This window comes from Erithacus rubecula (genome assembly GCF_903797595.1).
Source record: "Erithacus rubecula genome assembly, chromosome: 22".
NCBI lineage: Eukaryota > Metazoa > Chordata > Aves > Passeriformes > Muscicapidae > Erithacus > Erithacus rubecula.
The window spans coordinates 2,509,729-3,070,093 of record NC_136674.1 but is presented as its reverse complement, the minus strand read 5'-3'; the positions used below and the strand labels follow the sequence as shown (position 1 = coordinate 3,070,093).

General features: G+C 45.7%; 23 protein-coding genes and 2 long non-coding RNA genes across 48 annotated transcripts; 18 read left to right on the top strand and 7 right to left on the bottom strand.

Moving 5' to 3' along the window:
• The first annotated feature begins 1,219 nt into the window (after positions 1–1,219).
• Positions 1,220–46,955, top strand: NXN (nucleoredoxin). Its single transcript, XM_079325338.1, has 8 exons — positions 1,220–1,604; positions 33,224–33,341; positions 34,676–34,809; positions 35,135–35,235; positions 35,632–35,738; positions 40,689–40,868; positions 43,341–43,465; positions 45,777–46,955. The coding sequence occupies exons 1-8, from the start codon at positions 1,287–1,289 to the stop codon at positions 45,957–45,959; spliced, it is 1,266 nt and encodes a 421-aa protein (XP_079181464.1). The 5' UTR covers positions 1,220–1,286; the 3' UTR covers positions 45,960–46,955.
• Positions 46,956–47,731: 776 nt separating this feature from the next.
• MRM3 (mitochondrial rRNA methyltransferase 3) lies at positions 47,732–49,904 on the bottom strand (the record flags this gene model as incomplete). Its single annotated transcript, XM_079325339.1, has 4 exons — positions 47,732–48,345; positions 48,469–48,636; positions 48,909–49,153; positions 49,666–49,904. 4 exons carry the CDS (start codon positions 49,902–49,904, stop codon positions 47,828–47,830), a joined length of 1,170 nt encoding a protein of 389 aa, XP_079181465.1. The 3' UTR covers positions 47,732–47,827.
• Positions 49,905–49,973: 69 nt separating this feature from the next.
• Positions 49,974–54,909, top strand: GLOD4 (glyoxalase domain containing 4). The gene is made up of 9 exons (XM_079325341.1): positions 49,974–50,066; positions 50,636–50,685; positions 51,770–51,890; positions 52,318–52,462; positions 52,652–52,788; positions 53,059–53,145; positions 53,248–53,361; positions 53,434–53,520; positions 53,817–54,909. Exons 1-9 carry the CDS (start codon positions 49,977–49,979, stop codon positions 53,880–53,882), a joined length of 897 nt encoding a protein of 298 aa, XP_079181467.1. The 5' UTR covers positions 49,974–49,976; the 3' UTR covers positions 53,883–54,909.
• Positions 54,910–54,950: 41 nt separating this feature from the next.
• GEMIN4 (gem nuclear organelle associated protein 4) lies at positions 54,951–58,299 on the top strand. Its single transcript, XM_079325337.1, has one exon. The coding sequence runs from the start codon at positions 55,059–55,061 to the stop codon at positions 58,251–58,253; it is 3,195 nt and encodes a 1,064-aa protein (XP_079181463.1). The 5' UTR covers positions 54,951–55,058; the 3' UTR covers positions 58,254–58,299.
• A 429-nt stretch (positions 58,300–58,728) lies between these two features.
• Positions 58,729–64,190, bottom strand: TLCD3A (TLC domain containing 3A). The gene is made up of 5 exons (XM_079325340.1): positions 63,878–64,190; positions 63,127–63,210; positions 60,894–61,107; positions 60,696–60,791; positions 58,729–60,343 (listed from the first exon to the last, which is right to left on the bottom strand). The coding sequence occupies exons 1-5, from the start codon at positions 63,997–63,999 to the stop codon at positions 60,074–60,076; spliced, it is 786 nt and encodes a 261-aa protein (XP_079181466.1). The 5' UTR covers positions 64,000–64,190; the 3' UTR covers positions 58,729–60,073.
• Positions 64,191–64,268: 78 nt separating this feature from the next.
• Positions 64,269–125,055, top strand: VPS53 (VPS53 subunit of GARP complex). 3 transcript variants are annotated; one of them, XM_079325117.1, is made up of 22 exons: positions 64,269–64,389; positions 66,721–66,801; positions 67,641–67,690; positions 68,465–68,531; positions 82,197–82,283; positions 82,531–82,646; positions 83,741–83,860; positions 89,014–89,092; positions 89,935–90,078; positions 91,562–91,704; positions 92,611–92,752; positions 94,134–94,235; positions 97,442–97,536; positions 101,949–102,191; positions 103,642–103,789; positions 104,648–104,730; positions 108,069–108,147; positions 112,957–113,105; positions 117,831–117,900; positions 119,527–119,664; positions 122,188–122,292; positions 122,582–125,055. In XM_079325117.1, exons 1-22 carry the CDS (start codon positions 64,306–64,308, stop codon positions 122,747–122,749), a joined length of 2,493 nt encoding a protein of 830 aa, XP_079181243.1. In that variant the 5' UTR covers positions 64,269–64,305; the 3' UTR covers positions 122,750–125,055. The 3 variants fall into 3 exon arrangements, with proteins under 3 accessions (XP_079181243.1, XP_079181244.1, XP_079181245.1); XM_079325118.1 differs by having other exon boundaries at positions 64,271–64,389; positions 92,611–92,749; XM_079325119.1 differs by lacking the exons at positions 64,269–64,389; positions 66,721–66,801; positions 67,641–67,690; positions 68,465–68,531 and adding an exon at positions 81,843–81,884.
• A 2,569-nt stretch (positions 125,056–127,624) lies between these two features.
• RFLNB (refilin B) lies at positions 127,625–133,407 on the top strand (the record flags this gene model as incomplete). The annotated part of the gene is made up of 3 exons (XM_079325074.1): positions 127,625–127,913; positions 129,169–129,278; positions 133,092–133,407. The coding sequence occupies exons 1-3, from the start codon at positions 127,713–127,715 to the stop codon at positions 133,405–133,407; spliced, it is 627 nt and encodes a 208-aa protein (XP_079181200.1). The 5' UTR covers positions 127,625–127,712.
• Positions 133,408–142,324: 8,917 nt separating this feature from the next.
• On the top strand, positions 142,325–172,702 carry RPH3AL (rabphilin 3A like (without C2 domains)). Of its 3 annotated transcripts, XM_079324874.1 has the most exons (9): positions 142,325–142,335; positions 148,705–148,825; positions 149,851–149,994; positions 151,393–151,522; positions 154,358–154,444; positions 160,905–161,070; positions 166,646–166,750; positions 167,037–167,198; positions 172,567–172,702. In XM_079324874.1, the coding sequence occupies exons 2-9, from the start codon at positions 148,749–148,751 to the stop codon at positions 172,599–172,601; spliced, it is 906 nt and encodes a 301-aa protein (XP_079181000.1). In that variant the 5' UTR covers positions 142,325–142,335; positions 148,705–148,748; the 3' UTR covers positions 172,602–172,702. The 3 variants fall into 3 exon arrangements, with proteins under 3 accessions (XP_079181000.1, XP_079181001.1, XP_079181002.1); XM_079324875.1 differs by lacking the exons at positions 142,325–142,335; positions 154,358–154,444; XM_079324876.1 differs by lacking the exons at positions 142,325–142,335; positions 149,851–149,994 and having other exon boundaries at positions 148,716–148,825.
• Positions 172,703–186,532: 13,830 nt separating this feature from the next.
• On the top strand, positions 186,533–215,084 carry DOC2B (double C2 domain beta). The gene is made up of 9 exons (XM_079324871.1): positions 186,533–187,082; positions 195,983–196,062; positions 200,842–200,916; positions 203,869–203,978; positions 211,428–211,558; positions 211,721–211,874; positions 212,694–212,775; positions 212,952–213,048; positions 213,645–215,084. The coding sequence occupies exons 1-9, from the start codon at positions 186,746–186,748 to the stop codon at positions 213,779–213,781; spliced, it is 1,203 nt and encodes a 400-aa protein (XP_079180997.1). The 5' UTR covers positions 186,533–186,745; the 3' UTR covers positions 213,782–215,084.
• Positions 215,085–216,564: 1,480 nt separating this feature from the next.
• Positions 216,565–221,627, top strand: LOC306811200 (pinopsin-like; the record flags this gene model as incomplete). Its single annotated transcript, XM_079324673.1, has 5 exons — positions 216,565–217,105; positions 218,605–218,787; positions 219,383–219,528; positions 220,320–220,559; positions 221,449–221,627. The coding sequence occupies 5 exons, from the start codon at positions 216,565–216,567 to the stop codon at positions 221,584–221,586; spliced, it is 1,248 nt and encodes a 415-aa protein (XP_079180799.1). The 3' UTR covers positions 221,587–221,627.
• A 424-nt stretch (positions 221,628–222,051) lies between these two features.
• On the bottom strand, positions 222,052–223,508 carry LOC306811309. Its single transcript, XR_013776650.1, has 2 exons — positions 223,343–223,508; positions 222,052–222,314 (listed from the first exon to the last, which is right to left on the bottom strand). It is a non-coding gene; the product is annotated as an uncharacterized lncRNA (long non-coding RNA).
• Positions 223,509–223,620: 112 nt separating this feature from the next.
• On the top strand, positions 223,621–225,047 carry LOC306811308. The gene is made up of 2 exons (XR_013776649.1): positions 223,621–223,723; positions 223,882–225,047. It is a non-coding gene; the product is annotated as an uncharacterized lncRNA (long non-coding RNA).
• Positions 224,033–276,238, bottom strand: TEX14 (testis expressed 14, intercellular bridge forming factor). 9 transcript variants are annotated; one of them, XM_079324852.1, is made up of 34 exons: positions 276,158–276,238; positions 268,581–268,674; positions 264,298–264,427; positions 250,795–250,948; positions 246,635–246,749; positions 246,229–246,394; positions 245,789–245,925; positions 245,119–245,200; positions 244,611–244,741; positions 243,080–243,187; positions 242,050–242,173; positions 241,494–241,672; positions 240,928–241,079; positions 240,179–240,369; positions 239,815–239,953; positions 238,553–239,481; positions 237,786–237,889; positions 236,754–236,833; positions 235,956–236,219; positions 235,276–235,376; positions 234,881–234,994; positions 234,447–234,537; positions 233,640–233,730; positions 232,493–232,555; positions 231,184–231,308; positions 230,307–230,497; positions 229,592–229,643; positions 229,012–229,083; positions 228,230–228,307; positions 226,602–226,719; positions 226,340–226,435; positions 225,608–225,705; positions 225,192–225,255; positions 224,033–225,006 (listed from the first exon to the last, which is right to left on the bottom strand). In XM_079324852.1, exons 4-34 carry the CDS (start codon positions 250,928–250,930, stop codon positions 224,970–224,972), a joined length of 4,428 nt encoding a protein of 1,475 aa, XP_079180978.1. In that variant the 5' UTR covers positions 250,931–250,948; positions 264,298–264,427; positions 268,581–268,674; positions 276,158–276,238; the 3' UTR covers positions 224,033–224,969. The 9 variants fall into 9 exon arrangements, 6 of the variants coding, with proteins under 6 accessions (XP_079180978.1, XP_079180979.1, XP_079180976.1 ...); XM_079324853.1 differs by lacking the exons at positions 268,581–268,674; positions 276,158–276,238 and having other exon boundaries at positions 264,298–267,803; XM_079324850.1 differs by lacking the exons at positions 264,298–264,427; positions 268,581–268,674; positions 276,158–276,238 and adding an exon at positions 258,730–258,782.
• Positions 251,425–268,110, top strand: RAD51C (RAD51 paralog C). The gene is given in 10 exon segments (XM_079324880.1): positions 251,425–251,665; positions 252,275–252,533; positions 253,265–253,431; positions 254,411–254,544; positions 256,896–257,027; positions 259,116–259,182; positions 261,817–261,851; positions 261,853–261,890; positions 264,317–264,377; positions 267,797–268,110. Coding segments are annotated over 10 exon segments (1,119 nt in total). The 5' UTR covers positions 251,425–251,547; the 3' UTR covers positions 267,905–268,110.
• Positions 276,239–276,348: 110 nt separating the features above from the next.
• On the top strand, positions 276,349–331,733 carry PPM1E (protein phosphatase, Mg2+/Mn2+ dependent 1E). Its single transcript, XM_079324856.1, has 7 exons — positions 276,349–277,155; positions 323,340–323,458; positions 327,740–327,939; positions 329,275–329,463; positions 329,891–330,034; positions 330,253–330,346; positions 330,616–331,733. The coding sequence occupies exons 1-7, from the start codon at positions 276,374–276,376 to the stop codon at positions 331,623–331,625; spliced, it is 2,538 nt and encodes an 845-aa protein (XP_079180982.1). The 5' UTR covers positions 276,349–276,373; the 3' UTR covers positions 331,626–331,733.
• Positions 331,734–332,293: 560 nt separating this feature from the next.
• Positions 332,294–357,748, bottom strand: TRIM37 (tripartite motif containing 37). The gene is made up of 25 exons (XM_079324857.1): positions 357,521–357,748; positions 356,275–356,376; positions 354,936–354,976; positions 354,235–354,351; positions 353,885–353,972; positions 352,949–353,071; positions 351,557–351,680; positions 350,381–350,448; positions 349,793–349,917; positions 349,097–349,147; positions 348,811–348,892; positions 347,458–347,534; positions 346,887–347,066; positions 345,484–345,598; positions 345,159–345,371; positions 344,651–344,787; positions 343,871–343,968; positions 342,687–342,887; positions 340,885–341,178; positions 340,235–340,357; positions 339,625–339,793; positions 338,845–338,963; positions 337,393–337,545; positions 336,779–336,857; positions 332,294–336,539 (listed from the first exon to the last, which is right to left on the bottom strand). Exons 1-25 carry the CDS (start codon positions 357,539–357,541, stop codon positions 336,536–336,538), a joined length of 2,904 nt encoding a protein of 967 aa, XP_079180983.1. The 5' UTR covers positions 357,542–357,748; the 3' UTR covers positions 332,294–336,535.
• A 795-nt stretch (positions 357,749–358,543) lies between these two features.
• SKA2 (spindle and kinetochore associated complex subunit 2) lies at positions 358,544–366,892 on the bottom strand. The gene is made up of 7 exons (XM_079324877.1): positions 366,749–366,892; positions 362,508–362,597; positions 361,798–361,974; positions 360,523–360,609; positions 360,117–360,156; positions 359,391–359,523; positions 358,544–358,980 (listed from the first exon to the last, which is right to left on the bottom strand). Exons 1-7 carry the CDS (start codon positions 366,779–366,781, stop codon positions 358,863–358,865), a joined length of 678 nt encoding a protein of 225 aa, XP_079181003.1. The 5' UTR covers positions 366,782–366,892; the 3' UTR covers positions 358,544–358,862.
• Positions 366,842–371,640, top strand: PRR11 (proline rich 11). Of its 2 annotated transcripts, none has more exons than XM_079324873.1 (10): positions 366,842–366,958; positions 368,067–368,178; positions 368,586–368,733; positions 368,920–369,042; positions 369,273–369,494; positions 369,634–369,732; positions 370,212–370,321; positions 370,435–370,494; positions 370,582–370,678; positions 371,017–371,640. In XM_079324873.1, exons 2-10 carry the CDS (start codon positions 368,069–368,071, stop codon positions 371,080–371,082), a joined length of 1,035 nt encoding a protein of 344 aa, XP_079180999.1. In that variant the 5' UTR covers positions 366,842–366,958; positions 368,067–368,068; the 3' UTR covers positions 371,083–371,640. The 2 variants fall into 2 exon arrangements, with proteins under 2 accessions (XP_079180999.1, XP_079180998.1); XM_079324872.1 differs by lacking the exon at positions 366,842–366,958 and adding an exon at positions 366,975–367,449.
• Positions 371,641–373,078: 1,438 nt separating this feature from the next.
• SMG8 (SMG8 nonsense mediated mRNA decay factor) lies at positions 373,079–377,927 on the top strand. The gene is made up of 4 exons (XM_079324707.1): positions 373,079–374,820; positions 375,570–375,715; positions 376,101–376,976; positions 377,482–377,927. The coding sequence occupies exons 1-4, from the start codon at positions 373,137–373,139 to the stop codon at positions 377,677–377,679; spliced, it is 2,904 nt and encodes a 967-aa protein (XP_079180833.1). The 5' UTR covers positions 373,079–373,136; the 3' UTR covers positions 377,680–377,927.
• A 1,121-nt stretch (positions 377,928–379,048) lies between these two features.
• On the top strand, positions 379,049–392,219 carry GDPD1 (glycerophosphodiester phosphodiesterase domain containing 1). Of its 2 annotated transcripts, none has more exons than XM_079324688.1 (10): positions 379,049–379,462; positions 383,628–383,670; positions 386,843–386,978; positions 387,535–387,580; positions 388,110–388,228; positions 388,803–388,892; positions 389,614–389,747; positions 390,229–390,288; positions 391,046–391,097; positions 391,640–392,219. In XM_079324688.1, the coding sequence occupies exons 1-10, from the start codon at positions 379,327–379,329 to the stop codon at positions 391,760–391,762; spliced, it is 939 nt and encodes a 312-aa protein (XP_079180814.1). In that variant the 5' UTR covers positions 379,049–379,326; the 3' UTR covers positions 391,763–392,219. The 2 variants fall into 2 exon arrangements, with proteins under 2 accessions (XP_079180814.1, XP_079180813.1); XM_079324687.1 differs by having other exon boundaries at positions 379,176–379,462; positions 388,113–388,228; positions 391,640–391,945.
• A 6,229-nt stretch (positions 392,220–398,448) lies between these two features.
• Positions 398,449–430,664, top strand: YPEL2 (yippee like 2). The gene is made up of 5 exons (XM_079324879.1): positions 398,449–398,553; positions 409,302–409,614; positions 423,278–423,321; positions 424,044–424,152; positions 425,928–430,664. The coding sequence occupies exons 2-5, from the start codon at positions 409,498–409,500 to the stop codon at positions 426,015–426,017; spliced, it is 360 nt and encodes a 119-aa protein (XP_079181005.1). The 5' UTR covers positions 398,449–398,553; positions 409,302–409,497; the 3' UTR covers positions 426,018–430,664.
• Positions 430,665–445,919: 15,255 nt separating this feature from the next.
• DHX40 (DEAH-box helicase 40) lies at positions 445,920–462,054 on the top strand. Of its 5 annotated transcripts, XM_079324803.1 has the most exons (18): positions 445,956–445,976; positions 446,025–446,238; positions 447,267–447,412; positions 448,153–448,272; positions 449,338–449,568; positions 449,760–449,826; positions 450,300–450,431; positions 450,702–450,801; positions 451,094–451,180; positions 452,255–452,437; positions 454,489–454,569; positions 455,692–455,849; positions 456,750–456,864; positions 457,127–457,235; positions 457,472–457,566; positions 458,087–458,156; positions 458,640–458,868; positions 460,525–462,054. In XM_079324803.1, exons 2-18 carry the CDS (start codon positions 446,100–446,102, stop codon positions 460,662–460,664), a joined length of 2,202 nt encoding a protein of 733 aa, XP_079180929.1. In that variant the 5' UTR covers positions 445,956–445,976; positions 446,025–446,099; the 3' UTR covers positions 460,665–462,054. The 5 variants fall into 5 exon arrangements, with proteins under 5 accessions (XP_079180931.1, XP_079180929.1, XP_079180928.1 ...); XM_079324805.1 differs by lacking the exon at positions 447,267–447,412 and having other exon boundaries at positions 445,920–445,976; positions 460,525–460,801; XM_079324802.1 differs by lacking the exon at positions 445,956–445,976 and having other exon boundaries at positions 446,000–446,238.
• A 965-nt stretch (positions 462,055–463,019) lies between these two features.
• CLTC (clathrin heavy chain) lies at positions 463,020–492,502 on the top strand. Of its 2 annotated transcripts, XM_079324728.1 has the most exons (33): positions 463,020–463,186; positions 470,471–470,678; positions 472,764–473,032; positions 473,304–473,465; positions 474,208–474,321; positions 474,681–474,854; positions 475,501–475,698; positions 476,338–476,538; positions 477,115–477,267; positions 477,578–477,700; positions 477,879–478,016; positions 478,101–478,265; positions 478,355–478,535; positions 478,882–479,045; positions 480,707–480,832; positions 481,406–481,548; positions 481,908–482,142; positions 482,486–482,608; positions 482,702–482,847; positions 482,981–483,164; positions 483,424–483,616; positions 484,036–484,193; positions 484,374–484,538; positions 484,628–484,735; positions 484,840–485,007; positions 485,156–485,305; positions 485,399–485,530; positions 485,684–485,794; positions 486,382–486,552; positions 486,653–486,874; positions 487,942–487,962; positions 490,773–490,848; positions 491,467–492,502. In XM_079324728.1, the coding sequence occupies exons 1-33, from the start codon at positions 463,145–463,147 to the stop codon at positions 491,589–491,591; spliced, it is 5,049 nt and encodes a 1,682-aa protein (XP_079180854.1). In that variant the 5' UTR covers positions 463,020–463,144; the 3' UTR covers positions 491,592–492,502. The 2 variants fall into 2 exon arrangements, with proteins under 2 accessions (XP_079180854.1, XP_079180855.1); XM_079324729.1 differs by lacking the exon at positions 487,942–487,962 and having other exon boundaries at positions 463,021–463,186.
• Positions 492,503–493,942: 1,440 nt separating this feature from the next.
• PTRH2 (peptidyl-tRNA hydrolase 2) lies at positions 493,943–495,294 on the bottom strand. Its single transcript, XM_079324878.1, has 2 exons — positions 495,157–495,294; positions 493,943–494,621 (listed from the first exon to the last, which is right to left on the bottom strand). The coding sequence occupies exon 2, from the start codon at positions 494,598–494,600 to the stop codon at positions 494,079–494,081; it is 522 nt and encodes a 173-aa protein (XP_079181004.1). The 5' UTR covers positions 494,601–494,621; positions 495,157–495,294; the 3' UTR covers positions 493,943–494,078.
• A 54-nt stretch (positions 495,295–495,348) lies between these two features.
• Positions 495,349–553,960, top strand: VMP1 (vacuole membrane protein 1). Of its 5 annotated transcripts, none has more exons than XM_079324861.1 (13): positions 495,558–495,621; positions 498,335–498,465; positions 502,451–502,552; positions 504,632–504,767; positions 506,968–507,058; positions 508,510–508,620; positions 519,698–519,865; positions 523,827–523,958; positions 536,956–537,036; positions 539,835–539,951; positions 542,146–542,207; positions 551,753–551,855; positions 553,152–553,960. In XM_079324861.1, exons 3-13 carry the CDS (start codon positions 502,477–502,479, stop codon positions 553,293–553,295), a joined length of 1,221 nt encoding a protein of 406 aa, XP_079180987.1. In that variant the 5' UTR covers positions 495,558–495,621; positions 498,335–498,465; positions 502,451–502,476; the 3' UTR covers positions 553,296–553,960. The 5 variants fall into 5 exon arrangements, with proteins under 5 accessions (XP_079180984.1, XP_079180987.1, XP_079180986.1 ...); XM_079324860.1 differs by having other exon boundaries at positions 498,335–498,474; positions 502,461–502,552; XM_079324858.1 differs by lacking the exon at positions 498,335–498,465 and having other exon boundaries at positions 495,349–495,621.
• Positions 553,961–560,365: the final 6,405 nt, after the last annotated feature.

Below are 560,365 nucleotides of genomic sequence, written 5' to 3'. Positions count from 1 at the left end.
AGATTGTAAAGTTGTAATAATAATAATAATGATAATTAATTGTATTTATAAAGCATCCCCTAATGGCTCTGGATGCTGCACAACAATTTTAAATAAAATTGAAAGCAACAACAGTAATGAGGAGCCAAATAAGGAAGGGTTGTAAAAAATAAAGGTGTTTGTTGTGGTAGATAGTAAGATTTCAGTGTGCTGTTTTGGGGCTCTTCTGCAGCACGGACACACGGACATCAGTGGGGAGCAGCTGAGGATCCTGCAGTGAATTCTGCAGGCTTGCAGATTGCAGGCTTTGATTACAAAGAGCAAATACATTTTAGAGCCTGGTTTGCATGTCACTGTCTCTGCTTTATTTCCTTTCTGTATCCCAGCCAGCCAGACGGTGTAACTCAATGCAGCCCCATTTATGCTTATGCTTCTGGATCGGCTTTGAGGTTTTTCTGCCTGCATTTGATAGAGGTAAATACGTATTTATGTTCGATTTTGGAAACAAAGAAGGGACAAATCTGTGGGCTTTGGGGAGGCTGGATCTGCTCTCGTAGGGTAGTGGGGAGTCACAGAATGGTTTGGAAAGAACCTTTTGAAAAGAGTCCTGGGAGGAATGGCTGAGGGAGTTTGGGATGTTTAGCCTGCAGAAAAGGAGGATCAGGGTGACCTTATAATTTTCTACAACTCCCTAAAATATTGTAGGCAGGTGAGGGTCAGCATCTTCTCCCAGGGAGCAGCACAGGACAAGAGGACATCCTTAAATTGCACCGAGGGAAGCTTAGGCTGGACATTAGGAAGAAATTCTTCACAGAAAAAGTGATTGGAAGGGGTTACCCAGGGAGGTGGTGGAGTGTTTAAGGAAAGGAAGTGTTTAAGGAAAGGCTGGATGTGGCTCTGAGCGCCACGGTCTGGGTGACAAGGCGATGTTCTGTCACAGCTCGGACTCTCGCCCTCAAAGGCCTTTTCTCCTCCTAGCTGGCTCTGTGTGACCCTGTGTGTGATCGCAGGCCTTCCACCGCTCAGAGCCACATCCAGCCCGGCCTCGGGCACTCCAGGACCGGGACATTCACATCTTCTCCGAGAAATTGCGCCAGCGTTTCACCCTCTCGGGGAAGAATCGCTGCCGTGCCCGCTCCGTGCGCTGCCCCGAGCGCGGCTCCGCTCTGAGGGCGTGGGGGGGGCGGCGCTGCCCGGGGCGGGGGCGGGCGCGGCGCGGCAGCGCCCCCTGGCGGGGCGGGGCGGGGCGTGCGCGGCCGGCGGGCGCCGAGCGGAGCGGAGCGGGCGCGCAGCGGGAGCGGAGCGGGATGGCGGGCGCGCTCACCGACGTGCTGGGAGAGGTGCTGGTGGCCGCCGACGGCGAGGAGGTGGCCGTGTCGGCGCTGGCCGCCCGCGGGGTCTCGCTGGTGGGGCTCTACTTCGGCTGCAGCCTCGGCGGCCCCTGCGCGCAGCTCGGCGCCAGCCTGGCCGCCTTCTACGGGCGCTTCAGGGGGGAGGCGGCGGCGGGCGGCGGGCAGCGCCTCGAGATCGTCTTCGTGTCGGCGGAGCAGGAGCAGCAGCAGTGGCAGGAGGCGGTGCGGGCCATGCCCTGGCTGGCGCTGCCCTTCGCCGACAAGCACCGCAAGGTGAGACCCGCGGCCGGGCGGGGGGCGGCGGGCGCGCCCCGGGCTTTGTCTGGGGGCCGCGGGGCTCGGCCGGGGCCCGGCGCCTTCCAGAAAGTTCCCGGGGGAGCCGGGGAAGCGGCGCTGCCGTCCCGCGGGGCGAAGCCGTCTCGCCCGGTTGCTGCGGGGCCGGGGAGCCCGGGGCTGGGCAGCGTGGTCGGGGGATGGCCCCGCACGGCAGCGGGGCTGCAGGTGAGGCGTGAGGGCACAGACACGGGCACGGCGTCACTCGGGGAGCCCGAGGAAACCGGAGCGTGGCGTGGGCAGCGGACACGGTGCCCGTGGGTTTGGGCACAGAAAGGAGCCGTGGCGGTGGAGGAGCGAGTGAGCCCGGCTCGCCTGGGAGCCGCTGGCGAAGCTGCCCGGCCAGTTTGTGGGATGGGGTTTGTTCCTCTCGTTTGGTGTGTGCGATACTCTGCAAGTTACAGCTTCTCCTCCGTGGAGTTTAATCTGAGAGATAATGGACAGAAAGCACGCTAAGACCAGACGCGGCAGGCTGTGAGGAGAAGGAAGGCACAGGCTGAGCCTCCACTTCCCAAAGAGCTTGCGACGCTTAAAAGAAAAAGGAAAAAAATCCTCCTTACAAACCTAATCTCTGGAAGCAATTGAGTAAGAATTGAAAAGATGGTGCCCCACAGTGCCTTTTCTAAGCATCTTTCTGGCTCGTGGTTGAGGCAGCGGGTGTGGAAGCAGCGGGCAGGCTCTGGCTCAGCTTTGGCTGGGATAACGCTGAGCCCCCTCAGCATCCCTGGCATGACACCGCCAGGGATGGGATGAGAGGGATGAACCTTCCAGGATGGTCTCCGAGCCCTGCTCTGTTCCTTAGGTAAAGGGATTGTTTAAGGAAAAGTTAGCTGTTGTCTGCCAGCTCCGTGTGATGTCCCTGCTGCTGAGAAGAAATGTAGCTTTGAAACACGGATTTGCCTTTTTTTTTTCCTCATTTGCTGCCGTTTTTTGTCACTAAGCCCCCAGTTCTGCAGAAGCTGTCACGTATTTAATGCTGTGCACCTGGATGATAATGCTGCCCAAGTCCCCAGTTTGTCCCTTTGAAGTCCAAACATTTCTAACTGGGAGCTCACTCAAGTGGTCGGGATCTGAGCAGTTTTCATTTATCAGAGGAGCTGCAACAGAACTTCATCCTTCAGAGAAAGTACAGTTTCACTCAGGTTTCTTTTAAACCAAACCCTCTTCCTACAGGGATGTGAAAACACTGTGGTTCCAATTACTAGCTGACCATTTTCCTACAGAACATTTCAGATTATTTAGATGGTAGGACTTCTGCTTGCCGTATTTGCTTTAAAAATTCCACTGTGATGTAGTTAAATGGTTGGGAAATAGTAGAAGTGGAAGGTGGCATTAATTTTACATGCTGGCCAATGCTTCCATCTATTAGATTGCAAGAAAACATGAAATAAAAAGATTATGGGGTCTTAAACTCTTATTCCAAGAAGCCCTGAGTTAAATTCAGGATTGTTTTTGTGTGGAGTGTAAAGTAATTGAAGCTCATGCTGTATATTTTCAAAACTAAGCAGATGTGATGTGGCTTTGGAGGAAGCTTAATCTACGGATAACAGAGAACCTATTTGTAAGTTGTAAGGGCAATTATGTCAGGATATCAGATTTCTAAACAGGAGATTTATAACCTGTAGCTCAGGCAGTTAGAAGTTTCCTTGTATAATAGGCTGATTTTTTAAATAGTCAGGTTAATGACCTGGCTCCCCAGAAAAGCACAAACTTTCTATTTTTCAAAAACATGCCAGTGAGAGCTGGGGATGTCGAGCATATGTTCAGTACCTCACGGGCTTAATTTGTTTTAAAACAAAAGCATTGGAGGAATGTAGGCAGTGCTTTTGAGTTATGGTTCCTTTGCACTAAGGGATACTCCTAAACCCCAGCGAATTATAGAGATTTATGGGAAGAAAGGGGATATTGTAGATGCAGGGTAGAGACAGCAGGAGAGGTGGGAACACTGAGAGCTCTGTCCTTCTCAGCTTGCAGGTTACAGGGCTTGTCTGGGAGAAGCTCTGTCCAGCAGGGTCCAGTAGGGGTGATTTCAAAGACCTCCAGAAGTCCTTTCCAGCCAACTCTTCCCACTGTGGGTTGGTTACTTTATCTACTGAAGCCATGAAAGCTTTGTGGAGAGATGATGGCTTCCTATCCTGTATAAAAGCATCACTTTTGTTGCTCAGTGTTATTGACAAATATGACTTTTAAGGTCCATTTGTCATTGCCCTTCTCTGATGTACTCTGCATTTTCCTACATCCCTCCTTCTTCCAAACCCTGGGCACCAAGTGTTGATAGATCTCAAAACCCAGGCTCCTGTCTGGGTTTGCAGTACAATTCCCACAGTTCTAAAAGTGAATTAGCATCTTACTCTGATGGTTATTGGGGAAAGTAGATGGAATTGTTTAAGCAAACAGCCACTCTTCATTGAATGCCTCAGTAACTCAATAATGCCAGGGTGCAGTTACCAGGGACAACCAGTTCAATTGGAGCAACTTCAGCACACAGCAATTTTTGCCTCCAAACCAGTAATAAAAGAAAGCAGTACAAGTCAGCAAACATCTGGCCGTGGGGAAAGCCTTTGATTAATGAGGAGGATGGCATTATGCCTCTGTCTGAGCCACAGCCAGACCTATTATTGGGTGGGTTTTTTTCAAGGACAAAACCAGAACGTGCCAAATGCGATTGCAGGCCTTTAACTCGTGGTGCACGTCCCTCAGTTAAGTTGTTCAGCCCCAGATTTGGGCAGGCACAGGTAACTTTTGGTAGTTGATTTGTGTCCTGATCATGGCTGGCCTGGCTGAGCAGAGCAATGGGGAGATGATGTTGCTCCGTGTCTTCGTTTCGGTCGCGGTTTTGGTTTAATGTCACCCCGTTGTTTGTTTGCACAGACATCTGCTCGAGTTCTGGAGGGTTGATTTAATAACAGCTTCAATATCCTGATTACTGTTGAGAGCCTCAGTAGTGTAAACAGCCCCCATCTGCCTGCATGTCCTGATGTCCCTCAGCACCCACAATGAGGCATCTCCCTTCCTGCTGTGATAAGGATTCCAGACTTCTCCTGTGAGCTCCACACCATCCCTGCCACAGTCCACCTACACTCAGGGTGAATTTGGGTGCTTTTCAAGACCTTAGGGCACACAGGCTGTTAGAGGAGTGCTGTGGGACATCTTGGTCATCTGCTAGGAAATGATAAATCATCCACATTCTGCATTGAGTAGGTCCTCTCACATGGCTCTGCGTAGGAGTGGGAGAAAGGAGAGTTGGGGTGCTGGAGGAGAAAAAGCTCTACACAGAGAGAGCAGCAGTTTATCTTTCACTTTGTTTATTTGCCTTTGCTTTTGTTTTTACTTGTTACTTTCTTGGCCCAGTCACCTTCCTCATTCCTCATTCTTTTTAAAGTTGAATTTTTTCCTGTCGCTTCCTTGGTGCATCCACACAGTGCCATAGTGGCAGTGGGCCTGTGCTTTGCCTCTCTTGTGTTTTTCTGCTGTGTTTATGCATCTGGTTGAGTGTTGTACAGATTCTTCTTGGGAAGGCTGAGATGCTTCTGTTCTGGATTTAAATAAATGCAAAACATGTTGATTGTTTTTCTGTGATTATTCAGTCAAGTATCTGAAAACAATTTGAGGATCTCCCTTTGCTCACACTGGTAAATTCCCTCTGGTTGGGACAGAGTGTTTTCCCTTTGTCTGAAAATATCATCTGCCATGGGAGCCTCTCCTAATAAGACACCAGGTACTAATTTTGTGGGTAGACTGTACAAGAAATGGTGGGCAGAAGATAGAAATGTCATTAAATTACGCTGTCCGCAATTTTTTTTTTGTGGAGGAAAAAAAAATCTTCAAACCCTTGATTACAGTTTAAGGTACACCCTGATTTTCAGGGACTCAGAACTTTTCTGTTTGAAATTGCCATCTGCTGAGATCTGGGAGGCAAGTGGTCAGCACAGATGTGGGATTTGTCTTACAGAAGATTTTGTAAATCACTTGAAGCAGCTTTTGAATTTCATCATATAAAAATATCTAAGTAATCACTTTCAGCTGTATTCCTGACTTTATATTTCTGGGGTGGGAATGTATATGAAATCTTTGGCTTGCAGTGCTGTAGATTTGAAAAATATGGTCTTTTCATGACATCAGGCTATTGAGTAAGAAGCAAGGCATTAGCAGCACCAACTGATTCTTTGTCTGCTTTGAAACTTTGCTGGTTCTGAAATGTAAGAATAGGGGATGTATGAGGGGAGCAGAGGGAAGCCTGTGTGCTGTTTTTCATTGTGGCATCTTAATCCAGATGTTGAAATGAAAACGTTCCTTTCAAAATGCACGGTTGACAATTTCATTCGTTACTCTCAGGTTGCAGGACCGAGCAAAGGGAACTTTACTTTGTAAAGTAATCAGTGCAGAGTTCTTCTCCAAAAATGCATTCTTTAGAGGCTGAACACGTAACAGCTTTACAAAAGAAACTGCAGAACAATGGAGTGTTTTTCCCCTGCGATTTTGGAGACATTCAAGACTGAACTCCAATTATGAGTGAGGAATAAGCTATTCAGTATTTCCACATTGTGCAGATGACATGGAAGCCAAAACATTTTGACTTCTTGTTGTTGTTGTTGATGCCTTTTTTCCAAATTATTTCTGTGTGTGTTTTACACAGCTTTGCAGTCACCCTCCATACAATTAGCAGTCCTCTCTCATGCCAAGACCCTAATCCTTCTGTGAAATCCCCATAAGCATCAGTAGACTGCAAGGCTGGGGACTGTGTCCTGGTCCTGCAAGAGTTGCAAAAACACCACTGACGTCTGTGGAGGTTGGATTTCCCCCCATATCCAAACTGCTGCCTGCCTGAGTGCTTTCCCTAGGGGAGAATTAGTATTTTAAAAGTCTTGCTGACGTGTTGTCTGCTGTGGTGTTTATTACATCCTTCAGTGGGTAATTGCCCAGGTTTTAGGACCTGCTCTGGAAGTCTTTGGGCATCTTTCCATTATCAAATCCTCCTGGCTCCAGGGTGGGGACAAGCAGTTTGTTGATCACATGATTGGTTCTTGGGTTCTGTATACATCCCATCCCAAAAACTGATGTCAGGTTTGCATTTCCTTTGGATGGTGGCTTCTTCAATAACATTTTAGTTTGAAATGCAGTAGCTGTGTCCTTGTTCAGTACTCAGTCCTTTTGTATTGTTGCCCACAGGTATGGCTTAGTACTAGAAAATTTGGGTGAAATTCAAGGTGAGTTCATTGCTGTCAGGTTCTGGTTTTGGAAGAGTCCAGGATGATTTGGAGTTTTTGGATCCTTTCTCATGGACAAACTTTCAGTGTTTCAAAGCAGCATTTGGTGGGGTGAGTGTGTGGGACTGGGGTAAGGTTTCACTTCTGAATTACATCTGGGTAGAACTCTGTTTTGCATTCCTGTTTTTTTCAGCCATGCTCCCAGCATGGAAGTTGGGGCATGGTTTTAATCTAAGTCAAATCAGAAAATATTGGTGACCACACCATGGGGATTCTTCTCCCAACCCTCCTCCCCAACAATCCAGAGTCAACATAGTGATTGACTCCTCTTTATTGCTAGAGTTTGATGTGAAATGTAGGGATCTAGGGAAACTAAAAGGGCATGGGAGGCTGTTACAGCAGGCTGAACTCTGAGTTCAGCAAAACAAAATTGAGCAGCGTTTGCCTGATCATTTGTTTGATGAGAAGCTCATTGGTGTGTGTGGATTGCTTCCTCCTCCTTCCCCTCCCCATTTTTTTTATCAGGGAAACAAGTTCCAGCAAAATATTCCAAAGTGATGTTTAATTACTCTTTAAAATGCAACTATTTGTCTTATCAGCCATGTGGATTTCTATTTGCTGCTTTGATTTGACAGTTAGTAGTTTGTAATTTTTGAAAAGCTTACACGCTCCAGGAATCTGTGATTTTTATGCTTTTGAAAGTAGAGATGTTGAATTAACTGCAGCTTTGAACTATTCACGGATAATTTCAGGCCCCCTGCTTTCAGCAAATCACAAGCTGACTCCTGAGCTTTCAGGCTGGGTTGAATACTGAATAATCAGGACTTTATAGCTGCGTGTGCTCTCTAAACTGGTTCCATGGCACATCACAGTGTAATGCACGCTAGGTTTGAAATGTTTTTGTAGACAGATCTCTTTGTGCCATCTCCAGATAGCAATGGATGGGAAAGGAGGGAGTACTGCCAGCCTGGGAAGTGCTTGGGTTCATTACAGCTTGGACTTAATTCCTCTCTGTTCTTGAGATGGGATCCCAGATGGGGGGCTTGGGGGGGTGTTCTGGTGAGGGGGTTTTCTCCAGCATTGCATTGATGTCCCTCTGCAGAGCAGCTTCCTTTGTGCTGGCTGGAGCTGCTGCTTCTCAGCTGTCTGTGCTTCTCAGCTCTGTAGGCAAAAAGCCACAATCAGAGTTAAATCTGGAGGTTGTAAATTAAAGACAGGGTCAATGGAGAAGCTGGGAGTGGGATGAGTTGACAAGTAAGCAGACAGACCTGTTAAATTCTCTCATGGGAAAGTGAATTATATGAGTATTTCAGATTACAACATGAGTGCCTTGTCTCATAGCTGATCACATTTTCATCATCTCAGTTTTCTAAGGAGAATTCAGTGTCTTATTGATTTGGCAGAGAGTGCATACAACTAATGGAAGGGTGGAACTAAAAAGATGCAGGAATGCTTTCTGCATATTCTCATGTCTTTCAGCACTGTGAACAATTGCAACCAACAATTAATATGTAAAGAATTTGCAGTCTTTATTTAGTGTGAGTGACTGCTCAGTTGCATCAGGGCAGTAGCTGAGCATCTGCAATCTGATCAAACCCATGCTGGGGCTCAGCAAATCCCTCTGGCCTCAAAACAAAGGGATGGGAGCCCTCAACAAGGCACAGGGCAGAGTAGGGGTGCAGGGTCCTTGCCTGTGTGGGGATTTTTTCTGTCTTTGCAACTGTGGCTAAATCCAGCCTGATTTGAGAATATTTTAATGGAGAAAAGGTGCAAAAGTCCCTATTTAAAATGAATTTGAGAGTAACCAGATTTTAGTTCCATGTTTGAGGTATAAAAAATAGCTGGTGGCATCCTCAGCTGTGGGCTGAGACCCCAGGGAGTGGGGTGGCAGCTGGCACAAGGGTTCAGATCCCACCAGGAGGAATCTCAGCAAGGCTGGGCCTTGACAGCTGAGAAGGAAACATTATTTTACATTTCAGAGCAAGGATTTAAAAATCTTCGTGAGAAGTAACATTTGCAGAAGTGAGTCTAAGGCAACTGAAACAAATTGCAACTGCATGAGCGAGCGGGAGAGAGAAATTCTAGTTCTGCCCCGTTCCCAAGAGATTCCCATTGGAGAGATGAAGTCATAGCTATGACTTCATCAGTGTTAGCTCAGGATGCTGACAAATGATCCATTTGGTTTGTGTCAAGCTGATGGGGACACTGCTCTGGCTCTCTCCCTGTGCTCTGGCAGTCACTGCTCTTGCCATGACAGTGGCACTGCTCCCCCAGCCAAGCTGAGCCAGCTCAGCATTTACTTTTGAACTGCCACTGCTTCATCCTTAGCTAGCTTTGGTAAATCCTGCTGGGCAGAAGGCAGCAGCCCAGGGATGGGTGAGCAGGAGCCTTGTCTTAGTTAAAATGTCTCCATCAACCTCAAGCCTGTGCCTGGTGTGAGGAGCATTAATGGCACCAGCAGTTCCTTCCTGCCTTCCAGAGCAAATATAGGGGTGTAGGATCTCAGCCTCATGACTCTCAGCACTGCTGTAGGAATCCCTTTTGGAAAAAGTGTGAAATTTATTGTAATACACGCTGAGGATCTTATGGCAGATCTGAGCTGCTAAATCCTCTAAACCTGAGCCTGCAGCTTCATTGACAGGGCCTCTCACTTCACTCAGCTCCAAGCTTATGGTTTCACTGCTCCAATATTTTTCCATACATGGAAGCATTCCTGCCCCAGCCTGGGCTAATCCTGACATGCCACTGCATCTGGATGTTAGCTCATTTCTCGCAGCTGACACTGTGCAAAGGCAGATGTCTGAACTTACTTTTGTTTAAATAGATGTAATTCAGCCAGCAAAAGTCTCACTCCATAGGTGTGCATGGGGGAAAAAAGAGGAAAGGAAAAAAGGTGTTTTTCCATTTTACAAGGCTCCCAGGGCTGTTGGGTGGATGAATTGGTCACCGGGAATGCCATACTTTGGGAATGTATAGTTTAATTTGCAGAGGGGTAACAAAACAGGGATTTGTAGTCTCTAAACCCATCTCCTTGCTGTGTCTGTCAGTGGAGAGGGGCCCCCACCCATCCCATCAGAGGATGCTCTGGTGACTCTGCTCTGCTGGCTCTTCAGTCTCTGGGCTGTTTGATGTGTATTTAGCAGCTCAGTGGAGCTGGGGCTGCTGCACTCCTGCAACTGAGCCGAGTGCCTTGGCTGCAGCAGAGAAAGAGATGCTTGTGCTGCTGAGCTGGGGGGCTGTTTATAATCCCTTCCTCACGGGGGAGGGCTCTAGGATTTAATTAAATGTCTGTGAGGTGCTCTGGGAGCCTCTGCTGAAAGGCCCTGCGTGAGGGCAGTGCCTTTGAATAAAAGCTAGAGACCTTCCACAGCCACCATAAAGAGTTGGGGCTGAAGCAGTGAGAACCAAGCTGTTGAATCTGAACAGATGTTGGTTCTCCCCCACTTGGGTATTCAAAAGGATTATTCTGCCTCTCCCAAAATAAAGGAGAAACACAGAGATTTTAGTAGTGTTGCCAGGGATCTCAGCTCCATCCCCTCATGCTTGCTGTGGTTGAAAGGTTGCACGCTGGGCTGGAGATGTGTGTGCAGTGCTTTGGTTGTGGGCTGTGCCCTTGTGTTTGCAGCTCAGCATCCACTTGCCTGGCCCTCACTGGGGGTCCCAGTTTGTCCTCTCTTTGCTTGGCTGCTGCTGTTGTGTGCAGGAATAAGACAAGCTGAACTGAGCCAGGATAAAACAGGTTTCAAATGAACCAAGCTGTGTGATGGCGTGGGAAGGAGATGACAATTTCCAGATCTGCTGTCAGATCTGTGAAGCAGATGAAACTTCCTTTGTGTGACTGTTTCAACCCCTGAGAACCAAATGAGGAGCTGTGGGGTCTGTGGTGTCCCCAGCCCCACTGAGGGTCTCCTGTTCTTCTATCTACCCTTCCAAGTGCAGCTCAGGGTCTGAGCAACAGCAGGACCCTGGTCCTTGTGCACAGTCTTGGGTCTGGTGGGATTTTCAGCATCAGACAGGTCACCAGAACATTAGAAATGTTCTTTCCCTTTGTGTTTTTTCTCACTACTGTTCTGTCACTCTCAGAGCAAATCAAAGGGCACCAGGCTACAAATCCTGCCTTGCAAGTACTGCCTGGGTGTTTGGCTTGCAGGATTGCTCCTCTTTTATCAGCTGATACCTGGTAGTTTAAGAGGGCAGGGAGCCATGCTTATTTGCTTCCCAGAGGTTGATGACTCTAAGAGCTGATTTTTTAGGGTGCTCCCTTTTTGTTTCAGGTTTGTGGCCATAGGACAGAAGTCCCTGTGCTGTTACATTACATTTACAGCTCTTCCCTGTAATCTCTGCTGGGAAATTTGCAAATAGCTTCGTGCTTAGGGAAATCCTGCTGGCTTCACCCCATGGGCAGGGAAGCAGAGGTGAGAGGGGGCTGGGGGCTGGATGAGTGACCAGAGTGGGGCTGTGCTGCTGCCACAGCCATGATTTCCAGGTCCCAGCTCTCCTAGGACAAGCCCCATCTCACACAGCACATGAACATGACCCTGAGATTGTGCTCTGCTTCCCCCAGCCATTGCCCCCCGCTGCTGCTGTGCCGTGCACTTCCAAAATCGCTTCGTTCCAGGGTTAGAAAAGACCCATTTTTGTGTCCTAAAGCACTGGATTTCACAGATAGGGAAGGGGAAAGGTCTTAATGCCTGCAGCTTGATCTGCTAATCTGAAAGCATGGGAAGTTGTTCCTAGGGAGATTTGCTGCCTGGCTTTCTTAATGCAGCTTTGCACAAATAGGCTTCGTTCCTACAATGAGCTGGAGCAGCTGGATGCCTCCCACCAAGATTGCTGATATTCAGGTCTTTGATTTTGGCTGAGACACACAGCAATAAATTAAATGGGTTGGGGAGTTTCAGAGAGTAGTACAGATGGTGGGAAACTGAGGGTAGGGACTATTTAAGTGCTAACGTATGGCACAGCTTCCACTCCTTTCTTTTCTTAAAAAAAAGGAAAATGCTATGGGCTGCTGTTGCAGGGATTTTGCCTCCTCCTTCTCTTCAGAGACCTGCAGAGCATCTCTGTTACAGTGTTTTCTTGATTTAGAAAGGGGTGTCCTGTCTGTGGCACAGCAATGCCCTTGGTGCTTGTCTTCATCCCAGCCTGATCCTGGTTTGCTGCATCCTTGGGTTCCTACTTTGCTCCCTGGGAAAAGCAGCTGTTAAATGAGATTTCTTCCATCTTCTCCTTTTTTCCTCAATAGGTCTGACCTGGTTTTGCTTTTGTTAAGCTGTGAGGATTCAAGTCAAACTATTTCATTCCTTTGTCCCCCCTCTGTCTGCATTAATTCCCTGCATCCCAACTGATGGTTTAATTATTGTGTGTGACAGGAGCATCCAGGGCCTCAATTGGTGTTTGTCTCTTAGGTGGTGCAGAACATAGATATTTGTCACCCTGGTGGCTCCCAGGATGAGTTTTTGCCTGGAGAGGCAGTTTTCAAACCAGTTAATTGTCACATTGTGAAGCAGAAGAGTAGGTGGCAGCGTGGGACCAGGCTCTTCAGGTGGCAGGATGAGGATGTGGTGGGCAGGGAGGAGCCTCCTAGGTTGGGAAGAGATGTTTTGGAGAGGGATGGTGAGTGTGGGAGAAGCAGGTGGATGGAGGGATGGATGGAGGGGGAGAGGCATGAGGACCAGGCCTGGAGCAAGGAGTAGTGCCTCACCTGAAAAGTCAATTTCCTCCAGACAGCACAGATTTGAATTGCAGGATTTACTCAGTTTTAAAAACTGAACTGCCTCTGAGCCCTGCATGTTTTGTGTTGTTCCTTGGCTCAGGCTGACCAAGCAGTGGCCTTGTGTTGAGCCACATCCAGATCCTGGTTTGATGTTTGTCCCCACGAGGATTTGCTGCAGGCTTTGCTGCTGAATAAGTGGAGTCATCTGCATAAACTCCAGTAAGTCTCTAGGTTAAGAGGCCACCAAATGCCACCTCTGTCTGTGGCCATCCCTCTAATTATGAAAATAATGACCTCAGGCAGAGCTTATGGCCCTGCTGGCACCTCAGGGTCTGTTGTGCTGGGCTCTGTCCAGAGAGCTGCATTTGAAGGAGATGCTCCTTACCCTACAGTTGGTTAAGTAGGGCTGTGTGTTACCTCCTCCCCATGCTGCCTTCTCCAGGCTTGAAACTAGAAATGGGATTTACACCTGGCAGGTGGCTGGGGCTTAATAAGTTCCCTAAAAGTGGTGGCTGCCATCTCTGGCTGAGTGCATCTTCATCTGTTTCCTCCCCTGCTGAGAGCTGGAGCAGGGATTATGCAGAACAAATCCTGTTACCCAGCTGCCTCCTCAGTGAAGGAGTCACAGGATGGGAGTGCCCCATGGAACATAAATCTGTCAGCAGTGACATCACAGGTGAAGCCTTTTAGGGTTTCTCTGCCAGAAAGTGGCAGTGTTGATTGCCAGGCTTAGTAGAAGTTGTGATTCATCCCTCAGTCTATGTTTTAAGTATGTAGTGGTAAAGCTTAGGAAAATCTGGGTATGTATAAAGTGCTTCCTCTTAGGGAGCTGAGAACCCCTTAGGTGCAGCAATTACTGTTTTACTTAATTGGGATTGAAATACTGAATGTTCAGAACATGCCAGCTCGTGTCTGTTGTGGGGAAAACTCAATTGCTCAAGAGAAAGGGCTTTTCTTCCTGTCTGGATGAAAATCTGTTGAAAAGAAAAATACCTGACATTTTTTTGTCATCTGCTCAAACATGTGTCTGGGCCCATGGAGGTGGTTCTTGGTGGGGAAAGTCATTTGTGAGAGGCAGCTCCCAGAAAGGAAAAAGGTTCTTTGCTCATTCTCAGACTTGTGGTATTTAGTTTGGTATTTTACTTTGTAATTACTCCAGCAATTAGCACAACTACAGATTTTGTCTTCCCTCTGCTGCTCTGTGTGTGCTTCTCAAACAGCATTTGCTGGCCCTGAGGATAAACCTGCCTTGTGCAAAAGCACAGGCTGGCCCTGCAGAGGTTTTGGAGAATTTAAGGGAATCAGAATCCATGTGAATGTTGGCTCTGACCCTCTGCAGTCAGTGAGACTGTGCCTGGCCCTGAGCTGATCCTGCACAAGTCAGTGTTTTGCCTGTGTCCACCTAAAGCTGCTTAGTGACATAAAAATGAGGGGAAACAAGCTGTACCTGTGTTTTCCTTCTGCTCTTAAATAATTCCAGTCATCCTTGCAGTAGTGATGCTGAGAACATGAACCTTGTAAAAAGAAATTAAACTTTCTTCTGTATCTGAGCAGGTTGGACATTGTGTCACAAAGATAGAAAAGTCCTCCCTGACATGAGCTTGGGCAAACACTTTTCATGCCATTTTGTAGGTTTTTTTTAATTTCTTTTTTTTTCTCCCCACTATTACACACAGAATTTGCTTTGTTCAGACCTTCAAGCTATGTGAACTGGTTTGTAATTGCCCTGAAGGATACATCACACTGCCACAGAGCTGCCAGACACCTTCTGATTTCAAAGTGCCATTTACTGACACATTTTCAGTGTTTCTTGTTTGTGCTGGTGAAAGCAGCTCCTGACAGAGAAATGGATATTGGTGTGAGCAGCTCCTGCTGCCATGCTGAGCCTGTTCAGCTCCTGGGGTGAATGAGCAGCCTCATTCCAGCTTCCCTGGTAAGAACCACTGAAGGGCACCACAGGGTTCTTCCCCGCTTGCTTAGCTAAATGTTACTAAAGAAAATAAGTTGATAATCAAGTCCAGAACCTTTTTGCAGGCATTGCTGTGCTCTTCTGCCACCCTGTTCTCCTTCCCCTCACAGTGGGCAGAGGCCCCTGTTGTGTTGGAAGAGCCTTGTTGGCTTAATAAAGTTCAAAGATCCTGCAGTGACCATCCAAAGAAAAAATGCAAAATCCCAGTGGTCTGGTTGCTGTCCCTTCACTCTCCTGTCTGTAGCATCTGAGCCCATTTTCTGCACAGTTATGAGCTCTTCTTCTGTTTATGCTCTACTTAACAAAAGATGTTGGAGCCAGATGATTTTTCTGCAGAGGATTTAATTTCATTTGAGAGAAGTGGCAGTTTGTAAAACAGTCCATGGGATTAGTGTCACCTCAGCTCCTACACAATATTCCCACCCCCTTCTTGAGTATTATTTCTTTGAAATCTGAAATTTCCATTGCTGTTGATGCCCTGCCAGGCACTCCAGCAGGGCATGCTCTCCCTTGGATGCAGTTCAAGAAACCATAATTTCTTTTCTCTTACTGTTTTTCATCAAAGCAGAGGAGCACCTTCCTTTCACTGCTCTGCTCCCTGCAGCACTGGCCAAAGTAGCCATGGATGTTCATCAATCCAACTATACTGGAAATGTGAAATGGAAATAATTTCAGTGGCCTGGAAGCTGAAGCATTCATGTCCTCAAGAAAATAAACTTCAGCATTTAAAAATGTGTTTGAGTAGTGGTAGAAGTCTTGATTAAAGCCTGTGCATGTCATTGGAGTATCTTTAATTTTGGGGGTGTATCATTTAAGTGGACTGTATTGGGTGAACTGGTCTGCCTCCTATGTATCCACCTCATTTATCTGGTATCTCCTTAGCACCACCTTGACTCACCATAATGAAACTACAACAGCTGGGTTGTTGGGGGAAAACCTCATTTCCTAGAGAGAATACAGAGGTTCAGTGAATTTTCAGAGAAAATGTATGAGCTTCACTGGCAGGAGAACCAGCTGAGCAAGTCAGCAGTGGATTTGAGATGTTGGCTTTGTGGCTTTTGTCTAGCAGAGCCTGAGCAGCATTTGATGTGTAGACATGTTTTCAGACATTTTGCATGGAGAAGGTGTTGGCAGGTCTGTTGTTAACACCCTCGCCTTTAGGCCAAACTATTGAAAATTCAAGTTCAGCTTGAATCTCATTTCAATGGTTTGGAAGGCTGCAATCTGATGGGCTGAAAAAATCTCATCCAACTCCAGCCCTTATTAGGAGCTTAATCTGAAGCTCAGCCAAAGCCCAATAAGGGGAATAAAAAAGGGCAGTAAAATGGAACAAGAAATGTGCATCCAATTTACAGTATTCCTCTGCAACCTTAATTCATCCTCTGTATACATTACAATGCTGTGTCTAATTACAGGATCACATATGGGTTTTTTCCATGACACCCCTACCCTTGCTGCTCCTGGAGGGCAGCTGAGGCAGCCCAGTGAAGGATGGGGCTGCATCTGTAGAACCTCAGCCCTTCACAGGCTTGGGAGGCAGGGGAATGGGGCAAGTGATGGAAAAAGAGATGGTAAAATTAAAGTTCTGGGGAAGGAGATGGGAATTCCTGCTCTGCTGCTGCAGGGCTCAGGGATGGTGCTGGGTAAATTGCTTTTCATGCACAACGAGGGATTTGATTTCCCAGGTCCCCAGGGTGAGGGTTGAGCTGCAGAATGCCGAGTGCTCCTGCTGCAGATGATCTCATGGGAAGTTGTACGTCAAACATTCAAAATGCTGCTCCGTGCTATTTATTTTTTTAAAAGGGAGCTGGAGGCTGACTCTGGAACTGGATGCCCAGAGCTTCTCTGTAACTCTTTTCTTCATCTGTAAACCTGAGGTGTTGTGAATGTAGTTCTCTAGGATTTTATGAAAATAAATTCAGAATCCTTTGAGAAGAATCCCAGTCTGCAGTGGTGAGACGCCTTCATTTTTGCCTTGGAGCAGCACATGAAAAGTGTGAAGTGAGGAGAGCTGAATGCTGTGCATGCACAACCAGCTGAAACCCAGAACTGAGTAATTCCTCTCTTGTTGAGCATCTATTCTTGGTTCTAACTGCGTCAGGACTGTGCACACATGGTATGTGGCCATGTTGTAAAGACCCCTGCAAGTGGACTGGATTAAAGTACAGAGACAGCACATTTCCAGCATATCCTCACTTTTCAGGGCTTGGCAACTGTACTGTTTTCTTAATGCAGCCCTTTGGGTGCAGTATGGAATAAATTACAACACTGGGCAAACCAGGAGAGTACAGACATCACCCTCCAGCAAACAGGAACAAGGAGGAGGAGGCTGACCAGCTCAGTCCTGAAGATGGTAATTCCTTTGCATTTCTGACCTGTAGCATAAAGTGGGAGGATTTTGGATCCTCCAGGAAGTGTGTCATTTAGGCTGCTAATGCCAGATGTCTGCTTTTGGCTTATCTGAACATGAGTTGTGTTTGATCTTTAGCCTGGACCAGCCTTTTATGTTGGAGCCTCGCTTGCAGAATAACTCCTTGTGTCCATTGAAGAGGAAGATGGAGAGGGTTATTTTCTCCTGTGGTTTTATGGAACTCTATACTGTTGTCTGTCTCCAAGGAAGATGTGATGCACGGTGGCTTTGCAGCTATGCAGCTGATGGAGAGACACATAACTGTGGGTGCTGCCTCAGGGATGCTCCAGCAAGAGGGTTGCAGAGCCAAGAGGCAGCCAGCCTTCCTCCCCCTGCTTCAGTACCCTTTGGACTTTGTTCCAGCTTATTTGCTCGCTCCCAAAACGTGGATTAGGAGCTGCAAAACTCTCTGCAGGAGGAGCAGCCCCATGAGAGGTGCTGTTGGGAGGAAGGGCAGTGCTCAGCCCTGCTCCTCCAGGGCTGTGCAGGGTTTGAGCAGAGCTCGCTTCCATCAGCAGATGTTGTCAGGCATGCACAGGCAAAACCTTGCTCTAATTCAGTAATTATAAAAATTCCTGGCAGAAGCTGCGTGTGACTCAGCTGCAGAAGAATTACTTAAGGGAAAAAGAGAAGTTTACAGAATTAGGCTGACTTTAGCACACAAGAAGGGAAGCTGGGGCTTTCTGAAAATCCACTTGCTCGTCCAGCTTTAGCCCACCATGTCTTTTCCTGGAGAGAGATGAGATGGGAGAAGCAGAGCAGTGAAAATCCATCCTCCCCTGGCCCCAGCTCCCTGAGGCTGGTGGAGCAGGAGGGAAGGATGGAGAATTCCCTTTTCCCTGTCCCTCAGAGCCAGTGCTCAGCCTGCAGCTGGCGTGGCTCTGCCTTGAAGGAGAGCAGGGCAGCCCTGCTCAGCATGTGCCTTTGCTTTTCCCCTCACTGCACACACTGGCACAGGAACCCCAGCAAACCTCACTGGCAGAAGAATCCAAGGAAGCCTCAGACAGGTCTTGGCTTATCTGCAAAGGGTGTTTGCAGCACTGTCTCCTAGGGAAGCTGCCTTTTTTTCCCTCTGTAAACATTGGATTTCATTTTATTTTTGTTAAAACCCACATAACTAATTTCCCTTGGAATCTTTTGCAGGCGTCTGCTCTCAGTGTGTTTTGGCCTCACTGCCCAGTGCTGGTTTTGAATCCCAGTCCCAGTGGTGGGAAGTTTTTAGAATGAATGCCAGTTGTATTTTTTTCTTCAATAGAATCACAGTGTCCGCCTATGGGTTTTGAACAAATATCCTTGGTTTTATGTTTTACTTGCAAGTAGCCAGGATCCAAAGGGTGTGTAGGCAACCACAGGGATTCAGCAGGGATGCAGCACTTCTCCTTTGTAAAAAATGACTGCATTTTTCTCTTTTTTTGTAGCCTAGCATGCACCTCCCTGACCCTGCTGCTGTGCCTGGCTGTTCATCTGTGCCTTTGTAAAGGGCTGTGGTGCTGGCACCCAAGGGAGGTGTGTGACAGCCCCAGCAGTCAGTAATTTAAATCACACCTGGGGAGTGTGGAGTAGGAAACAATCCTGGGAGTGGATGTGTCCTCACTGGCTTGACTTTTCAAAATATATTTACTTGCACTTGATGCTGAATTTTCTGCCTCCACCAGTTCTGCTGTGTGTGTTACACTGGCTCTGTTTTTCAGCTGTTTTTGAGCATTTCTATTACAAAATCTAGTTGCAGTAGCACTGAGTTGTCTGCAAAGTTGCTGTTATTTGTTTTTTTTTTTTTGTTTTATCTTTTTTTAATACACCATTCACTGAGGAACTTGTAAGAACACACAGCTCCCTGGTGTCTCCAGTGAAGCAGTAAAGCTGTAGCACTTGTCAGCTGTACTTTTTATAGTTCCTGTAGTCTGCAGTTTTCTTGGTTCTTTTCTCTTTGATGTTGGTCACTGTCAGAAAAGAGGTTTGAAGCTGGTTGGATAGGTAATAGCTGAGAGATGTTATAAAGTATTAGTAATTTAAGTATTAGAAATGGGAAATGACTGTGTGGTGGTGGTATCAGCAAGAACACCCAGTGAGAACAGTTGATTTTGGTGTTGGGGAAAATCAATATAAACTTGTCTTTTGTCTGGTATGGAAGAGGGAAGCAGAAATCCTGCAAACAGGTTTTCATCTGCATTGAAGCTTCCATACTGAAGAACCCTCTATATCCTAGGAGAGGCTTTATTTATTCCTTGGAATCCTGAGTTTTCAGAGCATGTGTTGGCCATTCAAACTCTCAGCTTTGCCATAAATCTATGTTCTGGCAGTGGTTGTCCAAATGCCATATTATCCAGAAAGGAGTAGGTAGGGGATTAGAGCAGAATCCTTTGCTATTTATGGACTCCCTTGGGGAATACATTGTAATATTCTTTTGAATGGGCTAAAAGGTAACCACAACAACCCAAAGCTGCAGGTGCTAAATCTTCCCTGTAGATCTGCAGAGGGTGTGGAGGGGGATATTTCAGCTTGCAGATCTGAAATAACCTTGTTCTGGCTTTAACCATCAGCCACCTGCTGATTCCCTGGGATTGGGACAGAATCTGGGACTCATGCTTAATTAATTAATTAATTAATTTTCCAAACAGGCTGGCTTTGGAGCTTTAAATCTCTGCTTTCCTAAGCAAGCACAGAGTTGAAAAGCATTAATTTGGCACAATCTGTGGAAGCATCTTTCTTGTAGAAGTTGCTCATCCTTTCCTCTGGGCTTCGGAGCTGCCGGAACCAGCGCGGGTCCCGCGTATTCCTGTCCCTGTTGGCGTGGAAAAGGAGGAGCAGGCTGGGTGCCAGGCTGCCAGATGGAGTCTGGGAATGTTCAACAAAGCTGCTGGCTCAGCTGAAGGCTGCCCTGATGCCCTTCAGCAAACTGAGCAGCAAGAACTTACCCAAGAAGGGCTTTTCTTGCCCTTTTGAAGTTGTCAGTAATCCAAAGCGCCGCCTGTTCTGTGCCCAGAATTTTATGTGTCAGGCTCCAGCTCTGCCCAGTGGAGGGAGGAGCTGCTCAGGTTTCCTGGAGAAAGAGCAGAAGACCCAATGCAGCTGTGTTAGAGCTGCTGTAGAAGGTTCTGTGCAGGTGAACCTCTTCCTTTGCCTGCTTCCTGCACCCTCAGACACCCCTTCCTTTGCCCACCACCTTAAAAACCACCTATGTAGTTTACAATGTGCTGAGCAAACCATAAACTTCATAACTTGAAGATAAAACTTTTCTGTGGGATTGCAAGCCTGGCTCTGGTTCGGTTTCTGAGTTTGGGAATTCCTTGTGTTTGGGTGTTTATCCCAGCCCCTGGGGTGTTGTGTCTGCAAGGGGACAAGGTGTGCTCCTTTCTCACTCAGTGGTGGGGGACAGCAGTGCAAAGACTGTGAACTGCAGGTTTCTTTTGCAAAACTCTTGGTTTTTATTAGGAGCAGCAGGTTTGTTGTTGGAGAAGGGAGCATCTGCTTCATGCAGGGCTTAATGTGACTCATTTTTGTGTGTGCTCACTAAGAAACAACAAATATCAGGAGTAAATCATGGCCAGGGCTGCCTTCTCCTTTATGTGCCTGTTTAACTGAATAATATGCCTGGCCTTGCCTTTGTGTTTAACTTAGGGTTTGTTATGACATTGAAGATGGATTTTTCCTGGCTCTTGCACACACAGCATGTAAAACCAACACAGCCCAGCACATGGTCAGTGTGTGAAGCCTGATGTAACCTGGAATTCAGGCTGTGCTTGGATGCACCCCATTGACAGCAGCTTTGATGATCCTAGTGGGTCCCTTCCAGCTCAGGATATTCCATGATTCTGTTCTATGATTCATTGCTCAGTTGCACCTCTCAGACTGGGAAGCTCATCTCTTGTGCTTGTAGCCACTTGCACTGCTTGTCAAACACAGGGGCTTGTTTCAGGTTGGTTTTTCTGGAATTGGGAGAAGAGAGATCTTTGAGGTTTTTCTGTCTTCAGCTGTGGACCTGGTGAGTTCTTGGTAGCCATGGGGAAGGAGTGTGTCTGCATCTACAGCTGGTTTTGCTGTGTCCTTTTAGTACAAAAAAGTTGCCTCCTAATCTTGGGATGATTTTTGTACAGACTTTTCCTTCAGTTCTCAGTTTCTGAGCCCTTAGTTCTTACCTAGGGAATTGGAGTTTTTTTCCTCCTGTGCATCATAATTCCTGGGAGATTATGTAATTTATCCATGCTGGCTTGTCAGGAGAGGCTTGGAATAAAAGCCTTTGTAGTGTGCTGCTTAGCTGGCTGTATAAACATGAAAGTACCAGGTTTTTAACTGGTTTGCTCACATGGCTTTCCTCTGCAAAGCTTTAGCCAAAACACTCCTCTAGATAAAAGGATGCTGAGAAAGTCCAGGTCAGGCAGAGTTTGTCTGGGAAGGGGTATAACACTGATCTTTGGTTTAGTTTTATTTCTTGTAACCTCTCAGTAAGAGCAGGGAATGAGGATAAATTGTTTTCATCTCTCAGTGGTGAAGGATTAAGATGGATGAGGCAGTGGGGCTGTGTAAGAGCCTGGCTGTGACTCCTCTCCCTTGGATCCTGGATGAAGCTGACTTTGTGCTTCCTGCTTCCCAGGCACACTTCCCCACGCTCCTCCTTAAATATCTGAGCTGGTGAGTGATTGCCTTGAGTTTTCTGAGGTCTTTGAACTAAAATAAATGAGAAGGGCTCTGGGAATGAGGCTCCCCATCCCTCACTTGCCTTTCACCTCTGAGTGTAGGAGTTTGAATCAGGTGTGGCATTAAATGCACAGGGTTTGGTGCCCCTAAGGTCACATCCTGCTAAGCCTCTCATGGCACCTTCTGCAGTGCTCTCTTAATGTTCTCATTTTATTAATAAGCATCTGAAGAAGATGCTGGTTGGATCTGGATGGGGGTTACAGGTCTGGCACTGGGCTGATGGTCTCCCCTGTTCTGCTCTGAAAGCACAAGCACCAGTGGGGAAGGAATGTTGGAGAAATACCCAAGTTTTGGGGCTCCCCCAGGTAGCCGGAGTTTTTGAAGCCCCAAGAGAATTCCCTACAAAACACATGGCTGCTGTTTGCTGCTGTTGGAAGCATTTTTACCCTCTGTCCTCTGTACCCCAAGCCAAGAGTTCTGGGGAGGGGAGGTGGTGGGTGCTGGTCAGGCAGGACCCTGGGCACTGGTGCATGGCAGGGTGGCTGCCTTCCTTCTTTTCCTGCCCTTTGATGTGCTGTGGGATATGTAATGAGCATCTGCCCTCTAAGAGAAAACAGATTTGAGTTCTGAAGTTGAAAAAAGAGGGAGCAATTTTGTTTAATCATTTTCACACGGATCTACAGGCGTTTCTGTAAGAGTGAGCTGCATCTGGTTCAAGGGCAGCCTTGGCTGCTTTGAGCTCTCCTGCAGCTTCTGCAGGCTCAGGCAGAGATTGATGTTCCAGATGCTGTTCTCAGCAATCAGATAAATGATGTGCTTATTTAGACTTTTCATTTTTAAAGGCAGCAAAAAAAAAAAGTAGATTATACTTTTTAAGATCATTTGAAGTATCAAAGCTGTGAGGGGTTTTTGTTTTGTTTCTCAGGTTAGGGCCCTGCAAATTCTTTCCCTGGTTGTGAACACCACTCAGAAAGCAGGAGGTGAGCTGCCTGTCTTGGTACCTGGGTGTTCACCCATTCCCTCCTTTCAGCTTCTAACCACTGCAAGAAAGAGATATTTTTTTTTTTATTCCAAACACAGAGTATTTGTTTTAAGGAGAAAATACTTAAATGCTGTAATGCCCCTGTGCCCTGCAAGCTGCACTGGCTGTCCTGGTGTGTGCTTTGGGTTGTCTCCAAACTTGTTTGTGTATGTGGGAAAATTACTGAGTGACAGGGAAAGTGCTGGAAAGCTTTGGGGATTTGATTTAAATCTGATGAAAATCAAGGCTGCTGCCTGTTCTCCTCTGCCAGCACCCATTGGGGTGGCTGTAAAAACGGCTGCTGTGAGTTTGTTGCTGTGGTTTTTCAAACCCAGGCTTGTGATTTACCCATTTCCATCCATCCAGCTTCAGTGCTGCCCTCGCAGAGCCCTTGGTGGTCGGTGTGTTGCTTTGGAGGATTTCATTTGCCAAATTCCCTGGATTTGGCAGGAGCTCTCCAGGAGTCCCATGGCAATGACAGTCCACTGTCCCAACCTTCATCTGCTGCCTGGGCAGATGAGCTTTAATCATGGAGATGACAAAAGCTGCAGTTCCTGGGGAGGCTGAGGCAGTGTTTGGCTCCTGGCATGCCCTGGGGCTGTCCTGGGATGAAAGTCTCTGATGGTGATCACTGAAAGCTGCTCACCAACAGCAGCAGCAGCATCTTGTCCATCTCAGGACCAGTTTGGCTGCTGGGATGGAGCCTGAGCTTGGCTTTTGCTGACAGGAGCATGTGGTGTCTGAGCAGATCTGAGGTCTAGGCCAGGGGAGATGTCACATGTTAATTTTCACCCGTTCAGGTTCTGCTCACAGCGTGAGATACAGAAAAAAAATCCCACAAAGTAAGCCGGAATTAAGCTGCAGGTTTTGTTCTCATTAGTGTAAAATCAGAAAATCTGGTGTTTCTGATGCCTCTAAGGAGAGAAGGAGAATTAACTCCCGGTGAATGCAAGCAGAGGATACTTAAAAGGCAAATTGTTCACATACTTTCTTTAAAATTTGCATGAGTGTAGCAAAAGGTCATCTCAACTGCAGTCTCCTCCTCAGATCCTGCCTGCCGGTGGCTGATTGCAAGAGCCTGTTGCTAAGTGTTCCTGGAAACAGAATAAAGATGAAGCAAGATAATTGAACAAGAGGAGGAGGGAGAGGGAGAGGAGGGGAAGAGCTTGGAGCTCGCAGCAGAACCTCAGGGCTGCCAAACCAGATGAGTCTGCTGGAGTTTGACTCGGTGGCTGCATTCAATCACTTCTGACCCAGGGGTGGGGAAGGGGTGACTGAGCTTAAAACTACATGGCAGATCCTTGGAAAAAGCCACTTGGACACAAGTGGATGGTTTGCTTGCATTTCCTGTGGCTCATCCAATTCCAAGCATGTTGCTTCCCAGCACTGAGGCTGGAGTGGGGATGGGAAGTTGGACTGTGCTCCCACGGTGCTTTTCCTGGATAAAATCTCTTCTCTTGCAGTATGGATTTAGTTAACCTGGGATCATCTTCTGGACAATTCAGTAATCATGGAAAGCAACAGGATAAAACAGGAATGCAAGTAGACAAATCCAGAGCTTGACTAAGGCAGAAAACCTTCAGCTCCAGGTGATTTGAGGGCTGTTATCATTTCAAGCCAGGCTGCTCTCTGAGGAAACAACTGATGGTGGTTTTGTATGTTGCAGAATCAAATAAACCCCAGTGCAGCTCCTTTTTATTACTGAAAAGACAAGGAAGCAAAACTTCCTGCTAAACTTTGGTCTTTCTCTAGTTGAAGCTCTTGTAAAAACACCAGGCTTTCTCCAACTCTGTGAATGTATTTCCTGGAAACAGTTTTAGTAACTGTTTCTGGAGTGATTTTTATCATCCCAGAGCATTTTACAGACTGAATATAGTAACAGCTGAGATACAGCCCCATCTGAGGAGGGTTGCTGCCAGCACACAGAAGTTTTTGGTGTGTTATAAAAGAACACACAATTTGTTTTTTCTTTGCACAGAATCTCCCTTATTCTCACCAAAAACATAAGGTAGCACTCCTGCCACCCAGCCCTCTGTGTCACCTCCTGCTTTGCACTCAGACACTCAGTGACAGAGCTGGTGAATCCTGTGGTCTCTGAGCCTCCCCCTCCAGCTGGGGCTGGCTGTCAGCAGAGGGAATTAATACTCTGCATCTTCTCTGACATTTTGAACACCCCCGTGGGATTCACGTTTCATCAGTTCCTGGCAGCAGCTCCTTGTTTCTCCGTGACTGTGCCACGCTTGTGGCAGGAGGGACACAGTGGCCAAGGCTCTCACCAGTGTCCTGCCTTCCTCCATATGCTGACTGCAGACTCTTGGCTCTTTGAGAAACTGTATTTTCTGACTTTCATCAGTGGAGCTTTTGATCTTGCTACTGATTTTTCATTGTCTGTGTTCATCTTTTTAACTGGTTTGGCTGTTGCACGATGCCTTGAAATGAAGAGGAGGGAGTAGCAGGCTGTGTCCCATTCCTCCCCGTGGAGCTGGGGCCTCTCGTGGCTCAGTGCTGGGTTTCTGGACAGATCAGGTTCCCTTGCTTGCCCTGCACCTGGCCCACCATGTGTGTGTGTCATAAACCCCTCAGCCCTCTCTGCTGGCCCCATGCTGGTTGTCCCTCCCCTTCCTCTGTGCCCAGCCCATACCAGACTCTGCTCCTTTTCCTGTCCCTCCCTTCCCTGTTCCCCAGCTTTGCTGGAGCACAGTGGGATGGAAAAGCTGCTCTGCAAAAGGAGTGGGTGAAGAAATGGCTTCTCCAATTTCCCACCTGCTGGTTTGTGCTTCAATTGAGGTGTTGGTGCATCTGAGCTCTGGGTACTGCTGTTCTGCCCTGGTTTTTAATGTGTGCAGGTGATAGTTGCAAACATGGGACTCTCAGTGGCATTTTCCTGTTCAGACATCACTGGCTGGGGCAGGTTTTAATTTCCAGCCTTTCTGCCAAGGGGCTGAGTGTCAGTTTGGGGAGCAGGAGGGACAAAAGTGCTCAGCAGGAGAGCATTTTCCAGCAGCCTGTGTTACATCTGTCCTGCCTGTGTCATCCCTCACTCAGATGCTCTTCCCGGAGGGCACCCAGTGCAGGCTCAGGCCAGCCTGGCTCTGGGGCTCAGCTGTGCTGGTGAAGTGTGATGGGAGGGCACAGAGGCCCTGAAAACACATCTTCATCATCAGTGGTTTGGCCCAGAGCAGTTTTGGTGGTGTGATGTTTACTCAGGATGCACTTGGGGCTCCAAAGGAGAAGCAAGCACTGTAGCTGCTCTGGGTCATCACAGTCTGTGGGATCCCTTCCACCCCAAAAGCTGAGGAGGAGCAGGATAACTCAGAGCTGTCACTGGCAGGGATTGCTCTTTGCAGCTGGGGCTTAGAGCACCTGGCTCTGGTTAGTTGCTGGCATATTTTGTTCTGTGGTTCCAGAGTGAATCCCTTGAGCAGAGCCTGTTGCATGCAAATCCTGGAGCTGCCCCCGCAGCCAGGGCTGTGGTTGTGGCCTCTGTAGCTCTGCAGCTGTGTAACCTTTGCATGAAAATCCTCCTTGGGTTGCAAGCCAGGAGTGCTGCCAGATGAGAGTCAGTGTTGTGGGCTCTGAGACAGAGATGGATGCAGCTGTAGGGAGGACCAGACCAACCAGTGCACCCTCTCCTGGGATCAGCTGGAGAAAAGTGGCTGCTTTTGAACAGTCTGAGTGTTGGCAGAGGTGCAAGAGCTGTGTTGAGTGGAGGTTTTTGTAAGGAAGCATCACAGTGATGCAGTGGATGAGCTATTGCATTTCAAAAGGTGCTGTGGAAAAGCAAATTTCCCTTCCACCCAGTGGGTACTTCAGCAGCAGTGGGCACAAGAGGCAATCTGAGATAATTTTACAGGAATCTTTTGTTTAGCTGGTCTGGGGGATGTCCTGGTGCTGCCTTGGCACTGCTCAGGAGGCTCCTGGCTGTGGCATCCTGGAGCTCTCCCTCCCCAGGGTGTGTTACAGTGCTAACAAATACTCCATTGTTTTCCAGGATTTTGTTGGTCTGATTGTGTAAGGTTTTCTCTCAGATTAACCACTGAAAACAAAACAGAAACCCTACTAATACCTCATTGTGTGCATTAAACTAAACAAAAAAACAAATCTCAATTTCCCTGCTGATTTAAAAGGCTTTTGTGTTTGGTGGGAATTCTGTCTAAGCTCAAGGCTTTTCAGAAGTGTTTGTTTCTTAGTGATCTGGGATTGCAAGGTGTTTGACCTTGAGATTACTGCCAGCACTCAAGTGAACAGTAGCAGCAAAGGCAGTGGGTAGGAAACCCATGTTCTGGCAGCTGTCCCACTTCCAGTGACAGATGAGACATGGGACCAAGGGAGGCCCTGAACTCCAATTCAACATCCCAGACTCCCACCCCACCCCTTGCCTTTCCTATAAACAGATGAAAAAATAGCCTTTTCCATAGAGAGACAGAAATTATTATTTTTTTCTTATTGCCTTTGTGTTTACATAGCTATTTCTTACTCAGTGTTAGTCATTTGGGGGTGTAATTTATAGGGGCCATGGATGATGCACTTCTACATGTTTCTTAAATTTTTCCCACGTACACTTTTAACTCCCACTGCCCTTGCTGCTTTTTGTGTGTTTGCAGAAAGAAAAAAATGTTTATTAAATACCTTGCTCATGTGCAAGCCCCCTTTTAAGAGGTAAAGCAAGGTGTGCACATGGAGGAAAAACAATTATTGGAATTACATGGAGGTGTTTTTCCTAGTCCTGGGTGCAATGCTGCATCCTTAAATTCTGCATCATCTTTGGGCTATTGAATACAATTTGAGAAACACTTGGAAAAAAGATGTTTATGAAAAATATCCTCATAGTGTTGCTAGACCAGCCTGTCTGGTGGCATCCTCCCTGGTTGATTTCCTGCCAGTGTTGTTATCTCTATGTTTAGTCAAATGCTTGTTCCTCCTGATGCTGGGATCAAATCAAGCTGCCATCCCAGCCCCTCTTTGAAACCTGCACATGTAAAACAACTGGGCCAGCTCCTGTGGCTGCTGCAGGCCCTGGGGCTCTGCTCTCCATACATCATGTTAACTGCTCTTCAGCTCTGCTCAAATTAAATGTTTTCCTATCAGATGTGGGCTGTGGAGGATCCAGCCTGTCAGCCTGCCTGTGTGTCAGGGGCAGCCACAAGCTGGGCTGTGCTGTGCCAGTCTCCCACAGGGGAGCTGCAGCAAGGAGATGGAAGTGGCAAGTAGAACTTTAGAGTTGATGTTTTTAGGTTTTTGCTTGCTGGAATGTCCACAGCAGGTGCTGGGTGCCAGGGGAAGCTGGTGCTGAGGTTGGTTGTAACTGGGCTGTCAGCCATTGCAGGCACTGTGCACACAGGGGGTCCTGTGGTCCTGTGCACCAGCAGCCCCAGTGCCCTGCGCTGTCCCTCTCAGCTGCTCACATCAATCTTGTTTATTACAATTCCAAACCCTCCCTCCTCAGCTCATTAACGTTCCCGCAGCAGACATCTCTCTCACCATTGTGTTTTGTAATTAGATTTTGATTTGCTTTCAGAGAGAAGCAGCAGCACAATGGACATTAATTTATCCCAAGCCTCGCTCGATCTCCTCCGTGTCACAGGGTCAGACCTTGGCGTGCACCATCTGCTCTCCCCCCACTGCTGGCTCTGTGTTGTTCCCTCACCGTGTTCCCCTTCTGCTCAGGGGCTTCCCTGATGCACCAAGGACAAGGAGCAGTGAGGGAGGGCTGGAAGAGGAGCTGTTACCCAAGCTGAGCTTGAATCGTAGGGACAGGCGTGAACTAGATTGAAATGGACAGGGAGAGGGAGCAGCCTGTTGTCTGCAGAGCCTGGGTGGCCCCTGGTGCTTGTAAACCCTTTAAGGCACGATGTAAAAGCTGCAGTTTAACACTGTCACTGAGTGAGGACAGAGGGGTTCCCGCAGGGCTGGAGCTCTGGGAATGGCCATGGATATCTCAGCCTGGAGCTGCTCTGTGTGCAGAGCTGGTCCCTGCAGCCCTGGATGAGGGCACTTCTCCTGGGTGCTGCTCGTTTTTTCCTCAGACAGACTTCATGTTTCAGCCTGTAGCTCTTGAATGAGAGACCAGCAAGAGCTGAGCTCATGCTGTAATGGAAACCCCCCTGTGCTCTCACATGGTCACTCACTGGGCTCTTGGAAGGTGGGATCTTTCCAAAGCCTCACCAGAATTCTCCAGAGCCTTGGGGGTATTGCCTGTAAGAGTGTATTTTTAGAAAAATGGCTTTACATTTGTTTTAGTACAAAACAGCAGCCATCCACAGCAGGAATATGTTCATTTTATTGCTGCCTTTGAGTTTTTAAACTGGCTTTGTCTTGTGTCGCTGGTCAGGGTGGAATTGTGGGTTACAAGATGAGTAGAGACCATGTGTGCCCTCTGCAGAGTCAGCTCCATATGCTGTGGAAGAGGGGAGTGTGAGAGCTTTTATGGTCCAGTTTCACACAAGAGCAGAGAAATGCAGCCCCCAAGGAGGTGGGAGGACCATTCCCCAGCAGGCAGGGCTCACAGCACTGTGGGCAGTTGTGCTTTATCTCTGCCAGCAATTCACTGCTGCAGCTCAGGGTTTGTGTGAGTGACTGAATGCAACCAGTGCTGATAAATCAATCAGCACAAGCAAAAATAGCACTTGGCAGCTGTTGGAAGTGGGGGATCCCTTCCCCAGCAGAATGAGCAGAGCAGGAGGGGATTTCAGGATTTCATCTGCCCCGGCTGAGTGCCAGCCCTGCACTGAAACCACCCTGGGATGCTGGGGACACCTCTAGTCTGACACCTTTATCTGGAAAAATTACTGTAGCTGTCTGCAAATGTCTCCCCAGCCTCTCAGCCAGGAATCCCCAGTCATCAGGATGAGGGGAATAATGGAGCCAGTGCTGGTGGGGAGAGCAGCCTTGTGCTGCTGCATGGTTGATGTCTGGGGATCCCCTCAGATCACCAGTGATCTCTGGAAGCCTCTCACAGCTGGCTGTGGATGGAGTCATGGAGGGAGCCCAGGGTTTGTGGTTTCCAGGACATCGTGGTGATGCTTTTGTGCAGGGATAAAGTTACCAGTGGAATCTGGTGACTCTGGTTTTTCCACTGGACGGCTGCACAAAACCACCTGCACAGGAGCCAGGGAAGTTTCTGTAAGGCTGCTCAGCCTGCACAGAGCCTTGTGAGGGGCTGTATTTCCTCACTCCTTCTCCAGTGGGTGTCCTGGGGTGAGCAGTGAGTGTAGCAGGCCTGAACCAGGAGTGAAGGGGGCTGTGAGAGGATCAGCTGCTTTCAGGCTGAGTAGGCTGTAGATTATTTCCACATCTGTGTTAGCTTTGGCTTGATCCCACAGATTTGCAACAGCTGTTGGGAAGCAGAGCAGAGATCCCCTCTTTAAATGGATGATCAAATCCTTAGAGTGTGTGGAGTATGTTATTTCTATGTCATCCTCTTCACGGCAGGAAAAACAGCTTTTCAGAGTTGCTGAGGCAGCACTCTGCTCTGCTGCCTGAGCTATCATCCCATCAGCCTGCAGTCTCACAGCAAGTTGTAATTTGCTTTCTGCATCCCACACCCTGCCTGACACAGAATCCTTTGTGAGGTGTGTGGTTGTGCAGGTACCCATACCAGGGATGCCTTTTTTGTCCTGGATTTCCCTTTCTGCATGGACCACAACCAGTGGGTGTAAGCTGAGCTTGTCCCTTTTGCAGAACCTTCACATGTGCAAATCTTTGGCATTTTACCCTGAGAAAAACTAACTAGCACAATGGTTTGCCACAAGACAGGTTGGGTCATCCCAGTGGTTTTAGGTGGAGGTCAGATGTCCTTGCTGAAAGCTGTAGTTAAGGTGCAGAATAGTGGCACAGTGTGGGAATCCCATGGGGAGCTGTCTTTAGCTTGGCTAAAATGAACCAGCCCATTTCCTATCAAGGTTCTGCTCTCTCAGGTCAGACCTGCAGTAAAAGGAGCCTTCAGGCTTCTTTCCCAAATGTCTGACAGGCTCTGGAAAGGCTGGAATTTGGCTGATGAGGGCCAGGGTGGTGGGAATTGTGGTGGATCCTGGCACTCCTCCTGCAGCGCGTGCGTTTCTCATTCCCCATCAGCTTTCCTGGTGCACAGGGGAGTCATCAAACCAAACTGCTCCCACTTGAAGCAGCACATTCCTGGATGGAATTAATATGGTTAGTGCATCGAGACCACTAACTTCTAATTCAAGGCTTTTATAGTAGGCTTCAAGTGGCAGCCCAGTTCCAGCTGCTTTATATGCAATTGTTGTGTTTGTTCATTGGTGTTGTGTGCTGTGTTTCAGTGATAACCCAGGCAGCAAATCTGTTAAAAATAGAAAGTGCTGCTCATCCTGAATGAAGCTCTGAAACTTGGTTTGGTGTTGCCTGGGCTCTGTTGGATTGTGTCTGGGAGCTTTTGCACAGGTGCAGGGTAAAACCTTTCTGTTTGAATTGCTTTTTCTCGTTCACTCAAGGTGTGACTGAGTGTGACATGATGTTCTTTAGGTTCAGGTCTCAGAGCTCAGTGATGGACACGCTCCCCCAGCAGCAACAGATGTCACATTGACCTCTTTTGATGCTTTTTGACCCTTTTGACACACACCTGGCTTCATGCTTGCTTGAGACATTCTCCTGTGAACCCTCACTGATGAGTGAGAAGTGGCAGCTCCTGATTCCATGAGGACAGAGTGTCTGGATTGCAGATTCCCTGTGCTGTGGATATCTGGAAGCCAAGAGCAGTGCCTGCATTTTGGGTCCAGTGGGGCCTGATGATTTACACATCCTGAGAAGACCCAGACCAGCTGTTGGCAAGAGTTGCCACATGTGCTGGACCTCAGACTGCTTGGAGCCAGCCATGCCACGCTTGCCCCAGTGCTTTGAGCAGGTTTGGTTTGCTGTTATCCCCTTGTCTGGGGTGTTCCAGCCCCATACCTCTGAGCACAGTGAGTCCTTGCAGCCTCTTGGCTCTGAAGTGCAGACCCTGCTGCTTCCCCAGCCAAGCAAAACTGCCAGGACCCACCGTGATGCCCTGGGGGAGCTGCTTCTGTATACAAAGGGCTTGGCAAAATGAAGTGTAATGTAAGCAACTATTTAAAGAGAACGATCCGATTGCTAGTTGTAATTTCCTTATTGTTTGCAGCACCCTGTTAAATGCCTGTGATCCTTATAAAGAGCTTTCCCCCACCCTTTAAACTTCACAGCAGTGAATTTTACCTTCTGTGGTTTGAACACGGTCATTGTGAGGGGGCTGGTTTGCACTGAATACAGTTTCTTTATTTTTTTCATGCCCAAGGCCATTTGGTTTGTTATCCATTAATATGCCTATTAAAAAAGGAAGGCTGGTGGGTAGGACATAAAACCTTTCCTCTCTCTACATCCCCAGATCATTCCCATCTCAGGAAATGGGATTGGCTCTCTGCAATCAGGGACAGCAGCCTGCAGAGTTCTTCCCCTGGGGACAATGGGTGCAGTTTCTCTGTGAGATGCTGGTGGAAGCAGCAGCACACTGTGTCATGGTTTCTCTGGTTCTTGTACTGGCTCTGGTGGGCTCCTTCTCCAGTGCCTGGGTTTTATTCTCCAAACTGGAGCACGTTGTAAACACAGAGCCCAAGGGGCTTTGCAGAGCAGAGCTTGATGTTAAGGGAAGGTGGAGATTAGTTTCCTTCCTCATTTGGCTCTTGGTTATGGTTTGGCTTTTGTTTGAGAGATTGATAATTCACCACTGGGCTGTTTGGGTTGCAATGCTTGGAGAATTGTAAGGAAAATGAGGTGATGGCTGCAGCTCCTCTGTGCATGGTGGGAAGAGCAGCTCTCCCAGCCAGCTTCTGTGCATAAATTAAGCTCTGAATTGTCCTGTGCCAGAAGCATATCCTGGGCAGTGTGAGCCCAGGAGGGTGTGACACCCAGAGGGCTTTGTCACCAATATTGTGCAGAGCTGAGCTTGCTGCAAAGCACAGTGACCAGCAGACAGACCCATCCAGACTGGGTTGCCCAAAATGTGGCCATCAGCCTGCAAAGCTGGCAGTGCAGGACGGATGAGCTGGGCCCCCAGGCTGATGTCAAAGCCCTTAATCAGCTCCTGGGAACAAACCCGGGAAGCCCCAGTTGCAGAAGAATAATTTTTTTGTGTGTTGGCCTTGTGCTCAGCCTGGCTGTGTCTTGGCAGGGGTTGCTGATTTGTTTAATGAACATGGAAGTGGGAGGGGAGGAAACAGCCAGGGAAGCATTACAAATTGCTTCAGAGCAGTGGCATTAAAAGTATTTGTGCTTACCATGTCTTCTAAACAAAGAGCCCAAAGCATAGCAGGTATTATCCCCATTTTACTTGCAAAGAGGTAAAAGCAGGAGGAGGAGAAGCTTTGCCTGTGCTCACAGGCAGGCCCACAGCAGGTGTGAGACACTGGGGTGTCACCTGAGGTCCTGAGGGGATGGGGTGGTGATGGTGAGGGTCTCTCTGGGCACTGGCCCAGCAGCTCTTCCTCACATTCACACTCATTCCTGAAGCACCAGCTCTGTTTCTTTTCTTGCCTCTGACCTCTGCTCTGATTGATGCTAATGCTCCAAAATCTTCCTGTTCACAAAGCCAAGTTTACCTTCCTTATCTCCCCTTCCAATCTCTTTTACAGCTGAAGCTGTGGAACAAGTACAGAGTCTCCAACATTCCTTCCCTAATATTTATCGATGCCTCCACTGGGAAGGTGGTTTGCAGGAACGGCCTCCTGGTCATCCGAGATGACCCTGAAGGTGAGACCTGGAGTTCTGTGCCACAGAAACATTGTCACACAGCTGCCTTTTCATCTCAGTTCATTCTGCATGGCCTGGGGGGAGGGAACAAAGGACTATTGTCATACTTTACTATTCAAAGCACTGTGCTATTTTTGGTGTAAAAATTTCTGCATCATTCCTGCCAGATCTTGTGTTTTGGTTTTGCTTACTGAAAAGAACAAAGAATTTCCCTCCAGGATTTTTGTCTGGAGTGTTAATGAGGAAAAGGTTAGGCTAACTGAAACATGGAGTTTGGATTTTTCCTTAGTGAAGGCAGAATGATGGCCCAGATCTTCCATACCTTGGGAGCAGAATCCTTCCAGAATACTGAGTGGGACTTTTATCCCTGACATCACACTCAGGTTAATGCATTTCCCATTGTTTAGAAATTAAACAGAAAATGTGTAATTTCTAAATAACGTTACTATTCTCCCTTGCTGAGATTTAATGTGTTGGGAGTTGGTGTTAAATCTATCTTCCTCCAATTTGGAAAAAAAACAAATGAGCCAAATTAGAAAAAAAAACCCAAAGCCCAAATGTGCCCTTACTCACAGACCCTGCAGACCTATCAGTCATCTGCTGTAGCTGTCCATCCATTTCTTTTATCACTGGCTCATTGTTTCTTGGTGCAGTAAATACTGACAGAGTCTTTAATTCAGTGGCAGGAGCTGTACAGCAGGAGCATGTTGTGGCCTGAGCCATCTGTGATGTTTCCTCCTCTCTGGCTGAGCACATGGATTGATTGCTCTGGGAGCTGGCAGCAGATGATTCAGAGCGTGTTTGTGTGTACACACACAGCTTGCTTTGGGGTGCAGAGGGTTAGTGTAAGATATATAGAGATATATAGATATAAAAACACCATCTTTTACATATATATAGCTAAAGTTTATAAATAAAGACATGTATGGATGTGTGTAAAAATATATGGGTAGTATCAGCATAAGGGACAGATTCTGACTGCATTCCTGAGCACGTGGCACCTTGCCCTCTCTTGCTAAAGTAAACACTGATTCCTCATCAGGCACAAAATCAGAGCAGGCTTTGCCAAGCTGAAGGTGCTGTGAGTTGGGTGCAGCCTGCCTGAGAGAAAGAGGTGACCCTGGCTGCAGTGCAGAGCTTGGCCTCCTCTGACAGCTGAGGAGTTCTGCATCCCCCTTGGATGGGAATAAACCCCAGCAGGGTTCCTCAGACAGGATCCCCTGTGTTCTGAAGATGGGATGTTTTATCTAGTGGAACTTTCTGAACCTGTAAAAGCTGCATGCACATTTACTGTCTTGTGTCTTCTTCCCACCCCTGTCCTGACCCCTCCCCAGGTCTGGAGTTCCCTTGGGGGCCAAAACCCTTCAGTGAAGTTGTTGCTGGGCCTCTGCTAAGGAACAATGGGCAGACACTGGACAGCAGTGCCTTGGAGGGCTCCCACGTTGGGGTCTATTTCTCTGCACACTGGGTGAGTAGGAGCTGCTGTGCAGAGCAGCTGGAGTGGGCTCAGGAAGAGTAAAGACCTCAGGCTGGTTGGTGCTGAAGAATTTAAGATACTTAGATCATCAGCATTGCCATCCTCAGCTGACCCTGTAAGGGGTAAAACTGGTCAGATTGTAAAAATGGAAGAGATTTTTTTTTTTTAAATTACAGACCATAAACCCCAGCCACATTCAGGCACTGCAGCAAGGATGAGGTCACAGCAGTTCATGGTCACTGGGTCACCTGGCCCTGCTGGCTGTGAGTCTGTCCTGAGCAGGAGACAATGTCCTCCCTGTGCTTGTGTTTTGCAGTGCCCGCCGTGCCGAAGCCTCACGAGGGTGCTGGTGGAGTCCTACAGGAAAATCAAGGAGGCAGGCCAGAAGTTTGAGATCCTCTTTGTTAGTGCAGACAGGTGAGGCAGCACTGACAGCCTGTGCAGGCAGAGCAGCTTGGCTCTGGCACCAGAAAAGCTGCTTGAGTCCTTCCCTGCCCTGAGTGGGGTCAGCAAGAGCAGCTCTGTGCTTCCCTCACTTCGTGTCTTGTGGCTCTGGAGTCTGAAGGATGCTGGAGCTGCTGCTGTCACCATGGGTTGGCATTCAGATGCTCTGGAGAATTTGAAATATTTTACTGGGGAAAAATCCACCATGGACTTCTTCATGAAGGACTGGGGGCTTCAAATTCGATCTGACCCTCTCCCAGCTGATTGGTTTTGGTGGGAGGGATAAAGGGCTTTGCAGGCCAGGTTTTTAATGAGGAAGGAGCCTGGCAAGTGGAGGGCTGTGCATGCCATGTGCTGTTCCTGGCACAGGTCAGAGGACTCCTTCAAGCAGTACTTCAGTGAGATGCCCTGGGTGGCCGTGCCCTACGCCGACGAGCCCCGACGGTCGCGCCTGAACCGGCTCTACGGCATCCAAGGTAGGAGAGGCCACCCTGGGGCACACAGCTCCTGCCCCCTCCTCTTCTCTTGAGTATTTTTAATGTCTCCTCTTGTTTAACTAAACCAAGAAAACAGCAAAGCAAATCACAGTGCCCCAGGCAGAGCCGCTTCATGTTTCTGCTCTCCACAAACTCACATTCCTACCACCTGCCAGGCAGGCTGTTAGTTGAAACAGGACTTCCATAAACAACCTAATTCTTCCTGGAAACTTGGAAGCTGGTTTTGGCTTGGATGTTTTTTGTCTAATTACTGATTTATTTATTTTTTTTTTGCTATTTCTTGAAGGTTTAAATTTCATTTTCTTGCTGGTTTATGTAATGTAAAGGCAGGCCATTGTTCTGTGTAGGGGCTGAGGAAGATGGCATCTGGTTTATGTTAGTGACATGAATTACAAAGGAGAGAGTGTTTGATGTAAACCATGGCTTTGCTTTTACTGTACATGCCAGTGCCAGAATTCCAGCAGCCCTGGCTGCTAATAGGGGCAAGGAGAGACTCTGTGTGGCTTCAAAGAGTCACAAAGATGATAAAAGCTCACAGCAGCATTCCTGGGGGCTGGCACCTTGTTCCTGCAGGGGACAAACTGCAGCACAGAGGTGTGCAAGGTGACTGGCTGGTGAGCAGATCTTGTGTATATACAGATAGTTTCTCCCTGTGGTTAAAGGATCTTGTTGCAAAGTGGCTGTTCCTCATCTGTTTCTGTGTGATGTCATAGAATCAGAGAATATGCTGAGTTAGGAGGGACCCATCAGGATCATAGATCCCACTCCTGGCCCTATGTAGGGCACCCAACAGTCCAACCCTGTGCCTGAGAGCTTTGTCCCAATGCTTCTTGAGCTCAGACAGGTTTGGTGCTGTGAACACGTCCCTGGGGAACCTCTTTCAGTGCTCAGCTGCCCTCTGGGTGAAAAAACTTTCCCTTTTATCCAACCTAAACCTCCCCTGACTCAGCTTCATGTTGTCCAGGTGGGTGCAGGCTGGCAGAATGTTAATGTGATCTGCAGGGAAGGAGGAGTGTGGCCAAGGGCTTGGGAAGAGTGACAGGAGAAATAATCCCTGCTTGGAGTCCTCTCCCACCCCCCTCAGGTGCTGCCACTCAGCTCTGTTCCCTGACCTTAGCCCAAGAATAACCATTTGCTTGCTTTAAATAGCCATCAGTTTGCTGCTTAATGACCTTCCCATGAGGCCAGAGCTTTCCAAATTCATCTGTCTTTTCCCCAGCCCGCTCACAACCCTCTCCAGTGCTGGTTCCAGCCCAGCTCTGCAGGACTGCTGCCAGTTTCACTGGGACTTTCTGTAAATAAGGTGTCCAGACATGGATACTTGAGCACCAGGCATGCTGTAGCCAGGGAAACACAACAGCTTTCCCTCCAGCTCCAGCCCCTGCCTTCTTAAAGGTGTCTCTCTTTGTTGTGTGCTGATCTGAAAATGTAAATATTGGCTGTTCCCCTGTACCCCAGCCCCCTCCTCTGCCCAGGTAGCTCCCATGTTATCCCTGAATCTCAGCTCCATGTAGACAGGAGGCTGCCTGCCTGTTTGCAGTCAGGCTTTTCACACCAGCTGGGACAAAAGCTTCCTGCAAACAGAGCTGGATGTTGTGGGTTCTGCTCATCACCACACGTGGTTATTCCACCTAAATGAAAAATCTGATCTGTGTGACCACATCTGCATTTCCCCACATTCATGGTTCTGATGCTGCCTCTCTGAAAACTCTCTCTGGAGCTTCACTGTGATCAGTGAGAGTGTCCAGGTTTCCATCCTGGTGCTTGGATTGTGAGCACATGAGGAGATTCCCTCTGTTTTTTGAAGGCTGGGTTCTGTAACACCAGGAGAGTGTGTGTCTTGCCTGTCTGCTTTAAGTTCCTGAGTGGTGGAAAGCAGCAAAAGTCAAATCTCTTGTTGTTTCAGTCCTGTGTTGGCCCCTACAACTTTTAAAAACTCAGTATAAAATGCAAGTTGAGTTACAAGCCTTTATTTGGGTTTACTTTGAATGCCTCTATTCATAACTCATGTGCAGGCAGAGGCTGTGCCATACCACCTCTAGTAAATTGCTTCTGGGTGCAGTGCTCTTCTGAGAAAGAGTCATGTCTTGTGTTGTGGCTGCTTAGAAAGAATTCCCCTTTGTGCAGGCAGCTCCCAGTCCTGCCCTGGCTGAAATCCCCTGCCTTTAGCTCTCCTTCCAATGGGATGGGGAGCAGTGATAAACTTGATGCTTAGATAGGAATCACCCCTTGCTGTTGTATTTCACAAGATCTCTGAGTTCCTCAGTATTCCCCCTGGACTCTGTGGTGTCTCTTTGGGATTTACAATGCCTTCCAAAAACTGTTGTTTCTCCCTTTCTCCCTGCTTTAACCCACACATCCCAGGTCACCCTCACAGCCTGGAAGTCACTGCTACAAGAGATTTCTGGAGCTTTCTTCTGAAAAAGTGTAAAAACAGCAGTAAAATGCACCACCTGTGCTGTGGTTGGTGTGGGGTTTGCTTCACATGGATTGTGATTACTCACCCAACAGACTTCATGCAGATGAGATTTCAGTGTTGGGTCTGGGGTTTAATATATAAATATGTAAATGCCTTGCCAGGTTTGGTAACAAACCATTTGGCCTCTGTGTTTTCATAAAATGCTGACCCCATGGGAGCCAAATCCATTTTCTAGTGCATAAAATCCAACCAAGGCTGTCTATGCTAATTCTCATCCAAGCTTATACAATATTCATTGCAGTGTCTGATCGCTGATTCTTCTTGATAAGTAAATTCTGGTGTTATGACTTAAGGCAATTACCAAATCCCCCAAAAGGCACTAAAATAACAAATAGTGGCTGGGACGATCAGGGAGGAGAAATTACTTGGGTTAGCAGGTGTGAATAACATAAAAGATGGTTTCCTTGGTCCTGCAGGTCTGTGTCCCCAGAGAACAGGGTGTGTCTTTTAGGGAAGTAGTCACAAAGGGCAGCTGAGAAGACAGAGGTGTGAATTATCTTTAAAAATATTCTATTTTCTGATTCAGTTTTGTATTTGCAGTCGGAGGTTTAATGGCTGGGTATTGGGGGGTGGAGAGGGGAATCATCAGCATATGCAAATTAGGTGAAGTCTAAAGGAATGCTTTGAATAGTGGATGAAATCCTTGACAGCTGTAGAATCACAGCAATGTGTCTAAATTGGGCCCTTAATTTTCCCAGATCAGCAAAGCTTATTTGAAACCTCTGCCTGGGAGTGCTGCTCAGGCTGAGGGCTGACCAGAGAAGCCTGTCCCTGGTGTGCAATGGATGGAAAAGGCGTTTGGGGTGGGGTTGGCAATCCTAAAAGGATCAGGATCCGAATCCTGCTCAGCCCGTTGCTTCTCCCGGTGTCAGTAGCACTTTGTGCCTGCAAGGGCAGGGCCAGCGTGAGATTTCCCAATTCCTTCCAGTCTGTTTAACCCATCCCTACCCTGGGGCTGCCTTGAATTACCAGCAGGTAATGAATAAGCCTTTTTGTGATACAAAATGGTTTTCTTGGCGTACCCTAAGGATCTGCAAGCTCAGCCATTGGGCGGGTTCCTGCAGTGCTGCTTAGCACCAGCCCCAGCGCAGGCAGGAATGCGCCGCCGGGCTGGAATGCCGGGAATGCGGCCGCCGGCCCGGGCTGCAGGCGGGCTGGGACACACAGATGGCCGTGTATTTCCTGGAGAAATGCCCCCACTTCAGAGGGCTCCTGAGTAACCCACTGTTGGGTAAACACGGGAGCACAGTGCCAGCAGCCTGGCAGGGGCAAACACGCTGCCGGCCCCCTGCTCAGGGAAGGGCTCTGCGGGGTGTTTGTGAGGAATGAGCTTTAAAATGAACCTCGGGATGAAAGGCAGGAGTGTTGGAATTACCTCAGCTTGCCAGGGATGTTGCTGGGTGAGGGAGATGCTGGATAGGAGCAGGTCAAAGCCCAGGTGATGAGCAGTGACAGCAGCACTTGGCACTAACACTGGTCACTTCATTTGGCACTAACACTGGTCATTTCATTTGGCATTAGCACTGGTCACTTCATTTGTCCCGCTGTCCCCTCTTCCTTCCTCGTGGGATGTTTCTTTGTCTCCCTGATGACAGAGGAATGCTGTGCTTTCCAGATGAAGTCACCAGCACGCTGCTGACCCACCCCTGGTGTTTTGTGGCAGGAAAGCTGGTGCTTTATCAGATGGGATGGTCACCAACTGGTGTCAACCTGCCCTGCTGCCAGTGACATTTCAGTTGGTGACTTGTGCTGTGTCTCTGCTGCACCTCTGTTCACCTCCTGTACAAAGCTTCTCCTTTATGAAAAAATTTTTCAGCCCCATAGCTCAGGGCAAAATGCTGCTTTTTCCCAAGGGCCAGATCATCACTGGATATCCCCCAGCCACATCCTGCCAGGTTCCTGCAGACCTGGACATTCCTGCACAGCTTTGTTAGTCTCCAGAGGGATGTGCTATGGAAATGGCTGGGCCATTAGTGCAGAGTGCTGCTGGAGGGCTTTGGGGGCAAGAATACGTGGTGTTCTTCTGGGAAGGAACACACCCTGCTTCCTGGCCACTGTTGTGTGCAGGCCTTGTGAGTTCCTGGGAATTGGGCTCTTCCAGAGGCAGCCACATCTCAGCACTGGGATGGTGGTACAAGAGGAAGGGTCCCTGCGTGGTACAGTGGGATTTGCACCTCTGGGCACCAGAGAGCAGCAGTCCCTGCGTGCAGCTGGGCAGGGAGAGGCAGGCAATGCCAGAGCTGGCTGTCAGCTTCCTGCTCTGGGTTCTGCATTGCAGTGCTCTGCTAGGACAGAGTAGGATCCAGGAGCCTGATCCCCATCCATGAGCTGTGGAGAGGCAGGAGAATCGCTGGGCTCCTGCCAGAGCCAGAGGCCATAGGAAGAGGCCTTTCTCCCCACACCCAGTTCATGCTTTGGCTGATCCCCCTGCCTGTTTTTTTCCACTGCAGGCATCCCCACTCTGATCGTGCTGGACTCCAAGGGGGACGTGATCACACGGCAGGGCCGGGTGGAGGTGCTGAACGACATCGAGTGCCACGAGTTCCCCTGGCACCCCAAGCCCGTGCTGGAGCTGACAGACTCCAACGCCGTGCAGCTCAATGAGGGGCCCTGCCTCGTTCTCTTTGTAGGTATGGATGGAGCATCCCTGCTGGGACAGCAGAGCCTGTGCTGGGGAAGGGGGCTGGGCAACCTGCCAGCTTGGCTAGAGCTGCTGCAGGGCTGGGAATCTGGCTCTGGTGATGACAGTGTCTCTGGGAAGGGATAGCACTTCCATTGCTATTTTCCATCACTGTGTGCTCACAGAAGGGCCAGTGGGAGGAGAGAGTTCCCTGTGGAAGCCCCTCAGGACAGACTTGGAGCCTTTCCTGTACTCACAGGGGTTTGCCAGAGCCTGCTGTGCCCACAGGGTCCTGCAGCTCCCACACACCCCCTTGGGATGTGGTGGAGCAGTGACTGGCAGCACAGAGGAGCTGTCACAACAAAGGTGTGGTGGTGGCTGTGGATAGGAATGCTGATGAGGAGTTGGGAGTGTGAGAAATACACTGTCACAACTGGTGGTGGTGAAATGGGAAAAGCTTTTCTGGAGCAGGGGCTTCAGGCACACGTGATGTTACAGAGGAGTCAGAGGAAGTGTCTCTGTGAGGGATTATTCTGTGCTTGAAACCACAGCTCAGGGCTTGAGTTCCTGGGCTGAACAGGGCTGTGACAGTCAGAGCAGCCTTTCATGCTCTGCTGGTCCTTGATTCCCCTGGCTGCAGGACAAGGGCAAGTTTTTCCCCACAGTTCCTGTCCTTTCACTGCTAACCCACACATGAAGCTTCCCTGCAGTTAGAAACAGGCCTAGAGCTCACCCAAAGCACAGATGGCTCATTCTTCATTGCTTCCCTTCCAGCAATGGACACAATAACTCAGGAAAGGGCATGGCTGGGATGAGCTGTGCTGCAGGCTGAGCCTGGGGTGGGCAGCACAGCATCCCAGGAAGGGAATTGAGGGGTTGTGAGCTCCTGTGGGGGTTCACATGTCCCCTGTGTGCTGTGTGAAGAAGTGAAGGAGCCCCCCTTGCCTTGCTGGTGTTGTGCCTGGCCCAGGGCAGGGCTTGTGTCTCCCTTCCTCACGTGCCCTTTGTGAGCAGCACACGCTCCTCTGCAGCGCTGATGCACGGCCCTCGCTTCTTTCCTTCTTCCCTTTCAGATTTCCTTTTGACCCTGGTTATTTATTCAGTGGAGCCCAGCAGGGGATGTGAGCACAGAGCCAAAAATCCTCTCCTCACACGGGAAGGACGGGCTGGCCACGCCAAGCCTGATGGATTTGGGCTGGCACTGCAGGCCTCTGGAAAGAGTTATTTTTATCTTGCTCTGACCAAAGTTTTTCTATCACCTTGCTGCAAACAGCTCATCAGGAGAACAGCTGGGGCTCTTGCTCAGTGCTTTTGAGGGTGGATGGTCTTGGTGAAATCCACCAGTGATGTGCTGGGGCAGAGATGCAGCTGGTGCTGCAGCAGGGCAGGCACTGGGATGGGGGGTCTTGGCCAGCTTTGTCCTGCTGGGAGACCCCCCAGCAGACAGTGCCTGCACTGCACAGGCATCAACACCCCCAGGAGGAGGCAGGCTTAGCAAGTGCTGGTGCTGAATAAATCCTGACTGATCCACCTCCTTCCCCAGAGGGGTTAGGGCTGGGTTAGCCAGAGTGTGCAGGGCTGCTGGAGCGCTGCCAGCAGCCGATGTTTGCAGGAAAATCAATCCCTGCAGACACCCTGCAACTCAGCGTGTTTATCACTGCCATGCACGCAGGACAGACCCTGGAATGCAGCGTGCATCTCTGGAATCTCCTGCTCTGCTTGCAGAAGCCAGAGGGGAGGGCAGGGATGTGTGAAGCAAGGGTAGAGAGTATTCCTGGCATGGGCATGACTTGTCCCAGCTGGGGGTTGGACCTGTTGTGGTGATTACATCAGGCATCACAAAGGGATGCAAGGGGCTCTCTTCTGCCATCTTCCTTTAATGCCTGAAAGTTGTCCCCAGATTGGAATCTTTTAATCTCCACGCTTCCCCAGGACACAGACTCTCCTCTCTCCAGCTCACTGTTTGAACTTCAGTGGTGGCTGGCATTTGATTGATGCTGCCATCTCTTTCTGCCCTACCTCTGTCAAATCAAAGCTGCCTGCACAGTGTTGAGACTGGAGCAGCAAAGCTGTGGCTCAGCCATCCTGAGGCAGAGGGATGGTGGGTGGCAGGCAGGGATGGCAGCAGCCTCAGATCAGTGACTTTATTTGGTCTTCAAAACATGCCCAAACCACAAAGCAGCTTTTTTTTTGTGCCTGTTTGTCCCTGCACATCACCAACAGCACCAGGGAGTGAGCAGTGCAGTATTTGGGAGCAGGAGCTGCTGTTGTTTGGTGTTTCCCTGTCGTGCATCTCAGCTGCTCCCTGATTGCTCCAGAGCTGCCTTTGAAGTCTGTGTGGTGCATCCGGGCTCCGGCTTCCTGCACGGTGCTGCCGTGGGACAGAGCTGCCAGTGCCTGGCCCATTTGCATCCTTTGATCCTAACCTCCTTTTTTTGCCTTACCTCTTTTTGTTTTGTCTCCAAAACCCCGTGCCCTGCAGATTCAGAGGATGATGGGGAGTCAGAGGCAGCAAAACAACTGATCCAGCCCATAGCTGAAAAAATCATTGCCAAGTACAAAGCCAAAGAGGAGGAGGCACCACTGCTGTTCTTCGTGGCGGGTGAGGTAAGTGAGAGGAGAGCACAGGGCTGTGTCCTGCTGGGGATGGGGACTGAGCTGGGTTGGTACCACTGTTGTTATTCAGGAGGTAAACTGAGGCCTGGAGCTACTGCAGCATGGAGAAAACCAGACTTGAGGCCTGGATGACTCAGTTTGTGCTCTCCTTGCTGGATATTACTTCTAGCAAAGGGTTTGCTCAGAGATGGAAAAACCTGAAGATGGGAGAGGGGCAGTGAGAGGTGGGAGGGAGTGGAGCTTCCGTGCTAGGGCTGCTGCCTGCTCAGCCCTGAGCTGTGCAGGCAGGAAAGTGGCTGGGCAGGGGAAGAGGAGCAGGGTTTGAGTTTCAGCCTGGCCCAGCCAGTGAAATTTCGGCTTTTTCCCTGAGCTGACCGTGTTTTTCTTGGCTGGGATGGCACTTGAGGCATGTGCAGGCTGCAGTGCTCGGAGTCAAAGATCTGCTGGAGAGAATGGGAAACGGGAAACGGGAAAACTGGAGGACTTCTGGCCTCCCTTTCCCTTGCACAGACACTTGGTCCTGCTGCAATCTGTCAAACGAAGGTTTTGTGTACGGGTCAAAAAAGCTGCCAGCACCTCCAGGCCTGCAGTTCCCCTCCCACATCTCTGCTGAGGGCCTGGGCAGGTGCAGCCGCTGCGCCTGCTCCGTCCCTGCTCCATCCCTGCTCCATCCCTGCTCCGTCCCTGCGCCGTCCCTGCTCCGTCCCTGCTCCATCACTGCTCCATCACTGCTCCATCCCTGCTCCGTCCCTGCTCCGTCCCTGCTCCGTCCCTGCTCCATCACTGCTCCATCCCTGCTCCATCCCTGCTCCGTCCCTGCTCCGTCCCTGCTCCGTCCCTGCTCCATCACTGCTCCATCCCTGCTCCATCCCTGCTCCATCCCTGCTCCGTCCCTGCTCCGTCCCTGCTCCATCCCTGCTCCATCCCTGCTCCGTCCCTGCGCCGTCCCTGCTCCATCCCTGCTCCATCCCTGCTCCGTCCCTGCTCTGTCCCTGCTCCCCCCGTCACAGCCGCAGTTCCATGCGTGGAGCCCTCGGAGCCGCCCTGTGACAAAAGGGTCCCCACTGCCACACCCAGGCCCCCACTGCCACGTCCCACTGAGGCTGGCCCCCTCCACGCAGCCACTCCCGCTGCCAGCACCGCAACGGCTCTCTGAGCATCCCAGCTCAGCCCCGCACCCTTCAATAAGTCCCTTGTTGGAAAGGGCTATTTTGGGAGGGTCCAGGACCTTCCCCCCTCCCCCAGAGCCTGTTTTCTCGCCGGCTGTAGCTGAAACATTGCTGCTATTCATGCAGCTCCCGACGGCCCTACAGCGGCTGGCCCAAAGAATGGGGAGCGTCCGGCACATCCCATTCATCCGTCACCTCAATAGCCGGCAGCGCTGGCCCCGGGGCTCCGCTGGCCCCCACGCACAAAGCAGCCCGGCCATGGCCGGAGCAGGCGCCTCCCATCGCTCTGCCAGCACCGTCTGCACCGATTTTGCATTGATTAAAAATATTCCTTGGTGCCTTTGTCCATAAAGGAGGCGCCCCGACACCTGGGTGGGTGGGGGGCGGCCGAGGCACGAGCCCAGCCCTGCTGGCCCTGGCAGCCACGTGGTCCAGCTGCGCCACAAACCCCTGCAAAGGAAGGGGAGGCGTGAGCGGAGCTCCCAGCGCTGCCGCCACGCGCTGCAGAGCCCCGGCCGCCAACCAGGTGCATGGATTCCATCCCATCCCATCCCGTTCCATTCCTGCCCCAGGAACGCCCCGCCCGGGCTGCGGCGCGCTGTAGGCTCGGTGATGGATTGCAGCAACACCGGCTTTTTGCATCCCACAGCCTTGGGAGGGATAAATCATTGCCTTTGCCTGAGCTGAGCCCTGCCTGGGTGAGGGAGGGCAGCCCTCTCTCCCTGTAAGCAGCAGGACAAAGCACAAGTCTTCATCCCATTCCTGTTGTCGGCTTTGTTCTGGTTGTGTGCTTGGGTCCCTTTGGTATCCACCCTTGGTGAGCAGTGAGGCCGTGGCTGTGCTGGCAGTGCCCACATTCAGCACTTGTCCCCAGTTCCTTGAGCTATGGATGTCCCAGGCTGTGGGGTGGCTGGGGCAGCAGGTCAGTCTGGAAGCAGTGCCTCTGGGTTGGAGGAGTCCATGTCCCATTCCAACTGGGATAAACCAACCTCAAACCACGAGCAGAGCAGGCACCAAGATGGACGTTGCCTGCTGTGCTCGTGGTTCTGCAGTGCTGGTGCAAGGCAGCAGCAAACTGCTCCTGATCACCTGGCTCTGCTGATGACTCCTGTCCTCCTCCTTTTGGCCTCCAGGACGACATGACCGACTCCCTGCGGGATTACACCAACCTGCCCGAGGCTGCACCCCTGCTCACCATCCTGGACATGTCAGCCCGGGCCAAGTACGTGATGGATGTGGAGGAGATCACGCCCGAAATCGTGGAAGCCTTTGTCAGCGACTTTCTAGCAGACAAGCTAAAACCCGAGCCCATCTAAGGGCTCTGCCAACAGACATTATTTAAAACTAGGTCTCTCTTCCGCCGCTTGTGGATTCTCCAGCGTGTCCTCACGCCCGACCCAGTATCCAACCTCCTTGTGGTGCCTTGTTTTACGCAGTGAATCCTTCTCCTCAGCAGACTCCTTGAGATGCACTTTCAGCAGGGAGTTGTTGGCGTTTGGAGACTTCGCTTGTGCTTCATGGTGATATATCTCTAATAACCAGGCCAGAACTGTTACTGTATTGTTATTTTATACATGGCACTAGCTAGCAGGCAAATCTTTTTTGCATGGTGTTCTTCCCAAGGTATGCATCAGGCAGTGGGTGGGGTTTTTGGGGCTCTTTTCTTTCTCCTCCTTCCACTTCTTTCCTTTCTCACCACCCCTGCTGACTAAATGACGTCCAGGAAGCAATAAGGAAACTGTCCCCATCGCCCTGGCCAGTCCTTTCTCTCCCACCCAAGTGCTCTGACCAGGCCAAGACAAAGTCTTAACTGCTGACAACCTCTGAAAGAACACGGCACAGCCAAGCTCTTCCTCCTGGGGGTGAGACCTTCCCTTGTGGGTTTCCCACCCCCCTCTCCAAGCACCGACAGCCTTAGGCAGCACTGGCTGTTGTGTCAGGGTCCATCCCCCTGCCATGGGTGGGTATTCCCTCCGTCCCTCCCACTCTGAGCCAGGAGGAGGATCACCACCGGGCTGCCCTCACCTCTCGTCTCTTCCTTGTGCTCTCCCTGTCCCCTCTCTCTGGTAAGAATTGTCCTCTCCCCTCTGTGTTAGTTGATTGAGCTGTTTTTCGTAGGTGTGTCCCAAACTCAACGTTAATGGTGCTGTTCTTTAAAAAAAATAACCAAAAAAAAACCCAACCCCCAAACCCTAAGAAAAAAAACCCTCCCTCCCTAACCCAAGCAGCACAGCCGAGCCCTTGAAAAGTGACATTGTAAAAACTGTACATGGTGATTGGAACTTTGTAATAAAACTGTTACAATGACCTCGGCCCAGGGTGCTGATTGCTGAGTCCTGGTGTCAGAGAGGGAAGGGGAACCCACAGCCTGACCCTGGGATTGTGTGTTCCCCCCGGGCTCACACAGCCCCTGCCTGTGCCTGCTTTGCTGGGGTGGGTCAGAGCTCTCCAGGAGCAAGGGAACCCTTTGGCAGCCACTGAGGCGTTCCCAGCCTGAATAGCACGTGTTGTGCCAGCCACTGCTTTTCCCTTTCAGCTCATTAGTCAGCCATGGCAGGATTATGGCCTCCCCTTTTATCCTGCTGCAGCTTCCCACCCTGCCAGCAGCTGGGAAGGGCTGCCAGCTCGGCCTCTCTAAACCCAGCCTGTGTTTTACACGTTTCCCGTGTTCAGCAGTGATGAACTGACTGGGGAGCAGTTCCAGGAGCAGCCCAGCACCTCCCAGCAGTGCTGTGGTCAGGAGTGATTGCTGGAACACAGGTTTTGGGTGAGCACAGGCAGGAACCATTCAGCAGCAATCTGGTCTTTCTGACCCAAACCACAGCCAGCAGCCAGTCTGGGAAGGACACATGCTGTCAGCAGCAGCCTGGCAGGGACAGCACAGAGGGACCTGAGGTCTCCATGGATCTCCTGGATGAAAGGGCTGGAGCAGGGGGGAACCAGCTGAAGTGAGGCCAGGGCTGCTACCAGGCCTTTCTTTCCCTTCTCACTGTGATTACTCTTCCCTTCTCTCTAGCATCACCGTGTGGCCACCACATTCACTGGGAGCCACACACACATCCCAGCACTCTCCAGCCTTAAACACTCATTTACTACAAACCAAACAGCCTGAGCTGCTCTTTTATTAACTCTCAAGGGAACCAAAGGCAAGAGGTTTCTCCTTCAGCACCCAAACCACAGCAGTTCAGCCTGGCACAGGCAACTTCTGCCTGTCATCCTCCTGCTTGTGCCTCCAGAGCAGCTGCCTCTTGCCCTCAAACAGCACGATGCCAGCAGCAATAGCAGAGTTCAGGCTGTCCACACCTGGCACCACAGGAATGAGCAGTCTCTTCCCCCCTGTGCTGGCTGCCAGCTGCAGGGCAGCTGGGCTCAGGCCATGGGTCTCCCCTCCGATCACCACGGCCACTGGAGCCCTGGCCCAGTCCTCATAGTAATGCTGTGCAGGCAGCTCTGGGATTGCTGCTGCTCCCTCCTCATCCTGGTGCTCAGGAGCAGCCTGAGGGTTGGGTTTCACAGGAGCTTGGGGGCTGGCAGCAGCAGAGCCAGCCGTGCTGGGGTCGTTGTTGTCAGCCACGCAGACCTGGGTGCCAGCAGGGAGGCTGGTGGGAACAGACTCCCAGTGCAGGCTGGAGATGATGGGCACACGGAAATGAGCCCCCATGCCTGCACGGAGCACCTTGGGCTCCCAGGGATCCACACAGCCTGGCAAGGAACAGGGACAAACAGTGACAGCGCAGGGATTCCCAGAGGTGGCATTCAGCAGAACCCTGCCTGCCCCTCCTTACAAACACCCTCTGTACCCCCAGGCTACTCAAACTTTTTTACCTTTGGTGAGCAGCACTTTCTGACAGCCTGCTCCTGCTGCAGATCTCAGAATAGTCCCCAGGTTTCCTGGATCTCGGATGTTGTCACAGATGAGGAGCAGTGGCAGGGAGTTGGCGAGCTGAGCTGCAGGGTAGCACATCTTGGCAGGGTCAGGCTTGGAAAAGATGCCTGAGGAAATGAAGTGTGACAGGTTTATGACTGACCCAGCCCAAGGAGAGGCCTGCTCTGAGAGAGTTGGCCCAAATCTCACTAAAGATGTGCTGGAGGAAGTGTTAGGAAAAGCACCACCTAAAGGAAGTTTGAGCTGAGTTTGTCACTTGGAAGAAAAACTTATTTTCCAGCAGTGCTATGTCTAAGGAAAGGTTTTTAAAAGAGTCATTATCCTAAATCTGAAAAGCTTCCCTTTGGGCAGTGTTACAACTGTTTCAGAGGCAACTTACCTAGAAGCCCCTGAGGAGTTACGAGGTCAGACCAGATCTTAATGTCTTCAAATTTCACCTTAACCAAGCTGGCTCGTTTTATCTCTGCCTCAGGCAGCAGCTTCAGATGCCCCACGGTGCTGAAGAAGAGTGTCTGTGGCACAGCTCCTGCCTCCAGTGCATCCTTGATCAGCCTGTGCCCCTCCAGCAGAACCTTCCCGTGATTATCCCGAAATTTCTTCGACTTGGCAATAGTCACCACTTTTCTGTGGAGAAGTTATTCAGAGAACATGGCTGTGATGCTCGTAGCACCTTCAGTCTGACCTTCCCCAGCCCCTGATCGTCTCTGGGAGGTCACAAAGATGATCTGAGCCCCTCTCCTAGGAGGAAAGGCTGGGCGAGCTGGCTCTGGGGTGACCTTTAGAGCAACTTTCAACCTGAAAGAGAGCTGGTGAAAGACTTCAACGAGGGCCTGGGGTGCCAGGACAACGGGGAATGGCTTTAAGCTACCAGAGGGCAGGATTAGATGGGATATTGGGAATTCTGCCCTGTGAGGGTGGGAGGCCCTGGCACAGGCTGCCCCATCCCTGCAAGTGTCCCAGGCCAGGCTGATGATGGAGGATCAGCCTGACCCGGGGCAAGGTGTCCGTGCCACGGTAAGGGGTGTGACGGGACGGGCTTTAACCTCCCTTCCAACCCGACCCAACCATTTCCCAGCCTGGCAGTGCACGTCTCCCCCTCCCGTCCGGTTCTGAGGGGCAGCACGGCCCGGGCTCACCCCAGCCTGCGGTCCCCGGGCGCCGCCTTCTCGTACCACAGCCCCGGCGCGGCCGCGCCGCGCTCCACGGCGCCCGGCGGGGGCGGCTGCGGGCTCTGCGGGCTGTCCCGGGGGCTCTGCGGCTGCAGCACCCGCACGGGGCTCCGCCGCAGCGCCCGCACCCCGCGCCGCCCGCCCGGTGCCGCCCGCGCCCCGCGGGGCCTCAGCAGCGCCCGCCACGCGCGGCCCAGCGCCGCCATCGCGGCGGCACCGCCCCCCGGCGTCACACCGACGTCACCGCGCCGCCGCGTGACGTCACGGCCGCCGCCGCCATGGCCGCCCGCAGGGCGCTGCACTTCGTGTTCAAGGTGGGGGACAGGGCGCGCACGGCGCGGTTCTACCGGGAGCTGCTCGGCATGAGGGTGAGCGCCGGGCTGAGGGGCTGCCTCGGGGCACGGGGACGGGGATGGGGAACGGGAAATGGTAAGTGGGGGTGGGAATAGGGATTGGAGTGGGGATGGGGGTGGATGGGGATGGAGAATGGGAAAAGGGAGATGGGGATGGGAAATAGGGATTTCAGTGGGGATGGAGTTTGGGGATGGAATGGAGATTAGGGATGGATGAGGAATGAGGATGGGCTGGGGATGAAATAGGAATGGGGAGAGGGTGGAATGGGGATTAGGGATGGATGGGGAGTGGGAATGGTGATGGGATGGGGATGAAGTGGGAATGGGGATGGGGAATGGGAAATGAGCATGGGAATAGGGATTGGAGTGAGGATGGAGTTTGGGGATGGATGGGGATGGGGATGAGGATGAGGAAATAGGGATGGGGAATGGGGATGAGGATGGAATGGGGATGAGAAATGCAGCCACATCCTGCCCACGCTGCCCCATCCCTGCCTGCTTCACGAGGCCTTGGGAAGGGTTCTGGGTTGAACAGGGTGATTTTGGGGTCACCTCCCACCCCAGAGCTCTGTGTGTTTCCCAAGGTGCTGCGGCACGAGGAGTTTGAGGAGGGCTGCAAGGCCACCTGCAACGGGTGAGTGCCTGGCCCAGTGCCACTGCTACCCACCCTAAAGTGCCCCAGTGCCACTGCTACCCACCCTAAAGTGCCCCAGTGCCACTGCCAGCTCACCCTAAAGTGCCCCAGTGCCACTGCTACTCACCCTAAAGTGCCCCAGTGCCACTGCCAGCTCACCCTAAAGTGCCCCAGTGCCACTGCTACCCACCCTAAAGTGCCCCAGTGCCACTGCTACCCACCCCAAAGTGCCCCAGTGCCACTGCTACCCACCCTAAAGTGCCCCAGTGCCACTGCCAGCTCACCCTAAAGTGCCCCAGTGCCACTGCTACTCACCCTAAAGTGCCCCAGTGCCACTGCTACCCACCCTAAAGTGCCCCAGTGCCACTGCTACTCACCCTAAAGTGCCCCAGTGCCACTGCTACCCACCCTAAAGTGCCCCAGTGCCACTGCTACTCACCCTAAAGTGCCCCAGTGCCACTGCTACCCACCCTAAAGTGCCCCAGTGCCACTGCTATTCACCCTAAAGTGCCCCAGTGCCACTGCCAGCTCACCCTAAAGTAAGGACTGTGTTGTTTTTAATTAAATTGCTTCCCTTGGAACCTACACTCTGTGTAGGCGTGGTGCTTGTATTGAACATAAACACCAAACCTACAGAATGAAAATTAACTGTATTGAATTATTTTTAACCAGGAACTATGTTCAGTTCCATTGATTATTTATATAGGCGTGGCACCATCAAGATCCTTGAGTTAAAAATCCCTCCTGGTAGCCCCAAAAAGCTTTTGTAAAGATAAAGGGATGAAAGAAAGAAGAATAGAAACACATTTCTTTCTTAAAATCAGGAATCCTACAGTTTGGTGCCCTTTCCTATTTAGCAATAAGGAAGTGATTATATAATTGCAGCTAATGAGCAGCCTGTGCTCTTAAAGCTCAGCCTGTTAATGAGGTAGAATTGCTTTTATCATATGGCCATGAATGACAGCCTGAGGTCAAATTTCACTCTAGAAATGCAATTCCTCCTTGAAACACAAATACTTGGCAGCTCTCAGTGGTTACTTTTAATACTAATGACATTAAAATATGGATAATATGGATATTCCAGCCCTTATGATGGAAAATGGAGCAAGACCATGGTGGGCTATGGACCAGAGGACAATCACTTTGTGGCAGAGCTGACTTACAATTATGGGATTGGAGAATATCGTCTGGGCAACGACTTCCTGGTGAGTTCCACTCCCAGCAGCCAAACCTTCTTGGGATAAGCTGATTTACTTTAATAATTAAAAGCTGGTTTGTCACATGAGTTGTACCAGCTGCTCTTTTTTAATGCTGTTTGGTCACTTAAATGCTTCAGTGTTGCTTTTGTGGCTATGTCTGATTTGGAAGAGCAGATTTGTGCTCACTTAAGGTCTAGAACACATTTATGGAGCTCTGTTTCTCCTCTGTGTGTAGGACAGCTGGTATTTCCTGCCAGATCCAACGTGGAATGCTGAGCTAGGAAGGACTTGCTGCAGGAAAACACTCTTTTATTTATCATCAATCATTTTTGGTGATTAAGTGGCTGGCAGCAGATGGAGAGCTCGTGTTTCCTGTGTGAAAACAGGTGATGTGTCTGCATCCTCCCCATGGGTTTTGTTGTCTCCTCTCTAGGGCATCACTCTGGTGTCCAGCCAGGCTGTGAGCAATGCCAAGAAGATGGGGTGGCCCCTCAAAGAAATCACCTCTGGTGTCTTTGAAACTGAAGCCCCAGGAGGATACAAGTTCTACCTGGAAGACAAGGAAAAGCTCAAGCATGGTGAAATATTTACCTTTACTGGTGTTCAGCAGAGATTTACCAGTGGGGGATCAGAGTGTGTTTATTTTGATGGCATTTTATAAAACAGAACACTTTTATGTTGTTTCTCTGTTACTTCTCAAGAATGCAAAACAGTGTTTAAACCTATAATACATCTGTAGCTAATTTGGAATTATTGCAATCCTCAAGATCCTGTGTGGAAGGTCACCCTGGGTGTCTCAGACCTGCAGAAGTCTGTGAGCTACTGGTCTGGTTTGCTTGGGATGAAAATATATGAGAAGGATGAGGAGAAACAAAGAGCTTTGCTGGGCTATGCTGATAACCAGGTCAGTCCTTGGAAAACTCACCATAAAAACTTCTTGTTTCTTGAGAACAGAATCATAAAAGGCAAAAAGTTCTTAATTAAACCAACTGTGCCTTTAATTATGAGCTGCATACACTCAGCTGTGTTTTTAGAAAAACCAAAGCCGTGGTTTGCTCTGGTGAATCTGGCTGGTTGGGAAAGGTGTGGATGGGGGATTTTGGAATCACCCACATGCTGGAGAACTAGAGAACAGTGTGCCTGCAATCCAGGCTGGGTTTTTCCCCTGTTGCAGTGCAAGCTGGAGCTGCAGGCTGTTGGAGGGGCAGTGGATCACGGGACAGCGTTCGGGCGCATCGCCTTCTCCTGTGCCAAGGATGAGGTAACAGCCCCTCTTCCCTCAGCCCTCTCCTCACCCCACAGCTGGGAAAGGCAATCTTTAGTGTTCACAACATCATCCTGATAGTTTGGTTTCTGTTTTCAGCTGCCAAACATTGAAGCCCTGATGAAAAAGGAAAATCAGAAAATTTTGACGCCTCTGGTCAGTTTGGACACTCCTGGCAAAGCCACGGTGCAAGTGGTTATTCTGGCTGATCCTGTGAGTAAAACTGGTTAAATTGGGTTGAAATTTCTCATTACCACTGGTTATAACTGAGCTGCTTCCTTTCAGGATGGCCATGAAATCTGTTTTGTGGGAGATGAAGCGTTCAGAGAGCTGTCCAAGGTGGACCCTAATGGTGACAAGCTGTTGGATGATGTAAGTGACTGCACGTTCATTTTCTTCCTGAAAAATCCAGTTTTCATTCCATTTTGAGTTTTTGCTAGAAGAAAATTACCCAGGCTTGGTAAGGAAAGTAAATCAGTGTTTAAAGCTCATTTAGTGCTCTGGGTGGAGTTTTCCAGCCCTGATTTTGGGGTGTGATCACATTATTTGCAGTGGCAGACAACACTGATTTTCAGTGTCAGTTCTCCTTCCTAGTGGCTAAAAAATAATTTATTTCTTCAGAGAGCTTTCCTCCTGGCCTGACCATATCCACACTTGTCTTTTTGCAGGCCATGGCTGCAGACAACAGTGACAAGTGGTTTGCTGAGCACAACAGGAAGAAGGTTTCAGCTTAGCTGGAGGAATGGACTGGGCTGCTCCTCTGTGCCTTGGAGTTCTCCCAAGAAAATGCCAATCCTGGTTAAGGTGCTGCCTTTCCCAATCAGAGGGTGCTGGGATGTCATGTGGTGGATTTTTTGGGTTGTCTCTTGCCTGCTGCTCTCTCCCTTCCAGCAAATCTCCTCCTTCCAAAAAATGGGGCTGGGCAGCAAAGGAGCAGCTGAGAGCCCTTGGCTTCAAAAAGAGATCATCAGTCAGAAAAACCTCACATTTCTGTGTTGTTATACTTGAAAGAAAGATGAATAGATATGTTATTTTCTGATTAATTAATTTTCTGATTAAATTTCTCTAGCTGTCCTTTATTTGCAGGCTAGAGAGGAGATTGTGAGTGGCTGCTCCCCCTCTTCAGTGGGGTGTGGGAAGCTGGAGCAGGGAATGCATCCCTTTATTGGGAACAAAGAAATGATCTTGCCAAATCATGTGAATACTGCAGTCCATGTTTTCATTCCAAGGTGTTTCCCCAAATTTCAAGGTGAAATGTTGACTCAGGAAGCCCCTGGTGTGTTTCTCACTGGATCCTGGTGGTGATACCATGGTTTCCAGCCCTTCACAAGGAGATTTCCACATTCCAGGAGGGAGCTGAGGCTGTGCTTTGGGGTTTGGAGCTGCACTGTGTGCTGAGGTGCCAGGGGGCAGCTTGAAATAAATTCTTAAATTAGCTTTTGGTGAGATACTGCCTTTGGAAATAACAATTCAGGGTTTATTCTGGTGGAATGAAGTCACTCTGCTGGTGGAATAAAAGCTGGGAATACAGGGAATCATTCCTGGCATAGTTTGTGCCAGGTACGCTGCCTGACTTGTCATTTTCTTGATGAAAACCTCAAATAAAATACCTTAAATCAGATTTTCATCATGAAACTGAGATGAGCTTCACAGAGAAGATCAGGCAGTGTAGGAAAAAATCTGCTTTTTGTCCGAGCTTTTCAAATCCGCTTTACTGACGGTTTGGAATCCTATTTGTCAAATTAAACGTGTTGATATTGAATGATTAATTAATTAATTAATTGATTAATTAATTGAGCTCCGCGCCGCCAGGGGGCGCTGCAGATTGGAGGCGCTGCGGTTCGGGGGCGTGGCTGGCGGCGTGACGTCATCGCGTTGCCGGCGTGACGTCATCAGACGTCGCCGCCGCCATGGAGCCGGCGGAGCGCGGGCCCGCGATGGCGCCGGGCTGTCCGGCGGGACCCTGGGCCGTGGGCGAGGAGACGGCGATCCTGCACGGCGGGTTCCTGCTGGCAGCCCGGCTGCTGCAGCCGCGGCCGCTGCGGGAGCTGCGCAAGGCGGACTGGCCCCGCGCGGGCGTGCCCATCACCGACGCGCTGCGCGAGATCGGCGAGCGCTGCCCCGAGCCGCTGGGGCTGTGGAAGAAGGAGGCCGTGGCCATCGTCTGGGCGAAGATCCTGCTGCCGGCTCCTCCCGCCGCGTCGCTGGAGTGGGGCTGGAGGGATGACGGGTTTTTCTCGGTGGGCGCGATGATCCCCGATGTGAACCACACGGCTCTGTTCGAGCTGGTCAAGGCGCTGGCCGTGCCCCGGCTCTGGGTGCAGCTGCTGCTGGCGCTGCCTCCAGCCGTGTGCCGGGAGCAGCTGGAGAAGCTGGTGGAGTACATCTCCAGCGAGACAACCCCGTCGGACATCGGCTTCTTCCTGGACGTGTGGTGGGAGGTGATGAAACACCGGGAGGGACAGGAGGATGCGGCGGTGTCCGCGTTCAGCGCTCTCATCCATCAGCACGGGGCTGAGCCCTCCCTGGAGGATGGGCTGCAGCCCCCCAAGAGGTTCAAGGGTGACCCCGGGAACCCCCCCGGGCTGCCCGTGGTGCTGCTGGAGGGGTTGAAGCAGATCCGAGGCAGCGTCGCCCAGCCCCGCCTGAGGTGCTACGCCCTGGCCAACCTGGCCGAGCTGCTGTGCCTGTGTGCCGGGCTGGGCCCGGGGCACAGCCCCCTGCCCATCACCGAGCACCTGGCCAAGCTCAGTGCCCTGGTCAGCCTGTGGAGCAGTGACACTCACAGCCAGTTCCACCCCTGCGGGCTGGGGGAGAAGGTGATGGAGGCAGAGAGAAGCATCAGCCTCCTGTCCCTGCCCAAACCCTCTCCTGAGGAGCTCTTTGGCGGCTTGGAGTTGCTCTGCAGCTTGTTGCAGGCCTGGGGAGAGGAGCTGCAGGGCACTCTGAGGGGATCTGAGGAGCTCTGCTTCCAGAGCTACCGGCTGCTGGACACTCTGGCCAGCCTTGGGAAGAGCCTGGATTCCCTCCTGGAGACTGGAGACCTGGGGGAGAGCGAGACTCAGGTGCTGTTAGAGCTGACCCAACTCACCAAGGACTTTCTCAGGGACACCAGTGCTGTCCTGAAGGATTTGGACACCAGCCTTGTGTCTTCAGTTGCCATGGCAATCATTGCACACAGGCTGGACCGACACATGGACACATGCTCTGTTTTTGCATCTGAAAAGACCTGGGCTTTTTCAAAGGACTGGGTGGAGTGCCTGGTGGAAAACAAAGCTCTGTTCCAGAACCCTGAGCTAGTTTTGAAACTGCTGGAGACGCTGGTGGACTTTGCCATGTCCCACCATGATGAGGCCCAAGAGCTGCAGATGCAAGTGATCAAAGCCATTGTGGAGTGTTACACTGAGCTTTCATTAAGTGACAAAAACAAAGTGATCTCAGGTGTCCTGGCATCCTGGGGTGGCCAAGGTCTGTCCCAGAACGTGCAGGTTGTCAGGGAGGGGTTCCAGGAGGATCTGAATGTGACTTTCAACCAGATCACAAAGAGTGTGTCTGATGAAGGCCTGAGCAGGGCTGTGGCTTCCATGGCCAGGCTGACACTGCTGTCCCCTGAGGCCACGGTGAAGCAGGTCTGTCATCTTGCTGTGGTCAACCTCGGAGCACACCAGTTCCTTGCCCAAATCCTGTGCTCCTTCCCAGCACTGAGCTTCCTGGAGAGCCACGAGGATCCAGGCAGGCCACACAGCCTGGTGCTGAGGTGTCTGGAGGAGGCAGTGTGGGGGAAGCTTTCCACGGTGAGGGAAGAGGAGCAATTCCTTCAGTTCCTTTCCTTTCTCATGCAGCCAGGCTCAGGCACCCCACTCGTGTCACCTGCAGAAGTGACCAAAGCCTTTGTCCTTCCCTATTTGAAGTCAGACTCTCCTCAGATTGAGCTGAGCCTGCAGATCCTCAGTAACGTTTTGGGAATGCCATCCTCTTCAGAAGAACACTGGATCAAATCCTGCCACCCATTCCCACTTCTCCTCAGCCTTTGCAAACTTCTGGATGGTTACACCAAGTACTGGCATCAGCCTAGAGAGCAGCACTTCCCTTCCCTGGAGAGCAAAGACCTGATTCTGAGCATCCTGTGCCAGCTGTGCGAGCTGCTGGGACCAGAGGCCGTCCCCTCCTCGGAGCTGTGGGTGCAGTCACTGGCCTGGCTCCACAGGAAGGTGGCACCACTGGACTGGACCGTGGGGCTCCGTCTGAAGCAGCTTTATGGGGATCACTTCAAGAAGGAGGTGCCAGCCACGCTGTTTGAGATCTGCAGGCTGCCCGAGGCCGAGTGGACGTGGCGACGCTGGCCGGCCTACGGGCCAGGCAGCGGGCTGCTGGCGTGGATGGAGTGCTGCTGCCTGTCCCCAGAGCTCAGGGACACCGTGCTGGCCCTGCTCACTGTCAACGTGGATGACCCCCAGGAGGTGAATCTCTTCAGCAAAGGCTTCCTGGTGGCCCTGGTCCAGGTGATGCCGTGGTGCAGCCAGGCTGAGTGGAAGAGGCTGGTGCCCGTGGTGGAGCAGCTGCTGCACAGGCAGGTGCTGCACGTGCCCTACACGCTGGAGTACGTGCAGCACATGCCCCTGCTCAACCTCCGCCCCTTTGCCTGCCACCTCCAGCTCTCTGTGCTCTTCCTCAGGGGCTTCCAGCTCCTCTGCAGCTCCAGCTGTTCCAGCTGGCTGCCCCCCGAGGCCTGGCTGCACGTGGTGCAGCTGTACTGCTGCAGCCTGACCGACCTGCTGGCCTCCATCAAAGCCACGGCCGGAGCCTCATCCCAGCCCTGTGTGCAGGAGGTGTCCTTCACCTGCATCCAGGTGTTCTGCCACCTGCTGCACGTGGCTGCCATGCTGCCAGCTGGGGGCTGTGAGGAGCCACTGCTGGTGGTGGCCCTGGAGGTGCTGTCACAGTATGAGGTGTCCAGCAGGGCTGACACGTCCCCGTGTGCCGCTCTGCGCAGAGCCAACGAGGGACATTTCCTGGAGTCCATCACAGACAATGTGGGGCACGAGGAGCTGCGCTGCACCCTCCTGCAGAAGCTCAGCAAGCTGGGAGCACGCTCAGAGCACTGAGCTGGGCGTTGTAAGAGCTGTAATAAATCCTTATTTTTGTTTAGAATTTATTCCCTCCCTGCTGTTTTATCAGTAGAAGTAGCCCTATAAAGATGGGTAGGAGGAGCCACTTTGGTTTTCCATTGGAATAACTGGGCACAGCTGTTCCTGAGCCAAGCTGCCAGTTCTGTGGCTGCAGCCTTGCCTGCTGGCTCTCTGGGTTTACACAGCAGCCTCCAGCATCGAGGAAATCACTTCCCTCTGGCTGCTTTGCCACCAGCCCTCCTAGTCCCAGGAGAATTGCTGGTTTTGCCACGTGCTGCCGGAGGCTGGAAACCAAGTTGGAGGCTGGGAAGCGAGTTGGGTGAGTTCAGGACAGAGCAGGAGCCTTTGGAAATCCGTGTGTGCTGCTCCTGCCCGGAGGTGGGGGTGCAGCAGTAACCCCACATGTAACACCCCCACCCAGCAATGAACGGCACGTGGAAGAGCCAGCCAGTGGTGTGACTCAGAGAGGAAATCTTTATTGGTCTCCTGATAGTAAATAGGGCAGTGTTAGTGCAAACTGAGGTGCCTCATTGGCTGGAGTTTTTTTTGTCCTTACATAAGGCACATTTTTCGCAATGAAAACAGTGAGATACAACATCTGTAAGGAGTTGCAAGCGGTTTGTAACTCGGCTGGTCTCGGTGGTTACTGTAACTTCGGTTACTGTGACTGCAGCTCTCTGCAACAACAACCACGGGTCAGAAGATGCCCAGAAGAGCAGCCGTGGTTGGGATGAGATCCAACACCCAAAAGATCCATGTTTCCCAGAGCCTGGCTGCTGGTTTCAGACTGAATGGAAGGCACAGAGTGGTCACAGGTCTCTGGGCACGGGGCTGTGCCAGTGCAGTTCCCTGCCCTGGAGCAGGCACAGCAGGCTGCAGGGGATGATTGCTCACACCCTGTGGTGCAGGGTGAGCTGGGGAGCCTGTACCCATTTTGCTGTGGTTAAAAGTGGAAATGGGCTGAACTGGTGAGGGACAGCTCAGCATCCTGCTCTGGGGTTGCTGGTTCCTTCTGTGCAGCCCCAGCTGTGTCCCTGGCAGCCCCATGGGGGGTGGGATGGGGCAGGAGGGTTCCATTGTACAGGTTTCCAGGGCGTGGTGGTGCCAGCTGGAGGGCAGAGCAGAACAGGGTGTGCCAGATGGTTTTGAATACCTGCTGAGGGGATGCAGGTCAGATAAAAGCAGCTGTGGTTAGGGGAGGGAAAATGGCACCCCCTGCCAAGGAAGGGCTCTGCACAGTGCCCTGTGTGTTGGTGAGACAAGGATTGGCAGGTTCCTGTCCCCATCCTGCCCTGAGACAGCAGAAACATTTCCCTGTCGTGGCGTGAGCTTGTGCCCTGCAGCCCTGCTGGGATCACAGGAGTTCCCCCAGGGCTGGCAGGCAGCTGGAGTGAAAAGCACCCTCGGGTTAAGTGGAGCTTGAGCCCAGCAGCAGCAGGTGAGGTGCACGTGGGAGGTCAGAGGCCGGACAGGGCTGTAGTGTAGAGCTGAAGTCAGTGAGGTCAGCAAGGGCTCCGCAGAGCTGCAGCTCGGGCACAGCTCCCCGTCCTCCTGCCCGCCGGTGTCCGGTGTCAGCGCCGGGGGGGCTGGAACAAGGAGCAAACCCCTCTCGTGTAACCCTCGGCTCGGCAGAGCTGCATCCCAGAAGGAACGTCGTGCTTCCAGCCCGGCACACGAGTAAAGCCTTCCTAGCCCAGGCTGGCGCTGCCTGCACGGCGCTGGAGACCGGAGCTGCTTCGGAGCCGCTGCTCGGCGGGGGAAGAGCCGGGGCCGCCCCTGTGCCGTTCTCAGCCCCGTTATCGGCTCCGGTGGGCGGGAGAGCCGCCGTAGAGGCGGGCGGCCTTGCGGCAGATGAGGCGGAACCAGTAGAGCTGCGGGGCGATGAGCGAGGCGTTGGCGATGTTGCAGTGCAGGGGGATGCGGAACGGCACCAGGTAGAGCGGGATCCCCGCCTGGCGGGCGTAGGCAGCGTACATGAACGGGAACAGCAGGATGCGGCACAGGAAGAAGGTCACCAGGACCACGATCCCGTTCACCTTGTGCAGGAGGGTGTCCTGCATTTTGAGCTGGGGGAGGAAGGGGGTGAATGTGGGGGGAGCAGCACCCCGGTGCTCTGGGAGATGAGCATCCAGGAGGGCTGGAGGTGGGGTGGGAAGGGATGGAGGAGGGCACAGGTGGGAATGAATGAGGAGAAGGCAATTGTCACCAGCCCACAGCACAGCTCCCAGTTCCAGGATGCCACTGGGCATGGAAGGAAAGGGATGGGACACAGGAAGGCAGCACTGCAGGGGAGATTTGGGCTGCCCCTCTCTGAGACACCCAGCTCAGCACTGCCTGGAGAGGGGCTGATGGAGCCAGGGCAGGGAAAGGGGATGATGAACTGCTTCCCAGCCCTGAGCCCCATCCCTCCTCACCTACCTGCATGAGGATTTTGCCCAGGGATACAAAAGGTGTGCTCAGCTCTGCTGTGAAGATGCAGCCCACGAAGAAGTCCCCCAGCTCTCCCCTGAAATGCTGTAAAAAAAACCACACTGAGCACGGGGCCCTGCAGAGAAGTGGCCAGGAACCAACACCCAGCACGTGCAGGGGGCCCTGGGGTCCTGCAGCAGCCCTTACCTGGGTGATGGGGGTGAGCACGATGAGGATGAAGAGGTGGTGGGTCACCATCAGCCGCTCCTGCAGCAGGAAGCTCCACACGCTGGCCAGAGAGTGCTTCTTCTCCAGGATCCCCTTCTCCTGGCTCTTGTGCCAGTGGCACAGGTACATGACATAGATGTCATAGGTCATGTAGGGAACCAGCACCCAGACGTACTCCACAGCCAGCCAGTGCCTGGGGAGGAGCAGCACACACAGAGGCATCACAATGGCTCCAAGCACCTCGTGATGCTCTAGGAGGTGGGAGAGTCTTTAGGACTGAAATGGCAGCAATTTCAATGGATTTTGAAGCTGAGAGGGGGTGAGTTTTAACTCTGGCTCAGCAGGTACAGGCTGACCCGGAGAAAAGGTGCCTGGTACGTGTGGAGGACAGATCTCTGTGCTGAGCCTGCTGCTGCTGGGCTGTGCCAGGCACTGAGCTCAGCCTGGCCAAGCACAAACACGGTGCTAACCAAGGATCCTGATTAGCCCCACACCCAGCTGTGTGCTGCACGGGCCAGGGGTGCAGCATTTTTTGGGATCCAGCACCAAGATGATGCCTCTGCCCAGGTGATCTCCTCCCCTAAGCCCTGGAACCCCTAGAGCTGGTGCTTGGTGGTGGAAACCCCTAATCTGAGTCTGCCCTGCCTGTCAGCTGGCTGCCTAACCCAGGGAATGTTTGGGAATCACATGGAGAACTCAGAGTTAACCAGGGATGGCTGGCCTGGAGTTTGGAGAGGGAAGCACAAAATATCCGATATAAGCAATAAACCCCCATGAGGCGTTTGTCAGTTGGGAAATAATTGCAGGCAGCTGCCTGTTCCCAAAGCATGTTGGAATCCTGGTTGCACAATCTGGGCAGCAGCAAGCCCTGCTTTACAGGGACACCAGCCTCCTTAAAAAGTCCTGTGTGAAACCACACTGATTAAAAAAAAAAAAAAAAAAAAAAAAAGCAAAACCACCCTATGTTGTTGCTTGAAGAAATGTAGCTTGGGGCTCAAATCTCTTTTTGCTCTAATGCCATCCCAAGAAAAAAATTAGTTGTAGGAGTTCCTGCTCCAGATGGAAAGATGTAAGTGGTGTGAGGCACGGGTGGCAAGTGATTGTGTTTGTAAAACTTGCCCAGGGCTTTGGAGGGCAATTACAGCCCCAGCAATATAACGATTGTCTGCCTCTGTAAATAAATTGGCAGATTTTGCTGCAACCTTTGTGATGCTTCCTGGCTTGCTGTCTTGCTGTCATTCTCCGAGGCCTTCCCTGCTGAGCACTGGGCTTAATTTCCTCCAGATTCAAAGAAAATCTAGGTCTCTGCCCACAAAGTGTTTGCACAGAGCCCTTGGCCTTGAGTACACCCAGGCAAGCAGACAGCTCCAGGGGAAGGAGGGCTGCTGGCAGCACCTTCTGTCTGTGTGGCTTTGGGATCCTTCATCTGCCTTATCTATACAGCAGAAATTTTATTTCAGAGCAAAAAGGTAGCTCATAGACTGCCTGGGTTAAGCAGGTCTGAGGAATCTGGATAGATATCACTACCTAGAGCAAGGCAAGATAATTCATATCTGTGTATTAAGGACAGGTCTGCTATGACCAAGGTCATAAAATCACCCTAAAATCAGTGTGTGACAGTCAAATTCCAGCTCAGCATAATTATATTCTTCCCTCCTGCAATCTTCTCTGCTAGTCTGTATAATAGGTCTGTTCTTAAGTCTTCTGACCCAGATTATGCTATCACTCCTCCTGAGAGCCACTTTTGGGCAGTTTATCTCAGAGCACTGATGGCAAGGCAGCAGGATTTTCCTTCAGAGCAAACTCCATTCTGACTTTACCATTTCTGGACTCTTTCAGAATCCTTTTGGCATGCCTTGATGCACCTCTGAAATCAGTTCTGACTCTGTAGGAATTTCAACTTCCAGCAAGGAGACTCCCTACCCCTTCAGGGCTGCTGATGTCTGTGTTTTTCTCTCATATACAGCCCATGTTACAGCCCATCCTTTGGAGGAGACTGTGCTGGCAGAGCACTCCTGAGCAAGCTGCTGCTGTTCAGGGGGTGTACAGCCAGCACATTGCCCAACCCTTCCAGCCCAAGTGGGGGAAAGAGGAACATGAAACTGGTTTTCCTCTCCCCTTTGCAAGCCTTTGGCAGAAAACCCTCCAGCCCCGAGCTGGCTGGGCACACCCTTGGCAGGGGGACAGGGGGACAGGGTGGGCTCTGGGTTACCTGTCATGCACCACGTTCTTGCAGCTGAGGACAACTGTGATCCCTGACACCGTTGCCATCGTGGCTTGAACCGTTGACACCAGCCTGAAACGGAGAGAAAGAGGAAAGGGGTCACCCCAAATGTGACCCCACAAAGATCCCACGGCACAGGGAGAGCTGGTGGCACAGACACCCACTGGGTGCACACCCCAGGATGTGTTGGGGTGGCTGTGCCGGGCGCTGCCTCCCGGGGGAATCTTGCCAGGTCCCTCCCGTCCTTTCCACCCCCGTGGGTCGGTGGGAACGCCGCCGGTTCCCCGTGGGCAGAGGAGAGCTGCACCGGAGCTTCCCCGCCCCGACAAGGGCACCGCGGTGCGGGGCTGAGATACCCGCACTCGGGGGGATGCTCTGATTCGGGGGATGCTCTGATTCGGGGGATGCTCTGATTCGGGGGGATGCTCTGATTCGGGGGATGCTCTGATTCGGGGGGATGCCCGCACTCGGGGGGATGCTCTGATTCGGGGGGATGCCCGCACTCGGGGGGATGCTCCTGCCGCCGGTTCTTGCTCCCCTCGCAGGATCTGGGCTCGGGACAGCCAAGGATCGTCCCCCTGAGCGTCGCCGCCCCCCGAGTCCAGGCTCACGGCCGGCGGGACTGGGTGCTCCAGGCCCACCCGGATCGCTCCCGGTCCCGGTCCCGGTCCCGCTCCCCATCCCGGTCCCGGCGGGTCCCGCCGCGGTGCGCGTCACCTCCCGCCGCTCCCGCCCGTACCTGCCGCTGAGGAGGATGCGATCCTTGAGGCTCCATCCCGGGGCGGCCCAGCGCAGCAACCGGATGCAGAGGATGAAGAGCCCCGGGAAGAAGGCGGAGGCGAGGGCCAGCGTCCGCCACATGGGGACGAGCGCTCTGTCTCCCGCCGCCGCTTGTCACCAGCCGGCCGGGCGGCGGCAGAGCCCGGCTCGGCTCGGCTCGGCTCTGCTGGGCTCGGCTCGGTTCGGCTCGGCTCGGTCCGGACCAGCCCCGCCGCTCCCGCCGCCGCCGGGACGCGCCCGCTCCGCCGGGCGGAGGCCCCGCCCCCGTCCGGCTAAACCACGCCCCCTCCACAGAACCACGCCCATACAGACCCCGCCCCGGCGCCTCGAGCCCCGCCCCGCCCGGCCCCGCCCGCGCCGCGCGCTGCCGGCGGAAGCGGCGCCGCCATGGAGGAGGACGAGCCGGAGCTGGAGGCCGGGCTGGAGGCGGCGCTGGAGCTGGCGCCCGCCGTGCAGGCCGCCATCGAGCAGGTGCGCCGGGCGGTCCCCCCGCTCAGGGGACAGGTGCGGGCGCGGCCCGGGGCCGCTCGCTGAGGGCTCCCCGCCGGCTCGGGGCCTTCACTGCCGGGCCCGGGGAGCCCCGGCCTGGCCGTGCCCGGTGTGTCAGCCCCGGGCGGGCTCGGGCGGGCCGGGCCGCGCTGGGGGCTGAGCGGGGCTCGCCGTGTCCCCTCAGTGCGGGGCCGGCCCTGCTGCGGCTTCTCTCGCTCATTGCAGCCTTAAAGCACACAGGGCCTGTGGCTCGGCCGAAATAAGGATAATCGGAATGCCTTGGTTTGGCCCGTGGTTTTTACACCCAGAGGGTGCTGGGCACGGCCCCGAGGCTGCCGGAGCGCCAGGGATGCCCAGGCTGGGATTGTTGGGGGTCTGTGCAGGGCCTGGAGCTGGATTTGATAATCCTTGTGGAGCCCCCACAGCTCAGGGTGTTCTGTGATTCTGTTCCAGCCTTCCCTGAAACCCTTCGTGGCACCTGGAGCCCGTGAGAATCCCGAGAGCCCAGGGCAGGACCGTGGCTCTTGGTGTGTGTGACACTGCCTGCAGCCCACCCTCCCATCTCCAGCAGAAATCTGGGCAGCAGCAGTGTCTGCCTCACAAAATAACACTCAAATCAGATTTTGCACTTTGTTCAGTGTTCAGGCTTGGGGGTTACTTTTGGTGGCCCTCCTCAAAGAGCAAGGGAGGCCTTGGGAACTGGTAAATTAAATGACAGCTTCTTAAAGAGATCTGGAGCCTGGCTAGAGGAAGAATCCTTTGCACTTGTAGATGTGAATTTTTGAGCAGTGGAGAATCCATCACATGCCTGGCTGAAATATTTTAACAAACAGTAAAGCTATAGGAAAATATTCAGATCCTGAGCACAGGGAGATGTTGAGGATGACACCACCTGCTGCTTCCCAACTTCTTCCCTAGCACTTCTCAAGGCACTAATCCTGTTGTTCCTGTCAGTGTTCTTTAACCAGTTTTGGGCAAAACCTGCCCATTTCTGGTTAAATGAGCAGAGCTGGCTCAGCTGCCCTGCAGGAAGTGGGGTGGGGAGCACAGGCAGAACTGCTGCCCCACCAAACCCAGAGCATTTCTGATTAATGGCTTGTGACAAACTCCTGGGAGTGACAGCTCCTGCAGCTGCTCCAGCTGCCTGCAGCACTGATCCCTATCTGCAGTTTGAGTGGAGTTCCTGAGCAGCCTTTATCTCCCATCTCACCTCTTGTTTCGTCTGCTTTTAATCCTTGTGGAGATCTGGGGTTTGTGGCATGGAGTTTGTGGATTTGGGGTTTGTGAGCTGTGAGCAGGAGGGGCTGGGTTTGATGCTGCAGTTGTGATGTCAGGGCTGATGTCAGAACATTTTCCTCACTGTGTTTGAATGCTGCCAGCTTCAGGAGTGACAGGGAAAGCTTCCCAGGAGGGCTGGTTCAGGCAGAATTTGCTTTTATCTCAGAAAATCACTGATTTTCAAATGCTCCAGGTGCCCAGGTGTGAGGGATTTCAGTGGGCAGGGGGATGCTGTGGGGTCAGCTTTGCTTTTGGATGTTGGCTGTGGAGTGCAGAGCTCTGCAAATATGGGACAAATATCACAGAATCATGGAATACTTTGGGTTGGAAGGGCCACCTCATTCCTTGCATGCCTTCCACCATCCCAGGTTGCTCCAAACCTCATCCAGATGACTTTGAACCTTTCCAGGGATGGGACATCCACAACTTCAGTGTGGTAGCAGAGAAGGGAGAGCAAAAAGCAAAGCCTGGAATTGTGTTTGTGTTGTTTGAACTTCTGAGGACAGATGAGATCTGTTTGCACCACAGCTGCTCTTTCCCCCTTCCCAAATCATTCAGCAGATCGTGTTTCTGTGAAAAGTGGCAAACCCAAGTCTCCAGAGGACTTGTACAACCACTCCTTAATTCATCAGGTTTCCTATTACAGGGCTGTGGAAAGCAAACCCTCTGTCTGTCACCACCCTAGAGCAGGGCAGAGCCTCAGCTTGTTCCCAGACAACAACAAAAGCATCAGGATGCTTTGGGATGCATTAGTGGCTCCTGTTCCTTGGGAATTCCTGGATGGATTGTGCCAGGGCTCTGTGTGGAATCATGTGTGTGAATTATCTGTTTATCCAGGCTGATATCCACAGGAATTTTGGGAAGTCAGAGCCCTGCAGAGGATGTGGCTGCTCTGCTCCTGGTCACTTGTTAGAGAAATGATGTGAGACACAACTGGAAGTGGGTGCTGAAGGGATTAAAAGTAGTAGAAACTGTGTAAAGTTACAGAAATTACTGATGGGGGTTGATTGTGTTTGTTTTCCTCCCTCTCTCCAGGTGTTTCCCAGCCAAGATCCCCTGGACAGAGCAGATTTCAATGCTGTGGAATATATTAATGCTCTTTTTCCCACTGAGCAAGTAAGTAATGCTCTAAATACTCTCAGACTTTAACACTCTTTATTGTCAGATTTTACTTCCACTCTTTAATATCAGGGTAATCTGATAGCAAATGACCAAAACAGTGTTTAAACCTGTACCCAAACCTTTTATTTTAAACACTAGCATGGGAAATAAAGCTTTAACAATAACCACTTCTTAAATTTGCATCTCACAGGGTTTGCTGCCATTATGTGATCTCTTTCCACCTAGAGTGCTTGCTGCAGTTAAAATCCTGCTTTGATCTGTAGAAATAAATTAATTTTCTATGTAGATGGAGTAAATTCCATATATCAATCATAGTGAATTGGGGATTTCAGCCAAATCAGGCAGGTGTTGCCTGTACAATGTCACAGCAGAGTTTGACCTCCTATGAGCTTTTTCTCATGTTGTGGCCTGGCTTTTTTCCCTTTGCCAGCAGAGAGGAGTTTCCCCAGCAGTGCCCTCACTGCATCTCCTCCCAGCCCATTTTCTGTGTGTCTGGGCTCTGCAGGGGGGTCTCAGCCCAGAGGCAAAGGCTCTGTCCCCATCCCCACTGCCCACTGGAGGTCACTGTCACACAGTTTTGCTGACAAAGGACAAGGCAGAGCTCAGGGATGGGGGAAGCCCTGAGCCCTGACCTGTCTTTTTCTGCTCTTTATGATGGGACAGAGGAGCAGCTGAGTTTTCTCAATTCCTCCAGCTAAAACAAAGCCATTGCTCTCCTCTTCCTCAAGATCCCTGTCTGATGAAGTGTTTGTGATCACACCTGATATATTCCTCTGTAAAACATTCATCATTTCACTTCTTTCTGATTTTTTTAAAATTTTTTTATGTTCCAGTCTTTGGCAAACATTGATGAAGTTGTGAACAAGATCAGATTGAAAATCAGGTAAATATTTCTCCATTTCATTGCATCTCAGGTGGCCTGGACTGGTTCATAAATGCAGCTTTTGTGATACAGCTGACAGGATTTAGTTTGTTTAAAAGACATGGATAGAACCAGCCTCAAGTCTAGTAGTGACATAGAAACAATTATAATTTTTTATATTTCACTTCTATTAGGTGCCCTTCAGGCCATTTAAGCTGATGGGTTGCAAAGTTCAGCTTTGAAAATTAATCAAAAATTATTTAATTTTATTACAGTTTGAAGGCTGAGTGAGCAAACTACCCAAAAGACTCAGCTGCCAAGAATTCAGTGTTTTTGGGGTCAGATCATAAATTGCAAAAATTCTCACTCTATTTCTGATTTGTCATTATTGGTTCTAAAAGTATAAAATAAACACAAGTGTTCATGATGTACTTAAATTTTCTGTGCTGGCTGATATTGCCAACATGAAATGATTGAGACAGCACTTTGATATGTGGGAAGTTGAAATGCAAACAGGCAAGGGAGAGCTGACAATATTGCTTAAGGGAACAGGAATGCAAGAAACCCTGGTTAAATTAGGAAATTTTTTTTTTTTTTTTTTTTTTTTTGCAACAGGATTTTTAAATTGTGCAAGATAGTGCCATTGAGCAGAGAGGGAGGGGGGAAATAATGAATTTAGCATTGGTAACAACAGCTTTTTTAATTGAAATGGGTTCTGTAGCTGTCAGGATTGCCCCAATTGTTTGGGTCAGGCTCACTGAGGCTGGGTTTGACTCTCTGGGGTTCTTCCTGCAGGAGGTTGGATGAAAACATCAGAACTGTGGTGAGGGGCCAGACCAACGTGGGACAGGATGGGAGGCAGGTATGTGCAGCCAGGAGAGCCAGGGCTGCTCAGCTGGGGTGTCCCACTGAGGAGTGGCTCTGGCAGGCAGAGCTCCCCTGCTGCTGTTACTGGGATCTTTCTGTGCTCTCACAATCATCAGCTGCTCACTCAGCAGCTCTTCTCACCTGCCTTGCCCTCTGAAGGGAATGAATGAGGAATTGAGTTAAAGATCAAAAGCAGGAGGCCTGTGTGGCACTTGGTGACAAAATGAGCAGCATGGACAGGTACAGGTACATTTGATCCTGGGTGGGGATCACACAAGGCTGTTTGTTCTTTCCACTGAGTTGTTTGCTGAGGTGTCCCGAGTTGTTGATCACTGGCTGCCATTTCCTCTTGCAGCTCCTGTTCAGCCCTCAGGTTTTCACTTGTTTTTTGCCTGAGGTGTTTGCTGGGAGTTCAGCATTGGTGAGCCCAGCCATGGCTGCAGGGGTTGTGAGTGCTCAGCTCCTGTGTCAGCTGATTTTGAGGTGTCACCTTTGGCTCTATTTCCTGTCCTGTTTTAGACCAGGGACCTTGAACCATCAATCAAGGTTCCTCAGTGACTTCTTGATACCAGCCTTAAGCCTGGCATGGACTAGTTACCCTCTCTGTTTTCCACTCCTTGCTGTCATAGCAATTGTGATTCTAATCCAATTTCTAATCCTATTTCTGCCACAGAACCCTCCAAGGAATTATAACCTGCCTATGCTTTTGTATTGCTTTAGAAAAACATGGGCCATGCTCACCTCTCCTAGCAGAAGTAGTTTAATCATGGATGTCTGAGTACTACTGTGAAACTGGGGATGTGCTTGGGATGTGGCTTACCTGGGAGTGGTGCAGCCTGTAATTACTGTGCAGGAGTGAGCAAGGACTCAGGTGAGGAGGCAATTACAGAAATGGAGGAGGGAGTGGAAGCTGGTGCAGTATTTGGAGAGTTTGGCTGTGATTGGAAAGCTGGTGTTGCTGTAGCCTTTGGGGCCCATTTGAGAGGATGAATTCTCAGAGAAGACCTCAAAAGAGTGGGATTGAGAGGGGCTGTGGGTGAGAATAGCCTGGAGTGCATCAGGGCTTGGAGAAAATGATGAGCACAAGCAGGGCCATGAGCAGCTGTGCCCATGGGATAACAGGAGTGTTTCAGAGCTCTGTCCTGTGCCTGGGCTTCCTCACTCTTCATCCCTTTGCATGGACAGATGGACCTGCACAGTGTCCTGCTCTGAAGCACCAGGAAGGCAGAGCTGTCTGTGCTGCTCTTCCTTCAGTTTGCTTGTGAAGGAACCAGTTAAAATCCTGATTAAATAAAAACCTTCAAGTGTTCATTTGTGTGTCCATGCAGGATTTATTTCAAGTGGCCTGGAGCTGCAATTAATCACAAATATTCCTGTATTTAGCTGTAAATTTTTCCTGTTTTCCCTCATTTTGCTGCTTTGCAAAGTAGAAGCAAACTTAAGAAACAGATGCCAGGGCTTGCAGTTGCATGGACTGAGGCCAGACACTCTCCCAGGAGCACAACTGTTGTTTCTTACTGTGAGATCCTAACAAATACTGAAACCCTTCAATTATTTAAAGTGTTACTTCTCTGGGAAGAAAAACAGATTGATTCTGAAATGCTGTGAGCTTTTTCTTTCTGTATTTCTAATCCAAGCCCATCATTTCACACCTGGATGTGCATTTTTTTCTGTGAATTGCTGCAATCAGACTGTTGGAGTGGTAGAACTTTGCTGGGTGCTGAAGTTTAAAGCAGTGAAGGAACATCAGCAAGCTCAGGTTTTGGAGGTCACCTTACAGAGCTGGGGAACCCCTGAGTGGCATTTCAGTTTGAGATGGAATTTTAGATTTGTTAACATTTGCTGTTGCTGTCACCCCTGCACTGTGTCCCCTGAGCATCCAGGCTGCTGTGTGGGGGAGTGAGCAGCCCTTTTCACATGACCACCCTGTTGGTAGGAGATTGTGGGGGTGAAAACCTTGTTTTCCAGCTTCAGCTGCCTGTTCCTGTGCTGAAAAGTGCCTTTGTTTTACCAGCATATTCTCAGGGGAATCAAGGACACTTGGAAATGTTTTTATCAAGCAAGAGGCCTGACTTCTCCCACTTGGAGAGGAAGGGTTTTATTTTCCAGTGCATGGTAAGAAATTGTTTTCAAACAACTGAAAACAAGGTGCTGTTAAGGCAGCTCAGTTCTGTGCTTGGAAGGGAGTTGGTGTTGCTGTTTTCCTAATTTAGTTTCCTGGTAATTTGGTCCCACAGCAAAATTAATTTCTTGTTTCTACTGATCTGATATTCTTACTAAATGTGTAGGAAACTTGTGTCCTCCAGAGCAGTATTTCCCTGCAAAATTGGACTGACACATCCCCATGGATAGATAGTGTCATCCTGTGAGCCTCAGCCCTAGGCAGCCCAGGATGAGGATCATTATTGGATTTTATCATCATAACCACAACTGCAAACCACCCTTGGTTAGTAAGGAAACAGTTGGCAGGCAGCTTTTGCAAGAGGTTTGAAACAAAGCTTAAAAGCAGCCACATCAGTTAGTTTAATCTCTAATCTTCCATTTGTAACTCTTACCAGGAGACATGTCTGCAGTGCACAGGACTTGCAGCAGGCTGGCTTTTAGAAAAGTCAGATTTTTTTTTTTGATTTTGGAAAATTCCTGTCATTTGATTTCCATCCCCTTGGCACACTGAGATCCAAGAGGAACACTGCAGTCCATTGTCTCTTTGAAAACATGTGCCATAAATAAAAGTGCATCTGAACTCTGATTTTGTAGCTGCTTCTGTTTCAGTGGGAGCTCAGGATCCTGTGTATTTAACTGCAGGTTTGGGTCTGAAAGGTGTTTTTCAAAAACCTCTTCCCTGCAGTCACATTCTCTCCTAACAACCCCTGATACTGTGGCCAGTGTTTGCCAGCATTGCCTGACTGTGTTGTGTTGGAGATGTCCTTGTTGAGGGGTAAATAATAACTTGAATAAACATCCTTTCAGTCTTTGACTTCCTTCCAGAGGAAATACAAACTTTGGATGCAGTGGCAGAAAAAAAAAAAAAAAAAGTTGTTTAATTCAAAGCAAGCTGGGAGGGGGTTCTTTGCCCTCAGCTGTTTGTGCTGGTCCACCCCTGCTGCCCTTGCAGGTGAGGGAGCTCAGCCTTGGCTTTCCCATCTCCTGTCAGCCAGAGCTACCCAAAAAATGGTTGGAAATCTTGTGCAGGCACTTAATTCAAGTGCTGCTGACATTACTGGGGTTTATCAACCTACCCAATCCCATTTTTAGACTCCAGTGATTCAGGCAGGTTCCTAGAAGACAAGCTGAGGTTATCACTTTGGCAGACTGGATGTGTTTGGTTGTTTTTTTTTTAGGAGAAGGGGTTATTTACAGCAAAGATCTTTCCCAAGCTGTGTTGTGGAGGAGCCTTGTCAAGAGCTGCACCTTCCCAGCTGTCCAGGAGAGGGGAGCCCAGCCTTGGTTTTGAGAGCAGGATAAGGTTTTGCTGATAATTGATGGTGGGGGAGCACTGCCAGCAGAGACAAATCTGGGTAGTGCTGCTGGTCACTGTCCAGCCAGAGGAACCTGAATCCCAGTCTGACCCCATGGGGAATATGGAGTGTGCAGCTATGGAAATGTGCTCTCCATGCTCCCTAAGGAAAAGGAGAGCTTAGGGATAGGAAATCCAAAATCCTGATTGCAGATGCAGCTGCTGTGCTCCCTGTGATGGAGTCTCTGTCCAGTGTGGCTGGGATGATGTTTGGGACAACACTTCTGTGCCCCTCTGCCTTTGAGGTGAGTTGTAGCTATGAGAAGGCATTTCAATAAGAAATTTTCAGGTAAAAGTAGCTTTTTTTTTTTGGTCTATCAGCTTTTAAACTGTTCCCCAAACAGTCTTGCTCACATACACGTGTGTGGATAAATTAGCAGCGAGGTGTCTGAAAAAACAGATTCTGAGTCTAAAAATAAAGACCATCAAACAGATGTAGCCTCAAAAGAGTTATTTAAGCAGCTCTAAAGACTGGAATGCTCCCTTCCCCACAAAGCATAACATTTCCCAGTTCAAAGCATCTGCCTTTTTGAAATTTTGCCCTAGAATTTCCTCCAAATGCAAAAGCCTTAAAATAGTCTGGCTCATTTGGCTTCCCCTTCCTGGTGCGATATTTCAGTAAAATCTGCAGACAATGCCCTGAACCTCAGAAATTATCTCCCTAATGATCCTTTTATGGGAGGAAACAACAGCCGTGGGTGGAACATTCCTGTGCAGGGCGTAACCAGATTTTCCTTGGGAGTCCCAGACTTGGATAATTTCAGATGCCTTGGGAGAGGCTGGGAATGCAGGAGCTGCTGTGCTTCGCTTGTAACAGTTCCTAGGGAGCCAGTGCTACGCGATTTTTCCTCTGGATGTTTTTTTTTTTTTTTTTTTTCCTGCTCTTGCTGCTGAACTGGAGTGTGGGCTGACCTTGCTGAGAGCTGCAGTCCAGTTGTGGCATGATCTCCTCTCTGCCCTAGGGTGCAGTATAAAAAGTTCCCATAGATTTTTCCACGGAGCGTTTAACGCGCTCCGTATGGTTTGATGTGTCACCCCTCAGTTGTGTTTATGGCTGAAGCTTCTGCTTGGACTGGCTGTAATTTTTTTGACAGTTGCTGACATGCCTTTACTGGTTGTTTGGCTGATGCTGCTTCACCTATCAGGCTTTTGTCCTTGTGATAAGTGGCATCTGCATTTGCTGCTGGTTTAACCCTTGGTGGTGTCTGTGCAGCCTGGGTGAGTAAAGGTGAGGTGGAATCAACTGAAATCCATTTTGGGAAGAATCAAGAGCCCCAGAGGAGTCCCAAGATCCCAAATGGATTTGTGGCTTGATAGTTTGAATCTAAAAACCCAACAAACTTTTTTTCTGTTATCTCTGGTCCATTTTTCCCTTCCTGCTCTGTGCATGTGTTAATGACTGGAGTTGCATCAAATAAGGACTGTGTTTCAAAGAAAAATGTGGTTTATTGCTTAATGTATCTGAAACCATTAGGGGCTGGCTCAGTTAGTGCTAGAATAAAGTTAAGTGTTAACTAGAAGAGCCTGGGCTGCGAAAAGCTTTGGATGTTTCTCATGGCTGAAGATACTGGCTGATAACTTGGATTGCTTTGGTTGGCTCCTTCTTTGTTTTGCTCCATGAAAACAGTGATATATATTTTCTTTCTCATAACTCCAGCAGTACAAGAAAAGGGATGGCAGCTGCTGTGGTCAAATAATGAGAATATATCCTTGCTGCCCAGCCTGAGGCCAGACAGTTCAGTTGGCCATCCCATCTTTTGGTCAGCCAGGGCTGTCCTTTCTCCTGGCATGTGAAAATGAACATCTGGGCTCTGCAGCTGTGGGGAGACTCCAGCTGCCTGCCCTGCCCTGGGTGTGCTGCAGTGTCTGGCAGTGTTTGAGCCTGTGGAAGGAGGAGGCTGTGTTCTGGCAGAGAAAAATGCCCACAGGTTGTGGGTTTGACAAGGTCATAGCTGGAAGTATGTGAAATACTCCCTTGGTTTTTCTTTAAATAGAGATCAGGAAACACTTTGCAGAATCAATAGAGGGAGGAAGGAGGAGATGAAGATGGAGAGTGAGCAGAAGAAGAGAGGGATGCAGGTGCTGCAGATGGCAGGGGGCAGTGGGAGTGGGGTCCTCTGCTGCTTCTCTGAGCAGTGTCCTGATCCCAGGGCAGCTGGTGGGTGGTGTCACCACAGTCACAGGCTTGTCCCCTCCAGCTCTGTGAGGGTTGGGTTCAGACAGTGTCAGCCTGGCAGGCAGGGAGGTGCTTTTGTGCTCTGTGTGCATAAACCTGCTCAAGAAGCAGCCCTGTTGCTTCAGCCTCCCTCCTTTCCCTGCACCCCCTTGTGTGGAGGTGGATTTTCTGACTGCAGGTTGTGTTTCATGCTGAGCTGAGGCACCCAGTGCCTGCACATCTCCTACCCTAGGCACTCTCCTGCTGTTTATTCATTTGTTTAAACACATGCTCACTTCCAGCCATCAAATTCCAGTGCTGCATTCTTGGCCACAGTTCCCAGGTTTGGCTCACCTGGAAGGTGTTAATGTGCTGGGACAGCACTGACAGTCATAAGCTCTTAATGACTAATTAAAACTTAAGTCTCTGAAATATTTGAGGGCTATTTTGTGTCACAACCCCTGATGTTGTAAGCACCATCTCTCAGTTATAAAAAATCTCTTTTCCCTGGCTGAGGTTTATCTCCTGGATTTTTATGAATGGGTCATTATTCTGAAATGTGAGCATATGAAATATGACTGGTGTTAGATTTCAATACCTTTTTAAGATAGTGAATGGATTGGGGTTAAATACAGCATTTTAAGCTGTGTGACTTTATATATTTCATGAAAAATCATGCCACAGATTCTGTAAGGCTCCAGCTGAGTGATTAAAGTCCCATAATATTCTTTTGTAACCCATGAATAATAAGCAGGAGCCAAGCTGCCAAAATAAATCAAAAGTGAGCTTCATTCAGAGTCATTTCCCTAGTGAATTGTGACAGCTGGACAATGTCCTTCCCTTGTAGACACACTGAGCTTTTTTCTAGCCCAGAACCCATTCAGTGCCCAGGGTTTCAGGTGAGTGCCAGGTGCTGTTCACTCTCATGCTGGCCTAACTTTTGCCATCTGCTGCAAGGCAGGAGCAGGTCTGAGCTTGACCTTGCCTTGTGCTTCAGTGGGATGTTCCTGTCCTGAGGCTGGCAGTGGGGTTGTGTTTGTGCTGGTGCTGTTGGAGGCTCTGCAAGCTGCAGACTGTGACCAGTCCTGTGTGGCTTTGATGCCAACAAAGCAAGAAACCCAGCTTGAAAATAGAATTCCAAACAGGCAGGAGGTTGTGTCTTACTGTGGGTATTTGAAGTTCTTTTATTTCCCTTTTTTGTCTTTTTTCTTAGTTGTTGCCTCACATTTTTGGTGTGTGGTTGTGTTTATTCCAGCTGTGTTGCTTCTGTGCTTATAGAAGGTAAAATGACAGGAATTCCACTTGGAAATCCTGATGTGGTTGCCCTTTCTCCTCATTTATATTTGCCTTTAAAACCTTAACCTGTGCTGATTTTGACAGGGGCAGAGAAAGAGCCCCATACTTGTGATGAAAATTAACTCTAACCCAACCCAAACCAGCATATGAACGTGGATATGAATTCATCTTGCAAAATCTGCTGTAACTCAAGTGGTTGCTAAACTTACCCCCCATAGAAGTCAAGCTCTGCTGTTGCAGATGTGGCTCTGATGTTGCAAATACCACCGATGGCAGTGTGCAAACACATCAGCACACAAATCAGCTGGAGTCCCTCAGTCATTTACTGTCTTCCCAAATAAACTCAGTGTGCTTTCCCTGTGATCAAGCAGACACAGGCAGCTCCAGGATGGAGGGAGGGAGGGTGAGCAGCACTGCCAGGTGCACTCAGGTTATCCAAGGTGTGTCCTGAGCACAGGGAGGTGCAGCAAACACCTGCAATCAGGGTGTCAACACAAACACCAGGGCAGAGACTCACAGCTTGGCTATTCTGGAATAGATAGGAGAATAATGAGTGTCTGCACGGGGAGGTTTTGCCCCATGATAATGATGTTTAATGTTGGGTGTGGGGCAAGGCTGTGGCTGCTCACCTGCTTCACCTGATGAAGCTGGAGAAACCTGATGATGAAGCTGTACTAACCCACCATGAGCCTCAAGCATGATGAAGCTCCAGATGCTTTACTTTTTGAATTATGCAATGCCCACAATTAGCATTTTAATGACCACGCTTGCCCTGCTGCTGATTAGGTGACTGTAAAATTCATGTAAAATTACTCACTGGAGCAAGGCCACTCCAACTTCTGTCACAGCACATCAGCACCATTCTCCTGGTGCAGACACCCCTGTGCAGGGCTGGGTGCTGCAGTAAAATCTGAGGTGATGCAGACACCCCTGTGCAGGGCTGGGTGATGCAGTAAAATCTGAGGTGATGCAGACACCCCTGTGCAGGGCTGGGTGCTGCAATAAAATCTGAGGTGATGCAGACACCCCTGTGCAGGGCTGGGTGCTGCAGTAAAATCTGAGGTGATGCAGACACCCCTGTGCAGGGCTGGGTGATGCAGTAAAATCTGAGGTGATGCAGACACCCCTGTGCAGAGCTGGGTGATGCAGTAAAACCTGACAGCTCAAGGAGATGCTGCACCAGCCCAGGGTGCAGTTCAGGAGTTAAGCTGCAAGGTTTTGGCCACAACTACCTGGAAATCACCTCTCCCTTCACCCAGTGTGTCTGTCAGTGTTTGTGCAGCTGTTGAGAACGTGGGGTTTGATTTCCAAGCACCATTTGGGGTTAAGTGAAGGGCAATTTTAAGCTTCGTGCAGTGTTGGATGTAATCTGCTGATAAAAAGTGTCCTGTGCAGCCTGAGTGGTTGGGATTGGAGCTGATGACACAAAACTCTCTTCTTCAGTGACAATTGTAGTAGTTATGTACTATTTGCTGAACTCCCAGGGTGGAAATGTGCTAAAATCAAACCCCAGGGTGATGAGCCCTTCAGGTTTGTGTGCTCAGGGAAATCAGCTGACACTGTCCTGTGCTGAGACAAGGCTTAGCTGCAGTGGTTTAGCCCTGGCTGTTAAACTTAAGGGTTTTCTCTAAAATGAAATCAGTCTGAGAATCAAAGTAAATTTCTACCCTTTCCCAATCTGGAGGGACTCATTTGTATGAGGTTTCAGCAGCAGAAAATGTGAGGATGGTTCCAGTGTGAGATGGTTTCTTTGAAATCTCCACAGCTGAGGCTCCTCAGAGAATTGAGATGGGAACTTATTTTTAGTCGTGGTCTAGATTTTCATTGATCTGGGCTGTAAGTGTGGCAGCCAATGAAAGAAACATTAACACTGTATTCAAGAGCAGGGGCCCAGCCAGGAGCATTAAATTCTCACCATCACGACCACAGCCCTATTTGTAACATTAAAAATACATTTGGATGCTGTGAAATTGGCAGATGTCATGTGTCTGTAAAACACTTGGTAAAGGGCAGCTTTCTGATGTGAATAACAACATTCAATTGAACTGTATATTGGTTAGAATCAATAAAAATAACATGTTTCTTGCACAGCACCAGCAAGCAAATAGAAACCATGGAGGTATTTTAACCATTACTGGGAGAAAAAAACCCCAGTGTTTGTTCAGTTAATCCCCAAGCAAGGAAATGTCATCTGAAAATTTGCTTTTTCTCCCACTTCAATGGCATTTTCTAGTAACACACAGACCTCTTTAACTCCTATTTACATATTTCCTGGTACTGAAGTATTTTCTTGCACAAGATTCCTGATGGGATGCATAAGGAGATATTTAGAAATTAACACACCCACTAATGAGCTGCTGGTTGATGGGGTGATGTGACAGTTCCATAGCTGGGCTGGCAGGGGAGGAGGAGGCTGTGTCCATCTGCAGCACTGCAGGGATTTGGAGACACTGACTGTAATTCACTGAACTGGTTTTTCTTTTTTTTTCCTCTTTATTTTGGCTGGAATAATTGTTGCTAACACTGTTTTTGTGTGTATGAATGTCAGCCTGGTACTGTAAGTCACTGGAACATAACCTTTTAAAGAATGCATCAGTTCCAAATTTAACAAACAAGTCATACTCTTGTCCCACCTTTCACTTGGGTTATTTTCTTCTGCTGCTTGGAAGATCTTGTGTGAAAAGGTGACACAGGGAATATGTGTGGTCTGACCTTAGGAGTTGCTTGGGACAATGCCAAGAAAAGCTAATTTTTAGGCAGTCTCAGTGATTCATGATTTAGCTCTGCTCCCTATTGTTTTACACTGGTGCCTTTGGAGTTTTTTTCCTGTTGCATCTCAAGGTGAAGGAGGTTGCAGAGCTCTGCCTGACTCATGGGCTGTGTTTTTCCCTCCAGCTTTGCAGAATTTGGCAAACAGCAGAGCTGCTCACTGCCTGCCCAGCTTACCTGAGCTGAAGTTGAGTTTTGCACCTTCTGTGTGCAGAGTCTGGGATTTCTGCATTCCCTCTCTGCTGTGGAGAACACAAGAGCTCCCTCTTATCACAAAATAAGATGGCTTGGTACAGATTTTTGGATTTTAGGATAAATGTTTTACATTCACAAGTTATCCAAACTATGGGTAAATACTTCAGGAGCTGGTCAAATACCCTACCTTGAAATTCTATTCCCTTAATTTTTTGACATGGCTGGGATGTTTATTCCAACTTCTACATCAGACAAAGTTTTTATTGAGGTGTTTAGAGTTTCAAGGCAGCCCTGGAACCAGGACATCCCCTGCTGCATCCAGGACATGTTGGACACACTACACCACAGAAGGAGCAATGTGATCTGTGCCTGAAGCCTGGTACCAGCACTCTGGATCTGGATTTCTCCTCCCTTGGCTGCTCCTGCCCTCTCTGCTAAATTTACACTTGTCAGAGCAGTTGGGAAGCCCAGGGTCAAACACTACAGAAAAAGCTGGCTCTGCCTCCCAGCCCTCTCCACACCAAATTTCTCAGCTGGTGCTGGTATCAGAGGTTGCATAAAGTTGAATAAATAATGCTGATGGGTTAATTGTAGCTTGCAGGCTCAGCTGTTGATTGGAGTCATATGGTGTTTTTCCAGCACTTTGTTTCAACATCCTTGTTCCCTATAACCACAACAGATTATGGCTCCAGCCTCTTTATTTATTCCTGCTCCTCTGCCCCCAGAATGAACTGCTGCTGGAGGGAAGGAAATGCAATAACCTCCCTCCTGTTGCTGTTTGGGGTGTGTGCATTGACATGTTTCCCAGTTGCACTGATGAGGAAACCAATAAATTAGTAATGCAAGGTGAACCCAGTGCTGGGCACAGCTGGGAGATCACTGCCTGTCATCCATCATGGGAACCAGACAGACTGGAATAAAAGCAGCTTTTATCCTCCTGAGACTGTTTTTCCTTAGAATTTCTACCCAAAAGAAACCTGTTAATAAAATAGTAACAAAAGCAGTAAGGAAATGCTTTTTAAATTAATAATTTGCTGTTGTAGCAGGAGCAGAATGTGGAGGGAAGTGCATTTTTTCCCAGTACATTGTAGCTGTGTTTTCCTCTCTCTTTTTACAGCTAAAAGAACAGTCATTAGTTACATTAATAAACTTCTGTAATACACCTTGAGCAATTAGACCTACTTTCATACCCTAGATGTTGGCTTCTTATCCCTTAATAACTGTTTATTCAATATGAGGTGTTTTCTTATATTTGAAATTTGTTTTTCTATTTGCTTTACTTTGTCTTTATAGTGACAGGGAAGGTGATGGATTTCTTTCATTATTGGTTAATTTTCTTTATTTGTTTTCTCTACACACTGTATTTTACCCTCAGATGCCACAAAAAGTTTCATTGATTTCCTTAAACTGTCTTCTGGTTCTTTTTAATTGTACATGTGCATGAATTAACATTTTTTATTCAGTTCTGAACTTCTCACCAGATCTGACAGGGCCCTCCTGACTTTAAAAAAAAATAGATTTTCACATAGTGCTACTTTCAGCAAATGTTTGAAGAAATGTTTTCATCTCTAAATGTAAATGATACAAATGATATAGTCATTATATAAATATATATATTACATAATGAATTAGTGTATTCTCACTCATAATAAAGAATGTGCAGCTCTTTTTTTAGAAGAATAGATAAAGATTTATATCTTAATGACTAAACAAATACTTGGAAGAAGGTTTTAAGGAATGAAACAAGTGTTCATGAGCAATCCTGATTTATTCAAATTTGCTCTTGAGTTCCCTGTGTAGTTTTTTTAATTTTTTAAATTTTTTTTAACAGTTATGTGAATATTTCCCCTTCTGTGAGGGATGTGAGGCAGGACTGGGACAGAACAGCAGCTGCTGTTTGGTCTCTGCCCCTGTCCCAGGCACATTTCTCACAGCAGCAGGAGACCAGAGTTCTTTAATTCATCAGATGGGGCAGAGCCCACATTGTCTCATTTTTGTGTTTTTGCAGAGTTTTGAAGGAGGTGAAAGTGTCAGGACCAGGTGATGACACCAGTTTGCCTCATTTTTGGCAGTGCTCAGGGACAGAATCCCATTTTTTTTCTGCTCAGTGTTCCAGGGACAGTTTTAGGTGGGGATTTTGCCCATCCTGAATGTGCTGCTTTCCACTGAGCAACAGGAACAAATACTTCACCCACCTTTCCTGTAAAGGCTCTTTGTTATTTTTTATCACAATTACTGAATATCACCATTTTCTTTTGAAGAACCTCTGAATTCCTGGGACTGTGCAGAAAAATCAGCATTTGCTGTTAGTGCAGAAGTAAAGGGAAACAGCAGTTGGCATCTGTAAAGAATTTCAGGCTGATTCTTTAATTTTATACAGACCCATCCAAAGCTCAGACCAGACAGTGGCTGCTTGCTTAATAACCCACTTGAGTAATGTGGGTACAGAGACAGAGCTAAACATGTTTAAAAGAGCATTCTTTTCTTCTTTGCACTTAATCCAGCAGCCTTTTAATGGAGGAGAAAATTTAATTCTCAAAGCAGGGAGAGTCTGCTGAGGATGTTCAGCCCTGGTACAACCACCCTGCAGCACATTTTTGTGTTTTTATGTCCCTCAGTAAACATCTGGCAGCTCTGTGACACCAATCCATAAAGTGTTAACTTTCACATGATTCAGAAGATTTTTCAGAGGAGACTTTTCTTCCCCCCCCCTCACCATCACTCTGGAAAATGAATTATAAACCATCTCCAGCTTTTATACTTTTATTATAACCCAGCTATATTCCAGCAAAAGAAGCTCCTGGCAGATAATTTCCTCATCCATTTCCAAATGAAGATGTGTTAAATTTATTTGCTGAAGGAGCTTGTAGCTTGTGCTGTAACCTTGGTCATGGGACTGGATATAAAAACAGAGGGATAGAAAGCTGCTTAACAGCAGGGAACAAAGTGGGGCTGGAGCTGGAAATGTTATCAGGCTGGGAAGGCAAAACGTGTTGAATTACTTGAGGAGGCAGATTTGGGACATGTGATTTTGGACATGTGGCTTCACTCACTGAATCCACGTGTGGTTCACACTGCTTGTGTGAGGTCAGGCTGTGCCATGGTTGTATAAAAAAAAACCAAAACAAACAGGTACCTGAAGAAGAGAGCACTGAAATCCAGGTGAGAGCCTTTCCTGGGCTTTACCTGTGCTTAGAGAGAGCCATTGCTCCTGCAGGGGGGTGGGAGGCTGAGCTGCCCATTCCAAAGCAATCAGCATCATGTTTTCCACCAGGATAATGTCCTGCTAATTCAGCAAGGGGTTTGGGCAAGCACTCAGTGTTCTATATGTGTGTGTTTTTTATTTATAATTAATGATGAGCGTAGAGGTCTTGTGGAGGTTTCATTTTTCTGCTCCAAATATGTGTTGACCAGGAGTAAATTCTACCTATTTTTCCACACTTAGTATGTCAAAATGTATTCCAGTAACCTTAAAGAGCTGCTTTCATAAAATATCTTGATGAAATTTTGCCAAAGAACTATTGTAAAATGGATACTGAAACCCCTTAGGTTCAATATTCCAACATGGTACATTGAATTTTGTTGTGCTGCTGGTATTTTCTTTGTAAGAAAGCTGCTCCCCTCCACTGCCCCAGCCCCAGGGACTGTTAAGAGCAACTGTGTATTTCTTAGAAAGGTGAAAACTGAATGCAGATTTTCTTTCCACTCTGACCTTGTTTCTTTTCCAGGCCCTGGAAGAAGCCCAAAAAGCCATTCAACAGCTCTTTGGTAAAATTAAGGATATTAAAGACAAGGCTGAAAAATCTGAACAAATGGTGAGCAGCCCTTTATTTCTGGCCTTTGAAAGGGAGGGGACACTGACTTTTCCTGTCAGTAACATTTTTGTCCTTGGTCCTGACTGGTTGGTAATTTCCTACTGAGCCTGTGTTGAAGCTGTTAGTGCTCACAGAGCTGCTGAGCTGACACCTCTGCAGTCCCAAAGAGGAGAGAGTGGCTTCTTATCTCCTGCAAAATTCATTGCTGGGGCTTGATATTTAACCAGAATGCTTTTTCACTCACTAGGTGAAGGAAATCACCCGGGATATCAAGCAGCTGGATCATGCCAAGCGCCACCTGACCACCTCCATCACCACCCTCAACCACCTCCACATGCTGGCAGGGGGGGTGGATTCTCTGGAGTAAGTGTGGCAATTCTTGGTGGTGCTTTGACACCATTCTTTGTGGTCTGTCACAGCCTGCCTAGTTTTTTTGGAGGAATTTTGCTTCAGAGTCTGGATTTCTGCTAGCAGATCCTCTGAGCAACCTCAGCCTGTGTTGTTGTGTTTAATCGTTTGCAGCATCGATTGCTTGGATTGCTCTGTTGATCTTTGGTGATAAGGAATGAGTCTGGCTTCATTAAGGAGTAGGACAATCCTCATTAGGGATGTGCTCTTGGGAATCTGGGAGGGATTTTTGTCAGTCTTGCATCTAAAACTGCAGTGAGTTTTGGTAAAGCTCTACTCTAGTTTTCGTTCCAGCAAGAGTTTAGAGAAACCTTGCAGCTTGTATTGTGTGTGAATCGGGGGTTAAATATTTCTAATAGTCCTGTGTGGGTTTTTTAATATGCTTGAGGAACACACAGTCTAGGAAAACACAGATTTTTTTGCATGTTGCATCTGTGAAGTTGCACAGCCTGTTCTTGGTTTGTAGCAAATCCTGCACGAACGCCGGGTCGTGAAGTGCTGAGAATAAAATTTTCCTTAGCCTGCTGTCTCCACTGGAACGATCCTAAAGGATGATATAAAAATAAATTAACTTGATTTTCTTTTTTTCCTCTGTCAGTCCCCTGTGAAAGTTATTAACAGAGAAGTCAAGGCTAATGGCTTTTCAGCATCATTCTCCTCCAGAGAAGCTTTAACTCACACTTTGTGTGTGATGATGAATGGCTTCACTCAGGTCATTACAGTGAAATAACATTTACTGCCTCCGGACCCATACTGGGAAACGGATGCATTCAGTAGTTTACATGTTCCTTGCCAAGTGTTGCTTTTGACATTTATGTTTTTTTGGTTTTTTTTTGAGGCATTGTTAGATGTGTGCCAGATTGGTTTATTTTAGCATGGCTTAAGTGAAATTTTAATGTGGCATCGGAATGTTAATGAAGAGCTGAGTGTTTGAGAAAAATAAATGTCAACAGGGACCAGCGTGACCCAGTGGGGATGAAGTCACCTGTGAATTACCACCCAGGATTTTCATTGAATCTGCCTTTGTAAAGCTTTAATTTCCTCTGCAGGGCCATGACCAGGAGGAGACAATATGGGGAAGTTGCCAACCTTCTCCAAGGTGTCGTGAATGTGTTGGAGCACTTCAACAAATACATGGGGATCCCTCAGATTCGACAGCTCTCTGAAAGGTAAAAGGTTCAAACCCTGAGCACTTCCTTTCCTGCTGGGGAGGAAGGGTAGGAAATGTCTTAGGCAAGTTCAGAGTCTCAAGGATGTGAAGCCTGGACATGGTCCTCGGAGCTTCTTTACAGCCAGAACAAACAGGTTAAAATTGGACAGAGTTTGCTCCAATCTGGAGCAGCCCATTCTGTTCAACAGCAGCAATTAGTGTGGATGCAACGTGCTCTGTGCATTTTACTGACTGCCTTTTCATTTTCTCACCTGGAGGAGCCTGTGGAAGTGCAGATTGTTGTGTGTGCAGGTGTTGGTGAGCCCTGAGGTGATGCTTTCTCTACTCTGTTCAGCTCAGTGATGGAGCTCAGCAGCCTGGCAAGAAGCACAAATCTCTTCTTGCACATGGTGATGTCTGGGCCCCTCTGTGCCTCACCATGAGCTGCTGTCAGCCTGCAGTGCCCCAGGGCTTAGGCAGGCAGGATTTCTCCTTGTGCCTTTGCCAAGCTTGGTTATTCTGAGCACCTTAAGTTTCTTCTGCCAAAACCTGCTCCTGTTGCCCAATTCTGTTGAGATTTGAGGCTTATAGCCAATCTTCTTCTGCTGGGCTTGTACAGTTTGGATTTTCTGAAGTGTGGTTACAATTTATTTGGGTGAGCTTTGCTGCAAGTCCCCACCACCCTCAGCCAGTAGCAGGTGAAGGCACAGTGGTCACTGAGCCACCATTTCTCCTTGATCTTGGCTTCATTTGGGATGTGACAGCTGGGAGTTGAGGCAACAAGGTCCTCCCTGTTCTAGGGGACATTGCTGTCCCTGCCTGAGATGACTTTGCTCATTACTGAGGTACTCCAAGGAGTCTTCCAGGCACAGTCATTAATTTTTTTGGTGGCTGCCTTTGCTAAGACAGCAGCTGGCTCCCTGTGTTGTTTAGTGATGGAAACAGAGTTTGAATGATTTGTTTGTAATGTTTTCATGTAAATCTGTTGGACTTTCTTTATGGTATAGATACCTCTTCCAGAAAACACAGATGGAATCCATGAAACAGAGCAGAAGAAAAATCTACTCTAAATCTAGAGAAGGGATGGGGCCTTGTTTAACAAAGCATTTGACCATAAGCATTTGCTTAAATGAACATGAACATCAAGGAAATGTAAACATATGTCAGTGCTTTTCTGAGTTGAGGCTGTTGTCTATTTCAACCTTGTGCTCAGAAAGATTTGCTTGCTTCATTTTCTTCCAGAGTGGTAATGCCCTTTGGGCAGAAACCTGCTGTCATTGGCCATTTTAAGGCCAAATATAATTTAATCCTTGGTCTAGAATTCTGGCTGATTTTCCCTTTCTGGTGGATGATTATTTAATACTTTTGTAGTTGCTGATTGTTGTAAAAACCAATTCAGGCTCCTGCTAAAAAGGCACAGTGGTTTCGAGTCACACCAGTGAGACTGGCAAGGACGTGGAGGAAAACTTCTTTTGTTTTATTCTGCCTTCAAGATAAGGATCTGAAAAGCTCAAGAAAGTCTGTTCCTCCTATTTTTAGAATTGCCTCGGCAGGGTTTTCCTCCCAGTGTTTATACAGAGAGAGCTGCACCATCTGGTAGTGATAGAGGAGGCTGCTTGTGGGGTGAAAGGAGCTGCTCTGGGGTGCTGCTGGGAGCTCTTTACTGCTCCACATCCAGGCAGAAAATTCCTACAGGGAGGTCCATGGCACCAGAATTCTGCTTTTGGAGTTTGACTCCATGGCTGTGTGTTAGAACCTGGTTTGGAGTTGACTTTTCTCTCTCTTTTGCTTGGAAATCCTTTCGTGATTCATGAAACATCAGAGGAAGTTTGCCTGGCTGCTTGCAGGGATATTTTTAGACTGTGAAATTGCTGGGGTTTGGTATCTCATGGATTTGTTTTAATGGTACAAGTGAAGCCTCTAAGATGTTTGGGAAGGCAAGAAATGCTTTAGTAGATGTTGGCACAGACCTGTGACAGTAACCAATGCCTGTTATATACAATAAGCCCATTATATACACTGCTAAACGAGCAGATTCTGTTGCTTTCTGAAATAAAAAGCCTCTTTTTTCATGGTGTGAATGGAGTGAAGCCAAGTATGAATGGGAAACCATGGGAAGGAGAAGTGCCTGCTCAGTGGTGTTGGATATGCTCTTTGTCATGGGGTATTCAATTTAGGTTGCTGCTCCTGGATGCTGTGAGAAGTAATGATGTGTTTTTAATGTTGTTTTCCACCTGTTCTGTCCCTTTGAAAAATCCCACTGTAAGAATTCATTGGAAACCTGGACTGAACTCTCAATTAGTTGGCTTCTTGTGCTGATGCTGTTGAGTATTGATGTAAAAATGTCACAGTTCCTTGCCAAATGTAAATATTTTCCTAAGAGTGTTCCTAAACCAATTTCTGATGCAGTGATTTGGTAGTTGTTGTAGTACACAGGAATATTTTCTTATCTCTCAATCCTCTGCTGTTTTCTGTCTGTGGAGAGAGGTACAATTAGTGATCCCAAACCCACCCAGAAAAGTGGGATTGCAGGTCTGGCAGATAGTGGAAAAAAGCCTGGAAAGTATTTAGGAGAAAGAGAATTATAAGTTTGCCACAGGAAAACAGGCTGGCTCAGCCTCTTTTTATCTCAGCAAGCTGCCAGGCATGGTTTAAGATTTCTGGTAGCTTTGGCTAAAGGAATTATGGTTTCTAGTAATTGGATGTCATTTGAAACATAGCAGTGGGTTTTCATGTTTTTGTTTTTTTTAAGGCAAGGGAAACGGAGAACAAAAGCCACTAATAATAAAACAGAAGTCAGAAAAACAGAAATCATTAATGGTTGGATAACCAGAGGGTTTGGCAACCCCAGGAAAAGGCAATTCCCTGCTGTGTGGGATGGCTGCTGGGATATCCCAGCACATTTCTGGGGGAACCTACCCAGGGAAAGGGAAAGAGACCCTTATCAAACCCTCCTGAGGCTCTGAGAGATCCTGAATCTCTCACCTGGGCCTGCTGAGCCAATTCACCTGGTGAAGTGGTTCCACACACACCCTCAGGCACGTGCAGGGAGCTCCTTCAGTTTCCCCTGCATGGAGAATATTCTGAATTATTGAGAAGCTGACATCTTTCCAGGGGACAATAATCTCCAGTGGCTAAAGCAAATACCCCCCATTTTCTCAGAAAAATTTTCTTGCTTCTGGATGTGTGTTCATAATTGTGAAAGTAATTGATTGTGTGTGTGGTTATATAAAAAGTGACATTTACTGGGAGGGCACTGGGGCTCCCTGTCCTTGCTCACACACATCTAAACTTTTGGCTGCTTGGATGGCTCTGCCCTGTCCCTCTCTTACAAAACATGAAGGAAAAAAATATTTCAAACTTGTTCTCCCTGCCTGCTCTTGAGATATTTTTATGCAGGACCTATTTTTAAAAAATACATATTTTTAACATCCCACTTGAGCAAGGCATTCCTGCAAGTTTCTTAATTTAAGGATATGAGAATCCCCATTAAGATTATCCTTAAGTACTTTCCTGAATCAGAGCCTAAAACAACAAAAGCTTGTGGACAGGGCTTTTAACTGCTTGACAGAGGCTCTTTTAAATTTGTTGAGTTTTAGGAATCTGGCTCTTTTCAGTGCCTCCACTGTGCTGCACTGCAGCTGTTGTCAAATAGAAAAGTCCCCACAGCCACTCAGAAGTGAAGAAGTATAATAATAACTTCCAGTTGTTCATACAAACTCACTAATTTCTGTGACTCCTAATTCTACACACTTCTTATTTCTTGATGATTTAAAAGATAAAAAATTTCAATCTGTGTTCAGTGTATTTTTTTTATCTTTTTTTTTTTTTTTTACACTTCTTTTCCTGGAGAATCAAAGGGTTTGGTTCTGTGGTGCTTTCTCACATGAGTTACAAGTGCTTGCTTGTAGAATTTAAGCAGGAGTAAACCTGTAGCTGTGGCTTCCTCCTTACTGATTAAATTTTCTGTTTCAACACATTAATGAATTCTTTTTTCTTCCCATTTATGAAGTTGTTAACTGGGATCTTTACCTGGAAGAGCAGAGAAGTTTCTGAACATTCCTGTGAAGCAGAGAGCTTAAGTAAGAATTATTTTTGACATTGCAGGCAGGAAGCTTTTCCAACAAAATCCCCATAAATAATTCCTGAGGAAGGCAGGTTGTACATCCAGTTAAATCACAGATATAAAGTTATATTTCAGCCATCACTTTTAAAGGACTGGAATTTTCTGCATTTGGCACCATGAAAGAATCCAGCATTGTCAGACCATCTCATAGGTTTTTTTGCTACTAATGGAACTCAAATGGGAAGATTAAAGAAGCAGATCATTCCTTGATAAGGTTGAGGAGTTTTAAACAAGCACAAAAAAAATTTCCCAAGTCTTCTCCCCATAGTCTGAACAAACATTTTCACAACAGTAAATGTCACCAGTCTTGCTAAAGTATCAATCTCAGTGGAAAAATCCACAGTTTGAGTGATCAGTTTAGAGCTGAAAACATTTCCAGTATAATAAAAACTGATGGAAGAATTCAAGGGCTGCAGAGGGATATAAGTGTTTGCTTTGGCACTTTCTAGTGTGTGCAGGCATTTCCATTTCCCTGCAAGTATCAATTAAACTGTATTGACTTTTATTTCTGGAGATTGGAAGCTTTATTCTCTCAGCCAAATAAAGAGCAAGGTTGTGGTTTATTCTGCTCCCATTTCATACCTTTGCTGTTTTGTGCTTCTGTAAAACATTGAGAATTTATAGGATAAAATTGGTGCCAGGATTATTAATTTAAAAATACACCTGGAACTGTGAAAGGTTCCTGGTGGAGATTGAGACATTGTGAAGCTTTTTACTTGTTAGTAAAAATCTTTTGAAATGTGATCAACATAAATGAATTTAAAAGTTGATCATGCTGGCATTAAAGGATTTTCAAACAGCTGATTTAAGTGGATTTATTGAAATATGAAATGAAGGGCAGGAGAGTCCAGGACCTGTTTTACTGCAGCTGAGGGGTCAGTGCTTGGAGAGTTGTCATTCAGGGAGCAAAACTCCCCCAGTTTTGCCACACACACCTTTTTAATGTGGATGTTTGCTCTCCAGCATCCTTTTGATCCCTTGCAAAGCTTCAGGGACCTTGCAGGGAGGTTGTTGAGCCATCCAAGCCCTTCCTGTGTCCCCCTCAGGGTGAAGGCAGCTCAGAACGAGCTGGGGCAGCAGATCCTGGCTGACTTTGAGGAAGCCTTTCCTTCTCAAGGCACAAAGGTAAAGTTCTCACTTTCCCCCTTCCTCCCACTGCAAAGTGTTACTGAAATCACTTCAGTGTGATTGTCATTGGATTTAGTCTCATTTTTCCTCTAGGTTTGGTCTCTGCCTTTTTCAGGAGTTTCTTTAGAAAGCAAAAGGTGATTTCTCACTGTTGCTGTCAGTGGGGGGGAATTGTCACCCCTTCCTCTGTCACTGCACACAGCTACTGCAGACCAGGCAGGGAATGCCCCAAAATTCAACTCTGGGACTCCACTGGGTCTCACCCAGTCCCTGGTTATTTGTTTGTCACAAAAATTTGTGTTTTGTTCATACATAGGCTGGCTGTTGCCACAGTGCCACTCAGTTTGTGTCTGTTTACTCAGCACAGATACAAATCTGGGCTGGGGTTAAGGCACCAACTGTGCTTCCCCAGCACTGTGCATCCAAATATTTGCAAACAGTAAGGGGAGTAGGTGTGAATTTGAATTTATTCCCAAGAAAACACTTTGAAAGTACCAGCTCTGCTGATTTCTTCATACAACTGACAAGTACAGAAATGAGACTTTTTGGAACAGTTGGTGAAGGGCAGATCTGTGTCTGTGTGAAGCAGCACCCAAACAGCCTTTAAAAAAAAAAAAAAAAAGTTTCTAAATTTTCTGTCTTTATCATGGAACAACTTTATGATCAGTGAAATAGAAGCAGCTCAGTTTTCATGCAGCAGAAGAAAAATGCAACAACAAATAAAGAGTAGCTGCAGAAAAGAGAATAATAGGATAAACCCAAGATAACCTGGATGCATTTACAATCACCCATTCAATTTATTTAATCTGAAATCATTTTCTTCCTGTTTATTTTGCCAGAGGACTGGTGGGCCCAGCAATGTCCTACGTGATGCCTGCCTGGTAGCCAACGTCCTGGATCCCAGGATCAAACAGGAAATCATCAAGAAATTTATTAAACAACACCTCTCAGAGTACCTGGTCCTCTTCCAGGAAAATCAAGATGTAAGGGAAGCTTAGCAAGCTCCATTTGGATTTCACATTTTGCTCTGCAGGAGTTCCCAAAATTCTCACTTCCACAGGTTCCTGTGGTGAAAAGTTTTTATCCCAAGGGCTTGGAAAGTGATTTGTGGGTGTGATTGGAGTGGATGATGAGCTGAGGGTTGGTGTTATCTCTGCCAGGATCCTCAGGTTCTCACATCACTAGAAATGTTTTCTCCCCTCACGTAGGAAATAAAGAAATTCATGTTTAATTTATTTCCTGCCTTGCAAAGGTTGAGAAATGAAACTCTGAAAATTGCAAACTCAACCCACCACCCCCCAAACAATCAAGAAACACCCCAAAATGCTTAGAAAGCTGAGGGGGAGTGGTTTCTAGGAAGTTCATTATCTTTGTAGCTAATTTTTAAACTTCCTGTCCTGATATTAACAGCTTTTTAAAAATTTACTGTAACTTTGAATTTGGACAAAAGCCCCACACAACCCAAAATCTCCTTTATATCAAAATACGTTTTATCAATTTCAAATATTTGACACACAATAGAAAAAGGATAAACTGCCTAAGTTGAAATAACATTTTTCCATCAAAATTTTCTGGATTAATCTTTATATTTTTTGACCAGAAAGCACAATTATTGAGGGGGGAAAAAATATCCCATCCTGCTCAGCTTGTAAGAATTTTAGTTGGAATTTAAATGTGAGCTGAATGTAAGAGTCCAGGAATTCCTGCACTCTCATCCTACTGTTGACTTTAACCTCTTTGTCTGTGAAACAAAGAGGGTGGGATCAAATGAAATATTATTGGATTGAATTTTCAATAATCTCTGCATGATTTAGGAGTACTGTTATCCTCATTTTCAACAGAGCTTGCTCTCTTAATTCACACAAGATAGGATTTTCAGTCTGGCATGTGTTTAAGCACTTGGAATCCCAGAATCATTTAGGTTGGAAAAGTCCTTTAAGATCCTTGATTCCAGTCACTAAACCCTGTCCCTAAGTGCCACATCCACACATCTTTTAAATCCCTCGTGGGTTGGTGACTCTGGGCAGCCTTGATAACCCTTTCAGTGAAGAAATTATTCCTAATCTCCAATGTGAACCTGCCCTTGGAGCATTCAGAGGATGTTAATGGATGTCATTGTGTCTGTTATCCAGTTTTATGGGTTAATAAGGTGAGGAATTCATGGATTTTTAACTTCCTTTGGAATGCAGGATTCAGGGCTATCAAACACTATGTTTTTGGGGTTAATTTAATAATGGCACCTACTGTGAAGGAATGACAGCAGGGAAAATTTTCTCTTTTGAATCTACCCCACCAATTTTTGAAAGGTCCAAATCTCCGAATATTGATACCATACAGCATCTGGCGTTACCGACAGACTTAGCTGTATATCCTTAGCATTCAGAGATAAGAGCATCACACCTCTGAGCATTTCCTGCTGAAATAAACTGCTTTTTGTGCTGCAAACTCCTTGTCGGTGGGGTTCAGGTGGCGTGGCTGGACAAGATCGACCGGCGCTACGCGTGGATCAAGCGGCAGCTGGTGGATTACGAGGAGAAGTTCGGGCGCATGTTCCCCGCCGAGTGGAGCATGACGGAGCGCATCGCCGTGGAGTTCTGCCACCTCACCCGGTGAGAGAATGGGTAAAAAAAACAACGGGATAAACTGGGTAGCTTTGCTCGGGATGGCTGTTACAGTTGCAGTTTGTTGTGGGTGTAGAAAGTCCTGCTAAGGGTTGTGGGTTTTGTGCCAGTCGGAGATAGGTGTAAGGGAAATTAATGCAGAAATGCCAGAGGTTTGTGTTCAGAAAGGAGACAGAGGAGTCGTTTTTGCTTTATTCCATTAAAGGGAGAGGTCATGGGGCATTCCCCTGGCATCTGTCAGAGTCTCCTTTTTATCCCAATTTCGCTGCTGCATTTCCCTCTCTCTCTTTTCCCATTGCATGAGGTACTCGAGAGGCACAGACTTCCCAAACACCTGACACCTGACATTCCCCTCTAATCTACAACCCTCCCTCTAATTTTTAATTCTTGTAGAATTCATAGATTCCCCCCCCCCCTTTGCTTCTTTCATCATCTGTTACCCAATTTCATTTACGAGCAAACCTACACTTTGTTTGTAAAGGCAAATCTTTTTCCATTCATCAATCAGTGTAATCCCATTGTTTCTTTTATCTCTAGGTGCTAACTTTATCTACCAACAGATCTACAACTTATTTGTAAAGACAAATATAACATTCCTCTTATAGGGAAGCAGAAGAAGGTGTTGGGTGGAGTCCTGGGATCACTGTGCTTCCCAAGGCTGGATCCTGAGGGTTTTCCCCACTTGGAGATGGGATTCTGTTACCCACAGAGTCAGAACTGTGCTCGTGTTTGAAATGGGATCTGCAAAGCAGCTTTATGTTAGAGAGCCTCTTAGGAATCAGCCTGAATTTTGTGATGGAAGTCTCTCTGGGGAGCAGACTGAGTTCCAGTGTTAGGTTTCAGATTTTTATAGAAAAGCACATTTGTTTTTTCTATATCTCCTCTCTCTTGCAGGGCAGAGCTCTCCAAGATCATGCGCACGCGGGCGAAGGAGATTGAGGTGAAATTGCTTCTCTTTGCAATTCAGAGAACAACCAACTTTGAGGGGCTCCTGGCCAAACGCTTCTCTGGCTGCACTCTGACTGATGGCACAGTGGTAAGGGGATTTCTGAAGAGTTTCCTTCCCTCTGCAGCTTTCTTAGGAGAAAAATCCCCCTCACACACAGCTCAGGTAGTGGAGACTGCCAAAGGTGTCACCTGCAGCCTCTCCTTGCTCAGGGTGTTTAATGTGGCCTGGAGTTGGAAAAGTGATTTTTGGTTGTGTAGACAGTGGAGAAGATGGCACAGGGCTCACAAGAATAAAAATAAACTGCCTGTGTGCTTTTTTGGTTCTCCTGTGCTGTTTGAAGCCACACAGCTGTGGAGAGCCACAGAGTGATTGTGGTGTGGTAACTGCCCTGTAATGTTTGTTCTCTACATGTCAGTGACACCTCAGAACTGAAAGTCCCCTCTTCTCCTCCTTTCTGGGTACCACACATTCACCACATGGTAGCAGCTTTCAACATCACATTGTCTGTTAGAAGCAGAATAGCTTCTGCTTTGTGTCTTTTGGTAGATTGTAAAGGCAGAACCAAAAGAAAAAAAACTCTGAGAATATTTCTAGAGCCATCTCTGAGTTTTTCCTGCCTGGAATCTCAGCCCAGAGCTCTGCCAGCCAAATGCCCTGGCAGCACAGAGCATGAGTGGCTCAGAAGCCACTGGTTTGGGGTTGGCTTCTCTGTCCAGCTGGTGTCTTGAAGCCTGCTTGGATGTGATAATTCATCCTCCAAGGAAAGCCTGCTGGACCCACTGGTCTTTTGCTGTGGGTGCTGTTAATTAAAAGAGGAGGTCCTGTAAGGTTCTCTTCCTGGCTTAATTTAGATCTCTCAAGTATATGGTTTTATTTATTCTGACAGATTTCATAGAAAATTTGCAGCTTTAATTAAATTGTCTTCACTGGGTTGTTATAAGTGAGAAAAGCAGAAGGGAAGGGTGTGGTTTCAAATGACAGAAAATCCTGTGTTTCCTCCCTTTCTGCCATGCCTGGGGCTGTGACACTCTGGCTGTCATTTGCCCTGTTCCATACCCAAAATGAAGACCACAATTTCATATTCACCATTATAAACAGCTGGCTGGTGAATGCAGAGTGGGGGACAAACAGTGGGAGCAGCAATTTGGGGTTTTTTGCAGGGCAGGGTTTGCTGTTGTGGGTTATCCCAGTGGAGACCACACACTTTGGAGTGGGGTTTGGGAGAGTGGAAATGTCAGACTGGACAAAATGTCCCTTTCAAGGAGGATTCAGGCAGTGTGGGTGCAAACAGAGCAGGGGCTGAGGATGGAGGGATGAAGAGGGAGCCAGGATCTGATCACCTCTGCTAGGAGAAGGCAAATTGCTGGGCAGTGCTTTGAAGGGCTCAGGAGAGCAGAATGTGGATGCAGCTGAGTGACAGAGGGCACAAAACTGCCTGTTCTCTGAAGAGCTTCCTCTTTCCCCACAGAAAAAGCCAGAAGTGCCACCTCCCTCCACCAACCCCTTTCTGGAGGATGAAACTGGGGCAGAGGCAGATGAGATTGTGATGGAGAAGAGTGATACAGATAAAGTAAGTCTTTGAAGTTCTCAGTTGTCAGCCTCTGTCAGAATCTCCAGTGGGGGCTCAGCTTTTCCCATCCCATTGATTTGAAAAGTTTGTTTGCACAGCAATTAATTTAGTGCAGTTTGGATCCTTTGTGCAGCATTCAGGCTCCCAGTACAACCACACTTTGCTCTGGCTTACTGAAACCAAAGCAATCTTTATTCCAGTTAATAGTGCAGAGACAATCCTGCCACGTGAGAGTGAGCTGGGTTCTGTTCCAGCCTGTACAGCAGCAGCCCAAATGTAACTACAGGATTTCTGTCAAAGCAAGATGAAATAGCTCTTTGGGTTTTCAGATCCCCAAAGAAGCTCCTCTGCAAACAGTTGCAATTCATATTTTGCCCTGTCAGCCAAGCAAACTGTCTGGAGTCACCAGGCAACTTGTTGAACTTTCAAGTGTCAGCTTTAGATTTTCACTCCAGATAAATCACTTCTGAGATTTTTTTATCTTTACAGTGCTTTTCATCCATTACCTCTGCAAAGCAGGCAACACCTAACTGCTTGTACAAGCCCAGGGCTTCCAAAACCCTCTGCAAACATTAAAGGATGAATGGTAAATGCAATTGTTTTAATTGGCACCAATATCAAAGCCTGTATTTTTTATACCACCCGATGGATGTTTTCTAAATGTTGTGAGTTACTTGAGGCTGGTACTCTCCTCTTATTTAGGGGATTTACAGCCCTGTAAATGGGTCAGGTACAGGTGTATCCTGATGGGTGACAGAGCCTCATGGGGAGATCAGGAGGTGGGAGCTCTCCACCAGCACAGTCTGGTGCTCTGCATCCCCTCCAGATTTTCACATGAGCAGGGCAGCCCCTGTGCCTTCATCCACAGCCAAAGTCCTGAAACAGAATGATTTAAGCAAGGTTTTGCTGTTTCCATTAAAACACAGCCTGGACAGTTGGTATTGTGTGGACTTTTCTCAGTGAGACAGAGATTGGGAACTTGGGGAGACACCCCTGATGCATTTTTTGGGAAGAGCTTGCTTTCCAACACCTAATGACTGGAAGGTTGGCTTGGATGTGCAGTGTTGAGATGGGAGGACATCCTTGGAGAAGTCAGTGGTGTTAGGAGGCAGGTGAAGAGATAATTGCAACAATTAGTGTTGGGTTTATTGACCAGCAGGATGCAGCAGTTCAGGAGCTCCTGGGAGAGGAGCTGCTGTGCTCCCTGTACCTTGTGAAGCCATCCATGGGGAAATCCCTGGAAATGCAGTTTGTGGTGAGGCTGCCCTGTGTCAGTGTCACTCCTGTGTGCCAGGTGGGCTCCAGCATTCCAGTGTCACAGTGCCAGCAGCTGCTGGTTTGTGCTCAGAGTCTGGAGGTGCTGCAGGTCTCGTCTCCTGCTGTCACTGCATGAGGAACAGAAGGAACACAAAGAGCTAAAGATGAAGGGTTTTCAGTAAAAGAGCCCTTCAAAGACACCAGTCCTGAAAATTCAAGACACTTGGGAATCTAAGAGAGAGCACAAGTAATTTTTTTTGGGGGTGGGGGAATCCATGCTAAAAAAGCACCTCTTTTGGTAATCCTAGCAGTTCAATTTAATCTGTTTACTTTGGATAGTAATGAAAGGAAACTGGGCCAGCTGCAGACCTCCTTACTGTGACAACAGTAACCTTTTATTATTTCCATCAAACTCAAGGAGGAAATAGCTTAAACATCTGCAGCTTTTGGACAGGCTTGCACACTCAGAAATACAGTTTCACTGCTACTGTTAAAAGATTTAGTATTCCTTCCACCAGACACACTGGGAGCAGAGACACACAGAGAGCCAGGCCTGCTGCAGGAGCAGCCTGGTGAGTGCTAAATAAAAATGGGGAATCTGCAGCTTTGTGCTGCCACTGCCATGCCAGGGCTTTGGCAGCTGGGAGGTTTCTGTGATTTTTTTCCTCCCAGCTCCAGTGAGTGTGTGCATCCAGCACAAACAGGCACTGGCAGAGGGATTTTGGTGGAGGATGCCTGGTAATGGTTCTGTCCCAAGGCTCTTACAAGTTAAATTCTTCATTCAGAGCTCATAGAGGTGGTCTGACCTCCATAAAACTATTCCCTCACTTGAGGTTTGCAGCCATAAGTTGGGATTCATCATTTAATTATTGCCAAGAAATGTTTGCCTTGTCACACCCTGATAGTTCTGCCAAATTCTTTGTGCCACCTCCTCTGTCATTTAGGAGAGAAAGTCCTTTAGGCTCTCTCATTTTGCTTCTTTTGTTTGGCTTTTCTTGCACTTTAAAAAAAAAAAAAAAAAAGAGCTGGAAAAATTCATATCTTCATTGGCTGGGAGCTGATCTTGGCTTTTTGTGGAGAGAGAAGCAAGAATTCCATTCCAGAGTCACTGCAGCCCTCTTTGCAGCCAATGAAAAGTTGCTGGTTTGCTGAGAAGCAACAAGAGAAATTATCTGTTAGTAAAAAAAACCCAAAAAACTAATAACAATCTAGCTGTAAGGCAAAAAAGAGCTTAAAGGCCCTGGCCAGCCTGGTGCTTAAACATGCAGAGATGGAAGTGTGTGAGTAGTCCCAGTGGCTTTGGTGAGCTGGTGGTGGTTAGAGTGCAGCACTAAACTCAAATGAGGGTAAACAGGATGGCTCCCAAATGGCACATGTGCTTAATGCTCTAAATGTGATTTAAAAATAGAAATCTTTGCATCCCCAGAAATGTGTTTCAGAGTCAAGGCAGGCCTGCATAATTCTGGCTCCTCCAGTAATTACATGCTGTTTATCTAAATAAAATTCATTCAGATGAAGCCTGTAACTTTGAGTTATTGCCCTTGATATTCTAAAGTGCAAGGGTTCTTCAATCTTGCTTCCAAATAACTGCTACATTTGATTTCAGAGGGGACTAGTGGAGCCTTGTTACTGCTTGAAGGATTTAGTGAGATTTTATTTGCAAACTGCATTAAAATTCTTCAGCTGAAATCTGTTAGCATGGAGCAGCCTCCTCTTTAATGCTAAGAATATTTTGCAAGTGCAAAGATAATTCCTTGGATTGCTAACAGCCCTCTAAGAAGGAGGGAGAACTTGGATATAATGACATTTATATGCTTTGATTATTTGACAGCAAATTTCTGTGTTATAATATCTCTAAAGATTTATATCCTTCTGTGCTGTTGCACTGCTGTTCCTTCAAGGTCTTGCAGGGGCAGTTTTGAACCAACATTGTAAATGTTTCCTTGCAGCCAAAGAAGCCAAAGGTCCCTGACAATCCTTTCCATGGCATTGTTTCCAAGTGCTTTGAGCCTCACCTTTATGTGTATATTGAGTCCCAGGACAAGTGAGTAACCAGCTGAGTTTTATTTGGGTTTGTTTGCTGGGTTTGGGCTGTGCTGGATTCTGTGCTCGAGCTGCAGAAAATTAATTTATTGAAACTCTGCTGCCTGGTTTCAACAGGAGCAGTGCTTGTGGTCCAAAAAACTTTGAGTGAGGCCTTTGCTTGGATAAAATGAGTGTTCAGAGGGCTGTGGAGGTTGGTTTTGTGTGTGATTGCAAAGGGCTGCAGGAGTGGTGCCCACTGCCTTTCTCTGGAAGAGGCTTAGAGACATTACTGAAATTACTTCTGTTGCCTCTGCAATTCCCACTGCAGACATGTGTCTTTCTTTCATCTCTTGTCTTCCCCAAATCATAGGGTTGGGTTTTCTGTAAAATGCACATGTGGCTTTGTGGCAGAGGAGTTGCAAGATTTGCTGTGTAGAAAGAAGTTATTTGAGATCCTTAGATGAAAGCTGCTGTGGATGAGCTGGCTGTAAGATAACAATGTCATTGCTCCCAGACTGGGACTTGGTCAGGGGCTTTAATCCCTGGCACCCTTCTTCATCTTCCTCTTTGACTTGCAGCCAAACAACTGGAATGAAAGGAGCTTTCAGAGAAGCTCTGGGAAGTTTTCAGGGCTCTCACCACACCCCTTGTGCACCTCAGTTCACACCAGGGTTTAAATAACATCTCAGTAACAACTGCAGTGCCACCTGGGAGAGGAGAGAGTTGAAAAAGGTTCAATTTAATCTTTTATCATTGATGAGTGGCTGGAAAGGAGGAGGTGCCTACTTTGTGTATCTCATCTGTGTGAGCTCTTCTGTCTTCCAGGGCTTTACACATGACAGAATCTGTAACTCGAGGCTTGTAGTGTCCTGATTCTATCCAAACTCCATGATAAGCATCTTGAAAAAGCTTTTCCATGTCCCATCAACTTTTTATGCTTGAAAAAAAAAACCCCAAGGTCCTTGAATAGCTGAAACCTTGCACAGTGCTGTGTCCTGCTGGGTTTAGGTTCTGCTCTGCAGTGTAACAAAGGGAAACTGATATTTCCCCCCTGCCCTCAGCCAACTGAGCACTGACTTATTTGAGTATTTCTTCCCTTCTCACTGGGGGCCATATTAATCCCTATTTTGGTAATTCTACCCCATTGTGCTCCTAGCCCCTTCAGTTGCCCTTTTTTTTTTTCCCTTCTCCTTTTCCTTTACAATCATGAGATGTTTTATATTAGCTTTATAGCCACAGGCTGCAGGGAATTCAAAGAAAGACTGACACAGTGTTCCCCATGCTGCCCCTGACTGCCAAAAATCTCTTTCCTTCACAATTTTCTCTCTTCTTTTTCCTTTGATTGAACTTTTGAGGAATCTGTTGCCAATGTCTGAAAATGAGATGTTGCTCAGATCATTAATTGTATGTTTGAGCTCTGCATAGTGAGAGCAGTGTGATAGTTTTGTTCATCATTGCTTTAAATCTGTGGCAGAAAAAAACCCCAATTTTTGTTAAAAAATTGTTTCCATACCCCTTTAAAGAAACTTAGTGCCAAAATCTGCAGCACTTTAAGAGGAGACACCTGAAAGAAGGAGTTTAAAGATGCTGCTCTCCACCCTCAGCTGCAGGGTAAATATCAGATTTCTGATCAGCAAAGCAGATTTCACTGCTGCCCCTTTGGGATGTGCATCTTTAGGTGTCCTTTGTGGGCAGCAGGAGCCCCCAGGTGTGAGCTGGAGAGGAGGAAGAGCTCTGTCAGGCCTGCAGGGCTGAGAGTGTGCAGAGCCCTCCTTCCATCTGCTCAAAGGCACATCTGGGTGGAGAGTGCTTGGAAAACTGGCTCTTGGTGCTGGGTGTTTGCAGCCTCAGCAGCAGAGGGGCTCCCAAAATCCCCAGTCCATGGAAAGTGCTCTGCTGTGCTCCAGGTGTCTCAGTGCCACTGCTCTGCTCACATCCCACTTTCTTGGGCACCCTGTTCTTCTCTCATGCTGCTCACAATTTCCTGGTTCCTCTCGTGCAGAACAACCCTGAATAAATTGAATGCAAGGGGAAAAAAAAAAAAAAAAGAAAATAAAACAAAAACAAGAGGAGGAGTTCAGGAATGAAAAGAAGCAGAATAGAATTCCCTTTATGTGATTTCATTTCATTCTTTCTCTTGGTTAGATTTGGCGAGTTCTCTCTCCCAATAAATATGCTACTGTTAGGAAATACCACATCTGCACTACCAGAGAATTCTCTTGGAGCTTTTCCTCAGAGTCTGTGGAGAAAATATTCATTTTCTGTAGCTCTCCTGCCTTCTTCATGTTTCATCTCCCAGCAGTTTCTCTGCCAGACTCTCTGTGCTCCCATTGTGCCACACAAACATTTGTAGCCTTCATATCATATTTGGGCCAGATGAGATTCATGTGAAAGTTTGCCATCAACCAAAGTGTGCATTAATGATGTATTAGTTCTTTTAGTGCACAATATCCTGATGTTTTGCTTGCTCCAGTGCCATTCTGAAATAGGAGCCTGTCCCACAGCCTGGTTTGATGGGCAGTTTTATCCAGGTTGGAATCAGAACAAGTGTGAAGCCCCAGCACTGCTCTCCCAGCTCTTCTGAACAGCTGCATTTTCTCCTGCATCCCACTTGACAAGACCTTGGGGGACCAGGAAAATGCAGATCCATTTCACTTTGCCTCAGAGAAGAGGAGAACATGTGGGCTAAACATAAAGAAACAAAAGCCATTGACATTCCTGACCGTGCCTTGAGACTGAGAGAAGGCAAAAAAAAAAAAAATCAAGTGACTGGTGACTGCTAAGAAAGCTCCACTTTGTTGCCCAGCTGGAGCCCAGCACAGATGCAGAGGTGGAGATGCAGCTGTTGGATTTGGGAAGGAGTGAGCCACATCCTCTTTGCTGCAGGAATCTGCAGCCTGCAGCACCTGGAGCCCTGCTTGGCTCTGCTAAGCTACACAGGGAGGTAAATTCTGCTGCTCTGTGGCCCAACACAATCAGTGCATCCCTTCAGCCTTCAATTGCTGCTGCCACTGTGGAGATTTCTCACATCAGAGCAGCAACCTGATGTTTTTACAGTGCTTGTAACAGAGCTGAGGAGCTGTGAGTGTGGGGTCAGTGCTGTGTGCAGTGCTCAAGCAATGGAAAAAGGGGATACTTGTCTTGGCAACAGCCTGCCCAAAGCCAACCAGCATTGTTCCATGGTTGAGAGTCTGATATTCCACATTTCTGGAGGTAAGTTTGGCCCAGCAGATCAGCTGTGGTAGGAGCTCATCCATTCTGAGGCAGCAACCTCTGAGTTTATCAGGGAAGAGATTTGTGGATTCTCTGCTGAGCTAGAATCAGAGGGGTTTTCTCTCTCACAAGAGGGAAAGCAAAAAGGGGTAGAAACTGGTGGAAAGCTGTGGTTGTTGGCAGGTTTTTCCCCTTTTCACTGGCATTCTCCTGAGGGTTTGGCTTTCTCCTTAGGAGCCCTGGATCATCACAGCTCAGCCATTCCACCCCCAAAGGTTGTGCCATGGGAAGGGCAGAGCTGCAGGAAGGTTGTATTCAAAACAGAATTATAAAATACAGAAACTCCTGGTCAGCAGAGCACCTCTATGTCTGAAAGTATTCCCCAGCTATTTCCCAAAAGCCAAGCTGCCTTGAGGAAGGCTCTGTGTGTGTGTCTGGGGAGGAGGTTTATTGCAGAATTCAGTTCAAAGGTTATTCCATGGAGCTGAGCTGGGCTTGGTCTCTGACATGGATGTGCTGTCTCTGGAGGAGCAGGAGCAGAGGAACTCCCCAAGATCAGAAGATTCTCTGGTCCTGTGCTGATGCCTCTGGCCCTTTGCCATGCTCAAAAGCCTTTTTGTCCTGGTGAAAGGATGGAGTGAAGTTTATTGTTGCCTAAAGACTGAAATATTTGAGTAGGGACCAGGCTGTAATGAATCACTGGAGACAATAAGAGGGCTTTTTGTGCTTTTGAAAAGAATCTTAAGTAGGAAGTGCACTTTGTGCTCATGCAAAATAAAACTTCTTTAAAGGATGTGTGAAGTTGTGCAAAACCAGGTGGTATCCAAATGGGACCAAGAAATGGCAAATGGCACACACCATTTTGAGCACATCCCTTCCAAATCCATATTCCCTGAGGTTTTCTCTGCAGGCCTCTGGGATGGGAGGCCTGACTGTTCCTTTTCCTGGTGCCAGGAGTGAAACTTGAGCACAGGCTTAATGCACTTGCATCAAATGTGCTGAACTGAGTCCTGGCAGATCTGGGAGCTTTTATGTGTGGCTGGAGAACAGATTTGAAGCTGCCACTAAAACTCCTGAGCAGGAGCTGTGGAATTGTGTAAAATTTGTGCTGGGAGGGTGGAGATGAGGAAGGGCTGCTAAAATCTCATTGTAAGCATTATTCCCTCTTTTCACTCCAATTCCTCCCTCAATAGACTCAAATTTTTTTTTTTTTTCCAGGAATCTGGGTGAGCTGATTGACAGGTTTGTGGCTGATTTCAAGGCTCAGGGTCCCCCCAAGCCCAACGTGGATGAAGGAGGAGCTGTCCTGCCCAGCTGTGCTGACCTCTTTGTGTACTACAAGAAGTGCATGGTGCAATGCTCCCAGCTCAGCACTGGTGAGCCCATGATAGCCCTGACCACCATCTTCCAGAAATACCTGAGGGAATATGCCTGGAAAATCCTCTCTGGAAACCTGCCCAAGTGAGTGTGGCTTCCCCAGGGCTGCAGACACCCCACTGCACTGAGCAGCAGATGATTTGTAAAGATAATCCATAAATACATCCTTGTGAACACTCATTTCCCTGTCAAAACACCCCAGGTAGCAGCAGGAGCACTCCATTTACTTCATGGTTTTCTCCAAAGTTCAGTTTCTTGCAGAGAGAGAAAAGCAGGAGAGCAAATGGGCAGTCACACATTGTTTTTCTTTTAAGGGCCCCTGGAGAACAGCTTCATATTTGGCTTTGATTAGCAGCCAGATTTGCAGTTTCTTGAGGTTCCTTTTGAAATGCCAGCCCAAGTCTCTTCAGAGGGGCAGGGCTTTCAGAGTTGCTGCTTGGGTAACCAGCTCATACTGGGATTCTCAGCTGCCTTAACCCAACATCATCTATATGGTAATTTATAATGAAAGTGGTTTATTTGTGAGATGCTGAAGTGCTTCCCTGTGCCTCCCTGTGCTCTGGAACATTTTATCTCTGTACAAATAAGATCTGTAGATGTAAATCCAGTGAAAGGAGAGGAAATCCTAATGAGTTTACATCAATATGTATCAGTAAACAGGCTAAAGGTGCTCCTGAGATGTTGCCAAAACTCCACTGCAGATAATTTTATTTGATATTTAACATCCTCAGCTTGTTTCCTTTGTAAACCTGGGAGCAGCAGAATGACTTTCTGAAACCAGTAAAATCTTTCACAGATGCAAGGAGAGAGGGTTCCATCCAGACAAGTGGAAAGATAAATTTAATGTGTGTTCTCCATCAGACCTCAGTTGCATTCTTTATCCAGGTTTTTTTTTTTTTTTTTTTTTTTAGTGCTCCATTTTTGTTATCCAAGATAAATATCACTGTCCTATTTTTTTTTTAATGGATTTGGATTATAAAGAGTTGAGAGGTAGGGAATTTCCTGCCTCTAAACTGCTCTGAGTCTTTCTTTGTTGATACATGAACGTTGCTCACTGGAAGACAGTGGAGGGGAAGGCACATTTTTTATAATTTACTTTCTTGATACCATCAGCTTTTAAAACAGGTTGCCAAAGTCTCAAATGCATGTGGACAGCTGTTTAGTGCTGCAGAGATAAATATGACAAGTTTCCTGATAGTTCTGAGATTCTTCTGTAATCTTTAATTAAATTTTGGATAACTGGCAGTGAAGGTGAATCTACCTGGGGAAGGCTGTGTTCCACTTGCATTTTAATCTATTTTCTTGTCAATGAGTGAGTTGTCCTTTGCTTGAAGACCTGGGACAAAACACTTTGTAAAAGAAATTCCTTCACCAAAATAGCAGCTGTGGGTTTGATGTCCTGTGCTGCACAGAGTTGTGATCATAAAACCTTTTTATGGCATTAAAAACCCAGCAGTAATTTTGCACCTTGAGTGTCTGCACACTCATAAACCTCCCAGGTTTTATCTGTTGGTTTTTGGTTTTTTTTTTCCAGGACAACCAGCAGCAGTGGTGGGCTCACCATCACAAGTTTGCTGAAAGAAAAGGAAGGCTCTGAGGTGGCAAAGTTTACTTTAGAAGAGCTCTGCCTGATTTGCAGCATCCTAAGTACTGCAGAGTATTGCCTGGCCACCACCCAGCAGGTGAGTTTTCCTCTGAGGGGGCACCAGCCCCTCTTCTGTGCTGCTCTGCAGGCTGGGACAACCCAAAGTACTAAAAAATCTATTTATTATTGACCTCTACATTATCCAATCTGTATTTCAGAGAAAGAAAAGTATTGATTTTGTTTTTTCTACCTGAGAAAAGTAATTTGCTTGCAATCCTGCTTTGCAGCAGCAGTTTTGGGTTCAGTCCTTTTCTGCTTGTTATGTAATTTGTTTTGGATGGGGGACCAATTTTTTTTTTTTTTAAAGATCCTCTGTTCATTATCTCCCCTTCATAAAAACAAGCACAACAATAATTCAAAATACTTTTGGGAAAATACTTGCATGAAATATTAGGGCAATGTGGAGTGGAGAGAGGAGGAATTTATGCTGATGTGATTTGCAGCTCGTTACATTCAGGTGCTTCCAAAATGCCATGGGTCAGCAATGAACTGTGATGTTTGGCTGTGTCCAGGCTTCTCCACCACTGGCTCTGGCAATCCTCCTCCTCCTCCTCTGCAGTTTGGGCACAGGAAGAGTGTTGAGAAACATCTTTATTAGCAGGACAGATGCCACAGTGTTAAGCTAGTACGGTAGCATGTCATACTAGAGTTACATATTTGACCTTGGGGCTTTAATTCTTTGAGGACATGGAGCCACCATGGCCCATCCTGGCAGATCAACAGGTCTGGCATGCCAAGAAGGAAAGATTTCCAGTGCCACTGGCTGAGTTTTGGATATAGTTTGGTCACAGATGAAGTTTGAAGAAGCTGACCTTTCCAGGGCAGAAAGTTTTCAAGAGCGATTATTTCGAGTTAGAAACCTGATCTCCCTGTTGCTTGTTTTGTTTCCCAACAGTTGGAAGAGAAGCTCAAAGAAAAAGTGGATGCAAGCCTAATGGAGAGAATCAACCTGACAGGAGAGATGGACACTTTCAGCATGTATGTCCAGCACTTCCCTCCTCCCACAATGTGTCAAACATCCCCTTTTGTCAGCCAGATGGTGCTGGAGCAGCAACAGCCCTGAGATCCTGGATCCACCCAGATCCACAGCCTGGGCACTTCCCTGCTCAGGGAATGGCATCCTCTGGCTGCTCCAAGAGCAGCACTAGCACAGGCTTTTGCTACTCCCCATGGTCCAAGCCAAGGGAACAAGAGCACTGGAAAAGGGAAAGGAAATAGTGAGTTTCCATTTGAAACATCATTTGCATCTTGGCAGCTCTGTGAGGTGGCTGTTACATTTCAAGAAAGGAAGCTATTTCAGTGCATTCCTTCCTGCTTTAACTTCCCCCTGGTAATCAGCAGCCTTGTCAGTATGATCAAACCCCATTTCAGATGACATAAAAGACTGATCCAATCTTATATTTGGGGATTATAATTGAGAGAAGATTATCATTCATTAAAATTACTTTTCATGTAACGGTGCTAAAAATATTCTGCTCTAACATCCTTTCCTCTCCACCCCTGACAGACAGATTGAATGTATTTTTTGAGACAAGAAAATTGAGGCAAAAGTTGTTTTGCCTCATATCAGACAAAAGAATATCTTGGCAAGACTGGGAAAATAATCCCTGTCACCAGCTCCTCCTCTCCCTGAAACTAAGATTCAGCCCAGATAGCAGTAAGATATTTTTTTCAGAAGACTTCCTTCCTGTGGTTCCTCCTCTCCTGCTGCACTGAATCTCCATCCAGCTCTTTCACATGGTCTCAGGCTCCATTCCAGGCTGCAGAAACTCCCTTCCCTTCAGGCTCTTCTTTTTAAGAGTGAATCCCTGCCTGAAATTCAGGGGTTGCTGTATCCACTCAGCCAAAGCAAGCAGGGTAGCAGGGAAGGAGAAATTAAATGTGCCAGAAGATTGGGATTTCTTAACAGGGACAAGTGGAGGGTGAGTTTTGCCAGCAATCTGGAGTGGCTGCTTGATTCCCACAGTGGCTGCCTCCCCAGGTGGGCCCAGACAGGCAATGTGAAGTGTTTTGGGAGTTATTTAATGTATAGCTCAGGTTTGCTGCTCTGGACAGGTTTAAAGTCCAACTGACAGGGCTGATATATCTTGTAACAAAGGCTTTTAATTGACTTTCATTCTGTTCCAGCTGAGAGCTTTGTCCAGCCTTCTGTCAGTGTAAGTCAGAGCTATAAACCTCACTGGTGTTGGCTCATTCAACATCAAACAAGTTGTTTCTTCTGGGATTTGATGTCTTGTTAGGCACAGTCATAAAATAAGTGATAAAGTGCTGTTTATGCACCCTGGAAAGTGTTTTTTCTTTCAGAGAAGGGCAAATGCAGAACGACCCCAAAGGTGTAGAAAAGAAGGGTTTTATCCTTGGGGTGACAAAGCAGTTTCTTTAGGGAAAGTGGGAGAAATTATGAGCTCTTCTTGAAGCTCAAGAACAGAAAAATTACTGCAATGTAAATGCAGAAATCCATTTTTTGTGAGATTATGGGCAGCATTCAGAGAACCCCTCAAGTGCTGAGCTCACTGAGTTGCTGTTCTGCTCCTTTATGGCCTCAGTTTCCTGATCCATCCCTTCTGTGCTCATCAGGGATGCTTTGAGGAGCCACCCACTGCTCTGTGCTGCCTGGGCTGAGGATTTTAAATGTCTTCCTGCAGAACCAGGCTCCAAACCCTCTCAGATTTGTGTTCCCAACACATTTCCAGCTGCACCACCATCCTTCCACAGCAGGAGTTTATTTTGAAGTGCAGACAAATGAGTTTCTCTCCTTGTTTGCAAACTTGTGGCTTTTCAGGTTGAGAGCACTTGGTGAGCCAGCTCCTGGGCATGGACACACAGTGGTGGGGTCACCTCCCATCCCCTCAGAGCTTTGTGTTCCTCTTTGGTGCTGCAGCACAGCTCTTCCCTGCCAGTCAGGTGCCCTGCAGGAGTCAGCTGTGCCCACATTTGTGGGTGGTTATTTCAGTCTGGCTGAAATCCTGGTGGAATCCCCCAGGGAGTGCATTCTGTGGTGCCCAGCAGAAGCAGGAACAGTCACAGGCTTTTTTTATCCCAATGCAAGTTTTAGATGGTGTAACTTGAAGCCTGTGTTCACTTCATCTCACATATTAATTTTTCCAACTGATTTTGGATGAGTTTGCCTTTACAAACAAATTAATTGCTTTGAAGGAAGTCTTTTACTTTGCATCCTATTCCAGACTTTATGTGCTGGAACTGTAGGAAAAGGAACAAATCCCAGGTCAGAATTAAGTGTGGGTGACACCATATTCAGTGAGAAGGTGGAAACTTAAAAATATTTCGAATAGTGAACCCCAGAGTAGTGTCCAAAACTTCACAAAGACAATGGTGGGGAGGAAAGATGGTTTGAGGAAGCATTGCCCAGATTTCTCACAGTAATTCTCATCTGTGCTGCTACCACCATGAGAAAGAGCAAAAGTAAAATCCACTTCTTACAAATATAATCCTGAGGCTGTAAACACACATCTGTGGCAGATTTAAAGTTGACACTGTTTTTAAAAACTGTGCTTAGTGAAAGAGAATCAGTTATTGCTTCTAGCAGAAGCTGTCTGCAGTGGGAGTGCTGGTTCTGTGCCCCTGAGGGGGGTCTGAGCTGCTGCAGGCAGATTTCTTGGCTGTTGTTTTAGGATCAGCTGCACCTTTATGCATACCATAATATGGTGGCCTTAAATGTGTCTCTAAGCAATATCATGCTGTTAAAAAAAAAAATAAAGAGGGAGGGAAATGTGTTTGACTAATGTGTCCTTTAGTCTGGTATATGTCTGAGGAACTCAAACAATGGATGGCAGCAGTCCCAGACATAGTGTAAATAAGACATCTGCCTTCATCTTCACACATGGGAGACACAGAACTCATGCAGATGTCATTTTTAAAATCCTCTCTGCAAGTTCCTATGAGCAGTAGAATATTGGCTGTGAATAAATGGAGAGATGATAAAATGTTGGTGTTACACAGACTGGATTAAATTTGAAGCTGAATCCCAGTCTGGGCTTGATACTTGGGGATTTCTCTTCTCCATCTGCCACCTTTGATCCCAAACCCCTTATTTGTGTTAAAAGAGAGAAAGGTTAATTGTGAAAACATCCTCTCTCCACTGGAGCCCATTGAGCAGCTCCCTGCAGAATTTCCCAGCTCCTCCCCAGTGCAAGTTGTAGCTGTGTGCACTCACATCAGAGTGCTGCTGTCAGCCAGTGGAGGATTTTCCTCCTCTCACAGTCAAACACTCCAGTTCTGGCACTCTGTTACTCACTGTGATTCTGAAACTCATGCTTGATTCTCTTTTTTTTCCCTTTTTTTTTTTTTTTTTGCAGTGTGATCTCCAACAGCATCCAGCTGTTAGTGCAGGACCTGGATGCAGCCTGTGACCCTGCCCTGACTGCTATGAGCAAGGTAGGGGTGGATTTTCAGGAAGATCCATGTGGAGTTCCTGTGTGCTTTGATTGCTTGATTTCACTACTGGTACATTCTTTTATTCTGATTTTTTTTTTTTTTTTTTTTTTTTTTACCTTTTAGAGCAGCAATTGCTGTGTTTATAAATACATCCCTCACTCAAAACCCTCTTATTATTCAGATTAGAGCTTTCAGGCTTTTTGCACCACATTAAAACCTACAGACAATGAAATAACATTCACTAAGTACTCAGGGCTCTCTCTTTCCACTTCCAGTGCCAGTGAGAACATTTAAAATTGGAAAAACTTTTGTCAGTGTGAAATTTCAAATCCACCTTCACATTTGCTCTCCCCTTTGTCTTCTTTGGCTGGGAGTTTTACCAGGCTGCTTGTTTGGGGCTCTTAAATGGAGGTACTCAGATGGAGAGGTGATGTGGAATTGAGATTGAGCCTTATTGCTTCTGTGATCCTCTCAAGGACATATGGAGCCATTCCTGGAGAGGCCCCTATGACTGGAGCTTAAGGATTTTGTTGCAGTTACACTGCTGGCTTTTATATGTTTGAAATGCAGAGCTGTGTTTCCTTGCCAAAGTATTGTGAAAACCCAGACTTGCTTTAGACAGAGGTGAAGACAACAAAAGTGGATTGAATTTTTTTTTTTTTCCTTTTTAATTAGAAATATTAAACATAGAGCTCCATTTTTTTGTAGGATCAACACAGTGTCTGACTGCCATGAATTTTAATAGCTTTCTGCTTTATGATGTATTCCAGCTGTAACCAGCCCCACCACCCCCAGCTAATATTTGAAGTGGAATGCAGCTGGTAATAGAGCCTTGTACAGGTTCCAAATGGAAAGAGGATTTTTTTGCCCAGTCAAATAACACCACTAGGAAGGGCTCAGCACTTCAGGTGTTGCCTGTGTGCTGTGGCAGCCCCCCAGATCTCCTGAACCTACAGAGTACAGTAATATTTGAATCACTTAGCTCTGGCTGTTTATACCCAAGTAAACCACAACCTTGAGAAAGCAGCAGCTGGTAGGCCATTTATTTTTGTCTTTGGAACACTGGTAAAATGCAGCACATGTGATGGGACTGATGATATATAAACAAGTTTAAGTGTTATGAAATTAGCTAAATAAATACTTGTCACTTGTGCACACACTCCACTATTTGCATCAGACAGAGTTGCTTTTATGTGATTTTTATTAGACCTGGATTTGGTGCAAGAGGATTTTTTTTCAATCACCCTCCTCCTTCCTTTCCTTCAGGGCTGGGTTATTACTCTGACACTTGAATAAGAAATGCATGTAATTATTTAAACACAGAGTTAGTGTTTGGAAATGTAAAATTTCAGCCTATATTAAAGAAATAAAGGTTGTGTGGCTGATCTATTCCAATTTTGCTCTCTCAAGATCCATACTCCATTAGGGCTCTTCCTTTGTTTAGCTTCCTTTCATTTCTCTGGTGTCCTCCAGGATTGAACATTCCCAGTCCTTTGTTGGAGTTTTTTTTTTTCCTTTGCAAAAATGTTCAGGAACTAGAGAGGTAAATTATGAAATGCTTAAACCTCTCAATCCACTTTGGCTGCAGGCCACGTTGAGAGATTTAACACAGAAAACAGCATCAGGAATATTGCTTTCAGCTGGGAATGCTGCTCAGCTTCCATGATTCTTTACTTTGTGTCTTCTGAAAAAAATGGTAAATGCTGAGAAGGCCCCATATTACAAAATTTGTAGGTGATAATCCTTACTCAGACTTTACAGCAGGTGCAGGATGATTAAACCTGACTCTAGGACAGGGAGCTGGGATGTGGGTGGGAGGAGAATTTGCCCTAAACCCCCTGTTGTGATATTCTGGATAAGTAAGAACTGTTAATGTGTTTGTAGTGATCTGTAGCAGTCACTCACATTGCCTGGTGTGCTTCCTTTTTAATCTCTGGGATGAGGGAGCTGCTAATCTGCACAGGATTTTTTCACCCCAATTAAGTTTATGGTTTGCACTGGGTAAGGCTTGATTTACACACTGAATTAAACATCAATTTCTATGTAAAACTGTTCCTGTAAGTGGGGCTGGGGGACATTTTAGTGCCTCACATTGATCTCTTGCTGGCTTTTTACATTTTCCTAAAACCTTTTGGCACAGCTGCAGCTCCTGGTGTCCTCACAGCTGAGTGGACAGAGCTGGGCTTTAATCATCTCTCCAATCCAGACACAGAAAACCCTGAGAGCAGAGCAATCAGAGCTGCCAGTTGCTAATTAAAAGCCCTCAGGAGAGTGTTTGAGCCCTGGAAGAGTGTGGCAGTGCAGAGTGTGACAGTGCAGAGTGTCCCTGTCACTCCTGCTGCTCCCCAGTCCCATCCCAGCCCTTCCTGCAGGAGCAGCCCCAGCTCAAACCAGTCTGGAGCTGCAGGAGATGGAACTGGGATGCTGCTGGGAACAGGGGGAATTGGAGCTCTGTTCATCCTCTGCTCAGTCCAAGCAGCCCCTTTGCTGCAGGGCTGGACACAGGGAGGGGCTGGTGGCACTTTGGGGACACATGCCACTCCTGAGCTGTCCCAGGAGGCAGCACAGCTCTTGTGAGGTGCCAAACCACACCAGGTGTGCTCAGGGCTTCTCTCCCCCCTGCCTGCTTTAACCCAAACCCTGTTTTGTTGAGAAGCAGCAGCTCCTGCAAACCTTGCAGACATCCTGTGTCCTCCCAGCCTGCAGGTGCCTCTGGGCTTCTCCTTTCCACTGACATCTCTCTGTTCCTGTTCCTTGGATTCATTTCCAGCTTGTGTATGTAAACTCTGTGGACATCCCAAAAAAAACACAGGACAAGGGAAAAAGAGGAATAAATTTAAACCAACAGGAACAAAGCTCTACCAGCAGAGTTGGGCTCATATTTCTTTTGATGACTTTTCAGTATGTGTGCTATTCCTTTCTCTGCAGCTACTGGGTGGGTTTTTTTTTTTGGGGTGAAACACACCCACATGCACACACACACACACAAAAGGGCTATTTTTACTGTTCATGCTTTAAAGGTTTGGTTGTAAAGTATTGCTTTTGGAATGATGACCAACAAAATGAAAAAGCTACTGTTTCATTGTTGGTGCAATAATTCAGCTCAGCAGTCCCTTCCCACTTTCTGGCCATTCCCACTCTGTGGGGATGGTGTGTTGGGTGAGGATTGCTCTGTCAAGAAGGGAATGTGTGAATCCAGCAGGGAGAAAGGCACAGAGTATTTTGTTTGGATGTGATCAGTACCATGAGGAGTAGAAAAGCAGGTGGTCAGTGACAGGACTTGAGGGAATGGCTGGAGCTGTGCTGGGGAAGTTTAGGTTGGATTTTAGGAAAAGGTTTTTCCCCTGAGAGTGCTGGGGCACTGCCCAGGCTCCCCAGGGAATGTCACAACCCCAAGGCTGCCAGAGCTCCAGGAATGTTTGGACACTCCAGACACAGGGTGGGATTGTTGGGGTGTCTGTGCAGGACCAGGAGCTGAAGTTGATGCTCCTTGTGTGTCCCTTCCAACTCAGGATGTTCTGTGACTCTATGAAAACCTGCACAGCAGGTGATGAGAGATCCATCCCTTGCAGCCACCCAGCTGATGTGAGATCAGCAGCCTGGGGCTGGTTTGTTTGGTTTAAATAAAGACAGCTTTAGTGGGACATGTGTAGACTCAGACACTGTGGTTTTGCAAATAATTTGGCTTTTCTTTCCCACTAAGTCAGGCTGCATGTTGTTTGGATGGAGTTGAGTCAGCTGAGTTGCAGGGGGCAAAGTAGCCAAATTAAATTAAATTAAATTAAAACCAGAAATAAAAAAGTTTATATGCAAAATCCAGAACTTGGGAAAACAAGCTTGAGGACAAGCAGCCCCTCAAAGGAAAAAGCTCATCTTCCATATGTGCCCAGTTTCCTCTCCTGACTTCCTATGAGTTTTCCTCCTGTGTCATCTCCAGCATGAAGAACTCCAAAGAGTTATTGGGAGAACATTGCAGAGTTCTGAGCAGCAGCAAAACTGAGTGTGCTTTTCTGGATGCTTGTGTTCCCCTGTGAAACTCTGATAGAAACACAGGGCCAGACCAAATCACCTCTTTTTTTGGTTTTTCCACTTGACTTAAATTGGGAGTACCCTGTGTACTGCAAACCAGGCTCAGAGAAAGTCAGGGGAGCCACATATCTGGCTGTGCTCTTGCAGTTCTGCAGAGAATAAATGACAACAAACTGGGAGGTTGAGTAACTTTTCTTGTTTTGTACTTTTTACATGCATTTGGAGGAGCTGGATTTGGGCATCCTGGCTTGTACACCAGCAGTGTTTTCAGTGAGCTACACTGGTGTAGAGTGCTTTGGACTTTAAGACTTTTTACCTCTTCCATCTATCTGTCATCAGTCTCACCAGTATTAAAGTCTTGGCTGCCATACAGGAATCCAGACTTTGCAAGCTTGCAGATATTTTCTCAAATGCCTGTAATCAGGATTTATATGGGCACTTCATCCCAGCAAACTGGAAACTGTTAAATATTGGAGCAGCCTGGTGTGCTCCAAAGGCTTTTTTAATCCTAGTGGTCCCTATTTGTGTGGGTTACTGGTCACAGTCTCTGGTGCAAAAGGGGCTGCTCTGGCTTTTCTTTGTGTCTTCTTTTGGAAGGGTTTTTCCCAATCACTTTAATGATGAAGAACTTGACCTTGGTGGTGAATTGCAGAAGCAGTTTCTAAATAATTCCTTAGAGATCCCCTGGCAGGAAGTTTGTACAGTTTCCCTTACCAGTTGCTTGAATGTTAATGAATTAAACAGTCATTTTTTGTTGTTTTTTTCTTCCTCTTTGTGCAGATGCAGTGGCAGAACGTGGAGCACGTTGGTGACCAGAGTCCTTATGTCACCTCAGTGATCCTGCACATTAAACAGAATGTCCCCATCATCCGTGACAACCTGGCCTCCACAAGGAAGTATTTCACTCAGTTCTGCATCAAATTTGCAAAGTGAGTTACCAACATCCACAGTTTATTCAGGTCATCCCATGAAACACTGTGATGGTCACTGTGTGTTGTTTGCTAAGTGCACAAAGTTTTGGGTTGGGCATCTTTAATAGACTTTGAATATCTGACTTTTGGATATGACTCTTGCTGTGGGAAAACCTACTTTTCTTCCATGGGGCTTCCAGGTACTGAGAAATTTGCCTCAAAATAACATTTACAGCAAGCCCTGTAAGGAGGGCACGTGTGAGAAGTATATTCTACCTTCACAAACTAAAAGCTGATTTTCTGTGCAAGAATAGCTGAGTCAGGAGAGGAAATTCACATTTAAATGTTGGGGGGTAATAAATATCTTCCGAGCAAGTCAGTTGAATTTGAGCAGCATGAAAGAAATGAGACAGAATTGCCCCTTGCTGCTCAATTCAGGGCGGGCATCCAAACTTTTTACCTCTATGTCTGAAACAAAAATTCAGTTTTTGGGGAAGATACTTTGAGCTCTTCCCTGCTTGCCTGTGGCCAGCTGAGCTCCACATGGCAATGGGCCAAGAAGAACCCTCAGGAGGGCTCTGCCAGCTGTAGCTGCTGCTTTTGGTGTCACATGTGACCGTGGACTGGAGCAGTGGCGTGCGTGTCATGTGTCACTCTGAAATACCTGAATGTTTCATTCATCTCTGATAAGGTAATCACCCTGAAATAGGCTCTGTGGCCTGGCAGGGACTGTGTGGGTTGGAGATTTGAGCTGCAGCTCCTGCCTCAGCAGGGTGGGATGCAGCAGCTATCCTGGGAACTGGGAGTTTTCACAGCAGGGAGGCTCTCCTGAGTTTCATCCCCCTCTCTGTCTTGGGGTACTCATGAGTTTGCATTAAGGAGCAGTTGCTGATAAATCATGTTATGATGTTGCCCATAATCACTGTTTGAAACGCTGTCTCAGTGAGAATTTATTGTATGAAAACCTTCTGTGTGGTTACACTTGAATTTTATGTGATAAATAAAACCCCCCATTTATTCAGCTGTTCACAGCACACTCTTAATACCTCAGCTTAGTTGCCTCCCTTTTAACTTTATTGCTAGGCACATACCAAGTAAACTCCAGATGAAACAGCTCTCAGATTTGAGTGAAGTTCTCATCTAAGCTTGTCCTCATCCTTGAGCACAGAAGCCACTACTCCTCTCCAAAATGTTTATTTTTTTTTTTTTTTTAAGACAACTGCAGCTCTGATCTGCAGCCCATGAAAATTGAGACACAGTCCTGAACTCACTGTGCCATGGATCAGATGTAGAAGGGTAAAATGGGTTCTTGAAGGTTGATTTTGCTGCATTGACAACTTGGTGCTAAGGAGAACCAGCCCAATGATAAGGGAGCACCAGTCTCCTTAAAATGCCTTTTAATGCCTACAAATATTTGTATTTTTGAAAATCTGAATTCTTAAGGAATATGCTGGCTGGGCCAATATAAATACCTGGCCTTTTGTGTGCCCCACAATGCTGAAAATCCTTTTAACAGGCCTTGTGCTTCTCCACATGTTAATGCCTGTGTCTTTGTGAGCTGCCACTTCTCAGCCCTAATGGATTGTATAAAGCCTGAGTGTTGAGTTACAGGACCACAGGGGAGAAGGCAGCTAAAGTCACTAAATTTAAAACAGCAGGATCTGAGCCAAGTCTGGAGAGAAGAAAAATGGCCATCAGAAATTGCATCAATCCTCTAACCCAATTTGTCATTTTTGCTCTGTTTTGACCGATGTGCTCTGCAGGGACAGTGAGCAGCTTTGGGGGAGGCACTGCAGGCAGGGTGGGGGCTCAGCTCTGCCTGCACCTCATCCTTTGAAATCAAACCCCCCAGCAGCACAGCCTGTGGCTGCTGGGCTGGGATGTGTTTGGGAAGTCTGTGACCTGACCTCAATGAGGAAGAGATTAGAACTGAGAGACAGGAAAAACAAACAGTTCTCCCCCTCTGCTTGCAGCAGCCAAGCCTGGTGGGTGCTGTGTCCTTCCAGCTGCTCCAGCTGAGAAGTGACAAGAGTTTGGTGGAAGAAGGTTGTGGTGTGGAGGCTCCTGGAGGTTTCAGGGCTGAGCTCAGCCTGGCACCAGCTCAGAGGGTGGCAAAAAGCAAAACCCTCCTCAGCTGCAGTGACTCAGTGACAGCAGGACTTTGGAGGGCTGTCCTGCATAGCTCAGGCTGGCACACAGACAGACAGACAGACAGACTGTGGTTGCATGTCTGTCTGTGCCTCACTCAGCAAGGCATTGTGCTTGATGCATCATCAGTGCAGGGGATTAGGAAAACCCAGGCTTTGGCAGAGCCACTCCCTTTGGGTGGGAGCCTCTCAGATGCTGTGGTTTCTGTGCCTTGGGTTCCTTATCTGTCTTGCACTGTTTTATTATTACACTGGGGACTTATCTGCTTCTAGGGAGGCTTTGCTGGGTTCAGTTTTATAGCTGAAGCTGTAAATGAATTCTGGCATCCAATCTAGCTGTGATTGTGCAGGGAATAGAGGCATTCAGAGCACAGAGCCTCGTGCAGATCATTCCCCCTGAACATGCACGTATTATTCACATCAGGATTCCTGCTGTACACCAGCATCGAGTCCAGCCTAGGCAAGAGGCTCCAGTGCATTTTTCTGTTAAGTGCAACTGCTCTTGATGGTCTCTGCTAGTTAAAAAAAAAAAAAAGAAGGGGGGAAAAAAAATTCCAGAGCAGCCCTTGGCTCTTACAGTTTGTCTTGTCTGTCCTGCTGGAGTTGGGAAGCTGTTTCCAATAAGGCAGCGTGAAATAAGAGGCATGTGGGGATGGAAGGTCACTTTACCCCTCTGCACTGATGGTGGGTGGCCATCCAGAGGGGCCTGGGAATTGTTTCATGCAAGATAGAATGCTGTCCATGGGAGATTGTGTGGTTATATAGAAAAGAAGATTAAAACCAACAGGGGAGGGGCTGCCAAGCTGCCACCCTGCAGAAGGAAAGGCTCACCCTGTTTCTCATACAGAACATGAGCTTTAGCTCCATGCCTGACCTTACAGGGGGAGGGACAATTGGATCTACCTACACTATCAAAGGCACAATTAATTTCTTGCACTGTTCTGCCAGCAGTGAGCTGCTGCATCCAGGATTGCTGCCAATTTATCATTTTCTAGGATCACCTCAGCTCCAGCTGTGCTCATCACTCTCTAATTGCCCTCTGGGAATTAGTTATAAACCTGAAAAATGGACTTTTAAAACAGATAGGTTAAATCTCCACTGTAATGCTTTTGAGCAAGAGGAGACAAGGCTTCTTTTCCTCCTCCTCTTTCTGTTTTGTTGCCAAGATTGTTTCTCTGGTGGCCAAATTCAAAGCTGCTTGGGGCAGCTCAGTAGCTGGTTCTCAGCAGTAGTTTGAAATTGTTCTCCTTGACACCTCTCCAGGATAAAATGATTCACTGAGAGAGGTAGTGGCTGTGTCTGAGGGAAGGGAAGGAACCTGAGGGCTCTTCCTTGAGCCATTCCTTTGGGTTTGCTCAGCAGCTTGGCACTCTCTGTGCCTGAGCTACACTTTTGTCACTCTTCCATGAGAAAGGTTGAGAAATAAATAAATATCCTGGCTTGGAAAACAGGTGGCAGGACAAACAAGATGCTGTCCATGCTCCTTGCTTTGTTTGGGTGGAGAAAAAAAGCTTAACAGATGCAAGGAGGAAAGCACACTGAATTTAGATGATCATCATGAACAGCCTCAGCCCAAGGCACAGCTGATACTCTCTTAGGACAGAGCCACTAAAATCCAAGAGCTGCCACCAGGTCATGGGCAAGTCCTGGAAATGTGAGCCCTGCAGGCATTCAGCCAAGGAGGGCATGTGAAAGAGGCAGAGTGCATGAAAAACAAGGCAGCAGGAGGAAGACTTGTTGGAGTGGTGTGGTCCTGACAGAGTTTGTGGTTCATGCAGCTCCTGAGCTTTCCTGTGCTGCTCCTTGGTGGAGTGGCTGGGCAGGAGCTTGTCCTGCAGGTGCCCAACCTGCTTTTGTTGGGAGGGAGCATCTGCTTCTCCACCAAACTGCTTCAAAGCCTCAAATCAAGAGGCAGCAAGCAAAAACCAAAGCTGATGCTCTGGAGTGGTGAATATTGGGGTTCCATCCTCACCAGGCTCTCTCTGGTTGGGCAGTCATTTTTCTGAGCCTGAAATCCATGACAGTAAAATAGTAATGGTGTTTTCCTTTTCACAAAACTTTTTCTTGTCTTGATTGTGTTGGCCAGCAGCTTTTTGGAAGGGTGCCTCTGTGTGAGTGTCCAGGGCCCAGCAGACCTCCAGCCTTGGCTGCACCTCAAGTTCAGTGTGTAATATGCATGTTATGGAATTACTTGTGTGCAGGAAAATGTAGGTTCTGGACACAGTCAAGATACTTCCACTCATGAGCAGTGAGGCTAATCCTGGTGTGTTGCTGTTTTTATGATGCACAATAGTTTGTTTGTTGACCTTTTATTGTAATGCTTTATATTTAGTTTATAGCAATTTATTTACCTAGAGAGTGTGTGCAGCTTCTCAATAAATTTTGAAGTCAGGAGGGATTAAAGCAAAAAAAACCCTGTGCCTAGGGGTTGGGATTTTTTTAATTTAGTGTATTTAACATGTCTGGAATTAGGTTGGGAAGCTGGCACTCAGAGTGTCTTTGTGGAAGCCATCCTGGTTTGGTTCTGCATGCTTTGTCACCACAGCAGGCTGCAAATATTCTTATGTAATTGTATCATTTTGTGTCTCTCCTGCAGCTCCTTCATTCCCAAGTTCATTAACCATCTCTTCAAGTGCAAACCTATCAGCATGGTGGGTGCAGAGCAGGTAAGAAGAAATAACTGCATTGGCTGTCATATCAAAAATTGAGGCATCTCCCACCCTGCCTGTGGGCTGGACCCTGCTGCTCTGTGAGGATGAGATTTGGAAGAGCAAGATTTCATCTGTCCCCTGCACACAGAGCTTATTAGTCCTGTGGGCTCATAAAATAAAATTTTTAAAAAAGCAGAATCATCCCTAATGGGTCTGCTATGAACTTCAAATGGTGCCTTCAAAGCTGCTTGGGTTTTAGGCATCAAAGATGGTTCTGAGAATGTCTGCAAAATGAAACAGGAGCTTTACATCAAAAACTTCCTCATCCTTAATGGAAAGCAAATGGGTGAAGCCCAGTGCCTGCTTGTCTTGTGTGATGAGCAATAACCTGGGAGTGATTAAAGGGACTTGTCTTTAAATAAAGCTTCTCAAGTGATTAAGCAGCAGTGGGCTTGTGTCTAATGTTAAAAGCTTTCAATATTCCTATATGGGAATAACAGGCCAAATTTGCTGGTTTAAAGCAGGTTGGGAAGGGTTTTATTAGCCTGATTGCCAGTGAATACATGGCATTAGAAGTGGGACATCCCTCCCTGGGCTATGAGGTCTCAGCAGCTGATCTGTCTCTGCAGCATGTAGAACCCCAGTTCCCTTAAAATCTGTTGAAACCCCCCTGGTTCAAAAACCCCACCAGGATCTTTCCATGCCACCATCTCCTCTCTGGTGCAAATGGGAGTGATACATTTTCCTGCTTTTCTGGTTCTACACACAGCTTTTCCTGCTGTTTGCTAATACTTATGGTTGGAATATGAAGATTGGGTGTGCAAGGAGTGTAGGGAGCAAGACCTATGGGGTTTTGCTTTCTGTGTTACCCTCCCAGGCTTAACAATTTTTGAGGAAATGCTCTGGGTGTGCTGACAGCCCAGTGGGCTTTCACACTCACTGCAGCCTAAATAAGTTAGGCTGCTTTTCCTCTAGTTTGATTTCAGATTTCTGTCCTTCACTAGTCTTGTCTCTTCAGACATACTTTGTGCAATCAGGGGAGTGTGATATTTAGGATAATTTTGCTCTAAGAACCCCTAATCCACAGCATTTTGTCATGAGACAGTGCTGCTCTGTCTGGGCTCAGTTTCATGGCTGCTGCTTGTTTATTTGCTGGGATAGTAACAAACAACATCCAGGCTGTGAGCAGTTCTCAGTGTAGCTGATTGTGGACAGTTTTTAGGGAGAGAAACCCCAATCAAGGGGTTGAGTAATTGCAGAAGCCTGGCACTGTGGGTGGCTGGGTGCAGGAGGAAGTGTGGTTCATTTGACCTCAGTATCTACATCAGGGTACAGGTAATCAAGATTGTTTCACTTCATACTGTTGGGGGAAGGACTGGAACTGTGTGCCTGATGTGCCAGATGTGCTGCCATAAGTAATTTCCAGTCAGCAGAGCAATGCTCTGTTAAAATCAGCCACAATGCTGATATGTAGCCATGGGTGATGGTGTCTCCTAGAAGTGTCATCACATGGGTCAGTCCCTCCTGTTCCTGAACTCCAATCACCACAACTCTTCCAGTGTGGGAAGTGTTAAAGTTTTAAGGATGTTAATGGATCTTGGTAGAAGGAGGCTGATAACAGAGTGTGGTTAACTCTTGCAGCTGCTGCTGGACACTCACTCTCTGAAGATGGTTCTGCTGGATCTGCCCTCCATTGGGTCCCAAGTGGTGAGGAAGGCTCCTGCCAGCTACACAAAGATAGTGGTGAAAGGCATGACTCGGGCTGAAATGATCCTGAAGGTAACTCAAGACTTTTGATAACCTGCCAGCCAGACTGCTGGACTGGGAATCAGAGTGAGCAAATTCCAGGGGGCCCTTCCTTTGAATGCAGCAATCTGCAATTGCACATGAACGTTTGTGAGCCTGGCTGGGGGCTCTGCCAGCTGCTCTGCAGAACTGGCTCACTCCCCTTGGGTTTGGGTTTGCCCCCACTCTCTTCTAATACCACTTTTGAGTTTTCCACCCTCACTTTTCAAGGCAACCAAAGGCTCAAGTTCTACTTGCTAGGAGAGTTGGGGCACCAGGTTCCCTCAGGAGCTTGTGAAAATCAGAGTTTGCACTGGTGAGTGTCTGCTGTGGGGCAAACCCCAGGGCTCAGGTTACTGCAGGCCTTTGTGCAGACTCCATCACGCAGGGGAGCCAAGCTGTGCTTGAGTCACCTGTTTACTGTCTAGTGTAACAGCCAGTGCAAACATGTCTGGGTTACTGTATTCACCAGAGCCCTTTTTCATTTTCCAGACCTGGTGCCTGGAAAATGACCCAAAAGCAGTGTGTTGTCTTCTAAAAAGCAGCAAGCAAAGCCATCTGCCCTTCCCAGTTGGTGCTGGAGTGAGAAGTCAGGATTGATCCCAGGAGAAGCTGTGGGAGCTGTACAGCTGTGACCTCCTGGGTGCTGGGATTGTCCCCTGCTCGCCAGCAATGCTGGGGAGGCATTCCTGTGAGGGAATTAGTGGGACCTGGGGTCAGGCAGGACAGGCAGCTGCCAGCCAGAGGCTCCTGTAAAGCACAGCCAAGGCAAGGGGGGGTGAGGAGCCTGAGCTGCCCCTCCTCACCTGCTGCTCAGCATGGCTTTGCTCCCATGCCCAGAGGAATGTCACAGCTGAGCCTGTGCTCTGGGTTCAGACATTAGCTCTTGGAGTAAGGTGGCTGAGCTGTTAGTGAATTGTAGTCTAAATTTTCTTAGAAATGACCTGAATAAAAACATCCTGGTTTGTGCTAACAGGAGCAGGGGAGATTGGTGCCTTTTGTGTACAGAGCAGGTCAGAAGAGTGATGGAGGTAATTTGTGTACCCTCAGCATGACACTGGAGAGGAAAGCAGCACGTGGAGTGCTGCAGGTCCCCAGGCTGTCACACAGCCCCTGCTGGCCCTGTTGCTGCACTTCTGGCCCCAGAGTACCTGCAAATCCAACAACCACAGGCTAACAGCACTGGGAGCTGCAGGGTGTGTTCCCAGGCTTGTTCTGGGCCAGGTAATTCAGGAACACAGACTTTGGGCCCATGGGCATCACAGATAAATAAATCCATTCAGCTGAGCCCCACGGAGCACAGATGGGAGTGGAGAGGAGGGCACTGGGCCATGCACATCCTGCAGAGCTCTTCCCCTTCTCCTCTGGCTATGCTGTCTGAAGCTCCAGCTTTTCATCTTGGCAGAAGATTTTTACAAGGGCTGTAAATTAAGGATTTATAGGTGTATACATGGCTGTGATGTTTCAGTGGTCTGAAGTGCAGGGAAGGAAAGAAATGTCTTGGGGACAGAATACAGTGTGGGGTGAGCTGGGTCAGTGCAAACATATGGAAATGTTTTTGGAGACAGGGAAGAGTCTGGTCTGGTGCTGTTTCTGCTCATTTACACACACACACATACACAGAAAGATGGTTTGTTCCCCAGAAAGATGGTTTGGCTGCACAGCATTATCAAATGATGTGTTCTCTGTGGAGCTTGCTGTTTAAGCACATCAGTGAGGGATCATCTTACCAGCTTTGAGGCTGTTTTGATTTTTTTTTCCCTGTTTTTTATGATTGCTCCTGAGCAGATGTTGGTGGGGGGTTCCCATCCTTCATCCCAGGCTCTCCAGAGCAGTGTCCAAGAGGAGCACCCCAAGCACAGGGTGGCTGCATGTGGCACTGCTCACCCACTGGTGACACACCAGAAGAGCTGCAGAGCAGAGAGCTGTGGCCCAGGCTGTCCTGGGGAGCCAGGGAGTGACCACAGAGTGTGTCACATTCCCCTGGGACACACTGTGTGTCCTGCAGGCAGGAGGGACAGGCAGCCAGAGGGAGGCTCTGGACTGTGTCCAGGCTGCCTGATCTCTGGGGACTTTGTGAGTGTCACCAGCACTGCCAGAGCTGTCCCCTGAGCGACTCCCCAGCTTGTCTTCCCCCTGCAACATGATCAAATCTCGAGCTTTAACAATGCCCCAGTGCCTGCCAGCCCTCAGGCCACAGACAAATCCTGCTGCTCTTTGAAACATGATGCAGAGCCCATGAGCAGCACTGCTGTGCTGGAAGAGACCCAGCTTCCTCCCTGCTCCTTCCCCTGCTTCTCTTCACTCACCTTGACCTCCCTCAAAAGCTGCCTCTTTCTTGTTCCTGAAACATTTTATTTTACCTTTACCTCCCTCAAAAGCAGCCTCTTTCTTGTTCCTTAAACATTTTATTTTAGGAGCCAGTCCTGCTGTCACTCCTGTGCCAGAGTTGACTGAGTTCACTGCCTTTAACTCCTTGCTGTTCTTTGTCTGATCTCTTGTTCCTTGTCTTGGCAGGTGGTGATGGCTCCACATGAGCCCCCAGTCGTGTTTGTGGACAATTACATCAAGCTTCTGGCTGACTGCAGCACTGACACATTCCAGAAGATCCTCGACATGAAGGTCAGAACCTGTGCAGGGCTCATCCTCTAGTGCTGCTTGGGGATTGCTGAATGCTGAATTCTGAGGGGCTTGGGGATGCCTCTAAGACAAGTGTATCTTTACCCTGAAAGTAACGTTGCTACCGAAGAAAAAGCTTCCAGTTCATTTCACATTTTCCTACCTGCTCTGAGCTCGGGGTCACGCAGAGGTCTTGGCTCAGCTCCCGCCGGGTGAGCAGGAGGTGGAGGTCGGGAACGGGCAGTGCTGCAGCTGCTGGCAGATGGATGAACGGTGTCCTTTGCTCCCCCAGGGCCTGAAGAGGAGCGAGCAGAGCAGCATGCTGGACCTGTTCCGCCTGCGGCTCCCCGCGCCTCCCCCGGGCGGCGAGGGCGGTGCGCTCTCGCTGAGCGCGGCCACGCCCGAGCAGGAATCCTCCCGCATCCGCAAGCTGGAGAAACTCATCAAGAAGAGACTCTGAGCGGCGCCGGGAGACTCACAGCTCGGGGCTGGCGGCGGGGAGGGGAGCACAGCTCGGCAGGGTTGGGATTTCCAGCCTGGGATGTCTCAGCCATCACGGACTGCCACGCTTTGAGAGCGAGGGAGAATCTGACCGAGGTGTTTGTCCTCAGATCAGCAGGAGTGAAAGCCAGGACATTGCCAGTGGTGGGGAAAATTAGAGGCATCTAGAAGCTGCCAGCAGCTACAGAAACGATTCAGGTGGATTCAGAGGCTGTCTGGCTGTGATGTACTTGGTGTTGCTTTCACCCTGGCTGAGCTCCTGCTGCAGCACTGAGGGTTTTGCCTCAGTTCTGTGTTGCTGCTCACTCCCTGCAGAAATGTTCCTCTGAGTCCTTATTTATTGTGGGGTGGGGGAAACCAGCCCCAAACCATCACCACCACCAAAACCCCAACCCTTTAACAGCTGGCATCTGGCATCTGCAGCTCCACTGAATCATTGAGATGCCCAGGAGGGAATCCCAAGGCAGATTTCTCCCCTGCTCCCAGGACAGGCATGCATGAAGCACCGTGAAAACAGCAAGGCAAATCCTTTTCAGAACAGGAGGAAAGGGCTGAATTAATGCCTTCTGCACCTTGGCAGAGCTCCTGCCAACCAGCTGGCAGCCTTGGCTGCTGTTGGAGCTTCAAAGCCAAGCAGGACATGAGTGGAGCCCTCTCCAGCTGCTTGGTATTTCCCTGGCGTGTGCTGGGCTCACCCGCTGCCCCCAGTGGGATCCCTTCCTTCCTGGCCAGCATCTCTCCCTCTCTCCACAAAGAATCCTTCATGGAGCAAGTGTCAGACTGCTCCAGCCCCTCATTCTCACTCCAGCTGGTGTGTCCCAAGCAGGGATGTGCCACCCTGCACCTCTGCTGCCCTGCAAGGAGAGCTGCTGGGAATGTTGGCTCAGTCAGGGAGCCAGGGCCACTTGCTGGGACAGGAGGTTTTCAGCAGCCTCAGGCTTCAAGGCTCTGCTTCTCTGAGCTTCACTTGCAGCAGTGCAAAGGGGAGGAGAGCCAGCAGTGAAATATTTTGGATAACTCAGGCCCCTCTTGCCATGGCTCCCAGCCCCAGAGCCAGCGTGGAGCAGGGTTGGGATCAGTGGATGCTTCCCCAAGGAGTCTCCACCTCACCTTGTCATTAGCCCTGCTGGGTTTCTTCCCAAACTCCTCTGTACCCTTTCTGGGAGACTTTGAAGGCACATGCCCAACCATGAGTGAGTCCCACATGGGTGTAGAACAGATCAACCAGTCGTGCCTGCATTATTTAACTCAAGCTTCACTTGCACATGCAGGAAAGAGAAGTCCTGTACCAGTGTGGCAGGTGAGTAACAATCCTGCTGTCAAATGCCTTCCTGGGAGGGTTGTGCTCTCCACCAGGGCAAGTTTGGGCCTTAGGAATGTATTTATTTAGGGGCTGTACTCACAGGGATTGCTAAAGTCACTGCTGCACCTCAGGGAGGGGTGGGGATCAGGCTCCAGGAACATGAGCTGCATCCACCCAAACCCAGAGCTGCACTGGGATGGGGAGTGAAGAGCAGCAATATCAACACCTGTGGGGAGGGACAGCAGTTTCTCATCACTCCAGTTGTACAAATCTGCTGTTGCCTCGTTTAATTCCTCTCCTGATTCCCTGTTAGGTGACAAAAGAAGGAACAATTGGAAGCACATTGGGATTCTGAGCAGCCATTCCCTGAGGACAGATTATCTCAAGGTGCATGTGCAGGATGGCTCACGAGGTACCACACTGCAGAGCTGGAGAGGAGGGAACAGGGGCTTGCAGAGATTCATTATTCCCATGAGGGGATGAATAATTTATTTTAGATGAATTTCTCTTTGTTTTGTCTAAGGCTAAGTCTCTCACTAAATTATGAATAGCTGAAGACGATGTTGAAGTTATCATTGTGTGTCTTACCCAAAGGCTTCCCCCATTTCATTCTCTGCATTTCATTCTGTAGATAAGGGGAAATAAAAGCAGAAATGAATTTTTAGTTTCAGCCTTTGAAGAACGCTACAGGGCTGTGTGTTTGGAGTTCCACTTTCAGAGAGCAAATCCACAGTTTTCTACTTCTGGTGTAGGAGTTTTGTGCCCCTGGCTCTTGGGTGTTTATTAAATTTGGCAGGTCTCTATTTGTGCATTAGCTCTTTGGAGTTTACAGCTTTGGGGAATAAAGGATGATTATGTGTTTTCTGTACAAAATACCACTTTTTATGGTTTCAGGCCGGGGTGTAATTCTGGCTGTACGTGGGGTGTGACACTAAAATGAATTAAATGGTTACTGATGCTCATTGCTGGGTGTTTTCTGTACTGCAAATCCCAGTGGCTGGGATGGACCTCACCCAAAACGTGCTGGACCCAGCAGTCCCTGCTGTCCATCTGCTCCTCTCTGCCTTTTCCACCTTCTCTGGCAGCATCTCCATCCACAGCAGCTCCTGCCCCCCCCGTGGGTGGCTCTGGGCTCCTGACCTCATTCCCCTAAATAATCCCATCACTTCTGCTGCCTGCCACTGCAGGAGCCATTGCAGAGAGATCCTAATTTTTCCTTGGAAATTAATTAAAGGGTAGTGCCTTTTCCACGCTGTGCATGAGGCTGGAGCAGCTCCTTTCTCTGGGAGAATTAATGACTCATTTGCTTTTCTCCTGCCCCCTCCACCCTTGGGCAGGAGCAGCCTGCGCCCAGCGCTGGGTGTTCCTTTCTTTCCCCAGATTTACAGCCAGGACTCTGAGCATCCAAGTGATGATGTCCAAGCCTCCAGGAGCCTTTGCTTGGCTCCACGAGGGCGGTGGCAGCAGGGCTGTAAAAGCTGATGAAACCTCAGCAGCTTCAGCCACGTGCTCATCCCTGCCCTCAACCCCAGTGCTGGGTGAGCACAGCTCCTCTGTGACACATTTCCCATCCTTTGGAAATAACTTTTCCATCGTTTTCCAATAACACAGCATCCTTTGGGTTGGCTTTTCCCAGCCACAGCCCCCGTGTGGCATCGCCTGGGCTTCGGTTGCTGATTAAACTGGGCACACCCAGCTTGGTGGAAAGGAGGATCTTGATAAGAGACTTGTGTCTGCCCTGTGTGTGGGCAGTTAAAGAGTAAATAACGTGGACAAACAGGCAGGGGAAAAGATTTCCAATGCCATCACTGGAAATGGCACAGGTTGGTACAGTTTGAGAGATTTAAAACCAGTCAGAGTTTCCGAGAGGGCAGAGTACATGTCTGAAAAAGCAGAGCCCCTGTACACAGTGACTCAACAGTACTGGAGTTACTGAGCAGTTAAAATTCTGTTTAATCACTTCCTTTTCATCCTAGCAGGCAGATTGGCAGGTGTGGATGTTGGTGCTGCAGGGGACCCCAGGGTGGGCTGCAAAGCCCAGAAATGAGAGCCTGAAACTGCACAAAAAAATCACCCTTTGTGTCAAGCCACGCCAGAACAGGAGAGTTTTTTTGGTAGTAAATAAGGAGCAGAAAGATTTCCAGGAGCTCTGCTTATCCCAGGTACTGAGATCCCTCTCACTTGGACCCTGATCCCCATGGGAGTGGTTGTGACAGCACCCACAGTTCTCAGAGGTGACTGCTGGGATGTGCCCCGAGTTCCCCTCTCCTAAATTGCATTTCAGTGCAATTTAGTGGGTTATTGGCAGCATGGATTTTCACCCAGGAGCTGCACAGCAGCTATGAAATGATGATTGTGTTCATCTGGAAACTGCTCCAGTGCCTTCCAAGGCATCTGATTTCATAAAGGGCTTTTATGGGAGATTTTGGATTGAGGAATAACCAGTTTTCCTATTGCTTGCAGAGACCAGCATCTCTTTTTTTTGGGGGGCATGCACTTAAATTAAAAGGAAGAAAACACCTGTCGAGCACATTTGCTCAGACCCCAAAAGATTTCAGTCAAAATTCTTAATGTTCTTTTTCCATCTGCATTTTTCAGCAAAGACAAACAGCCTCATAGTATTTCTTCAAAGGAATGTAAATTCCTTGAGGAAGTCTCCGGAGTTCCCAGCACTGCATAGCTGCAAACCACAGACGCCTACGGCTGAAAGTTCTGCTCTGCTTTTAATTTTGGGGCAGGGAAGGAATTTTTTCCAGAGGTTTGGGTTCACTTGTGCTGGGCCCGTCAGCCCAGACTGCTGCTTTCTGCGCAGGGGAGTGTTGACTTTGGCCGGCTACAGAGTTGCTTTCCCTCCACAAGAGTATTCCCCCACCAAATCTGATGACATGGCGCAATTATTTCATTAGGATTTTCCAAAAAAGGTTCCCTCGGTCTCCTGTAGTGCTAGAAAGAACCGTTTCCTTCTGTTCTCTTGTTTCAGCTTCGGCAGCTTTGCCTGAAAAATGCAATTAAGGGCGGCAGCGCTGCTGCTTGAGCTTGAATGCTTGGGAATGGGGAGGGAGAAAGAGCGGCTTGGAGGGAGAATTTTGGGGGCTTAAAATCCCTGAGATTGGGGGAAGCACCACAGGATCTGGCAGCTCTTTCAGTGCTCCCCAAAATCCGTGCTGGCAGCACTTTGGGATGCTGCGCCGTGGGTTGGACCAGGATGCGCGGAGCGCAGCTCGCCGGGCATGGTTTCACAAAATCCCAGAATCACTTAGGTTGGGAAATACCTCCGAGATCATCGAGTCCAACCCATCCCCACCTTGTCAACCACACCAGAGCGCTGTGTCACTTTACCCGGTGTGTCTTTACCCGGGCACGGTGCCTCCGCCACCTCCCGGTGCCCGATCCCGAGCGGTGCGGGCGAGGGATGCGGGACGGGGCTGCGGGGACGGGGTCACCCGGAGAACAGGGACAGCGGGGTACGGACACACCGGGGGGCACAGGGACACGGTGGGACACGCTCCGGGCCTCGCTCCTCCCCTGGCCTGGCCCCTCCCCGGCCCCGCCGCCCCGCCCGGTGCCGGAGCGCAGCGCGGGCAGCGGCCGGGCCGGGGCGAGCAGCGGCGGCTCGGCCATGGTGGGGCGGCTCAGCCTTCGGGAGGTGCCCGACCTCCCGGACATGAGGAAACGGGGCGATTCTGGCCTCGACAGCCCCGATTCCGGCTTGCCCCCCAGCCCCGGCCCGGCCCCGCCGCCTTGGCTGCTCTCCTCGGGCAGCCCCGACCGCGCCGCCAACGGGATCGCGGAGCCCGAGCCGCCCGCGCCCTCCGCCGCCGTGAGTACCGGCCCTTCCCTGCCCTCCCTGCCCTCCCCGCCTCTGCCGGCCCTTCCCCGCCCGCTCGGAGCCCTCCGGACCCTCCAGCCCCGCGGCAGGTGCGGCTCCCCCGCAGCCGCTGCCCTCGGTGTCCCGCGCATCCCGCGGGGAATCCCGGTGGGAGCGCCGCTGCTTTCCCTGCGCTGGAACCAACCCAGCCCTCCGCCCGGAATGGGAAGGATCCCACCGGGACCGGGGATTTTCTCAGAAGCTCTGGCTGCAAGGGAAGCTCCTCTCTCTCCCTCCTGGCCCAGGTCGGGCAGCACGTCTTTGGAAATCCCTGTGGAAAGTTATTCCGGAGTGAAGCAGTAACTTTATTGTGGTTTCAGTTAATTTGGTTTTTCACCGAATAGCTTCTGGTGCAAATAGTTTAGAGGCTGCAGGTTTGGAGGAAAAATCCTTTTTTTTCTACAGGGGTGCTGCTGTGAAACTGGAAAAGGCCATAGGAGGGAAAGATGCTCACAGCCCCTCGGTAGTAAACACACGTGCAGAGATGGTTTAGAAAACACACGCGGGTTGGGTTCCATCCCTTCGGGGCTGCTTGGGTTTCCTTGGCTGTGGGATTTGGTGTCGGGAGAGGAGCACAGGGACCGGCAGTGAATCACCACTTAGAGGAAGGAGTTAATCCTTCCCAGCACTCGGTGTGTGAATTCGGTTGGATTTAATGCCTTCAAACAGGAGCTGTGGGGCAAGGAGGTGGCTCACGGTGAGGTGCCTGTGATAATTTCCTGCTGTGGTTGTTTGGGGTGAGTTCAGCAAGGAGAGAGCTCTCAGACACCCATCAAATGTGGGTTTTATAACTTGGAGAGAGCTCTCAGACACCCATCAAATGTGGGTTTTATAACTTGAGCTGGGTTAATACAGGAACAGACCACACTGCACCGAGGGTTGCATTCCTCTCTCATTTCCCAGGGTGGCTCCACTGAATGAAGCTCCTGAAGTTAAGACCTTGTCTTCCAAAAATGCTCTTGGCCACCTCTAGGGTGCTTTAGACCAGTGTGGAGTCAGGCCTAAAGGATGCACCTGTAGCACATCTTGGTCTAGCAGATCTCCCTGCCCATAAATGTGAACCTCAACAGCTCCATACCAAGGGACACATAAATCTGTTTTCCTGAGAATGTACTGTGCTGTAACATAAAAGTTATGATAACAATATGATAACATAACACAATATAACAATATGATAACAGAAAACATTTTGCATTTATCTTTGCAGAGTTCTGTGTTCTCTCCCAGCCCCATTCTCTCCAGCTGCCCTCCAAGATTGTGTCCTTTATCCTTTGGTGAAGGAGTTGAGTTTGACCCTTTACCAGCCAAGCAAATAAGGTAAATTTTGTGTTACAGTTGTCTCCTTTGGAAGGGGTTAGAGGAGTTAGCCTGTGAAGGAGCAGTTAGGCCTTATCAGTGCCTGTGAGTCAAGTTAATTTATTTGCAGAGCCATTGTTCACTGCAGCTGTACATTCCTGGACCTGGACATTTGTACATTTGCTCAGCCTTTATTAATCCCACCCATGTGGTTGTTTTGTTGGTTATTTTTCCAGGAAATTTTTCTTATATTTTATTCTCCTGCTTTTCCTTCCTTGCACTGCTCCAAAACGTTGCCCTTCAACTGATTAACCAGGAGGGAATTGTGAGGAAAGAGCTTCAAAGATCTTTCTAGGACTGTTTCATTAAAGGAAAGAAATGTTGCTCTTGCAACCTCATGCTTTTATAATAAGCACTTTCTATCTTTACAGCTGTGGCTGATGGTGTGAACTAAAAGAAATGGTCACATTCAGAGGAGTGCATAATTCTTTTTTTTTTTTAATGCACTGCATCACTTCACAGCCTGTGAATTATTCCTTTGATTTGCAGTAAGGAGAAGGCTCCTGGCTGATGACTGTGCAATTAGAGGGAGGCTGATAGAATCAAATAGAAGCCTAATGCAGGGGAGGGCAGGGAGAATTATGTCCTGGTGTGGGGAAGGAGCTGTGCTGTGGCTGCAATTACCAGTTAACTCCTTGGAAAAGCCATCACTTCCTTTTTGCACAGAGGGTTTGTGTGTTCAGATTGGAGTTTTGCTGCCAGGGGTGATAGCAGAGCAGAGCTGTGAGTGCTGGCAGGCAGCTAACTCTGCTTCCATGGGGGAGTTGGGCTGGTTGTGTGCCCAGGAGGATCAAGGTCTGTGCTCTGGCAGTTTGTGTGTGTTCTCAGAGCTCAGAGGGGTGTTGGTGGTGCTGGGAGAGCAGTGATAATCCTGGGAATGCTGTGAGCACCAGGCTCTGCTCATCCTGGGAACCCTCAGCCACCTCAGATGTCCCATGTTTGCAGGACATCATCAAAAACCATCATAAAACCTTGTCCTTTTATTGACTCAAATTATTTACTAAAATAAAGAATTATTGGCCTGTCACTACACAGAGCTATTTCCATGGCTGAGGTCAACAATGTTTTAAGATTGTGTTTCTGTGAGTGCAGTTTGTCTCCACAGAAATGCTCTCCCAGCTGTAATTGCACTGCTCTAATTAAACCTCTGTGGTTATATTAGAATTACTTATTCTATTGCGTGTCAGTAAAAAACCTTATTTAAAAAAAAAGCCTTGTAAAATCATAACTTAAGCTTATTACTTCAGCTAAATACAGTTAACAGCTAGCCTAATAAATTCCCATAAGAAAAAAAAAATTAAAGGAATAAGAATTACTCAGCACAACAATCTGTTCTAGTAAGAAAACCAATATATACCATCAATATACAGGTGTATATATATTATACACTAATATAAACTAGGAATGCATCCCATGAAAATCAATAAAGAAAAAGTTTAATGAACACATACAATAAACTAGGTTTCACTAGATCACTAACCAATTAATTTTAACACTGTACCTCCTAATATTTCCTACAAATACGAGCTAAACAAATAAATATATATTATGTAATCTGTATATATCTTTATATTATAACCTATATAATGTCTAATCTATATTATATATGTTATCTAATCTATATATCTAATAATAATATATAATAATATAATTTTATAATTATTACAGTTATAAAAATATATTTTATATTTATAAAATAATTATATAAGTACATGATAATTATATAATGATAATGGTAATATTTATATTATTCATTATTATATAAATAATTATATGAGGAAATTAGAGTGTGCTTGTATTGCAACACTGTTTTACCCAGCCTTACCCCAGGGAGGTTTTGTGTCCCAGGCAACATACAGTTTATATAATAGTTATAATTATATAAATACTATATAAATATATTTAAAATTAGTAATATATTTTATAATTAACAATATATTTTATAATTATAAAAATAGCCTTATCTCCAGGATGGTTTTGTGTCCCAGGTAATATATATAATGGTTATATAATTTATATAATGGTTATATAATTTATATAATGGTTATAATTATTTAAATACCATATAATATATTATATAAATAAATTTTATAATAAATAATATATTTAATAATCAATATATTTTATCATTATGAAAATAGCCTTACCCCAGGATGGTTTTGTGTGTCAGGGCAATATATAATTTATATAACAGTTACAATTATATACAAATATTATACAAATATTATATGAATATTGTACAAATACTATACAAATACTATATAATGTATTATATAAATACATTTTAAAATTAATTATATTTTTTATAATTAACAATATATTTCATAACTGTAACAATAGCCTCAGTTATGGACGGTTTTGTGTCTCAGGGCAACATAAATTTATATAACAGTTATAATTATATACATATTATACAAATACTATACAAATACTATATAATGTATTATACAAATACATTTCAAAATTAATAATATTTTTTATAATTAACAACATATTTCATAACTATAAAGACAGCCTCAGTCCAGGATGGTTTTGTGTCTCAGGGCAATACATAATTTATATAACGGTTATAATTATATACATATTATATAATTATTATACAAATATTGTACAAATATTCTAGAAATACTATATAATATATTATATAAAGGCATTTAAAAATTAATAATATCTTTTGTCACTAAGAAAATATTTCATAAGTATAAAGACAGCCTCAGTCCAGGATGGTTTTGTGTCTCAGGGCAATACATAATTTATATAACGGTTATAATTATATACATATTATATAATTATTATACAAATATTGTACAAATATTCTAGAAATACTATATAATATATTATATAAAGGCATTTAAAAATTAATAATATCTTTTGTCACTAAGAAAATATTTCATAACTATAAAGACAGCCTCAGTCCAGGATGGTTTTGTGTCTCAGGGCAGTATGTAATTTATATAACAGTTGTAATTATATACATATTATATAATTATTATACAAATACTATATAATGTATTACATAAATACATTTTTAAATTAATTATATTTTTTATCATTAACAATATATTTCATAACTGTAAAGACAGCCTCACCCCGGGACGGTTTTGCGTCTCAGGGCAATGCATAATTTATATAACGGTTATAATTATATACATACTATATAATTATTATACAAACATTGTACAAATATTCTAGAAATACTATATAATTTATTATATAAATTTCATTTAAAAATTAATTATATTTTTTATCATTAACAATATATTTCATAACTATAAAGACAGCCTCACCCCAGGATGGTTTTGTGTCTCAGTGCAGTATATAATTTATATAACAGTTGTAATTATATACATACTATATAATTATTATACAAATACTATATAATTTATTATATAAATTCATTTAAAAATCAATTATATTTTTTATCATTAACAATATATTTCATAACTGTAAAGACAGCCTCACCCCGGGACGGTTTTGCGTCTCAGGGCAATGCATAATTTATATAACGGTTATAATTATATACATATTATATAATTATTATACAAATACTATATAATGTATTACATAAATTCATTTAAAAATCAATTATATTTTTTATCATTAACAATATATTTCATAACTATAAAGACAGCCTCACCCCGGGACGGTTTTGCGTCTCAGTGCAATACATAATTGACACAATAGTTACAATACCACCCAATGTATCGCACAAACACGCTCTCATTACCATTTCCCGCACCTCCCGCTGCCTCTAACGCGCCGGCTCCGCCGCAGGTACACGTCGCAGGTGCGCTACGGCTCTCAGCAGCGCTTCATCGCCGCCGTGTTCCTGCCGCTGGGGCTGCGTGTGGCCGCCTGCAGCCAGAGCATCGTCTGCGTGCCCGACTGCTCGTGGCGCCGCTACCGCAGCGAGCTGCGCCTGGAGCCGCGCCCGCGCCCGCGCCGCTTCAGCTGCACCACCATCGTCTACCCCAAGCACGCCCAGACTCTCTACACCACCCGCCTGGACTACGACTGCCGCAAAGCCGCCAGAAGGTTCCTGGCCAGCGTGGAGCTGGAGAGCTCCGAGTGTCCCGGGGATGGCTGCTGACTGTCACACTCACACACTCACACACACACACACAAAACACAGCGCGGCAGCTGCTCCCCAGCTCGGCATCAACCGTGTGGGAACCTGCCTTGGCTTTGTTGTTGTGTTCCCCTCTCTCTCCTTCCCCGCAGTAATCAGGTGAAAGTAGCAGGAGGTGGTTTCCTGCAGGAGTTGGCAGGTAAGGAGGAGTGTGGGGTAGTGGTTGGCAGGTGGAGCAATGCCTGTGATGTGCATAAAGTGCTTTTTTTACTTCTTCGGTTTGCTGTCCTGCAGAGAATCCTCCAGGTGTGGTTACACACAGAGCTGTCAACCGTTTCAGCTGGAAATTGCTGGGGAAGGCTAACAGAGAAAAACCCAGAATTGTGCATTTAACACGTACCAAAATGTTAACATACAGCATTCAGTCTTGTGTGAAGGTGTAAATTGGGAGGAAGAGGAGTTCTGAGCAGAGCAGGAGACAAGCTGCTTCTGCAGCTCCAGGCACAGAGACAGGATGGTGTGATCCCAGTTCTCTGGGTGGTGAGGAACCTGAACCTGTGTTCTGTGTGACACACAAGTGTTTCTGTGCCTGCAGCAGCGCCTGGAACTGAGAACACCAGGCCAGAAATTATCCCTGTGTTGTTGGATCTGGGTGATGTGGAGGTGGAAAACCACAAGTGCCTTGTTCTTACCCACGCTGGCTGTGTGCACTGAAGGAGCTGCAAGCAGAGCAAGGTTCAGATGAAGTGCTGGACAGAGGGACCCAGAATGGCAGAGGAGGTGCTGGGTTGGGTGTGAGACCCTGTTGTGGGTTTGGGAGGAGGGAAACAGGAGCAAGGTTTGTAGTGCACAGCAAAAGCCACAGCTGGAGCTCTGCTTCCCTGCTGAGCTTGTCACTATTCCCTGTCCTTGGGATGTCACTGGGATGGGGCAGCCTCTGCCTGTCTGCAGGCTGCTGAAAAACCTCTCCTGAGGGCATGGTGAGTTTGGGGACCAAAGGGAATCACTCCAGACACTTATCAAAGTTCTGTCTGGGTGTTACGTGTGTTCGTTTATCGTGTGCCTTGATGAAAACAAGACAGAGAGGTTTCCTTCTTTTCCCAGATTTATTCTCCTGTGTTGACAGAGAGAGCATCTGCTTTGGGGAGCGTGGGTTGTGCTGGTTTTTTGTGTGGTGTAGTTTCTCAGAAACACCTGCTAGACCTGTCTGAGCTGGGCTTTTCCATGTATTCCAAAACTCCTCCGAGGTGTGGGTGTGCAACACCGGTCCTGGTGTTTTAAAAGTCCTGTTTCTCAGGAGGACTTGGCAGTGCACAGCCCCAGGGGTGAATTTTGTCAGGGGCAGCCTCAGAGCCTGTTTTGAGCTGTGCTTTGTGTGTTTGTGTAAGTGTGGTGGGTGGTGTGGATGTGGATCCCAGGGAGAGCTGGAAGGAGCTGGGGGATGAAGAATGCAGCAGGAAGGAAACCTTGAGTTTTTATGGTTGGGGGGGTTTTTTATTGTTGCTGTTAGGATTTTTTTTTTTTTTTTTACTTATTTATTAGCTCAGAAAAGAACATCCTTCTCCTTTGGTAGTTGCCTGAAACAATCCCAGGATGAGAGAGGACAGGGGTGGCTCTGGAGCCAAGCATCACCCTGGAGCATTTTGGTCTGGCAGGCTGCAAGACTGGGCAGATGTGTCTCAAACAGATGATGCAATCCTGCCCTAAATGCTGCCCCAGGATGTCCCTGTGGTCTAACAGAAGGCCCAGCTCACCCCACAGCCCGTGGGGTTTCACACTTCCCTTTGTAGGACAGCCTTGCTCCATCCCTCCCTCCCAGAGCTGCTGGTGCTGGACACAGAATTCCAGGAGAACCTGGGCCCTGGCTGCTCCCACAAATGCTCTCCCAATGGATCCACGTGGAACAGATCTAAGAGCAGCTTGTTTTAACAGTCCTTCCTAGTTAGAAGTAAAATAACCCACACAATACCCCTCACACTCTGGTTTTAGCATAAAGCACCTGATTTTTATAAAGCAAGCAAACTTAATATGTACCTCTTAAGAATATTTTAATTGGTAGAGATACCTTTTAAATTATTTATGTTCCAACATTTGCAAAGCTCTGATTAGCTCTGTGCAAGTGTTCTGGTGTCTGTGATGTTTCCCACCCCCTCCTTCTGATTTTCAATTTGTCTTTTACTTTATTGGTAATAAATGATCTGAAAACCATCCTGCAGGGAAGTCTCTTTATTTCTTGTTCAAAGCTTTTCAGTGTTTATTGTGGTAGTTACTTAGAAATACATTATATTTCCTGCCAATCCCAGCTCCCCTCCTTTCTCTTCTATTTGTTGTTTACATATTCTAGGAGGGTGTTTCCTGTATAAAACTGTCTCTTTTAAAAACCAAACCAACACCAAATGTTGTGGATTTGTCAATTTAATAAGAGATTGAAAAAGTGCTTTAAAGACAGCTGAAAATCCTCTCCTTGGTGTGTTTGAGTTGTTCATCTGGTACAGTTTTATTTTTAAAGAGAGTTTCTGGTATGAATTTCAGCATATCCTACAAGTGAAGAACTAATCCCTTTCAAATATAACATATATTTAACCAGGCAGGAATTTTTTTTTAAAATGTAGATGTTCAAATGTTGCATTAGTAAACACAGCATAAACATATGACCAGAGTGTGTTATGCATTAAACTTTATAAACCCAAAAGAGGTGATTATAAGCTATTGTGTTGAGAGAAATGTTGTGGTGTTTTTCTGGATGCTTAATCTGTTCTTTGAACCTTTCCACATTTTGCAGGCATGCTGATTTTGTTAGTGACTCTGGCAGAGCAGGAATGGATGTAATTGAACATCAGTTAATTAATTCCTAATGGGATTTTTTTTTTTTTTTTTTTGCTTACTTTTTTATTGTTCATCTGGTTATGTGCTTGTGGAAGCTCTAGAGTTGCATGTAATGACATTATTGGGGTCTGGGGAGCTGCTGCTTCCAGCAAAAGGCTCTGAGGTATCCTGGAGTTTTAAAGTATTAAATATATAAACATATAAACATCAATTCTGTATAAAAGGGTCTATTTAAAAAGCCATTAAGAAAAAAACTTTTAAAAGTCAGCACAGTGTCTTTCAAATGTCACCAAACTTTAAATTGCTTCCTCTAGAGAGGGCTGGGCTGTTCTCCTTAAATATTATCATGACATTCTGTATGAAAAACATTATTTTACTGTAAAAATTTGAAATAGGGGAGTACAACAGGGCTGTTATATGTGATTTTTAATTCATATTGGCTCAATGGGCTTCTAATTAGCACCTACCATTCCAAGGAACCCCTGTTGTTCTGGATTGCTGTTTCCCTTTGGTGTGAGATAATGAATTTTTATGACAGAATAAAACACTCAGCCTAACAATTGCCTCAAAATCCAGGAGGTGAGAGTTGGATTCCCATGCTGATTTTGCAGCTGAGTTTCAAGGAAGGTAAGTTCATGTTCCTGGAAATAATTTCAGCCTCTAAACAGGTGTCTGGTCCTTCATCTGCTCACAGATCTGCAGTGTACAATGTGAATACCTGGAAAGTTTAGGGGCATTATTTGGAAATAAACCAGCAGCAAGAATTAAAGATACTCCAGGACAAACACAGTGTGGAAATGAGAACTTCAGCCTGAGTTGCATCCATATTTTAACAGGTTTGATTTCTAAAATATTAATGTCCTTTCCTCCACTGGTAAGGTACAGGAATTGTTGGGATTTTTGGGTGACACTTTTTTGGTTCAGCTCAGAGGCTCCTTCAGCATTCAGTCCACGCTTGGCTCTTCCAAAAAATGACTGCAGGAATCTCCTTTTTTTGTTTTCGCATCTTCCCCACTCCCCTCTGCTGAGTCAGGATTCCTCCCAGGAGTTGGGATTTGAAGCACTGGAGAGGAGTGAGCCCTCTGCTTTCTGCTTTTGTGGTGCTGTTTTTCTGTTAAAATGAGAAATTTAAATTAATTACATTTAATAAACCTGTTAGTGTTGCCTCTGAGGCTTTCCTGCTCGTTTCATCAAACAAAAATAAAATGAAGCAGCTGCTTGCTGTGCCTTAATAAAACCCCAAAATAGGAATGGCCAAAAAAATCTTATTTTTAAGTAGGAAATATATATTTTTCCGATTGGCCAACATAGGGATTGTCACACCTGTAAAATGTATTTATTGAAGTTGTTAATGCATTAATAGCACTTCTGCACTGGCATCAAGTTCACTGTGTTTCCCTGACTCGATTTAAGCAGGAAATTGATTCTGAGTTGTTGGGGATTTTTTTTTAAGCTGTCATCCATTAATACAGCGAGCCATGTGATTTTATTTTTTTTTTAATAGCACAATTTCTGGAAACTTTCAGGCACTTTTTTGTACTAAGTGGAAATGAATGGAATTATTGCTTCATAGAGAAAACTTTTGGAAATTACCTTTCCTCCTCTGCAGTTTTACCAACCACTGGTAGATCAGTGCTGTGACCCACACCAGTGGGAGGGTGAATATTTAAATATCCACTAAATATTAAGCAGCATCCCAAATCCCGGGCAGTTTTTGGAATTCTTTGCTCCTGGCAGGCTCCTTGTGCCTCCTACTGCTGATCCAGTGTAGTTACACCTGCTCCACCCCGGGATTAATTAGCTGTAGGGAAAATCTGTGTGTGCAGGGGTCGGGGAGGTTTTAAAGCTTTTTTCCTGGTTTTTCTCACCTGCCCCATCCCCGCCCCAGCTCGGGTCTCCAGGGTGACACGGGGACACGCCTGGACTAACCTCTTTGTCACCGGGAGCAGCTGCCCTGTCCCTGTCCCTGTCCCCTGGGTGTGCAGGGACTGGGCTTGTCCCTTATCCCCTGTCCCTTGTCTGTTGTTTCCTGTTCCTTATCCCTTGTCCCTTATCCCCTGTCTCTTGTCCCCTGTCCCCTATCCCTTGTCCTCTATCCCTTTTCCTCTGTCCCCTGTCCTTTGTCCCTTGTCCCCTATCCCTTATCCTTTGTCCCCTGTTCTTGTCCCCTGTCCCTTGTCCCTTATTCCTTATCCCCTGTCCTTTGTCCCTTTTGCCTTGTCCTCTGTCCTTATCCCTTGTCCCCTGTCTCTTATCTCTTGTCCCTTGTCCCCAATACCTTGTCCCCTATGCCTTTCACCTGTCCCTGTTCCTTATTCTTTGTCCATTTTCCCCTTTTCCCTTATCCCCAGTCCTTTGCCCCTTATCCCTTTTCCCCTGTCCCTTATCCCTTGTCCCTTATTCCCATCCCTTTTCCCTTTTCCCCTATCCCTTGTCCCATATCCTTCATCCCCTATTTCTTGTCCCTTATCCCTTTTCCCCTGTCTCCTGTCCCTTGTCCCTTATTCCCATCCTTTATCCCCTATCCCTTTTCCCTCATCCCCTATCCCTTGTCCCTTATCCCCTTATCCCTTTTCCCCTGTCCCTTGTCCCTTATCCCCTTGTCCCTTATCCCTCTTCCCCTGTCCCCCAGCCCCAAGGTGCTGCAGGATTTGCAGGAAAAGCTCCAAACCCCAAATGCTGACAGGAAATTTGTCTCTCCCTTCCTTCCCATTTCCCATCCCCTTGCCCAGCTGGCAGTGATGGTGATTGCTGATAGAAAGTCCTCAAAATCTTTCTGTGGATAAAAGGGATGGTGACACAGGACAGCAAACAAGGGGAAAGGCAGCAGCAGTGATGGGGTGTAAATAATTCATCCAGGCTGAGGGAAGGGGATTACTTGTTGCTAATGACAAGTGGTGGCTGTTGTTCATTTTATTGTGATGAAACCTGAGCAAAATTAGAGCCCAGTGGGAGCTGCTGGCCTGAGCTGCCTGTAAAGAAAATCATCTTGTGATGAAAATCATCTTCTGACAGCTTTTCCCTGGAACGCCAGCACAGGTAGGACCAGTGATCTCCTGGTGGATCTGCCCTTCTGCAGGGGGCTGGGATTTGGGGTGCCCTGGCAGCAGATCCTGAAAGGAAATCATCCCCAGGCAAATCTGCTTTGACACTGAATACAGAAATTTCTCTGAATTTTCCAGTTCATTCCCAAAATATGCATCATTTTCCCATGTCACAGAGAAATTGTGTATGGATCTGTGCATGGGCTATCAAGGAAACTTTGGGAAATGATGTTGTGGGTGCTGCAGGCTCAGCATGAAAAGGAAAGGAGAATTAGACGTGAGCCTTGCCCATGCTAGCAAAATGTGGATCAGAATTGGGATTTTTTCTTTAAAACGGGTGAAAAAAGCATCAGATTCTGCTATGAAGCATCAATATTCCTCCAGTGTTTGCTTTGTCTTGCACACCCTTGAGCAGGTGTGCTCTGTAAACAAGACCTTTTCTGCTCCAGATTAGGGGCTGAATCATTGACATTTTATTAAGGAGAGTTAATTAGAGGGACGAACACAAATGGAATCAGAGCACTGCAATCAGAGCAGCAGTTGGAGAAAAGCCCTGGGCTTCTTGCAGGGAATTGTGAAGCAGCTGAGGTGAGCTGGGACAGCCAGGTGAGGAAGCTGTGCCAGACTCAGCCTGTTTTCCTGGGAAATGACCATTCCAAACCCAGGATCCAACCAGTTTGACCTCCTGGTGTCCACCATCCCAGTGTCCAAACTGGGAATCACTCCAGGATTGCTCCAGTTTGGATTATTCTGCTTTTAAGCACCTGTGGCTCCCCTGCAGGACAGCACACCCATGAGTTTCACCTCTCCAAAAAGCTGCTTTTTGTTTTCCACCCCATCCTGAGGTGCCAGGGGAGAGTTCCCTGTGAGGAGAAGGGATCAGCTCAGTGCCCCTGTCAGCAGCACTGGTACCCTGCAGGAGCAGGTTGTTATCCCTCATTGTCCTTGTCACGGGGATATTTAAAATCTCTGGCAGCTGCAGTCTGGTGAATAATTCAGCAAAACCCATCATTGATAAAAGAGAGACTTTGAAGGGTTCTTTGGGTGGAACTGCAAGTGCCTGGCTTCTGAGAAATGAGTCTATTAAAAATTGACTCCGTGCTATCAAAGATAAAACCTGTGTTTAGCCTTTAAAAATGTTTAATGTGATGTCATATTTATTCTGTGTGGCACCCAGCTGCCAAAGGCCCAGCCTTGCAGATTCTGAAACATCCATGACAAGGAAATTCAACAGCAGGATGGATGCAGGCTCTGAGATGTGTGTCATTTCCCTGCTAGCACAGCTGGTTAAAAAAGGTAATTTATCTTTTCCCTGAGCCATGTGTTTAATTTATTTATATTATTGACTGTGTGGAAGAAGTACCCCGGTGCAAAATGTCATCATCAAGTGTTTTCTTCCACACAACTGCAGCTCTGTGCTCATGCAAAATTCTTCCTCTGATGTATTTTTCAACAGTTGCCTGTACCAAAAAGAAAAATATGTGCTTAGGCTTGAAACTTGATTCAGGTGAAATGTGGCTGAGGGTCCCTCAGCTGATCCTGGGGGCTGGTGGATGTGAGGCTCCAGATTTCTCAAGAGCCAGCTCTCAGCAGGCAGTAGAAAAAACAATTTATTTTCTCTTCCTTTCTCTTTTCCCTCTCTCATTTCCCCTCCATCTCTTCCTGTCACATGGCAAATTTACTCACAGCATCAAATGGACATTTAGAAAATAATGAGCCCCAATTCCTGTGTTCTAGTGCAAAGCAATAATTCTGTTCCTGTGCTTTGCTGTTGACTCACCATAGGATCCCAGGCTGTCCCTTCACAAACCCAAATTTTGCTGCAATTACCAAATGTCTGTTATTGGGATTGTTCAGGAGCTTTGGGTCCTTCAGATTTAAAAGCTCTGAGCCCCCCATGGTTATCCCAGGCCTGGCCTTGTTCTGTTCTTGGTGTGAACATTTTTTTAAAATCCCTGCAAAGTTTGTTTTTTGTTGGAGATTTTGTTTGTTTTGTGTGGAGTTTTGTTTTGTTTTGCTTGGGGTGGTTTTTGTTTCTGGTTGTTGAAGGGTTTGTTTGTGTGGGTTTGTGGTTTGGTTGGTTGGGTTGTTTTGTTTCTGTTTTGGGTGGGGTTTTTTGTTGTTACTGTTTTGGGAACTTTTTGTTTGGTCTTTTGGGGGTTTGTTTTGGTACCACCTTTCCTCATTCATTGCTGGGTGTGTTTTTCCTGTGGGTTCTCACTCTGGTTTGGGACGCACATCTGGCAGTGCCCACAGCCCTGTTCTGCTCCTGGTGAACATCTGGCAGTGCCTGGGGCCTCACACAGGTCCTGGGGCACATCTGGCTGTATCACTCCATCCTCTCCCTGTCCACATCTGGCTGTGCCCACACCCCTCCATCCCTCCCAGAGCACATCTGGCTGTACCTCCATCCCCTCCAACCCCTTTCCAGTGCACATCTGGCTGTACCTCCATCCCTCCATCCCTCCCAGCGCACATCTGGCTGTGCCCACATCCCCTCCATCCCTCCCAGAGCACATCTGACTGTACCTCCATCCCCTCCCAACGCACATCTGGCTGTACCTCCATCCCCTCCATCCCTTTCCAGCGCACATCTGGCTGTACCTCCATCCCCTCCATCCCCTCCCAACGCACATCTGGCTGTACCTCCATCCCCTCCATCCCTTTCCAGCGCACATCTGGCTGTACCTCCATCCCTCCATCCCTTTCCAGCGCACATCTGGCTGTACCTCCATCCCCTCCATCCCTTTCCAGCGCACATCTGGCTGTACCTCCATCCCTTTCCAGCGCACATCTGGCTGTACCTCCATCCCTCCATCCCTTTCCAGCGCACATCTGGCTGTACCTCCATCCCTCCATCCCTTTCCAGCGCACATCTGGCGCTGCCCGGCGCCGCTCCGTGCTGGCTGCGGCTCCAGCAGGGGACGCGCGGGGCTGGAGGGCGGGCGGGGGCGGGCGCAGGTGCGGCTCCGTTCCCGGCTCCGTTCCCGGCTCCGTTCCCGGCTCCGTTCCCGGCTCGGTTTGCTCTCGGCTCCGTTTTGGGCTCCGTTCCCGCCCCGTCACCGAGGCCGGAGCTCAGGTGGGTGCGGAGGGCAGCGGGGCTTTGCTGGGCTCGGCTTTGCCGGGCTCAGCTCAGCCTAACTCGGCTGGGTTCGGGGCGGAGTTTGAGCCGAGTTTCAGTTTCGGGCACCTGTAGGAAAAGCGGCGTGCCCGGGATTTGTGGGTTTGGGAGTGGGGAACAGCTCGGGGCTCCCCCAGCCGGGTCCCCACGGGTGGGAGAAATTCCTAAAAAGCTCAGAAACAGCTGGGTGATGTCCTGGGAACCCCACAGCTCCCTTCAACCCCTCTGTGAATTTGGGTGGGATTCAGGCTCCTGGAATTCACTGAAAGTGGCAAAGATGTGGAGGGAAACGAGCCAAAAGTGGGAGGTGAAAGGCAGGGGCTGCTTCCAGGAGTTTCCAGCCACGTCCTGCTTTTGGGAGCTGCCCTGGGGCTGTGCAGGCTGTGAGAAGCCCGTGGCAGGAGGGTTGGTGTGGATTTTGGGAGGTCTGACACTCTGGGGTGCTGGGTGTTGGATGTGCAGGTGTCAGCCACCTGCTGTGCCCACCCTCGGGGTTTTTGGGGGGCCCCAGGCTGGCTCAGGTGCTCTGCAGCACCTGGTCAAAGTCCAGGCTTTCCTTCTGCTCATAGCAACCACGTCCAGGGTGACAAAAGCCTCGGTGGGGGTGTTCAAAGGATGCCTAAAACCAACTTTACACCTAAAGGATGCTGAGAAACCCATCCCACCCTCCAGATGTGCAGGCAGGCCTGTGCTCAGAGCAAGAGGGAGATTTTTTTTGGCAAGTTTTGGCTGCTCAGCAGAGTTTCTGCACTGGCCACGAGCTGTTCTTTTCCTGGTTCCCTGCAGGTTACCTGGCATCAGGCTCTTCTGCACAGCATTCCTTGACAAACCCTGCTCAGCACTTCCCAGCTCTTTCTAAGAAACCTGATGCTCCTCTGGAGGCTGGGAGGTGCCACGCTCCAGCCTCGGGTCTCCAGAGCTTTTTTAGCATATCAGAATAGTGAAAATGAGTTTCTCTAATTGGCCATTTAGATGCTAATTTGCTTCTGCCAGGCCTATGCCGGATCAACCTGCCCTGGAACACGAGTCAGAAAGAGCCTGCTGTCTTCATGAATTATTCACTTTGCATAACTGCACCTGCCTGGCTGGGGATCAGGAGGAAATGGGTCCAAAGTCTGATAAATAAAGATACACCTTGGCAGGTGGAACAGTGCTGGCTTTCCTCCCTCTTCCTTCCCACATCAAGGGGTGCTGGGGCACCCAGAGGCTGCTTTGATTTGGCAAAACCAGTTTGTTTTTTTGTTTTTTTTTTTTTTAACAGCTCACCATATCTCAAGTAGCCACACTAACAGTGCCTCTTGTTAATAAAGGGTTGTTGGTGCTGGATGTGACTTTCCTGTAGAGCTGATTTTTATCTTGCCACTCACAGGGCTGGCACAGACCTCCAGGGCACTGCATTTTAAAAACTCTTTATAAACTCCATCTTAAAAGGAGTTTGGCTTCCTGTTGCTGCTGCTGGGGTTGGGAAGCAGCTCTGGTGGAGAGGAAAACTTCTTGGTTTTCCTCTCTAAACCTCATCCTCACCCAGTTCTTTACCAGCCTGGCCTTTCTCAATAAGGACACCTCCCAGCTGGTGTTTAATTTGGGCTGGGCCAGCCAGAATGAGGATGTCAATGAGGTTTTCCCCATTTTACTGGCACTGATGCTGCTTAGATTGAGTTTCACAGGGAGACAGACTGGGCCAATCTGCCTGATTGGGTCCTTCAGTAGTCCCCAAAGCTTTCTGGTGTTTATTTGGACACTGTGTTTTGGCCTGGACTGCAGAGCAGGTCAGGTCTGATCATACTGGGTTCCCTGTGTCTCTTGGCTCTCCATCTGCTGCTGAGAGATGGTAAGGAATGACAAAATTGCAAAAAAAATTGGGGAAAAAAATGTTCTTCAGGTGTCTCTCTGCCTGAGACAGGTGCTGGGGATCTTCTGGCTCTGCTGTGCTTGTGTTTCCTGCCTGCTTCACCCTTATAAAATCATTTTTACAGCATTTTATTAGCTCCTGCTGAAGAAGCTGGATTTGGGTGTGAATGAGCACAAAGTGGTTTGTGAGTGAGAAAAACTTCTCCAAAACCCCAGTTCAGCCTTGTTCTGACTCTGAGACTTGTCCAGACCTTCAAAGCCAACCCCAGGATGGTTCTGCCACTTCAAACCAGCCTGGAAATGCAGCAGTGGGGTTTTCAAACACGAGGGGAGGAGAGGTGTGTGCACAAATAACCTTTGTGGCTAAAGGGAAAGGGAGGAAAGGGACAGGCTGCTGGGCTGGGTTAACCTTATCAATCCCCAGCACTCATTTACCCTGTCATGGCAACAGGAGCAAACACTCACTCAGTTGCCAAGGTTTCCCAGGGATAATGGGGTCTGGAGCAGGCAGTGATTGCACTTTTTCTTAGGGAAAACAGGCCAGCAGGTACCTGGGAATGGGAATCCTGAGGGAGGTGAAGCCCTGGGAGCAGGTGAGGTGATTACACTGGTTTGGGAATTGGGAGCTTGGCTCCAGCCAGCTGTTTAATTTTGGGGTTTTTTTTAGTAAAATTAAGTATTTAAAAAGAAAATAAATTATTGAATTAATTTCCTATGAAAAGAAATTAATCTGGACACGAGCTGCTCTGCTGAAATCAGCAGGGAAATGGGAGCTGACTGGAGGCTCCTTGTGGGCCTGGGTAGGATTTTTTTGTGTTTGCAGGGTTCTGAGGAATTGATGCTTTGTGGGCACCTGCAGGAGGGCTGGTGCAGGCTGAGTGTGACTGCAGGAGGAAGTTTTGCTGCTGCCATGAGTGCTGTGGTGTCAGTAAAACCCTTCAGTTCTGATTTTGCTGTAGCCAAGGTAAAATCAAAATGTGTGAGGTGGAGGAGAAGGGAGAAAAAGCAAGCTGGTAAATCCAGGGCAGGAAAGTGCTGAGGGTGTTAAATACAGAGCTGCAGGCTGGGTCAGTGCAGGATCTAGGAGCCTCTGGGGGCTGGGAGGGTGCTCTGGATTAAGTGTTGCTTTGCTCTTCCATTCCTCTTTGAGTGACCTGCTGTGTCTGTGCTCAGTTATTGAGATAAAATACATGATGTTGATGTTCTGCTGAGAAAACCTGGCTTCCTCCTCAGCAATTCTTCAGAGCATCCTTTCCAAGGGCTGTCTGCTGCCATTGTTCCCTTCACTCAGGTTTGTCCCTCCCAGACTGAAGTCATATTCTCAGTTCTGGTTGCCAGAGCAGAGCAGAGCTGCAGGCAGGGGTGAGCTGGGTTCTGCATCCCCCAGGAAGGGCCAGCCCTGCAGGGCACTGCTCCTGGGCCAGGGCAGCCAGCTGGACTCAGATTTAATGAGGTTCTGTCTCACATGGCTTCCTCCATCACAGGGGAGGGGTGAGCAGGTGGAGTGGTTTTAGAGCAGCTCACAGAGAGCTCCCCTTTTAATTCTGGATTTGGGCAAGCAGCAGAAGCTTGCAGTGGGAGGTTTCCTGCACCATGAAGTGCAACTAATTCATTGAGCTGTGCTGTGTGCAGGGCACTTGCAGGGGGGACAGGAGCTGTGGTTTCTCTTGCTCTCTCACCTGTAGTCTCTGGCTGCTTCTACCCTTGATGAGTTTGTTGGGAGGAGGGCAGGGAGGGGATGGCTTGGTGCTAACTGGAGTATTTTTGAGAGAAAATGAAAGGCTGCACAAGGGGTGGGGTGTTTCACCACAGCCCATGGAGAGGACTCCCCAGGCTGGTGTGGTTTTGCTATCTGGGTGTTTCTGATTTCCCTGCACTTCTTGTCCTGTACTGAGATAGGAGGGGAGATGCTGCACACCTTCCTCTCCTCTGGCACCATTCCCATGCCCATGGGAACCAGCCCTTCCCCTCCACTCTGCTTTTCCCCCAGCAGACCATGCCCTGCAGTCCCACTCCTGCCTCCTCCTTCAAGCTGTGTCCCCCCCCAGGCTTTTTCCAAAGGTGAAAAGCCAGCAGCTCCCTCTGAGGAGATGGCACATGCCAGCCAAGAGAAAACACTGCTGTAAATATTTCAGGCAATAATCTCTCTGAAGACTCTTTTGGGATCTGGTGGCTCTTCAGGCTGTGTTCTGTTTGCCTTCTCTCTTTGCAGATGCTGCTCAGGGAATGGTGGAGGACAGAAAGCTTATGCTGAGTAACAGGAGGCAGAAGACCATGACATTGCTTGTTTTTGTTCAGTCACTCTGAGCAAAGCTCACTGTGCTGTGAGGCTGGAGAATGCCTCTAAGCCTCTCCTGAGGAAAATGCTCAGCTCATGTGCTCTGTTCTGACTTGCCTTCAGCTCTGCTAGAGCAGATAAAGCTCAGCTGAGGAGGGGCAGGTGCTTCCAGCACAGCTTTTCACCCTGAGAACTGCTGGCAAAGCCAGCCTGTGCCCTGGCTGTGCTGTGGGGTTCATCTCCAGCTCCAGGTTTATTCCAAAAACCCTCCCCAGCCTCCACAGGCTGCTTGCCTGGAGCCCTGCATGGACACACAGTGTGGGCTGTGCTGTTCTTCAGGTGCTCATGAGTGGGAGGGAAGGATTCATGGTGCAGATGAAGAGTAATTTAATATATGCATTTGTGGGGGGGGTTGCTACATGTGCATATAATCCTGTAACCACACATCATAGGCTTGGGAAATCTCTGGAAAATCCCAGATCAGCCATTCTGTGTGCAATTGTGGCTTTTCTCTGTTTCTAGCTCAGGCCTGAGGGTGGGAGCCTCTGTTCTGTTCTGTTCATGCCTGATTGCTCCCCTGTGTGAGCTGCAGGATGTGTGTGGGGAAGGTGTTCTCACTGTTCTCTCCTTGCTGGAGATGGTGAGGAAGATTAAAAAGAGCAGGAGGAGTTCTGGGCTCAGTGGAAATGCAAACCCAGTGTGTGCACTGAGAGAGTGGGGACAGCAGTCAGTGCCAGGGTTTGGGGTTTTCTTCTAGGGATGGTTTCTTTCAAAAACCATCATTTTTAATGCTGTGAAGGTTTAAAAAAATCCAATGTTGCACTTCTGTCTCTCCTTCCTGCCCCATCCCTGTTTCCTGCAGCTTCCCCATCTCCTCCACACCTCACTTTGCTGCAGTCAGACTGTGCTGAGCCTTCACCTTTTTTACACACATTTCCCCTTCCACTGAGAGAAATCCTTGTGGAATTTCCCCTCTCCCCTCCTGCCTGCTGTAAGCACTGCAATTTCAGGCCCTTCTCAGAAACTGGGATGGGCAGAGAGGAGGGTGCTGGCTCACTGCTGGTGGCTGGTTTGTCCCTGAGGGCTGAGCTGGGGCTTGGCAGGGGGAGCTGCCAGGTTGGGGATGTGTGAGCTCAGCACAGGAGGCAGTTTGATGTGAGAGGGGGCCAAGGCAGGCAGCACAGAGCCCAGTGTGGCAGCAGCAGATAGCAGGGCAGGCACAGCCCTGCTGGGCACTGGAGCTGCACAGAGTGTTGGCTTGGGAAGCCCAGCACAGCTGGCAGGTGATGCCTCTGCCATTGGCTCTCACTCCTGCTTGCCAGCCAGCCCTGAACACGTTATCTCTGCCCAGCAGGAGTGATTTCAAAGCTGGCAAGTGTCTGTGCTGGGGACAGGCATCAACACCTGGGAGTTTGTGAGACTCACTCTGCTGGAGAGCAAATCCAGCTCAGTGCACCAAACGTGGCTCAGCACCCACTGAAATCTTTTTGGCTGTGCCTGTGCCTTGGTGCTTTCCCTTCACCTGAGCTGCTCAGCTGCAGAGTTTTTTGGGGGATGTTTCTCCCATGAGTTGGTTCTTGCTGCCTTTCCTGATCTGTTCCATGGAATTTTCACTGAACACTGATGTGGCCATGCCAGGGACAGGAGCCACAGCAGCAGATCTGATGCAAGAGGTGCTGTCTTAAGCATCAGAGAGTGCAAACAAGCTGCAATTGTAGGCTGGAGTTATAAATATCAGGCTATTGTGGAGGCAGTTTTAATGAAGGAAATGACTTGCCACTATTCATGCTGATTGTGGCGTGGGTTTTTGTTTGTTACCCCATTAAGAGGTTAAAAAAAAAGGCAACTGTAGATTCTTTGTGTCCTTTAGAGTGGTTTTCCCTGTCAGAACTGCAGCACTGGGGCTCTGGAGATGGGGGGGGCAGAGATAATTCTTACAGACAACACTTTTCTCTAGTTTGAAATGAAAAATCAGGGCTGACAAAGAGTGTCTGGCTTTTTTTTTTTTTTTTTTTTTTTTTTAAGTGTATACCATAAAAATCTAAACTTCCAGCCTTGCCTTGAAGGTATCTGAAGGTATTTATTGGCTTATATTTTATGGTATTTTTTTATCACTGTCTGTGGGTGAGAGCCTGGCTGCTGCCACCCTGTGTGATGCTGGCTGATCACCTCTGCTTGCTGCTGTTTGCTTCTTCCAGGTGTGATTCCTGCCACTGCACCCCACCCTCCCCAGCCTGGGGCCATGGCTGACATGATTTTTGGCAGTGGGACGGGCCCCTGGGTTTGCCCCAATGACCGGCAGCTGGCCCTGCGAGCCAAGTGAGTCCTGCCCGCCCTCCTCCTCCTCCTCCTCCTCTTCTTCCTCCCCTCCCACCCTCAGCTCTGCCCTGGCAGCTTTCCTGGGGTGTCTGTGGTCTCTTGTCTTCATCCCCCAACCCTCCCCTGGATGAAAGGCAGGCTTGCAGGCAGCCTCAGATCTCTGCAGCACCCTAAATATAATTGATAGCATCCCCTTTTGTTTTAGGAACTTGTCATTAGTTCTCATTTCCCCCCTGAAGTTAAAATTACTGCATAACCTAAATGCTGAAAGGATGGGGATGAGTCAAGCACTAGAAGTGCATTTTTCTTGGATGCTTTCATTACCTGGCAGCTGGGACCATCCCACCTCTGCTTTTGCCTGAACCCCTGAGCTCAGCTGCTGCTGCAGAGTGTCAGAAAATAGGGGAGCACCCCTATTTTAAGGGGGCTGCTGCACTTGCCCAGCCTGCAGAAAGCCTCAGCAGGACAGAGAGTGCATTCTCCTTGCAGCCATGAGTTTATCCAGTGACCTCCAAACCTCTCCTGAATGGTAATTAATTAATTGAGCTGTGAAAGCTCCTGCCTGTCGCCAAGTGAGCCAAGGAGAAACATCAGCTGCTGCATGGGAGGCACAGAGGGTTTGCTCAAATCCTCGTGTGAACCTGGGCTAGACCAGGGAGGATGTTGCCAAATCCATATTTCTAGGCTTGCCCAGGAATTTGGGTGTTTGAACAGAGGGCATGGGGGATCTTGGAGGGAGGAGGGTGCAGGTGGTGCCTGTGCTTGGGAGTTTGCTCTTGGCATTTGTGGTGCCAGGGATGCAAACAGGAATGGGGGCTTGGAGCATAAGATACAACCAGGAGCAGAAAGGGAGGTGAGAGGGCAGGGAGAGGCAGCACAGCAGTGGTGGTGTGGGGATATGAAATGTCAGTGAGAGGAGACTCTGCCTGGGGCTTTAGCCGTGGAGCAGAGCTCCTGGCTGGGTCTGTGGGGTGGGCCAGGGGGTTTGTGCTTCCCTTCCCCAGCTCGGTGCTGCCCTCCCCCAGGCTGCAGACGGGCTGGTCAGTGCACACCTTCCAGAGTGAGAAGCAGAGGAAGATGCAGGCCCTGAGCCCCAGGGAGCTGGAGGTCATCCTGGCAGTGATCCGCAGGGCGGAGCGGCTGGACGTGCTGGAGCAGCAGCGCATCGGGTACGGGCACATCCCTGTCCCCCCCAGCTCAGGGCACCCTCACAGGGTGCCTCACCTCCCCAGCTGCCTGAGCTCAGCCTCCAGCACCCACAGCACCCCTTAGCTCAGTGATTTTCCCCTCCCATGCTTGTGGTGATGGCCCTTGGGGAGGGTGTTGTGTTTTCCTTCTCTCTGAAGCCTTTTCATCCTTTCTTTGAGCCTTGGGGGCTGCTGGGGCTGCAGCCCTGACAGGCCCTGGGGAATGAGGCTGGGCTGTGCCCAGGGCTGGTGCATGGATGGCTCAGCATCACTGCTGCCAGTGCAGTCACACTTTCCCTTGTCCCGCTCCAGCCCCCTGGGATTTTGCCTGGAGCAGAGAATGAGTTTATGTTCTAGTTGGCTGAGCCCTCTGGATGGGGTTTGCTAGCTTGAATTATTTAATTTGCAGGCATCCTTTTGCTGCTGCAGGTTCCCATTTGCTCTCAGTGCTGCTGGAGGTCTGGCCTGAGCTCTGCCTGCTATCACCCTGCACTGAGTGCCTTCAAAGCTGCTGGGCAGCCCTGCAGCACTTCCCAGCAGTGCTTGTGTCCATGAACCAGGAAACCCCAGGGACTCCCAGCCAAGCTCCCTGCTTCCCTGCTTCCCTGCAGAGCTCGTTAGCGAGGGCTAACGAGAGGTGACAGGGATGCTCTGGTGATAAATGGAGCCCCAGCAGCAGCCTGTGCTCATTGCTCTGTGTGGCTGCTGCTGGAGCTGCAGCAAGTGCTGCCCCTGCAGCTCCTGTGGTGAAGCATTCTCTGGAATGCCTTTTGTTAACTCCCAGGAGTTCTTTTGTGCTGCAGTCCAAGTCGAGGATGATAAATCCACTAATGATGGCTCGCCCTGGCTGTGCAGCCTGACCTGCCACCTGCACAGCCTCCCTGGAGCAGCCCTGGCCTTGCTCTGGGAGCAGGATGGGACATCAGCACTGAGGAGAGTGGGGCTCAGGAGGTGCTGGTGCTGATGGGTGGCCTGGCTGCTGCTGTCCCCTGCAGAGGGAGGCCTGGAGGCTGCCAAGCAGTGATCTCCTGGCAGAGCATCCTTCCTCTGTGTGCTCTCCTAACTGCTTATCCCTCCTTCCTGCCCTCTCCCAGCCCTGCTGTTGCAGACTTTGTGTGTGCATTTTGTGCTTCCTGTCTTCCAGAAGGGCTGTGGGGTGGAGCAGGGAGCAGTCCTGGCACTCCTGTGCCATAGCCAGGCTCATTTTGCTCTGATTCCTGCTCCTAATGAGCTGGGCAGTGCTGCTGGGGTGGGAGATGGGGAGATGGAGAAAGCTTGGCAGGTGGAGCTGCTTTGCCCTTTCCCAGCGTTTTTTGGCTTGCCCTGGTGTGAGCACTGGGAGGTTTTCCTGTGTGACCTGTGCTCTGCCCCTCACTGCAGGCGCCTGGTGGAGAGGCTGGAGAACATGAGGAGGAACACCATGGGGAATGGCCTCTGGCAGTGCCTGCTCTGTGGGGAGAGCCTGGGGCTGCTGGGCAGCTCCTCTGTCTTCTGCCAGGACTGCAAGAAGGTGGGTTTGCTCACAGGTGCTGCTCCTGGCAGCTGAACTCTCTGGGAAACACCACTAAGCCCCTTGGAAGCTCTGCAGGGTTAATTTGGTTTATTCTCCTTGGTGCTGCCTGAGTTTTCTGTTGCAGCCTGGTGATAATAAAAGGTTCCTCAGGATGCTGAAGTGCCTGAGCTGCTCTCAGTGCTGGGATGGGCTGTGCCAGCCTCCTCTGCATCTCCCAGCGTGGGACAAGGGGCAGGAATGTGGGGCCATCAGAGACAGCTCAACAGAGTCTGAGAGCTCTGCTGGCACTCACTGAAGGTCTGCCCTGAGACCTTCCAGGAGGACTCGGGTCCCTCCTCAGGCTCCACAGCAGTGTGAGTTTTCCAGCCCAGAGCCTCAGGGGTGTGCTGTGTGTGCTGCCCTGCCCTGCAGCACCCCAGGCACCATTCCTGCTGCTCCTGGCTCCACAGGGGTTAATCTGTATGATTATCTGATGGGAGATGATGATCTCCAAGGCAACCACCTCATCCTGCCTCTGCTGGGAGCCTGGTTTTCCTGCATTTGGAGCCCATCTTCCCCTGGGGATCACCTCTGGGAGTCCCTTCATCCTGGGTGCTGGAGTGTTTCTGGCTGGTTAAACCTGCTGCTCTGCCATGGGACCTTGGGGACAGCCTTGTGTGGCACTGCTGGCTCTGGTGGGACACACATCTGTGCAGGGCAGGCTGCTGTAAGCTCTGCTGCTCAGGTTCCCCACTGGAGCCCATCTGCAGAATTCATTTGAGTGATGGAGGGGTTGTGCAGAAGATTCCTCCTAAGGCAGCAGGGAAAGGAAACAGAAATCTTGGAGCCCCTGGGTGCTAAACCATGGGGAAAGCAGCTTTTGGGGAAGGGCTGTGGGAGGATCAGTGGCAGCAGCATGGTCTCTGCACTGTGGGTAGTAAAGGGCTGGGTGACAGGCAGGAGATCTTGGCTGTTTCCTGCATTCCAGGCATGTGGAAAAACAGGATATGCTCCGTTCCTGCCTTCTTCCCGTGCTAGTTCTGCTCTCACCTTGCCAGGAGCCAGCTAAGTCACATTGCCACTGCTCCAGACACTTCCCAGCCCTGTCCACTAACAGGAGTGACCCTCAGCTGGGGGGACAGTGTGAGCCTGAGGCTCTGGGAGTGACCAGAAAAACCCAGAGAGAAGCTGGGGATTTTATTTATTTAATTTTTATTTATTTATTTATTTTTATGTTTATCCCCTTTTTTTTGTCTGGAGTCTATTGAGCAGTTCAGCAGCATTCCTATCCAGGTTGATTTAAGTGAAATCCTGCTTTTCCAAGGTGCATTTTGCAGCTGCTCTCAGTCTGGCTGCACTTTTCAGCTTTGTGCCAGCCCAAGGCAATTCTGCCTGGGTGCCCTGGGCTTCTCCCCTTCTGCTTTTTAATATTGTGAACTCAGGGAACAGCCAACCCTTCAGCAGAACTGCTTGTTCCCTCTTGTCCAGGGATATCCATCACTCATGGAGTGCTGTGTGCAACAAGCAATTTGTCAGGGAATTATGGATTTTTAAAGTTCATATTTTTCTGACAGGCACTGCTCTGTTACCGTGTCATTGCAGCCCATTTAATTCAATAACAGGAATTGTAATGATGCACCTGAAAGGCTGCAAAGAATTCAGCAAGACCCTCCTGCTGAACAGAAGTTCTGCATTTCTGATGGATCTTCCAAGTGCCACTTCTTGCTTTGTAAAGGATGCTTTCAGTGTTAGTTTTTATTCTCTGGGAAATAAAGGTGTGTGCAAAGCCAGGTGTGTTGACAATAGCAGGAGGAGACAAAGCCCAAGGTGCCATTTCCCATGCAGAGGGGATTGAAGGATGAGTGGGAGAGGAAAGTGCTTTGTCTTGTGTTTAATGAGAAATGGGGCTACATTTCTCACCCTTGATTTTTCCTGTGTTCTTCCCAGGGATTGTGAGTGATGCCCAATTTTCCAGCTACTCTGCAGAGAAGGGGGAGGAGGAAAACACAGTTTTGGTGTTGGGAATTTGGGGAATTCGTGGCTGGGAGTGAAATGGGTTGGGAATTTCCACTAGAGGGAGTGTTTGAATGTGCTATCCGTGTGGGGACTGGGATCTTGTGGGGGTTTTGGGCTGGGGGAGGATTTGGGGTCATTCAGGTGGTTTCTGGAATTGAATCTGAGAATCCCCCTTGGCTTGGGGAGCACTGTGGTGGGGCAAGCTCAACAGATTGTTCATTATTCCTCTGTGAGGATGAGGATGAGGGCAGGAATAGTGGGATGGAGATGAGAGCTCCATCCCTGGGCACAGGAGCACACCAGGGCTGATAGGGATCAGCTCCATTGTGAGGTTGTAAAAGGCTTGGAACGCTATCAGAGACTTGGAAATTCCCTCGTGCAGCAAAAATGGCTGTGCAGAACCATCAGGAAATGTGTGGAACCATGGCCATGCCACAGAGCAAGGAAAATGTGGGATTGAGCACGTGTGAGAGGGGGAAGGAGAACATTTCCAGTGCCTGGTTACAGCTGCTTTCCACACCACAGAGTCTGGGGTTAGGATTTAGAGGAATAAAAAAGCCTCTCTGGAAATACACCTGTGGGTTTGGTTTGCCCTGTCCAAGGAGTCAAGGGCTGTGCTCTGGATTTGCCTTTGTCTCGTGTCCTTATGGACATGAAGAATCTTCCTGCAGCCACAGGAAAAACAGAAAAATTGTGCCATGCTTCAGGTTTTTAAGGAAAGCAAACCAGAGCTGTTCCTTCTCAACCTTCTCTCCCCAAGGGCTGTGGGGAGCTGCTAACACCACCTCTTTCTATTTATTTATTTTTTAATTATTTTTCTCTCTCTCCTTGTTTCAGAAAGTTTGCACCAAGTGTGGGATAGAAACTGTTGGAGCCCAGAAACGTCCCCTGTGGCTGTGCAAGATCTGCAGTGAGCAGAGAGAGGTAAAACACAGCTGTGGGGAGATGGGCTGAGCAGCATCACCTGGGCAGAGACCTGTGGGTTCTTCCCTGGAAGGCAGAAAATGGGATTTGGGAGGTTTGGCTGGAGGCCAGGCAGCTCAAACACACACAGAGGTGACAATTTTGTTTTATGAAGGGGAAAAGCCACACCTGGGCCTGGCTTTGTAGGATTTTTCTAGCTCTGGCCATAAAGAGATTTTTCCTTTACACCCTTTCCCTCCTCACTCTGTGGCAAATAAACTTGGATAACTGTTGTTTTTTTAAAAAAATACAGCTTGAGGGATATAGAGCATAACTGCAATATTTGTCCCACTAAAAATAACCAGGATTGCAGCCTTTAAATCTGTTTTCCTCCCTGCTTGCAAAATCCCATAACTTGCCAGTGTGTGAGACTTCTAATGCAGGTCTCTAAATTTTTATATCCTTCATCCTTGACTTTACACTGCAAAAAAAAAAAAAAAAAAAAGGAATAATGGGCTGCCTCAATTCCTGTCTGGCAGCCAGCCTCCACCAACATCAGGGCTCACTGCCTTGTGCTGGAGTGAAGTCTGTGAATTTGTTCTGTGATTACAGATGGATTTTCACTTGTTCCCATCAATTTATTTTGAGCTTTCGCTTGTGGTCCTTGAGCATCAATCCAGCCCAGCTATTTCTGACCAGTGCACCCAACTGTGTAACTTGGGTGCTCTGCTAAATCAATTTTTGAAGTGAAGTGAGAGTGTTTGTGCAGGTGTTGGAGGTGCTGAATTTTTTTTTTTCTTTCTTCTCTTTTTTTTTTTTTTATTAGTTGTGGAAACTTTGCATTGCTTATTTTTTACCTTGGAGGGATTTTTTTTTGGTGTTGGGAGCACCTGCAAAGTCCCTGCTCAGGTAAAATGAGGGATACATGGATGCTGCTGGTCTTTAAATGATCAGCAGCAGTGTGGGTAGGGCAGGAAGAGCATTCCAGCTGCCTGGATTTTGATAACAATTTGATACACTGAATCATCTAGATGTTTTGAATTCCAGATAGAGATCCCAAAATAGAGAGTGAGGCAGGTGCAGGTATTCTCTGTGCTCTGTGAGGAAATGCAGGCACTCAAATTTGCTTTATTTCTTTAATTCTCTTGGATTTTTTTTTAATCTCTCTGTACCACTGTGGGTTTTTTTCTTTTTCCTAAATAACCTGGTGACTGGGCAGAGAATATTAATGTGTCCAGCACGTGTGAGGGTATGATAACCTTCAGCACTCACTCTGTGAGTCCTGAGGTACAGCCAAAGTGCATCCCTGATGAAAATAGATGGATCTTTCCTTCTTACACTAAATTATAGCCTCAACTTGCCTCTCAACCCTTAGCTTCTGCTTTATTTTCCAATTTCCTTTAAGGTGGGTTCAGGTCTGTCTCCTTTCTTATTTTTGTGCCCTGAGCAGGAGAAGGTTGGAAGGGTCACAGTGTGGGCACACAGACATCAAATCATACATCCCCTCTGTCTCCTGCCTTTATTTTGGGGGGATTTGGGAACTGAGGATCAGCAGAAGGGTTGGGGATGGAAGTTGAGGCAAATCAGAATAAATTTGGCTCACCAGGATCTGAGGGTGGTGGGGTTGGACATTGCCATGCCCCAGCTGATTGTCCTGCTTCCATCCCTTCATTTCCCACGTTATTTTTATCCCTTCAGGCTGGATTTAAGACAGCAGAAGTTGAGTGACAGGGGGTACCCACCTCCCCCTTTAGCTGGGTTGTGATTAAATACAAAACAAACCCCAAAGCAGCCAGCTGTGCCTTCCATCCCTTCTCCAGACACAGCTGGGTGCTCATAGATCCCCCTGGGAACCCCAGCTCAGCCACTCTGCTGCTTTCCTGATTCCTTGAAGTGCTGCCATGAGGAGCAGGTTGCTCTGGCACTCTGGTGTTTTTTGGGAGGGGAGGCAATGGGGGGCTCTGCCTGCTGTGCCCTGGCTGCACCCCCTGTGCTCTCAAAGAAAACACCCCCAAGGACCCAGCACTGCACCCCAAATAAATCACCTGCATCACTCCAGAGCCACTTTGTCCCAGCTGTTTCCAGAGGGAGCTGTGGAAAACCCTCCTTTTGTTCTTCCAGGCTCCCGTGGGTGTTTTCCTTTGCAATGTCTTTGGATGGCAGTGGGATTGAGGATGATGTGGATTGTGCTCTAATGTTCCTGCAAGCAAATCCAGCCATGCCCAAATTCACTTGTTGAGGGCAAGAATCTCCCTCCCTCCTTCCCTCCTGTGCCTTTCTTGGCTTTGATCTCGCTTCACCTTTCTGCAGACAGGGTGTGGATCAGTCCTGCTCCTGCCTGGGTGCCTTGGGCAGCTCAGGGATGCTGATCCCAGCCCTGGCTCTGGCTTTGCAGTGAAACTCCCCTGGGAATGAGGTTCTGGGGCAGAAAGGGAGCAGCTCCTGCAGTGCAAAGAGCAGCAGAGCTTGCCTGGCAGCAGTGCTGGTGGGTAAATACACAGCTGGAAGGATTCTGCCCGTGCTGAATTAGCTGTGCCTGGCCAAAATCTGCCTGTCACCCCCTGGCCTGAAGGGGAAAAGGGACCTGCTGGGTTTTGTCAAATCCCTTTTACTCTCTGCACAGCCTTATTTTGACTGATAGTGCCAGATTCTGCAGAGCACCTTCCTGAATTACCCCTTTATATCTATTTTATATATATATCTCCATAATTAGCGATGCTATCATTGTAATTAAAATCCTCTTGGAAGCATTCGTGCACATTTACATTTGAATTGACACATCCAGAATTGTGGGGATAATGAAAGCAGTTTGGGTGGGGTGGGGGGAGAGAGAAAGCTCTTTTTTTTTTTAAACTCCCTCGAATATGAAAGAGAATCAGCTACCAAGGACCTGTTAAAAGTTTTAATTTTCCTTTTCATTCCTTCTCTTTCACCACACAGCATTTTCAAGGCTGGCTGCTTTTCTGTTTATGACAACCACGCAAAGATTTTTTTGTGCTGGAGGAACGGAGTCATCTCCTCCCCTTTTGCCCCTGGGGGCTTCCCTTTCCACATATCCACTCCTACCACTTAAAGCAGCATATCTTGGGGTTATTCCTGCCTGGCATGACGATTTTTTTGGCAAAACACCCCAAGGATGGAGAGGGGGGTGTTTATTTTGGGTGACTCTGTATTGAACCAGAGCCATGTGCACCTGTTTGCAATTGAAAGAATTCATCAATAGCCTCTGCCATATTATTTTGGGGGTGGCAGCGAGTAGCTAGACCCAAAATAGTGTCCTCTAGAATAGAGCCACGGGTTGGGGGGAAAAAAAAAAGAGCCTGATTGAAAGGGGGATGATAAATGTTTGAAGGCTGGCAGCCACTGCAGTCAGGGTCAGGGGGGTGATGGATTTTGCTATTCCAGAAACAAAGCTGGGAATGGTAATTTCACTGCCTTTTAATTCCCTTCATCCTCAAGTGCTGAATGTGGGAGTCGACAGCAGATTGCTGTAAATAATGTAATTGGAAATCTCTGTGTTATGGAAAAGCAGATGAATGCAAATAACGAGGCTGGGGAGGGCTGGCTCCTTCCCTGGTGCCAGGGAGAGCTGGGGGGGACAAAGGGGCTGTGTGGGAATGTGGGCACAGCAGGGAATGCCAGCAAGGTCCTCCCAGGGTTGGCTGCACCTGCAGGTGATTTTTCCTTGCCTGTAGCCCACAGGAAGCTGCTTCCCCACCTTTTGGTGTTGCTGGGAAGGTGGAAGGGGTGGTTTTCCTCTCACCAAGCCCAGATTGCTGGGAAGGGAAGGGAAGGGCTGAAGGATGGGAACAGCTCCTCCATGGCACAGCAAAACCTGGCTTGTGCATCGTTTTTGCATCTCTGTTTATGGGATGTGGTTTGGTGGGGAGGGCTCTGGGGAGGCTGCAAGTGTTTATTTTGTTATGATTCCCTCAGCTGTGATCTGCCTCTTTATCAGCAAGTCCTAATGTTTTCCCTGTTCAGGAGCTTGTTTTAGCACTTATGTGCTCAGGGAAGTTTGGGCAGCAACATGAGTCTCACCAGGGTCCAGTGATTCCCTGTTAGGTCCCATTTCCAGGCTGCACCTGAAAGTGCAGGATAAAATCCCCATCTGCTTCTGCATGTGTCACTCCATAGCTGCAATGATGGCTTGATGCAACTTTAATGGGAGCATTATCAGGGTTATAAAAGGCATTTATCTGCCATGGCCATGGCTGTCCCTCTCCCTGGTGACATTCCAGCTCCACCCAGACTCAGGCTGCTGTGGGGAACAAAATTCTCCTTAATGTGAGCTGGTGGGAGCAACACCCTCCCTTTCCTTGGCAAGAGTAAACTCCTCCTAATAAACAGGAATTGTATTCTCAAGGCTCAGTTACAGATGTATTAATTTAAAACCAAGCAAGGACTTTGCTGTCAGGCCCCTCTGGCCATCAATAGCAGCATCCAAGGGTGCCAAAGTGCCCCATGTGCAGAGCAGGATGGGATCCTTTGGGATGGGCTGTGCTGCCAACCTGGGGGGGCAGAGGGGCTGAATCCATCCCAGGGTCAGCATCTTGCTGCAGCTGTTTCAGAGCTGATTTCAAAACAATTTCACTACTGCCATAACAGGACCAAACTCTATTAGAAGCACCAATTTAAAGGGAATATATATATGCAGAGAATCAATTTTATAGTAGCATTACCACATCAGGGCTGGGTGTGTTATGTCATTAACTCTTTCTCAAACGACTTGCTTTGGGGCAGTGAGGATCCTGGGGGTGGCCAGCCTTTGTTCCAGCCATCCATGCTGTGTCTGATTGGTTTTATGGTGTGTCTAAATTGGAGCTCGCCTGAAGATAATAGGTCTCTGCAGTGCTTCAAATTAAATTACAGATGTTGCCAGGTCTGTTCAGAGAGTGCTGTACCAGAGGGCTGTTTCCTCCCCAGCACTTTATCCAGGGAAGGTGTGTGTGCACCAGATTCCCAGTGTGTGTCAGGGATGGATGATTTCCAGCCCTGTTCCTGTTCTCCTGCTGTGGGTGCAGCTGCTCCCAAAACCTTCCTCAGGGAGATCTGGGCTTGTCCATCCTGCAGCTCCAGCATGAACCTGAGCTGCAGACAGCTCTGTGCAGGGTTGTCTGTCCCACTCTTCAGAAATGTCCCCATTCTCAGGAGCCAGGGGCTGTCCCTGTGCTGCACCATGTGCTGTTTGACACACTCCCCCAACTGCTGTGCAGTCCCCATTGCCAGCAGGAGGGACAGAAGGAGCTGTGCCAGCCTCTGCCTTGGCTGGCTGGGTCACTTTGGCTCCTGGCACAGGGGAAGGAGCTGCTGGGGTGTCCTGCCTTGCCAAACCCCCTCTGCTGAACAACAGCTTGCATTCTTGGGAAGCTGCCTCCCCAGATTTTTGCCTGGATGGCAGGCTCAGCCTCCTGCTGGGTGGTAAGGTAGCAGGAAAATGCTGGTGTAGCTGTGGGATGCAGATCCTGTTCTATGCATGAGCCTCCCCTTGCACTCTGCTGGGTCACAGCAATGCTCTGCTTCCTTCTGCTGGCTGCTCTTTTTTAAAAACCACATTACCAGCTCCCTCTCTGAATTCTGATCACCTGTACTTGGCTTTCAAGACCCCAAATTCAGAGATTTGAGCTCTATGTTGGTGCCACTGGACTGGGAACAAGGAAACCATCAAAGCTGATTTTTGGGAGCAGCTCCTGAATGTCAGGTGTTGTCACTGCCCTCTGCTTTGATTAAGCTCTAAAGGCAAATTGCAATTGTGCTGCTGCAATTAGGGGTATCTGCTTTTGCACCCACTGCCATCATGATGGAACTGTGTGCAGAATGCTTTGGGAACTTGGAGTGGAAACACTGATGATCTCCTCCACCCTGAGCAGAGGTGCAAGAAATAAAAAATGATATTTTTACTATGTTAACTTATTTTTGCCCTGGCTGTGTCATTAGCTCATTATCAGGCTGCTGGAAGGCACACAAGAATTAGGTTTGTAAGAGGCCATTTCTCCTTGTCTGAGCTGCCACCCTTCTCCCTTCCCTTGGCTTACAGCAGGCTTTATATTAAATATTCTTAATAGAGTGCCTTCATCATGAGCTGCATTAAAGCTAAATTAGAGAGGAGAGGCTGTTCTTAGAGCAGATATTACAGTTTAGTGCTCGGGGTCCCTTTCCTGCTGCAGGTTCAGGTTATTTGAGTCTTGTTCTGGGGTTTTCAAGCTCCTTACATGATCTGCCTTGGCCTGAATTGCTCTGTGAGATGAACACTGAGGTTTTGTGCTGTAGGTACAGCCCTGCTGCCATCCCCTTCTGCTCCTCCCTCCATCTGTACCTGCTGCTCTCTCTCATCTGGGAGTTCTTAGTGCTGGAAGGAGGACAGAGATGAATCTGGGCTGGCAAGGACAGGGCAGGAATTTGGGATCAGAGGGAGCTGAGCTTGGTGGGGATCTCATTTTGCTGTAAAAACCCAGCTGAAGGTGTTTTGTGTCTCTGGCAGGTGTGGAAGAGGTCTGGGGCGTGGTTCTACAGAGGGCTGCCCAAGTACATCACTCCTTTGAAGAGCAGCAGCAAAGCCCAGGAGCTGCAGCCCCAGCCCTGGCAGGGTGAGGTGCCAGAACCTGAGAGCAGCAGCAGCCACTCCTTCACCTGGGCCAGGGGAAAAGGTTGGTCATCCCAGCCAGGAAAATGGTGGGGAAAAGGAACCTGGCTTCTTCCTTCCAGCTGCCAGGATCCCAGCAGCCAGGGGTTGCTCTTGGAGCTGTTATTCCATGAGGAATGGTTGGGTGTTGGAGTTTTATGGTGTTATAGATGGGAAACAGTCTCATATTCAGCAAAATTTAGATTGGTTTGTTTTATATAGAGCAGTGCAGCACTGGGGATACCTGGGGGTCACTGCCCACTCCATGCTCCACCAAACTTTGGTTTGCAGCTCCTTTTTATAGCATGGTTTCCTTGTAGGCATCAATACTTGAGATTTTTTTGTTGTCACAATTCTGCCAGGTAAGCAGTGGTGGTCAGAAAAACATCCATGGGATCTCTGGGTGATGTGAAGTCTCTGAGTGATCTGCCAAGTCTCAGAGATAACCATCTGGTCTTGGCAGATAAGGAATGGCAGAAGTTGGGAAGTCTGGGCTTAGCAGATATGCAGCATTGATCACACAAAGGCAGGAACTCTGATTTTGCAAAATCTATCAGACTGTGGGAGAGTCTTGTTTTGCAAACTGGTATTAGATGCAACTTACTCAAAAAACATTATATTCATAACAGGAGAATTTAAAACAGAATTATTTTAATCATATATTTCCCTTTATCCAGGTCCATGCCTCACCTAAGTATTCTGGTTTATACAAACTCCAAAACTTCTATGATTAACATGAATCCTTTATAAATTATCACAATGGTGTGCTGGTTTTTTTGAGGATTTGCTGATACTCAAGTGCCTGTTGGTGGCCCAGATTAGTCCCAGCCCTGCTGGGCAGATTCCTCCCATCCCTGTGAGCTGGTTGGAGCTGCTGTGCCAGCATGGGAGTGCTGCAGGATCACAGCTGCTGCCAGCCTGCTTTGATTTCCTTTCTCTCTGTGTGCTTAGCAGAGCTGCCTGCCCTCTCCCCTTTTTCTTGTTGGATCCCCTCAGCTGGAGAAGTGAACCAGCTGCACTCTTCCACTTCTTCCCAGAAGTGCAGGGGGAAATAACCTTTTAATAAAGAAACCTCAGGAGACTTGGGTTTACAAAGCTTCTCTTCAGGGCCCAGCTAAGAAAGCACTCCCAGCCCTACTGTAACTTTTGCAATTAAAGACAAATTAGATCAACAGTAGATGGTTGTGTTTCCCTCCAGGAGATGCTTGGAAGGAGTTGTCTTAGCAAGAGGGACTGATTGATGAGGTTGTTTTTTGTTCACATGACAGAGAAAACATTGAGAGTGGAATCTGTTGAGCCCAGAGCTGGCCCTGCTGCTCAGCTCAGCTTTTCAGCTGAGTTTTGTTTTTCTGGAGAAGGTTTCCCCATAAATACAGGCAGGAGCAGGGGGAGGACAGCAAAGTGACCTTTGGTGAGCTTTGATGTGGGTGGTGAGCTGCCTTTGTCCCTGCCCTCTGGTGTTAGTCTGGCTGCTGCTTTATGGGTTGGGTAATATTAATTTATGGCTTTATTTTCCAGTGCTTTTTTTCCCCTGTTGCCCTTCTCTGTGAGGCTGCCTGTCCTCTGGACAGCTTTCAGTGGGCACTGCAGGCTGTAATTCATCTCTGGAGCTGGGAGCTTGTGCATCTGCCCCCTCCTTTTACCTCTTTTGGAGCTGCCAGTGCTGGGACTCCTGCAGTTTGTCATCCCACAGCTCTGCAGCCTCTTCTCTGGTATTGAATCTGCAGCTGGAGCTGGGCTGAGCTGTGCCAGGCAGGTTCCCTGCATTTGTCAGCTCTCACCTTGCACAGCCTCACCCAGACACATCCTTGCAGCTCCCAGTGGTTTTTTTGCAGGATGTTCTCTGCAATGAGCTCTGGCATTTCCCATGCCTGGCTCTGATGCTCTCCATGGGGTTCCCATGATCTTGGCCAGCCCTGTCCAGCCCCTCTGCTCATCTCTGATGTGCTGGAGGAGCCATCCCTGAGCTCTTCAGGGCTTCAAGTTCTGCCACAAGCCCTGAGCATCCTCCCTGCCAGGAGCTGCCATTCAGCAGGGATGGGACAAACTTCAGGTGTCTCTTTTTTCCCCTTCAAAAGCAAGGGACCAGAGTCAGAACCTGATATTTGCTCCCACTGCAGGAGGGTGGAAGGCAACAGCACCCAGGGAGGGCAGGAATGTTCCTCTAGGAAGAAAATCCAACCCCACCAGGCAGAAGTTTTATTTCTGCACACCCAGTATTCCCCCCGTGCTCGCTGATACTGGGATTTGCTGGTGCCTTTAGTTTTTCTGTTATAAACAAGCAGTTGCCATGGGAACCCTGCTATTAATTAAGGCACAAATGTATTGTCAGGAGGAGAATAGCAGCAATATTTCTTTCTGCTGGGCAGCAGCTCTGCTCCATGTGCTGGAATGTGGGTGGGATTCTGCGCTGGGTCAGGGGGTGGGAGCAAGAGCAGCAGGTTTTGCTTTTTCCTGAGTTCTGCAGGAAAAGCAGCTGGGTGGAAAAGCAACACTGGGTGTGATCTGGCCCAGGAGCTGCCCTCAGTGAGATCCTGGGCTGCAATAAATCCTCATCTCATCTCCTTTCACTTTCCCACCTGCAGCAACCAGGAGCTGTCGCCTTCCCTGCTCCCCCCAAAATCTGGGTGCTGCTGCAGGCTGAGCCCTGCTCAGGGGTTCTGCTCATCCTGGCTCTGCTGGGTTTGCCTGGGGCTGTGATTCCCACGTGCTTCCCCCTGGTTTTGGCAGCTGCAGGACGTGCCAAGCTCTGTGTGTGCCAGGCTGAGCCCTGCCCTGCGCTGGCAGCACCAGGGAGCTGGGGCAGCTCTTCCCCTGCCAAAATCACACATGGAACAACAATCCCAGCCCCAGCCAAGTGCTCCTTCCCCTTGGCCTCAGCACAGCCTCCCCACGTCCTGATTTGCCTGTGGGATCAGTGTCCCTCAGCATTCCCTGTGCAGGTGTGGAGGGACCCTGGGCTCTGCCAGCAGCTGCAGGGCTCCAGGCTCTCCCTGAGTGACCCATCCCTGGGGAAATGCTGCTTTTCAGCAAGTTTTATCTCAGCAGATTTTATTTTATGAGCTTTTTTTTTTTTTTTTTTCCCCCAGTCAGCTGGAGATAGGGATGAATCTGTTCTGTTCTCTGAAAGAACAGCTGTCCAACGACTCTTATTGATATATCAGCAACTGCTGGAACACCAGATTTAAATCTTCTGGGCTCTGGAATGTGCCAGCAGAAGGTCTGGGAGTTTTGGATGAAGGATTACCTGAAAGAGAGACTTTGGTGCAGTGAGTAAAACACACTGTTACTGGCAGCAGAGGAAATGAGAGCAGACAGGGCTGGTCCTGTGGTGCCTTGGAGTCATTAATATTTTCTTCCCCTTGTGCTGGTTCTCTCTGAGCTGCTGAGTGGCAGGAGGACAGGCAGCTAAAGTCACCTCCACTGATTCACTGGGGCCTTCTCCAAATAAATCCTGGCTCCCAGCATTTTCAGAGGATTCATGGAGGAAGAACTTGTTCTAAAGCAATGCATTTTATGAATCCAGGAGGGCAGAAAAAAAAAAAAAAAATAAAGATGATGACCAAATGGAACAGGACTTCATCTTGTGAGAGAATTGAGCAATAAGATGGTCAGAATGAGCCTTAGAGCTGAGGTTTGGATTGCATAGGGAAAAAAAAAACCCACTGTGGTATGTATGGATTGTTTTTAAGTGTTTATATGGAACTCCCCACCTCTCCCAGGGAGTTCTGGGGTAGTCATGAAGATGTTTTTCAGACAAACCTTTGATTTGAGGACTCTCAGCCAGCATTGCAGCCCCTCATCTCGTGAAGGGAAAGGCTGTGTGTGAGGAGCTGCCTGCCAGGGCAGCTTCAATAATACTTTGCAATAACACTGGAAGAAAAATTTAATATCCTCAGAGATGTTAGCTTTACTTTAGATATTCACTTCCCTTTTTTTAAAATGAAGTATTTTGTATAGTACAGATTGCTGCCTTGCATACAGAAGGTGCTTGGCAGGAATATTTGACAGCTCCTGCTTTGTGCCAGGGGAAGGATCCCCATGTCCCTCTCTGTGGGGTTTGTTCAGTCACAGAGAAAATCACCTCTCACAGGAATGTGGGATTCCAGGGATGTCCTGATGGGTCTAAAAAAACTCACTGGGGCTTCCTATTCTGACAGGAGAGGCTGTAGGTTGAGTGTTACCTACTTTACATCCCTCCTGGGCTGATTTTCTGTTTTTTTCCCTCAGTTGTGACCTGGCTGGCGAGTTGCTATCTCCCTGCTCACATGGAGAAGAGCTGGAGCTGCAATCCCTCAAACAAAAGACTGATTTTTTAATTTATTTTTTTTCCCATTACCTTCCTCCTCATCCCCACCATTTCTGTTCTGAGCTCAAACCATCACAAAAACCCAGGAATTGGGAAAAACACCATTCTCATTTTCCCCAGAGCAGCTGACAGTTGAGTTATCTCTTACACCAGGGTAAGCAGGAGAGGTGTTTGCATAATTGCATGGAAAAGTGGGAAGAACCTGCCAGTTTGGGAAGCTCTGTCTGGCAGAATGAGGCTCCTTCAGCTCTTCTGGAAAATGTGGGGAGTGGAAAGCAGCAGGAAGAGAGCCAGGATTCAGGGGAAGAAAAATTCAGAGGAAAAAAAAAAAAAAAAAAAAAAAAGCAGCTTTGAAATAGGAGTCTCCTTAAGGAAAAGGAGTGATCCTTCCCTTTGGAGCTTTGGGGATGGGAATAATGTAATTTGCTGATGATTTCCTGTGCTCAGGATTTACCTGGTGTTTCCCTCTTAGATCTTACAATTGAAATGCAGCTTGGAGGGGAAAAAAAACCTCTGTCTACATTACCCAGGGGTGGAGCAGGTACAGGCAGGAGCCTGAACCTGCCCTTAGAGGGTCACTGTGAGTGGGAGGCAGCAAATACCAGCAGGAGGGGGCTTGGGATGGGGCAGTGGGAGCAGAAACAAGAGCCTGGAGCAGCAAAAGTGGCACAGGAGCCCTGTGGTGCCTTGTGGAGTCTGCACACTGGAGTGTGTGCAGCAGGATTATAAATCATCTGCAGAAAGTAAAACCACATAGTGTTGGGTGTGAGCAGCTGGGGAGGAACTGCAGGGAGGGTCTGCTCTGGAGAGGAGGAGGTGAGCAGTGAGCCAGGGCTTGTTCCTGTTTTATTTGGGAGGAATTGTGAATAAGTGTGTGGATTGTGAATAACTGTGAATTGTAAATAACTGTGAATTGTGGATAACTGGATTGTGAATAAGTGTGTGAACTGTGAATAACTTTGTCATTTGTCAGTTACTGTGTGGATTATGAATGTGTGTGAATTGTGGAAAACTCTGTGGATTGTGGATAACTCTGTGGATTGTGGATAACTCTGTGGATTGTGGATAACTGTGAATTGTGAATATGTGTGAATTGTGGATAACTGTGAACTGTGGATAACTCTGTGAATTGTGGATAACTCTGTGGATTGTGGATAACTGTGAATTGTGGATAACTGTGAACTGTGGATAACTGTGAACTGTGGATAACTCTGTGGATTGTGGATAACTCTGTGAATTGTGGATAACTCTGTGGATTGTGGATAACTCTCTCCCCTGATCTCTCCTGCAGTGGTTTCCAGTGACAGTGAGAGTGACTCTGAGCTCAGCTCCTCCAGCCTGGATGACAAACCCATCCCTGTGGGATCACAGGGGAGGAAGCTCCAAGCAGGAATGGGTGAGGAGCTGCAGTTCCTTTGGCTGGAGGGGGGGAGAGTGAACTGCTTGAATGTTTGGCTCTTGGCTCATCTGTGGCTGAGGGTCTGGGATTCCTCCCTGGGTCATTCCATGGCCTGCAGCACATCCCTGGCCAGCTCCCCACTCCTGGTCTCACAGCACTGGAGTCACTGGTGTTTGCTGGGAGCACAGCACAAGGTCTGGGGGTCACCCAGCTCCTGGCTGGGTCCAGCTGGGCTGTTCCTGCTCCTTTAGGATCCAGCTCAGCAGCATCTCTGTCCTTGCAGCAGCCACCAGGGGACCCATCCAGGCCATGGGCAGAGCCCTGGGGACCCCCCAGTCCCCCCCAGTGTCACTGGGCAGTGAGCAGGGGGCTGAGCTGAGCCCCACGGAGAGTGGCCACAGTGACCAGCCCTGGGACAGGCACCACAGTGACACCAGCACCCCTGGTAAGCTGCACCCCTCTCTGAGCTCATCCCTGCTTTTTTTGGGGGGGCTGAATTCCCTGGAAGCACAGCTCCCCCAAAGCTGCATCACTCTTCCCTGCTCCTTTTTTTTTGTATTGGCAGGTGCTGTCATGGTGTCACACCTTCTCCCCTGAATGCAAAACCTTTTCTGCAGCATGAGTAATAGTGTGGGGTGGGAGCTGCCTGCACCCAGAGGCTGGGGCTGTGTCCCTGCAGAGCCTGCAGCTCCTCTCTGTCCTGCAGGGCTGACTGAGCATCCCCTCAAAGCAGCTTTATGACCAACATTTTTCCTGAAGTGAGGTGGCTCTTGAAGCCAAGCATGGCTCTTCCCAGAACTCTGCAGTGCAGAAGGAAAAAGGCACTTTTTTCCCCCTCTCAAAAACCTCAGAACAATTAAGTGCCTGGGAAAGCAGAGGCTGCTATCACACCTGAAGCAGCTGAAAGAGATGCAAATGTGTTCTCTCTGCAGTTCCCACTAATTTAGTCACTAACCCCTCAAGTTATCATCCAGCACTGTTCCCTTCTGAGCATCCCTGCCCTCTGAACTGCCTCTCCTGTTCCTCCTGAGCCTGCTGGTGCTGGGCATGTTGAGGTATAAATGGGATTAGAGAGAGCAGGTTCATCCTTTGTGGTCCCCTCCCCACACTTCTGCTAGAAACAGGCAGCTCAAAATTGGTTCTCTGCTCCTCCCTCCCTCCCCAGCTTTCAGGGACTTGCAGTTTTATTTTGGTTTTTCACAAGGCAAACCAAAGCAGTGGTGGTTCTGCTGTGTCCTGGATGAGGCTGGGTGGTTTATTTTAAGCTCCTGTTGGGTGTGGAATGGGAGAGGGAGGGTTCCTGCTGTGGGGTGGCTCTGCTGCCCGTGGAGAGGAGCTGCAGGTTGTCCTGTGGGGTTGGGATGGGGCTGCTGGATGCCAGGTGACCCTTTGGGTGCCTCTGATGGACCTGGGCAATGTGTTTGTGCTCAGCATTTTGTAGCTTCTCTGCTTCTCTTTGAGCCAGCTGCTGCCTGGCCATGACAGTGCAAACACCATTTCAAAGGAAAAAAAAAAAATTAAAAAAAAAAAGCCTTTTTGCTGTTAAAACTTTGTATGCAAAGCTTGGCACAAGGGGTCAAATCTCCTTATGTAGATGGGGGAGAGCTAAAATAACAGCATGGGCAGGTGTTTTAAAAAGCAAAACTGCAGCAATCTCCTGAGCCCAGTTAAAGCTGGCCCTGAGATGTAGAGAGGACCCTGCTAAGGAAAAGGTTAAGCCAGGTTGGTTGCCCAGGGAGTTCCTGCAAAGATCTTTATTATGCCTGGGGTCATTTATTTCTCAGTGTTCCTGCAGGAGGGGCTGGATTGTTCAGACAAGAGCCCTGGTGCAGGGGCTCTGTGGCCTCCCAAACCCAGGGAGGGAGGCAGGAAACCAGCAGTGAGTATTTCAGCACCCTGGGTGCCTCTCTGCCAGCAAACTGGGGCTGCTCTTGCTATGGGTTATTTAAAGAGTGATGGAGGGGATGGGTGCTGGATGGAAAAACTCTCCCCAGCATCTCCCTGCCTGTGGAACAGCTCCCAAAACCAGAGCAAGGGCCAAAGATCCTCATTTAAATTGCTGATCCTCAGCTGCAAGATGGGGCTGTTAAAAGATGATTTCCTCTGCACCTTTACAACACCATGTCAGGAGCAATTTTTGCTTCATATTATCACCTCAGGTGTTGTTCCACCACTGACTTTCTTTGCACTTCTTTTTCTCACCTCTAGCTCTGCTCTCAAGTGCAAATTTGCAGAGCACTTGAGCATCCTGAAATCCCAGGGCACCTCCAGAGCAGGGATTTTGGGAGTGATGCTGCCAAAGCAGCTGCTCTCACAGTCCTGAGCCCTCTCAGCCTGAAGGGTGGTGGCCAAGGGAAAACAAGGAACTCTTAAGGAAAAGTTGGATGTTTCCAGTGCTGCTCCAGCTCCTGTTTGTTGGGGCAGATAATGAAGGAGTTTGTCATAAAATGAGTCATTGTCAGAGCTGCCTTGGGATTTAGGCAACCTCAGCCCATGAGCCAAAGTTTCAGGAGAGTGGTGAGTTGAGAGGCTGCCAATTTTATATTATTTTTTAATTTTTTTTTTAACCACCTGCTCTCAAAGCTTTTCAAAAGCACCTTTTTCTGAGGGCCTGGTGCTTGTTGTGCTTCTGAAGCTCCAGCTCCTGGAGGTGCCTGCTCTGATGTGATAGCTTTCAAGAGGAAGGTCACTCCTTTTCCTTAAGAATGTTTTATCCTAGGGAAAATTAAATTTGCACATATGGAAGAAGCACAATCTTCCTTTTCCCTCTTTTCCCTAGCTCCCAGCTAGGGCAGGTGACTCACCTTGTTCTGGCTGCACAGCTGATGCTGAGAGATTGAAAAAACAGAGCAAAATCCTCACTTGTGTTGATTATGACATTTTTATTAAGGAATATTAAACAGAATGAAACAAAGAAATAATCAATATCTTACAGTGGTTTTTATTAGCCCAGGGAGAGCTTTTAATGGAGATAACAAATCCCATCTTGGGACTGCTGCAGGGGGTAAATTAAGGAAAAGTGATCTCTCCTCAGAGCAGCAGCAAGTGCTGCATTGCTGGGGTTCTCAGCATCCTCTGAGGGTTTTGTCCCAGAATTGGGACAGAAATGGGAGAATCCCCTGGGCTGTGGGGCTGGAGAAGGCTCTGATCCCTGCTGGAGGTTTGAGAGGAGCTGATGGAGTGCCAGTCACAGCCTGCCCAGCCCTGCCTGCCAGGGTGTGTGTAAATCATTAATGCCTGAAGGGTGGTGCAGCACTGGCACCTCAACAGAGCACATCAAACAGGGAGCTGGGGTCAGGCTGGCACTGCCTGGGGAGGGACAGAGATCTCCTGGTCTGCAATCAGAGATCTCCTGGTCTGCAATCAGAGATCTCCTGGTTTGCAATCTCAGGCTGGGACCTGCTGGGAAGGTGCCCAGATGTCATCAGGTGCAGCCTGAGCCCATCTCCTGCATCTCATCTCCTGATCTCCTGCATCTCCTGATCTCCTGCATCTCCTGATCTCCTGCATCTCTCTCCTGCCTTTCCTTGTAGCTGCTCTGTGCTGGGAGAGGCTGGGCAGGGAATGCTGCTTCCAGCTCTCTTAATTTGGGGGGATTTATGCCTTGTCTTTCAGGAATTGTCTGGATTGAGAAGTGAGGTGCTGTCTCTCTCTGTGGTTTCAGGCATCCACTTTTGCTGATGAATATTCAAGCTGTTAATACACGAGCCAGGCTCAGCCACTCAGAATTATTTTTGTGGCAGGAAATTCTCTGGGCATCTTTGAAGTTAAAGCATTAACACTTCTATTTTCCCTTCCATTCTGCTTCTCAGATGTCTGCTTTGCTCCCTCAGGGATGATGAGGAGGTAAATTTTTGCTTCAGTGGGTCTGACTACTCCATACCACGTAGGAAGACAAAAAAAAAAAAAAAAAAAAAAGAAATTGTCCTAACAATAATTAGGCTGCAAATGGGTTAGTAATTTCTTTAATTACTTGCTTCATGGCAGTCTTTGGGGAGTTGACTTTTGTTTTTCCTGTGCTTGCTGAGAAAGTTGTTTAAATGTTTTCAGGCTTGTTCCTTGTTTGTGTGAGCCAGTGTGGATTTCCAGGGCTGGTTTACAGCAGGCTGGAGGAGCTGGGAAATCCCTGCTCTCCCTCCCTCTGCATTTAGGGCACTGTTTGGGAAGGAAAGACCCTCACCCACCCCTAGCCTCTCCTTCCTTCACCAACAGCCTCATCAAATTTTGGGCACTGCTCTTTATTCCCTTTATTTGCTCAGAGCTTGCTGGGGTTGAGTTTTCCTGCTGCCAAGGAGGATAAGTTGTCTGTCTTCCCCAAAGTGAAAAAAAAAAAAATTGAATTGTGCCTTCATGGCTGAGGAGCTTTGAGCTGTCTGTGCCTCCTCATCTCCACAGAGCACAGAGTGGTCCTGCTGTACTTATAAATAAAACATAGATTTGGGTAGTGGCAGCGTTAGGAAATGATTCAAGGTTTGCATTCCAGATACAATGCATTTGTAAATATGAACCTCAGGAGAAGCCTGTGCCCCCTTCCACGTTTGAGGGAATTAAAATATTTTCATCCTCGAGTGGTAGAAGCAAAACATTTTCAGCTCTTTCAAGCTTGCCTTGAAGTTAAGTGAATAAAGGCTCGAGTAACTAAAAAATAAATTACTTTCACTATTCCTGTAATTCTTTATGGAGTTTTAAATTGAAGGCTTCTTCCTTCAAAATAGAGGGATGACAAAGATTCATTCTCTCGGCTCTTTCACTCCACAGATCAGGAAACAAGTCTGTGCTGGGGATGAAACTCCTATTTTTGTGCCTTCTTTGCCACTGCCCAGGTCTGTGCTTTGGCTTTGATCAAACAGCCTGTCTGGCCCCAGCTCCTCACACTTGTTCTCTGCCCTCTGCAATTCATTCACTCCTCACACCCCCAGCCTTCCATTCAGCGTTTGCACAAAGCATCAAGGGCAAGGTTTGATGTCACCTTTGCAAACAGAGCAGGAAGGGAAGAGCAGGGGAAGCCAGGGAGATGGAAGTGAAAAGCCTGGGATGGGGAGCCTTTGTGAGCACACAGAGAGGTTTGATGGCTCAGGAGGTTATCTGCCAGCAGGGGTGTCAGGCAGCAGCTGCTGGGAGGAATTTTCCTCCTGGAAGAATTCCCATTGCAGTGTGATGCCCCTGTCCTTTCTCTAGAGGAGGGGCAGGTGTGTCCCAGCAGAGCCAGGGGGGCTGAAGGGATCAGCTCAGCTTTGTTCAGGGCACAGGAGAGCAGCTGTGGAGCAGGGCAGGGCTGGGCTGTGCCATCCCCAGGCACTCAAGGACCACTTCTGTGCTGTGCCCATCCCCAGCTGTGCTGTGCCCATCCCCAGCTGTGCTGTGGGCTGTGCTGTGCCATCTCCAGCTGTGCTGTGCCCATCCCCAGCTGTGCTGTGCCATCTCCAGCTGTGCTGTGCCATCCCCAGCTGTGCTGCTGTCCTGCCCATGGCCCAGGCTCATGCAGAGCAGGGAGCTCTCATGGCAGACCTGCTCTGTCACACCCCAGAGCTGAGGTTTGGCTTTTTGGGGGAGCATGCACTCAAGGACCACTTCCAGCAGCACAGCTCCTCATTCCTCCTCCTTTCCACATTTCCTCCCCCTGTCTTTTCTTCCTTTAATCAAGTCTAATGGGCCCTGACTGCTGGACTAATGATGCATAGATGTTCTCTTTATTATTTTTAGGAAGCTCTTCAAATGGCACTGAGCACGCAGAACCAACACAGAATGACTTGGTGGAGCCTCTCCCTTCACTGCTCTCCAAACAAAACTTTTGTCCTTTCTTTGTTTTGAAGGCAAACGAGGAGTGCACAGCAGAACACGACTCTGATGGAGCTGAAGGTGGAGCTGAAGGTGGAGCTGCTTTTCCCTGGATCCAGCACTGCCATTCCTCAGATCCCACTGCAGCCAGGAGCTGCTGCCAGGGGTGATTTTGGGATGCTGACAGCTGGGGCAGCAGCTGCCTGTCCTCTGTGAGCCCAGGCTGTGGGTTTTTTTGGGGGAAGGGGTTGCTGGTGGTTCTGGTTGGGGTGGGTTTGGTGCAGCTGTGCTGCTGTTCCCTCTCTCTCTGCTCAGGTACAGAAACACTCCCACAGTTTGCTGTGATTCTTTCCCTCCCTTTGGCTGTGCCCTGGCTGGTGTGAGGCTGTGGGATCAGGGCAGATTGTGTTTGCTGCAGCTCCAGCCCAGCTGAGTACCCAAATTGGATAAAAAAAGCTTTCAGATGACTTTTTATCTTGTAAAGCTCTGCAGATTCCCCTCCCACACTTACATGAGCAAGGGCCTTTCTTTTGCCTTTTTCCTGGAAGTCTTGAGCATCTGGCTGACTCTGGTGGTGTCATCATGAGTCAGGCTGTTGAAAATTGTGTGCCCTGCTCCTGCTTATCCTCCAGGACAGAAAATTTCCCTCTAAAGCCTGACAGATGAGAAAAATCAAATTACCTCACATCTCTAGAGCAATTAGATCTTTGAAGACCTGGACAAAATCCACACTGGGCTGGTAGAAATCTGTGGATTTTTATTAAATGCTTTGGAGCTGACCTGCCTATTATGAAGAAACAAAGGATTCCAAAAAGTTCCCTCTGAAATCACAGAGTTAAAGGCAATTTGAGCCCATTAATGTCAGCCTTTCCCCTCAGTTATTACTCTCTTGTTCTGTTTTTCTTTGCACTGGGCACTTTGTGTGCATGTAGTGTGTGTTCTTACAAATGGCTGCAGTATGAAGATAAATGGGATTGGGTGCTGGAACACTCCAGCAGGATTGGAAATCAATCCCTGACTTGCTCTGTAAATGGACATGGCCCAACAGAGTCCCATTCCCTTGCAGCTTTCCCAGCTAATGTGCTGTGGCAGGTTGCTGGTGAAATGCTTCCAGCCCTTCCTCTGTGGTCTGCCCCTGCCCTTTGACAAATGAGAACAAAACCTTTGGGCCCTGAGATGGCAATCACTGAATGTGGGCTCCACACCATCAGTGTTGGAGAGAGCAGGGAATGGGGTTTTTCTCCACTGAGGGGTTTTTATGGCATGGGCTGTGTTGTTAACCTGCACCTATGGAATGGGTGATGCCAAAACTGTCAGCTGTACCTGAAAAACTCACTCCAGCTGTCACATTTTGTTGAAATACTGGTGTGGTTTCAGAGCTGCTCCTTCTGAGAGCTGTAGGGTCTTCAATTTGCAGAGTGTTTAGGCACCAGAAAGAGTTCTGTTCTGCCTTGAAACTTTTGACAGTGCTGGTGAGGCTTGTCTGGCTCATTACTGCAGTGCCTCAGACAGCCTGGCCTGCCAGGCAAAGCTAATTCTACAGCAGAAGGAGAAGGAAAAAGGCTTTTAGGAATTGACTCTGTTTTCTTTAAACCTGTTACTTTCTCCTCACCAGCTCTGCACTGAGTTGGAAAGAGCTTTTAAAATGAGGAGTGTCATTTCTGACTGTCCCTGTGCCCCATCCTGGGCAGTGCAGGCAGCTCAGCCCCTTCCCCACTCCTGGGAATCCTTGCTGTGCCTCTGCCAGGCACCAGCCTGATTTCTGACTGAGGCCAGCTTTGGTAAAACACCCTTAGAGATAAATTTGACATGGCCAGTGAGACTGGAAACTTTTCTTTCTTATGTCTGTGTTTTAACTCCATGGGGTAATTCCAGCTGAGTTGAGTTCAGAATTGTTCAATCCTCTTGGATTGAGGGAAGGATCTGGTCCTGGAAAATGTGATCCAAGCACAACTGAGTGAGGAACTCAGCTCTGTGCATTATTTTATTTTGAAGACTTTTCCCTTTGTGCTGATTCTCTTGGTTGTGTTTTGCAGCTTTTGTTGGAATATCGTCCTGAACTTGTATCTGTCTTTTGAGCTGGCAAGAAGGGCTCAGTGAACGTGCTCAGTCTGGTGGTCATTTGTGTTTATTATTTTCTTGTTCTCATCTCCATCCCTCACACCTTTTATGTGCTGTTTTACTACTGGAAACAATAAAGCTTTTGCTCAGTAACAACTTCTTGCCATTCGTGAAACACTAAAAAAAGTTCTTTTCTCTTTGTAGATACTCCCCAAATCCTCCAGCAAGGCAAGACAATAACCCAGGCAGTGGAATTGTGATTCATGTGGCTGGAGTTTAATTGAATCCTGCACTTGAAGGTCACCTTTTGTCCTGTCCCCTCCTCTGTGCTGGCAGTGGCACAGATTTGCTCCTCAGCCCTTCTGTGAAGGTTTTCCACACTGCACCCAGGACTCACCAAGCAGCACCAATTGTCCCTTAGCCAAGTGCTGTCCCCACAGCCCAGAGGCTCTGTGACAAACTTGGCCCACAGAGAAGTGTCTCTGTGTCTCCTCATTGTTTGCCAGAGCAGCCCTGGCTGCTCCTGTTCCCTCAGCATTCAGCCTCAAGGTTTCAAATAGCTTTTTAATCTGGTTTTTGCTTCTTTTTTTTTTTTTTTTTTTTTGGGTTTTTTTTTTTTTTTTTTTGCTTTCTCCCATTCTAAAAGCTCCTCAGTAATTGCTGCTGGGATTGTTCTGCTGGGGAGCTGCCATCAGCCCAAGGATGGAGTGTGTCAAGGACTGAGCAGCTCTTGTGTTGCTGCTTGCCATGACAACAGCCACCAGATGGGAGAGGCTGCTGGGGGATCTCTGGAGCCACAAGTGCTGCCTGTGCTTTGCCAAGTTCCCCTGGTTTGGTTTTACAGCTGAATTTTGGGAGGGGAGGGCAGGGAGAGCTGTCTGCACCTTCAGCACAGCCAGAGCAAAGGGGTGACCAGCAGGTTTGGGCAGGGTGGTTCTGGTGGTTCTGGCCACTGCTGAGCCTGGAGGGGCAGCAGGAGTGCCTGGCCAGTGGCACAGGCTGGCAAAGAGCTTCTGGAGTTCATCTGTGCCATTAAACCCGGCCCCACTCCCTCCCAGCATTGTTTCCTGCAGGGGAGGGGGCTGCAGGGTCTCCAGCTCTCCCTTTTCTGCTGCCATCACTCTGTTCCTCTCCAGCCTGGGGCTGCTCTCCCAGTGATGGGAGCTCAGGGAAGGTTTGGGAGGGGCTGGTGCTGCATTCCCACAGTGAGACTTTCAGCAGGTGATGGATCAGGGAAATTTTCACCTTGAGCTGATCTGGGATTGCACAAGATCAGGATCTTGAGGATCTGATCTCACCTCCTCCCACTTTTTATCACTTTTTATCAGGCCGGTGACTCGCTGCTAATCAGAGCCTTATCAGGAGAGGGGTGACTGACTTCTGATTTCAGAGCTGGCCAATTGCCATAGGTGATGGTAATTGCAGCCACTCTGGCTGCTTTGAGTTGTTTGCCAATTTTACATCTTCTGTTCCAGCTCTGCTGTCCCATCCCAGGGAGCTGCCCTGGTCTTGGGTTTTGGGACTGGATTTGGGACATTCCTGAGACTGGTCCTAACAACCCTGCACTGCTGCTGGGTGTTTCAGAGACTCAGCCTCAAAAGAATCCCCAGACTGATCCATTCCCAGCCCCTGGGACAGCAGCTGGATCACCCAGAGCAGCTGAGCCCAGCATTATTTATTTCCCAAGAAAATCTCAGAGAACAGCTGAGCCCCACTGTGGGAGAGCAGGAGCTGAGCTGCTGATGGGACAGACCTCCATCTCCAAATGGAAAATTAAACCCCTCCAAGCAATCACACCCTGTGCTCCAATGGTGCCTTGGAGGAAAGAAAAACAAGCTGAGAAATGCAAATGAGGGATGTAAATCTTGCAGGCTGTGTCTGGGAGGTACCTGTTTAATTAGCATCATTGAGCAGCCTTGATGTGGTAAGTGCTAAGGAGGAAACTGCCAAATTTCCCCAGTTTTGATAGCAGGTGACTTGTGTTCTGTTTGAATTTCCACCTTGTCACTGTTTTTCTGTGCCTGCCAGAGTTGCTGTGTTGCCTGCAGCATGAGGAATTGGCTCTTGGTGCCAAGATGCCCAGGACACGACTTTATTGGTGTGATAAATCACAATATCCCTGGGAGGGTGTGGGTTGTTTCTCCCTCACCCCTGCCCATCCCAGCACTCTGGTGCTAATTGGTAATTTCAGCACTGAAATTTGGGAGTTGTGGGATGCTTGGCCTGGACCTGCCTGGGAATTGCAGGTGAGAGCCCCGAGGTTCTGCCTGGCCAGGTTTGCATCCCTGTGCAGGCTCTGGATGGTGCTGGCTCACAGATCACTGCTCCTGACCCTGGGAGATGCTGGGGCTGGGATGATGGAGTGCTTGGAGAGGACAAACAGCAATGATGCTCCACCCAAACAATGCCTTTCACTCCCCTCCTTTCTTTTTCTGTCGATTCCCCATTCAAGCTTAATAAGATCAGTGCAGATAATTTCTGTATTTCTGCAAAACATCATTTTCCCTCCTGTGCTTTGCCAGCTGCATGCAGTCGGGCAGGCAAATTCACACTTCCTTCTGCATGGTTATGAATGGGGGCATCTGCTCCTCCAAGATAGGGAAAGGAGGCTGAAAGGGGTGGGAAGGGAGAGAAGAAATCAGATGCAGCCTGGTGCATTACCTCTGTGCAGAGGGAAGCCTGCAGGAGTCAGATTTCTGCAGCACAGGCTCAGTCCTGATGGATTTTTGGAGGTGGGTGAGACACCAGGGTGTGGGAGAGGCAGAAAAGGGGTTTTGCTTAATGGGGCAGCACAGCCAGTGGGGCAGGGATGCTCCAGAGGGCTCAGTCACATTGTGATCGAGGTGTTTGGGGCTGGTCCTGCTCCTCCCTGGCTGGAAATCACACCTGCCTTGTCCCTGGGCATTCCTGACCTGTGCCAGGTCCTGGTCCTGCTCCTCCCTAGCTGGAAATCACACCTACCTTGTCCCTGGGCATTCCTGACCTGTGCCAGGTCCTGGTCCTGCCCCTCCACCTCCCCAGGAGCTGCCAGCCCTTGCTGGGTCAGCCTGGGGCAGATGCAGGGTTGGGGGCTGCTGTGCAGCAGCTGAACTCATTAACTGGGTTTGCTTTCCTCCCTCCCTGCTCCTCCCCAGGAGAGGGAGAGGTTTAATTCCCTCCTGTTTTCTGCTGTGTCCAGCTGTGAGCCACCCTGGCTGATCAGACACTCCAGTGGGCTCCACCCAGCATCCCATGGAGATTTTCAGTGCTCTGCCCAAGCCCAGAGCCCAGCAGTGATGCTCCAGCTCCTTCCCTCCTCCTGCTGCTGCAGTTTTGGGCTCCTGCCTCATTGCCTGTGACACGGAGTGTCAGGCATTAGCACTGCCTTTGGCACCTAATGGCACATTAGGTGTTTTTTCTCCAAAGCAGGAGGTTTTCTGCCAGAAATTCTGGTGATGTCCCTGCTGTCGAGGTGGGAGTGCCCCCACTGACCCCTCTTCTGTTCCTCGTTGTGCTTTGTGAGTCCAGAAATTTCCAGATATGAGAACAGCTTTGGAGTGAAATACAACACACTCCACTTAAAACAAGGATAAAAGTTCCCCAAAGGGTCTTGACACGGCTTTTACATGCCCATTTAACAGCCTGAGTGGTGCAGCAGAGATGTGCTAAATGCCAGGCTTTGAAGCTGTGCAGAGTGGAAAAGGTGGTGGGGGCCAGGCTGCCTTCCTCACCTTCCTCACCTTCCTCACCTTCCTCAGAACACAGCTGGGCTCTGAATCCAATCCCCCAGGCTTGGATTGACCCAAGTGAGCAGTCCCTTAATGCTCCTTTTCTCTCCAGTTTCTCCAGAGCAGGGTGTGGGTTGATTTGGGTGAGCAGACCCTGAAAACACCATTTATTTATTGCTGTGGCAGCAGAAAAGGGGAGAGAGTTCTGCTCCAGCTCACAGCATCCCAGGAAAAAAACTTCCCAACAAGGTCTCTGCAGGATTTGCTGCTCTTGCTGCTGCTGCTGGGTTCAGGTAGGTTTAATCCCAAGGAAATTTGGGGTTTTTTTAGCTCTTTGCAGGCCAGAACTCAGAGATAAACCCCTGCAATTTGCAGAGTTTCCAGTGGCACTGAGACTTGTGGTTCCCCCTGGCTGGCTGGAAATGGTTTGGACACCCCTGGGCTGGTCCTGCTGTCTGTTTTTATGGCAGCCTTTGGAAGGAGCCAGCAGCAATTTTGGAGGGCTGGGAGCAAATGTGAAGCTCCTGGTCCTTCCTAAATCACAATTCCTGGGGTTGTGAAAGGGATTTGGTGACTCCCTGAGCAGCTGTGCTTTAGGAAAGCACTCAGGGACACCCTCACCTTGTAATTTTGTGGGTGGGCTGCAGGATTTTGTGCTCAGATATTCCTGCACTCCTTTAATGCTGGAGCAGGTTCTGCTGTGGAGCCCAGGAGGGGAAGCTGCTGATTTCTTACAGCCCCTATAAACCTGATGTTGCCACCAAATTGTTGTGATGCTGCTTTGAAGGGGTTTTTGCCTTCCCGTGGTTGCAGAGTCTGTATTTCTACGCCAAGAAATCAAGAATCAAGTAATTGAATCTCCCTCCCCCCTCCCTCTAAAATCAAGTAATTGAATCAAAAGGCACGTGATGTGAAAAGACAGAGGAAGGAGTTCATTTTGGGTTCCCTTTATTGGCCTCTTAAATTCTGAGTTTGCAGCCTGCTGGGAGTGTTTTATTGATCCCTTTTTCACAGCTGTGAGCAGGATGGACTGAGCTGCTCCTTATCCTGGGAAGGCACCAAGATCTGGTGGGATCTGGCAAAGGGACAGCTTCATCACCAGTGCTGAGTTTGGGGGTGTTCTCCTGACCCTGGGACACCTTGAGGAGGGGGGAATGTTGCTGTTTGTGGGCACCTGAGTGGTTTGGGATTGTCCCTGAGGGCAGAAATGGCCCCGGGGTTGGAGCTGCCAATGGTCCCTGGCTGGTGGATGGATGCAGTTTCATCGGGATGCAAATGGATGTAAATTCATGTAAACACATGTCTGCGTGCAGGTAGCAGCTCGTGCCCAAATTATGCAAATGTTGTAATCCAATAAGGCTAATGTCATGATTATCCAGCAGCACGGGGTTCATTAACACATTCCCTGGCTCTTACACCCATCACTGTCACCGTGATCACTCCCAGGATTCCAGCATCCCTGACAGGGGGCCACCCTCGGGAGGGGACAGCCAGGGCGTGGTGGCACCAGGAGGGACCTTCACCTGCCTGCTGAGGTGTCCTGGCCAAGGTGTCACCTGTGTGGTGAAGTGTCACATGTCCTGGCCAGGGTGTCACATGTCCTGGCCAAGGTGTCACCTGCCTGGTGAAGTGCCACAAGTCCTAGCCAAGGTGTCACCTGCCTTCCACGCTCTCCTGAGAAGAGCAGCAGGAGACCTGGAGCAGGTTTCCCAGCTCCTGCAGAGCAGCCAAAGCAGCATTTCTCCATATCCGTGCTGTGATCAGATGAACAGGGCTAGCAGGGCCATCTAGTGACTCCTCTGGCTGCTAAGTGACCTGGGAGGTGCCCCCTCAACCACATTCATTTTAAAGTTTGTATTTTGAGGGATGCCACCTCTCCCTCTGTCTCCCATTCTTCCATCTGGTGGATGCTCTTTGCCCCAAAGTTTTGTTTTCCCTGCATCACCACAGAGCTGGAAAATGCTTGAGTTTCCCTGGAGTGGGGAGGAGCTTTGTCCTGAGCTGGGTGAGATGAGGTCAGGCAGGTGAATAGCCCGTGGATCTGAGAGCTCCCTGCAGGCTCAGGATGCTCAGCCCTGCCAGGAATTCTGCTCTCCAGGCAGGAATCAGCTTGACTGGGCTGTGCCCTCCATTTCTCCCCTGCTGACCCACAGGTGCTGCTGTGAGTTTGTGTCTGTGTGAGCAGTCCTGCCTGGGTCAGGGAATCTGGGCTTGTTTTTCTCTCCAGCAGCCTTATCCCACAGTGAATCTGTGGGGTCCTTTCTCTCTTCTTGCTCCTCTTCTTGCTCTTCCATTTTTGTTGCTTTTTTCATGTTGGCACGAGGCTGGGATTTGTGGATGGGGCCAGGAAAACACCCTGGCACCCTCAAAGGATGATTCCTTCAGAGCTCAAGGCTGAGCCTCATGATCCAGGGGTGCACAGGACATCTGCCAGCCCTGGGAGGAGCAGCAGCCAGGACAGAGCTGCCCCAGGGCTGTGACAGGTACAGGGATTGCACGGGGGGCTTGGGCACATTGCTTTTGACAGGATGTCATTGTGCTGACATGGATGTGGGAGAGGAGCAGCTATAAAGCTCTCTTAATAGAGCCAAATTGCTCTTTAATACTGCAAACCCAAGATGTTATTTTGTGAATCCCTGGAGCTCACTCTGCTGCTGGTTACTGGTGGCTTTTTTTCCCCCTCTGCTTGCATCCAGCTCTGAATTCCTGGAGCGTGGGGTGGGAGCAGCTTCTGGTGCCTCTTTGAAGCTCAGCTGCTTTCTGCCCTCTCTTGGCTCCTCCTGTGCTGGCTCTGGGAGCTGGTGTGACTCCTGAGATGCCTCTTCCCACCAAAATGTGAGCAGAAAGTCTATCCATTTCCATGGCAACAGGGCTGGGCCCTAAATGCTGATGGGAGCTCTGGTTCTGGACATTTCTGGAGTGGGAAGAGCTGGGGGTGCAGTGCCCAGCCCCAGCACAGGATTCATGTCCTAGCCACCACAGGATGTGGTGCTGCTGCAAAATTGCCAGCAGGCTTTGCTCCTGGCTGCCTGGAAAGTCTTGGGGAGGAATGTTGTCATCCTGCTGCAGCTGGGAGAGTCGGGAAGGGGTAAAAGCAGGGTAAAACTCCTAAGACAAGTCAGCTGGATAATCTCAGAGGACACTGACTCCAGCTTGGAAAGGCACTGAGAGCAGATAAAATTAGTGTAATAGGAGTTGATGCTGCACAGAAGTCTCCCCTGCCTTGATTGCCAGGGGGTGGGTCTGCATTTATCTCACAACTATCAGGTCCAGCACCCTGTGAGAGGGTGGCTCTGCACAGCCTGGGGATGGCAAACCCCTGCCAAGGCTCTGGAGTTCAGAGGAACCCACAGATCAGGAGAGAAAGGTGAGGAAAAAACCTCCAGAAAAGGTTCATCCCTAAGAAAATCCCCTAAAGACTGAGCCTTGGCAGGGCAGTGCCCCAGGCTGGATGTCCCTCTCCTCCTGGGCACTTTTTGTGTGGATTTGGTCTGTGCACAGACCCACCCTGCTGAAAGCCTGTGTGGATTTACACTGCTCTCCACAGGGCTGAGATTTCCAGCAGCTGATGATCCCCTCTGCTGGATTTGGGGGGCTGACAGAGGTGTCAGGGTGCAGCAGAGCAGCTCCCCAGCAGCAGGTCCAAAAATCTGAGTGCATTAAAATTACAAAAGAAAACACCAACTATTTCAGGATTCACATGGAAATGGCAACATATGCTAAACGTTGAACATCAGCCCCTACCAAAAGTAGAGCTATTCTGGGCCCATCCTGAAGATGCAGGGAGAGCTGATCCCTCCCTCCCTCCCTCCTCCTGGGAGCTCCTTTCCTTTTGCAGGTAGCAAAATGCTGGCCAGGAGGATTCCATCCACCTTTGCCACTGCTCTCTGGGACTTAAATGCAGCCTCTGGGAACCTTAAAGAATATTTTGAGAGGAGAGGGCTCTTCCCTGCTGGCATTTGGCCCTTGCCTGGCTTTCTGCAAGGGTTTGTTTGTGTCTGTGCTGTAATAGGGTGTGCGTTGTATTCCACCACAATGATTTTGTTCACAGCTAGTAATTGCTGGTTAAATCTGGTCAAATAATGGTTGTTAGCAGGGCCTGTTGGAGCACAGATAACCTCAGATATTATCCAAGCAGAGGAGCAGTGGGTGCACTGGGATATCAGCACTGCTGGGGAGCTGTAATCGGCACAGCCTGGAATAAGCTCCTTAGGATTATTTTTGCCAAGTTTCCCAGTTATCATTATTATTGTTATTGCTTTACTTAGCAGATGCAAAGGCTGTTTGAGCAGGTAAGGAGTGCAATCCACTGGATGGGCTCAGCCAAGGCTCCCCCAGCAATGGAGGGCAGGGATCTTTGAGGGGAAGCTGCCACAGGCACACGTTGCTTTTCAATTAACCCCCTTCCCATGCACACAGCCCTGCTGGAGCTAAGCTCATTGGAAGAAATAAAAAAATATGTTTTGTACCTCCCAGCCGGGGGAACTGAAGGCAGGGTCAGACCTGAGTCACCCCAGAGGGATGGAGCCAGACTGAGCTGGTGGGATCTGCTGGCACCCTCTCCTGAAAGCTCTGGGTACTTTCAGGCCTCAAAGTGGTTGGGAAAAGCAAAATTCCAGCTAGGAATTCTGCAGTGCAGGCTGGTGCTGCCTGTGTCACCTCCCTGGGGACACTGAGGAGCCTCCCTGTCCCACCTCTCCGAGCTCAAGGATGAGATCCAGAGGCAGTGAAGGCTTTAATTTGGCATCATCTCTTTGTGCTCTCTGCAGGCTTTTCACCAGCAGAGCAGGGAGTTCAGAGAGATTCTGAGTTGACAAAGAAATAACAAAGCAGCAGCAGGTCAATCACTGAACCCCTGGCCAGCAATGGGATGTGCCATGCTGCTGCTGTGCTTCCCATTTGGAAAGGGATTCATCAGACTGGAATCAGCCTCTGCTCTCATTGATTTAAACCTGGAACAGCAGAATTGATGCTCAGCATTTGTAGGGAAATTGGCTGAAGTGTGTCCTGAGGACAGCCTGTGTTTTGGGGTGCATGTTTAATCCCTGTGCTGCAGTTTTGGGGGCTTTTGTAGGAATATTCCTTCTGTTTGCCCATTTGCAGGGCATTTCCAGAGGAGGAATCTGGCCTGTGGCACCCAGAGTGAGTCCCTCAGGCTTTTTCTGGATGTGTTAAACCTGTGCTTGTGCCTCTGTTCAGGACAAGATTTGAAGTAAAACCTTGGTGTTTTCAGAGCCTGGGCTGGAGTCAGAGTTCCTACATGCCACATCCCAAGCACAATGCCACAGGTGCTGAGCTCTTGTTTTCTTGGGAGAAAACATAGATTTTGACAGGGACAATTGCTCTTCCCATCCCTGCTTTGATGCTGGCTCTGTGATGCTCACCTCCCCTTTCCTACAGGGGTGGATATTCCCTGACAGAGTGGCTTTGCTTCCTGCCATGCAGAGCTGTGGGTTAAAACTGGCATTTTAACATTCCAACTCTCTCTCCTCCCTCCTGGGGGGCTGGTGGGGAAGTCAAATTCCCCCTGCCAGGGCAGCAGAGGCCACGTGCGTGGGCAGAGCCAGGGATCAAACCAAGTCACATTCCAGGGCATTAGACAGACGGTGGGAATTAAGAGCTTTACCTGGAAACTGGCTTTGTATCTGCAAGCCCTGCTTTTGTCTTCCAGCCCAACTTTCTATTTTTGTCCCTTTTGCCCTCTGTGCTGTCGTGTGTGACACATTTGGGGAGCCCTTGGTAAATTCGGGGCTGTACAGCCCAGGAGGAAACACTCAGGCAGCATGGGAAGGTAGGAAAAGTCTGGTTTATCTAAACCAAGCTGCTTTGGGACTCATTAAGAGCTAAGAAAAGGCTCCAGCTGCTTTCTGCTGGCTTGGGATCGGGCAGGGATCTGCAAAGTCCCATCTGGGCTATCAGCAGCGAGTTTTGGTTTTGGTTTCTCTCTGTCTACAAGGCTGGTGATGGGTCTCCCTTGGGAGCCACCCCTGCCCTGCTTCAGGGAGTTTGTTCTGCTTCAATTCTGCTTTTTTTTTTTTCTTTTTTGTCCTCTTGTTGTTCTGAATCCCTGGGTGAGCTGAGCATCTCTCAGTTGCTGCTGCCGGGCCCTGATCCTGGCTGTGGATGCAGCAGGAAGAAAAGCTCAGAGGTTCTCCTTAATTCCCAGAGCCTTGATTTTTCTGTCCTGTAAAACAATCTCTGCCTATTTGGGCCTTGTGGTCTCTGAGGAAACATTTGGAATGATGACGCTTTTCTAATGGTAGTAACGGCATTAGGCTCTCTCTCATAACTTGATTTTATTTATTTATTTATTTATTTGCCCTTTCTCAGAGGAAATTGCTGCTATTTTCTGGGCATCAGGCCCAATTTCTGCTTCATTCTGTCTGAGTCCACACCACATCCTGGATGCTGCACCCAAAGATGGAGCCTGTGTGGATGAGCACACCCAAATCTGGAGGTACCTCCTTGTGCCTGCTGTGGTATTTCCACCCAGCATCAGCCCACCTGTGAGATTTTCAGCCTCCACTTGCACAGCAGGTGGCATTTCCATCTGAATTAATGTCCTGGGAGTCCTTGGATATGGGAAGGGGGTGAAACTGTCTGAGGCTGGGTCTGCTGTTAGACCTGCAACAGGCAGGAGCCACCCCAGAGTGGAAATGTGGCAGGGACACAAAGGAGCAGTGAGCTGTCTCCTGTTCTCCCAGGTCATGAGATCACCCTTAGATGTGCTTCATGTCAGGTACAGAGCAGTGACAAGTTTGGATGCTTCAGGGGAGAAACATTCACTTCCCTGTGAGGAGTAAATTAGGTTTTGCCTGGTGTCAGTGTGTTATGACTCAAAGACGTGCATTAACATTTACCAAAATCTGAATGAAAACTGAACTCTGCTGCAGACAGAAAGCTTGGGTGTCATTTTGTTGGGATTTGGGGGAAATCCTCTGAAGAACAGAGCTTTGTTTTTAATAGTTACCCGTGTGCCAGGCTGCAGAGACTGCAGCTCTGAGTGCATCTCTAAGGGATGTGCCAGGTTAGCTGGTGTGCCTGGCTGTGGCCAGCTGGGCGTGGTGGGGGGTGAGCAGAACATGCCAAGTGTCACTCCAGACACCCCCAGAGCTGAGCCAGCAGAGGGGCTGCTCCTCTAAAATATTCCACACATGTTTTCTTGGGCAGGGTGAGTTACTTGAGCAGGATTTTGCATCATTTTCTCACAGTGCTTCTTTTCTGGCACTCCTTGCTGAAAAGTCCACTTCCAGTAGCTTATGAAACCACAGATTTACTGATTTGAACACAGGGGGAAGTGAGTAAACCAGTTTGAGACCAACCCCCCTGAGCAAAGCCCAGCTCAGCATTTTCCAGGGAGGCTGTGGCAGGAGCTGCTCCCTGTCCTGGCTGGTGCTGGGTCCCTGGCCATGCCCAGGCAGGAGCAGGAGAGGTGCTGAGTGTGGCCACAGTGGCACTGAGCCCTGGCCATGCCCATCCTATCCCTCTCTCCCCTGTGATGCTGCACAGCTCTATGGCAGGGGCTGTGCCCCCCAGGCCACGAGCAGGGGACGTGTCACTTCAGTCCCTGGTGTGATCCCAGTTCCAGAAGATGCTGGTGCTGAGCTCTGGAGGGGACATTGCTGTGAGCTGGGGCAGCAGGAGTCAGGGCTGTCCCTGTGCCACATCCCTGGCTCAGGATGTGGCACAGCATCTCCCTGAGAGGGATCTGGAGGGCATGGGGGCTGTCACTCTCCCTGGGGGCTGTCCCCATCCCTGGGTGCTGTCAGAATCCCTGGGGGCTGTCCCCATCCCTGGGTGCTATCAGAATCCCTGGGGTCTGTCACTGTCCCTAGGGATTGTCACTGTCCCTAGGGGCTTGCACCATCCCTGGGTGCTGTCGCTGTCCCTCTCCACATCCCCACCCAGCAGGACGATGTCCCCTGACCCTGCCCGGTGACCTCAGCCCCCCGAAGGGCTCTGCCAGGCACCAGCCCCGCTTTGCCAGGGAGACAAACCCAAGCCCACCTCCGCACTGCCCATCACCCCGAGTCCTGCCGGCCGCCCCCGGCTGGGTTCGGGGGCTGTGCTGGGGAAGGGGCTCGGCCAGCGGGCTGCCCGCGGCGGTGGCCGTGTGGCCAGGCCGGCCCCAGCCCTCATTCCTCCGCTGCTGGGCACCGCTTTGTTGCTAGCTGGTGACATCACCCGAGAGCCCACCCCCTGCCTCTTATCCGTCTCTCCGTCTCGCTCATTTATTCCCCGGCAGCGCTGGCAGCATCGGGGGCTGTGCGAGCCCAGCAGCAGCAGCATGCGTGCGGCCACCGAGGCGCAGGGCGCGACAACCACGTAAGGGACCGGCCCGAGCCTCCCTCCCCAGCCCCCTGCGCATCCCCCGGCCGAAACTTCCCTCTCCCGCACGGTCCGGGCTTCTCCGGGGTGGGGGGGCTTGGCAGCGACAGCCGCATGCATGACACTCCGCAAAGGAGAGAAAATGACCATAAGCATCCAGGAGCACATGGCCATTGACGTCTGCCCCGGCCCCATCAAGCCCATCAAGCAGATCTCCGACTATTTCCCCCGCTTCCCCCGCGGGCTCCCCGCCGCCGTCGGCCGCAGCAGCAGCAGCGCGCTGCGCCCCGCGCCCGCCCAGCCCTCGGTCAGCCCGGGCCAGGCGCCCCGGGACGAGGAGGAGGATGTGGACCAGCTCTTCGGAGCGCACGGAGCGACGCCCGCGGAGCAGCCGGCCAAGAGCCCAGCGCCAGAGGAGCTGGTGGATCCCGAGGGCTACGAGTCCGACGATTGCAGTGAGTTGCTAAGTTTCCATGGGAGTTTGCTGGGTGGGTGTTAGGGCTGCTTGCCCATCGCGGGGCAGTCTTGCAGGCACGGCTGCAGCAGGGAGAAGCCCCCCAGGTGTAACCAGGGGGGCCCTGGGAGTGTCCGTGCCGCAGCCAGGCTGGTGCTGAGCCCCAACTAGGGAAGTCTCCCAAGAGCCACCAGTTGCTGTCGTGGCTGGTGCACTTGTGTGCCTCGTCCCTGCTCGTGCCTCCAGCCCTCCAGCTGGGCTCAGACCCTTTTAACCCGGCTCGGTGGTGCTGGCTGCCCCAGCCTCCCTGCTGATGAGGCTCCGGCATCGCCCGGCTCCGCGGCGGGGAGATTTGTCGGGAATGGCATCCTGCCCTGTGTGTGCCTCGGCAAACTCCGCCGTGCCATCCCTCCATCCCTCACCGCCCTGCGGGAGACCAGGGGGCCCTTTGGAGCAGAAGGCTTTGGTAGTGGTGGATGCAGGTGTTTGCAGCAAGGGTTAACCCCTCCCCACCCAAAACGTCCTTCCCACCCGGCGCCGTGGAGCTGCAAGGCAGCGGCTGCCTGGCTGTGCCGCGGCCACCGGGATAACCCGATTTCCCCCGGGGTCAGAGGGACCCCAAGGGCTCCATTCAGCCCAGATGCTGCGAGGGGCTGAGCACAAAGTTTGGAGCCGGGAGATGCCGGGGAGAAGGGAGTGGGCGCTGCTGCGTGCTCGTCCTGGGGGGAGGCTGAGCTGCTCAGGGCCCAGCGCCGGGCAGGCGGTGGCTTTGCTTTCTTCCCCTTTGCAGAATGTCACAGCCCTGCCTCGCCATCGCTGCCTCTGGGCTGCTGCCGTTTATTCCACACGCCAAAGGTGTGACCCCAAGACCCCCAAGAAGGACTCCCCTCGGCTGTCCCTGTGTCCCCCTCTGGGCTGTCCCTGCACAGGCTGGCGCTGGGTGCCAGCCCCAAACTGGCACACCCTCTCTCCCCATGCCGGTGTCGGGGTCACGCTGTCCGTGCAGAGGCGACAGCTCTGGCTCTGCCAGGGAGAAATCTCTGCTAAGCCGCGTTTGTCCCAGCCGGGCAGTTAACGGGGACTTTAACCGGCTTTGGCTCATTTGCTGCTCTAATTATCCCCTCGTCTTTGCTCGCCCTGGCAGTAGAACCGGAGCAGTCGGGCTGCAGGGCCAGGGGGTTGTGTAGGAGCCAAAGCACCCAGAGCTCCGGAGTGCAGCCTTCTCTCTGGGTGACTTGCATGGAAATTGCCCAGGGCGCTGCAATCTGCATTTATCCGTCGGCAGTGCTGGATGCTGGATCCTGGATGCTGGAAGCAGCTTGGCTCCGTGCCGGGGCCGGCGGGTGTTTCTCTCACCCAGGCTGGTGTTAGGAAGTGTTTCTTGCAGCGTAACAGGTGTCAGGCAAAACTGCTGAGGCTGTTTTGCCAGAGGTGTGGTGGGGTTTTGGCTGTCAGGAGCAGACCAGGGAGGTGGCAGTGTTGGTGTCACATCTCTGGGGACAGCAAGGGATGGCCCAGACACCCTGAGGACACTGGTTGGCATCGATGTGCAGGATGAGGCTGTCACTCGTGGTTAGCAGCCAAGTTGTAAATCCAGGCAAGAGCTGCCTGTACCCCTTCCCCAGCCTGGGAGCAGGGAGGGGATCTGTGCAGCCTGGCTCGAGCCATCAGCTCTGCTGGGGAGTGTGGTTGAGCTCCCCCACTTCTCTGGAGGGTGATTCAGGGCTGCTGCATTAGTCACCTGCTCTAAATGTCCCCTGGAGAACCTGCCTGTGCTGCACGTCAGGACAGTGCTGGGGTGTTGGTGCTGTCAGTCCCCTTGGTGGCACAGGGGCTCAGGGGGTTCAGGGGATGTCAGGGTCTGGGTGCAGCACCACAAATCAAGGTTTTATCAGGCCCATCTTCTCTCACTCCTCAGAGATGCTCCCAGCCCAGCCTGGAGAGGTGCAGGGAGAGGGATTGTGCCGTGGCAGGAGGAGGAGGATGGAACAGCTCCCTCCTGTTTGTCCCACCTGCCTGTGGTTCCCTCTCTGACCAAGGCGATGCTGCTGCTGGCTGGGTGGGAGGAGGAGAGCTGCCCCTGCCTGGAGAAATGCAGCAATTGTCTGGGTTTCCCCAAGCTCTTTCCTGCCTGGAGTTACTGCTCCAGCATGGGGTTTTTCCACAGCACCTGAGCTGCCATCCCAGCCCGGATTCCAGAACCCCAGCAGGGCTGTGGGGAGTGAGCAGAGTGAAAACCTGGGCTGGTTTTCTGCCCCCTGATCCTTAATCCTTTGCTGAGTTGTGTTCCAGACCCCACCAGCAAACCTTGTAGTGTCTGTGGAGCTGGTGGGGACTGCAGTGCCTGCTCCCATCAGGGTGGCCTGGCTCAGGTTTGGCATCTGCAGGGAGCAGGGATGTGGTGGGGGGTGTGAGTGCATGCATGGAATGGGTGTTTTGGAAAACTGAGAGCCCCCAGGTGTGGGAAGCAGGGGAATCCTCCCAGAGGGGAGCAGGGACCTGGCTGAGGTGGGGGGACAGGTGGGGGCAGCCATGGGAGGCTCAGGTTTGTGCTTCTGGACACCTCTCCAGCAGCCTGTTGAATGCAGCAAGTGACAGGGAGCAGACAGGGCCAGGGAACCAACACAGCAGAAAATGAGTGGAGACATCTGGGCTGGCTCTGGGATCACTGGGAATTGCATGGAGCCAGCTCTTCTCATCAGACCTGCCAGCAGTGCTGCTGTGGGGATTTGCAGGGATGTGGTGGGCACCTGCTGCAATCCCAGGGCCCTTGGGACCCCCTGGCACAGGGACTCATCAGTGCCCTGTGCAAAGCAGGACTCTTCCTGCAGCAGGTTTGTCCCCAACAGAACTGCTGAGGAGGTGGAAGGAATGAGGCAGGAGAAGAGGGAAATGTGTATTTGATGCAGAAGGATGGTTTGGTGCTGTTGGATCAGCATCTGCTGTAAGCTGAGAGGACCAGGCAGGAGGCTGGGAAGGGGGAATTCACTCCTGGTGGCTCTGTCACCTCACCTTTGGCTCCCCTGGCTGCTGCCCTGTGACAGCAGCAGGTCCCTGGGGGTCCCCAGCCACCAGGGATGCTTCCCAGCCAGTCAGGCAGCACAGTGCCAGGGAAACTTGGTTTGCAAGGAGAATAAGCAAATGCCAGCTAGATGGCAATGTGCCACCTGCCAGGAGCTGCCTCGCCTCCCTTCGCCACCCACTGCACCCAAACGCTGCTGCCCCTCCACTGCCTGCACCTTCCCCTCCACAGCACCAGCAGGAATTTATACCTGAGGGGTTTTTAAAGGTCCCTGAAACCTCTGCACGAGCAGAGACAGCCCCTGTGAGGGAGCACTGCCAGGGATAGCACCAGAGGGAGCAGCCATCCTCCTTGAATAGGCAATCAAGTTTCCAGCCCTTGGAGCAATGCCTCGTTCTCTGAGCTGCTGTTTGGCTTTGGAAAGAACCTCTGGTCATGCTGGAATTCCTTCCCTCCTCCAAACGTGTTTGGCTCTGGTTTTCAGGTGAGGAGAGACCCTGGGAGCCACAGGCTGCAGCAGGAGCAGATAACCCTGGAAATGCTGCCCCATCCTGCCCCTGCCAGCACTCTGGGACTGCTCCTACATGCACAAACCCATCCAAATCCACCACCTGCCCAGTTCTGTTCATGGAAGAGCAGCCTGCTGAGCTCTGGAGCTGCAGCAGCATGAAAGCCACTTCTCCAAAGTGCAGCTGAGAGGCCAGTGCTGGTGCACGGCGGCTCGTGACGCCTGCAGCGCCACGCAAGTTATTTAGGAAGACTCTTATTTTGAGCAAAGAAGATAATTAGGCAGGCAAAGCCATCATGGAGATATTAATTACTGGCTGCTTGAGGACGTAGAGAAGAAGGAAGGTCTGAACTTGCAGGGTTTGCAAGTCACCTGGCAGTGCTTTTGGCCAGACAGGGGGAGGCAGAGGAGACGGCGAGGAACGAGCAGGGTATTTACTTCTGAAACACAGCTCCTTAGCATATGCTGCAACTGCTATTTATAAGCTTTGAATCGTCTTTTCAATCCAGACAAGGCCAAAAGAAGTAGTTTTTTCACTCAGGAAACTAAACAAGCCACCACTGATTTCAGCAGAGCACGGCTTTGCCAAGCAGAGCACAGCCCGAGCTGAGCAATGTGTGCAGAGCCACACCCAGGTGTCCCAGGGGATGGGGTGACTCTGGATTAGCTCCTCTGTGCTTTCCCGAGGGAGAGATGGGTTTTTGGGATGTGCCAGTGTGGGTGAGCTCTGGTGAGCAGTGATTCAGGCTGAGGTTTCCCAGGGATTGCCCACAGCCAGGGACACCCCAAAGTGCTGAAGGCGAGCACAGGGCACAGGAGAGGCAAGAACACAATGGGGAGCAGGGTCTGTCCAGGCATCCTTCCTCCAAAATCCATGGAAGCAGCATTTGGGCTGTGGCCTCTGGCTCCTGTGCTAATGAGGGATGATGGATAACGAGGTTCCCTCCTGCCACAGCTGCCCTTCACCTTCCCCAGGTCCAGGGTGCAGGAGGAGAGACAGAACTGACACCCCTCGAGCTCAAGGGGTTCCCAGATCTCTCCTCTTTGTATTTAACACTGAAGGCAATTTTGGGGGGTTGTTAATTGCAATACTGTATTTCATTAAAGGAGGAGAGCGGGAGAGATTTGAAGGCCATCTCTAAATTGAAATTGCTGAAAGTCTAATTGCTGCTGACATCAGGGACCATTTAGTGCTGTAAAACATAATTGCATCTCTGAACTGTTCTGAGCAGATAAGTGTTCCTCTGAACACTCCTCCTGGAGAAGACAGAAGAGCTGATGAGCATCCATCAACCAACCTCATGAAGAAGCAGATCCCTGCTCCACAGCTTACCAGGGGCTGGCAGTGTGTCCAAAATGAAGAAATATTAATTGCTGTTGATTTTAAGTGAGAATCCAACAGCCAGGCAGGGAGTAGTTGCAAGAGAGAAAAGCTGGGTGAGCCCAGCCCCAGCTGCAGGAATTGATGGTGCTGTTCTCCAGGGATAACCCTGAAGGTTTTTCCAGAGCCAGTCCTCGAGCTCTGCCCCATCCTGTGCCTCTGGATGTGGTCAGGGCTCCAGGGAGGCAGGAGCACACACACAGCCACCCACCAAAATGTTCTTCAGCAGCCCAGCTTGGAAATGGCAGGAGGTAATTTCTGTTCCTCCTGAGGAGTCATTTACCAACATTTTATATGGGGCTGTAAGTGCACAGAATTACCTGCTGCCTTTCAGGACCTTTAAAATTATCTCCATTGCAAGGGAAAATTAAAGCAATGGAAGAATAGGGACCTATCTTTTATAGTGCATTAAAAAATACCCAGTCTGAAGGTTACTGAACCTGTGCTTTCTGTAAGGGGGAGCTAATCCAGACAATCCCCAGCAGTCTTTTTACTGCTCCACTCTGATCTCCCTGGCACAAAATCCGTGAGCAGATTATCTTGGGAGCAGCAATGCTGATAAGCAGAGGGACTTAAGGCTTTTGGGCTTCTTTTTAATTAGTTCTATAGTGGGGTTTTTGTGTGCACACCTCAACTTCTGGTGTAGAGCTTTGCTGGGTTTTCTAATGGCAGTCACACCTGCCTTGGGAAAGTGAGGAGAGTGCTCCACCATCACTTCCAGGCTTTGCTGAAGCTTTTTCTGGGAGTGTCAGTGCCTCTTTCACATCTTGGGATGAAAAACTCTTTTCCTTGGAGCATCCCAGGCTATGGAGAGAGCAGATCTGCCACCCAGCACAGCCCAGGTGCCTGCAAGGACAGTGGCTGGGGAAGGGAGCAGGGCACAGATTTATCACCACATTTTGCCTCTCATCCCCCAGGTATAAATAGAAGCTCCTCCAGCCTTGCCTCACCCTGGAATGTCAGCAATAAACAATAAATTCCTGCTGGCTGGGCCTGGCCCAGCCCATGGACACATCTGCTGCTTCTGCTGCCCTCTAATAATTCCCTGGCCCACTGAATTAATCAAAACACCCAAAGGTCAGTGGGAGAAGAGGCCACCTTCCCGTGCAAGTTGGATTTATTTTTCCTTTTAGATCCTGTGTTAAAAGCCAGGCCCTGGCCAGCACCTTCCCATCAATCTCTCCCAGCTCATGGAGAGGAAAGAGGGTCAGAACCTGCTAATGAGTTCAGTTTTCCTAATGGTTATTTTATCATTGGAGCAGAATAATTGTAATAATAATGATACATCCTGCCTGCTGTCTGGGGAGCACCAAGCTGCCTTTGTAATGCCTGACAAAGGCATTTATTTGTATTTTTTTTTTATTTGCAGCCTCTCTGATTAGAGGGCAGTGTTCAGAATAGCCCAGTCGAGTTAAATAATCCTGGTAACAGTGCTTTGAGTCTAATTGCTGCCCTTTTCTCTTTTAGGTACTTGCTCCCCTAATTAAGATCACAATCGAGCTGCATCTCCAGTGGGAGGGGGAAGCAATTAAAGGAGGAGGATTGGGTTGCTCTAGAGGTTTTGGGGATGCAGGATTCCCCCAGCCAGGGCTGGAGGTGCTGCTGGGGTCTGCAGTGAGGCAGTGCTGGGGTGCTGCTGGTGGCTTGTGCAGCCCCTGGGCTGAGCCCTGGGCTGGGCTGGGGCTCCTGGGGGTTCTCAGGGTGCTCTGGTGGGGTGCAGGGTGGCTCCAGCCTTGGGGCTGTGCTGGCTCCATCCCTGGCTGTGGCACTGGGACCATGTCCTTAATGTGTCCCTGGACATCTGCTGGCTCTGGTGGCACTGTTCACCTCCAGCTCCTCAGCTGCCAAACCCCAACTTTTTTTTTTTTAATCAAACAACCATATTTTAAAGCAATTAGCACACGTTGTGCTGATGTTTCTACATCCCTCTGCCCAAGGGCAGAGCCTTCTTTGGGAACTGAGGCTCACCATCCACAAAAATCCCTTTCTGCTCAGAGGAAAACCTCTCCAGGGCTGGAGCCCTGTGCTCCTGTCTGTGCCCTCCCAGCTCTGGGAGGAATGGGAATTGATGGATGTTTGCTCTTGGACTGCCAGAGCTGGGAGCAGGACCTGAGCCCCCACCTGCAGAACAAGCTCCTGCTGCTGTCTGAAGGTGATTTTAGGTTTAGTCTGTCTTGCTGGAGCAGGGCTCCCTGCTGCCCTCACCCCTGTGGCAGGCTGAGGCTTTGTCAGTATTTCCTGGCCCAACTCTGTTTGCCTGCCAAGCTTTTTAATTTGTTTTATAAATTGCCAAATCCAGCAGGCTGAACCGAGGGCCCCCTTCTGTGATAAAAATAAAATAACAGCTTGATCAGGGAGGGCTGGGCAGTGGGGCTGGCAGGAAGTGCTGATTAAAGGGCAGGTGGAAATGATGAGGCTCCCAAACTGGAGCTTTCATCTTCCGCTCTTGAGTGGAAAATGCAGATTTGGGCAGTTTTGCTGACTTGGTTTGTGGTGCTTTCTCACACTGCCATCTTTGAGCAGGGGGTTTAGCTGGGAATTGCTCTGGAAATGCTCGTTTGAGGCACAAGGTGCAGCAGGTTTGGGCTCACCCCTCATCTTCCCCCTCTGATTTGTGACTTACCCAGACCAGGAGCTAATGTGCTGTGAAATTGCTGCACATCCAGGAGGGTACACTATTCTGGCAGAACTCTCTCTGGGTATTTACTCTGCTTTGAACTCGAGATATTTGCTTGGGAGAAATTATTCTCTCTTTTTTTTGCCTTTTTGTGCCAGCAGGCAAACTTGTAGCTTTGGGCTGGGAGATCACTGTGAAATTGCAGCAGAAAGGTTTCAGTCCCCTGAATATCCTTAAACTCTGTGGGTGCCTTGCTGCTATCACTGCTATCAGGGGGGGTGAAAAAAGCACCTTATTTCCTGCCATAAAGTTTGTCCAACTCCCCCTCAGGCAGCAAACTCTGCTTTGATATTAAGCAAAACTGTTCTGATTTTTATTTTGGATTTTTTTTCCCCTTCTGAACAAGGCAGGAAGGTGCAGTTACCTTGGAAACAGAGGTGGGATGCTGCTTGGTGGCAGGGCAGCACTCAGGCAAAACTCTTTTGGGAAGGTGGGCATGGAAAAGTGGGGTTTGCTGTGTCCAGAGCCACCCTGGAAGTTCCAGGCTGAGCCAGGAGAGAGGCTGCTCCATGTCCAGCCTTTGGTGTGCAAATCATGCCTGGGAGCCCTGGAGGAGGTTAAGCCATGTTTTTGGGAAGCCTGTCTTTTTAAGGCTTTTCCTCTGCTTGGGATTAGTGAGACATGCTCAGATCATCCAAAGGGAAAGAATTTCTCAAATCAAAAGGACTTTTGCTGCTGAGGCTCCTCTGGTTTTGTTCTGCCCCATCCCAGGAGACGCTGCTGCTCCTGGATCCTGCGGGTGCCATAAGGGAACACGGAGCTGATTAAAAGCTGTTGGTGTTTTTCATTTTAACCAGGAAAGTATTTCCATCCTCACTGGGTTTAATTTACAGTTTGCAGCCAGATTGGAGCTGGGAAGGGATCCCACTGGTGGCTCATTTGTTTGAAGGTGTCACTATACAAATACACGTTCTGGGAATGCCAGCGGCGCTGGAGGGGAGGATGTGCCAGCAGCAGCTCTCAGCTGTGTCCCAGCCATTCCCAAATCTTCCCGGGGGACACCCTGATTCTCCAGGGGGACAGGAAGCTGCTGAGGGATGGGATAATCCAGGTGGAAGCCCAGGGAAGCAAAGCCTGTGGCTGCAGTGCTGGGCGAGCTGCATCCACCCATCCCTCTCACCCCTCTCCCAGCCAACTGGGAATGGCCCAGCATGGAGCCACGTTTCATAACAGGGCTCCCAGCAGGAATCTTTGTGTTTTATAATGTCTGCAGCCGGTTCTTGAGCATCTCCATGCCCTCCTTTCGTGCTCAGAGGGGGAGCAGCCCGTGCCTGCCGGGTGCTGCTGGTTAATCCATCTCTCCTCCCTTGCAGCCGCGCTGGGGACGCTGGATTTCAGTTTGCTCTACGACCAGGAGAACAACGCTCTCCACTGCACCATCAACAAGGCCAAGGTACTGCTGTGGGGACAGCAAGGGCTGGAAAACTGACCCAAACAGTGCCGAGCATCCCTGGTCCCATCAGCTCCCAGCCCAAACCCCATCCCTGTGCCCGCTCCTTCCCCTCCAGCACTCACACCCCGTGACGGGCAGGGATTGATGCTGTTCAGAGCAGCCCATCCCCGTGTTGTTATTTGCTGTGACCGGCTGCCGGGTTATAAATGGCTCTTTTAAACGCTGCTAATCACGGTCCCGAGTGCTGCGCCTCAGCGCCTTCGCCGTCTGCCTGATTGAGGCAATTAGGGGCTTCTTGCACATTTGGGAGCAGAACTGGCAATTTAAGCCCTGGTTCTGCTTTGGGGCCAGTGGAAGGTGCTGCTGGGGCTGCCGGGCTCCTCTCTACATCACCCAGAGAAACGGGGGATCCCAGGTGGGATGGGGTGGGGAAAAATCCTTAATTCTGCAGATCTTGGGAAGGGATGGAGGGTTTTTACAGAAGGCAGGAGAGGCTGTGAACTGAGCCCCAGAGGGTCAGACCACTCTGTTTGCCTTCAGAGGATGCTCCTCTCCCCTCCGTGGTTTATTTGCAGCCCCCACCTCAGCGTTCTCCATGTCCAGAACACAAGCACAAAGCTGGATTTGGAGGATGGGCGATCTGCCCCAGCGCTCCTGGAGCTGCTCCTGGCATAGGCAGGGCAGGGCTGAGCCCTTTGCTGGGCTTTGCCTCCCTCCCTGTCTCCTGTGAATCCACAGCAGCCTCTGGGTCAGGCTTCCCTCGGCGCACACGGAAGCGGTGCCAAGGAGGAGATTTCTAATTGGGCTTGGAGTGGGTGGAAGGCAGGGAGGAAGGAGAGCTCTGGGCAGCGACTGATAAATCTCAGAGCAGCAGGAGCACAGGCAGGGCTGACAAAGGAGAGCCCTGGTCCCTGCTGTGCCCTCCCAGGGGTGTGGGGGTACCCCAGAGCCCCCCCTGGCCACCCTGACATTCAAGCTCTCGAGTCCTGTTCATTTCCATTCTGCTCTCATTCTCCCATTTTTCTCTTTTATTTACATTGCCATCTGCTCGCTCTCATTTCATCTCTCGCCTGGGGAAAGCTGCCAAAACTTGACTACAGAAAGGTAAGGGCCAGGACCCCACTGCTGGCTCTGGGGCTGTTATGAGTAGAGCTGGAGAGGAGGAGATGGGGGAAAAGCCCCAGGAGTGCTGGGATTGCATTTACCCAGGTCTGGCACCTGTTTCCCTCCAGGAAAAACACCCTCAGGATGTGCCCAACTCCAGCAGCTCCTGCAGCCTCTTTTGCTGCCAGCAGCCATTCAAACCTGGGCTATTTCAGCCACGTGAGACACGTTTTTCTTTCTCTCTGATAACCCCAAACAACCTCCCTCTCTGCTTTTCTTTTACTTCTCTCTATTTTTTTTTTAAATCTGCTGATGGTCCCGACGAGTCCCGTTATCAGCTCCTGGGGAGCAGGCACCAGCAGCAGGTTCAATCCAACCTGTTGTGCTCCACCAACAATTCCCTGCTGTGCAGCCCTGAGCTGCTGCAGGCTGGGACAGTCACTCCACGTGGGAATTCACCCTGGTGCTGTGCCTGGGAATTGCTGAGGGGTGGAAGTTCTCAGCAGGATTTGTGAGATATTCTGGGTGTCACCAGGTGGTGACAGGCAACGAGAGGCAGGAACAGGCAAAAGCAGATAAGAACGAGGAGGAGCAGGCAGGAGCAGTCAGGAACAGGCAGGAGCAGCCAGGAAAAGCCAGGAGGAGGCAGGGAAAGGCAGGAGCAGCCAGGCTGGCAGCAGCCACCTCGCCCTGATGGCTCTCAGTGCTGGCAGCAGCCCCGCCTGTCACACTTCAGGCACGGCTGAGCTCAGACGTGTTGTAGCTCAGCTCAGATCAATAGGAGAATAAATCAGGGCACTGTGGAAGCTCCTTCCTGGACTGCAGGAGCAGCCAGGCTGGCAGGAGGGTTTTCCCTGGGGTTGTGTGGATCTCTGCTGTCCTGTGTGGGGCAGAGCTGGGGTGTGCTGGGCATCACGCCCTCCAGAAAATAGGACAGAAAAAATTTTATGTGCCCTGCCATGCCATAGCTTCATTGAGGGTCTCAGTGCTATAGGGGATTTATAGGGTCATACAGCAGCACAGACACAGCAGGCTGTGCTATCCTACAACTTCAGAGGTCTCCAGTTTTTGGGTGAAAGGTGCAAGCCTTAGGGAGCTGTAGGGCAATGGTGAAGGAGCTCCTGGCCCCTGTTGCAGCATCCTTGGGCTGCTCTCCTTGCACCTCTCAGAAAACACCCAGGAGTTTCCACCCCACTGAGCATTTGGCTGTCCCCTCCCTTCCAGAAGGAGAGTGCTGGAGGTCTGCACTGAGCATTACTTATGTATTGACTCATAAATATTTATCACTGCAGGGAAATTCCTCCAGCTGTCTGCCTCCTCTGGGCTCTCAGGGTGGAAATGCAGTTTGCCCCCCTTTCAGAATCCAGCCTGGGGATGATCCAGGCTGGTTTTTGGGCAGGCAGCTCGTTGTGGGGTGAAGGATGGAAGGATTCCATCTCCTGTGATTTCTGGACGCCTCCAGCGTGGCATTAATCGGCTGCCCGATTAGCCTGAGTTGTAATTAAATCCTATTGATTAGCTAAATGTCACTGGCACGGGCAGCAGCTGGCAGAGCCTGGGATGCAGGGAGCTGGAGGTTTCTGTAGGACTGCAGCAGAGATTTTTGGGGTTGGGTAGAGGAAGGGAAAAGATGAAACTTAATCTCAGCTCCATAAATGAGTGCAGCAGCAGGAATAGCTGGAGCCAGGGAGATGCCCCAGCTGGATCTGTGCCTTGTCCCTCTGTGCCTCTCATCCTTCTTGGGCCCAGGCTGGTGGTCCCTCCAGGCAGGGGAAGCAATATGGGTGCTCCCTGTGGGAGGGATCATCCCCCCAAAGAGCAGCCCTGCAAAGCAGAGCCCTGTTAAATTCAGCTGTTTGTGCCAAACACGTATCAAGTGACACGGGAGGGAGGTAGACGTGACATTAGGAGCCATTTTCCAGGCTCCTGTCACTCCATCTTCCATAACACATCTATTAAAAAAGCCTTTAATAGCCTTCTCAGAAGGTAATTTAATTGAGCTGAATTGATGGGTGAATTACAGAGCTGCCTGTCATTCTCCATCCATTTTCCTGGGAATCTGCCTGCTTGGTTCTGATTTTATTTGCTGTGCAGCCCGGGCAGGTTGGGCACCTCTGACCAGGGAAGTTGGGAGGAGCACAAGTGGATTGTGCAGGAAATTCCCTCCAGAGTCTGGGGGCAGCCCAGCCCTCCCTGCCCTGTCTGCCCCACCCTCATCATCTCCTGCACCAGAGACATCACCCCGAAAAAATCACAGCCCTTAAGGCACAGCCCTTTCACCTCCATTCACTGCTGATGTTTTTATCCTTTTGGCTTGCTGTGGAGCAAAATCCTCTTTGCTGGGCACCATTTGGCCTCCCTTGCCCCAGGGCAGCAGGTTTGTCTCTGTAGCAGAGCCCTTGCTCCAAATCAGACACACTCCCAAGGTCAGGAGCATCCTGGACAAAACTCTGCAGCTCAGAGAGGGTCCTGTGGTGCTGTGGGTCAGGCTGGGTGAGTTATTCCCTTTCTGTGAAGCATGGAAGTGATTCCCCAAGCATTCCTCTCCTGGATTTGCCCAAATCCTGGGTGATTGCATTCCTTCTGCACCCAGCCATTCCACCAGCAGTCCATACAAACGTTTCCCTGCTGTGGATCCCTGGCAGCTGCACACACTCATTATCCAGGCACTCTGCTGCTCACAAAAAGGGTGTGAGGACTTTTCAGCACCCCCCAGCCTTGTCCCCATGCCCAGGCTGGAGCCAGGATTGGATGGGTAGCTCTGCAGAGAAGCCCTGCTCTGATTCAGCCACAGGATTGCCTTCAGCCAGCCCAGCAGTAATTCCTGCAGGGATCCCACAGCCAGGCTGGAAATAATCCAAGGGCTTCCACCATGGAGTCATTCTCATTTCTGCTTAGGGCTGGTGAATATTAAGCTCCATTTCTCACGCTCCTGACTTGCTTCCCTGACCTGTAGAGTTTTTTTCCATGCAGTGTGTGCAGGTGAGGCTTTGAGCTGGGTTTGTGCTTCACCCCTGGATAATTTTCAGGTGGCACAGCTTGTGCCCTCCCTCTGCAGGGCATCACTAAAACAAACCTGATCCACACCATCCTTCAAGAGCTGTGAGGGTCTTGTAGAAAACCCACCAGGGATGGCCACAGTGAGTGTTTCCTTGGATTGGTGCTGCTGCAAAACCCAGATTTCTCAGTGAACACAGCATTTGGCTGGCACCAGCCTCCCCCTGGCCTGGAGCTGCTCTTCCTTGCTAAGTGGGAGTAGGTAGGTGCTATCACACCCTCTGGGAGTGCTTGGAAGTGGCACCACAACAGCAGAGGTGTGTGTTTGCTCAGAAGCAATTATTAAATGACAGAACCCTGTAATTTCAAAGCTGGGAAATCACTGTGCTGGTTTTCTTCACCCCCAAATTAATCGTGATGAGGGTGGCAGAGTTGGCTGCCAGGAGGGAGGAGGGGATGGTGCCACGTGCAGGTGAGGAGCTCCCAGCCCCTCCTGGGATGCACAGATGGGAATCCTGAGCCTGGATCCTGCAGAATCCTCCTTCCCCAGTCCTGGGGAAGCCACAGCTGCTCCATGGACCAGCCCAGGGGGGCAGGATGGGCTCAGGGAGGTCACCCTGCCTGCCCAGCATCCCACTGCTATCCTGATTCCTGCTTTTCTTGCTGTTCCCTCTCCAGGGCCTGAAGCCAATGGACCACAATGGTTTGGCTGATCCTTATGTCAAGCTGCACTTGCTCCCTGGAGCCAGCAAGGTGAGAAACCTTTTCACTTCTCCTTCCTTTTCTTGGGGCTGCAGCTTTTCCTTGGAAACCCCAGGGGCTGTGAGCTGCTGCACCCAGACCTTGAATCTCATGAGTGAACAGTAGCTTGAATCCCAAAAGAAATCTGATATAGTATGATAAAATCCCAGTTATATTATCTGTGCAATTTCTTTTTTCCCCCAAGAAATAAAGTATTAACTGCAAAAAAAAATTCTAGAACATATAATCCATGTTGCTGACCTTGGGCTTTCAGTAATTGTCTTAAAAATAAGACACACCCCTGTCCCTGAACTAGTTTGTGCTATATTTCAGAGTCAGATTATTTGATTTGCAGTATCAGAGGATCACAGGATCCCATGTCAGGGAGTTTTCAGTTGTATGGAACTGGATGTCAAGTTCTTCTTCATTTTCACCCATTTGCTTTAGACCAACTGGAAAATCTTAGTGGTTCACAACCTAAAACTAACCATTAAATTCCAGATGCTCAGAAAGAGCAGGAGGTAAGAACTGGGGTTGAATCCATCCTTATAAGGATGGAAAATGCCTTTTCTGGGAAACCACTGGCTGGCAGCCAGGTACCAGCCCTGATTCCTTACCTTGGGAGCCCAGGATGGGAATGATGCATTCCAGGAGCCCCTGGGAAGCCCCAAGTGAAATAATCTCAGCTATAAACAAATTAATTTCCTTTCTTTTTTTTGCCCTTATTCTTTCGCATTTAAAACCCCTCAGATCATAATAAAACAGAGTATAAATCATAAGGGAAATATTTCCATCTCCTTAGGTTCAGCACTTGCTGGAGAGAAGAGTAATTAAAGATATTGATGTGTGGTGAGAGCTGGGTGTAAGTGACTGGGATGTGGAATTTAAATGCTCGATGTGTGTGTTAGGAATATTAATTGCACTCTTATTCCACACGAAGGGAAAGACCTTTTTTTGGGGGGAGGGAGGTGTATTTGCTTGTTAAGCTCAGTTGGATTAATTCCTGATGTGCAGGGCAGAGGGAGGTTTTAACCACGCTCCGAGTTTCCGCTGCAAACAGAGCCGGGAGCGCTTCCATCAGAGATTATCAGCAATTCCCATGTTGTGCAGATCCATCGATTAGCATTTCTGCTGGAGCTGGTGGGGAGGCAGGAGGGGAGGGGACACAGGAGCTGCAGATCCAGGGGGGACCCTCTCCTGTGCCCCTGGGCTGCTGCAGGCTGTGCTTTGTTCCAAGCAGCACTGCCCGGATCTGCCCTGGCACAGGGAGCAGCTCTGTGGGTCTGTGCTGGGCTGGCTGTTCCTGCAGTGTCCCTGAGCCCTTTGGGTGCTTCTGCCCCAGATTTGGGCTCTCAGGCACCCGTGGGTGTGGGAGCAGGGCTGGATTCATTCCCCACACAGAGCTGGTTGCTGACTCCTGATCACTCCAGATGGGAGAAAAAGGCATTCCCAGGGCTCAGCTCCTCTGATCTCACTCCTGCCCCTTCCCAGGGCAGCTTTAGCAGCTGGTGATGTCCATCATGTTCCTAAACCCACTTCCCTTCCCAATCCCTGCATCCCTAGGGATTAGGATGGTACCCACAGATCTGAGCAGCCACTGGGGCTCTTTCCCTGCTGTCTGGTCACTCAGGGCTGGTGAATCCAGGGTGGGGAATGCAGCAGCTTCCCACAAAGATCCACAAAACAACTTGGAGCTGTTGATGTGTTGAGAGTTCCTTATGCCCAGCAGCAGCTGAGGCAGGGATTGAGTCGTCTGACACCTAATTAGAGGGAAAATTGCTGCTGTGCCAGGCTGGGAGCCTGGTGGTAAAACCCAGCCTGCAGCCTCAGCCCCTTTCCAGAAGTGAGGGGGACTCAGGGATGAGTGATAAGTGTCCCCTGAGCTGGGGAGTGGCTGTGCCAGGGTGTCCCATCCATGCAGGGACACAAACCCTGCTGTCCCCACCCTGCTGCTCAGCAGAGCTGCTGGTGCTGACAAAACACCTGTCAAGGAAGTTGTTTGGAGTCAGGCAGGATCAAGAGTTGTGCTGGGAACAGGAGTGCAAACAAACAGCCAGAACAGCAAATCAGCATTTTTTATTTAATCCAGAAAGGATTTTTTTTTTCCCCTCCCTTACTCTCCTACTGCTTAAATGAAAGCCTGGTCTGTGCTTCTGCCAAGGCTCCCATTTTGCTGGCTGTTTCCAGAATGCAGGATGGTTTGGAGATGAGTGATTTGCTGTGTTTTGCCCCTCTGGTTTTGCTGGATTAGGGGTGGATTTGGGCCACCCCATCGAGTATGGGGCAGAACAGTGACATCCATTGCCCCTTCCTCTCCAAAGTGGGTTTTCTGTGCTGACCAAAGGCTGATCCCACTGACCCCCACCTCCTTTGCTTTTCCAGGTGTGATAATTGATAAAAGATTTGTGTTAATCATAGAAGTATTGGGGTTTGTATAAACCAGAATACGAAGGTCTGAAGCGAAGCATGAACACTAGATAGAGGAAAATATATGATTAAAGAGTTTTGTTTTAAATCCCCCTGTTATGATTATCTTTTGTAAATAAATTGTATCTACTACCAGTTTGCACAATCATTCTGATAATCTGATAGATTTTGCAAAATCAGACTTCCTGCCTTTGTTTGATCAATACTGCCTATCTACAAAGCCCAGACTTCCCCATTTTTGCTGGTTTTTATCTGCCAAGACCAGATGGTTATCTCTGAGACCTGACTATCACCCAGAGACTTTATTCAACCACCACTGCTTACCTGGCAGAACTATGCCAGCAAAAAACCCCAAAATTATTGATGACAAGGAGAAACCATGCTTAAGGAGAATCTGCAAACCCAATTTTGGAGGAGCGTGGAGTGGGCGGCGACCCCCCCCCCCCATTCCCCAGCGCCGCTTTGCTCCCTCTATACACAACAAACCAACCTAAATTTTGCTGAATGAGCCTTTTTTGTTTCTCACTCATAACACAGGCAAACAAGCTGAGAACCAAAACGCTGAGGAACACCCTGAACCCCACCTGGAATGAGACCCTGACCTACTACGGCATCACCGACGAGGACATGATCCGCAAGACGCTGCGGTGGGTGTGGAAAAACCACCAACACCTGAGCTTATCCCAAAAAACACACAGAGGAGCCCTTTCTGCTTTATTTCAGTAAAGGGAAAGGCCACGGGGTGTTCCCTTGGGATCTCAGATTTTTGGAGGACTCAGCCTCCTTTTTATCCCAATTTCTCTTTGTTTTTCCCCACTGGTGAAGGTACTTGAGAGGCACAGACTGCCCAGAACATCTCATACTTTACACTCCCCTTTAATGAATAACCCCCCCTTTTAATTTTTAATTCTTACTGAATTCATAGTTTTCCTAAGATTCCCCTCTAATGCACAACCCCCCCTTTTAACTTTTAATTCTTACAGAATTCAGTTTTTCCTAAGATTCCCCTCTAATGCACAACCCCCCCTTTTAATTTTTAATCCTTACAGAATTTATAGTTATTCCCCATTGCTTCTCTCACCTTCCAATATCCAATTTCATTTATCAGCAAACCTGCAGTTTGTTTGTAAATGCAAATATCTTTTTCCATTCATCAATGAGTGGAATCCATCCCATTGTTTCTTTTATCTCTCAGTGCTGGTTTTATCCACCAGCAGACCCACAGCTTGTTTGTAAAGACAAAATCCAACATTCCTCTCAATACTGAACAATTTTGGGCCACAGTGGACATTCCTGAACAAGTCCAGGCCTTGCTCTGTATTGTGTGCACCAGCCAAATTATATTTAACTGCTTTTCTCCATTTTTTTGCTGCCTAGTTGTTTTTCTGCATATTTTACTGTTCCTTCACACACTTAGCTGTTTTCTGTATATTTCTTAGTTTAGATTAGATGAACCATTTTTAAGTGTTTTTCAACAACTTGTTAAAACCCTTCAAAGCTGCTAAAACAAACTGTGCTAAATTAAAAAAAAAAAAAGAGTAAAAAACAAAACACCTAAATTAAAGAACCTAGAATAAAAGCAGCAAAGCTTTAAACAACCACCAGTCATCACTTCTAAAAAACTCATACAAAGCTCATAAACAGCATAAAACCACCAATAAAGAAATGCATGATCACATAAACAGTAGTCTTAAAATGTATAACTAAAGGTAAAAATCAAACAACAAAGCAACTTATACATCATCATATTAATTTATTGCCCAAAAGTCCTATTCCTCCCACAGTAGGGCTTATATTTTTAATTACAGAGCATTTTAAAACATGACAACCAATCAATATCTTTGCTATTACCTATATCCTATCATAATTACTGACATTATCATATTCATGTCACAAAAAGTTAGTGTGTTGCAGTTTAAGCAAGGAGTTGTTTTTCAGTTTTCTTGCAGTGGCAAATTTGGAGATCTTTTCTCTACTTTTGTTTATCTGTGAAATTCTTTTTGCTTGGTAAAAACATCTTTTGTTTGAGGTGGGTTTATCCTTTGCTCAGAGTCATAAAAGCCCCTTCCAACTCACTTTGCCTTCTTAGTTACAGAGTAAGACTGGCTCAGCAATTCTTTTCTTCTATATCAAAACTTGCTATCATTTCTATTCCTTCTTCAGGTTTTACATTCAAAGATCTTCCTATTATTTCTGTTTCTTCCTGTGCACTCCTTATCCTTCCCAACCACCTCATTTTCAGCCAGCCTGGGCTGGGGAAGCCACTGAGGAGCTGCTGCACATCAGCTTTAGAACTCTGCCTGCAGAGCTGCTTTGGGTTTAACCTCTTCATGCCCAGCTCTCACAGAAAATCCCCTCAGGGGAGTTCTGGGCTCCTCTCAGGGCTGAGATTTTTGTGAGAAAGCTGGAGGCATCTGTGAATCACTGTCCAACTCGACAGAGTGTGAGCCTTTGTTTTGCTGTTTGATTTTGTTGGTTCAGGCTGTGCATTCAGGTGGGCAGGGGCAGAGCTGGGGGTGATGCTCTGCAGGGTGCAGACACCTCTGAATGCAGAGATTTTTCATATTTTGGCCTCTGTCCCACCTGGATGAGGGCAGGAATTGCTGCTCCACCACCACACTGCTCTGGGGCCGTGCTGCAGGATTTGCTGTAAGATCCACTGTCAAAAAAAGGGATTTTACATCCTTCTCCAAGGGCTCAGGGCTTTGCCAGCTCCGTGGCTGCAATCCCACCCTCCTCATTAGGGAATTTGTGATTTTTTCCTGTGCCAAGAGCACAGGGCTGCCTTGTGAGAGGTCCTGCTCAGGGTGAAGGGGGGCAGAGCCCACCTGTTGTGTGCAGGGAGATAGGAAATTCAGCACTGTGGGTTATTATTTCACTTGGAAAGCATTAGTCATGCTGGAAGTGCTGCAGGCTGGTGGGGCTGGGAAGCCTCCAGTTTGTTGTGATTATTGCTGGGTATTTTTTCACTGCAGGCTTTGAAGTTTGCAGCCTCCTCAAGCATGGAAATCAGTTTGTAAGGAGATGCTGGCTGAGTTGTTTGCTGGAAGGAGACAGGGAGCAGGGAGGGCTCAGCCCTCACTCTCTCAGGGCTCTGGGAACTGCTTCTCCCTTGGGAAGGGCTGTTTACCCTGGAGGCAGCAGGGAGCTCTGGGATGCACCAAAATATGTGCAGGGCTGGATTTGTATTTCTCCCCCCAGAAATGCTGTGCTGCCCCATCCCATTCCTGCCTGCCTGGGTGCTGTGGAGCTCCCTGTGACCTCCCCAAAGATCAAAACTGTGCATGAACCCCTGTGCCCCACCTGGGACCCCTCAGTCTGCAGGGGAATGTGCCAGGATGGATTTTAAAGATTATCTGATTTGGGCAGGGACACCTCCCACTGTCCCAGGGTGCTCCAAGCCTTGTCCAGCCTGGCCTTGGACACTTCCAGGGATCCAGGAGCAGCCACAGCTTCTCTGGGATTTTTTTTTCCCAATATCCCATCCTGTCAGGGATTTTGGTGTGGCTGGATCTGGCCCTTCACTCCCCCAGTGTCACTTCCCACAGGAAACATCTCCCTGCACTGTCCTGCCTTGGGTGCTTTGTTCACCCATCCATCTTCTCCTCAAAATATCTCCTTTTCCACCAGGAAAAGCCAACTTCAAAGCCAGGAGGACTCTGATTTTTCCCTGTGCTAATCAGCAGAGGCTCCTGCCAGGCATCTGGTGCTGCTTGAAAGAGCATCAGTGATGCTCCCCTCAGTCTGAGCAATGACCATTCCCTGGGAGCCTCCCTGGTGCTGAGCTGGGCAGGGGATGCAATTCCAGAGTCTCTTTAATGTAAAAATAAAGGCAGAGATCAAAGAGATCTCCTCCCTGCAGCCTGGAGAGCTGGGAAAGCACCCAGGAATCTTCCCTGCCCACCTGGAGGGAGGTGCCCAGCGTGGATGGGCAGGCTGCTGCTGGCAGTCTCTGCAGCCTTTTTGGAGGGGACAGGTGGCATTTGTCACAGCAGCTGCAGGAGGGACATCCCAGAGAGCTGGGGGATGGATCCTGCCCAACCCCACACCATCCCCAGGCAGCTTCTCCCATCCCCATCTCATCCCCAGGTTCTCATCCCAGTGTGGCTTTGCTGTCACAGGAGCCTCCAGGGTTCATCCCCCCCCCCGAGGTGAAGGAGAGGTGAAGGCAGCCCAGCTAATTGCATTGGCAAGCAGGATTTTGTTAATGAGCCAACCCCCTCAAAATCCAGCAGATATTTGGGATTTCGTGGAGCACAGCAGGTGGGAGGATCTCGAAAGGTCTCATCCATTCATTGAATTAAATATCCCTGAGTGTAGCCCAAGGCTTAGCAGGGATGAAACCACCCACCAGCCTGGGAAAAGGCAGGTTCAGAGCTGTGCAAAACACTCTGGAGTGCACAGATGGATGGAATTGGGGATTCCTCCAGGGGGGAAATCCCACCCTGGAGCCCCCATTGCCACCTGGACTCTGACAATGTCAGGAAGAGACAGAGAAATGCAGCAGGGAAAACTGGAACAGGCAGAATACAATCACCCCCATTTAAATAATATATGTAATATACAACAAATAAAATGCATTCATAATAAATACCCGAGCTGGCCAGATATTGGATACAATTATTCATATCCAGATACATTGGCAAGGGGATGCATTATTCATGGGCTACTCAGCTAGCCCACCAATGCCAGGAATCCTTTGTTTAATCATGTGTTTGACAAACATCATGACTCATTATTCAGAAAATAGTATTTGATCAGGACTAATAGGCAGAGTGCAGCCACTTCAAGGTTTGGGGTCCCAAATTGCTTTACTCTGGGTGAAGGAGGTTTGCTTGGAATTGCAGGAGCACTTGCAGTTACAACTCACTTCTGCTGTGGTTTCTGTGCTCAGACTCGGAGGAATTTTGTGATGGAATCCTCCTTTTGTTCTCTGGAGAGCTGGACTTTGCCAAGATGTTGTTTTGCCTCCTTGCCTGGTGCTGCCTGTCCTTAAACTCCTCATGGAGAGCCAAAGGCACAGGGGATGCATCTCAGGCTCTACTCTGTGTGTTTTTGTGGCACAGGCTCCTTGCTGAGCCCCATTCCCCCTTCCCACAGTGGGGAAGAGGCTGAGGAGCTGCTGAGAGGAGCAGGAGCTGTGAGTCAGCTGCTGGAGCTGCTCATGAGTCAGGGCTGTGACCCAGGGCTGAGTAGGAGGGAGGAGAAGTTTAATGAGCAGTGATTGTTCATTTGCTGCTCAGTTTCCTTCCAAGGTGGTTTTCAGAGCCCTTAATGTAAAGATCAGGGCCCCACAGTGAAACTCTGGGTTGGAGGGATTGGGATTCATGAGGAGAGATGGGAAAGGGATGAAGCTCCAGCTACAGGCTGGGGGTGGAAGGTGGATGAGGCTGATTTTCTAACCCAGGGCATCAAAATTCCATCACATCCATTTCTCCTAACAAAATCCAGACTGCTGTGATTGCACTGTGCCTTTTTCCAAAGGGAGGGCAGGGCTGGAGCCTCCTGCTCATCTCAGAGCTCACTGATGGGCACTGCAGAGATGGGAATCCCATTCCAGTGGGGATGAGCTGCAGCTGGAGAGAGGAACTGGGGCTGCCCAGAACCTCCCTGGGCATCACACACAGATGGGCACAAAGTGTGTGACCCACCTGAGAGGTGGCCAGAGGGAAAACGGGGCTGGGAGAGACCTGGAGGGGTCTCCAGCTCCACAGTACAGCTGCCAGGCCCTGCAGATGTTCCAAAAAACCATTTCCCAAGGGCTTTCCCATGTCCCTGAGGGCACTGAAACAGGCCCAGGGGGGTCTCTGCAGTGGGACACTGGAGATGCTCTCCCTGCCACCACCCTGGAGTTCTCCAGGTTTCCTTCCTGGGCTTTTGCTCATCACAAGGATGTTGTGTTTGAGATCTTGCTGTGCTTCTGGGGCATACCTGGACAGTGTTAGGAGAATTGCTACTCACATTTTTAAGAGGTAAACCACCCCAAACCCTCCACAGTTGCTGGGTGCACACCCAGGTCCTGGGACAGAGGGACAGGGTTCCACACTCCTGGCAAGTGCAGTGTTTGCTCTGGAGCTGCTGCTGCTCCTTTGTTGGTTTTGTTCTCCACAAGAAAGAGGAGAGGAAATGGGGAATTTCGTGCCTGCATTTGAGATTCTCTTTGAGGATTTCACTGTTGTGTGGGGTGGTTTTTTTCTGTGGGTATCTATAGTAACGCTGCATCCAGCACAGTTTTCTGGTGAGCACCATTCCCTGTTTTCCTGCTCATATATTTTTTTTCCAACCCCTTTTTCTCTGCTGCTCCCCTGATGATCCTTGTGCTGTGCCAGAGACATCCCTTGTTACTCATTTGTGAGCATGAGGGTGGTCAAACCATCCTTGGATAAGGCACTGAACCCTCCACAGATGAATTATCTATAGATAAATCACCCATGGATAAACCATCCAGATGCTGAGGCAGAGCTGTGCTGTGCAATTAGTTACTCTCAGAGCATTATTTATATTTTATTACTTTTTCACCTTCCCCTGATGCCCCTGGGGAAATGGACACCAAAGGGAGTGGGTGAAAAAGAAAAAAACCAGGTACCCAAAAGATGAAAAGATGTAAGAACAATTTTAAAAGGAGAAAGGATGTAAGGGAAGAGAAAATAAATGCCTTTCCTTAGTAGGCAGGGAGCCCTGCATGGCTCCAGGGGGATGCAGGATGGGTTTTTGCAGGGTGGGTTTCCCCATTTCCAGCACTGCTGGAACAGCTGCTCCCCCAGGGCACCCTTCAGGCCCTTTGGGATTTTGGGAGCTGCAGTCAGAGCCTCCCTGCCAGCACCAACTTTGCTCCTCTGGCTCTCCTGATGCCCAGAAGCAGCAGAGGAATGAATGACTCATTAGCTGCCAGCTCAGGAAAAGGCATTTTTAGCTTTTTCATGGAAAACAGCCTGGGCTCAGCACCAGCACGTCACAGCTGCATCTCTGGGATCCTGGGAGAGCTCCACCTGCCCGAGCTGGGATGTTTTCCATGGGCTGGGTGTGGGAATCTCTCATGGCCTTGTCTGTCAGGTGGCACAGGAGGTGGCAGAGCTGCCCTGTGTCCCAGCCAGGGTCACCCAGCAGTGCCTGAGCCCCTGGGGAAGGGGGAAGGACCCTCCATGGCTGGGCAAAATGCAGCTCCAGCAACTCTGAATAATTTGCTTTAGTCACTGATGAGTCTGATGTTTTAATGGAAGAGTCATTAGGGTGGTTTGAGGCTCCAGTTTTCCAGCAGTGCCTGGGCTGGGATTTTTGTTCAGACACAGAGACTCACACCATGAACTGCCCTGGTGGGGTTTTCCAGCAGCTGGATGCATTCCAGATGTTTTCCAGCTGCCTGGGGAAGGGTCCCTCACTGGGGGTGATGAGAGGCTACCTGGAACAGTGCTAAAGGAATAAATTAGGGATTTATTAAAATCAATGAATAAACCTTGGCCAGCACAAGAGCCTGGCCAAGGCTACACCCAAGATGTGCCCAGAGTCAGGAGTTTCACACTTTTATAGGTTTTGCTCCATTTCCATGTTGGGGTTTGTTGCATTTGTGTTATGGGAGCAGTGAAAAGGATATAGGAACAAAGTTCCTTTGTGCAATGGAGAAGCGAAAAGCTTTTTATTTAAAGAAATATTACATTTTTATAGAGTAGTTTGTGGTAGCTTAGAACAGACATCATTTCATTGGTGCAAGGAGGTGACACCCCTGGCAAAGATGAAAATATCACATTTCTCATGCAGGTGCATAATCACTGTCAGCTTATGTTTTCCTTGAGCAGCCTGAGAAAAATCCAAGGCTGCTTCAAGGCTGCTTTTCCCTGACTCTCACCAGTATCCAACAGGGGTTCATTGTCCAGTTCCAGCTCTAGGTTCTGCAGATTCTCTCCTCAGTTCTGCTGTTTGCACTTTTTGGGGGCTGAAGCTGCAGCGTGTCCTTGGTTCTGGAAAAGGATTTTGTGTGACTGAGCAGTGAGGAGAACTTGGTAACACTTTGAATGAACTTTAGAGTTATAAATTAATGCATTCAGAGTCTGGGAAATATGAAATCAAAAACTTAAGGGGTGAGGGTGATATTATTGCAGGATCTCAGTGTGTGACGAGGACAAGTTCCGCCACAACGAGTTCATCGGGGAGACGCGCATCCCGCTCAAAAAACTGAAACCCAACCAGACCAAAAACTTCAACATCTGCCTGGAGAAGCAGCTGCCGGTGAGTGGGGGGGTTCAGAGCCTCACCCCACCCCAAAATTCCAGGTGCAGCTTCTCCCTGTGGCACGGGGGAGCTGCTTGGTGCCCCTAACAGAACTGGGGTGTGGGGAGGAGCATCCCTGGGCTGTGGCTGCATCCCAGCCTGGGTGCATTCCCTCCCCAGGTAGATAAAACAGAGGACAAGTCTCTGGAGGAGCGTGGCAGGATCCTCATCTCGCTCAAGTACAGCTCTCAGAAGCAGGGGCTGCAGGTGGGGATCCTGCGCTGCGCACACCTGGCGGCCATGGACGCCAACGGCTACTCCGACCCCTACGTCAAAATGTGAGTGCCACCCTCAAAACGGGAATGCCACCCTCAAAATGTGCCACCCTCAACATGGGAATGTCACCCTCAACATGGGAGTGCCACCCTCAAAATGGGAGTGCCACCCTCAACATGGGAATGTCACCCTCAACATGGGAGTGCCACCCTCAAAATGGGAGTGCCACCCTCAAAACGGGAATGCCACCCTCAGAATGCGAGTGCCACCCTCAGAATGGGAGTGCCACCCTCAAAATGGGAGTGCCACCCTCAGAATGGGAGTGCCACCCTCAGAATGGGAGTGCCACCCTCAGAATGGGCCACCCTGAAAATGGGAGTGCCACCCTCAACATGGGAGTGCCACCCTCAACATGGGCCACCCTCAACATGTGAGTGCCACCCTGAAAATGGGAGTGCCACCCTGAAAATGGGAGTGCCACCCTCAAAATCTGCCACCCTTAAAATGGGAATGTCACCCTCAACATGGGGGTCACCCTCAACATGGGAGTGCCACCCTCAAAATGGGAGTGTCACCCTGAAAATGGGAGGGTCACCCTCAAAATGGGAGTGTCACCCTAAAAATGGGAGTGCCATCTTGAAAGTGGGAGTGTCACCCTGAAAATGTGTCACCCTCAGACTGAGTGTCATCTTCAAAATATGAGTGCCACCCTGAAAACAGAAGTGTCACCCTGAAAATGTGTCCCCAGCCTTCCCCAGCATTTTGGCCGGGGAGGAGGATCTGTAGGTTCAGCCTGGCCCTGCTCAGGAGCTGGTTCTGCAGCCACAGGTGTCCCCACCCTCCCCACTGGGACCCACTGGGCTGCCCTGGTCTCCTTGCAGATACTTGAAACCAGACGAGGACAAGAAATCCAAGCACAAGACGGCGGTGAAGAAGAAAACGCTGAACCCCGAGTTCAATGAGGTGGGTTTGGGGTGGGTGTGGTGCTCACCCTGGGGCTTTTCTCAACACCAGCCCTAAAAGATAAAAAAATCACCACCTTAGTCAGTTTGTGGGTTGGGTTCCCATGGGCAGCAGAGCCTGAAGAGGAGGATGGGCAGCCCCTGCTTCATCCTGACCCTGCCTCTGCTGCTCCACAGGAGTTTTTCTACGAGATAAAGCACGGAGACCTGGCTAAGAAGACCTTAGAAGTCACAGTGTGGGACTATGATATTGGGAAATCCAACGACTTCATAGGTGAGCAGCACACTCCAGAAGGTCTCCTTGGCTTCTTTTTTATTTATCTTCACTGTCTGTGCCTCTTATTTCTCCTGCCCTCCTCCAGCCCCCTGGTTTGTTCTCCATGCCCACATTAATTCTCGTTGGGTTTTGGTTCTGCTTTTATCCCTCTCCTGCACCTGAGCCTCTCAAGGAGCATCCAAGCAGGGAGAAAATGCATCTGCCTCTCCCCTTCTGTTTTCAGATGTTTTCCTCAGAGTGCAAAACAGGTTTAACAGGGAGGTTTCATTTATCTCTGTTGGATGTCTGGGCTTGTTGTGATTTTGTTGTGATTTATCACTAACAAGTGCCCGGTGCCTCCGACAGCCACTGTGATTGCAGTGAGCCCCTGGCAGCAGGGACAGGGGCACTGCTGGGGCTGGGGCACTGCTGGGGCACTGCTGGGACACATCCCAGGTCCCAGCCATGGGAGGGTGAGCAGTTTGGGCTGGATTTCACATCAGGTTGGATGTGAGGATGCTGAATCACCTCCAGCATCCCCCAGCATCTCTCAGCATCCCTTGTAGAGCTGCTGCTCCCCCCACACCTCTCCCCCTCTCTGTCTCCTTCCCCAGGCGGAGTCGTGTTAGGAATTAATGCCAAAGGGGAGAGGCTCAAGCACTGGTTCGACTGCCTGAAAAACAAGGACAAGAAAATCGAGCGCTGGCACACGCTGACCAACGAGCTGCCGGGCGCCGTGCTCAGCGACTGAGGCTCGCAGCCCCACGGCCTTTGGGCTCCTGCCAGCTCTGGACACGGGGGATGCCAGGCCAGCCAGGCCAGCAGGACACCCCCAGCAGGGCCTGGCTGCAGGGAAGCCTTTCCCAGGGAAGAAGGCACAGGTGGTTTTGCTCTGGCGGCTCTTTCCGAAACGCCCCTTTGCGCTCACGGCCCCGCTCTCGGGCGTGCACGTGCACACTCACACTCACACTCAGGTGTGCACCCCTGCATGCACTGCAGTCTGCCTCCTCTCCCAGATCCTGCCTCTCTACTCAGTTACCTTCTCGCTGCCTTGCAAGTCAGTGGCAAAAAAAAAAAAAAAAAAAAAAAAAAAGAAAAAAAAATAAAGAGAATGCGTCCGTCCATGTGTCCGGCATCGGCAAAAGGCGTCCTGAAAACACCAAACTGGAACTGTCTCCTGGAGGCAGCTTGTGCCATATCTCTGGTGGTTTGTCAGTCTCTGTGGTTTGGGCCTAAACATTTAAACATTTAGAGCTCCTCTGTTGGAATGATTGTGTCCCTGGTGAACCTGGACAGAGTGTTTGCTTTCCTTCCAGGAGTGTTGTGCTCGTCCTCTCCCGTCGCTCCCGTGGAGGCAGCAGAGCTGTGCCCGCCACAGCTTTTCCTCCTGGCATCAGCTTCACATTTGGGAGGCAAAAATGCAAAGCTGCCTGGAACAGGGAGCTGTTCCTGGCTCTTCCTGCTCCCCAGGAGCTGCTTTCCTAATGAAACCACTCCATGCAGCAGCACGGCTGTTTTTCCAGCAAAGCCAGCTTTCAGGCTGAATTTTTCTATCATTTTTTTCCCTTTTTTCATCCCTTTCCAATTCATCCATTAAATAATGAAGATGCAGAGCCTCGGAGCTGAGCTGGAATTGTGTTTGTAGTGGCCGTGAGGTTGATTCATTTTCTGCCTCAGACAGCATCCAAACCAAATAAATTTCTGTGTATGGCACTGTAATATTAATAGGGCACAGTGATAATATATTTATATTATAATAATCTCAGATTTCATCCTCTGTGATCCACCTTGGCTGATCTCTCCATCCTCCTCCCAGCAGACACCCAATGGGGTGAGCTAAACCTTTCTAGGAAATGCTGCACCATTCCCTGATTTTTTTGAAGCCTTTAAACAAAGATTTCTTAGGAAAAGCTGCTCCTTCCCCACGAGTCTCAGTTACCCTCAGCTTCCAAGCCCTGTATTGCCAACTTTTTTTTTTTTTTTTTTTCCCTTGGGAAGCAATGGAATCTCTGGAAATCTATGTTTACTTTTCCAAGTGACGACTGTGTTACACTTTGTTTGATATTGGGGGGGAAGGGGGGGTGGGGGGGAGATAAAAAAAAAAATAAAACAACATTCATAGGGATTTTTTTTTTAAATAACTTAATATTTGTAATGCATCCTGAGGATATGCATGGGTTTTATTTGAGTGCTGGCAGCCTGTCAAGTCAGATGTTCCCACTAATCCTTTCCAGCACCTTCAGACCTGGTTGTGCTCTGAGTTTCCAGGGAAGCTCCAGGTTGGAGTTTCAATCCATCCTTTTTCTCAGCCTGTCAAACTGGTTCATGCCTGAGGTGGAGCAGGACACGTGTGTGTGGGTTCCCTCCCTTTGCACCCCAAATTTCCTGAGTGGGCTCTGTCCCCCATCCCAGCTGCATGCAGAGTTGGTGGTTTGTCATGAAATGTTTGATACCAATGTTTTGCTACCATGTGAAGGCTGCAGAAAATTGTCCTTACCTGCATCCTGAGAGACTTTTTGTATTTCAGTATTACCTATCTGTGTACTTTTGGTCAGATTTGTTAATATTTATAATGAGAACCGAAAATAAAAAGGTTAAAAAAATTAAAGTTAAAAAAAAAAAGAGAGAAATAAAAGAGGTTGATGTTGGTGGTGCAGTTTTTGAATTTGGGGGATGAAAAGGATTTGGGAAGAAAGAGCATTGGGGGCTGCTTGGCCTAATATAGCATAAATACTATATATGTACTTATAAGTATTTATTAAAAATATATATGGGGATATATGTATATGGAGAGAGAAAATACATATATATGGCCCAATTAAGTATATATACACTATATTTATATTTATTTTTATATTTGTCTTTAATTTTATATATTTATATTTTATATATTTATATTCTATTTATATTATATTTATATCTGCATTTATATTTACATATATTTATATATTTATATTTATTCTTATATATTTATATTATATTTATAATATATTTATACTTTATTTATATTTATATCTGCATTTATATTTACATATATTTCTATTTCTATTTATTTTATATATTTATATTCTATTCATAATATATTTATATCTGCATTTATATTTGCATATGTTTATATTTATATTTACATTTATATTTATATTTTATATTTATATTTATATTTATATTTATATTTATATTTATATTTATATTTATATCTATATCTATATTTATATTTATATTTATATTTATATTTATATTTATATTTATATTTATATTTATATTTATATTTTTATAATATTTATATTTATTAGTGTTTCATATGTATTTAGTACCCTTGAAACCCAGCAAACCCAGGGCACAGGGAATTACATCCAGCCCCAGATACCAAGACCAAGCTTACAGAACAAAACCATTCACTCAATTAAATGACGCTCTGTCCATCCATCACCTTTTTACTTTAAATCACACTTGATCCCCTCGGGAACAAAGCGCAGATTATAAAACGCGGGGGGACAAACGCAGCAGAGCCGATCTCTGCACTCGAGCGGGCACATGGAGCCCCCGAACAGCAGCAGCAGCAGCGCCCCGGGACCCTTCGAGGGGCTGCAGTGGCCCCCGAACAGCAGCAGCGCCCCGGGACCCTTCGAGGGGCTGCAGTGGCCCCCGAACAGCAGCAGCAGCAGCACCCCGGGCCCGTTCGAGGGGCTGCAGTGGCCCCCGAACAGCAGCAGCACCCCGGGACCCTTCGAGGCGCTGCAGTGGCCCCCGAACAGCAGCAGCAGCAGCACCCCGGGCCCGTTCGAGGGGCCGCAGTGGCCGCACCGGGGCCCGCGGGGGCTGTTCGTGGCCGCGGCCGCGCTGATGGCGCTGCTGGTGGCCGCGGCCGCGCTGCTGAACGCGCTGGTGATCGCGGCCGCGCTGCGGAACCCGCGGCTGCGCTCGCCGCTCAACCACGTCCTGCTCAACCTGGCCCTGGCCAACCTGCTGGTCACCGCCTGCGGCAGCTCCGTCAGCCTGGCCAGCAACATCCGCGGCTACTTCGCCTTCGGGGAGCGCCTCTGCCGCCTCGAGGGGTTCATGGTGGCGCTGACGGGTGAGGGGACGCGGGGAGCGGCTGCTGGGTTAGCCCGGGGCTCTGGAGAGAGGCGCTGACACGGACGGGGCTGCGCGGGGAGCAAGAAACAGGGATGCCCTATGGACATGATTGACTAGAAAAGGAGGCTAAGAATATAGATACGAGAGGAAGAAATAGGGATACCTATGGATGTGATTGCCTAGAAAAGGAGACTAAGAGTAAAGAAACTGTAGGGAGGAAGAATAGGGTTGCCCTATGGATATGATTGACTAGAAAAGGGGGCTAAGAGTATAGAAACTGTAGGGAGGAAGAAATAGGGATGCCCTATGGACATGATTGACTAGAAAAGGGAGGTAAGAATATAGCAACTGTAGGGAGGAAGAAATAGTGATGCCCTATAGACATGATTGCCTAGAAAACGAGGGTAAGAATATAAATAGGGGAGGAAGAAATAGGGATGCCCTATGGATATGATTGACTAGAAAAGGGGGCTAAGAGTATAGAAACTGTAGGGAAGAAGAAATAGGGATGCCCTATAGATATGATTGCCAAGAACAGGATGCTAAGAGTATAGAAACTAGGGGAGGAAGAAAACTTGGTGAGACTCGTGTCCTTCAGCTCTTTGCTAGCACAGGGAAAGGTTGGGAGATGTTTGGCTGTGCCAGTCTTGGTCCTGACGGAGTGGGAAATTCCACTTGGGAAGGTGGGGAATGCTTGTTTGGGATGCATTTCATGCCACCACACCTGGGGCTGCAAATTGCACAAAACCTCTCCTTGAGGGCTCTCTGTTGTTGTAACCATGAGGCATCACAGCCACCCACTGCCAGCCTCATTTCTAAGGGCCAAACATCACCTTGGTGAGAGAAGCAGTGCCAAAATAAGAAAAAAATACTACTTATTGTTCAAACAATATTTACTTAAACTAAATCCTCATTTCCCACATCCCAGCGTTATAAATGACAAACAAAAGTCTTGATATTCAGCAAAATTTAGATAGCTTTATTTTATATAGACAGAGCAATGCAGCACTGGGGATACCTGGAGGTCACTGCCCACTCCATGCTCCACCAAGCTTTGGTTTGCAGCTCCTTTTTATAGCATGATTTCCTTGTAGTCATCAATAATTGTGATTTTTTGTTGTCATAATTCTGCCAGGTAAGCAGGTGGTCCATGGGATTGCTGGATGATGTGAGTCTCCAGACAATTTGTCCAGTCCCACAGATAACCACTGGTCTTGGTAGATAAGAAATGACAGAATTCAGGAAGTCTGGTCTCAGGCTGCAGTTGATTACACAAAGGCAGGAAATCTGATTTTGCAGAATCTACTGGGCTGTGTGAAAGCCTTGTTTTGCAAGCTGTTAGTAGAACAATGATTTAATCATATATTTTCTTTTCTTTAGCGTCACGCTTCATTTCAGACCGAACATATACAAACCCCAACACGAATCTTTTCTCAATTATCACACCAGCACAGCAGCAGAGCTGTCCCTGAGGCAAACCCCTCTCTGTCCCCCCAGGCATCGTGGGGCTGTGGTCCCTGGCCATCCTGGCCTTGGAGAGGTACCTGGTGATCTGCAGACCCCTGGGAGAATTTCGGTTCCAGCACTGGCACGCTGCCACTGGCTGTGCCTTCACCTGGGGCTGGTCCCTGCTCTGGACAACCCCACCCCTGCTGGGCTGGAGCAGCTACGTGCCTGAAGGTAGGGGAGATCATCAGACTCTGCTGTGTTGTCTTCTTGTATTGTGTTTTCAAGGCTGGGGTGGCTGGAGAGTGTGCTGGAGTTTGAAGGGTTAATCTCTCCTGTTAGTATCTCCTGCTTGCTCAGCCAATAATCCTCTGCTGGAGGGTGTTGTTTTGAAGTTCCCCACTGTGCAGCCATCCTTGCTGGAGCCTGGAGCTGCTCTGGCTGCTGGAGCATCACCCAGTCACCCAGCCCAACCCTGGCACAACCCCACAGCAGATCCCACAGAGCACCAGGGCAGCCACACCTGGGGATGGAGATGTGGGAGATGCTCAGGTGCCTGTTCTGGAGCCCATTCCTGTTGGACACAGCCCCACAGCAGATCCCACAGAGCACCAGGGCAGCCACACCTGGGGATGGAGATGTGGGAGATGCTCAGGTGCCTGTTCTGGAGCCCATTCCTGTTGGACACAGCCCCACAGCAGATCCCACAGAGCACCAGGGCAGCCACACCTGGGGATGGAGATGTGGGAGATGCTCAGGTGCCTGTTCTGGAGCCCATTCCTCAGCCCCCATCCAAACTGGTTTAGGCTCATTCCCAATTTTCTTGCAGGGCTGAGAACCTCCTGTGGGCTCAACTGGTACACGGGGGGCAGCAACAACAACAGCTACATCCTGTCCCTGTTTGTCACCTGCTTTGTGATGCCCCTGAGCCTGATCCTCTTCTCCTACACCAACCTGCTGCTGACCCTGAGGGCGGTGAGTGCAGGGCTCTTCCTCTCCCAGCCCCTCCCCATCGGGGTTAAAAAACAGCTCACTTGCCTGGGAAATTTGAAAAAGGTTAATGAAAGACAATAAGGGACAATAAAGCAAAGAATTATAATGGTCAGGTGCTTGGTATTCAGCCAAGAGAGCACCTTAGTCCAGAAAACACTTCTTTAAATGGATCAACTTGTTGCATATTCATAGACCTTCATGTATTATTCAAAATCACCCCCTTCAACCTGTAAATCAACATTTTTTTACTTTTTCTTTTTTTTCCCTTGTGGCTCCTTCTTGTTGGTGCACTCCCTGACAACAGAGATCAATAAATTCCTTCCCTGGAGTTCTGGGATCACCCTGATCTTCATCCAGACTGGATAATCCAAAAATGTGCAGAGTTTCCTCATTATCTTTTTACCATTCTCTGAGTTAATTACATGAACAAAAGCTTTTTACATCACCATGTTTTAGTAAAAAAATATATATTTATCACACTACTATTATAGTCTGCTATTGCACTATTATACTGTTATACTATTATACTATCAGTACTATGATTTTTAAGTTTTGTTAACAGCAGAACTAGAAGAAACTCTATTCAGCAAAGTTTTCTAACAGCATTCATTTCAATATTAATGAAAAGCCAATAATGTAAGGCCAGTAATATAAGGCCTTATAGCAATGAAGAGCTCAGGGCAGGTTTTGGGGTTCAGCCAAAGGAGCTGGCACCTGCCAAGGGATGGATCCCAAGATGCTGACAGGGTCTCTCTGTCCCAAATTCCCTGCAGGCTGCAGCACAGCAGAGGGAGGCAGACAGCACACAGAAGGCAGAGAGGGAGGTGACACGCATGGTGGTGGCCATGGTGGTGGCTTTCCTCATCTGCTGGCTGCCCTATGCCACCTTTGCTCTGGTGGTGGCCACCAACAAGGACATTGTGATCCAGCCAGCCCTGGCATCCCTGCCCTCCTACTTCTCCAAGACAGCCACTGTTTACAACCCCATCATCTACGTCTTCATGAACAAACAGGTGAGAGGGAAAGCTCCAAAGCAAGCACAGTTCACTGGTATGAGGAAAATTAATCCACAAACACCTGAGGTTTATGTCCAAAAAGGAGACAGAGGAGTCCTTTTTGCTTTATTCCAATAAAGGGAGAGGCCATGGGGCATTCCCCTGGGATCTCTCAGATCCCAGCCCCCTTTTTATCCCAATTTCCCTCTCTTTCTTCATTGGAGAGGCACAGACTTCCCAAACACCTGATACCTGACATTCCCCTCTAATGAACAACTCTCCCTTTCAACTTTCTAACTCTTACAGAATTCATAGTTTCCCCCCATTGCTTCTCTCACCTTTCAATATCCAATTTCATTTATCAGCAAACCTGCAGTTTGTTTGTAAATGTAAATATCTTTTTCCATTCATCAATCAATGGAATCCTTCCCATTGTTTCTTTTATCTCTCAATGTTAGTCTTATCTACCAGCAGACCCACAGCTCGTTTGTAAATACAAATCTGCCATTCCTCCCAACTAGAGCTGCTAAAAAACAGCTTGACAGGCCCAAAAAATCCTGGAGGAACCATGTATCCCATGTAGAAGTGTGGTGACAGGCTCGATGCTGGGGCTGCTGTGTGAGCAGCAAGGATTTGGGGAATCAGATGGAGAGGAGGGAGCAGCCTGTGACTCCAAACAACAGCTCATTTTCCACTTCCATGGTTTTATGGGGTCAGACAACTTAATGTTGGAGCACAAGCTGCTCGTTGAAGGCACAAAGCAAACAGAATGAAACTTTTATTGTCCATAAAGCACAAAGACTCGGGCTGGGAATAGACAAGACATCTTTCCCAAAATAAAACCGGGTCCGAGTCCCGAGGTGACGCCGGATTTCTGTTCTCACAAATAACCTCTCCCTAATTCCAGTTCCAGAGCTGCCTGCTGGAAATGCTGTGCTGTGGTCACCACCCCAGGGGCATGGGGAAAACTTCTCCAGCTGCCCCCAGTCCCCAGGTGGCTGCAGAGGGGCTGAGGAACAAGGTGGCACCGACCCAGCCCGTGTGATGTCCTGCCTGCAGCAGTGCCAGCCCCAGGATCTGCCTGTGCCACCCCAGCAGCACTCAGGGGGCAGAGCTGGGGGGCTCTCAGAGCTTGGAGAAGTCCTCAACAAAAAGAATAAATATATAGCAGTGTCTTCTTGCAGGCAAGGTGCCACCCCATCATGGGAGAAAATGTAGATTTTCATTATTTCGCTCACCTTCCCCTCCCAGTCCCTCACCTTGGAGCCTTTCAGGAGCACAAAATAAAGAATGAGCAGTAATTTTCCCTCAGGAAAATTTTCCCTCAGTAATTTTCCCTCCATCCCAGGCTGATTTTTGGCCAGGGTCAGGTGGAACATGCCCTGTCACCATCCCCAGTCTGGCCAAGCCCTGCCTGCTCCTGCTGGGAAGTTCAGGGATGCTGTAAATCTGGCAAAAATCCAGCAGGAATGTTTAAGAGCCAACTGTGTTAATAAACACTAATAAACACTGAGCAGTTCATCTGTTTTATTGGCTGATAGAAGGTTTGACAGAAAACACATCCCCTCCTGCCACCAGAGCTGGCACATCCCTCGTGGCAAGTGCCACAAACAGCCAGGGAAAAAAAAAAAAAAACCCAAACAGACACAAAGTTAATTTATTTTTTTAGAGTTAAGGCAATAAGGAAAGGTCTGAATCCACTGATTTCCCAGCAAGGGTGAAAACCCAAGTGGTAACAGCCCCCAAGGCACAGAAAACAAAAGATGCCAAAGCCTGTAAGGATAAAAAAAAAAATAAAGATAAAAAACCTCCAGGAGGCTCCACAGCTTCACACCTCATCTGAAATCTCAAATCACAGCGTTTATCTACCCCAGCTGCAATCACACCTCTGTTTTTGGAGGCAGATTCTGTCATTGAGGAGCCCAGGAAAGGCTCCTAGAGGTGATACTGAAGACAGCAAATCGCTGGAACTGGTTCCACCCAATTCCTCTCTCTGAAAAAGCCTCCCTGCCTTCAGAGCTGTGCCTTGCAGATTTTTGATCCTGAACCCTAGAATTTTCAGAAGGAGGTGATCCCCAGCCAGGCACCCCAGCAATTTGCTCTGCCATGGAGGGTGATGAGATTTGGGAGACTGAGGGTTTGGGGGTTTTTTTTTGGTTTTTTGTTTTTTTTTTCACCATTTGAGATTCTCTGCTTCAAACCAAAAATAAAAGAAAAATCCCCAAACCAGCCCAGTGCAAAGGAATGAAACAATGTGGTCTAGTGGAAGGTGGCAGAGGGATGGAACTAAATCCTATTTATATTTTCCAACCCAAACCATTCCATTATTCCATGAGCTGGGTGTGGGGGACAGGACACAATCCCCATTCCTGTCTGAGCCTCCCTCTGCCCTGCTGTGCAGAACAGCTCAGCTCACAGGGCTCAGAGAGGAATTAGAACAGCTCAGTATCCCTATTTTTAATTTAATTAATTGGGCTTTCATTCTCTGGGAGGCTGAAAAGCAGCATTAGATGGGCCCCTCTGATCTCCTCTGCTGTCTTGCACTGGTCCTTGTTTAATTGTTCCTGTTAATTACAGCTTTTGTGCCCATGCTTTGTGTTATCAGGATGATTTACATCCATGCTAAACTTCAATCTGGGAAAGTAGCAGCACTGAGCAACTCCAATCTCTGTTGTGTTCTGGCCCAGATAAGGAGATCAGACAGGCTATGGGGCTACTTGAAAGGCCCTCCACCAACAGAAATAAAAATTCTCCACATTAAGATGAAAAAGAGATAGGGAAATGGTTCACAGTCTGCTCACCCACAGATAAAACAGAGCAAGAAAAGCTGAGATTTCACATGTTGCAGCCCAAAGTGATGGATAATTCTGTGCATGTGTTAAAGCTGGTGTGCTGCTCTCCACCAACTGCTGCAGCCCCACGGGCTTTGGCTACTTTTTATTTAATTGAACAAGCCTGAAACACAACAGAAACACTGCCCAAAGTGAGAGGGAATGACCCTCAGTAATGAGTCACAAGCCACCAAGGACAGGACCACACCACAAAAATTTGCAATTTAACTTTTGCACTCTCTCTCTCTCCCCAGGGCCATGGGGAGCAGGGGCTTGTTCCAGCAGCTCCTACCAGGAATAAAAATTCCTTCTGCCTGGAGCACACAAGTCCCACACAGAGAATCCAGCTTGGTACAAGCCTGGGTTAGGAAATATTAAACCTTTTTTATTTTTTGGACAGAATTCTGTCACAGCCTGAGGCTGAGGTGCTTCTGCTCCAGCTCTGTCACTGTCACAACAGGACAAACAGATGAAAGATTTTTATTTTCTCTTGATCTTTCCTCAGAAAGCTCCTCCACCTCTGCAGCATCCTCCCTGGAGCAGCTCTATCCTGGCTGTGTCATGGTCTGATGATGGGAAGCAGCATTCAAAACAAGTGAAAAACCCAACAAAACAACCCCAAAAATGAACCCCCAAGCCAGAAAAAAAAACCCACATGGCAGCACAATAACCTTGGAAACTTTTATTAATGTTGTTAAACCAAATTAACAGGCACAGAATTGGAGCAAATTTTCTTGCAAAAACAGGAATGAAGATGCAAAACTTGACACACCCAAATGTGCAAAACCAGCTCAAACCTCTGTGTCTGTCAGGGAACAGGACCTTGAACAGTATTTATCACAAAAAAATGTCAAATATTAAACTGCTGTGCCCATCAAAATTCTAATCCAAAATCAATTATATCCAGGGATTTTTTTTTTTTTTAATGGGGGCTACCAAAAATGTGGTTGAATTAAATAAACATCAGGTATCTTTATAACAACCACATTTATTTTTTCACATTCCTGTCTGGCAGGGAACATATTGCTGCACTTGCAATCTCTGGAGAACACTGCCTTTTCCTCATTAGCTTTTTGCACAGCAATTAATCCCTTTAATCAGTCAAATCAGTTCAACACTAGATCACAAAAGCACTAAGTAAAGAGAAAACAAGAAATTACCTTGTTAAATTTAATGAGCAAGGAAAAACAGACACTACATGGGCTGTAACATTCCAGCATGGAAACATTTCAGTGCCTGAGCAGCACCAGCAGCCCACAGAATTACAATCATTTTGTCTTTAATCTGAAAACTGCATAATGCAACAGAGCAAGAAATTCCTTAGCTTAGGAAAATGTGCACGTGCAGAAATAAAATTAAAAAAACCAGTTTTATAAGGAAGTGACAAACAGTTCACTTCTGTAACATTGACACTGCCTGTGCATCCAGCAGTGGCATCAAACCAGTACAAACCATTTCAGAACACAGAGCATCAGATTTTCTTCTGTATTTGCTGCTGTTGAAGGAAGTCTGAGCTTGATGTGGCCAAAAAGGGCTGTAATTCACAGACTGAACACTGTGCAAGCAGGTGATGTGTAGAACTTATTCACTCTGTGTTTTAATCTTGGAGAGAGCTCTCATCCAAAACAATTATCCTGCAGGGGACAAAAAAAAAAAAAAAAAAAAAAAAGAGAAAAGAAACAGTGATGCAGTTGTTTTTTCTTCTATAAACTGCAAGATGAAAAGCATGGGATTTCATAGTGCCTCTTTTTGATGGAAAACAGGAATGCAGCTCACAAATTCCCACCACAATTCCAGTTTCACTCCCAGACAGGCTCACCTGAAGGGTGGAGCTCGAGGCAGCTGCTGCTGGGGGTGGGATTTCTGATCCTTGGGGTGCTCATCTGAAAACCAGGGAAATCCAGCTCAGAACATGAAAGCCACACAACACAGCAGAGCCAGCAAGTGAATCAAAGTTTCTCTGCTTGATCCATCCAATTCAGGCACTTTTGGAATCAGAGCCCAGCCCCACCACCCTGGTGGTGACCAGAAGCAATCCTGATTTCAGTCCCTGAATCCCATCCCAGCTGTGGAGCTGTGACAGCAAACAGGGGCACAGCTGCAGTAACAAGCACAGTGGTGTCACTCCCAGGAATTCTACATTCAAAAATTACCATCAGGATTTCCAAAAGTAACCAGAGATTTGGGACATTTCAAACTTTGGGTGCATCCAGCAGCTCTAGAGACAAAGAGCACCTGCTGAAGTTCCTGCTGCTCTGCCTCCAGCACAGGCTCCTCTCTCCTCTACTCCATTCTTCCTTCCAGCATCTTCTGGATCCTGCAGGCTGGCAGCCCTAGAATGACAGTTTTGTGTATCATCCTCTTTTTTTTTTTTTTTTAAAAAGGATGAAACAGAAAATTCTGATGGCAAATACAAGAATGTCTCAAGCTCCTCAGTGAGACAGAACTTAGGGATGACTTATGAGCACTCACTGTGCAGTTGTTCAGAGTTACTGGGCTCTGATCTAAGAGGGAAAAAAGTTATTTGAGATATGAATCTTCTCCTTAAAATGATGTCTAAATTACTTCTGCCATGTTCTTCAAATTTCCTAATATACTGCCATGAAAGCACAACCATTTTCACAAACTCTTCTTTATAAAAAGCTTTCATGACTCTGTTCTCTTAATGCACATTTTCTCTGTCTCAAAAAATTCCCCCATTCTGTCAAATTATCTCTGATTTCTATGAAATCAGCACTGCCTTCCAAGCCTGTTGAAGTATTTGCTTTCCACCTACAGGAAGCTGTATTAACAAAACATTCTTTTCCCTCTCAATTTAAGAGGAGAGCTCACATTGATGTCTCCAGGCAAGTTCCCTGGCACTCCACTCCCCAAGGAATCCCAGCCCATTTGCTGAAAATCCCTGCACAGATCTGTACACACCACACAAAACAAACCCCTGAACACAAATAGAAATTATCAGCTCACCCAAGAGTGTGCCCCTGAGGTTGCTCCTGGAGCTCCTCATCTCCAGGAACTGCATGCAGCATTCTTTCCAAAATATCATCAAGACTGGAGTGAGCCCTGTTCAATAAAGGATTGCAAAGTGATGGTGACAAGGTTCATGCTGCAAATTTCCAAATAAAACAGTCAGAAGGGTATTCAAAATTTTCTGTAAGCATCAAATCTTGTTAAAATTTTAAGTCTGTGTAATTCAAAGCTAAACATGATTTCCCATCCGTTTTCATACCTTTCTGTATCCTCTGCTAGATTAAATGACTCCTCAGTCAATAAACTCTGATCTGTCTTCTCATTTCTCTCAGATTCCTTCTCTGACTCTCTGTTTTCCATTTTAACTTGATCAAGAGCTATTCACATAAACAGCAAGATTTTAGTGTCAAAGATAATAAAGAGATTAAAATGTTCTTTTCTTTGCTGCACTTGGGAAATTTCCAGTTGCCCACTTCTCACTCACTCTTCCCTCACTGGCCTGATTTTCTACCAGATGAACAAATTCCCATTATCTGCAGTCAAAGGTGGCCAGCACCAAGGCCCAGATAAATATTTCACTCCAACACATTTCCAGATTCACAGGACTCAACATTTTGTTTCCCACTGAAATGAAAAATGCATGTGGAAATGAATCCTTAATCTTTCCCATCCCAGATATGGGAGAGAAATCCAAGGGAAACCTGAGGATGTCAGCTTGGTTTGCCTGTTTATCAAAATCCAGTGGTTCCCCCTCAAAAACTTATCAGGAGCTCTGTTCCCCACAAAAATCAGGGTTAGGGTTGGGCTTAGGGTTGAGAGAGTGAAAAACCCTACAGCTCCAGGGGCTGGGAAGAGCAACCCATGGTGAATTTTCTGATCTGGAGATCCATGGGGATGGGGTTAAACTCAGGTTTAGGCTGATGGGGAATTTTTCAGCCCCTTCTGCTGGGCTGTGATAAGCAGGGAGTCTGAAATAGCTGTGCTTTATGCAAATACAAGAACCCAGAGTGATGGAGCAGCCAGCAGCAGCCTGCTGCAGCCCTCTCCCCCCAAAAACAAGAAGCTCCAATGAACTTCCATCCCCCAGGAAAAGATTTAACAGAGCTGTAGGATAACCAAACATGTGCCAGCATCATTCTCAAGTGACTGTGCTATTTAGCTTTTTACAGACTTAACTCATGTTCTGCCTTTTTTTTTCTTTTTTTTTTTTTTTTTTTGTCTTTTTTTGTCTCTCTTTTTTTTTTTTTTCTTACTGCTGCTCACTTTGTGACTCACTGGAGGAATAAAAAAAAGCACAGCCTATAAACATTTAGGCTTTCTGCTCCTCTGACACAACTTGTTGAACATCTAAAAATGATTCCCACTTAGCACCATTTGCATTTTGCAGCAGCACAAAGATTCACCACTGTCTTTGTAACAGAGCAGGAAATATAATATTCATTATCCCAGTGGAAGCTATTTTCTTACTCTATGAAATCAGAGGCATTATTTCATGCTGGAGAATTAGGAACATTAACAGGTAGGGTGCCCTGGCCACTTTCTGAACTGAATCACCCTCTCAGAATGGAAACTTCAATGGATTTGACATCACCTGCCCACCACCTCTGCTCCTGTGGGTGTTGTCACCTGTGTTTGAACACAGCACAAGCTACAGTGACATAATAAAAGCAGAAAATTAATTCTCATGGTTAGACCTGCAAACCTCCCACAGCAGCTCCCCGTGGATTTTGGAGGGAAAGGCAGCAAACACTGGTGGGGGCACCAAGCTAAAAATTGCAGTGGATTGTTAGAGCTGAACACACAGTGGTGAGGACTCAGAGGCATTTTGCAGCAAGGCAAAAGGAATTTTCTATTTTTAATTCTTCATTGGGACTGTTAGCAACCAACCATTCACTTGCACTCCAGAGTCTTCCAATCCCATCCCTTCCAAGCCTGCAGTGATGGAATCTTGCTGCTTTAAGTGTTCTGTTAAAAACAGCATTATTTCCATGTTGATTTAGGTTGACTATACACTAAAGTACCATCTGACTTTACCCATCCAACCCTAGAGGGAAAACTGTACATGATTTATAATTATTTTATATATTAACCTACAAACTGCCCCTGACCATCACTAATGGCATCACTGATGATGCCAACCTCCAAAGGTTCTTGTTTTGGATGAGGAAATAAGGTCAGGATGGACATTTTAATTATCCCAGTGTCTGGTGTTAATTTAGGAAGAGCTTAATGATGGGTAAGCAAAGCAAACTCTTCTCCAACACCCTCCCAGTGAAAACCATGCAGTTTTTACAATTTCTGATGTGTGAGAAGACAAGAATTGTAAATCACTGAGCTCCCACAGACACCTGGGGGGTGCAGCTGCCTCCTCTAATGGGGAACATGAATTGCTCCAGGACAATTTGAAAAATTCAGTGTGCATCAAATTCCTGTCTGTGTTAAACTCCTCCTGCCCTCAGTGTGCTGTGAGCAGCAAGGAACCACCCAGAGAAATTCAGGGGCTTCAAGAACTGCCAGTTGTTTCAGCTCTTGATGCCCAACTTCCCAAAAATCATTGACTGCAACTAATTGGGGAGCTCTGGTGTATTTTGGCAGTGAATGGTTTGGGAGAAATCCTGACTGGGCACAGCTGGAAAACCTCCCAGTGTTTGGGGTGAAGTGGCTCTTACCAATTTCAGCCAGCAGCTCTTGGGCTGGTGGAGGCAGCTCATCAGTGGAGGGGGGAGATGCCTCTGAGAGTGCTGAGACAGAGAAAAAAAAAATTCTAGTTAATTAGCAGTGATTAATCCTTAATAACTGTGACATAGGCTTACACTCTGATAGCATCTTGCTTACATATTTCATTTAACACCCTGCACGAGCCTGGCTCATTCACATTTTATCAAATTTCCCTAAATAATTCCATAATGGAAAAATCATTTGGAGCCAGACTTGCACATTCAGCTCTCAATGCTCTATCAGAAATGTGAGGCCAGTAATATTTACACTTCAAACAGAGGTTGATTTAGAGGTCAGAGTTCTTAGTCTGCAGGTGCAAACACAAAATCCATAACCTAATAAGCACCAGCAGTACATGGCTGAGTGCAAAGCTATTTATCCCTCTAAAAAGAGACATCCAGGAGCAAAAAAAAAAAAAAAAAAGGGGGAAAAAAAGGAAAAATAATTAATAGACTGCTAAATTTCCTTTCAAATCAGTTTCTCTGTTTATTGAACAATTTATTTTGGCTGGGGCTGGGATAAATGACTTACCAGGTACCTGCCTGGTGTTTCTCAGGGATGAAGCAATTGGTGGCAGCCCAACCTGTGTGAGATCAAACAGAATGAAATGCAAGAAGTTAAACTGAAAAACTGCTGATCTTCAATCTGCCCTTCAACATCCTAAATCCAAAATGAGGTAGAATCTTCAATTAAAGCCTGAGCTGACCACGAAGCTTTGCAATCAGTTCAGAATATGAAAATAGAGTAAGACTGAAATTTTTTGTGAAATTTTTTGCTTAGGCTGCTGTGCACTCCTATTTGAGCTGTGACATAGCATCAGTTACATAATCTTAATTTCAACAACTGAATGGACAATGGATGGGAATTTTCTGACTGTACAGTTCCAAGATTTCTTCAGTTCTCATTCTCTGTTCAGAATCTTTCACTATTAAAGTCAGGCACATCTGTTCATCAGAAAAGCCCACCCAAATTTAAGAATTTGTAATCAGAGGTAAATCCCCACTGCCCTCAAAATGGAAATATCCACTTAATTCTAGAAGAAGATTTTGGACAAAAGTGACAGAATCAGCAGAGCCACCCAGGGCAACTCTGCCCTGTAAATTAATTTAATCAATTCCAAGTGCTCTGGCACAGGAGCAGCACAACACAGACCTCTACTTGCATTTATTTTTTAGTTAAAAATATTTTAAGGCACATTAAAAGAATATTTAAAGATACTTCTGGCATAAATTATTTTTGGACTTACAGGCTCTTTCAGTCCAAATGGGCAAATTCTTGGAGCCACCACTGGAATTTCCATGCTCCTCTCCCCTTCACAGGCTGTGGTGAAAGTCTTGAACATTGTGGAGGAGGTTTCTTGAGAGCCACAAAAGGAAGAATCTGAAGAAAATTCACGGCAGTGTTTGTATTTCTCAAAGGCTAATGGAAATTTTTCCTCTAGAATTACAAAAAAAAAAAAAAAAGACAGCAAAGCTGGAGAATTATTTTTTGATTTTTTGTATCTTTATCATATTTTAACAGAAGCAGAAAGAAATTTAAAGGGAACCTGCACAAGAAACTCATAAGAAACTGTTACCCATAAAAGACCAAAATGAACCCAACCCAGGAATTCCACATCAGACAAAACTTTGCCAACTGAGAAATTGCAGCCATTGTGTTGCACCAAATTAATGAAGCACAAAGCAAATGTTAATTCATTACTCTTAAGCACTCCAGTTCAACACACATTTATCATGTTATTTAACTTGTTATCAACACTCAAACTAGACTGAGTGCTTATAAAATTGCCTTTAAAATGCTAAAATCCACATGTATCAGCTCAAATTTAAATGAGTTAATTCCTGATTTTATGAAGGCTGCCAGTATCTCCCAGAGACCTTTCAGGCAGTGACTTTTTCAGCTGTGTCCCTGTAAATTCTCCTTTCATTCTGTGCCTTTGGACTATGAAATTTCAAACAGGAGCAACAGCATTTCCTCACTGCAAGCCTTACATGTGTCAATGGAGCTTCCACGATTCACCTTGGTTTTTCCATCAAAAAAAAAAAATCCTGGCAGAAAAGTCTGGCTGTCCCAGAGAGGAGAAATTATTGCCTGTGGATCCTTTTTTCCCCTCCCTGCATTACCTGAGCCCAGGGGGGTGCTGACACTGGTGGGAGCGTGGATCAGCCGAGGTGTTTTACACTCCACACCCCTCTGGAAGTTCTGCTCACAGGGGATGCTGGACAAATCCTGAATATCTGCCACTGATCTGAATTATTGAGAGATGTTCTGACAGTTAGAATAGCCAACCCTGCACCTGTGAATCACCAGATCCTGATATTTTCAGGGTTTTGAAATTTTTATTTTGTGCAGTCTTATCTAGCTCGCTGGAATGGGAGGAGATGTTCCCTTTGAACTTCCCAAAGGAATCTCCTCAGGAATGCTGCAGAGGCAGAAAATGTAAAATATTTCCTTTCCTTTTCCTTTTCCTTTTCCTTTTCCTTTTCCCTTTCCTTTCCTTTCCTTTCCTTTCCTTTCCTTTCCTTTCCTTTCCTTTCCTTTCCTTTCCTTTCCTTTCCTTTCCTTTCCTTTCCTTTCCTTTCCTTTCCTTTCCTTTCCTTTCCTTTCCTTTCCTTTCCTTTCCTTCCCTTTCCCTTTCCCTTTCCCTTTCCTTTCCCTTTCCCTTTCCCTTTCCCTTTCCCTACCCTTTTTCATTTCCTTTTTCCTTTCCTTTCCAGGATTTCTTAAATAATCCTCCTGCTGCTTCCAGAAAGGGCAGGAACTCCAAATGTGAACCAAAAGTTGGAAAAAAAATTCCCCAAAGCCAAGGGAAAACCTCGAGGGTTAACATAAATGAATGAGCCATTAATTAAGAATAAATGTAGGTCTTGGGAGCAATTAAAAGAATCACTCTGATAAACTGAGACAGCTGAAGATTTGGCACTGACACACACCCCCAAGAGAAAAAAATTAAATCCAAATTAATAAAATTTTGGGGTGATTGTCCTCAAAGGCCATGACAAGAACATCAGTACTTTTATGCAAATCTCCATTAGCTATAAAAATAAATTAACTTCATTAGTTGAGTCACAAATATATTCTGCTGATTTTTTTTTCCCAGGACTATTTCTGTAATAAAATTTATTTGGCTCCACATGAACGATTTGCTCTTTAAAGTGATTTTATTTCCCCCTGTGCCATATGGAGAGAAGAAATGAGGAATCCTCACACTTTAATGGGAAAAAGCACACCCAAATTAACACCAAGTTAATTACTTCTGAATATGAAAATATTTCCAACTCTTTTACACCAATCTCACAACTTTTCACAGGAAAATACTCCCAATACTCTGGGGAGTTTTGCTCTGTCTCATCTCCCTGTCTTGCACCAACACAAAAATTTTGTAGTTAATGACCAATTTGCTGAAGTTTTGCTGTAAAATGTGGCTCTTACACATCTTTTTCTTGGCATTCTTCCTGTGGCTCCCACAGTGTTGCTTCTTGTGCTGCATCCACCCTGAAATGAGGGAGGAAAGGTCACACTCAGCCACAGAAAATCATTTTCTTTCCTTTCTCTCAGAAAATTTAAGCACTACCTTCTCTCTGAGGTAAGACTGCAGCTCACCAACACTTTTTGTTATAAAACTTAGAACATTGAGACTGGTAGGAGAAAAATGTCATTTGGAAAAGATTAAGGTTTTGTTAAAACTTCTAACTGGCATTTGCAGCTTCAGAACAAAATAAAATTTAATAAAAGAAATCAAATCTAGCAATACACACCAATCCATTGTTTCATCATCCTCTGATCTCAGGTTGGGACACTCAAGGTCAAAGATTAGATTTTGGATTAGAGAGATGATCAGAGAGCAACATCCCCTTTGACCTGCTGCCAAAATTCCCCCAGTGAAGGCAGCAACCAAAACCATATTTTTATCCCAAAACCAAGAGATTTCCAGTGCTCCCTTTGTCAGAAAATTCAGCTCCTGTGTGGGGAGGAGGGAGCCCAGCCCTGACACAGCTCCAGCCAACTTCTCCCCATGCTGGGAAAATATAAAATTTACAGAACAAAAAAACCCTCCTGGTTTTCAGAGAACAGCCAAAACTCCAAGAGTTCAGAATCTGCCAAATGTGATGTTACCCCCAGGCAAGATGCAGTGAACATTCCTGCACTGGGCTGATCCCATGGGATTGGAAAAAGCAGGATCTTCATGGCACTTGAGCTCCAAAAACCAAAGCACAACAGAATTAAAGCAGATGAGTGAAGACTTAATTTGAATTATCTTTGCTCTGTTTCAAGCTGTGGTTTATCAGTGGGAAAGGAATTGTGATATGTACATGGCTTTTTTTTTTTTCTCCTTATTTTAGCTCCCTCATTAAGGCAGAAAAACCCCACCAAACTCTGCAAAAGACAAAAATCCCTTGAGACCTGTGAAAAGCCCTTTTTGTATTTTCTTAGCAAGGAGCTGAGTTATGTAGATAATCATTAAAAACCACCACTGGCATCTTATTTGAATATTAGATATATAAGCAGAATTAATGAAGAGAGCACACTTTAAAAGCTAATTTATGCCTGAAGGAACAATGAAAATGAGTTTTTCTACCTGGCTCCAGGCATTTGGCCCAGCTGATTCACTCCCAGCTTGTTACTGCCACTGCTCTGTGCTGCTGGGCTGCAGAATAGTATTTTTCCTCCTGAATACAAATAACAAATGTTCCCTGTTATTGGCTTTTGCAAGTACAAAAGAAAACAATGCAACTCATTGAACAGGAAATTGTGAGTTTATTAAATTTTTTTAATTTTTTTTTTTTCGTCTGAGTTCTTGTGACCTTTGTTGTTATCAAGAGACAAATGTGTTTTAAAGATGCATTTTCATAAACATGGCACAGCTGCCAGACAGGCACTGAAGCACTGGGGAATATCACAACATTTACAAATTTGAGCTAAAAGAGACAACAGAGTAAGGAAACAATGATTCTTCCATTATTCTGCACACGCACTCTGTCAGCTCCCACTGTTTTTAAACCCAAGATCCTCCCAGCAATGAGAATATTAATGTGTAAATACAACTCTAATTCAGTTTCCAGCACCACAGCAAGTTGCATAAAAAGATTAAACTTAGCCCCAGGGTGAAAATAAAAATGTTTCAAACAAGTTTTTGTTTTGGTTTTTTTTAACTGAAACACAGCAAGTACATAAACACTGAATATGAAATGATTTCAGGCACTGCAATGCCCAAACCAAAATCTTAAGTGTCCTGAACTCTCCCAAAAATAATGAGGAATAAGAGATCAATTGAGCCTGAAGAATGAAGGTCCAGCCTTGTGACAGGAGAGCTGCTGGCAAAAATATCAATGCAACAATTCTGTGTCCCTGCACTCAGAAGTGTTTCAAGAAAAAGGACATTTACCTGGAGCCTGAATTCCTGATGCTGCAGCTCCAGGTAATTTCTGTAAAAATCCTGCACAAATATCTTCTGCTTTGCCCTCAGCATTTGAGGTCTGAAAAGGAAAAAATGAAATTAATTCCATTTTTGACAGAGCAGCTGCAAAGGGCAGGACAACCCTCCCAGGATGATGCTCCCAATAATGAGAGTGGAGAGAGAAACTCATCAGCAAACAGCCCAGACTGGATTTAACAGTAAAATAGAAAAGTTTTTCACCTTCCAGAAATGAATGAAGATTGATTTGCTAACTCTTAGCTAAATCTTTATTTGTAGAAAAAGAAAAGAATAATGAAAAAAAAAAAAAAAATCTCCCATTTTCCACAGCTCTCTTCAAATCAAATGGGAGCACAATTAAACCACATGTTGTGTAGCTTATGTCCAAAAAATGTTATTTTTACCTCTGGTTCTGACCTTCCCTCAAGAGCAGGAGGAAGGAGATAATCAGGAGTGAAGAATTCTTCAGTCACATCAGGAGGTGAATTAAGGGAACAATGTAATTCCCTTGAATGTCCCTGTGAAAGACATCATCAACTGAGATGATCCCACTGTCTATTAATAAAAAATACATATTTCAGCCACTAAAAAACACTGAAATTCTGAAATTCTATTTAATTTGTTCAATGGCTTTCAACCCACCTCTTGCTTCTAGCATTGGCTTGGTGATTTATAAAATAAAATTTAAAAAAGGGGGAAGGAGGAGGGGAATTATTACTCAGATCAGCTCAGGATGCAACACCAGGTTAAACTTTTCCAGGATAAGTTGGCACTAAATTCCTTGGATTTCTGTACATACTCTGGATAGATTCTCAGCTGGCTGAGGAAGGAGTGAACTCTCAGGAATGGCTGTTCCAGACTCTGCTTGCTCATCTGGTGCTGGGGACTGGCAGCTGCTCCCTGGGATGTCAGAATGGAACAAAATTATTAAGTATTAAAAAAAAAAAAAAATTAAAAAAAAGCTGTGAAGTGAGTGATCTGAGGCACTGCTGGAATATCAATGAGAGCAGACAGTGACACTAATTGTCTGTCAGGAACACGGAGGAATAATGACATTTAAATGCTCACCTCGTTAATTAATCTAAGCAGGGGAACCTTGCCCTGTTCTTTTGCCCAGAACTTTTTCAAAAGCTTTACCCACTGAGCTGCTCCAGAAAAAGCAGCTGTGTGGTGAGACTGGAAGAAATAAAAGTGTGAAAGCACACTGGAGGGTCTGAAAGCTTTGGGTTTGTCATGCTGATAACAATAATCAGTGATGATGAGGCTCCAAGCTCCTTCCCTGCACCTCTTAGCACCTCACACTCATCTTATCTCTATTTATGCCCATCAAGGAGTGCCTGACTTGCTCTGAGGGCAAAACTCAGCAAGATAAAATGGACAATTCTTGTAAAAAAAAAAAAAAAAATCCCAGATGCTGCAATCTGATTGGAAATGGAAGGAGACAAAAAGAGCAGAGAGCATTTTGCTGCTCAGCCTCACCTGTGGAACTCCTGAGTGCAGGCTCCAGATCACTGTCCCCAGACTCAGCTGTGTCCTCAGTGCCCAGGTGGGGCTCAGCTGCCTCACCTGGCTGCCACCCACACCTCTGCTGCTCCTGGCTCCTGGGGAATCCAGCAGGGATGTGCTGGCAGCTTTCCTTCACACTTTCAGCTTCACTTTCAGACGTGCATTCACTGGCAGGGTCAGCACAGCTGAGCCCCAGCTGTCCTGAGGCCACTCTTCTGGCCATCTGCTTGACTTCAGCTACCAAAAAAAACCCCCCACAATCATTTCACACCACAGAATTTGGATCTTCAAAGCATCCCACATCTTTCATTGTGCCTGCAGAACTTGGAAATGCTAAGGTTAGACAGCCTTTGCCATGGAAAGAGCTAAACACTTCCTTCCATTTTAAATAAAGCTTGAAACCTGCACGGATTGATATGGAAAATCTCTACAGGAACAGGTTTTGTTAGTTTGAGTCTCTGTTACCCGTGCCTGTGCTGCCATCCACTGTCCAAAACCAGGCTGGAAATTCCTTCAGCTCCACAAACCAAACCACCTCAACGTGCCTGGGATGATTTTATGCCCAGAATGTGCAAGACACAGGATCCCACTCACTTGGTTTCCATCCCAGAACAACCTCCCAGAGCTTCAGCCAGAGACAGAAACCTTTCCTTGTGGGTTGAGTTTAATACACTGCACTGCAGCAAGATTTCTGATATTAATGCTGAGTTAACACTGATTTAGCACTGATTTAATACAGATTTAACACTGATTTAACACTGATTTACTCACTCCTCCATCTCAACTGCATCCCCCTCCTCTTCTCACAGTTTTTTTTGCTGCAGAATTCAGCCCTTGGTTTTGAATGGCACCTGCAATGAATGATTATGAAATGCACAAACTATTTTAGAGCACGAGCATATTGTGTCAAGTATTCCCCAGCCAGGAAAAGGCTCCAAGTTGTTTTAAAATTAATTAGAGCACGTGTGCTCTCAGCCTTTTAACAACCCAGCAGAACCAGCAGACTGAGCTGCCAGGAGCTTGGAAAGCACAGATAATTATTTAGGTCTATTCTAGATGAACCAGACAAGCTGTACAATTCAACTCTGCATCTCAGAGCTGGCAGCTGCCTTCAGATGCTGCAGCTCCAAAACCACACCATGGATGATGTGGGGATTGTTTAATTGAGGTGATCATCACAATTTCAGACCTGGACAACAACAACTCTCCCACCAGAGTTCACTCTCTGACCTCCACTGGCCATGTCAGCACCTGGAATATTTCTGTTCTAACCTTTACCAACAAGTCTTTCTGATTCAGATGGATTAATTTAAAAACTGCCACAGTTTTTCTGATTTGACCAAAAACTGAAAGAAGTGTCTGTCCCCCTCTTTCCAACATGAATCAGCACAAGTTTTGCCAGGTAATTTCAACATGTGCTTTCCATTCATGCTTAAAAACACAAACAGATGACATTAAAAATATTTTTACTGGGAATTGAAGGAGGCTGTGCCCAGAGAGGAGAACCACTTTTATTAATACCCTCCCAGATTGCTCTCCTTAGGCACTGGTACAGTTTTGGACCACTGACCTCCATCCCAGAGGCATGTGAAATCTTTTTTAACACCACTCTTTAACACAAAGTGCCCTGTCACAGCAGCTCTGCAGCTGACAATGACTCACAGCAGGCTCCTCTCTGTACAGATGGCTTTTGCTTTGCAGAGAAACATTTAATGCCAGCCTTGATCCTGATGTGCCTCCTTCTGACAGCGTCTCTCTCCAGATGAATCTGTCAGAATTAACTCTTCTAAGATCAAAACTCACCACTTCTCCTCTTCCCTCCTTGCTGCAGGATGTGAATCAGCTCCTCTCTGACACTGCAAGTTGAACTTTTTTTGGCACCTCACAGACACGTGTGGGAGGAAATGCTGAAATGAGTCCAACAAGCCATGATTCAGCACACACTGGGCATTCTGCTAATTACTGAGCTGTCTGTGAGGCAGCCTAAGAACAGGACAGCACAAACTTTATTCCCTGAGTTCTATTTTAGCTGCTCTGCTCAGCAGAAAGGGTGACAACTCCAGGTCTCAGCCCAGCAAAATCTCTGCCCTGGATTTACAGCAGGTTTCAGGTGCAGGCAGGCAGTGAAAATGTGCAGCTTCCAGGGGGATGAGTGGACCTGGATGACTCAACATTCTCCCCACAGGAGATATGCACTTGAAATTTTCTCTTTCTATTTGGTCCATGTATTTAATAATGAAAGTGATCCAGAAGCCCCTCCCAATAACAGCTTAAGCCTCAACACAAAAATATTTATCCACTGGCCTTTCCCCTAAGAGTCTCATCTCCATTTTAGTGCAGGACTTGGGTTTTAACCCCACCCTGAGCCACTGGACCAGTATTGTCCTGGTAGGACTGGAGAGAAAGGGGAAATAACACAACTGCAGTGCTGAGCTGTTTTCATTCCTGTGTATAATGCACATGGACACATTACAAAGGACAGATTCATCCCTCCTCTTGGGCACCACCCATCCCTGCATCTCTCTGCCTGCTAAGGAACACAGAAATGATAACCAGCCCCCCTGGTTTACCTGGTTTACCTCCTGGTTTAAGCTCACTTCATCATCCAGGCCTCTGCAGCCCAGATCACAATGGCTGGTTCCAGTTTTGCTCTTCCACTTCTCATTTTGAACTGCCTCCCTTTCCTTGGCTGCCTTGGGAACAGCCTGGAAGTTGGCTCTACCTGCTGCCTGGCACTTTATTGATGGTGGGATGTAGTCCCTGGATGGTGGAGCCACAGCCTTGTGTGAAAAAATGTCAACTCCAGAAACAGCCTTATCAGTATTTTGGGAAGTAGCATCAGACCCATTCCAGTGTCTTTCCTGAGACCTTTCCTTTGGAAGCAGATTCATCCTGATTTCCTGGAGCAGCTTTTTCTGCTTTCCCATGGTCTTCAGCCTGTCCAGCTTCTCCTCTGCCCTGCTCAGGGAATCTCCTGCCTGCTGCAGCATGCTCTGCATGATCTTGAGGTTCAGGGCACATTTGCTGATGTGCTGCTCACTCTGGGAAGGGCTGCTCAGCCTCCTGCCAGCATCTCCTCTCACCTGGCACAGGGCAAAGGCTTCTCTCACCCTCTCCTCTTCTTCCTCCTCCTCTTCTTCCAGCTCCTCTCCAGAGAACCCAGTGCTGGACCCCAAGGATTCTCCCTCCTCCTCCTCCTCACCCTCCCATGGGCTCTCATCTTCCTGTTGCTGCCTTTCTTCATCCTTCAGAGCTTGGCCTAATCCAGGTCCTCCTTCCAGGAAGCCTTGGGGCCCTTCTGGATAACTGGCTAGGATTTCATTCATCTCAAAGCTGCACAGGCTGCCATCCACATCACTCTCACTGGAGTGGGAAGCTCCTGTCTGGAGCTCAGAGGAGACATCCAGACTTTGGTCCTGTGCAGCTGGCTCTGCCTCCTCCACCACCAGAGCACTGCTCTCCCTGGGGAAAGCAGAGTCCTGGGGGGCAGAAAAGCCACCTGAAAAATACAATTTGAAAACATTAAATCATTTCTCCAGAAATCCAGCAGCCACGCTGCTTTTGCACATGGAGGAGGAAATTTTGGAAATTGAGAAATTCCAAGAGCAGCATTTGACACCTCTGCTGAAAACTGGGCCTGAACCAAACAGATTTAGAGTCTTGAATTTACATTAACAATTAATGAGTAGCTAAAATCCAAAGCCAACAGCTTCCTATTTTCAATCTACATCATAAAATCTGTGAGGGCTCCCATTTAAATGATTTATGTCAGATTGCTGTGGGCTGAGTAGCACATGAAGGACACAGTGACATCCTGCTCCAAGGAACTCACCAGCCTTGCTTATCTCTTTTTCCTGGATCTCCACTGTCCTCTTCTTGAAGCTAAAAGCTGATGCCCAGCAGATGTTCACATCTGCAAGAACAGCAGATCTCTGTGCTTTGGGTATTCCACCTTCAGACTTAACCAAGTCCTGTAAAATAAAACAAAACAAAAAACAAACAAAACCAAACAAGCAAAAAATGGAATAAAATACAATTATATTTGACAGTTCTGTGTCTCTGCCTGCTCTTCTCAGGGGTTTCAGCTCCATGAGCAGAACACTGAGTGCTGGATCACTTCCTCTAGATTTAAGCAGAACAACTTGAATCTGAGTGGGCACAGCAAACCCATCACAGATCAGAATGCTGGAAATCACCTTTAAATCCTTTTTCAGGATATACTGAATATCCTGAAGCTTCATGGAACGATTCCTCTGTTTGGGCTCCAGCCCTGACTTGACAACATCATAATAGATCAGGGGGAGCCTGGCATCTGCTTCCAGCTGCTCCCCTGAAAGGATGAGCTGTTTAATAGCTGAGTCTTCCACATCTTTCCAGGGAGGGCTCTCTGCAAGACACAAGCACAGATTTCATGTCACCAGTACATTAATGTTAATGGAAATGTAAAAAAAAATTTAAAATCACATTATTCCTCTAGAGGAGAGTGACACTGCAAACAACCCTGCTTTGGATTCTTCATTGGGATTAATTTTTAGGGTAATTGTTTATCCCATTTCACTGTCAGAATAGTCAAAGTGAATTACAGAACAGACATTATCTGTAGTAACAGCAACAATACAATACAAGAATAGAGTGACAATAACTTATCTCTAAGTTATCACAAAGATCAAAAACATGAAAGCTGCACAAGCTTGTTTGGAACACTGAAAAGACTTAATTGAATGTTTTGCTGTGTTGGTAGGAAGAAGAAAAACAATCAACAGAAAACAACAGTATTTCTCCCATATTCACCATTCATTTAATCCTTTAACCACATGATGTCAAGTTTTCTGATCACATTTTACAGAGGTTTCCTGTAATCTTTGCTATTGTCATTAATTTTTGGGTTTTTTTGCCTGGCTCATTTTTGAAGTTAAACCCTCCCAGCCCAAAGCTGTGCACTCACCTGTCAGGGTCTCCTGCAGCACTGCACAGAAGCTGTAAACATCTGATTTGACTGTGCCAGGTTTCTCCAGGATTATTTCAGGGGAACACCAGCGGAACAGCTGGACTGGGACAGGAATTCGGGTCAGGTCACTGTGCTCTCCACTGTCCTTGCTGCAAAAAAGGAAAAAAAATTGTAAGTTAGGACATACAACACATTCAACTACAAGGTTTATATTTAGGAATTAAATATAGTGTGCTACAGCTTTTAGTTTAATACATAAAAGGTTAAGGAAATAGAAATGTGCAAAGATTTTCTGGGGAAAGCAAAACTTCCCCTTTAACAACTTTAGAATAAAAAGAACTAAAACAAAAAGCTGAACTTTACAAACAACCCTTTATCTCTGACCATGGATAAAACACAGAAAACTTGTAAAAAATATTTATTTCTCAACGTGTCTAGGGGATAATTAACACGAAAAGAAACACTCATCGTCGCACTGATGGCATTTCATCACCACCAGCCCAACGAGGTTTTGGATGCTCAACCCCCCCCCATTCCAGAGGCACCCTGAGGAGGTTTTTCACCTGTCTACCATGTACTCCAGGTTGCAGAGCTTGGCCTCCCCAGAGGACACGATTTGGATGGCATAGGAGGAGAGGGAGCGGTGCACGAAGCCCCGGGAGTGCAGGAAGCGCAGGGCGTCCAGCACCTGCAGCAGAACGAGCAGGATGGTCCCTGTCTGCAGCACTGGGAACTCTGCACGCTGCCAAAACAACCCCAAAAACACCCCAAATTCACGTGGCAGTTCTTTAAAGTTGGTGGGAAAGTTGTTCTTGTTTTGAATGGTTATTGTTTGTTGCAAATGGGAAGTGTATAGATGGAAAAAGAGGAAATTCTCTTTTTTTCGCTCTCAATTTTTTGTTTTGCGATTGTTCTCAATCTTGGTTTTGTTACCAAACCAAGTACCTTAAAAAGAAGAGAAAAATATCGAATGACAAATAAAACACAGATAAATTGATATAAAAAATAAGAAAAAGAACCAGAAACTCAGATCCGGACTGAAGATTTTGTCTTGTTGAGGAAAGATATTAGACTGAGCTTCTGATAAATTATTATCAAAAATGGAAATATTGCAGTTACCCTTTCATGGAGGATGCTGTAGAGAGAGCCAAAGTGAACCCTCTCATAGACCAAACGAGTTTTCTCCAGGTCACAGGACAGACAGACAGACATCAGCTGCAGCAGGTGAGGGTGACGGAGTTTGCTGCACAGGGAGAGGGAAAAAGCAAATTTCAAGAAAAATATGAGATGGAAGGAAGGAAAATCCTGATGTGCTCAGTGTATTTATCAATATGAATGTTGGGTTTTCATTGGAATATATTTCAGTGACTGATTTTAAAAGATCATGAGTGGGAAGAAAACTGTATTTGTGATTTGGGGAAGAAGGGCAAGCTCAGGATAACACCCTGAGGTGAATCCCACTCCCCTCCCCAGTGAATCCCACTCCTCCCCAGTGAATCCCACTCCTCCCCAGTGAATCCCACTCCTCCCCAGTGAATCCCACTCCTCTCCAGGTAAACCCCACTCCTCCCCAGGTGAATCCCCCTCCTCCAAAGGTGAATCCCCCTCCTCCCCAGGTGAATCCCCCTCCTCCCCAGGTGAATCCCACTCCTCTCCAGTGAATCCCCCTCCTCCAAAGGTGAATCCCACTCCTCCCCAGGTAAACCCCACTCCTCCCCAGGTAAACCCCACTCCTCTCCAGGTGAATCCCACTCCACAGGTGAATCCCCCTCCTCCCCAGTGACTCCCCCTCCTCCAAAGGTGAATCCCACTCCTCCCCAGGTAAATCCCCCTCCTCCCCAGTGAATCCCACTCCTCCCCAGTGAATCCCCCTCCTCCCCAGTGAATCCCACTCCTCCCCAGTGAATCCCACTCCTCCCCAGGTAAATCCCCCTCCTCCCCAGTGAATCCCCCTCCTCCAAAGGTGAATCCCACTCCTCCCCAGTGAATCCCACTCCTCCCCAGTGAACCCCACTCCTCCCCAGGTAAACCCCCCTCCTCCCCAGTGACTCCCCCTCCTCCCCAGGTGAGTCCCCCTCCTCCCCAGTGACTCCCCCTCCTCCCCAGGTGAGTCCCCTGGCTGGAGAGCCCAAGGGCAGCTGTGTCCCACCTGCTGTGCTGCTGTTCTGCCAGCAGGAGATCAGCCAGGCACAGGTTCCCCCTGCCCTGCTGCAGGCTCAGCTCCTTCACTGTCACCCTGCTGCCTCCCCACATCAAGCTGCAGGAACAGAAGAAATTTGGATCAGATGCTTCCAGCACTGGTTTTCCTCTTTTTTTTTTTTTTTTTTTTTTTTTTTTTTTTTTTTTTTTTTTTTTTTTCCCCAGTTTTGTGGTTATTTAGCAAGAATTTTGTGGTGTTCTGGTGCTGCCTCCTGCTGTCAGGAATTTAAATTTGAGGGGTTCTGTTTTTTCAAACTGACAATGAGCTCATCCTGCTAAAGGAGCAGGAAAGGTTCACTGCCCAAAACTCCATCCCTTCACCAAAGGCCAACAGTGACAAAAATCAGAGTTTTGGGGAGATTTAATCACCAATTTGTCAATTTTCTGCCTGCCTCTGAGACACAACCACTTGCTTAACACACAATAATGAGCCAAAATCATACTACTGTAATTATTAGCAATAATTACAACAATTACTTGATACCAAATATTTTAAATAAATTATCAGAGTTACCCTGATCACTGATTTCACCACAGGCTGCACACCTGAATATCCAGAGGATATCCTGGACTAAGATTGACAAGGATTAAATGCTGAACAATCCTAAATGTATTTCACACCAATCAATACTGAAACATTGAAAATCAGTGAAATATTGAAATCAGTGATGAGCCATAACTGGGTTAACATTGCTGGTGGGTTGTTCAGACACCAGAGTGACTCAGTTATTGATCAATGAACAGCAGAAAACAAGGTGCAAGCAGGAAACAGGGAATAAATATAAAACAAACACAGAAAAATGACCCAAACAAAGCACTGGTACAACAATTTGCTGTGTGGTTTTAACAGTGTGAAAACAGAGAGAGAACAGAATGCAGGAGTTGAATTAAAAGTCTTTAAAGAAATTAAAATATATTAAGCTATACAGACATTAAATAGAGGTGTAAACTTGAGTTTTAAGTAAATAGAAATATTATTATGTTGCATGGATATGAAGCAGAAGTACAAATCTTAGTTTTAAGCAAGTAAAAATATTTTTAAGTGTCTTGAAGAGTAAAAGTCTTAGAATGTAGTGTAAAAAAGCTTCAATGAGAGCTCAGAAACAAAAACAAGCTTCAAAAACAGTTCTAGACATAATAAAAATAAAGTAGGAATGTTGCTTGCGTTCTACAGATAGAACAGATAGGTTTTATGCAAAAATTATACATAAACTCTCATATTATAAAACCAGAATTCTAATAGATTTAGAGAAAATGCTTCAGGTTTGTGCTTCTAGCTCACAGAGTAATTTGTAAATAAAAATCTGTGTATTGGAGTGAGAGCTTTTTATCTTACTCCACCACCACATAAATGAAGAAAGAAAACAAGAAAAATTCTCAGTAAGTCACAAAGAGGAGGTAAAATCTCTTTAATTAATAATCTCTTTAATTAATTAAGTCTCTTTAATTAAATTAAATCTCTTTAATTAAATTCCACTTACTTGCTCATGGTCATGTAGGGCCCCACAGGGTATGAAAATGCTTTTTCATCATCAGCCTGAACCAAATCTTTCTCCCCAATAATTGGGAGAGAGGCCAGGTAGCCCAGGTGGCCACTGCCTGTGAGATAGAACTGAAACAGGGCATCAGCAAAAGGAAAATCCAACAGCTCCCAAAAATCCAGCAAGCTCAGGGGCAACCTGACTGTAATCACCACACCATGAAATTTTTAATTTGAAAAATCAAGCCCAAAATTGGAATTTCTCAGTGCAGCAGGAGCAGGGAAAGCGGAAGCTCAGGAATTCCCAACAGGAATTTCTGCTGTTCCAAACCAAACCCAAAGGCTGGATATTTGTGCTCTTTGTGTTTGTTTTTTTTTTTCCCATTTTTTCAGCAGAAATAAGAATGTACTACAAGTTAAAAATAGCACAGGTGGGATAATTGAGGAACAGGAGATACTGGAAAAAAATGTTCTGATATCAGAGAAAATTCCTACCCACAGCATCTTACCTTCCCAAAACCAAAGCTGTAAATGTTCTTGGCCACACTGGGTTGTCCTTTCAGTAATTTACCCAGAGGAATCTCAGCATTCCTAAATACCAAAAACAAGAGCAACAGGAGTAACTTATTTACTCCAAGGCTTGGATGCAAAAAGAGACAGAAAAAAAAGGAGAATTTCTGGCAGAACCCTGCATTTGACTGGTCCCACACACATAAAGTGGATGTTAAAAATTCAAATTATTGTGCAGCTCATTAAAACTTTAAAAATGCACTTTGATATTTAATTATTTAAAGCAAGATAAGCAATAAATATACTCATATCCTGCACTGCTTTTTTTTGTTCACAAGCCTGTATTTTCCCAGCATGTATCTGACACAAAAATTCCTGAAGGAGTTGGGAACAATCCCTAAAAAAGATCTGCAGTGACCTTAAAAAGTCAAAAGCCAAATTACTTCATGCTACCACTTTAATGCTACTAAAATCCAGTGCTTTTAATGCTGATTTTGAGAATTTAATTAATAAAGTTCCTCTTAATATACAGATATTTACAACTATCAAGTTTCTATTTAGAACTATCGCAGCAGAAATAAAATTAATCACAGTGGACTTAAATCTGCTGGTGAAAAAGGTACAAGAACTTGCTAAATAATAGAAAATGGAATAAAAATCTCTTTTTACCCTTGGACAAGGCCACCAAACCTCGAGGGGCTGCAGATCAAGGCCTTTGAGGAGCCAATTTTCCTGAGCAGATCAGAGGGAAGATTCCAAATTGCAGCCTGCATGTGCAGTGAGCACTGCTGGATAAATTCCAACATCTGGGCAGGATAAAAATAAAATAAAATAAATAAAAACAAGGCTCCAGAAGAAGAAAAAACACTTCAAAAATGATAAATAAGGAGTGCTGGAAAAAGAAGTGGTTAGTTGCAATGTGGAAGTGGGGATTTTGTGAAATGTATTAACAGGAAAAAAACTTGAAGAAAATCAATTATTGATTTCAAACAGGCGACAAAATTCGAAGGCACACCCACAGAAAATGGTAATTTCTGGTTTCTGATAACAGAGAAAAAAGGAGTTTTAAATCAATATTACAGTCAAGAATCAGCTTTGCACACAAGTACCTGAGCACTGCTGTCCTTGCTGGCTGACAAAGCCCAGAGCTGGGGAGTTTTTCCCTCTCTGTCGTGGACTCTGAGATCTCCTCCCTCATCCAGTAACTTGCTGAGGATCCACTGGTTTCCAGAAAAAGCAGCTGCATGCACTGGGGTGCTGCCATCGTAGCAGCGACTGGGGAACAGCAGAAAATGTTCAGCAGGGGAAAAAAAGGCATTGCTGGAATGTTGGTGTGCTCATAAATAAACCAGGAGAAAAAGGAAAATTATTTATGGGTTATATCTAAAGAGCTTTGGTTAAAATATCAATGTGCATCTTATTTATTTATGCCTAGTGAATATTGTGTTTCACATTGACTAAAGCCACTCAAAGATAAATTTTTATTTAAAAAAAAATAAAAGTTTGATACTTAACTGGTTGGCATCTGAGCCATATTCTAGCAGCACATCCACAATTTTACCCAGGCCCAGCAGTGCAGCAATGAAGAGACAGGTTTGGCCCATGGAATTCACAGCATCAACAAAAATTCCTGCAAGGAAACCCAAAATTCTGAGCTGGTGCTTGTTTTACTAAAATTTAAATAAAAGCTGCTGTTTCATCACCATGGAACTGACTGCTGCAGATACCAAATGCAGCAGTAGAAATTGAGAAAAAAAAAAAAAAGGAGCAAATTATATTTATTGTGATTTTCTGTAAGGGTTGAAAGCACTGCTTGTGCACGAGGATTTTAAATAAAGGATGTGTAAGCAACAAATGGTGCTTTTATGTGTTGTGTAAGGTATTAGTGAGGATTTATATTTCTGTTTAAATTAGAGATGGATGCATAAGTGTAAATATAAATATATATATATGGAAATATATGGATATGTATCTGTCCATCATCTGTAATATAAGTAGAGATGCATGAAAACACCTAAGAGAGGAGAACAGAATAAATTAATAAATATTCATACATAAGTAAATTATTCTTTACTAATTGGTCTGAGGTCGCGGGTTCGATCCATGCATGGGACATTTGATGGGTTCATCTCAACAGACAAACTCAGTGATGCTTGTGGGTGTTTCTCCAGGAAAAGCCTTTGCGGTTTTCAATATTTGGTTAGTTTAATTCAAATTAATCAGTTCCAATCTGGAATTCATAATGAACCGGGAAGGTGATGAGCATGAAGGGGTGAGTGAGTGGAAGGATGGGGGAAGTTCATCTATTTTTAACCAAGCATAAAAAGGGTCACAAACCACTCAGCCCGTGTTCTCTCCCTCCCGAGCTCCACTAACAGAGCCAGGAACGGTCATCAATGGCCAGTGGCCACTGCCCAAGCAGCACCACTCGCCCGCTTCGCGCTCAGGAGAGAACACCCCGCTCCTCCTCGTGGTTTGTGACGCCGATCAAGTGAGATCACTCTCCTCTAGTGACCAACTACAGAAATGATCCCTGAAAGTATAGTCTTACCCAGCACCGCCGCCCGCGCCCGGCCCTGCCGCGCGCACCCGCACACACCGCACGGCGAGCCGCGGACACCCGCCCCGCGCGTTCCCGGTGCAGCCCCGCCGAGTCCCCGCGGCGGCGGGAGCGCGCCCCGAGCCCCCCGGGAGCGGCGGCGCCCCGCGGAACGAGCGCGCGTGGCAGCAAGAGGAACACGCCGCCTTGATTTGCATATTCTGCCTTTACTGACCAATCAGACGCGCCCGCGCGGCTCAGCCCCGCCCCGCTTCCCACCGGAGCCGGCCCCGCCGCGCCCCGCGCTGGGCCCAGGACACGGCACCGGAGGCGGAATCGCCACCGGGTTAACCGTCCCTTGTCCTTTGTCACTCGCTGATGGGCACCGGGTCACAAAAACCCGCTGCAACTCTGCATGGAGGAGCAGGACCTGGGGATGCCGCTCGGAACTTGGTGCACAAGAGCGGGCAGGGTGCTCAGATGGCGAAGAAGGCCAATGGAGCGTGGCTTGTATCGGCAATAGTGTGACCAGCAGGACCACGGCAGTGACCGTCCCGTGTATTCGGCACTGGTGAGGCCGCAGTGAATCCTGTGCCCGGTTTTCAGGGAACTGGGGGGGCTCAGCCTGGAGAAAAGGAGCCTCAGGGGGCACTTTCACCCGCCCTGCAACCGCCTGAGAGGAGGATGTAGGCAGGTGGGGTCTGTCCCTCCTCCACGGAACAAGTGACAGCATGAGAGGAAACAGCCTCAGGTAGCAGCAGGGGAGGTTTCGGTTTGACACTGGGGAAAATTTATTCACTGGAAGGACTCGCAAGCACTGGCACGTTAGGCCAGGACAATGGCTGAGCCCCCCCGTCCCTGGAGGGACCTATAAAAACATGAGCCTGTGGCACTTGGGGTCAGGATTTAGCACACAGCCAATACTGACCCCTTACTCCTTGAGAGCTGTTTTTAACCAAGAATAAAAAGGGTCACAAACCACTCAGCCCGTGTTCTCTCCCTCCCGAGCTCCACTAACAGAGCCAGGAACGGTCATCAATGGCCAGTGGCCACTGCCCAAGCAGCACCACTCGCCCGCTTCGCGCTCAGGAGAGAACACCCCGCTCCTCCTCGTGGTTTGTGACGCCGATCAAGTGAGATCACTCTCCTCTAGTGACCAACTACAGAAATGATCCCTGAAAGTATAGTCTTACCCAGCACCGCCGCCCGCGCCCGGCCCTGCCGCGCGCACCCGCACACACCGCACGGCGAGCCGCGGACACCCGCCCCGCGCGCTCCCGGTGCAGCTCCGCCGAGTCCCCGCGGCGGCGGGAGCGCGCCCCGAGCCCCCCGGGAGCGGCGGCGCCCCGCGGAACGGGCGCGCGTGGCGGCGGGCGGGACTCGCCGCCTTGATTTGCATATTCTACCCTTGCTGGCCAATCAGACGCGTTCCCGAAGCCAGGCGGCCGGGCGGCCCCGCTCTCCCCCACCCGCGAGAAGTGACGCTGCCGCTCGAGCTGTCACAGCTGTCGCGACACGACACACGGGACCGTCACCGCCCGTGCCGCCGCTGCCCCGGGCCAGCAGAGGGGGAGAGCCCCGGTGTCAGCACCGGCAGAGCGGCACGGGTGCCGCCGGGGCGGTGCGCTGGCTCCCAGCCTCTCCCGACGCTTTCAGGGGGCCATTCACGTACCAAAATGAACATCCCGCAGGGCAGCTTTTAATTAATTCCGCCTTTACATCTCTGGGCTCCGCCAGAGCACCGCGGACCACACACCACAGCCGACTGCACGGTTAAAGAGCAGAACACGGAGCAGCTTCTCCCTAAACCCCGTCAGAATTTGCAACCTGACTGACACGGACTTCTACAAGTAATGAAAGGGATATCCGGACTAGATTCCCTTTAGTCCCGAGATATGGCCGCACCAAGAAAGTCCCCTTGCCCTACACTCACAGATGGGTCGAGAATTCCATCGGCCTGGACACCCTTCCTTATCAAACCTAAATCCGTGTGGCCACTCCCGCCCTCCCCGGGGCCCGCCCCATGCGTGTCACCGCAGCGAGAGGCGGCTGCGACCTCAGCAGCAGAGAAGGACACAGCCCTGCGCACAGATCACCTCTGTTTACTCATTCCAATTCTTTTTTTTAACCAAGAATAAAAAAGGGCCACAAACCACTCAGCCCGTGTTCTCTCCCTCCCGAGCTCCACTAACAGAGCCAGGAACGGTCATCAATGGCCAGTGGCCACTGCCCAAGCAGCACCACTCGCTCGCTTCGCGCTCAGGAGAGAACACCCCGCTCCTCCTCGTGGTTTGTGACGCCGATCAAGTGAGATCACTCTCCTCTAGTGACCAACTACAGAAATGATCCCTGAAAGTATAGTCTTACCCAGCACCGCCGCCCGCGCCCGGCCCTGCCGCGCGCACCCGCACACACCGCACGGCGAGCCGCGGACACCCGCCCCGCGCGCTCCCGGTGCAGCCCCGCCGAGTTCCCGCGGCGGCGGGAGCGCGCCCCGAGCCCCCCGGGAGCGGCGGCGCCCCGCGGAACGGGCGCGCGTGGCAGCAAGAGGAACACGCCGCCTTGATTTGCATATTCTACCCTTGCTGGCCAATCAGACGCGTTCCCGCATAGAAGCGCCTCCCCAGCCCAGTCCCGCTCTGGGAACTCGCAATTCTGGATCGGCACAACCCACTGAGATCCGCGATCCTAAAACCGACACAGAGCTGCACCGAGTATTTGATTTCATGGGCAAAATGCCCTGTACCTGGATGGCTACAAATCTACTTGTCAAAATGTTTAAGGTGGCAACCGTACCTTAGAATTTGGCAGTCCGGACTAAAACCCCTTTTATAGAGAATATTCCTCCAACTGACTTCCAGTATTTTAGTTTTACAATGCTTCGATGATGCTCTTATGTGCACTTTACTAATAAAAGATTAATTTTCTTTTCAATTAACTTATTTTAATACCTTTTTTTGATTAGAGAATTAATCCCACTTCATAGAAAAGGGCAACTATAAATCATTCTGTTAATGCATTTCACTCAGAAAACTGCATTCTACAAGCTGTGTGCTGACTACTTTTTACCAGATATAAAAGAATACAGGAATAAGTAAATCTTTTCTGGCAGTACTTGTCTAAACTTAGCTTTTACCTTTTTTCAGAAGCTTCTTCACTTTCACATAGTTCCCTTCCCTGACATATTCATGCAGCTGAGCTTCCAGGGAATCTCCTTTTATACGTCCAAGCTGGACTGGGCATGGAAATGGGGGATGGATGGGATGAGCCATCTTCTTTCCTGGACAGAACTGGGAAAAGGTAGGGAACATCATCAACGTAAAGAACTTATTTCTGATTTCAGAACCTGCAGTAGCCTGAAGTTGTCTTCTCCCTGCAGAATTGTGCAGAGATGGAAGGGGAAAACAGCCTCCTGCCCTCGCTAACGGCCCTCTCGGACGGGACAGGTGACAACCGGGGCATCACAGAACCTGCCGGGAGCAGCGGCCTGTCGGCGGGCACGCAGGCGGGACACACCCAGCGGCATTCCCGGCTGGGCAATGGCCGCTCCAGCCCTTTCCCAGAGCCCCCGGAACACACGCGGCCCACGCGGATCCGCTCACCCGCCGCCAGAACGGCCCCGACACGCGGGAACGGCCCCGACACGCGGGAACGGCCCCGACACGCGGGAACGGCCGCGCGCATGCGCAGCGGCGCCTCCCGCCCGCCCGGTTGGCGCCAGGACGGGGCGGGGCCGGGGCCGGACCGTGAGGGGCGGGGTCGGTGGGCGGGGCCCGGAGCCATCGCCGCTCGCTGGACGCGTCCGGAGCGTGCCCGAGGTGTGTCCGGAGCGTGTCCGGACCGTGTCCGGAGCGTGTCCGGAGCGTGCCCGGTGCCGGCGGTCCCGGCCATGCAGCGGGAGGTGGGCTCGCTGCCGCTGGCCCCCGCCCTGCGCGCCCGCCTCGCCGCCGCCGGCTTCCAGACGGCGCAGGAGCTGCTGGACACCGGGCCCTGCGGCCTGAGCAAAGGTACCGGCGGCATTCCCCGGCATCTTCCGGGCCCTTCTCCCTTCCCCGTCCAGCCTCCGGAGAATGGGCACGGTGAATAATAAAAAATAATAAAGACGATTCTGGTAAAAGATCAGCTGACACTGACGGATGTAAATGAGATGCAGGAAAGTGAAAGGACTCTGTTAGGCTCATTCCTCCTCTTTCCCCAGCTTCGCTTTTCTTTTTACTCGTGATTTAAACAAAGTAAGACTGTTTGAAGTTTAAAAATTACCTTTTTCCTTCCTGTGAGGGTGGTGAGGCCCTGGCACGGGGGCTCAGAGAAGCTGTAGCTGCCCCTGGATCCCTGGAACTGTCCAGGGCCAGGTTGGATAAAACTTTGATCAACCTGGGGTAGTGGAAGGTGTCCCTGTCCATGGTAGGGGTGGAACTGGGTGGTCTTTACAGCCCTTCCAACCCAAACCAGTCTGGGATTTTGATTATCAATAGTTTTGCTGTCTATGACAATAAATGTTTGAAAATCACATCATTAGTACCAGGTTGTCCTGAGAGGGTGAAATTTGTGTCATGCTGCAGAATCAGTCACTGCTTATAAATAAAGGTGGTGTTTTGTGGTTTTGGCTTCTCTAGAAATTGGAATCTCCAGGGAAGAGGCGCTGGAAGCGCTGCAGGTGGTGAGGCAGGAATGTCACGGGGATGCAGCAAGGACAGCTGCAGGATCAGGTGCCACCAGGAAATGCACAGCCCTGGAGCTTCTGGAAGAAGAGCAAACCCAGGGTTTCATCATCACCTTCTGCTCAGCACTGGACAACATCCTGGGAGGTGGAGTGCAGCTGACAAAAATCACCGAGATCTGTGGAGCACCCGGTGTTGGCAAAACACAGCTCTGGTAATTCATCGTCCTGTGACTTGTGTGCAGCCAAAAATCACTTTTGTTTAACTCAGCTTTTTCTTCTTGTCGTGGCTGCAATCTCTGATTCTTCTCCAGGGTTATAAATAGAATAATGGTTGTACTGCTCCCTGCCCTGTGTGTTCCTCAGCAGGAATATCTCTCCAGGAGTGAGTTGGGACAGCCCTGGGGTGCAAAACTGATCTCTGGTTCTGTTTGCCATGGCTGGGGCAGCTCTGGGGTGCATTACTGATCTCTGGTTCTGTTTGCCATGGCTGGGACAGTTCTGGGGTGCATTACTGATCTCTGGTTCTGTTTGCCATGGCTGGGACAGTTCTGGGGTTCAATACTGATCTCTGGTTCTGTTTGCCATGGCTGGGACAGCCCTGGGGTGCAGATACTGATCTCTGGTTCTGTTTGCCATGGCTGGGACAGTTCTGGGGTACATTACTGATCTCTGGTTCTGTTTGCCATGGCTGGGTCAGTTCTGGGGTGCAGATACTGATCTCTGGTTCTGTTTGCCATGGCTGGGGCAGCTCTGGGGTGCATTACTGATCTCTGGTTCTGTTTGCCATGGCTGGGACAGCCCTGGGGTGCAGATACTGATCTCTGGTTCTGTTTGCCATGGCTGGGGCAGCCCTGGGGTTCAATACTGATCTCTGGTTCTGTTTGCCATGGCTGGATCAGTTCTGGGGTACATTACTGATCTCTGGTTCTGTTTGCCATGGCAGCATGCAGCTGGCAGTGGATGTCCAGATCCCGGAGTGCTTTGGGGGCGTTGCTGGAGAAGCTGTGTTCATTGACACTGAGGGAAGTTTTATGGTGGACAGAGTGGTGGACATTGCAGCTGCCTGTGTGCAGCACTGCCACCTTATTGCTGAGGCTCAGCAAGAAGAGGGTAGGTTGCTAAGTCATTTCTTTCTGGAGGAGGCAAGGATGGAGTGAAACAAGTGTCTCGTAGGCTGCAGTGCTACTTTTGGAGTGTTTGCTGACAGCTTTTTATTTCCAGCTGTGTGCATCAAACCCTGAACTAAATCTGTGGAGCAGACTGAGCTGGGCTATTTCAAAAATAGTTATTTTTCTACATGGTGATTTTGTGAAATTTTAATTGTGGGGGGGTTTGGTGTTTTACCTTTCTCCTTTTCTCTTTCCTTCCTTCCTTCCAGTTTTTTAGCACCTTAATGATCATATTTGCAGCACCTTATTGATCATATTTGCAGCTGTTGAGCAAAACTGAGTATTTTGTTTCAAATCACAGAAAGAGGTGGGGAAAGAAAGAGAACAGCAGAATTTTATGAGGCAGTGTTGCTGCTGAAGGCCCATAGAACAAAACCTTTGTTGGAATTCAGCTCATCCATAAAGTCAATACAGCAGCCAGGCTGCTTTAATAAGAGTTTTATTCTTTAAGTCATCAGTCTCTTGGGGATAAGGACACAACTTTTGTGTTACTCCTGGAGAATTTATGCACCAAACTTCTGTTTGAACTGAGGTAGAAAGACATTGTATTAAATGAGTTACTGCCTGTATATTAAACAGGGGATGATTAATAGTCCCTGATGTCCTCTGGTGGTGTTCTGGCTTGAAAATGATTTACTGGAGAAGTTCTTGCTTCAGAAATAAATTTGTCATGGTTGGAGGCCTCCCTTGGAGGCTCCAGTGTGTCTGTGTGCAAATGCTGGGAGAGCATCTGCTCCCCACCTTCCTGACTTTCAAGCCAGATGGAAGCTACGTTTGCACACTCCTTACCTTGCCTGTTCTGTTTCTGGGGGCTCTGCTGTTGCTATGTGTGGAGGGCAGGGTTTGGTGGGATGATGAAAGTAACAATATGCTCGTACAGACTTCTGACTCATTTACTCATCTGTTTGTTTTGTTCTCAGATCATGGGGAAGCTTTGGAGACTTTCTCTCTGGAAAATATCCTCTCTCACATCTATTACTTCCGTTGTCGTGACTACACAGAGCTGCTGGCCCAGGTCTACCTCCTGCCAGAATTCCTGGCAGAGCATTCCAAGGTAAGGGTTGTTGCAGGCTGCTCAGGAGGTGTCACTCATCTTCATGTTGCTGAAGATATTTTTTGTCTGCTGTAGTAACAGGAGTAAACACCTTGGTACCTCTTCATCTTGGCAGTGAAATATTGGCTGATAGCAGAGTACAAATGTAAAGCCTTCTGCTTGTTTGCCTTTTCATTCCCATCCCAATTACTCTCAAGAGTAATTTGCTTTTGCCATCCTCCTGAATTTCCACTCTGAGTTGAGGACACTGGGTCTGTGCTGCCACATGTTCCATTTTGGTGAGCACTGAGCTGTGAATCAGCACAAAACTGCTCCACACAGGAGCCTCAGAGCCAGGGGTGTGTGGTGACTATGAGGGTGGCATCAGAAAGGTTTGGTGCCACTTTTTTTGCCCTGAAAGATCACTGAGGACCAGAAATATCCTGCACCATCCAAGTGACTCTTCTCCTTCTTTCCAGTGCATCTTCTGTTGCTACAAGCAACCAGAGCCTGCAGCTTGACTCTTGGGTGGACTGCAGCCAGAAAGTTTCTTAGTACCTAATGTCTTAGAGAAATGCTATTGTAAGGCAGATTTTCACCACCTCCCCTCCAGATTTCTGGGTTCTGCACTGCAGATCACTCCCTGTCAGGATCTGGGAAATACGACTGTGCCTCATTCTATCAGAGCACAAATCAGTGTTGGTTTAGAATGTCTTTTGCATATATTCCAAAATTTTTCATTTATGGGAGCCTCACTTTTGCTCAGTGTAGTCTGGTATTTCCCTTTCCCTGCCAGGTACTAAGGGTGCCCTGTTGTGTTTGCTCTTGTGGAAAGTACATGGCTTCATTAGCACAGTTCCACTGGGCTGCAGCTCCCTGGAACCATCTGTGCTGATTTGCTGGCCTTGGCCTGCAGCCTGAAGTGCTGAAGGTTGCAGGAGAACCACAAGACCTTCTGCTGATTCCTTGGACAGGCTAGAAGTGACTTGACAGATTGCTCATTGCAGTCCAGCTCTCATTAAAATTAGTCTGATCCCTCTGGAGCTGAGTCTGGGACCACAGGAAGCCTCCAGATTTTAGGGATTTTAGGAGAGAGAAAAAGTTGTAGAGATGTAGAGATAAGAAAGATGTAGAGTTATCTATTTGGAAATATGAATTAGTTTGAGATCTTGTTAATAATATGAGAAAAACTGTTAGAAAATACTCTTTTTGTAAAACCCCTAATTTTTTAAGGTCTGCTAGAGCCAAGCTGGCATGGACAAGGCAGGTATTACCAAGCTCTCTTTGCACTTTAAATACTTCAAATTTTCCTGTCTACCATCTGGGAGAAATGTAACTAAATTGCATCCTACCTGGACATATTTGTGATAGCCAAGTTATATAACCATGTATACATTCCTGTCTAGCATGAGTCATGTTTGTGCTGTTAAACTGATTGTTCTTAAAGAAATGATACAGGAGGAAGATGTACAGACTCGTGGAAAAGGATTTGTAGGGAGCAGGGAAAATGAGAATATGATGAATGTCTTCTTTTAATCCCTACTATTTAATCTTCTAATCTTCTTTTGCAAATTAAGGATTTGGGGTTTTTTTTTTCAGTTGGAGGCCCAGGATCATTGCACAGTGATGTCTGTGCAGGTTTCAATGTTCCAGTCATAAAGAGACTTCCCAGTAATGAGTTAAATCAGCAATGCAGGAAATCAGGATTTTTGTGTTGTTTCCACTTTGTTATCTTGTGAAGTAATGCAAGAACTTGTAGACACCAAGGATTTGAGTGACATCTGAACATGCAGGCACTGTAAGACCATCCATCTCCCTCCTGTATTTCAGACTTGGGTCATCAAAACAGCCACAACAAATGAAGTTAGAATAAATCAAATCCCAGACTAATGTTTATCCAGTGTCTTGAGGGTGATGAGCCAGCAGCTGCAGCGTGCTCTGACTTCAGCTAATGATTGCTACAAAAGAAAGAATTCAGCAAAGCAAACATCTAAAGGCAAGATAGATCCTCAGCTCCAGTGCAGTGTGCCTGGAATATCTTTAGGCATCTGTTGAACTCCGTGTTTCCAAGACAGATCACTGATAACAGCTGAGTTATCTCAGCAGTGGCTCCAGAGAGCTCGAATTCTGATTTGCATCTAATTTTTAAGGGAGAAGGTGAATTAATTACTGTTTGTGGAGAGTTGTCTGAGGTACAATTCTGCTGTTTAATGATTATTTTCTCCACCTTCTCCTCTGCAAAACTTCAAGTCCAGCTTTGCCAGTCGTGTTCACCTAAAGACAAAGCCAAACATTCCAAAGCACTTAAAAACATCTCATGCTGCTTTTAGTCCTATTTTTACAGGATGGTAATGTCATTTTTTTCTCCTGAGGTCCGGCTGGTGGTGATTGATGGTGTTGCCTTTCCCTTCCGCCACGGCTTCGAGGACCTGGCCCTGCGCACGCGGCTGCTGAACGGGCTGGCACAGCAGCTCATCATCACAGCCAGCGACCACAGAGCTGCTGTAAGCACACCCAGACAAAAGATTCTGCTGTTTTTTATAAAGAATTAAGGAAATGTGATTTGATTTTTGGTTCTAAATAGTGAAATTAAAGTGCAGGAATAGCCTCGTGCATTCGTTCCTGCTTGTTTGGTTGGTAAATGTAGAGGGGTCACAAAGGTAAAACACCTAAAGGGTGGGAAATTCTTAGACTTGCCAAAATCAGTAAAATTTGTATCAAAAATTTGTATCCTGTGGATCTTAATGAAGTGGTAGCATGGCATTTCTAATGCTGTTTGCCATCATCTCCAATGATTTGTTTGGACAAGGAATGCTCCTGGTGATTTAACCTAAAAATACCTCAGAGCACTCAGCAGTTCCGACACAACTTTCCACTAAACTATGGCTTTAGCATTCCTAAGGAAGAAAACCACTTTATCTGCTGGATTGGCCTTCTCTTCTGGCATCCATGGAAACCCAGAGCCTCCTTCCTGGGCATTGTTCCTCTGTCACTGATGGTCTGGAAGCAGCAGAGGTGCAGCCAGCAGATGGCACTGGGAAGCTGCAGCTGTTCCAGAAGTTGTTTTGGAAGTCTCTGGCAGCTCAGAGAAGCATTGTTCAGCAATTGGAGCTTCCCCAGCCCTCAAAATGGTGCTTGTGCCTCTAACAGTGTCCAGGTGACTTGTGACCTTGTCACCCACAACTCTCTGGTGCAGTTGGCTTTTGTTCCAAGCTGCTAAAAATAAAACTCCTCTTGTGCTTCCTCTGGGAGCTGTAGCAAGGGAAGAGCCCAGCATTCCCAAAGTGTCCTGACATGAGCTGTGCAGCTCCTTCCTGCTGCTCTGGGCACCAGGGAGATGATGTCCCAGGATCTGCACAGCCTCAGGTTTCCTGAGTGCTTTTCCTCACAACTTGGTACCTGGTGACCTTGAACAGCAGCTGCTCTCATTGGACAGTGTTTTTCTTTGGTCAAGGATAAAAGATATAAATAATATTTTCTGAACCAGGGAACAGTTTAGTACAAAGTTGCTAAAGAAACTCTTGCTAAAGGAGTCAGAGCTTCAGGAGTGGTTTTGCTTGGATTTGGCCTCTTGTTAGTGGTGTGTGAGTTAGTTGCATGGGCTGGGAGCAGGCTAAATCCAGCCTGCATGCCAGGGATTGCTGCTCAGGCAGCTCTGGATGCTCTAATATGGAAGGAAGTCAGATCCTAAAGCTGGACTCGAGTGAGATTGCCCAGCCCTTCTCCAGCAGGGAGATGAGGAGGCTATTTGGGGCTGTTAGCATGCACTTGTGATGAGTTACTTCTCTAAAATTGCAGTATCTGTGCTCTGGGCTGTGTGAATGTTTTAGGGTGTGCTCAGTGGAGCTGTTTGCTCTCACACACTTTTCTGAACTGCTCCAGCAAGAATCCGCTGAGCATGTCAAACAATGGAACTCTCTAGGGTCTTAGATGGGTACAATTTTTCATTTTTAATGAACTTTGTCATTAATATTCCTGGCTCTTTTCTGTCTCACCCACCCCCATTTCTACCAGGGACCTAACCTAGACTGTCTGTGAGCCTCCCACAAGTGATTGGGGCTGTGAAAACACTCCCCCGCTCTGTCTGTTCACTTCCATTCTGCTTTGTGTTGTACCCACTTGTGCATTTTTAGACTACAAGGCACAGAAATTCACTTAATCACCAGGCTAATGCACGTTGTGAGCAGCACCACCAAGTTCACTTACCCCAGGGGCTGAGAGCTGGCTCCTCATGGAGGGTCAGTGCAAGTCACCTGCAGATAAACACAGATCCAAACAGCATTTAGGACAAATGTGGAATAAATAAGTTGTGTGGAGCTTGCCTCCCTTGGGGAGGGGAGAATTGAGATTTCTTCAAGTCTTGAATGAAAGAAATCTCCCATTCGAAACAAAAATATATTTTGCATGCTTCTCTTAATTTGTTTTGAAAAGATGAGGCACCTTTACAGTTTCTCATCACAGTTGCCAGGAGTTCTGCCTGAGTAAGTCCTTCATCAGTAAAAGCTTTTTTGAAAATTCCCTCTCTTCCTTCCCACCAAGAGGCTGATTTCCAGGAGATTCTCTTATTTCTTTGCTTCTGTTTCCTCTTTCAGGTAGTTCTGACAAACCAAATGACAACGAGGATTGGACAAAGCCAGTCCACATTGGTACCTGCTTTAGGTAAGTGTTGAGCTTTGAGCTGAAAATTGATAAATGAGTTCCTTTCTTTTGGCTTTATGTGCAAAGAAAAATCATCCAAAAAATGTCCCTTGGAGCAGGGATGTGGTGAGGAGAAGGTTAAATCACTCCAAAAGAACCCAGCCTAACAGCTGCATACCCCACACTAAGCTGCAATTTCCTAAATTCCCAGAGAACCATTCACTGCCTCTCCCAAACAGTTTAAATTGTTTATTTTCCCATTACCCTGGAACATATCCCATTAATTATTTGCACAAGGCATTTCATATTTGCTGTATCACTGGAATTTTCTTCAGTTATGATTTAGAGGGAAGTTCTGTGTGGGATCCTCAGGCACAGCCTGCTCTGAGCCAGGTTAAAGATTTTTTTTTTTCCAGGCTGCTCAATTTTGCCCTGTAATGAGCAGATACCTCATCCATGCCTTTCTGCTGCAGTCACAGGGGAAAATAAACAGTTCTCAAGTGGAGTTTTCTACAAATTAAGGAAAGGTTCAAGCATTAAATCTTATTTCAGGCTGTAATTTTGCATTATTTTATGATTCACTTAAAGGGCACAGATTCTTCAGTTTCTGTGAGCTAAGTAATGATTCCCTTGCTCTGGAGAGGAGAGAGAAGGGGACAGTCCAAAGGCAAAGATGTTCTTAGAGCCTGTACAGGCACCAAACCATCTGGCAGAGATATAGGGTAAAATGAGCAAACACAGCCCATCTCCTGCAGGAATGTGAAAAACATGGAATTTGGAGCTGTGCAGGCAGACCCAGCTCCCAGGATCTGACCCTTTCTGTCAGTTTTGCCTCTTGCTCTCTGATGGATTATTTTTGGCAGCCTTTCTGGCTACAAACTCAATTAAAGCTAATAGAGTCTGTCTTTTTCAGTGGCCAGCATTGTTTGGGAGCTGTTGTGTTTATTGAGTCATGGGGACAGTAAAGAATGTGAAGACATTCAGGGGAGGTTGTAATTCCCAGATATCCTGCTTTGCCTTGTGCATATTTTCTTTCACAAACAATTAATTTGACATGACCTCCTGTGGAGCTGACTGTGTCTCTCCCCAGCATGTGTGACCACAGTATTGTTAAACTGAGCAGTGTGAGCTCTTCCAAAAATGCAACTTGGTACCAGTTGGGAGAATATTTAACCAAGTGGTTTTGATGCCTTACTCTGAAGAAATGGTGTTTCAAAAGTCTCATCATAAAGGCCAGAGAACCTCCCACTCCTCCATGGTTTGGTGTAGCCAAAGGAGTTGTTGAGGAAAGAGTCAGCAGCAAACCCCCAAGGAAAATCACAAATTGGGCTTTTCCCCTCATTGATGGGTAAGCCTGAGAAAATGATTTTTTTTTTTTTTTGTGAAAGCATTAATCTCTAAACTCTTATTCAGCTCCTGAGCAGAAGGGAAGATCTTAATTATGAGAAAAAAAAAAAAGCACAGATGCTGCAAGGTATTAAGTCAGGAGCTTTATGAAGGGGACAGCTTTCTTTCCCCTACTGATAGCTAAAGCTGGGTGTTCCTAGACATTTCTACTAAATATATTTAGAAAGGAGGTCAAATATTAATCTACAAGCAGTTCAACTCAGAAATATCTTGTTTCACAGTAGCATTTTTCACTCATATTTAGTGCAGATGGAAATGTGCTGGTGTGGAATTTGTAGCCATTGTGAAATGTGTTTTGATCTCTGCCTCAGAGCCATTTCTGAGAGCCAAAATCTTTAATCTTAACTCAGATATAGTGGAGCAAGGTCTGGCAAGATGCCCAGAGGGTCTAGGTCTTCATTACAGTGGGATCTTTTATTTTTATTTTTTTTCCCTTCTCTGTGCTCTAATAAATACCAGAGCACAGGGGGCACAAGGGTCTGGGGGTGTAGGGGAGACCAGGGAGGGCTGGACAGGAAAGAGCAGGTGGACAAGGGAGACTTGGCTGGTTTAAAATGCCATCCATCTTTGGACTGCTGACAGGGATAAACAGAGGGAAAAGCACCCAATAAAGATCTCTGTACATTGGCTGGTGGTCAGGTGTGAGCTGAAACAATGGGACTGAGCCCCTGGAGCAGGATAAAAATCCAAACCTCCTTTTCTCTTTCCACCACACCTCCCTGCTCCTTGCTTTTGGTTGTGTTATTTGCATTTTGCTGTCAGAAGCAGAAGACTGCTTCAGGGGGCCCTTAATACTCTAATAATCATTGACTTTCTCCCAAAGCTGTGTCCCAAAGGGACTGATGTTTGCTCATAATTATGCCTGAGAGACAGAATATCACATTTCTGAAGTAGGATTTAGACCTCCTCACCAGAACTCCTTCAGTAGTAATTAGACAAATCTCTCTTCAAGCTGCCTCTGTTTTCAAGACTTGTCTAGTACCTGTCCTTTATTAGGCAGCAATACAGTTTTCTACAAATATAAAAGTACTGCATCAAGATTTCTGTAAAACACAAGGACTACACAGGTTATTCCTTGTCTTGGTGCATTTGTTGTGAAATCCTTGCAAGTATGAAAAAGATGTGATGCATCACTGCAAGAAAGGCTTGTTTTTTTGGTTTTTTTTTTAATCATTGAGATTAATTTCATTTCAGCTTGCTGATGGTGGTAGTGTGAGAGATAATGATCTGTAATTTTGTGTTCCTCAGGAGAAAGCTGGGGACACGCTGCCACCGTCCGTTTAGATCCTCCACTGGGACATACAGTCAGAGGTGAGGAAAATGTGGAGGGAAAATCCATCTCAATACAAATGTGCCACTGAGAATCCCCAAACTGGCCATAGGGACCAAGCAGAAGTTTGAGTTTGGTTTCTGGCCTTGCTTTGCCACATCCCAGGTCCCAAGACTCAGGGAATTTCTCCTTCAGGCTGGGACAGTGTGGGCTGAGCTGTCAGGTTCCTCCTCCCCACCCTGGTGGGTTTTTCCTGACAAGATGCCATGGTTTATAAAAGTGTAACATCCTAATGGCAATTGTTCAGACACAAGGATCTAGGATCTGAGTAGAAAATTTCTTTTATTATCTGCATTTTACAAGATTGAGTTGGTTTCTTTTAGAACAAAACTCTTCTTGTTTTAATTTTTGCCATAATTTTTTTGCCGAGTATTGAGCTGGTGGGTTACCAGGTGATTTTTATGTCCCACTCTGAAGAGGCGCAATTTCAAAAGTCTCATTATAAAGAACCTCCCAGTCCTCCATGGTTGGTTGTAGTCACTATAATTTCTTTGAGAAGAATTTTTTTGCTTCAGTGTTTTCATCCTCAGTCAACCCAAAGCCAGAGATGCCAGTGAAGGCTTTAAAGCCACCTAGGCAGTGACCCTCAGGACAGGCTGCTGACCCTGAGCTTCAGGGCTTGAACCTTGTAAAAACAGTGTGAAATTCTGTTTGTTGCAATGAGATCTCCTCTGTTTCCTGGTTCTTTTTTCCCCCTCTTTATATTGCAAGGTCATTTCTCTTTCCTGCTCAGTTAATTTTGTCCTGTGTGTAATGTCACCATGCAGCACTTGAGATTAAGGAGGCCATGCTAGAATTCCCTAATCTTGTGCAAACAGTGAGCAAAAATGCTGCTGGAATGTTGTTCGTGCAGAGTTTTGCTTGTTGAATTTGAAAGAAAAATGCAGTGATGCTTTCTCGGGAGTTTTGTTTTTAAATTCTAAGTTTGAAGGCAATGCAGGATGATTACAGCAGGCTTTTTAATTTGGAATTAATTAATACATCACTGATTAGTTAACAGTCTTTTTAGGACAAGTTGCATCAACATAATGATTACAGAGTGAACAAAAGTTAATTTTATATATGAAAAGAACTTTTTTTTATTCTGCAACAGAGCTGGGAAGGCTGCAGATAGAAGTTCCAGAAAACAAGCCAAGGAGAGACTGAACTTGGTTTATTTACTGATGTAAATCTGCAGCTGGTGTGGAGTGGGGCCTGCAGAAACAGCAATTCTGGACACTATAAAAGCAGAAATAGCTCAATGCTGTCTGATTTTTGTACAGGCTGCCTATTTCTTTTTATATCAGGTTTATTGAGACACAAAGATTGTTTGAGGATCCATTTGCCTTTAAAAAATATTTTTATATGTGCATTGGCCAACTCTGGATACCTGTCCCCTCTTTTCTCTCTACTACTGAAAATATCAGAGCTTAATTCTAAAGGTTCTCTTTGCTGAGAGGAAAGATCCTGTTGAGGTCAGAGGCTCCAGCTGAGCTCTTGTGAAAGCCTGGCTTCTGCAGCTCCAGATTTGGGCAATTTTGTCAAGTCTAACCCAGCATTTGAGTGTTCTGAGGAATTCCCTGTGTAGCTAACATGAAGTGGCAGTGTTCCTCAGGCTGTAATTACGTGCTCTCTAATAGAATGGCACCTCAGGGAGGAAAAACCCCCCCAAAAATAATTAACAGGATTTTTGGCAGGGTGTCTTGCTACAGAGAGTGGAACACTTTGTAGATTGGCTTATGTAAGTGTGAGTTTTGGGGAGGTGGGCATGGTGCAGCCCTGACAAGGGTTGAAAACCCTTTTCCTTTTGAGCTGCTTGGCAATTTTCTCTCTGTGTTATGCAAGCATTTACTGTAGAACACAAATCAAGGTGTATTTCTCAGACTCTAAATGCAGCAAATCAGGGAAGTGTCAGAGGAGAAATAAAAGGGAAACTATTTTCTCAAGGTTGTGCTGTATGTCAGTGGCAAGGGCAGGCTTAGAAATAGAACATCAGGCTCTGAGTTATATTGACAGGCTTGTGAAATCTCTGGAAAAAGCCTCCCTAGAAGTGCTGGAATTCTTGAAGGTCTCTCCCAGCTTTGAGAGGTCAAAGAACAAGTGATTAATGGAGTCGGGAAGAGTTGTGCTCAAAACCTTTTTTGTTTGCATTTTAAGAAAGTGACATTTGGAATTAATTCATGATGAATACTGTTCCCAAAATGTCATCAAATACTGTGATGAAACAAGGCTAATTAATCATTCACTCTTTTTAGTAGGTCTAGATTGTGTTTGAGCTGACAGGTCATGTAAGGATGGGAATCCACAGTTTGAATGACCTATATGAAAATACATCCCTGAGAATTCCACTGTAGGAAAACTTGGGTCTGGTCACTGGGCTATTTGGAATTTTTATTACTGTATTAATTAATCATAATTACCTGGGGTTTGTTTTACCAGGCTGGCCACATTGTACAAATCACCAAGTCAGAAGGAATCCACCATAGCCTATCACATCACAGTGAGTATTCCTCTGGGGATGGAGATGCACAGGCTGGGGCACACTGTCAGCTGGAAAGGGATTTTCAGACACATCTGAGAATGGTCTTTGCTTTCTTAGTGTTGCTTTTGGGAAGGGCAGCAGTAATACTGGGATATCTCCAGGCTTAGGGGGAATTTGCTCTTTTTCTCTTTAGAGAAGTCACCCAGCATTTTGTCTACTCAAAGTTAAAATATTTTTGATTTCCAGATCAAACTTTCAGGCAGCCTGACCCCCTCTGTTCTGCTGCTGGTGCTGCTTATTTTATCTGCCCCTGGTGTTAAATTTTGCCCTAAATGCAGTTAGCAAGAACAATCTGAGCCTTCATTTTGGGAGACCTGAAGCCTTTTCTGCCTGGTCAGGTAGGGTGTGGTTTCTCAGGTGCATCTGTTCCAGCAGAGTTCATCTTTTTAGGATGAGGATGACCAGAATTAAACCTGGTATTCCAGAGGCCTCAGCAGTGCTTTGTCCCACAGGTATTTCCCCATCTCTGCTTTATGTGTGGTATAACTCAGGTTGTGTTTATCCTACACTGACCCTACTCCTAGCCAGTATACACAGATTTTTCTCTTCTGTCCCTATCACAGAAGGAGCCTCCAGCTTATGGCTGGAGTCCTTATTCATCCCTAGTTAAATCTGTGATTATTTCCTATTGTGGAGTGCTTAGATACATATTAATGAGAAGAGATGCTGTCTAAGCTGTTTTTAGGTTTAAAAAGACAGCACCACTCAACTCTCAGATCCTCAAATGTCAGATCCATAGGTACAATTCCATAACTATTTGCTCCATGTCCTCATGGAAACACGTTGCCATAGCATTTTCTGCAGATTTTAATGCTGCCATCAGATGAGATCCTCAAACTTTCAAACAGAAATCAGATTTGTTTTTTCCCCGCCACTCCTGAATGTATTGACCTGGACAGAAGAAATACAGCAAATAATTACTATTATAAAGATTGGAAGGGGAAGTGGGATTACATCCTAGAGTTGTTTGGATCATGTGATGTGAGTCCTTTTTTCTCCAGCTGACAAACAGATGGGTTTTATCTCAGACAGTTTAATTCCCTTTTTCTTAATAAGCACCATAAAACAGTTATGCTCTCTTCTCTGTGAATGCACACTATCTTGAAATAGAGTTGAGAGTGAATTGTAATTGAAGATTGGTTAAAATTTGAGATTATCCCTGTGTTTTTTTCCTTAATCCTGATGAATTGCTTCAGGAGATAATTTCTTTTAGTAAAAAATGTATTATCCCCATTTCTTTCATGAAATTCAGGTCTGATAACAGTCTGCTGTTATCATTTCTCATCCCATAGTTAAACTGAAATATGTTAATACATGTCCAGTGTTTCTAAGTCAGATTTGTGGGGTTTTTTTAAAAAATATATATATTGCAAAAAGTCATTTCTTAGGACTCAGAAATGTGCAAATGAGGTGCATTGGTACCATTGGCAAAGTGGCTGCTCAGTACCCATGGGCTGATGAAATGTCTAAATTCATGAGTGAGCTCTGGGGTTTTTTATCCCTGTCCTTTCCAGCACTCTGGAGTCAGTCTCCACTCTGAGGGGGCTGTGGAACTCCTCTGCCATGAAATCCTTTCTTCCATGGGCTGATAAGGATTCATTCTTAAATGCAGAGTATAGAAATGGAAATTGATTTATGCACAAGGGAGTAAGTAGCTCGGCTGATTCACCTGAATTTCCCAGGAATGTGACCTGATTATTTCATAGTGAAAGACAGAGACCCAGGATCCAAATCCTGGGTGGGAATTGTGTTTCCCCTGAGCTGTGGAGGGTCTGAGCCAGGCCTGCTCAGGTAATAAACACATCCACCCTTACCAGTCCTGCTGCAGAGGGTGTAAATCCAGGGGACATTAAGGGACAATTCAAAATGACAGAAGATTGAGCTTTGTCCTTGGTTCCAGCAGCCACATCCTCACCATCTGAAACCCAACCTCACAAATAAACACAAAATTCTTGTATTTTCAAGATGCCTGCCTGTGCCAAGTGCAGAACATCCATCCTGGGCAGTCTGCTTTATGTTCTGGCCCTTATAACCCTTGGAATGCTTTCACTGGGAGTCAGCACTCTGGATTAAGTGGATACTTGGCTTCAGATCCACCTTTGTGCCTCAGGGAAATGGCTGAGATTAGATGCAGTGAAACATTAAACTTGAAGATTCCCCATTATGCTCTTTAGAATAACACTTGAGTTGCTTATAAATAGCAGAGGGGCTGCACAGATCCTGCCCTTGTGGCACCTCTTGCTATTTGTTCCTTTAAAAAGCCTGGGTTGGGTGAGGTGAGGCATTCAGAAATAGAAATACAGGGATGGGAGTCTGAAACAAGACATTTTGCTGGGGTTTGGATTGATCTTGGTGTGGGACACACTGGAATTTGGGAAGAGTCACATCTGATGGTAATTCTGCCTGCTTTCCTCACACTGCACCAACCCAAAATGTCAGCATTTCTGAAATGCTCCTGTCCCCACTTTGTCTCTACCTGAGCATTTTGGATCAGCAAAGCAATTTTGTGTTCTGATTAATGCCTTTTCCTCACTAAGTCTGCACTGAGCTGTCAGCAGTGCTCTCTGCACAGCATTTGTCTGGAGATGGGAATTCAGAGAGTTGCAGCCTTCACACAACATCTCATCATCTCCATCTGCATCCATGACGTGTAACTAACTGACTTCCAGATCTTTCACATTTTAAAATGGTTAAAAATTAAATTGTGAGCTACAGTAACAGAAAATATGAGTGCTACTAGGCCAGATAGATCAGTTCAAGCACTCTCCTGAGCAGCAGCATGTAGTTTTCACTTCTACATTTAGTTTTTGGCAGTCAAAGGTTTTCATCCCATTGTGTCCCATAAATTACTATGCTGGAACAGTCTTTGCAGTCTAGAGACAGATTCAGCTCTGCTGTTCTCTTACAATGTCTCATTGATGTTTTCAGTTCATTAAGTAGGTACATGGAACAAAAATATCCTAAGTTGTAGAAATTCACAGTTTTGTTTCTGAAAATGACTGAGGCAATTAATCCAGTCATCTCCTTGCTTCTGTGGGAGCTGATGGATTTGTCTTTTGATTTATTTAAATAGGCAACATAAGTTAATTTACAGAGAAGCAGTTTTTCATAGCCATAGGGGTGATAAACTGTAAAATGAAAGTGATAGCCTGGTTGGTGAAAATAAACTATCTTTAAAAAACAAAATGAGCAGACATTAGTTTGCACATGTGTTGTAAAGTTTGCAGTGCTGAGTTTAACCTGGTGTATAAACATTCTGCGGCTGCTCATCCCAAAGAAGTGGCAGCATCATCCCTCATTTTGATCTTCTGGGAGCTGGTTACTCATACTTTCTATCCCTCCAAGCCTTAGCACATGATTTTCCTTCCATCTCCCAGTGCCATGGCTTCAGGGATGTGCAGCCTCCAGCTGTCACTCAGTGCCCAGAAGGGACCGAGCCCAACCCTCGGAAACGGCCACGGACAGAGGAGGAGAAGCAGCAGTGATGGCAAAGTGGGATGGTGAAACCCTGCAGGAGGGCAGTGCCAGAGGGAACAGGCAGCCAAAGGCAACCTCAGACACTCTCAACTTCACTTCCTGCTCAGGACTTCATTTTAACATTAAGATTGCAATGTGTAAATTTCTGTGGTATAAAATTCTTTTGTGTATGGTATAATTGTATTTTTATAATAAAAATCTGTGTTTTTTATAACAGGTATGTTCAGCTTTGGGGTTGGGGCTTTTTTTGTTTGGGTTTTTTTTTTTTGTGGGTGGGGGAGTAGGGGCTACAGCTCCATCTTTTCACATTGGGTAAAAAGACAATGAAATGAGAGGCTCTAGCACAGCAGATTTAATGACAGGCATGTGGATCAGTCATCTGGTGTTGTGTGTAGCTGAATTTTAAGGAGCTTGGATGCAGCACTGTGCTCAGCACAGGCTCAGAGCAGGACACAGGCAGTGGAGGCTGGAAGGGAAATGCAGCTTCATGTGCTACACCAGAGTGGGGCTTTAGCCCTCACCTGCTGCAAAGTCCTTGGGCAAGGACAAGCAAAGCTCTGCTTTGAACTTCTCATTTATCCTGCAGTGGCAACAACAGAGATGAAAGGCTGCATCTGAAGGACAAAGGATTTAATCCAGCACGATAATTTTATGTTCCTGTCTCAGTAAATGGGAATATTTTACCGTGGCTCAGGCTTGAACCAAACTGCTGCATAACCCTGACTTCCACCTTCTTCATTTCATTTCTTGCTGCAATCAGGATCTCTTTTGTTCGTGGCTGTAATAAAGAGAAAACCCAGACTTAGGCACCAGCAGAATCAGCAGCTCCAAAGTCTAAGCCCAGAGAATGAATGCACACTGAAAGCACAGCAGCTTTTTGTCCTCTTTTCATTAAGAGAAAACAAATCAAGGAGATTATTAGAGGAGAAGAAAGGTGCTGCACTGCAAAATAGTAATTACTTCAATTATGAGAAGTGTTTGTACACATGCACAGAGATGACCCCTTTTGGCAGAGCACTTGGTAATGTTAGAGCTGAGGAAACTCAGCCAGCAGCTAAATGGAGAATTCAAGTTGTGGGAGTCACTATCTTGAATTTTTTATTTAGTATACACTAAACTGACTTTGCCTTGAAACGAAATTCAGTGCTGAATCTGAGTCATAAAATCTCTCTATTCAAAAAAGGCTAAAAAAAAAAAAAAAAAAAAAAAGCAGTGGCTTTTGCATCATTATAGGGTTTAGATAAAAATTACATAATAAAATATTAAAGGGTAAAGTATTGAGTTGCCATGCAGCAAACTGGGCTGTGTCAAAATTTAAAAACTGTGAGTCAGGGAGAAGCTCTGAAGCAAGCAGCATGACATAGGGGAAGGGAGGCAGCGGGATCTGTGACTCAGACAAACATTTCAATGCAGGAGACACAGGCAAACAAAAGGATCCTGGCGCATGTGATGTCAGCAAGCAAACGCTCCCGTTTGGGAATAAAGGCTTCCTACGTATTGCAGGGCAGGAGGAGGGGGGGGGCTGGCACCTCTTGCCTACGTAGCCACGAGGAAAACCATCCATTAGGAATGTTGGAGCAATATTTTCAGGAGCTCTCCTGGTTCCTGGTGATAGCTGCTATCTAAGGGGTTTGGTAATTATGGAAAAATCCATTTCTGTCGGCGCATTGTGCTGGGATTTAACACCCTCCACACGTCCTTCCGTGTGTGAGCAGAGTAACAGTGTGGCTCCCATATACTATTAATTTCAGCTGACTGGTGGTTTTAATTTTGTTTGTAGTAGAGTAGCATCCAGAAGCCCCAGCTGAGATGCTGATCCTGTTATAACAAGATAAATGGTCTTGGCTGAGTAAATGTTAAAGCTTCCAGTGTTATGGGCATCGTTATTCAAATAAAAAAGATGCACAGTTACTGGTTAACAGTGGGAGATACAAAATGTCCAGAGGAAATATTGGAGGCTCTCTATGCTGAGATTTTTTAATTTTTCTCTCTTTTTTTCCTATTGAAGCTATTATAAAAATCAGCTCTGCAGACCAGAACTGAGAGAAGGATCTGTTGGCGGAGACAAAATTAGATTAAATGAGCCAGATTTCGTTCTCATCTGCTGGAGACAAGGAAGCTGTTCCAGGCTCAGAATTGCAGAGAAAGAAAAAAATTGACCATTGCCTCACCAGTAAATCTTCCAGGCAAGTTGATTTTTCCCCATATGTGCCTGGAATTCTCATGCATGTCTCAGCATCAGTGCCCAACAGTGAGGGGCAGAAGAGAATTTTATTACTGCACAAAAAGTGAAATTCTATGTAGCCAACCTCATGGCACTGCATCAAAAAGAAAATGGGTTGTTTGATTTGCTGCTTAAGTCCCAGTTTGCTGAAAGCCAAGGGCTTTAACTGTCATGCTGAGTTTGAAATTATTCCATTTTGTGGGGACGACATTTACTTGTGGTGGAGGAACTTATTTTGTCACCACAACAAGAATCCAGATCCCACCACAGGCCTTGGCAGCAGACAAACACTGCGGTCACAGGAGAATTCTCAAGCCCTGAGTCCTGCTTTGAAATGCTTTAGTTTGGACAGGGAAAATAACAATTTATTTGTTCCTGATTTGATGTGTTTTGCACCTTTTCCATTATGAAATAGTGAGGAACCTGCAAGCCTCTAAGTAGAGTAAATTGGAGAAAACATGGAGAAGAAATAACGTCACTGGAGGTACAAAGGTGCAGCCAAGGTTCAAGGTAGGAAATCAGTCTCCTGTTGAAGTCAGTCACAAAGTGATTGATTTGTGTGGAAAGGAGATTGGGCCACTAACCTGAGTGCTGAATACAGAGTTGAGAAAAGTACATTTAAAATATAACTACCATTTTCCTGTTCAATTTCAGTTCCTGTTCCTTTAGTTATTTTACTGGGGGATTAAATTTAGGATGAGATTTATTCTCAGGTATTTCGTGGATTAACAACAAAGGTGAAATCCTTACTGCCTGCTTTTTGAACTCCATCCTTGTCCTGAACAAAAGAAGATAGGAAAGTTGCAAGGGTTCTCCAAAGAGACTGTCTATCCTGACCACGTTCAGGATAAAATAATTCTTTAGAAAAGCACATTGAGAGGTGTTGTACTGTTTAATTCTATATGAAATTGTGTTGGGTTGATGTGGCCAGAAATGTGTATTCTAGCCCCATCTGTTGAACCCAGGTGGAGTAGTGATTTCCTTATCTCTGTGGCACATACCATCTGCTAATGGGTCATCTTTAAAACAAGGTGAGGCAATCATCTTTATCTTTCCACAATCCATCCTCCCTCCAGGAGATATCATCTGCTGCTGGGCCACTGAGTCCCACTGTATGACTGATAAAATTACATCATCCCACTGGGAGATGCTGCAGCCAGAGGAGGAGCCAAGCCTTTCCTACTTAAATAAAAAAATGAGATTTTGGACAGCAAGTTACCCATCTTTCCACTAGATTCCAGAAGAAAACCAGCACTTTCCACATCATCTCTAGACCTTCAGAAGAAAACTGCACCTTTCTACAAGACCACTGCTTCAGCTGAGCCACATCTGCCACTGCAGGAGGATGCAGCCACCATTTAATGGGACTGCTGCCACCACCCTGACTGACTGATGGGGTGACAGCTTGGATTCTGACTCCGTCAGGGATGGGATTGTTCTTTTGTAATACTGTATTTCTATTTAAATTTTCCTAGTAAAGAATTGTTATTCCTAATTGCCCTATTTTTGCCTGAGAGCCCCTTAATTTCAAAAATTCTAATAATAATTTGGAGAAAGGGGGTTTACACTCTCCATTTCAAAGAGAAGCTTCTGCCTTTATTGGCTGACACCTGTCCTCCAAACCAAGACAGAAAGACACGTGGTAAGTTTAGAAGTATGGTTTGATACTTTCTTATCCTTGGAGAGGAACGGAATAAACAGAGCACTGCTGACATGGCAGTGACACAAACACTACAGAAGGGAAATAACAATCTTTAAAAGGATGAGAAGCAGGGGGTCAGCCTGTGTTCCCAAAGCAGCAGGGCCGTGCTAAGCGCCCCGCGGGGAGCCTTGGCTGCAGGGGAAGGCGGCGCTGGCAGTGCCGGGAGCGGCCCCGCGGCTCCAGAGCCGCTCCAGCTGCTCCCTGCTCCGGCTTCCCTCTGCTCTCCCCGCGCCGGGCACTCGGTGGCTCGTGGCTGCTGGCCATGCACTCATTTGGGATGATTAGGGTCAGGGGAGCTGGCTTCCTTTGGCTGCAGCAAGATGCCTGCGTTCATGTTCTCTGCTGAAGAATGAAATCACCGGGAACTGGCCTCTTTCCCAGTACTGAATTTCACCCACAAATGCACCCACTGTTAAACTGTCAGCTCCTGTCTTGCTTCCCACAAGCAAGAAATATTCCTACAATATCCACTATCTATCTATTAGAGAGCTTAAGCTCCACACATAGTTTGAACCCTATCTACTGAAATAATAAATGGCATTAAAACCAATAGTTCCATCATTACACAAGCAGTAAAAATGTTAGATTATGTGCCAAAAGAATGCATGGAAAAGTCTGTATTTTACTAAGTCATCCTTCAAGAATTATAGCTAATACTGCTCATTTTATTACAAGAATTACTTGCCATTGATTTAAACTGAACCAAAGAAGCATTGAGATATTAAAAAAAAAAATAAATCACATTTTAGTTTCAAACAATGAGAAGGGGGAATGTTTAAAATATTTTATAACATATATAGGAAAGTAAAAAAGAAACTCTACAGACCTCAACAAATGGTTCTGCCTCAACAAATGGGTCTGAATGTTTTTTCTCAAAGGCCACAAATATGCTGTTTGAATACTTGCTCAGTTTCCATTATTTTGGAGGTTTAAATTTCTGACACATATCCCTCTAATACTCTTAATTTATTTAGTGTGAACTGCTGCAATTTTAGCAACACAGTTACAACTACACTCAGTAATTCTTTTTGTATCATATATGTTACTAAATTAAAATGGTTTGGGCTAGAGAACAAGTTGTCTCCTTAGCAAGAAAATGTCTATAAAGTGCAATGTGTCAATAAGAGATTGTAACACTTTTTTTAATCTTTTTACTAGATAAAGTTACTGCTTACTACACTTTGATAGTAAGTGTTATATTGCATAAATCCATCTCTTTAAGGCCATTCATTCATGAATTTGGGAAATGAACAGAGGTTTTTGTGGCTAAATCATTGGGTCTGAGACTGTTGAAAGAATTTAGAATGAGCTGCATCAATGGGATTTGAGTGGGACATTAATTCAAAGCACTCCCTTTCCTGAGCAGGGGTCTGAATGGAAGGCTGAACATGGAATTTTCCTTTGGGATGGGACTGGAAATTTCCATGACAGCTGGAAGTGGGATTCAGGCCTGAAATCCCGTGTTTTGCAATGTATGGGAATATTTCAGAATGATCTTCAACTAATAATCTGGAAAAGCTGACTTGACCTCAAAAAAATTAAAAAAAAAATAGTAAGAGGAAGAAAAAGAGAGAATTGCTGTCTTGACATCCCAAAGAAATCCTTGTTATGGTCAAGGAGGCAGTAAAACTGTGGTGAGAGAAATTACTTAGCTTTTTAAAGCTGCACTTGACCAGACTGAACCTAAGAAAATGAACTGCAGTTTGATAGATGTTGACTCTGCCAACAAGACTCTTCTTGCTGTTCCTCACAAATTCTTGCAGTCTTTAGTCTTAAGCAACTGGAATTATTAAAGCTGAATATAGCTGCTAAAATTAATTCAGGTTTACTGCAAAAGCCCTACTTTTTGAAGAAAGAAGCCCTACTTTGAAGAGGCATTTACCTTTGGATTTTTGCCATGAAACTCATTTGTATGGTATCAGATCATGTATCACAGGTATGTTAAGTATTGTCAAAGCATTCTTCATGACCCTACCTGTCTTCTGTTTATCAGGCCATAGGAGTCACTTCCAAAGATTACAAAGAATTTAAATGCACTTCTTTTTGCCCTCCATACAATTCAGGTCACCTCCCCAAGGCCTGTTCAAACCCTGCTTATTTCTCAACAGCAAATGAGAAAGAGGAGGGCATACATTTAAGGGTAAATGAAACAGATTTCTTTTAAAACAATGCTGTAAAATGTTCTTTTTTTAAACAAAAAGCAACACCATTAAGCTGAAAAGGATACAAACACCTGTGTTTTCTTCTCTGATCAAGTGCAAGCCTCATTCTCCAGATGATTTCCAATGGTCTCAGACTCAGAATGCTGTGAACTGTGAGATTATCCCATCCACCTCCCCTCATCCCATAGAACCATCCACCCAATGACAACCAGAGCACAGCCAGGCACTCTAAATTTAGCTCCCAGAGTTCCTGAACACTCCAAACATTTCATAACAGCACCCAGCAGACCCTCTGAGGGATCAGTGGGTGCTCAGAGCTTCCTTTCCTGGGCAGCACCCAGGAGCAGGGTGGCTCCTCCTGGGGGAATTGGCCACCCCAGTGGCCCCACAGAGAGCAGGGCCAGCAGGTTCCTGCTGCCTGGCTCAGCCACACCACCCACAGCCACCGTATGCTCCGTGTTCCAGCTTAATGGCAATGGCTTCCCACCTTTCCCTGCCAGAAACAAATGTCAGCATGGCTTGGAGCCATCAGCTCCCTATTTCATATCAGAGCAAAACAATCCCGGCTTGACCAGAGTGCCAAAAGTTGACAAAGTGTCCTGAGAGTGGAGTTCGACTCTATTTCATTTTAATTAGTGTCTTCTGCCACGAGACAAATGATGAAAAGCACATGGGGACTGCCAAGATGAATCAAGGACATCTGGTAACTTTAACATTTCAACATGAAGCAGAGTAGGTATTACTCCCAATACTCTTCTGTGCTGTTTGAAACAACTAAAAAGATATATAAAATTTAAAAAAATTTAGAAAAGACTGCCTAAATTATTTTTAATCTCTTCGTAGGTAGTTTTAATTGCTGTTTGTCATAAAACATGAAGCTGATCTTGCATCTTGTTGAATCAGCTGTGACTTCCCTATGACATTGTAATAACAGGAATTTTTATAATTCAGATCGTATTACATTAAGATTATCTGGATTATAGTTTCTTAGAAACTCCAACTGCCTTTGGATTCTGAGTGAAAAACAAGTGGCCATGAAGTTCAAACTGCTTTGTGATACTTGCATTGATATACATCCTCCTGGGGCTTGTGACTCACTGATGATGCAGAACACACAAACATTAAAAAAAAAAAAACAAAACAACAAGATCCAGCAGTGACATCCTCAGCTGCAATTGGGAGCTCTCAGCTCAAAACAAATTGCAGTGTTTCTTACCCTTCAATGTTTCTTACCCTTCAATGTTTCTTACCCTTCCATGTTTCTTACTCTTCAGTGTTTCTTACCCTTCAAACCCACCTGGCATTCCCTAAATAAATGAGTGTTAAATAGAAAATAAAGAAAAATATTGCTTAGAAATAACCTTCCAGGACAAGCAATGCGATTTTCTGTCACTGTCAGCTGTGAAAGACTAAGACTAAGTGTGACAATCACATTTTTAACTCTCAGGGCTTTTACATATTCACAAGATTGCAATATGATCAGTCAATGCAGTTGCCGGAAATATTCTAAAATTAGTTTGGCTCTAAAATAATTCACCAAACAGATTTACAGGAGCACCTGACGTGCAGAGGTAATTGCTACAATGCAGAGAACAACAGGTTTCAGCAAGACACTGTCCTTGTTACAATACATAAATATTTGAGGATCTTTTTGCATATGGGGCCCGTGATTTGGACATTTTTCAAGGTATATCTGACATTAAGGATGTATTTCCCTCCCATGTGTACAAACTATTTTAAATGTGTGGCAATTATACCTGTTCATTATTGGTATTTATGGACCTGATAGCTCTGAAAATAGCTTTCCAGAAGTAATGAATAAAACAAGTCAAAATGCCTTTCACAAATGAAAGACATTTATTAGACAGCAAGAGAATATTCACTACAGTTTGTCTCCCACTGACAGGTTATCTTTTAAGTTTTGGTTGGTGTAGCAACTTTAGCTTCTCACAAGTGAGTAGATGTTGTGTAATACATAACTTATCATAAGGTCATGGAATGGTTTGGGTTGGAAGGGAACTTAAAAACCATCTATTGCAATTCTTGCCATGGGCAAGGAACTTTCCACTGGGTGTCCAGAGCTCCATGCCGGGATGGGGCAGCCACACCTTCCCGGGCAACCTCAGCACCCTCAGAGCGCAGAACTCCTTCCGAACACCTGAACTAAACCTACCCTCCGCCTTGCTCAGGGCCGGTTCCCCTCAGGAAAACCCGCTCCGGTGTCACTCCCGCTCTCCGAGGCTGCTCCTGGCCCGGCGGGACAGCGGCGTCCCCTCAGGGCCGGGCCCCGCTGCCGCCCCGGCCCCGCGCACCCTCCGGCAGCCGCGGAGGCGCCGGCGGCGGAAGCTCCAGGGAAGCCCCGAAGGAGGCAGGGATTAGGTAACAAGCGATGTGCGCTCAGGTTTCCTCCGGGTTCCTGCGAGGAACCTACGCGTCTGGCTGCCTTCGCATGACTCATCACAGCGGCGCGGCTGCCGCCGCTCCCGCTCCCCCGCCGCTGCCGCGGCCCGAGCCGCCCCCTCGGGCGGCCGCCGGACCCCGCCGGGCGCCCCTCAGCGCCGCGCGCGCTCCCGGCGCCCAGGCGCGCTCCCCCCCTCCCCGCACCCCCCGCGGCGTGCGCGGCCCCGCGGGCCCGGCTCGGGAGCGCGCGCGCAGGCGGCGGGAGGGAGGAGGAGGCGGCGGCGGCGGCGGCGGGCAGGGAGCTCTCTGCGGGCGCAGTGCTGATCCGCCGGCGGGCGGCCGGGAATGCGAAGCGATGGCCGCGGGCGGCTCGGGCAGCGGCGGCGGCGGCAGCGCGGAGGAGAAGACCTACCGCCGCTTCCTCGAGCTGTTCCTGGGCGAGTTCCGCGGGCCCTTCGGGGCAGAGCCGGAGCCGGAGCCCGAGCCCGAGCCGGAGCCCGAGCCGGAGCCGGAGCCGGCGGCTCCCCCTCCCGCTGCCGAAGCCGCGGGCGACGCTGACGAGGAGCCCGGGGCAGAGGGAGAAGCGGGAGCGGCCGCCGAGACGGAGGAAGGAGAAGGCGGCGAGGGCGAAGCCGGCGACCCTCAGCCGCCCGCCCCGCCGCCGCCGCCTCCGCCACTGCCCTCACTGCCCCGGCCGCTCTCGGAGTACATCACGGAGGAGGAGGTGGAGGGCGAGTGCCTGGACCTCTGCCTGCAGCAGCTCTACAAGTAGTGAGTGCCGGGCTGAGGGGAGCGGGACAGGGCGCGGGGCTGAGGGGAACCCCCAGTGTGGGGCTGAGAGGAACCCCCAGTGTGGGTGTGAGGGGAACCCTCCAGTGTGGGTCTGAGGGGATCCCCAATGTGGGACTGAGCGGACCCTCCAGTGTGGGTCTGAGGGGATCCCCAATGTGGGACTGAGGGGACCCTCCAGTGTGGGTCTGAGGGGAACCCCTAATGTGGGGCTGAGAGGAACCTCCATTGTGCTGCTGAAGGGACCCCCGCGTGTGGGGCTGAGGGACTCCCCAGTGAGGGTGAGGGAATCCACAGTGTGGGGCTGAGGGATTCTGCAATGTGGGACTGAGGGGAACTCCAATATGAGACTGAGGGACTCCTCAATGTGGGGCTGAAGGAGGGAAGCGAGGACAGGAAGGATCCCTGAGGCAAAAGAGTTCAGGACTTTGGTGGTGCTGAGCATGCCGGGGTCACAGCGTGTCCCTGCCCCAAGGAATCCATCCTCTCCCTCTGCTTCCCTCTGGCCGGGACAGAGGAAGGGAAGAGACAAGGGAGAGCCACGAGCATCCATCTGGAGAGCAGCTTGCTGGGGAGGGAGAGCGGTGGGGGAAATCTCTCACGCTCTGGTGCCAAAGCAAGGAGGGGGGTTTGCCTGTGGTTGATTGTGCTGGGGCTTGAAATTGAAATGTTCCCCCTGTGAGGACTGGTAGATGGGGGAAACCTCTGCCAAAAAGGGGAAAAGAAGAAGGGGCAAGGAAAGAGGCGGTCAACCCCCTTCACCCTTCCAAAAAAAACCCACCGCACACGGAGAAAACCACACCGTGTATTCACAGACTGGGGAGAAAAGAGGAGTAGAAAACCTTGGGAGAAAGCTGTCCATAACCATGGGGATTTTTCTGCCGTCAGCTGGGGAAAGCCGGCTATACTCGGTTCTGTACGGAGGCAGTTTCCAGATCTGTGCTTTCTAAAGGCTGGTGCATAAAGAGGAAACAGATGGGATCTATTCCCAGTGTGGAAAGTCTGTGGACTGAAACCTAAAGATCAGTTACCAGTGCCTTGTATTGTGCTCAGCTCCGGCTTTGAAGGCTCGAAATAGAAACGGTTGTTAGTGGCAATTCTTTAGGAACCTTTTTAAACTGATGCCACAGGAGGAGACAAATGAAGCTGTGAAAATCTGCACAGCACACCGGGGAGATTTTCTGCCATTGAGCCGGTAATTGTAATGAGAGGTGTTACTCGGTCGCAGAAATAAATAAATAAAGAGAGAAAAGAACCGGGTTTTTACAACTGCACGGTGTGTTTCTATCCAGTTCTCAGCTGCCCTCTGCGTTTGTGGACGATAGGGACAAGACAATGATAGCTGCAGAGGACAAAGCTCTCCTATTCACACATGCTCGCCCTGCCACCTTTGGAAAGTCTCTGGAATACAGCAGCACATTCACAGGATGTGGTAGGGAGCAGAGAGGCAAGTCCCTTCTACCTATTTAGGACGTGTTTTGTTGGGTTATTTTTAAACAGGCTTGTGAAATCCAAAGTCATGGTAGTGGGAATAAAGTTTTAGACGTGCAGAATTTCTGAAAGTATATTATTTGAAGTAAAGCTATGAAATGATTTTGAACTGGAATTCCTCCCCCACCCCTTCTCTCTTTGCCTGTCCCCATACCCCAGATTCCCCAGTTTCATGGTTGAAATTAATAAGCCAAAGAAAAAAAAAGACCTTTTGAGAGGAATGTTTTTATAGAGACAACTCTTGCCAGATTGTGGCTCTTAGGGTTTTTTCAGCCTTTAGTATAAATCTTTGGATGGCCACTGAATGAAGCATCCCCTGGCTTTGTTTGTGGTGAAATCAATGAAATCAATGCAGGCTTCCTTCTCTAGGCAAAAACCAAGGTCCACCTCAAAATCAAGGGAGCAGAGGATTATGTTGGAAGAAAATAGTTTCCTAAAGGCTTAAATAAAACATTTAAAAATATTATTAGCCAAATCAAACAACCCCTAAGACAGAGCTAAACTGAAATAGCTTTTTCTTGAATGATGGTGGAATCTGAGGTAAGTGCAAATATGCAAAAGTATTCTTCAGGTATGGTCCTGTATTTTTAGTTCACTCTCCAGTCACCAGAGAAACTTAAAATGTGACAAGACTATAAAACAGGCAAAAGCAGAATGTTTTCACCCTTTACAGCCAAGGGTTCAACTTGGCTGTCAGATGGTTCCAGAGGTGGGAAACTTGATGCATGTGAATAAAGCAGCTCTTGTGCCAAACAGTTATGAAATAGTTAAAATTAAAAAATAAAAACACATGAAAACTCCTGTAAAAGGGAATATTTCCTTGGTTTGTCATTAGCAGGAGAGACTATTCTGAAGGCATGTTTTCTGCAACTATATATTAGTCAAATGAATGGTTTGCATTCTATGTAGCATGAAGATAAAACCCATTGCTGTGAAAAATCCAACAGCTGTTTTTCAGCTATTTTAAGCACAGAGCTTTAGACCTTTTTGAGGAAAGTAAGACCATTTCAGAAATGAGAACATATTGCTAATCATGACAAAATATAATGTTCTCCTGCCACTGTGTAGATCAGTATCAGAGAGTTCTTATTTATGAGATTTTCCTGCTATTTTCCAAGAGACTCATATTCTCCTTTGAGGTTTCCTGTTCCTGTTTTTTTGTTTAGTTTTGTTGTTTTTGTTTTTGTTTTTTTCCCAGAGGCAACATATGCTTGGAAAATTAGATTAATGTAATCTTTATATCTGTCTAAATGCCACAAAATGGGCACAGTGTGACCCTTCTTAGTGACCCTCCACTGAATGAAACCCATCAATAGGAGGTACATTAGATGGAGAAAACAGTCAGAAGGGGATTGCCTTGGAACATTGGCTGATAACCACAAAATGAACTTTCAGGCTACAGCTAGACCATATTATCATGAGAAAAATAGATAATTTCCATAATTTCTATGTAAAAACAAACATACTAAAGCTTTAACATGTTAAATATGAGACTTCATCACTTGCTCCTGCTGAATCAGACCTGATTTTTGACTCATTCTAAAGGAAGAAGTTACTAACTTGATATAACAAAGTTCCATATCATGCTCTGGTCTCTTCCTCTTCCTACTGATACTTTTATTAAACCTGACACATTTCAAAAGCCAGTTCTTGACAAGACCTTCCAAAACCAAATCAGCAAAGTTGTGCTTGCCAAGAGAGGACACAGCCAGACTCTTACAAGTTGTGTCACCAGGAAGAACAAATTTGTCTTGCTGCTACACTTAATTTTTTTTTTTTTTTTCCTGTGCAAATGAAATACTTTGAAAAATTCAACTGTATGTTCTTGCTTCTCTTTTTCTCCTTTTTTGCCCCAAGCTTTAATGGGAATAAATCTAGTTGGTATCATTTCTAGGTTCAGGTTTATTTTCAGTAATTTTGGAGGTACAACATTTGTGCTTTCAAATGTTATTTAGGAATTCAAATTTAATTCAAACAAGATTAGAAAGTAGCCCTGCTTCTCCAGTGTTGAGTTTGCAGAAGATGGTAAGTAAAATCAAATTAAAATTTATTGTTACATCATTGTAAGTGCTTAACTGAGTCCCTGATGACAACATGATTGTTTTAAGGGTTGCAAAAGCCTTACTTTGACTTGGAACATGAAAAGAAAAACTTCTAAGCACTGTCCTTTTACATTTCTTCACAGAATACTGTGCAACATTCACAGAAAACTTAGATTCCAATAAAATGCAGTAGTTGAAGTGAGTTCTTTTAATTGATCCTTTGTCTTCAAGAGAGAAAATATTTTTTGCTTGCAAATTTCCCACTACAAAAAAAATCAAAAAAGGCAATGTAGCCTCACCCTTTTAACACTGGACAGTAAATGAGAATGGAGATTTTGCTCCCCAAGTTTCAATGTTAAGCTAAAGAAAACTTTATCATGGTAATCTTCCATGAGCAAAAATATTTTTTTAAATAAAATAAGCTGTTGAAAACTGTTCTTTCTGCTATCTCCCTCTCTGTTGAGTGGAGAGATGGAATTCTCTTCCTTTAAATAGCAGATATACATGTTTTTAACTTGCTCTCTAAACCCCTGTCACATGAAAGTTGACATTGTTGTCACTTTAAATTGAAATTCATATATGATGCTGGATGGGCTTTCTTAGCATCATATTAAATAGGCTGTGATGTTTTACTCCTTCATAATTTGTCTTTTATAATCAATTCTATTGATTGCAATCTCAAAGCCCTTTTAAGAAATATAATTAACTACTTGCCATGTCTAATATTAATCACAAGGAGCAACAAATAAAAGTCATTGCATCCTTTTTAACATGGTGCTTTTTTTCATCATCTTTTGTGAGGTTTTACAATAGAAATGATAATGATACAATGAATGAGGAGGAGATACTGGCTGCACCTGGCTGGGCCATTTTCTATGGCTAATGAGATTGGATAGAGAACATTCAATTAGGGAATTTTTAGACTCCATATTAGGAATATTTAGTGTAATCCAGGTTTGGGGTAGATATCAGGAAGGAATTGTTCCCTGGGAGGGTGGGGAGGCACAGGTTGCTCAGAGAAGCTCTGGCTGCCTCTGGATCTCTGGAAGTGTCCAAGGGCAGGCTGGAGCAATCTGGGACAGAGGGAGGTGTCCTGCCCATGGCAGGGGTGGCACTGGGTGATCTTAAAGGGTCCCTCTTAAACCCAACCCAGACCAGTTTGGGATTTCCCACCTTGAGGATGTAGCTGTGGGAAAGTCTCACAGGAGCTCCTCCAGGATTGGGAATCCCTGCCAGGGGTGGTTGTTGAGCTGGCTGAGGATGCTGACATCACACCCAAGGGATTTTGGTGCTGGAAATCCTGGTGTTTCTCTGAAGAAATCCTAAATCATCCCACAGGAGAGTGTGCAGAAAGTCAGGAGCTTCAGTATTGCTGGCAGTGCCTTGTCACTCTTGAAAAGAACCCATGTCTTGGGTGTTGGTGATGTCACAGCACCAACATTTCATCCCCTTTAGCCTGGAAATCACTATTATCTACAAATAGGTGGTGTTAAGAAAGAAACATTTTCCAAACACAACTAATTCTCTACACATTGAGGGATTCTTGTTGTTTCTAAGGCATATTCAGCTCGTCCTCCCACACTTTTAAAAATACTGAAGGAAATCAAATATTTTGATACTCATTTTTTGAAAAAAAAGGGAGTATCAGCTCAAATGAGCTATCTAAATTGCAGATTTACATTTTGTAGTGGTTAACATATAAGGTGACATTTCAAAACTTCCTACTTTATGATTAAAAGAATGCTGAATTTTTCAAGCACAAGGGTGACTGTGCTTGGAAGTTGCTTTATATAGCATAAAAAAAAAACATTCTTAGTGAACAGATTATGGAAATATATTCATTCCAGTGCTTTTATTTCAATGAACATTGCTGGTAGTACAACACATTAAAGGGAATTAATGCTGTTAGGAGCTTTTCACACAAAGATTTTTTCTTTTGACCCAAGAGCAATTTGCACAGATCCTGCTCCTCCTAAGTGAGGCTGTTTGCTTTTCAGTACAAACTGACTGAAGAATTAGATCTGTGCTAACACATTCTTTTTTTGGACCTTATACAACCACTCTTGAAACTAAAATCTTATTGGCCATTGTATGGAACTACTTTTGACTCTACCTTTTGGATGTGATGAGTTTCATTCCTCTGGAGAGTTTATTTGGTAATTCTTTAACATTTTTATCCTTAAAATCCCTCACTGTAATTTCCTTCATCAGTGGCAGAGTATTTCTCCACCTGTTGTTTGGAGAACTCAGTCATGAGTTCTCAATTCTTTTCATAGAAGGTTAAATTTTCAGTTTGCTTTGGATTCTGTGAGCAGAAGTTTCAGTGCCTTGGCTGCTGTGTCAGTGATGTTTGCTCTCATTCATTTTTGTTGTCTGGCTAAATTGCTTACATGATCACATTAAAAGCAAAAGCAACAGGGCATGCAGTACACAGATAATGAGAATACTATTTATTACTCAATTTGATACTCTGAAATAGTCTCTGGCTGTTCCACACCATTTTCTTTCTTCCCATTTTTTGGTGCCTGCTCTTTTTTGGTTTGTTTTCTCCTCCCTGTCTAGGAAAGACATGTGAGAAATGAGATGGAATGGAGTTAGCAGTTTTAAACATTAGATGTTCTTTGAAGCATGCTGCAAGACTGTCTTATGCAATGCAATCACAATTATGTAATGCAAATGATTATAAAAATAAATGTATCCTGGACAATATGTGTGTGTGACATGTTAGGAACCCATTACACTGCTAAGTGGCCATTGCTACAAGTTGTACTTTAGGGCCTTCTGTTTGCCTTGGCTGAAATCTCAATTACTAACCAAATATTCCAGATTTTTGTTGTTATAACACACTAGTGATTAGATAAAATGATTGCAGACTGTGGACTTGTTTTACAGAAACATTTCTGCCATGCCTTTGTACTTCATTAGGAAGAAACAACATTACCAGACTTTAATAAGACATTTTATAAAGAAGTAATCATCAGAGCCATAAATTAGGAGTGCGTGGGAAATAGCTGCCCTTGGGTACTTCTATAATTAATACAGAAGTTAAACAAGTTAACCAGATTGCAGGATTACCTCAGTTTATGTTTGTATTGGATGGAAAACAGCTGAGGGCAAGGAATGATTGAGTAACTGAGGCAGCATTTGAAGCTGTGCTGCTGCTCCCAGCTCTGAACTCTCTGTGCACTCCCAAGCTGGATGGGTTTGGTGGCAGAGCAGGATTACAAAGTGGCTGCTCAACTTTGATCATGGGAAAATGGGTTTGGATGCACACAAACCTGAAGTGGGAAATTGCAATTACAAGAAAAGGAATATTTGATTAATTGGGTAAAATGGTGAGCAGCTCCTTATTTTTCTCACAGGATAGGATTTTGAAGCTATTTTTGTGGCCTTTGATGATCCAGTAAATCCTGGTAAATTGTACCTAACAATTTTTCAACTTCAGTTTCTTCTGCTCTTCATTTGCAGTAAAGAACTTGAATACTTTCTCTCATTTGAGAATATGCTTTTTTCATAGGCTCTGTACTTCCACACAGTGTAACTAAAAATAGAAGCAGCATGTAAAAATAGGCTCTTAGCATTTTAACTTGTTGGCACTGTCTCCAGGGCTGCTCCTTTCACCTCAGGCTATGACCTTCTTACCGAGGTTCAGAGAGCTGGAATGAAGGTGGGGAGTTGTTCCTTGTTAGTGTTACAAACAGTGATCTGCATGGTAGATTCATTAGCTGCCACAGTGATCCTGTTCCTTTCAGCCCTAACTCCAAGTTCTGCAAGGCTGAAACTTCCATGCTCTAGCTGAGAATTCAACAGATTTTTTTGTTGTCCTCTTTTCTCAACAAAATAAATATTAAAAATATAATATTTGGTTTGTGAGCTTGTAATAGATCACCTGAAACATTCAGTTCCTGTTGGAACCTCTGGGCCCAACAGTGATAAATGTTTTAAAATTCCAACCTGCATAAAAAGTAGGAATTCAGTAAGTTATATATTTTAAACTAAAGCTTTTCTGAGCTTTTCCTAGAAGTGCTGTCATTCTGTTGTCATCTCATTGCTGTGTTGGAGGAAATATGATTGAGTTCATGTATTTCTTTATAAAGTTTCCTGTCTAAAATGAGTTTATGCATTCAGCTGTCTTATTATCACTTCCTTCTGAAAAGCTGTGTAAAAACCTAAATATTTGGTAATGAGAAGTAAGAAATTCACTATTTCTGGGGATTAGAGAAACAGCTCTGTTTGGGACAGATGCACTTTGTGCTTGCAGAGCATGGGGGTGTTGGCTTGGTCTTAGTTCTGCTTTCTCACTGGAGTTTGCTCCCCAGAGAGTGAGGGATTTACCTGGTGTGACATGAACTTAACCTCTCCTCTGCTTTACAAAAAGTTCAAATTTTAAAATACCCAAAGTATCAAATTCTATAAGAAAATTAATTGATTCTAACCTGAAGTGAATTGTTGGTGAAAGTGCCCCCAGCATTGATAAAACAGAAGTGTGAGCTTTTAACCTTTTACCTCAGTGGTGCACACTGTGTAAATCAATGGAAATAATTGTCTTCTATATAAACACAGAGTGAGAGTCATCACTGTGTAAAACTGGAGCCATTCCCTCTGGGAGGAGAGAGAAAAGCAGCTGCAGGTTCTGGGATGTGTGGCCAGACTGGAGAGGAGCTGAGCCTGCATTAAGTGACTGCACTGAGAACCAACATGAAATGCTTTAAACTTTCCTCCTTGCTGCCAGCCTCTCTCAGTTGGCCCAAATGATCATGGAGAATGCTTCAAACCTCACTAATTACATTGGGTACTAATTTTAGAGAGGCATTTTTGGCTTTTAGATACTTTTGGTTTAGCACCCCACAATTCACATTCACTTTGTTTTCCTGAGTGCTGATGCTGCCCATGACATACAATAAAGTCATCTCCAAAAACATGAGCCAAGCCACAAAGTTCTAAATCTGGCTCTGGGGATTAGAGAAAAAATGGTTTATCCTAAAAAATTACTAAATGTCCTAAAAATATTTCTCTCCTCCCCCAAATTTTACAAACTCTTCCCGTGTCTTGGGTGATGCAAGTGAAAAGGTTTGTCAACAGGGAATATATAGAGAAGAATACAATAAATCTGAAAAATACTTCTTAAATTCATCCCATCTTGTTGAAAATTTAATGTAGAAAGCAGTGAGCTCTAAATAGTCAGATTATCATTATGTTTAAAACTATTCAATATAATTTATTGTCTTCTGAAAATTGATGGAGTTGTGCAATTCCTGTTTCCATGCTCTGTGCATCTTAACAGGAATAAAAACAAAGGTGTTAATAAATGTGGAATTTACATCTTGTGGGGATTGTATATTTTTTTATTTTTCTGAAGTAGAGATAGCAACATCTGTTGAGGAGGTACAGAAAGAAGAAGGAAAAGCACTTGGAGGAAGTTCATAAAGAGGTGAAACCCAGCTCATTAAAGTAGTGTGAAATAATAAAACAGAAAGAGGAATAAAGAGTTAAATAATAGCACAAACCTAAGTGACCCACCCATTCATTCCTTAGAGAATCATTGTCAGTCTGTGAAAGGGGTTTGCAAAATAAAGAAACTCCAAAACTTTATTATCCTGGCCGAGTTCCTGAAGTTGGTTCCACAGGGCTGGGTTTGTACTCTGCCATCCCTGTGAGCTCTCAGGGCTGTTACTTTAATTTAGAGAAGGATCTGCTGCTTTCTCATGCTCTTGCTTTCATGGGGGTTTGCTATTAATATCCTGCTACCAGCTCCAGATGCTTTTCAGGGAGCTGTTTTAGGTTGCACTCAAAGGTTTTTTGGAAAGGCTGATAAAATAATTCAGCTGTCTCCTTTCGGTGCTGCACGAGGTGTGACAGTGCTGGTTTTGCCTGTGGCTGTCTGGCAGCCAGAACAGAAAACATTCCGAGGTGTTAAACCCTGGGAGTGATCCTGGAAACAACAATAAACCTGGAAAGTTCCAAGGAAATGCCAAGCTCCACACTATCTCTGCAGGTCAATCCACGTTTTTTGCATGTCAAGGACTTCCAAGTAATGTCAAAGGAAGTTTGGGCTAAATAAAAAGGCACAGGATATGACCCACAAAAATTGCTGTTTTTAAATCCAAGAATAAACTAACACATCCTCCAGTTTCATAAACCCTTATGTCTCAGAACTGAGTTAATTAATTTATTCTATATTTATCCTTTATTTTAAGGAAGATGATTTGTTTTACTTTTCTAGGAAAAAGGAAGAATAAATACATAAAGCAGGGCAGGAGGTTAGAAAAATTTAAAGGGGGGGAAAAAAAGAGCAATTCACTTTTGATTTAAAAGTAAACATTAAAAAATTCTTCTCCACTTAAGAAAATCCCTTTCATTCTTAATCTTTTCTTGCCACCAAAAATTATTTATTTTATAAATAATTTAAATAATAACATTGTGAGAGTAATTAGACCTGCAACATTGGATCAGCTCAAACAATTTAAAGGAATTGCCAGGATGATGACTTCAGTTACCTTCTCTAAAGAGACTCTGTTCAAACCTCCCAGTAAAGCACTGATTGCACCTAATCCCCCCATCAGTTCCAGTTAGAGGCTGGACACTGAAAATCGATACAAACTGCAGCACTCCTCCCTCTGCACACTGAAAAACTGGATATTCTGTTGGATTCCTTGGGGAAAACTGCACCTCTTACCCAACCACACTCCCTTATTTATTCACTGATGTAGCTGTAGGGCAACAGCTGAAAGATCATAACTATGGATTTATAGAATTGTCATCTTTCTCTAGTTTCACCATTCTGTCTTGTCAGTGTGAAGTGTTTCTTCCATGACAAGGCAAGTCTAACAAGGTAAACAGAAGGTCCAAATTGTCTTGTTCACCCAGTGTTTCTGTGTCTAACCAGCTAGAGATGCTTTTGTTTCCAGGAATAGCTTGAAAAGATGAATCTGTCATTCTCTACCAGTGCCTATTGTGGTTTTATACATGGGAAATAAAATTCCTTATATTTTAGAAATCTCACACAAAACAGGACACTGACATGACAAGTTACCCCTGAATGTGGTGCTGATGAATTTACACCAATTTGGATGGGATTGGTAATGAGTAGATTTGTTCCTTCTGACATCTAGGAGAAATTTATAATTATTATATTTGTTCCTCCTTTTTTGTAAGGGATCTGGTTCTCTGCTGGCTGCTGGCAGAATTGAAGTGTGGAGTGATGTGTTGAGCTAATATCAAAATAAAGATTTTGCAGCATTAAATATATTTATATAGTGTATACACTATATAGTATAGTATATAAAGTATTTTTATAACTCCCCCAGTTCCATATTCCAGCCCACGTGCTGGGGTATCCTGTAAAAGAAAACATTCCACAAGTATTATTCTGCTCCACAGATTCATCTGTTCTTTTCCACCTCCTAGATCCAAAGATAGTTTACACATCTCCTTTGTGTCAACACAGTCAATTGTATGAGGATGCTGCCTCTCTGTATTTGTTTGCAAAGGTTTATTATTCATTTATTGTAACCATGATCTGAGAAAAACCAAAATATATGCATGATAAGGCAGGCTTTTCAACACAGATACAAGGCTGATAAATTTTACTGACATTTTTACTGCTGCTCACTGTGTGTAGTTATAAAACCATTGTAGTACTATCTGTGAAAAGAGGAGAGACTACTACTGTGAGTATGAGTAGCAAATACAAGCTGCCAGTCTCACTTAGAGCAAGGGGAAGTGACATGATAAGGAGATTTTACACTCAAGTGTTTAAAATTGTTGCCCTCATCATAACACTGGTGGGAACAACAAATTGGGAAAGTTCCTGAAAAATGGAAACGTAAACAAAGCACTTTGGGAAGTGTTGCCCTTGATATCAGGCTTGAAAATATAATTCTGATTATTTTATCTCTGCAAAATATTGCCCATGGTGTTCAATAATAGGGAAAAAAAGCACACAAATGCACAGCCTTGTCTAGAACAGTTTTTATCTGTAGCCAACAAGCTTGCCCATGAGCCACCAGTAAGATCAAATGAGTGTTCTGAGTTAAAAATAACCTGATTGGGAGCTTATGAAAAATATAGAATTGGTTAAATACATGATAGTGTGTGTATGTGCAAGATCTTCTGGTGGGTTTTTGTTCTAAATTAAGAATGCAGGAGAATTGTGACGTTTTCCTCTCCATTGTGTCTCAGAGAATGCCCCAGGAGCTGAAATAAGCTGTGCATGCTCTAAGGTGATTTAAAGTGAGGGAGTGAAGAGTCAGAGGTGATGGCTTGGTCAGGATTTAGGCCTGAGCACCTGCAGGGAACAGACCTGTCCCAATAAAGTGTGTGAGACACCTTATGGAAAGTGCATTTATGTAAAAACCAGTGATAATCTGTGGGACTCTAAACCCATTTACTGAGCTCTTCAACTTCACCAGATTTGCTCCTGTGATAACTCTGAGCTGTCATCTCCCTGATTCTGAAAAATACCTGAAGGATCCAGTCTGGCTGGTACATAATCCTAAATGGCCACATTGGACATGGATTCTGCCAATCAGTTCTCTCCCTGTTTGTCTGGATAAGTTTCATTCAAGTCCTATTGATCACAATTAAAGGTTGAAATTAGAAATTGACTTTCATTAGCTCAAGGCAAATTAATCTTGAGGCACTGGAGGAGGTTGTACTCACTTTCTGTTAGCAAAGTTGACAGTCAGGTTCAGCTGGAATCCAAAAGTGCAGTGGGAAGACTGAATCCCAATATTTTAATGTGACAGCTACCAAGGGAATTACTTTCAGAAGCAGAAGAAGGGAAACTGGAAACACTGAGGGGGTGGATGCAGACAGATATGACAGGATTCTAAGAACCTGGGATTCCTGACAGCGTAGGCCTTCAGAGCCCACCCACTGAGCTTTGGCAGGTAATAATCTAGGAAATTAGAATACATTTATTTTAAGAGAATCCATTGAGATGTTTGATCCTAGATCTTCATTACACATACAGCAAGCCTTTTGCTGCTGGAGCTCTGTTATTTTCCCAATTATCTTGAGGGCAAGAAGAGATTTCAGAATGGATTTTGTAATGGTGTAGCATCCAGTGAAGTGAGCACAAGTCTGACCACATTCTGCAGAACCTATCATCGTGATATTCCTGTAGGAAAAAAATGTTCACTCAACTTATATGTGCTGCTCCTGAATGGAGCTGGCTGAGATCCTCGTGCTCTGTGTGTGGGTAATGATACTGCAAAAACCTGGCACGGGGAGGGATCACTGCAACTAAAGAGCTGGGATTTACACCCCCCTCACCCCCCCAGCAGCAGGGTATCTCCAGAAACTCCTCATTTCAACAGACCTGTGCAAATGATGGGAATGAAATGTTTACAAACAGTGGAGTTTGTGTTGTACTGCTCAGCTCCTTCCTCTGACACAAAGGCACCCGACAGCTTTGTCCTACAGCTCACCAGATTAAGCACAGGGGCTGATCTGTGTGCTCCTACAAAAGCCTTCCTTCTCCCCCGCCTCCCAGCCCCCTGCACATATTCTGAATCTGGAATATAAAGCAGTGTGTATGTAATTGGGGAAAGAAATGGAATATATTTCCTGGTGACAGGGGAGTTGAGGCTCTGCTGGGACAAATGGCAGCGCCTTTAATGAGCGTCACGGTGCAAGATTTAGTGGCATGGTGCAGGAATTCCTGTCAGAGTGGGGCTCTGATAGGACTTATCAAAGAGTGCATGCTACTTATCTATCTTAGGCAGGGAACTCTAACTCCCTTTAACTGTCAGCACATCTATAATCCTTCCAAGTCTGGAATTGTTGATAGAGTGCCAAATATCTTGGGTTATGGATTGCCAGAAAGAGGGAGATCTGTGTTTGTAATCTCAAACAAAGCAAATGTAGCTGTTTAATGAAATTCTGCTGAGCTTTTAATATGGCATGGTATAAGCATGGCTTGTTGTGGGTTTTTCCAGTATTGTTTTGGAGATAAAACAGAGGGATTGGGATATAGAGAGATTTGGGGATTATAGCTACCTACCTACGGATAGATAGCACAGGCAAACCCAGCCATTTATGTTGTTATTTTTCCATGATGGAAGTCTTAATATACACACTGGAATGTTCTGGTCAATTAGTACCTTTGTGGCATTCTGAACATGGTGTTAAAGGACATTGGAGATGAGACAATGTTGTAGCATTCAGCAAAGAAAAAATAACATCAAATAGGACAAAACAGCCTCTGCTGAATGGTGTAATCAGCAAGGAGGCTATTTTAATTCTAACTCTCCATGAATCAACATCTGTCTGCTTGCGGGTTTATCTTTAAAGGCATACACACATTGACGTGCACGCACAGACTCTGGAAATAAATATATTTTAATTTAGGGCTGATTGAGGCTGTGGTTTCACTCCTGAAACCCAAGTCCTGTGCTAAATCTCAGCACAATTTCTGCCAGCTGCAGTACCAGCCTTTAGCTCAGGGTTTCTGTTCCCCTTCCCCAGTCAGTGCTCATCTAAAATTTCACACCACTGGCACTTCTGCTGGTGATTTACGTGGCACATGAAGAGCCACAACAACGTCACCGATTCCTGTCACCTCAGTTCCTTGCCAAGTGAGGAGAAGCTCATCACTCTCAGCTCTCTGGAGCTCCCATTCACTTTGGAGATCCTTATGCAGGGACACAGCACCTTCTGCCCTTCCCCTGCTGGAAGGTATGGCTGTTAACAAGAATAATTACAGCAGATGAGTAATTCTCGTTCCCTGATCAAAACAGAAAAACAAAACAAAAGGGTTATCAAGCATTGGCACAGGCTGCCCAGGGAAGTGGCTGAGTCACTGTCCCTGGAGGGATTGAAAAGCCATGAATGTGACACTTGGGGACATGGGTTAGTGGTGGCCTTGGCAGTTGGACTCAATCTTTAAAGTCTTTTCCGACCCAAATGATTGTTTCTTTTTTTTTCCCCTCCATCCTTAACAAAGCCCTTGGGCGAACAGCTCCTACAAGCCTTCATTTTTCTTCATTTCCTTTTCAACTCAAGGGTAATAACAGTTAAATCTAGTAAAATAAATGTTGATTGATGGAGTTTATTCATCATGCCAGGCTAATGAGGCATCATAAATATATTTGTGAATGTGTAAAATCCATTGGGGGCAATGGCTCCAGTTGGATAAAAGATACAAAGTCTTCTTGTTTCACATGTCTTGGAGGGAGGAACCAGCTGAGCGTGTCACTCTTGATTCAGATTTTTTCAACCTTCACTGGTGCAAATAAGTTCTTTTTCAAAATTCTCCAGAGAAGAAACATGACAAAGCAAGCCTGTCTGGTTTTTGAGTTTATCCCCAGAGATGCAATCAAACAGCAGAATCAGATCCTGAATTTCAAGGAGGAAAATACATGAACATTTCCATTTTTCTTCTGCTGACACGTTTTGTTTATGGAGTCTTGGCTGACAGGACTTTTGTGGCTCATCTGTGTCCTTGTTTCATTAACTCATGTTTGGTACAAAACTGGTTTCTGTTCTACAGGAAAAGACAAGGGCTCCTATATATGTATATCATAGTGTATATTGATTGTAAACCTGGGATCTTGACTTAAAAAAATCTGAAAATCTGCAGTTAATGGTTTGAAAATGTCTGTTTAGAAATATTTGTCATAATACAGGAAATTACAAAGGCAATTGGAAGGTTGGAATTCTTTTCACACTGGCTACTTGTTTGCATCTTAATGAGATATTTTCTCATTAGTCCAAGAAATGCAGGTCAAAGAACCCAGGCAATATCTGATAATTTTGCTTCTCTCTAGCCCTGTTCATCTCAGGAAATTTGGTTTGAGTCAGTAAATATGGACTGGCTGTTAATTGTCAGTATTATTTGTGCAGAGAAGAGCAAATTAACTTTTCCTTGCAAAAATACCTCACCACAGTATCTGTGCCTTAAATCAGTAAAAGGTTTGTTATTTGTGTTGATATCTCATTGTGTTTTGCAAAGTTCAAGAGAATAATATTTCAATACCATATTCCTTTGGGGATGATGATTGTGCTAGTTAAAATTTCCTGTAAATTGAAATGTTACTTTTAAGGTCATTATTCTTCATGCATAAGAATGGAAAGAACATGATGCATTTGTAATGGAACAGAGTATTGCTGTGGAAATGTCAATTGTAAATTGTTCCTCTCGTGTATACAGAGGTTCTGATGTCAAAGGTAAATGTTCTGCTATTAAATTGAATTTCTTTAGCTCTAGAAAATGTTCTCAGGCTCAGCCATTGTCCTCTGAGGATCAGCTTGTCTGATTTGGGCCTCAGCTCTGAGAGGTTGACACTCACATTTATCATGAGCAGCAAAGCCAGAGCAAGTGGGAACATCCTGACTTGCCAGAGGGAATTTTCTTCCTGTCCTTTTCTCCCATTCAGGTTTTTAATGACCCTTCTGCCCTGGGAGAAGTGTGGAGATGCCTCCTGGCCCAGGCACAGAACAAACAACCCCATGCAATGAACAGCAGGTCAGGCTCTTCTGCTGGATTTCGAGGTAGTTCAGGGGATCATTCTCCATTAGCAAAAACTGGATCTATATCTGAGTGGTTTGACCTTAATTTTCCTGGGATGTGACCATGGAACTGAGACATTTACCTTGAATTGTGCTGAGCTCTGTGCTGACTGCCCTATCTTGGCTTTGTCACCACAAATGGGCTGCATCCCATAATGTTCCTGAGTGGAAGAGACCCATGGCATTCCACCCCATCCCTGAGAGCAGGAGCCTGACCATGAGTTACTGCACTGGGTGAAACACAGATTAAACCAAAAATTCATGTGATGGGGTGAGCACAGAGGAGGGAAACTGCATTTTTAAGCTCTTAAAATGTCCTCAAGACTTAGGTAAATCTTTGTCAGCCTGTCAAGTTTAAACATTAGCTCCTCTATCCCAAAACTTGCTTCTGCCAAATTCCAATTAGCATTTTGTCAGGGGAAAGGTTGAATTTTGGCTTTACCTCTGAAGGCATGCAGGAGCACACAGCACATCCAGTATATTTACTTTTTAAACAATATAAACTCTTAGTTCCTCCTCCAAGAGCAGATGTTCTATTCCTTTTGTGGGTTTTTATTGCCTTCTGTGTACTTTTTCTTGTTTGTCTGTGCTGGGAGGGGAAGTTGTGAGGAGAGAAGCTGGACTGAGATCCCAATCAGAGACAATATTCACACAGGGTTTATAAAGCAGCATAACAACATCCCTGCTTCCAGTAACCACCACTCTACTGCCTTTATTTTCCTTTAGTGAAGACTAAACTGCTTTTTTAATAGACCTATTCATTATAACTTAGAAGAATGCTTCTCCCAAGAGGCAATAGCCTGCTCAGAGCCCAGTATTTTGTATGTGAATTTAGGATGGAGATTTCTTCCCCTCATGCATCCCTTTGTATTAATCTACAGTGTGATTTTCCTGCCACTTTGTCACCCTCAGCCAAGAGTGTGACATTGTTGCCACTAAGTTTATTCCATCCTGAGTAAATATTATATTAAGATATGTCACTTGAGAGAAGGTGTGTATAGCACTGTGTGTATAGCAAAATTAACTTTTAAATGCTTAACAGATCAAAATAATGAAAATAAATTGCTCCTGAGTTAAGTATGGGAGGAGACCCATGAATTTTAAACAACTGGCTTCAATTATCCTTCCTCCTGTGGTGCTTCCATTCAGATAAGCAGCAAAGCACTTGGCCTAAAGATGTTCATATGCTGTGGTCTCTCCATGGAAACAGTCTTAAACCAGAGAAAACAATTCCATTTTTAAAAAGGCTGAATCTCCTTTCCAGTTGGCTCCTAAAATAACTTTGAGCTCAGCCTCACACGTGCTAACTGCAAGTTAACTCGGCAAGGGCTGAGGGATGTTGTCAGAACCATTTTAAGGAGAAAGTTGGGGACACTGCTGTGACAATCACTTCAGCTGCCAGTGTGGCCTTAGAGAAGGATCTGTTCCTTCACCACTGCTGTTTAATGTGGTGGCTCTTTTGGAAAGATGAGGATTATGAGCTTCCCTAAACTCATATTGTGGAATCCTGGCACCAGTTAACCATGTGCATTCTTTTCCAGAGGCAGAAATTGCAGTTCAGGTTCTTTCTTTGAGCTCTTTCAGCAGCTGAGGGTGAATGACCTTGACCTTGTCTGTGTTTCCCTGTTCTCTCCAGAAAAATCCAAATTTTCTCAAACATGGAGGAATGGGAAAGAATCACCATTTTGGTTTAGTCATAATGAGTCTGAATATTAAGCCCAACAGAGAGTTTCAGTATCTATTAAAATTAAATATGTTTTATTATCTCCCTTGGAACTGAATACTGATTCATTTTGCATCATTTTCCCCTCCATAGTTTTTGCACAGTAAATATGCCTTAAGAGAAGGTTGTATTTAAGAAAATAACCCAAATTATTCTGACCATATGTCAGGGATACCCAGCATGTCTGTATTTTACAGACATGACAGCTTGATCCAAAAGACATAAAAAAGCCAATCTTGTTTTGGTGATTTTGGGGAGGGAGTGCTGTTGTGAACAACCTGGCTATTTTAGCAATACACTGGTGGCACACAAAGCCCCCACTGTTCACAGGGTTGGGAACTGGGACAAAAAGATAAGTCAAGACTTTCCTGACTGGATGCCAAATCCTTTGTGAACTGTCTGAAATGCCCAGATTATGTTGATTCCTTATCACCAGGAGAAACAGCAAATGCTGTACAATTGCTTCACTCACATTGCCAGGATGTGACATCCTTTGGGTAAATTATGTCTCCTTTTGGAATCCAAATTATTTTTATCCTAATTTTCAAGGTTCTATCTTATTTTAGTGGATTTGTTTCCTCTTTGTTGATGGTCTGAGGTGTGCCAGCTTCCTGCAGGCTGATGTTCCCCTGTGCAGCCATCAATGTTCACCTTTCAGACCCTCTGTGCCCATTATATCCTCTCTGATTTTGGATGATTCTGTTTTCCTCTCATCTTTCAGCTTTCTTCAAGATTAATGTTTCCATCAGCCTTCCACTGCTGACTCATTCCTGATCTCCTCACTGACCTGCTCCCACAAACTGGAATATGTCAACCTACGAAAATAATTTACTTGAGAGAGAAAATGACCAAGAAAATACATGGATAATTAGATAATCTTATCATTTCTCTTGCTGTTCTGTGCCTGTCAGGGGTCCTCCCCATAAAGCTTAAAGCTACATCCTATTTTTACCTGTATTATTGCACATATCCAGGCATGGGCCTACAGAACTGAGGTTTCATTTGCTCTTTTTTTTTTTGAGATTATTATCTTTTGCTCAGAAGCTGCACAGCTCCTTTCCTTCCTGACAACCCTGAACATTTTTCAAGTGTTTTTCATCCAAGAGTTTTCAAACTCATCATTCATCTCCATGACTATCTGTACTCTCATGGATTAAATTTTGCCTTGAGTTATTTCTTAGCATGGGGAAAAAAGGTATTCTGGAATTGATTGGTTTACCAAAGAAAACCTGTATTAAAGCTGAGCAGAAGCCTGAGTTTTCTGAACTTCTATCCTGGCTGCTATAATTTCTTCCTATGCCAAGCTAAGACACAACAAATAAAATTCCAAAGGGTTTCTTGGGCTTGGTTACACCAATTTTAGCATCATTTTTGTCTTGGGGGAATATCATCTCTCTAGTCACTCTGAGACACTTGGAATCTCTCAGGGAAATTAAATCATGTTGCTTCCTGTTTTTCTTCCTTGACTTCTTTTGTGTGTTTATAACCTGAGGGGGCTGGATAAATCTAGAAATTATTGTCAGCCTGAAAGACTTGTTGGACCTGAAATCAGAGGGTTTGTGATGAAAAGTGAACATTTGATGCTGTGGTTCTGCTGTCCAGGTGTGCTGGGGACCAAACTGGGGGGCAGTGATGCCAACCTGCCCTGGATGGTAGCAAAGGGACAGCAGCAGGAGGAAAATAATTTATCTTCATTGAGGTTTTTTTAGTGGCCAACAAGTGAAAAGTTCCTCTGAGGAGCAGGGTAATGATGGGAGATGGAAGGCAGTCTGCTCAGTTTGGATAGTTACTGGAGCTGCTGCTGCAGCCATCTGGAAAGAGATTTCCAGTCTGCAGGAAATGAGGAGCCAGAGTGGGAATCAAGGCCCCAAAATATCCTGCAGTGTCTCCATCCCAAACCCCCTGGCCTGTGAGTAGAAGAGGAGGGAAGAGGAACCTGTGCAGCTGGAGCTGCCCTTTGAATTGATATTTCACTTCCCAGACCAGTGCTTTTCACATGCCCTAAAATTTAAAACAAATTGGAAAGATTTCAGAACTGTGAGTATACACAGCCTAATCTGTTTAATTGCTGTCTGACAATATGAAATCAGTTCTGAATGTATACCATTCAGTAAAATAATAATTACCATAGCAACACACACTACATCTGAAACATAGCTCTTCCCTACAAAAACCCAAAAACAGAAAGCCTGAACTCTTCACACAGCTCTGAGAGCAATTAGTGAGGTTTCTTCTCCCCTTTCAAATCACTGCATGTGAAAGAGGCTGACAGATGTCGAAAGGTAAATAACAATCAAATGTTGTTTCTCTACTCCATCCTTAATTAGGGATAAATCAGTGCATTGTGTCTTTTATGGCAGAGTTTGTAACTAATTCTGTACCCCAAAGTAGAGACAAGAAGGCAGCAGGGACACCATCCTGGGGCTTCTCTCATGCTCCCTCTGACCCAAAAGAAAATACATTTTGGGATCATTTCCCCAGGTTCTTTGTTGCAATTTTTCTGCTCCTGGCTCAGAACTGGCAGTGAAGGTGCTCACCAGGATGTACAATGGGAATGTTCAATGCACATTGCAATTTAAAACTGTATTTCTGGAGATGCAGTGGCTCAAATAGAGAGGTGACAGTATTTTACTGGGGCACTTTCATGTCCTTAAATATATAAGGCCTTGGCTTTGTGTGTGTTGCTGAAGAATATTGGAAAACAGGGTGGTTTTCTGTGAGCATCCTCACAAAATGAGATAAAATGATTCAGTTTGGAACATCACATTAATTTTTCTTTACGTTTTTGTTTCTCCTACAAGAAAGTCCTACACTAGATCCTGCTAAGATCCTGTCTCTATTTTTGAGTTTTACTAAAAGAATATTAAGGAGTTTGACAGGAATTTGGATGAAAAGCTGTTTGCCAAGTGCATGGAATCAAGAAACCAAAGTTAATCCCAGTAATTTAGTGCAGTTCAGTCTTTTTCTAAAACTACAGTGATAGCATCTGTGAATATTTCTTGATTTTTATTTATTTATGTACAAATCTATGTGAATGAGGAGTTCAATGATTTTCCTTAACTGGCACCATTACTGTCAGCACAATTCAGATCCCTAAGTTCAGAGTTCCCAGCCACAAAATTTGGTGTAAGAAAGAATAAACCCCCAGTTTGAGGTGTGTGGTTTGTTCCTTTCTGTGGTTTAAAATGACAGAAGTGAGGATGAAGAGACTTTGCCCTGCAGGGAGTAAAAAGCTCCTGAGCTGGGTGAGTGATGGATGGCTGCAGAAAAAATGGTTTTCCTTCCAGAATGAATTTAGAAGTCACTGGGTCCATAATGTGAACTCTGTGGTCTGCTGCCCTTGGGGGATTTTTTTATTTTTATTTTTGGTGTGGTTTGTTTTGGTGAGGAAGAGAAACTGTTTTCAAAGATTAGCTTATTTACAGAAGTGCTTATTGGATGTGTGCAGTTGATTTCCTGCCCATTATTCCATCAGCAGCAGTAATTGTTCAGTAGGTGCAGGCAGGAGTTTGGTGCCAAAACCACTGAGGATTCACAACCTACCCCTTGAATATTTAGAATTGATGACAAACTCTCTCTTGTCTTGCTGTTTATTTACATAAGCTGGTGAGTATTGCTACAAGTTAAAAAAAAATCAATTTTTTTTTCTTTCTCAGCAGTGGAAAGGTGAGTTTTGGGTGTTTGTGGGAAGAGCCACTTTGGGTGCTCTTCCCTACAAAGATCCATCCTGATCCTGAACTGACAAGATGCAGGAGAGCTGAGCAGTGCAGATTATCCAGGTACATAAGAGCATTATGCCATTAGCAGGACTGATTTGTGCCACTTCATTAAGAATTACCTAATGAGAGAATGAGAATTTTAAAGCCAAAACTTGGTTATATCTGTGCACTTAATTACCATTATTTTTGGATGCAACTTAGCACTGTGTCAGGAACTATATTTAAATTCACTTTTCATGTGCAAAGCACTGTAGACTAACTGATAATGGACATTTCTTTGAATTTATTCTGCATATTCAGAGTAGCTTCATAAAAAAACAGCTGACTTTTTCTAAGTAATTTATGTTCAGAGAACAGAATTATTTCTCTGGCTACCTGCTCAAAATGAAATGCAAATACAAATGTGGGAGAGGAGCAGAGAACTATTTTTCTCCAGATAAATACAGAATCCTGTCCTTTTCCACCACTCTACTGATTACTCAAAACAGAATGTCTGAAGTTTTCTGCATTTTCAGCAAACTGCTTCTTTGTGGGTGTGAAAACAACACTTTGATAACTCCATCTGTTTTTTTTTATCCCTTATCCTGTTTATTATTTTGTTACAGTGGATTTCCAATTTTTATCTGTGTTTCTCTGGGGAAGAATTTGTAGTTTTCAGTTGCTTGGATGCACAGCATCAACAAAATCCTTTGGAAGGACTTTTTCCGGGAAGCAAGGACATGTTTATATTTGCAGTTCAAATTGCTTCTTTATTCACTTTTCTTTTTCCTAGCCTGTGCTTTCTGGGTTTCCATAACAACACAAAAACTCTTTCTATAGTGCCTTAGTATATTTTCAACAATAGTCTTATTTTGTTTCCCCTTTCTCCCCCCCCCCCCCCCCCCCACTTTTTTTTTTTTTTTTCTGTTGGATTCATCTCAAAATGAGCATAAATTGGAACAAACAGTGGGAAGAACTTTTTTTACTAAGGAATTCATAGGTCAGGATTGCTTCCTGTGATCAAATATGGTTTTTTCCAGGGAACATGCCTGCAATCCTCACATTTTCCATGGGGTTTTTTTTTCCCTATTATTCCATAGAAATAAATCATAGCAACCCAATCTCCAGCCAGGAGATCTGGGAAGAGCTTCCAGCACCTCTGGGAGCTCTGGCAGGAGGGGATGGCTCAGGACACACCCAGCAGCTTTAGGAACACTCTGGGCTCATTGAGATCCTTCCCAGGCCTTGGAACCAGTGCTGGCCTTTGTTGGCTGCACCTTTTGGCAATGCCTTCTGATTAAAAAGGCTTAATTTTATTATTTTTAACCACTCTTGTCAGTTTGAAAGCATTAATTGAATTTTGCCTGTGTGTTTGTATCTCCAGAGAGATTATTTGTGACGTGAAGGATGGAACACTGAGAAATTTCATGGCTTTCCACTGATTTCTTTTTTCCCCCAAGCTATCCTCTATCCTCTATTGTTATTTCTGCTTTAAATTTCTTTAAACCCTAGATTTCTTAAATAGCATTAAATTTATGGAGCAACTTTTGATTTCAGCTGGAGGATCACACAGTAATTGGGAACAGGCAGCAATGTCATCTTGAAGTCACTAGGTTAGAATTTTTTCCTTTGGTTTGATATTAAATAATTCATCTGGAAAAATGATAGTAAAGAGATTTAGTAATGTTTTAGTGTTACTTTGATCCTGCTGTTTAAAGGTAACTTTTCAGAATTTCAGCACATGGGGAATCAGTGTCACTTGTGCTTTGAATGCTGATGGTCTGGAAATGAGGTAAATTCAAGTGGTTTTTAAAGTGTTGAGACCTAATTCAAGGTCACTCACTGTTGGCAGAAATCCTCTCTGCAATTCAAACCTTTCCTTCAAACAATTCCTTCCCAATATCCATTCTAAACCTCTCTCTTCCTTTTCTAACATACATATTTTTTCTAATTCTTGTGCATAAGATTTAAACTTTTAAAACATTCATAAAATTACCAAAAAATGAAAGCAAAGATATTTATATTTCCTGAAAGAGTTTTGTATTTGTGGGCACAAACTCTAATACCTGAGCAGATGGCAGCACCTGCAGGGTTACAGATGTTTGTATCCCTTGGTGCAAACCCAAGTCCTGTTGTGTTTCTAAAGATTGATTGCTGAGAGTTTATTCCAAAACCCATCATAACAGCCACAGCAAATATAAATAGCAGACAGAAAAGGCCACATTTTTGGAAGGTTATCCAAGAAGATGTGTGTGGAGGTTGCTTCAAAGAGAGACCAGCTCATTTTCTCTCTGTTTTGCTCTCATTTTGTGTGTTAGAGTGCAAACCACACTGCTGAAGTGTGAGTGTATTGAAGTAATTTGCTTTACAAGATGTGTTAAAAGCTTTTGCTGCATATAGATCTTCCTGCACGTGGTGTTAAAATATTTCTTTCAGTTCCTCAAAATTCAGTGTGATTGTTATTGAAGGCTTCTCCACCAGGCATTGGCTCTGGTGATCATCCCTTACTCCATTTTATTTCCCACTTTCACTAGGTTCATTAAGTATCTGGAGATGAGGATTGAAAAGATGGGTTGAAGGTCACATCATCCTCACCAATTTGTAATTATGTCCCTATTATCTCTAAAATCAAGACTGATCTTATTAAGTAAAGAGATTTCCCTCCCACTCCCTTGGGTATGCTGACCTGATTAACACAAGGTCATTCTCCAATTCTTTAAGTTGCTTGAACTACTTGTTTTTTGCCATATCCTAACAAATAAGTTGCTTTCCACTCCATGCCCATCCTGTCACATCCCTGCACTTTGCTGGGTCTGTTGGCCTCACATCTTGAAGATCAACAGAGTAATCAATTAATGAGTGGAATTCCAGATGAGCCTTCACATGGATCATGAATTCTGGGACAGAATTTCTCTGCTTTGTCCTGGCTGCATTCCAAAACTGTTTTATTCTCTGTATTATTTTCTTTATTCCCTTACTAACAACAGCAAAGCACCCAGGTGCTCCTCAGCCTGGCAGAGCCCAGCTATTGAATTTCAATTGTTTCATATCCCTGCTCTTAATCTTTTTTTGGGGGGTTGGTTTGTTCTTTTAGAAAATTGTTGAGAAACTACTGCCTTGGGCCTTTTAGTCTCTGCTTTTTGCACTGTGGATAAACCTGCATGGAAATGACTCCTAAGCTCAGCACTGTGTCCAATTCTCCAGCACACAGTTTAAACACAAACTCCAGCAGGCCTGAACAAAAGGTCACACTTCAAAGCTTGGAATTCCTGTCCAAGGGAAGAACAGCAGCATCAAGCATGTTCTTTGATATTTACTGGGTAATTGAATACTTCTCCTCTCTTCAGGAAGCTCTGCAATAAATTCAGCTTAGAAAGAGTCAACAAAACTATTGTCAGCCACTGGGCTGTAAATCTGCTTGACACCCAAGTCATGCTCAGGACTTGTGCAGTAGGAACTGGTACATGTTAATGTGGTGAGCAATCAGCTGCAAGCAAATTATCAAGAAAACTTTTCAGACTGGTTTTGCCTTTTGTGTTGCAAACTGTTGCCTTTAAACTGTAGGCGTCTGTCTGAACACGAAGTGTCCTGGGGTGAAGCACTGGCAATTTACCTGTCTCTGCATGAAATTGGTAATTATTGATCAGCACATGCAATAGGAACAGTTCTAGGCTGGTTTAGAAACTGTGTAGGTGTTGAATGCATTTACAGTAATTATGTATTTACAGCTAAAATCAGAAAGAAAAAAAAAAAAAGATACAGGGCTTTGCACACAAAATGTCATGCCCTCCTCTCTTTTGTTTGAAAAATAAAGCAAATATTCTCCAAATCCTCAAGCTCCAGGCATAGGTGCAGCTCCTGCCTCTGTATAATGCATATATTGTGTATTTCCAATATCCCAGTGGAGTCTCAGTGCTATTTCTGTTTGTGATTTCAGTTCATCACTAACAGGTCTTTATGGAAGCAGCAGGAGGGAATTTTTCAGGAATCCATGGAGCCTTTTGTGACTCCTTGTGCACAGAAAGGCTCTGCACCACTGGAGGCTGCAGTGCCTGGGGGTGCAGGGATGCAGCTTCTCCCCACACATGGGAGCAGAGCTTTGTAATCAGCATTAGGATATCACTCATTCTTCCCTAATCCTCAAACAATTCACTCCAGGGATTCGTGCTAATGATCCTATATTCTAAATTATGTGCAATAATAAGAAGAAAAGTAATAAATACATCCTGCACAACATCAAGTGGAGTTTTAAGCTAAAATGGCCTTCTCTCAATGCCAGTTTGGGTGTTCTCTGGTTGTCTGAGCTCCACATTTCTCTTTCCAGTCTTACAGATATCAGTAATTTCAGGGCAAGGTTACACAAAGCCTGATCCTGCACGGTGCTGAGAGAGCTCAATTATTTATGGAGAAATCTCCATGTTCATCACTGACTTGATTTGTTGTTTTTCCTGTAGGAGAACATTTTCTAGAGAAGGATGAGAAAGGTTGGCTGTCAGATTTTCAGTGGATTTGGGTATTTCAGAGTGCTGGATGTTCCCAGGTGCCTGACACACCTTGTTCTACAGGAAATTACAAGTCAGACTCTTGCTCTTTTGTACCGGTAAATTTTAGCCAAATTTGAAGTACAAAGGTGGCATCTCCTGTGATCAAAAATCTCATTTCCAAAGACTTGTTGTGCCCTTGTTGTTCCAGTGCTAAATCTGGGAGGAGAAGGTGTCTATGCACGGGGGGATTGTGAGACTCTCACTACTTTTAATCAAACTGTTGCTTAATTTACAATTTTGCCTTGTAATACACATTTTATACCAGATTATTCAGCTACTGAGCCTGCTGGGCTCTGACATTTGTCATTATGTTAAAAGCTTGTTCAAAGGCAGCAAATAAAACACTTTTTCATATAAGTGAAATTCAGACAGACAAATCCAGCTGTTGCCTGTAAAAATAGCTACAGATGTCCTCAACAGAAAAAAGGTTTTCAAGCGTTGTTATAGCAACAGAAATTCAGGAGAACTTTAAGATTACATATTGGCTATTTTTTTTCAAAATTCCCATTAAAAAACCCCATCACAAATAATTTGCTCTTTAAAGAACCACTCAGATTTAATAGGAAGAAATTATGCAGCATAAAATTAATTCCAACTTGCAGGTTATATCCACCACTTTTGGATGATATGAAACATGATCTGGTTTTAATCAGTGGTCCAGTGTCAGCTTGAAATGTTCTTCATATTACCTGTGTGGCATTTTTTGATCTCTTGATGTGGGATATCTCTTCATTCTGCTCTCACTAATTGTTAACACACACACAAAATTGTATAATCACGTTTTTCACAGAAATAGTTGTGTTGTGGCTGAAAGTCTGGAAATACAATGAGGAATTTATGCAGATATTTGGTTTTTCAAGTCTGGTATTCTGACTTGAAAGCATAAATATTTCTCCTCTGATTAATGGACTTTTTTTAGCAAGTGTCAAATCAGCTCATTCTTTGCTTTGCAGCTGCTTTTGCCTTGAGTCCAATTTATATTCTGGGTGTTCCTTTCCCTAAGTTTGGGGATTGACATATGTGGCAGCAAGACTAATATTTCATTAGAAATCTTATCATTCTGAGTGCTGCTTATTTGTAGCACAATTTGGTTGTGGTTCAGACTTCTGTGTTAGGAAGTTGCTCTTGTTACCTGCCCAAATTTCATCATAATAATCTAAACAATATTTGAATAGAAATCTCCCTCCCAAACAGTGGAACTAACCTGGGTGGCAAATCATTATTCTTTTCATGCCTTTAATGCTTCACTTCTCCTGCCCTTCTCTCCTCTCCTTTTAACTGACAATTTCAACATTGAAATTCTTTGGGTCAGGGAGCATTTTCTGCAACCACCACTGTGAAATTCCAGTGGAATGCCAGAAAAGACAGCACAAATCCCAAAACTTCCAACACATTTATTCCTGCATTTTGGGGGGAACTGTGGCTTTCCATCACCACCATCCCTTGCTCCTGCTTTGCCTGTGCTGCTCCTTTCCCTAGTCCAGAATTTGGAATGTGCTGCTGCACTCAGAGCCCCCCCTTAGTGTGGAGGTGACAGGGATGGTGTCCTCAGAGGTGCTGAGTGGCAGAGGTGACATCATTGGGATTCTTGTCACCTGCCAAACTCATGGACAGAGCTGCAGAAGGGCTGCAAGGGCCACGTGCAGGAGTAAAGAGGGTGAGGAGGCAGCACAGGAGCCAAGTACTGCTCTGCTCTGTTCATACACAGCCCAGTTTCTTTGTGGTGACCTTATTTACAGAGCTACCTCAGGAACTGGTAAAAATGGTAACCAAAAATATGGCAAATTCCTACAGGGAATTCCAATTAAATATCTAAGTGCTGTGCCATTTGAAACATCTTTGCTTTTTTGTCCAAACCAACAATGATCAACTACCTAATACCTGGAAAATAAATGTAATCAGTATGAGACCTAACTAGAGACTATTAAGCACATTTTAGTGTCACCCTGCAGCAGAAGTTTGTGTATTTTCACTGTTTATTTCTTTTCTTCATTTGGATTTGTTTTCATAAGAAACTTTATCTTGGAAATTTTTTATGACTAATAAAAGTAATGTTACTCCTTAGGTCATCACCTGAGAGAGCTTAGGTCAATCTTGTACACTGCAGGAACATTAAATTGAATCATCTGAGCAAAAATAGATAATCAGAGAGCAGCAGATGAATCCATTTCCAGGAAATCTGCTGCTTTTTCCAGTCTGGACAGCAGAGGAACAATCTCAGCTGAGGGGATGGTACAAAGCTGGGAGAGGGAAGAGATGAGGCCATGGGAGAGAAAGGAGCACCAGAACTGATATGAGGACTGGATAAATCCCTGTTTTAATAACCTTCTGTATTTAGAGGAAGATAATGCATCTGTTCTCCTGGTAAAACCACACCCATGAACTTCTGTCTGTAATAAGCAACGATTTATGGCAAATAAAACCCACATAGTCCTGGTTTTCTGACAGTTTTGTGATGCTGTGGCTGTGGGATGTTTGATTTTATGTAGAAAAGGAAGCTGAAAATGAAAGCTGAGAATCCAGGGTTGTGGTAATGCCACGTTGCCTTTGTGGATTGTGAGAGCTGCTGCTCTTGTGTTTGGATGAACCAGCAAAATACAATTTCTTCCAGGAACAGAAATTGCTTCTAGTTCTTCCATTAGAGATATCTGTGTGTTTGTGGTTATCTATGATCAGGGTCATAAAGTAATCCTGGATGAATTAGGAAAGTGTTCCAAGGCCTCCAAGTCCAGAGAGGAGCTGGCCTTGCAATCAGGCTCCTTTTCAGGTAATAGCTTTTCATCTCTGCAGTTTGATTCCCTTTCTGTGTCATGAGGACATAAAGATGAAGGTAAAAACCTTTTGGAAATCAGTAAAAACTTGAATTTACTTCTTGCATTGCATGCTTGTGTCATTACCTTTTGAAGCTTTTAGATTAAAATAATGGAATTCATTTTTTTTATACATACAGAAAGTGGTTAATAATAACAACCAGTTTTCAAATTAGTATTGACCATACAGTTAAATAAATCAATGAATTCTGGGCCTGTTGAGCTATTAGAAAACAAAGAGTTAATGAAAATGGGGATCATAAAGGAAGGGGATATATAAAACACAGTTACTTGACTACTTAGCCTTATAAATAGCACAGAAATCATGTTACACGGAGTTGCATACGAAATAGAGCAAAAATATGCAAATGCTTGCCTTGAAAAGACCCAAGCATGAAAATAGCTTTGCCTTTCTTCTGTTCCCTCCTATCCAGAATGGTTTTTCTCCAGAATGTTTACTCTCTTCTACGTTGCACATCAAGGTTTTCATGAACAGCATGGATTTTTCTATTTAGATCTGGTTCACATGAGGATAGTCCATCAGAGACATTCTCCCTGGCATGTAATTAAAGCAGTGTCCTACCTGAGCAAGGATCCACTCCTAGCTCAGGGATGGACCTGATTCTGTGGAATCACTCTGCTCCTTGAGAAGGATTTTGCCAGACCCAGTTCAGTGTCATATTCTCAATTGCTTTTCTCATATTCTGCTTTTATCAGAAATTAACAGCCTAGTTTACAAATACTGGTAAATAATCACATTTTAAAAATTGATAAATAAGCATTAAAATCTACTTCCAATTAAATATTGAATGCAGTTTCAATTAATGCTGTCATGCTCTTTCAGTGGGACCTTGCCCAATGCTTAGTAAACAAATCTAAACAAATGGATGTGGGAGCTTTCAGAGTGAAACTCTCCTGGATTGCCTGCCAGGCTTTCCATTATTCATAATCAAGATATTTTTTTAATAAGTTGACCTGTTTAATGATAAAAATGCCTTTGAGTATAATTAAATTGAATTCTGTGCTTAAAGTGACCCTCTGATTCATGGGCATTTGCAGCAGAAAGAACAGAAATAAAATGAAATCCTCATTGAAAGGTGCAGTAATTAAGTCTCTCAGTTCTGATTCTCTGCAGCAGGGATAAAACAGGGGATGAGCAAAGGGTGTAATGCACCCAAAGATCTGCCTATGAGGGAGATGCTACCCTAAAAAATGATTTAATTTTTTTAATAGGGCACAGAAATCTAAGAAGAATTGAAATCATTACAGACAAACAGAGGGAGAAGAGCTGGTTCTTCAGTCCTGCAGCCATAAACAAGCAGCCCTGACTGAGAACCCCAAAATCTTACATCCAATGTAGATTCCTCATGGATTTTGCTTTGGCTGAAGGTTGACTTCTCTTTCCTTGGAAGTTCAGTGGAAATTGAGACTCTGGGCCTCAGAAAAAGCTGCCTTTTCCCAGGCAGTCAATACATTATTGGGTGCCTGTTTTGAATTATTAAGCAGCTAATCGGATTCCCAAGGCACATCTTTCTGTTGCCTTGGATTAAGGGCCTGATTACAATTCCTAATTAGTCACCTCAATTCCCATTGATTTCCCAGAGAGTTAGGCCACATCACTCTCTTTGTGATCCAGCTCCACATTCCAGAGGCAGCAGACAGGGGAATGTAGGGCAGGAGCTGGAGGGGGCACACACAGCACACTGCACAATGTGACTGCAGGTTACCTTAGCAGGTTAATTAATTAAGGACTATGCTCTGGAGATCCTGTGTCTCTTGAATTACCCTCCTTCCTTTAAGGAAAAGAGCTAAGGGAAATTTCACATGTTTTTAATAGAATAGAAAAACCATAGAAAATAGGGCTGAAAAGCAGCTCAGGAGGTCATTGAGTCCATGTTTCTACTCAAGGTAGAACTCACTAAATCTAATCCCATCCTGGGAGCTCCTTTCCTGACCTCACCTCAAATCCTGGCAGTGGAGATCCCACAACCTCCTTCTGCAAGGCTATTCCAGGTCTTGGTGATGGGAGCTACAGGTGGAAAATTTTCCTACTGCCCAGCCTGAATCCCTCCTGTTAATTTTTCAGTCATGTTTATCCCACTCTCACTAGGACAGGAAACAACCCCAAGTCTTCCTCAGCCTCATTGCTCTGTGTGTGAATCCTGGTGTTTCCTTACTCATCATTTATTCATAGGCAATATTTTATAAACTTTTGATCCTTCTCACAGCTCTCTGATTTGCATTTTAGAAAAATCTTTATTGCAGCTGAAGTAATTTGGATGGAGAGCAGTATATCAGCAAACAGACATTATCCTTGAATCCTGTAGAAATTGCAGGATGTAGCTGCATCTTGAGGGGTCTTTTGGTGAGTAAGCCCAGCCTGTGCAAGTCTGTAATTTGGGATAATCTGTGATCCTGGGCTGGAATTCCCTGGGGGCTCTGCTGGCATCACTGGAGCCAGAATGGGACCAGGGGCCCAGGAGTGAACTGGGGCATGCAGTCACTCCTCAGCCATCTGCTGTTTTTTTACTGCAGATTCCAAAGCCTTCAGACATCCATCTTACACATTCCTGTTCAAATCTGCATGGGCTTTGGGTTTTTTGTTGTTCCCTCAAAGAGAAATTGTAACCAGAAGAAATATAGGAATGGCTGGAAGAACACACCTTACCTAGGAGTTGCGAGAATTGTGGTGAACTTTTGGTTTTGGTTCTGCCACTTTCCTTTTGGTAAACTCTCCACCAGGCATTGCTGAGTGTGCTCCTTCCTTTTTCCAAGATGGATCTCTTAGAAATTGCTCATGGAATATTTGGATTTTTGTGCCAAAAAAGCAAATGGATGATTCTTTTAAATCTCTTCTGCATTTGCCAAGCTGAGAACCTCAGTATTTCTGGTGAGTGGCTTATGCTTCACCTGGGTCTTTAGCAGATTAATTTCTTGTAGAAGAATTATTAGAATTTGAATTTACTGGCCATTACAAAGGAAAAATCCAGAGTTATTACCTATTCCACTGTATGATGATGCAATATATCAAGTGGAGCCTAGCAGAACTCTTAAATGAATTCCACTATCCATTTTGAAAATTGTGTGTAGTTTTGCATTAAATTATATTAACTGCTGAATGTTGCTGTGTTATGTGTACTGTTCCTTTTAAAAGGGTAAAAACCAAATTATCAGGAATGGCATGGAGTAATATTTTAAATTTATGGGGCAATGATAAAATGGACTTGAAAGCAAGGTAAAATAAGAACTTAGAGATGGCATATTGTGCATGAATAACCTGTAAATATTGTTGTAAAGGGGAGGGCAATGATTGAATTTAAGGACATACTCTGAAGTTAGTTATGAATTTTGCCTGAGACTCAGCACTGTGTCTTTCTGCAGCCTGGAGTAATTTCTGCTGGAAGACTCAATCCCAACCATGCAGTGCCATGGACTTACTCTATAACATCATTTTTCTGTCTCAAATTTATGTAAATCCAAGTGTCTCCCTGAGTACTCCCACTTACTAAGGGTTTCATCAGGAAACAACCTCGTATTAAATACATGGAGTGAGAAATCTGGGGGTTTACTTTCTTTCTTTTTTTTTTTTTTTTAATTGGTTACTGCTCTAGATTTAAAAAAAAAATGATATTTCAACAAGCATTTTATTGCAATTGGGAGACTTTGAAGGAAATAGATATAGGCTGATTACTGGAGGAACCTGGAGTACAGTCAGGGGTTTTATTCCTCTAATTTCTCCTATTTCCTGTTTTTCCCTATTTTTCCTATTTCCCTATTTCCCCCTAATTTCCCATTTCACATTTCCTGTCTTTTTCTGCACCTTCATTTCACAACAATCCCTTTTGAAAGAATGAGTTCTACTGGAAGGATGTGCAAAGAAAATGTTGGGAGATCTTCTCTGTTCATTGTCATTTTTTGAACCAGAGGAGTTTGTTTGAATTGTGTGGGCAAGGGCTGGGATGTGGGAGGGTGAAAAGATCCCTGGAAAAGACAGAGAGGTGAAATATCCAACTCCTGCTGCTCCTTTATCAAAGGTGGATTCAGGATGCACAATTCTTTGCAGTCATGACTAAATGTTATTCACTGTTTCTTGCTGTTATCAGTCTTCTGCACTATTTTTCTTCAATATATATTCCAGAGTGGCTGCAATGGAAGAGAAATCCATTTTAACTTGGAAGTAAAATATATCAGCATGTCAATCTCCCTCATGAATGGGATGTCTGAGACATTCACATGATAAGAAAGAGGTCTTTAATTATTTTAGCAGCAAGTACTCAAATTAATCTCAATCATTCCAATTATTTTTTTCCTTCCTTTCTCTTTCTTTCTTTCTCCCTTGGTCAGGTTTTGCAGATATCAGAACCTGAGCACTTACTCAGACGTGTCTTATTGTACTTTATTGTTCTTTTCCCTGCAAATTTTTCATGTCCTCTGTTCTTTTCCCTGCTAATTTTTCTTGTTCCCTGCGTCAGAAAAGAGCTTTGATCACTGAGGTGTTAAAATCAGTAATATTCCCTTTTGTTTTCAACTGACATCACATTAAACTGAACATATGTACTAAAAGGGCCACATACATTCTTTTTCCAACCTAAATAAAACTTGCTATCAAAATGGACATTCTGTTTCTGGCAAGATGAGATCTGGATTTAAGAAATGGCTATAAATGTTAATATTTCTTTCCAGTTTTTCCAGTTTCCTTGCTAGGTAGATTGGGGCAATACATTTTATTCCTTCAAACCATTCCTGCAGGAGAGAGAGAGTAGCAGAGATTAAAAGTTCTCCATCAAACATACAAACATCTTTCCCTCATACCCAGGAATATGATTGATCCCTGTGAAGATTTTCATAATTCTTTTAAAAAAGAGATGTGAGAAATGCAACAAAAAATAAATAAATAATGGGGTTTCTTAAGGGCTACATGAGACCTAAAAAAACCCAGGTAATTTCCCCTTCTGTGCTGTCTAAATGAAGCTCCCTTCCCCTAATGTGATGGTGACTCAGAGCTGAAGGCTCAGGAGGAACTGTGCAATTGTTCTTGGCAAGTTCCCCTAAATATCAAGAATTAATATTCAGCTGCAAAAGGGGGTCTGGGAAGTTTCTCTGATTGGATTTCTCAGCCCTGCTGCCCCAGGCTGGCCCTGCCTGGGCTCTGAGGGGCACACTGAGCTCAATCCCACTCCTGTGGGCAGCAGCTTTTTGCTTTTCTTTTCTTTTCTTTGGTGGTTTCTTATGTCTCTATTTTGTTGTCATGAGTATTTTCCTTTGCTGCCATCTCAGCCAGGTGAAAATAAATCAGAGTTCAGGCTCCAGCCTTGCTGAGCTTTCTTTGGGAATGAAGGGATTTTCTCCCTGTCTTTGGTACCACTAAAAATCTACAAATCAAATGCATGATTTTAGCAAAAATATGGGATGGCTGATGATGACATAACCAGCCCTGATAAAAAAAACCCCACATTAAATATTAGAAAACACCAAGTTTGGATAAAAGTGAGTGTTTTGTCATTGGTCCATTATTGTTTTTGAACATCTGGAAGTCAAGATGTGCTGTGGAGTCATGAGCTGAAACAAGACAGAAGCAGATGAGGATTCACTGAAGAAAATACACAAATATTTTATGAAGTAGTGGTAACTTTGTAAATACCTTTTCCTTCTCCAACACCTCCTATCTGAGGATTAAAACATAGTTTTCAGGTATAAATAAATTAAATTTCATTGTACTCTTCCAAAGTTTTCAGGCAATGAAGCTGTTTGACTCCTGGCTGGCTGGATGTGCAGGGATTAAATGATTTGCTGGCAGAAATGTCATTTGTCAGCCCCAGCACTGGCAGCTCAGCCTCCTATCATGTTACATCTTCCAATTTACTACTGCTGCCTTATTAGAGCTCAAATCCTGCTTTAACACCAACTTCTGCTGGGTTATCTCAGAGCTCAGCTGCTGTTCCTAATCTTTATTTTTTCCTTGCTCTATTATTTTCAATCTAACCCTCACAGTTGTGTCTCTGATGTCACCTCGTGCCTCATTAAAAACTCACTCAGGCTGCAGCACCTGGATTAGGATCTGAAAACTCTGTGCCCTTGAGGAATCTTGGTGCTGCCTGGCTGTCCTTCTGATAGATCCAATTGGGTGTTATTAGCAGTGTTTTACAGATAAACCCAGCAAAAATCATTCATTGCAGTTTCCAGGGTGGATTTTGAATATTGATTTTTATTTTTTTTACATTTAGTGCTTTGTTGACAGTTAAAAATTCTTGCACTTTCATGGCTCTTCTCTAAACTCTTTCACAGAAATCTCTGTTCCAACTAAGAAAACCTACTTATATTTGATCTTTCCTTGATTTCCTCCTCCTACATTTGCTCTTTTGTGCTTAGATAATTACTATTCTAATTTACTGCTGCCTTTAGTCCAGAACTGTGCCTTGCAGAGGCCCATTTGGTTCTTTACCTTTTTAATCATTGTTAGATTATTTTATCGACCAATATCATCACCAGTGTGTGTTTTGGGGACAGAATTGATTGAATTTATTTTCAAAACATTACTTGGCCTGGGTTTTTGTGATTTCTGGATTAGCTACGTGGTTTTATTGTGACCTGTGATCTTCAAATTTTTCCTCTTTCTTTTCTCAAGGCATCTGTGGTGATTGCTCATATTTAGATAAATATATGTATGTATATATATATATAAATATATAAATGTATTTCAGCTGCAGATGTTGAGTATTTTCCTTCAAGGCAGTGTCTCAGTATGGTGCTAAAGAATGGGTGACAGGAGGATGATGGAGATTGAGGATGAGATATCAAAGCAGACAGTTCTCATTTTTATCCCATCACAGGTATAGAAAATCAAGGTGATATTCACATTATTCTGATTACATTTTAGCCTCAATTTCTGTGTAGAGTCCTGCTGTTCTTTCCAGCATGGTCCATTTCTTGCTGTTTGTTCAAAACAGTTGTGTAGTGTTGCTATCCATGGTTAGCAGTTTGCTGCTTTTTATCCAAGGTAGCTTGGATGTCAGTGCTGGTAGAAGTAATCATTTATTTTTAGATTCTAAATCCTTTGGGAACACACAAAGCACTGTAGACATAGAAGATAATCATTTGTCTCCAAAGGTTCCTTATTTTTTATTAATGTTTTGATTTGGTATTCTCTCTGTCTGCTATCCCTGCCTCCCTGAATATGTATTACCAGGGTAATTGATAGTGTGGCTCCTGAGGAACTCTCTTAAGTGCTGATTAGAGCTGTGACACTGCTCCATTGGAAGCAGCTTTGAGCCTCCTCATCACAGGCTGAGTCACTCCTCACCAGGGCATTATTTACAATCCAGGTTCAGGCAGCTTCCAACAAGTCCTGCTCCTCTTTGAGGATGATTTCTTCAGATCTGAGTAAATTTCTGCCACATCCCAAATCAACTTCCACACAATGTCACCTGTTTGCATTTGTTTATTTTCCATAGATATAAACCCTTACATTTTGCACATTATTCCATGTTCTCTGTGGTTTGGCTCTGCACAGACCCAAGGCCTGGCACTGGGCAATGCCACAGATTTTCCTCCTTTTTCCACTCAGGATGGGCTCAGGCTCCTGCTGCCCCCAGGCTGTGCTGTGCTGCCTCCTTGCTCAGGGTATTATGTAACACATTCTTTCTTATATTTAGAGCTTGTGCCTCTTCTGAAGAGATCACAGGTTTGATAATAAGCTTAAGGGAAAAGTTGACAATCTTCTTTGTGGAGGGGGAGAGGGAAAGCAGAGCAGTTGGGTAATTCTTACATGAGCAGTGTTGTCACCTCTGAAATGGGGGGTTTGAACGTGTTCATCTCATAGAAAATCAAATGGAACAAATAAAACTTAAAGCCTGATTATGCTGCAAAAACATTTGGTGAATAGGCAGAGTTTTTGGGGGACAATTTGTGAAGTATTGAGAAGTCCATGCCAGAGAACCAAAGTCCATAATCTGGTGAGATTTGTAATGTCACATCTCTAAAATGTCACAGCTCTTTTATTGTTTTTTTTTTCAGTTGACCTTATAACAGTGATTGAAATATCTGCACAGATTTGTTTTTAAATGGGACTGGGAATATTTTCAAGACATATCCTCCAAGTTTTAAATAATTCTCTGTACCTTCTAGGACAGGAGAGACACCATAGCACTGCAGAGTTTGAAACATCCCCAACTTGCTGGGAATCAATTCCTAGAGCCTTTGTGAGCAAGAAGAGCTAAATTTAGCTGTGTACTGCAGGCAGGCTCTGTTCCATGGGCTCAGAACCTGCCTGGCCCTGTGGAAAGCCACATTTCTCAGCTTTGGACCTCACAGAATCTTCCCCACCTGGGTAAGCTCAGAGTGCAGATCCTCAATAAACCTCAGAACAGGGAGAGGAGGGAGCTGAGCCCAGGGAGGCACAGAGGTCCTGTCCCTCCCTGGGGTGCTGTGGCTCATTCTACAGGAAATCTCATGGAGCCTTAATAACCCCACTTGGCTCCAAGGGTTATTCCTCCTCTATTTCCTTAGTATTTTTTAGGAGTTTGGTTGGGTTTTTACCTCTCCAGATTTTCTCCTTTTTTTTTGCTCTGTTTAAATCTTTTTTGCTCTTTAGAGATGCTACAATTTGCAGTACGTCCTGCTGTAAATAGATCCATATAGGAAGTGGAAGGTGAGCTATAAAAAGAAAACTGTTTGGATGAAACTTGTATTGCTACAACTACTCCTCCAGTTCTCCCTGCAGCATCTGAGTGTAAATCTCTCCTTGGCACCTGTGGGCACACAATTCTCCCTGTGAATTGATTGTACAGTGAATTTCCCACTGGTGCAGCCCTCTGTGATGGCAGCACAAGGTGGGAAAGCCAGATATTCCCACAGTTTTCACCCAGGCACATTATCCCATCAGGACAGATATGGGAATGCATCTTTGAAGCTACAAAGAGCATCAAACTCAACATTTGTGTACAACATAATTTGTCAAGTTAATGTCAAGATAATTTCTGTCCCTGTTGGCTTTTGTGTGTTCAATGTTTCATGATGTGGCCTCTTAAAAAGGAGTGACAGGGATTCCCATGCCCAGCCTGGAATGTGAAGTTGGATTTGCCATTGTAAAATGTAGGGGATGTCTTTGCATTTTTACACCTGGAGGGAAGGTGGATTAAAGGTAAAGGGAGAAGAGAAACATTTGAATTCAACACTGTGAGATGCTTCTAAATAATTTACTGGAAGGTTGAGAGCCATGCTAAATAATATGTAAATACATAAGTTCTTCTTATCTATTATAATTTAGGACTCATCCTAAGTAGCCATTTAACCTGTCCAATGAAATCAAACTTGGTGCCAGTGCTGTATTTGGGAGAGTCTCTCACCTGCTGTTCATGACTGTGATTATTGAAGATGGATGGCTGGAGGTTTGGCTGCTGCCTCTTTAGGAAATCTTTTAAACCAGGATTGGAACCAGAATATTTTACAGCCTGGTGAAAAACATCTAAAGGCTGCCATTGTGTCATTCAGGCCAGAACAACCCAAAGCCCTAATGTATTTTATCTGCTGTTCTGTTCCTCAACACTATAAATAATTCAGATCTGTTGGCTTAACTACTACTGGCAACTGTTATTTATTAAGAATGACTGAAATAACTATGTGGCTCAGTAGAACAGAATGCATTAGGGACTTTAATGTGAAACAGAATAGCTAAAACATTTTGATTATCCTTTAAAGAAAAAGCCTAAACTCCTAAACCTGCCATTATCCTTTGCAATTCTGCAAAGGACAAGTGACAGTGGGAATTAGGATGGGATCTTTCTGAGTAACTAAAGGGTTTTTTCTTTAAAAGAGCACTCACCCCAATCACAGAGCCCTTTTATCCCTCCAGCATCTTGTTCTGTGGGCATCAATGTCAGTAATTGTCAACTTGAGGTTCCAGTAAAATCTTTAATGTGCTCCATTGTGTAATCTTTGAGTCTGCCTGCAGTTACATCTCCTGCAAAATTATTTTTAAAAGTACTGCATTGTTTTTTCATGTTTGCTTTAATTTGTTTCTCTTGCATGTCATGCACAACAGCAGCAGGATTTTCTGGGAATCAGTGCAAGGGAATTGCTGTTCTCTTGCTCCATCCCCACTTTAGGCTTAATTAATAATATCTGGCACTTCATCATTGGCTTTGAAATTGCTTCCCAGAGGTCAATAACATTGTCCCTATTGTGCAGAGACAGAATTCCTGACATCAGGGCATTGGTACAGCACAAACACAGAGTGTTCCTGCACAGAATGACAGCCTGAGATGCAGCACTGCCCAACACTGAACCTTTCTGCAAGTCAACTGATTACAAATGGGGCATTTGGAATAAATATTTTATCACCAAAAAGAGTTGACATGCAGGACTTGGATGAGTAATTATCTAATCTTACATCTGGCATAAACACCCAAGCCATTTGTGTGATGAAGTGCAAGGCACAGGAGTGAGAAGGCAGCAGGGAACATTTGCTGCTGACTCAGTGGCCATCAATCTTCCAGGGTGTGTTTTGCCTTAGATTTGATATTTGTTCAATGGGTTGAAAGAAGTTAAGTGATCAAATGTCATTTGGAAATCCTGGCCTGCAGCTCTGATTTTTTCTCAGTTACATGAAGACAAATGTTCCAACAGGAGCTTGGTTTGGGGCCTGGCTCTGGGCATTTGAACAGGCACCATCTTCACCCCTTTTTACAGAAGTCATTTAACATTTCTTTGAAGGAGAGAGTAGGGGATGTGTTGCTGTGGAGCATTTTATTTCATTTATTTGAAATTAAGTCATTAGCTATAACAGCAAAATGCATTTTTCTTTCTGACAGAGGACTTGGGTGTTGATCTGATCTCTGATAAAACAGACTCTGTGTTAGGGGATTCTTATTTAACTTGTATTTCTGGACACATCAGATCTGTGTGGAATATCCTTCCCACTTAAGGGAAGTATCAGTGGAAGTTTATTTATAACAGAGAGAAAAAATTAGGGCATGAATCAGAGTAAGTAAATTATGTGCCTGAACTCCTCTGCAAGTTTCCTGCAACACAAACTTTTCTAGAGAGTGTGTCATTAATATTTCACAGCAAGGAGAGAAATCATCAAAAACTCCAGCTAGGACATAAAATATCTGAAATAATAAGAATATATATAAGTACCTTCAGAGTGAGCTTGGACACTCTCATTGATTTTAGACAGCATCTCATTCTGGCTTGACAAAATGCAGAATTCATAAATTAAATCTGATGTATACAGTGTACACTTTTATGCTGATGTTGGCACACTCTCAGATGTAAAATTAAATTACTTTTTCCAATAAGGCAGCATAGATTGAAGCATGGATTCCTTTCTTTGCTAATGGAAGCAGGAGAAAGATATTGAATTATGCTGAGTTTTGAACAGACTGAGTGCCAAAGAGAGAAAATCAATGACATTTTTAATGTCCTGTGGAGCTTTTAAACAGACCTTGCTCTGGCAAGGAAATCAGTGTGAGGGAACTGCTGTTGACATTGGGTTTCCAGTGAAGAAATTTCCTTCTCCAGGGAAGCAGCAGCTGGCACTGATGTGCCTTTGTCCCCATTCCATTCCCAGCAGTGCCAAGCAGGCACTGAGTGGATTTTGGAGCACTCTGGACACCATGAGCAGAGAATGGGCTGTGTGAACATGCTGGATAATCCTTGGAAAACAACAACAAAATCCAGAAGGATCTTTCATCTCAGTATAAACTCCTGGAAACCACATGAGTGGTAATATCAATACATTACCTTTATTTTGATGAATTAATGATAGGGTAAACACAGATTTATTTTCACTGTGCGTTTGCATTTGCAAAGCTGAATACTAAAGATCTAAGCTGCACAAGCAATGCCCATCAAATAAGTGGCTTGTTGGGGTTTTTAAGTCTAGAATAATATTTTTATGATTTTGTAAAGTGCATTTCATAGCAGCAATTAAGATTTTATTATAAAATTATTCAGCCCCTCAGAATCTTACTCCTCAGGCAGAAAATATTCTGATTTAGATGGGGGAGAGTCTATATAGATACATCCTCAACACCTTGGTTCATGGATTGTGATCCATTTTTCTCTGCATTCCTTCAAAGTCCAGGTTTCCCTTTCTTTTAATAACATGGATATAATCTGGCTGTGAAGTGCTGGGATATGATTTCCAACAGCAAACTTTGTACCTCAGCTCTTTGCTGTAATGAAGAAAACCATCCCACAGTCACTTCTGGGAATTCAATTTCTTGCAGTTATTTGGCTTCCAGCTCCTGGCAGATCCATGCTGGGTTTTTAGGGGTTGCTTGGTCACAGGAGGTGATTTCTGTCGTTTGAAAAGCAGCCACAGCATCAGCCCCAGAGATTGGAATATGAGTAACCTCAGAACTGCCACGCTGTGAGGATGAGTGACAGAAATAATAGAATTTGGTTTCCAAGATAATACCCAGGCAATTTATCCAGCCAGGAGCTCGGGAGAAGCTGCTTTGTGTGGTTTGAATTCTTCACAGTTCACCCCTGTGGTGTCAGAGCTATTTTATTGACAGTCATTAAATCACAAATGCTTATGAGTGGTTTGTGGGCAGCAAGCATTTATATTTTAGATGCACACTGCCCTTCATGACATTGTACCTCATCAAAGAGACAAAGGTGACCTTTTTATTTTGTCTTGCTCACATTTTGGTGGCTTTATGTACTGTCATGTGCCCTTCACCCTCTGGAGAGGGGAATACTGACCTGCTACTTAGCAGAAAATGCATCAGAGGTCTGAGCCTAATTCATATGTTGAGAACAGTTTGTGAAAAGCCAAGGGTTTCCCCTGGTGAAGCATCTGAATCCAGCTGTGGCAGAGGTTTTCTGATGAGCAGTGCACCTCTGGTTGGGTCATTTTTTCACATCCAATTAAGACAGACTTAATACAGGGACATATCTCTATAAAATTGGTCTAGAAAACATCAGTGAGCAGAATGCAGAAGGTTAAATATTTGGTAAATGCAGTGTCTGCACAGACAGAGGCATGCTAAGTGTCTTTTTGCAATGCTTGTGTATGATATTTCTGCTGCTTACAACTGTCAGCACAAGGGCAGGGTGGCTGGGGATGGGAGCAGGCAGCTGTCTCAGAGCCTATAGATAGCAGCTTCCTTGGGCAGCACGTTTGCAGCTCCTTCAAACAGATTTATCAAGCATCTTTCCTGTCTCACCACTGCCAGCTCAAATGACTTCCCAAGGAGCTTTGGTTATGCAAGCTTTTAAAAGGTGCATTGTTTTTTCTGTTTGTTTCTTTGTGTATGTGTGTGTGTGCACACGCCAGGGTTTTTTTTAGTAACTCACTGCAGCAGATAAATCTAGTGCAGGGTTTCACCATGTGTTAGGGGGAAAAAAAAATAATACTGTTTGTCCACTGTGACCAGGCTTTAAATAAGCATCAAAAACTTCCAGCAGCTGTGCAGAGCAGAGGAACAGCACAGGTCAGAGAGATGCTCTGGGAGTGAGGAGAGGAGAACCTGCAGAGACAGGAGCTGGAAATAGCATCTGCTTGGCAGATCTGGAGGATCCATCCATCATCATTCCAGGGTCTTGGAATGCTTCACAGAATATTCCCCTCTGAGTCCTGGGTGACCTGGAGGAGTCTGGAGACAAACAGGAGCCCCTCAGCTGGCTCCAAGTCCCTCTGGGTGGGCACAGAAAGGAGGTGGAGGAAGGCAGGGCTGGGGAAACAGCCCAAGGAGCTTCCCAAAGAATTTCTCTGCTCATTATTGCTGCACTTCACAGCATGGGAACTTTCAGTAATAAAGACTTTAAAGGCTTCTTCAAAGAGCTTCCAGGCTGCATCCAAAGCTCCATCTGGAAGAAGTCTCATGAGACTTTGGAGTGTTTTGTAAATACAGGCAGGGGACAAATGAGGTTTTTCTTAAACTGAATCTGGCAAAAGTTGCTTTCTAACAAGAGCTTGCAACAGGCCACAGGAGCAGGAGTGTTCCCCAAAGTGCATCCCTGGTGGAATGTCTTCTGGAAAGGGTGCAGTTAATTTGTCATCCCTACAAAGTCTTTTACTACCACAGTAAATTACTGGCCTTTAGGGAATGTGCTGTACTTGGCTCTTTTCAGGTCATGTTCTTGGTCTTGGATTGCTGGGTGAAACCAAATATGCTGCTTTATCCTGTTTGCCTGTGGATTTGTTTTGTGTTTCAGCAGACTGAATAGCATTTCTATTTAAATCACTCCTCATTCTAACTAAAACAATTGCTGTTCTGTGGTGTCAGGGGATTCCTGAGGTAACAGGAACACTGGACATTGTGTGATTTACTGCCCCGTTTGCCTCTTGAAAGCCCCAGTTGGTTTCAGCCCATTCTCCCTGCTTTGTTTGGGTTAGTGATGCCTCATCAGCTCCCCAGGCCACAACAGGCTGGGGATTTTCAGCACTGGTGGCCCGAGTTGTGGATTTTAGGCAGGAGCTGCAGCATCCTTTTCCCATCAGCAGTGCTAATGCTCCAGAACTATGAGTTTCAAGAACCTGAGGTCTCTCTTTGCTGCTTTTCCCCTTTCCTGCAGCTGTAGATGACACTGTGAGTTATCCAGAGCTGTTGTTCTGCACTTCTGGCAGTGGATGAGAAAAGAGTGAGAAATACCCAGGAAAGCTTTCAAAAGTATGAACATATAAATATTCTATAGACTGAAAAATATCCCATTCTCATCTTGGTGGTTTTTTTCCTTCAGTTGGACTCTTAGCAAGAAATTCCAGAATACTTCACAAACACAGATTTAGGCTTTCTACAGCCTTCCTCCTCCTCCTCCTCCTCCTCTCCCTGAGGAAATGACATTCTCATTCCTTGTTTGCAGATGAGGAATGAAGGTCTGAGTGGTGAAGTGACTCGTCCAAGGTCAGCTGCTGAGTTAGTGGCACAGCTATGAATAGACAAAGGCATTTTAGCTCAGCTCTCTGCTAAACAAGCCCGTGCCCTCCCAGTTTCAATTTGTCAAACTTCATGACTAATAACATTTGAGCATCTAGAACGTGGCAGAAGAATTTCTTTTCAGCAGCCAGCAGGTCATCCCTGGTTACACCAGCAGCAGGGTGGCAGCTCCTCCCTGTCCCCAGGGATCCTGGTGATGCTTTTTGGGTTTTGTGAAGAGAGGGCATTGCTGTTTGTGCTGCTCTAGCTGCTCACCTGAGTGCTCACTTTGGGCTGCAAACAGAGATCCCAGAGCTGGCTCTTCATTTGTCTGGGTGTAGCAGTAATGAAGTGTCCTCAGAGCAGTTTGCCTTCAACATCTATTTTAAAACTCCAGTGCAATCTGCTGTTCCTTGAAGGGAAAAGTAATTCAACTAAAAGTGCTCTGAGGAGCCAAGTGAGAGAAGTAAAGGTTGAGTGGTGCTAATCAGGAAGAGGAAATCATCTGTGTGCATGGCCCTTCCCTGCTCACATGGCACAGCCCTGCACCAGCCACGTAAGGAGCTTTGTGATCAACACGTCAAGGGCAATTAATTCCTGGGCCAGCAGCTGTTATTATTAGGACAAAGAATGGCCAGACATAGAAGGAAAGCTTTCAGCTGATTTATTTTCTCTACCTTTCCCCTCGAAATTGATCAAACCCCAGTAGCGAACTGCCATGCAATAAGAATTTTAAAATTGCCATCTCTTCTTTTTTTTTTTTTTTTTTTTCAGTAGGAGAGTTTATATTAGATTTAGAGCACAGAGGAACAGCTCAGGAAAGGCTTCCTCCCCACTTTAATGCTATCAGCATGGAGAGGAGTTGTGTGTTAAGCTGGTAACATAATAATATGTGGGCTGAATTAAACCCACCTCAGACTGGTTTTCTCAAACTTAATTGATGGAAACAGAGCATTTTTAGGTTTGATTTAATACCTTCCCAGAGTTATTCCAGGATTGCTGCAATGCAACTGTGGGTGTTCTAAACACACCTACGATGCCAGAGAATCAGGAAGGATGTACTTAAAATCCTCTAATTTATCTAATAACATCTTTAGCAGCTTTTTGTGTAGGTTTAGCATTGTAATGGAAATGCATCCTCTGGCTGGATAAAGAGCTGCTGTGTGGAACTGCTGCCTCTGGCTGTGAGGACACGTGAACAGCACTTGGAGCTGGGGAGGGGAAATACTCTGACTGCTACAGCCCCTTAAATGCACCTTTCACTTGTGTCATCACACTTAAAATAAAATCTAAAATTTCACATGCAGTTGTTGGTGGCTCTGGGTATCCACATTCATTGCTGTCTCCCCTCCCAGGCCCAGGCAGAGCAGAAATTCCTCCTCTCTGGGATATTTTTTCTTTGCTCTTTAGGTCCTGAGTCACTATTTTAGCCATTGTTCTTTGTTTTCAGCCACTGTTGTTGCTCCAGTTCTTAACCAGGTTCCCTCTTTGCCCATCAATGGATGTTCCTGAGGGATTCTTTGTAAGTGACACAAAACAAGTGTCACTTATACAGACTGTGTGACTTCCAGAGCTTGTCTCCTGACAATAGACAAAGCTATTTACTGCTAATCTTATCCTTTAATCATTTATAGATATGTTGAACAGAAGAAATAGGTTAAGTGTTTGTGTTCATTGCCTGTTCCCTGGATTTCTGACTTGGAATTTTGTGGTTGATGGATGGTTTCTGGACTGAAATTGGCTCTGTGGCTCTCTGTGACCCTGTGACAGTGAAATGTCTTGGGGAAGACATTGGAATATCTTGGGAATATCTGTTACCCCAAAAATATCTGTGGAAATTGGAAGTTCCAAGCTCTGTCAGCAGGAGACACCTGGAGAAGTTGAGGCTGACCAATGGGAATTGCAAAGTCATACATAAATTAAGAGGCATTAAATTCCTCTTGAAAGAAAGAATGTACATTAAAGTGGCCTTGGCTTGCTATAGATTAATTAACCTTGGGGTATACCAGGTTTAATTAAACTACAGTGAGTTAAAGCCACTTCACTCTGGGTAGAAATCATTCCTGAGGGAGCTTTTTTACCTTGTGCACATCAGCTCCCTGTGGGTTAACCTCAACTTCCAGAGCCCTTTGGAGAGACTTGGGACACTTTGAGGAATTCTGCAACCCTGACTCCAAATCTTAGGAGAAACTGGACTTGAGTTAAAATTGTACCATACATATGTAAAAAATGTACAGTTGTGTGACAGACTCTGGAGGGTTCAAGTCTAGATTTGAAAAGAATTTAAACAGAGGTTATGAACTGAAACATTAAATTTTAAGAAGGAGGGAACACAGGAGTGAAAAAGGAGCAACTCAAACCCATCAGCCAGTCTGAGGTGTTGCTGCAGGGCTGTGCTGCTGCCTGGTGAAAAACACACCCATGTTACCTTGCTGAATCACACTGAACAGCTTCTTGTGGCTTTTTTCTCTTTTGCAGCAACTGCCCTTCATTCCTGGCCTCTGCTCTAGCCAGAGCAACCTCAGATGAAGTCCTGCAGAGTGACCTCTCAGCACATTTCCTGCCCAAGCACATGGACAGCGCCGACGGCATCATCCGTGAGTGCCCCAGGGAACCCAGCCCTGCAAAGGGTTCATGGGGAGCTCAGCCCCTCCTCACACTGCTCTCATTTCTTTCTCACCTTTGGAATCACTCTTTTAAGTTGCATTTTCATGGCTGTGTCTGATAGCCCTGAATCTCTCTCTCTCTCAACACTTTTATACAATGTGGCTCTGCTGGCAAGTGCCAGTTGTCCTCCCTCATCCTTGGAGCAAAGTCAAATAGATGTGGGAAGAGATAATTTAATTCTGAATTATTTCAGTCAGTGTGGTTTTTACTATGGCTTGTAAGTTTTTTATATGGTTTTAACAAAAGGTAGTATGAAGAGATTTTGTGATTCAAAGGAGGAAAATTCCTTTTCCTCATTTATCAGTGTTGGCTGACCAGATTTTTGCAGCCTCCAGCTCAAGGCCATGCACTCTAGCTCATTTCAGGACTCTGCTGGCCTAAATAACCTTGAAAATTGGCTGGGTTGTTCATTACAACAAAGACCAGTGTTTCTCACATGTACTGACAGAAATTCTGTCATTTGATCTTGAAAATACAGTCCCCAAACCACTTTGTCCTTTCCCTCCTTTTTTGATTAAAAAAAAATCCTGTCACTTATTCTGGGGATAAGGAGGCTCTATAAATCTGACTCTTCAAAAAAGAAGATTTTGCTGTATCCCCCAGAGGCCCTTGGAAACCTGAGAAACAGAAAAACATGCTCTGGGTTCTCTTTCTGTAGGTATTGCTGCCTCCTCCTGCTGAGCAGGTAAATGGAATAGATTTGTCATTGTTCTGGCTGAGCAGCCTTCATTAATTTCAAATTGAGATCTCTGAAACTTGCATAAATATTTGACAGTCTCCAAGGAAATGTTGACTAAGCCTCCACACAGAATATCTACAGAATTCAACAAAAAAAGGGAAAAAAAAAGGAAAAAAACCCACCACAAACCCCTCAGACCTACAGAAATTGCCATTTAAATATACCTAAGGCTGTAAGACACAATACAAACATAGATTGAGATGGGGAGAGGCTGCAGCAGGCACCAAGAATAAGGCTCCAGATGCAGTTTGTTGAGGTGAATTGTCATAATGAGGGTACTTGGAAATAAAATATCCCTTTGCTGATGCACTGAGAAGTGATAAATTGTGAGGGTTTGGGGAGAGGAAGAGAGAAAACACCCTCTGGCCTGTAGTAAAGCAACAGCTTCATGCAAACCCTGCAATTTCAAATAATCTAAGTGATAATTTTCCAAAATAGAACATCTGCTCAAGTGTCACAAAATGACAGAATCGAATGGTTTGGGACATTAAAAATCATGTCCCACCCTCTGCCATGGGCAGGGGCACCTTCCACTGTCCCAGGCTGCTCCAAGGTCCATCCAGCCTGGCCTTGGGCACTTGCAGGGATCAGCCACAGCTGCTCTGTGCTCCATCAGTGCTTTATCAGCCACAGGGGCAAGGCTTGGCTGGAAAACCCAAACAAATCTGGTGGCAGCAGCAACTCCATCCCAGAGACCCCTCCAGGGAGGCCCTGAGAGGCTGGAGAGGTGCAGAGAGGAGATGTGCCCTCAGTGCTGCTGTACAGGAGATTTTAATGCTTTGGAAGGAAGCAGGTGGTGAAAATGGGATTTCTACATCCTGGAGTTTGGTGCTCAGAGTTCAGAATGCCCTGATGCTGTTAGAGCTCTGCAGAATGTGAAACCAGGCTGAATTTCACTGCCTGGCTGAAACATCCAGTTCCATATCAGTTTTTTTAATGAACCCAGAAAGATTTTTACTTTGTGTAATACAAGGAGACATTTACCTGATTTGCCTCAAGTTTGAATTTGCTGGAAGATTAAAAAAAACCCCAAAAAACCTATTTCAAATTTCCTTAGTGGCACATTTCACTCTGAGAATTGCAACGTGACAAATCATGTCCTGTACTTAGGAGTGATGAAAGAAATTCTTGGTGAAAGAAATGAGAAACTCCATGACAGAAGAATTCAAATCTTAAAACAAGGAAAACTAGTTGGAGTTCACAAATGTAGGATTGCAGGAACAGGGATCTGTTATATTTGGGGTGACCATGTGGTTTTGGATATCTGAGTCACAGGCCATGACTCTTCCAGCTGCACTGGAGAGGAGCAAGAAATTTTCCATGAGAACTGACTGATGTTGGATTTCTTTTTTGAAAGGTCAGGTTAAGGGCATTTAGGTTTGGGGTTTGTTTGTGGAGGAGAATCACGTGGAAGTTGGGCATTGTTGAGGGACCACCAAAGGAGGCTGCACAGCAGGACCTTAGCTATCAAATTTCCAGGAGATGTCACAAAGCAAATCATAATGTCCCATCACCCAGCTGTTCCAGGTTCTAGGAGATGGATCCTAGAGATCTCCAAAGAGATCTAGAGTTCCTAGATAAAGGAAAACCTTGGGCTGGCTTCTGACCCCTGTTGTCACACTGTCCATGTTTCCAACACAGCTCATAAAATATGGCACTAAAAAGCAGGATCTGATTCCTGCTGGTTTTCCTACCCTCATTCTGCCCTGTCAACACCTGGGTTGGATTTCCCACTCTCTGTGGTGCAGTTCCAACTTTGGGGATTTGGGAGCAGCAGGAGGGAAATGAAATTCTCTGTGACACAAGCACAGTGACAGCTGAGTCAGCTCTGGCTCAGCACAGCACATTAACAATTGATGAGTAATTTCCAGCTGTGAGGGGGTGGCTTTTATTGTGGTGTTTGATTATTCTCCTGTGTTAACCTCACGAGCAGTTGCTGATGATGCTGACAGCACACAGGGTCCCATGGGAAGGGTGCTGAGGATCCCACTGGGTTCAGTGCCATCCTCCTGCAGAGTGCCACAGCCACAGGACTCTGCCAGGTGCCCACTTCCCTTCATCCCTGCCCACTGGGGAGAAATGGGAGAGACAAATCTGTGGGGTTCCCTCTGGAAAACAAAACTTGGACAGCTCAGGTTGGATGTGTTCCCTCTTTAAATATGTTAATGGAGTGGTTTGGGTTCATCAATTTGAAATCTTCCTGTTGTGAGATAGGATTAGGAGGAAGGCAAAAAAAGATAAAAATTTCAGAAAGCCTTTACAAAGCACCACAGTTGCCCAAAGATATTTCTGGTGTTACCAAGGAGGGCAGTACAGGTGGGATGAGGAACCCCCACACTCACCCTTGGCAGTGCTGGGATGACCCAGTTGTTTGATTTCCATCCCTTGGTTTTAAAGCTGTGTGATCAAGGAGCCAAGGTTCCTTTTGCTTATTTATCCAGTGCTTTTTCTGCTTAATGCCTTTTGGTTGAACCAACTCATAATCAACAGAGCTGGGACAGTATCTTGTTCCTAAGGGTCTTGCCCCCTGCTCACTGTAGACCTGGCACAGAAATTTGTACGTGCTGCTTTCAGGCCCTTCACAGAATTCCTGTGAAGCAAGAGATGCTGCAACTCTCCCCTCTCCTCCTGCATGTGAGCCCCTCCTCCAGCAGTGATTGGCACTCCTGGATTGCTGCTGTTTAGCTTTGAAGATCCCTGGCTTTGGTGAGAGATCATGAACAAAGAGATTTGGATGTGTTCAGCTCTGATGCTGACTTCCTGTTTTCCTCTCCTGAATTTCAGAACAAATGTCAAGTGCCTGACTTTTCACGTTTTAAAATGACAATTTCTCAAGGGTGACAGTTCAGCATTTTCTCAAATTTGAGGCCTTTATGGTTTTCTCTTTTACTCACACAGATTTCTCTGACACACTGTTGTCAGGAATATGGGAATAATAGGAAATCTGGAAATAGCTAAGAAGGCACCTGTGCACTGCTGGAAGTGCACAAAACATCTTAAAATGACTCTGCTAATTTCTGCAGATTGTTTCCACTCTCTTGCCTCAGCTCTGCAATGGTGTTTAGAACAGAGAATTTGGTCCAAACCCAGTGTGTCACTGTGGGTTTTGTAGGTGGCACCCTGTGCCATGACAAAGTCCCTGTCACAGCTGCACCACCCTGGGCAGGGCCACGCCAGGGATCCAACACTTTTTTGTGCCTTTCATTTTCTCTGCTGCTGCAAATGAGATCCCCAAAGGCACAGGGAAATGTTTAAGTTAAAAAGACAAACAAACAATGAGCTGCTTACTGATGAATGCTGATTATGGTGAGTTTGACTTCCTCTTTTCATGCATCAGAGCCCAGAATTTCCCTGCTGACATCAACTGCTTGGCTAAAACGCTTTTGTTTCATCTTTACAATGCATGCAAAGGAGAAAACTCTGCCTTAACAACACTCTCAAAGCTTTCATTTGTGGTTTGTGCCTTCCCCAGAGATCGAGACAGTGAAGTTGGCCCGTTTAGTTTACAGCAAACTGCACGAGATCTGCAGCAGCTGGGTGAAAGATTTCCCCCTGCAGCCCAAGCCCCACCGCTACTACGAGACCTCCATCCACGCCATCAAGAACATGCGCAGGAAGATGGAGGACAAGCACGTCTGCATCCCCGACTTCAACGTGCTCTTCAACCTCGAGGTGAGCACTGAGCAGGGCACACACAGCTCCTGCAGCAGGGATTGCCTCCTGGGGAGCAGATTTTCCACTGGGCAGCTGAAAGGGGGTGGATCAGATGGTACTGATCTCAGGTGCCCCTTGATTGGCAGCTGGGGGTGGGTCTGCTCTGCTTTTCAATCTGAAAAAGGCAAAAGCGAAAATAAGGAAATTAAGTAAAAAACCCCAAACAAACCCAAAATGTGCAGGATTATGGGGTGCAGCTCACACACAATTCTAGAAATGTGAGCCTATCTTCCCTTCCATGAATTTCTTGATGTGGCCATTGGGCAGACACTCATTCTTGCACTCCCTTAAAGTATAAAACTGGACACTGAGGAATGGAAAGTAAAAGAAAATGGCAAGAATTTTACTTTAAGGATCAAATTGCTGCATAATTACTTCATTATTACACCCTGTCACTTTAATAACTATCTTCTGCCCCATCCACATTCTTACCTTTAAATGATATTAATGCAAACAGAGGCAGATGTTTCCTTTGCCTGTCAATTGTCAGCTTTCTTATTCCAATTTGTGTTGGAACCATTACCTAAAAATTACAATGTGCAAATATTCCAGTCACTGAGCTGGCTGTCAAGGTTGAATTGGCTCTGTCAGTGGGTTGGTGCTGTGTGTGTGAATAGGCACAGGAGTCGCTGTCTCCTGGTACCACGTTGTTTCTCTGAACAGAGGGGGAAAAGCTGAGAAAACTGCCTTGAGGATGAGTGATTTTGTTCTATTTGATTTGTGAATGTAATCACAATATTCTGATGAGAGAGCACATGCAGTTTTTTTTTAAAACACAGGCATCTAAGATGATATGTTTGAGATTTAAGGAAAAAAAGAAGAGTGAAAGCAGAGGCTGGCTGACTTCACATTTTAACTGTACTGGCATTTTATCCCTGGTGGATTCCAATCATGAGGTAGACTTCATGCAAACTGTATTGGATGTTCTTCTCTCTCTGTGGTTTTTGCAGTCACAAAATCTCCTGCACAATTTGATGAGAATGGCACTTCCTATTTGAGTTGTGTGACTGAGCTGTATCAAATAAGACCTAAGGAACACTGAGAGCACTACACAGGGGATTCTGGCAGGGCATCCATTGTACTTTGCAGGTAGAATTCAACAACAAGGTGGAAATTTCCCACTGATGCAAGTGGAGGTGGTCAGGGTAGTTTGCTTTTCCAGTGGAGACTCTGTCTCTAATTGCCATTTAATGAAGACAACACAAATCCCAAGTTCAAAGCTTTAAGACAATCCAATGAACTGTTTGTGCTGCTTCCACCTGAGTGTTTTCCTCCTTGTGTTTCCCCTGGCAGGACCAAGAAGAACAAGCTTATTTTGCAGTGTTTGATGGCCATGGAGGAGTGGATGCTGCCATCTATGCCTCCATCCACCTGCACGTGAACATGGTGCACCAGGAGATGTTCCAGCAGGACCCGGCCGAGGCGCTGTGCCGCGCCTTCCGCGTCACCGACGAGCGCTTCGTGCAGAAGGCAGCCAGGGAGGTGGGGCACTCTGAGAGCATTCACCTGCACATCCTGGCCTTGCAGGGGGCTCCAGGCACAGAGACCAGCACAGAGCTCTCTGTGCACTGAGCCCCACTGGTGGCTTTCTGTCAAAAATGTCACCTCCAGCTCCTCTAAAGGATGCTGCTGCCATTCCCACACTCACCTGCCTAGCAGGCTCAGTCCTGGGCTCACTAACACACAGTCCCAGCAGTGCCCAGCTCCTGGCAGGCAGCTCCATGCCAGGGATGTCATGGAGCACTTTGTTTTCAGCCAGGTTGGCTCCCAGGGGCTGTTGGTGAGCAGCCATAGCTGTAGGGAAAGCACTGCCTGTTCCTGGGAATAGGCTCTGTGCTGCAGTTCCAACGTGTTCTGTCCCTGACTTCAGTAAGAAAATGCTTTGAAATGGAAATGTGTTTCTTCCCAGAGCCTGCGCTGTGGAACCACCGGGGTGGTGACTTTCATCCGAGGGAATATGCTGCATGTGGCTTGGCTGGGGGACTCCCAGGTGATGCTTGTGAGGAGAGGCCAAGCAGTGGAACTGATGAAACCCCACAAACCAGATCGAGAGGTGAGAAGGGCAGTGAGCAGCACAGGTACAGCTGCTGTGCCAGGACCTCTGAGCAGCAGTGCATGTTCCACTCTCTCTGGTTTGTTTGGATCTGTGTAAAAAATCCTTTGTCTCATGGGGCCTGCTGTGTTTGTGAAAATCCAGATCCTGATGGGAGTGTTGAGTGTGTGATGCAGCCCTGAGTGCTCTGTCCAAACCTCTCTTGTGTTGCTGTTCAGGATGAGAAGAAGCGAATCGAGGCCCTGGGCGGCTGCGTGGTCTGGTTTGGAGCCTGGAGGGTGAATGGGAGCCTCTCTGTCTCCAGAGCTATTGGTAAGAGAGAGCCTTCATTCCTTTGTGAGACTTGCTTTGCTTTTAAACTATAAAATTTTAATTTCCTAGTCATCAAAATTTGACATACAGCTGAAGATAGACCTATGAGCAATAACCTCTGTTTCCTCCCCTACAGTCTGAGGGAATAATTTCCAAATAATTGCTTTAACTTGGGGTAAGAGTCATTGGCTCCACACCGAGTTAATAAAGGGCTGCTGGAAGCTGTGGCTGCAAACCCACAGTTGTGTTTCTCTGCTGTTCTTGCACAGGGGATGCTGAGCACAAGCCATACATCTGTGGGGACGCAGACTCTGCCTCCACGGTGCTGGATGGCTCTGAAGACTACCTCATTCTGGCCTGTGATGGCTTCTACGACACAGTCAACCCCGATGAGGCAGTCAAAGTGGTGGCTGACCATCTGAAGGAGAACAATGGTGACAGCAGCATGGTAGCACACAAATTGGTGGCATCTGCTCGGGACGCCGGCTCCAGCGACAACATCACGGTCATCGTGGTGTTTCTCAGGGACATGAACGCGGCGGTCGCGGCCAGCGAGGAGTCGGACTGGACAGAGAACTCTTTCCAAGGGGGCCAAGAAGACAACGGGGAAGACAAGGAGAACCATGGAGACTGCAAACGGCCCTGGCCCCAGCACCAGTGCTCGGCTCCTGCAGATTTAGGCTATGAAGGACGAGTGGACTCCTTCACCGACAGAACTAGCTTAAGCATAGGCTCCAGCGTTAACCCCTTGGATGATCAAGGCTATTTAGACCTGACAAAAACAGAAACTAGTACACCTCAGAGTGCCAAATGTCTGCCACCAGTCCAAGCGTTTAGTCCTGGCATACCAAAGAGTGTGGGTCCGATGGGCGGCTCCCCGGCAAAGAGCGAGTCCCCGGGCTGCGGGCGCCCTCCGAGCTCGGGGGGCATCTACAGGGTCAGGGGTTCATCCCCCGTCTTCTCCGGCCTGGAAGATGAACTGTTCAAATCCTTGGGAAAACGAGCCGCGTTCCCTCATTTCCGGCTCTGCAGCGGGAAGAGGCGGCGAGCAGCCAGGCTCAAACCAAAGTTTCACACGCCGCTCTGGGCTCAGGAGCCTCCCCAGGCAGAGGGATCGGGGCCGGCGCTCCCTGCCCGGGGCCGCAGGAGCAGGAGGGCGCTGGCCCGACCCTGCCCGTGGCGGAGGCTGCCCAGCCACGGCTCTTACAGCGAGTGTTCCATGCGAAGACAAAGTCATTGTATACCAGAGCCACACCTTCATCAATGCTGTAAAATGTAACCACCCCCTCGTGTCCCCCCGTCAGACTCCCAAAGTAGACATTCCCAAAATAAAACTGGCGTCATCAAAAAAAAAAAAAAAAAAAAAAAAAAAAAAAAAAAAAAAAGAGGTGGGCATTTCCGAACTGTATACTCCAGTCCCCTGCCAAGCTCAACCCCTGTGTAAATAGATCTAGGAATTAACCAATGTAGTTGTTTGGATCTCTACTAAAGTTTGGTGGTGGTGCCACCCCCAGCAACGCCGCAGCCGCCCGACCGCCCGCACACACGAGTGTCCAGCCGAGCCCGCAGGGAGAGCGGCAGCGCTGCTGGCACAGACAGCACCACAGGCTCGCACCTGCCTGAGAAAAAATGTCTGTGGAGCAATACTCAAAGAACGATCTGGGTTAGAACTGACACATTATCTTAGAGCGGGGGGAAGTTTCCGTAGAGTCGAGGTGTTGGGGTTGTTTTGGGTTTTTTTGTTTTTCTTTCCGTGTTCTGCTTTCTGTTTATTCCAGGTGAGCGTTAAGATGAATTAGAAAATTACATCCACTTTTGCAGGTAGACGACTAAAAGCCATACAGGGTTTACCAGGTACCTTAGGAATGGACACACTAAGCTCCTGCTGCTCTGGTCTCAGACTCCCATCGAGGTACAGACTCATGATTTACCTTTTTTTTTCTCCCCCCATGTAATATAAAATGCGGAGTATGAAGAAAACTTTCCTTTTTGCAGTTAAAAACAAAATTCTTTCCTATGGCTGGAGGTGCAGTGTAGGGAATTTCGTATCTTTCTGGTGCTTTTAGTGGCATTTTTCTCATTTCTCAGTTTAGGAAATTGTTCTCAATGAGTTGAACATGATTGTGCTTAATGCTTTGAGCCAACCTCTTCCCACCTTAACTTCATCTCAGGTTTTCAAAGAACCCAACCCGTGGAGGTGTCCAGTCCCACCCTCTGTCCCTGGCCAGTCCCAGCGGAGATCAGGAGCTGGTGGATGAGCTGCGTGGCTCTGGTGAGGATTCCCAGATGGCAAAGGCAGCATTTCCCATCAGTGGCAGCAGGAAGGAGGCAGCGGCCGATTCCCATCAGCTCCACTAAATCCAGATCCCGCTCCTACCCTTCGTTACAGCGATGCACTGGGAGGAGTAGGAATAAACTCTTCATAGGCACTTAGTGAACAATTCATATCGTTTTAGCAGTAACAATAGCAGTATTAGTGTTTAGCTAGAATTTGCAAAGTATTTTAATATTAAGTAGTCAAGAAAATTATTCAACACGACGAGATGGCGAGGCTTGAATTCTGCCAATTTCCGCTGCTTCTCTCTTTGATGCACTATTTTTAAAAGCAATCTGATGAACAGCAAAAGGCTTTGTGAGCAACCAGGAGTTGGAGTGTGGCTTTAGATTCCTTTGATCTTTTTCAGACTTTGTTTTAATCTTACGGGATCATTGGCTCTTATCTGCCATCTTATTCTGCCTTAGCTGTTGTCAACGTTCTCTTTAGCTGCAGCTTCTGTTCCAAGTCAGATTTACTGAGGAAATTTGAGAAACCATGAAATGATAAAATATGCAACTCTGGGGCATCTCTGAGGTGCCTTTGTTTTAAATTCTTCACAGTAATAATGACTCACTGAAAGTCCATCTTTAGCTGATTGTCACATTCTGGAGAGAAAGGTGGTGTAAGTGCAATTCTTGATGTGAGTAAATTAGAATGCAAACCCATCATGGATGATAAAACTTCTTCCCAGTCTGCAGGAGCAGTTGAAGAGCACTGGACTGCATGTGTGCTGTTTTGGGAAGGATCTAGCTTTTTTAGGTGTGGATTCATAAATGGTAATTCTGCGACTCATCCCATTTATCTTGCTAGGAGAAAAAAAAAATCCACCATCATAGTTGCAGTGTGGTCAGGTAAAACCATTGTATAGATAGAGCAAGTGTTCATTTCTTCACTAACTGCATATTTATAGAGTAGATAGGAACCATTTGTAAGGTAAGTCCTTTAAAGTTCTATAATATTAAAAGTAGTGGTTATTGGTCTGATTATGCTGCTCTTGATTCTACCCACTAGACAAAAAGCAGTGCTTGTGAAATGCAGTGTTTTCTCTTAATGCCACTGGTGATAGGAAGTAGTTCCTTCAGTTCAAACTCCTGTGCCCTTATCTGCTGCTTGCTGACGTAAGCAATAATCCCTCTCTAATATCTAAATGTTCTGTATCTCGTACCTTGATCGTCTATCTGGTGACAGTGTAAAATATTAGGCTAATAGAGAAGTATCTCATTGTATTTATTAACTGTTGATACTGAGATTCAGTCTGTGACCTGTGTTTTGTATTTTTATCGTGTATCTTAGTGGTGGTGAAAATTTGTACAACGAATCTTTCCAATAAAGAGCTGAAGTATCCCTTGAACGTGTTCACACCCCCCCATCCCTGGCGGTCGACGTGGTGACCGTGGTTGCAGAACCAGGAGTGACAGTAGCAGTGACAACATGGCTTTAGTTTTATTCTGTTTCAGTTGTGCTGGTTTTGAGGAAGGGGCTCGGGGCTGGTTTGCCTGGAGCTGCTCCAAACTCGCTGGTAACTCTTCACTGCGAGGGGCTCCCGGCTGCTCCTGCAGCCCTGAGCAAGGTGTGCAGTGCAGAGAGAACAGCACCAGAGCAGGGAGCTCTTCACCCACCCCACTGCACTAGAGGTGGGTGGAACACACATGTGGAACTTTTCCTTACCTAGAAGTGCCATCCATTGTCCTTGGAGTGAGAAGCATTCCGTAGCTGAGCTGTTGAGTGCGGTGGCGCTGGAGGACGATGGCCAAGCAGACTTTACTCACACCACGTTTCTGGTGGTGCATCATCCTAGAAACTCCACCTGTTTTTGGAGCACTGTGTGCCAGTTGTCCCATGGGCAGATGAGGCACAAGGAGTTGTGTGCATAGACATGGCTGCTGTAGTTCAGGTCCACTCTCTCCTCATCAAATCCTCCCAACCTCGAGATTCTGTGGGAATAAAGCAAAATGAGAAAGATTGGTCTAAATTAGGGGCTGTTTCAGCACAATCTCTCCACTCAGCACTCAGTCACATAAACAAAGCCATCCAAGGGGATACTGCAGCTTTGTTCATGTCTGTAATTTAGGGCAATCTTTCTTTAATTCACATCCTCTTTGCGACAGAAGCTAAACTCTCCCCTCGTATCACGTGCAATAATAAGGAAGCATTAACAGAATCCTCCAACGTCCGTGCCCCTCCCCAGCCCTGGCAGCCTGGCCATGGCACAGCCCCTGCCAGCACTACAGCTAAAGAAAACAACCCCCACCTGTCAGGGTCTCGTACAACCCGTGTCCTGTCTGGTTTTTCCTCTCCTTCCCTCTGAAGACACCTCGGGATGAGAGCGGGGAGGTGGCTGAGCTCACCCCGAGTGCTGCTGCTCGTGGCCAGCCAGGCACAGTCCCAGCTCCTGGGGCTCCTGCTGGTCTTGCTGTAGTACCTTGTTCATAAAACATGTCCTTTATCAAGTGAATAAATTCAAGCTAAATCATGTACCAGTGTTGGGACTTTTCCATTTGCAATCTTGTTCTACAGTTCACCCGCGAGTTTAGTTCTAACCATGTATTAGTCATCCATATTTTATTTATGAAAGCTGTTTATACAGGAAAAACTGTTGAAGTTTTACCAATATCTTAATAAAACAGTAATTTAAACCACACTCCAGATAGTCTGGTTATTGAAGAGCTATTGAAGGCAGCGAGCAGCTGTGCCTTTAGTGTGCAAAGGGGGTTTCCTTTGTGGGACATGGAACTGGAGTTACTCTGAGCTCTGGCTCTCAGGAACCATTGTGGCCAAATGGGATGTTACAGCACAGCCCAAGGAGATCAATCTCCTCCAAACCCCTTTCTCCCACTGCTCTTTCCCAAGCAGCTCTGAAGAAGCTGTCCATAAAGGTGAGCAAAGCAACAGCTCCTCCCTTGCCCCTCCAGGAGCTGGGCAGGGGTCCAGAGCAGCCCCTGGGCTCAGCAGGGAGGCAGCTCTGGGTGCTGCCAGAGCTGAGCCCTGTGCAGTGACCACCAAACACTCACAGGCACCTGCAGGGTGTGGGACAGGGTCTGCTCCCTCTGCAGCTGAGGAACAGCAACTTTGGGGAGAACTCTGCATCCTTCTCCACTCCTGTTTGAATCAAGATTTAAGCATTGGGTCTGCCTTCTGCAAATAGAATCCCAGAGGGGTTTAAGTGCCTTTCATGGAATAATTAAGGAAAAAAGTGACAGGTGGATGGCAGGAAAAGTCCCTACATGCACAACCAGGCACTGCAGTAAGTGGAGCTGACCCTGACAGACTCCACCATTTTACTTATCCACACACAAGACACCTAAAATTAAGATTTCAACATTCATTTTATTAACAAAGTGCAAACAGTTTTAACCTAGGAGTTGTAGAGCACATTCACACGGACACAGGGCACAGGCAGCCACACAGGACAACAGGGGGCAGGTTCTGACAGGGCTCATGCTTTGTCACTAACCAGGCATCAGCTCTCCCAGGAGCTTCACAACGACTTCAGCAGCTCAAAATGCAACGAACAAAGAGTTTGGCAATGGGTGTGGTTGGTCCACGTCACCAGCTGGGGAAAACAATTGGAGTGGTGGCTGTTTTCCCCCAGCATTGCACAGGACAGTCACACACTCTGCTCATTCCAGGGGCACAGCAGGACACTCATCCCCCGGGCTGGGGCTCAGCACCTTCCCCACAGCTCCTGAGAGCAGCTGAGGCTGCTGCAGCAGCACTGCCAGCCCTGCAAAGGTCGCTGTGCCCCGGGGCCAGGGCAGACAAAGGCAGAAGAACCAGGGTGGGGAGGGCACAGCCCTCGGGCTCAGCTCCAGGGAATGCACACACCTCTCCCATGGATGCAGCTGCTGGTCTTCAGGCCTCCAGCCCGTGCTCTACCTGCTCCAAACAAAGTCAGTTTGCATTCAAAACTCTCCTGCTGGAGCAATTTTAAGGCTTCAAACAAACACCAACTTATGAGTTAAAATTTTATGCCAGCTACTTCAACCCAGTCAGTTTTGGAAGCATTCAGAGCTCAGCCTTCCCTCCCTCCCTCAGAGGCAGAGGGAGCTCAGGGTCCTGGCACAGGATGAGCAGTGGCTCCCTGACTGCAGCTCAAGGAGAACCCTCCCCTTTACCTGGTGCTGTCATCTCCAGGAACAAAGCTGAGATCCTCAGAAGTGGCCTGGCCCCCATCTGGTAACACCGAGGAGTGCTCTGAGGGTGAGAACAACACCAGCACAGCCCAGTCACCCTCCCCAGGGAGCACTGGAGCAGCCAGGGAATCTCCCTCCCCCCCCTTCACTGGCCAAACCTTCACCCCCCTGGCCTCACAGCTTGGATCCTCTGCATTGGAAGTGAAAGTTTAACCAGGACACTTTCTGAAGCTCCACTGAAGTGCTGGAAGCACATTCCTGCCAATTAAGATGCAAATCCATGTCTGAGGCAGTGGTTGCCTCCCTGGAATTAGCCTACTTACAGAGCCAGTCCTGGCACACAGGGAGTTCCAGCTGGGAACTGGAGCTCTGGGTGTTCCAGCCCTTCCCAGGAGACTCACCTAAACTGACTTCTCAAGGCAAGCAAGAGTTTCCCTCTCCTGTTTTGAGCTCTTTTAATTGGGATCCCAAGAGAAGAGCTCCAAATCTTACTGGCACTTGGAGCTTTAACACCTCCCCAGCCCCCCCAGGGCTCTGTATCCCAGGAGCTCTGGGCAGACTGGGATGTTTGGGAAGAGGGGCTCTCCCAGCTCTACCTTCACTGGGGGGCTGGGCAGTGAAGGCCTGGTTGAACACCTCTGAGGGAGAGGTGGCATCTTCCTGCTCCTCATTTTCTGTGTCACATTCGATGTCACTGTCACTGCTCATCCCTGGCAGGAGGTGGAGGACGTGCTTCTGACACACCCCAGCTGCAAGAGAAACCACACACAGGGCAAATGGTGGCACTGGTATCTGCACAGCTCAAATGTCTTTGTCCCATGGAAGAGCTCCTGCCAGTGCTGGGATTTGGTATCAGAACTGTCCAAGCACTCAGGGCTCTGACAGGACAGCCCTCAGCACAGCTGGATTTGTCCTGTGTCACCAGCTGAGCTGCTCAGTCTGCTCTGCAACTGGGACAGAAAATAAAAGTTGCTTTTCTGAGAGCTAAAAGGCAGCACAACCCATGGGGCAGTTGGACCTTCCAGAACCTTCAAGCAGCAATAGCACATTTGAGTCTCACACAAGAAATTTCTCCTCCAAAGCAGAAGCAGAGCTGCAGGTGATGACTTTGGGTGTGCACTGGGCAGCCACAACTCTCCATGGACAGCACAGGCCAGGCCTGGCTCCACTTCCTAAAGGCTCATACTCTCTGCTAAGAAAAAACAAAGTGAGGGGCCAATTCTATTGTAGTTTTTCCTCTGAAGGGAAAAAAATTGTAACATTTGCTTCCTGGGGTTTTTAACAATGAAGCATTTCAGTTCCTTAAGCGTTTTCCTATTGGGCTGCTGCTCTGAGGGCAGAGCTGCAGGAGCACATCACGATCACGCTGCAGTGACTAAGAGCAGAAATTCAGTTTTGTCACTGAGAGACCTTCTGTAAATGCCAACTCCCACACAATATTGCACACTGCAGCTCGAGATGGATGCTGGCACCTTAATATAGGCTTTGTGCTACAATCCAGTCATTGAAATTCAAATTAGTGCAGGGGTGGAAGGCAGGAGAGTTTTAGCAAGATAAGAAAAACTCTATGTGGACTTTCAGAAGAGGAAAAAAAAAAAGCAGAGTTATTTTTTTCCAGCATGGAAAGGATGCAGGAAAGGAGGAGGGAAAACTTTCCTTCAAGTCTCTAAGGAAACTGGATTATGCACCACAACACCCAGCAGGAATGAAGGCTGGAGAGGCTCTGGTGTGGCTTTTCAGGCTGTCCCTGAAATTCCCAGCACAATTCCCAGCCAAGGTCACTGGCTACTGTTTCAATTAGATATGAAACTCTTCCCGAGGCCCCTGCACTGAGCAGCAAAGCAAAGACCTGGAGCTGTCTCTAGGTACAAAAAGCTGCTCGGCCCCACTGCCAGCCCCAAGAGCAGTCACAGAGAGATTTTGTGTCCTGACTCAGATTTATTCTCCAGCTGCCCCTTCCAGCAAAGCCCCACAGCCATGGGAGCAGCTCTTGGGGGTGCTTTTCTCTCCCTGCTGCACCTGCCCACCCCCCCCAAAATCCAATTTACCTTCCTCTGCTGCTGCAGAGGCTCCTGCAGAGCTCAGCCCCTGCAGCTCCCCGGGCTCAGGGCTCCCCTCCAGGCCACCAGGCTGGGCTCCTTCTGGCCGACACCCCTTGGAGTTTGAGCTTGGGAAGGAGTTTAGGAGAAACACAAAACCCCACGTTAGAAATTCAGCCTTAACTCACTTGTGGAAACAAAACCTTTTAGTGCCACGTTGAGTTTTATTCCTTAAGTCTCCTGCACATCCACCTAAACTTCCAGTTTTTTTTAACGTTTGAATATTTCCATATCAATCAAAAAACCTTGAAAAGTTTGAGTATTTTCCAAAAAAGGTGACTTTACTTATTTAGAAAAAACAACCTGAAAACTCCATTGCCCTTTGCTTAGGTGGCCAACAGAGAATTATCATGAAACGGCTGAAAAATCAAGTTAGAGTAAAAACATCACCTTAAATGAGGAAATCAAAAGTGATTACATTTCAGTTTGAGGTTATTTAACATGGAACAGTGGGAAAGTAGACCTGGGCTGCCTTTCAACTCTTAAGTGTCATATTCCAGCCAGAGCTGATCAAAATAAGAGAAAAATTACAAAAAAAAAAAAAAAGACAACTTGTAGCCTAGTTATAAACCCAAAAATTGCTGTCCAGAGGGAACAGCAGCAACCAAGTAAACTTCAAAGTAATTTCTCTTTCATGCTACAAGCACCTGGTTTTAGGAGATTGTGGGGTTTTTGCAGATCAAGGCAAGGTGGGGGAGGAGATAAGAGGAGAAATGAAGAAACTCTTACCCCAGAGCACCAACTTTTCTGTTTTTCTCCACAGCAGCCAAGCCATTGATGGCAGCAGCAGCTCCCAGCTCAGAGTCTGATCCCTCTGGTCTGTCCTCCTGCTTGGGCAGAGCCTCGGGGCCACCCAGGGCCCTGTGGGGCCTCCCCAGCTTGGAGCTGCCCAGGCCTGCTGAGCACAGAGCACAGTGAGATCAGGGCACCTCCCCTGCTCCTCTGCAGAGGAGCAAAAACCATCCCTGGGTCAGGGATTTCCCTGTGCCTGCACTAAAGGAAGGGAATCCTGCAACTCCACAGCAGCATCACCATAAAATTCTTATGGAGTTTCCTTGAGTTCCCTCTAAGCCAAATCACAATTTAAACCTGGCTCAGTGCTGTTTAATCCTGGATTTTCCCTGTCAAGTTCACTCCTAGGAGACCAGAAGGTAACACATGTATTTATGTTTTTCTCAGTGAATGTGAGCTGCTGCCTCCCTGCCCTCTACCAAAGGCACATTAACACCCACTGGGTGGGAACAACAATCCATGCAAATTTAAGGGAAACTCCAGTTTCCAAATCAGAAAGCTTTTGTACGGGAGGCCATTTCCACCCCCCGGAGCAGGGCGCAGGTACCCTCGGCAGGGTGGCTGTCCCCCTTCGGGCGCAGGCTGTCGCTGTCCATGGCTCTCCGCAGGGACAGGCTCCCGGCGCCGCCCGAGCGCAGCGGTTTGCCCGAGGCGCTCTTCTTACCAGCAGCTGCAACAGAGTGTCAAAATGTGACTAGTGTTCCCTCACAGCACTGCTGGACCCCCACCTTCGCATTATTCCCATTGTTTGTTAACTCTCCACACCTTCCTGCCAGTCATGTTCATTTCCTTGCACTGAACATCCTTCAGACAGCTTCCTTCACATGAGAGTATAACTGATAGACTAACCCAAATCCTGGCTTACTTGTGTTTTAGGTTTCAGCAAGTCTGGGCTGCTGTAATTTGATCCCTGCAACAGCCCCAGTTCCCACGGTGCTGGTGCAGAGCAGTCAAGGAGTGACAGCTCAGCCCAGTGTGACACTGGGTTAAACCTCAGAATGTTGTCACTGCAGCAGGTCTGGCACTGCCTGTGGGGTAAAGTTGGGTCCTTGAAAGGGAAGGGCTGAAATCACTTTCAGCAACACAAGGGCAGGGCAAGTTTTACATTTCTGAGCTTCCAGCTGAACCCAAGTGTGAGGAACTGGGGATGTGAACCATGTCAAGGTGATCAAATCCCCCCCTTCTCCATGCACTTACAATTCCTTATGTAACAACTGGTGACTGAGGACTTGGTGAACAGCTCCATCCCAATTTCCTGCAGCTTGTCAGTGCCACAGGCAGCCAGGGCCCCCTGCTCAATGGAGAAGAAGCTGGGCTGTCCCTCCCCATTGCTGCTCCTCACTTCAGACAGCTGGTTCTTCACATCTGACATTTTGCTCCGAACTTCTGCCATCTGGGTTTTGAGTCTTTTCAGCATCTTCAGGTCTGGGGGCACCCTCCACATGGCCTGGTGCCTCCTCTGGTCTCGATCCTTCAGGGAATAGGAGGAGGCTTTGCCAAAGGAAAAGGCAGAGAACACAGCAGGTAAGGAAAACCATTCCCAAAAAATCATGGATACCTGAGAACTGCACCTTTTGTCTGCTGTAAAGGTGAGGGACACTCATGCTGTCCTGGCAGAAGGAGGCTGCAGGCACTGCCATGCTGCTGGGACAGCAGGGCTCTGTTCCCAGTCCTGCTCACTGGGAGGAGCCAGGCTCCCAGTACTGCTGCAGGAATTCTGGTGACACCTGAGCTATCACCATGCAGGCCAGGCTGCCAGCTCATGGCACTTTTGTTTTTATAAAAATTTTTAACTGTGTCTAGAAGATTCTCAGACCACCAATATCTCATAACACAGAACTCAAAGAAATCTGCAGCTAGGGAAGGAATTCCTTAAATACCTCCCACAAGATCATGTTGAGCAGCCAATACCTGAATAAATCTGGGTTGCTCAGCTGGAGTTAGATCAGCCTGGATCTATCTGAAGTGTCACAAATTCTGTGTTTCTCTGCAAATTCAGCTGTTCCAAACTGTAAAGTTCAGTGGCTCTTAGAAACCTTCACCTCAGGAGGTGATGTCTGGCCAACTCCAAATGCAACAGCAACTTTGTCTTCACTGACCAAGTTCAACTGGACTGGGAACAGTCAAATCCCAAGGGAAGCTCCCCAAACCAGGTGATTTTGGCTGAGGGTTCACACAGCTCAGCACAACAGGAGAGCTTCACCCTGCCTGAGTGGCACAGCACAAAGTGCACTGTCCTCTCCTGAGCTCCTTTGGTCCAGAGCTTCTTCCAAAAGCAAAAAAAACCAGAACTGGGACTCACAGTTGATTTGCTGGTCCCTTTTTTCATTTTTTACTTCTAGAAGTGACTTCCAGTTTTGGAAATATGGATTACATTCACTGGAAATTCATGGCTGTTTATGTAACTCCATTAAAAAAGCTAATGACAAAGGAATAAAGAGTTTGAGCCAGCTTTTCAATTCAGTGCCACCAATGGCATTGTGGCAGCAAAGCCAAGCATTACTTGTAGCAAAGGGACATTTATTTCTCTTTCTGTTCTAGAAAGTCACCAAATGGCTGTGGGCCAGCAGCACAACTAAGTGTCAATCATGACAAAATTTAATCAAACCTCAGTAATAAATTTAATTCCTCACTACCAGAGGAACAAGCAACCTCCAGGAAGAGCCAGGGCTGCCAGCTCTGCTGCTGCACATGGAGTTAATTGGTATTTTTGGGTCAAGGGTCCTAACTGAACCACAAATACTCCTCAATTATTTAAATGCCATCACTATTTTTGACTCCTGACATTTTGGTTGTTTTTTTTTCTTTGGTTTGCATTGTGCTCCAAGCACTCCCAGCCACTCCAGCTGTGTGCAGGGAGAGGTGGAGCTGCTGCTGCCTCAGCACAGAATTGTGTGTTGTGCTGGCTTCCAGTGCCCACCCCTTCCACAAAAGGGGCTTTTCAGCCATGCTCTGCATTTCCAGGCAGAATTAAACCATCAGACACGTGGTGTAGTTACCTCTGCTCTGCAGAAGAGAGGCAGGAGGACGTGGCTGAAGGCCCCAGAGGTTTTCCATTCCATTTCTGTCTTTCAGGTCCAACAGGTGGATTAAAATGAGGGGATCTATGTCCAGCAAACTGCTGCTGGCTGTGGAGCCCAGGGCACTGGCTCCCCTCCTTGAGGGTCTCCCACTGGCACTGCTGTAGCTGTGGCTGGTACCTGAGCAGAGAGACACAAAGGTGGGAGCTGTGGGACACAGGGATGATTTATTCCCTGGGAAAAATAAACAAGAGTTACACAAGTAGGAATGAACTCATCCCATGAAACTTAAGGAGACATTGGTGTTTCATGGGTTTCTGGATGCTGAAAGCAATTAGATGTGTCTAATTAAAGAGTAAGATAAAAACAGCTGGAAAGGGGGAAGTGCTTCACTTCATACCTTTTATAAAAATCTCTTAATGAACAGATCTGTTTACAGATCAATACAAAGATTAGAGTTACTCTGAGGGAGTAAGCAGACAAACATGTCCCTCCCTGAACTCCAGCACTTTGAAACAGGGAATTCTGTCTTTCCAGCACCAACAGACTTGTACAGCAGCACAAATATCCCTTCTGGTATCTTTGTCCTAAATAAATACACTCAGATTCCATATCTCTCTATATTCCATATAGATACACATTCCTTTCAGAATCTTGTGGCTAATTTGGGCTGTGATCATTTCCAGGCTGCAAAAAAATCCCAGAACACCTTCTCATGTTGCATTTTAAATGCATTTCTGTTTGACTTGTGAGGATCCCTCACTCCATTCCCTCCACATTCTTTGGGTTTTGCAGTGCACTAAACCCCAAGTGAATGTGTCACCTACTCAGAGGTCACACTGACATCAGTAAAATTTACTTGTCAGCCTCCTATTGATCTGGACATAAGGAATTCCAAAGAGGCACAAAGCTGCCCTCCAAACTTTGACATCATTTTTAAACCAGCACATTCAGATTATTTCCCCCCCTACTATTTTTTTTTTATTGAACCAATGAAGTGTTTCTGCTACACTGCAATAATCAGTACAAACCACATGATGCAGCAGTTCCCAAAAATAGAACTGCCTGCAGAACACAGAGCCTGGCATTGCTTCCAAGAGGAGCAGGGGAAGGAATCCAGCAGTGTTTTGCTTTGATGGGAATTCTGGAGTCATTTTTCATACCTGATGCTCCAGGAGTAGCAGCAGCTGCTGCATCTTCCATGAGATCTCCATCCTCCAGCTCCATAGTGCTGCTGTATTCCACATCATTCTCTCCAGACCTTCAGGGATGATCAGGGTGGGAAAAAGGAGAATACAACTGTTAGCTTTCCTCAGCTCTTGTTAAATGTTGTGGCACAAACCTCAGAAAACAACATAAAGTGCTGTAAATTGCATTTCCTGTGTTCCAAGCTACCCAGGAACAAAGGAAGAGCAGTAATTAAATGACTGTCTTGTTAAGCAGGAGGCCAGAAGTGCCATATGTACCTAGACTGCAAAATGTGATGCTGCAAACTCCTCTGTCTGTAAGTGTAGCAGCAAATTCTCACGTTTTAATTAAGATTCCAGGATTTGACATCAGCTCTGAGTTTCCTAATTTAAGCACCTGTCCTCATCATCACTCTCCTACTACTACAGCACTTCCCAGTCCCAGACCTCTGCTCTGTTACAGTGCTGAGACAGATTCCTTAATCATGTTTTGGGAAAGAACCTTCACAGATTGTCACTCGTCAAAGGCAGAATGCAGCACCAATGTAAATAAAGAGATCAGAAAGACACTAATTAGCTGACCAAAAATTCAATGTTTCGCACTAACTCCATGAGTTTGTGTTGTTCCCAGTATAGGAACCACCTCTCAAATCACACTGGAATCCCACACACCCCAGCATATTACTCAGTTTCCACTGGAATTAGGATGATTCTCCTGGGTATAGGATGATCCCAAAGGCATTTTTAGTTACTTACATTGTTTCTTCATCAATGTCATTCTCTTCAGTGTTACTGGTTGCTGTTGAACTTGCTGAAGAGCTGCTGCCATCAAGGTGGTTCACCTCATCTTCTCCAGCAAGATCTATATCCAGGTCACCATCTGAGAGCTCGTGCTGCAGGAAAAACAGGAGGTTTTTGATATAAAAACATTCAGTAGCACCTTGATGCATCTCCAAAAGCTCTGAACAGACACTCTGTGTCCCCAGTGCCACCATCACACTGCAGTGATTAAAGGCTGAGAACAAACACAAGTCAGATTTTTCAGCTGCTACTTGGAGATTCTTTGTGGTGGGATCTTTGAGCTCAGTTCTGGAACATCTCTCTGGAGTCACCTCTCACTCACAGCTCTCAAGTGTGTGTCATCTCCTATTTCCATAGCAAGGAAAATAAACCTCATTTACAATTCACAAGTTGCCCTGTTTCTACTGCTGCCTTATCAAAGAAAGCTACACATCAACAGAGGAAAGAAACAGAGAATTCCTACATTAAAGTCTTCCTGCTGAGTCTTCTCCTCCTCCTCCTCCTTGTTCTCCCGTGCTAATCCTGGAGCAGTGAAATTCTCAAGCAGTGCTTCAATGCTTTGTCCAGGTTTCTTTGCTCTTGTCTCTGAGCCCTCATCATTCTGGGGGCTGAGGTGAGTGTCAGGAGGGGAAACCCCTCGGGATTTCTGAGTCCGGGACAGTTCGATCGCGAGTCGCTGCAAAATCCCAAAAATAACACTGGAGCAGCAGCAGCAACTCAAGCAACCTTTTTTAACCTGCAGACACACTCTAAAGGTGATTTTACATACACAAACATCCCACACTTACTTCTTTCAGGTTATTTATTTGCTGGATGTAACTTGTCTGAGCTGCCTCCAGCTGAGCAATGTACCAGTGCTGATCGCGGCACTTCTGGAAGAAGGTTGGTGAGCGCACTTGGAACCTTCAAAAAAAAATGTTTTAAAATAAGTTTTGGGTTTGGTTTTTTTTTTTTTTGAGGGATTTAGTTTGGTTTGAGGTTTGTTTTTAAATGTCTTTCCTTCCATGCAAAAAGCCCTGCAGAAAAACCTGAATGAGTGGTGAACAAACAGCAGGTCCTGGTGGATTCAGGGTCCTGAACATCCTGACTGGTCACAGTGAGTTCTGCAGGAAGAACTCACAGAATTTTATACCCAAAGTTCTCCAATGCTCACTACAACTAAAGAGGGGAGAAAAGCACCTTTTGCCTTTAATTCTGGTAGCTACAGGTCTACAACCTTATTACTGCCAGGAGCAGTCACTCCTCAAAGTGACTTAAAATACTCCATAACTCCCTCTGGCACATTTCCTTTTTAAAAGCTGCTGTTAGAACAAAACACTTCACCAATATTTTAAATTTAGCTGGTAATTATTCCCTATTTCAGCAGCAGATCTGTGATGATCCTTGCAAAGGACAGCAACCAAACAAATCCTGCCCAATCTAAATCCTTACATACAGGAAATAAAAAGTCCCGGTAACATATATCAAAAATTATAAAAAAAACCCAAACAAACAATTTAAATCAATTCTACCTTAAATACAAACAAACCCATTCATAAAATTATTTTTACTCAAAAACCAAATTATACATAATAAAGAATACAAAAAAAGAAAACTACATAATACATACCTCAAAAAAATTGACTTATTAAATAAAAATGTATAGTACTATGTCATTGTCATTATCTATATATAAATATATATTGTATATATGTGTGTAAAATGAAAATATGTATTGAATATGTGTGTAAAATGAAAATATGTATTGAATATGTGTGTAAAATGAAAATATGTATTGAATATGTGTGTAAAATGAAAATATGAATTGAATATGCGTGTAAAATGAAAATATGAATTGAATATATGTTTGTAAAATGAAAAGATATATTAAATGTTTGTAAAATGAAAATATGAATTGAATATGTTTGTAAAACAAAAATATGTATTGAATAGATGTGTTTGTAAATTAAAATATGTATCAAAGATGTGTGCTTATAACATGAAAACACATATTAAATACACGTGTTTGTAAAATGAAAACACGCATTACATAGATACGTTTATAAAATGAAAATACACTTTAAATACAAACATTTTAAAAAACTTTAAATAACTTCCTAATACTCCAAATCATTAATATTAAATTCTACAACTTTAAAACTATTTCTACAAAGAAAACCAAATGTAAAAACCCCACAGAACAGAGAGACACCTGAGGATGACGGTGTCGTTCTGCCGGTTCAGGTAGCCCTCGTTGGCCAGCAGGTCCAGCCGGAAGAATCTGTTGTAGCCCCAACATTCCCCAACTTCAAAATCTGAGGCAAATTCCCTGATGATGTTTTTGGTGGGATCATTGGTGGATTGGTGAACCATTTCCACTCTGTATTCATACCTGGCCAGGGGAAGTGACAGGGATTGGATTAAAAGATGTCAGAGTTGCTGGTGGTTTAAGAGTTGCAATTGTCTGCCCAGCTGAAAGGGTGTCAAGGCTTAAAATTGTTACTGAACACTGAAATAAACAGTGAAAAATCAAAGAGAGCAGGAACAGGGAGAAGAGTGAACTCCAGGGCTGGACTAGCACACACACACTCTTATCAGTTGTTTTAGCAGCTTCATTTTTATCTCAAGAAAGCCACTGAGCAACAACTTTAAAATATTGTCTCTGTGCCTGATCCAAAGCTCAACAGAAGCTTTTCTTCAGGTTTGTTTTTTTTTTTTCCCAAGGGCTTTGCATTCTCTGCCAGAAAAAGCCCAACATCAGCTCTTACTGCAGCTGTGCTTACTTGGATGTCTCTGGCAATCCAGCAGAGAGCTCCAGGAACACTGACAGGTAATAGCCCCGAACGACTCCATTTCCATCCTGAAATCAAATTGAGAAATTGATTAAAAATAGGAAAGAAAAAAAACATTAAAAAAAATTAAAACCAAAACAATTTGGTAGAGAAGACTTAGAAAAGTTTAGAAAACAGCTTCAATCAACATTGGATTTGCAGCAGGAATCTGCTTTGGATGTTATAGTTGTGATTTTTAGTCTTCTGTGACTTCCAACTGTGACATGAATCAACAAGAAGCACATTCACAGGGTAGTATTGGTATCTCAGATACAAATCTCAAGACAAAGTTTAAATTATTCTATTAACATTTTAGGTATTTGATTAAGTGGAAGTCTGAATAGACAAACAATGTATCAGAACAACATTATTTTAGGTTAAACATTAGTTCTGAAATATTTTATATACAGTCACATATCAAAGCTACTTAATTTTTGAGAAAAGAGCAATTTGTTGAGAAAAAAATCCCATGCAACATGAAAAATTAGGGCAGTTTACTGAGAAACAATATTAGAGTCACCAGAAATCAAGAAAAAATACAGCAAAGCCTCCAGCACACTCACCTGAATCAAGGATGAAGAATGGCTCAACTTGAATCCTCCAGCTTGAAGAAACATTTCAACTTACCATTGAAAAAATAAATTTTAATGCCTTCTGACAGCATAGCTCAGGTAGCTAATCCTGAATTTACAATACTTGCACACAATTCCACCTCTGCACTGCAATAATCCAGCTCTGGGCATCCAGGGCTTTACTTATGGAGCCCATTCTCCAAGGATGCCACAAAAATCACTAAGAGCTGGAGCTCCACCAGCAAACTCCTCCTTCTCCACACAGCTGCAGGAGCAGCATTGATCAGAGCAGGGAATATGGAAAGTTCCCAGCTTGGGCATCAACATTCCAACATGGCCAAAGCTTCACAAACTGGAATATTCAGCCCACTGAAGGGACACAGCAAAATGCACATTTTAATGTCCAGTTTGAGAGCTGATTGCAGAGTCAAGAAATGCTTGCTCCTCCTCCCACCTTCCCCATAAGTTTTACTCAAACAGAGTAAGTTATTCTATACCTCATTCCTGAGACATTAAAATATCCATCAAAGTTTATTAGTAGAACCTATCTTTAATAGCTTTTAAATTAACTATACTGAGCACGTTCTCACTGGAGATGTGGAGGCAGAGAGGGAATTCTCCAGTGGTTGGTGATCAACTCATGAAAATGTTCTTTTCCATGAGAGAAACTGATGATTCCTCCCTGGGAGTGAGCTGGGATGGGATGACAAGTGCAGCTGAAGACAAAACTCACCGGGTAAACCTTTAATCTCCAGCACAGTCCTGACACCTGCAGGGGAGGGCTGTACACAGGATCCGCACGCTGCCGCAGGGTGCTGGGGACAGAGCAGGCAAATGTTTGGGACTGGGACAAAGCAAAAGAATTGTTCACCTGCTAAACAAGAGATTCTCAATGGAATTCACATTGAATCCACATCTCAGAGTTTTCTGTAGAGATTGTTCTGTGTTTTAAGTAACATTTCTCGGAAAGAACAGGAGGATGTTGTCAATATTTACAGTAATTGGAGATATATTCTTACCTGAAGTTTTCCAAGACAAATGTAGTTGAGTCATAGGCTGGAACCAATTCACTGTGGAGGAAAAGAATAAATATATTACACTTGAATAAGTGTAAAAAATCCCAACTTTTGCAATCTGTAGAAGAATTTTAGATGATTTAAGTCACCAGAGACACTGAAATCCACCAGAACTACACTGGATTATTGAAGTATAATTCCATTTATAAGCTACCTGAGGAGGCAATACCTTGGTGCCACTGGAAAACAAACACTCAGATTTAAACCAAAAACCAATTTTTCCTGAGGAATTCTTGAGACTTCTCTGACCTCCCATTTTTTGAGCACAGGCTCCCTCAGAACCCAGCACCAGCAGCATTATCCTGATGAAAAATTGTGCTATGAAGTGATTTTAGCTGTATATTCTGAATTAAGGTGACCTGCAGAGGCATCTCATGAGAGCCTGGCAATTATATACTGAATGACCCACTAATAAGAGGAAAAAAGGACAAATGAGTAAACCATGTGTACAAGAGAGGAAAAAAAACCTGTGAGCTGGAACCCACTGTCCTGAGTCCCCAGCAGGGACTACAAAATAATCCCTGCTGGGACAGAAAAGCCTACTTGGAGCATAGCTTACTACAAGGAGTAAGTTAAGAGGAAACTCCTCTCTCAGGTACTTTAAACATATTTTTATACAAACAGAAGTGCAACACTCACCTTGTGAAGTCTGGGGGGACAGGAGTGGTGACAAAGGAGGCCATGGGCTTCCTATGGACCTGCTGGAACATCATCAGGATCTCTGAACTCTTGGATATCAGCTCACTCTTGCTGCAGGAGCGTAACTGTGAGGGGAAAAAAATCCTTAGCTCAGTAAAAAATTCAGAGGCTTTATCCATTTTTGTTTTTAAAAAACTAAATTGCATGTTTGTCACAGTTTCAGAAAGTTTACCCACAACACAATGTCAAAATGGAGTTTGGAGGTTTTGGGTTATTTTATTTTCAGGAATTTCACAAACAGCCACTATGTACTTGCCTTAGATTAAACTAACTTACAGAGAACTGGGTAATTTTGTGTGATACTGCCTTTAATTCCTGAAGTAATTTTTAAAGCAACACAACATCTTTAAATATTTCTAGAAGACACACTTATTTTTAAGAAATTGTGCAACCTCAGGCCACTTCAATGAAAATATACATCCTCCAGAAATATCCATCAATTAATACTTTTTAAATAAAAAACTAAGTAAGAAAGATCCCTCCTCAGTTGGCCTATCTGCACAACATTTAATCTCTTTTCATAATTACCTGATGTTCTACTTCTTGAAGCAGGGTTTCCAGAAGTTCAGTTTCTTGAGTAAGTGATGTCTTTTGACCTGTTTAAAGAACAGATGTTAAAAAACTCCAAAAAGACATACTCACTGTTCCTTAAGAAACATACTCACTGTTTCTTTTCTTCTTTTTTGTTTCCACTTGGAAGCTGTCCTAGAACATACTAAGATAAAGGATTTCTAAATGTTTGAGAAAGTATTTGAAAAGCAAGTCTACATTTTTAATTAGAGCTGTACTGAAGAATTCATTTGAGGTGAAGTCAGTAACAAAACACTCTGTGTCCCAGAAACTGCAGGTTTGTTGTTTTGGGGTGCTTTTTTGGACAAAAAGGAAAGTAGGTTTGACTCAAGACCAAAAGCTTTGCTGCAGGTGGAAGTTTTCTGCCAGCAGAAAGGAGTGGAAGGAGTCAGGATCCCAGGGAAATAATGTTTCTCAGTGGATTTACACATTGTTAATAAAATTCTTCTCCTCCTCCTCAGAGAAGCCAACACCCACTGTCTTGGGTGGCAACACAGGATGTAACCAGAAATGTGAATTCTATCTCCATCTGTTGAAGGGTGGGGCAGTGGCCCTTATCTCCATGGCACATATTATCTGCTTATCAGGTCATCTTTAAACCAGCTGGGGCAATCACCTTTATCTGTTCCACAACCCATCTTCCCTCCAGGAGATATCATCTGCTGCTGGGCCACTGAGTCCCACTGTAAGACTGATAAAATTACATCATCCCACTGGGAGATGCTCCAGCCAGAGGAGGGGCCAAGCCTTTCCTACTTAAATAAAAAAATGAGATTTGGAACACCAGAGTAGCCTTTTCCACTGGATTCCAGAGGAAAACTGGATCCTTCTACATTATCACTGGACCTTCAGAGGTCCACATCTGTCACTGCAGGAGGATACAGCCATCATTGAATGGGACTGCTACCAACACCCTGAGTGATGTGTCAGCTTGGATTCTGACTCTGGCAGTGTTTGGGGTTTGCTCTTTGCAATACTGCATTTCTATTTTAATTTTCCTAGCAAAGAACCGTTATTCCTAATTCCCGTACCTTTGCCTGAGCGCCCCTTAATTTCAAAACTATAATAATTTAGAGGGAGAGGGTTTCCATTCTCCATTTCCAAGAGAATCTCCTGCCTTTGTTGGACACCCACCCATGAGAGTGATGAGCTTGTTCTTGAGCTGGGTGTCCAGGCGGGCGATCATCATCTCGACGGCGTTGCGGATCTCGCGCACGCGCTCGTCCTTGGCGCTGCGCACGGCCTCCACGTTCCGCTCCTGGGGGGAACACACAGGGATAAAAACCTTCCCACAGCTGCACCAGCTGATAGTTGGAAACTAGGAATCTATTAGAATTTGGTTTGAAGGGAAAGTTGAAGTGCTGGTAATGAATCTGTGAGGCATAGATTTGTAAGTTTTATCTTTAAAGGAATTCGGAATTTGCTTATTTGCAATGAGGGTATTATAAAGACTTTGAAGCTGCTGGTTTAAAAATAATTAATTATATAACTGCCCACTCAGCCATATCTTGGCTCTACTCACACACACCCCACAAATGTTTAAGTGGCCCTAAATCCCCTAGGAGGGAAAATAGGAGTGTTGTTTTTGATGAGCTGCATTTCTGGAGCAGTCAGGATTTCACTGGATCTCTGAAGGCCCAAAGGTGAATAGGGAAGCTGAGCAACATTGTCTGATCACACAGGGATTTGTCACTTGGGGATTCTTAACTATCAGACCTGTAAATGCAGCTGGCAGTTTCTCTTTTGCAACTTCAGTAGCACAGAAAAGTTCTTTGTGTAACGAGAATTATGTGATAAAACCAGAAAAGTATTGTGGTAATGGATAAAACCAGCATCATTCTGCCTGCCAGGGGAAGGTCACAAACTCTCAGCATTTTATCACCACATTCGTGTTTATAAAGTCACATCTGAGCTGGAGAAGAGCAAATCTACCACTGCAAGTGGCAAATAAGCACCTGAACAACAGGCAAAAATCATAGAGAAACCTGCTCCAAAAATTCCTGATTTTATCTGCACAGAGACATCACATATTAAATGTACCAGGACACAAACATAATCCTTCCTGGTAATTCCCACTTCCTTCCTTGCTGGAATTCCAACTGACAGGATTTGGATTTTTGACATGTTTACCCCACAGGGAAGAAAAAAGAGATGCACAAACAAATCCCCAACTGGTGAGCTGCTCATCCTGCAGGCTCAAATACATTACAGATTATTACTCTAGAAAAAAGAAAAGAAGCTGCTAGAATAAAGCATTTTTATACTTATTCTAACAGGACAGAATGCACTTTAAGTGTTGACAAAAATGAAGTGTGCAACTGCTGCTTTTAAACAGCACACCTCAAAAGAAAAATTCTGTTACCTGATTCTAAAACAGAATTGAGAATTTTTTGATCTCTCCACATTGTATAAAAAGAGTCAAATGATAAAACAAAAAGGTCTTTGTATGAGATAATCTCACCACCTTCTAACAGGTTCTTTACAGCTGTCCTTTGCCACTGGAATACTACAGGAAAATTTTCTCACCACTTCCTGCACCAAACTGATCAATTCCATGAGTCTTCTCCTCAGCTTTGCCACTTCCTCATTTACTTTTGTGACGTGCTGCTCGTAGATTTCTGCCAGGGGTTTGAAAGTATGTCCTCCATGCTGTTCAAAGAGAAAAAAAAAAAGAGAGGAGGAGGAGGTGGTGAATAATAAAGCATCTCTCTTCCACTTTATTCTACTCCTATTAAATTCCTGAAAGAGAAGGGAAGAAAGCCTACGAGTGTATCACTCATTCTGGAAAAGTTCCAAAGCAGATTGTATGTAGGAAGTCAGTCTTTCACTTCCCTTTGTAAGAAGTCATGAATTTGGCTCTCATTCCATCAAAGCTTCCTGTCAGGAGTTATTTGGAGTCTCAAGAGTCCTCCAAAAATAAACTGCTTCATTCACTGTGCAATCCTTTACCAAATCAAATATTGATAGAAGGTTTATTTTTATGATTATTATTAAGACATCCTTCCCAAACAAAGGCAGCATTCTGTTAACCACTTACATTCCAAACAGCAACAGTTGTTTGTCCTTGAAATACCCAACTGGATGGATAAACACTGATGAATTTAATAGCTTTGGAAATTAGAGGCCAGGACAATTAAACAACAAGTGTTACCTGTGTTCTCTGAGCAAGGCTTCTTCCTTTGCCCACAAAACTCTTCCCCACCACCCAGAATTTGCCCAAAACATTATGAAGTTTATAACAAGGAAGGTAGTTCTGACCTGCTTTTGTCAAAACTTCAATTTCCTTATTGAATTATGAACAAAAAGTATTGTTTTTCACAAGCAGTGCTATTAAATAATAAACACACCTAAACCTGCAGTATTTGCATGGCAATCCAACAGCAATTTCACAGCATTTCTAGTTCTTCAAAACCACTGTCAGACACAAAGTTTGCAATCCCTCACACTGTGTGCATTCCTTACCATTCCTCCCCAAAGTGCACACTGGTGGCAGATACACTTCTTGCAGGTCCAGCAGAAAACACTGAGCTTCTCATGATGGTTTTCACACCTTAAACAAAAAAAATACACATATCACCCCCAAAAAACAGCTATGTATTTTCCACTAACTCAGTTTAACATTTTTCACTTGTTTTGCTACACAACGCTCCAAGCAAAGCCTTAAACATCTTTTGCAGGGTAGTCAATAAAAACCTTTTGTAAGATAAATGTTGCTTTCAGAAGCACTTCACAGATACAGAGAGTACATGACTAAAATTAGCTCCTATAAGCCAAACCACAACAAGAGTTGATGCAAAGAACACTCCATTTACTTGTCCTTTTCATTCTCTTCATGCTTTGTGAGGCTGCAGAGCTGAAGTGTGTCCAGCTGCTGGGTCACCTCCTCTGCCCAGCGACAGTTGACGAGCTCTCGGAGCTGCAGGGGGGCTCTGCAGGAAGGATGGCACAGTTAGAGCAGGAATTTGGCTAAAGGAGAAGCACTGAAATGAGTTCAGGTTAATTCTAGATTATTAAAAGAGTCATAGGCAAAAAAAAAAAAAAAGAAAAGCAGAAATTGTACTGGTTACTCCAAGGGAAATAAAAAATTAAGTAATTGTGATTATTTGTGGAGAGGTGGGAACTGCACCCTGCAATGATTCACAGAATGGCTGCACATAAATTACAGGCATAAAAAATGGACATTTTCACCCTGAAAAGTGAAGCTCCTGGGCTCTGACTTTTGAAAGAAGAATATAAAGAGGAATTCCCTCAAGTTACTCCTATTACACCAGCTATGTGCACAGCAGTGCTATGTGGGAAGAACAAAGATCCTGCTCAGCTTGTCACAAAACTAGCAAGCATTTTAGAAGAAGTATTATACCAGGGCCAATTTTTATAGAAACAGCAGGTAAGTCTCAAAAAAAAAAAAAAAAAAAAAAAAAAAAAGCTTATAAATTTAGTACAACCTGCACTGAAAAGGAGATTGATCATAACAGGACAATCCACCCAATTCCTGATATTAAAAATACCTTACCTACAATGAGGGCACTGAGCTCTTTGTTCAGTCAGCCAACGCTGTGATGGAAAAAGGAGAAACCTTTTTAAACAGACTGGAATGAAAGAACTACAGGCAAATATGTTATATCATTAATTAGGAGTTAGTTATTTTTATTACAGCTTTCCTGTCTTTCTTTTCCTTTTTTAACAAATTTTCAATTTAACTATTCAACCACTTAGTCACAGAAGAAGCTGTTATTTGTGCCTTAGTAACAAGCAACCACAGAGATGCTTCAGTTAAAATTATGCAGAGAATTGTGAGGTACCAAATATTGCATTAAAAACCACCCACCTGACAGATTCCCAGAGTCTTAGGCTAAAGAACATATTTCAATAAAGGAAAGAAAAAGACACCACAAGCATCTTTTTCAGAGTCTAACTAGTCTTCAAGGTAATTTATTTCTTCCTCTTGGGTTATTTATAGACAAATTAAATACCTGAAGTTCAGTGATCAAAACCACAAGGAGCCTGTGAATGTTTCTCTTCCAGAAAGCTCCAGGGACAAACAGCTGAGCAAAGAACTTCACCTGCCCACTACAACTCACAAGTGTAAAAGCTCAGCAGTTGATGGGTTTATATTTGTCAGCTCTCTACTACATTTTAAAGAGTCTCATGAATAATCTCTCACCACCCAGCAACAATATGTCAACTAAAATCCTTAATATGCAGCATAAATCCTTCACCTACAGCTCTGTCAGAGCTTCCAGAGGGAAGGATGAATGTCTGTTCCAATTTCTGGAAATACTACTGCAGGTCTGGAAACCTCAGCTGAACCTTTTGCTGCTACAGCAGCACAAAACAGCATCTGGATTTGGAACTGGAGTGTGATGCTCTGGGAACCACTCTTAACAAAGGAATGAGGATTCAGCTGCTGCCCCAGACTCCCCTGAGAAAGATTTGGCCTCACCTGATCACACCAGTCTGACTGTAAAACACCTCCAGGATAGAGCAGGTGATGCTGTGACCTTCCCAGATGCAAAGTCAGCATCTGATTTCTGTCCCAACTTCTGCCTTCCACACAGGCATCACCAACTCTCAGGAGGAGCTAAAGAAGGGATCATTGTGTGTCTCTTCCTTGAAGCAATTATTCCAGATGGTGCCTATAATTAGCACCACTGAAAGCAATGCACAGCCTGCCTACTTCTTCCTCAGGGGTGTTATAAAAGGTTTTGAAAGGGAAACTAAAGGAGGGGAGGAGAAAAAAAAAAAAAAAAAAAAAAAAGAATCCTTGGAACTGCAGGAAAGAATGTTTTCATAAGCTCAGTCGGTTTTCAGTTCAAACCTTTGAAAGAATAGACTAAACCAAGCAAACTCACCCGGATACAGCTGAAACAGCAGAGCTTGGAGCAGTGGGGGCACAGGCGGGCGTCCCGCAGCTTCTCCATACAAATAAAACATCGGAACACCTCGGCAATGCTCTGCAAGGGGGATTAGCACCATTGTTCCATGGGCCTTTGTTTACCAGGCACTCAGCCAGCTCTCAGCCCATCTCCGAGGGAGATACAACCTGGCCACCGCAACCCTCCCCCGCAGCAGTTTTATAACGCTGTTCTCCTTCTTCAAGGAATAGTTTCTGTTTGCCTTATCTCTTTTGCAGCAGGCCTTTCTGTAGCCAAGGTATTCCTGAGTGTGTTCACACAGGACTGCAAAGCTGCCAGAAGAAATGGTGTCATACCTGCAGACAGTGGAGTGGCACTAAACTATTCCTAAATCATGGTATGTGTGATACACGACAGATGTTGAAGTCGGCATATTTTTCACTTTTATAGGGCTGATATTATTTTAAGGTTTACCATTAGCACTAACTCCACAATTTCTACATTCTCCCCAGCCCCATTTAATCAATCTTGAGTGATAAAACACTCCCCAAAGAAGAAAGGCATTTTGAACGCAATGTTTGCTTCCCATATTGATAATTTCTAAACTGATAAGGAATGTTTACATCATACAGGAGTTATAATACTTCTGGTTGTAACTACGGAACTTCCTAAGGTCCTTTAGGTGAGCTATTTTTTCCCTCATAGCTTTAAGATTGTGAATCAGCACAAAAACAAGGCATCTTCGATTAATGGATACCACAGCATCTCCCACACATTAATTTAACAGCTGCGACCCATTGAAAAGCACAATTTTCGTTTACAGGAGGCAATCACAGCCGGTGTTTTACACTGTGGCACAGTTCGAGCCGCCGGGTCACAGTCACTTCTGCACCTCCAGGGTGCCAGGGCGGGTTCTGTGTGTGCCAGGTCTCCATCCCTCCAATCCCTCCATCCATCCTGGATCCCCGCACCTCCGGATCCGGCTCCTGCAGCGCTCCGCCCGCTCATTTCCGACCCTCTCCCACCTGCTGCCTGCCTGCCCACCCGAGCCAAAGCCCCGCAGCGCCGCAGGCTGTTCGCAGAGCCCGGGCCGACACCGCTCGGCCTTTTTTCCCCCTCCCTCACACAAGGCACAGGGATCCTCCGAGGGGCTCGGCTAAAGCGGGCGGGTGCGCAGCAGAAGCCGCAGCCGCTGCCCCCTCACCGCCCTGAGGCAGCGCGCGCCGCCCGCTCGCCCGCTCACCTCCACGCTCTGCTCGTCCATGGCTGCGGCTCCGCCAGCGGCGGGAGGAGGGACGGCTGTCCCCGGCCTCGCTGCCCGTGCCCGCGGGTGAGGAGCGGGGCTGTGAGGGGAGCGGGGCTCGGAGCAGCGGGGCTCGGAGCAGCGGGGCTCGGAGCAGCGGGGATCGGAGCAGCGCACCCGCCGGGCCGTGACCGCGGCAGCGCGGCCGCCCGCCCCGCCCGCGCTGCGCATGCGCGGGGCCGCCCGCAGGGGGCGTGGCGCGAGGGGCGCGCGGGAGGAGCGGCGGCGCCTGAGGGGGAGCGGAATTTTCTTCTCTTTTCCTTTATTTTTCCTCTTTTTCCCTCTCTTTTTCTTATTTTTCCTTTTTTTTCCCCCTCTCTTTTCCTTTATTTTTCCTCTCTTTTTCTCCCTTTTAATTTTTTTTCTCTATTCTTTTTTTCTTTATTCTTCCTTACCGGCGAGGTTTCAGGAGCGGGGATGGCTTTTCCGCGTTCCGCTTCTTACAGCCAATACATTAAATATTTAACGCTGCTGGTGGTAGTGGCACAGCAAGGATTGAGTCCTCTATTAGATCAATGTGATTAAAAACTACTAAATTGGTTTGTGGAAGGGATTAATTGCTTGAAACTGATTAGTTAGTCCTAGGTAAAAGGGCACATCATAAAATCAAGTTATCCCTGTTCTTTTCTCTTCAATACTCAGCCTGTTTTTCTTCCCATCAAACCCTAAAGCAATTCATGGATGAGCTCAGAAATCAGCCTTCCCCTCCCTAAGAGAATTAATTTAAATTTCTCTCCTTTGACAGACATAATTTTTCACAAAAAAACCCATAGGAACTTAATAAAATTTCAAGTATCCTACTCTCTCAAATCAGTCTGAAATATAACAATATAAATATAAAAATTAAAAATAATATATATAAAATGTATAATATATATAAAAAAATTCACACTGAAGGAAAATTAACCATGTCAGGGATCAGATTCAGGGGTTGGGACAGGGAGCAGGGTCAGCAGTCACATAAATCAAAGCAAAATAAATCTTTATTCAGGAATGCAAGTACAATAAGAGGCTTGGATTATTTGCCTTTAAAACCCCCTCAGGAATGTAGCAAGGAAATGGAAGCCTCACATGGCTCAGAACATTCCTTAAAAATGCAAAACCAACCATAATCCCTCCAACTGCCAAGGTAAAGTGCCAACCTCAGTGTTCCTGAACTCTCTAATTTCAAGTATTATCAACAGAATGTTTATACAGAAACATTAACAACTTCTCTACAATGGATTAGAAACTCTTGTTCCAGAGAAATTCTTGTTCCTTAATAATCCAGAGGAGATTTCATTTACACAGCTAATTTAACATTTCCTTCTTTGTCGAGTTCCACAATCCCCAGTTCCTTCAGGATTTTAATTTTTGAGTCAGTGGCTTTCATATTCATCTGTGAAGGACTCAGGGCTTCTCTGCAAGACAAAAACAATTTAGTAAAACAAGGATCAAACACATCTGGCAGGAAAAAGGATAAAAACAAGCACATGCTGTTTAATCAATTATTTTTGTGAATGCTCTGTAAATCTCAAATTTATTCAGATTGCCATCAACTTTTCTGCACTAATTCAAATCACAGCAGTCATTTGTTAATCTTAGGGTTAAAAAGACAGAATTATTGAGTTTAAAACTCCTTTTTTTTTGTAAAAACACCCAGAGAAGGGTCAGGAGGGGTTGGTGAGGGGAGGACATGATTTAATGTCAGGGATTTTTGAAGTTATAATATGGCAATGAGTGCTCAACCAGCTGGTTTTATTTAATTTTAAAAAGGCTGAAATTCTTTACAGTTTATAAAATTTTTTTAATGAATTGCTCTGAGCCTTACCTGTTGTTCTGTACAATGAAGTGGTTAAATAACTCCTTGTACAAATAGTTCAAGTCTGTTAATTTGACTGTGCTTCTGATCTTCCTGGGCACACTCATAAATGTTTCCTCAGTCAATGGTGTGAACTGGGGTTCTAAAAATTTGGAAACAGAAGATATTTGTTAAAAAAAAAAAAAAAAAGGAAACGGAAAATATTTGTTTCTTCAGAAATTGGGTCAAAGATAGAAATACTTCCATTAGTGTTTAATAATACCCCTAGGTGGGACTAAAGGAAGATTTTCCAGCAAGAGAAAAGAGAGAAAAAACAATCACTGTTGATTTACTAAGTCTGGAGACTCATAAAAAAATCATTTAATTTGAGATCTGATGAGGATTGACAAATTTGATCTGTCAGTGACCAGTTTAAAACAAACCAAAACCAACTGTGAAAATTCCTTTCTATAAGCAGGGATAAATGAATTTAAAAAGAGCCATTTCTATGGTAAGATTAGTGCACCATTTCTTCCAGACCATAAACACAACAAGTTTTCCACTTCAATCCCACTGAAAGCAAGAGAAAAAAAAAAAATCCCAGAAACATGGCAACTATTCCTGGAATGTAACAAAGGGCTCAGGTCCTTCTAGTAAATTCTAAATTCTGCTGGTGCTTGAGAGTGAAAACTGTGAACTTACTGCCTTTCACAGCTTCTCTGAAAACAGTGAGAAGTTTATTTTTTCAGCACTTACCTTCAGCTGAGCTAGGGACTGTAGATTCTAGGCAGGATGGCTAAAAATAAACAATAATGTCAGCATTTGTTAGTGTTTTGCTTAAAAATGGTTTTTTCACACTTGCATTTCTGCATGGAATTTACATTAATTACATTTTACCATTGGATAACCAAGGATCTTGCAGCCACTGAAGTCAACAGCAAAATCTTAGGGTTTAAACACAGTTTAAAAGAAAATTAAGTTTAAAATAAAATTAAGTTTAAAATGAATTCTGTGCAAGTCAGATGAGCCTCTCACTTAAGGAGAACTTAAGGAACTTAATCCCATTTCTGAAAAATTCCATTTATTTGAGAGGTGTCAAATCACAAAATCAGCTGAGCTGCACTTGGGATTAAAAGTTTTTGACATTCCCTGCCCTCATTACCTTTTCCACTGAAAATTCCATTTCTTTCCCAGTTTGCAAGTTTAACTTCAGGGCTGCAGTCAGTTCTTCTTCTGACAGAGGCAAGCTCTGGGAAAATAAAAAAAAAACAAACACAGAGAAGTCTGATCCTTCAGTTCCTGAGGTGATGATATTTACAGAGGGACTCAATGTTTGTGCAGCCCTTTGCTTATGGAAATTTGACAGTAGATTCCTGATTTTCTTCCACTGAAAGCACATTTACAAGCAAAGTATTTCTGAAAAATCAACCATAAACTTCCTCTAGCACCAATACTATAAATTAGTCAAGTAAGATAAATTTTTCTATTAAAAAAAAAAAAAAAGTATTTCACTTAAAGACTATAGTTCTCCAGAAGTTTAATCTATCTTTAGTTTAAGAAATATAAAAAATACAAGAAAATCTTTACCTAAAGCTTTATATATAACTCAAGAAAAGGATTTTCCACTTGGAGAAAATTCAAGTACAGAATTATCCTGGGTAGAATATCCTTGAAACACAGTAAGAAATGATCTAATTTCATTTCTGTGGCATATAACCACTGTTCATTAAATCATGATACAGCCCATTTTGTCTATCAGAAGTTATTAGTAACTTGCCCAGAGCTGTAAACAGAATAAACCCAATCTCTTGTCATCTGAACATTAATTTAAACCACCTCATTTGTAAAGAATCAAAATTAATGCTTCCACCTCTTCAATAATGAAGCAGTGTCTGAAGACCATTAAGAAAATGTTGTTTGTTCCTGAGTTGTTTAACAATTTAAAACATTATCTTAGCAAAACCAGCTTTGGAATAACAGCAGTCCCAGGGTGTTTGTTACAATGGTTTTAACATTAGACACTAAAAATACATTTTCCATTTAATAAAAATACATTTCCATTTTCCATGAAAATGCATTTTCCATTTAAAATCCTTTTAGCCTTTTAAAACTGGTTTCACTTTCTATTTTCTTGAAGGTGTCTGCTTCTAAAAACTGTCAGAAGCATGGATTCCTATGAAATGACCCAAATTATGTCACTGTATTCACACTAAATCTGAACAGCACCCATTTTAACTGCTGGGGACTGGGATTTACAAAAAAAAACAACAAAACAACTCCAATCCTGCCAGCATTCCTTCTGAGAAACTGTCTCCTCATCTCCTAAAATTCTGCACAAACAACAATTTCCAGTGGAACCACCCTGGTGCACAAAGGTTACAAATTGTTGCTCATTCCCAGGGGGTGAAAACAAAGTGATGAAAAATGAAAATTCCACCTCCAGGCCAGTTTGCTGCTGCAGTGCCTGAACTATCCTCATGGTTTTCTCCAGGGCAGCACGGATGGATTGCATGGATTCCTTCTGCTCCAAGGAAATCTCCTCCATCTGGGCACACAGGGATTGGTACCGGGATTTCAGCACTGGGAGTTCCTTCAGGAGAACAGCTGGATTCTCCTGGGGGAGAAGAAGATTGCAGCTGCATGAGATGGGAAAATTCATGAGGTCACATGTTTGGGTTAAAAATTCTAGGTGGTAGAATTGTAATGTGAAATGATCCTTACAGAGAAAAAAAAAGTAATTTAGAAAATCTTTTATGTGATGTTATTTGTTATTATTATTTCTCTCATCTCTCTCAAAATCTGAATTTAGTCACTGAGTGTTGGTGAGTTTATCTTGGTTCTCAGAGCAAGAGTGAGTTTTAGCTCAGATTGGAATCTGTAATCTTGATTTAAGTGTTAACACCACTGATTTCTCAAAGCAGAACATGGGAGAATTTCACTATCCCAGGAAACCAAAAGAGTTTGGTTGGAATTCATATCAGGTCACTTATCTTGATATATGATGCAGGAAATACTTTATAATAATAACAACAAAAAAAGCTTGACAAGTAGATGAAAGAACAGCCACATATATTTCAGTTTTAAAGAAAAATACTCATTTATTACCAACTTCATGCAACAAAATTGAAATTAATGTGAAAATACTACCTCTGCTGCTGTATCATCAGGAAGACTTTTCATTATTTCAAACTCCACTCTGCGTTGAATATAATCCAGATCAGATTCTGCTTTCTGGAACTAAAATATTTAAGGTCAGGCACAGCATATAAACCCCAAAAACTGCAGACAAACCCCAATCTGTGTTTCAGGAAAGCAGCTGCCTCACTTTGAAAAGCTCAGGGACCATAAAAGTTTTCAAATTTATTTTTTTTCAGATATAAAGAGTTCTGTTAGCAAAACTACAACACTCAGTTATTTACACAGAGGAGATTATGAGGAAATTCAGGATCCAAGAGTATCATCAGAGCTTTTATTAATAATCATAGTAGGGATGTGTTCTTTCAGATGGTTTTAATGCCCACAATACATTTTATTATTCCCCAATAAACCAGCCTGACTAACAGCTCCTAAAATTGATGACATAACTTTTCTTTCCTTGGGATAAATAAGCCACCAGAGAATTGTCTAATTGCCTTGTAAAACAGTCTGCTGATAGCATTACTACTTAATTAATTTTAGTCTGCAATTTTAATATCTATTAAAGACTTCCACTTTCAAGAAAGTTTTCCCTGCTCCCAAGCAACTCATTAATTCTTTGACACAATAATTCAGTGATTTTACAGTCACAAAAACATGATGAAATCAAGTTAAAAATTGTTGTGACTTCCTTAACTTGTTTTTATTGAGATTAACCCCAAAGTGACCATTCCAATTTTTTTTTTTAAAGGATCAAAGCAAGGCTGTGTTTGTTATAAATAAAGAAATATCCACAATCTGTGGATTCCAAGGGGATATTTATGTTTTGAACATCAGCTTTGGGATCCACCTTAAGGAATGGCCATGAATGTGGATCTGGAAATTGATCCTGAAGGAACAGGATTTGCTCCAGGACACTCCAATAAAAGCCTCTCTCAGAGGGACTGAAGATGGATGATGCTTCACACACCTCCAGGACATTTTCAAATAATAGCTCAAGAAAAGGAAAATAAATCTACAAAAGGGCTTGAGCATCTATAAATCAAGGGGAAAGCTTTCACCCAGTGCTGCCATAATTCACCATGTGCCCAGAAAAACTCCTTCCCACACCTGCCCCAGAACAAAATCCCAGAATAAAATACTTCTGCACATTTTTAGAGTTCACAAGGGATTTCTTCCCTGAATGCAAAATGGTTTCTGTTCTCCTCCACTAAGAAATATTTGTACTTTTCATTTCCACAGCAGTCAACCCAAAAAGAACAAAAGATATTTTGCTTTTCTCCAGCTCCTCCATTTTGGGGAAATGAACAACAAATATGGGCTGCTTTCAAAATGACCCATAAAATATTTAACAGAGATAATTGAGATTTCCATAAGGAGCTAATAAATATGTTCCTGCTGTGATTGAGGACATTAAAAACTGGATGTGAAGCTAAATTTGGCTAGAATTTTAAGATTTGTCAGGAGATTAACACAGTTCATGATGACTATTTATTTTATAAATATTTATTTCTTGCTGCATTTCAGGAAACATCCACCTGCAAAAATCCCCCCCCCCATTATATTTTAGGCCAGAATCACTTGTAGGATGATCATTTTACAATAAATCACATAGAAAATGAAGGGTTTGGTGTGTAAATTTGCAATTTACTCACAGGTTTAGAAGAAAATGTTAGAAACTGAGGCAAGGGTGAGGCCAGTGCTGAGGGCTCTGCTCTCAGATGCTTTGACAATACTATTGCACTGCTCTCTGTATAGCACAGTAGTGCAATAAAGTCAGAGCACTCGTTAGCAGCAACAATTCTGGGCAACAATCAATCACAAACTCGCCAAAAAAAAAAAGGAAAAAAAAGAAAAAAAATCAACTCAGCCAAAGGTTTCTGTGGATTGTGAAGAGTTGGATAAGGTTAAAGCTCACCAAGTCCTAACAAACACACACAAATTCAATTATCATTATTATTATTACTACTATTATTCATAATCTGCCATTCCACTGAGCATGAGGGGAAAAAAAACTCCAACCACCCAACAAGATGCTCAACAGATCTCCCAGAAATTCAATTTTAAACTATTTGGTGCTTCTTAAACTGGAAATTCCATTTCCAAGTGTATTTACTGCTTGGATTTGCCTCATAACAAGCTGAAATTCCAAACTGCCATCAGACAGATGTTCCCAAACTGCATTACAGGGAATATATTCCAGACTGCAGGGTTTATTTTTTTTACAATTTGCAGGTGCTGAATCACAGTAAAATGTATTTAATTACTCATTTCCCAGCTCTGGGGGTGTCCTTGAGCAGTGGGGAGTGAGAACATCACAGGGAGGGTTTGTGCCATAAATCCCAGTGCAGGTGGGGTTTTTAACAATAATTTCATATTGAGAGCTGGAGAACTCTCAGGGTTTAACAAAACACAAAAAAAAAAAAACCTGGAATGGAGTGGGAGAAGGGGATTTTTATTGTACCTGGGCCACTTCCAGGACACAGAGATGATTAAATTGGTCATTAAATGACCAATGCTCCTCCTTGGCAAGGATGTAGAAGGCAATGAATAAAAAAAAACCCCAAAAAATAGTGGCAATCTTGTTTTACAGCTGTTTTGCAAATCACCTTGGCAGTGATTTTGTACTTGTATAATATTAAAAAGAGCAGAGAATAATGCAGATTGTATTGCTGGCCAATGCCCTTTTAACATTGCACTGCTTTTTGTGCATCATCACCAGTAGTACAACATAAAAAGGGCACTGGACAGACACCACTCAGGGGCAGGGGAGGTGCAGGATCCCAAAAAACAGCAACAGAAAGGAGCTGAACTGCTCTGAACAAAGCACTGACAGCTGTATGGTCTTCTCCATAAATAATCTAACATTGTTATGATGCTCCTGTCACAAATAACCAATGATTACCTGGTTTATTTTATTATTTTCATACCCATTGTTGTCTTTAAGCTCCCACTAATTACTTTCCATGAGAGCAAAAGGAAGCTTTCCATGAAATCCATGTGAAAAGCTCCAGGGAAATGAGAAGTGTTGCTTTATCACACTTCTGTGGAGAGAGCTGATTTCACAGGAAATCCAGGACAGGGAAACAACAAAGCAGAAGGGAAGGCAAGAGACACAAAGCTGTGAGATGTGAGATTATTCTCAATTCCAGAATAAAAGCCTTTGTTAGCTGGAAGGGGGAAAAACACCTCTGTATTCTCATGTCCTAAAATAAGAATCACTTGAAAGCATGACTTTTGAAATAAACCATGAAAAAAAAAAAAATTAAACATCTAACCCAATTATCTTTAAACATATTTCTAAATTAAACTAGGCTTGGAAAAAATGCAGAATACTAGATAGGGGGAGATCAAGCTTATACTATGGAGGGAAATGGAAAAAAGATTATTTGAAGGAAGATGAAGGTTTGAGGGATGGAACTTGGCAGGTTGGACTCCCCAGTGTCTCTCCAACGTGAGGAAACACAGCACAGCTCTTTTTGGAGAGGAGAAATTTTGCCTTTTTTTCACTTTTCCAGGAGTGGGGCTGGCAGAGAGGCGATCATTCCATAGGGGGACAGCCCCGCCGTGCTTCAGGGGCTGCCTCAGAGCACCGGAGAGGAGAGAAAAACTGGAAAAACTGCGGGAATTTGAGAATTTGGGGCTAGGGAAGAGAGAGCCAAGGGGCCATCGCCCTGCTCCCCCCGCTCCCCCCGCCAATGGTACAGCCCAGCCCGCCTCTCCCCCCTCCCCGCGGCCAAAATGGTCCAGTCCAGGTGAGCGCTCCACCCTCACCCCCCCCTCTGGGAAAAAAAAATGGACTAGTCCAGGAGCTCCACTCTGCCCCCCCTCCCGCCGCGAGGACATGGAGCGGCCCGGCCCGGCCGCGTCCCCCCGCAAGGCGGGCAATGAGCGCGCCCACCCCCACCGCCCCCCCCAGGTGCGCGGGAAATGGCCGCGCCCTGCCCCGCGCGAGGGGTGAATGGAGCGGCGCAAGCCCCGCCCCGCGAGGGGGGGCGGAATGGATCGGCCCGGCCGAACCCGCCTGACCCGGACGCGGCCGGCGGGCGCCCCGTCGAGGGCGGCGCGGGCCGCGCTCAGGGCCCGGATGGGGAACGCGGGCGCGGCTGAGCGGCCGCTCTTCCGTCGCGCCGCGCCCGCTTCTCCCTCCCTTCCTCCCTCCCTTCCGCGACGGCTCCGCGCCCTCCCGAGGCGTCGCCGCCGCCGGCCCCGCGGCGCGGCCGCCCCTCAGCGCGGCCGCCGCCCGCCCTCACCAGGGTCTCGAGCTTGGTAACCGCCGTCTCCATGTTGAATAGTTGACATTCCTCAGGCGGCGGCGGGGAGATCCCCACCCCCCGCGCCGCGGCACGGGAGAGTCGGCGGCGCCCATTGGCCAGCTGTCACTCGCCGCGCGCCTCCCATTGGCTGGCGGGGCGCGGGGCGCGCTCGCCATTGGCCGGCGGAGAATGTAAACCCGCTCCGAGGTACGGCCGAGCCCATTGGCCCGGAGTGAGCTCCGGCCGTGATTGGCCGGGGCGGGGCGCGCGCCGCTGGCGGGAAGCGGCGCGGGCCCGTCCGCTGCAGCCCTGAGGGGGCGCGGGGGCGCCGTTCGTCCTCCCCGCTCCTCTCCCGGTTGCGCCGGGAGCCCCGGCGGGGCCGCTCCTCGCCCGCTTCACCCCGCCGGCCTTCCCCAGCCGAGCGCTGCCCGCAGCCCATTGGCGGCACCGAGCCCGCTCGTCCAATGGCGGCGCCGTTCGCCTCAGCGCGGCCGGGACGGGGCGGGGCAGGCTCCCGCCCTTCTCCCGCCTCGGCGCGGAGACCAATCAGCGCGCGGCTTACATCCTCCGCGTGGGGGTCCGGGCAGAGAGCGGCGCTGCCATTGGCTGGGCGCGGCGCGGGGAGCGGTTTGAATCGGCGGCGGCGGCGGGCGCGGAGCGCGGCCGGGGGAGCGGGGCGGCGCCGGGACCCCGCACAGGTGTGTGCGGGTCTGTGTGTGTGTTTGTATGTGTTTGTGTGTGTTTGTATGTGTGAGAGAGAGGAGACCCCGCTCTCGGTGCAGGGTCCCGTGTGAGCGGGGCTGGGGTGTCACCCGTCACCGCTCAGGGACCCGCCCCGGTCGCCCCGGCATCCTTCCGTGGCCTCTTCGTGTCTTTTGTCACCGTTGTCCCCAAATTCAGTACTTGCCACGTCCGGATAACGAAAAACTGAACATCCGCTTTTATCTATTGTCTTTACTTATTAATAGTTGTAACGTTTCTGTTTAGTTTATAACATTTCTAATTACTTTCTTGATTATTTGTTTGTAATATTATTTATAATATTTTTTCATGTGTATTCATTTAATTAGTTTCTAATTTTATTACATTATTATTGCTATTTATTAATGCTGTCTATCTAGTGTATAAATAGAAAAGGGGGAGGTAGCCAGTATAAAATGGTATTTTCTGTCACTGGTCCATGATAATTCCTCCAAGCAGCCGTGAGTAACCTCTGACTGAATTTCTGAGGTGCAGCCTGACTTATTCAGCTCTGTCCCAATGTATAATTTGGTTTTTCTCTCTACATCCATTTTGAATGTGTCTCTTTCAGCAGGAATGGGAAGGCGTAAGAAATGCAAACGAAAAAGAAGAGCCCGAGCAAGATTTCAACAGGAAAAAAAGAGCAATGCTGCATCCCCCAAGGGCTCACTTTGTCCCTCTCCACGGTAAGAGGCTCAGCTTGAATTTTGCCTTCTCATCCCATCCCTGGGTTTGCTGTTTGCTCCCAATGGCTCATGGTAAAAAGGGAAATATTTATGCCAAGTGGCACTTCATGATATCTTTTGGTGTTATTCAGTGGAAGGTTGGATATGATGACCTTGGAGATCTTTTCCAACCTTAATATTTCTATGCTGAATAACCAGGAAAAGCAATTTGGATAAAAAAGGTACTTCCAATAGCATTTCCCTCCCATCATTTATTGAAATGTATCTTGGCCTTTCCAGGTTTCTGTGATCATATTTTCTCTGTTGGTACCTGCTTGTAATTTCCACATCATTGGTCCCAGTTAACTTTTTTAAAGGCTGAGATGATAAATAAAATTCTGGCCTCATTCTGAAACGTTCTGTTGCAGGTCACCAGCTCATCTCCCTCTGAACACATCACCAGTCCCAAGGGGCTCCCACTGGCCTTTAGCCTTGCCCAGTGTAAAAAGTGTGGTCAAACCCTTGGCAACAGCAGCATCATTCCTGTATTGGTGGTGCCAGAGCAGGGTTGCACAGGTATATCCTTTCTTTGGTAATAGATTTTTCTGTTTTAAACAGGGATTAACTCTGTTTACTGAGTGGGAAATATTTCATTGTACCTATTTCTTCTGTTCTGTCAGTACTACTCCTAAAAATCAGATTGATCTGTGGAAATATCTGAAGAAAACCAACACACAAAATCTGCTTTCTTTTTATGCTTAGAGCTTTCAGGTGGTTAAAGACACAGTATTTCCATCACAAGTCTACTTAAAGGAACTTGATATGTTCAAGGAGAAGCTGGAGAAGTTGGAAAGTGAATTTTCCAAGTTACAAGAAGCACTCCAGGTCAGTCTCAGTCTGAAACATCTACCTGTGTGAGAATTAGGAACTGTGGTAGTGCAGATCCCCTGAGATCTGAACAGCTCCTGCAATCACAGAGCTGCTGCTACCTCACAGCAGAGGGACCTGTTTGTATCTTTGTAGCTCAGCCTTAGCCAGCACCTTTCTTCTCTGAAATCCCACCTACATTTGCCAGTGGATTTAATGTTCTCTTTATTTATTTATGTCTTTTCCAGATGAACGGAGTGGCAGCTTTGTCTGCAGAAAGTTCTCTGTGCCAAAGGTGTCACAAGCCAGTCCTGGCTGCTCCTGTGGGGACACAGATGGATCCTGCAGCATCAGCATCCCTGCCTGTGTCCATCCCTCCTCCTCCTCTTCCTCCTCCTCCCCCACCACTGCCTCCACCAAAACTGCCTCCAGCACCTCTGCTCCTCCAAAGGGGCACAGCCTCTAAACTGGTAGGGAATAACAAAGTTCTTCTATTTTTTATTTTATGCCTGAGTTCCTTTTGGGCCTGGATTCATCAGCACATCACTCTCTGTGAGTGCTCAGTCCCTTTCGCTTCCTAATTTCACTTCCAAACCCCTTTGCTTTCAGGCACCACCAGTGAAAAAGGATGTGTCCATGCACATCACCCTCAAGGACCTCCTGAATGTTAAACTGAAGAAGACAAACTGCACCCTGAGTATGGAGAAGGTAAACTGGAGAATGAATAGGTGGTAGTGAATCAGTTTTCTGTTGGTTTTTTTTGTTGTTGTTGTTGTTGTTGGTTTTTTTTTTCCAAAACACCCAGTGATCAGTTTCAAGTGACCATTCAAATTCTGCACGTGGGCTTTGGAAGGGAAGAAATAAAGTGACAAACTCCAATCTCAACTGACACCCAGGACAGCTCTAATTTTACATGGAGCTTTCATGTGTGTCATCAGTAGATTTTTAGACTTCCTTTTGCCCAGCTGCAACTTTGTTTGCAGATAAAAAAACCCTTGTTTAGGTTTTTTTGTTGTTTTTTTCCTAAACCTATTTTTATCCAAGGCACATTCAAATCTCAATAATTTTAAAAAAGCATAAAAGCCATAAACCACAAAAATCTTTCAGAGTACAAATATTAAATGGATTTCAAGGTAGTGAGACCTTCAGAAGTTTTATTTGGGGTAACATTTCTTTCTTTGCTGTAGGAACAATCACCAGTGAAGCCACGCAGGGCATTAATCACAGTCACAGATCTACAGAGTGTTAGTCTGAGACCTAAATCCAAACCATCAGCTCATGCTACAAAATCTTTAATGTAAGATGCTTTCTTCCTTGTCTAGATATTAGATTTTTCTGTTTTAAGCAGTGATTAATGCTTTTGACTGAGTGGCAAACATTTCATTCTACCAATTTCTTTTGTTCTCTTAGTACCTCCCCCAAAAATCAGATTGATCTTTGGAAACATCTGAAGAAAGTCGATATACAAAGGTCTGTTCCTTTCTATTCTCTTGATTATGTTTTTTCAGTCTAGAAAAAATAAAGAACCAATCAAACTAATCACAATTGTTCTTTCAGAAGTCCTGGTGGCACTCCTCTAAACAGTAAAGAAAACACTGAATGTGGCTCTGGGCTGACACCAATAATGACACGGGCACTGCGGCGCAAATTTCAGGCAAGTCACTCTGTCCCTCTCCTTGGAATCATAAGGTGGCTTTAAAATCCACAGAATTCCCTACTGATTGAAGGATACTGCAGAATGAATGTGCCATGGCAGGTTATTTGACAATCCCAGGAGGAAAAATTGCTTTTTTGGTGGCCACTCAGGTGCCTCAATGCAACTTTGGAAGTCATAATTCCACTTTGCAGAAGAACAAAACGTGATGGTTAACAGCACCTTTTAATTTACTGGTTTGTTGTGTCTGTTTGAAGGTGTCAGCTAAGAATTGCACTGTTTTATCTCTGATAAAGAGTTCAGATATCCAAGTTCTGACCCTTCCCTTCTTTTGACAGATGGCTCACCCCAAGAGTCCCTCGCCTGCACGGCTGAGTGCTGCAAACAGCTTTGATGAAAAGTGAAAAGGAAAGTAGGTTTATGGAACAAAGTATTTTCCATTTGTGGTCTGGAAGCCACTTGAATCCCATTTTTATCACACTCAGGCACATGTATTTGTAAGTGAATGTAGTGCACAGGAAAATAGGGCATTATGAAACCCTGTAAAGCAGATTGTGCTTTTTATTTCTATCTAATGTCTCTCCATTTGGTTGCATCTTCATTCATAAAGGAAAAAAAAAATAGGAAATTTCCCAAGTCTTGACACCTGAATGCTGCTGAAGCAGGGACTATTATAATCCCAGCACTGGTGCTGCTTGTCATACAAATATGTGTGTGTTTGCTGAAATTCAGTATTTTTATATCTTTTATATCATTAACAAAAAAATATCTTGATGGTATTTACACAGCTTCAAAGAAAAGCAACAGTTTAATGAACTAATGTTATTGAAGTGGAAAGCTGCAAGCTTCAACAAACAGTTCAATCTGGGGCTACAAATGTATGAGCCCCTTGCACTGTGTATCACTGTATTATAAATGGATATGGATTTGTTTGGTTTTTGTTTCAATTAATCAAACAACAATGTTAAATTTAGCAGCGTTTTATTAATAATAGCAGAAATTGTATATAAATGAATACAATCAAAATATATTAGTTACATGTATTTAAGTAAATACAAAATTTGGCAGTGAGTAATTTAGTATAATTGAGGTTTGGTTTGAATAAAGCATAAGCAAAAACCACTGGGGGTATGGGCAGGGCCCTTCCTCCCACACTGTACCAAATCAGGCAAGCAAAAATCTCACTTATATACTGTTTGCTAATACATATCAATACAAACACTCTTTGACCTTGCAACTAGCACAAGAACATTAAGCTTAGGCTTATATAATTAAGCCTATGTTCCCATAACAAGTCTTGTCCAAGTGTCCAATGCCTGGACATCATCCCAATTTGGCCCAATTCAAGGTTGAAAAGTTTTATTCCTAGATGCTGTTCTTAGACCTATACCCTTAGTATACTCCAAACATCTGGAGGATGATCCCATCTGCTTTGTTTAACCATTTCCTTTACCCTTTTTGCTTTATAACAATCAAATACAATGTTTCTATCGATTATAAAGCAACAATTTAATTAGCAAGAATTACATCTACAGCACACTCCCGCATTCGGGGGCGATGGGGACGGATCTGCCCGCGGTGCTCGCTGCGCTGTCACACCCGGCACGGTCCGTGGCTCCCGGTGCTCGCTGCGCTGTCACACCCGGCACGGTCCATGGTTCCCGGTGCTCGGTGCGCTGTCACACCCGGCACGGTCCGTGGTTCCCGGTGTTCGCTGCGCTGTCACACCCGGCACGGTCCGTGGTTCCCGGTGCTCGCTGCGCTGTCACACCCGGCACGGTCCATGGTTCCCGGTGCTCGGTGCGCTGTCACACCCGGCACGGTCCGTGTTTCCCGGTGCTCGGTGCGCTGTCACACCCGGCACGGTGCGTGGTTCCCGGTGCTGGCTGCGCTGTCACACCCGGCACGGTGCGTGGTTCCCGGTGTTCGCTGCGCTGTCACACCCGGCACGGTCCGTGTTTCCCGGTGCTGGCTGCGCTGTCACACCCGGCACGGTCCGTGTTTCCCGGTGCTGGCTGCGCTGTCACACCCGGCACGGTCCGTGGTTCCCGGTGCTCGGTGCGCTGTCACACCCGGCACGGTCCGTGTTTCCCGGTGCTCGGTGCGCTGTCACACCCGGCACGGTCCATGGTTCCCGGTGTTCGCTGCGCTGTCACACCCGGCACGGTCCGTGGTTCCCGGTGCTGGCTGCGCTGTCACACCCGGCACGGTCCGTGTTTCCCGGTGCTCGGTGCGCTGTCACACCCGGCACGGTGCGTGGTTCCCGGTGCTGGCTGCGCTGTCACACCCGGCACGGTCCGTGGTTCCCGGTGCTCGCTGCGCTGTCACACCCGGCACGGTCCCGCCCGCTGCCCGTGCCCGTGTCCGCGCCCTCCGGGGCGGGGCCGCTCATGCGCGGGGCCCGGGCCGGGGCTCCGCCGCTTCCGGCCGGGAGCGGGGCCGGGAGCGCGGCGGGGCGATGCCGCTGCCCGGGGCCGGGCCGCCCGGGGCCATGGGCACGGCCGTGGGGCCCATGAGCCTGCGGGAGCTGCTGCTGGCGGCCGAGGCGGGCGGCGCGGCGGGCGGCGAGGAGGAGGTGTGCGTGGTGGGCATCTTCGGTAAAACCGCGCTGCAGCTCTGCTCCGAGAAGGAGGCCCTGGTGAGCACCGTGTGCGACCGGCAGGTGTTCCCGCTGTTCCCGGAGGAGGATCCCGAGCTGGAGGACGGCGCCGCGGGGCAGGATGGAGACCCGGCCACGAAGGATTACAACCAGCTGCAGGCGTACTACAGCCAGGAGAGCCGCGTGCTGTACCTGGTGCTCACCTCCATCTGCGACACGCCGCAGCTGCTGCGCGCCTGCGGGGACCTGGCGGCGGCCGAGAACAGGGAGGCCGGGCCCGGCCACCCCTCCGGAGGCCCGGCCCCGCTGCCCCACGCCGAGGCGCACGAGTTCTGGAAGCACCAGGAGAAGCTGCACTGCCTGAGCCTCCTCTACCTCTTCTCCGTGTGCCACATCCTGCTGCTGGTGCATCCCACCTGCTCCTTCGACATCACCTACGACCGCGTGTTCAGGGCTCTGGACGGGCTGCGGCAGAAGGTGCTGCCCTCGCTGAAGGCTGCCATCAAGGACTGCCCGGTGGGCAAGGAGTGGAAGCTCAACTGCAGGCCATGCCCTCCACGCCTCCTCTTCCTCTTCCAGCTCAACGGGGCTCTGAAGGTGGATCCGCTGCCAAGCAGGGGCCAGGACCCCTGTGGTCACCTGGAAAAGCCGCCTCCCAAGAAGCATTCCCCCAAGAGGAGGCTGCAGCACGCTCTGGAGGATCAGATCTACCGCATCTTCCGCAAGAGCCGCGTGCTGACCAACCAGAGCATCAACTGCCTGTTCACCGTGCCCGCCAACCAGGCCTTCGTGTACATCGTGGCTGGCGGGCCCCAGGACGGAGACGATCCCGTGGCCATGCTTCTGGACCAGCTCAGGAGCAACTGCACCATGAGGGAGACTGACTCTCTGCTGGCTCCCACGCTGTCGGGACCCAGGAGGTACCAGATGATGAGGCACGGCCGGCAGCAGCTCTCCTTCCACGCGGAGAGCAGCAGCTCCAGCTCCAGCTCCTCTGGGCAGCTCGTGGACTGCACCCTCAAGGAGTTCTTGTGGCAGCACGTGGAGCTGGTGCTCAGCAAGAAGGGCTTTGAAGACAGCGTGGGGAGGAACCCTCAGCCCTCTCACTTTGAGCTCCCGACCTACCAGAAGTGGGTGGCTGCAGCTCTCAAACTCTACGAAGTGACCATCGAAGGCAAAGACGATGACCCGACCTGTGGCGAGCTGAGCTCAAAAATCATGAGCAGCATCAAAGTTTTGGAAGGCTACCTAGACATAGACACCAAGTTCTCTGAAAACCGTTGCCAGAAGGCTCTGCCCATGGCCCACAGCGCCTACCAGTCCAACCTGCCCCACAATTACACCATGACAGTGCACAAGAACCAGCTGGCCCAGGCCCTGCGTGTGTACAGCCAGCACGCCCGGGGCCCAGCCTTCCACAAATACGCCATGCAGCTCAACGAGGACTGCTACAAGTTCTGGAGCAACGGGCACCAGCTCTGCGAGGAGAGGAGCTTGACTGACCAGCACTGCGTGCACAAGTTCCATCTGCTCCCCAAAGCAGGTAGAGATGCTCACTTGGTACTTTGGTTTCATGGTTTGGTTTTGTATCTGCTTTAAAATGTCTTAGGCTGATAGCATCGACTCTGGAATGTTGTGGAAGATGAAAGTTTGCAGCTTTAAAATGTCGTGGTCGAGGACTGGATGTGGCACTCAGTGCTCTGCTCTAATTGACAGGGTGGTCACCAGGCAAAGGTTGGATGATCTCAGAGGTCTTTTCCACCCCAAATGATTCTGTGATCATCTCTGCAGTGGGGTCACAGCAGAGCTGCTGTGCAGGTTTCCTTTATGATGAGTTATGCTTAGGAGCCAGTCCATTGTTAGTAGTAACTCTGATTTTCTGCTTTTAGTAGTAACTCTGATTCTATCTTATTAATTAAAAGCAATTACACTGAGTCCTTCTAACAAGAGAAATGCAAGAACAAAGTTCTTTAAAAAGCATAAGCATCCCCCTTTGTTTTGAATAACCAGGTTGATCAGGGAGTCAAAACTGACTTCTGCACTTTTATTGCAGGCAGAAGAACTTTGAGCCTTCAGGAAGAGGTTGTAAAAACAAATAGGAATAGGTTTAGTGGTATAATCTCCATTGGAACTTTGTGTTACTAAAAGGGGGAAAGGGAGGGGTTACTTGACAAACTGGTGGCAAATAATTTTCTATATGTGTATAGCAGGGAAGGAGCAATGGATGAAGGGAATAAAGAAAGTTTTACATGGTGAGCAGTTTACCCAAAGTTTGATTGATTTTGCTTTTAGGGGAAAAGCCAGAAGCAGACAGAAATCCTCCAATTCTGTACCACAACAGCCGGGCTCGTTCCACTGGTGCCTGTAACTGTGGAAGGAAGCAAGCTCCTCGGGAGGACCCCTTTGATATCAAAGCAGCTAATTATGACTTTTACCAGGTAACTGTTAGGTCTGTTGGTGCTTCAAGCAGTGGTTTTGTTTCGTCTGCAGAATCTGTATTCCAAAGTGACCACAAGTTTCTTCTTAACCTTATCAACTTTTTACTTGGGGGAAGCATTTCTGGGAGCAGAAATGGGCTGGCCAGGATGGGCAGTTCCACTCTTTAGCAGTGCACACACAGAGGAGCACCTATTTATGCACCTGTTTATGCTTTTGAATGTGTTGGTTTGTGTGAATTTAAATAATCAGGTGTGTGGGCCGTGCTCCCATCGCTGCTTTGGTTCTCACGTGGTGCAAACCTCTTGAATCTTAATTGAAGCTGCTGAATGTTGTGGCTCTGAGGGAGCTCAGGGTGGATACTAAACCACATTTTCTTTCTCACAGATGCTGGAAGAGAAGTGCTGTGGGAAACTGGAGCACATCAACTTCCCCATATTTCAGCCAAGCACACCTGACCCAGCACCTGCTCGGGACGAGTCCTCGCCCGCCCCTCCGGAAGGAGAGATCGAGAAACTCAAAGAGAAAGAACCTCAGACTCAGGGAGAGAGCACAGGCCTGAGCTTAGCCCTGAGCCTGGGCCAGTCCACGGGCAGCCTGGGCACTTACCCAGCCGATGGCCAGGGTGGAGGGGACAATGCAGAAAGCCACGGGCAGAGTGGGGACTCCAAGAGCGAGAAGAGGCCGAGCCTGGTGGATCGCCAGGCCTCCACTGTCGAGTACCTCCCCGGGATGCTCCATTCCAATTGCCCCAAAGGCCTCCTGCCCAAATTCTCCAGTTGGTCACTGGTCAAGCTGGGGCCTGCTAAGGCTTATAACTTCCACACAGGCTTAGATCAACAGGGTTTTATCCCGGGGACAAACTATTTAATGCCTTGGGACATTGTCATAAGGACGAGAACTGAAGATGAAGGAGACTTGGACACCAATTCCTGGCCTGCCCCCAACAAGGCAGTTCCTGGGAAAAGGAGCGCGGTGGTGATGGGACGAAGCCGGCGGAGGGACGACATCGCTCGAGCTTTCGTGGGTTTTGAGTATGAAGATGCACGTGGCAGGAGGTTCATGTGCTCAGGGCCTGACAAGGTGATGAAGGTGATGGGAGGGGGCCCGAAGGAGTCTGCCCTGAAAGCCCTCAATTCCGACATGCCCCTCTACATCCTGTCCTCCACGCAGGGCCGCGGCCTCAAGCCGCACTACGCCCAGCTCATGAGGCTCTTCGTGGTGGTTCCTGATGCTCCTCTGCACATCACCCTGACCCCGCAGGTAGGAATGGCAGCAGGGAATCTGGGAACAGCAGAGGCAGGGGTGGCTGTGGAAACATGAATTAACAAAAGGGTGTTAAGAAACTCCAACTCAAACCAATTTCAGCCAAGACAGTCCCTATCAAAAGTATCTGTTACATAAGCGTTTGGGATTTCTTAAACGTCAACCTGCCAAATTTTTACTTTGTATACAAAGTAAGTTTACAAAAATACTTTTTTCAAGGATGAGCTATTGGCATTCCCCGCTATAATAATGGCTTTTATGAAAAAAAGCAGTAACTCCTTAAGAATGACTTTGTCATTTTAAATGTCATGGAGAAAAGCACTGACTCATTGCTCAATTACTCTTGGTTACCACTTGAATTTAGGAGGTGGAAAAAATACTGGTTTTCTTAATTGGAGAATTCTTCACCATTTCTTCCAATACACATTTGAAAAAACTCTGTTTGCATTTTATTACTCTTTAAAATAGTAATGTTTGATTACCTACCCATGCTTTCTTTTAGGTTCAGCCAGGACCAGCACCCTGTCCTATATTTTACCCTGAGAAGCAGGAAATCACCCTTCCCTCTGATGGACTCTGGGTGCTGAGGTTTCCCTATGCCTACGTGACAGAACGGGGGCCCTGCTTCCCTCCCAAAGAAAGCCAACAGTTAATGAGCTACAAAGTTCTCCGAGGAATACTGAAAGCAGTTACACAGTAAGAATGGTTTTGGGTGGATCTCTTTTAGTTGAAGGCTGTCTTCAATCCAGTTCATGGGTTTTTGGTTACCCAACAGTTGTCACTGCAATTGTGTGAAGCTCCCCCCCACTGTATTTCGCTGGAATGCGGAAATCTTTATTTCAGATTGGAAATAAAGTTGATATCAAAGCAGGAAAAGGGATCTGAGACATGTAAATTTTCCATTTATTAAGTTTTCCTATGTAAAAAATAAAAGCTGGTTTTCATAAAGTGCTGATCCTGTATTATTAGATGTTTTGATGACAGTGCTTTTCCTCATCCTCTTTTTACATACCTATTTAGGAATATTCAAAAATTAGTGCTGTCCAAAATGAAGAGTTTACTTTGTCATATTGAGGCAATGATGAGCAAAATATTTTCTTTTACTGAACAAGCTATTTGTATGTAAATGATGCTTTTAATGTGGTGATGGGAGAAACCATTTTGTCATTAAAAAAAAGAGATATTGCAGTTCTGTTGTGTATTAACAGCAAAGGCAGAAACTGCTCACCTGTATCAGGTGACTCTCAGTGCTAAAAAATCAGCCACAGTAAATCAAATTTTAACTGAGGTAAGATGTATTAGTAACAGAGGCTGTATGCTGAGACCTAATTTAATTTCTAGGATATTTGTTTCTAATTAGCATGCACACAAAATTTAATTTGCCAGTTTGCTATAGTACAGTAATTACACTGCATGACCGGAGCTGAGACCTGGTTTCTGCTCAGAATACCACATCTCTGAGGGGCTGGGTGAGGAAAACACATCCCTTTATTTGAATTAAGGGTTAGGTTAGATGGTCTTTAAAAATCTTTTCCAAGCATTCCATGATTGTGGGATCTCTCAGGGGCTGGGTGTGGGAAATGTGTCCCTCCCATTTGGAGTATGACATTGCTGAGGGGCTGGTGGAATAAAACACATCCCTGCGTTTGGGATATAGTATCTGTGAGGGGTTGGGTGTGGAAAATGCATTCCCCGTTTAGAATACGATATTAGGGGCTGGCATGGATGATCTTTAAAGATCCAGCCTAACTGTTCCATGATTTTATGACCTCTGAGGGGTTGGGTGGGGAAAGCGCATCCCTAGTTTGGGAATACGACATCTCTGAAGGGCTGGGTATGTGAAACACATTTTTCCACCTGTGAGGAAGGAGCCGGGACAGCCAGGTGGAAAATAAAAGCCTATATAATGAGAATTACCCCACAACATCTGCGAGGTGATTTTGACCATGACAGCCCCGCCCATGAGGCGGGCGCTGGGCGGGGGTGTGGAAAACACATCCCTCCCTCTGCAAGCAAAGAGCCGGGACGGCGCGGTAAGGAATTAAAGCGGGCAATTGCTAATTACCCGCACAGCGACTGCGGAGCAGCGGCGGCTGCGGGCAGCCCCTCACGGCCGAGGCGGGAAGGGAAGCGGGGAAGGGCGCGGGGCCGCCGCGCCTGCGTATTGCGCCGCTCCCGGCGCCGGGGCGGCTGCGCGGGCGCAGAGGCGCCGCTCCCCCGGAGCTCCTCCGCTGCCTCGGAGCTCCGCGTCCCGCAGCGGCTCCGCCTCGCAGCGAGCCGGCTGCGGACAGGGACAGCGACACGGACAGCGGCAGGACGGGCCGGCGCGGCCGGTGACGAGCGCAGGATGTCGGCCACGCTCTACGTGCTCTCCACGCTGGGTGGATACGTCCTCACCTCCGCGTTCCTCCTCAAGTGCCCGGGGCTGCTCCACCGGCCCAAACGGCAGCGCTTTCGCTGCCGGCACATCTCGCACCGCGGCGGTGAGTGAGTGAGGGGGCGCGGGGATGGCGGGGAGGGGGCGTGGGAGCCTCTCTGCTCTCCGCCGCTCCTGAGGGTGTCCCCGCCCGGCTCTGGGCGCTCAGGGCTCCGCGGCCCCCGGGGCGAGGCTCCCTCACGGCCCCGGGGCGCCGCTCGCTCCCCCGCGGGCACGGAGAGTCGTGAGGGGCTGCGCCGTGTCCGTGCCTTGCACAGGGCTGCCTTTAAACCTTCCTCCCGCAGCCTAATTTTAGGTGCCACCTGCTGACCAGTGCCTCGGTTCAGCGCGGAATTAATCTCCGAAGTCCAACCGCTCCAGCCGACATCAGCTTTTTTTTTTGCTTTTTTTTTTTTTTTTTTTTTTTTTTTTTCCTTCATGGAGCGTGATGTTTTGCGTCTCAAACGCTCTATTTTTTTTTTTTTTTTCTTCTAACGATTCTGTATCCTGGTATTTCTCTCCCCAACCAGAGGGGCGTCTGGCTGTTGCTTGATCAGGTACAAGAGATCAATTTTCTTGCCTCTGACCTCCTGTTTGCTTTGCTCCCTGCTTTCAGGAAAAACAGAATTTCCTGAGATTCTGTTCTTGCTCCCCTCGGTGTTGCAGGCAGACAGTGAATGGCTCAGTGCCCTGCTAAAACCCTCTGACATTTGGAAGTCAGGCATGCTGATTCTTTCTAAAATAAACTTTGAAGTTTCTCCTACCTATCCCAAAGTATTGGGAGGGAAAAAATGCAACAGCTTCTGTCTTCTGTTTTGTGGAGATCACCTCTGTGCTTTTCTCTGCTGCCTCACCTATATTTTGAAAATAGTCAGTTTGCTAGTAAATATATTTTTATATTCTGTGTGAGAGATCTCTAGTGCTGAGTTTTAACATTTTTCAGTTCATCCTTAGTGCCAGTTTATGCAGACGTTGGTCACAGTTTTAGCCAGTGGTCCTTAAAAAATGCTGCTGCCTTGAGTTATTAAAATACAACAACTGCAGCTGATCTCTTAATGATTTTATTTCTGGCACTTCTTTCATTTAGTTTGACAGTTTATAGATTTAAGTATAGCACGAAATGTAACTTTTTTTGTAGGTGTGGACTATCTATATTATCTGTTACTTTATATTATATTTTTCCTCCAGCAAAAAAAAAATAATGTTAAGGCTTTCCTGGTTGGTTCTTTTTATTTGTAAGCTGTTAAAAACTTGCAGGCAACTTTGTTGGAACTTGGTATGATCCCTTTAATCTTCTGTTCTCACTCCTTTGCAAGGACATTAATTAAGATACACAGCCCTAAGCCTCGAATGCAGTGCTTGGGCCAGTTGCTCTAAGCTCCACTGGAACAGCAGGAAAGCCTCACTTAAGGGAGGATTATTCCTCAGGCATTCAAAGTCCAGCCTCTGAGAGTTGTTCCTGTGCAATCCAGCTGAGGCAGGAGGGCAGTCCTGAACTTTACAGCAGCTTTTTGCTCATCTGAGGCTGAAGATCACTGGTGCTTTATTCTCCTTGGTGTTTACCCTGTAACATAAATTCCTGAGGGACTTGAGTTCTCAGGCTTTAGTCATGCTGGAGCTTTAGACTCAGTGTCAAGTTTCCTATTGCATTACTCTAATTAACTTGGGAGATCAAGGTAACACTTAACTTTGTTTGGCTTTTTGCTCTCCGAGATGAAACCTTGTACAAAGTTTTTTAAGGTCTCATTTTGCTTGCTTTCTCATTCAAGAATTTTCTCCCCTCTTTTTGTAGAATCATCCCTGAATTATTTCTTCGTTTCTGCATCATTTTAAAATTAGTCATTTTTGAGAGCAATTACTGAGTCTTGATTGAGTATTGGAGTCCTCTGTTGATGCCAGCAGGTCTGGATTGCAGGATCTCTCAGAGAGGAGTTGCATGGTGGTTTTTACACAGAATAATTCAGATTGGAAGGGACCTCTGGAGATCTCATCTGATCAGATCAGGTTAACCAGGACCTGATCCAGTTAGATCTTGAGTACATCCAGGGATGGAATCTCCACAACCTCTCCAGGAAGCTTGTTCCAAAGTTTGATCACTCTTGCAAACAAAGAAGGGTGGTTTCCTTATATTTATAAAACTGAATTTCCTGTGTATAAACTTGTTCCCATTCCTTTTGTCCTTCCCCTGGGCACCACCAAGAAGAATTTGGCTGAATCTTCTTTACTCCCTTTCATGTGGTATTTACACTTGTAGGATCCTCTCCAGACAATTCCAGCACCCTCATCCTCTCATTGCACACAAGAATCTCTCAACCCTTAATTTTCACAGCCTTTCCTTGGATGACTCTGGAAGATCCATGTCAGTTTTGTACTTTGGAGCCCAGAACTGGACCTGCTGCTCCAGGTGTGGTTTCACCAGTGCTGAGCAGAGGGAAACAATCACCTCCCTTGACCTGTTGGCCCCAAAATCTTCTGGGGATCATCTCCTTGCTGCAGTGCTTGCTGTTGGCTCCCTCTTGGCCATGGTGGTGTTTGCAGAGTGGGAATGTGCCCTCTTCATGTCTGGATGTGCCATTTGGGCTGGGGAAGGTCAGTTCCTCCTAGGGAATGCAGCACAAAGCTGCAGCTGTGTTTGAGGAAGTGTCAGGAGGTCTTTGCTCAGCCCAGCCTTCTCTCTTTTCAGGGGAGAAAATTATTAGGATCAAATAACTTGTGTAGTTCCCTTTTCTGTTCCCTTTTCCTCTTTCAGCTGATCTTTCAACTTTGTTCCTCATTCCCCCCCCCCCCCCCCACAAAATGCTACAAGTCAGACATTTGACTCTTTACCCCTTACATCCCTGGCCCTTCACCACCTCCCTGCCATGTCATTTGTTAGATCAGCCACTTAAAAGTTTTATTTTTGGAACTTTCTGCCTAGGAATCTTAGGGTACTCTTGCTTTGTTCACAAATTGAAGACTTGACTCGGGCATTTTTACCCTTCCCTCACTGCTCAGGATGTATGGGCTGGATTACCACAGTTGATAAGTTATCTAAAAACCTCAATTATATTGCAGTTAATTTGTAACTCATCAGCCAGGTCCTGTGCAGGGGTTTCCCATTTGTTAGGCAATCACCAGATGGATACCATGAGCTTCTTGTGCTTTCCTTTTTCCCTTGTTTCACTTTTGCCACTCAGCCAATTCCCACTTCTGCAATCAAATCCCATAAATTATTGGTGAATATCTGATCACAGAAACTGCTGTAGACTCCCCATATTGTTTTACAATAAACCCTGCAGATTTTTGTCATGGTGGTTCTTAGTGAAAACTTCCATTTTGCAAACCTGAGAACAACAATTTTAAATTGGTGGCTGTGCATTGCTTTAATTAACTGAACACAGGTTTAGGTAAGTATGTCCTGGTGAGGACTTGTTAATAGGCAAGGCCTTAATTGGAGCTGTTATAATTGCTGTTTACAAAGTCTGTCATTCATTACTGTCAAAGAGCAGTTAAAATTTGCATAGATATCTTCATCAGCACGTGTTTGTACCTGAGGTTGTTTTGTTTTTCAGTCTATAATATTGCCTATTTTCTGAGCTGGGGAGAAGGCACAACCTTTCCCACCTAATCAGGTTGATTTTCAAAGATTTTTATGCAGAGAATGCTGGCTTAGGAGTTGCAGAGTTGAGTCCTGCCTGAGAGAAAATTAAATTTGCTTGTCCTTTCATTTCTTAACTGAAATTGATGTTTTATTCCTTGCATGAGACCTCCCTTCTCCAGCAGCACAAACCTTTATTGACAGATCTGTGCTGTTTGAGGAATATTCTTGCCCTGAAAAAAGAGGTTTTACATTTCAAGAGTGTCATCTTTAGAATATTTTGGGTGTTTTAATTCATAGGTTTTGGTTATTTTTTTTTTCTATTGTTACACTACTCACCAACTCTCAAATAGGTTTTTTTTGCATGTAGTGTCCCTGTAGGGCTTATTGTCTTAGACAAATACCTCTGGTAAAATAAACACTTTGGTTTGAATATTCAAAGTGCTACACAAATCCCAGGTAAGTCCTTTTTTAAAATCATTTTACCTGGAGAAAGTTGTGTCTCTCCAATAGGTTGGTGGCAACTGCCTTGAGCTTCATCCCCATTTCTCAAAATATCTATATTTTAAAGCCTGTTATTTTTTATTTATATTTTCAGTGGGATTGAGGGGAGGAAAAGGATTTTGTCTAAGTTTTATTTTTGTTCTTTCTGTAGGTGCTGGAGAAAACCTGGAGAACACAATGACAGCTTTTCACCAGTGAGTACAAAAGGATGAGAATACCTAAATTGGGTGTTCTCAGTGTCTTTAGTGAGTGGAGCAATCAAGGGAGGTGGGACTTCATCAGTTCTTTGAGGTTCCAGTGCCCTATTTCTGAAAGCCAGTTCTCCTCTGGATGATTCCTGGGGATTGCCAAACATCCACTCCAGTTTCACCAGAAGGAATTGGGATACCACAAATTATGGTCTGTGCACAGTAACAAATGGAAACAAACCCTGAGGCCCCAGCTGTGCTAGCCAGTTAAACAGCAAACAATACTGTGCTTAATGGTGATTACCTCTATTAATTAATTCATCATTATAAAATACTGCTGTTTGTGCTTTTTCCCTGCACTCACACAATATGTGAAAGCCTTTTACTCAGGGCTTTAAAATGGGGCTGGGACCAGAAAGCTTTTTAAGCCTGCAGCATTTAAACAGTGAATTTTAACGAGCCTCTCAAAGGCATTTGAAGAAGCAGCATATCTAAAACTCCAGCTGCTGCTGAGAAGGGAACCACATTATGTGGGCTCCTCTTTGTTTTGGTTGGGGTTTTTCTAATTTGCTTTGTGCTAAGGAGCCTCATCAGTTTGCTGCTTCCCTGCAGCCTGAGGGGTGCCAGCTTTCCCAACCAAATAAAAGAAAGTGCTGCACTATTTTCTATCTCCATGGAAGCTCAGCATAGTTTTGTGTGGCTTTTTGTTGTTGTTTTTGGTTTTTTTTCTCTCCTGCTGGCCTGCCTTTTTTTCAAGTCTGCTACCAGACTTTCTGAAAGTGCTTCCTTCTTTTTTTTAACCATTTCTTAATTTTAATTTCATATCATGCTCATTCTGCACACAAAAGGCTCTTGCAATGGAAGTTACTCCATAATATATTTTTATTTTATTCCCAGAAATAAACAGTAATACTTAGAGTAAGGACTGTGCTGGGGGCAATACATTTTGTGATTTTCTGACTCTCTTCTGTCCATTTAATTATTTTACAACTGTAAAATATTTTTTAATTTAATTATTTTTTCCAGCTGTGGGGGAACAAATGAATGGAGGTTCAGTTTTTGAACCCACCACAGCTGCCAATAACAAATTTCATCTGAATGAAGAGAGCCAGGAAAACCTCTGCAGGAAGCAGAGGAATTACCTCCTGTTAGGAGTGGAAACTTCTGGCTCTTTTTGGGAAGGGGTAAAGGCTTTGTCTTCCCCATTTGCTCATTCCCATCTTCACAAATCAAGTAGCAAAAGGAATGGGGTGGAAAATCAGGGATCTGGCTGGTGGAAAATGGTCAGGATTGGCTCAAACAGCTGATAGGAGCTGATCAATTTATAATCCATCAGACACACAGGGTGTGTCTGCAGGAGCTGCTCCTGCAGGTTTGCACAAGCAGGAATATTTGGCTGTTGCTGTAGTTGGATCCAGAAGAGAATATGTGTATAGGGGGAGGAGCCTTTATTTGCACTTTCAGTTTCTATACTGCTTAATTTACTAATATTCTGGAAGAAAATCATAAGCTTTTTGTACCAAAGACAGTATTTTTTGTTTTGTTTTATTAGGTAAAATGCATAATAGATGGGTGGGGTTATAATCTTGTGCCACCATATTTAAATGCTGCTGTGCTGGTTTTAGATTAGAAAATAACAGATTTTAAGCAAGATCACTCTCACCCTAATTTGCAAATGTGAGCCTGCCTCACAGCTTGAGTTCTGGAGCAGTTGGATCTGAAGCCACAATGATGTTCTGAATCTGGAGCCTTCTCTGGAGCAGTGTGAATTTGACAGAACAAACTGATTTCCAGCTGGGAAAGCTCAGCACTTGAGGAAGCTTATTTAGCAGTGAGCTCTTGTAAGGGCCTGGCAAAGCCTCAAATTTGTTAACAAGGAAAGTTGTTGTTCTCCCCTTTCCATGCAGCACCAGCCCTGACTTTCTTAAGCAAGAAATATTGCTAATAAAATCTGCTGGTGAAATGATAAAACATGGGAACATCTACAAATTTGGCAAGTTTCCTGCAGCACATTTGGAGTTGCTTTCCCTCAGGAGGAAAAAAATCACCAGTACAGCCTGTGATTCTTCCATATGTAACAGGATTTTGTTCCTCTCCTCATTCTTAATTAGCAGCACTGGCAAACAGTTCACAAATTGGCTTTAATTTGATAACCCTCCTTTATCATTATTCCAGCTGGACCAGAAATTGTGTTAAACACTTTGGGGAGTATGTTCAGATTTTTTTTTTTGCTTTGTTACTACATTTGTGAATGTTCATGAGCTGTGTTCAGCAGCCAATAAAACCCATGAGGAAAAATGTTGCTGAATTTACACAGCTTTGAATTTACACAACTCAAAAGGTGGTGTTAGTTTGCTCAGAGGTGAATAAAAAGGTTTTGAGAGAAGAGTTCAGACTTTTATCTGTCTGCTGGAATGACATTTTCTAGTTAAATGAGCAATTCACTGCTCACTGCAGTAAAGCTTTTTTTTCATCAATATCATTATTATTTTCTGCTTTCCTTATTCCTCCTATGAATGAAACTACTATGCAGTGGATTTGGAATTGGATTAGAGCTTTTCAAAGCAATGGGTTGGGACAGGAATAGCTATTTTGGTTTGAAAAATATGACTGGATGTTTAGTGGCTTATTTCCTTTTTAATTTAAATTGAAACATTTTCATTCAAGTAATAATAGTTTAAGGTTTGTTTTGCTACCCAATAAAACAACCCAAAGCCTGAAAGTCCCACTTCTAATTTCCTGATCCATCCCTTCCTGATTTAATGTAAATAAAGTTAAAAAAAAAATCTTTTACACACCTGTCATTTATTTCTAACCACAAATTCAATTTCTTTTTTCAAAACCTCACTTCCTGCAGTGAGCATCTGTGCTGCTGCTCATAAACACCCCATTCCAAATCCTGAACCAATCCCTTGGCAGGTTTCTCAACCCTGGGATGGCAGGCTGCAATCCACAGGTGAGCTTCCTAATTCCTCTGGGAGACAGAGCCAAAAAAAATCCCATTTCTGCTTGAAGAGATGTTGTTTATTCTTGCATCAGCTTCCCACTGCAGCAGAGATTGTGAGGATTCCTTGCAGCCTTAAACATCCAAAGTCCCTCCAGTGGGATTAGTTTGTGGAATGTTGGGTTTGGAGCTGCACAAAGCACTCCAGTGGTTCAAGGCAGCTTTTCTTTGCAGTGCAGTGAATTTGGGGACAGACATGTTGGAGCTGGATTGTCACCTGACAAAAGATGAGCAAGTGGTTGTGTCCCATGATGAGAACCTGAAGAGATCAACAGGAGTTGATGTCAACATATCTGACCTCAAATACTCGGTGAGTTGAGGAGACAATGAGCTGGGGAGTGTTGAAAAATTCATTTATGGGCTGAGCAGGAGGCTCAGTGTGTGCCTGGTGCCCAAAACCAAAGGGGATGATTCATCTCAATAAAAACCCAAACAAAACCACCACCCCTAAACTAAACCAGCCTCACTGAACTCCCTGTGCAGTCAGGTCACACCTGGCACATTCCAGAGGGTGATTTACTCCTCCAGGATCAGGTTGGGTGAATGGCTCTGGAGCTGGGATGTTTTGTCACACTGATGGCAGAGTGACGTGTGACCAGTTTTTACTGGGAAAATGGGAGATGAATCCCCCCCTGCCTTGACAGTGGAATTTTCAGACATCTGGGAATGCTTTGCCTTATTCAACTGCAGGTGACACAAATCTAAGAATGCTAAATAGTTCTGAAAGTGGTGCTACTAAATCAGTTTTTTTGGATAAGAAATGGCTTATGAATTATGATTTCTTCGACCATGAGGGTCATGAGGAGGGTCATGATTATATCCCTGCATTTGAATTGATGTTCCATTCCTCCTCTTTTTTTTTTAAGGAACTTCCACCCTATCTCTGCAAGTTGGATGTCACCTTTCAGAAAGGTGAGATGTTTCTCTCTTGCTGTTTCAGTTTTCCATTTTGTAGCATGGCAGTTTCCTGCTTTGGCAAAGAGAGTAGAAAAGTGCATTTGCTTCTCTTAATATCATGATAAAAAGTTTTAAAAAATATATTATCCTGGCTGTAGAAACCAGTACAGTAGCTACTATAGGTATGGCTTGGAGTTCAGAAGGAAATTTTGTTTTCATTTGGTCTTTTTCATATTAATCTCATTGCATTTGGTGTGTGGTAACTGAGCCAGTGTTTGCTATTTCAGGATTTTAACATTGCCTGCACTCCTACTGTTGCTAAATAATGAGTGAATTTCATGAAGTTAAAACCTGAATGTGCAACATTTTCATTATGGAAATGAGCTTGTCATAGTTAATTACAGCTGAATGAAGTCACTTTTTGTTTAAAAACGTGATTATCCTTGGAACTTTATACTTTGAATAAAGTTTTAAGTTTCTGCTTTTATCTGTGGCTTGTTAAAAGTGGCCCCAGCAGTGACAAGGTTTTTTTTTGTTTCTCCAGAAGGTCGGTGTGAGGGGACAGACAATCGTATCCCACTCCTGAAAGAAGTGTTTGAGGCATTTCCAGAAACTCCTGTCAACATTGACATCAAAATGAACAACAACGTGTTGATCAGAAAGGTACCTGAGAATCTGCTGAGCTCAGAGTCAATCAGGGGATTGCTGCTGGTATTCCTGAAGTTTTTTGGAGTTGTGGCAGTCTGTGATACCAAGATCTGTGTTCTTGGACTGCTTCACCCTTGACATGTCAGGTCCTGCTCCCTGTGTGAGGTAATGCAGGAGGCAGAGAAGGGATCTTGTGCAAGATATTCTGTAAAAGCTCTTTAGGACATGAGGAACTCCTGCAGCACTGCTGGAGACATGTCTGGTTTGTACCTCATGGGAAGGATCTTCCTAGGGACTGCTGCTCTCAAAGCAGCATAAAAACATGATGTTATTGTCTGGATGTGTTCAACACAGATGGAAATCTTTCCAGCAAACACTGTTTTGTCATTTAGGTTTCTTGAATTCTCTAGGGTTTTTTATAGGTATAATCTGTTGTCCTGAACACCTCAAAGCATCACAACCACCTTATGATGGGAAAGAGTAAAGAACTCTTTCCTACCATGATTTCCAAAGCTAGCAGAGTTTGTTCAGTAATGCTGCACTTGATTTCCAGTGAGTCCATGTGAGGGTTGTGCTTTCTGTGCTGCAGGTCTCAGAGCTGGTGACTGAGTACAAGAGAGAGCATCTGACTGTGTGGGGCAATGTCAATTATGAGATTGTGTCCAAGTGTTTCAAGGAGGTAAGGCTGAGTCCAGCTAAGCTTTGTTACTGTGTGCTGCCAAAACTTACAGAAAAGCATCCTGCAAATCAAGATTTAACCAGGCTTCTACTCCTGGTGAGAAATTCTGGGCTCAGATTGTGTTCTGCTTGCTGCACTGCTAAAATAAGACAAGCACAGTTAACACTCCTCTACCCTGCCATAAAATACTTGAGGAATTAAGCTTAGTCATGTTTTATTCTTGTTTTATGGAATTTAGGGCATTGCAATTTTATGCCAAGAGTTCTTAGAGCCCATTTAGCACAGCGTTCATCTGATAAAAAAGCAATTTTTCCAAGGATTGCTGATAGTCTGTTTCTTTGCATGAAAATAATGGATGTGGCCACTAGTGGACACAGTTGCATCAGCATAAAGCTGTTGTTTCACAGCTATAATTCTCCTCCTTTTTGTGCTGAGGAATTTTACAATTTAGAATTAAATTAAAATTGTGCTTAGTCCAAGGCAGTTATACACCTGAGTGAAATCCATCTTGTTGATAGTTCAGTCTAGTTGATTATTTCAATTTATCTGTGCAGGACAACACCCCATTTCCTACCTGAACAGCAGTTAGACTTATTCATATAAGGCAGCTTAATCTTAGCTGTGATTGCTGAACATTAGACATGCATTGATGAGAAAATTTAATTGCAACACAGTCAAAATCTACCAAAATAACTGAGAATCTCTTTCCTGGTTCCTGCAGAACTCTGACATTGCCACCATCTTCTGTGCCCAGCGTGTCCTCCTGCTCCTTGGCCTGTTCTACACTGGTCTGCTGCCCTTTGTTCCCTTCAAGGAGGAATTCTTTGAGATCCCCATGCCCTCCATCATCCTCAAGTGAGTCACAGCCCAGCACTGGGTGCTGCACCAAGGTAAAGCAGGTGAACCCTGATGCCTTCCTGAGCACTGCTGGTTTTGGCCTGAGGTTGCTTTTCTGTTGATTTAGGCACTGGGAGAATTCTGTGCATAGTAACACACAGCAGTTCTGTACTTACAATTAAATCTTGCTCTTTTCTCCTCTTTTCTCCAGAACAAATTTGTCTGATAGGGCCAAGAGACAAGTCAGCTGTAGGGTGGATATGAGATTTCACAATCTTTCTCATTCTTCACTCAAAATGCTGCAGAATTCTCATCTCTGCTGCTTTTCTTAAATGTAGCTCATTTCTCTTGTATAACCAGTTCTAAGTCACTGTCTTGAGCAGTGAAATTACTGCTCTAATTTGAGCAAGATGAATTCTTTATGTTCCTTTTGCAGGAACATCTCAACTAAGATTTTAATCTGTGCTCTGGTAATTTTTGGTTTCCTCTTCCTGAACAGGCTGAAAGAACCAGAGAAGATGTCAAGAAGCCAGAAATTTGTTATCTGGCTGGCTGACACGTAAGATTTTCATCTGATTAAATTTTTATTTATATTTTGCCATTGTACTGACACTTGATTCAAGCAACTAAGATCACCTATTGCTATATCTATGCATTATATATTTTCAGTTTCTCCCAGCTTTTTTTGTCAGTGCAGGATAAATCAGATTCAAATCTTAGGTTTTAATGCTTTTATTTTCCATACACTGAAGCTTTCTGAGGTGCAGTAACAGTGGGAATTATTCCAATTGTGTCTGTTAAGCTTCTATCCTTAAGTGTGCTCAGTTAATTAACATGCAATTAAATGCAGAATGCAAATTTCATGGATATGATTGTTCCAAATTGTTGTCAGAGGAGAGACACTGTTTGCCTTGCAAGGAACACTTTGCATTTTAAAAATATCTGTGCTTCAGTGATTTAGTCACAGATTTTCAGTGACTGCAGTGTCTTCTGTCTCTGACATCTCTTAGTTTAATTTCTCCAGTGGCCAGGACATTTTCATATGTTTTGGTGGGAAGGATAAAACCTCTCCTGAAAACAAGTGGTTTGTTCATCAGACATGGTATAAGGTACCTGCAGGGTGAAGGATTTCTCTGCTGGATTTCATCTTCAGCAGTGCTAATATTTGAATTGCTTGAACTGGAAGTTCTCTAGAATTGGATTCCTCTTGTAGAAAACTCTACACATTGTAAGGGTACTTCATTGCAAGTCATCAACAGACACTGAAAATTCCATATATACTTGAAGTTGTTAATTAATCTCCCTCTGCTTTCCAGGCTGCTGATGAGGAAGGCACTGTTTGATCACCTCACAGCTCGGGGCATCCAGGTACAGTGGGCAAAGCTGAAGTGAGAATTCAAACCACACAGAGCCTGCCTTGAAAGAGGTTCCTGTTCCCCTCAGCAAGTTCTTCTTTCTGGGACCATGAGTTGCTGTTTAGTGCCTGAGCAAAAGCTGCTGCTCTTTGCAGTGCTCTGGTTGCAAAGGAAGATATGTACACTTGCAAAAAAAAAAAAAAAAAAAAAGTGTTTTTCATTTAAATCCCTTGAAGTTTAGTGTTATGGGGTTGTGTTTTTTTTTCCCTCTTCAAACTTAACCAGTTTTGCAGATTTTATAGGCTTATCTGATGTGGGGCTTTCCCAGAATGATACTGACTTTTAGGAGGATCTGAAGTCTCAGGAATTGGAGTCACCATTAAAAAATGTCCCTTTTAGAAGGTGAGGGGGGGAAAGTCCAGTATCACAGTCTAATAATTTCTCATTTTAAATATGCAACATCATCTCTGTCAGATCAAACAATTTAGGTCAAAAGTCACCTTTTAAAAAAGAGTATTTCCTGTAATAACTTGGGGTTTGTATCCTATTTCATAGGTGTACATTTGGGTACTGAATGAAGAACAAGAATACAAGAGAGCATTTGATCTTGGAGCTACTGGAGTGATGACAGACTATCCAACAAAACTGAAGGAGTTCTTACAAAATTACCCAGCATAAAGGAAGAAAACTGAGAAAGTCCTTCCAGAACAGATTGTGAGCCAAGGATTTTCCTCATTAAGAAAATAATTGGGGGCAGCATGCACAGATCATTTTTGTTGGCAAGATGTAACTGATGATCTGTTACCTTGTTGTCGAGTCACTACCTAATGTAAAGGTTGTCTATTTATTTTAAAACTTTAATTACATAGTTTACATTTGTAAATAGCTCATTTAGCAACAGCACACTTCACAAATGGTGATAATTAGGAAGAGAGTTTCCTGATAAGGTACCTGTAGATAATAAGCATTATCTTAACCTGTCACAAGTGTTTCTAAGCAGCTGTCAAGACATGTCAGTTATTCCAGTTACATTCTAGTGAGCAGAAACTGAAGAATTTCTGAAAGTGTAGCCTGTGTGTGTTTGCATTTCTTGTGTTGCTTTTAGATTTCAAGTAACTTCTAGAGAAAAACAAAACAGGCACAGGAGAAATAGCAAAGCAGACTCTGTGGCTGACCAGGTAGTGAAGTGTACTCAGTGAAGGTGGTCACTTTGTAGCTAAAATTAACTCAGTATAGATTTATTCCCTTATTCTCACTGACAAGAATGTTGAACTTGAGTTGGAACTGGCTTTAGACCCTCTCTGAGGTGATGGCAACACTGTGACTTGTTGGTCCAGGTGTGAACACAGGATTGAAATCAGGATGTGGATTTTACAGAGTTCCATTGCAGGGTCCAGGTTTGCCCCTGGCTCTGACCTGCCTGTCCTGGCAGGAGCTGGGTTTCCAGGATGGAAAATGACATTTATTACAGATTACACTCACTTTGAAATAGCCTTTTCACAATGTCCTAAAAGTCTTTTGCACATTAGTGGTTCTTGATGAACAAGAAGTTGTTTTTTAGTGTGAGGGACCAAAGAAGACTTCAATTTGGTCAGGAGTTTCAGAGACAAATGAAAGTGTTCCTATTAAATTAATTCACCCAAAACAGATTTTTATGTGCATTTATAAAGGAAGGAAGTGTCAATCTAGAAAGTGTGTATTCAGTCTTTTCTCTCCACAGAAATACATTCAATATCCATCCAGTTTATATGCATGGAGATGAAAATAACTGGCAAAAGCCAGGAAAGCCCAGGTCTGATGGATGGAGTCAGGCAGGAAAGTATTTCTGGAAACTTCCCATGCTGTTGTGTCCTTGTGAGCAGGAGTTACCCCTGTGCCAGACAGCTTGGAGCCTGCAGTGCCCATGTGCCTTGGTGTGCTCATGGCATGGCTGGGGATGCAGGGCTTTGATTACTGGGGCTTAATTACACCCAATGTATAGAGCTCAGTCACTGAATCACCAGATGTTCTCTCTAAACAAGAGTTTGGGTCCAGCTCTGTCTGTTTCTTGATGGATCCTTGTGTGAAAATCATAGATCTTAATATAAACACAGTAGCCAGATGTGTTTTTACTGCAAGGAGCACCCACTGTGCTAAAAACTGATTTTTAAGTGCTTTTTTTTTCCCTTGATAGTTCAGATTTGGGAATTTTTGCACCCTCCCTGGCTGCTGTGCCATATTTATAATTGTGGAGCATCTCTGCTGTTCCACTGCCTGTCAGGAGGCTGAGAATGCCAAATCCATCTGCATGGAGAGTGTTTGTTTCTGCAGCACAGCTCCTTTCTGAGGAACATGGCTGGGTGAAATGGAAAAAAAACTGCTGCATTTAGGATTCAAGTGAACATGTGCTGATGGGGGCAGATGAGTTAATGTTGTCCTTTTGAATATCTGCCTGCTGAAGATGACTGCAGATTGAATTTCCTCCTAATTTAATCAGCCTTGTTGCTTATTGAATGGAAGAGAGGAAAATGTAACTTCCTAACTCTTCATGGGGGGGAAAAGGATGAAATTATTTATTAGGTACTAAGCTTTTCTGTTTCCCTTTCAGACCAGTTCTGTCTGGTCACATAAGTGCTAATAATCAAGTCACAGCTCTGCCTGCTTTTTAAAAGCCACAGAATAGTTATAGAAGATGTTCTACATGCAGCTCAGTAAATTTTAAAAAGTCCACTTTTCTGTTCTAATCTGAGTTTATTACCAAGTTTTCCTCAATACCAATAAACAATTTCCCACTATTCTATAGTAAATGATAAAACACTAAAATGAGAATGATTTCTATTTAATTTTAATATTTTTATTCTCTCTCTACTACCAGAGATGGGAAATTCTGCCTTCTAAAATTCTCACCCCATTTTTCAACCACATTTTTGTCAGACCACCAGTGCTCTTACATCTGATGGAGCTTCTGACTGTGCTGTTCATACATTGACCTCTCTTGGATAAATCTGCTGCTCCATATCTGAAATTTGATTGGGAGGGAAGGGGTTCAGTGCTGGAAAAGCTGCTGGATTTATTCCTTCACCTGTTTGGGCTTCAGCACAAGACTCAGGTTTGATCTCATCAGCCAGATAATGTTCCATGGACAAATCCCAGCACCAGTGCACAGGGCTTAGGCCATGATAACTGTTTGTAACAAAATTCCAGGGAATTGGGGTAACTGTAAAACATTTGTTGTATCTAATCTTTGTTTTGAATATTCCAGAACTCACTGTGTGATTTTTTTTTTTTTTTAATTTTATTTTTTAACCACTTGTACAGAAAAGCTTTTGTTGAGAACTTGCACAACTGTCCAGGAGGATGTTCAGTTAATCTCTCTCTCTAAGGAGAGATTCTTATCAGGTACTTTTAACTCTAAATATTGTTTTAACACCATGTTCTCAACCCTGTTGCAGACTGTTTTATGTATGAAGGATGACTGCATGTACTTCATGCACTTTTAATTTGCAGAAAGTCTCGTGGACCTCTCTAGCTCCAAAGCTATGCAGTGAATTTTCTTTTCATGTGAAGAAAGATTTGATGCTTTTGAAATGTGGCACATTAAACATCTTTGCTCATAAAAGATCTGAAACTGAATGCTTGTTAGGTGTGACTTCTTTCCCTAAAAACCTAATTTCTGAGAGTGAGTTTGTGTTCACAGGAATTCCACTTGCAGCAAGTTTCTGTCTTTTCTGATGATCAGGGTAACATTTCTTCTAATCCTAGAGGAAAAACTTCCAGCTTTCCTACTGGCTTGCCATTAAATTACATTAAATATTAGGTTTTAGGGTCAAGTGTAATTTTGAAGCCTTGAGGGTTCATATTTAGGTAAGAGAGGTGAAGTGGGGGTTTGTATGTTACAATATTTAATAACTTTTAAAGGATTTTTCCAGCATGATGAGAGGATTCTCCAGGTGGCTCTGGATGCTGTTTGATTTCTTAAAACACATCCCTAAATCTTTGATAAACCAGGACAGGTAAGTGGGGGACATCACAAATTCTTTTAACATAGGAAATGTTTATCTGTGATCACTTCAGGTGCTGTCACCATAACTAAATCTGCAGAATATTCAGAATAACATCACCATTTATTTATCCAAAGCAGGAACTCTCGAGGTGCTGATTATTTTAAGGAATTTTCATTATACAGATTTTTCTGGATTTTTTTTGAGGTGGGGGGGATTTATACATTGATTTACCACTAAAAATTCCCCGTGGCCGTGGAGAAGGGATGAATTTTGGGAAGAAATAAATCTCTGCTGCCACGGGAGGCCGCCAGAGCCCGCACATTCCCTGGATTTCCATGGGATCCTTCAGCCACACAGCGACTCCCGGCACGGGCAGCCCGCAGTGCAGATTCCTCCCTTCCTACCCTCCAGTTCTAAATCTTGGAATATCGCTATGCAAAGGAAAATGAGGTTTGGTTTTGGTCTAAAAATAGGGAAATCGGGGAAAAAAATTACTTCTGTTAATGATGGAAATATTTGAAGGATGCTGCATCCTCACGGCTAAAAAATTTCAAATATTCCCATTTTATAAATAAAGGAAAAAGGCAATAATAACAGGGGAGGTATCTTGATTACAAGGCCATTAACACCTGCTGCAAATACAATTCAGGAATGCCAAGAAACTGAGGTTTTTATCAGATTTAAGCACACAGTTCCCAAGATGTTGAGGCAATACCTCAGTGGGTGATCTGGTATTTTTTTTTTCCCCTCTCAGTATTGCCATGGCAAAAGTTTCCCCCAGGCAGTGATGCTTGATCAGTTGGGCTTTTCTTATTTAAATGATAATTAAGGTTTCAACTGATACCAGACACAGAGCAGGGAAAAGCACTAACTGTGCTGCTCAGGCTCCAAAAAATGTTTGCAAATAATGGAATTAAAAATCCTGTTTAGCTGTTCAGTTGAAAGCTAAGTTGTAATTATTGTAGAGCCAAAATCCAGGGTTTTTTTTTTTTTTGTTAGTAGATTTCCCTAAAGCTCAGCCCAGTAAAAGTTTTCATGGTGCTGCTCAAGCTGTGCTTGCCAAGTTTGCAGCCAAACTAACCCAGAATCAAATGTGAGAATGGGATTTGAAGTTTTAATAAGTAGTATTTAACCCAATCAGCATTTTATTTTGCTGCTGCTAAAACACTGTTATCCCTAAAAACCTTCTACTTTTTATAAATCACAGGGTTTAGACCATAAAAGAGAAATCTTGGCTTTTATATGATATTTTACTACAACCTTAGAGCTTTGTGAACCCCCAGATTTCCATGGTGATGCTGAACTTAAAGCAATATAATTCAAATTTATCACCCCCCTAAATCAACCTTATTACAATAGAAACCTTTATATACATTTAAAAATAATCTTGATATTCACTTCATAAATAATAATATATTTTTATTAACAAACTGAAAATTCTGCTGCACATATGGGGTGGAAAAAAATTCACTTCTGTGCAACAGCCTCATGATGATGTAAATTTGTTTTGCTGGTTTCTTGTGGTTTCTGGGTGTTTTAAAGTTGAAGTAAATTCTGTCACCACTTCCTGCTGATAACCTCGTCTAGATCTGTTAAATACAGAGCTTTTAGCACTGGGGAGAGGGGCTGGAAATCTGGTTTTTGTTTTTGCTGCTGGCTGGGGAAGGCAGGAGGTTATCTAAGAAAATGAGAAGCTTAAAGCTTTCAAAGCAGGTTCCTCTTGCAGCTTTCTAAAGATAACACAATTAAATAAAAAATAACAATTTTCCTCTTTATTGGGTGTATTTAATAGCTGCTAACTACCCTGCTGCTTGAATCTTTGTTAGCAGCATGTTTAAATTGTGCCACGAGTGTACAAAGAGTGGAAAAAAATGTCAATTTAGTGTTGAAAATCTGTCTGTGGAATTCCTCAACCAGCCAGCAGCTGGTTCAGTAATGTGATCAGAAGGGTGAGCTTGGCTTGTGTGGAAGGAAAATAATTTCTAGCACCAGGTAGGATGTTATTTTACCCACAAAAATTATCATAATTAATGGAAATATTGCCTTATTAGCCCATGTATTTAACATTTGAACCAGAATGTTGCTTTTACTACCAATTCAGGAATTCTGCAGTAAAATATCATTAAGAATTTGCTTTAGCAGGTGAGTGTTAGAACAAGAATAATCTCATAAAGCAAAATATATTTCAGTCCTGAAGATGCAGAACTTTAATCCATGGATGTGAGAAATGGCCAGATAGGAAAACATGAATTAAATATTTTTAATATTTGAAATGTCCAGTGCTAGGTTGGAGCAACCTGGGATAGTGAACAGAGTCCCTGCCTGTACCAGGGGTGGAATGGGATGGATTTTAATAATTAAACCTGTACTTTATACACTGAATTATTGTTATTAGGGAATAAAAAGGTGCAGGGAGAAGCCTTCAAATTACCTGGTCCTGAGCTGCTGGGGTGTTAATTACAGAGCTTGGAGGGGATGGCATTTAATTGGGGTTTGCTAGGTGTGTGAGCACATCTGCAGCTGTTGGGGTACAGAACTGCCAAGATTTCTGCTGGAAAAATTCATGGCAGGGGCTGGGATGGAGATTTCCAGGAGAAATATGGAATATCCTTATTTTTGCAATTAGCACTATGGTGTGCAGGAGAAGCTGGGTTGGTATTGGTGGATTTTGGGGTTTATGCTAGTGGATTTTTGGGTTAATATTGGTGGATTTTGGGGTTTATGCTAGTGGATTTTTGGGTTAATATTGGTGAATTTTGGGGTTTATAATAGTGGATTTTGTGGTAAATATATGTGGATTAGAGGCTTAATATGGATTGATTGGGGGAATAACATTGGTAGATTTTGGGGTTAATATTGGGGGATTTTGGGGTTAATACTGGTGAATTTTGTGTCTGCTCTGCCGCTGCTCCCCCACCCCCGGCGCCCACCCCGCGCACCAAACACCGTTAATTACCGCCCTTCATTAACGCGCGCTAATTACCTGCGCGGGGAAAGACGGAAAGACCGCACACACCATGGGAAAGGGACCAGAGCCGCCCCTTTTCCCTGCTCCGGGACCCGCGGGGCTGCGCGCATCTCCCGCGCATCTCCCGCGCATCCTGCGCGCATCCCCGCGGGCGGGCGCGGCGCCTTTAAGAGCGCGCACCGCGTTTGTTGTGCGGCCCCGCGAGCCGCGCTCCCATTGGCTGCCGCCGCCGCCGCCGCTGCGTGCGGAGCCGCCGGTGCGCGCGGGGAGGGGCGGAAACGCCGCGCCAGCGCCGCGCTTTGAATGGCTGGGTGAAAATGGGCTGCGGCCGGCGGCAGCCAATCAGCGGCGTGTTGCTATGTGCCGGCGGGCGCTGATTGGTTAGAGGCGGTGTCGCTCAGCGCTGGCAGGGTATATGGGGAGGGAACAGGCGGTGGGCGGGGGAGGCGCTGCGGGCTCTGTGCGCGTCGGCGGCCGCCGCGCTCGGTCCGCGCCGGGACGCGCTCGGTGCGGCCGCGGTGAGTGAGGGCGGCACGGAGAGCGTGAGGGCGTGAGGGGCGAGCGGCCGCCGAGGAGCAGCGTCCCGGGCCGCGCGCGGCGGGGCCGGGGCTGGGCGGCCGCGCGCAGCTGCGCCACAGCCGCGTCTGTGTCCGTGTGTCCCCGTGTCCCCCCGCCTCCATGCGCCGCGCGGATCCGGGGAGCATCCCCGGGGGGCTCCATCGGGGCCGGTAGAGGAGATGGGGAGCCCGCGGTGCCGGCGGTGGGAGAGCCGGGCTGGGCGAGCGGCGGCCTTTGTGTGCGCGGCCGGGCGAGGGGATGGAGGCGGGGGGCAACAGGTCCGGCCGGGAGGGGTTGGGTGCCAGCGATCAGCAAGGAAGCCCCGCTGATGGGGAGGAGCAGCAGAGCTGTTCCTCCCCTCCACCCATCTCATAACCCCGCAGGGTGTGCGGGGCGCTCGGGCAGCGACCCCGCGGATCTGCAGCATCTTCCCCCGGGGCTGCGGGGCAATCGCCGCTCCGTGTGCCCGCGGTGCTGCGGGTCCCCGAGCCCGGCTGTGCCCGGCTGGAGCGCTGCCACCGCGCCCGGGGGGGCACAGGGATTGCGGGGTAATTGCCCTGGCGATGATGCCCCTCCCAGGGCAGTGCTGGCACTCGGAGCTCCGGGGGTAACTCGGCTGCCGCTCCGTGTTGTTGCTGTTGTTTGATAAGGGCTGTAGCAGCTTCCTCTTCTGCAGACCTCCGCCGAGGGCGAAATGGTAACGGGGTGCTGCATCTCCATAGAAACTTCTGGGTTTGAGCCAGAAAAGCCAGACAAGTTCGAGGTGACAGAATAGCTGTGGGTCCCCAGCTTCTGGTTTTAAGGCTGATTTTTGAAGTCAAGCCGATTTGAAACGCTCCTGGGGAAAAAAAAAAACTGAGTAGTATCCTTGCCTTTTTACCCTACAATTTACTGGAGTTGCCGTGTCCTCACCTTTTTGTGTCTTAGAAAACAGCCGGAGCGAGGCTGTCAGAGCAGTGTCCGGGCGGGACAGGGCACAGCACCTGCCCTCAGCGCCAGCTCCCTGCTCCAGATAAGGATTTTTCCTAATGCGTTTATGGTTACTTAAAGCTGGGCAGTGCAGGGAGGCCTGTGCTGAGTGAGAGGCTTGTAAACAAGCAGATACTGAGGGAGCTTGCCTTGTAATCCGTGAGAGGATTCTGCCTGGAAAGGATGTGTTTTGTGACTTCATCCTCGCTGAGCACTCCCACTGATTTTGTTCGAGATCTCATCGTGTTGGATCCACGCCTCTGGTTCCTTGTAAACATTGTTTGCAGTGTAATAGCACTGTTGGAGCAGGGAATTGGGATGTTCTTTTCTCCCCTTAATCCCTGCTTCTTGTTTCCTGCTCAAAGAGAGGTCTGTGTTTTCAAGCTGAGGTTGGGAATGCTTGTTTTCATCTAATGGAGATGTCCAGTGCTTCTCTTATTTATTTATTATTTTAGTTTTCTTTGCAGGTGTCTCTTTCCCAGTGCCAGGATTGGAATAACTGGCAAAGCAGTCCTTGATCTCCCTCGTGTCCTCTGGATCCATAGATTCTGAATAAATTATTTCCTTTCCTCTCTGCTTGGTGTGTGCAGTTGAGTCAGGGTGGTGTTGAAGAAGACAGCATCCCTACCTGTAAATCCACATTCCCTCAAAGGCTCCTTGACTCATGTTCCTGAGAGAGAATTTAATTAAGGAACTGGTCACTCTGGTGTAGGTCCTGGCTGGCAGTTTAGAAAGCTGGGACTTGATCTGGTGTGGTACTACAAAAGCATTGCAGGGATTGCAGAGGAGTAAAAAAACATTTATTTCTTGTTCTTGCATCACAGCCTTGCCTTTGCCTGTGTGTTTGGAAGAAGAGACACCAACAGAGCCAGGCTTTCATTGAGCTTTGGTCATTAGCTGGCAGAGCTTTGTTTGCTTGAGCTTAAGCAGAGTCTTCATTCGAGGTCAGCTGTGGAGTGCTGGAGCACAGGGATCACAAGGGGAAGTCAGGAATGGGGAAATGGAGAGTGCAGTTCCCTGGGCTGTTTTGAAGCAGATCAGGATGTCCAAGATGTAGCAGGGTGTGTTTATTGCTTGGAAACCAGGGTACACAGCTGCCTTTTCCCACTCCTGAGGCTGGTCCTTCAGGATGTTCCCTCTTTTCTGTGCCTGTTTATTCACAGGTCTAAGGACAGGTTTCCTTTTCCTTCCAGAAGCCAAGGGGAGTCCATGGAAGAGAGAGACTATTCTGACTAAAAATTTTTCATTTCTTCATGCAAATCTTTACCTGGTAAATCAGTGTCTCTTGGCCATGTGATGCTGGTTGAGAATGTGACTTTCTTATAGTTTGTCTTTTTGGGGAGAATAAAAAGTTTTCCAGGAGTGCTGTGCCCTGCACCTGAATCCTGTTTCCTTTAGCCCCCATTGGTCCCTACTTTTCATCCCCCTGAATTTGGACAGTGAGTAATTTTCGAGTTTGATTTCTGCCATGTCATTTTACCTTTTTATCCCCGTTTGTCAGGATCTGTGGCTATCCTGCAGCACATAAACTGATTATTCTTGACTCTTCTCCTTCTCTGCAGCCCAATAAATGTCCAGTAAATGGACAGCCACATGTCCCAGGCTGCCTGGAGCATTCCCACCCTCTGGTGTGGGATGTGTTGGCCATCAGGAGCAGCTCCATCTCCGGAAGCGTCACTGGACTGGCCAAGCCACTTAGGGCTGCAGGAAATAACATAATTAATGAGACTTAGTTCTCCCACATCTTGTACCTGACAATCTCAAGTCACTTGACAATGCTAATTAAAGCTAATCACGCTCCTCTGTTTTTAGTAAATAGCTATTAGCCCCTGCTTCACTCTTGCTTTAACAAATGATAGTGCCAGGTACTGTGAGTCACTGGAAGTTATGGGATTGCAGCCTGGCAGAGCTGCCTTCCAGTCTCACCAACAGGTCCATGTAGAGGTTGGGTTTTTACACCTGCTCAGGTGTTGGAGAAAGGTAAAATGTGAGATGATTTGCTGACTCACAAAAATACCTATTTTTTTTTTTTTCACTGCCGTTGTGACTAGTATAGAATGAAACTCCTGCAGTTGAGCAAAGGCTACTAAAAGTTCCAAAAGCTGAGGATGCTTTGAATTTGCCCTTCAGAGAAGTTTTTGATCTGCTGGGAGGGAAGGCAGAGTGGTGTCAGTTCTCCTGTTTCACATTGGCACCAGGAGGACAAAATTTAGTGTGGTGTGACCTGGGCACTGCACAGCCCAGCCACGGAGCTCCTGAAGAAACCTCTGAGGTTTCACTGCTGAAATATGGCTGGAGCAAGATGTTACTAAAAACAGACTGTCCAGCATCACAAACAAAACAAAACAGATAGGGTTAATTATGTGGGGAAATCAGAAATCTTGATGAGAATCCCTGGAACTCCCAGCTCAAAGACACATCAGTTGTGTCACAGAGCTGTGTGAGGTGAGTCAGTTCACCTGCCTTGGCAGGCTGGAGAGGATATCCAGGAGGAACTGATGACAAAACCTGGCAAGGTAACAGCTGACTTGACCTTCTTAAACTAGATTCAGGTATAAAGTATCTGTCATGTGAAGATCCAAGCTCTAAATCCTCACCTGACTTTGCCCCCCTGACACACAGCACTGCTAAAGGGGAGTGAGAAGAGTTGGGGCTGAAGTGCCACAGTTTGTCCCTTGCTAATGCAGGAGCTGGTGCATTAAAAATGTTTCTGGCAGGGATGGGTCACAATTCACCATCTTATCCTCAGCTGTGCTCAGAAAAGAACCAGGTGTAGCAGGGTAGAAAATGAAGTTGCTGCCTGTCCTGTGACAGATGAGCTGCTGGGCAGAGCAAGGCTGGATTAAAGAACCCTCTGAGCAGGTGGGGTTTGTGGGCAGGTGAGAACTTGGGAATTTGGCAAGGGGAGCTTGTAGTAGTGAGTCATGACAGGCAGCTCTAGCAGCCCCTTCTTTAATGCCTTTAAGGATATTGGAATGATCCTTGCAATAGATAAATGTTCTCTCTGTGTGCCCTGGCTTTATCAGGGAGAAATGGATGATCCATCCAGCAGCCCCAGGTAATTGAATCCTGGTCTTACCTACGTTTGCCAGAGAGGGAGATAATAAAGTGATCTGAGGAACACCACAGAAAATGCAATGATAGGAGATTTATTTGGACAGCCAGACTGTTTTGCAATTAAAGCAAATCAAGATGAGAAGCTGGGATGATGAAAAGCATTTCCATTTTGTCAGTGAATGATCAGTTGAATGGGAAGAGCTTCTCCTTGCTGCATTTGGTTCAGGTTGGTGCTGGAATAGCAAGGCAAGGGTCTTGTTTCATTCTGTAGAACTCTGTGTGATAATGTCAAAGTCCTTGATCTGGGGTTCCAAATGTGACCTTCACCTTGACTGTGGCTTTGTCCAGCACGAGGAGCTGCAGGACTCTCACCCCTTCCTGGTGCTCTGCAGAACGTGCAGGAGGAAATAGAGTCACTTATGTGTTAAACGAGCCCAGCTTGCAGCTTTTATTTGTGGCACCAGTGGGATTTGCTGGCAGTGCTGCCTGGTTCAGCAGCTTTCCCTGCTGTGTTTGGTGCCTCTGGAGTGGCCTGTGCTGGAGCTGGGCCCTGGGTTTGGCTGCAGGGAGCTGAAGGTGGGCAGCTCTCAGCTGTAATCTCACCCTGCTGCTCCTTATCAGCAGCACAGGCTCTTCTGCATTGCACAGATAGTGCTGCCAGGCAACTCAGAGTGGGAAGAGAATTCAGCCAGAGGTGTCACTCATTCCTTGGAGAGGCTGAATCTTGCACTCCCTGCTCCTGTGGTTTCATAGACAAGCCTGGAAAAAGCAATAAATTATAATCTTTCAGTAATACCTTTAAATAAAAAAAAAAAAGTTTAAAGAAACCTTCTGTAATAAAGGATTGAGGCAGGTGATGTCTGTCCTAGCTTGTCCTGTGCCTTTTTGAGATGAAATTGGAAATGCTTTGATTAAAATATCCAGAATTGTTTCCCTTCCCTGCTTCCCAGTGCTGTCTGATGGTGCTTTGGGTTCTGGGCAGAGATGAGTGAGCATTTCTGACACTCAGTGGTCCAAGCCCAGCCTTAGGCCATAAAGAAACCCAGAAAATTCTCATTCTCACCTGCTCTCTGTAGTCAGGAGCCAGAAAAAAGCACCTCTGCACCATCTTCACTGAGTTATTTTAACCTATTCTTTCTTTTCCAGTTGGCTGAGTACTCTTTAATTCACTCAAGGTTTCCTGCAGGAGCCTTTTGGACTTGCTCCTTGCATTTGAGAACCTGAAAATGCACTGGTGTGGTTATTAAAATAACAGAAACTTTTAAATTTGATTTAATCTCCAAATTGACAGAACCTAAACCAACTATGTAAAGAACCATTTTAAAATATTTTTGAATATTAATAAGCTTAATGGGTTTTTACTGTGTTACAATGACAAAGCTACACAGACTTAAACAAAATTCTTAAACAAAATTTATTCCTTTCAAGTTTCAGCTCATTTTCCTGTACTTTCCAGGTGACCTTTAGAGGAAGCCTGTCCATCAGACACACCCCAGTGGGGTTTGTTGTGGGCTGCTGTATCTATTTTTGACCAAAAGAATAGTGATAGATCTAGAGTGATAATCTCAAAGAGGAAAAAAAAAACAAGCAAAGCCACCAAACCACAGCCTTTCCAAGGCTGTGAAGGCAGTTGTGCAGGCAGTGGTGGTGGGGTTGGTGCTGCTCAGCAGGATGATCAGGGGTTTTTCCTTTTTTCCTGCTGTGGAATGTGGAGCAGGGCAGGTGCAGCAGTGCTGGCATCCTGCCCGTGCTGGGTTCCCTGCCTGGTTCCCTGGGATTGCCTCCTGCTGCAGCTCCTCCCAGGCCCTCTAGTGGTTCCCTGGCAGTCTCTGGAATGCTCTTTGCCACCAGCATCACCTCCAGCCATCCCTCCCCTTTCTCCCAAAACCATCAAGTGATTCCTCACAGTGACAAAGAGATGAAGTCACTTGCTAGAAGAGGAGGAAAAGGGGTTAAATTTATTCTTATTTATGTCGTAATTGTGTTCATGCAGCTGATAAAAGTCAGTGCAGAGGGTTCCTGCTGGCTGTTCTCCACATTTTCTCATGTTCTTTTCCTCCTTCCAGGGTTTGGAGGATGAGGTGTTGGAGACTCAGGGATCAGTGGTGCTGCTGAGCTCCTTGCAATGTCACCTTAGCCAGGGTTTGAAATTGGTGCATTTCAGAAACTTGATGCTGAAGGAGTGAAGCACACTGTGTTCACCCATCTGCTATTTCAGCTCCTTTCTTGGCTTTCCCTCGTGTTGTTCCCTGGTTAAATTCAGGATGCTCATCCTTCCTCCCAGACTTTCCACCAGGTACATCCCACCCTCCCACCTTCAGAAGATCTGGTTCATCCTTCCCAGAGCTGTGGATCTCCAGAGCTGCTCCCAACCAGGATATTTTGTCACCATCAGAGTATAAAATGTTCCTTTAGCAGTGCCTGGTGTCTCTGAGGGACCAACCTGACACTCTGATAACTTTTATTCCATAGGGAAGCAGAACAGGGCATCAAACCCCAACTTCAGCTAGAGACCAGCCTTCCTCCTTCAAGCTGCATTAAGGAATATTCAGGCAGTTTTTGTTCAAGAAAACTCTGGTAAGTAGCTGTACTTACCTTGAGAATTTTCTTAAAATCCTGCTCAGAGCCTGGAGCAACCCAGACTGCCACAGCTTAGACACAGAAAATTTTCCAAACTCAATTCCTGTTGTACTTTCCTTGCCCTGGGAATCAGCACATCTCAAACTCTTCCTATATTAATAAGAAGAGACCCACCAAAGGAGAAAGGTTGGGTTTCCAAATATCTGGATTTTTTCAGAGCTGCTGCAAACAACTTTCTGTAGCATTTGCTATATTCTAATAAGTATTTCACAGGCTGAAGTTTATCTTTAAAATTGAATAATCCATAAAACAATCTCTCAGACCCAACAAACCTGTTGTTTGTCCTGCCACCATGAACATTTGCATCTGAGCTGCATTGCAAATGGATTTTATTCAAAATTAAGCTTGTGTGTGATGGTTTTGTTCTGTGGCATATGGACTTGTACATGCACTGGCCTTGTCTAGCAAGTGCTTGGCACAGTCTTCCTCCCTTTTTTTGTGTTTCCTGAACTGCTGACAGCTTCATGTGGAAAGTGGGTGTTGGACACCCACAGGTGGAGGGTGGATTCTGTACCAAAAAGTTTCCCAAATGGCAAAATGTGTGTGGTGATTTTTCCATCAGGAAGCTGCTCTAAAACTCAGCAGGATGAAGCAGGACAGCCCAACACACCCAGTGCAGGCAAGCAAAACTTCCAGCTGATTTTCACTGATAACCCACAATAAATGATGTTGGAAGCTTTTTCTTTAGAATTCCTCCCTTTTGTCTGAACCAGCTTTCTGACTTGTCCTCCATTAATTAATAGGCACAAATTTCTCTTCCATTGAATTGTGTGAGTTCATCCCAGAGATAAATTTCTCTTGAATGAGAAAAGAAAAATAATGGATGATGTTGCTGGTGACAGATACTCATCTCTCTGACAATGCTGGGCATGATGATAAAGTGAACAAACCTTCTTTTGTTCTGTTTTAAAGTGAGTGCAATGACTCCACTGCTGCCCACAGCCTGTGCTGCTGATGAACATGAACTCATCATTCTGAAAACCAGAGGCACAGCCCAAATTCATGCTCATGCCTTTGTTCTGCAGCAGAGCAAATGCACTGTTAGCTGGTAATTGTCTCTTAATTCAAATGTAGTTGTCATTTGGACATGAAATATCCAAAGGGTTGGGGTTTGCATTGCTGGGAGCCACTGAATACATTTTAAAATGATATTTAAGACAGAAATTGGTCCTTATAAGCTGCTGGCTGTGCTTGTAGAATGTCAGAATGCATTTCCTGTAGGTTTTCTCTCCTCTCCCACACTTGGAGGACAGAGCTCTTGGTAGACAATGCACGTGATCAGACTGTGTGAAAGTGGTGTCTTGATAAATTAGAGCTGCCATAGCTGAGCTTATCTGAAGTTTTTATTCAAGGCATTTTCTTAACAAGGCTTCCCACCAAGATCTTGGCTCACAAATCTTTATTCTCTGCCCTCCCTGAAGCAGAGAGATGGAGTTTGTCTCCTCAGCACAGCCCTGAGAACAGGAATTGCAGTTCCTCTGATACCATCTCGTCTGAATTTTTTTTTTGTCTGCTTTTAAAAGGTCAGATGTTTTTTGCTGATGTTCAGTGTGTTATGAGGTCAAATAAATGAATGCTCATGAGCTGCTTTTGCAGAAAGCTGTGTGCAGCAGATAATTCTTGTGTGTGTTCATTGCTCTGTCAGATAAATGCAGCTGTGGTGTTTCCTGCTTTATTCATTGTTCTGGAGCATTGATGCTTAGCAGGTCTGGACAGAGGGGTCAGCAAGCAACAAATTAAAGGATTTGCTGTGATATTATTCTGGTTGGGGTTTATTTATCTCTCCACTGGGCTCTGGGGCTGCCTGTGGATTACCTTCTCTAGCTGATCAGGAGAGGAAAGCTTGGCATGGCAGGATGGAAATGGTAAAAGTGGTGATTGATTATTTGTCTGATCCATGCTGAAGTGAGGGTGGGAGGGGATTGCACCATTTCATTACAAATAATGTGTGAGCTTTAGACACAGTGTGGATTCTCATTCAGGAGTCAGGTGCAGTGATTGCCAGTCCTGCCTTGTGCTTTCCCCCAGGGGCTCTGTCCAAGGGAATCTGTCTGCAGACAGTGCCTTGGGACCCAGCTGCATTTGGCCCCAGGAAGGGCACACTTGGTCCTGGGATGCCTCAGGGCTGGGATAGAACACATCAGCTCCCAGTCAGGGCCCTGGGATTTGGGGATGGCTGAAAATGAGGATTCTGCCTTGGTTTGCATCTGGTTTCTGCCCTGGTGCAGATTTAGGCTGCAGTCCTTGAGTGTTTCTCACCTTGGATGGGAAAGCAATGCTGACTAATGCAAAACTCAGTTCTGACAAGATTCTGGTGCACAGAGAGAACTGGGGCAGGATACAGGCAAAGACTGATTTATTTCCTTCTCTGATGGGTGTTAAAGGCAAATCTTGCTGAAATCCAGAGCTGCAGCTGTGGAGCAGATTGTGCCCAGTCCTTAGCAACTGGCCAGGTAAATTCCTGACAAAACCCCATTTGGACTGGACAAGAGAGGGGTGAGTTCCTCACAGATGAACCCTTTCTGTGTCAGGATAGGTCCTGCTTAGCTGTGGCTGTAATTATAATTGGAAAAGGTTAATCTGATTAGTTGGTATTTACAAAAAGCTTTAGGAATGAGCAGTGCTGTGGAAGTGCTGACTGTTATGATCATGATAGATATGCTTTATCAGCAGTTTGCCTGATGAGCAAGATGCTTTTTCCCATTTGACAGTTTGGGAGCTGCCTCCTGGAGTGCAGGAAAAAAATATTTCAGGAAAAAAAAAGGGGGGGGAAATGTTGTTTTCCTGGATTCTGCCTCCCTTTGAGCACTGTGTGTGGTCATGGTCCCTCTGGTACCAGAGGGAAAAAGGGACTATTGACAGGAGCAGGGAGGGAGAGGAGGGTTAGGGAAGGTATCACTAAAAAATCCTTCCCTGGGAGGGTGGGAAGCAGCTGTGGCTGCCCCTGCATCCCTGGAACAGTCCAAGGCAGGCTGGGCAGAGCTCTGAACACCCTGGGACAGTGGAAGGTGTCCCTGCCCATGGCTTGGATGCTTTGTCAGCCATGCCAAGGCTTGGGGAAAGTGTTGGCAGGATTTTTGGGGACACCTAAGATGTTACTCCTTGTTTTCTTTATTTTGGGGCTGGGTGGTAGTGGGGAGGTTGGTGTTGCTCCATGTTTAACACACCAAGTGCAGGCTCAGAAACTGAGCAGAATCACATGTTTTATGAGAGGAAAATCCTCCTGGGAGGAGCAGCCAGAGTTCCTGATTAATTTGTAGAGCGTGCAGGCACGCCATGGGTCTGAGAGGGAGGGGAGCTCCTTCCTTTATGCTTTTTCCATCTTCAAAAGGAACACTTGTAGCTGGTAAGACTTTTATAGGTGTGGGATCTGAAAACTCCATTTCTGCCAGCAAAAAGAGACCCAGACTTGAGCTGCCTTGCAGGTGCTGTCAGTGTAAAATGGTGTTTCCATCCTGAATAGGGTTTTTAACTGTCTCTTGCTATCAGGAGTAGTCTTCAGAGGCTGTGCTTTGCTTTGGCTGCTGTCAGATGTTCAGATAAAAAAAATAAAATACTGGAGTGCAGTTTATAGAGAAGCTTCTACCTTTGAGCTTTCAGGGAGTTACAAAGGAAGGTGTAATGAAGTAATGCTGCATTTCCCATGTGGAAAGTAGGGCAGAATGGAGAGAAAAAACTGGTTTGGTGACTCATGGCCTTACCTGGTGGCTGAGAAAATTCATTTCCAGCTCTGATTTTTCCCGTGGGGTGTCCCAGCAGTGAGTCAGCCAGGGGACAGCAGGGCTGGCTCTGCTCCCCACTTTCTCCCTGGCTGGCAGAGTTCCCCAGAGGGGTTTGGATGGAATCATCTTCCCTCCTTTGCAGCCATTCCCAGAGCCATGAAGGGAAGATAACAGCAGCAGGGAGGTGTGAGGGCAGCCAGCAAGTGAATAAAGATGAGTGCTGCTGCTCTAATCCCCAGGCATCCCTCCTGTCTCTGCTCCCAACCCCCGCAGCGCTGTCACCTCTGCGAGCTGAGCCTTCTGTGCATTTCCCCCCACAGATTCCTGTGAAATCCCCTTCTGGCTGTGCCCAAACTCTTCCTCTGGAGCATCAGCAGCGTGTGGAGCCTGCCCCACACACCCATCCCCTGCCAAACCACGGCCTTGACCTGCGTGTTCCGCTGCTTCCCGTGCGACCCGTCCTGCGGGAGCGCCTCCTGGGCCACCCCCGACTTCAGCCAGCGCTCCGTGGCTCCAATGGTCAAGATGACAAGGTCCAAGACTTTCCAGGCATACCTGCCTTCCTGCCACAGGACCTACAGCTGCATCCACTGCAGGGCTCACCTGGCCAACCACGATGAGCTCATTTCCAAGGTAGGTGCTGCCCTGGAGCAGACGGTTCTCTCGGCTCGGTTTTTTCCTTGGAAAACGGGCTCTCAGCCCAAAGGGTCTGTGTGTGTTTGAGCTGCTTGGGGTCTCCACCATCCTCACAAGTGCTGGTGCTGATCTCTTCACTCTCCTGCCCAGGGAATGGCTGGAGCTGAGTCAAGGGAGGTTTACTTGGTTATAGCTGGATGTCAGGAGAAGATTTTCACCCCCAGGGTGGTTGAGCACTGGAAAGAGGCTCCCCAGGGTTTGGTGACAGCACCAAGTCTGTCTGAATTCAAGAAGGATTTGGACAAAGCTCCCAGGCACAGGGTGGGATTGTTGGAGTGTCCTATGCTGGAGCTGGACTCAATAATCCTGATGAGTCCCAACTCTTGAGGTGTGCTAGGATAAGCTAAATTAAAAACTCAGTAAATGTTTTGATGAATGAGGAGCAGCCCAGTAAGAGGAGCTTGTTCTGAAGTGGGAAAACTAAACTTTCCCAGTGTCTGCTGGAGCCTGCAGTGCCTGGCTGTGGTCAAGGCTTGGAGTTCCCAGGTCTCGGCTGCCTTGGAATAACTGTTCCGTAAAGTTTATTCAGCTTATAAAATCTGTGTTCAGAAAAAACAGGCACAGCCAGAGATTTATGAGCTGAGCTGAGCTGAGTGGAAATGGTGCTGTGAGCTCTGTGTGTGCAGCTTGAACAGTTCAGCTTCTTGGAGCAGCCTGGAAAGGCTTGGGATCACCAGGGGCAGAGGAGCTGTGCCCCTTGGGAAGGGGTTTGAAATGGAAATGTAACAGCATCTATGCCCTGGAGCTGAAATTGCTTCACTTTTTGGGTGACTCCAGGCTCCTGTGCACGGTTGAGATGGGGCAGTCACTCCCTGCATCTTTATTTGATGCCTGAATTTTGTGTTGGGACACAGAAGGTGCTTTACTGGAAGAGTAGAGAGGTTTGTTTTACTTGCTGTTTTTACAGTAGATTAGAGTTTATGCTCTGCTTTTGTTTCTTGACACAGCTGGTCCCCAGCCAGGGACAAACAAGGCTGTACATTCCCAGCTATTTCACCTTTGATGCTTCCTTCCCCTCCTTGTTCCATGTCCATGCTCCAGTGCAGCCAGCTCTGCAGGTTAAGTAGCTTCCAGCAGGGCAATGCCAGAGCTGCCAACTGCTTGGAATTTGAGCTTCTAGCCCAAGGCAGGCAGAAACTGCCCAGGAATGCTCACTGCTAAAATATGGACAGGAGAGGGGAAAAAAAAGAAGCACAGTGTGACTTTTGGAAGTGTTAACTCCAGTGTGCTCTGGGATCTGCTCCTTCTAAAAGTTCCTTCTGGACCAAGGTGTAAATTAATAGTTGGGACCACATTGCTGGTGGAGCCACTAGCAGGTCATGGAATTTGAATGCAAAGGGTTTGGGTTTTCAGGGTTTGTTTCTCAGGGTTGTAAACATGAATAAAAACACATTCTTTGTATAATTGGAAATCTTATAAAAGTAGTTGTGCAATCGTGGCTTGTACAAGTGGCTGTCTGACAGAACAGAAGGGCAGTCCCTGCCTCAAGGGGCTTCCAAATGTGAGGAACTTGCCCAGGCAAACTTAAATACTGGCTTTTTTATCTGTTTTGAGTTGAGTTTGCAGAAGGCCTCAGGGAGATGTTTCAGTTCTCTCATCACAACCTTTTGTTCACATCCCTGAACCAGGCACTGCATGGAAACGTGGCACAGCAAAAGGGAGGGACCAGCATGGAAAAGGGAGTGGGAGATTCTGCCAAAAAACTTCCTGCAGCTCATCCTGAACCTGACTGTGCCACTCACATCCAAAGAGCCCAAATGACACCAATCCTTGGGAACATTCCCCAAAAACAGGCTTTTATGTACCAGCAGGGTGCTGGTGATTTGCCTCCATGAAATTAATTCCTCTTCTCCTTTTTCCCTGAGCTGTGCAGGGACCACACCAGAGCTGGGCTGCTCTGCACTCAGCAGCTTTTGGGATGCTCACAAATTGCAGCACTGGCTGGAGATGTTGGATAAAACACAACTGGACTGTTCTGTGTCAGTCCATATTTTCATTTCCTCTCCATCTCCCAAGTTTCCCCTCTCAGCCTTTCAGCACCAGTGTTAACTTAACTCTGCCTTCAAAGTGTTTTGCCAGCACCAGGTATGCAAAACTGACAAATATGCCTTGGCAGGGCAGTTTTTGCTCCCTTCTCTGCTTCAGGAAAACCTTGTGCTTTAAAAGGGGTAGAAGGTTTCTCAACAAACCATTGCTATTTAAAGAAAACAATCAATGCTGAGGCTTTTAAGAAAATCCAAAGCTGTTCCATGTAGCCAGTTACCAAAATGTTGCTTACTTGGCCTTTTATCTCCTGCAGCCTGAGGGAGAGAGTGGTTTAGTGTGTCTGATTTTGTAACAAGATCTAAATTGTAGGTTGGACTGTCTGGCCAAGAAAGGCCTTATTGACTTAGGAAATATTAAGGTGATCAGATAAATTGGGTGGAGTGAGCAGTTTTCCTTTCTGTGTTCCTTTGGTGTCTGGCTTAGCATGAGTGCAGGTTCTTGTTCCCTTGGAGCAATGCATCATTTAAAAGGCTGTGCCAAATTTAGTACATACTCTTGTTTCACTGCTTTTTCCAGTGCATAAGTGGGCTGAGACTTTGGGAACTCAACCCTGCCCTGCAACAGATTCCTGTGTGACCTTGAGCAAGTCACTGGATGTCTTTGTTCCTGCTTTTTCCCCAGCTGAAATCCTGCTGCTCTCTCCAGTCTGCTTGGAAGATTTTGGAGCAGGTCCTGTCTGCTCCTCCAAATTAGTACAGGGTGTCCCAATCCTCTTTGATTTTAATGTAAAAACAAAATCACCATGCCTGGCAACAGTACTTAAAAAGTATATTTCAATGCCAAAAAATGAGTGAAAAGTACTTTTTGTTACAGGCACAACATCCCATGGTTTCTAAAATGTTTAAGAAAAATATCTATTCCATAATCAATGTCTCCAGAAAGGAGACACAGGAATTTTTTTTTTTTTTACAAATATGCCTTTTACATCATTTTCTAGTGGGGCCTGAGGGAAACAGCCAACAAAATACACATTTAACAAGGTAAAGTTAAAAAAAAAGTCTCAGACTGGCAGGGGTGATGCTGATTCCTCCCTCCTCTGTGCTATTCCAATTCTTTCTGTTGGAATCCACATATACTTGGTGCCCTTAAGGGAGGATGGAACAAGAGGAGAAAGATCCAGGCCAAAGATGCCACTTGAGTGTCTTGGGTGCTGATTTTTTGTGAGCATTAATTCAGCAGAAATGTCCCTGATTATGGAAATATGTGGAGAATGTCTTGTGGGCGTCCTGCAGTTTCATTTCTTTTTTTTTTTTTTTTCCTTGAATTACTGTGATCCAACTGCTAAACATTACTCAGTGATGTATCCTCTGAAGTTAGCCCGAGGAAATTCAATGTTTTCCTTTGATGTCTGCATGGAACCTCACTGAACATGAATGGGAAATTCTTCAGCACAAAAGAGGCTGCAGCTCCTCCAGCACTGAGAATTTAGGAAAAATCGACTCCTGTGTGTGACTTTCTCATTTGGGGCCAGGCTGTTAATGAGGGAACACTTAGAAACTCTTTTTCATCTTCTCAGTCAGGAGTTGGGAGGTTTATCAGGAAAATTCCCTCCCAGTCTTTGTGGTTTTTCTCTCTCTCTCTCTCCTGGTGGTTCAGCAGCTCTTGGGGAGATTTATGATTTGCTGAAAACATCCAACTTTGCTCCATGTTGCAACTGGAGGATCTGGAAAGGATTTGAGGTTTTGGTGCTTCCAGAGAAGCTGTGGATGAATTAATCACTGCTCATACAGGTGAAAGGAACAGCAGTTTTGGGTTTTGGGTTTGGTTCTTTGGGTTTTTTTCCTTTTTTCTTTCTTTCATGTGGACAAGGCAGTGTTTAATGTTCTTTAGGGCTTTACTTCTCAGGAATCAGCTGATATTTGTTGTTCAGTTCACTTTGAAGATGAGAAGTTATTTGCTGGGTAGGGGCAATGTGCACACAAGGTAGAACAATAAATTTAAAATTACAGCCTGGTAATATTGAACCTAGTGGAAAAAGTGGCATTTAATAAATGTCCAAGACATGTCTGATGAAAATCCTGCATTTCCATCATAGGAAAAACCAGGATATGAGGTGAGATGGGTATTCCCTTCCCAAGGGTAAACTCCTTATTTTTCATTACACAGGTTTTATTCTTGTTTTAAAGTAGATCTTGCTGCTTCCCAAATATGAATTTAAGTTCCCAACTCCACAGTAATGAACTCTTAAGGGCAGGAGGAGCCATCACATCATCACCTGTCCTGCTCTGGGGCATGGACCAGTGGGTTGCACCAGGATTGCAGCAGATCTTCCAGAAAAAGCATTTTGTCTCCATTTGAAGACTTCAAGAGGAGAAATTCACTGCTCCCTTTGGTCATTTTTTTTCCAGTGGTTAATCATCCTTACTATTAAAAATCAGAGACTTTGAATTTAGATTGGACTGACTTGTGCTTCCTGCCATTGGCCATTCTTTTATTTCTTTTGTTAATAAAATACATCTCCACTCCCTATTCTTCTCCCTCTAAAAGGTCACAGTAACCAAAGTCACTCTTGATCACTTTTTTTGACAGACTAAACAGATTCAGCTCTGTCACGGTGCAATGTGATTTTTTTTTTTCCAGTTTCACATAATTTTTGTGGTTCTCTTCTACATTTTTAGCATTTCAATATCTGTTTTAGGGATGGAAACAGAGCTGCTGTGATTGTTGCAGCCTCAGACTCTGCAGCAGCATCTTTTCAGCTGCCACATTTCAGAACAGTCTCACTGGCTCAGCCCTGCTCAGAAATCTTCTGTTCATTTATTTGCCCTGAGCTCTTGGTGCACCAGATTTATCAATTTTATGCACATTTCTAGAGGCTGTCCAGCAGCTTTTGGATCCTGCTTCCCAGCTCTTGTTCCCTAATGAATTTACCACTTCCAGGCATTATGCAGAGCTTGCTCTTAATTGCAAGAATGAAGAGTTCAAGCAGTAAGTGATAAACAGCAAAGCAGCTCCGGGAAAAGTCATTAAGAGTTTTTTAGTTTCTCATTTCACTGCTGTGAACGTGAGAGGGGGAAGGCACTTTGTAATTCTTGGCTTCCATGAAGTTTCAAATTGAATGCAGGTCGAGAGGATTTCAGTGCTCAGTAGAACAATGTGTCATCAAAGCTGTTCAATTTTCCTTTTCCTCCAGCGTTTTCAGCCTCTTAAAAAAAAAAAAAACCAAAACTTTTCCATACAAATCCATCCCCAAAACCCTTTTTAGGCAGGTTGATGTTTGCAGAGGGTCTGGGGTTGTTATTTGAATCCCTCAGCTCTGTGTTTGGGAGGGAATAAACAAACAACTGAGTGCCCTTTGCAGGGGAAAAAAAAAAAGTCAGGATGTGAAATCTGAGCTGGGTAATGAGAATTTGTGATGCCCATTCCATAATGCAGCCACTTAAATTAGATCCTTGTGTCCTGTGGAATTGCTTCCTCTGGGGTTTACCCTACAAGTGTTCCCTCAGATCCTGCTGTCCATAATGGGATTGAGGAGAGTCAGGATCAGGTTGTTTTATTTAGTCAGGATATGGTTGTTTAATAGAACAAGCCCAAGGTAATTTGTACCTCCTTGCATAATTCTGTTTATACAGCAATTAACTGCTGTGTGATTTTTGAAATACTTCATTCTGTTCCAAAAAAAAAAAAAAAAAAAAAAAAAAAAAAAAAAAGGAAAAAGGTAATAAATCACCAGAGTTTAGAAATCCCTGTCAAGGAGGAGGAACAAGGTAAAAATGGATTTTTCTAATCCATCACTTTCTTCATGGAAACAGCTCTCCTTTCATCTACTGCTTCCTCTGCCTTAGAATTGATGACCTGGGCATAAATAAAATATTGTTCCCATTTATTATCCAGGGAGCTGCCAGGGACAAAGGAGAGTTGAATCACCAGGGTTTTTGCTGCAAATACTCAACAGCTGGAGCTCAGAGCTGGTGAGGTCTGAGCCCTCCTGGGAGTTTCAGCTGTTGGAAAAGGAGGGAATTCCAGCAGAATCCTGGGCTTTCCCTTGCAGGTGTGTGGTTTTATTCTGATTTATCCTTGTAGGAGCAGCCCAGGAACAGCACAGAGCTCTGGTTTAATCTGTAATTTAATCACACAAAAATACAGGGGCAGTGCAGGGGGTTTTTTTTCCCCACTTGCTACCTTTGGGGAGAAGACCCTGAGGAGTCTGTGAGGATAATTTCTATTTTAGAGTAGCAGGAAATGCAGTGTGAGTGTTGTGTCTGGCAGCCAGCAGCACATCCCTGCAGGAGTCTGTGCTCTGCAGTTCTCATCCAGCAGGGCTGGAATGGGCAGGGATTGAAGCTCAGGCAGGCAAGGAAACTGCACCCAGAGTCTCCTCTCTTAAAATGGGAATCACAACTGTGAGGAGAAGTAGCAATAACAAAGGTACAGACTGAGGAATTGGGAGATTTCCTTTCAGCAGTGAAAAAAAAATGAGTTAAAATCTGATTCCAGCTCAGCTCTGAGAACACATCCTCAGTAATAAAATAAATGTCAGTACCACAACTTGTTTTGACAAGACACAAATATTGAGAATATAAATGGATTAATAAATGACTGATAATTTCAATAAATGGTGAAATTCCCAGCCATGAGGTGTTTGCTGAGTTCACCTCCCTGCAGTGGATCTTCCCCAGGGGAGCTGTGCCCAGCTCAGATCTGCTTTTGCTGAGAAGCAAATCTGCCCTCAATGTCAGCATTGCTGCTATTATGGGCTGCATTAATGGCAAACAGTGCTCCACTGATACGTGGACACTCACTATTATGCTGCTAATTAAATAATTTGTTGCATTAGCAGTTCCCATCTTCCACCCCAGCTCTGTGTTTATCTCCAAAACCCATGCTGCAGCAATAATTAATGTGGAAATAAAGGGCTTTATTCTCCCCCTGCCACTGGGTTTTTAAATGGCTGGATTGTTGGATGCTTTGAGCCTACAGGAAAAAACAGCAGCACTCAAAAATGAGGGATAAAACCCACAGCAAAAATGACATTTTTCATCCCTGTGTACCCAGAAAGAGCTTCACTGTCACTTGCTGTGGTTTTTCACAGTAAATAACAAAATTCTCTCCATGCTGCTCTTTTGGATGCCAAATCTAAATGGTGCCAGAGGTGCCAAACTCATCCCAAGTCCCAGCACTGGGAATGCTGGAGCCTGTTGGGAATGAGGCCCTGGAAGTGCAGGGATCAGGGTTAAGCAGCTCCCTGCTCTCCTGGGTTCACAATCACACAGCTCTGCCCCTAAAGAAATTGGAATAATTGCTTTTAAAAGCAAACATTCCATCTGCTCTTTCTCCCCACAGTATTTCCATCCTTTTTCATCTATAAAGTCAAGTTTTGAAGCACAGCAGCAGCAGCAACCAGAGACTGTGGAAATCACAAGAGAAGCCCCAAATTATTGTGAAGTTTTATAGGAGTAATAAATCTGATTTTTTTTTTTTAATTTGCCTTCAGTAGTTTGCGCCCTTAGCATTTGCATTTTGAAATTTCACTTTGAAGTCTGTGAGCTGGAAACTGATTTAAAAATAAATAAGAACAGGGTCCAGGAGCCCAGGGCTTCAGGAAAGAGGGGGAATAGCAGAGATCTTGTGCTAACAGGAGGAAAATTCAGTGTTGTGACTGAAGTGAGTCAGGACAGCCTGGCAGGGACAGGGGGACAGAGCACTGTGCAACTATTTTGTGAATTTTGACATTTTTATGGAGTTTGGCTCAGGATTTAGCTCAGCAGAGCAATGTCTGAATCTGTGTTAGAAATCCAAGTGCTCCAGGAAAAAACACCCCCTCAATTTTAGGCAATTTGTATTTCCCTGAGTGCTGCTCTTCATTAATTGCAGAGCCTCAGAAGAAATTCTCCCTTCTGCAACTGAAATACAAAATTTCCCCTCTGAGAGAAATCCCCTGCCCTGCCCTCTGGGTGTGGATTAATAATTGGGAATGTGCCCCTGGATTCTGACCCATTTAAATCCCATCCCCATGTGCCTGGTGGTTTTCCATTTTCCTGGGCAGTGATATTCCAGGGATAATCCTGAATATCCACTGTGGCTATTTTTTGGGAATTTTGTGAAGATGAGGATTTTTCTTGGCTCCAGCACCCAGAAATGTGAAAGGGTAAAAGAATCTCCCTTTGAAAACCAAACCAAACTGGACCAAAAAAAGTCCTTATTGAAAAGGATTTTTAAATAGACCATTCTTTTAATGGTTTAAATTCTTTAATTTGTCAGAGGATTTTAGGGATCAGCAGGCTGTTGAATGGCACTGGAGCACTGGGATTTCAGAGCACAAGGATCCTTGTAGGTTGCAGTGGGGTTGGATCCACACTTGGGAGGCAGAATAAAAAATTGCAATGATATTCAGAATAAAACCAGACAAAATTCCTTTCATCTGTGAGCACCTTCCTGCTCACAACCTGAGCCACAAAATCTGGAATGCAGCAGATCCTGGTCATTCCCTGGGTTTTTGCACAGCAGCATAAACTGCAGGGGAATAAAGCCATGCTGAATTAATTGAATTATTTCAGAGATGAGTTTGGTCCACTAATTCCTTATCGACTTTGGGCTTTAAATAGCATTAAGGACCCGTGGTAAAACTCAATTAAAACTCAGGAATGCAGCTGGAGCAGGGTAAGGTCACATCTGTGCACGAGGTGGAATAATGGAACCTGTTCCCTTGGTGTGGGTCTGTGGCTGGTGTAATCACAGCAAAATTGAATCTCTTTAATCTGGTCATGGCCTGCCCCTCCTGTGAGCAGAGCAAGGTGCAATTAATTCATTAATTATGAAGCCTGAGGAGCTCTCTGTAGCCTGTGTGGGTACAGGACCAAGCAGCTGAACTGCTGCTCCCCTGGGAAATGCTGGGGTGTGATGGGAATGGATGGTGGCAGGAATTCTGCAGCAGGAGTTTTCACAGGTTTTTATTTTCCTGTTTAGGAATTTTCACAGGTTTTTATTTTCCTGTTTAGGAATTTTCACAGGTTTTTGTTTTCCTGTTTTCTCCCTGCTGCTCAAGTGACTCTCATGGAAACTCCTGATGGAGTCATCACACACCTGGTGCTGTTACAGGTAGTGGCTCCTCTAAACACATTCCAGGGCTCATCCTTTTAATCAAATTAAATCAAATCAGGCTTGAAAGGTGCCATGCAGGCTGAGCTTTGTGTAGGATGTTGGAAAGCAGCAAGTAGGAATTGGGATTAAGCATGAGCACAGGGTAAACTGGGATTTAGGGCACATCCTGGTGCTCAGCCTTGTGTCAGGTTGTACTGACACCACATTTTGTCTTACTTTAAGGTCTCCCTGTATTTTATGAGAACATCTCATCCTTGGGTGTTTTAATCAGTAGTGGGAATAGGTAAATCTGAGTGTCAGTGCTGTGGCTGCTGTGACTCAGACCCAGAAGGAGGAAATCAGTGATGCCAGATCTGTCTGGAGAGGTGCTTGTGTGCATTTCTCAGGCACAAATTCAGTGCCCACAGGTTTGTAACATCCCTTCTCCCACTACACCTTCTGCCCTGTGGGGATATCCCAGGGAATGTTTCCTTTTTGGAAAATCCTGGTTCCTGTGGCTCCTGCCTGCCCTGCCTTGCCCTGGCTCTCGAGTCCTCAGCTCCATTTGCATCCCTGCAGTGGGAATTATTTCAGGAGCAGAGCCTGAAGGGGCACACACTGTTCCCTCTCCCTCTTGGACCTCTTTGGGGCCAGTTGCCTTTTCATTTTTTCTGTTTTATTGGATTGTTCAGAGGCTGCCAGCTGGATATAGGTAAGGGAGGGTTTTCTGTGCTGCAGGCAGTGAACATCAGAGTGCAGCCATTTAGCCCTGGCAACTGCTTCCTCTTTTTCCAGATGATTCCAGCAGCTCTTTTTGTATTTAGCCTATTGTCAAACACTGTCACAGAGACTCAGGGTGTTAATCCTGTCATCTGTGCAGAGAGTGGAACTGCTGAGTGGGCTGTGCTGGGATGAGGAGCTGTAGGTGCAGGGTGCTTTCAGAGTTTGTGCATCACTGATGGAATGGCAGAACTCCCTGCTGTGTCTCCAGCAGTCAGCAGAGAGGGGAATGTGCCAGAGCAAAGGTCTGGAGGTGCAGAATGAGCTCCAGCAGTGGTGGGGAGGCACAGCCCTTCCTTCCTGGGGGGGCTCTGCCAGGGGGACCCTGTGCTGTGCTCTGGGCTCAGCAGCAGGGGCTGACAGCAGAATGCAACAATGGATTTACCCAAACAGCTCCAAGGTGGTGGCTGCTGAACAGAGCAGGATTCACCCTGCTGGGCAGGAATTGTGTCTCCAGAGGAGCTGGGTGTGGGTGCAGGTGCTGCTCCTGCAGCAGGGCTGGATCAGCTGTGCCTGTGAAAGCCCAAGAGCCTCTGCAGGCTCAGGCTCAGCCTTAGGCTCAATCTCTGCAGGCTCAGGCTCTCAGCAGAGCTGCAGTTCTGCCTCTTTACCATCACATTTAGAGAATTCCCTGCTCCCCAGGACTCTGTTTGCCCCCCACTCTGACCATGAAGCCCCCCCCCTGGAATTGTCCTTTAACTGGCTAACAGGGCAAAGAGGGAAAAACCATTTCCCTCAAACCCACCCCCTGCAAAACATCTGTTTTTAAAACAGCAATTTCACAGCTCTAATTTGGGATCAGCACAGCTGAGGGACCCTAAGAGTGGCTGCAAATTGGGTGGCAGGAGCTTCTTAAACCAGAGCAGCTGCCAAAACATCTTAACATGGAGCTTGTGCCCTGGGGAGGGAGAGGATCTGCTCCAAACTGCTGCTCCAGGATCCCTGGATGCTCCAGCCAGCTCTCCTGGGCCCTGCAGCTTTTGGGTGCTTCTCTTCTGAGCACCCAGGGGTGGGGAGGGCTCCTGAGCCCAGTGCCAGGAGGAATGAGCTTGTTCATCTCCAATCCCAACTCAAGTTGATTTTTTAGAGGGCTCAGACAGGATGGGGAAGGAGGGTTGTGCTGCTGGCACATCCAGATGTGTTGTTCCCAGCCAGACACTGAGCATTAGCACTGCAGGAAAAAATATGTGCTGGGGCTTCCAGTGGGAAGCAAAAACCATAAAAATCTTTTCCATTTCTTTCAGCTGGAAAGTGATGCCAGGAGCTGTTGTTTCAGAGAGTCTGGGTTTCTGTGGGAGGGGGATTGAGATGCACCTTTGAATGTGGATCAGGAAAATCTACACAGAGAAAATGCAGAGCACAGAAAGTAGGTCTGGCTGCTGGCTGTCACTTCAGTGAAAATCAAGTGTGTTGTGGAAATCTTTGCTTGTCTCTTAAAAAAACAAACAGAACAACAAAAACAAATACAAGAGCATCTGCTTGTGTATAAATACACCTGTTTTTTCTGATTTTGTAGTTCCCATTACAGCATATGCCAATTTTTCTGGCATGCTGGAAGAGCAGGAACATGTCAGGAAATTCTCAGGTTACACCTAGATAAAAGCTGCCTTTACAAAGATACAGAGCTTAGTCTTGCAGAGGACACTGGGGATCTGGTGGGTACCAAACTTCTCTCCCTTCTTTTTAAAAGTTTTGCCAAATCATTTGCTGGCTGGAGGGTGACTGTTGAGACAGCACTGAAAACTGAGCAGTGGTTTGTTGAAAACTGCTTGGGCAGGGGATAAATGTCTTTTTTTTTTTTTTTTTTTTTTTTTCAGTGACCACCCTTAGATACCCTCAAGCACTGGGAGAAAGGGCAGGCACCTCTGGAAGGATGCTGCTGTCCCTGGGAGTGGAAAAATGTTCAGTCAGCCCCAGCACAGCTGATGGGACTGGGTTTGTTGTTTATTAAAGACAGACCTTTATACAGAAAATCCTATTTCTGTCCCAATAAAAGCTCTGCTCCCATAGTTGCTGTTATTGGCAAACTCAGTCACTTTGGTATTTACAGAGAATATTTACTGGGAAGGGCTGGATGGTGAGAAAGCTTCATCTGCTTTCATTTTGCTCTGGTGGTTCACTCATTGCTGTGGGACTGAGTTTCATCCCTGACCCCTGTCCATGGACCCCAGTCCTGCAGCAGGGACAGGCAGTGCCTGGAATCTCCTTTCTGAGCAGGGAATCATCCCTTGGGGTCCCTGGGATGCTGCAGGGTGTGTCTGGTTGTGTGAGGGGTATGACAGCAGCAGCACAGAGCTTGAGTGCTGCAGAGAGATTAAAAGAAGCTTCTCTAATAAATGCAATTACACCAACATGCTTGAGCCATGTGTCCTATTTAATTCCTGCCCAAGAAAAGAGGCAATCCTCAGGGCACTGCTTTGGTCTGAGTCAGAGAGAGATCCCAGTGCCTCAGGCATCCTCTCAGGGTCCACAGTGGCTCTTCTGTGCCCTGGGTGGCAACTAATATTGGGCTTGAGAGTCCTCTGAAGATGAGTTATCCCTGCAGGAGCAGGGAATTCTGTGCCAGGCAGGGATTTTGTAGCTGGCAGAGCTGCCATGCAGACCTCACAGGCAGCTGGCACTGCTGGCTGTGGCTCCCTGCCCAGCTGCCCCCTGGCATTTTTGCCCCCTGAGGTGCCTCTGCTCTCTGGGAAGCATCATTTTGCAGTTGGGGATGTTTCCCAAGGAAGCTGTCAGGGCTTGGACCTGGGCACTGATGGAAGGGGAGAGCCCAAGGAGAGCAGGGACCCCCCAAAGGTTGTTGAATGTGATGTGGGGTTGCTCTTCAGCAAATGAAGGATCATTGTTAGAGGGCTCAGAGGTAAAATATGTTTCTCTTTTCCCTTAAAACCCTGTCTCCCCCTTTTAAGGGTTTTTGGTCTGAAATCAGCTGAGGTTTTTAAAAAAAGCCACTAAACATTCCAAGAATCCTGGTGAAGTGCAAAGTAAAGGATTAAATGGTCCAGCAGAGCAGCTTTTTGACTTGCCCAGCCCCTGCCCCTCAGTGCAGAGGTGTCCCACCAGGTAAGCTGTGTGCAGACAGCACCACATGTTTAATTCAGCCTGTGCCTGTCAGAGCACATTAAAAATGCAGGTGGCACTGGGTGCCTGCAGCCAGGCACTGTCACAGTCACACTGTCACACTGGGATCCTGCCAGGGGGGCACTGCCCTGAGCCCCCCAAAACCCTGCCCTGCCATGGAGATGCTCTCCATATGGGGCACAGAGGATGTGCCTGGGTTATCTGAGCTGCTTTGCTTTTTGGTTTTGCTCTGTGCTTCTCCTGTCCTTGTCCATCTCCATCTCCTGCTGGGTTTAGCCCCATCCTGAAGATCTCCCAGTGGGAATATGAGGCTTGCACACCCCTCAAGGCCTTCTGTGAAATCTCAGAACTGTGTGTGCACAGCTCCTGGCACAGACAGATCCCAATCCCTGCAATTCCCAAGGTAAAAATCCATGTGCAAATGCAGTTTGAAAAGAGATTCAAACCAATTTTTGGCAGCCTTCAGGTGAGGCTGAGGAGTGAAGTTCCTAAACACCAAAAGGGTGAAAAGAGATTTTGCTGGGACATCAGAGAGAAAACTCAACTCTGGAGCAGCACATTGTGTGAAAACCCTGGAAATTCCAGATGTGTCCTGTGGACAGCTGGAGAACAGCTGCTTTTTTCCTCTCAAGCAACCAACTGAGCTTTGTTTTCTTTCTTGTTTGCTTTCCAGTCCTTCCAGGGCAGCCAAGGACGAGCTTACCTCTTCAACTCCGTGTGAGTACCCTGCGCGCATCGGGGCACCTTTAACAAAACCCTCCTGGAAAAGGAAAACAAACCATAATTTCCTCCAGAAAACCTCTGCCTGGAACTCAGGAGCTTCTTGCAAATGGTTGGACAAAGAGGCAGAAATAGCCCCTGATTCATATTTGAGTCGTGTAGAGGTTTCAGATAAGCAGCAAGGAAAAGGTGATTTTTTTTCGTCATCAGCTTGAGAAATCAGAGCTAATGGCTGAGTCATCCTCCTCTCCCAGGATGTAGTGAGACCAAAGAGCCAGAGTTTTGTAAATGTGGAGATCAGTGATATCTAAATATGCACTTCATAAAAAATGAGTATGATTTTCCCCGTGACTGGGAGTAGTTTTGGGGAGGTCACTGCTGGTCTGTCTTTAGGCAGAATTGCTGATTTCAGTCCCATTTTTCAATTCTGAAAGTCAAAGTGCCAGTTTCTCAATTTCTCAAATTGAAAATCTTTCTCAAATACCTAATTAGCACAAGTGACAAGAATATTATTAATCTCCTGCCCAAAGCTTTCATCGAGGTTTTTTTTATTGAAATAAAAATCCCATTTTTTACCTTTTCCTTCTGCAACTGGTGACTTCCAGGCACAGCTGGGAAACTCAGAAACCTCCTGCTCAGGTTTTCAAACATTCAATGAAATCATTGTCAGCTTTTTTGGAGCACCACTAATGGGGAGCATCTGGTTTTTTTTGTCCCAGAGTGAACGTGGGCTGTGGCCCTGCAGAGGAGCGAGTGTTATTAACAGGACTGCACGCCGTGGCAGATATTTACTGTGAAAACTGCAAAACCACCCTGGGCTGGAAATATGTGAGTATTCTGGGAGCCCAAAATGCAGGTTTTTCATCATCACCAGCTGGTTTTCCTCCTGGTTTGGTGTGTGGAATCAGCTTTAATGTAGTTTTGTTTTTTGGTTTTGTTTTTTTTTTTTTTTAATTAAGAATTTACACCTGGTTTTGGTGGGGTGACATTTAAATGTGGTAATTTCATACTTTTTTCTATTATTCTGGTAGATGTTATCAGAATAATAGAATGCTCCATTAATCCTGTGTCCTTCCCACTGGAAATGCTGTTGAACATGAGTTTATCTGTTTGCTCTTTAAAAATTCAATTACCTTCCAATAAAGTTTAAGGTTACCTCCTAATTTCTGCTTCTGGAAGCCCACACCATTTTGTCCAAACATTTTCACCAATGTCTAAACAAATCCTAGTTTGTGTCCATGGCCTCTGCACAGAAATTTTCTTCACTAAGTCATTTGAAAGGCTGTAAAAAGGAAAGCATCAGGAATTTTTGGGGTAGGAATCCATGCAGAAGCTCAGGGATTTTGGGGATCCCAGGGGTTCCCTGGGTGCTCCCACAGCTGCAGGCACAGACTTGTTTAGAGTGGGATCTTCTCCTGGGACCCCATTCCCATATTAAATTCACATTAAATCCCATTCCCAGGGAGAGAACCACTTTATTTCTAACAAACTTGAATAAATTTTACCTAAATGATGATGATTCCTAAATCCTGGCCCTAGGATCAGTTGCCATTGGATGCAGAAATCTGCACGTTCCATGCTGCTAATTCCTTTTTCCCAGCATGTAAAGGCAACTAGAAGCAGGATTTAATATTCCAGAAGGAGGATTTAATATTCCAGTAGCATTATTTAATATTCCAGCACAGAATTTAAGATTCCAGAAGCAGGTTTTAAGATTCCAGAACAGGATTTAAGATTCCAGAAGCAGGATTTTTAATATTCCAGAAACAGGATTTTTAAGATTCCAGAAGCAGGTCTTAGGATTCCGACAGAGTTTAAGATTCCAGAAGCAGGAAATTTTTTTTTATTTTTTATTTTTAAATATTGCAGAAGCAGGATTTTTAAGATTCCAGATGCAGGATTTAAGGTTCTAGAAGCAAAATTTTAAAATTTCCAGAAGCAGGATTGTTGAGATTCCAGAACAGGGTTTAAGATCCTCGAAGCAGGATTTAAGATCCTTGAAGTAGGATTTAAGATTCTAGAAGTGGGATTTAAGATCCTAGAAGCAGGATTTAAGATCCTAGAAGTAGGATTTAAGATTCTAGAAGCAGAATTTTCATATTCCAGAAGCAGGGTTTAAGATTACAGAGGCAGGGTTTAAGATTACAGAAGCTGGGTTTAAGATCCTTGAAGTAGGGTTTAAGATTCTAGAAGTAGGATTTAAAATTCTATTAGTAGGATTGAAGATTCTAGAAGCAGGACTTAAGATCCTGGAAGCAGGATTTAAGATTCTAGAAGCAGAATTTTCATATTCCAGAAGCAGGGTTTTAAGATTACAGAGGCAGGGTTTAAGATCCTTGAAGTAGGATTTAAAATTCTAGAAGTAAGATTTAAGATCCTAGAAGCAGGATTTAAGATCCTGGAAGCAGGATTTAAGATTCTAGAAGCAGGAGTTAAGATTTTTTCCCTTATAATTCCCCTGAGAGCCAACCCAAGACCTGCAGGTGACTTTCTCTCAGTGGGCAAAGCTCAGACTTGCACCAGCACTCCCAGCTCTGACCCCACGACTCGATTTCCACCCAAACCTCACCTGGAGCTCACCCCCCCTCCTGATCTCATTGCAGGAACACGCTTTTGAAAGCAGCCAGAAGTATAAAGAAGGCAAATACATCATTGAACTGGCTCACATGATCAAGGATAATGGCTGGGATTGAGAGCAGGGCCAGCCCCAGCAGCGTGCACGAGACGCCATCAACCGAACATTTATCGAGAGTGAGAGAGTGACTGAACGCTTGGTTCCATGCATTTAGAGGCTCTGCAACCCAGGAGCATCTTCACACCCTTCTCCATCTTTATTGGTGACTGGCCTCTAAATTTCTGTCTCTCTGTCTCTTTGCTTTGTCTCTGTTTGTGAGTTGACCCTGGCTGCTTCTCTCTCTGTTCTTGGCTCAGAGAACGCACCGAATGCCCGACAGCCATTCCATGTGCCCAGAGCTCGATCCAGCCTCACCTGGGCTCTCCTGGCACCTCCCAGGTGCCCGAGGCTTGGGCAGGAGAAGGTGGGACAGGGGTGGGGGAGTGGGGGAACCATCAGGAGGTGATGCTGGGCTTCTCCTTTCAGTCCTGGTTAAGCGAGGCTTGAAACCATCTCCTTGTCTTAAATGGACAGAGAAATATCGAGTTGTCTAAAAAAGGACAGTGAAATAATCTACTTGTCTAAATGGATAGAGAAATATCTACTTGTTTAAATGGATAGAGAAATACCTACTTGTCTGAAAAGGACAGAGAAGTATCTCCTTGTCTGAAAGGACAGGAATTACCTCACAGCTGTGTTTTCTCTCCAAATCCTGAATGCATCGGCCGAGCCCGAGGCAGAACCAGCCCCCCCCCCAGTCTGTGTTTGTTTGCAGTTTATGAACTCACTGCTTGAGTTCAGGACCTGGAGGCTGGAGAGATTCCCTGCCTCTCCTTTGTCTTGGTGGTTCAGGGTAGGGAGGCTGAACATGCCAGTGGAGCAGAGCCATGGGGAGAGTGCTCATGGCTGGAGAAACCAAATCCTGGCTCTGGAGCCCTCCAGAGAGGAGAAAACCACCTCAGGCACCAGGAGGCTGGAGCTGCAGCCTGGGGAATGTGGGGTGAAAAAAAGGCACATGTGAGGCAAGGGAGAGCAAATTCCTGCAGGAGGAGGATGGGGACAGAGTGCCAGAGGTACCCCTGGGTTTGCTGAGCACCCTGGGTGGTGTCTCACCAATCTTTCCCAAGTGCAAGTAGGAAAATGCTGTTTCAGAACCTTTTCCTTGAATGCCAGGCTCCAGGGGGGAGGCTGGCACAGAAGTGGGGTGAGGAGGGAGCAGGGTTCTGCTGGTTCTGTTGCACAGGGGAATATTTCAAGCCCTGAGGTTTCCTCCCCAAATCATCCCCCCCTTTTCCCACTCCCAGAAGCCCATTGCAGGCACAGGGAGAATGGGAAAGAAAAGAAATTCAACATCTTCCCACCAGCCCTGGAATGATCCATGCCTTGAGGGGTAGGTGTGGGTGTCAGAACTGCAAGGGACAAGGAGTCCTTCCCATTTTAGTTTTTCCATGGGAATTCCTGAGCACCTTCCCAAGGTGGGTGCTGGGGAAGGGGTGTTGTGTGTGAGAGGGGAACTGTGTTACTCCAAAATAACCATGAGGAGTTTGCTCTGCAGCAATCCAGGCAGTATCTGGTGCAGATCCCAGAACTATGGAGCTCAGTTCTCTCTCCCCAAGTGAATTTTTCTTTTTGTTGGCAGAATTCTTTCAAGTAGGTTAATCCATGGGGGGAAATCTTACTTAATCCAGAAGGAAAGAGTTTTGTGCAGGGGGTGCTGACTCCTTATGAAACAGAAGCTTTGGAGCTGTGAGCTGCTGCCACTGGCCCAGCCCTGAGAGGTTGCAGGGGGCTGTGGAAGAGTCATTTGTTGTTAAATTGGCAGGGAATGTGAACAGAGACTCTCCTTAAGGATCAGGGTGGAATTCAGTGTTGGATCCTTGTGCTGAAACCCAAAGCTGATGAAGCAGAGGTTGTTTTTTTCCCTCTCAAAGCTCTGTTCTTGACAGCCTTGAGAAATGAGGAGGAGTTGCCCAGGCTCCTGCAGGGGATGGAGTTTGTGCCCAACCTGTCCAGAGGTGGCTCCTGCCCTCACCTTCTGCTCTGGCTGTGTAACAATTGCTTCAGCTTTTGTTTTGATTGTCTCTGCTTCCACCAGCCACATTCCCTCCGGTGACAAATCCTGGAAAAATCAAAAATTCCACAGCAGCTGCTGCCTTGTGGACTCTGGCACTGACCTGGTGCCACTTCCCTGTCCTTTCATTGAGGATCCATGGCAATTTATTGGGTTTTGACTAGTGGGAAGCAATTCCTGTTCTTCAAAGATCTCTTTAGTCTCCACAGGGCCTTTAAAGGAGCTGGGAGAGGTGAGGGCTCATCCCAAATCCTGTGAGGTTGAGAAGAGCACACAGGGCTCATGGTTTGATGTTGGTATTTGGAGTGGCTGCTGATGAAGAAGTGCTAGAAAAGGCAGGGCTGTGCAGAGAGCTGCTCTGATTTACACCAGCTCCAGAGAGCTGGCAGTGCTTTTATCCATTCATTTGGGACAATGAAGGACAATGCCCCATCAGACCTGGCTGGTTTTTACTGGCCACAAGTGTTGGGCTTTTCATGGCAACCAGTCCCAGCTTGGACAGGGCAAGGTCTAGATCTGCTTTTAATTGTTTTTATCCCATCAGAGAGCCTTGAGCCCAGCTGGGAGCCCAGGGTGTGTGGCTGTGATGTCCTGCACAGGAGGATGAGGAGGAATGCAGCTCCTGTGTGTGTCCAGTCAACAGGAGAGTTGATGGATTGATTGATGGATTGATTGATGGATTGATTGATGGATTGATTGATTTGGCTGCTGCTTGCCCTGGGGGCTGGCAGGAATTTGGGATCTGTGCTGGTGGCTCCAAAGCAGAGTGGGGGGAAGCTCAGAGTGACAAACTCAGAGATAACCAAAGAATTCCCTGCTGAGCTGAGCCAGCTGGGGCCTTTTCCCAGGAGAAATGGAGATGTGGCCCCTGGTGCTGCTTTCCAAGGGCAGCAGCCTTGGGAAAACACAGCAGTGAGTTTTCCTGCTTTTTTTGGTGTCTGGGCAGCTGTGAGCACCCTTGAGTTTACATCCCCCCCTCTACCCCAAAGCTCAGACTTGAGTAAGTTTTAAATTGTTTTTGCTTTGGTGGATTGTCTTGGTGTGAAATCCTGACCCCTGTAAGAATATTCAGATGATAATATATACAAAGCAGAAAAAAAATAACCCCCCAGACGTTATCTTGTGAAATATACTTTTGTAAATAATATTTAATTTTTTTAAAAGAAATAATATATTTGGTGCTGTTTTCTCAGAGCCCCTCCCTGAGAGCACTTTTTTTTTTTTTTTTTTGTCTTTGTTCTTTATGATGATCCTGTTTCCTTTCTGTATTTGTTGGAAAATATGTTCAAAGGGAAACAAAAATCATAATTTATGTTGTCCTCTGAGGTGGATCCATGTTTCCTGTGGCTGTGGCAGCAGAGGGGACTCCAGCTGGCAGATCTGGTGATATTTGGGGGGATATTTGGGCTGGGAGGGGCACTCAGAGGGCTCCAGGTCTGGGATTTTCTCCTGCACCAGAATGAAGCAGATCTGGAGCTGCAGGAGTTGGGATTGGGCAGGAGCTGCAGCTGAGGGCAGCAGGGATGGAGGATGGAGCTTTTAACTCCATGTGGATTTTAACCTAAACCATAAATCTTTGGATCCTGGTTTTATTTTTGAGGGGAGGTTTTGTTGTTTCTTTGTTTTGTTTTTTTTTGGTTTTTTTTTCTGTTGTTTTAGTTTTATAACCAGGCTGCTACATAACAAATTAGAGTAAAAGTTTACCTCTCGTGGCAGTAAAGTTCATTTATTTTGTTCTCCTTTCTGTCTTTAATCTCCCCCCTTCTCACCCTTCTTTGTTTTTATTTCATTTGGTCTCTTGTTTATCCCAAAGTGGACCAACAGCACAAACCACTGGACTGTGTTTTGCTGAGCAAGGAGCTGTTCAAGAACTGTTCAATTCTCTGGGTTTGGTGCACTTCAAACCACACAGGAAAAAAAAAAAAGCAAAAAAACCAAACCCTGCCAAATCAAACCTGTTGTTCTTGTGATGATCAAGTGAGAATTTTCTCTGTTAAGTGTGTGAATCATGCATTTCACTGCACTGCCCTGCTCTGGGAGCAGTTTTGGGATGAAGAGGGGACACCAAACACAAGCTCAGCTCAGTGGGAAGGAGCTCTGGGAGAGGCCTCAGTGCTCAGAAACAATCAGGTCAGACAGAGATTTCCTGCAGAAATCCTGGTGAAAAAGAACGAGCAGAAGAGGGGAAACAAAATCATCTTGAATTCAGAAAAATAAAAAAAATAAAAAATCAACATATTTAAATGCAAGCAGAATGGCATTGTGTAAGGTACAACCACAAATAAGCTGTTCTCATTGTTCCAACTGTGTGTATCCTTTGTTTTGTTCTTCCTAAGGAAATGGGAATGCTTTCCCCACTGACAAAACTAAGGACAATATTTCCAATACCAGCCTGTCTATGGATGCTCTTGTGTTTACAAATTGTGTATACTTTTATTTCTTTGATCTTATTTTAATTTTTTTTTTGGCATATTCTTTCAGGTCATTTGCTTCAGTCATAAATGCAATTGTTTGTTTTCAAATAATTGGTTTTCACCTTTTCATGTATTTGTACATTGTATATAGTTCTTCAGTATTAGAGGGAGGTGTATTGTTTGTCATATTTACAATATGTGTTGGTGCTCATTTGAGAAAATAAAATTTTCAAGTACTAAAGCTGCTGAAGGTTTTTGCTTTATTCTGTGCAAGTCTCTGCAATCCAGAGCTGCTCCCAGGGGATGGGGCAGCAATTCCTGCTCAGATAAAGCACAGCCAGGTGAAAGGCAGAGCTTTATTTGGGATTTTTGGGAAGGGCTGATGCAATCCCTGTTCATCCCACTGCTGGAGGTGGCAGGGAGCTGTCCCTTTCCCTGTCCCTGTCCCTGTGCCCTGTCCCTGTCCCTGTCCCTGTCCCTGTGCCCTGTCCCAGTGCCCTGTGCTGCTGAGTGCCCTTAATTCCCACAGGGCTGAAAAAACAACTTAACCCTCTTTGGGTTAGAAAGGTGAGCTCAGGGCAGCAAAGCTGCTCCTGGGAGGAGCTGGGGGTGAGGAAGGTGAAGAGGAGCTGGGGGATTCCTGGGGGTGAGGAAGGCCAAGGAAGGTGAGATGGAACTGACACCCCATGGGCTGGGCAGTGGACAGTGGGGTCAGGGAATGGGATCTTGCTTTCACTAAACCCTTAAATGGCTCTTCTTGGCCCCACACCAGCCTGGGACAGTCTGTGTGTGTCCCCAAGAGTCACTGCCCCTCCCCTGGGGACAAGGACATCACCCAAAAAATGTCCTGCAGGGTCTGTGTGGGGCAGCCAGGATGGATGATGGATGATGGATGATGTGTGGATGGATGGATGGATGGATGGATGGATGGATGGATGGATGGATGGATGGATGGATGGATGGATGGATGGATGGATGGATGGATGGATGGATGGATGGATGGATGGATGGATGGATCCATGGATCCATGGATCCATGGATGGATGGATGGATCCATGGATGGATGGATGGATCCATGGAGGGATGGATGGAGGGATGGAGGGTTCCTGTTCCCCCCAAGGTGACAGCACTCCAGGAGTCACCCTGACCTTCCCCAAGCCCAGGGCAGCTGGGGAAGGAGCAGCAGGGCTGAGCTGGGGGCAGCTCTGACTCCTCTCCCATCCCACAGCCACAATGAGGGATTTTTTCAAAGGATGATCACAAAGCTAAAAATACAGCAGCACCAGTGGCCTTTAATCCCAGTTCAAGAGCAATCTGACACTCCTGCTCTGTCTCCCAGCTGGGTTTTTGGGACACAGGGATGCTGCTCCATGGGTTCACTCCATCCCTTCCCTCCCCACTCAGGCTCCAACCCTGTGGATGCCCCTGGGCTTCCCCAGCACCTCCTCCCCCAGCAGGAGCCTGGCTCTGACCCCAGCAGGGTTTTCTCACTGACAGGATTTTCAGTAGCAGTTCAGGCTGCCAAACACACTGGGGTTATTTTTACCCAGCTCCAGGGTGGGGTATAAATAGAGCTGAGCCTGTTCTCTGTTGCTGACTGAGAAATGTCCCACAGAAGGAGCCAGGAAATGTCACCTGGAACGTGGTCACCTGTCTGCAGAGCCCTGGTGCCACCCCTCTCCATGTGGCCCCCAAAAGCCACAGAGCCAGGCAGGGTTCTGCTGTGTTCTGGGGAATCTGGGGGTGTTGTGAGCACAGACTTTGTGCAGGGATGGGCACCTTTAATTAAATCTCTCCAGGATTAAATCCCTCCATCTGTCAGGGCACCCCAAGTCTGTAAAGGGGATCAGCCCTGCCAGGGCAGGCACTGGGGGACTCAGGGAAAGGACAGCAGGGACAGGGGGTGACAGACATCACCAGCTCGACTTTTGTGACAAAAACATGGAGAAAATCTCCCCGTGGAGATTTTCCAGCCTGGCCTGTTATTTATGGCTCAAGATCAAGCAGCTGCTCCCAGCAGGGGCTGCCCCACTGGGCTCCTGCAGAGGATTTGTTCCCAGTGCATGGAAACTTCTGATGATGAACTGAAATACTTGGGGAAAAAATCATAAAATCCTTTACCATGGGCCCAGCCTCACCCTGTGGAGCTGTGCCCCTGGGTGAAGGCTCTGGACTCCTGACAGGAACAGCAAATGCTGCTTTTTGGAGCTTTTATGGAGCTCTGCTTCCCCAGAAAAGCCAGACTGGTGTTTTCTTTTCCACCCAAACAAGGATTTTCCCATCATTGTGCTATTTTTATGGAGGTTTCAGGCAGAAGCAGAGGGGCTCTCCCAGCCAAGCCCTGGTGCTGGAGGAGCTGGAGCTCTGAGGGTTCAGGCTCCCCATCCTTGCCAGGTCCCCTTGCTGGCAGATGTCCCACCCTGTGCAAAGGGGGGGATTTGCTCCATCTCTGCCTCACTGGGATTTTTCTTTTTTGGAGTTTCCTGCCTGGAGATGAACCATGGTGCAGATGATGCCTGAGCCAGGGGGAAGCAGCAGAGCCCTCGTGGCACCAAACAGAAGCTCTGAGGACACTAAAATGAACACCTCAATATATCAATTTCTGGACAGCTCATCAACACCCCAAGCCCTGCTGGTGAGGCAAAGACTGGGGAAACCCCAGGAGTGATGGCTGGGAGGCCACTGAGGCCACAATCCCCAGGTCTTGCTGCTTTCTGGATGTATTTTTGCTTTTTTTTTTGGAGTGGTGTTGCTGCTGGAACCCCAGCTGGGTTTTGCTGCTCAGTGCTGTGGCAGCTCAGAGGGAAGGAGCCAGGTGGGAGCAGGTTTTATAGGGAGGAAATGAAGTGGCTGAAGGGCTGAGGCTGTGTTCTCTTTAATTTGAGCTGGGATTTCTGCCTGGCTGCAGGATTTGAGCTGCTGTGGCTCCATGTACCCGGTTATGGGGGCAGCAGGAGGAGGCTGTGATGGGGGGACTGTTGATGCAAATCCTTTTTAGGCTTGTGGAGGTGAATTTAATCTGGAGCAGGCTGGTGGGAATGAGCAGTGTGGGGCTGGGAGCTGCCAGCAGCCGGCGCCTGCAGCCATTAGCAGGGCACTAATAATGTCCTTTATTCAATCACAGCCACGTCACCAGCTGCACTTGGGGATGTGACTGCTTGCACGTCCCCTCCCAACCTGCCTGCTCCTCTGGGTGCTGTGGGAGATGATTGGGTTTTTTTTTTTTTTTTTCTGTGGGTTTCCAGCAGTTTGTTTTTTTCTCTGAGTTTCCAGCAGTTCTTTGCTCTTTTTCTTTGTAGGATCCATCCTGCAGAAGGAGCTGGTTTTTTGCTCAGTTCATCCTCAAGTCCTCAATAAACAGGGAGGTTTTTTTTGGCTCAGTTTGCTGTCAGCAGGAGGGGGGTCTGTGAGCTCCTGAGTGAAATCTCATGTGCCAAACCCGAATTTTCCTCAAAATACAAATAATTTAGCCCAAACTGGGCTCTTGTGCTCTTTGTACCTGCCTTGGACCAGGCCAGGCTCTGCTTGGGTTTATTGAAGCTGTTTCTGTGAATCCCCATCACAACCCAGCTCTGAACACCTGCATTCCATGCCCTTGGTTCTCAATCCAAAACCATTTGGGAGCCAGGCAAGGTTCAAGCCTTAGGAAAACCCCACCCTGGCTGGAGGTGCTGCCTAAAGGGGACAGGGCTCCTTTTGGATTAGTTGCCCACAAGCAAGAAAAGCTATTTTGAACCAGAGGCTGGGAATGTTTGAGCTAATCCCAGGTGGAAGCTGATTAAAGGCTCGTGGGGGGGATTTGGAGCAGATCCTGGAGGCACAAAAGGAGCCCAGCCACGTCCCCTGGCAGCTCTGCTGCCCAAACCACCCCAAACTCCAGTGAGGGAGAGGAGGGGAAGCTCAGCCCAGCCTTTCCCGAGGTGTTGGAGGGAATTTCATTGCACAAACCCCTGCCAAGGTCTGTGGAGCTTAATCCTGACCTTTGGCAGGGAAGGGCAGAGCTCTGTGCTGTTCCCAGGCTGGTGAGCAAAGGGATCAGGGGGCACCTTCCAGCTCCATGTCACCCCCACCAGGGAGCTGGCAGGGTCTTCATCCTGTCAGATCCCAGGGAAATATTTCCATGTTGGCCACCATTTTGGGGGGTTTGTCAGTTTTCCTATGGGAGATTCCCACCCTGGGCTGGGAGATCCATGCCCCAAGGAGGGAGTGGGAACAAAGGGTGCAGGATTTTGGGGATGCACAGCCTTGACCTGCACAGACCCAGCTTTCCCCAGGGAAGGGAAGGAGCTGCAGGGCTCATTCCCATCCCCCTGTGCCAGGCATGGGATGTCACCCAGCATCTGCCACAGCAGGGTGGCACAAACAGCAAATTTTGGGTTAGTGCCTGCAGCTGGAGGAGGAAATCTTGAAGGCAGCCATGGGGATCTTCCCAAAAAGCAGAGCAAAGCCACCACGTGGGAAAAGTCCTGCAGACCAAGCTGCAGGTTGGGCCCTCCTGAATGAAATATTTGGGTTTTATCCACCTTGCCCTGCCCCAGCCCAACAGCAGCCCCTTGTTTGGGACTCACAGAAACACAACCCAGTGCAGAGATTCCTTGCAGCTCTGAAACCACAGAGCTTCCTCCACACAAACCCTGAATTCTTCCCCACATCCTGCCCTGGGCAAACACTGAGAGCAAACAGCACCAGGTGTAAACACAGCAGAGTTTCCTCTCCAGGAAAATATTGACTTGTCTCTCTGATCACTCCTGGACTGAAGGCACTTTTAAGGAATTGCTTACATTTCATTTTCCTTATTTTTTTTCCACGTGCAGCCCCACAGCAGCAGCATTGTGGTGAAGCCTGAGGTGTTTTTAAAGACCCCCTTTCAGGTGTTTATGTGCTGCTGCACATAAATCACACCTCAAACTAGGAGCCTTTGTCTGCTCAAAATATTCCTGAGGCTGAGCCCTTCCTGCCTCAGGACCCCCAAAATGTTTCCTTCCTCTGAGCCTGAGTAGGGAGAGCCCAGTGTGTGCCCTCTGCTCGTGTTATCCCTGTTTAAACTGGGATAAAGCCAGGGAAGTGTTTCCCAGGGGTTTGGAGGGAGGGCTGTGTGCCCTGGGCACTGCAGTGCTCACTGAGGTTTTTGAGTGTACAACATCCTTTGCTCTTTTAGATGAGTAATTCCTTCCAGGAATTAATTTTGTTGTCTCTTTGGAGGATCACAAATTCTCTCTGACTGCTGTTTCCCTTCCCTTAAAAGCAGAGAGTATTGGTAAATCTTATTTTTCAGAAGCCCAGGCTGTAATCTGGGATCTCTGGTCCCTTTTTCTGCTCTTTCCCACAGAATCAGAGCTCCCCAAAAGTGGCAGCAGGCAGGCACAAAGGCTGGAGCTGGGGAAGGACACACTGGGAGCTGCAGCCACAGGATTTAGGACACATTTCTGGCCTCCTGCTTGTCGTGTGTCCATTCTCCTTTGGAATGCACCCAAAATTTGGGGAAGCAGAACTGCAGCTTCTGTCCATGGAGCTGTGCCCGCCAGCAGTGACGTCACAATTCATGTCTGGATTAAAGGGAAATTAAAATTAATCCTCACAGTCCAGGGAGATCTCTGGGGTTTAGCTTTTTTTTTTTCTTGATCATTCAGTATTTTTAGCAGATGGTTTTTTATTTTTAGCTCCTCACAGAGGCAGCAGGTACTGGAAATCCCAGCCCTGTCCCAGTAGCCTCATCATCTGTGCAGGGCAGGAAGGAGGGTACCAGGAAAAATAAAACTGGCTGGGGCTGGCTCTGCCACCCAGAAGGGAGAGAATTAATCCCCACCCAGTAATTAATCAGTGTAAAGAATCTGAGCCATGCTGCAAGGAGCTCTGGCTGGAGTGAATCTCAACAAAACCAGGGAAAGAGGGAATGGATCAGGGTTTGGATCAGGGTTTGGATCAGGGCAGGAACAACCAGATAAACCCCTGGCTCGCAGCATCCTGCAAAGTGGGACAGAAAAGTGAGGTTAATATTTAATTAACTTCTGGGCACAGTGTCACACCAGAGCAGATCCCAGCACCCCCAGGATTTGTATTTGGTTTTTGTTTAATTCCAGGAGGGCTGTGTTGGTCTTGCTGGGAGTGGGTGAAGCCACTTTGCAGCAAACACAAATCCTCTGCCACCCTGTCCAGGGGCTCTGAGCCGTGCCTGGCATCTGTGTCAGGTGCCTGAAAAACACATGGAAAAATCTCTGGGCAGTGCAGGGATCTTAATTAAATCACTTCCAGCTTGATTTGGTACCCAGCCCTGGCACTCACTGCTCCCAAATTCCACTGATAATTCCACCCTGTGCAGGGCCAGGGACACCCCAGCCCCTCCCTGCACCCGCAGCTTTGGGGTGGCGTGAAAAATTGATTTCTTGATTAAAGTCTAATGTGTAATTAAGGAAATCCTCCCAGTTCAGAGAGTCATTAGGAGATGATTAATTGGGATGAGGCTGGGAGCTGCCTCCTGCTGAGTGAGGAGCAGGCTGTGGTGCTGCCCAGGGGTCATTGTCACACCTGGGATGGAGCCTTGGCAAACCCAATCTGGGAATTAAACCCAATCTGGGAATTAAACCCAGCCTGAGGATCAAATCCAGCCTGGGGATCAAACCCAGCCTGGGGAGCTGTGTTTGAGATCCCTGAGTCACTGCTGATGCTCCTTCCAGTAACAGTGCAAGGCCTTTCACTTCTAAACATTTATTAAGTGGTTGAAGTTCAGCTGCAGAGCCCAAGGAGGTCCATGCCCATCCTGACACCCATAACCCAACCCTGACCAAAATATTCTGCTTTTTCCCTGATTATCTCTCCAGTTCTTGCATTTGTTTCATTTATGATAAAACAGCAGAGGCAGCAGCTGCTCCAAGGGGTTTTTTGCTGCCTTCCAGACACCTGGGATTGCTGCAGACACCAGGAGTTCATGTTGATGTCTGCATCACAAACTGGTTTTATTCCTGAAATAGTAATTGAATACTAAATGGGAGATCTGTCCAACAGATTGGGTGAAAAGATCAATTTGCTTTAGATAGAGGAGATGATATTTCATGGCACAAAAAAGGAATTATGGAGAATCAGTAACTCAGCCTGTCAGAGTGCACTGCTGGGAGTTATTATATGAGTCTCAGGCATGTCTGATGAGTCTGAGGGTGCAAATTCTTTTGGCTGAAGGAAATTTTGGTCAGTCAGCTGCTTTGGTGGTTTGTTTGTAAACACTTCTATGCTTGTAGATGTCAGTTCAGGCTCAGTAGAAGAGTATTAAATGAGGGGGAAATGCCCAACACTGTCCAACAGGACAGGGGTAGGGAGGTGTCTTTTTTATGTCCACACTGAAATTGTGTTGTGGATGTTTTAATGAATGGGTTTAATGAGCTGTGTGGACCCCAAAATGTGTTCAGGTGCTGATCTCCCCCAGGCACTGATTACAATTTGCTAATTAACCTCCTCTCCTCCAGGAGCAGGGGAGAAGATGCCCTGCACTGCCAGCCTGCCCTCCCTCATGTCCTGCACTCTTGTTTGCTCTAAATTCAGAAAAAATATGAAGTCCTAGAGAGTGAAATTAAACCTACCATGCAGATGCAGCACTCTGGCAATCAGGAACTGTAGTTCCATCCCCAGCCTCTCCCTGTCTCACGTGTCCTGCAGGACAATTAAATCTGGTTTTGCTGTGGACATTTTACAATCCTCACTTATCTCTGCAGTGATGAATCTCCACTCTTTAAAAATATCAGGTTGCTCAGAGCTCCATCCCACCTGAACCCTTCCAGGGGTGTTGCAGCCACAGTTTTTTTTCTGGGTAACATTTCCTCACAGGTTCTTACCTCAAAAAAATTTCTCATGTGAGCAGCTCCAGCCCTTGTGAGCACAGGGAGGGAACAGAGTGCACACATCAGCTGTCAGGAGGCAAATCTAGTTCAAACACACAGTTCTTATGCTGAAGTCATTAAACCTTTGGCTAAACTAAAAAGGCAGAGTGAAGAATGTTTTTAATATGCTCAGGAAATCCTCCACACTGGATGGGATCAGAAGAAGCCATTAGTGAGCATGGACAGGGATCCTTCTCCAAACAAAGGCCAATTCTGAGTGATTGCAATTCTATAAACAGAGCATCACTTCAAAAACTCAGTGGCTGCCCCAGCAGCTGGAGAAGCATCAAACCCTGGGGTTTAATGTGAAGGTGGATGGATGGAAAATAATTAGGTGCCTCACAGCTCCAATCTTATTTTTCCAATCCACGTTGTCCTTCAGCCATTATATATTTAACAGGTTTGCTCTGCACTAAGGGGAATGGAATTGCCAAATTCCACCCCCACTGGGGACCAGCCTTCTCCAACTTTGTTCTTGGGAATTAAAGGACAGAGACCAGGCTTGCTTTCTTTTTTATTTTTTTTTTTTTCTGAATATGCTCATTTTGATTTCTCACAAAGCTAAAAAGCTGCTTGCTTTGTGGATTAGATTTTTTCCTGACATCAAATTGCTGCAAAAAAAAAAAGCCAGCAAAAACTGTAACTTAATACAATAACTAAGACAGAGAGTCAGTGCAGGGTTTTATTAGCTCCCAACAGCTGAGGAGCATCAGAGGAGTTCTCAAACACCAGTTAACCCTCAGAACACCATTAACCATGAGTGTTTTGATAAGAATTTTATGAGGAACAAAGAGGTGGGCCAATTTATTCACCAATCCATGAATTTCTGTCTCCAAGTGCCTTCCCAGATTAGCTGTTAGTCACCCTGCAATCCATCTGCTTCATTTAACATTGTTATAAATCCCAGCCTCCAATTTAAGGAGCTGGGCTAGCAGTCATCATTTGCTAGTAATGGACTCAAGCTGCAAAATTTGGCTTCAAAGCTCAGAGCTGTGTGGATTTAGGGTTTTAGCTCACCCATAATAGAAATAAGAAACAGATGGGATTTGCAGGCTGGGTTGGGACTCCTCGCTTCTCATCAGGTCAGTGTTGTTTAAATCAAATCAGATTTTCAGATTCATGCCTGGTGCACTGATGGCACACAGACTGTCCCCAGGGCTGGAATCCTTAGAACACTGGGTATGTTCTGGATAAGTTAGAAAAATAAATATTACCAAGTTCTGTAAGTGCTGTGGAATTAAAGGGAATTGGGAATATTTGTAGTCAGTGCCAGCCAGGTCCTCAACATGCATTTATATATCAAAGTTCTCATATTTTTAGAAGGTCAGAACTGAGAACTGTACACTATTTCCTTATCATCTAATAATGGTTCTGTGAGACACATGGAAGGGCTGGGTTTGAGATATTCTTGGCAATTGAACACAGAGCATCTTGCTTCAGTTTGTTGTAGACTCCACTCCTCGGGGCAGACCTGGCAGAATGATTCCTCAGGGATGGTTTCCAAGGGTTTCCATGGCTTCCTCCTCTATCCAAACTGAGGCTGGGTACCTTCCCTTTGGAAGCATCACTTCAGCTGAACAAATTATTGAATTCAGCAGTGAAAGAACAGGCTCAAACTGCATTTTGCAGGAGAGTATCTGATGGTCCTGTCTGGTTTTTAACCTAAATATCATTTCAGCATCTCAGAGCTTGTGACAGTGTGGAACCGTCTGTGGTTTGCTCCTGTGTACCACTCATCAGGAATTCCTTGGAAAGGAGAATTTCCTGAAAGGCTTTCACTCCTTCCTGATGACTTGTGGAGGTTTTAGCTGGAAAAAAAAAAAAAAAAAAAAAGGGGGGGGGGGGATTTATAAAAACCCGGTGTTAAAGACTCGCAGACAGGCGTTGCCTCAAACAACACTGCACAGCTCATGCTCACCGCACGGGATTGCCAAACCGTGGGCAGAATGCAGAGCTGCTGTTCCCAGGCTGCCTGTGCACCGCCCTGCTGCTTTGCCAGGGATGCACAGCCCCAGGATCTGATCAGAAAACACTTTCAGGGTGGCAGAAGTTCAGTGCTGAGACAAGGGCAGCGCCTGGGGACAGGCACGGTGCTGCTGCTGGAGGATGAAAAGAGAAGGAGGGCAAATGTTCACTCTACAAAGGCTTCCAGCCTAATGCAGGATTAGGGGGAAGAAAATGGACCGCACATTAAAATTCATGAAGGAGTACGATTTAAGATCCATGAATAACAGAGCCACAATTATGCAGGACCGGGGATTTGGGTTTGTTTGTGTTTTTTTCCAGAGTTGCTGGAAGAAGTGAAGTCATTAGCAGGACGTGTGTGGCTCTGCCCCTGCTCTGCCCTCGCTGCTGGATGCTGTGGGCACTGATGATACCAAAGGGTTAAACACGGGGACAGGAGGAAATGGGAGAGGTTGGAGGGTCCCAGATAAAATATGAGGGGGATTTTGCTCTGTGTCCCAGTCACTGGGTTTCGAGGCTGTCACTGGTCAGAAGTTTTAGTGCTTGTTTGGTCTAGAGAGATGTCTCAATCTGGGGGATGTGGCACTTGTCACTCTGGACACCCCCTGTGATTCCTGGAGTTTTGGTCAACTCATTGATCTCCTGGAGCTCAGCCCTGCCCTCCAAAACCAGCTGAGCCAGAGGGATGAAAGGGATGAGTCCATTCCTGGGAGGTGTGACAGCATCTGTGGTACAGGTAAGGAGAGTTCAAACCTGCTTTTTTATCCTTAATTAAGCTACACAAACCTCAGATCCTTCCAAACAAGCAGTGGAAGGAAATCCCAGGTGAGCTGGACCTACAGCAGGTGGTGAAGCCAGGGGAGGGGAGGAAGGCAACCCCAGCTCCTCAAACTCCAGGTTTCGTTATCCAGTGCAGGAGAGCATCAAGGAGATCTGGCTGTTCTTAATGACTTAGCACGAGAAAAGCTCATGCCAGGGGTTAATTCTTCATCCTGCATTCCCCTCCGTGAGGACAGAGGCTGGGAAGTCAGCTGCTGTTATTCCATGGTCTTAATATAGAACAAAAGAGTAGTATTTTGTCCTACATTTAACAGCTGGAGAAATAAAACTACTTTGAGTGGCAGGAGATGCTGTCCCATGTAAGAGGGCATCTCCAGGGTAGTTTAGGATATCTGCTCATTCTGCAGTCACAGAAATAGATTTAAATATCACAGCCATGGTGCACTCTAATGGGAATGTGGGGCCTAAGTGAATTATTGATTGTTTTGCACATTTGCTAAGGAAGTCAGAAGAGGAAGGATGTCTAATATACAGAAATAGATTAGAAGCCTCCCATGGGCTGTAACAGAAGTGCAAGCGTGAGAAAGTCTTAAAATAGCCAACAACTTTCACTGCTGCAGGTACAAAAGGCCTTGAATCAGTGGAATACTTCAGGTGGAGATGCAGGGGGATGGATCTGCTCTGTGCCTCCTGGATTTTTCTCCCTGCTTGCTCTCAGAGTATGTGCTAAGTGCCCATAAGCTGCCTCCCTTCATCTCCTAAGGTAAGCGTGGGAAGGAAAAAAAAATGTTCCAATTTAACATGAAAATCTCAGACACCATTTAGAGATTTAGGTATTCTCCAATCTGCCCTACCCCAGTCTCCAGGGAGACTGTTCCCATGCCATTCTGTATTTCTGCACAGATCATTTCCCTGATCCAAGGGCTGCTTGGAGGATTGCTGGGGGAGCTTTTTTTAAACCACAGACACGGTGTAGTGGCTTTGAGCGAGCGTCACTGAATTGTTTCCAGCATTCAGCTCCTCACCTGTCTGGATGGTGTGTGAGGGCTGACAGACGGATGGATGGACAGCCCGTGCTCTGTGTGAGAATGCAAACAGCTGAGCCAAAGCTTAATCCTCTCCCCAGCCCGTGACCTTTTTATTCAGGCTTGCACCTGGCAGGAGCAGCAATCATTCATGGATGTGGCCTCGGAAACAGCTGCACATCTGACACTGGAGTTAAATTTAAAAAGGGTGATGCAGGCGTACATGTGAGGGGGGTAAATTGACAAAATCACTTCCTAGACCGACTTTAAAGAGAAAGCAGGGTTTTAAGAATATCAGCCGAGGCCTGCAGTGAGTATTCCAGGTCTCTTCTGCTGAATACAATGATGGTTGTGCAGAAATGTTTGCAGAACTGGGGCACAGAGACCCGAGTGTGTGACTGTGACTCACTGCAGGTCGGGGCCATGTGCAGACACAGCTCCTGAGCAGCTGGGAAGGGAATGGGATCAGCTTTGGGGGGAGCTGGCCAGGGCTGTGTGGCCAAAAACAAGAGGATGAGCAGCTGCTGTGGCAGTTCTGTCACCCTTTGTGCCTCAGCTCAGTCAGACCCGGCTGAGGAGCTTCTCAACCCCACAGCTGAGATGGGCAAGGGAACTGCAAATCCCTTCCCAGCACAAAAACATTTTATTCCACCAGAGCAATTCCCAGCTTGGATCTGGCTGGACACTGCCCACCTGCAGAACAAACCAAGCTGAACCAGTGCAGATTCCTGCCAGTGCTGTATTTCCTGCAGCCTTTTTTTAGCAGAAACCTGGGAGTGCAGTTAGGAATAACCTGAAAACTGCACCGCAGGAATTGTTGCTTTCCATGGAAAATATATTCATTGTAGGGGAGACAGGCTAAATGTCTGATCCTGTCTTCAAAAAGGAGCAATTTTTAACCAGAGGAGCAGGATTTGCAATAAAACTTGTCAATTTGTAAATGTTTGGTAGCAAGGCACTGTAAGACAGCAGATGGAGGTGTGAAAGGGGTTTGGGTTTTTTCCTGTCTAACACCTCCTTTCTCCAGCACTCTTCCTCTGTTTTAAGAATAACACTCCTTCAATAATGACTCACAGCCAGTGCCACAAAAAATCCTGGCTGTCAGGAAAACTGCTGGGTGTCTGACAGGAGTGCAGCTTGCAGGAACATTGGTTTCTTCTGTCTCTGCTGAAATCACAGCTCGGGGATTGCTCCTCTAGAAAGTGGCCCCACTTAGAGATTCCAGGCACAAGGCAATCACCTGTCTTTCCTTGCTGGGTGTAATTAATAGATTCTTCACAGGCATATGGAATGGACCCCATTGCCCAGAGCTAGGAGATGAAAATTCCTCTCTTCTGGGAAATATGGATAAACCCAGGGTGTAGGGACTGGAATATTCCCCTCATCCTGCTAGATCCCTGCTAATCAGAAAAGAGATTCTCTGCTCAGAAGGGAATAAAGACATCCTGAGGGATAATCCAGCTGGCAGAGCCACAGTCCTTTGTCACCACACATAAATTCCAGTTTTGTGGGGAGCTAAACCTCAGGAAAAGAGAAATTTGGGTCTTCCTGGATGTCACTGCCAGAGCAGCTGCAGGGAGAGGAGCACATTTCTCAGTTATTGGAGAGGGAATTCTGCTAGGATTCCTGATTCTTCCCCCAGCTCTGCCTTTGATTTGTGGTGTGTGCAGACCCCTTAATTTGTTTCTGTTTTCCCCATCTGTGAAACTGAGATAAGATCACAGGGGAATTGTAAAGCGTGCTTCATTAATGTTTATTAGACAGAGGGAAATCCTTAAATGAACGGCATTTATTCCAGGAGGACAAAGTTCAAGACTGCAAAGGGGTTGATTAAAATCAAATCTGCTATTCCAGGCTGGGAGGACAAAAAAAAAAAAAAACAAAAAAAAAAGAGAGAGAATTGAAAAACCTTACCTAACCCTATGTCTGCCAAAAGAAGGATGTGATTTAAATAAAATCCTGCAGACTGCAAGTGTGTGTGCATAAATGTGTGCCTATTAAAACCATTAAATACTTCTTGGTAAATACACACCAAAAAATGAAATCAGGGTGTGTTTGAATTTTCAAATGTGTATATGATCATTAATTGTAAATTACCAGTGGCAACATGAAATAAGTAAATGGTGAGGCAATAAATTTGATATTTTCCATAAAGGGGTGTACCAATATAGAGTCTATTGACACATTCCATTATTTTTCGTCAGATTATTGCAAATCATTGTGGGATTTCACAATGCCAGGTTTTTGGCAGACTAAACAATTATTTGGAGGTTAGATAAGGCTGAAGGTGGCAACACTAGGCACTGATGGAGTATTTTCCAAGCCTAGGTGTGTGTTCCTAGTGGGGAAATATTTCTCCCATTGTGCCAGAGGCAAAAATTGAGGAAATTTGGGATAATCAGACTCAGTGGGTGGCCTGAATTTGCTCCTGCTGTGACACCAAATTCCCTGTGTGATTCTTTTCACTGACAGAGCATAAAGGAGGGTGAAACAACAATGTGTGAGGGGAACAAACACCAAGCTAGGGGTAAAAAAACCACAAAAATCTCATTTTGGGGAAAACGGGGCAGCCGGAGCGCGGCTGGTTTGTGTTCAGCGTTCAGCGCTTGCCACCTTCAGGTCTGCTGAGAATTCACAGATGGAGCTGCAGAGCCAGGGCTGAAAACATTCATTTGTTCATCACAAGGAGTTTTGGGGTTATTTATACCCTAAAAAAAATCAGATTTGTTACCCGGAGTGCAACAAGGCAATGATATCTACACATTCCAGAGACACGTGGATTGTTTATTTCAGCCTTGCCAAGCCATTAATCTCACACATCAGGCACCCCAACTATCAAAACTTTTTATTGTTTACACATTTTAGCAAACAAAGGAATTAAGTGTCAGCACAAGTCACACAGTCCCCTTGTTAATTAGTATTCTGCCTTCTATTGGTTAATGATTAGCTCCTGATGCTAATTAGTGCCACGCTGAGTCTTTCTCTTCTTTGGGGTCAGTGGGTTTCTTGGTCACAGAATTACCAGAATTTACCATTTTTTACCTTTTACCCACTTGGAGCTGAGTTGGGTTTATCAGTTTTTTCTGTATTTTGGGAGTTCTGCCAAATATCCCATAAATTCTGCATTCTTTGAGTCCACTACCACAGGGTATCCTTTATTTTCCACAGCTTTGTTAACCTGCCCTTAGCTCTGAGATTATTGAAGCATTTCCAGCCCTAAACTTTTAAAAATCCTAATAAGCAATTTATCCCTTAGAGCTTGTTGGCTGCTGTTTCAGACTTTGAATTTCGTCTCATTAATTAGGCTTGAAAGTATAAAAAGATCAAACATCAAAGAAATTTTTCTCTCTTAAGGAAGAGGTTTTGGTGAAGCAGGTTTATCAATATCTTATTATTTTCTACACGTGTACAATTGTTTTGTCCAGTATCGTGTAACAGATTAATGTAACACAATATGACACTTAGCTGACCAATGGAAAGAGAATATTACTCTGATTTATGACAGAATTCGAGATGGTTTCTTGGATTTTAAAACGTGGCAAGATGTTTTCTGTATAATCAGGGTCATTCCATCAAGGTGTGGACTCAAGGGTTAAATTTTGTCACGAAATACATCTCAACAGCCTGGTCTGGCGGGAGTTTCCCCCTCCCATTAATTTAGAGGTCCTTCCAACCTTTCGTATTTTGTAATTTTGCGATTTTTGCGATTTTTCGGGTGATTCCGTCACCCTGAGGCGCCGTGAGGGCCTGAGGGGCGAGCGGGGGGCGTGGCCTAAGAGGAGATGGGAGGCGCTGGGGGCGTGGCCTAAGAAGGAGGCGGGAAGCACTGGGGGCGTGGTTTAACCAGGAGGCGGGAACGTGTGTGGGCGTGACGCGCATGCGCGGGTCACGCGCGCGTCAACGACGGGCGGGGGGGTTCGCGTGGGGTTTCCCGCGGGGGGCGCGCGCGGGTTTTCCCGCCAGGCGTGCGCGGGTTTTCCCGCCAGGTGCGCACGTGGGCGGGGCCGCAGGTGAGGCAGGTGAGCCCCGGGCGCCGCCATGGACGCGCCCGCCCTGCCCATCCGCCGCTGCCGCCGCCAGCTGGTGGAGGCCGTGCGGGAGCGGCCCTTCCTCATCGTCACCGGCGAGACGGGCAGCGGCAAAAGCACGCAGCTGCCCAGGTACCTCTACGAGGCAGGTAAAGAAACCTCCCCCCTCGTCCGCGGGCTGCGGATTTGGGGTGCAAGCACCGATAAACTTGTGTTGTAGTTCCCCTGTCCCCTCACGGGTGACGCAGCTGCGGGTTGGGCTGTGGTGAGAGGTGTGGCTTGATAAAACATTTTGAATAAAAAAACTCCCAAACTGTGGCCATGTGTACATTATGTAGGTGCGTGTTATAAATGGACCTGGAGCAGCACAACTCGGTCTGCCCCACAATCACTGGGGTCGTTAAGCCTGGTGAAGGCTCCAGGGTTGATCTTAGAGCCCGTCCCTGTACCTGAAGGAGTCTGGAGTCACAGGACACTCCACAGAGCAGGGTTAGGTGGGATTTTGGGAAGGAATTGTGCCCTGCAGGGATGGGAAGGGTTTGGTACAGATTGCCCATGATAGCGTAGGGTTAAAATATTTCTAAAACATGAGAATTGTATATAATACATTCAAGGGGTGGAAAGAAAGGTTTGGGTCTGGTAGGCCTGGGGAAGTGAACTAGGCCCTTTGAGCTTTGTCTGCACCTATGGAATCATCATATGATAAATAATATAATGGTTAAATTATTGTTTGGTAATTGGATATAATTATTGTTTAATCATAATAAGAATCATGGGGAACTATATAATTGTAACAAGAATCACGAGAAAGGATGTTTGGGGGGTCTTGATGAAAGTTGCAAGAATACATGCTTGGGTAAGACCAATTCAATAGAACAGTATGGGTTTAACAATTAATATATAGTTATATAATGAGAAGGGTATACAAACACATCCATCTTGAACTCATGTCAGATTTGGCTTTGTACCACTGATTCCCAGAGCTCTTCAATAAAACCACCTGCACATAATCATAGAATAAACACCATACATTTCTACGCTGACACCCAGAGAATATTCCCCACCCTGGCCCCATCCAAACCCCTGAGCAAGCCTTGCAGGCAGTGTCAGGTGTCCCAGGAGGGGGTGGAAGCAGGTGCTGCCTGCTGTCCCCTCCAAGGCTTGCCTTGTCCCCCAGGGCTGGCGGGGCACGGCGCCGTGGCGGTGACGCAGCCGCGGCGCGTGGCCACGGTGTCGGTGGCACAGCGGGTGGCACAGGAGATGGGCAGTGCCCTGGGGGCTCTGGTGGGCTACCAGGTACGATTCGACGACTGCACCTGCCAGGTGAGGCCCTGGGGGTTGTGCTGGGGGGGGTGACAGAGCTTTGGGGTATTGGTGTACCAGCTCTTTGTGTCCTGTGATGAGTTCGGGGAAGGTTTTTGGGCACATTGAAACAGTGGTCTTAGAAAATTGGAATATTCGTTGCTTTGCTGAAAAGAATTAAAAGTTAGAAGGGAGTAGTTATTTGGAACTGAAGTAACATTTCATGTTTGCTCAGCTGAGCTTACAGTGGGAAAAGATGGAACTAGTGAGCAGATCCAAAGGAACATAGACAATGCAACTAGAAGCCCATTCTTTGGAAAATTAGATTATCCACAGAAATTGTATTGTCGTTGATAGAAAAGGCCAAGAGTTCAGGGTTTACTTCCTCCTTTTAAGGCCCCTCCCCACGAAAATGACCCCAGACTTAATTTAAGAAGCCAATCAATGCTTAATAGTATTCAAGCTAATTACCAGGGGATGGGAGGGATTGTTATCATGAATATGTATTTGTTTGAATCTTTTGTCAATTAATAGACTTTGTAATCACCTGTGATTTTGCAGTGTGTAGAATAAACACACACTTGCTAACTTTAAATTGTCTTTTGTCTGTCACAGTTGATTATTGGTATTAGACCAATACTCGTATTTTGGTAAATCAGAACATTGCCAAGCTGTGCTGGACAAATGTTGATCTGTGTAGAAGTGTTTGTTTTGGAATAAAACCCCAGGCTGGCAGCTGAATGTCCATCTGCCCCTTGCAGGACACTGCCATCAGGTACATGACTGATGGGTGCCTTCTGAGGCAAATCCTCACTGACCCCCTGCTCAGCAGGTACAGCATCATCATTTTGGATGAAGCCCACGAGAGGAGCCTCAGCACTGTGAGTGCCACCTTTACCTGCTTTTTTTGGTCACTGTTTCTCCTTTTCTGTGCTTTGTTTGTACCTTCCTTTCTCTTCAGCACCATCCCTCAGGGGTTTTGGCTTTTTCACTGATTTTTCCATGGATTTATCCACAGAGCTGCTGCTTTGTTTAGTCCGTGCTGCTGAAGTTGAAAATAAGATGTGGCCTCTAACAGTGTTGGAGTTTTTTGTGGTTATTGCATTTAAATGCAGTTAAAACTTTGCTGGCTGTTGAATACTCTCCCTAAATTTCCAGGAGTTTGAAGCCAGCACCCAAACTTTCTAGAATACTGATTTTAAAAACAAACCAACACAAAATACACTAATAAAAGCCAAAACACCTCTCTTGCCTTAAGGCCCAATGTTTTTTAGGGTGTGTGTATGACTGTGCAAAGAGATTATGGTTTTTGGATCTATGGAAACATCTAGACCTGAGTCCCAAAAGCTTTCCAAGGTCACCCTGACCCTTTTGTGGCCAGCAAAGGGACTTTGAAGTCACTGAGACCTCAGGGGATTGTGCTGTGTGTCAGACAAGCTCCTGCTCCAGCAAACAATCTCCCAGTCCAGCTGGGAAAAGGGAAAATGCTTTCCCAAATCCCAGTTTGCCCTCAGACAGCTGAAGGTATTGCAAATAACTGAGCTGAAGTGGTGGAAGGAGCAGAATAAAATAAACTTGCTGAGGTTGTGGCAATAAATAAAACCAAAGAATTGTGCAAACTGAGTCAGGGGATATAGGCTGGAAAATGGGGTGAAAAAAAGTTTGAGGTAACTTCTTAAAAATGACTTGACCAAGAGAGTTTAAAAATGAAAACCAAAGGAGTTTAAGTGACACTGGTGCTGTCTACAGGCTGTGAGAAAAGGTGGTTAAAAATTCATTAAACTCTAGCAACCAAAATGCAAATATGTGTTTTCTTCAGAGTGCTTAGGCCTGGAATATGTGATTTTCACTGCCTCTACAGGATAAAATAATCCAAATCCCAAGTTTGTCAGGCACTTCTAACAAAACCAGGGAGTTGACACCAGCTGTTTCTGTTTTTCTGCTAGGATATTTTATTTGGTTTGCTGAAGAAAATGTTCCTGCAGAAGCAGCCAACAGGCAGGAGGACAGAAATGAAGGTGGTGGTGATGTCAGCCACCCTGGAGGTGGAAAAACTCTCAGAATTCTTTGGGCACTGCCCAGTGCTGCACATTCCAGGGAGAAGTTACCCTGTCAAGGAGATATTCTGCAACCTGCTGAGCCCCAGGGATGTGGGCAGCTCTGCCTATGTCACAGAGGTCTGGCCTGGTTTGTTTTCTCTGTGGTTTTGGGGTGATTTTTTTGGGGGGGGAAGTCACAACAATGAGCTGCTGTGTTGTGTTCTGAGCATCTCTGCAGGAAATAGGGGAGGATCCATTGGTAGGATGAGTCCTAGAAAGAATTAAATGGGATTTCAACTGATTTTTGGCTTGTTTGTTGTTTGTTCCAGGCTGTGAAGGTCACCCTGGATGTTCACTTAAATGAACCAGAAGGTGACATCCTGGTTTTCCTCACAGGTGAGAATTTTATTGGATACTCCAGGTGAATCATGGCACTGCCAGCAAAGCAGAAAATCTTCCAAAGCCTGTCTGGTTTCTCCCAGAGCAGTGAGAAGGGAAAGGTGCAGGTTGCTGCACAAAGTCCTGTGAAATCTTAGTTTTCAGAGCATTTTAGGAATAGCCAGATTGACTCTGTGTTACCTGCATGCTTTAGTTTGTTGTTAATTCAGGGGGGAAGAATTATTTTAGCTGTAAAATCCTACATCAATGCATGGGTCAAGCCCATGGATATCTTTTAAGGAAAATCCTTGGTGAGAGACCCTGTGGAAAGTCTGGATGTCACCTCCTAAACCTCCCATTAATTCCTTATTTTAATGATGTCGGCAGCTCTGCACGTTGACAAAAAAAACCTTTTTTAAAAAGATTTTGCAAACCAGGAAAGCAGAACTGTAGCTAATGAAGTCACTGCAATGCTCTTGTGTGTCTTTCAGGGCAGAATGAGATAGAAAGAGCTTGTGATTTGCTTTTCAAGAAGGCAGAATCCATCGATTACCAGTACGAGGTGCACGACCGGGCTGTGGAGGGGCTGCTCATCCTGCCCCTCTATGGCTCCATGTCCACAGGTCAGCACAAAAATCACTTCATCACATCAATCTCCACTGCAGGAACATTATCCTCATCAAATTTCCTCTTTGGGTTGGGAAGAGGCTGTTAATGAACCCCTTTGTTACAGTGCTGTGGTGCTTTGGGGTGGGTTTTTATCATTTTCATCATAAATTAAATCAAATTTCAGCCTCGCACAGGTCAAAATCCAAATTCACTGGATGTGATTTCCTCAGTTAGGAAAGGGATGTTGAATAACTGAAAGTCCAGATTTTTTCCTGTCATTTTAGATCAACAGAAAAAGATATTTTTGCCAGCTCCCAGAGGCATCAGAAAATGTGTGGTCTCCACCAACATTGCTGCAACATCTCTGACCATTGAAGGAGTCAGGTATTGATTTCTGCCTCTCATAAAAATAGAGAATAACCCAGAAAAACACATTTATTCTGCTACTATTGCCTTTTTTTTTTTTTTGGGTGTGTAGTAAGATAGTCTTGATATTATTATTATATTATTATAGTCTTAGAGGTGACCAATATTTTTGATTTGAAATCAAATCTCCTAAATAACCAGGCTCTAGGTAGAGTGAATATGATTTTTTTTTCATGAAATCCATGTCAGGTACCTGCTGAGCCCTCTGTTTTTTCACCTCTCTGGGTTGTTGGTGTTTTTTTTTTTTCAGATATGTGGTGGACAGTGGATTTGTGAAGCAGTTGAATCATAATCCTCGAGTTGGTTTGGACATCCTGGAGGTGGTTCCCATCTCAAAGTAAGTTAAAAATGTCAATTTGTGCTTCTGGGAGCTGCTCTGACAATAATGCTGTGTTGGTTGCTCTTTAAAAATATAAATAAATAGGCAGCAACCAAGAAGCCCCATTGATTTAGTAAAAAGTGGTTCAAAACCCTTCAAAGCCACTAAAACATAAACTGTATTAAATTTAAAAAAATTTAAAAAAAAAACAAACTGGAAAACAAAATACCAAAATTAAAAAACCCAAAATAAAAGCAAGCAGCAAAGCTATAAACAACCACCAATCATCATCTTTAAAAAGCTCATAAACAGCATAAAACCACCAATCAAAAAAAAAAAAGAAATTGTGTAAACAGTAATTTTAAAATGTATAGTTAAAACTGTGATAATTGTTAAAAGATTTGTGTTAACCATAAAAGTATTGAAGTTTGTACAAACCAGAATACTTAGGTCTGAAATGAAGCATGACAGTAAAGAAAGGAAAATATATGATTATTATATTATATGATTTACTGACAGTTTGCCAAACAAGGTTTTCACACAGCCCAATAGATTCTGCAAAATTCAGATTTTTTGTGTAATTAATTGCAGCCTATCCTACCACCAGATTTCCCAAATTCTGCCATTCCTTATTTACCAAGACAGGGACTGGATAAATTGTCTAGAGACTCATGTTGTCCAGACATCCCATGGATGTTTTTTTTTCACCACCACTGCTTATTCTAACAAAAAAAAAAAAAAAAAAAAATCACAATTATTGATGCCTACAAGGAAACCATGCTCTAAAAAGGAGCTGTAAATCAGAATTTGGTGGAGCATGGAGTGGGCAGTGACCCCCATGTATCCCCAGTGCTGCATTGCTCTATTTATATAAAATATAAATATAAAATATATATATAAAATATAAATCTAAATTTTGCTGAACATCCAACCTTTTATTTCTCACTCACAACAAAAACCAAACAATAAATCACCTTCTACACAACCATATGACTTACCTATCCCATTTCTCCTAGAGATAGACGGGATCAGAGATTTAAATGTTGATTTTTTTAATTTAATTTCTTTTTTTTTTTTTGGTGGGGGGAGCAGGAGTGAAGCCAAGCAGAGAGCTGGTCGTGCTGGCAGGACATCAGCAGGGAAAAGTTTTGGGTTGTACAGCAGAGAGTTCTGGGAGCAGTGCATGCCTGAGCACACCCTGCCAGAGATCAGGAGGAGCAGCCTGACCTCTGTCATCCTCACCTTGAAATGCCTCTCTGTGCATGATGTCATCAGGTGAGCTTGCCTTCCTAAAATACTGATTTTTTTTTTTTTTTTATATCTTTAAATACTAAAAGATTGCTAAAATGCTGATTTCTTATACCTTTAAATACTAAAATATTGATTTTTTTTTATACCTTTAAATACTAAAATATTGGGTTTTTTAATACCTCTAAATACTAAAATATTGGGGTTTTTTATACCTTTAAATACTAAAATATTGGGGTTTTTTATACCTCTAAATACTAAAATATTGATTTTTTTAATACCTTTAAATACTAAAATATTGATTTTTTTTATACCTCTAAATACTAAAATATTGATTTTTTTTAATACCTTTAAATACTAAAATATTGGATTTTTTTTAATACCTTTAAATACTAAAATATTGATTTTTTTTATACCTTTAAATACTAAAATATTGATTTTTTTTATACCTCTAAATACTAAAATATTGATTTTTTTTTTATACCTTTAAATACTAAAATATTGGGGTTTTTTATACCTTTAAATACTAAAATATTGGGGTTTTTTATACCTCTAAATACTAAAATATTGGGTTTTTTTATACCTTTAAATACTAAAATACTGGGGTTTTTTATACCTCTAAATACTAAAATATTGATTTTTTTTATACCTTTAAATACTAAAATATTGGGTTTTTTAATACCTCTAAATACTAAAATATTGGGTTTTTTTATACCTCTAAATACTAAAATATTGATTTTTTTTATACCTTTAAATACTAAAATATTGATTTTTTTTATACCTTTAAATACTAAAATATTGGGGTTTTTTATACCTCTAAATACTAAAATATTGGGTTTTTTTATACCTCTAAATACTAAAATATTGATTTTTTTAATACCTCTAAATACTAAAATATTGATTTTTTAATACCTTTAAATACTAAAATATTGGGGTTTTTTATACCTTTAAATACTAAAATATTGATTTTTTTTATACCTTTAAATACTAAAATATTGGGTTTTTTTATACCTTTAAATTCTAAAATATTGATGTTTTTTATACCTCTAAATACTAAAATAGTGATTTTTTTTATACCTTTAAATACTAAAATATTGGGGTTTTTTATACCTTTAAATACTAAAATATTGGGTTTTTTTATACCTTTAAATTCTAAAATATTGATGTTTTTTATACCTCTAAATACTAAAATAGTGATTTTTTTTATACCTTTAAATACTAAAATATTGGGGTTTTTTATACCTTTAAATACTAAAATATTGATTTTTTTATACCTTTAAATACTAAAATATTGGGGTTTTTTATACCTCTAAATACTAAAATATTGATTTTTTTTATACCTCTAAATACTAAAATATTGATTTTTTTGCGCCTTTAAATACTAAAAAAAATACTAAAAACGCCTTTAAATACTAAAAATGCCTTTAAATACTAAAAAGTTACTAAAAATCTGATTTTTTTAATACCTTTAAATACTAAAAATTGCTAAAATGCTGATTTCTTATACCTTTAAATACTAAAATATTGGGGTTTTTTATACCTCTAAATACTAAAATATTGATTTTTTTACGCCTTTAAATACTAAAAATTGCTAAAATATTGTTTTTTTTATACCTTTAAATACTAAAAAAATACTAAAAATGCCTTTAATACTAAAAAATTACTAAAATACTGATTTTTTTATGCTTTTAAATACTAAAAATTACTAAAATACTGTTTTTTAAATACCTTTAAATACTAAAAATCTTTAAAATACTGGTTTTTTAATACCTTTAAATACTAAAAATTGCTAAAATACTGATTTTTTTTATACCTTAAACACTAAAACTTACTAAAATACTAATTTTTTCAAATACCTTTAAATACTAAAAATTACTAAAATACTGATGTTTTTACACCTTTCAATACTAAAAATCTTTAAAATACTGATTTTTTTATATCTTTAAATACTAAAAAATTACTAAAATACTAATTTTTTTTTTTTTTTACTTTGGTCAGAAAAAGTTGCACTGGGAGGCTTTAAAAAATGATTTTTGTGAATCTGAAAATTAACAAATCTGCTTCATTTTTAACCACAGGTTTCCTTATTTGGACCCTCCTGAAGAAAGACACATTTTGGAAGCTCTGAAGGAACTTTACCAGTGCAGTGCTATTGACAGGTAAAACCCAAAGGGCTTTTAGCACTACAAAAATTTCAAATCTAAAGCTTAAAGTTGGTGTTTTGTGTGGTCACTACAAGAATTTCAAATCTTGAAAAACAAAGCTTAAGCTGATGCTTTGTGTAGTCACTACTATAATTTGAAATCTGAAGTTTAAAGCTGGATTTTTGTGTAGTCATTACAAGAATTTTAAATCTAAAGTTGGTATTTTCTGTTGCCTCTACAATAATTTGAAATCTAAAGTTTAAAGCTGGATTTTTGTGTTGTCACTACAAGAATTTCAAATCTAAAACTTAAAGTTGGTGTTTTGTATAGTCACTACAATAATTTAAAATCTAAAACTCAAGCTGGTTTTGTGTAGAATTATAAGAATTTCAAATCTAAAGCTCAAGCTGGAGTTTTATGTAGTCAGTAGAAGAATTCTAAATCTAAAACTTAAGCTGGAGTTTTCTGTAGTCACTACAAGAATTTCAAATCTTGAAATTTAAATCTTGAAAAACAAAGCTTAAATTGGTGTTTTGTGTAGTCACTACAAGAATTTCAAATCTTGAAATTTAAATCTTGAAAAACAAAGCTTAAATTGGTGTTTTGTGTAGTCACTACAAGAATTTCAAATCTAAAACTCAAGCTGGTTTCTTGTGTGGACTAAAGGATTTTCTTCCCACCTCCCCAGCAGCAGAATGAGTTTCTTTATTTAAACTTCCAGGAAGTTTACTGGGGTTTAATGTACTGTCTACAAAAACAGGGTAGGGCAGAGTTTGGGGATTGAGATCAGGTTCTGAGTGACCTCAGCCAAGTTTCCTCAGCTCTGGAATTGCTGAGGGCACATCCCAGCCTCAGGGAGCTCAAGAGGGAAGTGAGATTTTATCCTAAACTTCCAGGAATTCTTCTTGTAAATAAATAAAAAATAAAAGCTGGCTGTGCTTGCCATGGAGCAGAGAGAAGCAAACTGAGGAATGTGGGTTGTTTTATTGCTGGTGACATTTCTCCATGTCCTCAACTCCTGTGTGGGCACTCACAGTCCAGAGGGAAGAGCTTCTTAGTCAATTCACATTTCAACATAATTCCATTAAATCTGCTATTTATATATATATATATTTTATTTTTTTTTTCCTGTATAAGGAGAGGCCATGTGACCAGACTGGGAGAATTCCTGGTGCAGTTTCCCCTCCCTCCCAGCCTGTCCTGTGCTGTGATCAAAGCTGCTTCCCTGGGCTGTGAGGATCTGCTGCTTCCCATTGCAGCCATGCTGTCTGTGGAAAATGTCTTCATCCACCCAGGTGGGGACTCCCCTTCCCAAAAAAACCATTCCCTGCTTTGGAGTCAGGGCACTCTGCATGCCAGGAATTGGGCAGCAGCAGTTGCAGAGGATTCAGAGCAGCAGGGATTGGGTTGTGTTTGTGCCAGGGATGCTGAGCTGGGAAGCAGCTTGTGCCTAAGAGAGGTGATGAGAGAAATCTGTCACAGAGGGAGAGAGGCAAAAATAAAGGGGAAAAAAAAACCCACCAGAAAACCAAAATGCACCACAGCAAATATTGATCTGAGTGCAGACAAATGGGGCATCACCTCTGGATTATCTTTTCTGTTTAACCAAATGGATTATTGGGTTTCTGTGAGAGGCTTGACATGGCACTGCATTTCCAGTGGTTTTCTAGGTGGAAAATGTAATTTTGCTGTGGTTCCAGGCACAGTTCATTAGAGCTGAGCTCAGACTTTCACCTGAGTGTGTCCCCTGCTGCTGCCCACCCCCAGCTGTGGCACACATGTGCAGCCTTTATTTATTTTAAGATCACTGGACAAAGCTGAGTTCAGTAGATAAGAGGGTGCTGTGCTGGGGTGGGTTCAACAGTTTTGTTTTTCCTCTCACTTGATCCTGTGAGCTGTTTGTTTATTCCTTTATCTTTCTGTGTCAGCCTCTGGATGGATTGTGAGTGAGAAGCACTTTCTGTGAGACTGGAATTCTTCATCCCTGGTGCTGACTGATGAGATTATTCATAGATTTAAGAACATCTACATGCTCTTGTTCAGCAATAGTGGAAGGAGGAAGAGCTGTAAATGCAGCTGTGAGACAAATGTAAAAATAACAGGAATAGAGAGTCAAGGCTGCCAGACACACACAGTCAGAAAATTAGGTATGATAAATAAAAATGAGTTTAAGTGAGATATAACTTATTCTTCAGGTGATCCTCAGAAGCAAAAGGAGGCTGAGCTTCAACACCAGGAACTTGCCTCACAAGTGGGAGGATGCAATGACTTTGCTACCCTCTTAAATATTTTTGAACAGTGCAAAGCAAGGTATGAAATTCTGATTTTTGCATTGCTCATAACTCCCAGTTTTTAGATGTGCTGCAGGTACACATCTGTGTGCTCATTCCTAATTTCAGATTTATTCCTTATTGTGAGCTGTAATTTCCATCCAGACACTTTTTATTTAACTCAATAAATATTTGCCTGTGTAGGTTGTTGCCTTTGTATGACCATAACAATAAAATAGAGGCAAGTTTCTTTGCAAGCAGCTTACAAAGCTTCTTTATAATTCAAATATTCCTTTTCTCAGCAAGTCTCCTTCAGCCTGGTGCAAGGAATATTGGATCCATTGGAGAGCTGTGAAATCTGCTTTTAGTGTGGAAAGACAGTTGAGGGAAATAACCACTAAACTGAAACAGGTAAAGAAAATAGAATTTCTGGGTATGTTTGAGCTGTATAAACTTGTGTTTAAGAGATGTGGTGGATGCTGAGCCTTTGCCAGGTGGCTGCTGCCTTTGTCCAGCAGAAACTAAACCCCCCAAAGATTTTTGTACAGCACTCTTGTTTGTGTAACTTAAAATCCATGGGATGGAGGGAGTTTAACTGCTTTTTCTTGAAGAAAAATCCTGATGCATGTTGTTTATTCTTTTCCCAGCTGCCAGACTTCCCTAAAGAGACATTTGAAGGCTCCAGAACTGAAATCCTGAGGAGGTGCCTGTGTGCAGGATACTTCATCAATGTTGCTAGGAGGTAAGGAATGAAGTTTGGAGAACTGAATGGAAAAGAAATTATGCAAATTATTTAAAAATGTGGTTATATGTTGGTAAAAGTAGCAAAGTAGTAACTGCAGGGGCTGGAATCTCTGCTTTTGATTGGTTTCACTATTCCAAGGGTTTTACAGCTTCCCAGGGATGTCATTTTTCTGTCTGTAAATTGAATTCAGCAGCTGGTGAGTGGTTCTAATACTCAGCTAAAGGGCTTGGAAATCTCCAGTTCTCCCAGCTCTGAAAGGCTCCCAAACCCTATTGTAATTGTGGTGCTACACCTGCAGTGCTGCTGTGGTAAATTAGATGTATTGTTTAAATGGTTTTTTACAGCTTAACTCTGGAAGCACCTTCCTCTAGGTAGATATTTGAGATCCTTTTTCTCTGCTACTGCTGATTTGTTTAGTTCAGTGTTGCTGTCACAGCAAAGAGTGTTTTATTGTGTTGTTGTTGTTGTTTTTTAATTTCTTTTTTCAGTGTTTTGGTTTTTAAAATATTTTTTTCAGATCTGCAGCCAGGACATTCTGCACCATGGATGGACATGGCAGCATAGTCTACATCCACCCTTCATCCACAGTGAGTATCTGCTGATAAAGCAGAAAAGCATCTTGGAAAGGAGTAAGGGGCCAGTCCCTGAACTCTCCCTGGTGTTTGCTTTGTGCTGTGCTGCAGAGTTCATTTTGAGAGTGGGGAAGAGCCTCACTTCTGCAACCTTGGGAAATGTTTGGTTTATGGGATGTCACCCAGGCTGGACTTTCTGGCTCTTTGGGTCTCATGGGCAATTTCAAATCTGAAAATTCATGATAGCACAATCATGAGAGCACCACCTGTGCTCTGCTGCAGATTTCATTTTGAGAGTGAGGAAGAACTTCACCTCTTCAGCCTTGGGAAATGTTTGGTTTGTGATGTGTCCCAGGCTGGAATTTCTTTCTGGCTCTTCGGCCGATTTCAACTCTGAAAACTCAGAATAACCCCCATCACCACCTGAATCCCTAAATTCTGCAGGAGATGAGGCTCTACAAACCAAACCATCCATGAGCCCACCTTTGTATCTTGCAGCTGTACAACCAGGAGAGCCTGCTGGAGTGGATCATCTTCCACGAGGTGGTTGTCACCTCCAGGATCTACGTGCGCACCGTGTGCCCCGTGCGCTACGAGTGGCTCCGGGAGCTGCTGCCCCGCCTGCACCAGCTGGATGCCCACGAGCTCAGCAGTGTGGCCAGGGAGGAGGTGACTGAGGAGGAAATGACCAGGTGGAAGCAGAGGGAGGAGCTGAAAAGGCAGTGTGGTAAGCACAGCACTCACTGTTTTGCCTGGGTTGTTTTATCTCCTGGTTTTTTTTTGTTGTTGTTATGTCACGCTCCGGGTTGGAAAGTGTTAATTTGGTGTGTTTTATTCTCCTCACAATCCTTATTCTTCTCTGCAATCCTTGTTTTCTGTCCCAGCAGTGTGAATTGTGCTGTTTGCTTGTTGCTTCTTGCCATGCTCTCCCCCCATTTTGGTTTCTTAGGGCAGAGCGTGAGCAGAGTTGAATAAAAGCATTTTGAGGCTGGTTATTTAAATTTGTGAAGGGTATTTAGCCATTGATGCCCAAAGAATTCTGCTCTGGGAGAAGTCCTAAGAGCTATGAGGCAGAGGAAAGAAAAAAAAAAAAAAAAATCCAGAAACCTCACCCAGTAATAGACAGAGAAGAAAAATTCTCATATTTTGGTGAGAATTCATTCATTCATTCTGACAATGAATTTAATGCCATATGTTTAAATAGTCAGTTTTAATTAGAGCTGGTGCCTGCTAACTGATCTGGCTGCCTCACATTCTTGGGATTCTCCTGTCAGCAGGTTCCTAAAGCAGCCAAGTATTCAAAGGGCCTCTTTACTCCTGAGCTGACCCTTCCAACACATCCATTTATTGTACTGTAAATACAGATTCTCTTCCATTTCCTTAACAAAGGGGAAAGTGCAGACTTGTGCTCAGACCAGCATCTCTTTCTGCCCTGCATTATTGTATAAACCCACCATTTTAAACATGAATTTCATTTGGTTATAAATAATGCAGAAGAGCCTCATCAATTTATCTAAAGGAAACATTCTCTGTGTCCCCCTTCACATTATGACTTCATCAGGCAATTGCCAATTAATTGGAGTTTAATATTGACCTTAAAGATGAATTTCTAGGACCTTCATGAAAATAGGTGGCTGAATAGCTGACAAGACATAATAATTGAAAATATTTTAAGAGTGGATGTTGATTAAAGCTCCTTTTTCTTATCACAGAGCCTGGTGCCCAGCCCCCAGGACCAGGCTGCAGTAGCTGCTTCACTCACACAGATTTTTAAGCTCTCAGAACCTTTGATTTTTTTTTTTTTTTGCTGTTATTTTAGACTGAAAATATTTTCTGCTTCTCTTTCCTTCTGTGAGAAGCAGTCCCAAGGTCTCAGTGCTGTGGGAAAATGTGCATTTCTAATGGTGGCTGATCTGCAATATTGACTTTTCCCTCTCCTTTATCTGCATGTTTTCCTCTCCCTTCCTCCTCCTCCGGAAATTTTTTTAAAGATAGTTTATCCTAATGTTTTTTCCTGTCCTATCCTGCCTAAACCTGAGTTTAGGATGTGCAATTCAGAGAAGAAATGAGTGTGTAGAATCCAGGCTGCATTTTCTCAGCTACAATAAAAACCAAGATTCAGGAATGAGATGAGCCCAGCTGCAAATATTGACATGGGAGCTAAGGCATGAATTTATTTGGATTTTTTTTTTCCCTCCCTGCTGTGGTGCAGTCTGTCCTCTCTGGAAGTCATTCAAATGACTGCCTGGGACTTGGAGGGGAATAAAAAAAAGAGATTTTTGTTGGGGTTTTTTTGGTACTTAACAAATAGGAGGAATTGTAATGCTGTGGGCAGGGAGGGTTTTGACACAGAGTTTATTTTTTTTCTCTCCTCTCTCCCCAGAAGGAGTCCCAGACAGCTCTGCAAGGAAGATGGAGAGGAGGAATGATGAGCAATCCATCCAGGATGCCCGAGCTCGGTACCTGCAGAGGAAGCAGCAGAGAACTCAGGGTTTGAGTGGCCCAGAGAAAGAAATGGGGTAACTCTGCTCCCCCTGCCAGGGCTGGCAGCTTGTGCAGCTCTGGGGGTGTTTGCAAAATGCCAGAGGGCTGACAGGAGTGCAGGGAAACTTCTGCTTTGTGGTCAGTGTGAGAGAGAACAGAGAGCAAGCACAGCCTTCCCTCTGCTGCATCCAGGGAAAACTTCCCACCCTGAGCTGAGCTGCTGCAGTGGCAACAATTCAGCTGTGGCTGAAGCCCTGATAACAAGTGATGCCAATTCTCTGGCATTTATTTGAGTTAAAGAGGTCCAGTGCCATTATAAAAGAATTTTTCTCCAAGATCCGTTGGGGTTTATTTTTATAAGGAGTGGTACTGTAAGTTTTTTAATTATTTTATTGTCCCTGATGGTGGTCATCCAGTTTTGATGCTCAGGAAAATGTGCAGGAAGGGCTCTTTTAATGGATTCAATCCAAAGGGACATTTCCCACCTGCATTCTGTGCTGTACCAGGTACACACAAGGAAATAAAAAGTACTTTTCCTTCAGCATCTGAAAGAGCAAGGAGCTGTGGTGCTTTGTCATCATAAAGTTTGTTTCCTTCTCAATGAAGAAATCCTGTTTTATCACCATAACAATCCTAAAATGCTCCAGGGCTCAAGTGAGGAGTTTATATAAGAATTTCCAAATAATTGGAAGAAGTTGCTGTGATTTTTTCCTGCCTCTGTGTCACCCTGGGCACTGGTTCAAGTGGTGTTGTAGCCTGAATAAAACATTCAGCATTCCACCTCTGCCTCACCTCAAGCATTCCAGCACTGCCCTGGATCCTAAAGCCTCAAAAACTTCAGGATTTTTTTTAAAAATCACAATATTATTGCTCATAAAGAAAGTGCTGGGTCTGCTAATTGTTCTTCTTCCTGTGATTGATGGGAAAGGGTTTTGTTCTTTCATGTTCTGCTTTGGAGCAGCAGCACTTGGGCTTGACTCATCCTCTGCTCTCAATTTTGCTGTTTAATTTGATTTATATTTGCAGTGTCATGGCCCCTCATGAGTCCAATGCCATCTGTACCACCCACTGGGCCTGAAATGAGTACACAGAATGCCCACTGCTCCCTGGGGCTATAAATCACTGGGCAGATCCTAATGCTTCCTGATTTTTTAAATTTTTTTTTTTTTTTTCACTTTCTTCATAGCAAGAAGTGAGGGATTCTTTCCCCCCTCCCTGTGTTCCAGGGCTTTTCAGAGGTTTGGAGATGGGGAATTTAAGATAAAGTAAAAATTATTTTTAAAAAAATCAGCTATCCCAAGTGTAACAGCACAGATGCTGTGGATAAACATTGGGAATGCTGCATCCATCCCAGAAAAGAGTTAAGTTTTTACCTGTTTTACGTGCTGGAGTTAAAGTGTAAGTTAATAAAACACAGAGGGAAACGTGGAGCTTTGTTAATTTACTGTACTCATTAACAGGGAGCCTGGGAAGAGTCATGGAGCATCCCCGGGGTGAGGGACAGTGACAGAATCCATCAGATCCTGGCGACAGGGACAGCCTGGGATGGGGAATCCTTCAGATCCCGGTGACAGGGACATCCCTGTCCCCTCAGTGTCCCCAAGGGGGGCAGATCCCTCCTGTGTCAGTGACAGGGACATCCCTGTCCCCTCAGAGTCCCCAAGGGGGGCAGATCCCTCCTGTGTCAGTGACAGGGACATCTCTGTCCCCTCAGAGTCCCCAGGAGGGGCAGATCCCTCCTGTGTCAGTGACAGGGACATCGCTGTCCCCTCAGTGTCCCCAAGGGGGGCAGATCCCTCCTGTGTCAGTGACAGGGACATCTCTGTCCCCTCAGAGTCCCCAGGAGGGGCAGATCCCTCCTGTGTCAGTGACAGGGACATCGCTGTCCCCTCAGAGTCCCCAAGGGGGGCAGATCCCTCCTGTGTCAGTGACAGGGACATCGCTGTCCCCTCAGAGTCCCCGAGGAGGGCAGATCCCTCCTGTGTCAGTGACAGGGACATCGCTGTCCCCTCAGAGTCCCCGAGGAGGGCAGATCCCTCCTGTGTCAGTGACAGGGACATCTCTGTCCCCTCACAGTCCCCAAGGGGGGCAGATCCCTCCCCTCCGGTGACAGGGGGTTGGTCCGGGGGTTCCCGGGGTGTCTCTCGGTGTCCCCCCGGTGTCACCTTGCCCGGCCGCGCCGCCCCGCCCCACGTGACCGCGCGCGCGCGGGCCGGAAGTGACGCCTCGGCCCTCGGTCGCATGATGTGGCAAAAAAAAAAAAGGCCGGGGAGGGGAGGGAGGGTGTGATGCGTCCGCAAATAGTCCCTTCCGGCGGCGCATCACAGCCGCCGCTCCCATTGGCGCCGCTCGCCGGGATCCCTCCGCGTGCCGGCCGGCGGCGGCAGGTGCGGGTATCCTTCCGCGGCGGTATCCTTCCGCCGGCGGGGGCAGCTTCCGCACGGCCCCGCTCCGCCATCGCGGCCCCGCTCCGCCCGCACCGCTGAGCCCGGCCCGGCCCGGAGCGCCCCGCCGCCGCCATGGCCCAGATCCTGCCCATCCGCTTCCAGGAGCATCTCCAGGTGGGCGCGGGGGCGGCCGGACCGGGGGAGCCGCCCGGGACGGTGCCGGGGGAGCCGCGCCGGGCCTGCCCGCGGTGCCTCCGTGAGGGCCGGGTGTTGGCGCTGCCGGTGTCCGGCTCGGGGAGCGCTGCTGGAAGGGCCCGTCCCAGGAGGGGCCGGGCCGGGCATGCCGCCCTTGGCCGAGCCCCGGCGGGTGGGCGAGGCTGGCGCGGTGCCCGTGCGGCCGGGCCGGGCCGGCGGGGCGCGGGCGGCTCCTCTGCCCTTACCGGGGCAGCGCCAGGGGGAAATCCCGCTGCAGGGCACGGGGGGTGAGCCGCGCAGGTGTCCGTGTGCTGCTTCATTGTATTTATTTGAATGGTGTTAAACGCTCTGTAGCTGTACGGGCAGGCTGAACCGTTTTGCCGGCGTTCCCGCTTGCAGGGTGATGTTCTGGAAGGAAAAGCGCGTATTGCAGAGGGATGTGGGAGCTGCTGCGGCTCCCTGCAGTGCAGCTGTGGCAGTGCAGGTGCCCAGGTGCCAGCTCTGCTGTCCGCTGGCCTCTCCCCAGCCGCAGCTCTGCCTCTCATTGCACCAGAACCGCACGGTAGTAGTTTATTTCCGAATGATTTGCCTTTAATTTCTCTCCGGTGGCTTCCTGGAGGCGCTGGTAGCCCGTCCCCAGTGCGGGCTGCCCGGCCGTGGTGCAGCCGGAGCAGGGAGGGTCTGAAGCGCTGATCCCGTTGTGCAATGGGCACTTCCCATCCCACAGGTCTGAAGGGCGAAGTGCTGCCAGCCGCGCTGTTACTCATCGGCCTCACTGCTCAGGAGCCCTTTTTGAGGAGAATTCGTGGAATAAAAGCTACGTTGGCACACCTGGCAGAGGTTTTTTTGGTAGCCTGCTGCCCTGTGGTGCCAGTGTCTGGGTTTAGTTTGTGCTCAGCTGACTGGGGCTGTGGTGGGCACTCATGGATTTGTATGATTTACAGTGACTTTTTTCCCCTGACTGAAATTGAAAGCAGTTCATTTCTAGGCACCTTGTTAAAAGAACCATTGCAGAATACTTCTTTGAAGGTTGCAGCTGTCCATAGCATCTAAAGAAAAGCTGCTTTGGTGGTTGTTCTGGTGTGTGCATGATTTCACTCCAATATCAGTTTAAAGGCAGGCCAGAATTCACAGTTTAGGTGTCCCTGTAGTGAGCAGCACTGGCAGGAGAATCTCAGGAGTTGGCCAAAGCTTCACCTCCAAGCCAGTGCCTTGTCCTGGTGGTGGCAAAGCAGGTCCTGAGTAGGTTCTGTGCACTCAGGTGAAACTCATCTCTCTGGTCAGCCCAACTCTCAATCAAGTATTGTGGCAATGCACCTCTGATGCATTATTTAAGCCCCAAACCTTGCATGTGACCCATTGCCAGGTCTCTAATGACATGAGTACTGTTACATAATGAAACTCATCTGCTTCACGCCAGAAGTGCTGGGAGCTTTCAGGCCAGTACTACAGTGGAACAGGACTGTTCTGCCTCCAGACTGATTTATCTGTTTATTTGGAGTTGAATTTGCATTTTCTCTGGCTGTATTCAGTGTGGAGCACTGGCTGAACCAGTATCTTTTACAGCTGCACACAGGGGCTGATCCTTTCTGGGATGGGTGTGCACCTCTCTGAGCCTGGCTGCTCTTGCCCTTAAAGCTGCAGTTGGTGCAGCTACTGAACTTCCTCATTTCACTTCATTGAAAAAAAAAAAAAAAAACCAAATCAGAGGAATTGGGATTCTAGGAGTTTGGAGTTTCAGAGAAATTTGGATTCTGCTGAAGTTACATTCTGAGAGTAGAAATGCTGATTTTGCAATGTTTTTACTGTCCAGTCTGCTCCTAGGAAATCCTCCTGGATTCAATAGTACAATTTCTTGAACTGTACCTGACCCACATTGTCTAGGAAACTTGTTGTACAGGTGTTGTGCAACACTTGGAGGTTTGTAGTGATGCTTAATGAAAGATGAGGTTCCCAACTGGAGCCTTAGCCATAAAAAGCAGGTGATGGATTTGAATGAGAAAGTTCTTGCAGGCTGTTACTGAATCAATCAATACACACAGTGTGATCCTAGTTCTCCACAGATTCATTATTAGAGGTTAAAAAAAGGTCAAGTACAAAGCTTGTCCTGATGTTCAGCTTCAAGCCAGCCCATTACCTGTTGCTGTTGGCAGCTTGGCTGTGTGATTTGGGGATGGAAAGGTAAAAGCTGCAGAAAACTTGCTCCTGAATGCCTCATCTCTTGAGGGCACAGTGCTTTGCACCCCAAACTAGAGCTAAAGGTGCACTTTGGACAAGGAGTTAACTTGCTAGGGAGGAGGGAGCTCTCTGGGGAATGTAAAACCAAAAAGTGTTGTCAGCTTTCCTGGTTTGTTTGTCAGTCCCATGGCATGCTCTGCAATCTCAGCAGCCCCAGGTGTGCTGGCTGTTATCTGTGTGGTGTCTGTTGTACATCCCTGCCCTGCCACAGACAACAGCAACAACAGGCTGTGCAGAAACTTGCCATGGGAATTTTCAAGGAGGAGCCTCATCCCTGTGCTATCAAAACTCATGTTATAAAACTTTATGTAGCTGCTGCCTTTTTTTTTTTTTTTTTCCCAAAGTGGCTATGAGGAAACAATCCACTGTGTGTGTAGTGGGAGATCAGAGTTCACTGTGTGGGATGAGTCTGGTTGCTCCTATCCAGGTTTCAGGGATTCCTAAAATATGCCTGTGTTTGTTTGAGGGTTAAAGTAAAACAGCTCCTTACTGTGGTGGGTCAGTGCAGCTTTCCTAAGGTGACAAGTTCTTGATGAGTGAGAAGGAACCAGACTAATTAGCAGATGATGAACTGTGATTGACAGTTAATTTAACCACACTACCCTGAAAAAAACACTGAACTTGGGCCAGGCCCACTGCTGTACTCAGTTAAGGCATTAAAAAATACTATTCTGAATCTAAATATTTTTTCAAGACAACGTAGAGAAAACTGCCAGCTCAGGCTGTGCACTTGATACCAGGACAGAACTGCTTTTTTTACACTGGGAAATGGGGGTTTGTATCTATTGTTCATTGATGGAGCAAACCTGAATGGCAGCTGTGCTGTTGTGGTGTGGTGGTGCTTGCATGGCTCTTGGAATCACAGCTGTGCCAGAGAATAAAACAGGACAGCCAGGAAGGCATCATGGAATAAAACATATAAATTCAATACTTTGCTTTAAAAATGACAAACAGCAAAATTCTTCCATATATTGTGCTGACAGTGAGTTTAATACAGCCTAAAACACTAAATCTCTGCTGTAACAGAATTAGTTTGAAGCAGTTACATTCTTTGTTGATAATAAAAGTCAGGAATTAGAGGACTGCTCTGCCTAATGCTGTTTGGTGGAATTCTTGCTCTCTGCTTCATGGTGGAGCTAAAATTCCTGAAGCCAGTGATTTTAGAGTATCCCACAGAGGAAAAATATGTAACAGAGACTTGAAATGTCTTGTGCAGAGAGAGATTGTGTGTGTGTGTCAACTAATTGGATAGGAGCAATTAGTTAAGCAGTTTATGAGCTGTTCTGGGCATGTCCCTTGCAGCAGGCACTGAGGTGCAGGCCTTGGTGGCTGTGCTGATTTAGTGCTTCCTGCTGGGATTGGAGCCTCAGCCACAGATAAGGAATGGGATTTGGGGTTCTGAATTTCAGCAGGTGCAGCCTCAGTGGTGGGACTGAAGCTGTCCCACAGTCTGGGGCTGCTGAGGTGAGGCAGAAAATAGGAAGGATGTAGAAGCAGGAGAGCTCTTGAATGTTAGAGAGGTCCCTTATCTGTTGAAAACACGACTTGCCAGCCTGTCACAAGCTGTGACTCTTACCTTGCACTGGTGAGTATGAAGTACTGTGCCATGGACTGGCTGTGGGACTTTCAGAACTGCAGGCAGTAACTAAGAGAGCATCACAAACACAAATGGTTTTGTGTGACTTAGGTTGGCTTATCAGAATTTTCATGTATGGAATTAAAAGAGCAGCTGAAGTGTAGCCTGGTGTGTGCCTTGGTCAGTCAAAGCCTAGGAAAGCATGGCTTGGGATAGAGCTAATATAACTCACTGTACACTGAAGTACTTCCCCCCCAAAAAAAAGGAATTTTGCAGTTTAGTGGTATTTTCCAGCTCTGTGATTTCTATCAGCATGTAGATGAGGAGTCTGGGCAGGGGCTGAGCAGCTGCTTGTGGCCACAAGAGCAGTGGTTATATCCTGTTGAGTGTGAGAGTCGAGGTGAAATGTGTGCTCAGCACTTCCGTGCCCTTCCTGGTAGGCAAGGAGAAATTATCTGACAGCTAAGCAGACTGTCACAAGAAAGGGAACATTACAGGAAGGGGTCAACAAAGAGACTCCTGTCAGCACTTTTACCATTCAGTTTGATGTCCCTTACATGTGACAACTTCTCTGGTTAAGTTACCAACAATGCACTTGAATTATCTTCCAGTGAAAAAAGAATTCTGGTAATCAGACATTGCCTTGCAACGTTACAATGACTCACATCTCTGCTGCTCAGATAAATGCCATTACAGAATTCCATGGTTCAGCAGAGCCTGCAAGTGGCTGAAGTATCTGATCTTGGGTGAGATGAGTCCTTTGAGGTGACATCTCTGCTGAACACAAGGGTTGCTGCTGTCCCTGACAATCTGTTTCATGGTTCCACTCTAGTGGAGCAGCTATTTTCACAGAACACTTTATTCCTAACAGGAGTCTGGTGTAACTGATCTTTCCAACAAATGGTGGTGTAAGATAACTAGGACTGTAAATCAGTTGCCCAAGCACAGTTAGCAAATTCTGCTTTCATATCTGCTTAAAAGCCAAGGAAGTGGGTTTTGCAGTAAAATATAGCAATGGCTGAAATTCCTTTTTTTTTTTTTTTTTTTTTGTTTATGAATCAGTGAAATGTAGTGGATTTAGTGCAACATTAAATATTTTGAGGTTTTTCCCTTTGTAGTAAAGAGGAGGTAGAAAATCTGCCAAAACCCCCTGTACTCCTTTAGTTGTAGTTCAACTCCTGAGTTTGTACATGGAATAGTATTGAAATTTCCAGAATAAAAGCCTTCTAAGAAATATTTGCTGTCATGTTTCCTAACAGTAATCTTCATCTCTGTTTGCTTTGCTTAGCTGTACAAACATGCCTGCCTCACTCACCTGAACTTCAGCCTATTTGGGCAGGAAAACAACCTCTATCCCAGGGAATAATCTCTGCTCAGGGGTTCTGTGCAGCCAAGAAATTCACTGTTGGCTTTACCAGCTGGGCAAGGAAGTGCCACTCTTGGCTGGTGACACTCTTGTCTAACCAAACACAGAGATTGTCACTGTCAGAATCAACATCCTGAGCCTTGAATGTGGTTCATGCCTTGGTTTAGTGAGGTGAAAAATGAAATGTTGCTTGTGTACTTAGAGACCTTTCTGATGCTTGCACCTCCATCAGAAAACTTCTCCACTTTCTTCAGAGCTCCTGTGCCAATCTTCTAAATCTTTGCAAAGAATTACCTCACCTTTGATAACAGAAGTGTAAAAAGTCTCCCAAATCCCACCTGGGGTCAGTGCCTCAGACCTGGCACTAGCAGATGGCAGTTTGCTGGTGATTAAGGTAAATCTCTCTTGCAATATCCAAACACCTTTGATGCTGTGGTTCTGTCTAGACCTCCCTAAGAGGTCCTGCCATCTGCTTGGCCTTGCTGCTCTGATTTGTTCTGTTGACAACCTTTGGATGTAGTGCTGTGAGTTATTGCCAGGCAGAGTGCTTGGCTCTCTGCAGCTGCCCCCCTCTACCAAATTAACAAGGAAATTTAGTGCTTGATAAATGATTTGGCACTTGTTAAGCCTGCAGCCCTAGCAAAAGGAAATGCCACATCCCACTAAGTCACTCCAGCTCTACCAGATCCAACTCCCACATCTTCCAACCTTCCCTCCCTGCAGGGCTGTGACTGGGTTGTGTTTGACCCTGCCTAGCTCATGGACAATGCCAGAATGCCAGTCTAGAGGACACTGCTCAAATTGAGCTTGGATCTCAAAATCTTCTAAGTGCCTGGAGAATGTGTGGTCAGGTTCTGGGATGCTGGGCCTCAAACACACACTTAAATCTGAGTAAAAGAGTTCTGACTTGTCAAGGAGTTAGGGTTTGATTTTTATTTCTTTTAATAGCTGTCAAATGCTGTCACCTGAAAGTTTCCTGGCTTTATTATCAAAATGTTCTCTGTGTAATCTAGATCATCCATCCAAGTGACTTCTGTGAATCTTGTTAACTTGGTGTGCCATAGCTCAGATGTTACTTGTTGCTCTCATGTGCTGTTGGAGAGCCTGGGCAAAGGGGAAGTGGAGTAAAACTCTGGTTATCAGGAACTGCAAACAGGCAGGAGCAGAGCAGCTGGGGCATGGCCTCCTTGGAGCTGGTGCACAGCACAGCTGATAAGGGCTGGCTGCTCCAAACCAGCACAATCAGCCTAGAATGGCTTTGGAGTCTCGCCCTTCTTGGGACATCTTGGGCTTGAAGGTCTTCCAGAAAGAAAAATATCAGAGTATTAGAGTTGATAGTTCTTCTAATAGTAGAAAACTGGAGTTCTTAAGGCATGGACAAGCTGGATATCTGTGTGACATGACCATGAACTGATCATGACTGCATTTTCACTGTTAAAAATCCAATAAACTTTGTTTGCCTACTGCCATCCTCCTCATAGAGTAGCTTTGCAAAAGTGCTGTTAACTAAACTGTTTAGTTGCACACAATAAATGTGGGTATTGACAGGCTGAGGGGGGCAGGCTGTGGCTCAGGGAAGGAAGTGGTTTATTGATAACTTCTGTGTTAAGCAGGGCTGTGTCTGAGCTGATTTCAGAGGTGCCCAGCTCTGCCTCCTGCTGTGAGACAGGCCTGGGCTAATTGCTAGACAGGCAGCTTTTTTTAGCTGCACAGGGATAAGGATAAAGCTCAGACACCTCACGTGTGATGTTAAGCTTGGAGTAGTGATAGCTGTCAGACCCAGTGGGTGAGTTCAGGGAGGAAAGCTGGTGAGAGTGAGGCTGAAGCTGCAAGTCCAGTATGGCAGGTTCAGTGTGCTTTAAAGCATGTGAGGGGGCTCAAAGAATGGATTCTTAATGGTTAAGTTGTAAGTGCTTCTCCAAGAAGCCTGCTGGGCTTTGTTGGAATTGTGCAGGTTTGGGGTAGCATGGCTGGTTTGTCACCAAAAAAAGGCAAAGTCTGATATTTCCTGTGACATTCACAAAAGCTGTTTGTGGCTATACCAAGGTAATAACCTAATGTTAAACCTTTTCTTCTCTTCCAGCTCCAAAATCTGGGCATCAACCCAGCAAACATTGGGTTCAGCACTCTGACAATGGAGTCTGACAAATTCATCTGCATCAGAGAGAAAGTAGGAGAGCAGGCTCAAGTGGTGATCATTGACATGAATGACCCCAGCAACCCAATCCGGAGACCAATTTCAGCTGACAGTGCTATCATGAACCCTGCCAGTAAAGTCATTGCATTAAAAGGTATGAAGTCCTGATCAAGGGCTGTTTGAAGTGGATGGAGAGCTTTCTGTAAAACTAGTTTGTGACTGACTGAGGTCTCTCAGGTAATTTATGTGGGAGGATCCTGTAGCAATTTTCCACAGCTTAATGGGAGCTTAAGTTGAATGCATTTTCAGTTCTTGTGGAGGAAGGCAGCTTCAGCTGAGCCTTCCTGCCATTTTGCTGCTCATTAGGATGAGTTTTTTCTTTCAGTCCAAATGCTTGCAGCTTCTGAGCAGGGAAGCCACTTTGCAAGCCAAGTGTGGGCTTTAAGGAATTATGTTAGGGGAAAATGAGACCTGATCTAAGAGTATAAGGTCTATCAACTAAACCTTTCCTTAGAGACAGGAAAACTAAGGCTGGGAAGGGGGTAAAAATATTCCTGAAGGTCTTAGTTTGGCCTTGCTGAAAGAGGGCAGTGCATATTTATTATATCAGTCAGTGATAAGAGGAGTAAAACTATGCAGGGAGGACTTGTGTGGTGAAGGAAGTACAAGGTCAGCCAGCTTGGTATCTCTGATGTTACAGAGAACAAACATTCCTCTGGAGTCTCCAGAAATGTCCATCTCTTCCCTTCAGAGACCCAAAAAGCCTTAAGTGCAGTCATTCTAGAAATGCATGTATTTCTAATAGAAAGATTTATATGTATCCAATGTTACCTAACTTTGACTTTAATACTGTGCTACTGTTTTGTCACAACTTTAATGCTTTCTTGTGTGTGCAGATGGTGAGTTACTTCAATTGACTGTACCTAGTACCTGTTGTGTCTTATGACAAGAAAAAGCAGAATAAAATGGCTCAGATTGATGGTGCTCATGGCTGAACAGTGGTGTTAAAGCAACTGAAGGCTTAAAACTCAGAGGTTTTTCACACCTTCCCAAACAAGGGAGTCCTTAAGATTCCAAAAATTAATCCACTCAAGAACCCAAAGTGTACTTAAATCATTGGGATCTTGATACTGAGCTTTTTATGAACAGGACTGACCCTTTTGATTCAAGTCTAGATTTTGCCTTGTAATACACCTTGCCTAGCATGTAGGAATGTGTTACCTGAATGTCCTCTCCCTTGACCCTAAAGCTCCAGCTGCACTAGATGTGGAAACAAACTGCTGCCTGTAGCCTGAGTAACTCTGTAGTAAAGAGATTTCTCCAAGTTGTGGAGGAACTCCTGACTCAGCATCTTGCATCAATTGCTGAACTCATGGATTTGAACTAAGCCAGTCCTTGGTGAATGCAGGCACTTGGCCCTGTGGCACCAGGACTTCCTCAAGCTGGGCTACAGCTGGTAGCTGTAGCAGATATTCTGGCCTGTGTCCAGTTTCATGGGATCTTCTCTATTCCTCCTGGGCTACACTTCTGTGTGCTTAAATTATCCCCTCCTCTAAGTAGTAGAACTGGTCAGAACCTTTCTTATCTTCTCAACAGGAATGAATAATATCTTAGGCCACTGTGTAATAAAAACTGGTATAAATGACTGCAGGTGGCTGTTCAGGATGTTTGTATGCACTGTTCTGTGTGATTTGGAGAACTTTTCCTCTTGCCTTCTAGAGCTTGTGTTGGTCACTAGAGTCCTTCCCTTGCACAGTTCCTGTCAGTCTGGTTTGCAGTCAGTAGCTGTGTATCCCATTAGTGCAACCCCAAGGTTTTGGTTAATCAGCCTGAATTACAAAAACCCTCTGCCAACCTGACTGTTCAGTGTTGTACCCTTTTAATGGTTAAAACAGATGTGGACATGGTTTTTAATGCCACTGGCACAGCTTCCCTCACAGCTCCAAAGAGCCTCAGCATGACTGTAACCTGGTTTTGGTGTATGTGAAGTATCCTCCAACCCCTTTGTGTGGCTGAAGCTTTTGTCTCCTACCAACCCATTCTCTGCATCTGTTTGGTTGCTCAGTAGTGGCAAATGGATAAAACCAGCCCTAGGAGAGTGCCCTGGTTCAGAGTGGAAGCTGATCCCTGAAGGTCTGCCACTGTAGAACAGCTTTTTCTTGAAGGAAGTCCCCAGGGTTTAATGTCCTAGTGCAGCTCTTCAGCTCTGTCACGTGGCTAACAATGCTGTGTCTTCTAGCTGGGAAAACACTGCAAATCTTCAACATTGAAATGAAGAGCAAGATGAAGGCTCACACCATGACAGATGATGTCACCTTCTGGAAGTGGATCTCTCTGAACACTGTTGCCCTCGTGACGGATAATGCAGTTTACCACTGGAGCATGGAGGGGGAGTCCCAGCCCGTGAAGATGTTTGATCGTCACTCCAGCCTTGCTGGCTGCCAGATCATCAACTACAGAACTGATGCCAAGCAGAAATGGCTCTTGCTGACTGGAATATCTGCACAGGTACTTTACCTCCAGGAAGGTGTGGGAAACCCAGAGCTTGTTTAATTAAATGTAAATGCTTGTCTCAATTTTCAAATAACAAATGTAAGTCTAACTGAAAATCTCACATGAATATAATTGGATTTGTAGTGATATTAACACTAATGCAAGGTTAAGAGTCTGAAGTGATGCTGTTGCAAGAGGAAGCTTGAAATGGCAGCAAGTTGACTGATATTAAATGAAATTACTGTCCCAGTGCCTTTTTTCCTGACTCTTGTTCTTTTCTGTGTAGCAAAACCGTGTAGTGGGAGCAATGCAGCTGTACTCTGTGGACAGGAAAGTGTCCCAGCCCATCGAGGGACATGCAGCCAGCTTTGCACAGTTCAAGATGGAAGGGAATGCTGAAGAATCCACTCTCTTCTGTTTTGCAGTAAGAGGGCAAGCTGGGGGTAAGGTAAGGCTTGGTTCTAAATATACTGTTATCTTTAGTGACTCACCCTGGTTCTCTGCTTCCAGGAGAACAAGTGGTTTAATGCAAAAAGTTGCATTTAAGGAATAAAGTGAAGGACTGTGTCAGTCTGGATATGACATATGGTGCATGCAGAGCTTGGACTACCTGGTGTAGCAAGAATCTGTGAGTGGAGAAGTTAAGTGGCATGTCATGACCAGCCTAATTAGCTGCTTGAAACATGTTACTCTCAGCTTCACAGACTAAGCTTGAGGGAAAAGCTGTTGTAATCTTTCTTTGATGCTGATCCCTAGTATCAGACTCAACTAATTTCCAAATTATTGGATGAAAATTTAAAAAAATGAAGCAACAGTGTTGTAAGGCTAAATATGGTCCAATGCCAGTGCTAAAATTACATGAGCTGCAGCAAAACCAGAGTAAAACCAGAGCTAGAGTCAGAGAAACATGTTCAGAACTGTCTCTGTAGGATGTGAACCAAGTTAAAAGAGTGCATATAAAGTAACCTAACTGAATCCTGGAACTTCCAAGTAATTAAGGGTAACTAAAGATCATATTTAACACCAAATGCCACACCTTTAGCCAGTGAAAATATTTAGGAAAATTAACTTAGTTTGTCTTTGCATAATCTTAGGATTAAGGCTGAGCAGCTAGAGGATTGCTGTAATTTCATTGTTGAATCTATTGTTAAATAAATTAGATGCAAGAATTAATCTTATCTCTTGCACAGCTGCATATCATTGAGGTTGGCACACCACCCACTGGGAATCAGCCCTTTCCAAAGAAAGCTGTGGATGTCTTCTTTCCTCCTGAAGCACAAAGTGACTTTCCTGTTGCTATGCAGGTATGACAGCTGCAAACAGGTCTGCAGCTTCTCTTGGTGGATGTGACAGGAGCAGGGCACTGGGAGCCAGCTGGTTAATGTGGACCTAAACTGGTGTGACTGGTTACTGCTGCTTCTGCTTCAGTAGTGGTAAAAGGTGGAGACAAAGCAGCATTTGAGAAGCAGCATGTTCTTATCTATGGAAGAAATATCCATATATTTTAACTGCTTCTCAAGCTCTTCATTGTGCTGTGATAGTACTCAAGTAAAAATAAAAGCACTTCTGGCTGTCCTGAAATGGCCCAGCTGTTTGCTGAGTCTCAAAAGCACCAACTCATTTATCCAGTGCCAAATTTGAGTGATCTATTTCTGTTCTGCAGATCAGTGACAAGCATGATGTGGTGTTCCTCATTACAAAGTATGGCTACATCCACTTGTATGACCTGGAGACTGGCACCTGTATCTACATGAACAGGATCAGTGGAGAGACCATTTTTGTTACTGCACAACACGAAGCAACAGCTGGAATCATTGGAGTCAACAGAAAGGGACAAGTAAGGAAACTTGGCCTGGAAGTCACTTCTTTAGCAAATCCCTCTGGCTCTTCATGATACACTGCAGGGTTCATACTTCATGATACAATGCAGGGTTCATATCTGTGTCTAATAGTTTCCAGAAATATTCACTTTGAACTCTGCTCAGTACATGTAAGGTCTGACAGTGCTGTGAGCCCCCAAAATAAATTTGCTGTTCTATCTCCATGCATATCTAACTGAACTGCTTTAAACAAGTTACTGACATTGTACAGCCATGCCTTTAGCCCAGATTGGTTTTGGGTGGTGTTGCTTGTTGAAGCATGGGGGATATAAAGCAGAATTGTTCCTGGTGGCCTCTAGGATTGGTTATTTAAGACACTGAGTAGGAGTTTTAGCAAGACCCCTGTATCCCTGAAAGATCCATTGTATCCCTATGTTTCTACCTCTGCAAATACCTCAATTAAACTATTAATTACCTACATTGATGCAAACAATGGATGACATTGCTTCTTTCTAACCAGAGGACTTTTTAATAAAATGACAAATAACAGTTATCAAGGGATGAAAGCCTTCCCATGAATACCATTACTTTCATTTTAGAGGTTAGCTTAACTCACTTTTGATACTTGGACTAACTGGAGGTTTCCCCTGGTGCTTTATTCAGGTGCTGTCAGTGTGTGTGGAGGAGGAGAACATCATTCCCTACATCACAAACGTGCTGCAGAACCCTGACCTGGCGTTACGGATGGCTGTGCGCAACAACCTGGCAGGGGCCGAGGAGCTCTTTGCCAGGAAATTCAATGCACTCTTTGCACAGGGGAACTATTCAGAGGCAGCAAAAGTGGCAGCTAATGCCCCAAAGGTAAAGTGTTCAGAACAGCTCTGAGCTCTGCTGGCTTCAGCTTCTTGCTCCAGGAAAGCTCAGTGAATTTTTTAAGTGGTAAGGGCACAGTCTTGTTGCTGCTCTTGTCCCAAGGTAGTACTTTGGTGCTTCACAGGTATCTTGGGTGCTGACACTCATTGCAAGCTGGATGATCTTAGTTTGTAAAGCCCAAAGGGGAGGGGAGGAATAAATGATGAAGTAATGGCTATGATTCATTATGTTTCTGGTACTCTCATTTGCTTCCCCAGTGATGCAAAAAAATGTGTGAAAAGTCAACCCCTAGCTGAGGTTGCACCTAGAAACAGGATGAAAAAACCCAAAAAGACTAAATTCAGATGAGAGAAACTTGCTTGCAATGCCAAGAGTGTCCTAATTCTGAACTTAAATCTGCATTGCTGCTGGAATAAATGTAATGGGTTATTATAGCACATTTCCTGTCAAAGCATCTCAGTGCCTGAGCTGATGTTCAGCCATATTGCTCTTGACATTCTGGGCTGGCAAAACATAGAAATGCTTGTGACAGCTACAGTGACATTACCTCCAGCTTCCTGGAGAAACTCTTGCCAAGCCACAACAGCAAGAAAAGAAAATTGAAGTGGATTTTTCTTTTTCTGGCAGGGAATCCTGCGTACTCCAGACACCATTCGCCGGTTCCAGAGTGTTCCAGCCCAGCCAGGACAGACTTCCCCTCTCCTGCAGTATTTTGGCATTCTCCTGGACCAAGGGCAGCTGAACAAGTATGAGTCACTGGAGCTCTGCAGACCAGTGCTCCAGCAGGGCCGCAAGCAGCTCTTGGAAAAATGGTTAAAAGAAGATAAGGTGAGTTTGGGGTTGATACTTTCAGAGCTTTGAGGGGGGAAGGAGCAGCACTGCCTGACAGCCTCCCCCTTCCCAGGAAAACTCAGCTGGGAGCTCAGCAGTGACAGCAAATAGCTGAGCAATAGGTGCTCACTCTGTCACTATGACTCAAGTTACACTGCAAGGGAATTGATCAAATACTCAGAGCTTCACTCATTCTACATTTAAAATCACAGCAGGATGTGCAGAGCATGCAAAGCTCTGAGCTGCTGCTGCTGGGCTTTGCCAAAGCACTCCTTTGGATGCTGGCTGCAAGTGCTTTGTGCTGTGGTTGTATCTGTGTAATTAGTTGAAGAAACATGCTGATACAGTGTGTAACCCAGTTCTTTCTGGCTCTGAAAATTCATTTTACTGGTTTAGAATAGCATGAGGAGCTGAGCCCACTAGATCACTGCTGGGAGAGTCAGCTCAGATTATCAGGCTGAATCTTAATTTTTTCAAGAGAAGTCCAAAAGGATTATAAATGAGGAAGAGGGTGGTAGTGCATTGCACATGGCACTGTCAGGGTGGGCTGACTGCATTTCTGTTCCTGAACAGCTGGAGTGCTCAGAGGAGCTGGGAGACCTTGTCAAGTCTGTAGATCCTACTCTAGCACTTAGTGTCTATCTGAGAGCCAACGTTCCAAACAAGGTCATCCAGTGTTTTGCTGAAACAGGACAAGTCCAGAAGATTGTTTTGTATGCTAAGAAGGTGAGAGAAAACTATATTACTGTATCTATCCTGTATTTAATAATAACTATAGTGCATGTTCTACAGTAGGTAGAAGTAACTGGGGGGGAAAACTAAGCACCTGTGTAATATTTACTTTTGCCTCAGGTTTTTTATGAATAGTTACTGCTAGACTTCATACATGGGTCTTTTCCTACTTCCCCATGCAACCTTTTCCAAAAGAGGAAATTTTGGCTGGGTTGTGCAATCTCCTGGCAGTAGCTTTTACTGAGCTCTGTATTTAACAAGGTGTGTGCTCTTGCTGAGGTCTCACTTTTCATCATCTTTTCAGGTTGGGTATACTCCAGACTGGATATTTTTGCTGAGGAATGTAATGAGGATCAGCCCTGATCAAGGACAGCAGTTTGCACAAATGCTTGTTCAAGATGAAGAGCCTCTTGCAGATATAACACAGGTAAATAACTTCACTGCTATGAAATGTTGACTTCATTAAATTGGTAAGAGGGATCCCTATTCAAACCATCAGAACTATGAGTTTGGATTTGGCTTTGGAAACTGCATTGATCCTTAAATATACCTCCAGTTCCTAATCAAAAACCTGAATTTCTTTCCTTTTTTTTTTTTTTTGGCAGATTGTGGATGTCTTTATGGAATATAATTTAATCCAGCAATGTACAGCCTTTCTGCTGGATGCACTGAAGAATAATCGTCCCTCAGAAGGTCCCCTGCAAACACGTTTACTTGAGATGAACCTCATGCACGCGCCTCAGGTGCGTGCTCAGCCTTCCTGGAGCTGCCAAACACTGGTGGGCAGTGCTCAGGAACTGAGTGAAAATGTTCCATATTCCTTCTAGGTTGCAGATGCCATCCTGGGAAACCAAATGTTTACTCACTATGACCGGGCTCACATAGCTCAGCTGTGTGAGAAGGCTGGTTTGCTGCAGAGAGCACTCGAGCACTTCACAGACCTGTACGACATCAAGCGTGCCGTGGTTCACACTCACCTCCTCAATCCTGAGGTGAGGCATCCAACACCCTGCACCTGCAAATGCAGCCTGTAATAACTGCTCTTCTGCTCAGGTCTGAAGTGCCTTGTGTGTCTTTGCAGTGGTTAGTGAATTATTTTGGGTCCCTGTCAGTAGAAGACTCTCTGGAGTGTCTGCGTGCGATGCTGTCCGCTAACATCCGTCAGAACCTGCAGATCTGTGTCCAGGTAGCTTCCAAATACCACGAACAGCTGTCAACACAGTCACTCATTGAGCTCTTTGAGTCCTTCAAGAGCTTTGAGGGTAAGTCTGTACTTCTGCAAGAGGAGCTGGTGCTCACCTCATTACAGATGTGTGCATGAAGGACTGCCTGTCTAATGGAATCTAGAAAGTGATAATGAACTTAAGTAGCTAAGCCTCAAACTGTCTTGAAACAGATCTAAAACTTAGTTTCTCAGTTTAGGATGGATACCACTGTTCAGTTGCATGATTTGTTATTCTGAAATCCTGAAAAATGTTTGAAGCTGTAGAAAAGCCTAGAATGCTGGCCTTTTGCTTTTGTCCAAAATGGGTGTCTTAAATTTCTGTAGCCTTTTTCTTGTGCTTTTGAATGAGACCAGCAAATAATGTGCTGACTGTTTCTCTCCAGGTTTGTTTTATTTCCTGGGCTCCATTGTAAACTTCAGCCAGGATCCAGATGTGCACTTCAAGTACATTCAAGCTGCCTGCAAGACAGGACAAATTAAAGAAGTGGAAAGAATCTGCAGGGAAAGCAACTGCTATGATCCAGAACGTGTTAAAAACTTCCTCAAGGTAATGTTTGGGTAACACTGGACTCTCTGGGGATTGGTTGGGGTTCTGATAAAACATGGTGTGTCACTAGTGAAATGAGTCAGCTCTGTAAAAATAGTTGAGTTTTAACCTTTGCACTTAAGGATCCAAATCCTCAAACCAGAGGTACCTGCCATGTTGACAGTGCCTCCTAATGAAGTGTGAGCCTGGAATATTGTCTAAAAAATGAGAATGTCAGGTCAGTTCCTCACTGCTCTTGGTAAAGTTAATCTGGCTTGAACTCTTAACCTGTAGTAAATGTACCAGCTTACCTAGAACTTCTTAAAAATGTCTGCTATAAAATAGGAAACAGTTTACTTAACTTGAGAACACCCATAGTGCCAAATGAGTTGATAACTTAATGCTTATTTTCAGTGTCATCAACTCCAATTGAGTGACTAGAGAAACAGCAGATGAATAGAGTCAATTAATTCCATAAATGCTTTCAGGTTCAGGGCTGATCTGTCTTACTCCTACACACTGAAATTTCAGTCAGGTGAGCCATGGTTTAGCTCTGCTAGGAGATGCCAGTCAGTGGGAATATATCCTGACTGATCCAGAGCATTGCTGGAGAGCAGGGAAAGATGGTGTGCTCAAAGTTCAGATTCTGTAGTCTTAGTTCTGAGCTTATTGACAAGCACAACTCTGAGAAATACCTGAGGAACCATGTGGGAGGGGAAAACTTTATCTGGGAACATTTCCTGCCTTCATGTTTGTTGGTTACATAGCATAGTCTTAGATTTTGCTGATCATATCTGAAGATGGCAAAACTCTTCCCAAGAGAATTCTCTAAAACTAACCTGGTGTCACCGAGGTGTAAGGTATGTCATTTGATCAAGCCACCTAAGATATGTTATCAAGCTGTCAAATTCCTGATGAAAGTTATTGTTTTTTGTGCTGTTCCATGTCTGGAATGTGCAGGACATGTACCAGGTAAATCTCCCAGTACAGGCCTCCCTGTGTAAAGTCCTTAAGTGTAATTTATATGTAGGATTATATTCTGGGATGTGCATGTTGGAATAAGTGAAATATGCATCCGGAATACTGTCTGCCACATAGACTAAGCTTCTGTACTGTAACCATTGTAACCTTATGCTGAAAGTTGGAATGCTTTTAGATAATTAATCTGGTAAGCAATTTAAGTAGTAATGCTATAGAGCTTAATTGTTACTGTTCTCTAAATCCATAGTTAGGGGGTATCACAAGGCACATGGCACTCAAAGTCAATTCTGTATATAAGTTTTACATTATGAACCACAACTCAATCAAGTCTTGGTTCAATTTCTTTTGAAATCCCAGAGTGCTAATCCTGCACACCAAACACCAGTGGCAACTAAAAATATTCTCTATAGCCTAGGCTTGTAATAGTTGTATTGTGTTGTAAAACTCTGTAGAGTCTGCCATGCAAAGGAGCAGGGTTAAACTCCAAAAAGCTTCTTGCTCCTCACGCCCTGCAGTGGGTGTGAGTGCTCCCACTTGCTACATATTGCAAACAATTAGCTCAACAACAAGCTGTCATTATTTGGTTGACTGTTGAGTTTTGGCTTTCCAAATTCAGCTGCTTTGACAGTTTAAGTGATTGTATTATTTGTCTGCTTAAGTGCAAGAGCAAAACCAAATTACTAAAGCTCTTCTCTTTCTAGGAAGCTAAACTCACTGATCAGCTGCCTCTCATCATTGTGTGCGACCGCTTTGACTTTGTCCACGACTTGGTGCTGTATTTGTATAGAAATAATCTCCAAAAATATATTGAGATTTATGTACAGAAGGTAGGTGACAACTTGTCCTTTGGCTTCAGTGAGTTGAATTGATCCATTTTTACAGTATTATATACAACTACAGGCATCATGTTTAAGTGTTCTGCAAACAGCTTTGTACCCGAGACTGACGTTTAAGTGGTTATTAGTGGCCTCCAGTAAATTAGCCCTGATGTGAGTCAGATCTCATTCTTCAGTTAAGTTAAGCTGTAACTCCCACTCATGTGCCACTTGAAGGAGGAAGACTTGGTAGAATAACTTCAGAGTTGTTTGGGTTATTTTAAATCAAAACATTTTGGAGGGGAGAGGAGGGAAAATTTTCCTTTTGACTTCCTGCAGGGTCAAAATGAATTGCTCAGAAGTTCTTCCAATGGGAACTAAGTGAGCTGCTGGGATGGGATGTGAACACATATTGACTGAAGAGAATTGACTTTTAGGCTTGTTCAGAACCTCAGGAGGCTGGGAATAAGGGCAGGAAGATGGGGTCAATCTTAACAAGTGGCTTTCACATGGAGTTCTGGGGATAAGTTTTGCCTGTCCTTGCTCCCTGACAGCACCCTGACCTCTTTAAATGCTCCTGTGCAGGTGAATCCAAGCCGTCTGCCAGTTGTCATTGGGGGACTGCTTGATGTGGACTGCTCTGAAGATGTGATAAAGAACCTCATCCTTGTCGTGAGAGGTCAATTTTCAACTGATGAACTCGTTGCAGAGGTTGAGAAAAGAAACAGGTATTAAACTTCTACAAGTCTCTTACCAATTTCCAATCTGGCAGTGTTTGCTGCTCATCCATCAGTGCCTGTCAGACAGCTAAAGCTGGTACTGACACAAGCAGGAGCTGCCACTGGGTCAGAACCAGCTCTAATTCTTGGCTGATGTGGGAATCTCTCCAGATAACTTGGGTGTGTTTTCTTCACAGTGTCTGAAAGTTACACCATTATAGTAGTTGATCAAAATGTAGGTTAAACCAGAGTAACACTGGTTTAGTTCCTGAGTCAATCCTACACCAAGACTGGCTCCCAGAGTGTAGAAATTATTCGATTGGATATTTACTTACTCAACATCTAACGTGAAAATCACTTCTTTCTAGGCTGAAGCTGCTTCTGCCCTGGCTGGAAGCAAGAATTCATGAGGGCTGTGAGGAGCCTGCCACTCACAATGCACTGGCCAAGATCTACATTGACAGCAACAACAACCCAGAGAGATTCCTACGTGAGAATCCCTACTATGACAGTCGTGTTGTTGGCAAGTACTGTGAGAAGAGGGACCCTCACCTGGCCTGTGTGGCATACGAGCGTGGACAGTGTGATCTGGAGCTGATTAATGTATGTATGCCCAGGCAGCTGCCTTGTGATTGGGTTCTAACTTCAGTCTCATGGGGTACATAGGAAAATGACAAAAGCATTTTGTCATTGTATTCATTGTATTTCCTAAAATGTATTTAAGCTGGGAAGTGCATGCTTGTAACACAGAAGAGGAGGTGGCTGTTCAACCTCCCTCTGCAGCTTAATGAGAAATGGGAAATTCTCCTGCCCATCCTAAAATGGGAGGTTAATGAAGTACCAAAGGCTGAGATTTCTAGTCTGCCCCTCAGTTCAGAGTTACACTACAGTTGTCTGTAGGCTCCATAGCTGTGCCTCCCTCTGAGCAAGCTGTGCCTTTCTGCAGGTGTGCAATGAGAACTCCCTCTTCAAGAGTCTCTCCCGCTACTTAGTTCGCCGTAAGGACCCCGAGCTCTGGGCCAGTGTGCTGCTGGAAAGCAACCCCTACAGAAGACCCCTGATTGACCAGGTACAGCTGCCAGGACATTCCCAGCCTTCCCTGTCCTAACTGGATTTGCAGAACCTGACATCACTCATTTGTCCATGCCTTTTCTGCCTGCAGGTTGTCCAGACTGCTCTGTCAGAGACCCAAGACCCTGAGGAAGTCTCTGTCACTGTGAAGGCCTTCATGACTGCAGATCTTCCCAATGAACTCATTGAACTGCTGGAGAAAATAGTTCTGGATAATTCAGTGTTCAGTGAGCATAGGTGTGTGAAATGAAAACTAAGCCACAGGAAACTTGGAGTTATTGCTGTAATGTGGAACAGCAATACCTGTTGCAGAGGGGAGGGTGAATTCCTTGATCATTATTTGGTAAATACTGTTTCTTTCCCTCTTCAGGAATCTGCAGAACCTTCTGATCCTTACAGCAATCAAGGCTGACCGCACCCGGGTCATGGAGTACATCAACCGCCTGGATAACTACGATGCCCCTGATATAGCCAACATTGCCATCAGCAATGAGCTTTTTGAGGAGGCATTTGCTATCTTCAGGAAGTTTGATGTCAACACGTCAGCTGTACAGGTATCTTCAGTTCTCAGGTTGTAAAAACTCCCTGTGCATCTCCACACAAGGACTTTGCTGGTGACTCAAGTGCCCAAAGGTGCTCAAAACAAAAGTTGTTCATTGAAACTTTGCAAGCCTAAAATCACTCACGCTGTGTGGGTTGTATGCCCTCTTTTAAAAACTGTGGATCAGTTGAGGAACTTACATAAACCACAGTTTAGTGTGTTGTAAAAGTGACCTTCATGAGAGTGGCTGATGATGTTTATCCTTTTGCCAGGTGTTGATAGAGCACATTGGGAACCTGGACCGTGCGTACGAGTTCGCCGAGCGCTGCAATGAACCTGCAGTGTGGAGCCAGCTGGCCAAAGCACAGCTCCAGAAGGGGATGGTAAAGGAAGCAATTGACTCCTACATTAAAGCAGATGATCCTTCCTCATACATGGAAGTTGTTCAAGCTGCTAATGCCAGTGGTATGATTTAAGTTTATTTACTTCTTGGCTGTTGTTGTTGCTCTGCTCTTTTGCCTGGTCTGCTCAAACTGCAGTTCTGCCAGACTGTATCTTGATTCAAGTAGAGGAATCTGGCCCTTCAAGGACTGCCCTAAATAAGAATGGGAAAAGGTAGTGTATTCCATCTGCAGATAATCAGTGGCCTATCATTCCTTCTTTAGCTAGCTGGAGACTTCTTTCAGAGTCTTCGTGTGAAGTTAAATAAGATTTTAGTTAGGCCCATTCTAAGGTGATTTCATTAATGCATAATGGGCAGTGTGAAGGTTGTTGATTGTTGGGGAATAGCTGCAGAAATACGTCAAAATTAGGTTCAGCTGATGGATTAAGTTAAGCACAAGTGTCCCCAATGGTAGGAAATAAACATGAATTCATTTCCTTAGGAAACTGGGAAGAACTGGTGAAGTACCTGCAGATGGCACGCAAGAAGGCTCGGGAGTCATATGTGGAAACAGAATTAATCTTTGCTCTTGCTAAAACAAACCGCCTGGCAGAGCTGGAGGAGTTCATCAATGGCCCCAACAATGCACACATCCAGCAGGTGAGTGAGACTGATCTGGTTTTGCTTACTCACAGGGGATTGTTGGAAATTCTACCTCTTTGGGTATGCACTTAGCACTTGGCCTTTAAATCCATTTTGACAAGTGCTTGAATTCCACACATTTAATGTAAACCACTGGCTGAAAATGTGCAGGAATAACGTGGCTGTGCTGTGCCCCAGGTTGGTGATCGCTGCTATGATGAGAAGATGTATGAAGCAGCCAAGCTGTTGTACAACAACGTGTCCAACTTTGGCCGTTTGGCCTCAACCCTGGTGCACCTGGGCGAGTACCAGGCGGCCGTGGACGGCGCTCGGAAAGCCAACAGCACCCGCACGTGGAAAGAGGTGAATTTACTGGGCTGAGCTCAGGGCTTCAAAGCTGGGGCCTCTTCAGAAGCCTTGCTGATAAGCAGTAACACAACTCTCAATTCCAGGTCTGCTTTGCTTGTGTGGATGGAAAAGAATTCCGCCTGGCTCAGCTGTGTGGGCTTCATATTGTAGTGCATGCAGATGAGCTGGAGGAGCTAATCAACTATTACCAGGTAATTAAGCTGACTCTTTTTGTACAGTCAATTCATGGCAACCCTGTCAAAATCTGCATTCTGGATGGTTCCTGATGTGAAATGGTTCTGTCTGTGTCCCTAAGGATCGTGGCTACTTTGAAGAGCTGATCACTATGTTGGAAGCGGCGCTTGGACTGGAGCGAGCACACATGGGGATGTTCACAGAGCTGGCAATTCTCTACTCCAAGTTCAAGCCACAGAAGATGAGGGAGCACTTGGAGCTGTTCTGGTCCAGAGTCAACATTCCCAAGGTGAGTGTCTGAGGCTTTAAATTTAGCTGAAAACACATCTTTTTGGGCTGTCTGTACCCTGGCTTTTGCCCAAGCAACTCCTGACGTTATTAATGGCACTGATGGAAATTCCAGTTAACAAATATTACTAATTCTGCCTTTTGCTTAGGTTCTGAGAGCTGCAGAACAAGCCCATCTCTGGGCTGAACTAGTGTTCCTGTATGATAAGTATGAAGAATATGATAATGCCATAATCACAATGATGAATCACCCAACAGATGCATGGAAAGAAGGCCAGTTCAAAGATATCATCACTAAGGTATTGCTTTTCTAGTGAAAGTTATGTCTTTTTTATTTGAATTTCCCCACAATCAAGCTCCTGCTCTGAACATGCATCTCTACTCCTCTCTAGGTGGCCAATGTGGAGCTGTACTACAAGGCAGTTCAATTCTATTTGGAATTTAAGCCCTTGTTGCTCAATGATCTGCTGATGGTGTTATCCCCTCGGCTCGACCACACTCGTGCTGTCACTTTCTTCACAAAGGTAATTTTCCTGCTATTCAGATCAAAGCAAAAGCTGGGAAAGCATTGATCTGTGGTAGCATTTTAAAATGCTTAGCTACCCCCCTACCTGCCATGGAAGATGTTAGGAGGCTTCCACAAAAACTGACTCAAATGTGTCTCTGTTTCCTTGAAGGTTAAACAGCTGCCCCTGGTTAAGCCTTACCTGCGCTCTGTTCAAAATCACAACAACAAATCAGTCAATGAGTCCCTCAACAACCTCTTCATTATTGAAGAAGATTACCAGGTATGTCTTGTCTTGAAGCACTTAATTTTGGATTTACTTCATATTCTCAGTCTTTGTTTAATGTGTAGAAACCGTTTTCTTTCTTATTTTCAGTAGTTTTTACCTGTTTGCTGTTAACTTTAATCCCTTAAGTGTATGTTCTCCAACACTTCAAACTGAGTTAGCAGTGAGGAGCCAAGGATTAAGTGGAAAAGGTGTTAGTGGCATTCTGAGAGCATTTTGTGTCATTCCTATTGGGGTTAGAGTGGCTACTTTGCTATGAGTGTGACAGCTTTTATGGAAGGCAAACAAACTGTGGGTGCTAAGAAAAGGACTCACAGAAGAGGCAAACAGTTGTGATGTCTGACTGTTCTACTATTTTCAGAGAACAGGTGCCTGATATTCAGAGACTCTTAACCTACTGAAAAATGCTGCTCCATGTGTGTCAAACAGCAGCTTCTCAAATAAAACCAGATCTCTGCAGATCTGGCTGCAATACCTTATCCTCCTACAAGCAGAAATACAGAACTAATGGAAAATATTTGCATTTTGTGGGTCCAGTTGCTCATCCTGAGGTGTGACTATTTTTTTTTTCCTGCTTCACTCAGGCACTTAGGACTTCTATAGATGCTTATGACAACTTTGACAACATTTCCCTTGCCCAACGTTTGGAGAAACACGAGCTAATAGAGTTCCGAAGAATCGCTGCCTATCTCTTCAAAGGCAACAACCGCTGGAAACAGAGTGTGGAGCTCTGCAAGAAGGACAGGCTCTACAAGGTGAGGCAGCTCCCAGGGCAGCTCTGGCAGCTTTGGCATGTTGGCTCTAAGGGCAGCTCAGTGAGCAGCACCTTGTGGTTGTTGTGTCTGTCCCTTGCAGGATGCCATGCAGTATGCCTCTGAATCCAAAGATACTGAGCTGGCAGAAGAGCTGCTGCAGTGGTTCTTGCAGGAGAACAAGAGGGAATGTTTTGGTGCTTGTCTCTTCACTTGCTATGATCTCCTAAGGCCAGATGTTGTCTTGGAAACAGCGTGGAGGCACAACATTATGGACTTTGCCATGCCATACTTTATTCAGGTCATGAAGGAGTACTTGACCAAGGTAAGAGCAGGTGCCTCTCCAACACCCAGAGCTTGTTAGTCACTGTGGTGAATGCCTTGAGACTGTCTGCTTGCTACTAACATTGATTTGGGCTTTGTCCAATGTCTGTCTGTCCATGTCCACACTTACTTTTCAGTCCATCTGGGGAGAGACTTCGCCCTCTAAGAGGCTGAAACACTTGCAGGCTCCACCCTCTACCAGATACAGAACCTACATCAGTAGTATTTGCCTGACCCTGGGCAGTGTCTAAAGTAGTTCCAGGCTCCAGGCATTTCCTGTGCTGTGTCAGGCAGGAATCCCAGCTGGGATCAAGCTTTAACTAAATTCTAGACTGTGTACTAAAATAGCTTTATAGCTAGACCTGGAGATAGCTTATTCTGCTATGCATTTAACTCTAAAATGTGGCTCTGACACTTAATGACACTAATTATGACTCAAATCTTATGTGAAGTGACTCAGGATGGGGGAACTACTTGGCAATGCTCTGACAGACTTGAACAGACTTGAGTTAAATCCAGCTGTCACTAGCACAATTTTCCCAGCTGAAGCTTTTGGAGTATCTTCCAGTGAAATGGTATAAATTCCTTAATGATTAAGACTTTTCTAAGCTTGAGTTCAGCTTTTACTTTCATACAGTCAGTGAAGACTAAGGTGCCTGTTTGTCCAGAAATTTGCTTGGCTGTTCCTTCTAAAGGCAGGACTACCCTGTAGTTCTGTAGGCAGCCTGAAATGCTGTTCTGGGGGAGGTGGGGAGCTGGCTGAGCAATACAACTGTTTGTCAGAGATGCCTGTACCAAGCTAACCATGCCTTTGGTGGGAGTAGTAGATTCTTAAAGATAAAACTTCCTGGTCTGGTAAAGGTTTAGGATGTAGCTTTAGTGTAGCTGATGAAGTAAGAGCCAGCAAAAAGCAGAGCTGCCTTTCTAAAGCAGATACTTCTGGTGTAACTTTGTTTTTACTCACCTGTACCTTAATTATTTCTTCCCTGACGCTTTTGTTTCTACCTTTTTATATGCTAAATATGGAATTTGATTTTTCTAAGCTGCACCTTCTGAATTCCTTTGCAGGTTGATGCAATAAAGGAAAAGGTGAAAGTTGATTCTTGTTTTCCATCTTTAAGTCTGGAGGACTAAGTCTAAGGATTCTGCATGAGTTTTTTTCTTTCCTATGTTTACTACACTGCTGCTACTGCTTTTTCCCCAAACAAAATATCACTAAAGCATTTGCAAATTGTTTAACTCTCACTAGCTAGTGCTGTAGGAGAAAAGTAGATTCATTTGCTACTAATAAGCTAATAGATCCTCAGGCAGGGCATACAGGTGATCAGTTGGATCACAGTCAGCCTGCTATTGAAACAACACACAAATACTTACACAAGTGCTATTATTTGACAGCCAATCTGACTGGAAGAACCTCCTACAACAAGAAATAAGTCTGTGAATCCCTAAATCAGTCTGGCATTTGCTAGTTGAAGGACTGTGATCCAGTTCCTGATCTCTGGACCATGACTAATGCGTGCTGACCGTAGGCAGAGTAGATACTGGCTGCTTCCAGAGGGACTCTTCCTCACTCAGGTGTCAGTTCTCATGGTGCTGATCTAATCCACACACTCCTCTAGTTCATTTAGCAACTTAAAACTTCAGCTGTTACACCAAGTCTGTGGTTCTCCTCCCTGTAATAAATTTCTGGTAGTTGTCCAAAAAAAGACTGCCTTCCAAGCCCTTCAGCTTCACTAAACTTCTCTTGCTACCTCATTAAAAAAATATATATAAAAATGGTAATGCTTATTGCTCTTCTGAGGCTACTCCAGGGCTTGCCTTTTGCTATGTAACGTTGACCTTCAGAAGGGCAATCCAAGGTTTTCAGTCCATCTGCTTCCCTACAAATGCCACCATCATCCTCCTTAGCCCAGGGGTCAGCCCTAACAGTTCACCACTAATGTGGTTCAGCAAAGGGCAAAACCAAAATGACAGCTTTGAAGATGGACTAAATGCAAAAACTGCTGCTTATAAAGACACCACTGGAACTCCAGGCTAACCTAAGCCATGTAGTGTAAGGTCCTTCAGCAGCTAGTAAGGAAAGTAGGAGAGCGTGTGTGTGAAAAAAGGTAATTGAACTGCAGTGTTTGCATAAACCACGCATGTGTAGCAGTCATTGCAATTACATCCCACTACTCCTGAAGCTCCAAGGCATTGCTGTGGGCTGTGTGTGGTTTTTTGGGGGGAGCCTGTATGGCAGTCATCTTCAGACCTCACTCGTGCTTCAGTACTTTTGCCTCTTTTTCATGCACACATAACACGATAACATTGAATGCATGTTACTTTTCCTCTGCAGCTTCTTGCAGTCCCTGTGGAAAAGCCTTTCAGTCAATCTTGCTCCAAGTGTGTAGGGCCCTGAAGCTGGTGATGCTCGAGCAAGTGGTGTAAGAACCATCCTTTGGGCTGGTTTCAAACTTGAGCTTGTTCTTGTCAATATTTGTTCAGCTCTGAGGGGAGGCATCAAAAATGCATTGAATGTCCTGGGCTGGAGGCTTTCCAAGTGTGAGTAAGCCAAATGCCTCTGCTTAGTAGCAAACTCTGCACATTTTCTTTGGGTTTGCATCTCTAAACTTGTGCTTCTATGTTCAGTGTGTTGCTGTTTTGAGTTAAAACCAGTGCAGTTCCCAGCATGGTGTCTGGAAGTGAGTCTTGGAGCACTGGATACAATCCCATGCACTTTGGCAGCAGCAAGGCAGATACTGTGGGAGGCAAGCACCAGGCTGGCCATGGAAGCCCAGTCACTGAGGGAACTCGAGCTCAGGACTTCTGCCACTCCCTGGAGTTGTGCCTCAGCTTGAGGGTACAGAGAAACAGGTTTATGGAATACACACAGCTGAAAGGAGGAGCTCCCAGCTCTTGGAGCTGCCTGCAGATATTTGCTCATGCAGCACAGTTAAACTCAAAACTCACTTGTGGAAGTTGTAGCTGAATAAATAACACTGACCCTGTGTAAATGCAGGAAACCTTCAAGCTCCTTTATTAAGGACACAAATGAAATGAAACATTAACCTTGTGAGTTGTTTTGCTGTCTTTTCAAAGTAATTGGCATGATGATCTCTACTTCTCAGGTAAAATACCAATACCTCATTTTGTGCTTTTAGTTTCAGGGCCTGCCTTAGACTGTAGAAATGCTGAGTTCCCTTGGATCTGTCTTAGAAATGAGCAATATTTCACTACAGAAGTTCCTTCTCTTGCCTTTCTGTAGGGGTGGGCAAACAGCACCATTGCACTCGCAGGGCAGCAGTGAAGCTGGCCAGGCTTGTCTGTTACTGTGTGTAAAGATGGAAGAATTGGAGTATCTGTGGGTTTAGGCTGACTGCCACACAGTTCTGGAGTGGAAAAAGCAAGTCTTATACACATGCATTCTCTGCATTTGAACTTAAATTGCATGAGTGAATGGGTTTGGAAAGTGAAATCTTGAGGCTCAAGTGACATGTCGGATGCTATTGCAGTCTGCTCAATCCAAATACAAACCAGACTTTGCCTCAAGGGAAACTTCTCCAGGTCTGGGCATTATCTTGGCAATTGCTCCAATGCCAGAGGTCTCCAATTGAGACTGAGCTCAAATCTGAGTCTCTGTCCAAAGACTGTCCAGCTCCAGTCCAGAACCTTTTGTACAAAGCTTCAGCCTGGAGTGAGCTTTCAAAGTAGTTGAAAATCCCTCAATGAGGGGTTTTTTTTGGGAAACAGACAATCTTGACTGCACCAGTACCAACATTGCTACTTGAATTGATCTTAACTTGTAAATGGTCTCCTTTTCTTGATGGGTGTTGACATACCACTAAGGCTTTTCCACTTCTCTGCCACGAATAAGTACCTGTTTTGGAGGAGATTTCTTTAATTGTTGGTCTCAATTCCAGGTGGATAAACTGGATGCATCAGAGTCTTTGAGAAAGGAAGAGGAGCAAGCTACAGAAACACAACCTATTGTTTATGGTAATGCTTTAGTTTGTGTGTTATCAATAATTTTAAAACAAGCCTTCCCTAATCTTGTTTTTTTTTCCTGAGGGCGTCCTGGGAGATGGGAACATTCTCCATGTGAAATCAAATCTTAAGGAATGTGTTCCAAAATGCTGGATAAGTGCCACTCTGGCTGCTGAGGTGGGCTGTGGCCTGTAGGATTTGAGGTTGTCCTGGCTGCTTAAGGAAAGGTTTACAGGAGCTGTGCTATTCCAGACTTCCAACAAGTGGTTATTTGGATCTTGTGCAATATGTTTTATATCTAAAGCATAGATATACCTACTTTATATTGGGTATTTTCTTTGTATCCAGGTTATTCTAGTAAGAGTTTCTTCGTATCCTTTAGTATTTTTAGCCATGTGTTGTGTCCTGAGATTTTATGGGAACACACCCATTCTGGCTCTTAAAAAACCAAATCCAGGTCAGCAGGGACTTAGTGGTGAAACACAGCAGCACCTGCTGAACTTCAGTGGTGAAACACAGCAGCACCTGCTGAACTTCAGTGGTGAAACACAGCAGCACCTGCTGAACTTCAGGCATTTTGCTGCGTGCTTTCCCAGGTGAGGAGGAGTAAGAAGCTGTTGTGTGTTGCAGGCCAGCCCCAGCTGATGCTGACAGCAGGACCCAGCGTGGCAGTTCCCCCACAGGCACCTTTTGGCTACGGCTACACGGCCCCTCCCTACGGGCAGCCCCAGCCCGGCTTCGGCTACAGCATGTGAGGTGCAGCACAAGTCAGGCTGGAGCAGCAACTTTTCTTACTGAAACTCCACCGTCCCTCCCCGCTTTAACTCATAACAGGGAAAAGCAAAGAGTTCTGCCTCGTGTTCTCGTAACCTTTATTTCATGAAGGACTGTTTTTTCTAGCTCAAACGATTGGATCACTTCTGTTAAATCTTTTTTTCACATTCCATGTCATTTAGACTTTTACTTTCAGAAGGGGAATAGTTTAAACGACTTTGTTCAAGTGGGCTTTTGCAGGACTGCTTATTACCATTAAGTCTATTGTGAAGATTCTGATTTGCACTCTATAGTGTTACACTCTAATATTGAATCTTAAGTTCATTGTATGTGAGCAGCTTACGGTATGTACTGTCTATTCTAAATGCATTTAAATCTCACTGTATATTTGGAGAAAGCTAAAGCCAAGATACTTGTATTTGACCTTGCAAGACTGCTGACAAGAGACAACACTAATCAGCATATCCTCCCTGGGTTGGATTGCATAGCTCTAAAAGAATTTAAAATGCGTACAGACAACCTTGCCTGACTTAAAATGAGTAAAAGTTTTGGGTTTTGTTTTGTTTTCTTTTTTTCCCTTAACCTATGCAGGTTTTTCCAGTTATGCATATAGAAAATGATAGTGTCTTTTTGCTCACTCCATATGTAACAGATGACCTTACGTTGTGCTGTATCCTGTGCTTTTGTGGGACATTCCATTCAGGAACAGAGCACCATGATTCCAATCTGTGTATTTACTAACCCTGCCCTGAGGTTTGTGTATGTTGGATATTGTGGTGTTTTAGATCACTGTTTTGAGTGTACAGAAGAGAGAATTCAAGCATATTGCTGTTCAGTTTTGTTTGTGCAATTTGAAATTACGCAATTTAAAAATAAATTACTGGACTGTGGACATGCTGCATAGTGGTAGCTTCACTTTACTGTCTTCAAAAAAAGGACCTTTGGACTCAAACCAAGTATTCAGTGCTGGTCGTGTGGGGCAATGCAGGTGTGTGCAGCCAAGGGTCTGAGGGGCCAGCAGCAGAGCAGCAATGGGGACCAGTAGTGGGGTCTTGCACTGAGGGGGCAATACAGGAAAATATGTAATGCTTTTTCTAGAGAAAGATTATGCCAGAGAGAAGAAAATAGCACTTTTCACCAGTTGGCTGCACTGTGGTCAACTCCAGCATATTTGACCAGATGATACATTAGGATTGTAGTAGGGTGTGCCAGTTCAATTGAGATCATGTTCTAGGTATGTAAATTGCCTTAAACATATTTAGCTTCAAATAAAATTGACTTAAATGTTTCTCTATGAATACTGTCATATTTGAGTGTAACGAGTCTGACAGCAAGGGGCAGATTTCCAAGAGCTTTAGGAGCTCCTGTCTCTTTACCAGGAGCCACACTGGGCATCAGGATCCAGATCCCTCTTCCTCCTGTGAGCTCCACAGCTGTGCTGTGATCCTGGGGCTGGGCACTGCAGCACTTCCATGGAATGGGGGCTGCCAAGGGCTCACCTGCCCCAGGCTCTCTGTGCTTAGCAGGGTGGAGCACAAGCCAGCAGTGAGTCTCCAAAAAAGGATTATGAGGTGCAGTATAAAAACATTCCCATCCTCTGTGTTTATTGGCATTTCAGCCCCTCTGCCATTCCCTCTGTGGATGGCTGGAGACGGAGATCAATCCTGTTCCCTCTCCTACAAACTCTTCACAACACTTAGCTGAAACATGTGGCTGAGAGGTTGGCAAAGGTGCTTAACAGCAGAACTCTCACAAACTGTACAAGTAGAATTTACTGGAACCCCCAAGGTGCTCAGAACTGTGCACTAATATTCCTTCAACCCAGGAGTGCCTGTTAATCCCAAGAAAACCAGGATTTAAGTCTGTCCCTGAGTGCCCAGTCGTTTACATGGAGGGTAACTCCCCACACCTTGGTTTAACTGCACATTTTTGCACATGTAGGAGCTGCACAGACCCCTCCAGAGGGAAGCTCAGCTTACAGCTGCTCCCCACAATTGTTTACTGGTCCGGGCTGCAAATCCAGTTGAACTGGTCAGCCTGGGAGCAATTACAAGTTGTTGCAGCAGTTTGGGCAGGAAGTTGGCTACAGTTACCCCCAACTCCAGTTCTGAACAGCTTCAGCAGCTGAGCCTTTCTGAATTAAAGAATGTATTCACTACAAAAAACAGGCAGAAAGAGGAAACTTACATTATCAACCAATGTGCAAAATTCTCAACCACCTGCAGGAGTTGGAAATTTAATGGGTTTCTTGTGCCAGCTCTGCTTTCCTCAACTGCCCTCAGCCTAGAACTTTCTTTCCTGCTTTTGAACACAAGCTAGAGAGACTCACTACTTACACATTTAGATCTTACAAAACTTGCTTATTTTATTAACACTGAGGGAAAATATGGAAAAAAACCGTCCACCTTGCATTTTTATCCCTTCAGTACTGACATACATGAACACATCCAGGTCTTTCTGGTACCAGTTTAAAAGAGTTTAAGGTGACCAGAAACTTTATCTATGACATCAGCTGGCCCTGGTCCGATCCCAAGGACAGTCCTGGAGCCTGGAGCTATCTGAGTACGCCCAGCATCCTGGATCAAGCTCACAGTCAGCCCCAGGCGCTTCGCCTCAGCCAGGAGCTGCACCAGAGTCTCTTCATCGGGAGCTTTGAGGACCACTTTAGGTTGTCCACAATATTCCCACTCCTTCAGGAGCTCGGGATTCCTTTTGTGAAGCTGCTTGTAGGCAGAGACGGCAGCGTGGGAGCACTGCGCTGCGACTTTGCCCTTGCCCATTTTCAGGTCGTTGCGGACGATCAGCACCAGCTTGAGCTCCCCGGACTCCCCCACGGTGTCGGCCTCGCCCCCCGGGCTGTTGGGAGGCTCGGGCATCACTCCAGCCCCAGGCTGCCTGCGCATCCTGCCCCGCAAGCCCCAGCCCAGGCACACGCCGCACACCACGCCGATGGCAACGCTCAGGAACCCGGGCTCAAACAGAGAAACCATGGCGGGGTTTGGAGACTGCCTCTGAAAAGGGACAAGACAGAATTTAATTGAGAGTTTCTCAGATTCTGAGAGTATTTTGTGTGCTCTCACCTGGCTTCCACTTGGTTATTTGAAGACAAAGAACATTTGTTAGAAATACAAAGGAACAGTTCCCAGACACGGCTTTGTGACTGCAAACACCTCACTAGTGATGGGCTTCGACTCAGCAAGCAGAGCTAAGATAAAATGGCAAATTATCATAGAATCATAGAATGATTTGTGTTGGAAAGGGCCTTTAAGTTCATCTGTTCCACCCTCTGCCTTGGGCAGGGACACCTTCCACTATCACAGATTTCTCTAAGCTCTGTCCAGCCTGGCCTTGGACACTTGCAGGGATGGGGCAGCCACAGCTGCTCTGGGCACCCTGTGCCAGGGCCTCACCCCCCTCACATGGAAAATATTATTCCTAATACCCAATCTAACCCTCCTCTCTGTCAATTTGAACCCATTCCCCCTGGTCCTGTCACCCCAATCTCTGTAAATAGTCTTGCCCCACCTCTATGTTCCCTTCACGTACCGAAGGCCACAATTAGATCACGCCGGAGCTTCTCTTCTCCAGGCTGAACACGCCCAATCCTCTCAGCTTTTCCTCATGTCAAAATTACACCTAGAAACGGGGAGAGCAACAGTGAATTGCTGGGGGGGGTTTTAAGCCAATACCCCAAGCGCAGCTGGGGAGCGGGGCCGCCTCCAGCTCCACTGCGGCCCCTCAGCCCGAGCGCACACGGAGGGCACAGACCGAGGGGGCAGCGCAGCGTGCGGGACCCGCAGCCCTCACGGGGAGCATGAGGGGGCCATGAAGGAGCCATGAAGGAGCATCCCCCTCAGCACACTCACCCGCCGCTCCCGCTCCGCCGTGCCCGCCCGGAGGTGACGGGGCCGCGGCGCTCGGGAAGTGACGGAGCCCGGGGCGGGCACCGGGGCGTGTTGTGCCGGGCCCAGTTCCGCGTTGTGCCGGGCCCAGCGGAGCTGCTGCGGCGTGGTGAGTGCGGGGCCGGGCTCGGGGCTGTCCCGGCGGGCGGGGGTCTCATCACCGGCCCCTCAGCGCTGCCCATCGCCCCTCAGCGAGATCCCTCAGCGCTGCCCATCGCCCCTCAGCCCCGCTCCCCTCACGGCTCTGAGGGGACGGCGGCAGGAGGGGACCCCCGGCGCTGTGGGAGCCGAGGGGCGGCCGGGACGCTGTGGGGGATCAGGGTGGGAGGGGAGGCTGCTGCCTTCAGGGCGAGCAAGGAGCCGCTGCCATCTCACCCCGCTGGAGAGCGGCTTTGCTCTTCCACAGCTCCGGGCAGGGTGGGATAGACTCGCCCTGCTGCGGCCCGAGGGACGGTGCCTGATGACACAGGGAGAAATCCCTCCTTCTCCCCGGGGAGAGGCAGATCCCCCATGGTTTTCTCTGCTTTTCCACTGTGCTTTCCCGGCTGGGTGCTCCCTGCCTCCCCATGGGCTGCCTGGGGCTTGTGGCTGTGAGGCCCAAATCCACGGCAGCATTTCTGCTGGCTGGGGTTAAACACCTTTTATTCTGGCTTTTTTTTCTCTAGCCAATGTCATCTGGTGTTTACAGGAGATGATAAAGCAGCAAGGTCCCCGTTTTATTGCGGTTTTGCCTCTCGGGCGCTTGGCAGGTCATGTAGGTGACCTGAGGGAAGGGGCGCTAAGTGCGTTTGATAGCAGCTATTATCTCTAAAGTGCTGTGAATCCAGGTTATCCCCTTTCCACAGCACCTATGGCATTTCTTCAGGGTTTTCTCCTGCCCTTGTTTTCTCTGCTCTGTGCTTACCAACAAGTGGGTATCCTGGTTTAGTTAATGGTGACAGTGTGGGTTGAGGTGCAGAAAGTGTGGTGTTATTTTTTTTTTCATGCTTTGGACCACATGCGTTGTGTTTGGGCAGTGGATTTTGGTGCTGTTTTGCAGGAATTCTGCTCTTTTAGAGCTTATTTCACCTCAGTTTGATGGTGGGTTCTTCTGCTTCATAACATCTTATGGTAACACACATCAGCTCTTAATACATTAATTTTCACTTTGAAACAGTCTTTGTTATGTCAGTCCTCCTTCTTCCAATCCATTATTTCTGGATAGACTTTCTTTTATTCCTTCTGGGATAAGTGAGAGTTGTAACAATGGCTTCATCCCCTGTTTTCAGGTGAGGGTTTCAAAAGCCATTTTCCAGTTGTGCAATGAGAGGTGAGCTCTCTTTATTAGTCTGAGCTTTGTTTCTTGTCCTGCTGAGCTGCTGAAACCAGGGGTGTTTGTAATTGCTGTGGGGAATGTAGGAGGAGACTCAGTAGCTTTCAAGTGGGTGGCAGCAATGAGGAAGGTGAGTCGGCTGTAACTCTTTCCACCTTAAAGCTTTTTTTCTAAGTTGTTGTCTTGGAATTCCTTCTGAATGTCACAACTGCCTCTGGTGAACAGCTCTCCTTAGGGTGATCTGTGCCACTAATGCGTCCTTGGAGATTTTCTTTCTTAAAAAACTGTGCTTAAAACAAAAAAAAAAACACCCCTGTAATTCCTGATGTATTGTGATGGGAGGCAGAGTAATCTGCAGGTTGGAACTTTAACTTCTCTTCCTTGTGGACAAGTGTGAGCTGGGTGGACTTTGCTATTCCCTGAGGACGAAGGGCACAGCCTTGAAGGTGTTGCAACACTGAGCTTTTTGTACCAGCTTCAAACAGTCATGGGACAGCACCAAAACCACCAAACTTGGCTGGATTTGGTGCTGCTTGGAGCAGAGAGGGCCAGGAGATGTTATTGGTGAGGCAGGCAGTTGTTCAGGGCATTTCAAGTTTATTAAAAGGATATTTTTCTTTCTCCCAGGGCTCAGAATTGGCCTCTGTGAGCCTTTTCTGGGCAGTGTGTCCTCACTGGATGGCCAAGTGTGAAATCTGAATTGGCTCCACTTAGAGACTGTTCCTGTGAAAAGCAGAATTTATCTCAGGAGCTGCTTTCAGCCACCCTGGGCTTTGTCAGGTCCTTGTGTTCATCCCTTTTCATCTGTGCTGTGCCTCCTCTGCATATCCTCTTATCCCTGGGTCTCACCTTTTCATCTATTTATTGCACAGCATCTCTACTGCTTCATTACAGCACCTGATTCTGCTGCTGCATGTAATCAAAATTCATGTTTCACCAGAAAAAAAAAAATACACCAAAAAGATCAGTTTAATATATGTGGCTTTAATGGCAGGGACAGAACTTTCAGTTAACTCAGAAGAAATTGCATGGCATCCCTGAAGCTCATGTCACAATAGTCTTTCCTAAAAGGCATCCCAAAGTATTTTTGAAAAAAATTGGAATTTTAACTCTAAATTCTAAGATGATTTATTTGGGTAGGAATTGGAAAATAGGTCTGGTGTACAGAGGCATAACCCACAAAATGGAAACCTGTGGTCTTTAACTGAATTACTTCTCCTTTGAGGAACTGAACTATTTTAGTTAGGAAAACATTTTTAGTGTGGGAATAAATGCACTCATATCAAAATAACCCATTATAGCTAAATCTGTGGAGATTTGGAACATCTTTCAGATGTGGCCTCATTTATTTTAATTGAACGCTTCCCAGGAGTGCTGAAGGACTGGGAAAAAAAAAAAAAAAGAGCAGTTAATTTTTCTGTTTTCTGTCATCTTCAGGAAAGTCATTAACCTCCAAGTGAGGGGCTGTGTCACTGCAGTGTCACATGAACAGTGTTCCCTTGCTCTGTAGGGGCAGCAGCTCTGCAAGAGGAGTCGCTTTGGGCTCGAGTGCTGCAGAGCTCAAGACCTGGTTGGGCTCTTCCACTGCCTTCAGATCCTGGAGAAGTGGTGAGAGGGGATAACTGTGAGGAGCTGGAAGGGGTAGGTAATGTTTCACTTGCAAACTGATCCCATCCTTCACCTGAATGTGCTCTGTGCCAGACAGTCTTTGGCTTTCGAGGGAAAGTGCTCTCCAAGCTGCTCCTTTGCCAGGGAATTGTCACTTATTCTCTCTGCAGAGCATGTGATGGCTGGAAAAAACCCCTCTCACAGATGTGCAGCACTGTCTGGATTAGTACAATTCTTTATCCACCTGGAAAAGCTGGATTTTAATCCTTTTTTCTCCTTATTGTTACTGGATAACAGGGGTGTAGAAGAAGAAGGAATATCAGAAAAGTTGAGGAGAAAGAAGCAGCAGGATGGGAACATTTGGCTTTAAATGCAGGGAATAACTGGAAATGATGTGTTGCTGAGGTGGCTGAGGGAAACAACAAAATGCTTCAAGCTCTGACTCTGGTTCTGGGAGCTGTGTGAGCAGGAACTGATGGAGATGAGAGTCAGGGCTCTTTCAGTAAGAAGTGGTAAGAATTAGTGATTCAAACAGTATCTGGGAGAACAGTGAGATATGAAATCAGCTTCCTTGTTGTTCCAGCACACTGGAAATGAATCCTCCAAAAATCCTGAGTACAGAACATGAGTCCACATTGTGCTTCTCCAGCTGAGAGTGCAGACACCCAAGTGCCTTGTCCAAAACTGGTTCCTTTTGCATAAGAGCACCCAACACTTGGGTGCTTCCACAGCCTCCCCAGAGCTCCAGAGAAGACTTTTGTCCTTTTCTTTGATTACAGATCTGCAGTGCTCAATTTTGTTGTGTTCTCATGCTCTGATAGCTTCTTTTCCTTTGTCTCACTTATGCTGTGAAGTGCCAGTCACAGTCACCAAAACCCTTTTTGTTGATCAATTTGCATTTTTGACTAGCATTAATTGTCTTTTTATGCTTCATGTTTTGGGATGCACTAAAGCTCAGTGGTGTATTGTGAGCTCTTAGTTCAGCCCTACAAAGCAGTTCTTGTGTGAGCACAGTTCTGACAAATGATCTAAGCCACCCTGATACAAAAACTGGCCACAGTTGTTTTCCTTGCTCTTTTAAATAGTTTATTTTTATGTTTGCTGCTAAGTACTCCATGTAGTAGGCAAATTTATTTTTAGAGATGAGCTCTGTGTCTTTCCCAGCATCTGTCAGAAGTGAATTTCTGTTTAGCAGATGGAATTTAACTTCCTGTGGTGAGCTGTCATGGATTGGGTGTAGATTTGAGAATATGGAGTGAGTTAATGAAGGAGAACTCCATTTTGGGGCAGACTCCCACTGCAGTTAATCCCTGTGGGGAGGCATTAGTGCAGGACTAGTGGTTCTGATGGGCATCAAGCAGCACAGCAGATCAAGGATCTGTGCATCCTCCAGTCCCTTTGCTAAGATGCTTTAAGTATAATTAGGCTTGGGTAAACCAGGGAGGTTCTTTTCTGGAACCAGGAAGGGTTTGCAGCCCCTCAGCCCTGCCATGGGACAGGTATCCAATCTCCAGGTCAGCTGTGTTTTTAAATAGGAATTTTTAAAGCTTTCTTGCAGAATGGTTGAACTTTAAGACCTTCTTGACAAGTATTTGTCCTACAGAAGGATTATTTATCTGCTTCAGTGCAAACATACTTGAGGTGGTGTTATGCAAAGCTAATCCTGGATTAGTGCCTTTCCAAGCAGACAGGGTAAAAGTGGCTCTGGCAGTTGAGCTCCTGAAAAAAAACCTGTCATGCCTTGAGAGCAGGACACCTGAGAACCCCAGAGCTGCAGGAGTTTTGTGGATTGCACTGGAATTCAGTGCATCATCAAACATGGAGAGCAGTTGGCATTGCACTAAATGAACTTCCTTGGAGTGTAATTAAGCAGAGAGCAGAGACCAAACCAATAAAAACTTCCATTTTGAAGGCTAGATTTGCACATGTGAAAAAAGACAGATTTCAAAATAAGGAATGTTGTAGCTTTCATTGAAATTGGCTTTTTTTTTTTTTTTTCCTAATCTTTGCTATATTTAAGTCAACAAAATGTGACTTAAGTTCCCTAAGCCAGAACACTTTTTTTAGTGTTGCTGTGTGTGCTCAACAGCTCTGGATGGCTTTTGCTTCCTAAGCAGCTTTCTGGGAACATCAGGCTTGCTCTGTGTGGGTGTGTAATTTAAATATTGCCCTCTGCAGTTTGAGCTCTGTGTGTGCAAATTCATGTGGTGTGTACATTGTAGATGTTCATAAATACTTATTTAAATATATATATAAAAATAAGCACAACTGAGTGCAGTCAGAAACAAAATTCACTATCCACCTGTCCTGATGGAATGAAAGGGTGGCTGAACATTTGATCCTGGTTTTGCCATAGCAACTGTGCTGTTAACCTCAGCTGAGGACTGGGGCAGCTCCAGGGTGTCAGGCTGCTCTGAACTCACCTGGGGAGAGGGAGAGCTTCACATTTCCCTGGGGTTTGAGCAGCCCTTGGGTTGCAGGTGATGCTGTGGAGCTCCCACTGCAGCAGCTCAGCCTCTTGTCCTTGGCTGACTCTGGAGCCCTTGGCATTTTTCACTTTCTGCAAAGGTGTTTTGTTCATTTTTTAGGTGGTTTGGGTATTCTGGGGTTTGTGTTGCATGTTACAGCTTTTACTCACTGCATGAGATGAGTTTCTGCTGCCTTGTTTCACCAGACAGATTTCTGTTTCTGCACATTTTGTGTCAGGGGGAGGTGTTGGAGAAAGAACTCCTTCCTGAGACCTCAGTGCTTTTGACTACTAGATTTTAACTAAAGCCTTTAATAATTAGATTCTAGCTAGCACTTTTATCTGTACTGCAAGTAGTGCACAAGGCTTGTACCTGTTTAGAAAAGCACCTGTCTAAAACTGACTTGTGAGACCCTGAAAATATCAAATACAGCATCTGAAATCTTTGAACATTTTCTTTAAAAAACTGATAGAATCATTGCAGTCTGAATCCAAGGGGTGATCTCACTCATGTTTACCAAACCTGAGTTGCTGCTTGGCTCTTAAGCCTAACATAAATCAATGGGGAAGTATTTTTTTCTGTAGAACTTTAATTTCTTCCACTGAGCAGTTTTATATAACCTGTCATTTTAATATTGCACCACTTTCCAACAAAAGCAACGTATCAAGAGCTCTAAATCAAGTGTACTTACAGGGAGAAATACAATGCAAATAAAATGCTTTAGCTTTGTGGGACTCTCTTTTCCAAATAAAACTCTAGAAACTGGTTTAAGATTCAAGAGAGGTTTTTGAAACAAGGAATCTGACTGGTTATTCTCTTTGTGTTTGCATAAGAACTGTCAGCTGTTCAGGTTTGGGATTTTTTAAAGAAAAAAAAAAAAGGCAGCTCTTGCAACACTGTGGTTTGTGCTGGCTCCCACTTCTTGCATTATTTACTCTCCTGGATAAGGAGAGCCACATCTGTTCTTTTGGGGTTTTGTTTTAGGGCTGATCTCTCTAGAGGGAGGCTAAAGCAGCAAGAGCATGGACAGTGTCAGCAGAGCTTCCATCAGGGAGCTCCTGTCCTCTGAAGAGTTTGCCTTTTGTGCTTCAGAGGTAGCAGGCTGTGCAGGAGCTGCAGTTCTGTGTCTTGGTTACCACACTCAGGGCTAATCTTTCAGCCAGGGAGGTTTTTGACATGGTAACAACCTGCAAAGTGCAGGATGAGGAGCACACCTGGAGCAGCAATCCCAGGATGGGAGTGAGGTTTGTATGAAGCTCTGCTGCTCCTGGAGCCCAAACAGTGGGATGGGTGGTGGAAGGGGTTTGTTTAATGAGCTTTTGTTCAGCTGTTAGCAGTGAGGGAGTTTTGGCATTTGAGTGAAAAATTTAGAATTATGTAGGTGGAAATGTTTTAATCTTTGTCACTGTGAGGATTGAATCACTTTCTCCTGTTTGGTGGTGGAATGCAGGATGAGTGTGAGCTGGGTTTGGAGAGCTGCTGGGTGTTTGTATCCTTAGACTCCTGACCAGAACCACACCTTGTCCTCTTTGGGTTTCTCCTGCTCTTAGATCCCCAGAGGAGACTGATCTATGAAATGGCAGAGAATGGCACAGACTGTGACCAGAGGCGCATAAAAATGAGCAAAGAGCAGCACAATGGGAACTTCACAGGTAGGTGGAAAATCACTTTGTGTTCTCAGCAGGCCTGTGTGGGGTGTAAAACAGCACAGGATTGAAAAGAAATTGATTTTGGCTCTCTGGGGAGGCCAGGCTGGGTGCAGCCACCTGGCCTGGTGAGTGGCAGCTCTGCCCATCCAGGGGGTGCACTGAGCTGGGCTCTAAGGCCCTTCCCACCCAGACCATTCTGGGATCCTGTGAATTTATGCAAAGGGCCCTGCTGCCTGAATCAGTCTTAGAGACCTCAGTCAGCTCTGACCATGAAGGATTTAGGATTTCAAAGCCATGAAATAGATTCATGTATTTCCATTCACATTTCTCTTACACTCTTTTCCCTTTCCAAAATTCTTGATCTGTGGTTCACATACATTAAAATCCCACAAAGCTGACCTGGGTACTAACAGTGGCTACAACAACAGTAACAAAAAAACCCTAAAAAGTTAAACTCTATTGGCAAATGTGTGGCTGTGGAAGTCAGGCTGTACAACCCCACCCTTTGGCACTGGAAAGTCAGTTCTTGGTAATAAAAATCTGTTTTACACTGGGACAGATCCAGTTATTAGTCTCCCAATTTTTAGCTGTTCTGTTGAAATTCAGTGTCACTATAATTTATTGGTTTCAGTGATAAATTACCAACAAAACATTTTTAACTACTTCACCTCCTGCTTCTCCTCTGTTTTTTTCCTACTGTATGTCTGAGGTAATCTGGGGTTAATTTTTAGAACTCATGAAAAATAACCTGAAAACAGTTAATGAAGATTTTTGTGTCACTGTCTAATCCGTGCTGTGTAGTAAAGCATGGAAATTTTAATCATCTTTGTTTGTTTCCTGTCAGCTTTGAATGTGCCAGTTCCATATTTAATTAAGTTTTGTAATCAAGTGATTTCTCAAGTTGTGTGTAGTCTTACACCATTGTCTTTTACGACCTTTTAGTAAAAACAAGGTCATAAAAACAAGGTTCAAGCATTTTTATTGCACATATTAAACAAAAAAGATTAACTGCATGTTTGTATGTATGGAACAAATTAAAGCCTTTTACTTAAAGACTTAAATCATTCTGTAACTCTGAGGGAATGTGGATGTTCTTCAGTATTGGCCAGAGTTTCTATTAGTTCATCTTAAGCAAGTGATTTTACAGCTAAGGAATACAAAATTAAGTGGGCTGGGTGACTAATGAGACCTGCAATTTTTATGTAAATATCAGCATCTGATAAGGCAAAATGTTTCAATTACTGGAGTAAGACTGAAATAATTCATCTTGGGTTACAATATGCTGGAGATCAGATAATATTAATATTTTAAATGCAACAGCTTTTTAAAAATGTAAATTGTATTATTACAATGCAAAATAGAATACATGTGTTGTGACTGTGTAGTAAGTGATATTTAAACAAGTTTGGTGTCTCTTTGGATACAAGTGTATTTTTTCATTGTTTACTGATATTATTTTTGAAATCTTATTCCAGATTTCCTTTTCTTTAAAAGTTTAAAAATTATTACAACTTTTGAACAAGCCATTCTCCTCCAAAAAACCAACTCGGGTTTGGGGTTTTATTCATCTTATTGTGAGCACAAAGTAACACCTTGGTTAGAAAAGCCTTTTTTGTGAGCAGGACCTGGCTGGGTGTGAGCTCAGTCCCAAGCAGGGCTGGCTCCAAAATCAGCTCCTTTGCACAGGAGGAGTTTGGGAGGAGCTGGGAGGGCAGGTGCTGCTCTCCAGTTACACCCTGGCTGAGGGGGAGAAGGAGCATGTGTAATTCCATCCTCTGCAGGCAGGAATAGCTCTGCTGGGAAAGAACCAGCTCAGAATTTCAGAGGGAAATGTCCCTGCAGCAGGTGCTCAGGTCAGTTTGTTTTGGGGTGCCAGCCTGGGCACTCTGGGAACAAACCACTGCATTCCCTGGATGTCACCTCACCAGCAAATGCTTTGGGATTGGGAGAAAACATGACAGAGAGCTCACAAATAGAAAAAAAACAAAAAGAAAATCTGTGTATTTTTGGGTGGGTAGCACCTAACCTGCCAGCCTGTGCTTTTACTTTTCTTTTTTAATTTTTTTTTCTTTCCATTTGCAGATTCCTCGATGTTGAGTGAGCGGAAGCGAAGGGAGCGAGAGGAGAGGTTGAACATTGTACTGTGGAAAAAGCCTCTTGTTACCTTGCAGTATTTTTGCCTGGAAACTCTAATAAACTTGAAGGAATGGACCATAAAGTAAAGATCATTTCTTTAACTTCTACTAAGCGTTCTGGGCAAACCCATGCTCTGATTCAGTAGGTCATTCTGACATCTCACTTTCCCTGATGATTCACAACTTGTAATTTTTTTTTTTTTTGCTAGAGAACGTGTATTTTTGTTCCTTAAAGATGGCTGCTGGAACATCCCACACTTGTAGCCTTGCTCTCAGACCTTCTGCCTAAATTACATAAGTGCAGCAAGGTGCTTGGGGGAGAAAATGGCAGAGTGCCTTTCTGAAGAGTTGAATATTGCAATTTCAGAGTGGGACAGGCAAAGGGATGTTGTGTTATGGCTGCAGTGTTAAGCACTGACCTAATGCAGGTGCTGGTATCACTGAGTAATCTTCAAATAGCTCAGCCAGGGCAGAGGTCAGGGTTCTGTGGAGCTTGCAGGGATGTTTATGACCCTGTAAATGAAGCTCATTTGCTGCTTATACAGCAGGAAATGATTTGTTAAAGCACTTTCCCTGAGTGTTATTTTCACACTGGATAAAACCAGCTTTTATTCCAGTGAGAGAATTTGTGAGGAGCAGTCCTGCCATTCCCTGCTAGTGCTGAAATGCAGAGCCAGTTCTTAAGGCACAAGGCCTGGGGCTTTAGGCTGCCAAAACATGAGTACAGTTTGCAATGGAATTGCCAAGAGCAGCAGCCATCCAGTGCTTGTGCTGGTAGCTGGGCTCTGTAAAGTGAGTTTACAGAGCTTGTCCCAGTCAGGAGGAGGATCTGATGTCACCTTGGGTGACTCCAGCTGTTGGGCTGCTCCTCTGCAGCCTGAGCTGAGCCTGCTCCTCAGGGCTTTGCTCACTCCCCCTCTGGGCTAGGCTGGAGGTGCTGGCAGTTCAGACTGACTGAATGAAACTCCTGTTTCCCATTTTCTTTTGAAATTATTTGCATGAAAAATGCCAGGTTCCCTTCTACACCCCTAAAAAATCAAACCCCCCAAGCCTATTTCTTTCAGCTACCATTAGGAATTGTATCTGAGAACTGTTTTACTGGGTCTGACATCTGTAATATCTGACAATCTCCAACCATTTATTTAAACTAAGCAAAAAAAAACATTTGAGGATTTATTTTAAGACCTCAAATCTTATTTGGCTTCCTAGACATCCAATTCTGTTACAGATAGCACTTGCACATTCAGTTGTCTGGCACTCCCCTGACAGAATCTTTACAGAAAATAACCCTGACTATTACAAGCATTAAGTTGAGACCTCAGATTGACTCTTAATGATCTCCTGTGTTCCATTGCATAAATTGTGTTTTGAATGACAGTCATTTGAAAATTCAATTGTCATACTAATGTAAGCAGCACTAACTTTAATTTTAAAATATTTTGAGTGTTCTTTTCAGTTTGTTTAATATGAAATATTTGTGACTGTTTTCCTGTATTATGCCTCACATTTCTGTCTTTCTGTCTAAATAGATAAATTATGTTCATGGTTTGCTATTATAGTCTGGGAATTTTAAGTTATGCTAGGACTAGCTTTTTTATATATTATTAGGTGACAATATAATAGTGTTTTCTGGAAAATAATAAATGTATTTGCTAATCTGTGTGTGGCCACATACACATCAAGCAGAAAAAAAACCAGTAAAACAAAACATGCTCAAAATTATTTGGCAGCAAATTACTTGGAAAAATGCTTTTCTCCCTTTAGTCACCTAATGCTTCAGAGTTACCTAAAATACATTTATTAAATTTGGAGCTTAATTTTAATAGATAAGGGAAAACAAAATAATGTAAAGATTTGTTCCTGTGGCTGTCACTGTGGTTCTGCCCAGCAGCACTGTTGGAAATCTGAATTCCACCCAGCTCATCATGCCCAGGGCCAGTGCAGGGCTTTGCTCTGTGCTTGGCCACAGCTGCTGCTCAGGGCCTGGGTCTGACTCTTGGCTCCAGAAGCTGAATTGTTTTCAGCTTGTGTTTGTTTTCAGACAGTTACTTTGTTTTTCTTTATTCAAGAAAAAATAAAATAATGCGTGGCTGAACTTTGATCTCGCTTGACAGCGAAGTGAAGATTTTCCCCTAGAGAGTAAAGGCTGCCCAGATATTTCCTTGGGAGGTTTCCACTGCTGCCATTGTCCCTGCTGAGCACAGCCCCAGCCCCCAGAGGTAACTGAGTGGTTTGAAATGCACGTTTAATGGTGAAATCCCCAATGTTCCATTTGTGTTCAAGGTTGTGGCGGCGGCGAGGGGCGCTGGTGTGTGTGTTGCTGGCCCTGGCAGTGCTCACAGCCATGTACTACATCGAGGGGACACATCAGCAGGTACCACCTCTGCTTCCTGCCCCTCCCTTCCCTCTGCTGGCAATTGGATCAGCTCCATCAATTTAGGATGTAGCATTCCAGCTGCTCACTAATATTTTGTTTCTCAAGTCGTGACTGTTCTGTTGGGTGTGCATGGGTTGTGTTTCAGAGGTGGGGAGGGATGAGCTGTGCTGTTTCATCTGTTCTGTTGGATCTGGAGGTGTCTCATCTATCCCTGGGTGCTGCAGCACTCCTTCACAGCTGCTGTCAGCAAGATTTTAATAGATTTTAATAACTCCTGAGGGGAAATGTCACCCTGAGTCATGGCAGAGCTTTGTGTTCCCAAGGAATGATTCTTGTGTTTCTGTAGAAGGGGCTCCTGCCCAGCCAGAACAGGCACATATAGAGATATAAAATGGTTTCATGGTTCAGATTCTATTTCTGGTTCTGTGATGCTTCTCATTATTTGTTTAAAGATTTTGTGGAGTTTTGGTGAACACAAAGCCTGGTGCTTTTGCAGCACTGGGAGTGTTAGACATGGCTTAAACTTAGTGATGGTGCTGTCTGCACCTTTCCCTTCCCCATTTCTCTTGGAGTTTCAGATTTTTCTGGAGGACAGAGAGCCCTTTTAAAAACCAGTTCCAGCTGATGTTACAGCTCTGAAATGAGCAGGTTCCCAATTCCAGAGAACTTGCTACCATCCCTCCTGCTGTGGTTTGGCACTGCCTGAGGGATTTGCAGTTCTGGAACCCAAGTCCTGACTTGCCAGGTTTCCTTGAGCCTGCTGGGAGGAGACCTGATCCTCTGGGACTGCTGAGGGCAGTCTCACCCTCAGGTGACAGCAGCTCTCTGTTAAGGAGGTGTCACTTGGCATTTTCAGCATGTTTTGTGCCCTGGCAGCTTGGAGCCTGGATAAGAATGGTGTAAACTTCCCCTTGCTGCTTTTGGTCCATGGATGGTGTCAAGTAGTGTCCAGAATTTGCTGTGACTTTCCCACATCCCCTCATTTCTGGAGCAGCACACAACCAGCATCTTAATGTGTTCTTAAAAGTAACAAACCTGCTGCTCACTGCTCCAGGATAAAACATCCAACAGACTCATGGCAGTGCAGCTGATTTTATTCCTTTATTTAAACTGTTCAGACAATTCCCTGAGCTGTCTGGGCCCTACTTGACACTGTCTGGGAACTGCTCCTCATGAGCCTGTTCTGGATTTCAACCTCCTACTATTGAACCTGAATTTCCTTCTATCTCCTTGGAAACTTGCTGATTGCAAGATGTGGGGAGTTTTTCTTTTCAAAGTGCACTGTTTCCTCTACATGTCTGTGCTGTTAATGTAATAAATTCCAAATAGAAGTGTTTAAAAGTTGCTATAATCCAGATAAATGTCTGTGTTAGCTTGTAACTTAATTTTTCTCTCTTGGAGATATCAAAAAAATTTTTTTTTTCTTTTTTGTGACTTTCCTCACTCAGTATGTGCAGTACATGGAGAAGAAGTTCTTCTGGTGTGCCTACTGGGTAGGATTGGGCATTCTCTCCTCTGTTGGGCTTGGAACAGGTCTCCACACCTTTCTGCTCTACTTGGTAAGGATATTTCCACACCATGTCCTTTCTGAAATGAGTACTTTATTTGTTGCATATTTTAAAAGAGGTGAATAGATAATTTTCTGCAATTTCTAAACATCAAATACATCTAAAGTTGGTGCTCTGTTGAATGCTGTTCATGTTCTATTCTGTAGTTTGCAAGTTCTGTATTTGTTGAACTGTGGATATTGGCCTGCTGTTGGTTAATCCTCACATTGAAACAATGAGCCAAATCTGCAAGCTCTATCCTCTAATCTCCTCATTTAAATGAAGCCTGTTCTACTGTGTGCAGCTCAAGTGTTTCCATTTAAAATTTTTCAGAGTATTTTTTTTAGTAGCTTAAAATGATCATTTTTCTAACTGAAGCCACCAAAACAGGCAGCTGGTTTAAAGTTCAGCCTGTATTAATTTTGCTTTAAAAATAATAGCAAGAACAATGTTTTTCTATGAAGATAAAATATGAAAATTTGCATGATGTTGTTTATCTCAGCTTAGCTATGAAAGTCAGGGAAATGTTTGGGTGTGTTTTGCTTTTGGCCATTGGATTAGTTCCTGGGTTATGAAACCACTGTGCTGGATTCAAGAAAAGGATTCATGGCCACAAAATAATTAAAACCAGTTCATGCAACAAATGTCATCTTGTATTTGGAACAATTACAGATGTTTACTTTCAGAGCTGCTTTAATTATTAACAATAACACAGAAAGCACTACAAGAAACTCCTGCCTGTCCCCCCAGCAGGGCAGTGCCTGGGAGATGGAAAGGCTTGGGATGAGCAGCCTCAGATTTGCTCTGAGTGCAGCTTCTGTCCTAAAGATTGTGGAAGGAATTCCTGCTAAACAAAACCCAGTTTGTGCACTGAGCACTGTCAGACCACAGGCTACTCCAAGATGATTTTGGCACATGAAATCTTCCTAAGACAGCACCTCTTCTTTACTAAAAGGAGGTTGAACCTTTGTTTTTACTTTATATTTAAAAATCAAAGTTCTAAATTACTTCAGTGTAGGAAAATTAAATTCCATAATGAATCACTTTGATTATCCTATGGGAATATGAACCTTGTGGAGGTGCTTAGGCCATGACCTGAGCTGACACTGAAATAATTTATAGAAAATGCAACTTCTCAGTTGGTTTATCAATATAACTTATGTTGGGTGTTTGTATCAGTCTTCCAAAGATTGCAGGGATGTGTCACCCAGGAAAAGAAATTGAGTTTGATATTGTTGGGGAAGGTACTGATTTGGAACATAAAAGCAAAGGCATCACATAACTTTGTTAGGAGGGGGAATCAGACTGAATAGATGACACTGAGTAATTAGAAGGTGATTATAGAGTAAAATGTATTAAAAATGTAGCATCAACATGTAAACTGTAATACTAGAGGAGAAATGCTGCTTTGCTTTAAATGTATGAGGCAGATGAGCATGTTCCTATTTCACTGAGGGAATTCAGTGAGGACAGTGAGTGTGGGAACAACAAGAAACCAGGATTTGTTTCTCTTTTGTTTTTTTTCTCCTGAGCAAGAATTAGTGATTAGCATGTTCTGCTGAGGTCAATTAACACCTCCTGGGCACTGTCAGGGCACCTCATGGTTTACACCTCGGTGGAAGCCACACGGTTGTTGCCACTAGATGGCAGAGGGAGTGTAAGAACAGCAGCTCCTGGCCCTACCGAGCCCTGTTTGCTTTTTGAGTGGCTGAACTGTTAACATTCTTATCACTGCAGCTGTACCAGCAAGGTGTACATGGGATTTGTTATCACTGGAGTAAAACAGTGCTTGATACCTGCTCAGTGTGAGACAGAACAAGGAGTACTGACATGAGGCTGCTGCTGCAGCTTTTAGGGGTGAACTTTCACAGTGGTGTTCTGGATTTAACCCATCTGGAAACAATGCAATTAGAAGCTCCAGCTCTCAAAGGGAGGAGTTGTAACTATTTTGCTTTGTTATTTGTACAGCAATTCCCTCTAAAAGTAGAAATATGACACATTAATTGGGGCTCTCAATATTAACTTGTGCATCACCGTTGATCTACTTTTTATGTTCCATATACTTTAATTGCATTTCTTCATAATGGTAAAACTTATTCTTCTATTGACTCAAAGAAATGAAAAGTTACAAAACAAATCCTCCCCTGCTTTATTGCCTGGATTTGCTGGCAGTAGAGAATAGACCCAGTAAGTGCTTTCAAATTGCTTTTAATTAATTGCTCATTTTAAAGCTGCATGTACAGGGAGATTGTTGGGAATGCAATTACATGCAGGGAGAACAATGCCCTTGGGCCCACCCATGTGGTGCTGAGCTCTGCTGGGACTTGCAGCATTGTCTGTGCCACTGAGGGCACGTGGAGGAATTGATGGCATGTAGGCACCTGCTCAGGCTCCTCCAGCTGTCCCACAGGTGCATCTGCATTAAATCCACTGGATTATCCATTTACTGGATATGGCCATTCCCTAGCACTGGGCAGGCCCTGCAAGTGGTTATGCAATGGCTGCAGTACATGAATGGCTCTGATGTTTGCTTTCCCTGGCCTGCTTAGCTGTTTTTCCAGTGTTGAAAGCTGTCATTTGTCTGGATCCTTCAGAGCATCTCTCACCAGCTGCTTTTTGGAGCTGCATTCCAGTGCCAGGAGAGATCCTGGGGTTAGCTGAGAAGAGAGTGCTTGGAAACAGTTTGCTAAAAGTAGAATTTAAAGCAGCCTCAGCGTGGGAGGGGTGTTGCTGCCTCAGGATCATTTCAGTTCACATCTGCTTTGGGATTTTTTTGGTCACCAGTCCTTGGTGCTCGAGGGACAGATCGAGCTGTCACTTTGATACCAGGCTTTTAATTGCTGCTCCTGTGATTAGAGAACTTTCTAGATGTTAGAAAGGGCCTGAACATTATCTGATGTGTCAGTTCCTTTAATGCTGCTTCCTCAGTTGTTGCCAGCACTGGGTGTAAAATCTGACATGGCTTTTTGGGAAACAATTCTCGTGCTGCACTTGGCACTGAGCACAGAGCAGGTCTTCAGTGCAGGAGGAACAGGGATGCAAGCCACTCTTCCAAGAATCCTTTCCATTCTGACACTTTCAAAACAAGTCTGCTGGCTTATTTTCCTGAAGCCCATTAAAGGTTTTTTCACAAGTCTTCAAAAACAGCCCTTAAAAATAGTAATCATGATGTGGTTCTGTAGGAAATAAAACTATTATGATTAATGACTCTAAATACTGGTTTTAGCAGCACATGGCTTTTTCCTCTGTCCTGAGATGTTTTCTGTTGGTGGTAGATGAAAATATGAACAGCATGAATCACCTCATTACCAGCAGAGGATGGCTGAGGGTAACTCTGGAGGAATTTTTGGTGTTTGTACATCTCTGAAAGATCTTTGAAAATGAATGAATGAGTTGGTGGTGCCAGAGGGCTGAGGAGCAGGGGACAGTAGGTGGAGTGCTGGGCTGGGATCATGGGCTGAGCCATCCCCACCCAACACTCTGCCTCGTGCTTTGGTTTCACTTCAGCTCTGAAAAACGGATTGTCAAAGATATGGCCCAAAAAAATGTGCTTAAAATGGATTGTCAAAGATATGGCCCAAAAAAATGTGCTTAAAATGGATTGTCAAAGATGTGGCCCAAAAAAAATGTGCTTGAGTGTGTCCCCTGTCCCTGGGGATGTGAAATCCCTGAAAGGATGAATGGCACCAAATTCCTCACAGCTCAAAAGCTCAGGGTGAGCTCTGGCTGTTTGCATTGTTGGTGTTTTTGTTGCTTAAATGTGGATTTTTTTTGTGGCTGCTGGAGCCGAGGGGGCAACTGCAGAGGGGTTTGTGCTGGTGGCCTGGCCCTGGGTGAGCACAAACAGGAAATGTGAGCTACAATAGCAACGGCTGTGCCGAGGTCCAGCCCGGATATTTCAGCTGGAATATGTGAGTTTGTCAGGAATTCTTACAGGGCTGCTGGGCAGCAGAGTGGAAGAGGGCACAGCACAAAAAAAAAAAAAGTGCTTTTAAAGAGCAAAGAGAGTCAGAAAGGCAGTGCCCTTAGTGCCAGTGCTGCCCTGAGAGAGCCAGGCTGGCTCAGCATCTCACTTTCATTCTGAATTGCTTCCCCTCACCCAGGGTCACACTCTGGCCTCCACAAACAGTCACAGTTTGCAGCTGAAATGAGCCCTGTGTTGGCCCTGCCCAAACTGGTTTAGGTTAGAATTTGAAGATTTAAAAGCCAGACACTTGTGCAATAATGAGTCCATTATCTTGGGAAAAAAAAAAAAAAAAAAAAAAAAGATGTTGGTGGTGTAAATAATTTAAAAATAAACAAACCCACACAAATAAACGGTTTCCTGTCAGGACTACTGAAAGGTTTTTTAAGTCAAACCTAATTCCTTTTAGTTCTCTTCTTCCAGGAGCTGAGCTTGTAAAAGGACTCGATAAAAATTACTAAAGTCCTTCTTAAAAGAGAAACTCACAAAATAGGACTTACTCCACTTTTATGAAGTAGAGAGAATGATTTAGCAACCCACACAACTTACTCTCTCATTTTTTTCTCCATTTACTTCCTCGTGACTAACCCAGGAGTATTTTCATAGTAATTATCAGCTTCAGGAGAGGTTTTGCTCTTTCCACACAGATTGTTCAAAACTATTGTAAGTAACCCAGAACACGATGGTTGTGTGTGTAAAGGAGAAAATGAGGAACAAAGGCTGAGCTGCCTCAGCCAGGTGGGAGCTGCAGCAGTGCTCCTCTTCCCAGCCCTGAATTCTTTTTGTGAAGTGAGGTGTTCATTTCCAGCCTCACTGTTCTCCAATTCACACGTCAACTTGCAAGCCTAAAACAAAGGGAATAAAAAAGGGTTCTGTCTAATACCTGTGCTCACATTACTGCTATTGAATTGCTGAAGTGGTTGGAAGAAAAATACGTGGAGGGTGCAAAAGGCAGAAATTAATTCTAAAATAAGTTGAAATGGAGCCTGTTTGTGTGAGGGTCGTTTTTGTCTCTTACTCTGTCATTTGTTTCTTTCCTGTCTTTAAACTACTTCCTCCAGCTGTCCTGAGCTTTCTACAATGAACAGAAATATCCTGGAATATGTGAATCAACATAAAACTTTGTTAAAATATCACCTTTGTAATTATCTCATCAGAAATTCCTGCTCACATCCCACCTGGGCTCTGTTCTGCTTGAAACTGCAGGATTGCTATTAATAATGCACTGATGAACTGGGAGGGTCTGAATTAACTGGACACTGCTGCTAAATCAGTTGTGCAATCTGATTTTTCCTTAAACCTTCTGGTGGCTCGCTTGCATTTTAAAATTCTGAGATGAAAAGTGATGTTTTCAAAGGGAAAAAAGTTCATTTAAAGTCTTGGTCCCTCTAAGAGCTCCTGTTGTGTTGGATGCCTGTAGATGTGTACAGAGAGCAAACCCAGCACTGCTGGCTTAGGTCAGACTGTGCAAGAACAGTCCCGGGGTGATGGAGGAGTTAATGGGGTGATGGAGGAGTTAATGGGGTGATGGCTGCACCCTTTTCTTCCTCCTGAAGGTTGATGGACTTTACCTTTTAGAAGCTGACGCCCTGTTTTCATTATCTGCTCTCCACTTCCTCAACGTTTGTTCTGTCAGCTCTCTGCACTCACACGTTGTGCTTTCCCCTCGTTTGTCCCTTGGAGTTTCTACATTTTTTTGTTGGTTTTGTTTGTTTTTTTTTTTCTATGCACAGCCTGAACTTTATACCTTTCATGTCCTGCTTCCTGGAGCAGCTTGAAAATAACGATAATTGTGCAGAACAGTCTCTAATTGGAGATTCTAAAGCCAATCACCACTGCTGGTGGCAATTTGAATAGACACCGAGGTTTGTTCTTCAGAAATGAGTGGGTGGCTAGGGAAGGGCAAGGGGAGAACAGTGACAGAGCATTTATTATTTTATTAAAAATTTTCTGTCAGCAGCAGAAGATAAAGTTGAATTTTTGTAATTGTGCCTCCCCCTGTATGTGTTCCTATAGAAAGTAATGTAGGTAAAGCCTTAAAAAAAAAAAAAAAAATCTGCTTTTTATGTTACTCCTTAGAGCAGCACCATGGCCCTTCACACAGCCACTGGTGCCATGTGCTGCTCCCTCAGTGGCTCTTGTTTAGTCAAAATCAGAGTTTGTGGCCATCATTTGGAATTTCCATCAGCCCTGCACTACAGGGCAAGGCTTGGCTGAAGTGGGAATAGAAACTTAACCACAGCCATGTGAGTGTAAAATTAAAGCACAGCTTGAAGGGCTGTGAAGGTCTCCTCAACCCAGCCCTGAGCACTTGGTGGATGTTTGTGTCACTTGAGGATGCTCTAGGTGCAGGATCCTCCATTCCCCAGCCCCAGGTTCCAGCCAGCACCACATACCAGACGTTATAAAACCATGAGACATTTTAATCTGCTAACACAGACAGACAGACAAACTGCTCATATTTACCAGCCACCTCCAGCCCAAGCTTCTCCCTCTTAATCACACAGCAGTTCTCTCTGTGGCTGGTTGTCCACTGCTCTCAGAGATAAAAAGGATGCTGTGACTGTGGTGTGACTTTCTGGAGAGGTGTAATGACTTTGTGGATAAGTATGGGATGAGTCGTGGCCTGGGGCACCACTCAGAGGATGTTTCCCATGAGAAGCAAGCTTTTATTTTTCCAATTTATCTCCATCAGATACATCATGACGTGTTCCCCCCCTTGTGCAAAGGCTGAGTCTTGAACCCAGTGTGAAAAGCAGGGTATCCATGCAGGAAAACAGATTTTTAGTGCATTAAGTTCAGCAAGGAGTTCAGGGTAATATTTTTCTTGCTGGCAGACATATTACTTTTCTTTGAGAAACGTTTCTAAATTAAAGCCAGTCTAAAATTATGTCTTCCCCCAAAATAAAAGGTTAAAATTAGATGTGGTTGTTCTTGTATCACTTGAGCAGCCTGGCTGTTCTGTGAAGAGACATGTGAGAAACCAACACTTGATACAGGATTTGTTTGGAGCTTTAATTGACTTCCCAGTCCAGGTGCTCAGAATGATTAATAATGTGAAAATATGATTCATTTTTAATTGGATATTCACTCACTTTTCCTTATGGTAAAGCCTTTCTGCTGTAAGAATTATACAGATCAGCATGTTTTTAAGTATTTCAACTCTTGATTTTTTTTACATGTGGCTGCTGTCTCTTTCTACTTCCACAGATTAATTTCCAACCGTAATGTATAGATAAAAAGATTTTTACTTTCCAGAAATTTCATAATACATCACTTTAAGCAACTTATTTCAATGCCATTCCAGCTTGGGTGCCTTCAATCACTGGAATAAAACTCCTTTGAAGGCCTGTGAGTTCAAGAGTTCAAAATTACCTTCTCTGAGACATTGGGGTTGTGCAGACAGGAATTTCCAAACTCCCCTGAACTGCTGTTGCTAAGAAATAGATTTATGTTGAGTTCATCTCGATGAGCAAATCTTGTCTTGTTTGATTTGCAAATGGCACAGATATTTCTAACACATCACATTCCAGCCTGACCACAGGCTCCTGCTGGTCGTCAGCAGTGGCGAGCGAATGTTTCCCACCCCAGTCAGCAGAATGCTTCTCTATTTCTCCTCTGCTGGCCTTGGTTGGTGCCTCCTGCAGCTTAAAAGGGAAAAAAAAAGAGGCTGAGGGAAAGATAGTTGGTGTGGAGGATCTTACATGCCTTGAGTTTCAGTGATTTTTTTCCTGGTTTGGCAAGGATCAGCTCCAAATCAGCCAGGATTAGTGTTTGGTGGGGGTTGAAGCAGTTTTGTCCTTTCCAAAGGTGTAGAGCTGCAGTCACAGTCCAAGGGGGACATCTCAGAGAACTTCCCCAAGTGTTGAAACAAACTCAACTACTGCAGGGAGGCAAAACTCAGGGTTTCCTGTGGCCTCACACTGAGCAGGAGGAGGAGGAGAGGGTGGAGGAAGTGTTATTTGTGAAGAGGATTAGAAAACTGGATGGGAATTAATCCTCCTGCATGTGGAGTCAGGGTTTTCCAAAGGTGGCACCTCGAGCCTGTTTGGAGCTGGTTCCTGCTCCACTCTGAGTTAAACCATCACTAAATAAATAATGAACCCCCAATCCTCCTGCTCCTCCTCCCAGCCCTGTTCAGCCAAGTGTTGTTTGGGGTGCCCAGGCTTTGGGGAGCTCCAGAGGCAGATGTTGGGGTGCTGCTCTGAGCCTGGGGCAGTGGCCCTGTGACCCACAGGACACCTGGGCACAGGGGGGAACACGGGGCTGCTCAGCTTCCATCCCACCCTTCATCACTCTGAACCAACATTTGCATTTTAGTCCTCATTCCAGTTCAAATGTGGCTTCTGTGGCTTCCACCACTTGGATTTTTTTCCATTATAGAATTGTTTACATTGCTCTGGGAGAGTTCTGTTCCCTTGGCCTGGCCTTCAGGTGGCTGTTTGCAGCTGTTTGGTGAAATGACTTTTTTGGGGTGGTTTTTTTTGGGTTTTTTGTTTTCCACTGGCTACTCCCTGTGAAATTTTTCCTTTTGCAGACATTTGTTGAGACGGGGAGGGCTCTCAACAGGAGGGTTTTGAGGTTCTTCAGCCACCTCCAGGGGCTGGGAGAGGTTCCTTCAACATCTCCAGTTGGGCATTTTGTCCTTGTCTGCTCCCCTGGGATTTCAGGACCTGCTTTCTTCCACTTTGGGAAGAAATTTGGGTGATGCTGAAGCCTTGCAAGGACTGGGGACTGCTTATCACTGCTGTCAGTAGTGATTAAATTTAAATTTGTCTCTTGCTGTTCTAAACAAGCTGGCTGTAGTTCCCCTGTGCTATGGTGTTTATTCCAAATTTTGTGGAAGTGAAAGCCCCACCTCTGGATTTTCTATCTCACTGCCTTGGCCTGGAGGGAGCTGAGGGACTGGTCATTTACAACTCAAACACAGGGAATTTCCTCCATGCAAATCTGCTTTTCAGGAGAGTTTCACTGCACATTTCTGCAGGTGAAAACCATTCATTTTAGGATGATGGCTTGAGACCTTTTTTTTTTTTGTTTTTTTGGGTTTTTTTGTCCCAGGGTATCTCAGATCTAGGGGAGGGCAAGCAGTGGATGGGATTAAATTCCCTAAATTTCAGAGTGAACAAGGAGGTTCCCAGGTTTGCCATAAATGTGCTTCACAATTTTAGGGAAGTTTCAAATCTCTTTGCATCTGCCCTTGATGAGTGCAATAGAGAGATGTGATTTATTTATCTCTGAAGCTGCTGTGGAGATGATCCTGCTACAGGTAAAGAAGTTTATTGCCATTAGGACCTATAGAAATATTAATAATAGAAATTAGTACTCATTGGTTCATTCTTCCAGTCTTTGTTCTCACTTCTACATCAAAATCTCTCTTGTACATCATTTTCTGAATCCCCTCTTATTCAATTTTATTTCATTGAGCCTTTTTCTTCTCCCCAAGAGAGACTGTGCCTCATTTATCATCTCCCAGGTTTTGTATTTCTGCCATCCAAAATACACCCAAGCACTTGGAATGAGTCTCCTGTAAAGCAACAAGGAATAAATAAAAGATTTTTTTTTTTTTTGCTATCAGAGCAGCTTGTCCTTTACCAGTTGCATGCCAGAAGAATGGGTTTATTTTGAATTGTTTGCATATGACAACAGTAGTTGCAGCTGCCATACAGAAAATATAACTTGGTATTTTATTTCAACATTCTTAATTCACTGCCACTGAAAAATTCCAGTGTGGATGTCACTGCCTCAGCCCAGTGCTCTGAAATGTTGTTGGTGAGTGAAACTCATCTTGCCAGCAAATCCAGGGGTGATGGAGCTTCCCCTTTTGTGTGGGACCTGCTTGGATTTTCACCCTTTAATGTGCAAATGAAGCTTTTGGGGGCTGCATTTCAAAGGGACCCCTGTGCAGGGCAGGGCTCAGCTCTGTCCCACTTTCCCTCTGTTCTCTAAGAAATTGAGATCTGTTTTGGTTTTGGTTTTTTTGGGGTTTTTTTTTTTGGGTGGGGGTGTATATCAAACTCCCTTATGGGTCTAATAAAATGAAAATAACTGAAGATTGCAAATAAAAACGTAGAAGAAAATTACTGGCAATATTTGCCAGCACGATGTCAGAACCCATCAAATAATGAATAGCAGAAGTTAAGGTTTGTGTCATTTGTTCTGCACTTAATGAAACTTTTAGATTTATTTAAATCTGTGCTTTTACATAAAGACCTCACTTTTATGCAGTAATTTTATTTTTTTTCCCCTCCCTCTTCCCTGGCCAGTGTTTCCATGACCTTTGTTAAGTGATTGTTTTTTAGCTACAATGTCTGCTGTTCAGATTGTTTGAATTGCTTCTCAATTCTTTTGTATTAAAAATAATGGCAATTCTTTCAGGTTTATAAACTATGTAGCAGTTCATTCCTTGAATAGAGTTTTATACTCATTTTATTTGGAGGTCTGCAAAAATAATCTTTCAGTATAAGATGGAGACTTGAATTAATTCAGTTAAATGGTATTTAAATAATGTTTAAGTTTTGAATTACTTTTCATACTATTTTTTAGCAAAAAGCACTGAGGTCACTTTGTTGTTTACTCAGAAAAAACAGACACAAATTAAACAAATGGCTGTTGGAGGAAAATACAGAAGTTAAAGTCTGCTGCAAGATGTCATTAAATCCAGTCATTAAAAAAAATCAATATATAAATTAAATGCCTAATCCTCTAAAAGCAGCAGTAGGGAAATCACCTCCTCTAATAAAGCTGTAGGTCATAAATACCTCAAGGAGAGCATTGTAAAATATTTGAAAATCCCTGGTTTTTTTTAAAGAAGTAAGGATTCTTATTTCTCCTTGGCAACCTTCTAAGTGGCAGGGCAAAAGCTGAAAGGCTCTCTAACATTTTAGTGGATCAAAAGAAAGATTTATTTTTTTTAAAGTACATTAGTAGCTCAACATTGCAATTCAGATGGTCTTAAGTAAACTCCAACAAACAAGATTTTTATATAAATAACATTATCAATGTCCAAAGTGAGAATCACTAAGTTTTAACCAGGGACAAGTGGTGTGAGGGGTGCTAATTTTAATTTTTATTCCAACTCACATAAAATACAATTGAAATTTCTTTGTTGTTTTTTTTTTCCAGGGTCCACACATAGCCTCAGTCACTCTTGCTGCCTATGAATGTAACTCTGTGAATTTTCCTGAGCCTCCTTACCCTGATCAAATTATCTGCCCTGATGAGGAGACAACTGAAGGCTCCATCTCCTTGTGGGCAATCATCTCAAAAGTCAGGCTGGAGGCCTGCATGTGGGTAAGGCTTCTTTAAAAACCTCCAATTTCCATTTGTTCATCTCATTTCTGTGACCAGCCATAGAGAAAAATTCCTTAATTAGCAAAATAATGATGAGTTACAGTGCCCAAGGTAAGGTGAAAAGTTGCTTTCCTGGTGAACCTTTCAGCTCTGATCATTTTAATGCTTTTTTAATAATTTATTCCTGGGATATTTTTATCAGCTGCAGTGCTGTTTGCTAAATACCAGCAGAAAACTTAAAGGCTTAGTAAATTTTGGGAAGGGTGTCTGCACTCCACATCATCTGGCAGCTCTCAGGTCTCAACAAGAAATAATTCCAAATTTTTGGGTCTGTAACCTGAGTGAAGCTGCAGTTCCTCATTTGCAGGACTCAGCCCCTGGTTTCACAGCTTGTTCTGGGCTGCATCAGTAAATTGGATTTAATTTTTAAAAATTATTTTCCACATTTTTACATACTTGATTTCTGTTTTTCTGCCTGTTTCCACTTTTGACTGAAAAGCTGACCTGCTTTTCCTATTGGAGTGAATCAGGGTCTTAGGAAACGCTGTCATTGGAACTTCCTTTCTGTTTTCCTCTTTTTTTTTCTCTCTCTGCAGCTTCTTGTAAAAGTTTAATTTTTGGAGGATTTTGGTCAGCCAGGCTGTATTTTTCATTACATGTGGATCATTTTGAATTGCAGTTTACACAGATGCATCTGCTGTGAACTACATGCCAAATTAACTTTATTTTGCTGCTGACTTCCTGTCCTAGCTGATGATTTAATTACTAAATTCTTGGTTGTCTAACTCAAATGCAGAGAAAGGAAATTCTAAAAACAGTATCTGATGCCTGCCCTGGTATTCTTTATATAAGGCAGCTGGTTACTGCAATTTTTTAAATAGCAGCAGTTGTGTTAGTTACAAAAATTCCAGTCAGGTTGTGTGAGTTTAGAGACTAAAATCAAAATAGTAACAGAGAAAGTGGACTCACAGCCCTGTCAAAAAGCAAAGTACAGCTTCAATTTCACTCCTAATGAAAGACCAGAATTGCCTGAATGCTAAGTAGCTAAACATACAAATACTTTCAAGACTATTAATACATATAAAATTTCTTTTTATTTTCTTCCTCATCCCCCTCTGCTGAAATCTGTTTAATGGAGACAAGCAATAAAAATGGCATTTACAGCTACGTTTCTAGGGTTGCAAAATAAAAATGCAGCTGAGGGTAAACATCTCTTGCTTCATCTGCAGGATGTAAAAGCTGAGCTATGAGGAGAATTAAGTTTAGAAATGAGAGAACTCTGGAATCTCGTGTCCTCCAGAGCAGCCATGAGGGAGAACAAGCAGTTCCTTGGTGTCTGAGTGCCTTGGATTAGATTAGGGAGAGGACAAGGGGATAGGAACATTTTTATCCCACTTTTCCACCCTTTCCCCTCCTTCTTCAAATTCCCTGTCAGCTACCTTTGCTCTGAACTCTGGCTCCTCTGGGTTTTCCCTCGGGAGCATCCTCTGTCTACCAGTGGTGTCTCATGTCATGTTATGCTTTCTTGGAATGTTTCATGAGTACATAAACACTGCCTGCTAATTTCCTGTGAGCCAAATCAACTTGGCAATTGCTGCTGCTGCTTCCAGAGTGTTTCTTTTGTCCTAATTCCAGCTCACTTCTTGTGGAAGCTGTGGAAGAGACTTATTTTGGATTCTGTCACTCTTCAACTAAATGTCCACTTAGCAAAGATAATGGTGACTTCCAGAAAGTGGAAAGATCATCAAAGAACACAAAAAAGTTGTGCAGATCATCCCAGGATGACTTTGCAAAACTGTGACTAAAGCTGCCCAGGCTGAGTGTCCTGTGGGGTGAAATGTGAGGATTTATCTGCACAAAGGTCACAAAACCATCAGCTAGAGATTAAAATCATTGCTAGTCCCCAGCAAGTCAGTGATGCCATTCCTGCTGACAGGGAGTGTTACAAGGATTAAATATCCCTGTGCCCAAGGAATTATTAGGTGGGATGAAAATGATGCTTTTTTAAATCCCTGTAAAAACTGGCTGCAGCAGCCCTGGCCTGCAGAAGGGCTCAGAAACAATCTCTTAGGTGAATGCCAGTTTTCACAGCCTCCCATCCCACAGGGACAAGGAATTCAATAGTGCCCTATATTTTTAATGTGTTGCAGCTTTTTTGGGTTTTTTACAAGAAATAAGGGGAAAGAATAAAAATGTTTAATTGATTGGGATTAGCAGAACAGGCAGCCTGTGTCCTGAGCAGGATCAAATCTGTTTAAAAGACTCTTTCTAGTGGAGTCATTTCCCAGTTTCCTTTTCTGGATGTAAAAGAATTTTGATTAGCATTTGCCTTTCCAGTTTGTTGTGAGTCCAAGGAATCTCCATGTAAAACTGGCATTCAGTTAAATGGTGAAAATATCTAATGTTACAAAAAGTAGTTAAATAGTTACTGGTTTGGAGTCCTTAATTGCTGCTTTTTTTTTTTTTTTTTTTTTCTTTTATGCACTTAAGGAACCTGTCTCCAGCAGACATGAAATCATATGATTTTTGTTGCACTTCTGAAATGTTTTGTAATAATGAGCATGTGACTTATCCAATTTAAAGAAAGTTCATGTCCAGTACACACATGCAAACCTCTTCCTCAGTTCACAGAACGAAGCCAAAGCAAATTGGCAGAGCCTGGAGGAGCAATGTGACTTTTTCTTCTTGCATCACCCTGAGAACATAACCTCAAGTTAATTTTTCTGAAGTGTTGTTGCTACTGTTTTCAGGCTTATCTTCCCCTTGTGCCAGAAATATGCAGATTAATGAAGTTCAGCTTGTTGCAGTCATTTAAATTTTTTCTTCTGTGGAAAACAAAGGCATAAACATTTGAGGCCGTGCACTTTGGGTACTTAAACTGAGAATTTAACAGCTTGGGTAACTGTGGTGGTATTTAAAACCACAACCTGTTGATTTGGAATATCCACAGCAGCTGGAATTCTTGCTTGCAGCTGTGTATAGAGCAGGAACAAAGGAAATTGAAAAGCTTTCACGTTGCTTCAAAGGAGGAGAAAAGCATTTGTTACTCACTGCTGACCCTGGGAGAGAAAAGCCATCTGCAGGGAGCACATTCCCGTGCAGTGCCCAGCTATTGTCTCTTACCTGCCCTAAATTTAAACCATCCTGAGTTAATTCCAAGTTCCTGTTCCATTAGCCTCTGTTTATCCATATGTTCAATCTTAGCTTGTCTCTCTTTTTTCCCTTGGTTAAGCTAAAGCTGCCTTTACCCACAAGACTGAAGTGAGTCATTTGATGTCCTGAGAAAACAAATACAATTTTCCTGCGGTGAGAGAGCAGCCGTCCTTTCATCTGGGGTTGGCCCCAGCTATCCCAGCTGAAGGAGAGGGAAAACTCGAGCTCAGGCTTTGCTTAACCTCTTTTTTCCTTACTGTAGTAAAACCCGAGGCTGTTTTCTAACAAACACTTGCCCAGAGTCTCATGACTGAACAAGCAAACTCCGGGACAGCACCGGGGAGGAGCTGCCAGATTATTCTGGAGGCCCCTGGGGATCAAGGGCTGTCACATGCTGGGGAATGTGTCTGGCATCATGTGGTGGGGTGAGACACAGCAGTGCTGACTCAGGATGTTGGGGACAGCAGGGATGTTGGGGACAGCAGGGATGTTGGGGACAGCAGAGCCACCAGCTCCAGCCTCCCACGGCTCCGGCCACGTGCCGCTCCACGGGGCCCCAGGGATGCACAGCTCATGTCTGCCTGACCCTGCAACCCCCAGGCTTCCCCTGCACAGGGAAAAGAAAGGGAAATGGGGATTTCAAGGGAGCAGCATTCTGTTGGAAATGATGGGAATTCTGACCTGCTGGAATGAAAGCTCCAAACAGCTGCTCCTGTCGGCTCGGAGAATGGCCACGGGATTTGTGCGTATCACATGTTTTGTGTTTGGGAATAAACAGGAAAATAAATCAGGATTGTTCTTTTCCCAGGGTGCTGGTACAGCCATTGGAGAGCTGCCCCCATATTTCATGGCGAGGGCAGCCCGGCTGTCGGGGGCTGAACCTGATGATGAGGAGTACCAGGAATTCGAGGAGATGCTGGAACACGCAGAGACTGCACAAGTAAGGACAGTGTGCAAAACAACAGAGTTAATAAAACACAGAGCAACTAACAGGGAGTAAATAACCATTCCAATTCAACCAGAAGGGGCCAAAAAATCAGTTGGTATAAGTTCACAAGAGACTTGCCAGGGATGGAAAAAGATCCTGCACTGGGTGATACCTGTGGTGATGGGAGGACAAGAATGCAGCTTGTTGAAGCAGATAAAATAGGGCAGCCAAGTATTTGCTACAAGTACTGCAATTATTTAGAGTTCCAAGAACAGCACAATAAAGGTAGGGAGACACTGGGCTGGGAAAACAGGGAGAGAGGAGCTGCTGTTCCATAATCCTGGTTGTTCTGGCTGCATTCAAAGCCTCCCTGGGCCAGAGATGATTTTCAGCCTCAGCTCATCTTTTCAGAAGACATTTGCCTGCCTTGCCACTGATACCCTCAGGGACCAGTGTGTGACCCATTCATCAGCCTGAGGAAACATTTTTTCCTGATGTGAAAATGCAGCAAAACTGCTCCAAATCCATTTTTATTTTGTTGTTGCTCTTGTCATTTATTTTCTCCAGGGGTTAAATAGTGCACTGTAGTTTGCAATTGCTGCTGCACATCAGTCAGGTACTGCTGTGGATAATTTTTCCTTCAGGTCAGGAGTTTGCATGCTGGTCACAAGTTCCTGATAGTGTTTTAGACGAAATTAAACATTTTTTCCTTGTGCTGCTTGCCACTGAATTTTTCCCTCTATTTTTCCTTCTTATCCTGTTTTGTCTGCCACTGAGTTGAAACAGGTCATGAGACTGCTGTTCAAAACCAGCAGATGCTATTTACCATGCACTGATGTCTTTAAACTCCTCTGCCAGGGTATTTTCTGGAGATAAATATATACTTTTTTTTTTCCCTCTCCTTCAAAAAAAATGGATGAAGCTTTTCCATGAAAGTGGTTTGTCTGGAAATACTGAATGCAATCTAGTAATTCTAACAGTAAACCCTGTGTTTCCCGAGAGCCTCCCCCTACTAGAAGGTTCCAAAGGGTTTTTCTGCTATTATAAATAGTAAATTCTTCTATTTTTTAAAAGATACAGCAGGGGGAAAAAAAGAATCTACTTTGTTCTTTACTATCCCATCAATCTTTGCTTTGCAAAGTAATCCCTTAACTGTACAAAAATCAAGTTGTGGTAAAAAAAAAACAACAATGAAACCAGTTCAATACATGATTTCAGTATCTGTGTTTACTGAAACTCTCCCAGCAAATTATATGTGTGTACAGTTGTGGGAGCAGCCAGAGATGGTTTCCAGAATGCACAGTGAGATTCTTGGGAAGAAAATTTTTGCTAGAGAGCATTTTGTCAGGCCAGGCCAAACTATAGCTGTATTGACTGCCTGGAGTAAACAAATGGCCTTGTGAAATTAATGAAGAAAAATGATGCTGTTATTTACCAGTACTTTTGATTTTGTTTTCTTGGCAATCGAGTTTGGATTGAAGCGTGTTGTTTTGTGGATGGATGGCCAGGAAAAGGAAAAAAAAAAATCTTTCAAACTCCACTTGTGGTTTGGTTTCTATAAACTCTTTTAACATGAGGCTTTGACAATCCGATTAAATTGTATTGTGCTCATAAAACTGACAGTTCAGTTTTTTCCATTTGCTAATGTGACTTCCTTTTTGCTTTTGGCTTCAATCATGTTTTCTCTGGATGTCTGTGGGAGACAGGCCTGCCTTTCCTATGACCTCTGTAAATCCCAATCTCCAGCACAGCTTATCACTCTTTGCCCTGTAATTTGTATTCATGAGCAGTGGTGATGTCTATTTTTAAATTGCTCATTAACAATTGTTATTACCTCCATCAGCTTTCTCCCACTCTGCTGAGTTTGAAGCCTCACACGGGGGCTGTGACAAGTGTCCTGTGCCTTGGGGATGCTGCAAATGCTTGATGCCAAGTGACAGGAGCATTTTTTCAGTATAAAGGTCTCTTTGCATCCAGCTTTTTTTTTTTTTTTTGAAAGGTTTGGGAATGGGTGTTGGATTTTGAAGAAGAGCTGAGCTGCTCTTTGCCCAGGAGGCTGAGCCAGCTGCTCTGACGTTTTTGCTGCGTGTGTTGTTCAGAGAGCTTGTTGCTGCTGTTTCTCAAAAACAATGGTCATTTGGAGAAACAGATGAGCATCTTCTCTGGTGAGAATAGATTGTGGCTGCAGCATCCAGCCTGAAGGATTTGGGAGGGGGAATATGCTCCTGGCTGGGCCACAAAAAAAACAGCCAAAAAAGAGACCTAAGAGGATTAAACAGCGTAAAGGTTTAGTGCTCCATTCAGAGTTACACAGAGTAAAATGTCATTTACTTTAAGGAGTCTATTGGTGGATTTTCTGTCCTGAATCCCAGATCTGAGTGACCTCTCTCCTTGTGCTGGCTTTTGTGAGAGCTCATTAACCTGTCCTGTACTTCCCATGAGCACACTTGAGAAAAAGCCCCTTCTTTTGAAGGAACACTCACTTCTCCTTCCTGTGTGTCCCTTTGAGTGCTCACCAGTGAGTCCCAGTTCTGTGCAGGGAGGGTCAGAGCTGCCTCGTGGCCGTGCCCTGCACAAGGGATGGTTTTTCTTTGTCCCCAGAGCTGCCACAAGGCAGAGCCCAGCAGAGCAGCTTGCTGGGATTTCTTCATGCTTAAGGCAGCATTTAAAACCCACCAGCGTTTCAAACAGACATCTCAGCTGCTGTTAACTCCCTTCCAGTCGAATTCCAGAGTGAAGGAGGGTTTTATCAGAGCTCTCCGTTTAGCCACAGGGAGTATCTCCAGCACAGCAACCTCTCAATTAGGGGAAGTGAATGCACAGCTCAGTGCTGGGGCAGCACTTTGGTAATGACACAGTCACAGACACTTGGTGCAGTTTTGTGTCCCCACATACATGAGCAGGGACTCTCTTTTGCCAGTTTAATAGTTGCTGGCTGGTATTTTTTCTAGTTCTCTGTCATGCTGAAACACTTCAAGCTGAGGAGTGAAAAAGCAGCTTTTGGTGCCAGCTTCCCTCAGGGTACCCAGTGCCTGGGCCTTGCTGGATCCTGGTACTCCTTGCTAAGAGGGGAAAGTATTGCTATCTTTGCATATCTAATCCTTAATGGCTCTGAGTGTTTGGCCTCATTAAGTGGCATTTCTGTAAGAACTAATGATTTACACATCGGGGGTTTGCTTCTGTGCAGCCAAATTTCCATGTAAAAATATTTTCTAGTTGCCTATGTTACTATCAGCCAGTGCTGTTTGTTTACTCTCCAAGCTGTGTCCTGCCTGGGGAAGAATACAGGCCTGGAGAAGGGTTAAATCCATGGAAAAGCCAGGATGCAGCAGGACTGGTTTGGAAATGACTGAGTGCCATCTGCACACTGGCTGTCAGTTGTTGCTGGGACCTGTTTTTTTGCCTCCACTGAACCTTTACTGGTTGTGGTTTGTCTGGCCATCACATGACTTCTCTGAAAATTCCCCCTCCCCTCCATTTCCAGTAAACTGTTTGAACAGGAGTGACTCAGACTGAAACCAGCTTCCCTGTAACCACAGGGCTTGTTCAAGAATTTGTCAACGTGGACTCGAGAGGGTTTGTATTCAGCTGAGCTGCAGCCAGTTCCAGCGAGCCCCTTGCTGCTCCCCGGGGCTGTAAAGGGTTAAACCCCCGGTTTTCAGTCCCACTATCATCCCAGCTCTTCTAAAAACCCCGAATTGCTGCTCCACATCTCCACGGGGCTGCTCCCCGCAGGAGCCGAGCAAAGTCCGTGCCACACCCGGGAGAAGCAGCGCTGTGTTCCGACACGACACTGACTTCACTCACAGGGAATGATTAGGGACTAATGAGTGAAATCTCGCTTAATTAGCAGCGTTTACCACGGCCAAATTCAGAACGGATCTCTGCCGTGATTGAATTAACAGCTCCCATCTGATAAGTTCCTGCTTGGAAAGGCTGCTGGCTTAATCAGCAGCGTTTAAGGGTGCTTGGGACAAGAAAAAAGAAGTTAAAGCAGACCACAAGCAGGTTTTTATAAAGCATTTATCAGAAAAATGGAAGCGGAAGGGTCGTGTATGATAACTGGGAAACCTTGACTTCGTTTTTATTCCTTTTTGTTTTGCTTTCCCAGAAATCACTTGTTGAAACAGAACATCAAATTCCACTCATCCTTTTCTCTCAGTCTTCCCTTTCCTCATCGGCTTCCTCTCTTTATTAATTGTGCTGCACCAGGAGGTTTCTGCTGTGGGTGGTCACCAGAGGCTGCTCCTCACACCCTGCATTCCTCAAGTTTGGTGCCTGGATTTGTTAATAGCTCTAGGGAAGGTTTCTTCCCTCTTTTATGGTGGCCTGTAATTAAACAGAAATTCAGAACTGATCAAACCTTGAAGCTGCACTTAAGAAACCTCCCCACCAGTGCTGGGGGTGAGGTGGCAAAATGACACAGTTTGCACAATCTAACAATACACCGAATAACAGCTCAGTCTTGAGCTGTTCTGAAAAATTACCGAGTTTTAAAATGACTTTTGGAATGAGTCAATGACAGCTTTAAATAAAGGAACTTGATCTTGAGCACTTCCTGAGAAAAGAGGTAGCAAAGAGTTAAACCAGGCAGAGGGGAGACAATGAGAGCCATGAGTAAGGAATGTGTAAAGCACCTCCTGGTTGGATTTCTTTGGGCACAGGCAGGAGAACGTGCCCACATTGTTCTATTCATTTGCACACCTGCTCACAGATAAGGAAAAACAGCACAGGGCATTGCACTAATTACTCATGGTGACTGGAGATGGCTTTGGAGTTCTGCTTTGAAGGACTCTTTGTGTCTGTTCCCTAAAAAGTTATTTTAATGTTCAGTGTGTGAATACATAAATCAGAAATCACCCAGGCAGTGAGGAAACCGTGGTTACTTTGCAGCATTTTCATTGAGTATTAGGTCAGGAAGATTTTCTCAGGAACAAATTTCTCACTTTACAACAGAAATTAGAAATAATGTCACCAGGTGTGCTGGAAATGCTGGGAGCTGCATTTGCACAGGAGTTGTGGAGAAGCAGGTGGTTGAATTCTGTCATTGGATTTTCATGCCCTGTTCTCTGTGTGTTGGGAATGCTCAACACAAGTTTCTAAGGGGAAAATTTGTCCCTAAATACTTGATATTTCACTGCTCAGTATTCTGAAAAAAAACAATGAACATCAAAAGCTTGGTCAGAAAAGCTGTTTTAAATATTTTTTTTAAGGACAACCTTCAATAACTGATGGAATTCATTATAGTATCATAATCAAGAAAATGCCTGGGGTTTGTTCCCCCTGCTCCAGACACTGTTTAAATATCTGTGTTGTACAAGGGTCTGGAATGCAGAGCTGCCTGGGAACCTCTGTCCCTTGCAGGGAGAACATGGGAGAGGCACATCTGGGCTGAGAGGGAAGAACTCGTGGGTGCTAAAGGCTTTGTCAGCTCTGTCAGAAGTTCCTCACTTCCATTCTATTTTAATCCTTCATTTATGTCTCAGTCCTATGTGGAGAAACAAGTTTGGGTTTTTTTTCAGTGCTGATGGCTTTGAATTCTCAGGTTTATCAGAGATTGGAAATGTCCATTTTTGTGACTGATTATCAAAAATTCCTTCTTTACAATGTCTGGATCTTAAACCACCTCAAAATAGGGCTTGATTCTTTAGAATGGATTTTTAAAAATTAACAGTATTCTGCAATTGGCAGAGCTGTGGCCACAATAACTGATTGCAGTGGTAGCTCTGAGATAAATGAGCAGCTGCAGTGGGGTTTTGGGGAGTGCTGGATGTGCCTTTACTCCACTCACCTCCTGCCTGTGGCTGTGGTATCTTGTCATGGAATCACAGAAAAATTCACCTTGAGAGGGACCTGAGGCAGAATCTAGTCAATATTTTTATTTTTTTTTTTTCCTGTTCCAGCTCAGGTTCCTCAGGGCATTGTCTGGGCTGGTCCTGGAGCCCTCCAGGGCTGGAGGCTGCACAACCTCCCTGGGAAATGTCCTGCAGTGCTGCTGACAGTGCCACTGACAGCTCCCTTCCCTGCAAATGGGCTGCAGCATCTGCTCTGCCAGCTCTCCTGTGAGAAGTGAATAGAAAGTGGTTGTTCAGCAAGGAAAGAAATCAGTTTATTCAGTTTTGTTTTATTTTTTTTGCAGGGCTGGAAGGCTGCAGAGTGTCAGAGTGGACACGTTGCTGCTCTGGGGAGCAGAGGTAGCAGGGGATGTGGTTAAAGGGGCTACAGCTCTGCAGGATAGATCTGATAAGGCTGAAAGGACATGCTCCTTCCTCTTCCTCTAGGCTGTTTCCTTTAATTGTGTCTCATTCTTTACAAAATTTCTTTATTCTTACAGTGTGTGAAGCGAAAGGACTTTTTTATGTGGAAGTCTGAGGGTTTCAGTTCTAGCTGTGGGAAAAGCTGGCATTAAATTGGAGTTACAGAGCTCACTGATCCCTGTAATCCTTCTGATATTTCCCTTCTGAACCTGAGTGTGGATTGTGACAGGCTGAAATCTCGAAATTAAAACTCCTGAGATGGAGTTTGTTGTAAAGAAACATTTGCTGGTTCTTCCCTCGAGAAGGGGGATGGAGAAAGGAGGAAAATAAAAAGTTCCTACCATGATCCAGATGATTAATGAAATGAAGAAAATACCTGGAAGTTCTTAGTGGAACTAATGGGCTGATTCAGAGTTGGTTGACTTCATTCCTGCTCCTGCTAATGGGAAGATCTTATTTACCATAAAATGGACCCATAATTTGGAAGTTTCACACTTTGACTCCAAGACAGGCTAAAATTAAATGACCAGGGAAAGCCAAGCCTGCTGTTGGAATGGACCCTTCACTCTGTTGTCTCTGCTCCCACAGGATTTGCAAAAAATTCAGCTCCTCACACAACTCTGTGGCTTCTTTTGTCTGTCTTTTCTAACATCACTTTTAAAATCTGGTAAGAGGACAATGGGTTTAATTGTATTTTCTACAAAAGAACTCAAGATTTCTGACCCAAGAGCTAATTGTAGTTACTCATGTCTGACTTGCAAAGTCCCTAAGATGAGCATCCTCCTGATTATCTCTGGATTGCAGCATCACCCCTCAACCTTAACATGCAGCCAACCTCAAGAACTTGAAGACAAACAGATGTGGAAATAAATCCTCACAATCTGTGTCCAACATTCTGGTCCCCAGAATGTCCAGTAGAGAAATTCACCTGTAGATACAATTTCTTGTTGATTTGGGGTTTGTAATATCAACTGTGTGTTCATCCTTGCCTACAAATATTCTGAATATTGAGGTCTCACCAGTTGCAAGCCCTCAGATCTCCAGCACAATCTGGTTAATGATGTTTTCTGGGTGCTGCTCTCTTCTTTCCACAGTTCTTTGGAGAAGCCAAAGCTCTTTTATTGCTGTTTGGTTGCCTTCATCTTGTACTTTTTAAAACTGTTTTCATGTTCAACATCTATGCCCTTTTCTTTTACAACTTTTCCATAATTACTCAACTCCTTTTCCAGAATTTAATGTCTCAGAAAACCCAGACTTTTTGTGAAGTGAAACTTATTTAGAATCTGGAATTTCTTGTTGTGTGTAAATCCCTTTCTTCCATCAAACTTAGTTCTTGCTTAGTTCTGCCACCATTCCATCAATTTTGAAAACTTTTTCCAGCTTCCCCTTTTGGAGGTCTGATTTCCCAGACAGGACCTTTCTTTCCCAGATTTTTGGGTGATAAGGAAGTTTAAATTTTACCCCTCACACCCCCTGTTCTCCAGGCATTAAATAGAAATTTTCCCTTTTAGTTTGCCCCTTTGCATTTAACTGGAATAATTTTGGAGAAAGCTGGAACAAAGATCCATGAGCTGCTATCACAATATTCCTGTTTGTAATTTACTCATGGGATTTGTTGCCTGGGATATTTTGGGGAGAGTTGAGGGTTTTTTGTCATTGAGTGCTGAAGCATTTGCAGGGATGTGTTGTGACCTCCCAGCCTTGGGTACCTCTCTGACTTCTCTGCAGCTGCTGCCCTGCAGTCAATGCTTTATTCCAAGGAGTTAATAATTCCTCCCAGTCCTCTGAAATCCTGGAATCCATTGCCTGACCACAAATGGTCATTCTCCCATAAGTTGTGTTTGATTCCATTGTGTTGTAACAGAAAACCAGAAGACACAAAATACTGTGCAGCTCATTTTTAACATAACTCAGATTTTTACATAAAGAGGGGCACTGTCTTTGTAGGCAGCTCTTTAAATGTTAAGGACTCTATAATTTTGGTGATCTAAATGGTAGCTTCATACACAGTCTTCAAGTTTTTTGGGAGAGAAAAAATGTTCTCCACTTCAGATGATTATCTGGATAATGAAACTTTGTTTTATTATAACAAAAATAGAAATAATGCTCAGATCTTTGAGGGATTGTCCACTCCATCACACACAAGGGACACATTTGACCTGGGGAATTTACAGGAGGAGGAACTTCCCTCAGTCCAGCTGCTCCAGAATTCTGGAGAACCATGTAATACTTTCAGATCTCTCTCTATGTCCTTTAATTTTTTTTTTTTTCACCCATGCTCCTGTTTTCTGTCAGAATCACAAATCCTGGGTAGCCCCTTCCAGACCTTCTAGAATTTTTTTTTTTTAACTTTTCCAGGCCACCATGTGCCAGGTGAGGAGTATCCATGGCATTAAAACATCCCTGATTCCCCTGATCCCAACCTAAGGCCCTGAGCTGGGAATGTTCACCATGAACTTGGGATGGGATTGGCTCCATCTTTGTGTTAAATCTCTCCATTTTTTTATGTCTTTGTGGAGTGCTTGAGGTATTTACAGCAGAAAAGAAACAGGAGAGAGGTTTTTTCCATGCCTCAAATCCCTGGAATCTGGATCTGGATCGTGTTTTTCAGAGATGGAGCTGGGATGTGATGGGAGCTGTTGGTTTCTCTGTGCTCCTAAAATCTGATTGCAGCTGTTTGAAAATGAACTGTCACATTGCATAATCTGTGCAGGCTTCAGAGAGCAGAGCTGGGGAAGTGCTGCAGGTTTTTTCTGTGGGATTCAGTCCAACTCTGATTATTCAGAGTTCCTTGGGTACCTTTAGCTACTCCTGTGGATCAATCAACCAGCTCTGTGCTTGCAGAGTAAGAAAAAATAGACTTCACAATTTTAGAGGGAACAATTAATTGTGACTGTTCTGTTACAGAGAGAAAAGAGGGAAAAAATTATTAAAATTATTTTTTTTCCTTGAGCTTGTTCAATCTGGTGAGGTGTTTCTTCTTCCCTCACATTCAGAGGAGCTCACCAAATTTACAGTGAGAGGGGAAAGAAGAGAGAGATTAAATTACAAATGGAAACCAAATAAAACAGAGGGATGGGACAAAACTTTGCAACTCGGACAAGGTTGTCCATTCTCTCTTTCAGGAAGGGCTTTTCCAAAGATAAAAGTTCCATATTTACACAGGGCCTATTCAAAGGAGGAACACTGTGCAGAACATGTAAATTCTCTTTACCATCCCTTCAGGTGTGGGACTTTGGAATGTTTTTTTGTCCCCAAAATGGAACCTGAGGTCAATAAAATGGTGAAAAAATCCCTTTTCCTGAGGCTGAGCAGATCCAGGAGAATTCCCCCCAGTGGGGAATCATCCCTGACCTTTCAGTGCCTCTGTTCCAGCCCAGTTCTTGGGATCTGATGATTAACCCAATGAAGTCATGTTTAATCATTTAACCTTCCTCTGCCTGCACTGTGCCACTCACAGGAAATCTATTTCCAAACCCCCCAAAAAAATAAATCATCTTTGAAAGGGACACAGTGAGCTAAAGCATCCTGAAATGTTCTAAAGAATGAATCACAATTAGCTGAGAGGCCACTCCAGTCTAGAAACTTTAATTTGGGGGGAAAATGGTTTGCCTGTAAGTAGCTCAACTTTTGTCTCTTTTCATATATATATATATAAAAATAATTTTTTTTTTAAGCAGTAAGTTATTTTTTTAATTTCAAATACTTAAAAAATAGAGAAAAGCCCCATGCAGGCTTTAGAAAAGAAAAAAAAAATCTGTTGTGAAATAGGTAAAAGTTGTGAAACTGGGGATTGTATTCTCGGAGAAATGAAACTTTTAAGGCTTTTTTATTGTTGCAGATGTCACAAAGATTTGTCAAACAAAATTTAAGGAAGGAAGCAAAGAGAAATAGTTCTGAACTTGTTTTCAGAGTAAATGTTGAGGCTGGAATTCATAGGTTTATTACCCTGCAAATTATTCATAGCTGTGATTAGATTAGATCATAGAAAATAGGCACCAAAAAATCTTTAATTTGTCTTTTAGCTTATTTAGAAAATTTGGAAAAAAGAAAGACAAATGACAAATTCTTGACTGAAATTTTTAGAATTTAAAATTTTGCTTTCCATGAAGTACTTCATGAGAGAAAATGTAAAACCAAAACTTAACAAAGAAACAAGCTGAGTAATAACTTAAAAGAATAAAGTTATGAATTAATAAGGTGAGAAAATTTGCTCCAACATTGGTTTTGGTTTGGAGAACTTGTTATATATATATTTAAAGACCTTCATTATTAGCTTTTTAATGTTTTATATGTTTTTAGCTGGAGGGGAAATTCTAATTTCAGGGCAGCCTTGAATTTGTACTTGAGAAATATGGGTGAGAGAAACTGATTCTTTTTATAAATTTGGTTAAAAATGGTGCACTGTGCTTTACCCTAAATTAATACAGTTAATTATATATAATTATAATAATATATTTATTAAATCAGCTGTGCTGCAAGTATTAGTTTATAGCTCATTTTGTTAGAGAGTTTATTTCCAATTCCAGCTTGTGAAAATGAATACAACAGTGCATTAGCAACACAGTAAAAGATAATGGAGAAATAAATTAAAATCAGAATAGAAACAACTTCCATGCAAATAAATCATGGAGCCATTTGAATAATTGCCTTGGAGTGTTTTATTTTAAAGATACTTTGCCATCAGATTTATGGAGCTGCAAGGAAAAAATATTTATTGGCTTATAAAAGTGAAAATATTGCTCCAACCCCGTGGCTTTGGGAAATGGGGGAGAAAATAGGAACTGAAAATATTCTGGCCACACCAAACTCTATTCCAGAAATCCCTGAGGAGGGAAATAATCCAGGCCACCTTTCCCAAGGACAAAAATCTGCTTTAGCACTTCTTGGTGTTAAATTCATTTGTAAAGAAATCCCAAAGATTGATTTTCACTCGTGTGTTTGGCTGGGGAATTGGGAGAGTTATTTTTCCCTTGGGGGGAAATTCTGGGTGTTTTTTTGCCTCCATCCCAAATCCCAGCTCATCCTGGATCTGTTTTGTTGTTTGTAACAACAAAAAAAAAAAAAAGAAATAAAACCATAAAATTGAGTTTTACTTTCCAAATTTTTTCCTATCAAGGGTTTGGTTTCAGCTTCACTGGGAGCAAGTTTAATCCCTCAAGGATCCTACGAGGAAAACAATGGGAAATATTTTCCTGCAATGGGAAAATATCTGGGAAATTTTTCATTTAAAAAGTGAATATTTGATCTCTTCCATTTTGTAATCATGAACCCAAGGTGTAACTCCTGGTTAAAGTGTGGAAATTCACCTTTCTAGGATATTCTAGAGGGTTTTTATATCCCCCTGTGGTTAAAAATGTCCCACTGAAAGATTTAAGAAATCTCATTTCTTTGGCACTTTTCTTTCAGTTTTAATTTGAGGTTTTTTTCCAAGCATTAAATACAATAAATAGTATTATTCTGACTTGAATAATAATTAATTTTTGTTTTGTTTCGTTTTAATTTTTAAATTGAGAATTTAACTGTTTGAAAGCACAGTAATGGGAAAAAGTTGCTACTTGAAAAAGGGGTGTAAAAAATAAGCAAATGGTCTCATCACAGATCTGTTATTTTTTAATCTGCCACAGAAAATTTTGTTAATTCTACAGCTCAACATTTAAATAATATGCAAGAACATTGTAAAATAATTGTAGTTTTCCTTCTTTAGTGTGTAAGGTTTCAACAGAACTATAACAAAATTAAAATTGCATAGATGTAATTTTTCTGGATTACCCTGCAGTTGCTTTAATCAAAAAATAATGATATTCTAAATTCCACAATTCAGTAGTAAAGGGTGGAATGTAGAATATCATTAATTATTGATTAAAGTAATTTCCTTGTGTCATTTATTGCATTGCTCCTGGAAAATCTGAATTTTATTGCTTATTTGTAGTTTTTTTAAAAAAAGAATGGATAATTATTTTTTTAAATATTTGCTATTCCCAAGGATTTTCAGCTTTCTGGAACTGTTGTGGCTAAGCCTGAGTTGGGAGCACTGACCTTGATTTTATTTTTCTGGACAGTTTTGCTGCAAAAGAATTTTATCTCCTATAAATTCCCTTCTCACATTCAAAGCAACTGCTTGTGAGAATCTTTATTTTTTTCTTTTTAAGAGGTTTCCTGGGTGTTTGACAAATTTTGAGCCTCAGGAGTAAGGACTGATCACAAAATAAAAGGAGGCAGCTTTGTACAGAACAGCTCCAGTGACAGGGGCTGACCCTTCCCTGCTTTTAAAATAATTTAGGCACAACTTTCTGGATTTTAATGAATTTTACAAGTGTGTTGTAGGCAGTGCCTGGAATTGGCATTTTTGATTGAGTTTCTGGGTTTGGGAGAGCAGATCTAAGGGTGGAATGGGATTATTGTGCTCTTTCTGTTCTCAGAAAATTCCTTTTTACCACTGTAAATGGCACTGGAGGAATTAATTCCCTCTGCTTGTTTAAGGAATAAGGTATAAGCAGCACTGGAATTACAAAGATATGGGGAAATAAAAACTGGAAAAGCTGTTTCCAGAGCAGGGGGAGCTTAGTGCCACTCTCAGGGTTTGCACAAACAAAACTCTGCATGTGGCTGCTCACATTTCTACCACAATTGTCCCCCTAAACTCAGCTTTTCAAACTGCCCTTTATTTCTCCCAATTCCCAGTTAGGAAATCCTGGATATCTGTTCAGGTGGGGTTTTCCTGATGTATAATTTTGTTTTTCTCTTTGCAGGACTTTGCCTCCCGGGCCAAGCTGGCCGTGCAGAACCTGGTGCAGAAGGTTGGGTTCTTTGGGATCCTGGCCTGTGCCTCGGTGAGTTCTGCCAGGAACAGGGGTGCATTTATAGGCAAAAATGCACCTTGGATGTCCTGCCCTGAAATTCAGTTTTGTTGGAGTTTCTGTGATGCTCAAGGAAAAAAAAAAAATCTGCTGGGTTGTGTTATGATTTCTTTAGGTGGTGATGTGTTGTATCTGATATTCTTGACATCCTCAAATCCAGAGGTGTGCATGGATTGGAGAGTGGAAAATTACCTGCAGAAATTTTGATTCCAATCCTCCCCCATCTGCTCTTTGGGTCATTAGGAACCAGAGAGGGCAGAAAAAGGAAACAAATTTCAATCATGGCTGTAGAGCTACAAACTGCTTGTGTTTTGTTTTGTTTTGTTTTTTTTTTAATTAAGAGGTAAAAGGAGCCTCTCCAGTGATGCTATTTTAGTTTTTGAGTAGGATAATGCTCTTCTTTCAGAATAAAAAAAATAATGTTGGAGGTTTAAATCTCTCTCTGGTGCTGGTAGGAATGGTGTGCCTTGTTCTTCATCCCACACACAAACTGTGGGATGTGATTGCAGGGAAAGGGGAAGTGTGGAACCCCCCCCAAGTCCCATTTTTCTGGAATAACAACATCCCCCAGCTGCTGAGGCTCTCACTCCACACTTGTCCAGCATCTCTTGGTTTCCTAAACTGTAAAGATGACACAGCCAACTGCTTGCTCAGATGTGGATAACCTGTGCTAGAATTAATCTGATTAGAGCTGCTGACATAAAGCTCCTGCTCACTAATCCTTTAAAAGGTCTTGAAGTTTAGAGTGGAGTTGTGGCTGCTCCTAAAGCTCTCCCAGCTCTCAGGAGCTGCTCCCTGCTCTGACTCAGCCCTGGACACATCCCTGCCCCAGCTGTCCCCTGTGTGTCACCAGCACAGCTCAGAGGTGGCAGGGATGGGTGACTGGGCAAGGTGGAGGAGGAGGAAGGAGTTGGTAAACACCAGAGCTGCCTGTAAACACCCTGCAGTTCCTGCTTAGTAATATTTAAACATTTGCTTAACTTCTTCCCCACTTTGCTGCCTGAGCCTTGCTGGGGCCCTGAGCTGCAGCTGGGCTGGGGGAGGGATGGGGATGCACAGGGCACACCTGGGGTTTGTAAATGTGCTCACAGCACCACTGCAGGGCTGGAAGGTTCCAGAGGGCTGGGAAAGCAGGGATGCAGAGCTGTCCCTTTGTGTGGCACCCCTGGGTGGGGAAGGGGGAGGAAAGCAGCCCCCCCATGTGCTCCTTGTGTTTGGCCCAGGGCTCCTCTGCTTCCCTGTGCTCCAGCACACATCTCCTCTGCTTGCCTCCCTTGGAACTGTGACCTTCTTCTGGATTTTAGGCTGAGTTTTATTTGATGTGTTTTTCATGAGTGGAGAACTTGCTGGTGAAGTGGTAATGACTGTCCCAGCTGTGGATCCTTGTTCTCTCAAGTGGTGGCTTCTAAATGCTGCATGAAAACACCATCAGATGGAAATGAGAATTCTGCAAGCTTATCCAGTGAAGTCAACTGACTGTCATGTTGTTTAGTGGCAAGAAGGAAGTCAGGATTGTCTGGAGTTTATTTCTATATAAAGGCAGCTCTGAGGAAGGAACAAAGCAAGAATCAGCTCTGAAGTTTGTGAAGCTTGTGAGAATTTTCTCTCTTGCCTTTGTGGGCTTTTTTTGGGCAACTTTCAGTAACAAGCACAGTGCTGGCTGCTCAGACACCCTGCTGGGGATGTGCTGAGGAACTTCTGCCCCTGGTGTGCTCAGAGACACCCACAGCAGCCTGCCCCAAACTCCTGCAGGCATTTAAACATTCTGTGAGCCAACAAAACCCCCTGAGAGCAGGCTGCCAGGAGCAGAGTGCAGAGCATCAATCACTGAGCAGCAGAATGCTGAGCATCAGTTCATCAATCCATCAATCAATCAATCAGTCAATCAATCAATCATTGCCCAGGTGGAGCCTGCTCAGTGCTCAGGGACCAGCAGCAGAGCCCATTTCACATTTCTTCCTCTGCAGGTGCTCATAAATCTGAATTGCTGCTCTCCAACAGGCCACTCCAGCCCTTTCTCACAGATTTCAGGCTTGGTGGCACAGTGTCCTTTATTCTGCCCCAATCTGCACTTTATTCCTTTATTTGAGTCATAAAACACCAGCAGTGCTGCAGGTTGTCACCCCAGTGCTCCTGGGAGTGACCCAGGACTGCTCCAGACTGAGAGGGAAAGGTTGGAATTCAGATCCTTTCTTGGTTTCATTTCAAAAATATTTTACAGATAGTATCACAATACCAAAAGTCAGGCCAGCAGTTTAATAATAATAAAAAATTCTTTTAATTTTAAATGAAATGCATATGCTTAATAAAATCTAATCAGTGCTTTTAAACTGGATACATATGACTATAAATGCCAGTTTTTAATGTAGTTTCTCAGCTGGAAATCACTGGGGATCACTTGGAACTCTGGCTTCCAAGAGTGATGTGCTTGTCAGAGAGAAAATTTGATAAATCACTCAAAATGGCTTTGCTGTGGTTTCCGTGCACTTCACATGGAAAACTTTTCATTGGCTTTTTTCAGGATGCAGGGGTAAGGAGGAACCATGAGAATGGAATTGTCTGGGACAGTGTCTAGCTCACTCCCAGCTAGACATCATAACTTAAGTTATGTGGTGTGACATCAACATTTCTGTAATTATTAAGACACAAGAGTTTTGGGTCAAGCTGGAGCAGGGGAAACTGTTCATTTTTCAGAATTTCAGAGTCTGTCATGTTCCTGTCCATCCAATGTGTGCTGCAATTTCTGAACCTCTTTCCCTTGCACTCCACAGATCCCAAACCCCCTGTTTGACCTGGCTGGGATAACTTGTGGCCACTTTCTGGTTCCCTTCTGGACTTTCTTCGGTGCAACCTTGATTGGAAAAGCTGTGATTAAAATGCACATCCAGGCAAGTGCTGCCCCTCCCTGGGGCTGAAACCTTTGATTCTTTCCCTGCCTGTTCCACTGTGTTACCTGGAAATGACTCCTGGAGTCTCCTTGCCCGACCTGAACTCATGGAAATTAATTTGGTGCAAGGGATTTACAATAAAGCAGCTGCTGGGCTCCTCCAAACTGTGGCAAGTGAGTAATTTATAGCTGCTGGCCCACTCAGGAAATTGGTGGTTAGCCAAGGTATTTACCTATGGCCTTTACCAGACTGCCAGGGCTCCACTCACTGTGAACTCCCTTTTTGGTAACCAGCACTCATTTGCACTTTGAAATGTGCCCTTTTTAGCTCAGTGAGAAAACCCCACTGAGCCCTGCAGGGCTGGGCCAGCCCAGTTTGGGCAGATTTGCCACAGTTTTGGGGGTGGGGCAGCGATTTTTGGTGTCCCAGATTGTTTGAAAAGCACAGTTTTGGAGCTGGGCAGTGATTTTTGGTTTTGGACTTTGCTGGGCCCTGCTCACTCAGGGCTGTGCCAGATGTGCTGAGTTGGACCATCCAGTTGTTTCCACCAAATGTTGGAGTTTTTCTTGTGAATTCCTCCCCCTGGTCCAAGGAGAGATGCAGCTCTGGTTCCCTGGGGGTTCTGGTGTGGTCAGGGCTGCAGCCTGAGCTAGGTCACTGTGTTTGGGATGTTTTCAGCTGACTCTGGGTTTTTGCAGTGCCTGTGCCTCTGTTTGGAAATCTCTGCTGTGACTCCCAGCAAAATAGCAGCTTTTAGTATAAAATAATTTGTGTTCCAGCCTCATCAAGCTGCTTCAAAATCTTTATTTTGCCCTAAACACAAGGGGTTTTTTTCCCCATCTTTTTTTAAATGATTATTTTATTTTGCCCAGTGCTTAAACAATAAATAGATTTGGAAATTCCTTCATTTCTTGGGAGAGAACAGCTTTTCCTCCACACTTATTTTTGTATTATCTGAATTTTCTTCTGCTTTTAAATCCCTGTGTTGGCTAAAATGTGTTCTGGCAGCACAGAAAAGTGGAATAATATTAGATCAATATTCCTCTTATTATTTTAATTGCCTTGTTCAGCTACCACAGTGTTTGCTGTGTAATTTATAGTGCTCCACACTCAGATTCCATGTAAGTGAAAAAACATTTCCCAGTGCCTTGTACAGTTGGTAAATCATCAGATTTTGTAACAGGCTCAGCGTTTAGCATTCTCTTTTTCAAGCACACCCTTGTGCAATAGCCTTGATTTTTGGAGTGATCTGGCTGGACTTGGAATTTAGGAAATGTGAGAGTCATGGAAAAGGCTTTTAATGCAATGTTCAGACAGGAAGTGAGTGACTGGTGCAGTGGCCACCCCAGGGCTCCTTTTACCTCCTTATTACAATTATGTCCATTTCATTTCATTTTTTCATTCTGATTTGCATCAGAGTAACAATTAGTATTAATAATTTTGTGGTTAGTAGGAAATTAAGAGTTATTCTGTTCTGTAAAATTGTATCAGATAAATCACAGATTTTTTTTCTTTTAAGGTTGAAATTGTGTTTGGAGTTTGTATTTTAATATGTTTAATAGGTTTTAATATGATTAAATATTATATTTGAAATTATAGCTTCAAAGGTACAGGTTTGATTTTCATTTAGGGGTAAAACTTGCTAGGTTAGATTTTCAGATTTTTGATAAGCTGTTTTTATGCAGAGTTTTGGGGTACATTGTACATTTTGAAGTAGGTTTAGGAGTGTGATTAGGGACTGTGATTATTCTGTTTTATCACAATCTCACAGGTGCCCAAAGGCTCTTCCTTTGTTCTTCACTGGGTATTTTTTTGTTGTTTCTCTCTGAACCAGGGGACTAAAACAAATTCTTTTTCCCCTCTGTGATCTGGAAGGCCACTTTGTGTAAGGAGCTGTGAATTTCTCTGGCTGTTTTTCCACTCCAACATTGTTGATGGAGTAAAGTGACCTTGGAGCTTCTGGGAATGGGAGTTTGGGGAGGATGAGAATGGGCTACAAAAACACTGCAAGAAACACAAACTGGGAGGAAACAGAGGCACAGAGTGAACTGCTTTTTTCTTTTTTTATTTTTTTTTTCTCCTGCCTCTTTTCAGAGGAGAACATTGAAAAAATAAAGAGGAGAGGAGGGAAAGCAGGGGAGCACAAAGTGTCCCCCAGCACTGCTCTCTGTGACTGCTCTTTTCCTCCCCACAGAAACTCTTTGTTATCATCACCTTCAGCAAACACATCGTGGAGCAGATGGTGGCTCTCATCGGGTGAGTAATTCCCCAGCTCAGTAATTAATACCTGCACCCATTAATGGAAAATTACTGGAGGAGGCAGCTCAGAGTGCTGGGGCTGTGCTTTGTTCCAGGCTTTAGGTCTCACTTGCAGCTCCTTCCCCCCCAGACCTTGGAGAATTTTGTTGGCCCTGAGGCTCAGGGTTGTGGGATCAGCACTGAACTTTCACCCCAACCCAAAATTCAGCTCTTCCACTCACAGATTTCTGCATTTATAGCTGCAGATGGGATGTTTGCACCACTGGTGTGGTGGGATGCTATGCCAAAAAAATTGAGAAAGTTAAAAATAATTATATTCATAGAAAAAAATCTTAAAATTCTATGATTCAAAACCTAAGATTTTATGCAGTGTTCCTTAACTGGAAGTTCCTTATACATTTACAACATCAAATCACTCATAAACCATCACAATGAGAAATTTAGTGTGTGGAGTTTGATCCCCATTCTGTTAAATTCAGTAGAAATGGATAAAGTGTCCTGATTTTGAGAAGGTTTGGGTTGGGTTTTTTTTAAACTAAAATTAATCCAACCTAATATAAATCCATAAAATAAAATCTAAGGTATTCCTGCTTTTCCAAGGTTTCTTCTCTAGGGTAAATGGATATTTGGCTGCCCAAAGTGTAATAACTATTTTCACATAAAAGCCACACTCCTCAAGAAAAGTTTCAGGGGAGGAATGTCTGGAAATAATTCCTTTTGAAACAAAACTCCAAGCAGTGGTGCTGTACAAGGAAAAGGAGTGTCAGAAAAACCTTGCAGGACATTTCACTGATGAAACAAATCCTGGCTTTATTATTCCTGATCTTCCAAAAACTCAGAATTCATTTGTTGCTGTGAACATTGTTTTAAAAAAGGGAGGGAGAGAGAGAAATGTGGTTTCTTTTAAGCACCCTGAGTTTTTCTCAGCATCAATCACTGCAGACAGTTTGATCTGCCCCCAGCTCAGGTACATTTCCAAGGATTTACTCTCCTGTGGGTGCTTGGAGCCAAACCCAGTAGATTTTTCCTACTTCATCTGTCTTGGAGATAATTTTGCATTGAATTACTTCGAGTGCATTCACAGGAGCTCTGCTGGATTGGGGTTTTATTAGAGGGTTGATGTCAGAGTTAAAAAATGTTCCTGGGAGACAGTGAGAATTTTGGAATGTCCTGGTATCCTTGACTTTTCTCAAGCTGTCTCCAGCATTACCTCATCAATTTCTGTTAGAGGGGAGCCTCAAACATGTTAAACAATACCTTGCTCTAAAAGCTCTATTATTGAATTAAAACAGAGCTCTGTTTAATGGTCAGTAACTTTATTTTAATCAAATTCTATCCACCACAATGACTTTTAGACTTTCTTTGTCTGGGCTGTTGCTCTTAAACAATAGGAAATATCTGAGCACAATACCTGAAAATAATGAACATACTGATATCCAGGATAAATGGAACCTAGACAGAAGATTAAGTTGTGAGATAAAGTCTGAGAATATCTGATTTTATAAGCTAGGGAGAATTTCTTGACAATTATGTGATTTTTAGTCAAAAGGCAAAGCTGATTCATGTGCAGACCTTGTTCTTTATTGTCACTGGATGCTGCTGGGTCCCTCACTGAACCTGCCATAACCAGGCTACTTTAATATCATTTAATTTGATTTTACAGTTTTGTCTAAGTCTCCATTACAAACAGATCATAAAATACTTTTTCTATTAATTAAATTAAAAAGGAAATGGAATAAAAAACATGGCAGGAAATTAAGAAGCTGTTTAAAGAAAATTTTAAATTTTTGGTAGAATTTTTTGGTGGGAGCTGGAGAACAAAAACAGGGCAGAGGGTGAGTGGTGGGAATAAGGGGAATAAGTGAGTTTGAGAAGTGGGGTTGGTGTGAAATCCAAACTGAGGAGGATTCCAGAGATGCTGGAACTCACTGGAACTGGGAATTTCCAACCTGTTCTGTTGGTGCCTCAGTGCTGGGAGAGGCTCTGGAGGATTTCTGTGTTCTGTCACCTCAACAAGAGTTTTGCTGATTTTATTGAAATATTTCATTCTGTTTGTTGTGGGGTTTTGGGCTCCTCAATCTTTCTGTTCCTGTTTTTTACCTGCAGCTGTTTGTGAAGTCACACTCTGCAAAGTGCTTCAGAGCAGGGTGATGTTTTCTGTTTTCTGGGAAGGGGAAGTTTTAAATGTGGATTTTACTTCTCATGTGTGCTACCTCTGAAAATCCAACAAACTGTGAAATCCACCCAAAAAATCAATGTTCCTGAAGTGCCTTTATTTAACCCAGTGGGTTTTGTGGAGCAGCTTTCCACCCTTCCCAGCTCTGCAGGCACTGAGTGATTGCACAGCTGAAAGAAAAGCAGTTTTTTGGTCCCAGGTACTGGAAGCATTGCCTGGACAAACCAGTTTGCTGCTATTTCTTGTGCCATAATTCTTTGCTTACAACTTAATCTCAGTTGATGCTGGTAAAGGGAGCGTGGTGTTCCTTTCACCAAAAAAGCACAAATGAGATCATGGTGACTGAGGTAACTGGAAAGTTTGCTTAAAGATTGTTGGGGTTTTTTAAGTCAAAAGTAATTTACAATACAGGTTGAGGTTATTTCTTTAGAGCACAAGGCAAGAAGTGATAAAGGGACAGCCAGGAATCTTTTCTTAGGGTGGAAAGAGCTGGGCAATGGCTTCTCAACCTCCTGGGAGAAATTTTGGAAGTTAAACCAAAATCCCTGACACTGCTGGTTCAAAACTCAACAACCTTCCTACCACAGGTACAGCAGAAACCTGGAGAAGTGTCCTGAGCACAGCAGAGCAGCTCCACACAAAAATGGCTTTAGTGCCCTGAAAGGGACACAGATGGGCTGAAATCTGAGCAGCTTTGGTGCTGAAAGGCTTCCAGTGGATCACAACAGAATTAGAAGAGTTTATTTGCAAAAGGCTCCAAGGATTTAACTCTGAATAAGCAAGGGGTTTTTACCCTAAAATTGAGTTTTGAAAAAGAATCTTTAAAAAGCAAGCAGAGGTTTGGTTCCAAAGAGCAGCAGTGGGCAGAGCTAAGGACAGGCAGGTCAGAGATGTTGCAATTCTCATTTTGAAAGCAGTGATTGAACAAAACAGAATGTCCCAGGGAAGAAAGCCCTGGAGCTGCTGGGCTGCCCTGGCCACTGGAACATGCCTCAGGTGCAGCCAGTCAAACCTGGGCCCATTCTCCACCAACATCTGTCCTTTCCTCATCTCATAAAGCAAATGAAGCTGCCAAGGAGCCTTTTAACCCTGAAACCTTCCTGTAGGTCCTGACCATAAACCAGATTTATTTGCTGAACTTCAGAGCTCTGGGCACAAAAGCAGCTCAGCCCCAGAGCTGTGCTGGGGGTGGGAGCTGGGGGTCCCAGCTTTGGCTGGAAGGAGCTGCTCCAGCTTTGGCAGCCCCAGGATTCAGCTCCCAGGACTCATTTTGGGCAACCTCTGGTTTTTCCTAAACCTAATCCAGGTTTTGGGCAGCCCCAGCTCCCAGGATGCAGATTTGGAGCAGCCCCAGCTCCCAGGTTTCAAGTTTTTGGGCAGCCCCAGCTCCTAGGTTTCAGGTTTTTGGGCAACCCCTGGTTTTTCCTGAACCTAGTTGTTGGAAAGGATAAGGATTTGACAGGAAGGTTTTACAGATATGTGTGTATAACAGAAAGATTTTTGAATGTAGAATTTGAAGAAGGTATAGAAATGATAGCAAGTTTTGATATAGAAGGAAAGAATTGCTGAGTTAGTTTTACTGAGTAATTAAAAAGGCAAAAAGTAAGTGAGTTAAAAGGGGCTTTATGGCTTAAAGGATAATTCACTTTAAACAAAAAATGTTTTTACCAAGCAAAAAAAAATTAATTAATTGCTAAAAACCTAAAAAACGACTCTTACACCTACTCCAGGTTTTGGGCAGCCCAGGTTTCCCTAAGCCTAGCCTGGGTTTTGGGCAGCCCCAGTCCCAGGGCTGAGTCAGGCTCAGGCTGAGCCCCTCTGAGTCACTGCAGGGTCCTTGCTGGTGGTGCAGCCTCGGGGAAATGGATGGTTTAAATACTGTGAGAATCTTTATCAGCACAGGAAATGACAGCTCATTAAAATACTAACCGTTGAGCCAGTTTAGATCACTGTCTGGAAAAAAATTAACCATTGCAGGCTCAGAGGGCTGACAGGAAGAAAGGTGCCCTGTTGAGACAAGGAACATGTTATGCAAATGAATCAGCTTTGCTCACTGGCCAGTGGCATAAAAATATTTCCACTGGAATTTATTTTTCAATGGTTTTGTAAATATCTGACTTCCAAAGAAGATACCACCGTGCTGGAGTGAAACTTCTGAGGGAGGGGTGGCTAAAATACCCTAAATACTCAAATACCCTAAATACTCAAACACTGAAAGTTTAAAATTCAGTGCCTGCTCCTAAATGTTTCATTGCTTTGGAGCTGCAGGATGGATTTTTCTTGTGTTCTCACAGGGGAATGGAGAAATGGGAATCTCCTACAGTTGCTGTTGGTGGGATTTTTTAATGACATTTTCTATAAATATTGGGAAGGTGAAAGGCTTTGCCTTCCCCCTCTGTTGTAGTCTGATTGAAATAAATAATTGGGATGGAGCTGAAGGTCCTGGCAGGGAGGAGCCATCCCTGCTACTCTGCCTCTACTCTTCCCCCTTGTCTTTATTTGGAATTATGGTGCCATTGCCCAAAGGATGTTTTTTCTTTGGTGTTTCATCCCAAAAAGCCAAATCTGGGCAAAACCTGCCCCAGTCTAAAGGAAAGGGATTTTCCAGCCTGTGAATATTGGAGGGATTATCCATCAAGTGGGGCTGTGACTCAATATTGCATCACCTTCCCCAGGTGTGTCCAGCCCTGTTTGCACCTTCTGTTCCCCCACAGGGCTCTGCTTTCCCTCCAGGTTACAATTTCCATGATAAAATTAAATTAAATTAAATTGTGACACCCCCAGTGCTCCCAGTTTCCTGAGCATCCCACAGGGGATGGATCCCAGTTCTTCACAGGGGTCACTCTCAGGCCTGGCTGCACTGAGCTTCTCATTTTTAATTTTTAATTCCATCAGGATCAGTTTAAGAACAACTCAGGGTTATTAATCAGCTGCTTCAGCATCACTTGGTGTTTGAGGCCTCTAATAAATAAGAAACTTCCATGAACTTTCAAATTTTCTTTCATGAAAAATCTCATGGTTTTGTTCCCAAAATATTTTTTTTTTTTTTTTATGGCAAACATTTGTGAATTCTAACATTTCTCTCTGGAAATGTGAACAAATGTCCACAGGTGCCTTGATAAAATGGGAACTTTATATCCAAATTTATGGTGTGACAGAGTTTTTGTGAGATACTGGTGCAATGACAGTGAGGAGCAGCATTTGTTAGAGACTGTCAGGATTTAGCAGAGTTGGAATTAATTCCCTGAGTGTTCCCAACTTCTCCAAGCACAGGCTGAGAGATTTCAGTCACTCAGGAGCAGCCCATGCTCCTAAAGATCTTGTAAAATGAAAATTATGCCTTTCAGAAGTGCAAATATCACCATTAAACAGTTATACATAAATATTTTTAATATTAGTAGAAATGCAGATGTCTGGAATATCAAATAACTTCCTACTTTTTGTAAGCTGGCTCAGGGAAAATACAATTTTTTTCTCCTCCAGGTTTGGTGCTTCATCCTGGTGCCTTTGAGAAAAATCTTCCTGTAGTTCCAAAGGTTCTGTTAAAAAGATTTAAAGTTTTCCAAAAATCATTTAACAACCAGTGAAAGGCATTTGAGGTGCAACTGTTGACAGTTGTTCTTGGAAAAGCAAATTAATAAATTTAAACTCAGATTTGCTGTAACTGGGAAGTTTTTGGGGTCAGACTCTGCAGGTTCTTGGTGTAATTTAAAAAATAATCCTGAGCAATTTTGCTGAATCTCTGTCATGTGGTGCTTCAAACAGATGGGGAGTTTTGTTTTATTTTTTGAAAAAAGATCTTTAGAATTTGTCTTTTGGATAGAAATTGTATCTCTGAGTTTAAAAAAAAAAAAAAAAAAAAAAAGTGATCTGTTTAATTAGAAATACCAGGTAATTGTTCTGAAAGGAGGCACCAAGTGTTTTTTTAGTGAATCCAAATTTTTAATGGGACTTTCTGCTGTAGTATTAGAATGGAAATCATGGTTTTGACTGAAATGTTACAATTTTAGTGAATTTAGGATTACCAGAGGTTACTACAATTTTGGGAAACTTTTTCTCAGTTTCGATTCCTTGTGAAACATAAAAAATTAGCAGAGAATCAGGATGAATCCAAAGGAGAATTTATAACTTAACACGAAGAGTTTCTAAAACAACTTCTGAGTGAAAACAAGTTCTGAATCAGAATTTCTCCTTCCCCATTCCCGATTTGAAAACAATGCCTTTGATTCCCGGAGGAGCAGGGAATTGGGCTTGGATTATTCTGGGTTATCTTCCTTCTCCTCCGCTGGGAAATTTGCGGATTTTTGGAGGTGCTGAGTGCAGGAATTGTGATGCAAATCTGCTCCCACCCGAATCGCACAAAATCCACCCCGAATTCCTCCTTCCCCCTGGGATCAGGCATCCCCGAGGTTTGCAGGGATACAGAATTCCCTTCTTTCTAATTAAATTAAATTCTTTTAAAGTTTTTTAGATTTAACATTGTGCCTTTGGATATCGAGTGGCACATAACTGGGTGATGAAATGATTTAGTTTTGTCCAAAAAAGCACCAGTAACTAATAGTGTGCTGCCCAGATGGGCTTTCAAGAATTTCATCTGGATTCCTGATTTTCTAGATTTTCCTCTGGGTTTTTTACTCCTTATTTAAATGTGTTCACTTTTTTTTCAGAATTAAAGTCTTTTAAATGTACAGAAAATAGGAGGTGAGGTCGTGCACTCAGGATTTTGCAGTTCTTCAAAATTGCTTTGATAAAATTAATTTTGTGCACTTAACTAATAGTCATGCCCAGAAAAGGAAATAAAAAGTGAATTATTTAGTGAGAAAATTTTTAAAATATTGTTAGATGCATCAGGAGCTCCTTAGGGCTCTGAATTTAGGTTTTATGTCTTTGTTGTGTGTTTAATTCGATTTGGGCACTGCCCGAGTTCAGCTCTGGGTGAGGAACGGAGTCATTCGAACACCACCCTGTTAATCATTGATCCCTCACCATTTAAATATTCCTCATTTCATAATCATGCACAAGTTCAAAAGTAAACCATTACCTTGCAGTCATTCTTCAGGGCTCCCAAGAATTATATGAGAAAGAAAAGAAAAGAAACCTCTGAATGTCGGTGGTGTTGGTGTTGATGCAGTCCAGCTTTGCCCAGAGCTGAGACCCCTCTGAGCCCCAGGAATCCTTTGGGATTTGGGCCCTGGACTCAGCTGGGCTCAAATAAATGCATCAGGGACGTGCTTTGGGCTCCACAGGGTTGTTTTGTTGGTTTGGTTTTTTTTTTTTTTTTTCCCAGAATTTTTACCAGTCCGGGCACAGAATTTCCTCACCCGGTGGTGAATCACGGGGGAAACGACCTTTTGCTGGGAAATGGGTTCAAAAATCCTCCTTTGCCCCTGGCCATGGAGGAAAGAAATAGATTTACTGGAGGACAATGAGACACTTTGTTTCGTGCTGTTCATAAACTCCTAAAATTAGAAAGCTGTTATTTTTTAATTGGGCTTCGGCCTGGAAACGGGAATGTGGTGTCAGATCAGGAATGGTTTGAGCCGAGGAGGGACCTGGACAATTGTACAACTCCTTGTACACCTGGTGGGCTGGAGACTTCCACTAAACCCTCCCTGCAGCAGCAGCAGTGGGTTTATAAAACCAAATAATCAGAATTTAGGTGAGGTTTTGTAATGTAGAAGACCACGTGTATGATAATGTGTAATGTAGATTTCTTTAAAATTAAACAGAAATCAGAATCTCCCTTCCCTTTGCAATGCAAGCAATGAGAACTGGAGTTAGGATGGGCTGGATCCAAATTTGGGAATGTTCTCCCCACACAGCTCAGGCCAGGGTGTTGCTGCTGGTGATTTGGAATTTATATCTGAATGTTGGGACTTTTATAATGTGGAACAACACAGTGATTTCTTTAAACAAAACTCAGAATCTCCCCTCTCTTTGCAATTTGAGTGATCAGTGATGAGAACTGGAGTTAGGATGGGCTGGATCCAACTTTGGGAATGTTCACAGCTCAGGCCGTGGGGTTGCTGCTGATCTTTTAGAATTTATATCTGGATTTTGGGGAGGTTTTGGAGAGTTGTGACCATTCTGAAGGGTTTTGGGTCTCCTGTTTGAAGGAGAAGCTGTTGGAGGCTGGGGGAGACCCGGGGCTGATCCCGGGACATTGCCGGGGTCAGGAAGGGCTGCGGGGCTCTGTGCGGGCAGGGAATGGTCCCGTTCCTATCCCGGGACATTCCCGGGGTCAGGAGGGGCTGCGGGGCTCTGTGCGGGCCGGGAATGGTCCCGTTCCTATCCCGGGACATTGCCGGGGTCAGGAAGGGCTGCGGGGCTCTGTGCGGGCAGGGAATGGTCCCGTTCCTATCCCGGGACATTCCCGGGGTCAGGAGGGGCTGCGGGGCTCTGTGCGGGCCGGGAATGGTCCCGTTCCTATCCCGGGACATTCCCGGGGTCAGGAGGGGCTGCGGGGCTCTGTGCGGGCCGGGAATGGTCCCGTTCCTATCCCGGGACATTGCCGGGGTCAGGAGGGGCTGCGGGGCTCTGTGCGGGCAGGGAATGGTCCCGTTCCCATCCCGGGACATTCCCGGGGTCAGGAAGGGCTGCGGGGCTCTGTGCGGGCCGGGAATGGTACCGTTCCTATCCCGGGACATTCCCGGGGTCAGGAGGGGCTGCGGGGCTCTGTGCGGGCAGGGAATGGTCCCGTTCCCATCCCGGGACATTCCCGGGGTCAGGAGGGGCTGCGGGGCTGTGCCCGCTGCCGGCAGCGCTCGGAGCCGCTCCTTTGTTCCTTTGTTAATCCCGCTCGGGGGAGGCGCTCCAGGATCGCTCCCGTTTCTTTTGGGAAGGGATGACGCACAGATTGTCCTAAAAAGGACTTGGCCGGGCCGAGGGGCCGGCTCGGAGCGGAGAGGGGCGAGGCTTGGGCCGAGCAGTTTCTTTTTTAACCGAGGGATGACACAAGCCCCAGTCATTTCCTCATTAATCGGTTCAAACCAGTTCTTACAGGAACTGCCGCTGATAAATGTGGGACTTCTCCGAAGTCATTCATTGGGTTCTCAGCGCTGCTGCCTCCCAGGAAATGCTCCCGCTGCCTCCTTCCCAGCGCTGGCTCGCTCAGAAATGATTTTCTTTTTAAGCATTTTTTGAGGATCTTGGGAAATGCATCCCTTCCGAAGTACCAGCTCGAAAGATGAAATGTGTTTTATTTCGTGGGTTTCTCGAGTAGCTTCGAGTTCCCTGCTGAGCTGTGGCTCAGCCTGAACTTTGTTCTGATTAGGTAAAGTGGTAAGTTTAAAAAAAAAAAAAATGTTTTTTGTTTTTTTTTTTCTTCCCTATTTTGTCTTGTTCTCTGGGATGAACTTTCCATCAGTGCTATTCCGAGTATAGGTCCTTCTCTTCAGAAGCCATTTCAAGAATATTTGGAAGCTCAGAGGATAAAACTTCACCACAAATCCGACAGTGCTGTGCCACAGGTAAGACCCTCTTTGCCTCCCTCCCTCCCTCCCCGGCTCACTTTTCCTTTCCCTGCCTTTGACTTGTAGTTTTTACAAACGGAACTCCCCATTCTGTTTTTCAAAGATCCGCACTGACCCGGGGAATAGATAAAAACCTCATTTTAAAAGTAATCTAGGAATTGAAAATATTAATTGCGTGCTACTGGATTAAAATTCTTTAGAGAATAAATGAAAGTATAAATCAAAAGCGGGGGCTTGCCTTGCCTCTGCATTAGCTGCCTCTTCGGAAAGTTCAATTTAAGGAGATAAAAGTTGCTTTTTTATGTGAAATGATAACAAACTGGGCAGCACCGATACTTCAGAAGCCAGTGGGATCTGTAGCTCAGTAAGAGAAATAAATCTCCAAGCCTTATTCTTTAAAAGGAAAAGAAATTACTGTGTTCAGAGGAGGTCCAAGAGGCAGAAGTGTCCTTTGATACAGAAAAAAGATTTTAATTTTTTTTTTTTTTATTTTAATAAACTTACCCTGAATTTTCAGTGGGACAGAGTGGCTTCGACATTAAATTCTTTAGGCTGAGGCAATTCCAATTCAGAATGCTGAGGCATTTTGAGATAAAATCCATAAATCCAACTCCCATTTGACGTGCAGTACTCGTGGCTGTTGGAAATGTCCCTTGGCCCATTTCTTAGCACAAAAGGGCCGGGGCTGGGGAGCTCCGGCCGGGGTCAGGAGATGGGCAGGGATTTCTGGGCAGGGATTTCTGAGCAAGGATTTCTGAGCAGGGATTTCTGAGCAGAGCATTGCTGCCCTCCTTTGACTAAAGCACAACTGGAGAATTCCCGTGAAAAACGCTGAACTTCAGAGACACCAGAGAGAGGGATCCTAATGAGGAGATAACCCAGAAAAGGCACTTTAGGGAAAAAAAAACCACATTGTTCACCAGTGACCTGATTGTTTTCTTTGAGAGGAACGTGACAGGCAGGGGCTGCTAATTGTGAACTCCACGAATTGTTAGTGGAGCCCGAACAATACTGGGAATAATAAATCACTCTGGGGCACCCTGGGAATGATCAGGGATTCGTCATCTGCCCGCCCGTGGATTTGGCAGCTCCTCCTGCATTGTCTTTCAAGGGACTAAAGTCGGTTTTGCACAGGGACCTGCAGGAATCCTGTCAGCTCACACTTGGTTCCTGCTTTTAATTTGATTAATTGCAGAATAAAGACACGGTCAGGCTTTCCCCTTGCACCCAGAACTCTCCGTTGTCCTGTGCACTAATCTTCATTTTCCTCCTTCTTCTGTTTTGTCTCTTCAGGGGGAAAACTGGCTATCCTGGATATTTGAAAAATTGGTGATTGTCATGGTTTGTTATTTTATCTTGTCTATAATCAACTCCATGGCCCAGAGCTATGCCAAGCGACTGCAACAGAAGATGTACTCGGAAGAAAAAACCAAATGAGCTTGGGAAAAACGGGAAAAACCCCTCAGGATGGGTTTTGGCAGACACAAGAAATGGCACATCTTTTCATATGTTTAAAAATCAGCATTATTCAAAAGGGGGGAAATTTTTAACACCCATTTTCAACTCTTAACAAGTTTTTTTTGTTTGATTTTGAAAGTAATTTGGATATTAGAGCAACGGTTTCATTGACAAGCTCATAAATGCTACGGTAAGGTGTAAATGCTTCACCAGTCTGGGCTGTGTTCTACAGGATGGACAATGGGATGTTGTTAAATAGAGTTTAACACAAATGTTGTCCATCCAAATTACTTCCAAAACTGATGATTTAATACTCTCCATCTCCTGATTTAACTTCAGACTGACCTGAGGGTAACGTTTTCTTTTGAAGGGTGGCTGGTTTGCTTTTTCCTTAAGTTTCAAGACCATGAAAATGTAAATAACCAAGTCCAGGTCGGGTACAAACTGTTGCATGTCCCTCATGGTAAGGCTGTTCTGTCTGAATTCCCAGTGTCCCATTGCATTGCACGCTGGAAAAGCCACCCTGTCCAACTTCATGATGTTAGCAGAGATGGTTGATGTCAAAATGCTGAAGCCAACATTTTTTATTCTGTATATTTAGAATGAAGTTAAGATAAAAACTTTATAAAGTCATCTTATGATCATTCCAGAATTTCTTGTGTCAGTCTTTTTAAGCTGCTTCTTTTCCTCTCTCACTTTTGGATGCTCTGTGCATGTTTGCTCATCCTTCCTGCACTAATGGTGCTCAAACCCTTTGTTCTTTTTGTGTTCTGTTCTTTTTTTTTTTTGTTTTTCTTTTTTCTTCAGAACTTCTTGCTTAGAACAAAGGGAGGAGGAAAGCTGTGCCTGAGCACAGTCACTGCTTAAATAGGTTAAATGGAGAACAAAATTGGTTATCCTAAATTCTGCTCAGGTGTTTGTCCCTGAGCCCAGGACTGTGGGCAGTGGAGGAGCAGAGAGGGGGAAGAGTTCAGCTCCAGCTGAAAGCAGATTTTGTCTCTTCGTGCAGAGAACTTTAGAGAACCTTTAAGCTCATCTTTTAGTCAGATTTGTTACGATCAGCATGTGCCAGTTCAGATGTACAGGAACAGAATCAATATTCCAATGGCTCTTTTCCCTTTTCAGTGCATCCATCCCCACTGCTGCTGTACCTACACTGCTCTAATCACTTGTAAACAATTGGTTTTTATTTTATCCTGGGTGGGGGGAAGCACCAAGAATTAATTTCCCTTTCTAATCAGCATTATCAGGAGGTGGCCCAGAGGCCTGAGCTGTGCTTGGCTCAGGCTGGCAGGGGCAGTGAGGAGGTTGTGGTGGAGCTGCAGTGCTGCAGGTGTGTCCATGCTGTACCTTCCTGTTGGATAGCTTATCAGACTGATGTTGACTGTTGGATCTCATGGCAACAACAGTCGGTAGGCTGTCTGACATTTTGGTATCTCTCATCTGACCGTTCTCATCCATCCCCAGCTGTTTCCATTGAGCATCAGCAGCACCTCAGTGTCTGTGCTTGGCCTGGGATCCTGCACAACAAAGCCCTGGTAAAGCTTCCCCTCAGGGCTGAGGTTTGTACCCATTCCCTGGCAGTGCTGGGAATGGCTGGGGAGGGTTTGCATGGATGCTCCAACAGGTGGAATTCCAGGTTCTGAAAGTCCCAGCACTGGAGTTGGTGCTGGGGAGTTTGAAGCACCAAGGTTGTTCAGCTGCTCCTGGTGATTTTTAAAAGGTGAACAGTGTTTACTAAATCTTGGCATTTTTTGGCCTGAATGTGGCCTTTGACAATAATGTCACAAAGAGCTTGTTCTGGTACAATTCCAAATCCCCCAGCTGTGTTTGGAGCTTCACCTTTTCAGCCTGCACACCCTCAGTGTTCACTTTGTAAGGGATCATCACCTCTGAGTTCCCTTTCCCTGAAGATCTGGATCAGTGACTGCCCTTGGCTGCTCTCCCCACTCCTGGTGGCAGCTTTTTGGTCCCCAAATCTGTCACCTGAGGGACACAATTATTTATTAACCTCTCACACTTCTGGGAGGGAACAGCAGTGATGCCATGCTGGGGTCCCTGTGTGCTCTCAGATTGAAATCAGGACACTGCAACAACTAAAAGAGAAAAAAAATCCCTTTTTCCTAGAGCCTGAGGCAATAAACTGAGCCTTTCTAAATGCTTTAGAGGTCTCCTTAAAATTCTTGCTCTTGCCTGCTTGGAAAACCATAAGGGAAATTGAAAACTTTCTCCCACTTTTGGTTCAATATGTTTACATATTTATAGTGTGAAATATATATATATATCTATTGTTCTTCAGCTTGTGTTTCCATGTGTCCATTCCAATAAGCTCTGCTGTTATTTTGAAGCTTTCTAACACTCTTTAAAGAAGGAACTGATCATTCTACCTGGGAGATAAGACTTGGTAAAAGGTAAAAAAAATAGAAAGAAAAATGACTAAAACCTGATGAGATTGCAATGGATAGTTTTATGTTTGCTTAAATAAACAAAGAAATAACGTTTCCCGTGTTTATTTCAGCTGGATTGTTTCCATTCTCTGTACTGAACTCTCTTGGTAACACTGTGACATTTGCTGTCCCAAACATTCTCCAGTGTGAACACACAAGATAACTGAGCAGTTGCATTTTGTGCCTTCAGAGGAAGACTCAGCCTTTAGCATTTGACCTGAAAACGTGGATTTTGCTCCCTTTAACCCAAAGTTTCCTTTTATTGCACATATCTTCATTACACATTGGAAGCAGTCAGTCAGTTCAGTGTGTTAGGGACAAATCCAAAGGCAGTTCTTGCAAGAGGAACAATCTTGGCACAAATCCCTATTTTTAGCTGTTGTTTCTTGCAGTTAGACACTAAATAAAGTATCTTTTTTTTTTTTTTTTTTTTCTGGGAATGACTGAAAATCACACGGAAATAACAGCCCTGTAGGAACAGCTAATGACTAATGTGACAGTGACTTTTTTTTATCTGTGAAAGGAGGTCAGGTGGGGCTGCAGCTCCTGCTCTGGGTTCTCCCAGTTCTGCTGCCCTGAGCACTGTCCCTCCCCAGCTCTGGGAGGTGGCAGTGCCCCAGCAGGCACCAGGAATTGTTGGTGTCAGCAGAGCTCAGGTCACAGCGAGCCAGGTCAGCTCAACCCATCCAGCTGCAGCCTCACATCATCACAGGAGGCAGAGCTGCTGCTCCCTGCCCCGCCTTTGTGCTCAGAGCTGCCCCAGCTCTGTTCCTGCTAAAAGATTCTTGTCACTGACACTTGGCAGTGGCTTGGTGCTGTTCCAGAAAGTCCTTCCCTGCTGTGCTTTTGGGCTTCCTTAGTGAATTTGTTAGAATCAGCCTCCCTCTTGCTGCAGGCACTGCTCAGTGCAAGCAAAACACTCTGGATGTTTCCCTGATTATCAAGCAGAAATAGAAATATCAGTGAACAGAATTGATGGCAGGTGTAAAGAAGAGTAGGGGTTGGGTGTGTTCTTTGAAGGTAAAAATAATTGGTTTTCTTTGAAGCACATGGTTAAAAAACTTTGTAATCAGCAGTTAAAGGGCTGAATGTAGTTATGGATAAGGTCATTGGAATAACTCCTCTGAGATTTAAAATTCTGTTTTTTTTCTGTTAATTTGGTTGGGTTTTGGGAGGAAAAGCAGTAAGAAAACAGTGAGTAGTTCAGCCAGGTCTCTCCAACTGCAGCAGCTGCTGGAGTGTGGCAGTGGGAGGGATCCGTGCTGGATCACGGCACCCCGGGGGAGGGGAGTGGGGCGATCCCTGCCTGTGGAACACTGGTGCATTCAGATTTGCATGTGCTCTTGCAAAGTCATTTGGAGAAGGATTATGCTGAAAAATTTGATTGATTTCACCTGTTAATTGATGCATCCACTCAAAGGCAGCAGAACATTGTTGTGGCAGTGCTGGCAGAGGGAGGGGCTGGAACAACCTGGGCTCAAACACAAACTCAGCGCTGTTCTGGCACCTCCCAGCAAAGAGAGCTCTGCAATCAGCGACTGCTTGGAATGTGCTAATAATTCAGAGGAAATGGTCAAAAAAGGTGATTATTGCAGCGTTTGGATTAAAAGTGAAGAGGCTGTTGAGGCTGGTGGTGTCCAGGTGTGATGAAACAAAGGTGCGAATGTGAACCTGTGCAACGAGCCCCGCTGGGCTTTAGTTTGCTTTAGCACTGCCCTTGGTTGTGCTGAGGAGGTTTTATTAATTTATTAGTATTATTATCATCCCTGGAATGAGTCAAAGAGCCCATGAGCAGTAAAGCAAAGGTCAGGACTGCGGAGGCAGGGGAGGGTGGCATCTGCCGTGCTGCGGGACGGGCACTCCCAGCGCTGCTCCCGGAATCTGCCCGGGCAGCGGCAGCGAGGAAACTGCGGCTCTTTCCTGCTCCGGGGACAGAGGAGCTGCCAGCCCGGCTATTGTTCCTGCTCCGTGGAGGCCACACCCGGCTCTTCTGGGCTCCAAAATGGGCTGGTGACGTTGGTGACTCCCTGGTGACTCCCTGGTGACTCTGGTATCACCTGTAAGAAATTCTGGAGAGCCAGTGCATTTCCCAAAGCTCGCATGGCCGGGAAATGACCTTGTGGTGCCTCTCTGCTTCCGTGCTGCCTGAACCTGGCATTCTCTTGCAGGAGCTGCTGCTGATTAAAACATCAATACTTTGTTCAAGGCTCACACTTTGAGGGATGGTGGATTTTATTAGGATCTTTCCATCCTTTGGTGGGAAAACACAAGTTTTTGTGCCCAGCATTCCTCTGTCTCTCAGAGAAGACTCACACTGAGATTTACAACATTGTGCAAATCTCACCGTGCTCACAAAACTCTCCAGGCTGGTTGGAAACCTCACTGCTCTCAGTGCCTGGTTTGCTGCAGCTGTTTCTGGAGAGCTCTTAATGTTTAGGATATTTTCATAACAACACATTTCATTTCTCAGATTCCTGGATTTGTAGGTCTCTCCTCAGCCCAGCTGACCTCTCATTACACAGGCAGTGCATTCCTGGGTGTTGTGTAAGGCTCGAGGTGGGGAGCAGCAAGGAAGAAACTTTTAAGATGCCTGGAGCTGGTATTTACTTGACTCCCAACTAATGGGTGCCAAAAACATTTTCAAAGCAATCTTTTGCTGCTGCAAGTGGTGATTTTAATTCTGTTGTCTCCTTTAACTTCTGTGTGTGGCAAAGCCCAGTGCAGCCCAGCAGGAGCCAGGTGTTGGTGGGGGAAGTGAGGCAATCTCTGGCAACACATCCCAGTTGTGACTGAGAGATCCTGGCGATTCAGCGAGGAAGGGAAGGGTCTGAGTGTTGTTTGGCAGAGCCTGAGAGCCCTTGTTTGAAAGTGTCACTGCTGTCCCTCCCTCAGGCCTCTCTGCCCTCGGTGTGAAGCTGCTTTTGGCCAAGTCCAAGCCTGTTCCCTGCAGTTCTGTTCAGCTTGAACAGGACCCCACGTGTTGAGGTTTCCTTCCTCGTGTCACTCAAGAGTGAGCTCTCCTTTCACAGCACACATCAGGTTTGTGTCTGTTTCTTATGTGAAAATACTGGGTTTGAGGGGAAGCCTGACTGAATCTTTATAGAGGAAAATAATGTGAAACCCTGAGCTAGTGGCTGCTGGGGGGGAATGGAAGCAGGAAATTTAATTGGATTTTTGGTTTTTCATTGCCAAATTTATGGTTTTGACTTTTTTATCAGTTGCATTTGGTTTCTTCATCAAAATTCAGCCCATAAAGAAAGATTCACAACTTCAACTCATTCCATAAACACAATTGCTGACTTCAGTGACTCCCAGTGAGCCAACACAGGCTGGAGTTGCCCAGAGTGGGCTGGGGAGGAAACTCCCCAGTGTTTTCTCTGCAAATGGCAGGAGAACAGGCCAACAGCAGCAGGCACTTCATGGAAAGATGGATCCTTGAACTCAGGGTTGTTCAGGCCACATGGAAACAGGAGCTGTGAATTAGTGCCTGGGGCAGCCAGAGCTGATCCCACCTTCAGCCTGGGGATGAGGCCACTTCCCCCTGGCTCTGCTCTCCTGACCTGCCCCTCTCAATGATCCTTCACAACTTGGACACTGCTGGGCAGAAGCTCAAATTCAGTCCTGCCATCTGCCCACAATTGCACCATTCTCAGGCAACTGAAGTGCATTTTTGTGAGCTTTAGATAAATAAACATGACATTGTTCATGTAACCAAATATCTACAATAACCATTTTTGCAGAATGTACCCATTTCAGTGCAAATCCAACACGGGGCTCATTTCTCCTCACATACAATCAGTGAAACAAAAGCTCAAGCAATTTTGTTTTGTTTTGTTTAACCAGTGTCATATTTTAGTTTCTCCACTTAGTGCTTTTACTTTTAAAATAGAAATTTTGGCTTGGAGAACACCCTCAGCTTATTAATTTTTCTATTTTATGCTGCAATATTTAGGATTTTTAAGTTTAGTTTTGAGACAAGAAAGTTTCTAGCACCTAATTTACACAGATAAGTGTGACAGTTTGATATCTCTCAGGCTTGTATGAACATGGGGTTAAAATTTCTATATTTTCCATGATTATCATGGAGCACACTTACTCTAAAAATTTATTCCTAAGGAGCAGCTTCTGCAGTCTGTTCTCTGGAGTCATTGTCACCTTTCCCCTGTGGCTGGCAGGAATATTCCCTCCCTGCAGCCCCTGGAAAGGGTTAAATGGGGCAGGGCTGCTGCAGGGCGGGATCCCAAATGGAGCAGGAAGATCCGGGGGAATTTGGAAATTCTCTGTCTGGGCTCTGCCCTTGAGGAAAGGCAGCAGCTCGGTTCCCTTTGGAATTTTTTTTGTGCTATATCGGATCCATGAATCACTTCCCTGATTCCTCTTGTGTAGTTTTTAAAGTCCAGCAAAAAGCAGATTTTTTTAAAGTACACTTGGTCCTATTTCCTTTTGGATGTTTGGGCTCTCATTTAATAATATTTATCCAGACTAAATTTATTACCAAATGCAAAAGTGAATTATTCATTCAAGGCCATTTGTACCTTAGTGTTTTTCAGTAGTGTTTCAACTGGTAATTTGAATATAATTTCCTCTTTTCATGTATTAAAC

What these genes read in the sequence shown, in the direction of transcription:
- NXN (XM_079325338.1), top strand. Translation starts at nt 1,287, where the DNA reads ATGGCGGGCGCGCTCACCGACGTGCTGGGAGAGGTGCTGGTGGCCGCC. An exon ending in CATCCGAGATGACCCTGAAG is followed by an intron (nt 33,342 to 34,675) that starts GTGAGACCTGGA and finishes ACCCCTCCCCAG; the next exon opens with GTCTGGAGTTCCCTTGGGGG. An exon ending in CTGCCTCGTTCTCTTTGTAG is followed by an intron (nt 40,869 to 43,340) that starts GTATGGATGGAG and finishes CGTGCCCTGCAG; the next exon opens with ATTCAGAGGATGATGGGGAG.
- GLOD4 (XM_079325341.1), top strand. Translation starts at nt 49,977, where the DNA reads ATGGCCGCCCGCAGGGCGCTGCACTTCGTGTTCAAGGTGGGGGACAGG. An exon ending in GGGAGCTGCTCGGCATGAGG is followed by an intron (nt 50,067 to 50,635) that starts GTGAGCGCCGGG and finishes GTGTTTCCCAAG; the next exon opens with GTGCTGCGGCACGAGGAGTT. An exon ending in TGCAAGGCCACCTGCAACGG is followed by an intron (nt 50,686 to 51,769) that starts GTGAGTGCCTGG and finishes TGGATATTCCAG; the next exon opens with CCCTTATGATGGAAAATGGA.
- GEMIN4 (XM_079325337.1), top strand. Translation starts at nt 55,059, where the DNA reads ATGGAGCCGGCGGAGCGCGGGCCCGCGATGGCGCCGGGCTGTCCGGCG.
- TLCD3A (XM_079325340.1), bottom strand. Translation starts at nt 63,999, where the DNA reads ATGTGGCGGACGCTGGCCCTCGCCTCCGCCTTCTTCCCGGGGCTCTTC. An exon ending in AAGAACGTGGTGCATGACAG is followed by an intron (nt 61,108 to 63,126) that starts GTAACCCAGAGC and finishes GCTCCTCCCCAG; the next exon opens with GCACTGGCTGGCTGTGGAGT. An exon ending in TGGGCAAAATCCTCATGCAG is followed by an intron (nt 60,344 to 60,695) that starts GTAGGTGAGGAG and finishes TTCCTCCCCCAG; the next exon opens with CTCAAAATGCAGGACACCCT.
- VPS53 (XM_079325117.1), top strand. Translation starts at nt 64,306, where the DNA reads ATGGAGGAGGACGAGCCGGAGCTGGAGGCCGGGCTGGAGGCGGCGCTG. An exon ending in CTCTGACTGATGGCACAGTG is followed by an intron (nt 92,753 to 94,133) that starts GTAAGGGGATTT and finishes CTTTCCCCACAG; the next exon opens with AAAAAGCCAGAAGTGCCACC. An exon ending in CCCTGACTGCTATGAGCAAG is followed by an intron (nt 108,148 to 112,956) that starts GTAGGGGTGGAT and finishes CTCTTTGTGCAG; the next exon opens with ATGCAGTGGCAGAACGTGGA.
- RPH3AL (XM_079324874.1), top strand. Translation starts at nt 148,749, where the DNA reads ATGGCTGACATGATTTTTGGCAGTGGGACGGGCCCCTGGGTTTGCCCC. An exon ending in CTGGAGCAGCAGCGCATCGG is followed by an intron (nt 149,995 to 151,392) that starts GTACGGGCACAT and finishes CCCTCACTGCAG; the next exon opens with GCGCCTGGTGGAGAGGCTGG. An exon ending in CACCTGGGCCAGGGGAAAAG is followed by an intron (nt 161,071 to 166,645) that starts GTTGGTCATCCC and finishes TCTCTCCTGCAG; the next exon opens with TGGTTTCCAGTGACAGTGAG.
- DOC2B (XM_079324871.1), top strand. Translation starts at nt 186,746, where the DNA reads ATGACACTCCGCAAAGGAGAGAAAATGACCATAAGCATCCAGGAGCAC. An exon ending in ATGATCCGCAAGACGCTGCG is followed by an intron (nt 203,979 to 211,427) that starts GTGGGTGTGGAA and finishes ATATTATTGCAG; the next exon opens with GATCTCAGTGTGTGACGAGG. An exon ending in TCCGACCCCTACGTCAAAAT is followed by an intron (nt 211,875 to 212,693) that starts GTGAGTGCCACC and finishes GTCTCCTTGCAG; the next exon opens with ATACTTGAAACCAGACGAGG.
- TEX14 (XM_079324850.1), bottom strand. Translation starts at nt 258,756, where the DNA reads ATGAGGAGCCAGCTCTCAGCCCCTGGG. An exon ending in ACAGCATCCTCCATGAAAGG is followed by an intron (nt 241,673 to 242,049) that starts GTAACTGCAATA and finishes TTGTTTTGGCAG; the next exon opens with CGTGCAGAGTTCCCAGTGCT. An exon ending in AGAGCTGCTGGCTGAAATTG is followed by an intron (nt 228,308 to 229,011) that starts GTAAGAGCCACT and finishes TGTTTTTAACAG; the next exon opens with AACACTTAAAGCAGCAAGAT.
- PPM1E (XM_079324856.1), top strand. Translation starts at nt 276,374, where the DNA reads ATGTGCGCTCAGGTTTCCTCCGGGTTCCTGCGAGGAACCTACGCGTCT. An exon ending in CTGCAGCAGCTCTACAAGTA is followed by an intron (nt 277,156 to 323,339) that starts GTGAGTGCCGGG and finishes TCTCTTTTGCAG; the next exon opens with CAACTGCCCTTCATTCCTGG. An exon ending in TGCAGAAGGCAGCCAGGGAG is followed by an intron (nt 329,464 to 329,890) that starts GTGGGGCACTCT and finishes GTTTCTTCCCAG; the next exon opens with AGCCTGCGCTGTGGAACCAC.
- TRIM37 (XM_079324857.1), bottom strand. Translation starts at nt 357,541, where the DNA reads ATGGACGAGCAGAGCGTGGAG. An exon ending in TGGACGAGCAGAGCGTGGAG is followed by an intron (nt 356,377 to 357,520) that starts GTGAGCGGGCGA and finishes TCCCCCTTGCAG; the next exon opens with AGCATTGCCGAGGTGTTCCG. An exon ending in GAAGAGAATGAAAAGGACAA is followed by an intron (nt 353,973 to 354,234) that starts GTAAATGGAGTG and finishes TTTTTGTTTAAG; the next exon opens with GTGTGAAAACCATCATGAGA.
- SKA2 (XM_079324877.1), bottom strand. Translation starts at nt 366,781, where the DNA reads ATGGAGACGGCGGTTACCAAGCTCGAGACCCTG. An exon ending in TTACCAAGCTCGAGACCCTG is followed by an intron (nt 362,598 to 366,748) that starts GTGAGGGCGGGC and finishes TAAATATTTTAG; the next exon opens with TTCCAGAAAGCAGAATCTGA. An exon ending in TTCATTGTACAGAACAACAG is followed by an intron (nt 358,981 to 359,390) that starts GTAAGGCTCAGA and finishes TTTGTCTTGCAG; the next exon opens with AGAAGCCCTGAGTCCTTCAC.
- PRR11 (XM_079324873.1), top strand. Translation starts at nt 368,069, where the DNA reads ATGGGAAGGCGTAAGAAATGCAAACGAAAAAGAAGAGCCCGAGCAAGA. An exon ending in GCACCCTGAGTATGGAGAAG is followed by an intron (nt 369,733 to 370,211) that starts GTAAACTGGAGA and finishes TCTTTGCTGTAG; the next exon opens with GAACAATCACCAGTGAAGCC. An exon ending in CACTGCGGCGCAAATTTCAG is followed by an intron (nt 370,679 to 371,016) that starts GCAAGTCACTCT and finishes TTCTTTTGACAG; the next exon opens with ATGGCTCACCCCAAGAGTCC.
- SMG8 (XM_079324707.1), top strand. Translation starts at nt 373,137, where the DNA reads ATGCCGCTGCCCGGGGCCGGGCCGCCCGGGGCCATGGGCACGGCCGTG. An exon ending in CCATCTGCTCCCCAAAGCAG is followed by an intron (nt 374,821 to 375,569) that starts GTAGAGATGCTC and finishes TTTTGCTTTTAG; the next exon opens with GGGAAAAGCCAGAAGCAGAC. An exon ending in ACATCACCCTGACCCCGCAG is followed by an intron (nt 376,977 to 377,481) that starts GTAGGAATGGCA and finishes GCTTTCTTTTAG; the next exon opens with GTTCAGCCAGGACCAGCACC.
- GDPD1 (XM_079324688.1), top strand. Translation starts at nt 379,327, where the DNA reads ATGTCGGCCACGCTCTACGTGCTCTCCACGCTGGGTGGATACGTCCTC. An exon ending in GCACATCTCGCACCGCGGCG is followed by an intron (nt 379,463 to 383,627) that starts GTGAGTGAGTGA and finishes TTCTTTCTGTAG; the next exon opens with GTGCTGGAGAAAACCTGGAG. An exon ending in TCACAGCTCGGGGCATCCAG is followed by an intron (nt 391,098 to 391,639) that starts GTACAGTGGGCA and finishes CCTATTTCATAG; the next exon opens with GTGTACATTTGGGTACTGAA.
- YPEL2 (XM_079324879.1), top strand. Translation starts at nt 409,498, where the DNA reads ATGGTCAAGATGACAAGGTCCAAGACTTTCCAGGCATACCTGCCTTCC. An exon ending in ACGATGAGCTCATTTCCAAG is followed by an intron (nt 409,615 to 423,277) that starts GTAGGTGCTGCC and finishes TTTGCTTTCCAG; the next exon opens with TCCTTCCAGGGCAGCCAAGG. An exon ending in CCACCCTGGGCTGGAAATAT is followed by an intron (nt 424,153 to 425,927) that starts GTGAGTATTCTG and finishes ATCTCATTGCAG; the next exon opens with GAACACGCTTTTGAAAGCAG.
- DHX40 (XM_079324803.1), top strand. Translation starts at nt 446,100, where the DNA reads ATGGACGCGCCCGCCCTGCCCATCCGCCGCTGCCGCCGCCAGCTGGTG. An exon ending in CTGACCATTGAAGGAGTCAG is followed by an intron (nt 450,802 to 451,093) that starts GTATTGATTTCT and finishes TTTTTTTTTCAG; the next exon opens with ATATGTGGTGGACAGTGGAT. An exon ending in TCTGTGCATGATGTCATCAG is followed by an intron (nt 452,438 to 454,488) that starts GTGAGCTTGCCT and finishes TTTTAACCACAG; the next exon opens with GTTTCCTTATTTGGACCCTC.
- CLTC (XM_079324728.1), top strand. Translation starts at nt 463,145, where the DNA reads ATGGCCCAGATCCTGCCCATCCGCTTCCAGGAGCATCTCCAG. An exon ending in TCAAAGATATCATCACTAAG is followed by an intron (nt 485,306 to 485,398) that starts GTATTGCTTTTC and finishes ACTCCTCTCTAG; the next exon opens with GTGGCCAATGTGGAGCTGTA. An exon ending in CTGTCACTTTCTTCACAAAG is followed by an intron (nt 485,531 to 485,683) that starts GTAATTTTCCTG and finishes GTTTCCTTGAAG; the next exon opens with GTTAAACAGCTGCCCCTGGT.
- PTRH2 (XM_079324878.1), bottom strand. Translation starts at nt 494,600, where the DNA reads ATGGTTTCTCTGTTTGAGCCCGGGTTCCTGAGCGTTGCCATCGGCGTG.
- VMP1 (XM_079324858.1), top strand. Translation starts at nt 495,447, where the DNA reads ATGAAGGAGCATCCCCCTCAGCACACTCACCCGCCGCTCCCGCTCCGC. An exon ending in TCGAGGGGACACATCAGCAG is followed by an intron (nt 507,059 to 508,509) that starts GTACCACCTCTG and finishes TTCCTCACTCAG; the next exon opens with TATGTGCAGTACATGGAGAA. An exon ending in TGATTAAAATGCACATCCAG is followed by an intron (nt 539,952 to 542,145) that starts GCAAGTGCTGCC and finishes TCCTCCCCACAG; the next exon opens with AAACTCTTTGTTATCATCAC.